This window comes from Callithrix jacchus, chromosome 8, assembly GCF_049354715.1.
Source record: "Callithrix jacchus isolate 240 chromosome 8, calJac240_pri, whole genome shotgun sequence".
Lineage (NCBI taxonomy): Eukaryota > Metazoa > Chordata > Mammalia > Primates > Cebidae > Callithrix > Callithrix jacchus.
The window spans coordinates 31,450,995-31,997,047 of NC_133509.1; the positions used below are offsets into that span (position 1 = coordinate 31,450,995).

Consider the following 546,053-nt stretch of genomic DNA (forward strand, 5'->3'; position numbering starts at 1 on the left):
GATGCACTGTGGCCACAACTTTTGCAGTTAGAGGTGCAACAGCAAAACTAGCATGAGTTTTTTTTTCTTTTTTTTCACAACTTCACGAATGGGGAGATTTGTTCTTACCTTAAATCTTAGCAATCTCAGCGTAAGATTTTTTTTTTCCTTAGTGAGAACGTCCATCTTTTCACTTAAAGAAAGCACTTTATGACTTCTCTTTGGCAAACTCAAATTGGCAGCATCACTACTCTTGTACTTTGGGCTCATCATTAAGTAAAATATGGGTTTTGTGCAAACAAGCCCTGTGATACGCTCTGGTAACCGAGATGGCTACTAAGTAATTAGTGGGTGAGTGTAGTTTACAGTGTGGATACACTGGAAAAAGGGAGGATTATCATCCTGGGTGGAATGGAGAGGGAGGATACAAGATTTTATCACATTATTCAGAACAGCACTCAAATTTAAAAACTTACAAGTTGTTGTCCAGGTGCGATGGCTCATGCCTGTGATCCCAGCACTTTGGGAGGCCGAGACAGGTGGATCACTTGAGGTCAGGAGTTCGAGACAAGCCTGGCCAACATAGTGAAACCCCGTCCCTACCAAAAGTACAAAAATTAGCTGGGCGTGATAGCTAATTTTAGTCCCAGCTACTCGGGAGGCTGAGGCAGGAGAATCACTTCAACCCAGGAGGCGAAGGTTGCAGTGAGCCGAGATTGCACCACTGTACTCCAGCCTGGGCACCAGAGCAAGGTTTTGCCTCAAAAAAAAACAAAAACCAAAAAAAAACCTAAAACAAAATATTAATTATGTATCCATTTTTCCATTTAAGTTTTTTTTTTTTTTTTTTTTTTTTGAGACGGAGTTTCTCTCTTGTTACCCAGGCTGGAGTGCAACGGCGCGATCTTGGCTCACTGCAACCTCTGCCTCCTGGGTTCAGGCAATTCTCCTGCCTCAGCTTCCTGAGTAGCTGGGACTACAGGCACACGCCACCATGCCCAGCTAATTTTTTGTATTTTTAGTAGAGACGGGGTTTCACCATGTTGACCAGGATGGTCTCGATCTCTTGACCTCGTGATCCACCCACCTCGGCCTCCCAAAGTGCTGGGATTACAGGCTTGAGCCACCGCGCCTGGTCCTCCATTTAATTTTTTTTGAGACAAGGTCTCACTACGTGGCCCAGGCTGGCGTGCAGTGGTACAATCCCAGCTCACTGCAACCTCTGCCTCCTGGGTTTAAGCAATTCTTCTGCCTCAGCCTCCTGGTACTACAGATATGCCACCATGCCTGGCTATTTTTTTTTTTTTTTCGAGACAGAGTCTCACTCTGTCGCCCAGGCTAGAGTACAGTGGCTCATTCTTGGCTCACTGGAATTCCGCTTCCTGGGTTCAAGTGATTCTCCTACCTCAGCCTGCCAAGTAGCTGAGATTACAGGCTTGTGCCACCATACCCAGATAATTATTGTATTTTCAGTAGAGATGGGGTTTCACCATGTTGGCCAGGATGGTTTTGATCTCCTGACCTTGTGATCCAGTCGCCTTGGCCTCCCAAAGTGCTGGGATTACAGGCTTGAGCCATTATACCTGGCCCTACTTCTTCTTTTTTTTTTTTTTGAGATAGAGTCTTGCTCTGTCGCCTGGCTAGAGTGCAGTGGCGCAATCTCAGCTCAATGAAACCTCTACCTCCTGGGTTCAAGCAATTCTTCTGCTTCAGCGTCCTGAGTAGCTGGGACTACAGGTGTGCACCATCATGCCTAGCTAATTTTTGTATTTTTAGTAGAGACAGGGTTTCACCTTGTTGACCAGGATGGTCTCGATCTCTTGACCTCGTGATCCACCCGCCTTGGCCTCCCAAAGTGCTGGGATTATAGGCGTGAGCCACCGCGCCCGGCCTATTTTATTTTATTTTTTTAGACAAAGTTTCACTCTTATTGCCCAGGCTGGAGTGCAATGGCATGATCTCGGCTCACTGCAACCTCCACCTCCCAGGTTCAAGTGATTCTCCTGCCTCAGCCTCCCAAGTAGCTGAGATTACAGGCATATGCCACCATGCCTGGCTAATTTTGTATTTTTAGTAGGGGTGGGGTTTCACCCTGTTAGTGAGGCTGGTCTCAAACTCCTGACCTCAGGTGATCCACCCACTTTGGCCTCCCAAAGTGCTAGGATTACATGTGTGAGCCACTGTGCCCAGCTAATTTTTTTATTTTTAGTAGAGACAAGGTTTCACCATGTTGGCCAGGCTGGTCTGTAACTCCTGGCCTCAAATGATCTGCCTGCCTCGGACTCCCAAAGTGTTGTGATTACAGGCGTGAGCCACCTCGCCCAGCCTGAATGTTTCTTTCTTTCATTTTTTCCTTGTTTTTTAGAGACATGGTCTTGCTTTGTCACCCTGGCTGGAGTGTGGTAGGGAGATCACGGCTCACTACCACTTTGAAGTCCTGGGCTCAAGCAATTCTCCCATCTCAGCCTCCTCAGTAGCTAGGACTACAAGTACAAGCCACCACACCTGGATGTTTTTTGAATTATCTCTTTTTATAAACTCCCCGTTGTTTTTCAGTATCCTCTCTCTCAAATAATACTATTTATAGTCCTGTGTCTCCGATTTTCTTGTGGTTTTTGAAAATGAATTGTTTCTGATTTCTTCTGAGAATGCATTTTCTTTTTCTTTTCTTTCTTTCTTTTTTTTTGAGACAGAGTCTTGCTCTGTCACCCAGGCTAGAGTGCAGTGGCGTGATTTCAGCTCACTGCAACCTCCGCCTCCTGGGTTCAAGCAATTCTTGTGCCTCAGCCTCCCAAGTAGCTGGAATTACAGGCACATGCCACCATGCCCAGCTAATTTTTGTATTTTTAGTAGAGATTGGGTTTTGCCATGTTGGCCAGGCTGGTCTTGTACTCTTGACCTCAAGTGATCTGCCCATCTTGGCCTCCCAAAGTGCTGGGATTACAGACATAAGCCACGATGCCCAGCAGTGAGATTGAATTTTCTGTTTTTTGGGGGTCTATTTTTATGTTAGGGCTGTTTTCTCCAATGCTTGGTGATCCTTGGCTCTATATTCATCTCTACAAGCAAGGCACTAAAAACCTGGGTGATGTCTGGTATGCATGGGAAGAGCTGGTTGCACTTTAAGATAATCTGACTGAACCATTTCATTAGGTGAGGCCTAATTGCATCTAATTATCCAAGCTTATTCCCATCTCAGGGCCTTGGCATATGCTATTTCTCTTGTCTATGTTTGATTAAAATATATTTGACTGAAGTAACAGAAACCTGACTCAAGGCAGATTAAACGAACAAACAAACAAAAATATGGTTGTTCCCTCCCACGGCAGGACACTCAATGTAGAAGAAATGTTACAGTTGAGGTATCCAGTGGTCCAACAACACCACCAAGTACCAAGATTCTTTCTGCTATTCATTTGCTTCAACCTAACATTGCCTCTCTTTTAGGTGATAGACTGGAGCTGCTAGGAGCTGTATGGGCTATGTTTTCCTCATTCATTCAGTGGGAAACAGCATTGTCACTCCCATAGCAATGGATAAAAAGTCCTTCCCTTTGGTCTGATCAGGTTAATCTAGGCCACATGCTCATTCCTGAACCAGTAACTGTTACCAGGTGAATATGATGAAATAATCTGTTTAGGCCTGGATTCCTAAACTTATATCCTAAATCAATATTCCTAAAATTGATTAAAATTGATTTAATATTCCTAAATCAATATTAAAAGGGATTAGTTTACTTTGATTGACTTAGCCATTCAATACCACCCTTAGCCATTCAGTACTACACCCTTGAGTATAGGCTGAAGGGGAATTTCTTTTCTTTTTTGTGGGGGTTGGAGTTTTGCTCTTGTTGCCCAGGCTAGAGTGCAATGGCACGATCTCGGCTCACCACAACCTCCACCTCCCGGAGAACCACTTCTGAGGTTTGTTTTTTGAGACAGGGTCTCACTGTGTCACCCAGGCTGGAGTACAGTGGTGTGATCACATCTCACTGTAGCCTCCATGAGGTGACATTTAAACTGAGACCTAGAGCCTATTGCCCGTGATATCCTCCTGACCAGTCTCATTTCTATTCATCTGCTGTAATACATTCTCTACTGGCAAAGTGATCTTTTCAAAACTTACATGCTGCTGATGAAGAGCACAGGCTGGGTTAGACTCTCAGCTCCACCCCTTATTATCTCAGTTTCCTTGAGAAAGTTATTTAACCTGCTTGGGAGGAGGTTTCTAAATCGGTAGGAAGAGGGTAATGATACCTCCAAAGGTCATCGTAAGCCTCAAATAAGAAAAGTACACAAAATGTACCAAATAAAAACCCACTTGATGTTAGCTAGTAGTTGTATTAGCAGTAGTAGCTTGGATCTCATCACAACCCTACCTCCCTATCTGACTAGTCTCACACCACCCTGCTCCTTAGGCATTAGTGACTTGCCCTTTACCTACACAATAGTCTTGTGGCTCTTGATGGGATGATCTGAGGGAGGAGAGCCTCAGAGCCTTCACATGTGCTGTTCCCTCCTGAAATGTTCTCCCGGCCCTTCCCTCCTTGCCTTGGCTAATTCATCATCTTTTTGCTTTAGCTCGAATATCACTTACTTCACCTCCCTAATCAAAATTAAAGCCTACAGAGTCCACAGGTGTACTTCCTTCATAGCATCAGCAGTACTATTTAGTTATTTCATACCAGGTGGAATTGCTCACAGAATCCTCATTCAAATTACACCGACATCTGTTTTTATGGGTCAGTGCTTATGCTGTGTGTACTGTGAAACATTTTGAATATCATCCTTGCGTGGAATCTGTCATTTTCCATTAAAGCTATTATCACAATCAGTTTTCATATATAGGCTGGTGTGGTGGCTCACGCCTGTAATCCCAGCACTTTGGGAGGCCAAGATGGGTGGATCACAAATGAGGTCAGGAGTTCAAGACCAGCCTGGCCAACATAGTGAAACCCCATCTGTACTAAAAATACAAAAATTAGCTGGGTGTGGTGGTGGACACCTGTAATCCCAGCTAGTGGGGAGGCTGATAAAGGACAATCGCTTGAACCCAAGAGGTGGATGTTGTAGTGAGCCGAGACTGCGCCACTGCACTCCAGCCTGGGCAACAGAGTAAGATTCCATCTCAAAAAAAAAATTCATATATATAGACACACAGATATATATATACATATATGCATTTGAGAGAGAGAGAGAGAGAGATAGTGGGACAGAGAGAAAGTATATGAGAGAACTTTTTTCTCTTTGTATCTTTCATTGTAGGAGTATGTTCTGCTCATCAAGATATACCCAATGCCAGTCGTGGGTGGTGGCTCATGCCTGTAATCCCAGCACTTTGGGAGTCTGAGGCAGGTGGATCACCTGAGGTCAGGTCTTCAAGACCAGCCTGGCCAACATGATGAAACCCCATCTCTACAAAAGTTAGCCAGGCATGGTGGTGGGTGCCTGTAATCCCAGCTACTTGGGAGGCTGAGGCAGGAGAATTGCTTGAAATCTGGAGGTGGAGGTTGCAGTGAGCTGAGATGGCCCCATTGCACTCCAGCCTAAGGGTATCTTATTAACTTTGTTTGTTTTTTTTTTTTTTGAGACAGAGTCTCACTCTGTTGCCCAGGCTGGAGTGCAATGGCAGGATGTGGGATTACAGGGGTGAGCCACCGTGTCCGGCCTCTCTTAAACTCTTTTTTTTTTTTTTTTTTATAAGATGGGGTTTCACCGTGATGGCCAGGCTGGTCTTGAATTCCTGACCTCAGGTGATCTACCCACCTCGGCCCCCCAAAGTGCTAGGATAACAGGCGTGAGCCACCGTGCCCGGTCCCTCTTAAACTCTTTAACACTTGTTAATTTATCTTTTCAAGAGTGGTCAGAGGCTGGGTGGATCATCTAAGTTCAGGAGTTCGAGACCAGCCTAAGCAACATGGCGAAACCCATTTCTTTAAAAATACAAAAAATAAAAAAATAAGAAATTAGCCGGGCATGGTGGCATGCGCCTGTGGCCCCAGCTACTCCGGACAATGAGCTAGGAGAATCACTTGAGCCTGGGAGGCAGAGGTTGCAGTGAGCTGAGATTTCTCCACTGCACTCCAGTATGGGTGAGTGAGATCCTTCCCCCCACTCCCAAAAAAAGTTAAGTTCCAGGCTTAACACCTTCAAAGAGGGCATAATTTGGCTATTACTAATACCCAAAGAGAAGTGGGGTGTCTGTATGGCTCAAGCTGGTCTCAAACTGCTGGGCTTAAGCAATCTTCCTGCCTTGGCCTCCCAAAGTGCTAGGATTATGGGCGTGAGCCACCATGCCCCAACTATTTTGGTATACTTTAATTATGTATTTCATTTTATACTTACTTTTTGTGAGCAAATGATGTTGATTTTAGATTTACTATGAAAATATTAAGTTTGATTTATATCTTTTATTTAAGACTGATACAAAAAATATTTAGTAATATTTTTTCAGATACTTTGGTATGGAAGAAATAGTGAGGATAGTACTGATTGAGATTTACTACTTTCCATCAGCTCTATTTTGAGGTGAAGCTAACTTGAAATTCGAGCCTCAACTTGGTTGTGCTGTGGGCACTAGCGGAGAGAGACACAAATTAACATCTACAACCAATCCTTTCCTGTGATATTTCCTAAGCATTTCTCCTTTAACCCGTTAATTCCTCAGGTCTGGTGGAGAGTTTTGTAAAAAGATTAATGGAACTGGGAATGAGAATGAGTTTAATTTTTGCTTCTTGTCTTATTCCAGGGTTTTTGTTTTGTTTTGAGACAGCGTCTCTTTCTGTCACCCAGACTGGACTGCAGTGGTGCAATCTCAGCTGACTGCAACCCCTGCCTCCCGGGTTCAAGAGATTCTCCTGCCTCGACCTCCTGAGTAGCTGGGATTACAGGCATGCACCACCACGCCCAGCTAATTTTTTGTATTTTTAGTAGAGACAGGGTTTCACTGTATTAGCCAGGATGATCTCCATCTTCTGACCTCGTGATCCAGCCGCCTCGGCCTCCTAAAGTGCTGGGATTACAGGTGTGAGCCACCGCGCCCGGCTAATTTTTGCTTTTGGTCTTATTCCAAGGTCTTAATACAAAACCAGTTGTGGTTGGTGGAGATGACACAGTGAGGAAAGGTCCAGAGGGGAAAAGCGGACATAATTTGTGCATTATCTAATCTCAGCCACTGATTCAACTCCATAGTCTGTGATTTTGGAGTCCTCCAGTATTTCTAAGTTGCATTTTCACATTTAAAGTTTCTAGGGGAAAAATGAGCAGGGCAGATTTTTAGGAAATACCAGATGTGGCAGGGGCGTGGAAGGAGACAATGGGAATAGAAGCAAGTTTCTTAAGTTGTGTTTGTACTAGATTTTAAGCGAGGTGAGAACAACTCGCGTTAAGTAAGCGGCTTAGAGGTGGTCCTAAGTAAGAAGTTTAGTCGTAGAGTACCCGTAACACAGAACTGGCTTAAACCCCACCGTCCGTCTCCCGGCACTCCTTCAGGGCGACTTTGTCAGTACCCCAAACTGTCCCCGCACGAGGTCACTCTGCCCGGTCATATGCTGGAGCCCGCGGGAGCGCCACATCGCCAGCCACACCCCTCCCCCCCCACCCAGCCCACGTGAGCCGGCCTAGTTTCTCCAAGCCGGGCCCTAAGCCTAGCTCCGGAGGCCCCGCCCCACGCTGAGTACCCCGCCCGCAACTCTAAGTCCCTTACCCACCCCGGCTGTGGACCCACGTGTTTTTTCTTGTCCAATGGGAGCCGGTGTCCGGGTGCGAAGGGGCGGGGAGGAAAGGGACGACTGCGTTACGTTGCGAGAAGGGGCGGGACCTGCAACGTCGGACAGAACGAGGGGACGTAACGGAGGGAGGTCGTAGCCGCTGCCGTCGCCATGACCCGTGAGCACCTAGCCCCCTTCTCCTTGCCCTTTTCTTTCCCTTCACCCTTAACAACACCTCCGAGTCGCCAGCTTTGACCTTCCGTAGCTTCCCTGGCGAGGCCTTTTTCTGGGCGCGCTCTGTAGCCACCCTCACACTCGGTTCCCGGAAATCGAGCGTTTTGCCCACAGCCACTTCACGGGACCACCTCCCCGCGTTAGGCATAGGCCCTCCCGGACCTTCCGCGGTGTGAGGAGAAGCCCAGTGCCCCTGTGATAGGCCCACAGCTCCCTACTTCACAAGCCAGCTCATCCCCCGCAGAGACCCAAACCGTCCCCACAGACCCCGCCAGCTGTTTGGGCCCCACATCACGCCTCCAGCTGGCTTCTCGGGACCTCTCTCCACTCCGCATTTTGATCCGGCCGTTGGCAGATTCGCCACTCCCCCCTACCCTAAGCAGCCTGAGCTTCGAAGGGGGCCGGTGTCGGGGCCGAGGGATTGAAGTGGTGGTGGATCCTGCTGCTGGCCGCACTGGGGGTAGAAGGGTTGCGGGTGAGTGGGCAGAGCGGCCCCCGCGTCTCACCTTTAATCTTCTTTCCTTAGGCGGTAACCAGCGAGAGCTCGCCCGCCAGAAGAATATGAAAAAGCAGAGCGACTCGGTTAAGGGAAAGCGCCGAGATGACGGGCTTTCTGCTGCCGCCCGCAAGCAGAGGTAGCCCCAGGGAGGGGAGGGAAAGGGACGATGGAGACCTGGGTTAGACCAAGGGTTGTAGCAGGAAAGATCTATCTCAGGGCTTGAATCTGGACTAGTCGTGAGGAGCAGAGTGCATTGCTTCCTCTAGGGTTTTATTTCCTCCCCACCCTCCAAATTGTTAGCTTACAGCCTTACAGGAAAGGACGGGGGCGGGCAACTGCCCTCAGTCTGATTTCTGACCGTGCCTGGGTCTGACCTTAAGGGCAAGGGCAGGGAGCTTCACATTTCAAATAAGTTGTGGTTATGACCGCCCAGTACTTTGGCACTCCTTGCTGTTCGGTTCTCCTCCCTTCTCCCAACCTACTCACTGGTGTTGTTGGGTGTGGTACTCAATACAGAATAGAGAGCCTTGGGCCTGTGTCGCCAGACTTCTAACCCTTTGGGCAACAGCCAGATGGAAACTGGTTGCCTTTTGAGCCTCAGCTCTCTTCCTCTTGTTCTCCTAGGGTGGGAGTGCAGCAGCCAAACGCTGAGCTTAGTCCCATCCACTTCCATCTTATCCTTTGTGCCCTTCATCCCCCTGCATCTTGTCCTTTTTGCCCTCTGGTACCTCCCAGTGCCCCATCATCTCTACCCCCAGGGACTCGGAGATCATGCAGCAGAAGCAGAAAAAGGCAAACGAGAAGAAGGAGGAACCCAAGTAGCTTTGTGGCTTCGTGTCCAACCCTCTTGCCCTTCGCCTGTGTGCCTGGAGCCAGTCCCACCACGCTCGCGTTTCCTCCTGTAGTGCTCACAGGTCCCAGCACCGATGGCATTCCCTTTGCCCTGAGTCTGCAGCGGGTCCCTTTTGTGCTTCCTTCCCCTCAGGTAGCCTCTCTACCCCTGGGCCACTCCCGGGGATGAGGGGGTTACCCCTTCCCAGTGTTTTTTATTCCTGTGGGGCTCACCCCAAAGTATTAAAAGTAGCTTTGTAATTCCTTGAGCGCCTGGTTTGACTGGGGACTTGGGGGGATGGGGTTGGAGGAATGACTGCCCTTTCCCACCAAAAAGGGAGAACTCTTTAGACTCAGATTGTGGATATGTAGACTTAATAAGTGAAACATCACAGAAGAAGCCTTTATTATACGATGACAACCAAACAAGTACTCTGGATATGTGGTAGAGGAATCCTCTAAGAACCATAGAGACTTCTTTTCTGTGATTTTTGTTCCCCACCCTTGAACACCATCTCTGGGATGCAGTTGGCCTAAGAGTGAAGGCTGCAAGATCTGTGTTTATGCCTCTCTTCCTCATTCTTCCTTAGTTTGTTCGTCTGCTTGAAAGTTGGCCAAAAAATCCTGCTGCTCACTGACTTCCCGTGGTCAGATGCTGTCAAGTGTTAACATTCTCTTCTGTCATTCCTCATGGAATGAGTGTGGTTTTTGTCTTCCTGATTCCCTTGACCTCAAGATCAGGATTAAAGCCTGGGGTAGCCTCTGCTCCTTTCTTCCTATGCCCTGGTTTGTTCTGTGGTTCTGGGCTTCTTATATCCCTGTGCCCAGGGCTGAACTGCTTATTTTCCTTTCTCCAAGGGCAGAGCTGTCTTCAGTCCCTGTTGGTCTTTCCCCACCCCCACTTCCAGCCCAAAGGCCAGGAAAGGGCTGGTGCCACACTGTCTGCTAAAATCAACAGTGGTTCATGAGCTGCTGGTTTGGGAGTTAGGCTTTTGAGCTGGGATGCAGTTGTAACAGTAGCTCCGGTGAGTCAGACACTGCCCAGCGCATTAGAGTGTGTTTGACCACTTCTTCCAGTTCAGACATAGTACTGACTTCAGCCTAAAGGGAGATAACTCCCCATTGTATCCTTGATATATTGAGCTGGGCTGGACAGCTCTCCTTGAGCCAAGTCTAGGAGTACAACGTCAGGGGAACCCGTTTGTGAAAGGGACCTAGACTGGAGGATATTTGTTATCTGGGGATACGATGCAGTGGCGGTGTCGCCTTCGTCGCCTGAAAATAAGGGGCTGGGGTTTCTGGGCGGGGGACCAACAGAGTGGTGCCAGTAGCAGCCCCAGATAGAGGAGTACACAGGCCCAGCATGAGGCAACCTTAACCCAGAAGGTGGCCCAGCTGCCCTTGGTGAAGGTCTTTTCCAGTTCCGCTCCCTCATAGCTGTGTAACCAAAGGCTCTGGTTAGAGAATATGAAGGGCCTTAGCTTTTAGAGCTGTTCTACCTCGTCACCAAAAATAATGGCAGACCCATGTGTATCTGGGATGGCCTTGGATTGCTCTTTCTGTAAAATAGCTAGATCTTCAGGAGAGTATCTAAGGCCCACCTCCATCTTACCTGAACCAGTTGGTAAGGGTAACCATGACGTAGAGTGAGGCAAGAACGAAGACGAAGTGGAAGGCAGAATAGCTATAGGAAAAATGCTGGACTTGGACTGGAGGAGCTGGAGGGGTCTCTTGGTCAGCTGGCCTAGCAGCCCCACCCCTTTGTCCTGGAGAGATGAAAGGGCTGCTGGGAGCAGTGCTGCTAAAACACCTCTTCCACTCTCCCCCAGCTACTTTCTTTAAGGCTCTTGAAGGTTCTTATGGCACTCCACAGAGATTTGCCACTTCTTATGGCTCCTCACTTGACACTCACCTTCATCTGCCTCCACTCTTTCAGGGCAGCAGAAACACAGTGAGGGCTTCTGCAAAACAGAATGCAGGTTTTGGAATGGTCTTAAAATATGTGAGGGTGTTAATCTAGGAAACTTCCCCCGTGAAAAGATTGGTCTAGTATTAAAAAGTGAAGGCACACCTGGGTTCAAATTCTAGCTCCATCATATAACTGGCTATGCGGACTTTGGTAAGCTGTTTAATCTTTTGTGCCTCAATTTCTCCATTTGTAAAATGGAGCAAATACCTACCTCACAGGGTTGTTGTGAGGGTTAAATTAAATGAGATTATGTAAATGTATCTAGCACAGTTGCCTAGCACATTGTGGGTACTCAATAAAAGGTAATAGCTGCTAGAATCTGAACATTCTGGGTAGAGGTTGGTAGGATGTGTGTGTCTTTGTGTGAGGGAGGGAGGGGTGTTGGGGATATTGAGCTGTTTATCCTCACCTGAAACTCATAGCTGTAAATCTTGACAATCCACAAGGGTCCAAATACCTCAGCCAGGTAGGAAGCCTCATTGCTGAGAAAGAAGAGATTTCTTAAGCTGGTCTAGTTAAATAGGGATTATCTGGGGGCATTTACTACCAACTGGTCCATATTGGTAGCCCTCAAAAGAGGGTACCCTACTGCCTGTGCCCTTTTCCACCAAAGATTTAGAATTCTATTCATGTGAGAGCCCTAAGATCTTTGCACATATTTTACATTCTCAAATCATTCCCCCGCCTCCTTTATCTCATACAGATCATCTGACAAAGTACTATTCTTAGAAATTGTCCCTGTTTGTGGGGAACTTTTCTCACTCTAGTCTTGCTCAAAACTTTAAATAAACTATGGTCCCAGACATTCCCCTGACCATCCCTCCCTGTCCTGGGTACCCTCCCTCCTCTCATAGCTTTACCCTTGACAGCTTTACGCACCAAGCAAAAAGCACACAAGCATACATGATGCCAGCACTCAGCATTGCTAGAGAGGTATCTGGTGTTTGGGGTTCCATTTTACTCAGGCCAGGCAGGCACAGGGTGTGATTCTGTCCTTGAAGGATTACTGGGAAGGGACACAGAAGAGATGGTGTGAAGAACAATGAGCTGGCTATTTGGCAGGGGCAAATAAAGGTCTTAGCATGTAGAATCCAGATCCTGTTCCTTACGTCTCTCTGGAGGACGGCTGGACAGCGCAGAGAAGGTCAGATACATGATATAGCAGCTGATGACAGAGGCTTGTAGAAGGCCAGACCGGGGTTGCTCTGGGGAGTGAGTATCATTGCTTTAGTCTACAGGGTGTTTCCTCTGTTCCTACCCCCACCTGTACTACTGTCTCCTCGTGGGGGTAGGGAAGCAGAGATTCTTTTATCAAGTAATTGAGATTAGGGAGATAATGAAACTTGATACACTTTTAAGGCCCCCAGAATCTGGAATGTTGTAGGGCATGTACCCACTGAGGCGGATGCAAGGAGTGATGGAGAGGAAGGAGATGAGGCCACAGAAGCAAAGGTGCAGACTGAGGAGCATCTTGTTGAGCAGGCAGCCAGCTGGGTGTGTGTAGTAGCGGAATAGGAGCATAGCTCCCACACCTGCCATACTGTAGAATCCTAGGGTGGCCAGCACGACAGCCAGGAACCAGCTGCAGTCTTGAGCTGCACCTGTCTGCCTAAGGGTGAAAGGTGAGCAATGACTTGGAGCTCCAACTCTTTTACCCATTACCAACTATTCCCCTGCTCCCAGAAGACTGGTGTGACTCCATCCTACTTGGCCCACAGAGTCATCACATTCCTAAGCTTTTTTGATATTGCTCAGTGGGAGGCTGTGGGACCAGTGGTCTGCCATGTCTTTTGCCCAGCCCTTCATAAAGTAATACTAGAAACCTTCCCAGGATGAGCCTTTAGGGTTAAGTGCCCCTTACCAGTTCTTGTTCCAGGAATGGGCAAAAGCTGTAATAAGCACCAACTGTAGTAGGATGAATGCAAAGCCTCCACAAATGCCAATGTAATGCCAGGCTGCAAGTGGAAACCAGTGGAAAAATGTGGTCAAATCATTACTCCTCCTCTTACCTGCTTCTTATCTTAGAAAACTTAGCCTAATCCTCCCAAGAGAGTGGGAGGGAGATTACCTGGGAAGAGATGCTCATCAGGAATGCAGAAGGCAACGGCACAGAGACCTAACAGGAACAGCAGCTTGAGGAGCCAGAAGCTGGTTAGGAGGGAGAGAGAAAACCAGACTCAGGAGAAAAGGCAAAGGAGAGTGAAGACTGCCTAAGGGGAAAGGCAAGAGAGCAAGCAAAAATATAGGAAAGCAGACAGATGAGACAACTGAGGAACCAATCCCAAATGAGGGGGCTGGGACAGGCCTATTGCAGCTTATTCCAAATTCTAACCCAAAAATACTTAAATAATATCACTGGGTAATGTTTTACAGTTTATAGAGGATTATGTTACAAAGATAACCCCACTGTTATCTCCATTTTAGATACTAGAAGCCTAAAGAGGATTAAGTCTTAAGGTCACACAGCAAGTACACTGGAAGCAGGGACTTAAACCTGTTTTCTGTCTTTTTACAGTGCTATTACTTCATCCTGGAATTTCCTTTACCCAGCTTGTGTCTACTTTCCCTCCTCTGTCCCCTTCCCACCCAGAAAGTACACACAAACCTATTATGCAGCTGTGCCCTCGGGCTGGTGGGGGAGTGGAGGTGGACCAGCAACACAGCCTGCAGCAGGTGGAAGGTGGCGGTTCCTGCACATACTCGGTACACAGCCCCAGAACCACTGAGCACTGGACAGTCAGAGAGGCCAAACAGGTGGGCACACAACCCTGAGGGCATCTGGATCTGGGAGAGTGTGTGTGAGAAATGCAGGACAAATCATAATGCATGGAAAGGTACCTACTTGTCATGGGGTATGACCACTCATTTGTTTCCTGTCCCCAACCCAAATCTCTTTTCTTTGTCAGGGTTTTTCCTTTTATCTCTTCCCACCTGACAACCTGACCCCCTCTCACTTACCCTGTGTGTCTTGCCCCACACCCTTTCCACTACTGTCCTTGACAGCAGGAGGCAGCAGATTGCTGAGGCCCCCACATGGAGGAAGATGTAGAACAAGCGGCTGCAGGTGGATGCGGTGAGAAAGGGCCACCTAGAGTGGCAGCAGCTGGCACAAGGAGCAGGCCCACAGCAGCACACCTGGGGGTAGAGCAGATGCAAGGCGGCGAGGTGGACTTGCTGAGGAAAACCATATGTTAATGTATGTGTGAGGTTAACCCAGGAGGTTGAATTCCAAAATTTCCCTGTCCCCTTTCTTCCTTTGACTCAGGTTCTGTTTCAAGTTGGTTGCAGCCATTTGGGATTGCCTTCCACTGACAACTTACTAGGGGTTTCATTACAAGCAGGCTTCAGATATCTGACCTTTCTCTAGACCTAAACACCTGGGGCTGGGAACATAGCTGGATAGAGTTACAGATGACCAGGGGCAAAGAACCAGAACGACATTAGAAAAGAGGCCTGTCGTTTTTATTGGCTTCTGCAAGTTTTCCTCCCCAGCTTCAGCCACTCTCCCCTTTGTACCCTCTCACCTGACAGAAGGGGTTTTTCACTAGGACACTGCTGCTTCCGCTGTGCTGCTGTGCCAGACCCAGGGAGGTGCTGGGGCCAGGGCCGGCCTTGGCACCCACCATCCTTGTCCCAGGGATTAGGCTTAGGTCCACCAGATGGAAGGCAGATGAGAGCAGTAGCTGCTTCTTTCCTCAGCCCATTGGACTTCCACTGTGCTGGGGCTGAGCACCGGGTCGCAGGCAGAATGGGGACATCCGGAAGACAATGCTGACCTCCAGGATGCGGTAAATGCAAATGCCCTGTGAAGGAGTTTTCTCCTCAGGGCCTCATCACTGGGACCACTGAGGCTCTTCTCTCCAGATTAGGGGCTGTTTGTCTATCTGGTCTCTTGTGGATTAGCATTCTTAATTGGTTTAGGATTAGACGTCACCCATTCAGGTTGAACGGAGTTCCCTGAGGTAGGTGCGTGTGTATGTAGTGAGGTGACTGTTCTAGGTTAAGACGGGGGAAGGTGTCGGTGGGGCGGGCCGGAATGGTGACGGGTTAGGTATGACAGAAGACCTTGCAGAAGACAACACTGTAAAAGCCCTAAAGGAAGTCTAAGACAACCGCCTCCCTCGCTGAAGCTTCTAGAATTGGAGCAGAAAGAAGGTGTGGCCCAGGGCCAGCCCCGCCTCCTCCCCGGGCGGAAGTTGTCAGTTGCGGAAGTCGCCGTGGGGTGGGGCTTATGCAGCGGCGTGGTGAAATAGATATGGCGACCGAGGGGGATGTGGAGCTAGAGTTAGAGACCGAGACCAGTGGCCCAGAGCGACCTCCCGAGAAGCCACGGAAACATGACAGCGGCGCGGCGGACTTGGAGCGGGTCACCGACTATGCAGAGGAGAAGGAGATCCAGAGTTCCAATCTGGAGACGGTAAGGTTGGCCAAGAACGTCTCGGGGCGGGCTGAGAGCAGAGGGAGGCTCTGAGGCTGTAGCTGGAAGCCGGCGCCCTAAGACGGGATTCTGTTCCCCATGGCAGGAGGCGGCAATAGGATAGAACCGAGGGAAACAGCGGTCATCAGAGCCCGCCCTTGCCTAAAGAAGCTTGATAGTGGGCTTAAGGGGACCTCAGATGCATAGAATGGAACTAAACATAGTCCTTGCTACATGGTAACACTTATCTTGAATTCATACATGAGCCGCTTGTTTTATTGGCTTTTTAGATTATTGGGAATTGTGGGTAGCAGAGCAGTAACTAGACCTGCCTTTCCCATAGGCCATGTCTGTGATTGGAGACAGAAGGTCCCGGGAGCAGAAAGCCAAACAGGAGCGGTGAGTCTTCAGTGGTAGCCACCTTTAACAGTTCTTCCCTCCCCACTTCCCAGACAAAAATAAAAAGCATTATTAAGACTTTATACCGTTCTTCAACTTTATCACCAATTCCTGTAGATCTAGGCGCCATAACTTTACTATTCTAGTTAGCAGAAGGCCTTCTGGCAACACCTGCCCCCCAGACTTCAGGGGAAAGGAGTATTAGTGGGAGTTTTCAATCAAGTATTTACCAAGACTTATTTACAGAGCACATTTGGGAATGACCCTTCCTGGGAGTTTATGGTGTTTGTTGAGAATGAGGACTAATCTATTTAAATATTTGCAGGGAGAAAGAACTGGCAAAAGTCACTATCAAGAAGGAAGATCTGGAACTGATAGTGAGTAGTAGTGCCTGACTCTAGCGTATGAGCAGGGGAGGTTGTTCTACTTGGGTTGTTTCCTGAAACAAGTGGAGTCAGTATATTCGGTGGCACATTAGTGCCTGGGAACTTATCTAACATGATTTTTTTCTGCAGATGACCGAGATGGAGATATCTCGAGCAGCAGCAGAACGCAGCTTGCGGGAACACATGGGCAATGTGGTAGAGGCGCTTATTGCCCTAACCAACTGATGTGTGCTTTCTTAGATGTACCTACTGGATTAATTTATGGCAATAAATTTTTTTTTGTCTTTTTGCAGTTTCATCATCTTGGGTCCAGTGCAATATATACTATATTTTTGTGTGGGGAATTTATATGTTGGGGAATAATTGACTTTAAGTGACTCATTAACACCTTGGCACACCTATGTAAAAAATCAGTGAAGAATACCTTATGTGTAGATGCCAGGTGGCAGCCCAGTCTCATTCATCTGACTAGCTCTCAATAGTATTCAAGGTACATATGGAGTCTCAGCAGAGTTACTGTACTCAATGGTATGTGTCTCCAAGGTAGCTTATGAATATCTAAAAGGCCAGCTCCCTGCCTAGGAACCACCATATATAGGTAGATATAAGTTATGAACTCAGTTCATAGGCCACCTTGAGTTAGAATTTTGGTACCTACAACATGCTTGATTTGGAGTGATCAAAAAAAAAAAAAGAAAAGAAAAGAAACAGCTTAGGGGCCAGGCATGGTTGTTCCTGCCTGTAATCCCAACACTTTGGGAGGCTGAGGCAAGAGGATAATGTGAGAGCCCCACAGTTTGAGACCAGCCTGGACAACACAATGAGGCTTCATCTCTACCAAGAAAAAAAAATTTTAGGTACCTGAGGGTTAGAACATGGTAAGACTAGAAGATATCAAAGGTTGGGCAAGGTGTGGTGGCTCATGCCTGTAACCCCAGCACTTTGGGGGAGGCTGAGGTGGGAGGATTGTGTGAGCTCAGGATTTCCAGAGCAGCCTGGGCAGCGTAGCAAGACCTCATCTCTACTAAAATTAAAAAAAAAAAAGCTAGGCATGGTGGCATATACCTCTCTATGGTCCCAGCTACTCTGGAGGCTGAGGTGGATTCACTTGAGCCTGGCAGGTTGAGGCTGCAGTGAGCTGAGACTGTGCTACTGCACTCCAGTCTAGGTGACAGAGCAAGACTGTCTCAAAAAAAAAAAAAAAAGATCAATGAAAGGTTTTGATTAGTATTTGAATTCAGAGCCATAATACATTCTACATGCCATCTAGGACCGTAGAATTTTTACTTTAAAGGTTAATCAGGGCCGGGTGCAGTGGCTCACGCATGTAATTCCAGCACTCTGGGAGGCCAAGGTGGGTGGATCACCTGAAGTCAGGAGTTTTGAAACCAGCTTGGCCAACATGGTGAAACCCCATCTCTACTGGAAAAAAAAAAAAAAAAAAATTAAGCCGGATGTGGTGGTAGATGGCCTGTAATTCCAGCTACTTGGGAGGCTTAGGCAGGAGAATCTCTTGAACCCAGGAAGCAGAGGTTGCAGTAAGCTGAGATTGTGCCATTGCACTCCAGCCTGGGCAACAAGAGTGAAACTAGGTCTCCAAAAATAAAATTAAAAAAGTTTAATCAGCTTTGACCAAGTCACACCTGTTGAACTAGTTTTCTCAACTATAAAACTGTAAAGGCCCCTTAGAGTCTGTTGTATGGATACTTAAATGGCAGTTACAAACATTTTCCCATAAGAATTTCAAGGCCTTACCCTCATTCTGACTAGGATAATTCTTAGATTGTATCCCACACAATAGCGACTTGTACTTATGTTCATCTTTATGTGTTTACCACCTCATAGTAATTAATTAATTAATTAATTATTTTTTGAGACAGAGTTTTGCTCGTTATGCAGACTGGAATGCAATGGCGCGATCTTGGCTCACTGCAACCTCTGCCTCCTGGGTTCAGGCAATTCTCCTGCCTCAGCCTCCTGAGTAGCTGGGATTACAGGCACACGCCACCATGCCCAGCTAATTTTTTTTGTATTTTTAGTAGAGATGGGGTTTCACCATGTTGACCAGGATGGTCTCGATCTCCTGACCTCGTGATCCACCCGCCTCGGCCTCCCAAAGTGCTGGGATTACAGGCTTGAGCCACTGCGCCCGGCCCCTCATAGTAACTATTTACATTAATTTTTATCATAGGACACTCAATTGTTTGGTCATGGAATAAATCCAGATGCTGTTTAAAGCCTGGCTAGTTCCTGAGATCAAAGGGAATGATCAAAATGTGAAACACCTTCTCCCTGACGATTCTGTTACCTTTTACTTTAATAGGTAATTAATGCTTGTCAGCCTGGACATCATTTCCAGTATCATGCTAAAAATCTCCTTGGTGGATGATTCTTTTATTTCTTGACATGCACACATACATGGATCAAAAAGTATGTACCCGTAGAAAAATGGACCCCAAGCAAAAATGGAAAACATATTTCTATGAGCTTAGATTTCCTGGTATATTACTCCTAAACCTAAGGTAGAAGTAATGCATTGTTCACTTACATGCCCACTTTTCTAACCCAAGCTAAGGGCTGGAAAAAAACTCAGAACAGTCCCAAGTAAATATGGGAAACCATAGCAGTGATAAAACCTAAGATTTCTCAGAAATAGTTTTAAGCAGGAAGCTTCTAATTCTACCTGGACAGTGCTTTCCTTGTGGGTTTCTCAGCATGAGTCCAAACCTCGCAAAGCACCTTCCAAGTCTGGGCTACCCAGTATCAGAATTATAAAAGGTAGGTCCAATAGCTGGATACAGGGGCCAAGGAAATAATGAAAAAGCAAATCAAGGACCATATGCTGAGACTTCCCCTCGTGTTCCACAGTTGGAAGAATAAGCAAAACTACCCTAGGTAGTTTTCCGCTTCTTGGCAGATGGCCGTTCAAATACATCTCGTACCCCAGCTGCCTTTTGTTTGAAGAACTTTGTGTTCTGGGCACTCTCTTGGCCCCAAGCTGAGTCGAAGGAAGTGGTATCTTGATCCACAAGGTGAGTATATTTGGTGCGACCTGAGCGTCCAAAGTTCTTGACCTGAGGGAAGATGTAGGATGGTTACACCATCAAACCATACCTCATCTGTCAATACATTACTTTTTCATGTTATTAAGGTTCCCCATACCTGCATGACTTTAGGAAGAATGGTCTTGTTGAAATGATCCTCCAGGGTAGGAGCGCTGAAATCTCTCTTGTATACTTCTTCATCCTCATCCTGTAGAGAAGAATCTTATCAGTCTAGTGGCTTTATTTCCTATATATTCAAACCACAAACATACTTTACAATGAAGGATACAAAGAAAGCAGAGGGTATTGAGTCTTTCTTCAAGAGCTTACATCTAGTTGAAGAGATTCTTTTTCCTTTGTTGTATTATCTTTAATTTTTTTTCCCTGAGACGGGGGGGGGTCTCATTCTGATGTCCAGGCTGGAGTGCAGTGGTGTGATCACTGCTCACTGCAGCCTTGACCGCCCAGGATCAGGTGATGCTCTTACTTCAGCCTCCTGAGTAGCTGGGACTACAGGTGCACGCAACTATGCCTGATTTTCTCCTTGAATATAGACATGACTCAAAGGTTGGCTTATTCTCTCTGCACTCAATGTGTTCATTTACTCATGTGACTTCAGCTCTGCACAGGCCTCTCCAATCTCCAATCCTGGATTTTCTACTGCCTTTTATATAAGCTGGATATTTTATTGGGACTTTAAACTCACATCTAAAGTGAAGGGCAGGAATTTAGTTGCGGTGGGGATATTTAGAATTTGCTAAACAGTTGAAAAAGCTCGTCTAGTTTTTGATACAAACTGCTTTAACATGACAAAATCATAAACCATACAGGGTTAGCAGATTGGTATTTTGACTTTAGACTTTACGTGAAGAACAAAGATGGCACTCCACCTAATGGTTAGATAATAAACCATTCTTTTGGTTAGTTATGCTTAGGTACTTTGTCAGTTCAGAATGAAGTGAACCTTTTACCACCCAAATGTGAATTAATGTAAAGCTATTTGCAGTTTGGTTTTCACATACCCAAAACTTCTTATTCAGGTATGAAATAATAACAACTATGTGATTTGGAGGACCTAATTAGTCCACTATCTATATAGATCACTTCTCCATTTCATTTCCTCAGTTTATCTAAGGCTGGGGATGATGGCGCATGCCTGTAATCCTAGTACTTTGGGAGGTTGTGGTGGGAGGATTGCTTGAGGCCCAAAGGTCAAGATCAGCCTGGGCAACATATAGTGAGACCTGGTCTCTGCAAAAAATTGAAAAACTAGCAATTAGCAAAAAGAAAAATTAGCCAGGCATGGTGGTGCATGCCTATAGTCTCAGCTACTCTGGAGGCTAAAGCAGGTGCATAGTTTGAGCCCAGGAGGTCAAGGTTGCAGTGAACTATAATCATATCACTGTATCCCAGCCTGGGTGACAGCAAGACTTTGTCTCGTAAAAAAAAAAATATATGTCTATTACATCATTTCCTCTTTTTGAGAGCTGGGGCCAAAAGAGAGTTGATTACACTTCTATAATCCAATTACTGATGATGCTTTTCTCTGAGTTTATATTCTTCAGAGGGAAACAGCAAATGAGAAAGCTGACCACTGGCAAGTGAAAATAACATTCTTGAGGAGAAAAAATAATTCAGTATCTGAGTTATTCCTACTGCCCAATTTTTGGACTCTCTTCTCACTTCTTACCATGAAGAAGGCACCCCTGTGATAATACTTCTGTAAGAACTTATATTTGCCCTTAACAGCTTTGTTGGTAATAACTTTGCCATTTGCCCGAAGCTCAGCTCTTCTCTCTTCCTCAGTCAGGTTTCGCATGCGTTCAATTTCTGCTTTCTCCTTCTCAAGCCTGTCCAGGGAGCAAAACAATTTATTGGTACTGTTACAGCTTCAGAAAGACCAAATTATCTGAAAATAACAGTCCCATGTCATTCCAAATATTATTCACCCTCTTTAATTCTAGTCGCTGCCTATTAGGAATCAAGATCAGGAGCTCAATAAACAAAAGGGTAAGTTGGTCTTCATTATTTTTGCCAGACTAGGTATTGTCCACTTCCAAAAGTTGATTCTAGCCATTTTGAGGTTCAGACATACTATTATTACTGCTTCATTTTGCAACATTACAAATTCTCTTTCCCTAAAAAGTATTCTTAGCTTTAAAAAAAATCAGTGAATTTAAAATAACTGTCCAGGACTTCGGTGATATTCCTTTATGTAAGTGTATCAGAATCATATAGGTGCTTGCATGTCATAAACCAAAGATTACTGTTATTAATTAGATTGCAGTAACTTTTTAGCCACTATTAGGGAGAGAGGGGGTGATATCCCCTTTTTCCAAAAAAAAAAAAAAAAAAAAAAAGCATATATACACATAATTTTGTGTACAGTTTTTTTTTTTGTTTTGTTTTTTTTTTTGAGATGCAGTTTTGTTCTGTCACTGAGGCTGGAGTGCAGTGGCACAATCTTGGCTCACTACAACCTCCACCTCCCAGGTCCAAGCGATTCTCCTGCCTCAGCCTCCTTAGTAGCTGGGATTACAGGTGTATGCTACTATGCCTGGCTAATTTTCTTATTTTTAGTAAAGATGGGGTTTCACCATGTTGGTCAGGATGGTCTCAAACTCCTGACCCTTGGCCTCCCAAAGTGTTGGGATTACAGATATGAGCCACCATGCCCAGCCTTGTGTACAATTTAAAAGGGCACTTGGACTCCTACTCGTTCAAGTCCAGGATAAGAACCTTAGAAACTACAGACTGAGGGCTGGGCATGATGGTCATGCCTGTAATCCCAGCACTTTGGGAGGCCAAGGCGGGTGGATTACCTGAGGTGAGGAGTTCGAGGCCTGCCTGGCCAAAACGGTGAAACCCAGTCTCTACTAAAAATTAAAAAATTAGCCAGGCGTGGTGGCACATGCCTGTAGTCCCAGCTACTCTGGAAGCTGAAGCAGAATTACTTGACTCCCAGGGGGTGGAGGTTGTAGTAAGCCGAGATCACACCACTGTATTCCAGACTGAGTGAGAGTAAGACGGTCTCAAAAACAAAACTACGGGATGAGGATGGAGTTTTATCTATTATGTGTAGCTTATATGGCTCATATTCAGGCAAATTTTGGTTGTTTTTTCAGACAGTCTCACTCCAACTCAGGCTGGAGTGCAGTGGTATGATATCAGTTCACTGTTACCTTTGACTCCTGGGTTCAAGTGATTCTCCTGCCTCAGCCCCTGAGTATCTGGGACTAACAGGCACACACAACCAAGATGGCTAATTTTCACATTATAGTATAGATGGTGTTTTGTCATGTTGGCCAGGCTGCTCTCTAACTCCTAGCCTTAAGTGATCTGCCCACCTCAGCTTCCCAAAGTGCTGGGATAACAGGTATGAATCACTGCGCCCAGCCTTGAGTTATCTATTGATTGTTTCCCTTTATAATCTGGGATTATCATCTCATACCTAGTAATTTACAGGAATGGGTGATGCAGCTCAGAAATGATTCTTCTTGAACTGGGCATGGTGGCTCACACCTGTAATCCCAGCACTTTGGGAGGCCGAAGTGGGTGGATTACCTGAGGTGAGGAGTTCGAGGTCAGCCTGGCCAAAACGGTGAAACCCAGTCTCTACTAAAAATAAAAAAATTAGCCAGGCGTGGTGGCACACGCCTGTAATCCCAGCTACTCTGGAGGCTGAGACAGGAGAATCGCTTGACGCTGGGAGGCAGAGGTTGCAGTGAGCCAAGGTTGTGACTTTTCACTCCAGCCTGGGCAAAAGAGGGAAACTCCATTTCAAAAAGAAAAATGGTTCTGCTCTAACAGACTGTAGATTATTTAACTGCCACAAATTCTTCCCCTCACAGTATGCATGCTTGTTTTCAAAAAGTATGACTTTGCTGCTGCTCCTATCCAGAGGTAGAGTCTATTTCTCCATCTTTAAGCAAGCCAGATTGGCCTTGTGACTTGCTTTGACCAATATGTGGCAAAACGGATGTATGAGTTCTGGAACCTAAGTGTTAGGGGACCTTGTCCTCTTAGAATGGTACCCTGAGACTGCTATGTAAGGAAGCCAGTCTAATCCAGTGGAGGAGAAGTGAGGCATCCTAACTGATAGCCAGCACCTACTACTGGCATGTGAGTGAAGCCCTTTTAAGTTTCTAGCCCAATCATCCCTCTAGCTGGATGCAACTACATAAGTGAGCCCAGGTGAAACCAGTATAGGAACTGTTCAGTCATCCTCCAAAATTGTGAAAAGTAATTTGTTTCAAGCCACTCAATTGTGGGTTGGGTTGTATACAGTAAGAGATAACTACTAACAGTTACTGTTTTTTGTGTCAGCTACGAAACTGCAGGGAGCACTGGCTGGCACTCTGTTATGGACACATGTGACAAATGTGTTTCTTTTCCCTGTTTTCACTATAACAAGTGAAACTCACATTCCAATTATAGGAAACTCACCCAGCACCAAGAACTCTGTAGATGGCTAGAAAGGAACTCACAGTCACAGTAGATAATGAGTCTCAGAAGTATCCTACTAGAAACCTGTTCCATTAGCAGCATTAACTCTAGGTTCATCTTTTTACTCACGCTTCTCTATCTTCTCTGTCCCTCTTGATTCTTTTTAGCTCCCGAACTTTCCATGCCTCATACTCCTCCTCATCATTTTCATCATCAGTATTAAGTGCATCCAGTGCAGCCAGGGATCGCTTGTTCTCTTCCAGCTCTTTCTTGGTTTCCTCTTCAACAATCTAGATAGGGAGAACAATTCAGCCTGGACTTCCTTACTCTCCTCAGACAAACTTTATACACTATTTCTTGCACTCAATCCTTGCAACCACTCTCTAGTACCTTGAGTGTGTACTTGCGCCTTTCCTCAGCCATGCGTTTTGCTTCCTGCTCCAGCTCCTTCTGTTTCAATGCTTCGGCTTCACGTTCTTGAACTGTCACTCGGTCCTTCCTGCATCACAGAGGTCCTGTTAATTGCCCAAAGTCCTTAGAGTGGAGTTCTCTGTTCCCCCAGACCTAGTCCCATCCAAATCAGACAAAACCAAACAATCTTTGGCTATATTTGCAAAGAACAAAAAATGCTGAGTCATTCCAGGTCTTTTTTTTTTTTTTGAGATCGAATCTTGCTCTGTTGCCCAGGCTGGAGTGCAGTGGTGTGATCTCAGCTCACTACAACCTCTGCCTTCCAGGTTCAAGCAATTCTCTGCCTCAGCCTCTTGAGTAGATGGGATAAGGTGCCCACCATCATGCCTGGCTAACTTTTTTTTGTATTTTTGAGTAGAGATGGGGTTTTACCATGTTGGCCAGGCTGGTCTTGAATTCCTGACCTTGTGATCGACCCACCTTGGCCTCCCAAAGTGCTGGGATTACAGGCATAAGCCACCGTACCCAGCCATCATCCCAGAGCACTAAAATCACATTCATCTTTGAGAACTGCCTGAACAGCAAAGAACCTGCTGGCCAGTAAGAAGTAGGATTTTTAACCATTAGGAAAGGAATAGGAATTTGCCTGTTGAGTTTAATCTTGTGCTTAAAACTATATGGCCCTAGCTGAGCAAGATAGATCATGCCTGTAATCCCAGCATTTTGGGAGGCTGAGGCAGGAAGATAACCTGAGGTCAGGAGTTCAAGACCATCCTGGCCACCATGGCGAAACCCCATCTCTACTAAAAAAAAATTAGCTGTGCATGGTGGCATACACCTGTAATCCCAGCTACTCAGGAGGCTGAGGCAGGAGAATCGCTTGGACCCTGGAGGTAGAGGTTGTGGTGAGCCGAGACTGAGCCACTGCACTCAAGTCTGGGCGACAAGAGCAAAACTCCATCTCCAAAATAAAAATAAAAAATAAAGGCTTTGGACAGATCTATGCTTTTTTCTTTTTTTTTTTTCTGAGACAGAGTCTTGCACTGTCACCCAGGCCGTAGTGCAGTGGTGCAGTGGTCTTAGCTCACTGCAATCTCCGCCTCCTGGGTTCAAGCAGTTCTCCTGCCTCAACCTCCCGTATAGCTGGGACTACAGGTGTGTGCCACCATGCCCAGCTAAGCTAATTTTTTTTTTTTTTTGTAGAGATGGTGTTTCACCATGGTGGCCAGTATGGTCTCAATCTCCTGACCTTATGATCCACCTGCCTCAGCCTCCCAAAGTGCTGGGATTATAGGCGTGGGCTACCTACTGCGCCTGCCGGTATATGCTCAATTAGAAAAAAAAAAAAGATATGTAAAAACAAACTCAGGTTCTCTGCTAACACCAAGATATTCTTCAACAGCTAGTCTGGCAAGGCTAGAGCACTGGCAAAAGCACTTTCACTCAGTGCTTTGATTTCAGAATAGCACGATAGAACACAGACTTGTCTCTATGCCTGGAAAGGGGTAATTAAGTGGATTCAGATCTGGCTTGTGAGATACTTACTTTCGAATGAAGACTGGTTTAAGGCGAGGCTCCATCTCATCTTCACTGTCTGTGTACTCTTCATACTCAGACTCTGATTCTGACTCCTCTCCAGAACGTCCCTCATCTTCCACTTCCATGACTTCCATCTCTTCATTTTTTCTCTCCTGTGCTCGTTGGCGCATCATGCCACGACGCCGCTCTATTTCCTATCAAGTCACATATGTAAGCCAGTTAGTCAAATGGTCTGTAGCTTTTTGTTTTTGTCTCATCAAACACAACAAATGCAAATATAAACAAATACAACTGGACAGGAGTGGTGGCTTATGCCTGTAATCCCAGCACTTTGGGAGGCCAAGGCAGGCAGATCACAAGGTCAGGAAATCAAGATCATCCTGGCTAACAGGGTGAAACCCCGTCTCTACTAAAAATACAAAAAGTTAGCCAGGTGTGGTGGCATGTGCTTGTTAACCCCAGCTACTTGGGAGGCTGAGACGGGAGAATCGCTTGAACCTGGGAGGCGGAGGTTGCAGTGACCCGAGATTGCACCACTGCACCCTAGTCTGGGCAAGAGTGAGAAAGAAAAAAAAAAAAAAACAGGCTGGGCATGGTGGCTCATGCCTGTAATTCCAGCACTTTGGGAGGCCAAGGCAGGCAGATCATGAGGTCAAGACATTGAGACCATCCTGGCCAACATGGTGAAACCCCATCTCTACTAAAAAAATACAAAAATTAGCTGGGTGTGGTGGTGCATGCCTGTAGTCCCAGCTACTTGGGTGGTTGAGGCAGGAGAATTGCTTGAACCTGGGAGGCAGAGGTTGCAGTGAGCCAAGGTCGTGCCACTACACTCCAGCCTGGTGTCTGGTGACAGAGTAAGACTCTGTCTCACAAGAAAAAAAGAAAACAAAAACCACAACTTAGTATCAATCTATTTTTAATTTCATTAATTTAATTTAATTTTTAATTTCAGCAAACAAGGAACATGATCAGAGTCCTGCCAAAAGCAGAGATTTTGTGTTTTTAATGCTTCAGCAAATGAAAACTGGCCTCAACTTTTTCTTATACCCAGAAAAACACTTCCCATGTTCCTTGATCATACCTCATCATCAATTTCCTCTTCCTCTTCTTCACTGCTATCTTCTCGTTCCATGCGCCAAGCATCTCCTTCTACTTCTGAGTCACTTTCTCCTACCACTTCAGGTTCTACTATTTTCCGATGTCGAGCCAATCTGAAAAACAGTATCTCCAAATGTTATACCAATGTCATAAAAATGAAGTAGTATCAACCATATTTCCATAGCCACAAAGCACATTGTTTGCCTTCATTAATACTGAAGTCTTTTTTTTTTTTTTTTTCCAGGCAGGGTCTTGCTTTGTCACCCAGGCTGCAGTGCAGTGGCGTGATCTTGGCTTACTGCAACCTCTGCCTCCCAGGCTCAAGTGATCCTCCCACCTCAGCCTCCTGAGTAGCTGGAATTATAGGTGTGCCACCACACCTGGCTAATTTTTGTATTTTTTTTGTAGAGATGGGGTTTTACCATGTTATCCAGGCTGGTCTTGAACTGGACTTAGCCTCTCAAACTGCTGGGATTACAGGTGTGAGCCACCGTGCCCATCTAATATTAAAGTCTTGAAGTGGGGGAAACTGAGGTGCAGATTAAAGAAACTAAACTAGGATGTCAGAGCAAACAGTCAAGTTGGGTCTGAAATACTAAATGTATGTTGAGGCATCCTGGGGCACCACAGCAAGCCAGCAAACTCATAGGGATGCATTGGGATATTTTTAATAGCTCAAGGGAATTCAGTTTCAACATTAAGCCACACTACATTCCTTTGAATCACATCGTATTTTTGTGAAATTGGGTTTTGGTGGCTGCTGTGAAAAAAGCAAAAGATATTGTGAAAATCAATATAAAACAAGACATGAAAAAGTGACAGTACTGATTCCAAGGTTTGAAAGGCTGTCAGTGTCTAACAGGCACAAAAATTCCACTAGTAACTATGGTAATGTGAGAATGAATAAAAGTGTTTTTTTCCTGATGGGCACTTTAATTTTCAAGTGACAAAGTTGTTAGGATATAAATACTTATTAAGTTATTTGGCTCTAACTACTTAATAACTAAAATAAACAGAACCGTTTTGACCCAGGAGCCCTGTGAAAAAACTCCTGAAACAATTATGAACCCTGAAACTTGAGGACCCTTGGCCTATTCTATAATGTAATGTCTCAATCGACACATAACATACAAAATCGCTCACTGGGCGGCTCTTTCCACCATGAGAACTTTATGAGGTCTTTTCTCCTACTTCAGTGTCATTTCCCCATATTAGCATTTAGAATTAAGTAGATATATAAAATCAATTTATCAAAGTTTATAAAACATCTGTGCTAAAAAGACTCACCTTAACAGCCAATGAATGATCTGTGTTTTCTATTTCGATAAGGAGTTGAGTAAGGGCTTTAGGCCAGAAATAAGCTGTTGTTTTCTGAAGCTGCCACTCTGTAACTTTGGTCATGTTACTTTCTTAGCCCCTTTGTGTTCTTAGTTTCCCCCTTTTGTGAAATTGGGATAATAGTACCTATCTTATACAGTTATTGTGTGAATTACAAGAATTAGAAAATGTAATCTACTTGGCAGTACTATTCAAGTATTAGCTATTATTGCTATTGCTAAGCTGTAGAGGTTCATGTTCAAGGAAAACACCATCATAGACATTACCTTTCTTCCACATCTTCACTAATACGGTTCTGCAAACGCCGTAGCCGTGGGTCACTAGATGAATCCTCCTCTTGTTCCTCAGGCTCTGCTTCTTGTTCTTTGGCTTTTTTAATGAACTGAAATTCTTCATCCTCCTCATCTGAGGACTCCATAGGGGCATAGTCTGGCCTCTTTCCGGACACATAACGTTTTACCTTCACTTTTTCCATTGAAATCTCACCTGGGCAAGAAAGGTAACTTACATTTTTTTCTCAATGTCCTTCAACCCATGGCCTTTACAAATAGAGCCCTTTATTCCTAGTAGACAAGAGTCTAAGCAGGAGAAGAAAGCCATTAACCAACCACCTATTCATCTAATAATGTTTTCCTACAAAGGCCAAGTCATGAGACTGCCTCCTTGTGAAAGCCAATACGAATGATAATGAGGCTTACCTTGAGTACAATGAAGTGGAGGAAGGTAGGCAGTGTAACAGTAGGAAAAAGTCCCCCTAAAAAGGGCAGACTGCATCCATCACAAATTCATGCTATTCTACCTCAACTATACCTTTAAACAAATTATTTTTAACAGTGCCCAGCACATAGTAAGAGTGATTTATATAGGAACATAACACTAAAATACTGCTCAGGCATTATTGTAGTTCCCTCTGGGATTTCCATGGCATCTTTTATAACATATTGCCACATGACTCAATATTCTAACCTTACCTATTTCTATCTTCTTTTCCTTTACCTTATGTGCTATCAAACCTGCAAGAGTAGGTAACTGTTTACAGATACAAACAATTCTAGTGAACAAGAGAGACAGTGAAAACTAACCAACTTATTTTATGAGTATAATCTTGATAACCAAATTGGACAGTTCAAAGGAAAACTTCAGGTGGATTTCACTTACAAACATCAATACAAAAATACTAAAATAAGAGCAAATTTATCCCAGCAGTATAAAAACTATCCAAAAACTACTTAAACAAAAAAACCCCTAAGTCAACACAGCTTATTAGAATTTAGCCCAAGACTACAAGGATAGTTTCACCTTAGAAAATTAACGAGGGGGCCGAGCGCGGTGGCTCACACCTCTGATCCCAGCATTTTGGAAGGTTGAGGCAGGAGATTGTTTAAACCCAGGATTTCAAGACCAGCCTGTGCAACACAGTTAGACTTCATCTCTACTAAAAGTAGAAAGAATTTTCTACAGACATGCATTTCTGGGCATGGTGGTGCATGTCTGTGGTCCCAAGCTACTTGGGAGGGTAAGATGGGAGAATTGCTTGAGACCAGGAGGTAGAGGCTGCAGCAAGCTGTGATCACACCCTGGCACTCACTCGACCCCAGGTGATAGAGTAAGACCCTGGGTCAAATACAAAAATATATATAGCTGGTACAGTGGCTCATGCCTGTAATCCCACCACTTTGGAAAGCTAAGGTGGGCAGATCAATTGAGGCCAGCTGTTCAAGACCAGCCTGGCCAACATGGTGAAACCCTGTCTCTACTAAAAATACAAAAATTGGCCAGGTGTGGTGGCACATGCTTGTTAATCCTGGATACTCAGGTGGCTAAGGTAGGAGAATCACTTGTACCTGGGTGGTGGAGGTTGCAGTGAGCTGAGATCACGCTACTGCACTCCAGCCTGGGAAACACAGCGAGACTGTCTTAAAAAATCATCTATCTATCTATCTATATTAATATACATAGGTAGATAGACAATGGGAGGGGAAGCAATATACTATTTTTAACTCATTTTTGTTATTTTTAAAAAGGTAGAGAGAGGGTCTCACTATGTTCCCCAGGCTGGCCTTGAACTCCTGGCCTCAAGTGATCCTCTAGCCTCAGTCTCCCAAAGTGCTGGGATTACAGGTGTGAGCCATCTCTCCTGGTCTACTATTTTTTAGTCACATTTTTTTTAAACGATACAGCAGACTTTATACTTAATGATAAAACAATGGAAGCATTCTATTGATTGATTGATTGAGATGGAGTCTTGCTCTGTCACCCATGCTACAGCACAGTGGCATGATCCCAGCTCACTGCACCCTCCGCCTCCTGGGTTCAAGCAATTCTCCCTGCCTCAGGCTCCTGAGTAGCTCGGATTACAGGTGCCCACCACCATGCCTGGCTAATTTTTTAATTTTTTATTTATTTATTTTTTTTGAGACAGAGTTTCACTGTTGTTACCCAGACTAGAGTGCAATGGCATGATCTCGACTCATCGCAACCTCCACCTCCTGGGTTCAAGGAATTCTCCTGCCTCAGCCTCTCAAGTAGCTGGGACTACAGGTGCACACCATCATGCCCAGCTAATTTTTGTATTTTTAGTACAGATGGGTTTCACCTTGTTGACCAGGATGGTCTCGATCTATTGACCTTGTGATCCCCCCCGCCTCAGCCTCCCAAAATGCTGGGATTATAGGCGTGAGCCACTGCAACCGGCCGATTTTTTATTTTTTAGTAGACAGGGTTTCACCATGTGGGCCAGGCTGGTCTTGAACTCCTGACCTCAGGTTGTCAGCCAGCCTCAGCCTCCCAGTGTGGGGATTACAGGTGTGAGCCACTGGGCCTGGCCAGAAGCATTCTCTATAAAAAACAGTGGGCATCCTAATGTTGTCCCTATCATACCCTCTAGTCAATACTGTATTATGGTTCTAATTTGGTCAGTAAGGAAAATTTATAAGGATTTTAAAGGGGGACATTGCCATAATTTGCAGATTATATGGTTGTCTTTGGAGAAAACACAAGATAACAGATAAGCTAAAAGAATTCAGAAAAAATGCTGGATATAAAACTTATTTATAAAAATAAGCATACCTGTATATTATTAGCTACATATAACTAGGAAATACAATTTCATTTTTATTTATTGATTTTCTTGAGACAGGGTCTAAATCACTCTGTTGCCCAGGCTGGAGTGCAGTGGCACAATCATGGCTCACCACAGCCTTATATGAGAACTCCCAGGCTCAAACTGTTCTCCTGCCTCAGCCTCCCAAGTAGCTGGGATTACAAAAAAATTATTTTTGGGACTATAAATTAAAAAAATTTTTTTTAAAGAGACAAGGTCTTACTATGTTGCCCAGGCTTGTCTTGAACTCCTGGGCTCAAGCAATCCTCTTGCCAAAGGCCTCCCAAAGTGCTGGGATTACAGGAGTGAGCCACCATGCCTGGTATATTTTTTACTTTTTGAGAAAGAGTCTCTGTCACCCACGCTGGTATGCAGTGGGATGATCACGGCTCACTGCAGCCTCAAACTCCTGGGCTAAAGTGATCCTCCCTCCTTAGCCTCTGGGTAGCTGGGACTACAGGCAGGTGCCACCCAGGTAATTTATTGTATTTTTTGTAGAGATGGGGTCTTCCTGTGTTGCCCAGGCTGGAGAAAATGAAGTTTTAAAATACCATGAAAAATCACAACGAATGTATAAAACAGTGAGGAATAAATCTAATAAACAATGTGCAGGCTTTTAGGGAAAAATGATATAATTTTATTGAAAGATGAAAAACATCTAAGATCTAAATAAACAAATACTTCACATTCAAAGATGAGAAGATGGCAGCTGTGCCTGAATTAACCTATAAATGTATAATCTATCATTTTAATGCTGTTCCATTAAAAGTTGTCGCTAGGCTTATTCCAAAATCATATGGAAGAACAGGAGGCCCCAAAGAACCAAGAAAATGCTGAAAAAGAATAAAAGCTGATGGGGGTGGGGAAGGAGGGTTAGGGAATAGCTTACCAGATATGTCAGTGACCCAGGAAGTACACAGAGATCAACTGAACAGAGTAGAGGGCAGAAAAACAAGCTTATATGAGAACTTGAGTATATTACAGAAGTGGCATTACAAATCAGTAGAGAGTGGATGGGCTAATCCATCAGCAGAGAAGGGACAATTGGCCAAACATATAGTAAAATTAGACCTCTAACTTCTACCATGGACACAAAAATTCCAGATGGATTAAAGACCCAACTATGAAAAATTTATCAGCTGGGCACGGTGGCTAACGCCTGTAATCCCAGCACTTTTGGGAGGCTGAGGCAGGCAGATCACGAGGTCAGGAGTTTGGGACCAGCCTGGCCAACATGGTGAAACCCCGTCTCTACTAAAAATTCAAAAATTAGCCGGGTGTGGTGGTGGGCACCTATAATCCCAGCTATTCCGGGTGGCTAAGGCAGGAGAATTGCTTGAACTCAAGAGGTGGAGGTTGCAGTAAGCCAAGATCGCACCACTACACTGCAGCCTGACAGAGCAAGACTTCATCTTGTGGGGGGAAAAAACTAAAACAAAAACAAACTTATCTTAAATATTTACATTCCCTACAGGACTGTAAGCTCCCTAACTTAAAGTGTGTTTTGTATAAGTATGTATTCAATCCAATTTAATATATACGAACACTCAGAAGCTAGAAAACCTTTACGAAAGCTGGGAATCCGGTGGCTCACGCCTATAATCCCAGCACTTTGGAAGGCCGAGGCGGGTGGATCACGAGGTCAAGAGATCGAGACCATCCTGGTCAACAAGATGAAACCCTGTCTCTACTAAAAATACAAAAATTAGCTGGGCATGGTGGTGTGCGCCTGTAGTCCCAGCTACTTGGGAGGCTGAGGCAGGAGAATTGCTTGAACCCAGGAGGTGGAGGTTGCGGTGAGCCGAGATCGTCCCACTGCACTCCAGTCTGGCTAACAAGAGCGTAACTCCATCTCAAAAAAAAAAAAAAAATAGCTGGGGACCATGGCTCACATCTGTAATTCCAGTACTTTGGGAGGCTGAGGCAGGTGGATCACCTGAGGTCAAGAGTTGGAGACATGGTGAAACACTGTCTCTACTAAAAATACAAAAATTAGCTGGGTGTAGTGGCGGGCGCCTGTAATCCCAGCTACTCGGGAGACTGAGGCAGAGAACTGCTTGAACCCAGGAGGCAGAGGTTGTAGTGAGCTAAGATCGCAATTCTGCACAGAGTGAGACTCCATGTAAAAAAAAAACAACAAAAAAACTTTGAGAACCTCAGAGCTTTATTTCCCATATATTCATCATTTACACACTTGGTTGTATCAGATTTTTACATTTTTGCCCAATCTAACAGGTGGAACAGGTGTGAAATGGCATCTTGTTATTCTAATTTGCATTCCCCTGATTACTAGTGATGCTGGGCATCTTGTTCATGTGTCTAATACGCTCTCTAGGTTTAGCCACCACACCCAGCTAATTTTTGTATTTTTAGCAGAGATGGGATTTCACCATGTTGGCCAGGCTACTCTTGAACTCCTGACTTCGTGATCCTTCCGCCTCATCCTCCCAAAGTGCTTGGATTACAGCTGCGAGTCACCACACCCAGCCTTTGAGACAGAGTTTTGCTTTTGTTACCCAGGCTGGAGTGCAATGGCGTGATCTCGGCTCACCGTAACCTCCGCCTCCTGGGTTCAGGCAATTCTCCTGCCTCAAACTCCCGAGTAGCTGGGATTACAGGCACACGCGACCATGCCCAGCTAATTTTTTTTGTATTTTTTAGTAGAGACGGGGTTTCACCATGTTGACCAGGATGGTCTCGATCTCTTGACCTTGTGATCCATCCGCCTCGGCCTCTCAAAGTGCTGGGATTACAGGCGTGAGCCACTGCGCCCGGCCTTGTTTTGAAGAGACAGGGTCTCAAGGTGTTGCACAGGCTGGAGTATAACGGCACAATCATAGCTCACTGCAGCTTTGAACTTCCGGGCATTAAGTGATTCTCCTGCTTTGGCTTCCCCAAAGTAGCAGGAACACATCACTACATCCAGCTAATTTTAAATTTTTTTGTAGAAATGAGAGTCTTGCTATGTTGCCCAAGCTGGTCTTGAACTCCTGGCCTCTAGTGATCCTCCTGCCTCAGCTTGCTGAAGTGAGGGATTACAGGTGTGAGCCAATGTGCTCCACAAATTCTTATATTCTTTTTTGTTTTTGTTTTTTGAAACAGTCTTGCTCTGTTGCCAGGCTGGAGTGCAGTGGTGCGATCTCAGCTCACTGCAACCTCTGCCTCCCGGGTTCAAGGGAGTTTCACCATGTTAGCAGGATGGTTTTGATCTCTTGTCCTCATGATTCGTCCACCCTGGCCTCCCAAAGTGCTGGGATTACAGGCATGAGCCACCACGCCCGGCCAAATTCTTACATTTTTACAACTCACTTTGGAGAGGTATTAAAGCTGAATTGGCTAAAGAACAACAACTGCAGAACTTGAACTTGTAGCTGGATTACAGGTGCCTGCCACCACGCCTTGCTAATTTTTTGTATTTTAGTAGAGATGGGGTTTCGCCACGTTGGCTAGGCTGGTCTGGAACTCCTAGCCTCAGGTGATCCGCCACCTCAGAGGTGTGAGCCACAGTGCCCAGCCGCAGCACTTTTTTAACAGGGGGAAAAAAACAGCAATGGGACAACTACCTGCCCCTCAGGAGGGAATAAACTGTGGGTTACAGTTTATTTAATTAATTAATTTATTTTTTTTGAGACCGAGTCTCGCTTTGTTGCCAGGCTGGAGTGAAGTGGCGCGATCACGGCTCACTGCAACCTCCGCCTCCCAGGTCCAAGCAATTCTCCTGCCTCAGCGTCCCAAGTAGCTGGGACTGTACAGGTGCACACCACCATGCCCAGCTAATTTCTGTATTTTTAGTAGAGTCGGGGTTTCACCATGTCGGCCAGGATAATCTCCATTTCTTGACCTTGGGATCCACCTGCCTTGGCCTCCCAAAGTGCTGGGATTACAGGCGTGAGCCACCGCCTCTGGCTGGTTACAGTGTACACAATGGAATTCATAAGCAGTTCAGATGAATAAATATCTATAGGGATTCAAAGATAATTCCCAAAATCCATGTTGAGGCTAGACACGGTGGTGTCTACCTGGGAGGCTGAGGCAGGAGGACAGCCGGAGTCCAGGACGTCGAGTCCAATCTGGGCAGCATAAGCAGTCTTCTATGGACAGCAAAAGAGGGACTATATCCCGCACAATGCCCAGCAAATAGGCATTCTCTCTGTCTATGTATCTACCTACCTACATATCTATCTAGTCTGATATTATATATTTATATTCTGATATATACTTAAGTCCCTAATTATTAGATTAATATATATATACTTAAGTTCCTAAGTAGACTAATACATATATTCTAGTAATATGTAGTGATATTATATTCTAATATTAGACTAATACATATATTCCAGGATATTAGACATCTATATTCTGATATATAGTTAAATTCCTAAGTAACTATTAAGTACTTTTATATATGTAATATATATAATGTACATATTAGTCTAAGGAATTTGTGTAGGCTAAGGGGTGCTTGCTGAATATGAGAGCAGGCCACAGGAAGAAGATCGGATGCGAGTGGGTGGGGGTGGAAAGGTCGAAGAATTTGGGAGCCAAATCTTGAGAGCTGGCGGGATAGAAGTGGTCTGTCTGGGAGAGACAGACCTCTCCAGACCTGGGAGAGATCTGGAGGTTGCTGGGGCCGAAAGAGTAAAATTCGGCTGGGAAGAGGGTTGTCAGCACCGTACCTTTCTCATTGCGAACCGGGACGGCCCCAGCCGTAGACTGAATGGGCGGTTGCTTCATGAGAGCGCTTGGGACCGACATGTTGATGGCAGCGACGGTGATTCCCGAAACTTGACTAATTCCAAACAGTGAACACCAACAACGTCAACGAAGAGAAGCGATCCCTTCCACCTACGTTCACGAACACAGCTGCTCGACTGATAGCGAAACCGCTTACGGCTGGGCTAGATAAACCGGAAATATGTAACGAGAGGATTGTGGGACGGTGGAGGACCTATGAGCGCCCACAGCTAGGAAGTTGCGTCTGTTTCTGCGCCTGCTCTTCGGCTGCCCTCGGGTCCTCTACGTCGCAGAAATTGGAAACCGCCTTTGGCGGGAAATTTTGCTTCTTTTGGGCTTTGCTGGTAGGACCGGCGGACCCTGCGGTGAGGAAGGTTCTAATGAAAGGTTCCACGTGTTAGGTTGGTTAGAAGCCAAGAACAGCATAATTAATAAGAAACTGAGGCGCCAGTGAGTTGCCGTTTGGCTTGTTGAAAGCTCAGAAAAAGTAGAGTTAGATGGAGTAAAAATCTTGGTAATAGTATCTGATTAGGTCAGTTGATGAGGCCAGTGTGAGCTGTGGTGCGGTATTTGGTGTCACACAGGGCAGGTGGTGCTGATTTAATCCAGTGACCAAAAAAAAAAAAAAAAAAAAAAAAATCCCCCAAGGTGCCTGAGACATTGCCTGCCCGAAATCCCAAAACTCCACTTCTAGGCTTTCAGGTTCTTCCACTGGTAGTTGGAAACTACCTATTAAAATATATTCCTGGCTGGAAAGTGTTTGCATTTAAGTTTCTAGGTAATTATTATTTTGAGACAGGGTTTTTTTTTTTTTGAGGCAGAGTTTCGCTGTTACCCAGACTGGAGTTCAATGGCACGATCTCCAGCCTCTGCCTTCTGGGTTCAAGCAATTCTCCTGCCTCAGCCTCCCGAGTAGCTGGGACTACAGGCGCGCACCACCATGCCCAGCTAATTTTTGTATTTTTAGTAGAGACAGGGTTTCACCTTGTTGACCAGGATGGTCTCGATCGCTTGACCTCGTGATCCACCCACCTCGGCCTCCTAAAGTGCTGGGATTATAGACGTGAGCCACCGCGCCCCACCGAGACAGGGTCTTGTTCTGTCACCCAGGCTGGAGTGCAGTGGCGCGATCTCGGCTTACTGCAGTCTCCACCTCTCGGGTTCAAGTAATTCTTGTGTCTCAGCCTTCTGAGTAGCTGGGATTACAAGCACCCGCCACCACGCCCTGCTGATTTTTGTATTTTTAGTAGAGGCGGTTTTACCGAGTTGGCTGGGGTCAAGGGATCCACCCACTCCGGCCTCCCACAACCTGGTAATTTTTGTGTTTTTAGTAGAGGCGAAGTTTCACCATGTTGCTCAGGCTGGTTTTGAACTCCTGACCTCTGATGATCCGCCCGCCTCGGCCTCCCAAAGTGCTGGGATTACAGATGTGAACCACCGCGGCCGGCCTATTTAAGAACTCTTTAAGGACTTGTAGAATAATAACAGAAGCAGCCCCAATTTACCAGCTGGGTTGTGTAAAAAAAGAAAAAAAAGAAAAAAAGGGAAAGGGCATATTTCACAGTAGGAAGGACTTTATCATTGTGGGGGACACAAGGGACAGCAGAAACAGTCTTGCAGTCCAGAAACTGTGCATTATACAGGACACCATGAAAAGTTTGGTTTTATCAGTAATTTTTGAGTCGTGGAGGGCCTTGAAGTTGCTGTTAATATGATTTACCCAAATTACTTCAACTGTATTCTATACAGTTGGGCCTTGGGTGGACCAGTCTCAGTCAGGTAACAGTGTGGGACCCAGTTAAGCAACTAAGGAAACAGTTTTGGGCTAGAAGGAACCTTAAACAGAAGAATAGCCAAAATCTTATTTTATATTTATTTATAAAAGAGACAGGGTTTTGCTGTCGCCCAGGCTGGAGTGCCGCAGCATGATGCCTCACTGGCTACATCCTTCTAGGTTCAAACCATTTTCCCACCCCTGCCTTCCGAGTATCTGGGACTACAGACGCACAGCACCACGCAGGACTAATTTTTGTATTTTTTGTAGACATAGGGTCTCACTATGTTGCCTAGGCTGGTTTCGAAGTCCTGGGCTCAAGCGATCCGCTCCTCTCGGCCTCTCAAAATGTTGGGATTACAGGCGTGAGCCATTGCGCCCGGCCTGCCAGTGTTTTGCAGAGCGGCATCCTAGTACCACCAGAATCAGAATCACCAGTCAAAGGTAAAAATGTCAATTCAGACCAAGTACATCCCTAAGGAATTTTCAGTCTAGGGCTTTAAGATGGCTTTCTTAAGAGGCGCGCGCAACCGGGTCTTCCTGCTACTGCGCTGCGACCGCGGTGGTGCTAGTGGGTTCCGCCGCGTCCCGGCCCCGCCCCGTCCTGCCCTACTACTCGCGGCCTCGCTCCACCCCTCCCGGCCTCCTGCCGCAATCTTGGCGGGAAGGCGCCGGCCGCTAAGCAGCCGAAAGATGTCCGGGTCGGACGCGGCGGCTGAGAAGGCGAACTCCAGACAGCGACCCCAGATGAAGGTGAGAAACGGGTTGGTGCTTCCGGGTGTGCTTCTGCCTCGGTTTCTGTGGGGTTCTGCGGGATACAGGCCTGGGAGGTCGAGAGCACCTGGCATTGGGGGTAGGCGGGGATCCCTGCCCTGAGGCCTTCAGCGTCGTCGAAAAGTTTAATCAATAATCCTAGAAATAGCGGGAGGGTCAGATCTGGGATTCGCTTTCTTCAGCCTTCTGCGTTTGCTTTTGTCACACTTATGGTCAGCTTCACACTCTAAATCATTCCATCCGCAGCTGGCAGTTGCGGTAATTGCCTCTGTCATAAATGCTAGTCATTATTATTATTGGTCTGGCAAACTCTTATGGGCAAGAAATATGCCAAGTAAATGAATTCTATTGAGGTTAAGGTTAATGAATTACATATCTAGATTTTGGAAGGGAGAAAAAGTTTTCTTACAGGCTATCAATTTGGATTTATTTATTTATTTGAGACAGTTTTGCTCTGTTGCCTAGGCTGGTGTGGAGTGGCGCAATCTCGGCCCACTGCAACCTTCGCCTCCTGGGGTTCAAGCGATCCTCCTGACTCAGCCTGCCGAGTAGCTGGGATTACAGGCATGCACCACCACACTCAGCTAATTTTTCTATTTTTAGTAGAAGCGGGGTTTCATCCTGTTGGCCAGGCTGGTCTTGAGCTCCTGACCTCAGGTGATCCACCTTCCTTGGCCTCCCAAAGTGCTGGGATTACAGGTGTGACCCACCTCACCTGGCCTCAATTTGGATTTATATTGTCATCGTGAAATGGGAATTATTAGATCTGTTAGGGATCCTGTAAGGAAAGGCACAGAACTTGGAATTCTTATATTCTCTTTTCTTTTATTGATCTGAATAGGTAAATGGATATAAAGAAAATCAAAACATCGCTTATGTGTCTCTGAAACCAGTGCAGACTACAGTTTCAATAAAAACAGCTACAGTCTATCTTACCCCCTTTTCACTCAGTAATTATCAGCTAGACCAGCTTATGTGCCCCAAATCCCTATTAGAAAAGAATTCTAACAATGAAGTGGCGTGTAAGAAGACTAAAATAAAGAAAACTTGCAGAAGGATTATACCTCCAAAGATGAAAACCACATCTTCCAAGGCAGAATCCACACTGCAAAATCCATCCTCAGCTGTTCATACTGAAAGTAACAAGTTACAACACAAGAGAAGGACAGATGCGATGAATCTCGGTGTTGATACGGAAAGTAGTCAGGATGGAGACAGTGCTGAAGATATCACACCAGGCCTGGTAAGAACTTAATTAGTAGCTTGTTCTAGTTTCTCTTAAAGTTTGGAAATTTGATGTTCTGATAAAGCGAAGTTTATCAAGGATCTCTCTAATACAAACAAATTATTTCATCATTAATGTGTAACAATAAATTTCTATTATTTTTAAGGTTTAACAAGTAACTTACTTGGATTAATTTTGCTCTTGCTGTGTGTCAATGAGAGGATTGACTTAATCTTTACTCTGTTTCCCTTTTACTCCCTCTAAACTTACTGCATTTATTTTTGGGCTTACTCATACTTTATGGTGCCTTGCTCACCATTACATGTTTATGTACAATATATCAGAAGTCGTCAGTTTGTGGGACATAAGGTATTGACTGACCCTTGATATCAGGGTAGGGAAACATTAATTAATTATATTGATTTGTTGAATATATTTCCTTTAAATGCAAAAGGGGACAAATGACAGAGTAGAGAAGATACATGAGAAACACATTAGTTCTATATAATTTCAATCAATTTAAGTAATTTGGTTTGTAATTCTTTTGGCTTCTGCCTACCAGGAGGGCTGTGCTCCATTCAAAGTGACAAACTTTACACAGGACAAGATAAAACCAAACATAGTACATAACACAATGTTGCTGGAACTCAGGGAACAGAAAATGATAGTAGGTAAAGGGAGATACTATAATTGAAGGGCATTGTTATGAAATAGAAATTTGGTTTATGTGCTCTCATCCCAGAGTTAAGAACCAGGACTCATAGTGAAACAGCATGGGGTAAGTGTTAAATGAATTGGACTTGGGGTTGAGAGTCTAGCACAGCCATTTCTAAGAAACCTGTTCCTTTAAACAAATCACCTTAGTGAGGGGACTGGATAAAATCTGTGGTTCTCAAACTTTAGGCTATATCAAAATTACCTGCAGAGTTTAAGACTGGATTGCAGGGCCCCACCCTCAGAGTTTTTGATTCAGAAGTTTTGAAGTTGGAGCATACAATTTACATATCTTTTTTTTTTTTTTCCTTTTTTTTTTTTTACTTTAATAGAGACATTGGGATGTTGTAGGGGTAGGGGTGTGTGTTGCCCAGGCTGGTCTTGAGCTCCTGAGCTCAACCAGTCCTCCTACCTCAGCCTCCCAAAGTGCTAGGATTATAGGCTTGAGCCACCACATCCAGCCCAATTTGCATATTTAACAGTTTCCTAGAGACACTGATGTTGTTAGTCCAGAACTGCACTTTGAGAACCACTGGATTAGATTATCCCTTTTGCCTTTTAGACTGTAAGATTCTGAGAATACAAGGTAAATATAAAGCAGATTTTAGTTTGATGTAAAGGAATAGGTCAGTTATTAGAGTTGTTCCAAAAAAAAAAAAAAAATTAAAAATTAAAGAAGGCAGATGGATCCACCTGAGTTCAGGAGTTCAAGACCAGCCTGCCCAAAATGGTGAAACTCCATCTCTCCTAAAAATACAAAAATTAGGCTGAACTTGGTGGTTCACACCTGTACTCCCAGCACTTTGGGAGGTTGAGGTGGGTGGAGTTTGAGACCAGTCTGGCCAACATGGTGAAACCCATCTCTACTAAAAATACAAAAATAAGCTCGACGTGGTGGTGGGTGCCTGTAGTCCCAGCTGCTTGGGGAGGCTGAGGTAGGAGAATTGCTGGAATCCAGGAGGTGAAGGTTGCAGTGAGCCAAGATCACGCCACTGCACTCCAGCCAGGGTGACAGAGTGAGACTGTCTCTTCCTCCACGCCCCACCCCAGAAAAAAAGAAATTATAAAAATTAGCCAGGCTGAGATGGGAGAATTGCTTGAACCTGGGAGGTGGATGTTGCAATGAGCTGAGATTGGGCCACTGCACTCCAGTGTGGGTGACAGAATGAGACTTTGTTTTAAAAAAATAAAGCCTCCCAAATAGCTGGGACTACAGGCATGTGCCCATCTTGCCAGGCTAATTTTGCCATTTTTATGTAGAGATGTGGGTTGTGCCATGTTTGTTGCCCAGGCTGGTCTCAAACTCCTGGGCTCAAGTGATTTGCCCACCTCGGCCTCCTGAAATGGATTACAGGTGTGAGCCACTGCGCCCAGCCAAGATACTTTTTTTTTTTTTTAAATCATTGCTGTTTTATTTAAAATTTCAAAATTACCTGAGACAAAATTTTTTTTTTTTCCTTTTAGTTGCATTTATTTTAAGGCTGAATTTACTCCCGTGCCATAAGTTTTTGCTTCTTCAGTTTCTTCTGGGATTTCTTCTTCTTCTGGGCAACCTCCTCTTCTGGTTTAGGAACAATCTGTTCCTTTTCAGTAAGGATCATCTCAATGTGGCAGGGAGAACTCATGTTAATTCGACCATGAGCTCTGTAGGTCCGGTGGCGCATCTTGGGTGCTTAAATTTAAATCATGTATATAAATACAAAGATGAACGAACATTGGTTCTTTAAACACTGACAAAATCCTGAAACCATATAATGTATATTTTTAAGCCACGTTTTCTATTTTTACAACATAGTTTAAAACTAAGTTTATTTTAAAAAGTACATAGGAAAATATAATGATTTGAGTGTTCTCAAATATATGGCTCTGAAGGTAGATCAAGTGTTTTTATCACTTAATCCATATACAGTGCAGAAAATAGATATATTAATTACAACATTTTCCTTCAGTTGATAGTTTACTCAACTGTCATAGATACTCCAGGACGGATAATCAAAGAACTCTCCAGGTTAGAGTCAAGCAAATTCTGAACACTTGGTCAAAGGAACATGAAAATGCCAGGTCCTGGCACAATAAATAGATTTAAATAACCCAGAAGGTGGTATACATCAGATAAAGACAATCTTAACTAAGCACCACAGTAACTTTGGAGGCAAGTGGTACTGTACTCTTATTAAAAAAGTCTTTTTTTTTTTGAGATGGAGTTTCGCGCTTGTTACCCGGCTGGAGTGCAATGGCGCGATCTCGGCTCACCGCAACCTCCACCTCCTGGGTTCAGGCAATTCTCCTGCCTCAGCCTCCTGAGTAGCTGGGATTATGGGCACGTGCCACCATGCCCAGCTAATTTTTTGTATTTTTAGTAGAGACGGGGTTTCACCATGTTGACCAGGATGGTCTCGATGTCTTGACCTCATGATTCACCCGCCTCAGCCTCCCAAAGTGCTGGGATTACAGGCGTGAGCCACCGCGCCCGGTTTAAAGAAGTCTTTACTGTTGAGGGCACTGCGTTTCTGGAGTTGATTTAGAAGACACATATAGAATAGGGTGTGATTTCTTACAAGTTTCTTTTTCCAATTTGCTTGCAGTTTCTTTTCCTTCTTTAACTTTTGTTTGAAGCTTTGATTCAGCAGCTAACCTGGGAGAGTTAGGGGTGTTTCCACTTCTTTCATTTAAGGCCTCAGAGTCATCTGGAACTCCTATGAGTCTCACACACTTCTTTTCCTTCTTTAGCTGCATATAGAGAGTGCCTACTGGTGTGTTTATAGAAACTAATTTTTCTAGTTGCAAGTTGTTATCTTCTAAACTGCTAGGACAGGACCGTGTCTCCTCTTTCTGAGGTGGTAATCGATAAACTTCTCCCTCGGCAGCACTGTTGTTGGCACATGCATCCTTAGAGGTAGTTATATCCACAGGCAGCACCTCACGCCTCTTTTTCAGTACAGGCACTGCAACTGTCTCTTCAGGTTCATATTTTAGTTTTAATTCTTCTAGTTGAGCTCTCAGTTTCATATTTTCACTTTCTGAAAGCTGTAAGCATCTTTCATTTGCAAAAAGTTTTTGCTCAAGATCCAGAGACTGTTGGCTCTCAAATAATGCTTTCATTCGCTGTATGGACAATTCACCTTTAGTGCTTTCATTTTCTTTAAGTTATCCAGTTTCATCTGAAGCAAATCTGTATAATAGGTGTTATATTCCAGAGCACCAGAGTACCAGAGTGGAGTGAAGGCTTAGATTCCATACTTTCATATAAATTCTTAACTTTCTCCAGATTTCTAATTTCACCTAAAAGATGTTTTATTTCACCATTCTTCTGCTCCAACATGGCAAGCAACCGTTCCTGCTGCTCAAATTCAGTTTGAGACCCTTTGATCTGTAGCAATGTGGCGATTTGTAACTTCATTCTCTGCATCTGCTCTCTGTTAAATACATTTTGCTTCCTTAGTGACTGATACTTGACTTTCATACTGATAAGCTGACATTCCATTGCTGCCCTTCGATCTTCTACCTCTGCAAACAAAGAGTTGCCTTTACTATTAGGATCCAAGGCTTGCTGGATTGCCTGGTCCAACTGCACCTGAAGATCTTCATTTGCTACATGAGCTTTCTCTAGAGCATTATAGTAAGAATCTGCTTCTTTTTCTTGCTCCTCTTTTTCCTCTTTAAAAGGCTGGTCTACCTGATGCATTAGGTTAGTAATAAGTTCTAGCTGTTCTTGTCTGTTTTGTAGTTCATTCACTTCTTTGAGGGTGGTCATCATACTCTCCATTTCTGTCAGCTCAATTTGAAGAGCCAGCATCTCTGAAGACATGCTTTCCTGCACACGTCCAGACATTATGCACAGTTCCTCTGAGTTACAAGAGAGGAGTTCCTTCTGATGATCCATTTGGTGCTTCAACTGTTTTTCACTAAGCCTAGCTTCATCTAATTCCACTTTCAATTTTTCTATCTTAGTTTTTAGTTCATTCACTTCCTGCCCATGGCTTCTGTTTAGTTGTTCTTCCAATTACTCCAGGTGTATTTTTTGTTGTTTAATAACTTCACATTCAGAGCTCAAACTTTCTAACATTCGACTCTTGAGTTCAACTTCTCTTTGAAGGGTATATTTTTCATGTTCATAACTCTCAGTCATGGTCATCATTTCATTACGACATTTATCCAATTGATTCTATAATTCATTTTGACTCTCTACTAGTTGTAAACCGTACTGCGCAGCTTTTAGTCTCTCTTCTTCAACTTCTTTGAGCTTGCATGAAAGATTTGCAATTATATCTGCTTCCACGTTCTTTTCTTTTTTTTTTTTTTTTAGCCAACTCTCACCCCAGTTCCCTGCTGTAACAGCCAGTTGCTCCTAATGAGAGATCAGGGATTCCACACTAAGGATGCTAACTCCACAGTCGCCGGCCCATTCACTCAGCTCAAGATACTTTTTTTTTTTTTTTTATCACAGGGTCTCGCTCTGTCACCCAGGATGGAGTGCAGTGGCATGATCTCGGCTTACTGCAGCCTCCACCTCCCAGGTTCAAGCGATTCTCCCATCTCAGCCTCCCGAGTAGCTGGGATTACAGGCGTGTGTCACCATGCCCGGCTAATTTTTTGTGTATTTAGTGGAGAAGGAGTTCCTCCATGTTAGCCAGGGTGGTTTCAAATGCCTGACCTCAAGTGATCTGCCTGTCTCAGCCTCCCACGGTGCTGGGATTACAGTGCCCAGCCATGTCTGTCTTTCTTGGTTTATTCTTTCATTTTGGTGAAGTGCAGCCTCTGAGAAAAAGTGTATGAGAAGCAAATATTTTGCATGTCAGAAAAAGTCTTTTTTTTTTTTTTGGGAGATAGTCTTGCTCTGTCACTCAGGCTGAAGTGCAAGTGGCACAATCTCGGCTCATTTTAACCTCCACCTCCGAGGTTGAAGTGATTCTCCTTCCTCAGCCTCCCAAGTAGCTAGGGCTGCAGGTGTCTACCACTATGCTCAGCTACTTTTTGTATTTTTAGTAGAGAATGGGTTTCACCATATTGGTCATGCTGGTCTTGAACTCCTGACCTCGTATCTGCATGCCTCAGCCTCCCACAGTGCTGGCATTACAGGCATGAGCCACTGTACCCTGCCCAGAAAAAGTCTTTAGCTTTATATTTGATTGATGACCTAATTGGATTTAGAATTATAAGTTGAAACTAATTTAATCTTTTCTTAGAATGTTTTTTTCTCTCTTTCTTTTTTTTTTTTTGAGACGGAGTCTCGCTCTGTTGCCCAGCTGGAGAGCAGTGGCGTGATCTTGGCTTATTGCAGCCTCTGCCTCCCAGGTTCAGGCAATTCTCCTCTCTCAGCCTCCTGAGTAGCTGGGACTACAGGTGCACGCCACCACGCCTAGCTAAGTTTTTGTATTTTTAGTATAGATGGATGTTTACCATGTTGGCCAGGATGGTCTTGATCTCTTGACCTCGTGATTTGCCTTCCTTGGCCTCCCAAAGTGCTGGAATTGCTCCTTAGAATTTTTAATGCATTGTTCCATTGTCTTCCAGCTTCCCTCAATGTTGAAAGTTTGTGCCATTCTGATTCTGGATTCTCTGTGATCTTTTTTCCCCTTTGCATGCTTTTAAGATCTTTTCTGGCTGGGTTTGGTAATATAGGACTGTAGTTTCGGCTACTCGGGAGGCTGAGGCTGGAGCCCAGGAGGTCAAGGCTGCAGTAGGCTGTAATTGAGCCACTGCACTCCAGCCAGGGTGATAGAGTGAGACTCAATCTTTTTTTAAAAAAAAAATTGTGGTGATATGCTGAGCCCTGGGTTGGTTGGTTGGTTGGTTCGTTCGTTCGTTCTTTCCTTTCTCTCTTTCTTTTTCTTTCTTTCTTTTCTTTCTTTCTTTCATTTTTAGACAAAGTCTCACTCTGTTGCCCAGACTGGAGTGCAGTGGAAGGATCTTGCCTCAATGCAACCTCTACCTTCTAATTTCAAGCGATTCTCCTGTCTCAACCTCCTGAGTAGCTGGGACTAGAGGCATGCGCCACCACACCCAGCTAATTTTTGTATTTTTAGTAGAGATGAGACCAGTCCGGTCTTGAACTCCTGGCCTCCCACCTTGGCCTCCCAAGGTACTAGAATTATAGACATGAGCCATCGCACCTGGCCTGGTTTTGTTTTTTTTTTTTCCTTTTAACACAGAGACTTGCTCTTGCCCAAGCAGCTAGAATGCAGTGGTGCTATCTTGGCTCACTGCAACGACCACCTCTTGGGTTCAAGTGATTCTTGTTCCTCAGTCTCCCAAGTAGATGGGATTACAGGTGTGCACTACCACACCCAGCTAATTTTTTTGAGTTTTTAGTAGAGACGGGGTTTCCCATGTTGGTCAGGCTGGTCTTGAATTCCTGGCCTCTAGTGATCTGCCCAGTAGCCTCTTAAAGTGGTGGGATTACAGTGGTGAGCCTCCGAGCCTGCTTGCCTGGGCCCTTTTTCATTCATTGTGTGGCATACTCATTGGGCCTTTTTAATCTGGAAGCTCATGTCTTCAGTTTTGAGAAACTTTTAAATAATATTTTTCATTTTAAAAGAATTTTTTTAAAGATGGTGTCTCATTCCATTGCCCAGGCTGGAATACAGTGGTGTCATCATAGCTTACTACAACCTTGAACTCCTGGGCTCAAGTGATCCTCCTGCTTCAGTTCCCACTTAAATTTTTTTCTAATAATTTATTATCTTCCAGTTTCTCTGCAGTTTCTGTAACTATAAATTGGATATTGAACCTCTAAGATTGAGTCTTTATTTTTTTCTTTTCTGTCCATGTGTTGATCTCTTTTTGTTCTGCTTTCTAAATTTAAGCCTTTTAATGGATTTTAAAATTTCTATTATTGAGTTCTTATTTTTTACAATTTTCTCTTATTTTGGTGTTGTTTCTTGCATATGCTATCTCATATCTCTGGGTTTTAAAAAATCAGTTTACTAGGGGAGAACGATCCAAGATGGCTGATTGCTAACATCTCGGGATTGCAGCTCCCAGTGAAAGCTCAGAACTAGAGGACGCCACACTTTGAGACAAATTTTGGTTGCTCATGGAGCAGAAGATTCCCAGTGGAGGAGCTCCACAGGTCGCCAGCGCGACTTGTGGCCGGCGCAGCGGTTTCGCCGGCACCTTGGCGCGGCAGCTCTCGGTGCAGAGTAAACGGGACTGGTTCCCCTTCTGACTGAGGTTTGGAGCTCCGGGAAGGCAGAGTCGCCTATTATGGACTCAAGAAGGAAGCCAGACTGGAGATTCCCGGGCAGAAAAGCACCATCAGTCTTAACGCCGCTGTTTTGGCTGACGCAGTGGATTGCTCATATTTCGGCCCTGGGAATTAACAACTTGGACGTCCACTCAGAAACCTAATTTGAAAGTTGGTAATTACAAAGACAACAGGTGGATAAATTTACAATGATGGGAAGAAACCAGCGTAAAAAGGCTGAGAATCCTCAAAATCAGAACGCCTCTCCCTCTAAAGAGGATCACAGTCCCTCATCAACAAGGGAACAAGACTTAATGGAGAACGAGTGCATCCCATTAACAGAATCAAGCTTCAGAAGATGGATAATAAGAAACTTCTGTGAGTTAAAAGAACATGTTGTAGCCCAATGTAAAGAAACTAAGAACTTTGAAAAAAGGTTTGTTGACATTCTAATGAGAATAGACAACTTAGAGAGGAACATAAGTGAATTAATGGAACTGGAGAATACAATACAGGAACTCCGAGAAGTATGCACAGGTTTAAACACTCAAATTGTTCAAGCAGAAGAAAGGATATCAGAGGTCGAAGTCCAACTTAATGAAATAAAATGAGAAGACAAGATTAGAGGAAAAAGGATAACAAGGAATGAGCAAAGTCTCCAAGAAATGTGGGACTATGTGAAAAGACCAAATTGACGTTTGATAGGTGTACCTGAATGCGACGGAGAGAATGAATCCAAGCTGGAAAATATTCTTCAGGATATTATTCAGGAAAATTTTCCTAAACTAGCAAAGCAGGACAATATTCAACCCCAGGTAATACAGAGACCACCACAAAGATATTCCTCAAGAAGAGCAACCCCAAGGCACATCATTGTTAGATTCACCAGGGTTGAAAGGAAGGAGAAAATACTAAGGGCAGCCAGAGAGAAATGTCAGGTTAATTACAAAGGGAAGCCTATCAGACTTACAGCAGATCCCTCAGCAGAAACTCTACAAGCCAGAAGAGAGTGGGGGCCAATATTCAACATCCATAAAGAACAGAACTTTCAGCCCAGAATTTCATATCCAGCCAAACTAAGCTTCACAACTGACGGAAAAATAAAATCTTTTATGAACAAGCAAGTACTCAGAGATTTTATTACCACCAGGCCTGCTTTACAAGAGCTTCTGAAGCATTACACATAGAAACAACCATTATTAGCCTTTGTAAAAATATACAAAAAAGTAAAGAGCATCAACATAAAGAAGAATTTACATCGATGAATGGATAAAACAGCCAGTTAACATCAAATGGTAGTAATCCTAAATTTAAATTGACTAAATCCCCCAATCAAGAGATACAGCCAAAACCCAACGGCATGTTATATCCAGACCCATATCACATGCAAGGATACACAAAGACTCAAAGGGATGGAGAAAGATTTACCAACCAAATGGAGAGCAAAAATAAATAAATAAATAAAAAGCAGGAATTGCAATTCTTGTATCTGATAAAATAGATTTTAAAGCAACAAAGATACAGTGGTAAAAGGATCAATGCAACAATAAGAGCTAACGATCCTAACACCCAGATACATAGAGACTTAGACTCAATGAGACAAAATTAATAAGGATATCAAGGACTCGAACTCAGATCCGGAACAAGTAAACTTAATAAATATTTATAGAGCTCTCCACTTTAAATACACAAAATATACATTCTTGTCAATACCACATCACACCTACTCATAGGTTTAAATGAAACATTGATTGGCCATAATTAATACCTTTTTTTTTTTTTTAGAATAAAGCAACATTTCCATTCTCTCTCCCTCTTTTTCTTCCTTTCTTCCTCTCCTTCACTCCTTTTTTTTCTTTCCTTCTCTCAAAAAAAGAAAAAAAAGAAATCAACTTGTAGACCTCTAGATCCAGGTCGGCAATGTCTCTCTCATTGCTTGATTTCCTCCCTCCCTCCCTCCCTCCCTCCCTCCCTTCCTCCATTCCTTCCTTCTTTCCTCCCTTCCTGCCTTCCTCCCTTCCTAAAAAATAAAAAATAAATAAATAAATAATCAGTTTACTGTTACATTAGTGGCTTTTTAGGAGAAAGTAGAAACATGTACTTACTCTACTGTGTTAAAAGGAAGTTTTTTGTTTGATAAAAATAACTTTGTTTTGAGACGGAGTTTCACTCTGTTGCACAGGCTGTAGTGGAGTGGCACAATCTCGGCTCACTGCAACCTCCAACTCCTATGTTCATACCATTCTCCTGCCTCTGCCTCCTGAGTAGCTGAGATTACAGGCACCTGCCACCATGCCTGGAGAATTTGTTTTTAATTTTTATTTTTAGTAGAGATGAGATTTCACCACATTGGCCAGGCTGATCTCAAACTCTGGACCTCAGATGATCTGCCCACCTTGGCCTCCCAAAGTGCTGAGATTACAGGTGTCAGCCACTATGTCCAACCAATTTTTGTGTTTTTAGTAGAGATGGGGTTTTACCATTTTGGCCAGGTTGGTCTTGAGTTTCTTACCTCAGTTAATCTGCCGGATTCAGCCTCCCAAATTGCTGGGGTTACAGGCATGAACCACCGTACCTGGCCAAAAATAAGTTTTGAGTAATAGCACAATTAATTGCCACTAGAAATTAATTTGCTACTAGATTATACTACTTGATTCCTAATGTCACTTCTTAACTGGGAAGCCATACAGATATTTTGTGGTTATCCCAAATTCAGACTTAATGAAATATCCAATTCAGCAAACTCTTTTTGGTAAGATGGCGTGAAATAAATAGAAGTAGTACAATTTGAAGTAAAGTATACAAGTAGAAAATGAAACACGTAGTTTTATGAAGTGCTTTTGCTATAGATTATATGAAGTAATGCAGTCTTTTTTGTATAATTTTATAGGATGATTATTCTGGATTGTCACCCTACGAAAGGAAGAGACTGAAGAACATATCAGAAAATGCAAACTTTTTTGCTTCTCTTCAATTGTCTGAGGTTTGTGTGGAGTCTATATTTAAAACTAAGATGCAGGGCCGGGAGTAGTGGTTCACACCTATAATCCTGTCACTTGGGGAGGCTGAGGTGGGTGGATTGCTTGAGGCCAGGAGTTCAAGATCAGCCTTGGTAACATAAGGAGATTCCCCCCCAACCTCTATAAAAAGTAAATTAGCTGAGCACAATGATACATGCCTGGAGTTCCAGCTACTGGGGTGGCTGAGGTAGAAGGATGGCTTAAGCTTGAAAAGTTAAGGCTGCCGTGAGCTATGATGGTGCCACTGCACTCCAGCCTGGGCAACAGAGCAAGACTGTCTCAAAGCAATAATAGCAACAATGGCAATAAAACACAAGATGTCATAACTCCCAATAGAAGGTCAATAACGTATCAGGTTTCATAGTGTCAGATGAGGAAGTGTAAAATAGGAGCAGGTTTTGTACTTAATAAGAAATGGTTACCGTATTCCACTGATTCTAAGGCATTATTTTGTTGTCTTTTTTTTTTTTTGAGATAGGGTCTTGCTGTGTTGCCCAAGCTGGAGTATGGTGGCACTGATCATGACTCACTGCTTATCTTAAGGGTCTTTAGTTCCTGAATAGACCTTAGTTTAGTTTGGGCATAGTAGCAGATACTTAATATTTTAAAAGGTAAGATATGTAGTTATAACATTTTTACATGTTTTTTATACTATACAGTCTGCTGCAAGACTCCGTGAAATGATAAAGAAGAGACAGCCTCCTAAATCCAAGAGGTAAAATACCTGGTTTGCAATGCCTAAACCATGATACAGTGTTCAGTTGTTTTATAATTTGAAAAAAATGGTTTGGCATAGTAAGCTTAACAGATCATAAAGTGTTATTTAATCTCAGTCCCTGTAGGATCTCTGAGGGAATGCTTCCCTTTAATAACTTCACAGTTCTCATCTTTATCAAAGGAATGTGGAGCAAATAGAATTGAGAGCTGAATTTTGTTTGTTGTTGCTACTAATGGAGGAAAATCTTCATTTCCACTAAATTGTTACCTAGAAAGCTATTATCTTTTTTTTTTTTTTTTTTTTTTTTGAGACAGTCTCGCTGTGTTGCCCAGGCTGGAGTGCAGTGGTGTGATCTCGGCTCACTGCAACCTTTGCCTCCTGGGTTCATACAGTTCTCTCGCCTCAGCCTCCCAAGTAGCTGGGACTACAGGAGTGCGCCACCATGCCTGGCAAATTTTTGTATTTTTGTAGAGATGTGGTTTCACTATGTTAGCCAGGCTGGTCTTGAACTCTTGACCTTGTGATCTGCCTACCTCGGCTTCCCAAAGTGCTGGGATTACAGGTGTGAGCCACCGTACCCAGTCATACTTTACTTTTTTTAAATGCAAAAATAGTACATAAAAAATAGGGAATGTGTATGATTTAAAAGGTAAACTATAATGTTTGGAAGGGAATGCAGTGCAACATTTAAGTTTCCTTCCTATTTTAGACCTTAGTTTTCCAGGTCTTTTCCCTACAAGTAGTAGTTTTATATGTATTCCTCCATAGGTAACCTCAGCATGTGCAAATTTATATGTTTATGTAACCTTTTTGTAAACATGTACTGGACTTTGTTTTTGCTTTTTCTTTTTTTTTTGGAGACAGTCTTGCTCTTGTCGCCCAGGCTGGAGTGCAATGGCACAATCTCAGCTCACTGCAACCTTTGCCTCCCTGGTTCAAGGGATTCTCCTGCCTCAGCCTTCCAAGTAGCTGGGATTACAGGTACCCGCCACCACGCCCAGCTAATTTTTGCATTTTTAGTAATGACAGGGTTTCGCCATGTTGGCCAGGCTGGTCTCAAACTCCTGACCTCATGATCCACCTGCCTTGGCTTCTCAAAGTGCTGGGATTACAGGTGTGAGCCACTGTGCCCGCTTTTTTTTTTTTTTTTAATGTAATTTTGCATTTTTGGGGTGAGGGGGCAGGAGATGAAGTGTTATTCTGTTGCCAGACTGGTGTGCAATGGTGCGATCTTGGCTCACTGTAACCTCCACCTCCTGGGTTCAAGTGATTCTCTTGCCTCAGCCTCCCGAGTAGATGGGACTACAGGTGCGTGCCACCACACCCAGCTAAGTTTTGTATTTTTAGTAGAGACAAGGTTTTACCATGCTGGCCAGAATGGTCTCAATCTTTTGACCTTGTGATCTGCCTGCCTCGGCCTCCCAAAGTGCTGGGATTTCAGGCATGAGCCACCTCGCCCATCCTGTTTTTGCTTTTTATAACCTAGGGTTCCTTTCAGCAGTACATAAAGATCTATATCATTGTTTTTATGGTTGCATATTATTCTATTAGATATGTATACTATAATTTATCTAACATCCCTCACCTCCCTATGATGAACATTTAGGTTTAAGTTTCTTCCATACTTCTTATTAAGATAATTGTGGTCATGTATATATAGCTATGCAGTGTTTAACTGTATCTGTGGGACACATTCCTAGAAGTTACCTCTTTAATATTAGTAAATATATTTTATTGTTTTGCGAGTATAACAGGAATTTTTCCCTACTCCTTTAGAAAGAAGCCTAAGAAGAGAGAAAATGGGATTGGATGTAGAAGGTCAATGCGATTACTAAAAGCTGATCCTTCAGGAGTTTTATTACCAGCAACTCCAGTACCACCGGCATTAGTAGCAGATGAAACTGTAAGAAAATGTGCAAATACAGTATATTACTTAATAAAATACTGAAAAATTTGAAGTGTTGAAAGTAGACCAAAAGTTCATTAGATTATGTTTAATTTTATATTTCATTTTTGAATTTTTTTTTTTGAGACGGAATCTTGCTCTGTTGCCCGGGCTGGAGTACAGTAGCATGGAACCCCCTCCTCTCAGGTTCAAGTGATTCTCCTGCCTCAGCCTCCCGAGTATGTGGGATTACAGGTGCATGCCATTATACCTGGCTGATTTTTTATATGTTTGATAGAGACGGAGTTTCACTATGCTGACCACATTGGTCTTGTACTCCTGACCTCAATTTATCCACCTGCCTTGGCGTCCCAAAGTGCTGGTATTACAGGTGTGAGCCACTGCGCCTGACTTGTTACGGATTAATGAGTAAGATTTCAAAGTCATAAAGACTGGATTGGATTCTGTATTTCTGCAGGGCTTACCAGCTGTAGGATTGTGGGTGAGTTAATTAACCTTTCTGATCATTTCCCCATTTAAAAAATGTCAGCAATAATAGAACTCTCAGTAAATATGTACAATTTTATGTCAGTTAAAAAAAAAAAAAGAAACCTCCGCTAGGCGTGGTGGTTCATGCCTATAATCCCAGCACTTTGGGAGGCCGAGGTTGTCAGATCATGAGGTCAGGAGTTTGAGACCAGCCTGTCTGGTATGATGACACCTGTCTCTACTGAAAAATACAAAAATATTAGCTGGGTGTGGTGGCACACACCTGTAGTCCCAGCTACTTGGGTGGCTGAGGCAGGAGAATCAATTGAACCTGGGAAGTGGAGATTGCAATGAGCCAAGAACATGCCACTGCATTCCATCTTGGTTAACAGAGTAAGACCCTGTCTCAAAATAAAAAGAAACCTCTAAAGAGCTATTGTGAGCATAAATGAAATCATATCTGTAAAGTTTCTCACATTGTATTAAGGTCTTAGTAATCAATAAACTAGTTATTAATGTTAATTTTAATGAGTAGCATTTTATTTAGCAAACTTATTGTCTAAAATTTTTTTTTTATTCAAGAACACCTATTTTTTAATATTTTATATCTAAGCATTTAATTGTAAATAGGAAAGTGGCACTAATTAGGCTGGTGCTTTCGGAGCAAATTGCAAATCTAGGTGTTATGGGAAGCAGCATAGAAGAATAGCTTTCACATTTTTTTGAAGCCTCAGCCCACAATAAATATATTTATGGCCAGGTATAGTGGCTCATGCCTGTAATCCTAGCACTTTGGGAGGCTGAGGCAGGACAATCACTTGAGCCCAGGAGTTTGAGACCAGCCTAGCCAACATAAAGAGACCCTGTCCTTACAAAAAATACAAAAATTAGCTGGGTGTAGTGGCATGTGCCTATAGTCCCAGATCCTCAGGAGGCTGAGGTGAGAGCATCATGTTGTTTAGGATGGTCTCAAACTCCTGGCCTCAAGAGATTTGCCTACCTTGGCCTCTGAAAGTGCTGGGATTACAGGCATGAGCCACCACACCTGGCTGGTATTTCTATTTTATTCTCATTCACTGAAACAAATTGCTAGTTGCGACATATTAACATGATTTCTCACCCATTTATGTGTTACAAACTGTGTTTAAAAAAATACTATCCCCCCTCCCAAAAGAAAAAAATATTATCCCCTCCCACAAGGTAGGAGCTCCCTCCCAGATTTCCCCTCTGGAATCCCCTTCCACACTTTTCATGGAAGCCTTTCTCTACTCCTTTCCTTCTCTTCTTTCTACCTAAATAAAATCACCTTTCTGCAACAACAACAACAACAACAACAAAATACTAATGTGGTATACTCAGTATAATACTGAGTAATGAGTTAAGATAATCTGAATCAATTCTCAGCTTCTTTAGTTATTGGCTCTGTGGCTTTGGGCAAGTTAACTTCCCTAAGTTTGAATTCGGTGTCTTTAAAATGTGATACCTCATTCACTATGTTGTTGAGAGGATTTAATGAGATAATACATGTTATTATTACTTTATAGGGTACCTGACATTCATTTATGGAACAATTATTTTGAATGTCTATGATATGCCACCATTAATTGCTGATGTAGAAAGTGAAGTTGTAGAAAAACAGACAAATACCCTTGTCCTCCTGTGTTTACATTCTAGGGCAGGGAGACCAACAAAAAACTTTTTATTTTTTATAACAGCCTTTGTTACCTCCTGGGCCTTTAGAAATGACTTCTGAAAATCAAGATGACAACAATGAAGGATTTAAAGGATTTCTGCGGACATGGGCAGGAATGAGCAAGGTATCACTTGGGAAGGAAGGCTAATAGCCTTTAGAATCATCTGTTAAGGAAATTTATATATATATATATGTGTGTGTGTGTGTGTATATATATTAACTTAGTACTTGATCTCTCTCAATGTTTCAGCCAAGTAGTAAGAACACTGAGAAGGGGTTATCTAGCATTAAAAGGTAAGTTGAAATTCCTCGTGTTTCTTTTATATTTTTTTAGATGTTTGAGTTATAAAGACTATACATCATTACAGGGACTTTTGAAAGTGAGATGTTTTATATATTTCCTCTTAAGTTTGCCCTATGCAATACCACTAGGATATAAGCTTCATGAGGGCAAAAATTTTATCTCAATAACCAGAAAAGTGCCTGGCACGTAATTATATGTTCAATGTTGAATAAATGAGTGAATCAGTTTTTACTTCATGTTCTAATGTATATACAATTTTGTGTTATACTTCTTTTTTTTTAAAAGACAAGATCTCCTCTTGCTTAAGCTGCAGTGCAGTGGCACAGTCTTGGCTCACTGGAACCTCTGCTTCCTGGTCCCAAGTGATCCTTCCACCTCAGCCTCCCAAGTGGCTTGGATTACAGACATGCACCATCACACCTGACTAACTTTTACATTTGTAGAGATGAGATTTTGCTATGTTGCACAGGCTGGTCTTGAACACATGGGCTCAAATGAGCCATCTGCCTTGGACTCCCAAAGTGCTGGGATTATAGGTGTAAGCCACTGTGCCTGGCCCACATTAATGCTTTTTTCATTTGTGGTTGCATGTTACTAGTCTTTTTTTTTTTTTTTTTTTTGAGGAGTCTTGCACTGTCGCCCAGGCTGGAGTGCAATGGCACTGTCTCAGCTCGCTGCAACCTCTGCCTCCTGGGTTCATGTGATTCTCCTGCCTCCGCCTCCAGAGAAGCTGGGGTTATAGGCGCACACTACCGTACCCACCTAATTTTTTTGTATTTTTAGTAGAGACGGGGTTTTACTACGTTGGCCAGACTGGTTTCAAACTCTTGACCTTGTGATCTGCCTGCCTTGGGCTTCAAAAGTGCTGGGATTACAGGCATGAGCCACGGTGCCTGGCCTGCATGTTACTAGAGTCTTTTTTCTTTCATCTGAAAATTTTATATGAACTTACTCTTCCTCTAGCAATATGTGTTAGTATGTGTATTTAATTTCAGCCTACCAGTTTTTGGTGTTATTAAAATTATCAAGGGTAATTTAAAAAGTGAAACATAGTATTGCTTGATTTGATTTCCTTGGTTACCAGGAGAGTGAATAGTTTCCTGTATGTATTTACTGATTGTGGTTTTTCTTTTGAATCATCTTTTACTTATTTTGACTATTGAGATTGGTTTTACTTACAAAATTTAACTTTGTAATTTTCTTAGCTACAAAGCCAATTTAAATGGCATGGTCATTAGTGAAGATACTGTTTACAAAGTTACCACAGGCCCAATATTCTCTGTGGCTCTCCACCCATCAGAAACTAGAACTTTGGTAGCAGTTGGGGCCAAATTTGGGCAAGTTGGACTTTGTGATTTGGTAAGTTATTATTTTTTGAAGATATTATAGTTTGACTAAAGCAAATAGCCTGGAAGAGAATAAGCTAGAACCATGCGTTTATAAATGTTGCATGAGACTTATAGTTTTGGATTTTATGATGCTTTATGATTCCAAATTTTAGAAATCTGGAGGAATTTAAATTTGCCTTATAAAACTTTAATATTTTTAGCTTGAATATCATTAACCATATGGGCGTAAATTAACTGCCAGCAAACTTTATTACATTTTAGATGTATATGTGAAAAGATCACACGAAGTTCTTAGTTTTCTAGTTGTGTTTAAAATATTGTCTGCTATGGTCTGAATTTTTCCCCCCCAAATTCATATGTTGAAATACTAATCCCTGTGATATTAGGAGGCAGGACCTTTGGGAGGTGATAAGGTCATGAATGAGATTAGTGCCCTTAAAAAAGAAACCCAAGAGAGACCACTGCCCCTTATACCATATGAGGGCACAGCTAGAAGGCACCAACTATGAGCCAGAAAGTGGCCAGACGTTGAATGAGTTGGAATCTTTACCTTGGTCTTCCTAGTCACCAGGAGTATGAGAAAAATTGCTGCTGTTTATAAGCACTCAGTTTATGGTATGTTGTTTTAGCAGCCCAAATGGACTAAGACACAGTTTCTAAGCTGGATCAAAATATCTTCCCAGGGACCTGCTTTGGGATGATTCCAGTCATCTTTGATGAGCCAGAAATAGATGCTAAATTCCATACATTGTGCATATAATTCTGGAGGAAGTGCTGACTGTTGTTAATTGAGAAAAGTCAAATTAATGTTCTCTGAATTTATTTTTTTATTGGGGAAGAAAACCAAAGACATGAAAAATGCCATAAGGACAATTAATGAAGATGAAACAGTGGTGGCTTGAAGTTGGTTGGGGTTTATAAACAAAATTTGCAAGTCGGAAGACAGAGATAGAAACCAAGTTCTCTCTTATTTTGGGATCATAGATTCTCCCTTATTTTGATAAGATGTGAGTGGATTTAGCAAAGACAACTGAAGCAAAAAAGTGGGAAGAAGATCAGAATAGTATATTTTAGAAGCCAAGATAAGAGTTTCAAGGATGGGAGGTTAGCAGAGCCTTTTGCAGAGAAGTTAAAAGAATGGAGAAAAGACCATTGATTATGAAAATAGGGTACCATTAGTTGAAAGAATAGCCTCTCACGGGCTTTTGGAGATTAAGATTATGGGGTAATGGAAGAACTGGAAGCAGTGGTCTCTATCGAGACTGCTGTTTTGTTTTGTTTTTTTCTGAGACATGATCCCACTCTGTTGCCTAGGCTGGAGTGCAGTAGCATGATCATAGCTCACTGCAGCCTCAGACTCCCAGGCTCAAGTGATCTTCCACTTCAGCTTCCTGAGTAGCTGGGATTACAGTGATGTGCCACCATGCCTGGCTCATTTTTTAATTTTTTGTAGAGAAAGGGGTGTCACTGTGTTGCCTAGGCTGATATAGAACTCCTGAGCTCAAGCATTCCACCTGCTTCAGCCTCACAAAGTGCTGGGATTACAGGTGTGAGCCACTGCACCCATCTGAGAATACTTTTTTTTTCTTTTTTCTTTTTTTTTGAGATGGAGTTTCGTTCTTGTTACCCAGGCTGGAGTGCAATGGCGCGATCTTGGCTCACCGCAACCTCCGCCTCCTGGGTTCAGGCAATTCTCCTGCCTCAGCCTCCTGAGTAGCTGGGATTACAGGCACGCGCCACCGTGCCCAGCTAATTTTTTGTATTTTTGGTAGAGACAGGGTTTCACCATGTTGACCAGGATGGTCTCAATCTCTTGACCTTGTGATCTGCCCGCCTCGGCCTCCCAATTTTTTTTTCTTTTTTCTTTTTTTTGAGATGGAGTTTTGCTCTTGTTGCCCAGGCTGGAGTACAGTGGCTTGATTTTAGCTCACTGTAACCACCACTTCGTAGGTCCAAGCATTTCTCCTGCCTCAGCCTACTTAGTAGCTGGGATTACAGGCACTCACCACCACACCCAGCTAATTTTTGTATTTTTAGTAGAGACAGAATTTTACTGTATTGGCTGGGCTGGTCTGGTCTGACCTTGTGATCCACCTCCCTTGGCCTCTCAAAAGGCTTGGATTACAGGCATGAGCCACCATGCCAAGCCCTGAGACTACTTTTTGAAGAATTTTGAAAAGGAAAAATTGCAAATTAGCATGAAGATATTTTTTGGATGAGTTGATCTTTATAGAATTTCAGACATATGTAAAAATCCTTTTTTCTTTTTCTTTTTGTTTCTTTATTTTTAAGATAGAGTCTCACTTTGTTGCCCAGGCTGGAGTGCAGTGGTGTGATCTTGGCTCATTGCAACCTCCCCCTCCCTGGGTTCAAGCGATTCTCCTGCCTCAGCATCCCAAGTAGCTGGGATTAACAGGCATGTGCCAGCATGCTCGGCTTATTTTTTGTATTTTTAGTAGAGACGGGGCTTTACTGTGTTAGCCAGGATGGTCTCCATCTCCTGACCTTATGATCTGCCTACCTTGGCCTCTCAAAGTGCTGGGATTACAGGTGTGAGCCACCGTGGCTGGCCCAAAAATCCTTTTTCTCCTATCTTTCCTAGTGACTCCAGAAATCTGTATTACTAGGTCTCTATAGTCCAGTATCTCCATCCACCTAGTTTTCCAGGATACTTGGCAATCTCGTTAACAGACTTAGCAAGTCTAAAAGCAGTATCATCTTACCTATCCTGTGCTCAGAATTTCCCAATTTTTTTTTAAAGTAGCTTTACGAAGGTATAATTTATCATAAAATCCACCTACTATAAATGTAAAATTCAGTGTTTTCTTTTTTTCGTTTTGAGATGGGAGTCTTGCTCTGTTGCCCAGGCTGGAGTGCTATGGTACGATCCCAGCTCACTGCAACCTCTACCTCCTGGCCTCAGGCGATTCTTGTGCCTCTGCCTCCCGAGTAGCTGGGATTATAGGCACTTGCCGCCACGCCTGGCTAATTTTTGTACGTTTTGTAGAGATGAGGTTTCTTCATGTTGGCCAGGCTGATCTTGAACCCCTGACCTCAAATAATCCATTTGCCTTCTCCTCCCGTGCTGTGATTACAGGTGTGAGCCAGCATGCCCGGCCTCAATGGTTTTTAATAAGTTTACTGAGTTGTTTAACTTTCATAGTCTGGTTTTAGAGCATTTTCATCATTTCTTTCTTCCTTTTTTTTTTTTTTGTGGTCTTTTTTTGTTTTTTTTTTGAAAATGATTTAACCTTGGCATTTTCATCATTTCTGTAAGATCCCTCATGCCGGCTGGGTGCAGTGGCTCATGCCTGTGATTCCAGCGCTTTGGGAAGTTGAGGCAGGAGGATCGCTTTAAGCCCATTAGTTCCAGACCTGCCTAGGTGACATAGTGAGACTCCTGTCTCTAGAAAAAAAAAAAAAAAAAGCTTGGTGTGGTGGTGTGTGCCTGTAGTCCCAACTACTCAGGAAGCTGAGCTGGGAAGATCATCTGAGCTCAAGGAGATTGAGGCTGCAGTGAGCCATGATTATGCCACTGCATTCCAGGTTAAATTGACAGTGAGACCCTGTCTGCAAAAAAAAAAAAATTACTTATTGCATTAAGAAAGAAGCAGAACTTAATGTAGTACACTTAAAAACTAGCTACCAAGGAGAGAAATCCTGTAGCAGAGCTAGGAGACAGCATAATTTAGCTTCTGCTCTGCCCTGTGCACAGAATCCATACTGCTAAATGGACCAAATTCTGAGAATTTTCTCCTATATTATTAAAAGTAGAAAGAAGCACATTATATTCTGATTTTCCTTCTTTTGAATGAGAAATAGGGAAATGGTTGCTGGGGGAAAATGAGGAAAAATAGAGGAAGTAGGGAAAGTGAATAGTAGAACTGATTATCTTCAAAGGAAGTTTTCGTGGCTCATGGGAATGGTAACAGTGGTATGAATCCTGGTAGAAAATAATGAACAAGGCCAAGCATGGTGGCTCACACCTGTAATCCCAGTCCTTTAGGAAGCTGAGGTGGGCAGATGATGAGGTCAAGAGATAGAGACTATCCAGCCCAACATGGTGAAACCTCGTCTCTACTAAAAATACAAAAAGTAGGTGGGCACCTGTACTCCAAGCTACTTGGGAGGCTGAGGCAGGACAATCACTTGAACCTGGGAGGCAGAGGTTGTAGTGACCCGAGATCCTGCCACTGCACTCCAGCCTGGGTGACAGAGTGAGACTCCATCTAAAAAAAAGAAAAATAAAGCAGTTAAAGATGATCCAACAAATGGAACAGAAAGTATATTCAGACAATTTTCCTGCAATTAAGGCAGAATTGAATTGGCAGTTGAATGTGTACACCATGTTCCAGGAATATGAGAAACTTACTAAATCTTTTTGTTTGTTTGTTTTGGAGACAGAATTGCGCTCCATCACCCAGGTTGGAGTGCAGTGGTGAGATCTCAGATCACTGCAACCTCCGCCTCCCGGGTTCAAGAGATTCTCCTGCCTCAGCCTCCTGAGTAGCTCCAACTACAGGTGCGCAGCACCACACCCGGCTAATTTTTGTATTTTTAATAGAGATGGGGTCTCACCATACTGGCCAGGCTGGTCTCAAACTCCTGACCTCATGATCTACCCACCTCGGCCTCCCAAAGTGCTTGGATTACAGGTGTGAGCCACCACACTCTGCCTTTTTTTTTTTTTGATGCAGAGTCTCACTCTGTCCCCCAGGCTGGAGTGCAGTAGCGTAATTCCGCTCACTGCAACCTCTGCCTCCCAAGTGCAAGCGATTCTCCTGTCTCAACATAGTGAAACCCCATCTCCACTAAAAATACAAAAATGAGCTAAGTGTGGTGGTGAGCGCCTGTAATCTCAGCTACTCAGGAGTCCTAGGCAGGAGAATCACTTGAACCCAGGAGGCAGAGGTTACAGTGAGCCAAGATCATGTCACTGCACTCCAGCCTGGGCTACAGAGTGAGACTCCATCTCAAAAAAAAATAAAAAGAGACTGTTGAAGGTAGGGTGAGAATAATATTCTCAAATCAATAATCAATAGAAATTGTCTAAAATTAACAGTTTAAAAAATAAAAAGCCACTGGGCATGGTGGCTCATACCTGTAATCCCAGCACTTTAGGAGGCTGAGGTGGGTGGATCATGAGGTCAGGTATTCAAGACCAGCCTGACCAACATGATGAAACCCTGTCTCTACTAAAACTACAAAAATTCGCTGGGCGTGGTGGCCTGCACCTGTAATCCCAGCTTCTAGGTTGGCTGAGGCAGGAGAATTGCTTGAACCTGGGAGGGAAAGGTTGCAGTGAGCTGAGGCGACATTGTACTCCATCCTGGGTGACAAAGCAAGACTCTATCTCAAAAAAATAAATAAATAAAAAGCTTAATGACTACAGTTGCTTCTTCTTTTTTTTTTTTTTTTTTTTTGAGACGGAGTTTTGCTGTTTTTACCCAGACTGGAGTGCAATGGCACGATCTCGGCTCACCGCAACCTCCGCCTTCTAGGTTCAAGCAATTCTCCTGCCTCAGCCTCCCGAGTAGCTGGGACTACAGGTGCGCACCACCATGCCCAGCTAATTTTTGTATTTTTAGTAGAGATGGGGTTTCACCTCGTTGACCAGGATGGTCTCAATCCCTTGACCTCGTGATCCACCCGCCTCGGCCTCCCAAAGTGCTGGGATTATAGGCGTGAGCCACTGCGCCTGGCCTGCTTCTTGTTTTATACTTTTGTCATTGTAGGAGATAATGTCTCTGTAAATACTTGAAGTTTAAAAATTCCTTAACTTCATGTTCTTAAATTATTTTGACATCTTTGTATGTACCTATACAGATAGAATGACAGAGAAGAAATTTTACAAAAGGACCATGTGATATATGCCATTTTAAATTGCATTGAATTTGACTATAAAGATGTCTGTAATAATACTCAGTATTTTCATGATAATTTTGGCTAATTTTAGATTTGGAAAGTTTTTTTTTTTTTCTGAGACGGAGTTTTGCTCTTGTTGCCCAGGCTGGAGTGCAGTAGTGTGATCTTGGATCAATGCAGCCTCCTCCTCCTGGGTTTAAGCAATTCTGCCTCAGCCTTTCAAGTAGCCAATATTACAGGCATGTGCCACCATGCCCGGCTAAGTTTTGTATTTTTAGTAGAGGCAGGGTTTCACCATGTTGGTCAGGCTGGTCTCAAACTGCAGACCTCAGGTGATGCCCCCGCCTCGGCCTCGCAAAGTGCTGGGATTACAGGTGTGAGCCATTACACTGGTCCTGGAGTGATTTTTTTTTTCTTGAGACAGAGTCTCACTCTGTCACTCAGGCTGGAGTGCAGTGGCAATATCTTGGCTCACTGCATGCCTCCTCCACTTCTCCGGTTCAAGCAGTTCTCTGCTTTAGCCTCCCTAGTAGCTGGGATTACAGTCACCCACCACCACCTGCAGCTAATGTTTGTATTTTTAGGAGAGATGAGGTTTCACCATCTTGGCCAAGCTGGTCTTGAACTCCTGACCTTGTGATCCACCTGCCATGGCCTACCAAAGTGCTGGGAATACAGGTGTGAGCCACTCTACCCGTGGTCTGGAGTGATTTTTTTTTAAAACATCCATCTTTGTACATTTCTGCATTGTTTTTGAGTTCTTTATAACAAGAGAAAGGTTTGCTTTTCTAGAAAATAAATGCAGGGCCGGGTGCGGTGGCTCAAGCCTGTAATCCCAGCACTTTGGGAGGCCGAGGCGGGTGGATCATGAGGTCAAGAGATCGAGGCCATCCTGGTCAACATGGTGAAACCCTGTCTCTACTAAAAATACAAAAAATTAGCTGGGCATGGTGGTGTGCGCCTGTAATCCCAGCTACTCAGGAGGCTGAGGCAGGAGAATTGCCTGAACCCAGGAGGCGGAGGTTGCGGTGAGATCGTGCCATTGCACTCCAGCCTGGGTAACAAGAGCGAAACTCTGTCTCAAAAAAAAAAAAAGGAAATAAATGCTATAAACAAATATGCCAGTAATTTCCAACTCTGGTAACAGGAAGAGTATGTATGATGATAATTTTTCTTTTTTCCCCCTTATAAAAATATTTCATTTAAAATTAAAAGAAAGTGCTTTACCATTTCAGAGTAGACTAAGCCGGATTTGGAGGTGATGCTTTGTCTGGTTCATAATATGCCACACGGCATACCAACATAACTTACTTTGATCTGAAAAGTGACTTCTCAGGAGTTGGCAATCCATTGTGGAAAGGGTAGTCCTTAGAAGTAGGTATATTAATATGGAAATTCAAATACATATATTTTAATGGTGTATTTAGAGGACAAAATTCGTTTAAAAGTATCATTTTTGTGCCAGGACCAAATACCTTGTGAAAATTATGCTGAGAATGAGTAATTTAATATTATACAGAAGCCTGCTGCAGAAGCAAAGTGATAAGATACTGATACTGTTTTGGTTAGCAATTATACCATATGTGAAATAAAGAGTAGATTTCTCATTTTCTGAGGATTTTATGAACTCACAGTGATATATAAGGTAGTACATTAGTTGTAGAAAGCTGGTCACTTAAAATTAATGTGACTTGGTATTGTTGGATTGATAACTACATAAAGTTTCTAGTTCTGACTTTCTGAAGGGGAGAGTGGTTACAATTATAGACTAAGAAAAGCCTGAATATAATCCAGTGTAAATTCTTTAATGACATATATTAGCATAGCAAAAATCACTACTTTTCACTAGTGTTTTCTCTCCCCTCACTCCCAACTCTTTTCCAGACCCAGCAACCTAAAGAAGATGGAGTTTATGTTTTTCATCCCCATAGTCAGCCAGTTAGCTGTCTTTACTTTTCACCAGCCAATCCGGCCCACATACTGTCGCTAAGCTATGATGGCACGTTACGCTGTGGGGATTTTTCCAGGGCTGTTTTTGAAGAGGTAAATGTTAATGTGTTTACATGCTGACCTCAGATGATATTCTGGATTATTTATGAAATGTCCCATGAATTATGTCAATCATATTGGGAGAAGTGGTATAGCGGAAAGACTTTGAGAAATACACTAAGTTCAAATCCCAGATCATCTATTACTAGTTGTATGACCTTAACAAGTTGCTTAACCTCTTTGTGCCTCACTTTCCTTAGTTGTGAAATGGGATATAACAGTACTGATCTTATAGGGTTGTCATGAGAATTTAATGAGTTTATGCAGATAAAATACTTAGAACAGAGCCTAGCACATAGTATGTGTTTGCGCTTGTTAATTTTTTTTCCCCGGAGCTTTTAAATAAAGGAACTTACTCTTCTGTTTTTAGGCATAAGACTTATATTTGGCTGGGTGTGGTGGCTCATGCTTGTAATCCCAGTACTTTGGGAAGCCAAGGTGGGAGGCTCACTGAAGGCCAGGAGTTCCAGATCAGCTTGGGGAACATGGCGAGACCTTGTCTCTACCAAAAATAAAAGATATTAGCTGGGTGTGGTGGTATGTGCCTGTAGTCTCAGCTACTCAGGAGGCGGAGATGAGAGGATCAGTTTTGCCAAGGAGACTGAGGCTGCAGTAAAGCCGTGATCACTTCATTGCACTTAAGCCTGGGCAACAGAGTGAGATCCTCTCTCAAAATAAAATATCTTCTACTTAATGTTTAAAACAAACATACCGTTTGAGATGAACTTTCAGATTTGCTTAACTGAGATTGCCTCAATAAGAGAATTATTATAAGTTGAACTTTGTTTTTTATTTTTTTGAGACAGAATTTCACTCTTGTCACCCAGGCTGGAGTGCAGTGGTACAATCTCAGCTCACTGAAACCTCTGCTTGGCTTACTGCAACCTCCCCTCGGCTCACTGCAACCTCTGCCTCCTAGGTTCAAGTGATTCTCCTGCCTCAGCCTCCTGAATAGGTGGGATTACAAGCGCCCACCACCACGCCTGCCTAATTTTTGTATTTTGTGTGTGTGTGTGTGTGTGTGTGTGTGTGTGTGTGGAGATGGAGTCTTGCTCTGTTGCCCAGGCTGGAGTGCAGTGCCTTTATCTTGATTCACTGCAACCTCCACCTCCTGGGTTCAAGTAATTCTGCCTCAGTTTCCCAAGTAGCTGGGACTGTAGACTCATGCCACCATGCCTGGGTAATTTCTTTTGTATTTTAGTAGAGATGGGGTTTCACTGTGTTGGCCAGGCTGGTCTCAAACTCCTGGCCTCAGGTGACCTGCACACATTGGCCTCCCAAAGTGCTGGGATTACAAGTGTGAGCCACCACGCTCGGCCATAAGTTGAACTTAAAAAATATATAGATTTTAATATTTGTAAAACTTAGGATGAAAATTTAAATGTAGATCTTTATCCTTTATCTTATTTTGAATGGGATTTAAAAAATTTTTAGAGATTGTCAGTTTAAGAGCAATTTGTATGTGATACACAATGCAGAAAACCATATACTCATTACTGAAGTTACTTTGAAGTTACTAATTGATGATCAAGTTTATGCCTTACTTTTTTTTATATAGGCCAGTGCTCAAAATTAACACATTCTGATATTTTTGCAATTATTCTAAATATGTACAGATGGTTCATAATTATTACCATTACTGTTTTGGAGACTGAGTCTCACTGTTGCCCAGACTGGAGTGCAATGGTGTGATCTCCGCTTACTGCAACCTTCACTTCTTGGGTTCAAGCGATTCTCCTGCCTCAGCCTCCCGAGTAGCTGGGATTATAGGGATTACAGGTGCCCGCCATCATGCCTGTAATCCCAGCATTTTGGGAGGCCGAGGAGGGAAACCCCATCTTTACTAACAATACAAAAATTCGCTTGGCGTGGTAGTGTGCATCTGTTGTCCCAGCTACTCGGGAGTCTGAGGCATGAGAATTGCTTGAACCTGGGAAGTGGAGGCTGCAGTAAGCCGTGATTGTGTCACTGCAGTCCAGTCTGGGTGACAGAGGGAGACACTCAAAAAAGAGAAATATGTTACATACGATACAATTTACCATTTTAGGTGTACAGTTCTGTCAGTTTTGGTGAATTGCGTACACCTATGTAACCATCATAATCAATATATGGAGCCAGGAGCCTTGGCTCACACCTGTAATCCCAGCACTTTGGGAGGCTGAGGCAGGTGGATCACTTGAGATGAGGAGTTTGAGACCAACGTGGCAAAACCCCATCTCTCCTAAAAAAAAAAAAAAAAAAAAAAAATACAAAAATTAGCCAGGCATGGGGGCTCATGCCTGTAATCCTAGCTATCCGGAGGCTAGGGCAGGGAGAATCGCTTGAACCCAGGAGGTGGAGGTTGCAGTGAGCCAAGATTGCATCACTGCACTCCAGCCTGAGTGACGGAGTGAGACTCTATCTCAAAAAAAATACGTGTGTGTGTGTGTGTGTGTATGTGTGTGTGTATATAAAATTTCCATCTCCTCCAAAATTGCATTATGATCTTTTGTAGTCATTCTCCTTCCACTGCCTGCAATCCCTGGCAACCACTAATGTGATTACTGTCCCTATTAATTTTGTCTTTTCCTGAATGTCAAGCAATTGGAATTATATGTAGCCTTTTTTTTTCTGGCTTCTTTTACCTAGTGTAACACTTTGAAGATTAATTCATGCTGTTGCATATATTTGTAATTTGTTCCTGATTCTACTGACTGAACAGTTACCTTATGTTAGGCGCTACCTTGAGTGTGTTTATATACATCAAGTTTATAACATCTTAGAAAATGGGTAATGTGTATTTAACAGGTGAAAAAATTGAGGCAAAGAGAGGTTTATGAGGTTGCTCAAGGACATAGATGGCAGAACAAGAATTTACACTAGGGTTTGTCTGACTCCAAAGCCCCTGCTCTTAACAATGTAAATATACTGCGTATGTCAGGTTTTATTTGTATATATTGATCTTTTTGGTGGGCTTGGGGGTTGTGATGCCTCTAGTATATTAATTTGTTATTCTTAGTTGATAATACTTGTTATTAGAACTAAAAATTAGCAATTCGTGATTCAGCAATAAGAATTGTGGTCATCCTCTCTTAGATGATAGAAAGATTTATTTTTTTGTTCTTTATATATATGAATCCTAAACCCAAAGTGATTGCATTGTGGATTACATGTGATTAAAAACTTAATAACATGCTCATGGTAAAATATTTACAGGAAATCAGATATGAAAGTAAATCTGCCTGTCCTTCATTCCCATTATTCACAAGTAATCATTGTTTTATATCTTGAATATGCTTTCAGAAAGTGCACTTATGCTTACAAGCATATAGTTATACGTTTTTTGTTTTTTGTTTGAGACAGAGTCTCCCTCTTTCACCAGGAGCCAGGCTGGAGTGCAGTGACACAATCTTGGCTCACTGCAACCTCCGCCTCCTAGCTTCAAGCAATTCTCCTGCCTCAGTCTCCTGAGTAGCTGGGACTACAGGCGTATGCCGCCACATCGAGATAATTTTTGTATTTTAGTTAGAGACGGGGTTTCACTGTGTTGGCCAGGATGGTCTTGGTCTCTTGACCTCATGATCCACCTGCCTTGGCCTCCCAAAGTGGTGAGATTACAGGCGTGAGCCACCGCACACGGCCTAGTTATACATTTTTTTCTCCTCTTCTTTGTACTAATGGATTCATACTAATATATGTAGCCTTTTGCAACTCTTTTCACTTAGTAGTATATTTTGGATAGTTAATAATATAAAACTACCTTATTCTTTTTAGCATTGCATGGTATTTCAAAGCAGAGATGGACCATCATTTATTTAACCAGACCTCTCTTGGTGGATATTTAAATTGCTTCTTCTTATAAGCAGTCTTGCAGCAGGCATTGTTATAGATCTTAGTAAAATTACTGAGTCAAAAAGTATAAGCATTAAACATTTTGATAGATGTAGCCTGACTAACTGTCAAAAAATGTATATATTTACTCTTCTGCTAAGATTAGGTGAGCATTCAGCTGTGCATCTTGGACTTGGTTGGCAAAGTTACCTTGCATATTGGGATTAATATTAATTTCTGTTGGGTAGAATTCTGATTCAGTTATTTTCCTGTTAAGTTTGAAGGGTAGATCTGGAACTGAGGTTTATTGGGTTTGAGAAATTTGGGATGTAGCCCTGACATGGGTAGATGGGCCATTTAATTATAGGCAAGTCTCACAGCTGATCAGTGCCTTTCCTTCTTTCTTTTTTTTTTTAATTTTCAGGTAGATGGAATAAGTTCTAATGTTCAGTAGCAGACGTAGGGTAACTATAGTTAAAAACAGTGTATTGTATCTTTTAAAATAGCCAGAAGAGAGGACTTGAAATGATTTGAAATGATATAAACACATAGAAATGACAAATATTCAAAGTGTTGGATATCCTAAATATCCTGATTGTGTTTCCATTGTGTCCTGTGCATATGATGGGAATGATGGGAAAATAAGTGAGGTTATTTGAGTAAAGTGTTTTATAACCCTTTACCAAAGAATTTATGCTCTGGTTTTCTTTACAAGAGGAATGTGATACAAGCTGATTGGTACTTATATTTTTAGGTGTATAGAAATGAAAGAAGTAGCTTTTCCTCCTTCGACTTCTTGGCAGAAGATGCCTCCACTTTAATAGTAGGACACTGGGATGGAAAGATGTCACTGGTGGATAGACGGACACCTGGAACTTCTTATGAGAAACTTATCAGTTCTTCTATGGGAAAAATAAGAACTGTTCATGTCCACCCAGTGCATAGACAGTATTTTATCACTGCTGGATTGAGGTATGGTCTTTATAAGGCTTTATGACTTAGACCTTTTAATGTCACAATTACCTGGTTTAGTTTGGTTGTCAAAGATACCTGACTTTGTAATACCCAAAGGCCAAGTACTTTCCCTTTCTGTACTGATTGAAACGTTTTTGAGTGATTTTTTTTATTTTTTGGAAAAGGAGAAATTCTTTTAGATTTAATAAATAGGTGAAAATGCTGAAATAAATTTTTGTTTTCCTTGGCATTACATGCATTTACTTTTAATCGTATGAGAAGAACATTGAAATTTTAAGGGGAAGAAAAGTTGTATGTGACCTATTTGGTCTGTGTTAACTTTTTTCTTCGAAGGATTGAAAAATCAGTTAGAAACTTGATGGCTGGGCGTGGTGGCTCATGCCTGTAATCTCAGCACTTTGGGAGGCTGAGGCAAGCAGATCCCTTGAGGTCAGGAGTTCAAGACCAGCCTGGCCACTATGGTGAGATACTATCCCTACTAAAATACAAGAATTAGCCAGGTGTGGTGGCACACACCTATAATCCCAGCCACTGAGGAGGCTGAGACAGCAGAATCACTTGAACAAGAGAGGCGAAAGTTGCAGTGAGCCAAGATCGCACCACTGTACTCCAGTCTGGATGACAGAGCGAGACTTTGTCTCAAAAAACCAAAATAAAGCAAAACAAAACTTGCCTTTCTGTGCACGCTGGTTACCTGTATCTACTATAGTTTTGGGATGTGTCTAATATTTTACTTGTTATCTATACCACTTTTGGGAAAATTACAGATTATTAGAGGTTTCTGTCTTAAATGTTTTTCAGTATAGCAAATATGTGAGTGTCTAATGTATCTTTAGTCCTGTTGTAGAATCTCGTTACATCTGCTATGGCAACACTGATCATTGTTTCTGCCATTACAGGGATATTCATATTTATGATGCAAGGCACCTGAATTCCAGGGGAAGTCAGCCTTTGATTTCTTTGACTGAACATACAAAGAGCATTGCTTCTGCCTATTTTTCACCTCTTACTGGTAACAGAGTGGTGACTACATGTGCTGATTGTAATCTGAGGTAAATTGGGAAGGCAGAAATACATTTTTAAGGAATCTGAGGAGTCTGTAACTACTGTGTTAGTCAAAAGCTTTGTTTACTGCTGTTCCTATTAAACTGCTCGTGTTACTGTTTTGTAGTCATATCTCGGTTCCCAAAGACCAGTGACCTGTATTTAATGGCTTTTCAGCAGTTTTTGAAATTTCCTTGAGACTGGTAAAGGTCCATATCTACCCTGGGGGGTTTATGGTCAGGTTTCCCTTTTAGCACTGAAGAATCCCAGAAACCAGGCTGCATAGCATTCTGAAAAGGAGATAATTTTAGCATACTTTGGGGTCAGTGGGATTTATTCCACAAGTGAAGTGCTGAATGGAAATTGCAGAGTCCCCGACATTGGGCAGACTGAAAATAGCAAAAACTGGGATGCTATACAAACTGTTGGTTGGATATGGTTTTATATTTCTAGGGTTTTAGCTTTAGTACTTTTTTTTTTTCTTTTTGAGACAGAATCTCATTCCTTTGCCAGGTGCCAGGCTGGAGTGCAGTGGCGCGATCTTGGCTCACTGCAACCTCCGCCTCCCGGGTTCAAGCAATTCTCCTGACTCTGCCTCCCGAGTAGCTGGGACTATAGGCGTGCGCCACCATGCCCAGCTAATGTTTTGTATTTTTAGTAGAGATGGGGTTTCACCATGTTGGTCAGGATGGTCTCAATCTCTTGACCTCGTGATCGGCCTGTCTAGGCCTCCCAAAATGCTGGGATTACAGGCGTGAGCCACCGCGCCCGGCCAGCTTTAGTATCTTTCTATAGCTACTGCCTAAAAATGGACTCAAAGTGTAATATAAACCAGTTGATCAGAAAACAGTGTCAGTGAAGGTATCGGGAACAAAGGAAAATTATTTTGTTCTCTTTTAGAATCCCTGATTTTGCTTAAAATTGCAAGCACTTCTCAGTTTATGAGCGTTTTTACCTTAAGTGATTTTGGAATTCATATATTACTCAGTTGAATGTATACTGTGCACCAGGCTCCAGAATGGCACCCAATTTCTGTTTAAACCCATGTATTGGGAAGAGCATGGTCTGCAGTGTGTGAGAGATGTCCAGTTAGTTTCTAGCAAAGTCTGTATTACCAGATGGTGCAGAAAGTGAGTCACCAGGAATGGTAGGCCAGCGTCTCCTTTCCACTCATGCAGTTTTCTTTGTCTCAAGGGCTACCTGTTCTGTTCCTGTTCATTTACACTGCAGTTTACTCTTGTTACATTAACTGTTAGTGGTTTGACTTTCTCCTAATCTATTTAGGCCATAAGCTTTAGTGCCTAGAAACCACATAGAAAAGCTAGGCACAAGGAGAAGAGAAGAAGTTGGAGATGCTTTTAGTTTTCTTTTTTCTTTTTTTTTTTTAATACAGGGTTTCACCATGTTGGCCAGGATGGTCTCTATTTCTTGATCTTGTGATCCGCCCGCCTCAGCCTCCCAAAGTGCTGCTGGGATTACAAGCGTGAGCCGCTGCGCCCAGTGCTTTTGGTTTTCTTTTGCTGAGGTGCTCAGTGGAGGCTTTTAGACTCCTCTACAACTGTTGTATAAAAACTGCTCTATTTGGCCAGGTGCAGTGACTCATGCCTATAATCCCAGCATTTCTGAGGTGGATCAGTTGAGCCGAGGAGTTCGAGACCAGCCTGGGCAACATAGGGAGACCTTGTCTCTACAGAAAAAAATTAGCCAGTTGTGGTAGTGTGCGCTTATAGTCCCAACTACCTGGGAGGCTGAGGTGGGAGGCTCACTTGAGCCTGGCAGGTTGAGGCTTCAGTGAGCTGTGACAGCGCCATTGCACTTCAGCCTGGGCATCACAATGAGATGCTGTCTCTTGAAAAACCAAAATACAACTCCTCTCCTTGGTTACTGGCTGGTCTTAGTGTGGAAATTACGCTATCAGGCCTTCAACTGGTAAGTCGCAGGGAAACTGCTGTTGATACATGGATGTACTTTTAGGTAATTTGTACATTTTCAGACCACATCCTTTATGTCCCATATTATTGTGAATTGTGAATATAGTTTGACAGTTCACTTTAGAATGTACATTTTAAGTTTGGAGTAATAGTGTTTAAATAAATTATTGCTATTTATCATTTATCATTCATTTTTTTTTTTTCAGACAGGATCTTTTTGTTGCCCAGACAGGCGTGCAGTGGCATAATCATGGCTCACTGCAATCCTGACCTGCTGGGCTCCAGCAATCCTACTGCCTCAGCTTCCCAAGTAGCTGGGACTACAGGCATTTGCCTAGCTATATATATACTTTTATTTTTTATGGAGATGGGGTCTCACTATATTGCTCAGTCTGGTCTCAAACTCCTGGCCTCAAGTGATCCTCCCACCTTGGCCTCAAAATGCTGAGATTACAGTTGTGAGCCACCACACCCAGCCAAATGATTTCTACACTAAACTATAAGCACTGACTTACTTTATAATACATCTTTAACTTTTGTTTAGTATCTCGGCCAAGACTTGTTAGAGGCTGATCCTACTATTTTTTTTTTCTTTTTTTTAAAGACAGGTTGTGCTCATAGCTTGGTGTAACCTCAAATTCCTGGGCTCAAGCGATCTACTTGCCTCAGCCTCCTGAGTAGCTCGGACTACAGGCATGTGCCCCACGCCCAGCTAATTTTTAATTTTTTTGTACAGATGGGTCTCACTGTGTTGCCTAGGCTGGTCTCAAACTCCTGGACTCAGGTGATCCTCCTGTGGATTATAGGTATAAGCCTCTAAACCTGGCCTAATCCTGCATATTTTTAAATGACAGTTACATATTTCATACCATGAACTAATGAGAAGCTTGTTAAATACACTGATATATGTTTTGTAAAGTTTTTAAGAAAGAAAAGAATGTCTTACTCTCTTCTTTATTTTGCAGAATTTTTGACAGCAGCTGTATATCTCGTAACATTCCTCTCCTCACCACCATCAGGTAGGCTTCTATATGCCAAAAAATGGAGACTGTGGATTACTGTGAACTGTTTGTTGCAGTGCATGCATTAGACATCTGATTGTCAAAGAGTTATAATAGTCCTGATTTTTGCCTACAAACATGCATTGTGTAAGTGTCCCAGTTTGCTAGTTCCTATCCAGAAGGATTCTTACTTCCAGGTTCCCTGTGTCTGTAGAGCCTCAGTCTCTTTTAGTCAGTAGCTGTTCTCTTCTGGTGGGAGATTATTTTTAGTTAAGGTTAATGACTTTATTCTGACCTGAATTACTCATGCTATCTTATTTAAGAAGACTGTAGCTACTCTTTTGCTGATGAGGCTGTCTGAAGTTCTGTTTATTTGTGTCTGTTTATTCTAAACATAGAGGGCTTCCCCATCTTCTCACTTCATTTCTTTGATTATACTCTAGTGTTAACTACTTTGAATTTGTGTATTTTACATCAAACTTTACTCAGATATCCCTTCTTCTAGATATCCCTCTTTGTCAGTATTTACGAAGTTGGAAATAGAGTATGTGATATATGTTGATTGTTTCATGAGTTTTATACTGTATAGAGGCTATATTTAAGTATGTTCATTTTCTTTTTCAGAGGTGTTTCCTTCTTTTCCTTTTTCAAACTTTTTGTTCCATTTCATCAGTTTCTTTTTTTTTCTTCAGGTCCACAATTTTTTATTTTTTTAAAGACAGAGTCTCATTTTGTAGCCCAAGCCTGGAGCACAGTGGCATGATCTCAGCTCACTGCAACCTCCGCCTCCTGAGTTCAAGTGATTCTCGTGCCTCAGCCTCTGGGATTACAGGTGCATGCCACCCCACCTGGCTAATTTTTGTATTTTTAGTAGAGATGAGTTTTCTCCATGTTGGTCAGGCTGATCTCGAACTTCTGATCTCAAGTGATCCACCCACCTTGGCCTCTCAAAGTGCTGGGATTACAGGTGTGAGACACTGTGGCCAGCTTATCTTATTTATTTATATATTTATTTTGAGACAGAGTCTCGCTCTGTCGCCCAGGCTGGAGTGCACTGGCGTGATCTGTGCTCACTGCAGCCTCCACCTCCCAGGTTCAAGCGATTCTCCTGCCTCAGATCCTGAGTAGCTGGGATTACAGGCACACGCCACTATGCCCAGCTAATTTTTGTATTTTTTTTAGTAGAGATGGGGTTTCACCATGTTGGCCAGGCTGGTTTTGAACTCCTGGCTTCAAGTGATCCACCCACCTTGCCCTCCCAAATTGCTGGGATTACAGGCATGAGCCAATGCACCCAGTCTTATTTTTTAATTGACTAATAAAATTGTATATATTTATCATGTATAACATGTTGTTTTGAAATATATACACTGTGGAATGACTAAATCAAGCTAGTTAACATATGTATTACCTAATGTGCTTACCATTTTTTTGTGGTGAGAACACTTAAAATCTGTCAGCAATCTTCAATAATAATATAGTACCTTGTTATTAACTATAGTCATCCTGATGTACAATAGATCTTGAATGTATTCCTCCTATTAACTGAAATTTCATATTCTTTGACTGACATCTCCCCAACCCTTCCCCTCTCTGCCAACCAGTGTTAACCTCTCTCTCTTTTTTTTTAAATTAGATGGGGTTTCACCATGTTGGTCAGAATGGCCTCGATCTCCTGACCTTGTGATCCGCCCGCCTCGGCCTCCTAAAGTGCTGGGATTACAGGCGTGAGCCACGGCGCCCAGCCCCACTCTCTCTCTTTTTTTTTTTTTTTAAAATAAGGGATAGGGTCTTGCTCTGTTGTTCAGTATGGAGTACTGTGGCATGATCATGGCTCACTACAGCTTCAGTCTTCTGGACTCAAGCAGCCTTCCTGCCTTAGCCTCCCAAGTAGCTGGGACTACAGGCACACCACCATGCCCCACTAATTTTAAAAATGTTTTTGTAGAGATGGGATCTTGCTGTTGCCCAGGCTGTCTGGAACTCCTTGCCTCAACTGATCCTCCCACGTGGGCCTCCTGAAGTGTTGACATTACAGGCATGAGCCATCATGTCTGGCCTTACAACTTAGTTATTTTTTAGACTAGTCAAGTGCAGTAGTGAGAAGGTGGGAAAGAGTAGAACAAAGAGTTTGATCTGTAACTGACTGTGAACAGTCAATTGAGATAACTCACTACCTTTAGACCAGCCTCAGCTTTTAAAAATTCCGTGAGTGAGGTCATATGGTATTTGTCTTTCTGTGCCTGGTTGATTTTATTTAACAGAATGTCTCCAGGTTCATCCGTGACAGGATTTTCTTTTTTTAAGTGGGATAATATTCCAATATGTGTGTATACTTCATTTTCTTTATTCATTTATCCATTGATTGATTGATTGCATATCTTAGCTGTGACAGTGAATGTGGGAGTATAGATATTTCATAGAGAGTTCATTTCCTTTGGATATATTCCCAGTAGTGGGATTGCTGGATCATATGGTAGTTCTATTTTTAATTTTTTGAGGAGCCTCCATACTGTTTTCCATTATGGCTGCACCAATTTCCACCAACAATGTACAAGGGTTCCTTCTTGTCCATATCTTTACCAATACTTACTATCTTTTGTTGTTTTGATAGTGGCCATTCTACTAGATGTGAGATGGTATCTCATTGTGGTTTTAACTTGCATTTCACTGATGATTAGTAATGTTGAATATATTTTCATATAATTGATTGGGCATTTGTATGTTTGCTTTTGAGAAGTGTGTATTCAGATCCTTTGCCCATTTTTAAATTGGGTTATTTGTTTCCTTAGTTGAGTTCCTTGTATATTTCAGATGTATGATTTGCAAATATTTTCTCCCATTCCTTAGGTTGTCTCTTTACTTTGATGATGGTATCCTTGGCTGTGCAGAAGCTTTTTAGCTTGGTGTAATCTCATTTGTCTATTTCTGCCTTTGTTGCCCTTCCTTTGGGATTCACATACAAAAAAAAACATCATTGCCTAGGCCAGTGACAGGGAGATTTCTCCCATGTTTTTTTCTAGTAGTTTTAGTTTCAGGCCTTACATTTGTCTTTTTAAAAAATTTATTTTTGTATATGGTGTGAGATATAGTCTAATTTTACTCTTCTGCATGTGGATGCCTAGTTTTCCCAACAACATTTATTGAAGAGACTGTCCTTTCCCTATTTTGTGTTCTTGGCACCTTTATTGAAAATCAATTGATCCTAAGTGTTTGGATTTATCTCTGGACTCTCTGTTCTATTGTTCTTTGTCTCTGTATGCCAGCACGATATGGTTTTGGTTAGTATAGCTTTGCAGTCAGGTAGTGTGATGCCTCTAGCTTTGTTCTTTTTGCTCAAAATTGCTTTGGTTTATTGGGGGATGTTTGTGGTTATATACAAATGTTGAAATTGTTTCTTCTATTTCTGAAAAATGTCCTTGGAATTTTGATAGAGATTGCATTGAGTCTGTAAATCACTTTAGGTAATATGGACATTTTAAACAATATTATGCCTGTTTATGAACATTGTATATCTTTGTATTTGTTTGTGTCTTTTTCAGTTACTTTCACCAGTGTTTTATAGTTTTCAGTGTATAGATCTTTTATGTCCTTTGTTAAATGTATTCCCCTAAGTATTTAAATTTTTTGTAGCTATTGTAAATGAGGTTGATTTCTTCAGTTTTTCAGTTTGTTCATTATTAGTATATAGAAATGCTACTGTTTTCTAGGCCAGGCATGGTGGATTATGCCTGTAATCCCAGCAATTTGGGAGGCCAAAGTGGGTGGATCACTTGAAGTCGGGAGTTTGAGACCAGTCTGGCCAACATGGTAAAACCCTATCTCCACTAAAAATAAGAAAATTGGCCAGGCATTGTGGTGCATACCTATAATCCCAGCTACATGGGAGGCTGAAACACAGAATCTTTTGAACCTGGGAGGTGGAGGTTGTCCAGACTGGGCGACAGAATGAGACTCCATCTCAAAAACAAAAAGCTATTGATTTTTGTATGTTGATTTTGTATACTGCACATTTATTGAAATTTTTAGTTCCAACAGATTTTTGATGGAGTCTTTAGGGTTTTTACCTAGCTTGTTGGTTGCTATGTAGTATTATGTGTTTTTTTTGAGACAGAGTTTTGCTCTTGTCACCCATCATGGAGTGCAATGACATGATCTCGGCTCATTGCAACCTCCACCTTCCATGTTCAAGTGATTCTCCTGCCTCAGCCTCTTGAGTAGCTGGGATTACAGGCATGTGCCACCATGTATTTTTAGTAGAGACAGGGTTTTACCATGTTGGACAGGCTGGTCTCAAACTCCTGACTTCAGGTGATCCACCTGCCTCAGCCTCCCAAAGTGTTGGGATTATAGGTGTGAGCCACTGTGCTCAGCCAGTATTACATGTGTTTATTTTATTATTTTACTTTTTTTTTTTTATTTTTGAGATGGAATCTCACTCTGTCACCCAGACTGGAGTGCAGTAGTACAATCTCAGCTCACTGCAACCTCTGCCTCCTGGGTTCAAGTGATTCTCTTGCCTCAACATCCTGAGTAGCTGGGATTACAGGCAAGTGCCAACATGCCCGGCCAATTTTTGCATTTTTAGTAGAGATGGGGTTTCACCATTTTGGCAGGCTGGTCTTGAACTCTTGACCTCAGATGATCCGCTTGCCTCGGCCTCCCAAAGTTCTGGGAACACAGGTGTAAGCTACTACGCCCAGCCAATTTTTGTATTTTTAGTAGACTGTATTTTACCATGTTGGCCAGGCTGGTCTCAACTCCTGACCTCAGGTGATCCACCAGTCTTCACCTCTAAAGTGCTGGGGTTACAGGTGTGGGTCACTGTGCCCGACCATATTATGCATGTTTTAAAATTTATTGCTGTGTGTGTGTATGTGTATGTAAAAAAAAATTTAGGGTGATTATGCTAGGAGCTAAGAATTTTCCTTAAAGATAGGGTCATTTAAGTGGCAGTGGGAAATGTTTTTCTCTATAGTCCGTACTTTAATGAAAAAGGATTGTTAGTGATATTAAGGTATAGAGACTAAAAGGGCAGTACTTTTATTTATGCTTTTAAGAGCTATAAAGGGCTCCATATGTTTTATTTTGGGAGATTTTTGGATGAGGAGGATATCATCTCTTTCCAGAGTTTCAGCCTGTAGAGAGGGTAAGATAAGGTTGGTGGTAACTCAGTAACTTAATGAGAAGAAACTTGGCAGAGAAAAGTAGCATTTATGAGTAATACCATCTTTACCCTCTGCCCAGTGCTACCTTATTTAACCTTCATTTAAAAAATACATTGTTTTCCTCACTAGGCACAACACTTTCACTGGGCGATGGCTGACCAGGTTTCAAGCCATGTGGGATCCTAAACAAGAAGACTGCGTCATAGTTGGCAGCATGGCCCGTCCACGACGGATAGAAATCTTCCATGAGACAGGAAAGAGAGTGCATTCTTTTGGTGGAGAATGCCTTGTCTCTGTGTGTTCCATCAATGCCATGCACCCAACTCGGTATATTTTGGCTGGAGGTAATTCCAGCGGGAAGATACATGTTTTTATGAATTAAAAAAGCTGCTGAGTTTTTGGTTTAAGAACATCAGTTTGTTCAAATTGACCACTGTCTAAGGAACCTAGTAATTGGCATAGCTTAGTGTGTTTACTTGGTAATGTGTTAAATTTAGGAAATATAAAATTGTTTTATTCATAAAACTATAAGAAGAGTTTACTTTTAGTAAGGGAGAAGTCTTGGAGGTTACTTCTGTAGGATGGGGAGGGAATGTGAGGGGAGGCTGAGGTGCCTTCAGCACTTTTTTTTTTTGAGATGGAGTTTCGCTCTTGTTGCCCAGTCTGGAGTGCAATGGCACGATCTTGACTCACTGTAACCTTTGTCTCCTGGGTTCAAGTGATTCTCTTGCCTCAGCCTCCCCAGTTGCTGGCATTATAGGCACCCGCCACCATACCTAGCTAATTTTTGTATTTTTAGTGGAGACGGGGTTTCACCATGTTGGCCAGGCTGGTCTAGAACTCCTGACCTCAGGTAAGCCACCCATCTCGGCCTCCCAAAGTACTGGGATTACACACCCAGGGCCATCAGCACTTTTAATTCTAACATTATAAATTATAAAGCTTTGACTATTATTAAAAGTTTTTATGAGTTAATGATACGGTTTTGATTCTGTAGTGATACATGGATTTTCGATCTTTTTTATAGTTTGGAATGAATACTTATTTCTAGACTCACACTGGAAGGGGACCTGGAAAGGTAATCTAACTCAGTGATTTTGAAATTTGATTTTTTTTAACTGGGAAATTTTTTTTGCCACCCTCCCTGTAGGTTAAATCTTATGTGAAATGCCAAGATAACTGCTAAGCAGTTTTGGTTTACCCAGGGCGGGGTCTGGATCTCTCTGTGCTTTCCTTTCCCCTTCCTCTAGATGGCTCCTGAGACACAGCCAGGACTCCCAAGCACAGGGTGTGGATCTGCCCTGATCCCTGCATTCCAGTGTAGGATTGCCTCATACCTGTGTTTTTCAGACTGTGGGTTTTTGCTCTTCACATGAAATCAGTTAAATGACAATGACTGGTGTTGAAAAAAATGAAAAGGAAATAATTTGTAAGGAATAGAAAACATATTTAAGTATTGTTTTGTAAAACATATATGCATATATGTTTGTACGTATATATGTTTATGTATATTCTGATGTAAAATACATATATTTTTAATTACTGTAGTACCATGGGTAATGGTTAAAGAAGTGAAAGCTACTGCTTAGAATGTCCCAGTCTTACTTGTCCCCATCTTTAAACTCTCCAAAGGATATTCAATAGTGTTAAGTGAATACCTTCATTCTTATTCATATTTGGGGGAAATGTTATGAAATACTCACCACTTTTGGTATTTCTTTCATCAAAATATTTTCTTTCCAGAAGTGATGGTAATTTCAATGTGTTGTTGGGAGGGGAGCTGCCAGATCAGTTACTTATATTACTGTGTGACATCTATCCAACTTTTTTCATACTTTTTTATTTCCACATACTACTGAAAGACTTATAAATGGCTTTGGCAATATGTTTGACTTCTAGGAGGAAATATTTTCTCACAGTTGTTTATTAGAGAAATACAGTGATATATAATCTCTTTGAGAAACAATTTCTAAATAATTTTCTTTTCTGTAGTTAAAATCTAAGTGTACAAAGGTTTAGTTTCTTAATAGGTTTAGGGGTTTATAAGTAATAGTTCTCGATTTTCTAGTTGACGTAAGTAGGGGAATTGACAAGTGAGATGGAAATATTAATTTATAAAGGGAAAGTAAAGCTAGGTGAGGTTGAATTATAATTATACTGTGCAGGAAACACTATAAAGGCTTTAGGCTACCTTTCTCATTTCTATGCCAGTTAATTTCCTGGGTTCTAGAGTGGTTAGTTCTATGGGAATTGTGTTTTTTAATTTTTTTTAAGATGAGGAAAACTACTCTCAGTCAAATTAGTGCCATCATTTAAGCTTTGAATACCTGGCGGTAATTGCCTGGACTCTTCAATAAACATTAGCAAATTCTTGATGTTTCTCACTTTTGTGGTTCCTTTTGAGATTGTAGTTTTATAAACAGTGCTATTTACATTCAATTTCACTTAATAGAGTTATCTTGAGGCAATGCAGGAAGGAAAGAGAATGAGTAGGGACTTCTTTTTTTTTTTTTTTTTTTGGTTATAATAAACTTTTAATGGAGTAATTGTTTAAATCTGGACAGCACACAAAATTGTCTTCCTTGGGACATTCTTACACTGTAATCTGTAGTGCAAGGCACTTTTCCCAGAGACTTGCTTAGAGCTGTGTGACTTCTGTAATTGTGTGTGTATTATGATTGCTCCCTTCGGGATAAAACCTTTTCTGTAAGTTTGGGCTTTATGTTATCTCTTAAGCTTTGAATTCCACTTGATGGAACGTAAGCTCTGAATTTCACTTGAGTTATTTTATTTTTAAAGATATTCAGCCTTTCGTTATGTGACTTTTCTTTTCTCCTCCTCCCCCTTTCCTTATGTGACTTTTAAGGAAGAAGCAGACAATTGTTGTTTGGGTGGTCAGAGACTTGTTCAGACTAGGAGAGACCACAAATTATTAGGAATTAATAGAATTTGAGTTGCTTAAGTCCTATTTTTAGTATTCTGGTCTTTGAGTTTTCCTTTTCACCAGGAAGATTTTGCAAAGGGAATTCTCCAGGAAAGCAGGGAGCATTGGGGCTGTGGATACAAGGATTTAAATTCTTTCAGCCAATGTACAGTACATGGGGTAGAGTGGGGGAGAAGACATACATGCCTTCTGTATTGTACTGAGAAGAGGAAATCTATGCCCCACCCTAACTAACTTGAGATTCCAAAAACTTTGATGTCCTGTTGGGTTGTCCTTTCTGACTTAGTACATTTCCCCCTGCTTTTTAGTAGGCTGTTGATAGCTAGAAATACCAAGACAGCATAGATTGTATTTTGACTCATTTGGCTATAAATATTTGGATTTTCAAATGAAAAGGTGGAATTTATGATGAAGATAACATTATCATTTTACAGAGCTTAAGGACCATACATTTTATGATACATTTTCCCCATAATGGAAGCTGAGCAAGAGAGAACTGATTAAAAGTGTGCTTAGCTGGTTTTACGCCACTCCATCAGCAGGTTGTAGGGGTCTGAAGAGGAAGCCTGTTCACAAGCTAAAACCAAGTGTGTTCAGGTGCAAAGGAGCTAGATTGTGCTGGAGGAACCCAAAGCAGAGGGAAGTAGGGACTAGAGTCCTACCAGAATGTGTGCACAGGCAGTCCTTGATAAGCTCTCAGCAGAAGGGAGGCTGCTGTGAATTGGCAGGGCCATGGGAAGTCACTCAAGTCCAGTGTTTCTTGTGCTTTTTACTCTTTGGATCACTTCAAGCAAAAACTTATGTCATAAAAACATAAAAAAATTCCACTGGGGATAGGGTGCTGGATAGCATTTTATATGTAGTGGGTACCTCTGAAATTTGGAGGTGAGTAACATAACCTGATTGATTGATTGGTGTTTAGGAAGATGATCTGGCAACAGAAATGGGAGAGTGGAGGGCGGGCAGAATTGAGAAGACAAAGATTATGTAAAAAACTAGCACAATGGATGAAGCCCCCAGTGTCACCTCTTAACCTCATGGAATTTGGAAGACCATTTCCAATTCTGTAGCCACAGAATCATGGTTACATAATTAGATGAGTTAATGCTATTGGGATATATTTTGTAAATATGTGGCTTGTTAATGTAGTGTATCATTCTAGTTCCTTCTTAGTATTTTCTGTGCTCCGACTTACTCCAGGCTTGAGTAAGAACACTGGACCAGAAGTTGGACCATCTGGGTTCTAGTACCACTATTTAATCTTGGGATAGTCACTAGCCTTCTTGGTTTTCCTTATCAGAAAAATGGTTTCCAATTCACTTTAAAATTATTACCACATTTATAGCTTCTCAGTTTCTTACTGTATTTATTTGAGGGTAGGGACAAGGATAACAGGTGGATACAAGCAAAATGATTATTTTATATGGTCCAAGTGAATAGCAGTCAGCTGTGTAAATCCTACTGGTAGCCTTTATCTGTGTTGGTAACTTTAAGGCGGAAAGTAAGACAGGCTATGAGTTAAAGAAAGAGCCCACTCTTCGATGATATTTAAATATTTATTTAAGTTTAAAAATAATAATCTTCATGGCACCAATGATTTTATGCTAACTACATACTGCATATGTAGAAAACGGTACATTGCTTTGAAGGAAAGTGTAACTTAAGAGTTTTTGGCACACAGAAGGTTAACAACTATATTTTTAAATGAAACTAAGAAATTCACATTTGCAGGTAGTTTACCTTCTACTGCTTAAAGATGCAGTACACTACTCTTTAAAGTTTTATTTCCTCTGATAGATGAAGCCATATGGAAACCATTGATTTTTCTAAAATGAGGTAAAATAATTTTGAGAAAAAATGAGAGACATGTTAGAACACAGTATAACCAGGTTAAAAACTTGAACAGTTTTTAATGGTGGAGATATACCGAAAAAGACTAGTTATCAACAAAGGAAGTTTATTATTCAAGCACTATTTGAAAAGCAAACTGAAGGAAACTTTTCTATCCGTATTTTCTGTGGTGAGCCCTGGAAAAAAAATAACCCTAAAGGTTCCTGTTTAGAGAGCAAAATTTAGCTGTTAGAAATGGCATAGACTACTGTTAGAATGCTAGACACAAGGAACATACTAGGATATGGAATACTGCATCTGTCTCTAATGTGAATATGAAAGGTCAGAGTTGAGGCTATCACTTACTGCATAGAAACACCAGATTCTACAAACTGAGGTAGGAGCACTACACTAAAAGGTCATCTGCTATGTTGCATAAGACAGTAGATATCCAGATTAACACCAGCCCCCTGTCTCCTGACAGCCTTTTCATTTCTGGGTCTACTTCTCATGTTAGTCCTGTGCTAAATAAAGCCTTTGCTATGTAGATGACAAGTAGCAGTGGCTAGTTGGTTTTAACTGACCCCTAATCTTTACTAGGATTTCCTTCGGTTTGTATTGTCACGTGATAAATAGATTTTTATAATTCTGCCCAAATTGTTGCTGGTATGGAAATGGTCAGAGAGGTCCTCTTCTTTTCTTAGATTCCACCCATGTTTTAATATTCCAGTATTTGATCTTGCCTATTTGGCATCAGACATCTCTTTGCTGGTTGGTTGGTCGAGCACCCTTTAAACAAGCCTGATGCCTCCACTGGGAAGTAGTCCCAGATGTTTGACAAATGTCAGTCATGGAAACAGAGCTGACTGACATGACTGACCCTCTTCTGCTAACATACTAGTAAGGATCAGTTTCATTGTCTAGATCAGGATTGGCATATTATGGCCTTTAGGACAAATTCAGCTGTTTTCATACAGTTTTATTGGAACACAGCCATGTTCCTTCATTTATATATTATCTATGGCTGTTTTTGTGCTGTGATGGCAGAGTTGGGTAGTTGTGACAGTATGGTGTGCAAAACCAGAATATTTACTGTGTAGCACTTTACAGAAGTTTGTTGACCTCTGGTCTAGATGAAAGGATGTCTTTCTTTAAAATTATACAAATCTCTCCCTAAGAACCCCGATTATTCCACAGTTGTATTCTAAACATGGACATGGTTCTGCTGTCTTGGGACAAAATGGGGAGGTCAAATGACAAGTGACTCATTCTGTTCTGTATTTGGGGCTGTCCAACATTATAGGGTATTAGCAGCTGCTCTACTTTTGTGTGGGTCCAGGAATATGTCCATTGACCATCCTTAAATAAGCCCGCAAGCCCCAGATGACTTAGAATTCTCTCCCTGAGATGAAAACAGGATCTTGTGTGTGATTGGTTTTAGAGTTGAAGAGCTCGGGTCTAGGACCCCACACTCACCCTTCCTGTGCCTGTGCTTCTGCGGTCCAGGGCTTTCCTCCGCAAGGATGGCAATGCTTTCCTAGAAATTATGCAGAGGATGACCCTAGGGGGCAGCACTTCTACATCTAAGTGTTGGTCTCTGCCACAGTCACCTTCTGTTTCGTAGGCATCTCTTAGAAATCCTATTTTTAAAGTTGCTTCTCCTGGTCCCTTCTAAGGCTGTTGATCTTGGAATTCTATTTTCTGAAGCTTTTCATTCTCAGGATCGGTTTCTTTCTTGCATCATTTAGTTCATCAGGCTCTATTTTCTTAATCCATAAAGTAAAAACAAAATATGAATTGTTAAGAAAATAACATTTCGTTGTTAAAATATAAATTGAATTAGTGTTTGGCGGGGGGCGGGATATATAAAATAAGCACTGCTCTCCAAATCTCAACAGTCAGGTAACTTAGCTCTACTTTAACTACATTTTATCCAACATTTCTGACAGAATTCTCTGGCACTACTGAATTCATTTGATGCCCTGGAGCACTGTAAAAGTCTTCAGAAAGAGGTTCTTCAGAAAAGAAAAATCACGTTAAGTCTAGTTTCATTATACAAAGCTAGAGCAATGCCCACTAGGCTCTAGACTAAGGGGACAGACTTACCCCACCCCTGCTGCTGCTGCTGCTGTAGCGGTGGTCCCTTCAGATGCCCACTCCGCTCAGATTTGAAAAAACAAAAGGAAAAGAAAATCCAACTCAGACCATCATAAGAAGCAACCTTCCATTTAATCATTCTACATGGATGTTTACTTTTTTAAAAATTCTGTCTGGCAAAGAAACTAAACAGTCCCCATTGTCCAGATCCCTGGCCCGCCCCTCGGAGGCTGCAGTGACAAGTGCTGGAACCCAGTGGCAGCAGCAGGAAAGCTCCTGCAGAATATGGAGGACAACAGCTCTCTAGTCTTCAACTAGTGTCCCCCCTGCTAGGTGACACTCCTGCAGTAATCAATAATAGTAAAATAAATTATTTTATTTGATACTTCAAAATAATACACCTCTATGAAAAATCAAAATTCAAAACCAAAAATTATCCTGCAAATTGGAAAAATGAGAAACAAGAGTCGCTGAGCCTTTCTTGAAAGAACTTCTGAAGAAAATGAGTTTTCCCAGTTTGTTTAGACAGGGCATGACCCTATCCCTTTCTTCTTCTGGGAAACACCCTCCTAGGCTGCAGTAGACTTTGAGTCATGAGAGGAGGACTTGGTATATGTGCCGATGGTGCCGCGATGGGTCCCATTGCTGGGAGTGGGTAGCCAGGCTCCTTGGTCCACCTGGCTAGTTTTTGGGAGGAGTCATGCCTTCTCAGGTGTCAATGAGCAGGCTCACCACTGAGCGGATTTTGCAGGCAAACCATCGCCTGAGGGGACAAAAGTATTGATAGTGGAATTGTTCAAACTCGGGAGTCTGGCGGATATCTCGGAAAAAGGCAATGTCAAGGTCAGACTCGGTAAGGATGATCAGGAGAAGGAGCAAAACAAAGAGGAGTCCCATGGTCACAAGGAGCAAACGGAGGACACTTAGAACAAACTTATTCACCTGTTCTTCCTCGGGCCCACTGTGTCCCTGACACAGGGCCCTCAACTCTCCTCCAAGGGCCTCCACCTCTGTAGCAGTAGGGGTGCTGGCTTCAGATTCCTTCTCCTCCTCGATGCTGCAGGTGGCTCCATTGATCTGCCGGGACAGCAACATCAGCTCCAGGCTGTGCTCAGCCACAGGGGTGGGCAGCACACTGTCTGCAGGGCTGTAGGCCTCGTCTGCAATCACAGCTACTCGCTCATTGCTCTCTGTCCGGCTGCTTCTCACATGAGGCAGGAAGGTGTCCCCATGGGAAGAGGAACGCACTGGTGTGGAATGAGCACTGTCCCGTAGGGATTCTAGGCCTAGAAAGGCAAAAGGAACATGAGTAGGCTGTTCCACTGCACCCTTTGCTTTCTAGTAGCACCCATTGTGTTTTGTTGGGTGTCACTATGCACACCCACATGACCAGCATCTGTAGCTGCTGCACTCTATTTTGATTTATCAAGAAGACGACAGGCATCTTGAGCTCATAAGGTCAGTGTTTTTGGATTTCTGCAGCTGCTGTCAGTTTCTTCAGCCTCTGTTCTAGCTGTTCTGACCTTATGCAATGGTGGGGTAGAAATTCTGCACTTTCTGAGGGGGCATGGGAGTAGTCCCTGGCCAGCTCCCTCTCTTTTCCCCCAAGAAGGAGCTGGGTCTAGAATAGGCTAAAAGCTCCCATATCTTTAGACATGTCAGAGCACAAAACAGTATTTGAGATCTTGTTGGGTCGATGGGGGTGGGAAGGGTGGATTTCTCTTACATTTGGTATGAGAAAGGGGTATTCTAGCCCCTAAAACTACACATTATCATCATCTCCTCCTCCCCTCTTTCCAAGGTTCTCAGGGCTCAAGCCCTGGCAGGGAAAACAGGAGCTGGTTATACCCTCAACTGAACAGCAGTTCAATTTAGGTGAACCAGGCCAGAGGCTTTGGGCATATAGTGAGCAAGTATGGCCTACATCACAGTGCTCCCAAGAAAACGGCGTCTTGTTCTAGGCTTGACGTCTACATTTTCCACTCCTGGCCATATTAGTGGTGCTGGTGTGGTTCTCTCTGCCTCTGTGACCTATGACAAGAAACACTGGTCCCCTTCTGTTGCTCTGCAATAGTCCCTGACAATTCCAGACTGAATCAGACTTCCCAGCTCAGTAAAGGAAGTCAGGGCTAGCTCCAGAAGCCCAAAGATGTCTCATTTTTTTTCTCCCTTCTCCCAGGACATGAAGCAGCCTAGTCTATTAGTCTCCTTTTAATAGAGACTAATAGAAATCTCTATTAAAAAGGTGTTAAGTAACCTTTCAGAAGCAACGCCTGGAGTGGACCTCAGCAGTCCTACAGCAGAGGGGCCAGACTGTTAGAAGGAAAATAAGAAACAGAAATATTTCATCATCAACAATCTGGACATCCAATCAGAGACCCAAATGGAAAGTCAGCAACTACTCAGACAACAGGTGGATAAATCCACAAAGATGGGAGGAAACCAACGCAAAAAGGAGGAAGACACCTGAAACCAGAACACCTCGTCTCCTACAAGGGACCACAACTCCTCACCAGCAAGGGAACAAACCTGGATGGAGAATGAGTGTGATGAAATGACAGAATCAGACTTCAGAAGTTGGGTAATGAGAAACTTCCGTGAGCTAAAAGAACACATTCTAAATCAATGCAAAGAAACTAAGAACCTTGAAAAAAGATTTGAGGAAATGATAACAAGAATGGACAACTTAGGAATATGAGTGAATTGATGGAGCTGAAAAACACAACACCAGAACTTTGTGAAGCATGCATAAGTCTCAACAGCTGAATTGACCAAGCAGAAGAAAGGATATCAGAGGTCGAAGATCAATTCAATGAAATAAAATGAGAAGGCAAGATTAGAGAAAAAAGCGCAAAAAGGAATGAACAATGTCTCCAAGAAATGTGGGACTATGTGAAGAGACCTAACCTATGTTTGATAGGTGTACCTGAATGTGACGAAGAGAATGAATCCATGCTGGAAAACACTCTAAAGGATATTATCCAGGAAAATTTCCCCAACCTAGCAAGGCAGGCCAATATTCAAGTCCAGGAAATACAGAGAACACCACAAAGATATTCCTCAAGAAGAGCAACCCCAAGGCACATAATCATCAGATTCAACAGGGTTGAAGTGAACGAGAAAATGCTAAGGGCAGCCAGAGAGAAAGGTCGGGTCACCCACAAAGGGAAGCCCATCAGACTCACAGCAGATCTCTCAGTAGAAACCCTACAAGCCAGAAGAGAGTGGGGGGCAATATTCAACATCCTTAACAGAACTTTCAACCCAGAATTTCATATCCAGCCAAACTGAGCTTCATAAGTGAAGGAGAAATAAAATGCAAATAAGCAGATACTCAGAGATTTTGTCACCACCAGGCCTGCTTTTCAAGAACTTCTGAAAGAGGCACTACACATAGAAAGGAACAACCAGTACCAGCCATTCCAAAAACATACCAAATGCTAAAGAGCATCAATAAAATGAAGAATCTGCATCAACTAACGGGCAAAACATCCAGCTAGCATCCTAAATGGCAATATCAAATTCACACATAACAATATTAACACTAAATGTAAATGGGCTAAATGCACCAATCAAAAGACACAGACTGGCAAATTGGATAAAAAGACAAAACCCATCGGTGTGCTGTATCCAGGAAACCCATCTCACATACAAGGATACACAAAGGCTCAAAATAAAGGGATGGAGGAAGATTTACCAAGCAAATGGAGAGCAAAAAAAAGCAGGAGTTGCAATTCTCATCTCTGATAAAATAGACTTTAAAGCAACAAAGATCAAAAGAGACAAGGGAGGACATTACATTGTAAAAGGATTGATACAACAAGAAGAGCTAATGATCCTAAATATATATGGACCCAATACAGAAGCACCCAGATATATAAGGCAAGTTCTTGATGACTTACAAAGAGACTTAGACTCTCCCACAATAACAGTGGGAGACTGTAACACTCCACTGTCAATATTAGACAGCTCAACCAGACAGAAAATTAACAAGGATATCCAGGACTTGAACTCAGACCTGGAACAAGCAAACCTGATAGACATTTACAGAACTCTCCACCCCAAATCCACAGAATATACATTTCTCTCAGCACCACATCATACCTACTCTAAAATTGACCACATAATTGGAAGTAAATCACTCCTCAGCAAATGTAAAACGACTGAAATAATAACAAACTGTCTCTCAGACCATAGTGCAATCAAGTTAGAACTCAGAATTCAGAAACTAACTCAGAACCGCACAGCTTCATGGAAACTGAACAACTGGCTCTTGAATGTTGACTGGATAAACAATGAAATAAAGGCAGAAATAAAGAAGTTCTTCGAAACCAACGAGAATGAAGACACAACATACCAGAATCTCTGGGACACGTTTAAAGCAGTCTCTAGAGGAAAATATATAGCAATAAGTGCCCACATGAGAAGAGTGGAGAGATCCAAAATTGACACCCTATTGTCAAAATTGAAAGAGTTAGAGGAGCAAGATGAAAAAAACTCAAAACCTAGCAGAAGACAAGAAATAACTAAGATCAGAGCAGAACTGAAAGAGACAGAGACACGAAAAACTCTTCAAAAAATCAATAAATCCAAGAGCTGGTTTTTTGAAAAGATCAAAATAGATAGACCCCTAGCCAGATTAATAAAAGAGAGAAAACCAAATAGATGCAATAAAAAACGGTAAAAGGGAAATCACCACAGATTCCACAGAAATTCAAACCATCATACAAACAACTCTATGCAAATAAGCTAGTAAATCTGGAAGAAATGGATAAATTCCTGGACACTTGTGTCCTCCCAAGCCTAAACCAGGAGTAAGCCAAAACTGAATAGACCAATAACAAGGTCTGAAGTTGAGGCAGCAATTAAGAGCCTACCACACAAAAAAAGCCCAGGTCCAGATGGGTTCACAGCCGAATTCTACCAGACACACAAAGAGGAACTGTTACCATTCCTTCTGAAACTATTCCAAATAATCAAAAAAGAGGGAATCCTTCCCAAATCATTTTATGAGACCAACATCATCCTGATACCAAAACCTGGCAGAGACTCAACAAGAAAAGAAAACTTCAGGCCAATATCCATGATGAATATAGATGCAAAAATCTTCAATAAAATACTGGCAAGCTGATTGCAACAGCACATTAAAAAGCTTATCCACCATGATCAAGTAGGATTCATCCCGGGGATGCAAGGCTGCTTCAACATACGCAAGTCTATAAACGTAATTCACCACATAAACAGAATCAAAAACAAAAACCACATGATTATCTCAATTGATGCAGAGAAGGCCTTTGACAAAATTCAATAGCCCTTTATGCTAAAAACCCTCAATAAACTCGGTATTGATGGAACGTATCTCAAAATAATAAAAGCTATTTACGACAAATCAACAGCCAATATCATACTGAATGGGCAAAAACTGGAAGCATTCCCTTTGAAATCTGGCACTGGACAAGGATGCCCTCTCTCACCACTCCTATTCAATATAGTACTGGAAGTTCTAGCCAGAGCAATCAGGCAAGAAAAAGAAATAAAGGGTATTCAACTAGGAAAGGAGGAAGCCAAATTGTCTCTATTTCCAGACGACATGATAGTATATCTAGAAGACCCCATCGTCTCAGCCCAAAAAACTCCTGAAACTGGTAAGCAACTTCAGCAAAATCTCAGGATACAAAATCAATGTGCAAAAATCACAAGCATTCCTATACACCAATAACAGACTTAAAGAGAGCCAAATCAAGAACAAACTGCCATTCACAATTGCTACAAAGAGAATAAAATACCTAGGAATACAACTAACAAGGAACGTAAAGGACCTCTTCAAGGAGAACTACAGACCACTGCTCAACGAAATAAGAGAGGACACAAACAGATGGAGAAACATTCCATGTTCATGTTTAGGAAAAATCAGTATCATGAAAATGGCCATACTGCCCAAAGTAATTTACAGAATCAATGCTATCCCCATCAAGCTACCAATGACCTTCATAGAACTGGAAAAAAACCACCTTAAACTTCATATGGAACCAAAAGAGAGCCCGCATAGCCAAGTCAATTCTAAGCAAAAAGAACACAGCAAGAGGCATCACACTACCAGACTTCAAGCTATACTACAAGGCTACAGTAATCAAAACAGCATGGTACTGGTACCAAAACAGAGATATAGACCAATGGAACAAAACAGAGGCATCAGAGGCAAAACAACATATCTAGTGTCATAGAATCTTGGATAAACCTGACAAAAGCAATGGGGAAAGGATATCCTGTTTAATAAATGGTGTTGGGAAAACTGGCTAGCCATGTGCAGAAAGTAGAAACTGGACCCCTTCCTGACACCTTACACTAAAATTAACTCCAGATGGAGTAAAGACTTAAACATAAGACCTGGCACCATAAAAACCCTAGAAGAAAATCTAGGCAAAACCATTCAGGACATAGGAGTAGGCAAGGACTTCATGACCAAAACACCAAAAGCATTGGCAACAAAAGCCAAAATAGACAAATGGGACCTAATCAAACTCCACAGCTTCTGCACAGCAAAAGAAACAGTCATTAAGAGTGAATTGGCAAACAATAGAATGGGAAAAAATTTTTGCACTTTACCCATCTGAAAAAGGGCTGATTTCCAGAATTTACAAGGAACTCAAACAGATTTACAAGAAAAAAACAAGCCCATTCAAAAATGGGCAAAGGATATGAACAGACACTTTACAAAAGAAGACATACATGAGGCCAACAAACATGAAAAAATGCTCATCATCACTGGTCATTAGAGAAATGCAAATAAAAACTACATTGAGATACCATCTCACGCCAGTTAGAATGGCGATCATTAAAAAATCTGGAGACAACAGATGTTGGAAAGGATGTGGAGAAATAGGAACACTTTTACACTGCTGGTGGGAGTGTAAATTAGTTCAACCATTGTGGAAGACAGTGTGGCGATTCCTCAAGGACCTAGAAATAGAAATTCCATTTGACCCAGCAATCCCATTACTGGGTATATATCCAAAGGACTATAAATCATTCTACTATAAGGACACGTGCACATGAATGTTCATTGCAGCACTGTTTACAATAGCAAAGACCTGGAACCAACCCAAATGCCCATCGATGACAGACTGGACTGGGAAAATGTGGCACATATACACCATGGAATATTATGCAGCGATCAAATATGATGAGTTCGTGTCCTTTGTAGGGACATGGATGAATATGGAGAACATCATTCTCAGCAAACTGACCCAAGAACAGCAAATGAAATACTGCATGTTCTCACTCATAGGTGGGTAATGAACAATGAGAACACATGGACACAGGGAGGGGAGCACTACACACTGGGGTCTAATGGGGGGAATAGGGGAGGGACAGCGGGGTGGGGGAAGCTGGGGAGAGATAGCATGGGGAGAAATGCCAGATGTGGATGAAGGGGAGGAAGGCAGCAAATCACACTGCCACGTGTGTACCTATGCAACTGTCTTGCATGTTCTGCACATGCACCCCAAAACCTAAAATGCAATTAAAAATAAATAAATAAATAAAAAGAAATTAAGAGCCTCTGTCCCTTGTTCTAGAACTCTTGCTGTCCTTTGACCTCCCTCTTACCCAGTATTCCCCCCAATGTCCCCATTTGCACATGCAGCATGAGGAATATGTACCTTGGAGCATGTTACATGTCACTGATGAAGCAGAAACCTTAAGGTCTTGGTTACAGCATAGTGCTGGCTTGTCTCCTCTGCCTGCCTTTTCCTGGAACCTCAGCCCCATTGCACAAGGCACCTGCCACCCTTTTGAAGGCCTACCCCTTCAGAAGGACAGCTCTGACTGCAAGAGCTTCCAAAGTATGAAAAGCTGAGCTGCCAGCAGCTCCTTGAATGCAAGCTTAGCTTAGCCTACGATTACGCCCTCAGCTTGTGGGGAACGAGAGAGACGAAGAGAACAAGTCAGAGGACCACCTAGAGCCACATTATACTGGGAGCTGTTGGTGCTCTCGGTAACAAGATAATGGATAGATAGGCTTTTTTTTGGTTTGTTTTAAGATAGAATCTCACTCCATTGCCCAGGCTGGAGTGCAATGGCACAATCTTGGCCCACTGCAGCCTCTGCCTCCCAGGTTCAAGCAATTCTCCCACCTCAGCCCCCTGAGCTGGGAGTACAGGCGCCTGCCACCAAGCCTGGCTAATTTTTGTATTTTTAGTAGAGATGGGGTTTTGCCATGTTGGCCAGGCTGGTCTCGAACTCCTGACCTCAAGTGATCCTCCTGCCTCAGGCTCCCAAAGTGCTGGGATTATAGGCGTAAGCCACTGCACCCAACCAATTAGATAAGCATTTCTAGTAGAATGCATGAGAAATAAAGTTGAGTATCAGTCTGTCAACAAAAGACCTCAACAGAAGACCTTACCTTTAAGATGACCTTTCCACTTCAGGTTAGTCCTATATAAAAAAGTGTTTTCACTACTATAAAAGCCACCACCTGTCCTGCCGCTTCATTGAAACTGTCGTTCTGGGATAGATAGGGTGGGTGCCATGGGAAGGATCTGAGCTAAGTGGCACAGCAAAACAGGAGAGTCTTTTTTACCTTGGAAGTGTTCCACCTGATTCCCTTGCCTGGGGGTGGCTCCCAGTGGGCTGGGGGGCACAGCAGTCAGGACCCTACCCTGGAGCCGGGGCCCCATTCTCAGGATGCGCACACTTAGTGGCCGAAAGCAGTGATTAGTCAGTCGGAGCTGGACGCGGACTCTGGTATGAATCTTAATCAGACTCTTCCCCATGGTGGCCCAGGAAGGCAAATACTTCTTCAGTAGAAACCAGCTGATCTCTTCAGAGAAACCAGCCAGGCAGGGAAAGATATAGAGAGGGAAAGACGGAAAGCCAACTAGGAACAAAGGAGTTCCACGGATCCCACACAAGAGCAGCCCCTTAGCAGTGCCTCCTGTGCTGTAGAGAGAAGGTCACCTCCCCAAGCCTCAGATCAGGCTGAACTGCAGGGAAGGAGCAGCTCTGAGAGGCCAGCGTTATCAGGGGACTGGATTTAGTCAGAAGCACTTAGAGCCATAAAAAGTAATGCTTCTGTAGCCTGCAGCTCTTCCCCTGAGGCCCGGATAAGGGCTCCAGCCTCTCAGAGGGCGAGGGACAGAGTGGGCAGAGAACAATCTCCGAGGGCATGGGGAATCAAGATTGTCCCAGAAAATCCAGGATGTAAAGTTACAATGCCAATGGGCTTTATCCAGGTCATACTTAATCCAGGCCTGCCCTGCTGCCAGCCATGTCGCATGGTCAGTGCTAGCTTTGGGCTGGGTGGCTCTGAAGGGTGAGGAGGTGGGCTCTGTGATATGAATGGGCCGAACAGATTACAGAATAAAGAATGTCTTTGGTGGGGCGTGAACCAATTTCAAATGCTCATTAAGTTTTTTGGGGTTCTTGTTGATTATGCCCTTCTTCTGAGGCCCTCATTGCATCCCTCATAGCCCCTCCCTCCCTGGTTGAGGTGGGCAGTTAGGGTCAGCTGTGCTTGTCAAGACCTTTAAAGGCAAGTCCTCCTCTTGAAAGATGGTGCACCTGCACTCTTGCTTCCTGGAAACTAATCCATTCTTTACTTCCACTGGCTAGGTAGCCCCTGTACTGATAAAAGACTGTTGCAATTAAATGGCTTTATTTATTTCCACATCTAAACCCAATGTCCATCTCCCTCTCCTTACCCTGAGCCTGTGAGATTCATTCAGGCCAGGTCAGTTCTACCTGCCCCCTTCTGCATCTAATGGGTCCTGGGCCAGGGGCCCTGACTGGGGCCATGGACTCTGCTTGACCACTGGCAGCCTTGGGTATGGGGTGTGAGGAGCACCTGGAAGACTGCTGAGCTATAACCTACCAAGTGTGCCATTCTATGAGGCTGGTTTTGAGGAAGTGCCCGGCCCTAGGGGATCTATACTCAGCACCCTCTCCCCACTGTACCTCACCTTGCATTTGGCAGCAAGGGGGGACACTTTGGACAAGGAACCTGCTGCTGCAATGGGAGAAGACAGGCTCTGGGAGGATGAGTCTGGAGGTAAAGCCAGAGCTGAATGGGGAACTGACGCCCCAGCATGTCTCGGGATCACAAGGACTATTTCCCCCGCCTCTTGAGTTCTACTACCCTAGCTGGCAGCAACTCTCAGTGAGTATTGTCCCCACACAGCTTCAGCCCTCCCTCTTTTGGGAATGCTGGTTTCCTGAACATTCTTCCCTGTACAAGCCTTCTCTCCTGTTTTAGATCCTGCATGGTGCTGGCTTCCCTATGGTGAGCCTTTTGCTGGGGAGGACAGCTGTCCCAGCTCTGTAGAAGACTTGGGATGGACCGTCTAGCTTCAGCCTCAGGAGGGGTGGGAAGGAAAAGCCACAGAGAGGGGAGAAAGTTGTTTCCTCAGAGAAGGGGAAGTTCATTCTACTTCCTGAGATGTACACCCTCAGAGAAGAGGGATAGTGAGAGCCAAGCTCAGCTATCTGGCTCAGCCTAAGATGGGAGGAAACACCAGGAGGCTGTCTGATGATGGTCATATATCCATAATTCCACTCTTTGCATAATGATTCTACTTGGTAGTCCACAGGCACTCTCCCACACCGAGCTCTGTTCTGCAGTGGGGGCACTGGTCTCAGAGAGATTAAACAACCTGCTCCAGAAAGTGCATGGCAGAGCTCCTAGTCAGACCTTACCTTAGGCATTCTGAACAGGACTCTGCACTGTGCTTGCTGCCTGCCCATAAATGCTTTAGTCTCTTTAAAATACTTCTGCACATATTAGCTTCCTTGCAACCAATGAGGTGGGCAAGGAAGATGTTCCTATTTTACAAATGGAGCAATGAAGATACTCAAGTAACTTGATGGTGTTTGTCCAGCCAGGGTTCTCAACCTCTAGACCATTGGGAGTTATATTCCAGACTCCAGTAACAAGGAATCTCACATTCACAGTGACACATCCTAAAATCCTAAACACAAATTAGATCTTCCCAGGGAAACAGCAGAGTGATACCCTTCCTAACCTGACCAATTCATTTTCATTCCCAAGCAGGATTCTTACAAAAAAGGCAAAGGCTGTTCCTTCCCAGCTTGCACACTGTTAATCCCAGGAGAGAGACAGGTATGAACCAGTTCTGCTGCTGTCTCCTACTGTATGAGATCTGAGGTCCTAAAAAAACACTGTCTCTGGGAATGAAAGCACTCAACTTCACATCTGTATTCGGCCTGTGGGTGACCTGGGCCAGTGACAACAGCTAGAGGGCAGTATTCCAAGAGCACCTCCTAACAGCATTAACTACCCAGAAAAGAGATTACTGGCCTCAGCTACTGGGGTATCTAGTGCGGTGGAGATAAATAGACTTTCTCCCTCTTGCCACCTCGGCCTCCTCCAAAGGAAGGGAAGTGTGGGGATAGCTGGATCATATTAGATTTCCTGAGACAGTGGAAAGAAATGTAGATAGCAACAGGACAAATTTCATTTTTTTCAGACTGTCTTACTCCGTGGCCCAGGCTGCAGTGCAGTGGTGCGATCTTGGCTCACCGCAACCTCTGCTTCCCAGGTTCAAGCGATCCTCTTGCCTCAACTTCCCAAGTAGCTGGGATTATAGGTGTAAACAACCATGCCTGGCCCCTTTTAAAAAAAAATTTTTTTTTTTTTAGACAGAGCCTCCTTCATGCAGGCTGGAGAGCAGTGGCTCAATCTCAGCTCACTGCAACCTCTGCCTCCCAGGTTCAAGTGATTCCCCTACCTCAGCCTTCTGAGTAGCTGGGATTACAGTCATGCACCACCATGCCTGGCTAATTTTATTTTTAGTAGAGACAGGGTTTCACCATTTTGGCCAGGCTGGTCTTGAACTCTTAACCTCATGATCCACCCATCGAGGCCTCCTAAAGTGCTGAGATTACAGGCGTAAGCCACCACGCCAGGTACGAAAAGCCTCTTGATGGAAAGTAATTTCAGAACTGCATGGAACCTGTAGATCCCACATGTTCAAATCCCACAAAGTACTAATCCAGCACCCTTAAATCCACAACCCCCTGCCTAGATACCCATACCACCCTGTACCCAGCTAGTATTCCCATCCACTGGATAAAACCTGCCACTGGAAGCTCTTTTCCCTAAGAAATGTGCTGCTGTCACTAATGCAAATTAGCCTCATTTTGAGAACCCAGATCACAACTTGGAGGACCCCAGTGGTCACCTAAAGAAGCTCATGCTCACCTTCCATGATGGAGATGTGAACAGCTCTTCTGCGGGTCCTGGGGACGCTGCTCAGCCTTGGGCCATGGGTTATGGAGGGACAGCTCCGGCTGGGAACCATCCCTGCTCTGCGGTTAAATAAAAAGAACCTTGTTAATTCAGTGCACAGACACATTTGGTAGGCACTTAAGAGTTGAGTACTGACTACTAGAATTGCCTGGTTGTAGTATGTTTTGGTCTCTCTCTCTCTTTTTTTTTTTTTAAGACGGAGTCTCGCTCTGTCACCAGGCTGGAGTGCAGTGGCGCGGTCTTGGCTCACTGTAACCTCTGCTTCCTGGGTTCAAGCGATTCTTCTGCCTCAGAAGTCCCAAGCAGCTGGGACTACAGGTGCACATCACCACTCCGGCTAATTTTTGTATTTTTAGTAGAGACTGGATTTCACCACGTTGGCCAGGCAAGTTTTGAAGTCCTGACCTTGTGATCCACCCACCTTGGCCTCCGGAAGTGCTGGGATTATAGGTGTGAGCCACTGCACCTGGCCTTTTCTCTCTTTTTAAAAATCTTTAATAACTTCTCTTTGCCTTTGGTCTCTGAATCCCAGTCAGAGATAGTGTTTCAAACTCCTCTACTTCCTTATAAGCCTAGACCCACCTGAACCTTTTTTTTTTTCAGTGTGGCAGCAGTGCCACTGGTCTCAGGGGTGTGGGCAAGACTGTCAGAGAGTAGAGCCCCAGTATGGGCAGTACTCCTGAAAACATGCCTGGACCAATACTGGCAGCCTCCCCTGACTTCCAACAGAGGCTGCGGATGATGGGGTGCCATGTGAAGGGGCAGGCAGTAATGCTCACATTCCTAGAGGCAAAGGCTGGTTGGCAAATCCTAGTCTTGGTCAGTCATATCCTTTCTGGGTCTTGGACTCTAGGAGATAGGCTTCTGGATACACACAATTTGTGGATCTACATGAATCACAGATCCTGAAACTATTTTACATCCAGTGTGGCAGGGCTGTGTGACCATCCTTGGCTTTGTGTAATGGACTGATTCCAGAACCACTGAAATGGTGTGACATATCTATGATCAATGTCAAGACTTGGGAGGGCAGAAGAGAACTAAGTGAGGTAGCACTTGGATCTGATGTACTAGCTGCAGTAGCCCATCCTCCCCCACTCTCTTATTAAGGGTCAAAGATTTCTCCCCATTCCTTCTGAGAAGTTTCTTCACCCACCTGCCCTATTCTGCCCCTTTTGGCAGCCACTGGGGCCAGGAGCTTCATAGTACTCAAACTTCTGAATAGAGATCCCGGGATCTGAGCTAGAACTCTTTTGGGGGGATGCCCTGGCAGCCCACCTGTGTATTTCCGGTGGCTCCCGTTTGATCTTAGCACTTGACTCCATGACTTCCTTTGCAACTCGGCCACTATAAGTAATATAATAAAAAAAAAGCAGCAAGAAATGAGACTGTGTTCCAGGACAGCGCCTCCAAGATCTCAGGTGCATTCGCTGAATCTGTAAATGGCCTCTGTGGCCCACCCATTCCCCGATGTTTTGATCATTAAGAAAGGCTTGCTTGCTGAGGTAGAGAGTTGTAAAGCGTTGTGACAGCCTATCTGAGAGAGCTCTCTCCATGTCTAAGAGAGTCTTTAGGATCTTCCATTCTCATTTAGGAATAATTCCTCATTTTCTGGCATGTTACATCACAAAAAAACATGAAACAACCTTTAGATAGTGAGACATGAAAAGAATAATTGTTATAGTTCTGATTTTGCTGCTATTTAAGAGAAAGGGAAGATACACATTTATTTTTCATGTTCTTGGAGCCAGGGTCTTGCTCCCAGGCTGGAGTACAGTGGTGTAATCATGGCTCACTGCAGCCTCGACCTCCTGAGCTCAAGCAATTCTCCCACCTCAGCCTCCCAAGTAGCTGGGACTACAGGTGACTTTCTATGAACAGTAGGGACTGAACAGGAGGGAAATGTGACCGTGCCAAAGTCTCCCCTGAGTGTATTCTTCAGGAGAAGAAAGGCTGCTGATTCAGTGAATCCTTGATTCTGGTCTGAACACATAGTGAGTATGAAGCAATTCAGAATGCCTTTCTAAGAAACAGCCTCTAGAAATGCCCAGCTATTTTTTTAATATTTTTTTGTAGAGATAGGTTTCACCATGTTGCCCAGGTTGGTCTTGAACTCCTGGCCTCAGGTGATCCATCTTCCTCAGCCTCCCAGAGTGCCAGGATTATAGACGTAAGCCACTATGGTTGGCCGATATACATTAAAACCCTACAGACAAATAGCTGTAGGGAAGGAAGGAAATAGTAACAGGGTCATAAGACAGGAGAATTGGATGGAAACCTCAGACTTTACTGAGTCTTCCCCAGTTTCTCTGTTCTCAAGGATAAGGACCACTGAATGTTCTCCAGAGAAGGGTCTGAAAATAGATCCATAATGGTTACTTACTGTCACTATTTACCTGTATCGGAACCGGCTCCCTTTAAAGAATAAGTTGCTGCTGGACACTGTGCGGACTTGGCTTGACTTCTCCAGCCTGCAGCAAGACAAAGTCCAGTGTGACAGAGGGCCTGAATTACCTTACCCAGGCTAAGGCAGCACATCCCCAACTTGCAAAGGCTACTTGAAACTCTTCAGGAAAAATCCCTTTATAGTCCACACTTGTCTCTGACTGTCATTTAGGATCTGGGGGCTGTGCTAACAGCCAGCTGCCCTCCTGCCTCAATGCCCAGGACTGTCACATCCATTTTGGTGTCAGGAGAGTGAAGGCTCCTGCAAATGCTTCATAGATTTTACCAGGGGGACTGAGAGAATACTTATTCAGGTCGATGGACTGGGGGAGTAACAGAATGCCACCCATCTGACCTCAGCCAGGCCACTTATTAGTAGTGTGATGTGACTTCGGGCACATTTCCTTCCCTCTTAGCTTTACCCTTCTAAAATGATGGAGCTGGGACTGATGGATCTCAGGAGTCTCCTTTCCAGTCCCAGTATTTGATCTTGTGTCTGTCTGGGTGATTTGGGTAGAGAAGAGGGTGGGGGCTGCCCTTCCTGTTTCATCTCCCTCTTGGACGGCCCTAAAATACATGACCATGGTAAAGACTGAGAAATCCTGCAATGAAGAAAGTAGCTTAACTTTAAAAGTTCCATCATGTATTTGAATTCGGAGCTTTCCTCCCTCCCCCAGAATGTCTATTTAATATCTCTTTTGAGGCTGTGGATGGCTGATGTGGAGCTCTGTGATACTTTTTTTTGGGTAACTTCACTGAGCCCATTAGCTCTCTCAGTCTGGGCTGAGCTGCTCAGAGAGAAGTCTCCTAAGATGGGATCCACCTGTAACACGACCAGGTGCCTATGGTACTGATCCAGCCAGGGACCCATGTGGGTCTGAAACCTGTGCTATGAGCAGTGAGTAGGAGCCGTCTCCACATCCATGAAGAGTTCCTGGGAGACACCATCCCTTGCCTGTCTCAGGGTTCCGGGACATCGGCTGCTTACCCTCCTGCCTGGGCATGTTTTTGCATCTGACTGGGCTCCTGCCAAGGCATCAGGCCAAAGGCAGGACTAGGGATCTGTATGTGAGAGACAGTGAAAAAGGCCAAAGCACTGCTGCCGGAGACTTGGCGTACCTGGGGATCTGACCCCAGCTACAGGCTTTTACCACTTAACAAGAACATTAGGGAGGCAACGGAAAACTGAAAAATGACCTCAGTTTCCAGAGTGGGTGCAGGCAGGGCTGGGTGGGTATGGAGATCTACTCGTGGGAACACTCAGAAACCGAGTGTGGTCACAGGTTCAGAAGCACACTTCTGTTTCCATGACACAGATGGGAAAACCAAGTCCTTAAGAAATGGTGCTGAAGGCATGAAAAGACAAGAGACAAGGAGATTGCTTCTGTTTGCATTAGACTGTTTGGTAGAGAGAAAGGGAAGTCTTTCACATACACCATTCCCAGGGCAGTGACAGCTCAGTGTGGAGCAGGCCCCTGTCTGCTAGTACCTTCCTCTCTCTGCTAGGGAGACCCATGAGCCCCCATCCTTCCTGGGCTGCTCCTCAGTCCCACAAGCAGGAGTTTGCTTCTCAAGTTGCTTCTCTCTAGGTTCAGGTAACTGGCAAAACCTGGATTACATCCATGGTAGCTAAAGGAAATAAATGTTTTCTTGACTTTCTATGGACAGTAGGGACTGAACAGGAGAGAAATGTGACCATGCCAAAGTCTCCCCTGAGTGTACTCTTCAGGAGAAGAAAGACTGCTGATTCAATGAATCCTTGATTCTGGTCTGAACACATAGTGAGTATGAAGCAATTCAGAATGCCTTTCTAAGAAACAGCCTCTGGGGCTGTGGCCCTGGCAACTGGAAGGACACCAGTTCTGCCAGCCAGCACCCCATAACAGCTAGCAGGCAGCAGAATCTTCCCTGGGGAAGAGCATGGTGCCACTCAGCCCTGAGCAGTTCTCATCTCTCCAGGATCCTTCAGGTAACTGGAGCCGGGACCTGGTCTGACAGGGGCATTTGGTGAGAGCAGGGCTGACCCCAGGTAGAATATACCACACACTCTTTCTTGCCTTGACCTCATTCATATACATCTTAGTAAAGCATAAATCATTATGGTATATTTTTAAAGTAAGACCAAGGGGTTTAGTGAGACATGCTTTACCTGACTTCACGCCTGTGATGGGCCATTTCTTCACTCCCTAATGCTTTTATAACCACTTTCTTAATTGAAGAAAACAACACAAAAGCCCCACATATTTTACAAAATCCCTTTGGTAGGCAAAGCTCTTGCCTTTGGCATCAACCTGGCTTCTCAGTAACTGTCAAGCTCTTGCCCATTCCAGCTACCCTGCCCCAGGCCTTCTGTCCTGACTCTTTGTGACTCTGGCTCTGAGAAAGACATTCCCCATCATATGTATCCACTCACTTGTAGAAAGCTTGGTTCTCAATTCCACATTTCCAGAGATGCTTACATGCTTCGGGAGTTGGAGCAAAATATGTAAGAATAATTTTCTTTTCCTGCAAAAAATTCCACATAGATATGGCTGAGTATGGATGGAGAAGTAAAGGGTATAGTAGACTAGGACCCTGACCCCAGAGGTGTTAGAGGTCCTGGCAGCTGGCTAGTTGGAGGGGAGGGCCTGTGGGACCCACTGGAGCAGAGCTCAGTTCAGTGCATCACGTTGCACTTGGCAAGTCCGATCAGCGTCTCAGCTGGCACAAAACTGGCACAAATTGAACCAGGTGAGCTCTTGGTGAGAAGGTGGCTCTTGCCTCTGGAATTTCCATATATATGAAAAAAAAAAAAGAGTCTTCCTTTGCATTTCCTGGAAGTGGAGATCTCTTGAGTGGAAGCTCTGGGTGTCAACAGCATCCCTGAGGAGTCCTGTGCTCTAGGGCCTTCCTCCCCCTTTGCATCATACCTCCAGGTCCTGACCTTGGTCTTGGCTTAGCATGTGGGTGGCTTGGCTCTACTGGGATCCCTCAAGCTTGGCTCTGGCCACCAGGGAGCATCCTATCACCCCAGCCCTCCCTGAAGAGAAGGAAGCCAGCACTCACCTCTTTCTGACTTACGTATAAATAGAAAGTCTTTCCTTCAAATTTCAACTTGGTCACCTCATTCCTAGAAGCACAAAGATAGTGTCTGTCACCTCATTGTGGGCTGCTTGTTCTAGTTAAATCTTGTAAATGCAAAGCCCATCCCAACTGGAAGGGGCTCCAGGCACAGACACAATTTTAGCCAAAATTAGAACTGAAACAAGACAGCAGCGCAGTGGCCTTAGAGAACGTTGTTGAAACAGTTCAATCCACAGTTTTCTGGTCAATCACACTATAGTAATAGGGTGACAGGAGGATTTCAGGCTTATCAACAGTGGCTGTAAAAGGGAAACATTTGCATGGAAAGTGAGTCTAGGTAGAGTATCCAGGGTCATTTCAGGATTGGGTTCATAACACAGGTGCATTATCTGGATGGGACTGTCAAACGTAAGATGCCACAGGTAGCTGATGAGGCCAAAGTTCAAGATACAGCAAATAATGAGAAACAATGCAACCAGGTTCTGAGGGAGTTGAGTCTTTCAGGTGACTGTGCCACTGGATGGAAAATGCAGTTTAATGCAGACAAATGTCAAACAATCTCAGGGAGCGGGGCAGGGCAACATACCAAAGAGAGAGAACAGATTACATGGAACAGTCATGCAGCGTACTGACCAGGAAAGGGGCTTAGGGGTTATTGTAGAAAAATCCTTGAAGCCACCAGCCCAGTGAATGGCTGCAGTAAAAGAGGCAAACAGGATACTGGGGTACATCACCCGTGGGACAGACACAAATCAGAAGAAGTGACATGGTTACTATACATGGCACGGCCTAGACCTCACCTCCACATCCACCTCCTGCTCTCAGCCTTGGTTACATTTGCAAAATGGAAAAACTACTGGGTCTTAGGTGAATGTCCCTGAGAGCCAGAGAACTAGGACTCAGCATTGGTCGCTCCTTACTTCCCTTCTGTCTGCCCAACATAGCTGCCCTCTGGAGCCTCTCAGCCCTCTCCATGAAACTGGAGGCCCCATTTATCTACCCAACTGGGATCCCCAAAGCAGTCTGGTCATGCACATCCACCTCCACTTGGCTGCTTTTTTTTTTTTTTTTTTTTTTTTAATAATTTCTAGGGAGATTTACTCAATATCCTAGGAAATAGTAGAAAGGTATTGAGAATCATGTATCCAATTTACTGCTGGACAAAGTTCAGGGGACAGAGGAAAATCACTTGTTCTTTGCGGTCCTGGAAATCATGGCTGGGTTCAAGAGATTTCATAACTTCTGACCACCAGTTCTGAGCTAACACAAGCCACATGGTATCCCTTCCCTGTATGATTCCCTCTCAAACTTGCTCTCAATCAACTTTCAATCTCATGCACACACACAATATGATAAATGCCAATTGGTTAATATATAGACAAGCACATAGATCATCTAGGTTCCAAGAAGCAAGCTAGGAAAGGAGTTTTATTTTGAAAGTGAGATTCGTTTACATCTATTATTACAGAGTTGACATGTGGTGAAGAGGTGACTTCCAGAAGAAGTAGTGCATGAGAAAAGCCATGGAAAGAAAAGCGTCTGTGAGAACTAGGAGACATCATGGCTTCTGGAGGGGTAGGGATAATTTAGGGACTGCAGGTGTCTGTAACAGGTGTGTCCTACTTGTTTCTAGCTAAATATGCCCCCTGACAGGGATCTGACACAACAGCTACTCTGGCTGGAATGTGGCCCTCTAAGGAACATCAAATAGCCCAGATGTATCTAGGCAGCAGAGGCCCCACACTAGGAGGGCTGTGGCCTGATCCTGCTCGTTGTCTTTTTCTGAAAAGCATTTTGTTGGACAGGAGATTCCAAATCCTCACATCTTCACCCAGAAGCACAGTGAAGTAGGCTGACTTGAGGATGCCTAGGAAACAGGTATGTCAGGGTGTATTCTGGTAACTCCAGGACAGCAGCTGCCTTGTGTTGGGCTGTTGTCCTGGGGAATGAGGCCCCACCCCGCGGCATGTGTGAGAAGCAATTTCACCAGCACTCTGGCTGACGATCGTAATGCCATCCTTCACAAAAGCAAGATGGGCTGGAAAGGTGTTATCTGTCCTCAAACTCAAGCTCTGTGGGGGAGCTGAAGAGGGCACAGCTGGACAGATGGCCTGCAGTGGCTCCAGCAGAACGTTGACTAGGAAGCACCTGTACTTAAGGTTCTTCATGAGCTGTCCTGGAGAAGGCAAAGAAACCAAGCAGGCTTCCCTCCACTGAACTCTGGTGGACCAGGAAGCCACTTATCTAAGCCTGTAGGAGGAGTTGGCCAGCTTAGACTTGGTAGTCTGACACCCAAGAAGGTAAAGAAATCATAGGAGCTTAGTAGAATATGCAGTATGTTTTGATGCCGACAGATGTTTATATGGGCTGGCCAGCTAAAGGGTCTCCAGGAGAGCTAAATGTCAATCAACAAACCAGAGTCTGCCCAGAGGCATGCAGCAGAACCCACCCCAAACAAAACAGAGAGGGGTAGGAGAGGAAACAGTTCAGAGTAGCTGCAGCGGAGGCAGTGGCTCTTGCCTGTGAGATGCGAGTGGAGAGGGGAGGGAAGGAAGAGTGGGAATATGACTCCTGGAGGCTGAGGACACTTAAATGCCAAAGAGGGATAGGAGTGAAACAGCAGCAACTGAGCTCTTGCACACACAATGCCCACAGTGAGGGCTGGTCGGAGGTGGGTATTTTGCTAAAGTAACAGGGTGACTTATATGTGCCCCAGGGGTCACTGTCTGTGAGCCCCCTCCCCACTCTTGTTAGCAGAGCAGGTAAGGGCACTAAGCCATCCACAGAGATGCTCCAGAACAGCTGGCTCAACAGGGCTGGCTACCGCCCTCAGTGGGTGAAGCCCTCAAGGACTCAGTTCTCACAGGAACTTTGCTCCGCTAACATTGCCTCCAGCCCTGGGCCTCTCACCCTCCCCAGCAATCAAACCTCATATCCCCTTTCCTCTCTGGAGAGGCTATTGGCTCTCAGGGACACCCCTTTGGTAGAACAGGATCCCTAGGAAGAGACTGCTCCCTTCATTAGTAACCACTATCAACGCAAGGCTTTGGAGAGGGCTCTGAACCAGAACTGCCCAATCACAGACAAAGGACATGGGAACCATCGTCCCTCCCCAGTTGGTGAGATATAAAGAGCCTGTTTTGGAAATGAAGATGCTCACCATTTAATGAAGTGGACCCTCTTGTTTCCTTGAAGAACAACAAACCCAAAAGGAGTGAAGGCCAGAAATGCAGCATTTCCTGACACGTCCTGCAACACAGAAAGACTTCTCACCGGGTGATGCAGGCATAGAGGTGAAAGGGTGAGAAACACAGCTGTTCATAGGTGATGCAGGGTTAACATTTGGCAGTAGGTCACAGAGTGAAAAGCATGTCATCTGGAATCACAAGACCACAGTTTGAGTCTCAGCCTTGCCACTTGCCAGCTGCATGACTACAGGCAAGTTACTTACTAAGCCTCAGTGCCCAGATATGTTAAGTTGTAGATTATAATGATACCAACCTTAGAAGGTTGCTGTGAACATTCAAAGAGATAGGCAATGCCTCATGCATTGCTGGTGGGATTGTAAAATGGTACAGTCACTTTTAGGAAGAGTTTGAAAGTCATTTAAATTGTTAAAAATAGAGTTACCATATGACCCAGCAATTCCACTCTTCAGTATGTGCCCGGAGAATTAAAAATGCATGTCCACACAGAAACTGCTACATGTATGTTAATAACAGCACTATGTGTAAGAGCTAAACAGCAGAAACAACCCAATCCATTTTCCAGTGTAAAGTTTCCGTTAACTGATAAATGAATACACAAGTGGTATATTATGATACAGCAGAATCTTATTCAGCAGTAAAAAGGAATGAAGTACTGATAGACACTACAACACGGGTGAACCTTGAAAACATTATGCCAAGTGAAAAAAGCCAGTCACAAAAAAATCATGTTGTAATCTTTTAGCTCTGTCAATAAACTAAAAACCACTGAATTGTACACGTTAAAATGGCACATTTGGGCCAGCATGGTGGCTCACACCTGTAATCCCAGCATTCTGGGAGGCCAAGGTAAGTGGATTGCAAGGTCAGGAGTTCAAGACCAGCCTGACCAACACGGTGAAACCCTATCTCTACTAAAAATACAAAAACCAGACAGGTATGGTGGCATGCACCTGTAATCCCAGCTACTCAGGAGGCTGAGGCAGGAGAATCACTTGAACCTGGGAGGCAGAAGTTGCGGTGACCCAAGATCACACCATTGCATTCCAGCCTGGGAGACAGAGCAAGACTCCATCTCAAAGAAAAAAGTTGGGGGGGGGCACATTTGGCTGGGTATGGCGGATCATGCCTGTAATTCCAGCACTTTGGGAGCCCGAGGTGGGCAGATCACCTGAGGTCAGGAGGTTGAGACCAGCCTGACCAACATGGTGAAACCCCATCTCTATTAAAAATACAAAGATTAGCTAGGCGTTGTGGCACATGCCTGTGGTCCCAGCTACTCGGGAGGCTGAGACAGGAGAATCACTTGAACCCAGGGAGCAGAGGTTGCAGTGAGCTGAGATCATGCCACTGCACTCCAGCCTGGGCAACTGAGCGAGAATCCATCTCAAACAAAACAAAACAAAACACGTTTTATATGTGGATTATATCTTAAAAGGCTGTCATTAAAGAGTGGGGGGTTTGTTATCACTTTCATAATAGTCCTATAACATTGGGCCCTTCAGGAAAGTTTAGCTGAGGAAAAAAATAAAGAGCAACTGGCCAAACAGAACAGCTGCCTTCATCTCTGAAATGCCTGAACCAACAGAGAGGGTGTCCTGGTCACTGGCACCATCAGTGGGTAAACACCAAGCTTGAGGCTCCATTGAACACAGTGGGGAGGGGGTGCAGCAGAAGCTGCAGGTCCTGCTTCCTCATGTGGGAAAGTCAGCTCCACGAGGACTAGGCTGGGTGGAGGATTTTGCCCTCCCAGAGGGGCTTCCTTTGTGACAGGGGCGTGAAGTGAGATTTGGTGCCATCAGGCTACATGAGTGGCTCTGGAAAGGGTATGAATGTTTTGAAGTGACCAGAAACTTATGCCGTGATGCTGGTCAAACATGTCTGCAGGAGAGTCTTCTAGGCCACAGCTCAGGTGGTGCCATGGAGTCAGGGCCAAATGCTGGGTGTGAGGCATGGGTATGGGGGCGAAGGCTGCTGGCTGGGCCAGGTCGGACTAAGATTTGGCTCTCCTGGTCTCTCAGGTTTCAGGGCTCGCCTCCTTGGTACAGATTCTCAGCCTGATTGGTCTTAAGAACAGTGGGGCCTTTGCAGGGCCTCATGAGTTCTGCCTCAAGAAGCAATACAGTTTTGCTTTAAAACTATCTCTCAGAGTCAGGGTTATAAGTGTGAGCATCTGGGTCCAGGGAATAAACGGAGTATATGTTTGGTAAACATTTGTAATTAATGTATTGTTATTATTGTCTTTTCCTCAGGGTCTGTCATAATCCAGACACTTGGCTACAAGCACAATGTCATGGGCATAGCAAAAAGCTGTTTAAAAATACCTGGAATACAGACATTGTGAAGCCACAGGGCTGGATTTCCTCCTGCTTGTCATCAGTGCTTGGTGGTGGTTATTAATATCTGAGTACCAGACACTGCTCACAAACACTGTTCCTGCCAGGAGGCACCAGGGCTAACCTGGCAGGCTTGGCAGAGGTATGGGTCAGGGAAGGGTGGCCTGCCTCTTCTGCTCACTGTGCAAGTAGGACCCAGGGAAGTTCTATAATTGCAGGCTTAGAAAAACAGAGGCTGGGAGTGGAGACCTTATTGTGTGAATGCTAGTATAGAAAGGGCCTGCAGAAAATGTTGAACAGATAAAGGTATAAGACAGTGGGGTGGGTCTGAGGGGCCAGTTTGGCTGCAGTGGGGAATGTCCATGTGTGGGTAAAAATGAGAAGGGAGGCAGATGTGGGGCAGAGGCATGGAAGGGGTCATAATGCTCGCTGAGATAGAAGAAAGACCTAGGAAGTGAGGTGGAGGGATAGAAATGAAGCCTTGGGCCTGCAGGAGGGTAGCAGACAGCTCGAAATAACAGGGGAAGTAGTAGGGAAGGGAGGTGGGGGGACAGGCAGGGGAGGAAAGCTGCAGAGGAACCCTTCTGCTTCTTCCACTCTGGCTCATATGGGCAGTGACTTGCAGAAGAGCACCCCCACTAGAACCACAGTGCTGTGGGTTGAGTCAAACCGCTTCGGTCCAGGTCCAGCTCTGCCACTCACTGTGTGGCTGTGGCCTGGTCCTTAATTTCTCCATGATTTAGACTCCTTATCTTAGAATAAGGGTTTGATCATATTATCTACCTCATAGGTTACGTTTAGGAGGCCCCCCACAAATGCTAGTGGCCATGGGTTCTTTTGTTTTAGAGACAGGGTCTCACCATGTTGCCCAAGTAGCTCTTGAACTCCCAGGCTCACGTAAACCGCCCACCTCAGCCTCCCAAAGTGCTGGCATTACAGACGTGAGCCACCATGCCTGGCCTGTGTTTGTTAATATTATTAGAGCTGGTAATAGTTAGCTGTTTGTTTAAATTAATACAAATCCTTTTTTAAAAGAAATCTAGGCCAGTAGATAACAAAGTCAGGAGTTCAAGACCAGCCTGACCAACATGGTAAAATCTCATCTCTACTAAAAATACAAAAATTAGCTGGGCATGGTGGTGGGCGCCTGTAATTCCAGCTACTCGGGAGTCTGAGGCAGGAGAATCACTTGAACCCAGGAGGCGGAGGTTGCGGTGAGCTGAGATTGTGCCACACCACTCCAGCCTGGGCTACAGAGCCAGATTTCATATCCAAAAAAAAGAAGGCTGGGCTCAGTGGCTCACACCTGTCATCCCAGCACTTTGGGAGGCCAAGGCGGGTGGATCACTAAGTCAGAAGTTCAAGACCAGCCTGACCAAGATGCTACAACCCTGTCTCTACTAAAAATACAAAAAAAAATTAGGTGGGCATGGTGGTGGGCACCTGTGGTCCCAGCTACTCGGGAGGTTGAAGCAGGAGAATCACTTGAACCTGGGAGGCGGAGGTTCCCAGTGAGCTGAGATCATGCCACTGCACTCTAGCCTGGTGACAGAGCAAGACTCCATCTCAAAAAAAAAAAAAAAAAAAAGAAAAGAAAAGAAAAGAAAAGAAAAACAGGAATCTAACATTTTACTATTATTCCTGACGTTGACAGATTTAAATTTTGCTAGTTAAGAAACAAAAATGTGGGAAGTTAGAATGAAAAAAGGAGAAGTAATTCATTGTTAGGGGATCATGGAGGAGTGAGAAAGAGAAGGGAACAGAGCCCATGACAGTCAGAGATCCGCCAGAACCTTCTCAGTGACCTGTGTCCCTCTGGGCAGACTAAAGGGAAGAGTGAGTCGCACAAGATAGGGGGTGCTGCCCAGGTTGCCCTGCATCCTGCAGATACCTCAGAGCTGGCCTCTGAGTGAAGGCAGGTGTTAGAGTGAGAGTTAGAGGGGCAAAGCCTCTCCTAACCAGACTGGCTACTTTGGAGCAGAGAGCTGGGAATAAACCCCAATGAGATGCCACATCATTTTATAAGTAATAATAGTAACTTGAACAATCCCAATGTAGTCTGTCATATGAAGAGAGCAGTTCTCCAAACTGTTTCAAATGCAACAGATACAGATGAGGCCTCCAAAAGAGGCCAGTGTCCACAGGGCAGGTGACAACTGGGATGTCTGCAACTTGCCTCAGGCACGTGAGGCTCAGCAACCAGTGTGGAAGGGACTTGAATTACAGTGAGAAATCTCACATCTGTAATGGTGTGAAAATACGAGCAGGCAGCCATACTGACACCTTCCCTGGAACTTCTCCAGTTTCTTCTATCTGACTTGTCATTCTTGTTGTGAGCCTGCCCTTGGAGTTTGTGTACAAGATAACAAGTTGCATGATAAAAAGAGGGAATGAGGACAAGGTGAGAAGTGAACAGTCAACAGTTGCCTGTTCTTCAGAGCTCCCATTTCATCAACTTGGACTGTCTTTCCTCCCTGTCCCCTTCCCATCTCTATGAAATCAGTGCCCACAGGACTGAGCCATTAACAGAGTCAGGAAGTGGAATACAAACTACGGTCCTGAGAGCTATGTCGTGACTACTGCCAGCTACACTCTGCAGCAGGTAATAGTCAGAATAATCTAGTTCACTTCCACAGTTCTGAGGTCAAAAAATTATTTTCAATTTCTCATCGTTGTGAAAAGAGCTGTCTCGATTTAGGACCCCAGCTCTGCTTCTTCTTTGCTCTGTGACTTGACTTCTCCATACCTCGGTTTCCTCATTTGCAAAATGAGGACGATAATATACACCTTGAGAAATACTACTTCCATCTGGTTTAGGGAGATGGCCTAAATACCTTACTGCTAGGACATGGCCAATGCTATTCTCCTTGGAGAGGGGATGAACATGCATTCCTTGTCATTCATGTTTTCACATGACCCTCGCCATCAAGCTTGACCTGTGTCAGTTAACACCAGCAAAGTTCACCCTAAGAGGATCACTCTGCCCAGGAAGGATTTTTGGAAATCAAAGCACTGACTGGTTCAGAAACAGGAACGTCTGGCCACCATTTCTAGTCCCCGGCAGTTCCACTTCCAGATTCAAAGTAGCCTTCTGTCTTCTCCCACCCTACAGGACACGCTGGGTGTGACTGAGCAGAGAACACAGCATTCTTGGTTGTTAGACCTCTAGTGTCATCCTGTTCCCTCTCTGGGGCATGACTCTAATTTAATTTCGATGGGTGAAGCCACTATTTCTTATAAAACCCTCCAGAAGATGATTCCACATGTTCTACTAGATATTTATGCCCATTTCTGAAAGAGCTCACAGTTGGGAAGCTGAAGTCAGTTATGAAAATCACCCAGTCTGAATATACTACACTTAAACTTGGCCATAATAAACTAGAATAGAAATGAAGAGGAGGAGGAGGCACCCCGTAAGAGACTTGGTGTTACTCCATGACAGCTCAGAAATGGAATTCCTGGTGGAAATTTCACTAGGTGGCTTTGGTGAAGTTCTTCATTTCAGCAGTAAATCTAACACCCTACCTGCAGCACAGCCAAGAGGGGCCCACCCATCAGTGGAAGAGCCATCACTGATCCTTGCTCTGCTTCTCAGAAGTGAGGGGTGCCAGGTGTGGTGGCTCACACCTGTAATCCCAGCACTTTGGGAGGCTGAGGTGGGCAGATCAACTGAGGTCAGGAGTTCGAGACCAACCTGACCAACATGGAGAAACCCCATCTCTACAAAAAAATACAAAATTAGCTGGGGGTGGTGATGTGCGCCTATAATCTCAGGTACTAAATCTCAGGAGGCTGAGGCAAAAGTATCACTTGAACCAGAGAGGTGGAGGTTGCAGTGAGCCAAGATCATGCCATTGCACTCCAGCCTGGGCAATAAGAGTGAAATTCTGTCTCAAAAAAAAAAAAAAGTGAGGGGCAACTCGTCAAGACAGGGGAAGGAGTTCTTCTTTAGAGAGCTGGCTAGGTGGCTGTATTATGAAAGTAATGATTATATTTTAAGGGCAGAGGGACACTGAAATTTTGTTTTTGTGGTTATCTAACGTAGATCCTGCTGATATCAATTTTATCCTGGTCTGTACAAAGCAGGCATAAAAACACTGGTGAACTTGCATTACATTTTTACAGGATGATGATATAGTTTGGCTCTGTGTCCCCACCCAAATCTGGTGTGGAATTTTACTCCCCATGTGACAGGGGAGGGACCTGGTGTGAGGTGTTTGGACCATGGGGCAGTTTCCCCCATGCTGTTCTCATGATAGTGAGGGAGTTCTCACAAGATCTGACAGTTTAAAAGTGTGGCCCGTCCCCCCTTGTTCTCTCTTTCCTGCTGTCAAGTAAGACATGCCTTGTTTCCCCTTCCACCATGATTGTGCTTCCTGAGGCCTCCCAGGCATGCAGAACTGTGAGTCAATTAAACGTCTTTTCTTTATAAATTACCCAGTCTCAGGCAGTTCTTTATGGCACTGTGAAAATGGACTAATACATATGATGTCAATAATCCTGGAGGTTAGTGACCTTTCTGTATCAGAATTGGCAAGGAGTTGTGCTTAGTTCCTAAATTCCATCTCTCCAAAAGGAAGACCATGAATAATAACTGAAAAAGCACAGCAATGAGACTCAGGTAACCCTGGGTTCGAGTCTCACTATGTTACCCAGTACCTTTGAACATGTTAGTTGGTCCCTTAGAGGGGACTTATCTCCCTCATGTCCCTTCTTGTCTGCATTTTCAGAGGCTCAGTGTTCTTATCTTAAAATGGGGACAAGAATATCTTCTGGGCAGTGATGTTGTAATGATTCAATGAGATAATATGTGAGCCTGGTACAGGCAGACTCTCAATAAATGGTACCATCAAGACTCTTAATAACAAGATTGTGTATCTGTAACAGGCCTAACTACTCCTTGAACCTTAACAGGGCATCTCCATAAACTGGGCCTAGGAGGCCAAAATATAGTGCTGCAGGAGACCCAGGTCAAACAACAATGTCAGGGCCACCTGAACGGAGCAAGATGGTGGATCCTGAAGTTAGAGAGCTGTCAGGGCCGGCCAGGAAACAGATGTAGCAATGGACTGCCAGTGGTTTGCTTCATTCCCCTCCTCAGGCAGCTGTAGGCTGGGGCTGCTGAGGCTTTTACCAGGAGCTGCAGGCTGAGACTCAAGACAGAGAGTGCAGGACAGCCTTGGGCACTTTTGGAATTTGGGTATTAGCTAATAGAGCTCTCTGGCTGTCCCATTCAGCATTTGTAGAATCTCCTCTTCCTAGTCCCAGGGCAGACAAGGACATTCTGGGCAGAAAGAAACCATCAGTGTGCATAGGAAGAACAGCAGCTTTTTAATCAGTCCAGGGGACCGAGCCTAAGCTGGAGAGTTGTTCTGCTCTCATTTAATTATCGAAATGATTCCTCTTCTTCTGTCCTCCCTAGGGCTGCATGCCCCAGATTCCCTGGGCCCAGTAATTGCCTCTCTGTTAATAGAAATCATCAGTATTTATTACACCGAGTGTGCCAGCTTATTTCAGCTCTTCTTGTAGCAGCATTAAGGGGAGTGCTTGATAGCATATCACTTAGTGACAAGAGTAAAGGCCTCTGAACTGTTCTCTTTGCTAGGAGGGCTGAGGAATCATGGGCAGAGCCTAATGAGAGAGGCTGAGGGACTATATGTGGGGTCTGCAATAGGGCCCTGACATGGCCCTGGGTGAGGAACAGGCACAGGGCTCAGCAACAAGGGACCTGAAAACCAATGAGATGAGCACTCCCATCTTCTCCCCAGCAGAAGTCCCCTGGGGATTTCTGTTCTTCTATAGGGTACATAACAATAGGTAGTGACTTGAGTTCAAATTCTTGCTCTACTGCTCAGGGCTTATGAACTTTGACCTCTTGGAATGCCAGTCTTCTTATCTATAAAACAAGGCAAATAACATCTACCTCCCAGGACTTGGTGTGAGGATCAAATGAAAAAATAATGTGAAAAGACTCCACTGGGCCTGCCATAGGAGGCATGCCACAAACAACTCTTCTTCCCTCCCTACCTCCCTCTTTCTTTTCAGGAGTTGATGCTGTGGGGTTGAGATGACATGACATATGTGACTGGGCCGCAAGTGCCTGGTATGAATGCTGGTTCCTCCCTGCAGCCTCTTCGGCTTCTCTGTGCCCAATGATAGACAAACTCATCCAACACAAGGCTAAGACAGGAGCCTCACAGCCCTGGAGTATACATGGATTTGGGCTGTAGACCAGGATGGCTGCCACTATAGCTTCCAGACTCCCATGGGCAATGGTGGAGAATCCCTTTCTCCCCTCTAGTCAGTGTAGTGCTCTGGCTCGCTGTCTGCCCTTCTCTGTATGCTTTCAACCCCGCCCAGGGACCCATCTCTGAAGAGGTGGGTGCTATGTGTGGCCTCAAGGAGACTGGGCAGGTTTGGGGTCAAATGCAGAAGTAACCCGGCCCCTTCTGATGACCATATCTTCAGGCAGCTGTCTTTAATGTCCTGGAGTGACTCAGCAGTTCAGGAAGCACAGTTATTGAACACATACTGTGTACTTTCAAGTGAGGCTCAGAGAAGCTTCCAAAGGCCCCAGTAAATAGGAGATGGGAACTGGAGCCCAGGGTCAGCTTATACAAAGCTCTCTTCACTGCTGTGAGGGTGCCCTGCTAACAGTGACTGAGCAATTTACGGGGGGGCATTAAATTACATCTGTTACACAGAGGGCATTGTTTAGGAAGTTTTTGCTAATGTGTAAATATCCATATGTCGATTCTCTGGTATAACAGCATGAGTGTGTTTTCTAACAGTGTGGCTCCAAGAACACAGGGGTTACTTTGCAGCAGGCTGTGCTAGTGGATGGGGAACTGTGGGGTAGATAAGATGACCAAGGTTTCTGAATGTCAGGATGTTCTCAAGGTTCACAAGTCCTAGGCAGGAACAAATCACCATCATTTCTTCAAGGGGCCAAAGGACACACCGCTTTGTTCCTATGGCATTGTGCTTGTTCATTCCCATTTGTTATGGGCTATATTGTGTCCTCAAAAATTCCTATGTTGACATCTTAACCTCCAGCACCTCAGAATGTGACTTTCTTTGGAGAAAGGATCTTTAAAGAGGTAATTAAGTTAAACTGAAGTCATTGGGGTGGGCCCTAATCCAAGAGGACTAGTGTCTTTGGAGAAATCTGGACAGAAATATGTACAGAGGGAAGACAGCGTGAAGATATAGGCAGATGACAGCCATCCACAAGCCAGGAGAGGGGCCTGCAAAGGATTCTTCTCTCAGAGCCCAAAGAAGAAACCAACCCTGCCAACACCTTATCTCAGACCTGCAGCCTCTAGAATTGTGAGACAATAAACTTCTGTTCTTTAAGCCACCTAGTCTATGATACATGTTACAGCAGCCCTAGGAAACTAACATACTGTTCTTTTAATTTTTGCTTGAAACTTAGTGTCCCCTCTCTGGTTAGGAAGACAAGGTTGATGTCTTCCTGTTCCTGGCTGATACTGTTTCCTTCAGATCAGCTTGACAGCTGGTTTTACTGGTGATACTGGACCCACTCCAATAATGGAAAGCGAGAGGCAGAAATGCAGAGACACTGAGGTAGAGACCAGTGGTGTCAAAGCAACAGGGACAGGCGGTGACGTGAAGGGACACAGCTGCAGAGAGAGACTGGAAGGGGCCATGGGTCTGCACAGGCCTTGGCAGTGACTGGCTGCCTGCGCTCATCTCCAGAATGCCAGACACACATGAGTAATTACAGAGGTTTTCTCTGGGCAGCCTCCCCGGCTGCTTCCCATATACTCCTCACAGGTGCATAATGGAATTAAATGTGACTCCGCTGCAGTTCCGTGCAGTGACTTATGCCACTGCAGTCAATAAAACCCACTCTTGGAAAGAAAGTAGATTACAGGTCAGGAAAGGATGGGCAGTTGCTGAACTACCTCTGATGGTTCCCTGTGGGGGCCTTCCATATCCCTCCTCTCTTCATTTCTACCAAATTACCCATTGCGGGCCCTAGCTTTGGATTTGTAATTTAGATTGACTTTGCCTCGGTTCCTCTGACATTGATGTGGCACTAAAAAATAATGCAGCATGGGATCCGGAGTTTTCCAAAGGAGGTATTTTCTCTGGCATCTCACTGAAAGTGCCAGCCATGCAGATGTTGAAGGGGGCTTCTGGCCGCAGGCATGTGGGCCCTTCCTCCTGACGCCTTCTAGAGAAGGAAAGGTCAGCGTAGTCTCTAACCAGGGGGTCTTACCTTACATGGGTGAGGATCCACTCCATATGTTTCCAATGTCTGTGCTTTTCTTAAGAAGTTGAGCTCTGATGTTGCTGGTGTTTGACCACTGGAATAAACAAAATGAGATGATTTCTAGGTGTCCTGTTCCCACAGGTTCCCCTGGGATAAACTCTCTATGAAGAAGACGTGCTCAGGGTGAGCCACATATCTCAATTTTTGTAGGGTGTGCTCCCTGCTTGGTTCTAGGACCAATTTCAGAGACTCCTACTAGAGTCTCTGTCTTCAGATGTTTTCAGAGTGAGGCAGGCTAAATAATGAATTACTTGGGCTGAGTATGAACAATAGGGAGTGGTGGGGACTGTGGCAAACTGTAGCCTAACCTACTGACTATAGCTGCACCTTAATGCTGAGATTACCATCCCTGAGAATGCAGGGCCCACTACTTGGGAGGCAAAGGTGGGAAGTAGGAGGATCACCTGCGCCCAGGAGTGCGAGGTTTTAGTGAGCTATGGTCACAGCCCTGCACTCCACCCAGAGTGACAGAATGAGACCGTCTCCAAAATAAAGAAAAGAATGCAGGGCTCAGCTAGATATTGTGATTTTATATGAAAAGTCAGAGATACTGATTTTTATGTGGTATTTTACAATTTAAAATACTATGGGGTAAAACAAAATACATCTATAGGCTGGAGGCAAGTCATAGGCTTTTCACATGTGATCTGATCTAGACTGAAAAACAAATAAGGGGCTCATATAGCTAGCTGGTGTCACTCAGCCCTCTTCCTTTGCCAAAAGGGAACACAGGGGTGAGGAGAGGCAGAAGGAGACAGTGCTGAGCTCCCATGCTTCACAACAGCTGCCTGTCCACATGGTGATGACCATGAAAAGGAAAGATGCTGAAAAAGGCAGAGATCAGCCCCAGCTCCAGGCCATCTGAAGAGGCATTTGGCATCACCCCTTCCCACTGCCTCTTTAGCAGGTGTGTCAATGGGATCATTGCAGACCCAGAGGCAGAATCACCATCAGGTTCTTGCCTGGTCCAGAGCTCTGCAAAGCAGATGTACTTCTACAGAAACAGTGTTGGCTTTGGTGAGGAGGGACGGGAAACTTGTGAAGTCAACATCTTTGATGACTGGTGGGCAGGACTGGGCATTGCTCATTTCTAAGCTATAATTTACCTCAGGTGATTTGGCCAGGCAGGAAGATAAGCTGACCCCAGGGAGGAGCAAGCCAGACTCCCCCTAGTGTCCCTCTGGAGAGGCATCAGTCAGGCAGCCCCTTTATGTGCCAGCCTCTGTGCTACTTGTTGGAAAATAAACCAAGAAACACAGCATACAGTCTGGGCTCTAAAGAGCCCATATTCAAGTTGCAGCAAGGAAGCATGGATACATTTTTACATTATGAAGACGAGGTAGAACCTGTGTAAGGAAGTATTCCTGTGAATACGGATTATATGTCCACCAGTGTATCTCAGGCACAGGGAAGGTAAGTTTGGAAAATACTTGTGTGGCAAGCAAAGGGCTGGCTAGAGCACTGCTTCTCTTTCCAGAGAGTATCCTTGTCTGCTGGGGGAGTGGGCCCTATGGGCTCCATTTACCCCTGGACTTGCCCCAAACCTCCAGGGTCCTCAAAGTGGGCATCATTTCCTGGGGGAACCCCCTGCTTTGAACTAGGTTTCTGGATGGTTGTACCCTCTATTCTGACATCTCCTAAAGCCCTCCAGGCAGTTCCAGCACATCCCTTATCTCTTTGAAGGAACCTTGAGGACCGTGTCCTCAATACCGCAGGCCCATGTTTATCCTAATCTTTATCACAAGGGGTCGCTATTCCCTAAGAGAGTGACTAGGTGCCATGGGGTCCTGCACCAGGGAAGGCATACCCAGGAAGAGGGGCAGCAAGCATACAAGATTCTACTTGTTTGGTGTTGCCATTCTTCTGGGAGGGCCAGAAACCCATCCTGCCACAGGGCATGGGCAGAGGGGTCTGTTTACAAAGGCTAAGAAGGCTTTGGGTTATATTAGTTGGTAAAGTCATTGAGTGAAGGGTTTCTGGTGGCCCGTGGTCAGGGAAGGAACAAGATGAAGTTTAGTCAGCATTAGAAATATCCTGCTCTGCTCCTAGCTGCCAGGCATTTAAAAGGTATAATGTATTATGACAATATAACATTTTATTTTTATATTTATTTTTCTTTTTTTGAGACAGGGTCTCACTCTGTGGCCCAGGCTGGCATGCAGCAGCGTGATTCCTGCTCACTGCAACCTGTGCCTCCTGGGTTCAAGTGATTCTTGTGCCTCAGCTTCCTGAGTAGCTAGGATTACAGGTGTGTGCCACCACATCTAGTTTTTTTTATATATTTACTTTCGTTTTCAGTAGAGACAGGGTTTCCACCATGTTGCCTAGACTGGTCTTGAACTGCTGGCCTCAGGTAATCTGCCCTTCTCTGCCTCCCAAAGTGCCGGGGTTACAGTTGTGAGCCACTGCGCCTGGCCAACACTGCATTCTATATCTCTTTTTTCCCCTCATAGTTTGTCAGTCTGGAGAATCTGTGCTCTACACCAAGTGGAGCCCAAACACCCTATTGTTACTTTTTAAAACGAGTCTTTGTAGAAAATCCCACTTCACGTGGGTGAAAGGCTGCATTAATGCTGTTTTATGGTATTCAGCATATTCTGGGCAAAGTGAGAGAAGCTGAGAAAGATGAAGCTCCACATTTGAAGCCACGTCTCCTCCACTTCCTTCTGTGCAAAGTCAGGGACTCCAGGTAGGGTGTGGTGGGGGGCTAAGTTAGGTGGGGCTGAGGACACAGCCCTGAACTAAAGTGCTCCCAAGGCACTCTCAGCATTTATGAATCAGCCCTGCGCAGTCCATCCTCTGCTGAGAAGCCACCTGTCACACTGTCACAGACTGAAAGCAGAGATCTGCCCTTTTTCATATCCTCACTCAACCTCTCCTTTTTCTTTCTTTTCTTTTTTTTTTTAAACAGAGTCTTGCTGTTACCCAGGCTGGAGTACAATGGCATAATCTCAGCTCACTGCAACCTCTGCCTCCTGGGTTCAAGCGATGCTCCTGTCTCAGCCTTCCGAGTACCTGGGATTACAGGCACCCACCACCATGCCTGGCTAATTTTTATATTTTTTTTTTAAATTTTTTTTTTTGAGACAGAGTTTCACTCTTGTTACCCAGGCTGGAGTGCAATGGTGCGATCTTGGCTCACCGCAACCTCCGCCTCCTGGGTTCAGGCAATTCTCCTGCCTCAGCCTCCTGAGTAGCTGGGATTACAGGCACGCACCACCATGCCCAGCTAATTTTTTGTATTTTTAGTAGAGACGGGGTTTCACCATGTTGACCAGGATGGCCTCGATCTCTTGACCTCGTGATCCACCCACCTCGGCCTCCCAAAGTGCTGGGATTACAGGCATGAGCCACCGTGCCCGGCCTAATTTCTGTATTTTTAGTAGAGACAAGGTTTTGCCATGTTGGCCAGGCTGGTCTTGAACTCCTGACCTTAGGTGATCTGCCAACCTTAGCCTCCAAAAGTGCTAGGATTATAGGTGTGAGCCACCGCCCTTGGTCTTTTTCATCTTTTTTCTCTTCTGTGGTTTCCTTTGTGTTTATCTTTTACTTTTCCCCAGTTCATGCTTTCCTCTGTATCTTCATTAAGTATCTTAATGAGGCAAATGTCTTTCAGAGGCCAATCCTTCTCTATTTCCCTTATAACACGACTTCTCCCTCCTCTTTAAGCTTCAGTCTAAATGGCTCTTTTTGGAGAGGGAGCCTACAGGGTTTGTGGCTGTGACTTGTGCTGTCAGTGTATCACTGACAATGGTACATCCTGGGGTCAGGAAGGCTGGGGAGCATCACTCTATGTCAACAAATAGTCTACAAGAGCAGATGACACAGCATGGAGCCTGTGTGCTCAGGCTGTGGAGAAACCACACTGTTCTGGGCCTGACTGTCACGTACCTGAGTTCTGTCTTGTGAATCTCAGCAATTTTCCTTTCCAGCTTCTCTGAATGTTTAGGGAAAAACTGGAACTTGGAGCTGTAGCCTTCAGGGTGTTTTCCTGAGTCATAATCCCCAATCTCCGCTTTCAAAAGGAAGGTGGAAAAAAAAAATTGTGGAGACAGGTAAATCATCACTGGCAAAGCAACAAGAGATTAGCACACAGAGCAAAAGCCAAAGCACCCATCAGATTTACAAGAAACAGTGGATTCTGAGCACAGCTGTGGGCTAGGCAGAGGGCAGGCCCCTCAGGAGCATGAACACCGTTGTTTTCCCAGGTGGACACACTGGGTTGACATTCAGGTCTATGCAGAGAGACAGTAGAGCTGACCTTGTGTTCTGGGGTCACCACAATAAGTTTATGATGAAAGAGCAGAGGCCTGCACTATGGTCCTCAACCATTCTGCCATGAGAAGAGGGTCTGGGAGCAGTGTTCTTTGTGGCAGCATAGAAAATGGTGAACTTGATTAGAAAGAGAGATCCTCTTGGGGCTCAGCCAGTTCAGAAGCCTAAATCCTGGTTTGAGGATTTTAGCAGGAACACAGTAAATTGATAAATTAACTGTGATCCAAATTCAGAACTCAACCCTCAGTCCAAAGTCCCTGCCAGGTGTGAGCCTTTCTCCTCTGGCTACTCACAGAGAGAGTTCATCTCTAAACCTGATGAGATCTCCCAGCAGTAAACTTTAGGAGGGCAGAGGACCCGTGGTGCTTTCCACACCCAGGTCAGAATCCAGCTTTCTCCACGTGAAGCTCTCCATAAGGAGGATGGAGGGTATGATAAAATAAAGAGGAGGGGCCAGCTACTCTGTGGGTGCCCTTTTTCCTTCCCAGGTGAGAGCCATAACCACTTCAGATGTGAAGTCTTAAGGGAGGAATAAATATTAAGAGGAAAATGTGACTTCCTCCCAAGGCTGAATATTGTACTTGTGGCTTGTACTTGTTCACTACAAACCTACTCACTGTGTCTTCCAAATTACTTGGGAATTTCTTTCTTTTTTTTTTTTTGAGACGGCATCTTACTCTGTCGCCCAGGTTGGAGTGCAGTGGTACAATCTCAGCTTACTGCAACCTCCACCTCCTGGGTTCAAGCAATTCTTACGCCTCAGTCTCCTGAGTAGCTGGGACTACAGGTGTTTGCCACCATGCCTGGCTAATTTTTTTTGTATCTTAGTAGAGACGGGGTTTTACTATGTTGGCGAGGCTGGTCTCGAACACTGACCTCGTGATCTGCCCACCTCTCGGCCTACCAAAGTGCTGGGATTACAGGTGTGAGCCACCGCGTCCAACCTACTTGGGAATTTCTACGGTTAGCAAGAAACCCAAGCATGAAGTCTAGGGTGACCTTGAGCCTTGGAGTCTTGTTTTTTCTTTCTTTTTGAGACAGGGTCTGTCACCCAGGCTGGGGTGCAGTGGCATGATCATAGCTCACTGTAGCCTTGACCTCCTAAGCTCAGGTGATCTGCCCACCTCAACCTACAGCTGAGACTACAAGAATACACCCCCAGGACTGGCTAATTTTTTTTTTTTTTTTTTTTTTTTTGAGACAGAGTCTTGCTCTGTTGCCAGGCTGGAGTGCAGTGTCGTGATCTTGGCTCACTGCAACCTCTGCCTCCCAGGTTCAAGTGATTCTCCTGCCTCAGCGGGGACTACAGGCGTGCGTCACCATGCCCAGCTAATTTTTGAATTTGCAGTAGAGATGGGGCTTTATTTACCATGTTGGTCAGGCTGGTCTTAAATTCCTGACCTTAGGTGATCCACCTGCCTTGGCCTCCCAAAGGGCTGGGATTACAGGCTTGAGCCACCACGTCTGGCCTAATTTTTAAATTTTTTGTAGAGATGGGGTTTCACTCTGTTGCCCAGAGTGGTCTTTAACTCCTGGGCTCAAGTGATCTTCCAACCTCGGTCTTCCAAAGTGCTGGGATTATAGTTGTGAGCCACTGTGCGTGGCCCAGTCATTTATATTGATTATATTTAGAACGTTCCAGGTGGGAAACAGTATTGGACATCAAGTACTTTTCTGAAGAAAAACGAATGATTGGGTAACACTGTAGAAAAGACTAGAGTATAAGACTTCACTTAGGTCAGGCCAGGCTTTCTCTGTAAAAACAAAATGGGTACTCAGGACTTGGAGACCAGCCTGGGCAACGTGGTGAAACCCCCTCTCTACAAAAAAGTAAAAAATGTAGTTGGATGTCATGGTGTACACTTGTTCCAGCTAGTTGGGAGGCTGAGGTGGGAAGATCACTGAGCCCAGGAGGTGGAGGTTGCAGTGAGCCAAGATCACACTACTGCACTCTGGCCTAGGGAAAAGAGCCAGATTCTGTATGAAAAAAAAAAAAAAGAAAAATCAAAGGGGCATCTTTGGGTATCTTAAAATTAGCAAGTACCTGTTGGACTCCCCATGTCGGTGATTTTAAAAACAGGAGTCTTAGAAGTCAAAGTGGCAATGGGCTGACTTTTACATTCTTAACACAGGTAGCCAGCCATGATATTTCTATTGTCAGGACTTTAGTGTCTTATTCTTTAGTTAGTTTATATTGGCAAGCACTTTCCAGGTTCTCGTCACAAAGTAGCCTCTGGGATTTCCAATTAAGAGTTCAAATTCTTTGGGGGAAACTTTATGATTTCAGTGCTATGGTCCAAAATGATCCACTAGTAATGGCAGTTTCAGGCCTTGGGACTAAGAAATCTCGGAAGCTGCATTTAAGTGTCTCTGCATCTCAGGAGAAGGGGACAGGTGTGAAGACTGCATATATCTCCCAGTGTTTTGCAGAAAAAGTCAATCTGGGCATCAGCTGGGTAAACCTAAACTCTTACTTATTAGCCTGTTAGGAAATATGCTTGTTACTTGGAAACACTTTCAACTTTGAGTACCCTGTACTAAAAGGTCTCTGAAATAGATATCAGAATTCCAATATACTTCACGTCTTGGAGATTTGCCTGAGAGGATGGGAAAAAAAAATCAATTCTGATTACTCTCTAGTGTCTCAGGGACTTTATCAACCAGGGGCCCAGGGCAAATCCCTAAAACAGAGTCAGAATGACTTTAAGGAGCTGGTAATAATACCTTAGGCACAGTTTAGGGCTGAGTGTTCAGTGTTATCTGACTCTAGGAAATCCAAGCAAAATCCTCTAACTTGTCTGGGTGTGGTGCCTCAGACCTGTAATCCCAGCACTTTGGGAGGCCAAGGCAGGTGGATCACCTGACGTCAGGGGTTAGAGATCAGCCTGGCCAACATGGTGAAACTCCATCTCTATTAAAAATACAAAAACAATTAGCTGAGTGTGGTGGTGTATACCCGTAGTGTGTACCTGCAGCTACTCAGGAAACTGAGGCAGGAGAATAGCTTGAACCTGGGAGGCAGAGATTGCAGTGAGTTGAGATTGAGCCACTGCACTCCAGACTAGGCAACAGACCGAGATGCCATCTCAAAACAAAACAAAACACAAAATACCCTCTAAATTGAACTCTGCTTCAAGTTAGATATTGTTTATTTATTTATTTAGAGATGGAGTCTTGGTCTGTCGTGCAGGCTGGAGTGCAGTGGTGTAATCTCGGCTCATTGCAACCTCCATCTCCTGGATTCAAGCAATTCTTGCACCTCAGCCTCCTGAGTAGCTGGGATAATGGGATGCCCCACCACACTGGCTAATTTTTGAATTTTTAGGAGAGATGGGGTTTCACCATGTTGGCCAGGCTGGTCTTGAACTCCTGAACTCAGGTGGTCTACCCATCTCAGTATCCCAAAGTGCTGGGATTACAAGTGTGAGCCACTGTACCTGGCCTAGATAATGTTTAGATTCAAGAAGTAGTCATCTGTGCTAACTGAATGTAATCAGTACTTGGCATGAAAAGCAAACTTATCCTGTCAAAAGTCATTACCTTGAAGGATGTAAGCTGCTAACAAGGCAGCATCCGATGTTTTACAGAGGAGGCGGCCATGGTAGAGATCCCTTTTGATCTGTAGGAAGACTAAATACCTGGGGAGAAAACAGAATGAACAATAAAGGATTTCTTTGATTGCTTTAAAGATAGAAATATGTAATGTAAGCCTATCTAAATCTTTGTCAGGATACTTTAACTACATTAAGAAAAATTCTTGAAACATAACGTAGAACAAATACATTCTCCATTTCCCTGTAGACTCTTTCAAGTACTTTGCCCTGAACTCACCTGAGGTTCAGTTCAAAATATGTCAGTTTCCTCCTGTAGCTCAAAACAGAAATGGCTGTTTCCTGGTAAAAGCATCACCCCTCCAGTTCTGGGCTTTGGAAGGAGCCAGTCCCAGTCAATCTGGAGCCGAAAAAGAAAACTATGCCATCAGAGACTGGCAAACTGGGCCTCTCTACGCCTTGGGTGCTGGCTGATGTTCCTTCTTAAGTAGAATGGTGGGTGAAGGAACTAGCCCAGGAAGAGCTGTTTCAGCTTGCCAAGAGAATCTGTCCATATGTGGAAACAGCCTGCAGTTACCGAGGTTAACCAGACCTTTGAAATGGATTGAAGTGTAAGAAGAGTGAGCCAAGATTGCACCATTGTACTCTAGCCTGGGCAACCGGCGAGAGAGACCCGGTCTCAAAAAAAGAAAAAAGAAAAAGTGCAACAAGAAGCACTGGTGAAGGAAGCATACAAATGAAGCAGAAACCTGGGGCCAGCATCTCTTTAAATACAGAAAGCTGTTACCTCAGGTGGAAGCAGGATATCAAAAACAAGAGCAAACAGTAGCTGACATGTATTGAGAGCTTATGATCTGCTTCTCTACACACTTTACATGCAACATCTTATTTAATTCTCACGTAACACTTTGAGATAAGTACTATTATTATCCCTATTTTTTCCAGATAAAGAAGATGAGGCCTTAGTGATTTTCTCATGGACATGCAACTAAGTGGAAGAGCCAGGATTCAACTTTAGCACTGTGAGACCCCTGAACTTTGCTCTTCATCACTACGATATTCTGCCCTCCTATAAACACTTTGCAGTCTCACTAGGTGAATGGACCCTGTCACAGTAGAATGGAATTGATGACTTTCCATTTTGAAATATCTTCACAAGGAGTGTGGTCTTTGCTGCTCTTCTTAGAAGACCTGTGAGATTATGAGGAGCATCAATTTCTGGGTGGGATTGGGTGGGTCACCTACCATGGTAGCTCCTTGGCCAGGGAGCATCTGTGGTGATTTAAAAATATTTCTGGCAAGGTGTGGTGGCTCATGCCTGTAATACCAGCACTTTGGGAGGCTAAGGTGGGCAGATCACAAGGGCAGAAGTTCAAGACCAGCCTGGTCAAAATGGTGAAACCCTGTTGCTATGAAAAATACAAAAATTAGCTGGGCATGGTGGTGTGTGCCTGTAATCCCAGCTACTCAGGAGGCCAAGGCACAAGAATTGCTTGAATCGGGATCCAGGAGGTGGAGGTTGCAGTGAGCCAAGATTGCACCAATGCACTCTAGCCTGGGCTACAGAGCGAGACTCCGCCTTAAAAACACACACACGCACGCACGCACACATACACACATATAAAAATATTTTCATAAATTCTTTGATAATCATAATTTCATGAGTTAGGGCTTGATTCTTTCTCTTTGAGTGTGGCTTAGAACTTGATAACTCACTTCTATTAACAGAATTTATTCTATTGATAAGTGAGTGTCTGACTTCTGAGGTCATAAAGTCCTTGCAGCTTCCTCCTTGTTCTCTTGCCTTTAGATTACTCACTTTTCTGGAGGTTGCTTCAGCAGTATTATAGAAAGGTCCATGTCGTGAGGACCTGGGGCCTTTGCCAACAGCCAGCAAGGAACTGAGGCTTCCGGCCAGCAGCCATTTGAGTGCCCCATGATGGAAATGAAGCCCCCAGCTCCAGTCAAGCCTGTGGATCACTGCAGCCTCAGCCAACCTCCTGACTGCAACCTCGTGATTTACCCTGAGCCAGAATCACCCAGCTAAGCTGCTCTTGAATTCCTAACCCATAGACACTCAGAGATAATAAAATGCTTTTTATTTTAACTTTTATGGTGCAGCATCCCTAGGATAGTAATGAAAATGTAGTAAAATTCCTTTAAATTCTACCACTCTGAACCAAAAAGAAATTGACCCCTCCCTGAACAACTGGAGGTTTCCATTGTTTCTGTTTTCAGGCTGAAGAATAAAATAGAGGATTTCATGTCCACCTGATCATGTAAAAATGCTCAAGAGGAAGACGGCTGTTGATAGTGCAGCTTCTAGGAGGTGGTAGGAAGGGGTCCCAGCAGGTAACTCTGAGAGGCTTGGGTTTGGAGATTCAAGCAATTAACAAACAGAAATGAGGGAGCAACCAAGCCTTCTTTTCTCCTCAGGCCTTGCTACTCAAAGTGTAGCCCACATATCAGGAGTATCAGCATCACTTGAGAGCTTATTGGAGATGAAGAATATAGGCCCATCCTACACTTACACTTACACCTTTTAACAAGATCCCCAGGTGATTTGTGTATAGATTAAAATTTAAGAAGCTGTCCTAAGAAAATTCAAAAGCAACCTTCTAACCACAGCAGATTAGACTGCCTTCCTCTGATCAAAGGGAGTCTTTTAGTCTGGAAGTTATTAAGAATCCAACCCCTTGCTCCTACCAACCCTACTGCCCAAATGTTTGCCAAGAAAAACTGAAGGAAAAAAAGACATCATGTAGAGTGAATAATAAAATGGATCTACCAAATCAAGCTCGTCTTCACTCTGCTTCCCACAATGAAATGCCACACGTTGTGTGGGAGAGAGTGAGCAAGCACTTCTCTGCCTCTCACTGTTCCAACTCCCACCTTCCACAGGCTTCAGCAGGATGTGGATGCAAACCTTTTGCCCCTTACTCACTGATCACTCCATGGGCCTGGATTCATGCATCACATCTTCCATGTTTCTCTGCTTGTCTGTGTCTAAAATTCAGGGACTGTACATATTGGACTAAAGAAAATACTGCAAAGGGATAACATGGCTCTGACAGTGATTTTCAACATGGCAGAGAGGGGAACATCTTCCGGGGGAACCCGTCAGAATCCGTATGTGTTGGGTGTGCTCCTGTGCTTTGAAAAGGCCCCTTTGGGCTGAGCGGGGTGGCCCACATCTGAAATCCCAACACTTTGAGAGGTTGAGGCGGGTGGATCACCTGAGGTCAGGTGATCAAGATCAGCCTGGCCAACATGGTAAAACCCCGTCTCTACTAAAAATACAAAAAAAAAAAATTTAGCCAGGATGGTGGTGCATGCCTGTAATTCCAACTACTTGGGAGGCAGAGGTTGCAGTGAGCCAAGATTGTGCCACTGCACTCCAGCCTGGGTGACAAGAACAAAACTGCATCTCAAAAAAAAAAAAGAAAAAGGCCCCTTTAAAGTTTCTGATTTGCTTCCCTGTCCCCTCACCCAAGGGAACAGGATCCTGCTCACTCACACTGAGAACCACTGTCTTTCCAAGGCATCATTACTGATGGCAGCTAACAGCCTCAGGTGAACTGGAATGGAAACAACTGGTCAGGATTCCTTTTGATTTCTGGTGATAAAACAGTTGCAGGGAGGTTAAAGGCAAGGCCATGAGGCATTCTCAGGCAATGTCATAGAACTAGATGGGAAGAGGGAAAATGGTACACTAGTATCCTAAAGAAGCAAACCATAGTTGAGGACAAGAAGAGATGAGCTCATGAAAGAATCAACTGAGCTTCAAGAGAGAGGAAGCTGCACTGGGGACCCCTCCCCTTTCTGCCACAGTGGCTTCCATGGAGCTTTGTGTTTGGTTCATTTAAGGAGATAACCAGTGACTCAGTGTTGTTGGTGAAAATATATTCCACATGACTCATAGCATCCTTAGGTCCATTCGCAAGAGACCCTCGCATGTTCTCCCCTGACACACATGGGCCTAAGGAAGACAATCTTATTGCCGGAGGTACTATCTCCAGGACCACTGTGTATTGCCAGGCAAGGGGTCAGCCTGCTGGGGCTGCCCAGTCCAGCCCTCCTGAATCTCTGAACCTTAGAACATTTCATAGCCAAGGAAACTGAAGTCCAGAAATGTAGAGTGACTTATCTGAGGTAACACAGCAATCAGAATCCAGGCCTTCTGACTCAGCCCAGTGCCTTTTCTACCCCCACAGTAATTTGGTTAGTTATGAGGTTAGTCCTAATCCAAGTCAGGAGAACCCTCTGTTATCAGAGAGAAATTCTCACCGGGACAAAAGGATAAATCAGCTCTAGACCGGATTTTGGAGAACAAGCTTGCTTCTCAGGAAACTGTTTTGTTTTTTAAACTTTGCTTGTATCTTTCTGGCCTCAAAGAGGCTTTACCTCACCTCCATTTTTGTTTTAATGCTAGTGTTGTCCTAAATTGATTAGAGTGTGAATCAGGACAGAATGAGCAAGAGCCTGAAAGATGCTAAGGAAAACCTGAGCTTTTCTGTAACGCGTATATCTCTCCAGGGTACTAGCTTTAGCATAATGCTTTCTGAGGGTGGGGATGAATCCACAGTTATTTCCAGAGTTTAAGGCTGTGAACTCTGGAAAGCACTGGAGGCTCCTGTATTTTTTCCAGAAGATCCTTTGGCCTCACCTTCCTTTCAAATAGATTCTTTGCCACTGGCTTCCCCTATTTACTATTTCCTTTTTCCTGACTATAATTATGTTTAGAATGTCTTCCTACCCCATATTAGATTGTAAGCTCCTTGAAGTCAGAGACTATATTTTATTTACTTTTAATATTCTTCTAGGGAGCCTAAACATCCCATGCCTAGCTCATCCATCCATCCACCCATCCACCCAGCCACCCAGCCACCCACCCACACATCCATCATTCATCCATCCAGTTCTGACACTTAATATGTGCCAGGTACTGTCACAGGTGCTGGGAATGCAGCAGGGAACAATTCAGAGTCCTGTTAATGGAGCTTACATTCCAATGGGGGAGATGACAAAATAATAACAAAACAAAATAACAATAATAACTCACATTTACTGAGTGCATGCTGTGTGCCCTGTTTCACATGCCCTTTCTTATTCACTCCTCCCAGTAACTCCATGAGGTGATGACCATTTTATTCCTTGTTTAATGGATGAGGAGACTGAGTGCTTAGAGATACTGTTGCCTGCCCTGTCACAGAGCTAGTTAAAGAACAACCTGGGATTTGAAACCAGCATTTCTGATTTCTTAGCCCAGGGGTTGGCAAACTATAGTCTGCTGCCATAGTTTCCAATGAAATAAAATTTTATTGGAACACAGCCTTGCTCATTCATTTATGTATCGTCTATGGCTGCTTTCACACTACAATGACAGAATTGAGTAGCTGCAACAGAGAACATATGGCCCAAAAAGCCTAAAATACTATTTGGCCCTTTACAGAAAAAGTTTGCCAATCCATCTTACCCTAAGCTAGCTCAAGTCATGTTCATTGAAGGAATAAGTGACCTGATGACTCCATTCATTCATGTACGTATTGATTCATTCTATTAACCTTTTCTGGAGCATCTGTTGTTTACAGACATTTTGCTTCCTTGACGATGGGGCCCATTTGTAGTCAGTTTCTTTCTCTTACTTGATCTTTCCAAAGAGTTCATACACCTGCAATCCCTGTTAAAAGCCAAATCTGGTATCTGATTCCCCATTTTCTTTGCCTTGTCTCTAGCCTAGACAAGAAAAATCTATTTATTACTTTAAAAATGACAAAATAAATTAATCAGGATTTGGCAACTAAATTTATCATCTGGAAAGAAGCCAAGAGATAAATTGAACCAAGTTCTGTACTCTCTACTTCATCCCCTTCTCTCAGCCTGGCTTTATGGGAATGGCTGAGACGGCAGTGAAATTTAGGACAAATATTGCCAGGAAAAAACACACTGACAGCTAAATTAGTTTGGCAGCAAGGTGGGATGGAGGGCTCTAAGCCAGGGATGAATTATGGGTGTTGAGTGAGGCTGGGGCCAGTATCTACTCTCTTAAGATCAGTAGGGATGTGAATGAGGAGAAAAAGGCAGCTAATTCCACAGCCTCACAGAATGCCCCAGGGAGGGGGAGGCACAAAGACTGCAAAGCAGGCCCAGGCACCTGTGGTTCATACGCCTGACAATGCTAGAAAATTATCTACTAGGGAAAGAACGCTGCTGAGGTTGAGAGAGAGGGGAAAATGGCCCAAGATGGTTAGCACAAATGCATGCAGATGGAGAGGAGCTCATTTTCTTGCCAGTGTCCTTAAAGTCTGCTGACTTGGTGAGAGGCCTAGCCATGGTTCTAATGCTGTGCTTACTAGGACTTGGATGATTACATGGGATAGCTTTCTCTCTCAGAACTCAGAAGTTAGCTGCTTAAGTTTTAGGGTTCTAGCTGGTGGGGAAAGGGGACAGAGGAAGAGTAGAGATTATTAGAAAAGAAGTGCTTTTCACATAAACAAGGGAGAAAAGCCACTACTAACTGTACTTGTGCCCCATGCAGAACCCCAGGGGCCTCTGGACTGTGTAATGAATCTGGCAACGAAATATTGAGGCTTTGCTCAGTGCGAGGCTCACTGTCGGTGTATTAAGTATGAGATGCTGGGACAGTGGTTAATCCTCCTGACAATTCTACGAGGTAGATATTACCATCGCCATTTTATAAATGAGTAATCTAAGGTTAGAGAGGTGAAGTATCTTATTTCCAAGGCTATACGGCCAACCTGTGACATAAGTAAGATCTCAGCTCCCAGGTCTATGCTGCTTCTTGGGTAGGAAGGTCTGTCCATTCATATAAGATAGTGACACTGGATTCAGAAAATTGTATTTCTTTTTGAGATGAAGTTTCACTCTCGTTGCCCAGGCTGGAGTGCAATGGCACGATCTTGGCTTACTGCAACCTCTGCCTCCCGGGTTCAAGTGATTCTCCTGTCTCAGCCTTCCGAGTAGCTGGGATTACAGGCGCTCACCACCACGCCCAGCTAATTTTTTTATTTTCAGTAAAGACGGGATTTCACTATGTTGGCCACACTGCTCTCGAACTCCTGACCTCATGATCCACCCACTTTGGCCTCCCAAAGTGCTGGGATTAAATGTGTGAGCCATTGTGCCTGGCTGAAAACTGTATTATTAAGAGCGCCTCCTAAGGGCCAAGATAACCATGTTTTTCTGGTCCATGAATCAAATTGGAAAGCCATATATCTGTGGTGCTCTTACTGGCTGCTCTCTCTCATCCCCACTTTTGGTCCAGTGAGGTGGACAACAAAGATGTGCTAGGTTACTCTGATATGTGAACAGGAGTATAGGGGTCTGCCCTCGCACCAGTGTCTCTTTCAGCAGAGAGAAGTTCAGAGCTAAGGTAAACACTCTGGAGATCGTGAGTGGTGCAGGCTAGTGGTATTTTAACAAAACTCTTGAATTTTTTTTTTTTTTTTTTTGAGACAGAATCTCACTCTGTCACCCAGGCTGGGGAGTGCAGTGGCATGATCTTGGCTCACTTCAACTTCCACCTCGTGGGTTCAAGTGATTCTCCTGCCTCAGCCTCCTGAGTAGCTGAGGTTACAGGTATGTGCCACCATGCCAGGCTAATTTTTGTATTTTTAGAAGAGATGGGATTTTGCCAGGTTGGCCAGGCTGGTCTCAAACTCCTGACCTCAGGTGATCCGCCCGCCTCGGCCTCCCAAAGTGTTGGGATTTCAGGCATGAGCCACTGTGCCAGGTCTGAAATTTTAAACATAGTGGTTTTACCCTTACTCACCTACCTAAAGCCTTAGGGTCTCTATGATTTGGATGGATTTGTTTTTCTGAAACAAAGCCAAGAGCCACCTGCACTTCTGTATAGATGAGCAGAGCCTGCAGCTTCTATGCTTAGTAAGAGGCATGAGGTTTGGTTCTAGCTACACCACCTCACTATCTTCAGTGCTTCAAAATAGGTGGGTACACACTGCCCAATGCATCTGCAGAAAACAATCCTTCCTGATCCTTCTGACTTCATTAGAAGATTTCCCTCAACTCCAACTGGGGTCCATGTGAAGGAATCACTTTTCTCCCCTGTCCCACTTCCTTATTGCCTTTGCTGTACTAATTCCTGTTTCCTGCCCTCTCCTTTCCCCATTTTCTGATTTCCCCTCTTAGAGAAACTTTTGCTCCTTTCACCTGGCATGCTCTTCAGATCAGGAAATGAAAATAATTCCGGCCAGGCATGGTGGCTCACGCCTGTAATCCCAGAACTTTGGGAGGCCAAAGAGGGTGCATCACGAGGTGAGGAGTTCGAGAGCAGTGTGGTCAATACGGTGAAACCCCGTCTTTACTGAAAATAAAAAAATTGGCAGGGCATGGTCGTGGGCCCCTGTAATCCCAGCTATTTGGGAGGCTGAGACAGGAGAATTGTTTGAAACTGGAAGGCAGAGGATGCAGTGAGCTGAGATCACACCGCTGCACTCCAGCCTGGGCAACAGGAGCAAAAACTCCGTCTCAGAAAAAAAGAAAAGAAAAAGAAAATTATTCCATATTCTTTCCTTCTTGTTCCCTCCTCTATTTCTGTCTTTGGAATTTTCCCAAGCAGTTCAGGATCTAGGAGTGGATCTCAAATCCTTACAGGATAAATAGCCTATATGACTGGCAATATCCACATTCCCACCTTTGCGGTCTCCAAGGTCTTAGGGAAGGGGTTAGAGCTGGCAGTGCTGTTTCCTCAGCTCTAGGATTCCCTGGCATCACATCCCCATCTGTAGTCCTGGCTTCTACAAGGTAACATCAAGGTTTTGCTTATGTTGAAATTAGGTCTTTCTAATACAAAAATTAGGGATCCCTGTGGTAGAGAGTTCTTGAATCTCTGAGGTGAGACTGGTCAGAGTGAATTTGGTTCAGATATACAAAATCCTGGGGAAGCTTTGAAGCTCTTACTCATTGACCCTCTTTTAGGATGGCTAGGGACACAGAGGTTCTTTCTCATCCTCAAGTGGTACTGGATGAGATAGGATGCATTCCACACAGCTGTCTGCCTGCCACAGAACACAATCCCCACAATAAAGAATATATCACGAACCTGATCCAACAGCATACTGGAGTTTACCCATTTTGATTTAAAACCTTCAGTATCTTCCAGCTTATCTTTCAATGCCATGCTTTCGCATTTTCCAAGTATATCCATTAGAACACTTGAGTCTATTTTCAACCCCCAAAATAAGCAGCAACACAGCCCTCTCCAAAAATGTCCACAGTGGCCACATCACAGGTGAAAGAAAAGATGCTTCTGATTGGTTAGTTACTCCAGATCCCTATGAGAGTTACCAGTTCAAGAAGCAATATTCGCACTTCTTGAAAGAAAGAAGTCCACTGTGTTCCAACTGCACTGAGGGGTAAGGAAAGAAAGCATGTGGAAACAAAACACAGAAGTCATTATATTTAGGAAGAGTTCCTTGCCTCTAAGAGTTAGGTGCGTCCAAATTAGAGGCTCTAAGAGGTCACCGTCCCCCTTTCCTATGCTCTCCAACAGGTCCTAATGGCTGCAGGAAGTGTGTTCACCTCACCTGGTTATTTCTTCTTTCAGAGCAGCAGGGTCTGCAGGATAAAATTTCACACGGAAGCACATGGTGAATGGAGGCTGGGCTGCAGAGAAAAAGAGGTGAACATCAGGGAAGACCCTCTCTCAGAAGAGGACAGGGCTCTATTGCCACTAGCATGCACAGGCCACTGAAGCACCAGAAGAAAACCGTAAATATATGGCCCTCATATATTTAGGGCCAACTTATAAACAAAACAGTGGAAAATTATATATGTAGACCAAGACTTGCGATAAGTGGGAGGTTTTATCCCACCCTCCCCAGGGGTGCAGCTTGACTCTTTTCATGGAGAATACTTACATCTCAATTGTTTCACCACAGACTTTGTAAATTCCAGCCAATGCTGAAACAGAGAACACAGAATATGAAAAACCTGATGAGAAGGGCTGTAAAATATAACTTGTTTTCTCTAAGTTAAAAAACTAGACAGATTGTAGCCTAGGGTGAAAGCAGTCCAAAAGCTGGTGCAAGATAAGTCTGGAGAGTAAAGAGTGATATGATTTTCTGAAATGAGCTGCTATGGAACCAGCTGTGAAAGAGGGAAGTAGTTCCAGCTTCGGATGCCATTTCGGTGCTTCCCTGGAAATGCTTGCTATCTTCTAGATCAGGGTGCCAAACTTCTGAGCCATGTTTCTGGCATGCGATTAAGCACAGGCAACTGCATGTAGGTGTGGTGGTGACAGAGCCCCACCTGGGTTGCATTGGGAAATACTGACTTTAATGAGTAGTGTGTGTTTGTGTTATGCACCAGCTTTTTTTTTTTTTTTCTTGGCAGGGTAGTGGGGATAGAGGATATTGGTAGCAACTTTAGAAAGTAGTGAGAAGTAGAAATTTCCTAAGTCAGGGATGGCTGGTGTATATTCCATCTTTCTTTGAGTAACATAGATTGCCAACCCTTGCGTTAGAAAACACATACTCAGGATTCCTTGGCATCCAGGGATGTTTAAAGTCTAAATCTCAAATGATAACTAACCACAACCAACCTGTAGGATAGTACCCTCTTCCCCTTGGATTTACAAAGAGGCAGGACATAGAGGTAATATACATTTTCCCATGGTACTTACATTTGGGGGAAGCAATGAAACCATTCTAAATGTGTTTATTAATTCTACATGGGTCCTTTATAAAATTTATTATTGATGTTTGTTACTTTAAGATAATCAGAATTAGGTAGGACTGCTATTAACTGGGGTTTGATTATTTGGAGGTAGCTTAACATTGCCAGATGTAAGCTCCATGAGGACCCAAAACTATCAGTCTTGTTTACCACTGCATGACCGGTGTCTAGCACAGTGTTCAATAGGTAGCTGCTGAATGGCAAAGGGACTGGACCCATAATTCCTTCTTTTCTGGCTACTTCCATTTAGTATAATGTCTTCACAGAGTCCTCTCTCTGGCAGGAGAGCAGCCAGGGCCCTGCAGTCAGCATCCCGGCCTCCCTTAATTCCCAGTGATAACCTTCTGGGCTGGGCCATGGGTCATGCAGTTAATGGACCCACTAAGAGCCAGTTCTTCCATTAGCTCCACATGGATAATCTGGGCTGACATTCTGCTCTCCTGCTTCTGCTGATCTGAGTTCCCACGAGGCTGGCAACTCATTATAGCCACTCAATGTGGTTAAGCGGTCCTTCTCACATTACACGGCCCACCGTGGCTCTGCTTCACAGGGAAGCAAAGGCAAGAGATTAAACTGCTCAGAAACAACTGGGGCTCCAGGCTGTGCCTGTGAAGAGGGAGGAGGCCCATCTGTTCACAGCACACTGGAATTGTGGACAGTAAGGGGAAGATAGCCAGTGCCAGGGACCCAGTGCACAGAACAGCAACAGCCCTAGACATTAGACTGATAGTTTAAAAGAAATAAACAAAGGGAGGTAGAAATTAATGACTGTGAGATGCATTATCAGCAGAAGGCAGATAAAGCTGAATGACAATAAGGCTATTCCCCTTGACAATAGTTGGAGAAAAGATTTTAGTTTTATTGTAGTGAGAGATCAAGAAAGGACTGATGCTGGAGGAGAGTAGCAAGGAGTGAGAAGGGACTGGAGAGCTGTCACAGCTGATCCATGAGATTTGGAGTCCAGGAGAGAAATCTTGAGAGGAAACCAAGAATACGGTGATGGCCAGAGTTGCCTTTTGCAGCTGCCTGGCCAAAGTGGTCCCAGATTCACTGGCAAACAAACAACATGGCTTGGGAGAAGGGATCAAGAGAAGAGGAAAAGAAGATTCACAGAGGCTGGGCGTAGAGGCTCACACCTGTAATCCCAGCACTTTGGGAGGCTGAGGTGGATGGATCACCTGAGGTCAGGGGTTCGAGACCAGCTTGGCTGAAATGGAGAACCCCCCATTCCTACTAAAAATACAAAAAAAAGTTAGCCAGTCAAGGGGGCACACACCTGTAATCCCAGTACTCGGGAGACTGAGGCAGGAGAATCGCTTGAATCTGGGAGGCAGAGGTTGTAGTGAGCCAAGATGGTGCCATTGCACTCCAGCATGGGCAACAAGAGTGAAACTCTGTCTCAAAAAAAAAAGAAGATGAAGAAGAGAGAAGGGTTTCCTCCTCTGATTGGGTGAATGGGCCAATGTGCCAAAGTGGCACAATCTTCAGACTCTAGGGGCTTAAAAGGGTATAAAGGAGAGGCCGAGAGAAGGTGGAGGCCCTAGGCCTGAGTCAGGAATCCTAAGGAAGGAGAGTGAGGGCAGGTCCTCTGGGAGAGACCAGTAGAGCTCCCAGATGCTTGGAGGCTCCTGCAGAGCAAGCAGTAACATGGGGTTGGATATGAGTGCTGGGTTCAGACTGTCTCGTGACCTAGGGAAGGAGGTTTATGTTAGGACCTTATACCCTGATGGAGCAAGGGAGCTCACCTCCTCCATCCCTCCCATGAATGAGTGGACCAAGGATGACTCTTTACAGGTCCCCAATTCTCTGCAACTCTCAGATACTCTCTCAAGCCTCTCTGCTCTCCCTAACCCCTCCCGCAAGGCACAGAGTTACACAACTTTCAGAAGCTATCAGTTATACATTCAGCATGGAATCTCAGAAACCACACTGGCCCTAGAGTGAGGCAGATCTTAGCTCGAGGCTGGCTTTGCTACTTACCTTGGGCAAGTTACTTAAACTTGTCTGATATTTTATTTACTCATCTGGAGAACAGATATTATAATTAGGGATACTCATATCATTTCATTAAGGATGAGATGGAATAACATACATGAAGCTCTTAGCTTAGTGCCTGGCAGAACTCAGTGAGCAGTACACATCAACTGGAAGAATTAGGTTTGTGTGCAGCGCAGAGCCTGGCAAGCAGTAAGAAGTCTATAAATGTTTGTTTCTCCTCTTTCCCATGTTCTTATCTCTCTCTAGCTCCTTCTCATTTTAACCTTGACCACATCCACGTATTCTCTTATTCTCCTCAAGCACATTCTGACCTAACTAAAAAAACCAATGAACATGATACAATTTGCCTTTTTTTCTTCATATACCACCACTCTAGGAGACAAAGAGATCTTGAAGTAACTGGCTCTCCCCTTTTTTTTTTTTAATAAAAAAAAAATAAGACAGAGTCTTGCTTTGTTTCCCAGGCTGGAGTGCAGTGGTGCAATCTTGGCTCACTGTAACCTCTGCCTCCTGGGTTCAAGTGATTCTCATGTCTCAGCCTCCCAAGTAGCTGGGACTACAGGCAAGTGCCTCTATGCCCAGCTAATTTTTGTATTTTTAGTGAAGACAGTGTTTTGCCATGTTGCCCAGGCTGGTCATGAAATCCTAGGCTGAAACAATTCACCTGCCTTAGCCTCCCAAAGAGCTGGGATTACAGGCATAAGCCACTACACACAGCCAGCCTTCCTTTTTAAGGATAAAAGTTTGGACCAAACAAAGAAACACCATTTGTAAAAATAGTCCATCATTAGCTCTCCACTTTATTGGGGATACCATAGAGTCCATCTCCACAAAGAGCAAAGGGTAGATGAAGGTAAGTTATAGAAACTGCAGGTGTGTGCAAGCTGGGAGGCTGGGCAAATGCATGTAAGAAACATAGCACTGTAAGCCATTAACTCACTCATACATTCATTTCTTCAGAAAATATTTTTTTCTTCTTCAGAAAATATTTATGGAATACCAACTACATTGTAGGCCTGTGCTAGTTACCTGGGAGACAGTGATGAATGAGATAAAGTCCAGGCCCTCTTGGAACTTATATTTTTGCAGGGAACACAGGTAATCACAGCATGATGTAATAAGTGCCATAACAAGGGTAGCAGAGGGCAAATGGGGGTCCAAAGGAGGATTACTAACATAGAGTAGGCTTAGAGAAGACTTCCTAGAGGAAATAAAAGTCTAAGCTAAGACCTTAAGTATAAAAAGGAGTTAGCTGCAAGAAGGATGTGGAGTGTGGAGCAATGAGGAAAAGGGAATATTCTAGGCAGGGGAACTCTATAGGTGAAGGCTCTGTAAAGAAAGAAGGTATGATATATCTGGAGAGCAAAAGTAGTACTATCTGGGTGGACCACAACAGGGGGAAGACAGGTCAGGGGAAACGAAGCTGGAGAAATCAGCAGGGGCCTGAGATAATGGTTTGTTCCTGTATCTGTCTGGAATATCAGAATCCTGTCTATCAGAATGCCCTGTGTCTGTAGAGCTGCCTACGCTGTGTAGAGCAGAGCAAGAACTGTAAGATCTGCAAGGTGCTGAAGGGCCTGTGATGGTTTGGCTCTGTCTCTGTTCTGCCTAGATTGGGTTGGTATGGCACCTTTGGTGAGGCTTTTCCTAACCAGAACAATGTGGCTCAGCCCACTTACTAGAAAGGGGGCAGGAGAGGATTACTCTGTGACCTGGGCTCTGAGACCACAACCCCAGTCCAGCTGCTCTGCCTCCAACTTTGTGCAAATCACTTAAGCTCCCTAGCCTGCCATTTCAGAAACTGTAAAATGACAAGCTTCTCCAGGGGAGCTCTAGCCAAGGTGCCTTCCAGGTCTAATGCTATGATTTGAAGAGACAACATCCAATTGCAGGGTCTGACTGGATATGAATATGAATAACAAGACCTCAAGATTACTGATTAGCCCTGTACTCCTTTTGTGCTTTGAATATTGACTTACCCGCTGCTTATCTGGGTCTACAAAGCGTATCCCAAAATAGTCTTTCTCAAGTAGGTTCAGGTGGTGGCAAAGAAGGTCGAACAGGTACTGGCCTTTGGCATCTCTCTGCAAAGAAAGCAAGCTCCATTGAGGAATGAGTGGGCTTCTTCAGTTTAACTTTTTTTTTTTAACAGCCATTAAAAGTTGTTTGTAACTCTTGAGTACGAAAGGGGTAAATGTCCATAACTATGTCTTCCGCATTGTGATACATGATTGTCTGAAATCCAGAGGCTTTTAGCACCTGGAAGGAGTCCAAGAACCCTGCCTACCACAAAGATGTCAGAGAAGTCAGGTTAGAGACTGGTAAGCCCAGTTCCCATCTCAAATGCATAAAGCTTTCTTAAACTGTAAACATAGGGAATATCAGTGTGTAATACAGCAATAATTACACCAGGCCCAGGTGGCTGAGCCTCTGAAGTAAATCTTGAATCCACCAACTTCCCCCTCTCCATTACCAACACTATAGGTCAAGCTACCACCATCCCTCAACAAGACCACTGCCAGAGTCTTCTAACTGATCCTCTGCTTCTGCTCTTGCCCTCTTCAGTGCATTCTCTGCACAGCAATGAGGGTGTACACAGTTTAGACATCATCTCTTTTTTGCTGAATAAGTGATCAGGCACATAGTACAATATTTAAACATACAAAAGGATACACTATGAACACTAAGTATCCCTTCCACCCTAGCCACCCTGTGTCCCAGTTCTTCTGTCCAGAAGTAACAATTATCAGCTTCTTGAATATCCATTTGTTTTTTTGAGATTGAGTCTCATTCTGTCACCCAGGCTGGAGTGCAGTGGCATAGTCTCGGCTCACTGAAACCTCTGCCTCCTGGGTTCAAGCGAGTCTCCTGCCTCAGCCTCCTAAGTAGCTGGGATTATAGGCATGCACCACCACACCCAGCTAATTTTTGTATTTTCAGTAGAGATGTGGTTTTGCCATGTGGGCCAGGCTGGTCTCTAACTCCTGACCTCAGGTGATCCACCACCTCGGCCTCCCAAAATGTTGGGATTACAGGCATGAGTCACCATGCCCAGCCCTTTTTGTATATCCTTTATGTGATGTTTTATACACAGGCAAAGCTACATACATATACATCTCCGCTTTTAAAAATACATTTTGTAACATTTTTAAACTCTTTTTTTTTCTCCCACTTAGGGTATCTTGCAAATCCTTCTATGGCAGTATATACAGACATACCTCACAGTTTTTAACTGCTGCATGTCACTGCAATGAACCTAAAATTATTTAGCCAGTTCCATATTGATGAAATATGTTTATAATTTGCTATTACAAGCAACGTGGCAGTGAACATACAATGATCTTTATGTTACTCACTTCTCTTAATACTTGTTGCTCTCAGAATAAAATGAAAACTCTGATCATAGCCTCCTACGCCCTATATAGCCTGACTCCTGACTTCTCTCTGCACTCACCCCAAATCATTCTCCTCACTATACTCCTCTCATTTTACCGTTTATGTCCTTCACAGCACTTACATCAATCTGTAATTACCTTGTTGATTTGTTTAGTTATTTATTTACTGCCTGCTTCCTTTCTACACTGTAATTTTCATGAGATCAGAAGCCCCTGAACTTAGCACAGGACCTCATGCACGGCAGGCAGGTCCTCAATAATTATTTGTTGAATAAATTACTGAATGAATACAAGGAAAAAGGTTGGTTAAAAGATTTCACAAAATGGTGAAAAGCTAGGCTATTTATAACCCCATAACCTTCTACTTCAGAGACCTGCCTGGGTGCCAAGGATGAAGTGGGAGGAGAATGACTTGCAGGAAACGGTCAAAACATCTGGAGCCTGCACAGCATCCATCGCTGGGCCTGTCCCCAGTGGGCTCTGCAGCTTAATTCAGATGACCATCTCTGGTGGGTCCATGTCCAATTTTGCATACAAATTGAGGTTGTATGAAGAATTTCTGCGATGTAGTGGGTGTCCCGTTTGCCTCACAAATTGAGGTTTTATGATAAGACCCAAAGATGTCTCCTGTGCCAAGGCCTAAGGCCATGGGTAATTACAGAAGGGCCTGGCCCTGCCACAAGAACGAGCATATTTTTAAGACCTTCACAAAAGGTTTACACCTCATCTCTTCCCCTTCTGCTAGCTTATCCCATAACACCCAAGGAGAGCTAGGGCAGGATGCTTATCTCGTGGCAGTTATGTTAAGAAGTTTATCCTTGCAAGAGCTGGCAGAATGGATGAGTAGACAGTTCAACTACAGGAGGCAACGTGGGCAACACCCCTCCTCTTCTGAGACAGGAATAATACAGGGTGGTCACAGGAAAGTAAAAATTCCGGACAGCATTTTCACAGGACTAGAGGCTATGGGCTGACAAGACCCTGAAAAACAGCACATGGACCATGCTAGCTAAGACCTACTGAACCCAATGTGCAGCTGGATTTGACCTATGTTTCTCCTAGGCCCTCATTATAAACTCATTAACATACTAGATCACACACCTACCAGCACCATGACTGTTCAAAGACCACCCATATTTGCTTTAAAAATAGGTACCACTGCAGTTATGAGAAATCTCTAACTTTTTGCAAGAATTTGCATGAATATTCCACCCCTTGGTTAAAGAAACCTATAAAGATAGAAACCCCAAACCCCACTGTGTGACTTTCTCTCATGTATGCCTGCATTCCCTTTTCTTGAATGTATACTCTTCCCTTTGCAATAAATCTCTGTACTTTTACTATTTTCTGACTCTTCCTTGAATTCCTTGACAGAATTCTTATCTTCTTAATGGTATCAAGAGCCTGGACCCCACCAGCCTACTGATACCATTTCTGCTGGCCTCACACTCCCTCTCACAACATAAGCCTGAACTCGCAGCCCTATTTCACCATCTTTGGTCTTTCACAGGAAAGAGTGACTCCCAGGACAGAGACTCATTATGAATCATGCTGGGATTTCTGGGTGGTGGGCCACAAACCAGGTCTTTCAAAGGACTCCATCACAACTTTCTTTGTGCAAGGCCTGTTAACTACTTCTTCACTGATGCCCAGAGAGTGAGAAGAGCTTAAACAGGTATTTCAGGTTCTCTGGAAGCAGAGGAAACATATTCAACTCTATCCCATGCAGGATACCCTACACTCAGAGCAACTGAAATGGAAGAGTGAGAGACAGTAGCATATTTTCATTGGTTTTCTCTACAAATTTTACTTTGCACCAAGCTGGCTATTACATTGTGATCAGCTGGTGTGAGGATTTTTTTATGAAAAAATGTTTTTCACAAACACTACTACAATATGATGTGTGGTTTAAGGGCTGAAGAAGTTTGCTTCCATATATACAACAACCAGATTGCAATGGGATAGAGAAAGTTAGAGGGAAAACATGCTTCTGTGATGGAAATCAAATGGACTTTTAATAAGAATCCTGCCTTCCATAAAACTACTCATTCTCATGGGCTGGGAGCTCAGATACACTTGTAAGGGTCTTAGCCGGTAAGAACCCTGAACTAAGTAGATCCAACTTCTTATTTCTTCCACTTCACAGGAAGAAAAAGGAAGCATGGCTTTTCTCTTGGAGTAGTTAGGAAATAAGGATGTATCCCATTACCCATTCCCTATAGCTACATTAAAAAAATACCTTTTTCTGGTTATTTCTCAGTACCTGGTGAATCCTCTTGCTCCCCCACCATGAAGTCATAGTTTCCTCAAGTTACCATTTACCAGTTACCAGTGGTAGATACACTGTTTTGAGCTACAGGACTCTTGTAGACTAATGAAGAGAAGCATCTTGCTTTGCTGTTTCTTCAAGGCTGGGGTAGGGGTGAGGGGAATGAGGAAAGAGGTAGACACAGACTTCCTTCTTGTAGCAGAATTCCACGAAATTTAAATCCTTAGCAGATATGCAAAGGTAGAATCAACTTAGAGTGATGCTGCTGCAGAGGCACCTTTCACAGAGGGTTGAGACAAAGCCCTTCCTTTGAGGTACTCACATCTATGGCTGTTGGAATGGCCTGAGGCAGCACTGGGTGAAGTCGCATGCAGCTGAACCATCATGATGGGCTCCCTACAAGCCAATGGCAGGGGCAAGATTTCAGAAATTTTACAGCTTCCTGGGATTGTGGGTCCCCTTGCACTGCCTGATGCCAGCTGTGTCCTGGAATACCCTTTCTATAGTCTCCCAGTCCTAAGTCCAGGGGTTTCTGGAATATTCTGTGGCAGCCAGTCTTGTCTTTTGATGGCATGGCAAAACCATCTTCCCCTCCCTTTGCCTGCAGTTGCCTGCATTGTGGCTAAACTGAGTGTTGTGCATTGAATGTCGTGCCATTGATTATACTGGAGAAACAGGCACTTGAGCTGACAGGTGATTACTGTTTAGTCACAAAGTCAGAGCTCCAAGCCTGAGGACGTTTATCTTCAGACAAGTGAGCGGAAGCAGAGCACCCAAATCCTCACTCTGCAGCTAAACTTGTGAAGTTATTCTCTTTCCAAAGACATTATTGGGTCAGAATAACTTATTAAGCACTCATTTGAAAAATAAATTTATATTTTATGAACCACACAGTACCTAAACATATTTGAAAATACTAGTGCATATAGGTACAACCCATTTATTCTCTCTATATGGTGCATAGAATGATTCATGAGCCTCTTGGAATCACTGTGCAGCTCTGAGGGTGGGATAATTCCTATTTTTGTTCCTTCCTGGAACACCTGGTTCTGGTTCTCTATGGTTTGCCTATTATTTAGGGAAGGGATAGAGGCAGCAAGCAGTAAGCAAGCTTGGGCCAGTGACCTAAACTATTCATGGTTAATTGCATTTTCTGTCTAATCATCAGTACCCATGGGCAGGAGGGAAGCTTTATTTTAACCCATCATGGATGAGGTTAATCCCAGGCCCTCTGGCATTTAGCATCCTGATGAGAGAAGCCAACATGCAGAAAGCTTCACTCATTAGACTCCATTTCATTCAATCCTGCTTACTTGTGAGGCACACAAGTACCTCACAAGCAAGTGCAAACAAAGTGAGTCTGGAAGAGGGCAAGAGTGATTCCATCTTCCTCCTGGCCACATGCTATGATCTTAGTTTACAATCTGTTAAAGGGTAGCTGGCCTTGGTTTCAGGGGCCCTTAGAGAAGGCAGGGGTAAATTGGAGGGATTACAGAAAATGGGCACCTATAGCCCAAAGTACAAGAGTCCAGAGATGGAAGAAAGCTACACCAAGATTAGGCATCCTGGAGGAAGGGCAAGAGTTGAATGAGTTGTCCGTGGAAGCCCGCCAGGGAAGGAACAGTCATCCCCTGGTGGGATGGGATGGCATCTCAGCTTGCATTCTAGCTTAACTTTATATTTAGATTTCTTATAGGCCAAAGACTTCCTTGCCTTCCTTATCAGTGGCGTGAGGGCATGAATGGTGTGCTGATGTCTGCCAGGTTCCAAAGCAGATGCTGTGTAAAAGCACTTTAATGTTACAGAGGAGCAGCCACATTAGCTCATCTTCTCAGGGCCATGGCATTAGTAAGCTAAGCAGAAAAGTGTGAATCAATTTCTGGGGTGCAGTCCCTGCCTCTGTGGTCACATACTACACCCAGCCCAGCTTTCTGAGGCAGACGGAGGGTGTGGGGCACAAGCATTAACAGCAAGACCCCAGATTTCCTAACCTCAGCACCTTCTTTACACTTTTTTTGAAGGGAGGGAACCCCTGCTGAGCTCCTGACACAGGAGCCCACTTTTCCTGCTTAGCTGTAAACCAACGAAATCGTTCCAGGAACTGCTGAGGTTGCAGCTAGAAGAGCAGCCAGCTCACTCTGGGAGAATTAAGAATGCTCATTCCAGCCAGGCGCAGTGTCTCAGGCCTGTAATCCCAGCACTTTGGGAGGCTGAGGTGGGTGGATTACCTGAGGTCAGGAGTTCAAGACCAGCCTAGCCAACATGGAGAAACTGCACCTCTACTAAAAATACAAAAATTAGCTGGGTGTGGTGGCTCATGCCTGTAATCCCAGTACTTGGAGGCTGAGGTAGGAGAATTGCTTGAATCCGGTAGGCAGAGGTTGCAGTGAGCCGAGATTGCGCCACTGCACTCCAGCCTGGGTGACAGACAAGACTCTGTCTCAAAAAAAGAAAGCTCATTCCAGGGGAATGTAGAGACGTCCATCTGTAAGCCATACTGTCTTGAGTACCAGGTCACCACAAATGTGGCAAGGCCACGGCTCAGCCCTACCCAGGTACTCCCCTCTGTTTCCTATTCTCAGAACTCAGCCATCAGGCGGGGAAGAATGGGGCCCACGCAGGCTCTTGGTATCCAGACCACAGTGCCAGGAAGCTGCTGCAGGGCCAGGTAACCCATGTGGCTCCTGGAGGAGTGGCCAGGCCCCAAAGTGGAGGGAAATCAGAGCTCAGAAAGAGAGAGGATCAGTGCTTCTTAGCCACTGTTCTTGCCAAATCCTTAAATACAGCAACTTCTTTGCTCCAACAACACCTTCTACATGCAAATTGAGAGCTGGAGTGGTTTTCATGATGCCACACAGATATCTCTAGGGTCAGATGCCAGGTGTAGTGCTGCAGGGAACCTTGATGGCAGTCCTCACTTGGGTCAGAGAACTAACAGTTTAGCTCATCACCACATAGTGTGGCACGCAGGACGTGCACGTGGGGCAGGGAAATCACATTCAATCTGGAACATGGAGGTCATCGTGTGCAAGGAAATGTCATGGGAGGGAGGACTAAGTGTTCTGTCAGCACAGATGGCCCAAAGCAGACTCAACAAGGGCAATTAAGACCCTCTGAGCAGAACTTCAAACCTGCTGTACTACAGCTTGTAAGAGCAGGGTTAACGAGAGCACTAGTCTTATTGAGATATCAATGGTGATGCTTCAAGAGACAAGGTGTCTCATTTCTATATGAAATCTTTGTATTCTGTGAAAAACAGAGCCATGTCTGAAGAAAAGCAGACAACTCATTCATCTTTCCTATCTTTGGTGAAGCCACTTTTACAAGTAAGGTGACTCTTAAAAGCATCACTGCATCTTGCTATTGATTGAATAAATTTTAGTTGTATTTTTCCAACCAGTGCTGAATATCTCAGTGGACTAGTCATGTCACAGCTGCAGAATTACTGGAAACTCAGCCAGGCTTGTTAGAAAAAACTCATTACTTTGTATTTGTGAAGCTCATATTCTCTTTCTCTATTCCCCGTCTGTCTGTCTTTCTGTCTCTCTCTCTCTCCCTCCTCACTTTCTCTCTTTCACACATACCCCGCCGCCCCGCCCTGCCCCACCTCGCCACCAACACACATACATTCTCTAATACAGCTGCATTTCTCATACAATGCTGCTTTAAATAACTTGTAAAGAAAATTCAGAATTTGGGGAAAGACTGAGTTCCCTTGCTCCAACCCTAAGGACAGTTGACAACTCATTTTATTGTTTTTTTTTTTTTTTTTTCTTGCAAAGGACAAATGCATGCTTGGCAAATCTGGGAATTTCTGGGGAGTATCTTGGGTGGCCAGGGTCAGGAGTCACATGAAAAACTCTCTGGTCCTCTTAACTCTATTCCCCTCGTCTTCCCAAAAAATTTGCTTACTGGCCAGGGCCAACATATGTGATGGATCCTGAGGTAGACATATTTCATTAGTAAACAGGTCAGGATCGTTGAGTTCTGAGTGCATTTTCCTTTTCAACTCTCTTCAACAGGTTACTCATGTTCCTTAGAAGTTGAGGCACAGGGAGGAGAAAGGGGAGGAGCTCTGGGAAGGCAAAGGTTTTGAGAACAAGCACTAACTAGAGTTAAAGTCAAGGCCCTGATCTGCTACTTCTCAGCTTGTGATCTCAGACCCACTCCTTAATCTACCCAAGCTTCAGCTTCCTTATCTATAAAACGGAGTTAAGATATAAACATCTCTCTAAGGATTATTGTGGGGCTAAAAACAAGACACACAATATGCATAAAAACCCTGTGAGTTTTCCTGCCATCTTCCTCAGCCTCTTGTGACCTCTTCTTCCTCCAGGATGGAAGGACTTGAACACAGAAGGCCTCAGCAATGAGTCAATGCACTCAGGGAACAGAAGCCTCTCCTCTCTGGACAAGAATGCATGAATGGTTCTTGGCTACATGTCTACCTTGTAGTGTCCCCAAGATATGAGAGTGGCTACCATTTTGGAAACATGCCCAAAGTGGCCCTTAAAGTACAAAACTGCATCTTGTTCTTACCCAAAGGCTTTTTCCTCATCAGATCAGAAGAGTACACATTATGAAATATGTGCAAACAAACCAAATCCCCTCAGAAGCCTAGCAGCTTCTAGTCAGTACCACAGAGACAAAGGCAGAACTTCTGTAACAGGCTCCTGACATGCTCCCTAGAAAGGAGGAGTTGAGTAAGGGGAATGAGATATGACACAATTCCAACAGACACCATATCTTTTAATGCCTTGGCTTTAATTAGAATAAAAAGAAAAAAGCATTTGGCAAAATATATTTCAAGAAATTAACTTAGTGCTCTGATCTCTCTCAAAAAAACAGAAGAGGTTCCAGGAGCTACCTGCAGCATTAGACTTGTCCCCCTCGCATTCCCTAGGGGACTGCACAACAGGATATTGACAGATAAAGTAGTGAGGGATGGGCAAGTAGGGCCCACAGATCTCTGACTGAAGCCCCAAGTTCCCCAGAGCATGCCCAGTCACACACAGTTGCTGGCATCCTATCCCAGGACCAGACAGGTCATTTTCACTGCTTCTCCTGAGGACAATGAGGGCCTCCCCTGAAAGCCCCTTGTCACACCAAGCAGAACTTTGAAGAAGAGTTCCATGGCCTGCCTTGATCTGTGGCCCCACTAGTGGAACAAAAGCCAGGTTTAAGCCTCCCTTCCCAGCACTAAGTACAAACAACTTCACTGGAACAACAATACTGAGTCCTAGGAGAGGAGGAGTGAGACAGCTGGAGCCCAGAGCCAGACAGATGGGTGGAAAGACCGTTTCTTTCTTTCTTTTTTTTATTTAATAGTTTTTAACCTATATTGATTTTTTTATTGCATTTCAGGTTTTGGGGTACATGTGCAGAACATGCAAGATAGTTGCATACGTACACACGTGGCAGTGCAATTTGCTGCCTTCCTCCCCTTCATCCACATCTGGTATTTCTCCCCATCCTATCCCTCCCCAAATCCCCCCCAACTGTGCTGTCCCTCCCCTATTCCGTCCAGTAGACCCCAGTGTGTAATGCTCCCCTCCTTGTGTCCATGTGTTCTCATTGTTCATCACCCGCCTATGAGTGAGAACATGCGGAATTTGATTTTCTGTTCTTGGGTAAGTTTGCTGAGAATGACGTTCTCCAGATTGATCCATGTCCCCACAAAGGACACGAACTCATCGTTTTTGATTGCTGCATAATATTCCATGGTGTATATGTGCCACATTTTCCCAGTCCAGTCTATCATCGATGGGCATTTGGGTTGGTTCCAGGTCTTTGCTATTGTAAACAGTGCTGCAATGAACATTCATGTGCATGTGTCCTTATAGTAGAACGATTTATAGACCTTTGGATATATACCTAGTAATGGGATTGCTGGGTCAAATCAAATTTCTATTTCTAGGTCCTTGAAGAATCTCCACACTGTCTTCCACAATGGTTGAACTAATTCATACTCCCACCAATTAAATAAAACTGTTCCTATTTCTCCACATCCTCTCCAGCATCTGTTGTCTCCAGATTTTTTAATGATCGCTATTCTAACTGGTGAGAGATGGTATCTCAATATAGTTTTGATTTGCATTGCTCTGATGACCAGTGATAATGAGCATTTTTTCATACATTTGTTGGCCTCCTGTATGTCTTCTTTTGTAAAGTGTCTGTTCATATCCTTTGCCCATTTTTGAACGGGCTTGTTTTTTCTTGTAAATCTGTTTGAGTTCTTTGTAAATTCTGGATATCAGCCCTTTGTCAGATGGGTAAACTGCAAAATTTTTTTCCCATTCTTTTGGTTGCCGATTCACTCTAACGACTGTTTCTTTTGCCATGCAGAGCTGTGGAATTTGATTAGGTCCCATTTGTCTATTTTGGCTTTTGTTGCCAATGCTTTTGGTGTTTTGTTCATGAAGTCCTTGCCTACTCCTATGTCCTAAATGGTTTTGCCTAGATTTTCTTCTAGGGATTGTATGGTGCGAGGTCTTATGTTTAAGTCTTTAATCTATCTGGAGTTAATTTTAGTGTAAGGTGTCAGGAAGAAGTCCAGTTTCTGCTTCCTGCACATGACTAGCCAGTTTTCCCAACACCATTTATTAAACAGGGAATCCTTTCCCCATTGCTTGTTTTTGTCAGGTTTATCAAAGATTGTATGGTAGTAGATACGTTGTGTTGCCTCCGATGCCTCTGTTCTGTTCCATTGGTCTATATCTCTGTTTTGGTACCAGTACCATGCTTTTTTGATTACTGTAGCCTTGTAATATAGTTTGAAGTCTAGTAGTGTGATGCCTCCCGCTGTGTTCTTTTTGCTTAGAATTGACTTGGCTACGTGGGCTCTCTTTTGGTTCCATATGAAGTTTAAGGTAGTTTTTCCCAGTTCTGTGAAGAAGGTCATTAGTAGCTTGATGGGAATAGCATTGAGTCTGTAAATTACTTTGGGCAGTATGGCCATTTTCACAATACTGATTTTTCCTAACCATGAACATGGAATGTTTCTCCATCTGTTTGTGTCCTCTCAATATTTCGTTGAGCAGTGGTTTGTAGTTCTCCTTGAAGACATCCTTTATGTTCCTTGTTAGTTGTATTCCTAGGTATTTTATTCTCTTTGTAGCAATTGTGAATGGCAGTTCGTTCTTGATTTGGCTTTCTTTAAGTCTGTTATTGGTGTATAGGAATGCTTGTGATTTTTGCACATTGATTTTGTATCCTGAGATTTTGCTGAAGTTGCTTACCAGTTTCAGGAGTTTTTGGGCTGAGACAATAGGGTCTTCTAGATATACTATCCTGTCGTCTGCAAATAGAGACAATTTGGCTTCCTCCTTTCCTATTTGAATACCCTTTATTTCTTTTTCTTGCCTGATTGCTCTGGCTAGAACTTCCAGTACTATATTGAATAGGAGTGGTGAGAGAGGGCATCCTTGTCTAGTGCCAGATTTCAAACGGAATGCTTCCAGTTTTTGCCCATTCAGTATGATATTGGCTGTTGGTTTGTCATAAATAGCTTTTATTACTTTGAGATATGTTACATCAATACTGAGTTTATTGAGGGTATTTAGCATAAAGGGCTGTTGAATTTTGTCAAAGGCCTTCTCTGCGTCAATTGAGATAATCATGTGGTTTTTGTTTTTGGTTCTGTTTATGTGATGAATTACGTTTATAGACTTGCGTATGTTGAAGCAGCCTTGCATCCCCGGGATGAATCCTACTTGACCATGGTGGATAAGCTTTTTGATGTGCTGTTGCAATCGGCTTGCCAGTATTTTAATGAAGATTTTTGCATCTATGTTCATCATGGATATTGGCCTGAAGTTTTCTTTTCTTGTTGAGTCTCTGCTGGGTTTTGGTATCAGGATGTTGTTGGTCTCATAAAATGATTTGGGAAGGACTCCCTCTTTTTGGATTATTTGGAATAGTTTCAGAAGGAATGGTAACAGTTCCTCTTTGTGTGTTTGGTAGAATTCGGCTGTGAACCCATCTGGACCTGGACTTTTTTTGTGTGGTAGGTTCTTAATTGCTGCCTCAACTTCAGACCTTGTTATTGGTCTATTCATAGTTTTGGCTTACTCCTGGTTTAGGCTTGGGAGGACACAAGTGTCCAGGAATTTATCCATTTCTTCCAGGTTTACTAGTTTATGTGCATAGAGTTGTTTGTATGATGGTTTGAATTTCTGTGGAATCTGTGGTGATTTCCCCTTTATCGTTTTTTATTGCATTTATTTGGTTATCCTCTCTTTTATTAATCTGGCTAGGCATCTGTATATTTTGATCTTTTCAAAAAACCAGCTCTTGGATTTATTGATTTTTGAAGGGTTCTTCGTGTCTCTATCTCCTTCAGTTCTGCTCCGATCTTAGTAATTTCTTGTCTTCTGCTAGGTTTTGAGTTGTTTTGATCTTGCTCCTTTAGCTCTTTCAATTTTGACAACAGGGTGTCAATTTTGGATCTCTCCACTCTTCTCATGTGGGCACTTATTGCTATACATGTTCCTCTAGAGACTGCTTTAAATGTGTCCCAGAGATTCTGGTATGTTGTGTCTTTGTTCTCATTGGTTTCGAAGAACTTCTTTATTTCTGCCTTTATTTCATTGTTTATCCAGTCAACATTCAAGAGCCAGTTGTTCAGTTTCCATGAAGCTGTGCGGTTCTGAGTTAGTTTCTGAATTCTGAGTTCTAACTTGATTGCACTGTGGTCTGAGAGACTGTTTGTTATGATTTCAGTTCTTTTGCATTTGCTGAGGAGTGCTTTACTTCCAATTATGTGGTCAATTTTAGAGTAGGTGTGATGTGGTGCTGAGAAGAATGTATATTCTGTGGATTTGGGGTGGAGAGTTCTGTAGATGTCTATCAGGTTTGCTTGTTCCAGGTCTGAGTTCAAGTCCTGGTTATCCTTGTTAATTTTCTGTCTGGTCAATCTGTCTAATATTGACAGTGGAGTGTTAAAGACTCCCACTATTATTGTGTGGGAGTCTAAGTCTCTTTGTAAGTCGTTATGAACTTGCCTTATATATCTGGGTGCTCCTGTATTGGGTCCATATATATTTAGGATCGTTAGCTCTTCTTGTTGTATCGATCCTTTTACCATTATGTAATGACCTTCTTTGTCTCTTTTGATCTTTGTTGTTTTAAAGTATATTTTATCAGAGATGAGAATTGCAACTCCTGCTTTTTTTTGCTCTCAATTTGCTTGGTAAATCTTCCTCCATCCCTTTATTTTGAGCCTTTGTGTGTCCCTGCTTGTGAGATGGGTTTCCTGGATACAATGATGAGTTTTGGCTTTTTATCCAATTTGCCAGTCTGTGTCTTTTGATTGGTGCATTTAGCCCATTTACATTTAGGGTTAATATTGTTATGTGTGAATTTGATATTGCCATTTTGATGCTAACTGGCTGTTTTGCCCGTTAGTTGATGCAGATTCTTCATTTTGTTGATGCTCTTTAGCATTTGGTATGTTTTTGGAATGGCTGGTACTGGTTGTTCCTTTCTATGTGTAGTGCCTCTTTCAGGAGCTCTTGTAAAGCAGGCCTGGTGGTGACAAAATCTCTGAGTACTTGCTTGTTCGCAAAGGACTTTATTTTCCTTCACTTATGAAGCTCAGTTTGGCTGGATATGAAATTCTGGGTTGAAAGTTCTTTTCTTTAAGGATGTTGAATATTGGCCCCCACTCTTTTCTGGCTTGTAGGGTTTCTGCCGAGAGATCTGCTGTGAGTCTGATGGGCTTCCCTTTGTGGGTGACCCGACCTTTCTCTATGGCTGCCCTTAGCATTTTCTCCTTCATTTCATTTCAACCCTTTTGAATCTGATGATTATGTGCCTTGGGGTTGCTCTTCTTGAGGAATATCTTTGTGGTGTTCTCTGTATTTCCTGGACTTGAATATTGGCCTGCCTTGCTAGGTTGGGGAAATTTTCCTGGATAATATCCTTTAGAGTATTTTCAAGCTTGGATTCATTCTCTTCGTCACATTCAGGTACACCTATCAAACATAGATTAGATCTCTTCATATAGTCCCACATTTCTTGGAGACTTTGTTCATTCCCTTTTGTGCTTTTTTCTCTAATCTTGCCTTCTCGTTTTATTTCATTGAGTTGATCTTCGACCCCTGATATCCTTTCTTTGGCTTGGTCAATTCGGCTGTTGAAACTTGTGCATGCTTCACGAAGTTCTTGTGTTGTGTTTTTCAGCTACATCAATTCACTCATATTCCTCTCTAAGTTGTCCATTCTTGTTATCACTTCCTCAAATCTTTTTTCAAGGTTCTTAGTTTCTTTGCATTGAGTTAGAACGTGTTCTTTTAGCTCACGGAAGTTTCTCATTGCCCACCTTCTGAAGTCTGATTCTGTCATTTCATCACACTCATTCTCCGTCCAGCTTTGTTCCCTTGCTGGTGAGGAGTTGTGGTCCCTTGTAGGAGGCGAGGAGTTCTGGTTTCGGGTGTTTTCCTCCTTTTTGTGCTGGTTTCTTCCCATCTTTGTGAATTTACCCACCTGCTATCTGAGTAGTTGCTGATTTTCCAAGTGGGTCTCTGAGTGGACATCCGGATTATTGATGATGAAGTATTTATGTTTCTTAGTTTTCCTTCTAACAGTCTGGCCCCTCTGCTGTAGGACTGCTAAGGTCCACTCCAGGCCCTACTTGCCTGGGGAACACCTGTAGCAGCTGCGGAACAGTGAGGGATGCTGCCAGTTTCTTCTTCTGCTATCTTTGTCCCAGAATGATGCCTGCCAAATGTCAATCTGATCAGTCATTTGTGAGGTGACTCTTTGGATATACGGGGGTCAGGGAGCTGCCTGAGGAGACAGTCTGTACTTTATAGGAGCTGAAGTGCTGAGCTATGAGCTCCGTTGTTCACTCAGAGCTGCTAGGCAGGTACGTTTAGGTCTGCTGCAGCAGAACTCATAAAACCCCTTTTTTTCCTCAGGTGCTCTGTCCCGGGGAATTAGGGCTTTATTTATGAGTATCCGTTGCATTTTCCTGCCCAGCAAAGAGGCAGTCTAGTCACTGCCTGCCTGCAGAGGCTATACTGCAGGCTATACCGCGCCCTGCTGCCGTGGGCTCTGCCCTGCTGCTGTGTGTAGTTCCCTGCAGTCCTGTTTATATGGGTGTGGTTAGAACTGCTGTGGCGATGGTGGCCCGCCTCTAATAGTGGACTCTCTCCGTTTTGGTGGGTTGCCTAGGCAATGGCAGGCTGCATCAGCAATGGCAGAGTATCTCTGGAGGGGTGGAGTGCCTCGGTAATGACAGACACCCCTCCCCCACCAAGCTGCACTGTCCTGGGTTCAGCTGTGCTTGCCGTGAAAGTCTCAACCCCGAGCGTTTCCAATTGCAGTTTTTTGTTCTTGTTGTTTGTTTTTGTGGGGGTGGGACCCACCGAGCCTGATCACCTGGCTCCCTGCCTCAGAGCCCTCTTTTCTTTTTTTAAGTTGAACTGTTGACTCTCTCCCAGGTGTTCCAGTCACCTGCTGAAAGGGCGCCAGGATCTGTGTGATGTCTTGTACGGTGACCCACTGCGCTGGCTGAAACAACGTTGCTGCCCAGGAATCTCCTGGCCTGGCTTTATGTTTATGTCCCATTTAATCAGATGAATGTGCTAATCTGCCTTCCCAGATCTTCAATTGCCAGTTTAACACGGCAAGCAGACCAGTGTATTTTGTACAGAGTGCCGCTGCGCTGCGGCGCCAGCCGAAACAGCCGTGCTGGCGGAAACAGACGCGCTGGCGACCCGTGGGGCTCCTACACCTGGGAATCTCCTGGTCTGTGGGCAATAAAGATCCATCTGGAAATGCGGTGTCCACTCACCCTCTGTGCTTTCACTGGGAGCTGCAATCCTGAGTTGCTCCTACAGCGCCATCTTCTCTTCTTCCAGAAAGACAGTTTCTTATACAAATACTGAGGCTTAGCAAAGCAGTAGGACAAACCTACCAAATCTTCCAGTAGTGGCTGTCCCAGTGATGGAGGAGAAGAGGAGAGAAGAGAAGAGAAGAGGGAGGCAAGAGAGAGGAGGCAGATAGCTAACTCACTTAGAAGGCAGCCTTTCCTTAATAAACAGCAAATTAGGAACCATACCATATTTTGGACCAGTGGTTCTCACAGCTGAGTCCACATCAGAATCACCTGGAGGGCTTGTTAAAGAAAAGATTGCTGGGGCCCGCCCCTAGAGTTTCTAGTTCATAGGTCTGCTGTGGGGCCTAAGAATTCGCATTTTTTTTTTTTGAGATGGGGTCTCACTCTGTCACCCAGGCTGGAGTGCAATGGTCTTGGGTCACTGCAACCTCTGCCTCCCGGGTTCAAGAGATTCTCCTGCCTCAGCCTCCCAAGTAGCTGGGATTACAGGCACCTGGCTAATTTTTGTATTTTTAGTAGAGACAGGGTTTCACTGTGTTGGCCAGGCTGGTCTCGAACTCCTGACCTCATGATTCACCCGCCTTTGCCTCCCAACATGCTGGGATTACAGGTGTCAGCCACCACACTCGGCCTGAGAATTTGCTTTTCTAACAATTTCCTAGGTGATGCTGCTGTTGCTGAACTGGGGATTACTGGCATCTGTCGGTCTTGCAGCTCTTAAAGCCAAGACTACAGGGACAAGGGAAAGAGAAGCAGATATTTGACCTCTGTCACAGTCCAACTCTGTCAGCACAAACCTCACTTCCATTAACCTTCCCATTTTCATATACCAAGAGTACCAGCTTCAGAGCATTAGGCTGTGAGTTAAATACTCCAGAGAAATGCTGCTCTTTCCTGCCAGGTTTTCAAATTCTGCCTTTCATAACAGTGGGCAGCTACCCAATCCTGGCTTGAAAGTTCGAATCCCCAATTACCAATTATTTTCAATGGCTAACTAGCAAACTCACTGCACTTTTGCTATGAACTAGATCATCAGACAGGAAAGCCAGCAGTTCTCATCAAACTCAATCCAGGGAAATAATTCCCCTTCTCACCCCCAGATCTGCTGTTAATGACAGGGAGTCTGTTTCAGAACATGTCCTATCCTGACCTATGGGCTCACTTGTCTAGGAGGCAGGGCTTGAAGGTGCCCAAGCCCTCAACCTGCTGTCTCCTGTCTACATCTGTGCTCCTTGAGGCTCCTTAGTCAGAATTCTGTCTTGGCTGTCATGACCAGCCTTCTCCTTTCTCTCTTTTTCCTGGGAGAGGATCCAGCTGCCTCTCCATGGAGGGGCTGGGGTTGGTATAGGATATATACTCTGAGCATGTAGTTCCATGCCAAGGAGGCAAGTCTTCTTTGTTTAGCTTTGGCAGGGAGTTTGGGGAAGGAGGGAAGTGATGAGAGTAAGAAAAGGCATATTCTGATTATGATCTCTTGGGCAGGTCATTTTCCCTTTCTGGGCCTCAGTTTCTCTATCTGAAAATAATCTCATGTCCCCTTATGTGATCAAAATTCTCTGATTCTGTTATTAGTCAATCAAAGTAATCACATCCCAGGTCCATCTTCTCCTAAACAAGGATTTTAAAAAGTTTTTTTTCTTTAAAAAGGGTAATCGGGTAGCTTTAACAAGGTAGATGTGTATCACTAGTCTAATTAATCTAAAAAACTCAGGGCCATTGCTCAAAGTAAATGGAAAGAGTAACTAAACAGAATCCATTCAATTTTAGAAACTGCCTCTAGCAGCCCTGACACAGTGAGCACCATTATGTGAAACTATTATCCTGCTACAGTCTGGTCATTTTACATTCCACTGTAAGCGATGGAAAAGTCCCATTAGATCACCTAATGCATGCCTGCAGCCTCATAAAATGAGGATTGTTGCAAAATCTCCTCAGAGTGGATCCTGAGGCTAATACCAGCCTCTGTTCTTCCCAGGCCCACCATTTCTTAGACTATAACCCAGGCAGCAGTGGGGCTATGCAAGGATCTTACGGGTGACAGTCTGGCTGGGGTGAGGGTGGGAAATAAAGGTTTATCTGTACGATCTTGTATGTAAGATTGAGAACTCTTCAAATGTCCAGATAAAGAAGGGATAGGGACTGACAGAGATGGAAAGTGGCTGATAAAGTCCCTTCCAACCTCATCTCACTTAACCAGAGGCAGAGCCTCTGAACCTTGACTGAGGTAGAATCTGTGAATGTGCTTTGAGACAAGTACCATTGGGTCTCTCAACTTGTTAGTTTCCTGAGGGTACTCCCAGATGTGATATTTCAGTGGTTGAGCAGCAACATACATCTCTTGGTCTATAAATAATTCTTGGGGCTGGGCATGATGGCTCGCACCTGTAATCCCAGCACTTTGGGAGGCCAAGGAGGGCGGATCATCTGAGATCAGGAGTCTGAGACTAGCCTGGCCTGAACGGTGAAATGCCATCTCTATTAAAAATATACACAAAAAATTAGCCAGGTGTGGTGCAGCTAATCCTGTAATCCCAACTACTCCAGTGGCTGAGGCAGAAGAACTGCTTGAACCTGAGAGACAAAGGTTGCAGTGAGCTGAGATTGTGCCACTGCACCCCAGCCTGGACAAGAGGAGTAAAACTTAGTCTCAAACAAATAAATAAAAATAAAATAAATAATTATTGGGCTTGGAAATGTATTTCTTAATGTGCACTGGGATTAGGGTGGGAATAATGAGGTCCCCAGCGCATCAGGAAGAACCGTGGTCCAGGCTTTGTGGTGTGATGGAGAGAGCAAATGGAGGAGGCAAGTTTTCTGGAAGTGTGTGACTGCTCCTTCTTCAGTTTTTCATCAGAAGAGTTGGGGTGAGTGGAGGTGAGGCAGAAACCTTGAGCCCAGCAGGCTCCCTGAATCCTCTGGCATATCCTGTCATCTTCTGTGCCTCTGCACAGCAAGGTTGCAAACATGAGACCGAGAGTCCGCTGAGGGCTGCACAGCAACACTGGCTGGGATATTACTGCTGAAAAAATCTAGCATCTGCTGCCAACTGAATATTGTGTTATTTGAAGGCCAAAAAGTAGATGGAAAACCATTGGGAACAACACTCAATTCAATGTTTATCTACAGAAGGCATCATTTGAGCAAGGCACTACCTGACCTATCTCAAGGTTGTAGAGACACGCAGTTTAGACATATCTGAAAAAGTGACTTGGGAAAAGCCATCTTTTCTCTGATCTCATGGTATTCACTGCCTGTACCCCTTAGCTGTCCAAATGCTAACCTTCCCATGTTAGGTCCACTCTCCTCTCCATTACTGGGAAAGACGGAAGCATGGTGTCCCTTTATGGTTCACAGCCCTGTATCTTGTACATAATCCTGGAGAAGTATTTGTGGGTTTTTGTTTTTGTTTTGAGACAGGGTCTTGCTCTGTTGCTCAAGCTCAGGCTGGAGTGCAGTGGCGCAATCACTGCTCACTGCAGCCTTGACCTTGCCTCAAGTGATCCTCCTCCCTCAGCCTAGGAATAGCTGGGACCAGAGGCATGTACCACCACACCCAGTTGATTTTTAAAGTTTCTGAAGAGATGGGGGTCTTCCTATGTTGTCCAGGCTGGTCTTGAACTCCTAGGCTCAAGGGTTCCTCCTGCTTTGGCCTTCCAACATGCTGGGATTACATGCATGAGACACCACACCCGGCCACGAAGTATTAGTTCATTAATTACTAAATGACTATGACAGGGCTAATTAGCAATCGATTATCTTACCTGATAAGCTCCTCTTTCCTGAGTCTTCAACTCCTTGTTTTTTTTTTTTAGAGAGTCTTGCTCTACACGCCACTGGAGTGCAGTGGTGCAGTCTTAACTCATTGCAACCTCTGTCGCCCAGGTTCAACTGATTCCCCTGCCTCAGCCTCCTGCGTAGCTGGGACTACAGGCATGTGCCACCACACCCTGCCAATTTTTTTTATTTTAGTAGAGACCAGGTTTCACCATGTTGGCCAGGATGGTCTTGATCTCTTGATCTTGTGATCTGCCCACCTAAGCCTCCCAAAGTGCTGGGATTACAGGCGTGGGCCACCGCGTCTGGTCTCAACTCCTAATGCCCAGTGAGATCAGTGTAGGAAAAAACAGAGGATCAACTGAGGTAAAGGTATTCCTGGAGATGGTAGTCCTGTCCAAATCAGAGTCTAACTTAACTCAAGTCATTCACTTCAGGATTGGTTTGCTGGGTACATCCTTTTATCTAGTTTGCTGATTCTAACTACATAGGCTGTACTTGGGAGGGGAGGGAAGGGAAAGAAGCTGAGTGAGACAAGGGGCTCCCAGCCCAAACTCCAGAAAGATGCTGACAATGCAGCCTGGTTCTAAAGTAATTTCTTATGCAAACGACACAGTCACGGAAAAGTAAAACGGCTTTGCTTCCAGGAAGGTCACTAACCGGGTCCTTGTTGGAAAGGGAATTAAAAGCTCAATACTGGAAAAGAGTAATCATTACATTTGCTTAATTATATTGATGTGAACCTCATAGCCAAGTTATTTTTAGGAAACTGATGCTAAAAAATATTTCCATGCTCTTGGGCTCATGTGGAGCAGGATTTAGGATGTTTTTAACTTTTGGAAATTATCAAATGCCTTTCTATAGGGAAGTGCAACAGTTCTAAGATTTTCTCTTTACAGTTTTTCTGATGCTTTGCCTGTCTTTCTAAAATACATCCTGATACCTAGCCAAGATGTCACAGGATCATTGGGCTTCAGCACCTCATATCAATGGGTGATAAATGATAACACAGAATTGGCTACCTGCCTTATCATTTGTCAGAGGTCAGATTCCTTAGGAAGTAAACTCTAGGACAGAGTCTAGCATGCAGGATATTTATTAAGTGCTCTTCAGCCAGGTGTGGAGGCTCACGCCTGTTATCCCAGCACTTTGGGAAGCTGAGGCAGGCAGATAACTTGAGGTCAGCAGTTCCAGACCAGCCTGGCCAACATGACAAAACCCCATCTCTACTAAAAATACAAAAATTAGCTGGGTGTGGTAGCACATGCCTGTAGTTCCAGCTACTAGGGAGGCTGAGGCAGGAGAATCACTTGAACCCAGGAGGCGGAGGTTGCAATGAGCCGAGATTGCACTCTGCACTCCAGCCTGGGTGACAGAGTCAGACACTGTCTCAAAAAGAAAAAAAAAAAAAAAAAAAAAAAAAGAAGTCCTCTTGGGAACAACATCCATGGAAGAGAGGGGGAGAAGGCTGGAGTGAGCAGAGGGAGAAGCTGACCTGTCACATGGGGCTAGTGTTGATTTGTTGGGACCATGGGGAGCTCTGGAGCTATAATGGCCCTTTAGAATTGTTTCAAGTTAAGCCAAGTTGGCCAAGCCTTTTATAAACTTCTCTTGAGCAGTTACTGAATGTTGACCACTGCCAACAGGACCCTTAGTAGGGACCTGGGTGGAGCATTAGCGTCCATCACACAACTCTTGGCAGAAACCCTAAATCATAACTACCATTTCCTAAGAGCCTACCATGTGCAAAGCATTCTACAAACATTATCTCTAATGCTAACAATAAGTTAGCATTAGAACGTTTCTATTAACCCCACTTTATAAAGAGAAACAAAGGCTTAGTGAGGTTAAATGACATGTCTAAGACAACACAACTAGTACGTGAGACTCAAATCCACACTGCCTTGCTCCAAAGCTCACATTCTTTCCAAAGACTCAACTCTCATTTTTTGATTTTCTCGTATGGTTGCTGGAGAAGCAACCTACGTCTCCATCCTTCTATGCGGGTTTGGGTTGGCTTTACAGTCCTATGACTATATTTATAAATTGGAAGCTATGTACATATATACAGCCCATTGCTTGAATTCTTTTCTGAACTCTTTGGATTCCTTAGACCTGGACACTATTGGCCTGCTTCAACCAGAACACCACTCCTATTGAAAACAGTATAGAGGCTGGGCCTCTCCAAGAAAGCACACACAGAGGGAAAGCCTCAAAATTTAACAGAAACCAGTAACAGCCAACAATATTTGAAGATTATGAAGTAAAAAATGAGCAGCATTTAAAGCCAGGTTTCTTTTTTTTAGATTTTTTTTTCTTGACACCACACTCATCCTTAATAGATTGAGTATTTATTTATTTATTTATTTATTTAATTTTTGGAGGCAGAGTCTCACTCTGTCACCCAGGCTGGAGTGCAGTGGCACAATCTCAGTTCAGTGCAACCTCTGTCTCCGAGGTTGAAGCAATTCTCCTGCCTCAGCTTTCCAAGTAGCTGGGATTACAAGTGTGAACCACCATGTCCAGCTAATTTTTAAAAATAGCTGGGTTTTTTTGGCCTGTGGGTTTTTCTCCCCAGGTAGAGTGTCTTATAGTTTTCTCCGGGGTGCTCTTTTTAATTAATTAATTAATTAATTAATGTATGTATGTATGTATTTATATTTATTTTTTTGACTTAGGGTCTCTCACTCTGTCACCCAGGCTGGAGTGTGGTGGTGCAATCATGGCTCACTGCAGCCTTGAACTCCTGACACCAATCGATCCTCCCACCACAGCCTCCTGGGTAGCTGTGACTACAGGTTTGTGCCACCAGGCCCAGCTGTTTGTATTTTGTTTTTCTTTTTTGTACAGATGGGGTTTAAGCTTGCTGCTCAGGCTGGTCTCAAACTCCTGGGTTCAAGTAATCCACCTACTTCAGCCTCTCAAAGTGCTGGGATTACAGGTGTGAGTGACTGTGCCAGACTGGGGTACTCTTATTAATTTGTCAAAGAGGCTTAGAAAAGTGGCTGGGCGTGGTGGCTCATGCCTATAAACCCAGCACTTTGGGAGGCCAAGGCGGGCAGATCACCTTAGGTTGGGAGTTCGAGACCAACCTGCCAAACATGGTGAAACCCCGTCTCTACTAAAAACACAATACGCCAACTGGGTATGGTAGCAGGTGCCTGTAATCCCAGCTACTAGGGGAGGACGAGGTAGGAGAATCACTTGAACCTGGGAGGTGGAGTTGCGGTGAGCCGAGATTGCGCCACTACACTCCAGACACTCCAGAGCCTGGGTGACAGTGAAACTCCGTCTCAAAACAAAAAAATGACAAAAAACAAAAAGATGCTTAGAAAAGCACATGACATCAAACTGTGCAAGATGCAGTCAATGAACAGTTTCTGCAGCAGCCTCCTCAGTGCATTCAAGTCATTACAGCACTCTAAGAAAGTAATGGGGCCCTATTTCCTGTGCCCACATCCTGCCCGGGGAGACTCCTGAGATGAGGAATGACAGAATGATTCCCTCGACTATCCATTAATTAGAAAATTTTGGGTAGGGAAGAATATCTCCCAAATTACAATGGGATGATAGGTGTTGTAACAAAGGTATGTACAAAGTTACAGGGGTAGTCTAGTGGGAATGAGACTATCATGTCTAGGGAATGTTCTAGGAATTTCAAGTAACTGCCCTGGTACAAGGACGACTGTTGCAGGAGATCAATATGGAGAGGTAAACAAGGACTAGGTGGTAGAGGGCCATGTATACCACGCTTAGGACTAGCTCGGAAATCACTGTAACAATCCAGGTAAGCTATAACAGGCAACAAGGTAAGGTCAATGAGGATAAAAATTAAAAAAAAATATTTAGGTGGCAGAATAAACAGTATTTAAGTGACCAATTTGAAGACGGGTGTGAATGAGAATTACGAATGGAGGACAATTTCCACAATTGAATTTCAGTTCAGCAGTTCCACAATTTCTGTTCAGTTCAACAGAGAACAGGTTGAAAAGCTATCTTTAAATCGAGTATTAGCACAATGACTTTGGCAAATGGGCCATTAATTCTTTCAGGGCTCCAACTACTGAATTAGTTAAGGAAATAATTAAGATTTCTTAGATCAGCTATTGCATTAATTTATTTTTAGAGCACATTTTTGATAAATCCTATGTTAAAAACAAGTCTGCTAGAATACATTATCTTCTTATAGGTACCAAGGTTGAAGTCAATTATCAAAGCACAGAAATCATGTTTGTGCTGGGCAGAGGAGCTCACACCTGTAATCTCAGCACTACCAGAGGCCAAGAAGCTGATTGCTTTAGCCTAATGGTTGGAGACCAGCCTGAGCAACATGATGAAACCCTGTCTCTAGAAAAAATACAAAAAATTGGCTGGGCGTGGTGGCTCATGCCTGTAATCCTGGCACTTTGGGAGGCCAAGGCAGGCAGATCATGAGGTCAAGAGATCAAAACCAGCCTGACCAACATGGTGAGACCTCGTCTCTACTAAAAATACAAAAATTAGCTGGGTGTGGTGGGGTACACCTGTAGTCCAAGCTACTCAGGAGGCTGAGGCAGGAGAATTGCTTGAACCCGGGAGGCGGAGGTTGCAGTGAGCCAAGATTGCGCCCCTGCACTCAAGCCTAGTGACAGAGTAAGACTCTGAAAAAAAAAAAAAAAACCCAACCAAAAAAATTAGCCAGGTGTGGTGACATGTGCCTGTAGTCCCAGCTACCCAGGGGGCTGAGGTGTGAGGATCACTCTGTTGAGCATGTTGGGTTGTAGTGACCAATCATAGGTCACTGAGGCCATGAACTCCTGGGCTCATGTGATCCTGCCACTCAGCTTCTTGAGTAGCTAGGACTACAGGTGAGTGTGCTCCACCATGCCTGGCTTCTTGTACATTTCTTTAAAGCAAGTTTTAGATGGTCTTTTCTGAGCTTCCACAGCATTCTAGGCACAACCCTGTCAATATGTTGTATCTGCTTCTCAATATGATGTAATTATCTAGATGTTGTCATGGAGAGCTGGGTGGGTGGAACAGGGACTTTGTCTTACTCCTCCTGGTATGTCCACTTCTTGAAATATAGTGGCCACTTAAAAAGTAAATCTTGTCAGCATAAAAGCTGTAAAAATAAAAATAATAAATTATGTCTAACAAACACCATTCTAAGTGTTCTTTTCTCAAACTGACCAGCAGAACTAAAACTAATTCTGCACAGAAAACTAATGGGGTGCTCCTGTGAGCTCAGCTGAGCCTAAACACTAACTTCAAGTTGTATATTGGTGATCATTTTCATACCAAAGAGAATCAATTCCAGACAAGAAATATATCTTAAGATGTAACCCATCAGTAGGAGCCTTTGGCGGCAATATTTTCTTACCTCTAAGATTCTTATTAAAGAAATATATTAAGAGAATTACTGATGCTCATGTTTATTGTCAAATTAGCCATGACAGCTGCAAAATGTTTTCATTTTTAGTTAAATCCCCAAAGCTTCATTTGCATGTTCTCTAACTTAAAGATATTGTTAGAAAAAGCCAGGCTTGCCTGTATAGGGGTGGAGGGAGAAGAAGGGAGAAGATATTTCATCTCTGGTTCTTCTGAGTTGAATTAAATACTTTAAGTTAATCTGTAATCTGTCATTAGGGGATCTGTCCATATGCTTTTTACAAATTACAACTGCTAGGAATTCATAATTAAAGAATGTATGAAGGTCAAGAATATGGAATTTCAACCAATGTCTGAAATTATGTCCTCAAAGACAAGAGTCCCTCAGACATTTTCCCCCTCCCTCTCCTAGAGCAATCTAATACAAGGGCTACTGCTGAGAAGCAAGCATTTCCAAATGCAGCAACACTGAAAATCATTTTGAGTTTTAACAACTTGCTTTTCAGAGTCTATGAGACTTTGACAATCCAAATTTAGGTTTGCTTAATGGATTGGCTTTGGTTTAGAAAACAGATTTTGTGTGGAGGGTTTTATAACCCTCTTCTCCCCAAAAATGCATTTAACCTTACTCACCTGGAACAATGAAAGGTAGGGAGAGACAGGGAGAAGGTGGGGATTAGTACTTAGTGATATCTTAATTTTAAATGTTTATGGTGAAATGAAATTCTTGTTACTACCAGTGACAACATATAGGAGTCAAAAATATAAATGAGTCATGAATAATTAAGTATTAATCATAACACACAATACACTGTTATGAATAATAATGCTCCATAAAAGAGAATACTTTTTGTTTTTGAGACAGGGTCTCTGTTACCAGGCTGCAGTGCAGTGGTGCCATCTTGGCTCACTGTAATCTCTGCCTCCTGGGCTCAAGAGAACCTCCCATCTCAGCCTCCCAAGTAACTAGGGCTACAGATGTGTGCCCCCAGGCCCAGCTAATACCTTTTGTAGAGATGGGGTTTTGCCATGTTGTCCAGACTGGTTCAAACTTCTGGACTCAAGTGATCCTCCTGCCTTGGTCTCCTAAAGTGTTGGGATTACAGGTGAGAACCACTGCACTGGGTCACAAAAGAGTACTTTAATATTAAGGATGAAGTAGGCCCAGAACTGTAAGACCTTGGATATTCCATCACACTTTTAATTCACCTCTGTACTGGGTGGAATAGTGTCCCCCAAAACTCATGTTCACACAGAACCTTAGTATGAGACCTTATTTGGAAATAAGGTCTTTGCAGATGTAATTAGTTAAGATGAGGCCATACTGGATTAGGGTGGGCCCTAAATCCAATTATTGGTTCCTTATAAGAAGGCCACATAGAGACATAGACACACAGAGGGAAGACAGAGGCAGAGATTAGAATGATGTAGTTACAAGCAAGGAATGATAAGGATTGCCAGCAACCACTAGCAGCTGGGAAGAAGCCTCAGCCTCCCCATAGCTGGGACTACAGGTGCATGCCACCATGCCCGGCTAATTTTTTTGTGTGTGTTTTAGTAGAGACAGGGTTTCACCATGCTGGGCAGGATGGTCTCAAGCTCCTGACCTCATGAGCCACCTGCCTTGGCCTCCCAAAGTGCTGGGATTACAGGAGTGAGCCACCGTGACCAGCCTGTCCATGTATTATTTAATCATCACCACACCCTTATGAAACAGGTACCATAATCCCGCCCATTTAAAAAAAGGGAAAATCAAAGCACAAAGAAGGCAGGCAAACTTGCTTAGTAAGTGACTGAGCTGGGAATTGAACCCAAGCAGTTTAATTATAGAACCTGAATATATAATCATTGCACCATATGGCATTTTCCAAAATAACAAAAAATAACCAAGTTGAAAGGATAAAAGGGATTGAAGATGTATTGTACTCTAATATATGGCTGCTGCCTGGGAAACTGTTAGGACATAGTGGTAGAAGTCCGGAGCACTCCTCAGTGTCCATTTCTGCCACCCACCATTATCTGTAAGCAAGGGGGAAGAAAAAAATCTACCTGAAACCATCCTTTCTTCTAAATTCAAATCTGAATAAGTTAAAGAATTAAAAATCTGTTTGGATTTTTGACATGTTTACTCCATTATATTAAAATTGCTATTAAATGTCAAATCCTCCTTACGGGGAACATTTCAGTAATTTGGTGGTAGAATCATGTAGCAATTATAAGCCTAACTTCTAGAGCAGTTTCCATAAAGAGAGTGTATTTTTTCCAAAGTATGTATAAATACACACACATACCAATACTCCCTCACTCTATATAAGATACTTTAAAGCCAAGTTCCCATTTTTCAGGTTCTATTTATATCCAACCAGTTCTAAGAATTCTCTGAAAAGGACAGGCCTGTACTGTCCCCTAACATCTCTCAGAGAAAAACTCCTCATCCATTTTCAGGCATGACCCACTTAGAGGGTTCAGATTCTGTGATGAGTCACATGCAAATCTTCTAAGAACTTGATGGGTTGCAAATGAGATGAAAATGAAAATGACCAAAATGTTCAGAGTGAACCACCTTAGTTTCTCTTTCCTATTTGCCATCTGTCCACAGTTCATTAGGTTCAAATCATATTTTTGTGAATAAGAATCTAGAATTTGGGGACCTCTTCATGGGACACTTCTCCTGCTTCACAGACATACAGGCCAAATGATGCACCAACCAGGATGTAGGACTGTATGGTTAGCAGGCAAAGCCTACAGGGAAAGAACTCAGCAAGGGTCACCAATGGGGGCACTGCAGGTACCCAAGTTCCCAAGTTTACCACTTTGGTGGGCTGTGTGGATGACTGGGAAGGGCCATGAAAAGCCCCTGCAAGGTTCCCTCACATCCCTAGCAGTAATCATAAGCTTCTTACTCCATTCCTTCCCCTCAGTCTCATCCACTACCATCTGTGCTCACTGGCCACATGGGCTCCTCTTCACAATGGGATGGGCTTTCCATTCATTTTAAAAATCAGTCTCAGGGCCCACATAACTCTACCTAGAGATATAATAGTTCACAAACATATTCTACTTCCTACTAAATTGTAAGCTCCCTCAGGTAGGACTTACACCCAGTTCCCCTTTCTGAAACTCACGGAGTCTTACCTGATAGATGCTCAAAAAAATACTGATTTAAACAAATGGTTCTAGAAGCCAGTCTCTGAAAATCCTGCTAGGTAGAAACTACAGGATTAGATGGGCACCATATGAGCCTGAAAATGTTCATTCCTTGTACAACACCAGAGTTGTTGGATCATTTCACATATGCCAATGGTGTTTTTCGTAAGTCGGCTTTGTGTACTCCCCAGTGTCCTACAGGTGAAGGAGTCCGATTAGGCAGTGACTGTTTAAATACACATTAATCATGCATTAGGAGTCCTAAATTGAATAGCAAAATACCCAGGAAAATACTCTGGACACAAGGCATCCATTACAGAGAGAAGTGATTTCTCACGTTGTACTGTGTACATATTTGGAGAGTAAGTGCACTTCAGGGAGTTCACTGACTTAAAAAAAAAAAAAAGGATGAAAGAAGACGACATTTGCTTGCTGCAAGGAGATTCCATGGCTTGGGAAGGGCACACTTGTCAGGCAGCTAGAAGCTCTGGAACTTGCATTAGCAATTGTGCCTCAGTTTCTTGAACTGCTTCCTTCTTCCTTCTTCTTTCTTGGCATGCAGAAAGGCTAGAGGGTTGTCCTACACTGCATCTGGGCAGGCTCTGGTTACAAATTCAGGCCCACTGCTCAATAGTCTCAGCCCTCCTAGCTGAGATACTGGTGGGATGGTGCAGCCTCTTAAGAAACCCATTCAGATCTCTGCCTAGAGGCCATGTGTATTAGATGTGCTTCTGTACAACAGGGAAGGTGAAAAAAGGAGTTGGGTGTGACCAAGCAGGGATATGTGCCTCCTTTAATGAGATCCTAAATTCAATCCTATCTTCCTCAATAAAAAGGAGAGCAGGCCATTGTCTGGGGAGGAAAAATGGCTTCATGCTTTAAAACATGGATTCACATAGACAAACACTCATGCTTAAACTACACTAGAGTGAAAGCTGACAAGTCCTTGGGGATGAGGATTCTGTAGTCTCTCTTCAGCTACCTCAGGCATACTTGGAAATACATATGCATTCACATACATTCCTGTGAGCAAGGATGCATTAAGAGAGCCAATTGAGAGGTTCACCAACTGAGCCTCTCTTAACCTCAGTTTCACCTGCAGCTCCTAAATAATATGGGCAGAGGCCAAGCATTCCCATTCAATGGATCTGAGTCCCCAGAGTGAGCTCAGCTTGGGACCTGGCATCCTGAGATGATAAAGAGAATTTTGACAATAAGGCACAGCTGGGATATCCTTACTAGCGGAAAGCAAACCCCAGATTCTAAAATGGTTTACGCCAGCTGCCTTGCTCAGCTATTTTAATAACCAGAGAAGCTGGCTGTTTAACAGTTGAATGCTTCCCCTCCATCATTTTGGTACTTTGATTACAGTCAAAGTGACACTGACTTTTAACAACAGGGATATACAGTCTTTAATATAATGCTCTTCATATCAATGGAGGTTGAGTAATCTTGATGTCTTTCCTCTAAATGTGGTGTGAGACCAGATAACAAAATTTGGGTGGGCCAGTCAGAAGATCTACAGAAAAAAAAGCACTTTAAATATGTATAGCACTATGATGAATGTACAAGAATGCATAAGAAAAAAAGACTGGAAGAAAATGAGAGCAAATGATAATATTAGTGTACTAAGGTGCTAAAGTTAGGTCAAAAGGGTTTTTCTCTTAGTTTCTAAATGTTTTGTGATATGATTTTTAAAAATAATGAAACATTTTCATATTCATAAAAATCATCCTTTTAAAAAATTTTTAATTGACACATAATGTCCATGAGTATAGCATGATCTTTCAATATAGTGTACAATATGTAATGATCAAACCCGGGTAATTAGCATATCCATCACCTCAAATATTTATCATTTCTTTGTTTTGAGAATATAAAATCTGTTCTTCTACCATTAGAAAACATACAATTAATTGCTATTGTAGTTACCTTATAATGCTATAGAACACTGGAACTATAATAAAAAATATTTTATAAAGAAAATAATTCATGGTGCTCTCAGACTTCAAATACTAAACAGATTATGCTCTGGATAATTAAGAATGGATTACTGAATTTCCTACACACCAGATAACGTATGTGAAAGTACCTCATACACAGTACAGTGGTGTAACTGTATTAGATGTTATTGTCCTTCAATGCTTTTGAGCCTTAGACTGCTGTATTATTAAACTACTTAGCATGGCTCTTGTTTGTTGTGATTAGTGATGGTCAGTAAGGCTGAAGGGACAATTCACATGCCATCAAATAAAAACATCCTTATATTAAACAAGAATTTGCCTGCTACTTTTCTGAAAATAAAGAAACAACAACACATGACAAATTCTCCCCTGACCAGGCCTGTCTTACATCTTGGGTGGAAGCCTAAACCTGCTAAGGAGACATGTTCTTTTGGGCCCAAGTCTGTAGGTGTGTGTGCGCGCGCGCGCGCGAGCGTGTGTGTGTGTGTGTGTGTGTGTGTGTTTCAGAGTTGTCATGTGGTCAAACTGCCATAGAGTGTCCCATCCAAGCTGAACAAGTAGCTCTCCCAGGAGGGGTAAAAAACAAACAACAATTTGCTCAGCACAGTGAGCAACTTCCTCACGAGGTGGGAAAATCTGGACCTGCCCCATCCTGACTTTCTGTCCTGCCCCACATAAGCAAATGCTCGACTAAATACACATCCCAAATACATTCTATCAGGGAGCTGAAGCAACACCAGTATTTATGCTCAGGCTAATGTTCTATTATATGGATTATACTCAACTGGAATAAAATGAATATTCTCTGCCACAACTCAATTGTTCTTTATACAGTTTTTAATGAGATTCCGCCCAGTGTCACAGCAGTACTTATATAATTACTCTGTATAACTTTGCCAGCAAGGAGGGAATGAAATCTCCTTATCAGGGTATTGCAAACCAATAACACCTCAGCAGACTGTCTCTTTCCATGCGCTGCTGCATTTTGGATAGTCTGGGAGCACTGCCATCATGCAGAGGGAATGCTTGGGTGACCAAGGCTTCAGCACTGCAGACTTGCTTCCAGGAATGTGCACTGCATTTTCTTGAGATTTCCCAAGAAAACGTATGAAAAAGTGAGCCTGAAGCTTCTGTGCTGGGTCCTCTATAATTAGTATGGTTAAAGGGGCATGTGTGGCCAGTGTGCAGCCATGTGGTCAGCATGCAGCTTTGCTGGAACTCTGCAATAATCCACCCAGGAAGGAAAGTAAATAGGAGAAGAGGGGTATGGAGATGAACAATTACTTGTTTGGCTCCTTAACGAAAACTGTAAGTAAGCATAAAGCAGAATAAAGAAAAAAGTAAAGCTGAGAAAGAGGCTAATCTGGTCCTGAGAAATTATCTAAATTAGGGAGATGGCCTCTGCCCTCCACTGTCTGGACTCTCCCTACTGCTGGAGGACCGCAGAAGCCAGGGGCTAGACCTTGAGAAGTTCCACTGAGGCTTTGCCCTGTGGTCCTCAGAATGACTTTTTTCCTCTACTGGCATTTCTGCTTTAGATGTGAGAGGAGCCCAGAGCTGCCCCAGGGGCTATGAAATCCAAGACCACAGTCCAGATACTTCCCCACTACACCAATGTCCAGTGAAGGAATTCAATCCGGAGGACTTATCAGCATAGTCCTGGTATCTACAAAAGAGCACTCAGGGCTTTCCCAGGGGAGCAAAACTGCACAGATTCTGCAAGGTAGAACATGGAGGACCATTGCATCACAAAATCCTTGCTGGCTGCTTACTGAGCTTCTCTCTGGTAGCATCCCCATCCCTCAAGTAAGGCTCAATCCTTGGTGGTAGAGAAGGGTGGGAGAGGGAGCAGAATTAGGAAGCAAGCATCACTCCTACTCCACAACCAAAAGAAAATGAACAATGAGAAGAAGGCTTGGTCAGACAGCAACAGGAAACATAAATGAAGAATTACTACTCTTATGGCCTACTTTGTAGGCATTGTTCTCTATGGTCAGACCAGATCGCTTAACTAGGCCTTGTTGTAGAACTAGGAGAACTAAGGTAGATCCTTCTTTGCTCTTTACTGCAGCTATCTCTCACAACCACTTTCCTCACAACAATAAAAACCTCACACCTTAGCTATAATTTACACTCCTATGTCAACACAAAGAGTGGTAAAAGGTTTCCACAAGGTACTTGTCATTTGTTACCTCCAAGGGTGGTATTATTTGCACTTAATTGTGTTAATAGATAAGACTCTAGTAATAAAAACAACCCTTCAAAAGGTATTCTAAGCTATTATGTGACTTTACAGCCTTAGACACAAAATTCACAGAGACCAGTAGGATGGGTATTCTTCCTACTTTATAAATGAAGAAAAAATAACTTACAGATGTTAAATGACTTGCCTGAAGTTTATGGCACAGTTGAAACTGGTTCCCAGGTTTCTTGATGCTTACCCAAGTCCTCATTCTATGAAAAAGTTCTGTGCTACCTGCGTGGAATGATCATTACACAAGAAATCTGGCAGAGCTGAGCTGCATGTGAGGAAAAGAAAGCTACTGCTCCAAGCCTTGTCAGTGCCCAGATTCAATTAAATATCATTAGGAATGGGCTATTCAGTTTGTGCACTTCTCATCTCTTCTGTTCTCATGCTGTCCCTGGGGACTGGCACAGAACTGCACAAACTGTGATTCAGGGCATTCTTCTGGGCCAAAGATGCTTCTGCCTGTTTGCTTACCCATGAGATGAAGGCCTGCTGGAAGGCTGACGTCCAAAGCAGATGGGCAAGCTCTTCACTGCACTGGGTACTGTCGTGGCCCAAAAAGGCACCATGTGATAGTGACTCAAAGATTATATTTACAGACCCCAAATTATTCAGTTGCCTTTACATGCTTCCCTACTTCAAATACAGGGCAAAGTGAGAGCTGTGTGGCCAAAGTAAGATGAGTAATAGTGAAGGGCAGGCATAAGGATGGCTCTCACCCAACACCATTCCAAAATATGTAGGTGATAATGTGTGCGAGGGGAAGGGGGTTGACTCATCCTGGTTTGCCATATCTGAACAACAACTATGACATTTTACTTAGCATTTCCATAGCATCTCTTTCTACAGAGCTTGGCACTTGCCACATCTACCTTCTCTTGACATGATGAAATAGACTTGTCTAACAGGGGATCAGAGGAAGCAATCTATGCCCTTTAATAAGACTGTGCTGTTGGGTGCAGTGGCTCACGCCTGTAATCCCAGCACTTTGGGAGGTTGAGACGGGCGAATCGCAAGGACAGGAGTTCAAAAGCGGCCTGGCCAACATGGTGAAACCCCGTCTCTACTAAAAATACAAAAATTAGCCGGGCATGTTGGTGGGCACCTGTAATCCCAGCTACTTGGGAGGCTGAGGCAGGAGAATCGCTTGAACTCAGGAGGCGGAGGTTGTAGTGAGCCAAGATCACACCACTGCACTCCAGCCTGGCCTACAGAGTGAGACTCTGTCTCAAAAATAAAATAAAATAAAATAAGACTGTCCCTATCATCCTGCAAGCCTCAGATGAAAATTACGTTTCTTCATTTAGTCTTTTCTGATTTCTTCCAACTAGCTTTGATATTTCCATCCTTTAAATGCCCCTTCATCTCTATACTTATGTCGTTTTTTGGACATCTGTGTAGTCTACTCAATGCCTCACAGCCTTTTAGATTTTGTTCCTTGGGAGCAGGGCCTGTGTCTCACTCATTGTTTACCCACCCCAAACCCTGGCAATAATGTCCTCACTGTAGTGCTCCATAAATACTAATCAGACGTGAATTATTTTCTTCCCACACTCTGGGTCAAGGCCTTTCACAGTACTCCCCAGTATTTTTCTAGGAAGTCTTGATCACAGTGTGTGACCATCTTGATGGAGAGGCACAGTCTTCATCTCTCAGGGGTGTGGTATAAGGGAAGTTGAACAAACTGGCTGGGAGGTCAGATTGCTGAGGTTTCTCCTAATTCTGCAACTCTATAATTCTAAAATTTTTACTAAATGAAAATAAGAGGTTAGTAAATCTTGAGAGAAAATAATAAATGCTGAAATAATAAAAAAATGAAAAGGGAATTAGGTATATAGTAAGCCCCAGGAAAATACCAAATATTCTGAGAAGGCTTTCTGAGGATGATCTGATTTAAGATGCTCTATGAATAGCAGGAAAAAACATTTACTAGATAAAGTGGGGTATCTCTATTGTAAGGTTAGGTTTAGGAAATGTCTTGAAAAGAGATCAAATGATTACTGTTGAGTAAATCTGACAAGCAGAGCAAGTAGAGTCCAGTAAGGACAATGAGACAGTCTAAAACCAGTGAAAATCTGAAGAGACAGTGAGCTCAAAGAAACTGTGTGTGTTTGGGGGGGAGGGTGGATGTGATATATTAAATACAGACATTGGAATTAAGTTAATATGGAATCTTGTCTGCCATGGTTACTAGCTGTGTGACATTAAACAAGTTATTTAATCTTTCTAAGTTTCAGTTCCTTCATCAGGGGGAGCAATCCATGCCCTTTAATAAGACTGTCCCTATCATCCTGCAAAGCCTCAGATGAAATCTACCTTGCATGACATAAATGATATAAAGCGCTAGAGTGCTTTGCACAGCACCTAACACTCTTCATTTAACAGCTATTTATCCTATGTGCTAGATGATATGCTGAGCATTTTTACACAGTAAATAATTAGAAAATGGAAGCTATTATAATTAGTATTATCTAAAGGGACTATGCCTCCTGTTCCTACATTCTCCCATTGCAAATTAAGCTCCTTTTGATTCTGGAACACAGAAGCGATGTAAAATTTCTTTTACATTTCTGTAATGTACATTTCAAATGTAAAATGTAAAAAATGTCATTTTACTGTTTATGCAAGTAAATTTGTTTGCCTTTAATGTATCTTGCTAAAATAAAACAAAACAAAATTTGTCCTCAGCTTCAGGTACACTATAAATGCAAATGAAGTAACAAGAATTTTCTTAAAGTCTCAGCTCTTTAAGACTGTCTCTCCTTTGTACACAGGGATGTAATCCAAAAGCTAAACACAGAGCACTCCACACCCTTAGAAAGTTATTCCCCAACATGGTACCCAAAGAGACATCTTGAAAGAGAGATGCACAGTTATGTGTTCCTTCTCCAGGGACAGTCTTCTCCAGTGGATGAGAAACAGGCTGTGGCAGCTGCTTAGTATCATTAGACAAAGGGCAAGTCAACTGCTCTCTCAGGCTTAAAATAAAGTTATCATCTCAAACCAAAAATACTCAGTGTTTGTCCAACAAAAGAAAGCCAGTGAAGGCCCAGTTATCATGAGAGATTTCTTACTGATCTTATGAGATCTCTAAAGTGAATAACTGAAAGTGTGATTTGTATGCATGTATGGCATTATGGATAAAGTGAGGAAAGGCAACTGCTTTGTGAAAAGGGTCATTTTGTGTGTGTAGATCAGCAAACCAATCAAACCTGAATGAAGTTTGTTTCTGTTAAGCACACAATTTCTTAATACATTTCACAAGCAAGCAACCTCTGAATGAAGAACATTGGCCTCTGATAAAGGAACAAATTATTCTTCTGTACAGTCCATGTTTTCCAATGAATGTCTCTATTCTGGTTACAATCAAGAACAAGGCAGCAACTTCGGAGATTGGATATTTTTGTTTGCTTGTTTTTGTTTTTGTTTTTTAGGGCATGGTCCTTGGCAATACTAGAGAATCAACATGTTTTCAGAGTTTCAGATGATAACTGCAGATCCATTTGGGGTTCTGTTTTTTTTGGTGGAAGTTCCCCATAGATAAGACAGAAAAATAAGGCTAAGTAACTAGTACATGCAAACAAAATCACTCATAGCTGTTCTTATTCAAGCCCTGGATAAAAAGGGAAGGCTCATACTCACTATTTCAACTAATAATTTAAATATGATTGCATCACACTTAGCGTAGATCCATTTCCAACCTAATGCTTGGTTTTCTCTAATCTGTTTATTCTTAATTGACACAATAATCTGTAGGCAGGATAAGGTATTTTCTCTCGTAAATTTGTAAAGCTTTACGAAGGAAATTACTTTGTAGAAATTACTTTAAATGTCAAGTAAGTCAAGGAACTTAATCTTGGAATTATGTTTCTATTTTTAATGTTTTAATCCAGACACAGTTTTTTTCCTTAAGTCCTGTTAAGTACTGAAGGTACTACATCAGCTCTCATATAAACAGCTCATCAGAAGGGAAATAATCAGAATTTTCTTCCTCATTTAGTTTTTATAAATTCAACTACCTTGTGGGAAGATATCAAAATAAATAAATCAAACTGATTAAAATACACATGATGTGAGATGACATTTTTTGCTCCTAAGTGTTCAACATCTTAATTAGAAACATCTGCTCAATTAAGAAAAATAGATTGAATGGAGAAATCTCAAAAAGTCATTCAGTCTACGACCCTGCTCTCAGGCCACAGGTTAACTAAAGCATCCCTAAAATGTAATTGCCTATTTAGTGTTTCTACCTTTTATTTATTCTTTCATTGACAATATCTAGAGGCAGTTAAATCAGCCTTTTTAAAGGGAGTATCTTTCCCTAACCTCCCTTTAAAAAACTGATTTATATAATGTTTTACAATTTGCACAAAATTATATAACATATAATGTGCATATGTACAACACATTGTATAATTTGTTGTACATATGCACAAAAATACTCAGAAATTAAAAAATCATTCTTAAACTTGTTTACAGATGTGAGAACTAAGTGAGGTCATGTGTCACCTATTAAAGTATTTGTGATAATTGCTTTTTTTTTTCTTTTGAGATGGAGTCTGGCTCTATCCAGGCTGGAGTGCAGTGGCGAGATCTTGGCTCACGGCAACCACTTCCTCCTGGGTTCAAACAATTCTCCTGCCTCAGCCTCCCAAGTAACTGGGATCACAAGCGTGTGCCACCATGCACGGTTAATTTTTTGTATTTTTAGTAGAGACTGGATTTCACCACACTTGCCAGGCTGGTATCAAACTCCTGATCTCAAATGATCCATCTGCCTGGGCCTCCCAAAATGCTGGAATTACAGGCCTAAGACACCAAGCCTGGCCTGTGATAATTTCTAGTTAGGTGGTTAAAAAATGCTGAGCCAGGGGCTTAAGCCCAGGCTTTCAATTTCTTATCTTTGGTTCTCTCTACTGTTCTTTATTTGCCTCTTGGTATTACTTGATTTAGTTTCTCTCAGTGCTTTTAAGCCATGCAACCCCAAACTGAAGTTAACACTCCGGTAATGTGCAGTGAAAGCATTATCACTTTTATTTTGAATGTTGTGCTCTTGATAAACAGTCTTTTAAAATAGCCTCTTTCACTGATTATTATTAATTCAACTACAAGTCTGCTTTTATTCTTAATCATTTTTCCTGTGTCTCCTTGTTGCTAGCAAGCAAGTCAGCATCCTTGTCTATTTACTTAATTTACTTTTCCTCCGTAACACAGAGACCACTTACTGAGTCTTTACTGTGGTGAGACATTGTGCTTATTTCATTTTCACATAACTCCACAAGGTATATATTATTAACTTATTTTGCAAATGAAGAACCTGAGGTTCAGAAAGGTCAAGTATGTGTAACCTATTATTTTTTGAATATATCTAAGAGAATCTGAATTTTGTCAGAATTTCAAGTTTCTCATGGTCTTTTTTATGATACAGTGTATATTCCCCTTTTTCTAACCAATGCAGCACTAAATGTCATTCCAAATGACAACTCACTTGTGCGTACACTAGGACCCAGAATATAAGATAAGCTGCCCATGTAGTTTCATTGCTAACATAGTGGTCAGCACACAGGTGCTGAATAATGTCTTGAGAGCTGCTTGTGCTTTTGAGGACTATGCCTTAGAGTAACATTGATGGACTGAAAATATAAGAAAAAACAATCTAGGAAGAGAAAAAAATGGAAAAGGAAAAAGAGGAGAAAGAAGGGGGAGATGGTTCTGTAGCCTCTGAAGTAAATTTTCTTTTTTTTGAAACAAGGTCTCACTTGGATACCCAGGAGTGTAGTGGAAAGATGACAATCATGATCATGGCTCATGGCAGCCTCTACCACAGGGGTTTAGGTGATCTGCCCATCTCAGCATCCTAAGTAACTGGGACTACAGTTGTGTGTCACCATGTCTGGCTAATTTTTTGTAATTTTTTTTTGAGACAGGGTTTTGCCATGTTGTCCAAGTTGGTCTCGAATTACTGTACTCAAGTGATCCACTCACCTCCTTTGGGAGACCTTGGCCTCCCAAAGTCCTGGGATTACAGGTGTGAGCCACCCTGCCCAGCTGGTAAGTGCTTTTTAAAAGGAAGATTAATTGCTTTACATTCTATAATCAAGTTCTTATTAGTACTCCTATTGGTTGAGCTCCTGTTCTTTCCTGTGTGGTGGTCTCTGTGACTATGTCACCAAGGTGGCAGACTCCTTGGAAACAGAAACAAACAAGTATTTAACTTTGCACATCTCTGCTGGCCATTTGTGTAATTCCAGATCCCACCTGGCATACAAACAACACTGACATCAACTCACCTATGCATCCTCTGAAGGGGGTTGAAAAAAAGCCTTCTCTAGCCTTAACACAAAGGCTAACCTTCCTTTTCCTACAGATGACTGTGATTTCTTACAAATTCAAACAACTTCTAGTGACTAATTATGTAAGATGTCTTTCTCCTTGGACCTCACAACTCACTGCCTCAATTCCTCTAAACAGAGCCATCTGTTAGCCAAGGACTCAACATCAAAACATTCTTTGATGAGTCACAATTAATGACAAGTACAATGTGAGTACTGCCAGAGTGATACATTTAACACTACTCAAATATTCATCATGGACTAAATAAAGTGCCTTTTAGGTTTCGAAGATGAAATATTTTAAGGTTTATAAAGCTGTTTGGCTTTAAAAATAAACCAAATACAGTCTTGGTAGTTCCCAAGAAATCAAATGGATCTGAGGTAGTGTTAGCAAAGCTGCCATTATGTGCCTGAAGACAATCACAATTTAGATTTTAATAGTTGATGTAAATATTTTAATAGTTAATTTAGATTTTAATAGTTTCCAAGTATAAAAGTCAAGTGAGCATAATAACTGACTGGGAGATGAAACACCAGAACTCTGACTCTAGCAGGGACACCAACTACTTTATGTCCCTAGACCAGATATTACCAAAGTCCCTTCCAGGGCTAATACTCCATCACTTTGTGAATATATGTTTTAGACACATGCCTACCTTTTGGATTCAAAGAGGACTCTATTGACAATATTTTCTGTGTTAAGATTACTGACATCTGTGATATTTTTTCCTAGACATTTTTGCTTGTTAAAAGACCAGCAAATTCAATGAGTGAATTTAGCCAATATTTCTTTTTCCTTTTAATGGGTCTGTTGCATACTACTGAAAAGGAAAGTTAATTGCATTTACACATGAAATTTTCTCAGTAAAGTGATTTTTTTTTTTTTTTGACACAGAGTTTCGTTCTTGTTGCCCAGGCTGGAGTGCAATGGTGTGATCTCAGTTCACTGAAACCACCGCTTCCCAGGTTCAAGCAATTCTCCTACCTCAGCCTCACGAGTAGCTGGGATTGCAGGCATGCGCCACCATGCCCAGCTGGTTTTTGCATTTTTAGCAGAGATGGGGTTTCTCCATGTTGGCTGGTCAGGCTGGTCTTGAACTCCTGATCTCAGGTGATCTGCCTGCCTCAGCCTCCCAAAGTGCTGGGATTACAGGCGTGAGCCACCACACCCAGACTAAAACGATAATTTTTTTAAAATGAGATCCATATAATGAAAACCAACAGTTCTCCTTAGGTCTGTTTTGCAATCAGTAAAAGGTAAATAAGAAATAGCTCAGCAATAATTAGCAGTAGAAAAACAAATGTAATTTAAAATCTGAGTCCAATTTTATGGCTTAAAGCTGAGTAGCGTAAGTAGACAAATTGAATTTGAAAAAACCTAACCTACATAGAATTGTAACTTTAAAAGCATTTGTGAATGCAACTTTTGTTATAACGATAGATGAAGGTAACGATTCATTAGGTAACTTTAAGAAGATCAATCGCAAGGGATCTAAGAAATGGCACCCCCGTGGGTTCAACTCAGTCAAAAGTCCCTATAAACATAATAATCCAGTGATTCCTTTTTCCATGTTCATTTCTGTGATAACTAATGGTTTTGTGGCTATTTTCCAGAACTTCTTTTCATTTTTCAAGCATGAAAACAATATAGCATTAAATACTGAAATAAGTCAGGCCAGGCACAGTGGGTCACGCCTGTAATCCCAGCCCTTTGAGCCATGATCATGCCACTGCACTCCAGCCTGGACAACAGAGTAAGACCCTGCCTCAAAACAAAAATAATAATAATAAAAGTAAAAGAAAAAGAGATGCTCATAGTGATAGAATCCTGATATAACAGTTTTTTTTTCTTTTGGCATATTAGATTTTGGCCTTTTTCTTATGTGTAAGTGAGCACATATTCAGAATCCTGCCCTCAGTGGAGAAAACACATTCCCTAAAAGCCAATTCCAGATGATGACAATTCTCTTGTGACCTTGCATTCTGCCTAGTCTTATGTTCTCAAGTATTGACAACATTGTGCTTTATGACTGAAGTCCTTCTATAATCACCGCTTTTGGGTCTTGTCTAGAATAGGCAACCTTGGATCACTAAATAAATGAAAATACAATGATTCATAGACCATGGTTCAGAAGTCTCAGAGCCGGCAAACTCACCATGACTGTAAGCAGAGGACTGCAGGAGAACTAAGTACAGTTAGGGTTGTTGTGAAATAAAGAGCAAGCAAAGAAAGAAGACATGACTGAGCTATGGTTTGGATTGAGGGGAAGTCTCCAAAAAACTATACTAAGGGAACTCACCCAGTATGCATATGGATAAAGAATGGCCTTGGGACTTAGTACTTTTTAAATTGACAGGGATTCCAGCCATATTTAGCTTGTAACCCTTACTGACTAAGGATGCACAAAAGCAAATACAGAGCACAGAGGCAGGGCTTGGAGGAGCGGGTAGAGACTTATCCTGATTCTTCTCTATATTTACTGCATGCTATCTCCTGAGTTAAAAAGAACCACGACAATTCACTTTGATGACCTGTCAAAACCATCTGATGTGTACTAAGATAATAATATCTGCCTTTTACTAATAACGTGCCAGGGATTATACATACACTGTGCCTAACAGTGCAAAGAAGTCTTATTACTGTATTTCCATTTTGTGACTAAAGAAGCTAAGAAATAAAGAGGTCAAGTAAATTGCCAGGATTTCACATAGGTGATGTGTCTGAGTTGGGATTTGAATCCAGGTTTGTGTAACAAATAAGACTGAATCTAATTTCCCACTATGCCACCCTCTAAGATGCTATGCAAAACTAATTTTTCTAAAAGTCATTTTTTTTTTTTTTGAGATGAGTTTTGCTCTTGTTGCCCAGGCTGGAGTGCAATGGCACCATCTCGGCTCACCACAACCTCCACCTCCCAGGTTCAAGTGTTTCTCATGCCTCAGCCACCCAAGTAGCTGAGATTACAGGCATGCACCACCATACCCAGCTAACTTTGTATTCTTACAAAGAATGGCCTGGGGACTTAGTACTTAATAGCCAGGGTTTCTTCATGTGGGTCAGGCTGGTCTCGAACTCCCGACCTCAGGTGACCCACCCACCTTGGCCTCCCAAAATGCTGGGATTACAGGCATGAGCCATGGTGCTCAGCCTAAAATGTCATTTTTTAAGATCCAAAGAAGCACATATGAATGTAATATTAATACAGTAAATATAACTATCAGGAACTATATAATCCCATCTCAGTTTAGGTAATATTTTTCCACAAATGTTAGTGAAAGTGCGAGCTGCATGCAAAGCATTGGGCCTTGTGGCAGGAAGATATAAAAGTCACAATTATTGCCTTTTAAGAGTTTATCATCTGGGCTGGGTGCGGTGACTCATGCCTGTCATCCCAGCACTTTGGGAGGCTGAGGAGGGAAGATCAATGGTCAGGAGTTTGAGACCAGCCTGGCCAACATGGTGAAACCCCATTTCCACTAAAAATACAAAAGTTAGCAGGGCATGGTGGTGCGTGTCTATAGTCCCAGCTACTTGGGAGGCTGAGGCGGGAGAATTAATTGAACCTGGAAGGCAAGGGTTGCATCAGGGGTTGCATCAGAGATTGCATGCTACTGCAGCACTCCAGCCTGGATGACAGAGTGAGACCCTGTCTTAAAAAAAAAAAAGTTTATCATGTAACTGAGCAGGGTAGGAAAAAAGTAACAATAGGGATAATTAACTGAGTAAAACAAGAATAAATATAGTATCACAAAGGAATACATGATTACTTGCCAAATCAATCATATTTAAGACTAAGAAAAGGGAGCGATCACATGATCTGGAAGAGTTTAGGAAGACTTCTTAGAAGTGAAGGGGGATGAGGCTGATTTTTAGCTATTAACAGAATCTAGATAGACAGGGAGAAAAGTAGTACTACATCCTAAGAGGACAGATGGGGAACAAAAACACCAGAGAGAAAGCGTTTTGCTTAGAGCTGAAGGTTTAGAACATGAGTAGTTGTGAGGTAGCTGGAAAGGCCGGTTAGAGACTCAACACTGGAGACTTTGAAGATAGGTTAAGTAAACTAGATTTAATTCTATGGGCAATGGTGATCCAGGAATGTTTCTGAGCCAAGGAGTCACATGATCCAAGAGGTGTTCTAGGACAATTTCTCCAGCAGTAGGTTGCAGAAAGTTTGCAGAGGGGCAGAAGGAAAGCAGGAAGAACAGTTAGGAGTTGCCTATAGGAGCATCCCAGAAGCAGAGAAACAGAAGCAGAGAGAAAGAAGAGGAAGATATTTCAGTTTCATTCTGATGCTATAGATTTAGAAAGACATGGACTTGCTTCTGGCTGGAACTGGTTTAATTAAATGTAAATTTGGAAAATAAAGCACACATAACTTTGGATAGACATATAGTTCAATTAAAAATTATTTGGCTTTACAGTTTTGTGTCATTTTACAGGTTATATAGCACTTTCAGAAATATTAATTCCTTTATCTGCATAATACCCTTAGTTTCAAAATTTGAAAAATTGAAATAATGCCAAAGACCTGTAGTAACTAACAGGAGGCAGCACTGTTAGTACATTTTAAGAGTGAAACCTGTAAATAATGAGCTTCTGATACTATATTTCATGCATTTCCATTTTTTTTTTTTGGCCTGAGTAATATCTTTTTTTAAGTTCTCTTTTTAAAATTTTACTTTAAGTTCTGGGACACATGTGCAGAAAGTGCAGGTTTGTTATATAGGGATACATGTGCCATGGTGGTTTGCTGCACCTATTAACCCGCCGCCTAGGTTTTAAGCCCTACTTGTATTAGGTATTTGTCCTAATGCTCTCTCTCCCTTCCCCCAACCCTCCAACAGGCCCGAGTGTGTGATGTTATCCTCCCTGTGTCCATGTGTTCTCATTGTTCAACTTCCACTTCACTTAAGAGTGAGAACAATGCTTTTCCTATTTACCACACTAATCTTAAAAAAAAAAAGGAAGATTTTCCCCCCCATTTTAGGAAATCATCATTTTAATCTTTTTTAAGGAATGAATATTTTAAACATACACAAAAGTAGAGAGAATAGCACAATGAACTCCCACATACCTATCATTCAGCTTCAACAATGATAAACTCACAACCAATCTTAGCTCATCTGTACCCCAACCACTTCCAATTACTTGATGCAAATCCCCCAAACCATGTCATAATCCTTTTAAATAGAAGGCCCAGGTGATATTTTTAAGAATTCAAAATCAGTTGTATTCCTTGCCAATGGAGTATTTCCTATCTTTAGCTTCAACTGAAAAGCTGAGGCAGATGTATGCTGCCCTGCAGAGCACTCCTATTCTTACCAAGATGTGAGAAAGTGAGGAGCAAAATAATTGACCCCTTTTCTCAGAAGAATTTCCTGGGACTTTCATTTTTCTCAGGATACCTCTGACATGAAAAGTGACATATATTTCTTTTGTTCTCCTGACTCCTATTATGTGTGTTTCTTTTTTTCAAGCTAGCAAGATGACAGTCATTAATTGTACATAAGTTGCTTGTAGCTTTCCTAATGGTGGTTTAAACAGAATGCTTTGTATCTATCTACTTTATTCTGCTATGTATGAATGTGTATGGAATATGCAGGGTGTTTTATAGGCTAGTCTAAAGAAAACTGTTTGTCTATAATTTGAGGGAAAAACACATTCCTATATTTAACAGGTTTCCCTTCATTGCAAAATGACTGCTTTTGCTAAGGACACTATCATTTCACAATCATTTATTCTCACATTGCTTAGGAAAAAAAAAATCTACCTAGAATTTTAAAGTCAGTAACTGAAAGACACTGAAAAAAATTTTTACTTTCACAAAAATTCTATGTTGTTATTTTATTCTGAATTTGTGCCTAATTCATGGAATATGTTTCCTAGAATTAGACAGGACTGTAGGTGAATTTAGACTGATTATATCGAGGCCTTAATACTGATTTAGAGAGAAGAAAATAGTTTGCTACTGGCAACCCAAAAAGAGGTTAAAATTGCCTTCATTCTTTTTTTTTGTTTGTTTTTGTTTTTGAGACAGGATCTTGCTCTGTCACCTAGGCTGGAGTGCAGTGGTACAATCATGGCCTCCAACTCCTGGGCTCAACTTCTGCCTCAGTCTCCTGAGTAGCTGGGACGATAGGCATGCACTACCACACCCAGCTAATTTTTAAATTTTTTGTAGGGATGGGGTCTTACTATGTGGCCCAGGCTTGTCTTGCACTCCTGGGCTCGAGTGATCCTCCTATCTCAGCCTCCCAAAGTGCTGAAATTACAGGCATGAGCCACTATGTCCAGCTGCCTTTATTCTTCAATCACTGAGAATTTTACAGCCATGCACATTCATTCTTTTTATCATTCATTTAACAAATATTTATTCAACACCTCCTATGCCCAGTTCTACGTGTGCTTCTGAGGACATAATAATGAATAAGAGAGATACAGTCCCTCTCCCATGGGTGGAATTTCTTCATATAAATTAGTGGAATTTCTACATATAAATATTGCAATCTTTTGATTCCCAACAATTGTCACATACACTAAAAAAAAAACTGAAAGTTCTTATAAAGGACTTCTTTTACATATCTTATCCAATAAATAACAGCCCTGAGAGCATTATACATTGCCTATAACCAAATTCATAAGACTTGCCAGACAAAACATATGCAATTGAGAGCCTATACTAGTTAACTGGATACTTTCCTAGTTAAGAAGAGATGAATGATACTATTCCTCTGTCCTAAGATTTTCTGGAGATGAGAACTATACTGATTATAAATGCAATTTTGTTGGAGTTATAGAATTTTATTTCTTCTGTGTTCCAATATAAGCATCCTCTTCCCTCAGCAACCTGCCTTTCATTATGAAATATGCCAACTAGCCTTCATTACTGCCAGTTTTCCTGCACCTTCCCCATAGTGAGGGTCCTTTTTCAGTGGAAGCCTGCAGGAACTTGTGGCAAAATTCTGTCTTGGCAGCGTCTAAGCAATTGCTGGAGAGGGAGTTGAACCATACACAAGAGTGAAGTCAAAGTAGATTGCTGTACACACACATGTCAGCCACGAGAGTGTCCTGGCTGAGACACAAACTGCACTTGACAAAATGCAAATTACAAAAGGGAGGGTAGAAGAAAAAGTGGGAATTGGATTTTGTGCTTAATTTTCTGTAACTTCTACATTGTAATGTGATTGATGAACTAGAAGAGAGTTCTAAATTAAAACTAGAACCAGGTGGAGATTTAAGATAAATCTCTATTCTCAGAAACATCAGAAGACAACCCAGGTTGCTGGCCTGACACTCATGGCTTAGCTACTGCCAGCACTTCTTGACAATTTACTCTTGTTAACTGCTCTGTGCTTCTATTCTTTGTCTTTGAAATGTTTCTCTCCCAGCATTCTTTGGATTGGAGACAGAAAAGGCTTAGAAGTTGAAAACACTGCATCAAATGTTTTTTAGCTAATGCCCTCTCCCACTTCAACATATATGGTATCTAGGGTAACACACTTCTTGCATGTAGCATTTTACCCCATCTATTTCTTTGCTGTTTTGTTGTTGAGACAGAGTCTTGCTCTGTCACCCAGGCTGGAGTGCAGTGGTATGATCTCAGCTCATTGCAACCTCTGCCTCCTGGGTTCAAGCGATGTTCCTCCCACCGCACCCAGCATGGTGGTGGGCACCTGTAAACCCAGCACTTTGGGAGGCCAAGGCAGGTGGATCACAAGGTCAGGAGTTCGAGATCAGCCTGACAAACATGGTGAAACCCAGACTCTACTAAAAATACAAAAATTAGTCAGGCATGGTGGCACGTGCCTGTAATCCCAGCTACTCGGGAGGCTGAGGCAGAAAATTGCTTGAACTCAAGAGGTGGAGGTTGCAGTGAGCTGAGATTGAATCACTGCACTCCAGCACAGCAGACAGAGCAAGACTCTGTCTCAAAAAAAAAAAAAAAAAAATTTCCATGCAACAGGGTTGAAATGACATTATATGCATAATTTTATATTTTGTTTTTAAAATTTCACTTTTTTTTTTGAGAGGGAGTTTCACTCTTGTCACCCAGGCTGGAGTGCAATGGCATGATCTTGGCTCACCGAAACCTCTGCCTCCCAGGTTCAAGCAATTCTCCTGCCTCAGCCTCCCCAGTAGCTGGGATTACAAGTGCCCACGACCATGCCCAGATAGTTTTTTGTATTTTTAGTAGAGATGAGTTTTTAAACTTCACATTTAAATATAAGGATTGTTCAGTCCAGGCATGGCGGCTCATGCCTATAATCCCAGGATTTTGGGAGGCTGAGGTGGGAGGACTGACTGAGGCCAAGAGTTTGAGACCATCCTGACCAACTAGCCAGACTTCATCTCTATTAAAAAAAAATACACACACACACATACATATATCTCTTTATATATATGTAAATACATATAAAGATTTTCAGTGGAAAACATTTTAATGGTGCTTCATCTCCAAAGAAAGATATAACAGGCACTGAAGATGCCTCAGATAATAGCAGAGCTCACACCTTGTTATTAAGAGAGATCACAGAGCATGGAAGACCAACCAACTCCATGGTTCTCTCATCCCCTCCTGCAGCATATCACACAACATCATGTGGGATGAGGTTGGGGAGGCCTTTAAATGCATCAATATATTAAAAAGTAGATATATTCTCCTTTGGGTTAAGTGGAATTTGTTTGCTTAGATTTTCTTCACCTTATTTTCTTGAGTTTTAATTAAATATAGCTGTGGCCACAGACTAATGGACAATAAGACTTGGTAGGGGGTTAGCAGTAACTGATCTGATCTCTCAACCTTTCTATATCTACTAGGCCTGGGGCATCTCTGGGCAAACTATAAAAAGGTACCTCTTTCTCTGGGTAACCAATGCCAGGATACATGATGTAGTTATTGCAGCACTGGCTGGATTTCAGCTCTAGTTGCCCCCTTGGCCAGGTGCCCTTGTACAATAACTGACCAATATAACTGTACAGTCCTAATCTTAGGGCTATGGTTTTCCAGCCTCCATGTGAGTGACAGAGACCTCACCACCTCATACAGGTAGTCCCATCCCCCTTTGAACAGTTTTGTGGCAAGTTCTTTTTTTTTTCTTTGAGACGGAGTTTCGCTCTTGTTACCCAGGCTGGAGTGCAATGGCGAGATCTCTGCTCACCGCAACCTCCGCCTCCTGGGTTCAGGCAATTCTCCTGCCTCAGCCTCCTGAGTAGCTGGGATTACAGGCATGCACCACCATGCCCAGCTAATTTTTTGTATTTTTAGTAGAGACAGGGTTTCACCATGTTGACTGGGATGGTCTTGATCTGTTGACCTCGTGATCCACCCGCCTCGGCCTCCTAAAGTGCTGGGATTACAGGCTTGAGCCACCGCGCCCGGCCTGGCAAGTTCTTAATAAGAAGAAATGTATTCTAGTGTGCAACTTCTACCCACTACCCTAGCTCCACTTCCTGAAGGAAAAGAGAACAATTCCACCAGGCTTCTACATGATTGTTTTTCAGATATTTGATACTGTCCATGTCTTCCAAGTCTTCCCTTCCCGAGGCTGAATATGTAATTCTTAAAACTGTTATAACTAGATTATCATATGACTTCTTTCTAGATTTTGGTTAATATCCTATATTATTCCCTTGTTGGCTAATGTTCTCTTTTTTTTTTTTTTTTTTTGAGAAGGAGTCTTGCTCTGTCACCAGGCTGGAGTGCAATGGCATGATCTCAGCTCACTGAAACCTCCACCTCCTGGGTTCAAGCGATTCTCCTGCCTCAGCCTCCTGAGTACTGGGATTACAGGTGCCCACTACCATACCTGGCTAATTTTTGTATTTTTTAGTAGTAGTTTCACCATGTTGGTCAGGCTGGTCTTGAACTCCTGACCTCAAGTGATCCACTCACCTTAGACTCTCAAAGTGCTGGGATTACAGGTATGAGCCACTATGCCCGGCTGCTAATGTTCTTTAAGTCAGAAGATTATATTGAGTATGATATTCCAAATATACTGCAGTGTTGAAATATAATATAGCGATTAAATCTTAATTTAAATGCTATATTTTCCTTAATACAACCTAAACCTCTATTTGGTTTTAGATAAACTTATATACCATTGGCTTATATCTAGAACCCCATTTCAAACATCCTCCTACTAAGTCAGGCCTCCTCAATCTTATACTTGTACAGTTTAAATGCTGGAACTAGAAGTAGGATTTATGTCTGGTAAATTTCTTCTTGTTGATGTTAGCCCACTGTTTCAGTATGTTAGGATCCTGTTGAAACACATCAAATTAACTTCTTTTTTTTTCTTTTCCTAAGGTTACTCCAAAAGGGATGTTTGATCTTCAAGTTGCTCTACTGGGTGGAGACAAATAGGCACTTAGAATGCAAAATGATAAGTGGAACAGTTGGAGTAAGCAGTAGGGTGCTATGAAAGCACATAAGAGGGTCCTCTAGTGAAAGTGAGAGGCAAGGAAGAAAACTTTTCCACGGGAATAAAAATCTCAGTTGACTCCTTAAAGGTGAATGAGAGCTAAATGAAAAGGGTCATGGAAAGCAATCTAGGAGGAGAAAGGCATGAGCAAGCGTTTGGGATTACAGAAATCTTTGACTGCCAACATCTTTTAGTATCTTCCTCTTTTTAGACTCCTATCCAGTTGTCCAGAAATTATATGCTGTAGGTGCTCATTTAATTCTCTGGACAAGTTTCTGTAGGTTAAGGCTGCTTGCTTTTTATGCCTTAAGATGGTCCCATTTCTGCCTCTACCCTCCCTTTTCTTTCTTTCTCTGAGAAAGCATTAGAATTAGTTAACTCCTACCTACACTCTGGCTTCTGTAAGCTTTTCTAAGAGAGGATTATGCCTTATCTATTTTGGTGGTTCTGATTCCTGACACACTGCTTGGCATGCCACAGGTATTTGACAAATGTTTAAAGTACTGAAAAGCAAAACAACTGTTCACAAATTTTAATACACATAAACAATATTCTGCAAGACAGAACCAGATTCATGTAGCTCTCTGACTTAGAAATCACAGAAAGCCTACTTTGTAGCCAACAGAAATAAAAAGCTTCCTTTTTAAATAAAAATCAAACAATTTTTTGAGAATTTGTTATATGCAGATCCTTTTAATTGTTCAAAATAGGTTCACAGAACAATGACTGAGGTTCTTGTGCCTTCTGAAATCATCTCCCAGAGTTGCTGAGAAATTTGCCAAGTTGCCTGCTGGCTCAAAGGTAAGAACCCCAGGCTACCTAAGCTCTGCCCATTGTTGTGGAATTGTCTCTCTCTTCTAATGTGCTCAGCTGGAACAGAATCATAGAATGTCCAGAGCAGTGAACCATGAGGAATAAGAGCAGATTAGCTTAGCAAAAAGATAAACTAGGCATTGCTCAAGGGACAGTGAGTGACAAGTGAGGTGACCTCATGCTTTGCTCTCAAATCAGAGTTCTCAAAAGTCATCTAAGCTAGAATATGCAAGGGAATACCAGAACTTCCTATTGGCAGAAAGTAGAAGAAGATAAAAATTAACAAGAAATGAAAGCTATAAAGAGGTATTTGCCCCAATATCTAAATTACTATTTCAGAATTCAAGAGCCAAAAAAGAGAAACACCTCCATTATCAATAAAACAAACACAATAGATGAAAAACAAGAGATCCTAAGATCACCTAACAGAGATATTCTTGGCAAATAAAATGCAGGGCCAATATAAAAGCAATAGAGAAGAGGAAACCTGAGGGGTCAATAAATACTTGGAAGATGTTTCATTGGTGATTAGTAGTAAAACCACAATGAGACACCACTTTACATGCAAGTGATTAGCAAATATTTAAAACTCTTAACAACTACAAGGAAAACCATAAGATGTTACTGAGAGCAACGAAAGATACACAAACGGAGGGATATATCATGTTTATAGGTTTCAAGATTCAAAATTGTTAACATGTCAATTCTCCCCAAATTGGTCTATAGAGTTAATGCAATCCCAGTTAAAATCCCAGAAGGCTTTCAAGTAGAAACTAGCAAATGAATTCTAAAATTCATGTGGCAATAAAATGATCTAGAATATGCAAAACAACTGTGCAAAAGAAGAACAAATTTAGAGGGCTAATATGATCTAGATTCAAGACATTATAAAGCTACAATAACCAAGACTGTGTGGTACTGACATAAAGAAAGACAAACAGATCAACGGAACAGAATAAAGAGCCTATAAATAGACCCACACATGTTCATTTTCAACAAGATGTAAAGGGCGTTCAGTAGAGAAAGGAAAGCCTTTTAAAGAAGTGGTGCTGGAACAGTGGGATATCTGTGTGCTTAAAAAAAAAAGGGGGGAGAGGGAGACTTCAATTCATACCTTGTTCCATATTAAAAAAAAAAACAAAAAACTGAAAGTGGATCATAGACCAAAATGTACAACATAAAACTATAAAATTTATAGAAGAAAACATTTGTAACCTTGGATTAGGTAAACACTTTTTAAATATAACACCAAAAGCATAATCCATAAAAAAAACAAACAAATCTACTCATAAAATAAATTGCTATATTGGTCTTTATCAAAATTTAAAACTATTTTTCAAAAGAAACTGTTGAAAGAATGACATGATGCGCCAAGGACTAGGAGAGAATCTCTGCAAAGCATTTATCTGATGAAAGACTGGTATGTATAATAAAAAAGTACCCTCAAAATTCCATAAAAAAAAAACAAGCAATGCAATTTTTTTTAAAAGGCAAAAGATATAAACAGACACTTTACCAAAGATATATATATGGATGGTGTTAGGAAGATTTTTAAAAGGAAGGAAGTGAGAGAGAAGGCAACTCAATGGCCAAACAGGTTTATTTACAAGAATAAGCCTGTAAGGGGTCCCAGCCAGAAATCTGGCTGAGACCCTGGTTGCTTACAAGCCAAGGTTTTTATACTAAAGTTTTTTTTTTTTTTTAAGATGGAGTTTCACTCTTGTTGCCCAAGCTAGAGTGCAATGGTGTGATTTTGGCTCACTACCATCTCCATCCCCCAGGTTGAAGTGATTCTCCTGCCTCAGCCTTCAGAGTAGCTGGGATTAAAGGCATGGACCACCACTCCTAGCTAATTTTTTATATTTTTTTGTTTGTTTTTTTATTTTTGAGACGGAGTCTCGTTCTGTCACCAGGCTGGAGTACAGTGGCACAATCTCGGCTCACTGAAATCTCTGCCTCCCAGGTTCAAGAGATTCTCCTGCCTCAGCCTCCTGAGTAGCTGGGACTTGGCATAGGCATGCCACCATGCCAAGCTAATTTTTGTATTTTTAGTAGAGACAGAGTTTCACTATGTTGGCCAGGCTGGTCTCGAACTCCTGACCTCAAGTGATCCACCTACCTCAGCCTCCCAAAGTGCTGGGGTTACAGGCATGAGCCACCGTGCCTGGCCTTATACTAAAGTTTCTATAGGTGAGGGGTTGGGAAAGTGCTGTCAGGTTGGAATTGCTGGGGGCTGATGTGGTAAGGGCCAGGCTTTGTTGTGGTCAGGGTTGTTACTCTCTGCTGAAAGTATGGGCGAGACTGACCCTTGCTTTGTTTTTGGAAACACCCTCACCAAGGTAGGAAACACAGTCACCAAGATAGAAAAATGGCATTGCTATTGTTAATTCTCACATTTCCACCTCTTCATATCATTATTTGAGAATAGGGATGTAGGTTTTCTTTGACTACTTCTTGCTGACTGGGGTGGTGCATGGGAGAGGTGGTCTTCCTCTGGTGATGAAATCATTTGTTGTTGCTGTAGCAGGAATGCTACCTTGATGTGTTTCATTATGGTGGTCTGAGCAATTGAGGTAACTCTTTCTAAAATAAACTTTGAAAACAATTTATCAAGCAGGGTAAAAACATTAATATTAAGCAGATGACAATGAAAGGACCAATTACAGGGAGTACCCAAGGGAGGAAAGAATTGAAAAAGTCAGCAGGTTGTTTGGGTGGGTGTTCTGCAATTTTTCTAAGTTTGGATATTCCTTCTTTTACCAATCCAGATTTATTTGTAAATAAACAGCACTCTTCTTATAAGAAGAAGCATAGGCCTCCATTTTCTGCAGTAAGGATATCTGGTCCCCTGCGATTCAGGTCAATCTCGCCCATACCTTTAACAGAGTAATAACCCTGACTACAAAGCCTGACTGGACCTTACCACATCCTTCCCCTGCCTACTATAGTTCCAACCTGCCTGTACTTCCCCAACCCCTCCTCTATAGAAACCGTATTATAAAAACTGCAGCTTATAAGCAATCAGGGTCTCAGCCAGATTCCTGACTGGGACCTCTTGTAGGTTTATTCTTGTAAATAAACCTGGTTGGCCACTGAGTTGCCTTCTCTCTCACTTTCTTCCTTTTAAAAATCTTCCTAACAGATGGCAAATAAGCAGATAAGAAGAAGCTCAATATCACTGATCATTCACAAAATACAAATGAGATAACACCGCAATACACACCATTACAAATAGAAAAGAGATACAGCTACTGGAATGGCTAAAGTGAAAAGGACTGACCCTACTAAGTGTTAGCAAAGATATCTGCAGGTACTAGAAGTCTCATACATTGCTGGTGAGAATGTAAACATCATAATGATGTTTACTAATCCGGGAAAGAAGGGGATGAGATTAAGTTGGGGTACATGGACAGGGCTTCTAGAGTAGGTGGCAATGGTCTATTTCGTGATCTATGTGATGTTCACTTTACAATGATTCAGACAAACATTTGGTTAGCACGATTTTCTGAATCTCTGTGTGTTTTTGTAATCAAAAAGTTTCACCCAGGATGCAATGCAGTGGTGCAGTATCAGCTTACTGCAACCTCCACCTCCCAGGTTCAAGCGATTCTTCTGCCTCAGCCTCCAAAGTAGCTGAGATTATGGACACCCGCCACCACTCCTGGCTAATTTCGGTATTTTTAGTAGAGATGGGATTTTACCATGTTGGCCAGGATGGTCTCGAACTTCTGACCTCAGGTGATCCACTTGCCTCGCCTCCCAATTGCTGGGATTACAGACATGAACCATCACACCCAGCCAAACCCGGCCAAGTTTTCTTTTAAAACAAAAAGTTCTTTAGCCCTTACTCTATTGGATAAATATAGATTTTGCACGTTAAATTTGCTTAAAGGAAGATGGAATTCTACTGGCAAAATACTGTCTCCTAAATCTCGTTAAGTCTGTACTTTTGAGGACAACGCTATTTTTGGCAATGTAGAAACTGCTTATAGAAAGCGTTCAATTTGCTTCCCATAGCATGTTCGTCCAGCTCCTATACCTCTGCACCCTCCAACAGGAAAATACTGACCCATGGTTATTCAAATGCAGGGAAAGGCCATTGCTGAGGCAAGGGACTGGGACCTGAAGTCAAGTCTTAAAAGGCTTAAAAATGGCAGTCTTCTCTGAGATTCAAAATAGGTTATTCCTCACGGATTGGATGAGGGTTGTGGCGGAAGGGAATTTGGAAATAACATGTACATTATTGACCAAAAAGAAACATAGATAGCAATACATGAAACTATTGGATGATTTCTTTCTCTCTAGTTCGAAAGTCCAAATGAACTGTCATGAGGCATTAGTGGAGATACTCTGAATATTTTTATATATTTTTGGTTTCATTAAGAATTTCCAGAGTGATCATACTTTACTTTTACCCACTGTTCTTCACAAATGATAAATAATCCTGGGAAGTGTCCCAGAATGGTTAAGAGATAAAGCAGAATGTTTCTTACTTAAAAACAATTAAAGAGAAAGCAACATAGAAGTTGGGCGATGCTGTGAAAATAAAGACTTGAAGAACAAAACCAACTCCAACTGGAGAACAGTATTTAGGGTAAAGGAACTGGGACATATCAGATTGCAGTTGAATTCTAAGACCAATGTGCTGCTCAGAATCCTAGATGTTCCATTTGAATTCCTCCTGTTTCCACTTTGAAATACTAGTCTATAAATCAAATTGACTTTAAGTGTGATTTCCCTAGATGCTTATTTACTCATGTAATGTAGTATTGTATTGCTTCTAATAAGGTATTCAGGCCCTATAAAGTATGCTTAAAACAAAAGCAAAAGCTACACTTAAGTGCTTCTCTAATAAAATTTACCTCTGCCTAAGTATAAGCAGGACCTCAACTATGTCAGCTCTTCTAACAGGGGGACCGTCCCAAACCTGCAGAAAACTGACAATGCTGGTGGGGTGTGGGAGATACCCTTAACATCATTGCTAATAGAAAAATAAATGTGGCTGGGCATGGTGACTCACGCCTGTAATCCTAGCACTTTGGGAGGCTGAGGCAGGTGGATCACGAGGTCGGGAGTTCAAGACCAGCCTAGTCAAGATGGTGAAAGCCCATCTCTACTGAAAACTATAAAAATTAACTGAGCATGGTGGCGGTATGTGCCTATAATGCTAGCTACTTGGGAGTCTGGGGCAGGAGAATCACTTGAACTGAGGTGGCAGAGGTTGCAGATCGTGCCACTGCACTCCAGCCTGGGCGACAGAGTGTGACTAAAGAATAAATGTGTACCTTTTTAGGAATAATTAGTACTAGGAAAAATAACTCAGCATTTCTAACACAATATATCCCATTAAGCCTCTAAACAAACATTTCCCTATTCACTTCCTGAAGTCTTTTCTGCTACCATTTAAGTCATTGGGTCTTTAGATGCTTCCTTGTCTCTGATTTTAATGAGAACCTGGCCCCAGGTTCTCTTTTAATACTCCCTGGCTTGTGGTGCTAGATCTTTCTACTCTTGACACCATTCTTGTCTCTTGACAATTTTCCCTGAATTGAGATATTAAACTGAGTATCACTGAAAATGTAAACACCCAAAGCACACATGTGAAATCTGAGTATGTGTGCTTTTTATCTTAAAGTTCTTTTTATCTTAAAGCTGGTCTCAGTTGGAGGTAGCCTAGGAGACTGAAAATACATGTTATTTAATGAAGGAGAATATTTCAGTAAAGTTAAAACTGAGCTTATTTTGGCCAGACACAGTGGGTTGTAGGTGCTGCTTATTATTGTATATCCATAACACAATTGACCCTTGAACAATGCAGGAGTTAAGGGTACTGACACCCCTCCCACCTGGTACAGTAAAAAATCTACCTATAAAATTTGATTCCCCCAAAACTTTACTAACACCTTACTGTAGACCAGAAGGCTTACTGATAACATAGTCAATTTCACACACACACACACACAATTTTGAGACAGAATCTCACTCTATTGCCCAGGCTGGAGTGCAGTGACATGATTGTGGCTCACTGCAGCCTTTATCTCTCGGGTTCAAGTGATCTTCATGCCTCAACCTACCAAGTAGTTGGGATTACAGGCATACACCACCATGCCTAGCTAATTTTTGTATTTTTAGTAGACATGGGGTTTCACCATGTTGGCCAGGCTGATCTTGAACTCCTGGCCTCAACGCCACTGCCTTGACCTCCCAAAGTGCTGGGATTACAGTTGTGAGCCACCACATCTGGCCTTAAAACATATTTTGTATATTATATGTGTGACATATTGTTTTCTTACAATAAAGTAAATTAGAGAAAAATACATTATTAAGAAAATCACAAGAGGAAATATATTTACTAGTCATTTAGTGTAAGTGGATTATCATAAAGATCTTCATCCTTGTCTTCATGTTGAGTAGGCTGAGGAAGAGGAGGGAAAGGGGTTGCTTTTACTGCTTTGGGAGTGGCAGAGGTGGAAGAGGTAGAGGAGGTGGAAGGAGAAGCAAACACACTTGGTGTAACTTTATGCAAATACATTGTAATTTCTGTCTGATGTTTTTGTTTTTTCATTTCTCTAAAAATGTTTCTATATGGTACCAATTCTTCTTTCACTTTTTGCTTTAGTTTCACTGCCCATATCATAGAAGGGTCCATGCTGTAAAAGAAGTCAAAAGCAGACTTGAATAATTAGAACCCTTCTGCTAGATAGTCTCATGTCAGTTTGCTTTCCAGCACTCCTTCTACATCTTCTTCCTCATCGTCTAGCACTCATTCAGAAGCACTCATTTTCATCAAGTTGTCTTCTGTGAATTGTTCTGGTGTGGTGTCTATTAACTCTTTTAGTTCTGCAAGATCCATATCTTAAACTTTTAACCCTCTACCCTCTCCCCCACTTTTCTGCTGTATCTACAGTCTCTTTTATGATTTCTTTAATTAGCTCTCATTAATCCTGTGAATTCAGGTACAATATGTGGACACAGTTTTCTCCAGCAGGAATTTATTATTTTGAGCTTGATGGCTTTCATGGCTTTTTCTATAACGATGGCATCTCCAATGGTATAATCCTTCCAGACTTTCATGATGTTCTCTCTATTCAGGTTCTCTTCCATGAGGTTGACATCCTTCCATACAGTACTGTGTGTAATGAGCCTTAAAGGTCCCATGATTCCCTGACCTAGAGGCTGAATTAGAGACACTGTGTTTCGGGGCAAGTAGACCACTTCAATGCCTTTGGTGGTGAACTCATGGGTTTCTGGGTGGCCAGGGGCATTGTCTGATTATCAAAAGAACTTTAAAAGGCAGTCCTTTACTGGCAAGGTGCTTCTTGACATCAAGGGAAAAACACATCAGTGGAATCAATCCAGAAAAAGGATTCTTGTTGTCCAGGTCTTCTTTTTATACAACCCAAAGCAAAGCCTGGCAGCTAGTATTTATCTTTTCACTTTAACACCTGACAGTTAGCAGATAACGGCAGTCCTGATCATAAACTCAACTGCATTTGTACAAAAAAGTAGAGTTAGCTTTTCCCTTCCTGCCTTAAATCTTGGTGCTCCCTTCCTTACTAGTAAGTGTCCTTTGCGGCACTTTTCTCCTAAGAATATGGCAACTACATCTGCATTAATAATTCATTTTTTTATACTTCATTAGGAGAGAAATGGAACTTTATAGCAATTCTATCAAGAAGTTTTTAAAGAACACATTGGGTCTTTATAAATTGTATTTTTAAAGTTTTTTGGAAAGAAAGATAGAAAATGAAAATAGACTTCTGATATGATTTCCAAAGAACAGAAGGTATATATTTTTTAATCAGGGTATGAGACTTACTGAAAATATTTATTGATGCTAATGTAAGCCTTCAGTTGGAAAAAAAAAACTAGGTAGTCACTTGCAAACTACATTTTTTCCAATCTTTTTTTTTTTTTTTGAGATGGAGCCTCACTGTCACCCAGGCTGGAGTGCAGTGGTGTCATCTAGGGTTACTGCAACCTCTGCTTCCAGGGGTCAAGCAATTCTCCTGCTTCAGCCTCCCAAGTAGCTGGGATTACAGGCATGCACCACCACACCTGGCTAATTCTTTTATTTTCAGTAGAAACAGGGTTTCACCCTGTTGGTCAGGCTGGTTTCAAATTCCTGACCTCAAGTGATGCACCCACCTTGGCCTCCCAAAGTATTGGGATTACAGTTGTGAGCCACCACGCCTGGCCCCAGTCTTATAATTTTTAAAAATACTCTTTCCCTTCTCTTTATTCTGAGATCTAATGTATCTATACATAAACAAACTAGGTGCTTTATATACATTTTTGTCCCAGACTTCAATGTAAACCTTAAATAATTAATGAAGCGTTTTCTGGTACCCCAAGTTGAAAAGTTATCATAATGAGGAGGCTGTGAGGATTTTTTTTCAGCCCTTGGACAGTATTTATACTAGTTTCTTTGATCTGGTTTCTTTAACCATAAAAATACAGTCCTAACTCCTCCAAAAGTATGTTATAGCCAGCAAGATTCACAACTGCCAAATCACCCAGGATTTTGCACTTCATTTAGGAAATCTGACAATGTTTTTATCCACAATATGATACAGTCGAAACCACACTTGCCTAGGAATCAGGAAGCCTGAGCTCTAGGCTAAATTTAGCCCTAAACAAACTGCGCAACTATAGCTGTTTGTTGACCACTTTGGATCTCAGTAGAGAAAACACAAATTTTGGAATTGAAATTGAAACACAAGAGTAAGTACTAAAGTTCCCCCTGCCCCCACCCCCCATCTCCACCTCTGGCTCTAAAATGTCATTTTGCTGTGAAATGCTATCTTTCATCTTCTAGGGCCTACTGAGAGGCCAGGGTCCCAGGCAACAAATGCTACAGAGAAGGTAAGGACAATTTATAAGGAAGTCCCTTGATCTCGGTTTCCTTGAATTACGCAGCTCTTCAGTCCTTAAAATGGCTATAAGACTCATTAGCATTTCAAACACTGCTGTTGCCTGTGGCAGGTGAACTCAGGGAGATTAGGAAGTAGCAAAATTCTGTTTTTGTTTTTCTTCAAGCCACAATGGGTATGTAAGCATTAACTGTTGGTATTATACATACTATTCAACATTCCCCATTCATTTTTCATGAACTCACACAACGTATCAAAGGGATGATGCTATACTCTTTAGTGCATCTCTCAAATTACAGACAGACTCATTTTACTGTCAGCAAACTTGAAGGCCAGAGTCTTCAGTTGTGAGATTATCTTATGGAAATAGAAAAAGCTTTACAGAATAGTATATTCAACCCCCACCCAACCCTACCTCCCCAGCTTTTCCTCTATACACTGCCTCTGGAAACAAGCACTGTGTGCATAAGTCAAACAGATACCTAAGCCCTCAGTGGACAGCAGCTTAGGCACCAGTGGGCAGGTGCAGAACAGGCACTGGAGCAGGACTGTTTAAGGCCTCCAGAGCTGCTCCAGGCCTCCATAGCTACTACCACCTCAACATTCCTTGCCACAACTGCTTTCTCATTCATTACAGAGAAACTTATTTCAGCATCTCTCTTCATATATTATTCCATGGATACACAGAAAAAGAAAATCACCACAGGAGAGTTTGAAAAAGATGATGATCAATGACTTTGATTGTTTCCCAAAGGATGGAAATTAGGTTGAAAGACTGGGAGTTTGGACTGGGCACAGTGGCTCACACTTGTAATCCCAGCACCTTGGTGGGCAGATCACTTGAAGTCAGGAGTTCCAAAACTAGTCGAGACAACACGGTGAAATCCCATGTCTACTAAAAATACAAAAATTAGCCAGGCGTGGTGGCATATGCCTGTAATCCCAGCTACTTGGGAGGCTGAGGTGGGAGAATCACTTGAATCTGGGCAGTGGAGGTTGCAGTGAGCCAAGATCATGCCATTGCACCCCAACCTGGGCAACAGAGTGACTCTGTCTGGGGCTGGGGTGGGTGGCGGGGGAGAAAGACTGGGAGTTTAGAACCATCAGTTCTATTTATTACTCTGCCTGTAACTGGGAAGCCATGGGCAAGTCATCTGGCCACTCTGGACCTTAGTTCTCTCATTTATAAAATGAGTAGGTTTGACAAAACAATTTCTAATATATCTGTCCTATCCAAAATTCGATTAGTTTATAATAAGATTACTAAGAACTAGGAAAGCATGGTTTATATTATAAATCAAACCTAGCTATAATATGGAGAACATTTAAATACATAGATTCCAAGGCCCCACCCAGGACCTTTACGGAGTCCTTTACACAATTAACTGGACTGTACGATCAAAGGATGAGCCGACTGGATGAACCTGTGCTGGTATTCAGGAACTGATATTCTGTGGGGATAATTAGTATTCACATTAGTGAATGGAGAAATGTGTATTTAATTTGTAAGCGATCATAAGCTAGCGGGACCAATCAGCATTTCAAACAAACTTAGAGACTGAAGGAGTGGTTAGAAACCAAGAGCATAAATGTCAAAGAGGAAAGATCAAATGTATTGCCTCTGGAGAAGAAAGAAAAACTTCACTGTGATGAAGTTAGTAAGGCTATATATATCAGAAAAAAAATCTGAATGTCAGAGTAGATAACAAACTGACCAGGAATCAGAAAATTAGCAGTGGGCCTGACGGAATTCAGGAAGTGACTGAGGCTGTCCTTGCTTGACATGGTTCTAAAATGAAAGAATGTCAGTCCCCAAACAACAGGGTTGAAATTTCAGTTGCCATGGTTTATTAACTGTAATTACATAAAGTACAAACTTGACGGCTAAATAACAGATGTGTATCATGATCAGTGACAAATCACGTCACTTCTTTCGCAGTCTGTTGCTGACTAGTCACTGTGCATCTGACAGTTACTGCACAAACAACCAAGAGTGCAGTGTGGTTGCCTCTTTGTCTTCCAGTAATGAAACCCCAAAAAGGTAACTGAAAGAGGAAACTAACACAGATGAAAATGTAGCAAAGTAACAAAAAGGGTAACAGGAATGTAAATGGAGTTACAGAAGAAATAGCTAACTGTGAGATTATTGACATTGCTGCTATGTAAGGGACTGCAGATACGCACCAGAGGAACTTAGTGAAGGCAAACTAATCAATGTAAATGAGGAAAGTGGTTGTGATGAAAGCATGAAGATGTACCACAGGAAGCAATGTTGGCAAAAATTTCACATTAAAGGAACTCTTGCAGGTATTTCATGACACTGAAAACACAAAGCATAAAATACTGGAAGCTCATCCAAATTTAGAAGGGAGTATGATGACAATTGACCAAGGCACAGAAAAGATGTTTTCTCAGATAAACTATATGAAAAAAAGGAGGCAAGCACTGTTCAAAGTACTTGGGATTTTTAAAATAAATATGGACACACCTGGTTTTATTGTGCCTCACTTTATTGTGCTTTGTAGATATTGTGGGTTTTTTTTTTGTTTGTTTGTTTTGTTTTTTTTGAGAGTCTCACTCTCTTGCCAGGCTGGAGTGTGGTGGTGTCATCTCGGTTCACTACTGCAATCTCTGTCTCCCAGGTTCAAGTGATTCTCCTGCCTCAGCCTCCCTAGTAGCTGGGATTACAGGCCTTCACCACCACACCCAGCTAACTTTTTTATTTTTAGCAGAGACAGGGTTTCACCATGTTGGCCAGGATGGTCTAGATCTCCTGACCTCATGACCCGCCTCAGCCTCACAAAGTGCTAGGATTATGGGTGTGAGCCATGACACCTGGCCTTGGGGGTGTCTTATTTTAACAAATTGAAGGTTTGTGGCAACCCTGCATTGAGCAAGTCTTTTAGCACCATTTTCCCAACAGCATGTGCTCATTTTTACTCTCTGTTGGATTTTGTTAATTCTCACAATATTTCAAACTTTTTCATTATTATTATATCTGTTATATTAATTTGTGATCAGTGATCTTTGATGTTACTATTGCAATTGTTTTGGGGTGGCATGAACCACACACATAGAATACAGTGAACATAACCAATAAACGTGTATGTCCTGACCACTCCACTGGTGGGGTATTCCTCCATCTCCCTCCTTCTCCTCAGGCATTCCTATTCCCTCAGACACCACAATATGGAAATCAGGCCATTTAATAATCCTACAAAGGCCTCTAAGTGTTCAAATGAAAGGAAGAGTCACATGTCTCTTAACTTTAAATCAAAACCCAGAATCGATTAAGCTTAATGAGAAAAACATGTTGAAAGGCCAAAAGCTAGGCATCTTGTGGCAGTTAGCCACGCTGTGAATGCAAAGAAAAAGTTCTTGATGGATTAGTTGGGAGAGTCGATCTAAGGTGGCTGAACAGATACAACTCCAGCACACAACACCCAGTGAGAGAGATGCAGAAATCCAGAGATCTCCTAGCTCCAATCGAGGTACCAAGTGCATTTCAATAGGTCTGGTCTGACGGTGAGCAAAGCCCACTCAGGGGAGATTGAGGCAGGGAGGGATGCTGCCTCACCCAAGAAGTGCATCTGGCCGGCGAGTCAGAGGCCCCCACTCTGACACTCTGGTCCAGATACAGTGCTTCCCCCAAAACCTTACCAATACACAGAACAGGGGATCTTTGCCAGTCAAGCATGGGGAAATACAAGCATGGAGTTGAATAATAATCCAGGATGGTGTCCCAGACTGGTGCACAGACCTAAAAAGATGCATAAGCCCAAAAGGTGGCCGGGAGAACCTGTGGACTGAGCTATTGCCCCCTCCCCTTGCCCAGAGAGAGAGGGAGCTGTAAGCAGGAGCAGCTGGGTAGGCCCCTACTCCATGACCGGAGAGAGAGGATGGTGAAAGGGGGAGATGGCCAGGTGCTGCTGGGCGGGTCCCTACCCTCCCCTACAAATTCCAGAGGGCTGAAGCTCTGACTCTAGCGGGTTGCACAGCCAGTGCCATAGTCTGAGCTGAACCCTGAATGATCCAGCCCAGTGGAGGAAGGGCACAACCCACCATTAGAGGGGTGGGACTGGGCTACATGTTTTAACAAAAAACACAGGAAGCCTACCTAGCAAGGGGAAGGGACAGCATTCTTGACAACCCAGCGGCGCCTACAGGTCAGTGGAAGAGGCGGGCCTAATCTCCCAGTATAAACAAAAAAGATACAGGAAGCTTCCCTAGTAACCTGAAGGAGTCCCTAGCAACCCAGTAACACCTCCACAGGCAGACAAGCAACCTCATCAAGCAGCTCCCTGACACCACAGCCAGGTAAACCCACAGAGATGGGGAAAAAAACAGTGCAAAAAAGATGAAACCATCAAAGACCAGAACACCTCTTCTCCTTCAAAGCATCACAACTCCTCAACAACACAGGAACACATCATGACTGAGAAGGAGTGCAACGAATTGACAGAAACAGGCTTCAGAAGGTGGGTTATAACAAACTTTTCTGAGCTAAAGGAACACATTATAACTCAATGCAAAGAAACCAAAAACGCTGAAAAAAGGTTAGACGAAATGCTAACTAGAATAACCAGCTTAGAGAAGAACATAAATGACTTGATGGAGTTGAAAAACACAGCACGAGAACTACACAAAAAAAATACAAGTTTTGATAGCCAACTCAATCAAGCAGAAGAATGGATATCAGAGATTGAAGATCAACTCAATGAAATAAAAAGAGAAGGCAAGACAAGAGAAAAAAGAGTGAAAATAAATGAACAAATCCTCCAAGAAATATGGGATTATGTGAAAAGACCTATCCTATGCTTGATCGGTGTACCTGAATATGATGGGCAGAATGAATCCAAGCTGGAAAACACACTCCAGGATATTATTCAGGAGAAATTCCCAAGCCTAGCAAGGCAGTCCAAATTTCAAATTCAAAACATACAGAGAACTCCACAAAGATATTCCTCAAGAACAATCCCAAGGCACATAATGGTCAGATTCACCAGAGTTGAAATGAAGGAAAAAATGCTAAGGGCAGCCAGAGAGAAAGGATAGGTCACCCACAGAGGGAAGCCAATCAGACTTACAGAGGATCTCTCGGCAGAAACCCCACAAGATAGAAGAGAGTGGGGGCCAAATATCCTTAAAGAAAAGAACTTTCAACCCAGAATCTCAAATCCAGCCAAACTAAGCTTTGTAAGTGAAGGAGAAATAAAATCCTTTATGAATAACAATTACTAAGAAATTGTGTCACCACCAGACCTGCCCTACAAGAGCTCCTGAAATAAATGCTAAGCACGGAAAGGAACAAGTACCAGTCGCTGCAAAAACAAACCAATGGGCAAAGACCAAAAATGCAATGAAGAAAATGAATCAACTAATGGGAAAGAAAACCAGCCATTAACAAAATGGAAGGATCAAATTCACACATAACAATAGTAACATTGAATGTAAATGGACCTGAACGCCCCAATCAAAAGACACAGACTGGCAAACTGGATAAAAAGTCAAAACCTATCGGTGTGCTGTATTCAGGAAACCCATCTCACATGCAAAGAAACACATAGACTCAAAATAAACGGATGGAACAAGATTTACCAAGCAAATGGAGAACTAAAAAAAGCAGGGGTTGCAATCCTAGTCTCTGATAAAATAGACTTCAAACCAACAAAGATCAAAAGAGACAAAGAAGGACACTACATAATAGTAAAAGGATCAATCCAACAAGGAGAGCTAACTATCCTAAATATATATGCCTCCAACACAGGAGCACCCAGATACATAAAGCAAGTTCTTAACGACCTAAAACGAAATTTAGACTCCCACACAATAATAGTGGGAGACTTCAATACTCCACTGTCAATATTAGACAGATCAACGAGACAGAAAATTAACAAGGATATCCAGGACTTGAATGCAGAGCTGGACCAAGCGGATCTAATAGACATATACAGAATGCTCCACCCCAAATCCACAGAATATCTATTTTTCTCAGCACCACACTGCACTTACTCGAAAATTGACAACATCATTGGAAGCAAATCACTCTGCAGCAAATGCAAAAGAACGGAAATCATAACAAATAGTCTATCAGACCACAGCACAATCAGACTAGAACTCAGGATTAAGAAACACACTCAAACCCGCAAAAACCACTTGGAAACTGAACAACTTGCTTCTGAGTGTCAACTGGATAAACAATGAAATGAAGGCAGAAATAAAGATGTTCTTCGAAACCAATCAGAATGAAGACACAACTTACCAGAATCTCTGGGACACCTTTAAAGCAATGTCAAGAGGGAAATTTATAGCAATAAATGCCCACATGAGAAACAAAGAAAGATCAAAAAAATACTGGCAAACAGATTGCAACAACACATCAAGAAGCTTATCCATCATGATGAAGTAGGCTTCACCCCTGAGATGCAAGGCTGGTACAACATACACAAATCCATAAATGTAATCCATCACATAAACTGAACCAAAGACAAAAAACACATGATTATACCAATAGATGCAGAGAAGGCCTTTGACAAAATTCAACAGCTCTTCATGCTAAAAATTCTCAATAAACTAGGTATTGACAGAATATGTCATAAAATGATAAAAGCTATATATGAAAAACCTACAGCCAATATCATACTGAATGGGCAAAAGCTGGAAGAATTCCCTTTGAAATCAGGCACCAGACAAGGATGCCCTCTCTCACTGCTCCTATTCAACATAGTATTGGAAGTTCTAGCTAGAGCAATCAGGCAAGAAAAAGAAATAAAGCTTATTTAATTAGGAAAGGAGGAAGTCAAATTGTCTCTATTGGTAGATGACATGATTGTATATCTACAAGACCCCATTGTCTCAGCCCAAAATCTTCTCAAACTGATAAGCAACTTCAGCAAAGTCTCAGGATACAAAATCAATATGCAGAAATCACAAGCACTCCTATATACCAATAACAGACAAACAGCCAAATTAAGAGTGAACTATCATTCACAATTGCTACAAAGAGGATAAAATACCTAGGAATACAACTAACAAAGGATATAAAGGACCTCTTCAAGGAGAACTACAAACCACTGCTCAATGAAGTAAGAGAGAACACAAACAGATGGAAAAACATTCCATGCTCATGGTTAGGAAGAATTAATATCGTGAAAATGGCCATACAGCTCAAAGTAATCTGTAGATTCAATGCTAGCCCCATCAAGCTACAAATGACCTTCTTCATAGAACTGGAAAAAAACACTTTAAACTTCATATGGAAACACAAGAGAGCCCACATAGCCAAGACAATCCTAAGCAAAAAGAACAAAGTTGGAGGCATCACACTGCCGGACTTCAAACTATATTACAAGGCTACAGTAATCAAAACAGCATGGTACTGGTACCAAAACAGAGACATAGAACAATGGAACAGAACAGAGGCCCCAGAAGAAACACCACACATCAACAACCATCTGATCTCTGACAAACCAGGCAAAAACAAGCAATGGGGAAAGGACTCCATGTTTAATCAATGGTGTTGGGGAAACTGGCTAGCAATGTTCACAAAGCAGAAACTGGACCCCTACCTGTCACCTCACACTAAAATTAACTCCAGATGGATTAAATATTTAGACATAAAACCTAACACCATAAAAACACTAAAAGAAAATGGCAAAACCATCCAGGACATAGGCATAGGCAAGGACTTCATGGCTAAAACACCAAAAGCAATGGCAATAAAAGCCAAGATAGACAAGTGGGATCTAATTAAAATTCAGAGCTTCTGTACAGCAAAAGAAACCATCATTAGAGCAAATTGGCAACCAACAGAATGGAAAAAATTTTTGCAATCTATCCATCTGACAAAGGGCTAATAACCAGAATCTACAAAGAACTAAAACAGATTTACAAGAAAAAAGCAACCCCATTCAAAATTGGGCAAAGGATATGAAAAGATGCGTTTCAAAAGATGACATATATGAGGCAAACAAACATATGAAAAAATGCTCATCATCACTGGTCATTACAGAAATGAAAATCAAAACCACATTGAGATATCATCTCATGCCAGTTAAAATGGTGATCATTAAGAAATCTGGAGACAACAGATGCCGAAGAGGATGCAGAGAAATAGGAACACTCTTACACAGTTGGTGGGAGTGTAAATTAGTTCAACCACTGTGGAAGACAGTGTGGAGATTTCTCAAGGATCTAGAAATAGAAATTCCATTTGACCCAGCAATCCCATTACTGGGCATATGCCCACGGAACTATAAATCGTTCTACTATGAAGACACATGCACATGTATGTTCATTGCAGCCCTGTGTACAATAGCAAAGACCTGGAACCAACCCAAATGTCCATCAATGATAGACTGGACAAAGAAAATGTGGTACATATACACCATGGAATACTATGCAGCCATAAAAAATGGTAAGTTCGTGTCCTTTGTAGGGACTCGAATGAATCCAGAAACCATCATTCTCAGCAAAGTGACACAAGAACAGAAAGCCAAACACCGCATGTTCTCACTCATTGGTGGGTGTTGAACAATGAGAACACGTGGACTCAGGAAGAGGAGCATCACACACTGGGGGCAGTTGGTGGGGGTAGGGGAGAGACGGTGGGGGGTGGGGAGGGATAATATGGGGAGAAATGCCAGATATAGTATGCACATAAAGTTAAATAAATGAATTTAAAAAAAAAAAAGAAAAAGAAAAAGTTCTTGATGGATAGTCAAAGTGCTACTCCAGAGAACACATGAACAATAAAGTCAAAGAGCCTTCTTGCTGCTCTGGAGAAAGTTTTAATGATCTAGATAGAACAGTGATCCTCAACCATTTTTGGCACCAGGAACTAGTTTTGTGGAAGATAATTTTTCCACAGACCAGCTTGCAGGGGAATGATCAAGTGCATTACAGTTATTGTGTACTTTATTTCTATTATCACTTTTTTTTTTGAGACAGAGTCTTGCTCTGTTGCCCAAGTTGGAGGGCTGTTGTGGGATCTCGGCTCACTGCAATCTCAGCCTGCAAAGGTCAAGCAATTCTCCTGCCTCAGCCTCCCAAATAGCTGGGACTACAGGCATGCACCACCATTCCTAGTTAATTTTTGTATTTTTAGTAGAGATGGGGTTTCGCCATGTTGGGCAGGCTAGTCTGGAACTCCTGACCTCAACTGATCCCACCTGCCTTGGCCTCCCAACGTGCTGGAATTCCAGGTGTGAGCCACCAGCTCTGCCTATTATTACATTGTAATATATAATGGAATAATTATAAGTTCACCATAAAAACAAAAAAGGAAAAATAAATTCATCATAATGTAGAATCAGTGGGAGTCCTGAGCTTGTTTTCCTGCAATTAGTTCCATCTGGGGGTGATGGGAGACTGATAGGTCATTAGGCATTAGATTCTCATCAAGAGCATACAACCTAGATCCCTCAGGTGCACAGTTCACATTTGATTTCACGCTCCTATGAGAATCTAATGCTGCCATTGATCTGATGGGAGGCAGAACTCAGATGGTAATGCAAGTGATGGGGAGCGACCGTAAATACAGATGAAGTTTCTCTTGCTTGCCCACCACTTACCTCCTGCTGTGTGGACTGGTCTGTGGCCTGGGGGTTGGGGATCCCTGAGACAGAAGATCAAATCAGCCACAATATTCCATAAAGCCAAACCTAATGCAGAGCAAGGTCCCCAGCATTGAGGCAAGACCCTTTTATAGCAAAAAGATAACCACTCACTGAAAGCTCAGATGTCATTAGCATTTTTTTTTAAGCAACAAAGTGTTGGTTTTTTTTTTTTTTTTTTTTTTCTTTGAGATGGAGTCTCACACTCTGTCACCAGGCTGGAGTGCAGTGGCATGATCTCGGCTCACTGCAACCTACGCCTCACAGGTTCAAGCGATTCTCCTGCCCTAGTCTCAAAAGTAACTGGGATTATAGGCGCATGCCACTACACCCAACTAATTTTTATATTTTTAGTAGAGCCAGGGCTTCACGTTGGCCAGGATGGCCTCAATCTCTTGACCTTGTGATCTGCCCTCCTCGGCCTCCCAAAGTGTGCAGTGAGCCACCACGCCTGGCCCAAAGTGTTTTTTAAGGTATGTGCACTGTTTTGTTGAACACAATGCTACTACACTCTGAATAGACTACAATATAGTAGAAACATAAGTTTTTTTTTTAAGGTATTTACTTTTATTCAATTGGTCTCAGGTCAGTGTACAAGTACGCCGTTACCCACTCCCAGGGAAAGCAAAAGCCTTCACACATCTCAAGCTGGGGGACAAAAGGGAGGGGCCATGAAGGCCGATCATTCAAAATAAAACAGTATAAAAAACCAGTAAGGCAAAGTTTTAAAATTTTGCATTACATAATTTACACGAAGCAATGCTATCACCTCCCCTGTGTGGACTCGGGAGAGGACTGGGCCATTTTCCTTAGAGAGAAGTGGGGTGGCTTTAGGAGAGCAAGGGACTTCCTGTAACAATGCACCTCAAAATATTTGGAATAAGTATTAAAAAAAAGAACAACATACAAGCAAAGTCCTCGGCCACATTGTAGGTAGAGCTTTGGGGGATGCGCACTCCAACTGACTGCTGTCACCTTCACTGTTCCAGTTTTTAAATCCTGAGTCAAGCCAAAAACCAAAACCAAAACCAAACCAAAACAAAACAAAACAAATAAAGCCATGCCAATCTCATCTTGTTTTCTGTGCAAATTAGGTTTTGTCAAGAAGGGGTGTAATGCAACTAAGTCACAGTTGGCCTAGAAGCATTTGTGGTGGATGATGGAGGGTCTGGACTCCTGGTACTCCTGCTTGCTGATCCACATCTGCTGGAAGGTGGACAGCGAGGCCAGGATGGAGCTGCCAATCTACATGGAGTACTTGTGTTTGGCAGGAGCAATGATCTTGATCTTCATCATGCTGGGCGCCAGGGCAGTGATCTCTTTCTGCATCCTGTCGGCAATGCCAGGGTACATGGTGGTGCCTCCAAACAGCACTGTGTGGGCGTACAGGTCTTTGCGGATGTTCACATTACACTTCATGATGGAGTTGGAGATAGTTTCATGGATGCCAGAGGATTTCATGCCCAGGAAGGAAGGCTGGAAGAGTGCCTCAGGGCAGCAGAACTGCTTGTTGCTGATGGTGATGACCTGGCCATCGGGCAGGTCCTGGCTCTTATCCAGGGTGGAGCTGGAGGCCTCCATGGCCATCTCCTACTTGAAGTCCAGGGGAATGCAGCACAGCTTCTCCTTGATGTCATGCATGATTTCCATTTTGGCCGTGGTGGTGATGTTGTAGTCGCACTCAGTGAGGATCTTCATGAGGTACTCAGTCAGGTCCTGGCGAGCCAGGTTCAGATGCAGTATGGTGTGAGGGAGGGCATACCCCTCATAGATGGGCACAGTGTGGGTGACCCCGTCACCAGAGTCCATCAGGATGCCAGTGTTACGGCGCTAGAGGTGTGCAGGGACAGCACAGCCTGGATGGCCACGTACACAGCTGAGGTGTTGAAGGTCGCAAACATGATCTGGGTCATCTTCCTGTGGTTGGCCTTGGAGTTTGGGGGGCCTCGGTCAGTGGCGCAAGGTGATCCTCAGGAGCCACATGCAGCTTGTTGTAGAAAGTGTAGTGCCAGATCTTTTCCATGTCGTCCCAGTTGGTGACGAGCTGTGCTCTATGAGGTACTTCAGGGTCAGGATGCCTCTCTTGCTCTGGGCCTTGTAGCCCAGCTAGGAGTCCTTCTGACCCATGCCCACCATCATGTCCTGGTGCCTGGGGTGCCCCACAGTAGAGGAAAAGATGGCCTGGGGGGCATCATCACCTGCAAAGCTGGCCTTGCACATGATGGAACCGTTGTTGACAATGAGTGCGGCAATACCATCATCTATGGTGAGCTGGCTGCAGGGGTGCATAGGGAGCTGAGTAGCAAGGGCAAGGGCAAGAGCAATGCTCTGTGCTCATGGGGTGGACATGGTCTCGGCAGAAACATAAGTTTTATATGCAATGGGAAACCAAAATATTTGTCTGACTTTGCTTCTTTGTGGTATTTGCATTATTTTGGTCTGGAATCAAACCTGCAATCTCTCTGAGGTATGCCTATAAATAAAACTTCAATTCTCAGTATTTATAATGTTTTAAATCATAGTTTACCAATATTAGCTTTACTATGTTTTTTCATTTTTCTATACATTTATAACCAATAGAAATAGTTTTAAATGTTTTGACACACATTTATGTATTATAAATTTTCTCACTGATTAAGATGATATGGAGTCAGCTTGCTTGGTAATTTTTAGTCTCATATAGTGTGCAAAGCAAAAACTACAAGTATTTGGGAAACACGAGATGAGTTTTTCCCTCTACTAAGTACTCATCAGATATTTCTACAGCACTGGGTCCAGTTTAAGCTTTACAACCAAAGACTGACATGGATGCAGGAGAAGGTAAGAGACTAAAAAAACTGGCCATAGAAAAACTGTTTAAGGAAATTGACAGATGTTAGCCACTGAAAAGACAGTTGAAGTGGTAATTTAACTATGGCTGATCTTCAATGACTTTAGCATAAGGGATACTAACTAGTCATTACATATCCCTACAAAAGAATGAACATAAGCAAAAATGAATTTCAACTGAAATGTTGGATTTTGGTTAAGAATAAACTTATAGTGAAAGAGATACTATATATCAGAACAGATTTCAAAGAGAGCTCTGTAATTTTCTTTCTGGAAGTCTTAAAATTTTAAATTAGTTCTTATCTAGTTGGAATGGTTTAAGTTTTGAAAACAAGCAAGGGAAGATGGACTGTATGACCTGTAAAGGGCTCTGCCAGAGCTAAGATGCTGTATTTTTTACCATTGTAGAACTTTATTTTACCCCAACCTGCCAATTATTTTTGAGAACTACTTAAATTGTTCTTTGCTTTGTACATTCAGCTCCCTTTCTCCCAGACCCTCTCCAGTTAAAGGGCATTAGATTATGCAGTGGAACTCTGATGGGAAAGGAAAGCTGCAGAACAATCCTTTTTTTATAGTGAGGCTCTGTGATGGCGACTGCAGTGACTTTGATGTATGCAGCTCCCACAGCATCAGTGCATCCATACAAATGAGCCCTGAGTGCCTGGGATAGGTCTTTGCTGCTGCTGCTGCATTCTGTGCACTCAGACAGCACTGCTCCAGAGCACCTGCTTGGTTTGAAATACGGATATTCATTATAAAAACCCATAAATTCATTGCCAAATTGGGCTGATTAACACCCTCCCAGGACAAGGCATTTATAGGGAGGACAAATATGGACCTTTTGATCTGTCTTCACTGCTGATAATTCTTGAACATTAAACCAGACAATTCTTGTCACAAAAAATTCACAGTCTCTTCTCCATTAAAAATCATCAGGCCTACCAGGTGAAGGATTATCTGATATTTTCAAACAGGGCACTGATGTGTTCTCCATTCTCCTGTTTATTCACCTCCATTTATGTATTAGCTCTGCTAAACTTGAATCTTGGTCCAACATTCTTTGGAGATGGCTCAATAATAAAAGTTCTAAAGCAATGCAGTGTTGTAGCCCTGCATTCTTTTTCTAATTACTAGATTTCCAGAAGAAAACCATGTGTCAGAAAAAATCCAAACCCTGAATGCTGATAGCTCCCACAAGATAAAGTATGAGAGAAACAGAAACTCTTTAAACTATAAGTTATTTGAAGATAAGGTGTTTTCTATTAAAAAAACACTAGGAATATTTTGGCTTTAAAAATAATAAAGTTGGCTTTAGAAATAGAGATTATAAATATTCTCCACTAATGAGTCTCAAGGCAGAAATAAAATTTGTTCTTTAATCAAATTTCCAGTGGAGATTGTTCTGAGTTTTTGTTTTGTTTTCATCTGACTTGGAGTTTTAGATTTGAGAATTGTCTCTACAGCAAAAATAACCAATATTGGTTGGGCATTCCTAAATATGTCCAATTATTTACTTGATGAGAAGGTTGTAAATTCTTTTTGTGCAGGGGACTGGAATTTTATTTTTTACTTTTAGGTTTTGAGATGGAGTCTCACTCTGTTGCCCAGGCTGGAGTGCAGTGGCATGGTGTCAGCTCACTGCAACCTCTGCCTCTTGGGTTCAAGCGATTCTCCTGCCTCAATCTCCCAATTAGCTGGGACTGCAGGTGCATGCTACCATGCCCAGCTGATTTTTGTATTTTTAGTAGAGATAGAATTTCACCATGTTGGCCAAGTTAGTCTCAAACTCCTGACCTCAGTTGATCCACCCACCTCACCTTACCAAGCTTCTGGGATTAAACGTGTGAGCCACTGTGCCCAGCTGGACTGTAATAATAATTACCCAAATCAATAAATCAGTGTCCAATTCTTGTTTTAAGAGATGAGGTCTTTATCTGTTGTCCAGCCTAGAGTACAATGGCATAATAGCTCACTGTAACCTCAAACTCAGGCTCAAGTGATCCTCCCGTCTCAGCCTCCCAAAGCCTGGGATGACAGGCATAAGCCCATGGGCCTTTGCTACAAACTCACACCTTAGCATTGCTTTTTCTGCATTCCACAAGTTTTGGTATTTTGTATTCTATTTTTGTCTCAAGATATTTTTACATTTCCCTTTTAATTTATTTGTTGTTTAGAATCATGTTGCTTAATTTCCATTATTTAAAAAATTTCTAAAATTCCTCCAGTTCTTAACTTCTAGTTTCATACTTTGGTGAGCAGAAAAGATAGTTGATATGATTTCAATCTTCTTAAATTTATTTAGACTTGTTTTATGCCCTAACATAATTTATTCTGGAGAATGTTCCATGTGTGCTAGAGCACAATGTATATTCTGTTGCTACTGGATGCAATGTTCTGTGTATGCCTGTTAGGTCCTTTTGATGTTAAGTGTAGTTTAAACCCAAGGCTTTCTTACTGATTTTTTTTTTGGTCTGGATGAAAGGTCCATTGCTTAAAGTTGGTTATCAAAGTCTCCTACTATTATTGTGTTACAATCCATGTCTCCCTTCAGGTCCTTTAATATTTGTTTAATATACTTATGTGCTCCAGTGTTGGTGCATATATATGTATAACTTTTATAGTCTCTTGGTGAATTGATCTCCTTTTCTTCATACAATGACCTCGTCTCACTGTACAGCTTTGACTTAAAGTCTATTTTATCTGATATAAGAAAAGTTACCCCTGCTTTCTTTTGATTTCTATTTGCATATAATATATTTTTCCATCCTTTTACTTTCAATCTATGTGTGTCCTTAATGGTGAAATATCTTGTAGGCAACATATAGTTGGGTCTTATTTTTGTAATTCATTCAACCATTCTATGCCTTCTTATTAGAGAATTTACTACATTTACAGTCAAAGTAATTATTGATAGGCAAGGATGTACTACTGCCATTTTATTAGTTATTTTCTGGTCATTTTATGGATCCTTCCTTCTTTTGCTATCTTCCATTGTAATTTATTTTCTCTAGTATTAGACTTTGATTCCTTACTTTTTACTTTTATGTGAATCTACTCTAGGCTTTTGTTTTGTGGTTACCATGAGGCTTACACAGAACATCTTATAGTCATTTGAAGCCATTTTAAACCAGTAACAATTTTGAGTGCATAAAATAACTCAGTGCTTTTACTCTAACCACCCCCCATATTTTATTTTATTTTATTTTTTTTGAGATAGAATCTCACTCTTATTGCCCAGGCTGGAGTGCAGTGGCATGATCTCAGCTCACCGCAGTCTTTGCCTCCCAAGTTCAAGTGATTCTCCTGCCACAGCCTCCTGAGTAGCTGGGATTACAGGCACATGCCACCACACCCGGCTAATTTTTGTATTTTCAGTAGATACAGGGTTTAACCACATTGGCCACTCGAACTCCTGACCTCAAGTGATCTGCCTGCTTTGGCCTCCCAAAGTGCTGGGATTACAGACATGAGCCACTGCACCCAGCCATATTTTACAATTTTAATATCAAATTTTACACCTTTTTATATTGCATATTCCTTAAACAATTATAACTATTATTATTATTATTATTCCAAGAAAAGGTCTCCTTCTGTTGCCCAGGCTGGAGTGCAGAGGTGCAATACTGGCTCCCTGCAACCTCTGCCTCTCAGGTTCAAGTGATTCTCCTACCTCAGCCTCCTGAGTCACTGCAACTACAGGCATATGCCACCACACTCAACTAATTTTTGTATTTTTTTGGTAGTGACAGGGTTTCACCATGTTGGTCAGACTGGTCTCGAATTCCTGACCTCAAGTGATCCACCCACCTTAGTTCTGGGACTACAGGCATATGCCACCCCACACAGCTAATTTTTATATTTTTTTGGAAGAGACAGGGTTTTACCATGTTGGCCAGGCTGATCTTAACTCCTGATCTCAAGTGATCCACCCACCTCCCAGAGCGCTGGGATTATAGGTGTGAGCCACTGCACCCAGCACTATTAGTATTTTTAATAGTGTTGCCTAACCTTCAAGCTAAAGATATAAGTAACTTACACACCACCATTACAATACTCAAGTATTCTGAATTCTGTGTGCTTACTTTTACCAGTGAGTTTTATACTTTTATGTTTTAATGTTACTAGTTAGCATCCTCTTCTTTTAGCTTAAAGAACTCTGTTCAGCCTTTTTCATATGACAAGTTTGGTGGTGATAAACTTAGCTTTTTCTTATCTGAAAAAGCCTTTATCTCTCCTTCATTTCTGAAGGACAGCTTCCAGGTATTCTTGTTTTCTCCTTCAGCACTTGGAATATAGTTATCCCTCAGCATCTGTGGGGGACTGTTTCCAAGACCCTTTGGGAATACCAAAATCCACAGATGCCCAAGTCCCTTATATAAAACAGTATAGTATTTGCATATAACAACATATGCATATCCTCCCACACACTTTAAATAATATCTAGATTACTTGTAGTACCTAATACAAAGTAAACACTATGTAAATAGCTGTTATACTGTATTGTTTAGGGAATAATGAACAGAAAAAACTCTGTACATGTTTAGTACAGATGCAACCATTATAGGCTTAATTACATTTTTGATTCATGGTTGGTTAAATCCATGGATGAAGAACCTGCAGCTACCAAGGGTTGAAGCCTGATTTCAAAGAGGCTGGCCTGGTGCTGGGGTGTGCCTGGACCCTGAGTTTGTGGGGGCAGCGTAGGTCCTGGGTCCACAGGAGGTGGTCTGGAGTATAGGTCTCCAGGATTGGACCCGGAGACATAGTTAATGGAGACTCTCCTGGCACTGGTGTCTATAGGGGTAGGCCTGGACCCTGGGTCTGCTGGAGCAGGCTTGGATCCTGGGTCCACTGGAGGTTAGGTCTATGGGGACTGGCCTAGAGTCTTGGGCCAGCCTGGTGTTAGGGCAGGAATGAAGCTTGGATCTGTAGGGGCTAGTCTGGAACCTGAGACCATGGGTACTGGCACGGTACCTGGAGCCCTGGGGGCTGGCCTGAATACTGGGTCCATGGGGATGTGCCTAGAGATTGAGTGTGCAGGTGCTGGTCTGGAGGCTAGGTTTTTCAGGGCTGACCTAGGTCCTGGAGCCATGAGAGGCAGCCTAGAACCTGTGTCCACAAGGGTGTTCCTAGAGCCTGGATCCATGGTTTCCAGTCCAGTGCTGGGGTCTACTGGGATGAGACTGGACCCTGGGTCTGCTAGAACAGGGCTGAACCATAGAGCTGCTAGAGTGTGGGGCTGCAGAGAGTCACCTACGGGGTGGGGTCATGAGGATCAGCCTGGCCTTGAGCCCATGTCTGAAGGTAATGGCCTGGTGCCTGAGGCCTAGGGTGCTGCCTTGGCACTAGGGAAGCCTTAAAGCCTGGGGTTGTGTGGGCTGACCTGGCTCTGGGCTGTTCTAGAATCTGGGGTGGGCCTGGAGACTAGGCCTGCAGGGGCTGGCCTGGAGGCAGGGTCCACTGAGTGGGCCTGGAGCCTAGGGCTGCAGGATCTAACTTGGCACTGTGGTGGACTTGGAAGCCTTGTCAGTAGGTACATGCCTAGAGTCAGGGGCCATGGGAGCCTACCCAGTGATGGGTTTTACTGGGACAGGCCCAGTGTTGAGGAATGACACAATGTCCGGTACTCCTTCCATTACACAGAGGGTATCTCTCGCCAGGCTGTGCTGTCTGAGGTTTGGGAAAGTGTGATGAGGATAACGTAAAACTGTGTTTCCTGCCCTCTTCAATGAATCTTTTCTTATGACACCTGTTGCTTTAATTGCTTACCTGATTTTCCTAGTTCTCCTGATGGTATTTCCATGTATGGATAGTTGTTTACACTGATATTTCTGTGAGGTGATGAGTGCTATAAAGTTCGATTTTACTGGCCAGGTGCAGTTGCTCACACCTGTAATCCTAGCACTTTAGGAGGCTGAAGTAGGTGGATCACCTGAGGACGGAAGTTTGAGGCCAGCCTGACCAACATGGAGAAACCCCATCTCTGCTAAAAATATATATATATAAACTAGCTGGGTGTGGTGGTGCATGCCTCCAATCCCAGCTACTTGGGAGGCTGAGGCAGGAGAATTGCTTGAACCCAAGAGGCAGAGGTTGCGGTGAGCCGAGATCAAACCATTGCATTTCAGCCATCGCACTTTTGCTTTCCAACAAGAGCAAAACTCCATCTCAAAAAAAAAAAAAAAAAAGTTCGATTTCACCATCCAGCTGATGTTCAGATCCTCAGTTTCTCTCCTATAGATTCTGACTGAATTGGTCTGAGTAGGGATTGCTTTTTTTGTAAGCTCCTTAGGCGTTTTTTTTTTTTTTTTTTTTAATTGTACACCAGTTTGAGAACCATTGTTCTGGAAGTTGCTGCTCAGTGTGTCCTGAATGTTGAAAATGTAGAATTTTAGCCTCTTCCCTGGATCTACTGAAAGCAGAAGCCATCTTTTAACAAGATCCCCAGATGATTCATTTAAACATTAAAGTTTGACAAATACTGCTCATTCAGGGAGCTTTTTAAAAAAAATGATACAAGCCAGGCATGGTGGCTCACGCCTGTAATCCCAGCACTTTGGGAGGCCGAGATAGGCAGATCACCTGAGGTCGGGTGTTTGAGATCAACCTGGCCAACATGGAGAAACCCTGTCCCTACTAAAAATACAAAATTAGCCAGGCATGGTGGCACATGCTTATAATCCCAGCTACTCCAGAGGCTGAGGCAGGAGAATCGCTTGAACCCGGGAGGTGGAGGTTGCAGTGAGCTGAGATCACACCATGGCATTCCAGCCTGGGCAAAAAAAAGCTAAACTCCATCTCAAAAAAAAAGAAAAAAGAAAAAAAGATACATGCATTGATATATCTTTAAGGCTTTCCAATGATTAAAATATGAATACCATTGAATGAGAAGGTGCAAACACAAAAATCTGCACAGGTATACTCTAGTCATGATGAGTAGAAGGAACCAAGAGAAAGTTTGAACTCCCACTTTCAAGAAGAGAGACACACAGGACCTACCTTAACAGAAGAATGCTGCTAACACCAGAAAGAAAATGACTCTTAAGGATGATAAAGGCCTGAAGGGTAACTCCCAAATTTCATCTCACAATAATCTAACTGCTATGCTTGTTTACAGCATCTTTGCTCTACCTCTCTAAAACCGGCTTTCATTGTTGTCCTGTTGTCTGCCCACTCCTCTCCCCAATCCACACCCAAATATTCTACTCTTGAGATTCCTCAAGAAAACATATTTTTGGCTCTAGGGGAGAAAAGTGGATCAAACTCAAAAGAAATTCACCATTCTGCAGTAAGGCTGCAAAGGATATATATTCTTACCAACACATTGTCTTGTGGTTCATTTCATTCCCTTCAGGGTACCTGCTGGCAGTGACGCAGGATACCAGAATTGCTGATAGAACCTAGTCTGTCTCTGTAGGAGAAACTGTCTCCTGGCCTGTGGTCTCCTTGCCCCTGAGCTTTCTTGATGTAGTTCTGCCTCCAAGGTGAGTGGCTTTTTCCCCTGGGCCTGATTTCTACTGTTAAGTTTTTATATTATTGAAATCTACCGGTGAGAGTTGCAGCCTTATAATCTAGACAATGCTTATAAATGATGAAAAGGAAACATGTCTATCTATCTCTACTCTTTATAGAAAAACCAGAATGATCATACACGCCACAAGAAACAATTGTTTCACTCCATGTGACTTCTGTTGTCTCCAAACAAACAGAACAAAACCATAATGACAACAAAAAGATATGTTTCTCAAAGTTCATGACATTGAGATTTCCCATCTACTTCCAGTAGACTTTTTAAAGGCCTCTTTTTCCTGTCTTAAAAAAAAATTATATATATATTTAAGGTATACAACATGATGTTATACTATATAAAGTAAAATGGTCTTTTGTGTGAGGTATTTCCTACATCACACTAAAGAGACTTGGTTAGATAATATAATTGATGAAGCTACATTTCTTCAACGGGTTCAGCGTGGAACTAAGGTATTGTCATCATGGATATAAGGATCACAGTTGCTTATAGGTGGTATATGATCCTGAGCTATGATTCCTTCTCCACAAAATGGGGATAAGACTATCTTCTTTTTAGTTCTGCTATCCAGATTAAATAATAGATATATAACTTTGAAAATTGCACAGTGGCCTACAAGATTTAGATATGCTTATTATTAGTTGGTAGGAGTGAGTGATGTATCCTGGAAGATGAGTAAAGAAATCATTTCCAGGGTACAGCAAAAGTATTAAAGGACAGATGGAGTTCTCTGACGTCAAATCTCTACACAAGTGAGCATGGGTTCTAGTTCTAGTTTCCTATTAAAGTTAAGAGGCAGCATTATACATTGCCTTTGACATTAGTTTCAAACAGGAAGATTGATTAGAGGCAATGCATATATGATCCAACACTCCATGGAGAGGGGGTCTGTCAATTCTATCATGACCATTAGGCTCTCTACCTCATTCAGATTAAGTACATACAAATCCCTAAACTCCACTGCCATTCAAACTGGCAGACACTAAGGCTTGAGCACTAAAGGGAAAACAGGGGTGCTTTTTTCCAGATCTAATAATGGCTGGCCAGAGGATTCTATCCCTGGCAGCACAGCTGCTTCTACCAAGAAATTGATGAGTGCAGCTTGTGAGATGATGGCTGATTTCACATCAGGAAGTTCAGTGTGATCTGAATGAAAGAATTTGCATTCCAAGGCTCTGCCCTGCTGTGAGATAGGCAGGCCTATTTCTATCCAGCTGCACACCAACATGCAAAATGACGTCACTTTCTAGAACACAGGCAATCTCTGGGAGCAACCTGCTGGCAAGCAAGCACCAAAACTTCTGGAAAAAGAAAATAAGCTGTAGTCATCAAATGCTAGGGATAGGAATCAAACAGACAATAATTTCATTCCTTAGCTGTTAACACTGTTTCTTCTCTCTTCAGAAGTTGCTTTCAGTTTTACTTTTATTTATTTATTTTTGGATGGAGTCTCCATCTATTGCCCAGGCTGGAGTGTGGTGGCGTGATCTTGGCACAATGCAACCTCCGCCTCTCAGGTTCAAGCGATTCTCCTGCCTCAACTCCCTGAGTAGCTGGGATTACAGGCATGTGGTACTACTATACCTGGCTAATTTTTGTAATTTTAATAGAGACAGGGTTTCGTCATGTTGGCCAGGCTGGTCTCGAACTCCTGACATCAGGTGATCTGCCCCCTCGGGCTTCCAAAGTGCTGGTATTACCAGCATGGGCTACTATGCCCAGCGTCCTCACAAGTTACTTTCAAATAAATCCCAAGTTCTTTATCTTGGACAACTAACAGCAAAGCCATAAATATTATTGAGGCAAATATAACAAATATAATGAAATATCTAATGTTAGAATGTTGGATTGTTCCAAAGCCTAGTGCTTGGTTCTGTTCCACCTAAGCTCATGCCCTTGGTGATCTTACCAACTCTCATAGCATTGAATGCCATTTATATGTAGACTCCAAATTTGATAACTTAAGCCCTAATCTTTGCCTCAAACTTCACAATGTGTGTACAACGGCCTATTTAACATTTCTATTTAGATGTCTAATAGATATCTTGAACTTCACATGTCCAAGATCAAACTCCATTTTGCAATTTCTTGTTTTGAAATAAATTCAGATTTATAAAAAGTTGCAAGAATGGTACAAAACACTCATATTCTCTTTAACCAGATTCCCTGATAATTAACATTTTCCAATATTTAATCATTGTTTTTATCCATATATTATGTATAAATATATCATTATTTTCTGAGCCACTTGAAATTGTAGACATGATGACCCTTTATTTCCTAAGAAAAAGAACATTCTCTAACAAAACCATAGTGTAATTACCCAATTTGAGAAGTTGACACTGATACAGTACTGTTACCTGACTCACAGGTCTTACTCATATTTAAGTCAATTGCTGCAATATGTTACTGCAAAGCAACATATTGATTCAGGGTCCATCCAATCCAGAATCACAAATTGTATTTAGTTGTCATGTCATATCATATTAGTCTTCTTTAATTTTCAGCAGTTCCATAGTCTGTCTTTGTCTTTCATGACCTCTCATGACTTCAATATATTTTGTACAAGTTTCCTTAATTTTTGTTTTTTAAATTTTTAAAAAATTGTGGTAAAATACACATAACATACCATCTTAACAATTTTTTTTTTTTTTGAGACGGAGTCTAGCTGTCACCCAGGCTGTAGTGCAGTGGCACCATCTCGACTCACTGCAGCCTCTGCCTCCTAGGTTCCAGTGATTCTCCTGCCTCAGCCTCCCAGGTAGCTGGGATTACAGGAACACGCCACCACACCCGGCTAATTTTTGTATTTTTAGTAGAGAGGTGGTTTCACCACGTAGCCCATGTTGGTCTTGAACTCCTGACCTCAGATGATCTGCCTGTCTTGGCCTCCCAAAGTCCTGGGATTACAGGTGTGAGCTACCGTGCCCAGCCTTTGTTTTTTTTAAGTGTGCAGTTCAGTAGTGTCAAATACATTCACATTGTTGTGCAACCAATCTCCAGAACTCTTCATCTAGCAAAATGAAAACTCTATACCCATTTAAAAACTTTTTTCCTAGTACACAATTCATTATTATTAACTATAGTCACCATGCTATGTATTAGGTCTCCACAATTTACTTATGACTGCAAGTTTGTTCCATCTGACCAACATCCTTCCATCTCCCTACCCCCACACCTGACTCCTGATAAGTAATCTTCTACTCTGTTTTTATGAGTTTGACTTTCTTAGATTCCACATATGTGAGGTCATGCAATATTTGTCTTTGACTTATTTCACTCGGAATGATGCCCTCCAGTTTCATTCATGTTGTCACAAATGGCAAGACTTACTCCTTTTTACAGGCTGGGTATTTCATTGTATACACATGTGTGTGTATCTCTATATGTGGATACACATATATGTATACAATGGAGTATGTGTATGACATACGCAGATATATGTGTGATATACAGATATACATACATGATATACCATTTATATGTGTATATATATTTCATTAAATATATATATGTTCCAATGCAATATATCTTTTTTCTTTTTTTTTTTTGAGATGGAGTTTCACTCTTATTACCCAGGCTGGAGTGCAATGGCGCTATCTCGGCTCACCGCAAACTCCGTCTCCTGGGTTCAAGCAATTCTCCTGCCTCAGCCTCCTGAGTAGCTTGGACTACAGGCATGTGCCACCATGCCCAGCTAATTTTTGTATTTTTAGTAGAGACAGGATTTCACCATGTTGACCAGGATGGTCTTGATCTCTAGACCTTGTGATCCATTCGTCTCGGACTCCCAAAGCAATGCAATATATCTTATATTCCAATAATATTCCATTGTATACATATACAAACATACATATTTTATTTATTTATATTTATATATATATATATATGCGCCATAATTTTCTTTCTTTTTTTTTTTTTGAGACAGTATTTCACTCTGCCACCCTGACTGGAGTGGACACTACAGCCCCAAACTCTTTCTCCTCAAGCCATTCCCCTGCCTCAGTTTCCCTAGTAGTTAGGACTATAGGCATGCACATGCCCAGCTATTTTTTATTTTTTATAGAGACAGGGTCTTGCTATATTGCCCAGGGTTGTCTTGAATTCCTGAGCTCAAATGATCCTGCTCAGTTTCTCAAAATGCTGAGATTACAGGTGTGAGCCACTGCACCTCACCCTACCACAATTTCTTTATCCATTCTTCTGTGAATGAATGCTTAGATTGTTTCTTTTTCTCAGCTATTGTGAATAATGCTGCAACGAACATGGGAGCACAGAAATCTCTTCAACTCATTTCCTTTGGATATATGCCCAGAAGCAGGACTGCTGGATCACATGGTTACTTTTTTTTTTAAAGACAGAGTATTGCTGTATCCCCCAGGCTGGACTGCTGTGGCACAATCTTGGTTCACTGCAACCTCCACCTCCAGGATCAAGCGATTCTTGTGCCTCAGCCTCCTGATTAGCTAGGATTTCATCAGGCATGTGTCACCATGCCCAGCGAATTTTTGTATTTTTAGTAAATAGAGGATTTCACCATGTTGGCCAGGCTGGTCTTGAACTCCCAACCTCAGGTGGTCCACCAGCCTCAGCCTTCTGCCTTCCAAGGGGCTAGGATTACAGGCATGAACCACTGCACCCTGAGGTAGTTGTATTTAAAAATTTTTGAGGAACCTCCATACTGATTTTCAAAATGGTTATACTTTTTTATTTTTTGGAGACAGGGTCTTGCTCTGTTGCCCATGCTGGAGTGAAGTGGTATGAACGTAGCTCTCAGTACAGCCTCAACCTCCTGGGCTCATCCACCTCAGCCACCCCAGTAGCTGGAATCACAGGTGCGAGCCACCATGCCCACCCTCAAAATGGCTATACTAATTCATATTCCCATTAATAGTGTACAAGGTTCACTTTTCTTACCAATAACAAACATTCTCACCAATACTTACCTTTTGTCTTTCTTCTAATAGCCATTCTAACGTGTCTGAAGTGCTATCTCATTGTGGTTTTTATTTGTATTTCCCCAATGATCAGTGATGTTGAACACCTTTTCATATACTTGTTGGCCTTTTTTATGTCTTCCTTGGAAAAATGTCTATTCAGCTCCTATGCCCATTTTAAAATCAGGTTGTTTGTTTTTCTGTTATTGAGTTGTATGAGCCTCATATTTTGGATTTAATCCCTTATCAGATAGATACATGGACTATAAATATTTTCTCCCATTCTGAGGGACACTTTTTCATTTTGTTGACAGTTCCCTCTGCTGTGCAAAAGCTTTTTAATTTGATGTAGCCCTACTTATTTATTTTTGCTTTTGATGCCTGTGTTTTCAGTGTCCTATAAAAAAAAATCATTGCCAAGACTAATGTCATCGAGCCTTTCCCCTATGTTTTCTTCTAGGATTTTTATGGTTTCAGGTCTTATGTTTAAATCTTTAATCCATTTTGAGTTTTTTTTTTTTTTTTTTTTTTTGGTGTGTGTGTGTGTGTGTGTGTGTGTGTGTAAGGCATAAGATAAAGATCCAATTTTATTGTTTTTGTTTTTGTGTTTAAGACAAGGTCTCACTTTGTCATCCAGGCTGGAGTGCAGTGGCATGAACAAAGCTCACTGCAGCCTCCGCCTCCTGGGCTCAAGTGATCCTCCTGCCTCAGCCCCTCAAGAGCTGGGACTACAGGCCCACACCACCACGCCCTGGTAATTTTTGTGTAAAGATGGGGTTTCAAAATGTTGTCCAGGCTGGTCTTGAACCCCTGAGCTCAAGCAATCCTCCTACCTCAGCCTCCTGAGTAGCTGGCTAATTAGTGCCTGGATAATTGTTATAATTTTAGTAGAGAAGGGGTTTCACCATGTTGGCCAGGCTGTTCTCAAACTCATGGCCTCAAGTGATCCACCTGCCTCAGCCTCCCAAAGTGCTGGTATTACAAGTTTGAGCCACTGTGCCTGGCCAGGTACTGCACCCAGCTCATTCCTTATTTTGATGCTAAAAGATTCCTAGGTTTGGCCAAAGGGAGCCCCTTCAGTTTGTCTCCTGTCCTTTTTACATGTCATCATCACTTGAGCACTTTCAAAGTTTCTGGCACAGTAAGATGTCCCTGGCGCATCTCACCCTTTATCTACCCTGCCCCAGAATCAGCCAGTTCTCAAAAGCACCTGATTTTTTTAGTGGAGAGTGGCATTTAAAAACCTACATCTGGGTGTTTTGTGTTCATTGTTACCGGAGGGTTATTCCTTGCAGGCGTTCTCAGTAATGGAGTTAAGCAAGTATTTTTGAGTGTATATTTATATCAATTTCTGTTATCTCAATATTAAAAACCATGAGTTTACACTAATATCTCTAATTCTAATCCAGTATCAAAGGCTTCATTTTAGTCTCCCTGCTTTCCATACTTGTAACTCCTTTTTCTTTTCTTTTTTTTGGAGACGTTGTTTTGCTCTTGTCACCCAGGCTGGAGTGCAATGGCACAATCTCGGCTCACTGCAACCACTCTCTCCCAGATTCAAGAGATTCTCCTGCCTCAACCTCCTGAGTAGCTGGGATTACAGGTGCCCACCACCATGCCCAGCTAATTTTTGTATTTTCAGTAGAGACAGGGTTTCACCATGTTGGTCAGGCTGGTCTTGAACTCCTGACCTCAGGTGATCCACTAACTTTGTCCTCCCAAAGAGCTGGGATCACAGGCATGAGCCAGTATGCCCAACCTGTAACTCCCTTTTCTAACAATGAGAGATCTAGCTCCTGGTATTCTCACTTTACTTACGTGCTCAGTCCCAGGATACATGAAAAGTAGTTTCAGAATTTCCAAGTCATACCACAGCAGAAGAATGAACTCTTAATCTTTTGTTCCAAATGGGTCCAACCACAGCCTTTCCCATTTCAGTTGATGGCAACTCCATCCTTATATTTGCTCAGATCGAAAACCCTGAAATCATCCTGGAGTCTTTACTCTCTCTTTCATACTACACATCTATTTAATCAGTCAGAAAATCGTATCATTTCTATCTTCAAAATGTATTTGAATCTAACCACATCCCACCACCTCCATCACTATCAATCACCCTGGTCCAAGCCACCACCATTGTCTTTGGCCCAGATTGCTCTCAGCTAGTCTCCCTGCCTCTACCCTTGTCCCTTATTCAGTCCATTATCAACACAGCAGTCAGGGTAGTGCCTTTAAAAATTTAAGTCACAGGCCGGGCACGGTGGCTCATGCCTGTAATCCCTTTGGGAGGCCAAGGCAGGCAGATCACAAGGTCAGGAGTTCAAAACCAGACTGGTCAACATGGTGAAATCCCGTCTCAACTAAAAAATACAAAAATTAGCTGGTCATAGTGGCTTGTGCCTATAATCCCAGCTACTTGGGAGGCTGAGGTAGGAGAATCTCTTGAACCGGGACCAGGGAGGTGGAGGTTGCAGTGAGCCAAGATCATGCCACTGCACTCCTGCCTGGGCTACAGAGGGAGACTCCATCTCAAAAAAAAAAAAAAAAAGTAAGCCACTTTCAGTCGCTCCTCTTAACATTCCAATGATCACACAACGCCCAGATGTAGATTACTAAAACCCTGCAATGGCTCCCTATTTCACTTAACAGTAAAAGCCAGAGTCCTGAAGATGTCCCTATAACTTTCTGATCTCATTTCATATTACTGTCTCTGTCATCCTACTCTACCCCAAACACACTAGCCTCCTTGCTGTTTGTCACACATTACAGTTATAATTTTATTTACGCCCTTGGCTATAATTCTTCTGCTAGAAATGATTCTTTTACTTTCAAGTGTTCAATTTCACCTTCTCAACAAAGCCCACACTGACTACTATATGTGATACGTATACTTGATATTACAACCATTCCCCCAGCTTCAGCAGTCCCCATACTACTTACCCCACTCTATGTTTTCTTCTATAGCATTTATCACTTTTTTATATACCACATATTATGTCATTTACTCATTTTTTTATGTTTATTGTTCATTGCTTATTCCCCACCCCTGGATCACTGCTAGAGTTTATGAGGACATGAATTTTGTCTCTTTCGTTCACTGATGAACAAAAGGGCCTAGAACAGTGTCCAGCAAGCAGTAGACACTCAATAAATATTTGCTGATGTTGAATGAATAAATTATTGGGAATCCAGCATTATGAATTGTTTTGCCCCATATTTTAGCAGCATGGTTTGATTAAAAATTTTCTGTAAAACAATTTGATTTTTAACCTATAATAGGAATTTGGACCAAGAGCTCTCATATTTATTTTTCAAACCAGCATTCTCTCAAGAAGGAAGGTGTCCTTACAAGAAATTCAGTAACATACCCAACACCAGTGAGCCAAGGTACGTCAAATGAATGTTAAACTTCCAGAGAAAATGCCATAGTTTTTATTTAACCTGTATGTATACCTATATGTGTACATATAAGTGCAAGCATATCTCATTTTATTGTGCTTCACTTTCTTGTGACTCACAGATACTAAGTTTTTTTGTTTTTGTTTTAAATAAATTGAAGGTTTGTGGCAACCCAGCATCAAGCAAGTCTGTCAGTACCATTTTTTCAATAGCACATGCACAGTTCATGTCATGTCACATTTTGCTATATCTTGCAATATTTCAAAGTTTTCCACTATTATTATTTCTCTTACAGTGATCTGTAATCCTTAATGTTACTACTGTAATTGTTTTGGGGCACCATAATATGCCCATAGAAGATGGCAAACTTAATCAATAAATGTTTTATGTGTCCTCACAGCTCCATTGACCAGTTGTTCCCCCCAATTCAATTCTTCTCTTTGGGCCTCCCTATACCTTGAGACACAACAATACTGAAATTAGCCAATTAATGACCCTACAATGGCATGTAAGTGTTCAAATAAGAGGAAAAGTCACATGTCTTTAACTTTCAATCAAAAGCTAGAAATGATGAAGCTTAGTGAGAAAAGCACATTGAAAATTGAGACAGGCTGAAAGCCAGGCTTCTCGAGCCAAATAATAAGCCAAGTTGCAAATGCAAAGGAAGAGTTCTTGAAGGAAAATTGAAGTGCTACTCCAGTGACCATATGAGTAATAAAAGAATAAAACAGTCTTCGTGCTGATATGCAGAAAGTTTTAGTGGTCTGGATAGATCACACAAGACACAACATTCCCTTACATCAAAGCATAATCCAGAGCAAGGCCTTAACTCTCCTCAATTCTTTGAAGGTTGAGAGAGATAAGAAAGCTGCACAAGAAAAGTTTGAAGCGAGCAGAGGTTGGTTCATGAGGTTTAAGGAAAGAAGCCATCTGTATTAAGTCCATTCTCATACTGCTATAAAGAAATACCTGAGGACGGGTGTAGTGGCTTATGCCTGTAATCTCAGCACTTTGTGAGGCCAAGGTGGGAAGATCATCTGAGGTCAGGAGTTTGAGACCAGGCTGACCAACATGGTGAAACCCTATCTCTACTAAAATGACAAAATTAGCTGGGTATGGTAGTGTGTGCCTGTAATCCTAGCTACCTGGGAGGATGAGGCAGGAGAATCACTTGAATCCAGGAAGTGGAGGTTGCAGTGAGCCAAGATCACGCCATTGCACTCCAGCCTGGACAAAAAGAGCAAAACTCCATCTCAAAAAAAGAAAAACCTGAGACTGAGTAATTTACAAAGAAAAGAGGTGTAACTGGCTCATAGTTCTGCAGGCTATAAAAGAAGTATAGTGGCTTCTGTTTCTGGGGAGGCCTCAGGAACTTACAATCATGGTGAAAGGCAAAGGGGAAGCAAGGCATCTCACATGGCCAGAGCAGGAGGAAAAGAGTGAGGAGGGGGAAGGTGCTACACACTTTTAAACAACCAGATCTCGTGAGAACTCTATCACAAGAACAGCACTAGGGGGTTGGTGCTAAACCATTCATGAGAAGCCACCCCCATGTCCAATCACCTTCCACCAGGCCCCACCTCCAGCCTTAGGGATTACCTTTCAATATGAGATCTGGAAAGGGACACAGACCCAAACTATATCACTATCTCTATAACATAACAGTGCAAGATGAAGTAGCAAGTGCTGATATAAAAGCTGCAGCAAGTTATCCAGAAGATCTAGCTCAGATCACTTATTAAGGTGGCTAAAGTAAACAACAGATTTTTAATGTAGATTAAACAGCCTGCTACTGGAAGAAGATGCCATCTAGGACTTTCACAGATGGAGTAAAGTCACACCTGGCTTCAAAGCTTCAAAGGATAGGCTGACTCAGATTAAAGAATAATGCAGTTCCTGACTTTAAGCTGAGGCCAGTGCTCATTTACCATTCTGAAAATCCTAGGATCTTTAGGAATTATGTTAAATCTATTATGCCTTTCCTCTATAAATGAAACAACAAAGCCTGGATGATAGTTCATCTGTTTACAGCATGGTTTACATATTTTTTTTTTTTTTTGAGACCAAGTTTTGCTCTTGTTGCCCAGGCTGGAGTGCAATAGCACGATCTTGGCTGACTGCAACCTCTGCCTCCTGCATTCCAGTGATTCTCCTGCCTTAGCCTCTTGAGTACCTCGGATTATATGCATGCGCCACCATGCAGGGCTAACTTTGTATTTTTTGTAGAGACAGGGTTTCTCCATGTTGGTCAGGCTGGTCTCAAACTCCTGACCTCAGGTGATCTGCCTCCCTCGGCCTCCCAAAATGCTGGGGTTACAGGCGTAAGCCACCGCATCTGGCCAGTTTACAGAATATTTTAAGTTAATTATTGAGACCTGCTGCTAAAAAAAAAAATTCCTTTCAAAATATTACTGCTCATTGACAACCTATCTGGTTACCAAAGAAGTCTGATGGAGATGTACAGAAGATTAATGTTGTTTTATGCTCTCCAACTCAACATCCAGTTGGTAGCCTAGGGATCAAGGAGTAATTTTGATTTTCAAGTCTTCTTTTAAGAAGTACATTTCATAAGACTATGGCTGCCATGAACAGTGATTCCTCTGATGGATCTAGGCAAAGTAAATTGAAAAACTGAAAGGATTCATTATTCTAGATGCCATTAAGAACATTTATGGCTCATGGGAAGAAGTCAAAATATCAACATTAACAGGAGTTTGAAAAAGGTTGATTCCAACCCTTACGGTTTCAAGGTGTCTGTCAGTGGAGAAAATAACTGTAGAGGTGACAGAAATAACAAGAAAACTAGAATTAGAAGTTGAACCTGAAGATGTGACTGAATTGCTGCAATCTCAAAATCAAACTTGAAGGGATGAGAAATTGCTTCTTATGGATAAGCACAGAAGTGGTTTCTTGAGATGGAGTTTACTCCTGGTGAAGATGCTGTGAACACTGTTGAAATGACAAAAAAGATTTAGAATATTCCACAAACTTAGTTGATGAAGTGGCAGAGTTGGAGAAGACTGACTTCAATTTTGAAAGAAGTTCTACTGTGGGCAAAATGCAGTCAAACAGCATTGCATGCTACAGAGAAATCTTTCATGAAAGGAAGAGTCCATTGATGAGGCAAACTTTATGGTTGTCTTATTATAAGAATTGTCACAGCCACCCTCACCTTCAGTAGCCACCACCCTGACCAGTCAGCAACCATCAACATCAAGGCAAGACCCTCCACCAGCCAAAAACTTATAACTTGCTGAAGGCTCAGATAATTGTTAGCATTTTTCAGCAAAAAAGTATTTTTACATTAAGGTATATGATTTTTTTCCAGACATAATGCTATTGCACACTTAACAGACTACAGTATAGTGAAATATAACTTTTATATGCACTGGAAAACCAAAATATCTGTGACTTGCTTTATTGCAACATCTACTTTATTGCAGTGGCCTGGAATTGACCCTGCAATATCTCCAAGGTGTGCTTATATATATAAACCTCTGCTTTTAATTTTATGATACTGCAGGGCCCAGAATTTCATTTGGAGTTAATGTAAACATTTGACAAATTTGCCTGTTTTGAGAACAATGTTTTTAAACCCTCAAGTCCTCTGTCTGCTGATCAAAATGAACATTAACTTCCTAATATACTTTACATTTTCCTAGCATCTACAAGGTCAGCTTTATCTATCTTTTGATTTAAAAAAATTTTTTTAAGTTAATTTTTTTTTAAGAGATGGGGTCTTGCTCTGTTGCTCTGACTAGAGTGCAGTGGCATAATCATGGCTTGCTGCAGCCTTGACATCCTGGGAGCGCTTGGCAATTTTTTTTTTTTTTTTTTTTTTAAGAAATGAAGTCTCTCTGTGTTACCCAGGTTGGTTTCAAACTCCCGGGCTCAGGCAACTCTCTTGCCTCATTCTTCTGAAGTACTGGGATTACAGGCATGAGCCACCACATCTGTAAGGTTTTATTTCATCTTATTTTATTTTTTGAGGCGGAGTCCTGCTCTGTTGCCCAGGCTAGAGTGTACAGGTACCATCTCAGCTCACTGCAACCTCTGCCTCCTGGGTTCAAGAGATTCTGGGACTATGGTGGTGCATTACCACACCTGGCTAATTGTTTTGTATGTTTAGTAGAGAAGGGGTTTCACCATGTTGGCCAGGCTGGTCTTGAACTTCTGATCTCAAGTGATCTGCCTACCTCAGCCTCTCAAAGTGCTGGAATTATAGGCATGAGCCACTATGCCCAGCCACAGCCTTGATATTTTTAACATGTGGAACACCAAAGGTTTTTGTAGGTAAAATTGTGTGTATATTTATTTTCAATGGTGGGAAAGGATTTTGCATGAGATTTTCAAAGAAGTCTCTGACCTAAAATAGGTTAAGAATTATAGCATTAATAAGACAAGAGAAACAGCCTTTTAAAGTGGCAAAAAGAAAGAAAGAAACAGAATCATAGCATTAAACTTGTAGAGCTCCTCTATTAAAAATTAGCTTCCTAAGGACAGGAACCATGTCTGTCCCATCATCAAATCTCAGTTTCTAGCAAGTAGTAAATAATAAATGTTGAACGAATAAAATAAGGAAATAAATAATGAATGAACAAATCACTAATGTACTACCTCAGCTCACACTATCTCTTCTTTGCCCAGCTTTCTAAGGGGTGGGTCACAGTAGCACATATGACTGATAATGAGTCAGAAAGGGAATAAGACTTGCTCAATGCAGCTATCACTAAACTTGGCTCGGGGGAACCTTTATAGGAGTGACAAATCTTAAAGATGCAAAAGACATTTGTCTTTCTGTACATTTTTTTTTTTTGGGGGGAGGAAGGCAGGAAGGGAGGGAAGGAGGAAGGAAGGGATGAAGGAAAGAAGGAAAGGAGGAAGGGGGGAAGGGAGGGAGGGAGGGAGGGAGGGAGGGAAGGGAAGGAAGGAAATCAAGCAATGAGAGAGACATTGCCGACCTGGATCTAGAGGTTTACAAGTTGATTTCTTTTTTTTGAGAGAAGGAAAGAAAAAAAAAATGAGTAAAGGAGAGGAAGAAAGAGGAAGAGAACGAGGCAGGGTGAACAGAAATATTGCTTTATTCTGAAAAAAAAAATGGGTATGAATAATGGCCAATGTTTCATTTAAACCTATGAGTAGGTGTGATGTGGTATTGACAAGAATGTTTATTTTGTGTATTTGAAGTGGAGAGCTCTATAAATATTTATTAAGTTTACTTGTTCCGGATCTGAGTTCGAGTCCTTGATATCCTTATTAATTTTCTGTCTCATTGAGTCTAAGTCTCTATGTATCTGGGTGTTAGGATCGTTAGCTCTTGTTGTTGCATTGATCCTTTTACCACTATATCTTTGTTGCTTTCAAATCTATTTTATCTGATACGAGAATTGCAATTCCTGCTTTTTATTTATTTATTTATTTATTTTTGCTCTCTATTTGGTTGGTAAATCTTTCTCCATCCCTTTGTTTTGAGTCTTTGTGTATCCTTGCATGTGAAACAGGTCTGGATGTAACATGCCGTTGGGTTTTGGCTGTGTCTTTTGATTGGGGGATTTAGTCGATTTAAATTTAGGGTTACTGCCATTTGATGTTAACTGGCTGGTTTATCCATTTGTTGATATAAATTCTTCTTTATGTTGGTGCTCTTTACTTTTTGGTATATTTTTAGAAAGGCTAACACTGGTTGTTTCTTTCTGTGTGTAATGCTTCTTTCAGAAGCTCTTGTAAAGCAGGCCTGGTGGTAATAAAATCTCTGAGTACTTGCTTGTTCATAAAAGATTTTATTTTTCCTTCAGTTGTGAAGCTTAGTTTGGCTGGATATGAAATTCTGGGCTGAAGGTTCTGTTCTTTGAGGATATTGAATATTGGCCCCCACTCTCTTCTGGCTTGTAGAGTTTCTGCTGAGGGATCTGCTGTAAGTCTGATAGGCTTGCCTTTGTGGGTAACCTGACCTTTCTCTCTGGCTGCCCTTAGTATTTTCTCCTTCATTTCAACCCTGGTTTATCTAACGATTATGTGCCTTGGGGTTGCTCTTCTTGAGGAATATCTTTGTGGTGTTCTCTGTATTACCTGGGGTTGAATATTGTCCTGCTTTGCTAGTTTAGGAAAATTTTCCTGAATAATATCCTGAAGGGTATTTTCCAGCTTGGATTCATTCTCTCCGTCGCATTCAGGTACACCTATCAAACGTAAATTTGGTCTTTTCACATAGTCCCATATTTCTTGGAGACTTTGCTCATTCCTTTTTATCCTTTTATCTCTAATCTTGTCTTCTTGTTTTCTTTCATTACGTTGGACTTTGACCTCTGATATTCTTTATTCTGCTTGAACAATTTGAGTGTTTAAACCTGTGCATACTTCTCAGAGTTCCTGTATTGTATTCTTCAGTTCCATTAATTCACTTATATTTCTCTCTAAGTTGTCTATTCTCAATAGGATTTCATCAAACCTTTTTTCAAAGTTCTTAGTTTCTTTACATTGGGCTACAACATGTTCTTTTACCTCACAGGAGTTTTTTATTATCCATTCCATGAAGTGTGATTCTGTTATTGGGATGCACTCATTCTCCAACAAGCCTTGTTCCATTGTTGATGTGGAACTGTGATCATCTTTAGAGGGAGAGGCGTTCTGATTTTGAGTATTCTCAGCCTTTTTACGCTGGTTTCTTCCCATCATTGTAGATTTATCCTCCTGTCGTCTTTGAAATTACCAACTTTCAGATTAGGTCTCTTGAGTGGACGTCCAAGTTGTTAGTTCCCAGGGCCAGAACAGCGGCGTTAAGACTGATGGTGCTTTTCTGCCCAGGATTCTCCTGTCTGGCTTCCTTCTTGTGTCTGTAATAAGCGACTCTGCCTTCCCGGGGCTCCAAACCTCGGTCAGAAGGGGAACCAGTCTCGTTTACTCTGCGCTGAGAGCTGCTGCGCCGCGGTGCCATCACAGCCTCTGCGCCGGCCTCAGGAGTTATGCTGGGGACCCCTGTGGGTCCTCCAAACCTCGGTCGGAAGGGGAGTCAGCCCTGTTTACTCTGTTCCGAGAGTTGCCATGCTGAGGTGCCGGCGAAACCGCTGCACCAGCCACAAGAGTCACGCTGGCAACCCGTGTGACTCCTCCACTGGGGTTCTTCTACTCCGTGAGCGACCAGAATTTGTCTGAAAGTGTGGCGTCCTCTAGTTCTCTGCGCTTCCACTGAGAGCTGCAATCCTGAGATGTTAGCGATCGGCCATCTTGGATTGTTCCCATTGTCTTTCTGTACATTTTTAAAGTAAAATCTGGCCAGGCGCGGTGGCTCATGCCAAACAAGGAACTTAAAGGTAATAAATATTACCTTCACCCCTTAAGCCTGGGTCCAGGAGCAAGCTCATAGCAGCCTGTACTCTCGGCCTTTCCTCTTAGTACCTAGAAGTACATAGCAGCTCCAAAGCCCAGCACTTTGGGAGAACGTGGCAGGAGGACTGCTTCATCCCAGGAGTTTGAGACCAGCATGGGTAACAAGGAGAGACTCTGCCTCTACAAATACAAAAAATTAACTAGGCATGGTGGCATACACCTGTAGTCCCAGCTACTCAGCTGGCTGAGGTAGGAGGATTACTTGAGCCTGGAAAGTCAAGGCTGCAGTGATCTGTGATTGTGCCACTGTACTCTAGTCTAAGTGAAAGACTGAGACTGTTTCAAAAAATAAAAACTACTTTTATGGAGTTTTCTGAGGCATTGCTTTCCTGGGGGCTTTGGGGCTGCTATGTACTTCTAGGTACTAAGAGGAAAGGCCAAGAGTACATGCTGCTAAGAGCTTGATCCTGGACCCAGGCTTAAGGGGTGAAGGTAATATTTATTACCTTTAAGTTCCCTGTTTGCCTGTCCAACTCAGTTTATAAAATTAAGAAAGGAGACAGAAATTCAAATGAGAATTCTGCCCAGGAGTAAACACTGTAGATCTATACTGCATCTTTTGGAACCTGAGTATGTTAGACAGAACACAGAAGCTACTCTTCCCTAACAGCATACCCTGACCTTCAAACGGATTTTGAAATTTTTATTATCCAACTCCTACATTATATTGGCCATAAAGAATCCTTTCTATTCATAAGGGAATTATCCATTAAGATTGATCAGGCTATTATTGAGGACAGATTCCATCTCTGGAATGGCTGCATCTGTTCTGCTGAGGGAACTTTCTGCCATGGATGGCTTGGCTATGAATTACCAGAAATATTCAAGAGGACAGTAAGTTGCCTTCTGTCTCTGCTTTACACACAGCAGAAAAACCCAAGTGGTTATGGAATACAGTGAGGTATCCCAAAACAATCAGTTACCAGAAGCTAAGATTACAGTGATGACTGACCTTAGAGATGAAGCCTTCCAAGAACCTCTTCTCTATTTTTCTTTTTCTTTTTTTAAAATAAACAGTCTCGCTCTGTCACTGAAGGTGTAGTGCAGTGGCACGATCTCAGCTCACTGCAATCTCCATCTCCTGAGTTCAAGCCATTTTCCTGCTTCAGCCTCCTTAGTAGCTGGATAATGAGCGCCTGGCTAATTTTTATATTTTTCATAGAGACAGAGTTTCACCATGTTGGCCAGGCTGATATCAAACTCCTGATCTCAAGTGATCCACCTCCCTTGGCCTCCCAAAGTGCTGAGATTACAGGCGTGAGCTACCACAGCCAGCCTCAAGAACCTCTTCTACTAACCAGACCTAGAAATGAGATTCTTGATAATGGAATGGATTATTTGAAGCACACAAAATATAAGGGAAGTCAAACAAACATGAATACAACAGGGAACTCTTCCTTAAAGCTTTTATGCTGGGCAAAACAACTCTAACTGTGGGCAGGAGTTGTTCAAACTTCATTACTCAATGTTAAAAAAAAATGCTTCAGTGGGTACCTACCATGTATTAAAGGATAGCACTGGGCAAGGTGAGGGTACCAGGGTGAACAAGATGAGAATCCATGATCTCTAATACTAGAGATAAAATATGAACACAATAACTGGAATGCAGGTGAAAAAGAGATACAGATACATTTAGAAGAGATAGAACATTTAGCTAGTGGCAGTGGGGTATGTTGCTTCTGCTTGGAGGATTAAAGAAAATAGGAAAGAGGGTTGGGGCCTTGGATACCCAGGCTAAGGAGGCTTCTTTTCTTTTCCCTTTTTCTCTTCTTCCTTTCTCCCTTTCTTCCTTTCTAATACTTTACATCCTTGAAAGTTTTAAGTACAGAACTGAAGATGATAAGAACTGAAGATGATAATCTCCAGAGATTAATACGGTAGCAGTGAAGTTTGTAGCAATGGGAGTTTAGCGACAGAGCCAACTGATGTTTAGGATATAAATCAACAGGTCCAGGCAACTAACTGTTGTGGGGATCACTGAGTGGGAAGAGTCAAAGGTGACTTGGAGAATGCTGATGTCATTCAAGAACAGATGCCCAGGAGAGAAACAGAAGAAGGCTGACAGATGATGTGTGGTTCTGGACATACTGAGGTACTAATGAAGCTACCTGACAGGCCTTTGGAAATGTGGGACTGAAGCCCTGGGGAGAGGTCTGGATTGTTGAAGCTATAGATGTGAGACTATTCTGTATACAAATGAGGTGACATCATGAAAGTAGATGAGCTCACCAAGGGAAAGAGTAGAGGAGGAAAGAAAAGGACAAAGGGCAGAACCTCAGGGAATACTTGCATTTAGGACAAGAAAAAGACCCAGATGACACCAGCAAAAAAGGAATCATCAGAGCAGTAATCTGAGAATCAGAAGACTGTTACAAAGCAAGAAAGAGGCTCAAGAGGGCACAGGAGGTCACAAGAGAAAATGGAACCCAGAGGTCAAAAAGGATGGGACTTGAGAAAAATGCCAGTGGTACACTGAGGAGCATTTTTCACTAGACTTTTGGTGGGATCAGAAATCAGAGGTTTCAAGTGCAAAAGTTAAAGAGGGAACAAATGGGTTATTCAGTTCATATTTGTGGGCATCCATCTGTCTTTAATGTTTGCCTCTTCTTTTTCCTTCCTGAACTCACCATCTGTTCACTTTCACTGCTATGTGCAAGTTTCTAAAGACTTAATTTTAAGGCTTCAATAGTTACAGACAAATATTGACAAAAGTAATTAATAACCCCCCCTAAGAAATCCTAGGCTCCTAAAAGAGCACATTGTTCACATTTTGTTTCCCAGCAAGGATATCCTGAAGACAAGTGAAATGGCCTGCGGATAGAGAGGGTTGACTGTAAGTGTACCACTGAATAAACGACATTTCCAGTCTTCCTATCACAGAGACTCTAAACCTTCCTAAATATTCTGAAGACATACTTTTGACATCTCTAGGCTTTGCAAAACTACACACCTAATTACATTTAGTTAAAGCCTTCTTAAAACTTAAGTGTATTTAGCCATTTCAAGTCTATACCAGAATATGGCATTAAATGATAAAGCTCCCCTACCAAATTAAATAAGGCTAACTATTCATAGATGAAAGAAAAACATAACACATTTTGGTATGCCTCTTTGAAAACTGGTGACTAACTTCCTAAACAGCTACATTGAACAGATATAATTTTGAGAAGTGTTGGGGGAGACAAAATTACAGGATATGACTACTAATGTTATTCACTGATCTCAATTAATAGGGGGTACACTTGCTGGGTACCTAAGTCAAATCTGGGTTTAACATAATCTTTTGGGTTTACCTTAAACACTGTTGGTTACTGGCAAGTTATTGTATCTTTTTTTTTCCCCCGAGATGGAGTTTCACTCTCATTGCAATGGCACAATCTTGGCTCACTGCAACCTCTGCCTCCCGGATTCAAGTGATTCTCCTGCCTTAGCCTCCCAAGTATCTGTGATTACAGGCATGCGCCACCATGCCCAGCTAATTTTGTATTTTTAGTAGAGACAGGGTTTCACCATGTTGGCAAGGCTGGTCTCAAACTCCTGACCTCAGGTGATCCACCTGCCTTGGCCTCCCAAAGTGCTGGAATTACAGATATGAGCCACTGTGCCTGGCCTACAGTATCTTAAAAAGTAGATTCTCATTATGAAAAGCACACACTGATTTCTAAAAGTCAATATTTTATTCCAGCACTTTGAGAAGTTGAGGCAGGATGACTGCTTGAGGCCAGGAGTTTAAGACTTACCTGAGCAACACAGGAATACCTGTCTCTACAAAAACATTTTGAAAAAATTAGCTGGGCATGGTGGCATGCCCCTGTCATCTCAGGCTCACTCGAGCCCAAGTGTTTGAGGTTAAGTCCCTAAGTCCAACAAAGGTTTATTTCCAAAGTTCTTCAGTAACTTAGGTACTTAGAAATTAATGAGTATTTTCTCACCAGTTCAATAATATTAATAATGGCTAAGTCAAGCCATGGACTTAACCATGGTGGTGATTTGTATCCCTAGTGCCTGGTATAGTATCTTCCACATGGTGTTCTTTAAAAGGTTGCTGAGCAAATGATTGAATGAGTCAACAAATAAGGAAAGTGTAAACCTTTACTATTCTGAAAACAAGTAATAAAAACTATTACATATAAAAATGTTTCCATTGAAAAATATGCTCAGAATTCCAGCTTGGTTGTAAAGAACAATCTCTCCTATAGTTCATTCTAACTTTGGTGGCTGAATGAGGATTTCTTTCCCAGCTATGACATTAATTTCATATTAAGTTTCAATTATCCTCAACATTTTCTTACTTCCGTTGGGAAGGCCCTATAAGGAAAGTTGGAGGAATGAAAAGAAATAGATGAGGAGGAAGAAGAATGATGCGTTTGGAGACACTTTCAACAGAGACAATCTCAGAGTTGGTTCAACCAATCCTTTCATCACTTGCTCAACATTAGCCTAATTGGAACAAGGTGAGGATAAGGTGAGGCGTGAGAGGGGGTCTAAGTCACAAAATACTCTGCAGCTGTAATGGGGGAAAATCAGTCTTAAGAAAGGAGTCTTCCTGTGCAAGCTTATCTAATGCTGGTATTCACCCAAAGAAAAGCATTATACAAGAGCGGTTAAGTGTAAGGACTTGGGCCAAACTTTCTTGGTTCAAGTCTCAGCCCCCTACTTTTTAGCTAAGAGATGTCAGACTAAGTGCTTAACCTCTCTATATCCCATTAAAATGGGTATAATAAGAACACCTACCTTTAGAGTTGTTAGGAGTATTGAATAATTTAACAGTGCCTGAGATATCCTGAAAGTTATATAACTAAACAAACACATCAGGCATGTGTAAATTGCAGATTACATGTTTTGTCAGTTAAAAACTTGGTTAACCTTGAAAAGTATAGGTTTCCTAGGGATGAAAGCACAAGAGGAAAAGAAGGTGGGTACTGTTTATTAAATATCAGTAAAAACCATAGTACGATCTTCAATCATATGTGATATCTGTTTTTCACTTCAAAAGGAAAAGAAAAAAATATGCCTAACCTTGTGCCAAATCACCACTTAGGACTAGGAATTTTTAAATGGTACTATGAGACCCAAGCAAGTCGCAAGTCTTACTGAAAAGGTTTTTTTTTTTCCAAGACAGGGTCTCATTCTGTTGCCAAGGCTGGAGTATAATGGTGTCATCATAACTCACTGCAGCCTTGAATTCCTGGGCTCAAGTGATTCTCTTGCCTCAAACATCTGTGTTGCTAGGACTACAGGCAAGCACCACCATACCTTTTACTTTTTGTAGAGATGGTGTCTCACTATGTTGCCCATATGGGTCTCAAACTCCTGGTCTCAAGTGACTCTTCTGTCCTGGCCTCCCAAAGTGCTGGAATTATAGGTGTGGGCGACCATGCCTGGCCCTGAAGCTATTTTAAGAGTATATTTTCCTCTGATAATGGGAAGAATATGAAATATATCTTTTTTGACAGTGTTGCCCTAAGACAAACTATTCAAAATGGATTCTATTTAAGAGTACATCTCATTTCACTAAGTGAAATAAGGTCATTCTTTTTAATTTTAGAAAAGTCTTTGTCCAGACAAATGTCATTTGGAGCTCTGGTGCAGAAATTGCAATAATTTTTGAGACAAAAAATTCAGGGTTGGGCTGCCAAGTTCACACGCTTTCTTTCATGGTTTGCCAGCCCAAAGAGTTACTAGGCGAAAATGTTCATTAAATGAGAAAGGTTATGCCATATTGAAGGACTATGCCATTATGGATGGCTTGCCTTTGCCCAGTATTCAAGAATCAGAGTAGGTGTCGTTTCTTCCTTTACTACAGAATTATTCTTTTAAGTAAATGAAAGATTGACTTATATGTGCATTACACTTATTATCTTGCTAGAGTATAGAGTAAGGTTCAGAATACAATATTCATATATATGGAGTACCTAGAGGTGGAGAAGTTCACAGTTTACAGATAGTGTCTAATAGAAAAAGACTAATACCTCGCCTTCCCACCAGTTGAAAGGACCCAAAGAAGCATTATCTCTTGCTTCAAAACCCAGCCACTTATCAGCTATGCTAATGAACCTCCTGGTTCTGTCATCTTCTACAGAGCAATCTAATTAAACAGCGACATCTGCAAACCCAGAGTGGTGACAAAATGTGGCAGATCTGGTCAGAAAGATCTGACCAAAAATCCACCCACCAAAACTACTCACAATATTAGACCAATAGAACTGAGCAATCACAGGAATTATGTTATACCGCTGAAGTTTTACTAAAAAACGATCAGAATCCTTATAACGTAGTTAATATTTGTACATACAGATAATGTATTTCTTCATTATATCCTGAAACAGGCCATAATCCCTGTAATACCAGTACTTTGGGAGACGGAGGTGGGTGAATCAGCTGAGGTCAGCAATACAAACAATTAGCTGGTGTGTTGGCATGAACCAGGTACTTCGGAGGCTGAAGCAGGAGAACTGCTTGAATCCGGGAGAGGGAGGTTTCAGTGAGCCGAGACTGCATCAATGTACTGCAGCCTGGGCAAAATAGTGAGATTCCACCTCAAAAAAAAAAAAAAAAAAAGACAAGTTCAAGTCTAGCTGTTAGAATTTTATAAATAGAGTGGCTCTAGATAATAAGAGATACTAATACTTGCTGTAGTTCACATAATTCTTGTGTTTTTTTGAAACAAGGTCTCACTGTGTTGTCCAGGTTGGAATGCAATGATCAGTCTCCCAAGTAGCTAAGACTACAGATTCACACCACCAAACTATGCTAATTTTTTGTAGAAACAGTTTACCATGTTGCCAGGCTTGTCTTGAATTCCTGGTCTCAAGTGATCCGTTCGCCTCAGCCTCCCGAAGTCCTGAGATTACAGGCATGAACTACGGCACCCAGCCTCTGAATTTTTTAGATCAAATGAAATCATGTATCTGTCAGTATTTTGTAAATGGTTAAGGCCTTTCAAATTCTACTTTTTATTATCATGATTACATTTGAGTATTTATTTAATACATTAGTCACTAAAGATTTTAAACACAGTACACTGATAAATCAATTGGCATATATTGACTTGATTTTGGGCAAGTCATTGATCTAAAAGCATGAAACCCCAAGGAAGTTAAACATGACTTTCAAACCCTGCTGCAGTCCCACTGCACAAGGGCTAATTTTTTTATTAGCCCAAATCCCACTGTCTAGGAAAGGCTAAATGTTTATCCATTTCCGCTTATAAGGAAAGAGAAAGTAGAACTCTGTACATCTATATTAGCATTTAAATCAATATTTTATCTGAGAATATGTCAGGCAGGATTATTTAAGTTAATGTTATCTACTTGAAATATTTGTTCAAAGCACAGGCTGGCATCAAAATCTTTAATATGGTTTAGATCAAGGTATTAGACTCTGTGACTTAATGGAAATAAACTTCAAAAGGCACTTTTGACAAAAGTTAATATAAACGGAATATACAAACATAAAATATCACTTTTTCCTCAAAGGAACAGTTAAGCATTATATACCAATCGGTTTGCTTCATGCCTCAGTTGAATTTAGGTATTATAACAAGGGAGGAGTAACTCCTTTAGTGAAGTGTGGAGTTACTCTTAACGGCTGTCTGCAAAAAGTGACTAGGAAAATTTGATTAAGTTTGGGCATGTGAGTAATTAATTCTCAGTAAGGAAATCTGATAGGGGCCTCTGCAAATAGAACACGGAAAAAAAAACTATCACTGTGGGACATAATCATTAAAATGTCCTGTCACTAAGTTCTCAATCTACTCACTTGTTTAATGCAAAGTCCATAGGCCCAAGTCTGTGGCTGCACCCCTAAGAATTCTAGTCTGACTCAAGGAGTGAGACAAAGTGTACAGGGAAGGAGGAAAAGGCCCTGGCTTCCACAGCCCTAATCCTTTCTTTTTCTATTATTCCTTCTCATCTAGTCAAATAGAAATTTTTGCCCTGTAAATCCCAAGCCAGCATTGTCTCCTTGTCCTCCCTGTTTTGGTCTTATTGACATAGGCCGCTGGTTTCCAGAGAAATAATTTTTGGCATATTAAGATAGTTAAGAGAGAGATATTAACAGTTGATGTGGAGATATATATATATATATATATATTTGTTTTTCTTTTCTTTTGAGATGGAGTCTCACTCCATTGCCCAGGCTAGAGTGCGGTGGCGTGACCTCAGCTCACTGCAACCTCTGCCTCCCAAGTGTAAGCGATTCTCCTGCCTCAGCCTCCCAAATAGCTGGGACAATAGACAAGCGCCACTGTACTCGGCTAATTTTTGTATTTTTAGTAGAGGCAGAGTTTTGCCACGTTAGCCAGATAGGTCTCCAACTCCTGACCTCAGGTGATCCACCCATCTTGGCCTCCCAAAGTTCTGGGATTTATAGCTGTGAGCCACCATACCCGGCCAATGTGGGTATATATTTCTAATGCATTTATGATTGCCTATTTGTTTTAAGCAGACCGTATTTCACCCAATTTTGTAAATCCTAGAGTTGATATTTTTATTAGCATAGCTAGTACACACAGTGACCATCTATTAAATGCTTACTGATGATGATCTACCACCACCATCCAAGATGCCTTCAAAAAGAATATCTTTGGTATTATAAAGGCATTCAAAGAAGGATGTTTTAATAATCAGAAAGGCTAGTCAAAATATCTTTGGCATCCTATTAAGAAAAAAAAAAGCGGGCTGGGCACAGTGGCTCATGCCTGTAATCCCAACACTTTAGGAGGCCGAGGCGGGTGGATCACCTGAGCTGAGGAGTTCAAGACGAGCCTGGCCTACATGGTGAAACCCCGTATCTACTAAAAATACAAAAAAATTCGCTGGGCATGGTGGTGGGTGCCTGTAATCCCAGGTACTTGGGAGGCTGATGCAGGAGAATTGCCTGAACCCAGGAGGCAGAGGTTGCAGTGAGCTGAGATTGCGCCATTGCACTCCAAAAAAAAAAGAAACCAAGCACTAAAATCCTTGGCACAGTGTCTAATACCAAACATTTGTCACTGAATTTTTTTCTATTCTCTAAATGTTGTATTTGTTATTATTATGAGCAAATATGCATCTTTTGAGTAGTATTTTCCAGAACAGCTAGCACTGAACCAGGCAAATGAGACTGCAAAATATTTATTTACAAAGAAATCAAACAAATGTATGTTTTCTTTGAATGAAACAAATTATATACAAATCCTTACCTCTATTAGAGTCCTTTAAGAAACCAACATATAAAATAAATACATTCAATATATGGTATAGTATAAAAATATATCATTTTTTTCCTTTTTTGAGACAGGGTTTTGCTCTGTTGTCCAGGATGGTGTGCAGTGGTGCAATCTTGGCTCACTATATCATAATATATCTTAATAAGACCAGCTTACATTTGCTTAATGCTGCTTGTTCATAAAGTGCTTTCAGCTTTGTTATCACGTTTGCTCTTCCCTCACCCCAGTATTGTAGCAGCTTAGGTCTATTGTCTTCAATTTACAGATGAGGAATTGAGACACTGAGAAGTTACATATCTTCATCTGAACAGCTAGGCACTTTTCTAGGTGCCAGATTTACAGTGATGAACAAGACAGAGTTCCTGTTCCTAGGATGCTTACTCAGTAGTTTATAAATTTTTAAAAACTAGCTCTTCAAATGTGGGCCACCATGGATGTATGAATAGTTTTTTTAACAACTAAGACAAAAGTAAAGTAAAAAGCTGTATATTGGAACTTTATTAATTTATCAGTGGTATGAATGACTTTCTTTGCTAAATCAATGAATAATTTTCTACTACTGGAAGAATATTTCTCATTTTTTTGGGCTATTCATAAGTAATAGCTATAGACAATGAATTATTGACATTTTCTTCATCATGTTCTTGAGTCTAGACAATCAACAAAACAATAAATCAAGCCCTAATTTGTAGTGTTTGTTGATTTCAGTGGTGTAAGTACTTCTATCACAGGTAATTTCAAACTATCAACATGAAATCACTGAACTCAGAGTTGGGGAAAAAATGTACAGTGGTACATCATTACATAATATTTCCATCATTTAGATATAATAGATGTAAATATCTGAAGAGCATAGATAACCATAAAATGATTAGCTTTGAGTATTTATTTTGTTTTTAATATAACTGAGTTAGCCGGGTGCAGTGGCTCATGTCTATAATCCCAGCACTTTAGGAGGCCAAGGCAGGCAGCTCGCTTCAGACCAGGAGTTTGAGACCAGCCTGAGCAACATGACTAAACCCAGTATCTAGAAAAAATATAAAAATTAGCCAGAAGTAATGGTACACATCTGTGGTCCCAGCTACTCAGGAGGCTGAGATGGGAGGATTGCCTAAGCCTGGGAGGCAGAGGTTGCAGTGAGCTGAGATTGCGACACTGCACTCTAGCCTGGACAAGACCCTGTCTCAAATATACATATATATGTAAGTTTTTAGTTTATTTATAGTTTAATTTTTAATAACTTCTGTGCTTTAAAACCAGTTCACAAAAGGTAACTAACTTACAGCATGGAAGGATTTGCAATGCATATATCTGATAAGGGATTAATATATATATCACATAAGGAACACCTACAACTCAACAACAATGCAAAAAGCCAAACAACTATATTTTTATTTTATTTTATTTTTTTAATTTTTTATTGCATTTTAGGTTTGGGGGTACATGTGCAGAACATGCAAGACAGTTGCATAGGTACACACATGGCAGTGTGTTTTGCTTCCTTTCTCCCCTTCACCCACATTTGGCATTTCTCCCCAGGCTATCCCTCCCCACCTCCCCCTCCCACTGGCCCTCCCCATTTCCCCCCAATAGACCCCAGTGTTTAGTACTCTTCTCTCTGTGTCCATGTGTTCTCATTTTTCATCACCCACCTATGAGTGAGAATATGCGGTGTTTCGCTTTCTGTTCTTGTGTCAGTTTGCTGAGGATGATGTTCTCCAGATTCATCCATGTCTCTACAAATGACACAAACTCATCATTTCTGATTGCTGCATAATATTCCATGGTGTATATGTGCCACATTTTTCCAATCCAGTTTATCATCAATGGGCATTAGGGTTGATTCCAAGTCTTTGCTATTGTAAACAGTGCTGCAATGAACATTCGTGTACATGTGTCCTTATAGTTGCTTGTTTTTGTCAGGTTTATCAAAGATTGTATGGTTGTAGATATGTTGTGTTGCCTCCGATGCCTCTGTTCTGTTCCATTGGTCTATATCTCTGTTTTGGTACCAGTACCATGCTGTTTTGATTACTGTAGCCTTGTAGTATAGTTTGAAATCCGGTAGTGTGATGCCCCCCGCTGTGTTCTTTTTGCTTAGAATTGACTTGGCTATGCGGGCTCTCTTTTGGTTCCATATGAAGTTTGTGGTGGTTTTCTCAGTTCTGTGAAGAAAGTCAATGGTAGCTTGATGGGTATAGCATTGATTCTGTAAATTACTTTGGGCAGTATAGCCATTTTTATGATATTAATTCTTCCTAACCATGAACATGGAATGTTTCTCCATCTGTTTGTGTCCTCTCTGATTTCGTTGAGCAGTGGTTTGTAGTTTTCCTTGAAGAGGTCCCTTACATTCCTTGTGAGTTGTATTCCAAGGTATTTTATTCTTTTTGTAGCAATTGTGAATGGCAGTTTGTTCTTGATTTGGCTTTCTTTAAGTCTGTTATTGGTGTAGAGGAAAGCTTGTGATTTTTGCACATTGATTTTATAGCCTGAGACTTTCTGAAGTTGCTTATCAGTTTCAGGAGTTTTTGGGCTGAGGCAATGGGGTCTTCTAGGTATACTATCATGTCGTCTGCAAATAGAGACAATTTGGCTTCCTCCTTTCCTATTTGAATAACCTTTATTTCTTTTTCTTGCCTGATTGCTCTGGCTAGAACTTCCAGTACTATATTGAATAGGAGTGGTGAAAGAGGGCATCCTTGTCTAGTGCTGGATTTCAAAGGGAATGCTTCCAGTTTTTGCCCATTCAGTATGATATTGGCTGTTGGTTTGTCATAAATAGCTTTTATTACTTTGAGATACGTTCCATCGATACCGAGTTTATTGAGGGTTTTTAGCATAAAGGGCTGTTGAATTTTGTCAAATGCCTTCTCTGTGTCAATTGAGATAATCATGTGGTTTTTGTTTATGGTTCTGTTTATGTGGTGAATTACGTTGATAGACTTGCGTATGTTGAAGCAGCCTCGCATCCCCGGGATGAATCCTACTTGATCATGATGAATAAGTTTTTTGATTTGCTGTTGCAATCGGCTTGCCAATATTTTATTGAATATTTTTGCATCTATGTTCATCATGGATATTGGCCTGAAGTTTTCTTTTCTTGTTGGGTCTCTGCCGGGTTTTGGTAGCAGGATGATATTGGTCTCATAGAATGATTTGGGAAGGATTCCTTCTTTTTGGATTATTTGAAATAGTTTCAGAAGGAATGATACCAGCTCCTCTTTGTGTGTCTGATAGAATTCGGCTGTGAACCCGTCTGGACCTGGGCTTTTTTTGTGTGGTAGGCTCTTAATTGCTGCCTCGACTTCTGCCCTTGTTATTGGTCTATTCATAGTTTCAGCTTCCTCCTGGTTTAGGCTTGGGAGGACACAGGAGTCCAGGAATTTATCCATTTCTTTCAGGTTTGCTAGCTTATGTGCGTAGAGTTGTTTGTAATATTCTCTGATGATGGTTTGAATTTCTGTGGAATCTGTGGTGATTTCCCCTTTATCATTTTTTATTGCATCTATTTGGTGGTTCTCTCTTTTCTTTTTAATCAATCTAGCTAGTGGTCTGTTTATTTTGTTGATCTTTTCAAAAAACCAGCTCTTGGATTTATTGATTTTTTGGAGGGTTTCTCGTGTCTCAATCTCCTTCATTTCAGCTCTGATCTTAGTTATTTCTTGTCTTCTGCTGGGTTTTGAGTTTTTTTGATCTTGCTCCTCTAGCTCTTTTAATTTTGATGATAGGGTGTCAATTTTGGATCTCTCCATTCTTCTCATATGGGCATTTATTGCTATATACTTTCCTCTAGAGACTGCTTTAAATGTGTCCCAGAGATTCTGGCATGTTGTGTCTTCGCTCTCGTTGGTTTTGAAGAACTTCTTTATTTCTGCCTTCATTTTGTTGTTTATCCAGTCAACATTCAAGAGCGAGTTGTTCAGTTTCCATGAAGCTGTGCGGTTCTGGGTTGGTTTCTGAATTCTGAGTTCTAACTTGATTGCACTATGGTCTGAGAGGCTGTTTGTTATGATTTCAGTTGTTTTGCATTTGCTGAGCAGTGCTTTACTTCCAATTATGTGGTCAATTTTAGAGTAGGTGTGATGTGGTGCTGAGAAGAATGTATATTCTGTTGATTTGTGGTGGAGAGTTCTGTAGATGTCTATCAGGTTTGCTTGTTCCAGGTCTGAGTTCAAGCCCTGGATATCCTTGTTGATTTTCTGTCTGTTTGATCTGTCTAATGTTGACAGTGGGGTGTTAAAGTCTCCCACTATAATTGTGTGGGAGTGTAAGTCTCTTTGTAAGTCTTTAAGAACTTGCCTTATGTATCTGGGTGCTCCTGTGTTGGGTCCATATATGTTTAGGATCGTTAGCTCTTCTTGTTGTATCAATCCTTTTACCATTATGTAATGGCCTTCTTTGTCTCTTTTGATGTTTGTTGCTTTAAAGTCTATTTTATCAGAGATGAGAATTGCAACTCCTGCTTTTTTTTGCTCTCCATTTGCTTGGTAAATCTTCCTCTATCCCTTTATTTTGAGTCTTTGTGTATCCTTGCATGTGAGATGGGTTTCCTGGATACAGCACACTGATGGGTTTTGGATTTTTATCCAATTTGCCAGTCTGTGTCTTTTGATTGGTGCATTTAGCCCATTTACATTTAGGGTTAGTATTGTTATGTGTGAATTTGATACTGCCATTTTGATGCTAGCTGGCTGTTTTGCCCGTTAGTTGATGTAGATTCTTCATTATGTTGATGCTCTTTAGCAATTAGTGTGATTTTGGAATGGCTGGTACTGGTTGTTCCTTTTTATGTGTAGTGCCTCTTTCAGAAGCTCTTGTAAAGCAGGCCTGGTGGTGACAAAATCTCTGAATACTTGCTTGTTCACAAAGGATTTTATTTTTCCTTCACTTCTGAAGCTCAGCTTGGCTGGATATGAAATTCTGGGTTGAAAGTTCTTTTCTTTAAGGATGTTGAATATTGGCCCACACTCTCTTCTGGCTTGCAGAGTTTCTGCCAAGAGATCTGCTGTGAGTCTGATGGGCTTCCCTTTGTGGGTGACCCGACCTTTCTCTCTGGCTGCCCTTCGTATTTTCTCCTTTATTTCAACCTTGTTGAATCTGACAATTATGTGCCTTGGGGTTGCTCTTCTTGCGGAATATCTTTGTGGTGTTCTCTGTATTTCCTGCAGTTGAGTGTTGGCCTGTCTTGCTAGCTAGGGGAAATTTTCCTCGATAATGTCCTGAAGAGTATTTTCCAGCTTGGATTCATTCTCTTCGTCACATTCTGGTACGCCTATCAAACGTAGGTTAGGTCTCTTCACATAGTCCCACATTTCTTGGAGACTTTGTTCATTCCTTTTTGCGCTTTTTTCTCTGATCTTGGTTTCTCGTTTTATTTCATTGAGTTGATCTTCGACTTCTGAAATTCTTTCTTCCGCTTGGTCAGTTCGGCTATTGAAACTTGTGCATGCTTTGTGAAGTTCTCGTATTGTGTTTTTCATCTCCTTTAATTCATTCATATTCCTCTCTAAGTTATCCATTCTTGTTATCATTTCCTCGAATCTTTTTTCAAGGTTCTTAGTTTCTTTGCATTGATTTGAAACATGTTCTTTTAGTTCACAGAAGTTTCTCATTATCCACCTTCTGAAGTCTAATTCTGTCATTTTGTCATAGTCATTCTCCATCTAGCTTTGTTCCCTTGCTGGTGAGGAGTTTTGGTCCTTTCTAGGAGGCGAGGTGTTCTGGTTTCGGGTGTTTTCCTCCTTTTTGCGCTGGTTTCTTCCCATCTTTGTGGATTTATCCACCTGTCGTCTGTGTAGTTGCTGACTTTTTGATTGGGTCTCTGGGTGGACACCCAGATTGTTGATGATGAAGTATTTCTGTTACTTGGTTTTCCTTCTACCAGTCTAGCCCCTTCGCTCTATGACTGCAGAGGTCCACTCCAGGCCCTGCTTGTCTGGGGTACACCTATAGCAGCTGCGGAACAGTAGGGATGCTACCAGTTTCTTTTTCTGCTATCTTTGTCCCAGAATGATGCCTGCCAAATGTCAGTCTTTTGGATATAGAGGGGTTAGGGAGCTGCTTGAGGAGACAGTCTGTACTTTATAGGAGCTCAAGTGCTGAGCTGTGAGCTCTGATGTTCATTCAGGGCTGTTAGGCTGCTATGTTTAATTCTGCTGCAACAGAACTCATAAAAAAGCCCTTTTTTTCTCAGCTGCTCTTTCTGAAGGGGTTGGGGCTTTATTTTTGAGTGTCCGCTGGGTTGTCCTGCCGAGGCTCCGCCCTGCTGGTGTGAGGTTCGCCCTGTTTCTGCAGGCTCTGCCCTTCTGCTGCGGTCTCTGCCCTGCAGCCACGGGCTCCGCCCTGCCGCGGAGTCTCTCTGTTGTACCGGGTTGCCTCGGCAATGGCAGGCTGTGTCAGCAATGGGCGTGTACCTCAGTAGGGGCTGATTGCCTCGGTAATGGCGGACGCCCCTCCCACACGAAGCTGCTCTTTAAGGGAACCTCCTAACAGCGAGCGTTTGGAATCGCCATTTTGTTTGTCGCACTGCGCTACCCCTAACGCTTTTTCCTGGGCTGGCTCACTGTTCAAGTCCCGTTCAGTCTCAAGTTCAGTCCTCTCAGGTCTCAGGTTGCCAGTTCAACAGGGCACCCAGAACAGTGCGCTTTTGTGCGGAACTCTGTGGAGCGCCTCTGAGCTCCGGCGCAGGCTGCAGCTGCACCGGCTGCTGGCTACACCAGTCAAGATCTCTGGCTGGCGTCCCGCGTTTGTTTTATATCTGGGAATTTCCCTGTTCTGTGGGCAACAAAGGTCCATCTGGAAATGCGTCGACTCACCCTCTCTGCGCACCCAACGAGAGCCTCAATCCTGGGTTGTTCTCACAGCGCCATCTTGAGTCCTCCCCCACAACTATATTTTTAAATTAGGCAAAGAGCTTGAACATTTTTCCATAGAAGATATACAAATTGCTAGCCAGTGAGCACATGAAATGAAGATCAACATTACCAATCATTACGGAAATGCAAACCAAAACCACAATGAATTACTACTTTGCATCTACTAGGATGGCTGTTATTAAAAAAAAGAAAAAGAATAATAAATGTTGCTGAAGATGTGGAGTAACTGGAACTCCTATACATTGTTGGTAGGAATGAAAAATGGTACAGCTGCTATGTAAAATGGTATGGTCAGTCCTCAAAAATTAAACATGGAATTACCATATAATTCAGCAATTCTGCTTCTAGATATATATTCAAAAGAATTGAAAACTGAGATTCAAACAGGCATTTGTACACCAATGTTTACAGAAGCATTATTCATAATAGCCAAATGGTAGAAACAGCCCAAATATCCATCAATGAATAAATAAAATGTAGTAAATAAATACAATGGAATAGTATTTAGCCTTAAAAGGAATAAAATTCTAGTACATGCTACAAGATAGATGAACCTTGGAAACATTATGCTAAGTTAAATAAGCCCGACAAAAAAGGAAAAATATTGAATAATATCCACTTATATGAGGTGCATACAGTAGTTAAATTCATAGGGACAGAAAGTAGAAGAGTGGTTACTTGGAGTCTGTGAGGAGTGAGTAATAGTTTCCATTTGGGGTAATTAAAAACCTCTGAAGATGGATAAGTGATGGCTTCATGACCATGTGTATGTACTTAAACACAGCTAAAATTATAAAGTTTATGTTATGTATATTTTAACATAATTAAAAAAAGAGAGCAGGCAGCTGGATGCAGTGGCTCATCCCTGTAATCCAGCACTTTGGCAGGCTGAGGTGCGGAGATCACCTGAGACCAGGAATTTGAGACCAGCCTGACCAACATGATGAAACCCCGTCTCTACTAAAAAAAAACAAAAAACAAAAATTAGTTGTGCGTGGTGGTATGTACCTATAATCTAAGCTACTCAGGAGGCTGAGGCAGGAGAATAGCTTGAACCTGGGAGGCAGAGTTGCAGTGAGCCGAGATTATACCACTGTACTCCAGCCTGGGCCTGGGCAACAAAGCAAGTTCTGTCTCCCCCTCTCCCCACAACAAAGTGGGGGGCAGGTAATCATGAATATTATTATGCTTAAATAATTTTAAAAGAAAGCAAAAAAGCTCACAAGATTACCAAAAATTTAACAATCATATTTTGTGGGCCAGGGTAGGCTTGCTACAGGATTCCAATGAGCTTAATTTTCTTCCAATGGAGAGGAAGGAAGACTTGCTCAGGGATACATGTGAAATGGAAGAGCCAGCCCTGACTCTAGATCATCTGAGTGGTCTAACACTATTTCCACAGCTGCATAGCATTGTTCATACCGTCAGATTAATGTTAGAAAGTTCTGGGTTATATACATTTGTTACAGAATGGCCTCAGGGAGATCAGAAAAAAGACCCTGGAGGTTAAGCTTCATGAACATAGTTTTGAAAAAGTAATGGGGCAAATTTTAAGGAGAAGAAATGTTGGAAAGATGGGTGAGAAGAGCTCAGAGGTCCAGTAGCTTATCTGTTACATATGTATTAATGCAAATATAGGGGTGGAGGGACACAAAAAGCCCTAATCTTTGGGCCTCACCAATTATGTACATTCCTAGTTGAGGTCGGGTTTACAAGAGGCATTCCGGCTTCCTAAATGTAGCTACCATCTAGATGATACCCAAAGACACCCCTATCTCCCCTAAATTTCCCCGGGTCCCCCAGTATCTCCCATCTGGAGGTTGGCACAGGAATTGTTTGCAAGTGAGGTAGTAACAGTTATAGCCTCACAAAGGAGTCCTAAGCTATAATGTTGAAAAAAAGTTTTACTCAGAGGAAATTCCATGTACAAAGGCTCAGAGGCCAGACAAGAAAGCCAAGGGCTGTGGACAGAAAACAGGGAGGTGGCAACAGGCAGACCATTACAGAGCACCTTGAGCTTTGCAATACAGAACTTTCTTTGTGGGAAAGAGGCTGTTTTAGTACAAAACCTTTCCATTTATTTCTTTTAAAGAAATAAGCGCCTCTCAACTTCAACATCTAGACTTTAAAACTGTAAAGTGTATTTTTAAAGTCTCTTTTAAAGTAAATTGGACTTGTTTGCAGTCCATACACATTCCCACCAGTGATCCCTCCAGTAGTCTAAAAATAAAATTACAAGGAGAATAGGCAAACATGAAAGTCTTTAAAAATATAAAATTTACAGTATTTGAAAGTCACTTTTTACTATATTAAAATGGATCATTTTCAGAGCTCAGGTTATTAACTGATTGCAAATTGTGGAACATTAATGCTTTCAGGACACAAAGGCAATACTTTGTGAATTTCTGAGAATCAGTATGATATCAAGAAAGAAGATATACTTTATTTACCTTCCTGGTTCTCATCTAGTAGCTGATCTAACAAGACCTGCCTTGTAAGGTTGTTGGATGTGAAGGATATGGAAGTATATGTAGCACCTAGCAATAAGAAGCACTCAGTAAATCGTGACTGCTATTATCATTGCGAACACAAATGAAATTTCAATAAACATTTGTTAAGTGTTACAATGTGCAAGACACAGTTGGACAGTTGGAATCTCGGTTTACTTTGTTTCATCTTTTGTTTTACATTATTAATATTTTAATCATAGAGAAAAGTATAGCAAATAAACAGCAGACATGTGGCAAATAATTTGTTTTAACTCCCTAAGATTTTGGACTGTTTGAAAATTTGTCCATCCCCCTCATGATATTGGCACTAAACACATCTCCTGGGAGAATTTCTTTAAGATACACATTAAGAAGTGGAATTGCTGGGTCACAGGGTATGATAACTTTCGCATTACCAGAGTGTTCTCCAGAGTGGAATACCATTTTCTTTTGTACCTAGCATTGTGCATTGTAGGTGCATTCTCATTTACCAAAACTGGATGTCAGGCATTTTAGTTTTTGCCAACATTACAGGTATGAAATGGTATTTCCTTTTTTAACTTATGCTTCCCTAATTAATAATGAGGTTGAGTTCTCATTTCATATGTTTTTGCCTATTACAGGTTACCCTTAAGTAAACTTTCTGTTCATTTATTTTTATAATTTCTAAAATTGGAAAATTGGTCCAGTTTTTAAAATTGAGTTGTGGAATTTTAGAAACACATTCTTTTCCAGTTATATAAAATAGTCTCAAAGTCTATTATTTTTCTTTTTATCTTTGTTTATAGTGAACATAGGTTTTCTCATCTGTAAAAATAAAAACATCTACTTTATATGATAAAATACCTGAAAGTTCTCGTCAAGTGTCAGACACAGATTATACATTCAGTAAAAGTGAGTTTCCTTCATTTGCCCTCAACCTACATCCTTAGTAAATTCATAAATGAGTAACAGAAGAATGGTTATAGGTATGATATCTGGAGAATAACAAATTTGGTTTTAAATCTCAACTTTACCACAACTAGCTGTATGAACTTGGCCCACCTAGCTCAAGCTCTTTCAGCTTCAACTTCCTCATTTGTACAAGTGGAGTACTACTACTTAACTCACAGTGATATTGTGAGGAATGAAGAGTTTAGTTCAGTGGCTGGCCAACAGAAAGTTCTCGACATATGGTAGCTGCTATCACCATCATCATTATTGGGGGTGGATATGAATATATACAAATAACTATAATATAGAACAAAATATCGTTAAAATGCCCTATAAAATAATTAAATGCCATTGGAATGTAGAGATGCGAAGGGGTAACTTCTAGCTTGGGGCCAAGAGAGACTGAATGGAGGCTTCCTAGAGGAAATTCCATTTAAATGGACATTAAAGGAAGTTAGAAATTGAGAAGAAGGACATTCTAGCAAACAAAAGTGATGCATAGGGTAACATAAACACACATATAGGTAACTGTATGTATTATAGCTATCTATCTATGCAGTCTGCCAAAGTATAGGAACATCTAAGTCAAAATCAGAAGCAAGCATTCATTTTTTAGGTTACTAGGGTACTCTATGCACCAAATGGTAACTCAGGATTTAATTAGTATTCTAAGTGTAAATATGAAATATGGTTGGCTTTGGAATAAAATTTGGTATAGTAAGATCTGTGGAAGAATTACTCAGAACTGGGACTGTTAAGAAAATGGGGGTATTAAATATGACTGGTATAGAGAAAGTAAACAGATATAGATGCCCAATAAATGAAAAGTGAGCAGCCTACCACTCTTGAGAGCTGGGCTTGGTAGCTGCTCACTTACTTCCTTTCTGGGAATCGGCAACACATGATTTTCTTTGTTAAATTGGATAAGTTCTGAAACCTGATCCAGAAAATCACACCTTTTCTCACTCATTTTTCTTATACAGGCTCTGGAAATTATGGTCAGCCTAATTTCCTTCTTTCCTTCCTCCATCCTTAATTTCTTTTTGTGTGTGTGGAGGGGGGGGGTGTGTGGGGGGGATGGGGAGGTGTAGCATCTCCCTCTGTCCACCCAGGCTAGAGTTTAGTGGCATCATCTTGGCTCACTGCAACCTCTGCCTCCTGGGTTCAAGTGATTTTCACGTCTCAGCCTCCTGAGTAGTTAGGAATACAGGCGCCCACCACCAAGCCTGGCTCTATTTTTTTTTTTTTGTATTTTTAGTAGAGACAGGGTTTCCTCATGTTGGCCAGGCTGATCTCAAACTATTGACCTCAAGTGATCCACCTGCCTTGGTCTCCCAAAGTGCTGGGATTACAGGTGTGAGCCACCATGCCTGGCCTCTCTTTCTTTCTTGAAATAAACAAATTTCACTCAGTATGTTTTGTCTTAAATAAAAAGTTCCACTTATTATCCACTTTTGTCATACCTACTCTATAAATTAAAATAGCATTTGACTGTATTGAAATATAGGAGATTATTACTGTATTTCTCATGTTCTTTCTAGTTTCTTTTCCTTTCCATTTTTATAACACATGAACAATTACTTTAAAAGTGATTATGCCTTACATTGTTGTTTAACAGTTTCTTATTTATTTACTTGACAGAACTGAACTATGAATCTGTTATCAGATTCAGTTGCAAATCCTGTCTATCACAATAAAGTATCTGAAGTTAGAACTGTTATTTTTTCTTAGCAAACCCACGGTTTGAGCATGATGAAATGATTTTCTCAAACAGAAAATGGTGGGCATTTCTGTATACAAACCACAAATAAACTGTATCAGCAGGGAAACTCCAATCACTCAGATCCAGAAGAATCCTAAGCATTTCTAAAGGAAAAAGCCACTATATTTTTCTTTTTCCAAAATTTATTCTGCTCATGGCAATTACCATGTGTGCATGGATGTAGCTAAAATGATCACTGTGGGATCAACAGTTCTTTCTTCACTGTCTACCAGTTTTTTTGCTTGCCTCTGGCATAAGTAAATAAACAGCAGGTGTAGTCACCACTCAATAAATATTACATGCTTACAAATTCCTAAAATATAATGGAATAAAAAATAACAAGAAGAATCTGTGGTATTTACTGGAATCTGAGCTATACTGCTTGCATCCACACAAATACAGACAGAAAGGATCCTATGGTTGTTCACAAACTGTGGACCATGACCCTGGGATCACAACCCAGAATTAACCTGCCACTGAATAAGGTTAGTACCTTCTTCTCTATATTACATTTCTATAACAATGTCACAATCTTAAAATAATACTGTCTATCCTTTAATAACTTCTAATTTTCACCTGGATATGCTATATGCATAGCATTTATTTCTGTAACAATGGTCACTTCTTTCTTCAGAGCAAAAAACACACACACACAACAAAGAAACCAGAACAAAAAACTAGAGGTTAGAATATTTTCCATATTTGTTACTCTTGTTAAGTAACACAGAATATTTTGAAATAATTAAGTCAGCTTTGCTGTAGTAACAAATAACCCAAAATCTTCATGGTTTATAAAAACAAAATTTTCTCACCACAGTGGTTTGGATGCAGGTCAGGGGCAGTTTGGTTTCTGTTACATGACTCTCATTCTGTGACCCTTGCAGAAGCAGCAGCCCTTATTTTGGTCATGCTACTTTCATGGCAGAAGTGGCAGAAAAAATTGAGCAAGAGGGCTGGTGGAAATCTGTGCTGACTTTCAAAACTTCTGCTCAGATGTAATATCATATCTGTTCACATGTCACTGGCCAAAGAAAGTCACACATTTAAGCCTAACATCAATGGTGCAAGAATGTCATTCTTCTCATAAAAGGTGCTGCATACCACATGGAAAAGGAAGGGAGAAAGAACAAGCAGAGAAAAATATAATCTATGACATACAGGAAGACAGTAGTTTATAAGCAAAAAGCCATCTTAAAGACTTTTCCAAAACACTTTTCCTCCCTTTTCTATATCAATCAACAAGCCCATACAAAAGGGACTGTAGAGAAGATATTCCAACTAACTATGACTGCCACGCTAGGTCTATGGCAAGAGAAGGATATAAGGTAGGGAAAAGTCCAGCCATTCCAGACTATGGGAGTTGGAATTGCAGCAAAGGAGCCCTGACTTCCTCAGCCTGGAGATAAACCAGGCTGATTTATTAAACAAGTGAGGATAAAACTAAAGGTGAAGTGCCCACTCTTCCTTCATTTTGGGAGTCTAGAGAAGATCAACTCTCAGGCAATCTCTACCACAACATGGTGCACAGAAACAGTGACTGAGGGTTTTAGCAGGCCTGGTAGAGAAGAATCTGAGGTTCAGGTTTCCTGAGCTCCCATAGTTTCCATAAGGCACAGACACTGAGAGATTATACGGGGGTGAACTGGACAGCAGACACACCAGAGGCTCAGGGGGTTGCAACAAGAAGCAGGGTACTACTGGGTTCTGAGCAAGCAGCCTGTTGCCACATATTTCAGCCACAAATGACAGCAGAAGTGGATGAGGGACATTGCCACTGAGACCAGGAGACACCTACGGCCATCATTTATGACCTTACCCCAAGGGACTACCTGAATTACTGGATCAGTTTAAGCTTTAAACCAGAGTGGTTATTCAGGTAATTTTTCTCTCCTGGGTAATTTTTTTCTCAGAGGGTAGGAGCTCAGGAGGAAGGCTATTAAGACACTGACAAAGAAGTGACATTTTCTCTGAGGAGGGCTCAAAGAAATAGACTGAACCACTTCTATTTTATTTGCCACTACATCCACTACTTTAACAGTGCCTGACATAAGTAGGTATTCAAAAAATATGCTCAGTGATACCATGGATCCCATTACGATTTCCAATGAAGGAATGAATAAAAGGCCATAGAGAAAGGAAACTGATCAACTGGCAAAGCTATGATAGAAATACCAGGCAGGTTAAATTGAAAAAACAATGCCAGTTTTATTTTGCCACCAAGCCAAAAAGGTCCCCACTTCACTCCTAAAACAAGCTTGTAACCTTTATGGAATGGCTCCTGCCACCGTATTTAACTTACATTTGGTTCACTGTTTTAAAGCCCTTTAGATAACACTGCTGTACCCTTTTGTTTCAAGGAAAAAAGAAACCAGAATCATGCTTAGCTTTGCAGGATTTCAACCTTATAGTCACAATAGGAAAGCAACAATAGGAACGAGAATGGGTGATATCTGAACCAATAAACTAACTCTGGCATTTAGAAGCAACTTGATTTTACCTGCCCCAGGATAATTTCAGTGTTAAAGCTGTTAAACCTATAGGTATTCTAGTGGCTAGGATTAGTAAACAGAACATAACAGAGAACAGGACAGAGAAAACATGATAACGAAAATATAAGGTTGTACAGGGTTGAGGTGGAGACATAGCCTGACATATGCTGATATGGTAACTAAAATATAAGGTTATACAGGATTGAGGTGCAGACATATGCAAACACTGTATCTTCCGCAGTAAATCTGCTTCTCAACACTCTAGTAGTAACATTAGAATCACCTGTCAGGCTTTAAAACAGAACAGATGCTTGGAGATTCCGATTCAGTAGGTCTGAGGTGGGACATATGCCATGCTAATTTTTAATAACTTCACAGGTGACTCTGATGCATAGCCGCAGCATTCTGCAAGTGAGAACACCTGAAGAACATCATCAGTAAATACTCAAAGAACTAATGAGTGAAAAGCCTCCTTGGATTATAAATTCTTTAAGAGTATGGACTATGTTTTATTCATTTTTGTACTCTAGCTCAATGTTTCTTGTAATTAATGAATAAGTGAACAAACAAATCAAGAATTCTCTGCCTTGGTAGCTCTCAAAGAGACTGGAACGTGGGAAATAAACAAAAAAGTTGACAGCTGATGTTGTAAATCTGTACTTCCTTAATAGAATTTCTGGCATAACTTTAGACTGACTAAATGAGAATGAACATATGTGATCATTACAACACTGATTTTTTACAAAACTAATTTTTGTTGAACTGGGGTGAGGGGTGGGGGAAGGAGAAGAAATTGGTGCTCTAATAAGATTTACGTAACAAAATCCCATACCCAGAACGAGAACATGAAAAGCAGAATCACAAAGCCACTCCATTTGTAAATCCTGATTCTGCCCTCTACTGTTTGTTTATTTTTATATTTACTTTTCCTTGAGCAACAATATAATGTACAACTGAAAATATCTAGTGTTACTGACAAGATTTGTAATTCCGCACTACTTTGTGGGAATGCATAATGTGTTACTCACTTCAAAGCCCTGGATGAAGGAGGCAAACAGGGATTGACTCTGTGAAACTTCTAACTTCCTGTAAGCTTCATTCATTCCCAAGCTTTATGGAAACAAACCATATGCCAGGAAAAAGCAATTATGTTTCACTTTCTGCCTCTCCCTAGTTAAACACTATAATCAAAGGCAACTCCACCTTGTAGCAAAGCTCAGTGATACTGTGGATACCATTATGATCCCCCAAAAAGAGAAGGTGAAGGAGGAGGAAGATGAAAGTTTTGCATGATTTGACTCCATCTCCATGAAATCTGCAGTCTTTCTTCACCCTCACACTTGAAGTTACATGGAAAGGAGGAAGACGGAAGTGCTGGATGAGAGATACTTAAGAGTGCAAAGTCTGAAAAAGGTAAGAGAGAGAATAATGGCCTGAACTAAATAGGGAGAAGAAATCTATTCTCTATTATAGCAGCAAGAAGTCACCAAAGCAAGTTTTCCAAATGAGACCAGGAAAAAAAAAAAAAATGAAGCAGCAGCCCTAAAGTGATGCAGGAGGAGTGTTATAGAGTCTCCTAGTCAAAAGTTCTGGCAGAGTGACTAGACACTCAAATGCTCTAAAACCCTAGTGAGCTTAGTGCTCTGGGCTCCCACCTGCATGCATGGATGGGTGTTGCACACTCAACTATCTGCTTGGCTGATAAAAATAATTAGAACAGGTGGTGTAGATGAAAGTTGAAGTCCTTGAAAAGCACAAGAATATAAAGTTCTGCCCAGGGCATCTCTTCTACAGAGGAGAAAAAAGCCACGCGAAGCTGGATGTTACAGTTATCTCATCATATCTATGAAAATCTGAAAACAAAATCATGTTTGTCTTAGTCCATTTGGGCTTCTAAAACAAAATACCATAACCTGGGTGGCTTATAAACAACATAAATTTATTTCTCACAGTTCTGGAGGCTGAGAATCTAAGATTAAGGTAGCAGCCATTCATGGTGTCTGGTAAGGGCCCTCTTCTTGGTCATAGATGGTGCCTTCTTGTTATGTCCTCATATGGTGGAAGGGAAGAAATCTGGTATCCTCAACCCCTTATAAGGTCATTAATCTCAATCATGGGGGCTTTATCCTCATGACCTAACCACCTTGCAAAGTCCCCATCTTCTAATACCACAACAATGAGAATTAGGTTTCAACATGTCAATTTTGCAGGGGACATAAATATGCAGTCCATGGCAATGTTAGTCCCTTTTGGTCCTATTTCATGTACTCCAGTAGTTGGTGGCTATTTCCAGGGTATTCCCCAATCATCTTATTCTTACATCTGCCTTAAGATTACTTGAATGTTACAGAAACTGAAGATGGGAACATTCTTCATTTTTATCAAATGATTATTCTGTTCCAACTCTATAGATTACAGATGCAGATATTTATTGATCAGGTCCCTTGAGAGCTATTTGAAAATTCAAACAGGCTAGAAAATAATTACTACAAGTCTATAAAGCCCGAAGTGGAACAAAATAGCGCAGAAATAAGGCCATACATCTACAACCATCTGATCTTCAACAAAGATGACCAAAACAATGGGGAAAAGACTCCTTATTCAACAAATGGTGCTGGGAAAACAGGCTAGCCACATGCAGAAGATTGAAACTGGACCCCCTCCTTACATCATATACAAAAATAAACTCAAGATGGATTGAAGACTTTACTGTAAAACTCAAACCGATGAAAACCCTCGAAGACAACCTAGGCAATACCATCTTGAATATAGGCACAAGCAAAGCTTTCATGACAAAGATGCCAAAAGCAATTGCTATGAAAGCAAAAATTGACAAGTGGGATTTAATTAAACTGAAGAGCTTCTGCATAGCAAAGAAATTGTCAACAGAGTAAACAACCAACCTGCAGAATGGGAGAAAATATTTGCAAACTAGGCATCTGACAAAGATGTAATGTCCAGTGTCTATAAGGAACTTAAATTTACAAGAAAAAAACAAACAACTCCATTAAAAAGTGGGCAAAGGAAATGAACAGACGCTTCTCAAAAGAAGACATACATGCAGCCAACAAGCATATGAATAAAAGCTCAACATCACTGATCATTAGAGAAATGCAAATCAGAACCACAAGGGAGATACCATCTCACGCCAGTCAGAATGGCTATTATTACAAAGTCAAAAAGTAACAGATGCTGGTGAGGCTGTGGAGAAAAGAGAACATTGTTGGTGGGAGTATAAATTAGTTCAACCACTGTGGAAAACAGTATGGCAATGCCTCGCTACAAAGAGCTAAAAGCAGAACTACCTTTAGACTTAGCAGTCCCATTACAGGGTATATACTCAGCTGAAGATACATCATTTTGACATAAAGACTCATGTGAATGTTTATTGTAGCACCACTCACAATAGCAAAGACAAGGAATCAACCTAAATGCCCATCGATAACAGATGGCATAAAGAAAATATGGTACATATATGCCGTGGAATACTATGCAGCCATAAAAAAGAATGAGATCGGCCAGGCGCGGTGGCTCACACCTGTAATCACAGCACTTTGGGAGGCCGAGGCGGGTGGATCACAAGGTCAAGAGATCGAGACCATCCTGGTCAACACAGTGAAACCCCGTCTCTACTAAAAATACAAAAAATTAGCTGGGCGTGGTGATGTGTGCCTGTAATCCCAGCTACTCAGGAGGCTGAGGCAGGAGAATTGCTTGAACCCAGCAGGCGGAGGTTGCGGTGAGCTGAGATCGTGCCATTGCACTCCAGCCTGGGTAACAAGAGCTAAACTCCATCTCAAAAAAAAAAAAAAGAATGAGATCATCTTTTGCAGGAACATGGGTGGAGCTGGAGGCTATTATCCTTAGCATACTAATGTAGGTACAGGAAACCAAATACTGCATGTTCTCACTTATAAGTGGGAAGTAAATGATAAAACATAATTTAACTAATTATAGCTAAATTGTAAGAACTTATAAACACAAAGGAGGAAATAACAAACACTGGGGTCTACATGAAGGAGGATGGGAAGAGGGAGAGGAGCAGAAAAGGTAACTACTGGGTACTTGGCTTAATACCTGGGTGATAATTAATATGTACAATAAACTCCTGTGACACATTTACATATGTTAAAAAACCAAAAACCTTCACATATACCTTCAAACCTAAAAGTTAAAAAAAAACAAGTTTTTCAAACTGGTAAGAGGCAAATTTTCTTTTAAGAGGAATTTCAATAAATATTCCAAATGATAGTTTTTAAGTCTCTTTCTTGATATAGCATAAATGAACTTAATATTTTCATATATAATTTTCATTGTGTATATTCAGTTGAAGCTTTCATTTATTCCATTGTTTATAAGATTTTTCCATCAGAGAACTACACCCTACACCAATAAATGATTCTAACATTTCAAAAATGGTTTTAGTTCTGAGCTAATTTCAAAAATAGGAAGACAAAATGTAGAATTTAATGATTAAAATCATGGGCATAAAAGTCAAACTCCTTGAGTTCAAATTCTGCTTCTGACACTAACTGGGTGAACTGGGGTAAGTTGTTTGAACTCTCTTAGGCTAGCTTCCTCTATAAAATGGGTGAAAAGAGTTTGTCCTTAAAGATTCATAAGAATGAAATAAGATCATTTATGTTTGAAGCTTAGCACGTTGTCTGATATTAAGTGTTTGATAAAAGGTGATTATGATTCATTTTTATCTGATCTAGAGCATAAATTTTCCCATGAAGCATTTATACAGGAAAACATAATAGGCCACAGACAAGGCATCTCTGATATTCATCATTAGAAAGACTCCAGGAGTTTGCCTGGTCACATGGGGTTCTGGAATTTAGCCAGGCTGCTGAGTAGAAACTATTACTCTTGTTTCCTTATCAATAGTCTGGGAATGAGTAAGATCTCAATTTTTTATAATCCAAAGTCAATGAAAAATATGCTCCTCAGGCAGGTATCTAATTGAGTGTTGTCTACTTGAAACATACAGTGACATAATTCACCATAAGGGGTTCTTAAAAGTTTACTAATCAGACAAGGATGTTACTGTTTAACCAACCCTCCTTTTTCAGCAATTCATTTTTTCAGGCTTTCTAGTTAGAATTATTTGACTACCTACTTAAATGGTCTGATACCCTAACCGAGTAATACCTGTGTGTTGTCTTTAAATGTTCACTTGGTCTACAATTGGGTTCACAGACTTCTGAACACTGGGAAACTGAGTTACATTCCTCTCATTTGCCACCTACATTAGTGTCTGTTTCTGCATCAGTAAATTTTGCAGTAAAATATTATTGTGAAACAAGCACATGTTCCCTTTTATACTCCTTTGGGAGTTAATGGGGTTATGTGCTCATCTATCTTGGGAAAATATTTCCCCCTTACTTAGCACTGTCTGGAGCAGGGAGATACAGGGCTTGCCTAGTTCTCTGCCCCAACCTCCAAACTGCATCCTCAGCAACTTTATCTATTTTAGATTTAGCTCTTTTTCCAGGCTTTGGGCAGTCTGAAACTTGGGAACTTAGGGGGAAGAGAAGATTTAAGAAGCCCTAGTCAAATACTGATGAGTTCCATAACAGGCTAGCCCTAACCTAACAAACTAGGTGCTTATAACTATTTTCCCTCTACCCAGGTTAGGGATCTATCTCTCCACCTGTCCATTTGTGTATCTAACCCCTTCTTTTTGTTACCTCAGTCCCTAAAGCTGGCTCCCTGAAACAGTGAATGTTGCTTGCTCCCCATTTCCACTGGCCTATCAAAATACTGTTAATTCTTGTTAGAATTCTGTTTTCAATTTCTATATTTGCTTGAGACCTGGTACTATATTTAAAATTTCTGATGTAGCATATGCCACAGTTTCCAGACTTCAGTTCAAGCCCCAAAGAGCCTGCAATCATGATGTCACAGGTGACTTTTCTGGGGCTGGCTAAGTCACAAGATGTGGTAGCCATATACAGAAGACACTGTACATAACCAGTGGTTTTAAAATTTTTGTCGTCTTGCCATGCCATCCTGACAAAAGGCCATAAAGACCTCAAGGAATATACAATTGCTAGCAATTAAATCAACCTTTAACAGGTTGTATACCACTTAGGTCTGGTCTGAGCTCAAGTTTTGAACATTTACACATCTGGAGCATTCTCCTAAGTGTTACTCTGGTGGTGTAAAGAAGCGACCCCTCAGACTTTGCCTGTGCCTGACTGGCTGCAAGTCAAACATACAGTATCCTGGATGACTGCTATTTTGGCATTTGCTAGAATGCCTTTTGCCAAATTCCTTTGGCATTCATTCTAAGTCATCAAAATGTGTTTTACCTCCCAAAGAATATTTAATTTTCTTGTCCAAAAAATGCCTGTTATGATGTGCTTACTGGTGTTGTTAGTGTGTAACAGAAGTAATAAAATTTGGAGACCCTTTTGGACCTGTCAGGGATGTGCTGTTATGCAAATGTTTCTCTTATTAGAGGCTGCTACCTATTTTTTCTCTGGACCAACTGCCAACTGAGCAGTGTTGACCCCATATTTTAAATCTATGATGTTTTATATTTTCTGTTTATAAATCATAAAAGTTGAATAGCCCTATGCTATTTTGAGGCATTTAAAAAGGTGACATCAGGTACTTTTTATTCATCAGCTGGGATGCTTTTATTCTGTCCTAAAGCCAACTAAATAGAGTGACTAAAAATGTTATACATGTGCTCCTGACCGATCTTCCCCGTAGTAAATTCTCTCTAAAGGCACCGCTTGGATGAACTAAGTGAGAAATGTATACTGACCTAAGAGAAGCCTGTGGCCAAAGAAACTGCGTCATATGTCACAAAAATTAAAGGAACAACTCCTAATGCAGCATTGCCCATAATATATACTGAGAGGGCACTTGTCAACAAAATCAAAACAAGACCAGAAATGTCTACTCCAAACTCTGTGGTTTGTTTCAGTCATAACCACCCTTAAGCTAGTGTCAGAGGATGAGGGCACCTTTCTCCTGACCAAGGTTGAACTTCTCTCAAGTTCTCCTATTCTCTTTTTTTTCTATCTCTTCCAGAACTAAGTTTTTTCAATTAGTCCCTGTCTTCACTGTCACTCATGCATCTGCTCAACATTCTCTTATCTTCAAATTAAAAAAAAAAAAAATCTGAGGTCCGTTCTAACTATTTCTGTTTCTGCCTTTGTAGATAGAGGAGAGAAGTTGTTTAGATAGTATAGGTGCCATTTCCTTTGAGTCTTCTTTCCCACTCAGTGGGAAAGGTGGTTCTGGCAAAGGCCACTAATGAAATTCTTGTTGTTAAATCCAACAAGTACTTTTCAATCATTTTGCCTGACTGTTAGGCAGCATTCAACATGATGACTACAGCTTTTTAAAAACAAACAAACAATTCTCATTCCCTTTGCTTTCCTAATACAACATGTTCGATGTTGATTTCGTCTCTAAACTTTCTGTCTCAGACTGTAAGCCTATACATCCTCTGAGTTCCCCACAAATAAAACTGTGTCACATAACTCACACTATAACTCTGATGTGGAAAGAAAAATAAAATTTCTTTATTTCATTTAGAACTAATATAACTCTCTTCTCAAGCCTACACTCATGAGTTAGTGGGGAAAAAAATAACAAAATGTTCAATCCAGTGTAAAGTGTTGTCTTATTCAAGAATTTACAAAATTCAATTCAATTGAGTTTAGTCTATCTTGCATTACTCAGTCAGATGTGTACAGGAAGTAAATGATTAGCAAATTCTGTAATGTGTCCTAGATATTTTCCCATTTAACCTTAGATTTTTGAACATGGCATTTATGGCAAGGACTCATTTTTCTGTCATGCTGTCTTTTCTAACGAAAGAGAAATGGCTAGTAAGTTATGACATTCACTTCCCTTCTCTGGTGTATCTTGTATTCCTGACTACGCTTAAATGATTCATACCAAAAGGTTCATCAACCCACACCAACAATAGTTAATCAATTTAAAAAATGCAAAAACAGGGGAAAGTGGAATAAGAAGTTTACTATGCCTATGTACATATTTGTATATGCATGTATATATATATATACTTTAAATTTAACATAGAAGATCAGATGATTAAGAAATATCAGTGACAATAAAACTAGTAATTAAGACTATTCTTCAACAGACAGCACAGTAATATAGGAGGAGGAGAAACTAAATGAAGATTGAAGTGGTTAGAAAGGGCATTCAGAGTGTAAGGAAAGGGCAGAAGAAGAGTAGAAAGGAGAAATGTATTTGTCACCCATTCTCTAAGTGAATACAATGCTGTTGTACCCTAAATATGAGAACAGTTGACTTAAATATCAGGTCAAAGCACTATCTGACTAATAGGAAATGCAGTTATTCCTTCAGCTCATAATCAGGGCTTGAACGAGGTCCGTTGTCATTTGTCACTCTGTCGCAGATAGTTCAGTGGAGTTATTCTGTTTCTTCCCTACCTACAACTGTATAGTCTTTTTGCTGCTATTATTATGCATAGTACTGAATTGTTACTTTAAACAGTACCTCAGAACTCAGCTCTGCCTTCAACTCCTTGACTAATTTAGAAATACCCAACACCTAGCATAATACCTTGCAGAGTACATACTCAATAAATAATTCCTGAATAATTGAATGAGGTTCTCCTTTCATTGAAGAGGGAGTGATGTCATATTCTTCCTTTCTTAAATATTCCCCAAAGAAAAAGATTTGAACATTTTAAATTTAACTCTGAATAAAAAACAAGGAGAGAAGTTAAGACAAAATAAAAAGGGGGAATTAATAAACAGCTACAAATGTGCTAATATCTCAAAGTAAGAATGGAGGTAGACAAGCCACATTTAGTGAAAAAATAATTTTGATGACAAATGACAGAAAATGCATTATGAGCCTTATTGCACAAACGATATTTCCATATCCTTACAAATTTCCATACCCATAGACATTTTCATTTATGTCTTTAAGGTTTATTCAATGTCTAATTACCAATGCCAACTCAAGGCAAATAGAGAAGTACAATGGGCCATGCCCAAAAATACTGGCTCAAGAGGCTAATAGGAATTTAAATTTCCTTCATAGCAGCTTTCCTGGTGTTTGCTAGCTGACTCTGACATACATTGTTTTGGCTCTGGAACTGAAATACAATGTTGGTATAATTACTTTTCCAAGAATAGCAATGGTCACTACAATTTTTCTAAGCAGTTCCTAACCTTTTTACATTTTAATGTTTGCAAATACTTGGAACCACCACAATACATAATGCAATACATTTGGAAGTTTTATAAGGTTAGCCAAGTTCAATTTCCCTTAATTTGAAAATATCAAAAACTAGACATCCACGTAGCCTAAGAAAAGACTATCCTATAGATTTTTTCACTGAATAACAACTGGAACCATTCTTGGAAGATATTAATTCAGATTTTACTATAGGTGTCTAGCATGCCAGTATCCTCTTTACTGTGAGGACATCTCTTGGGAAACGATCCAACTGTTAGTTAATGAAAAAACTGTTTAAAGTCGAGCATGGTGGCTTATGCCAGTAATCCTAGCACTTTGGGAGGCCGAGGTGGGCAGATCACTTGTGGTCAGGAGTTCAAAACCAGCCTGGCCAACATGGTGAAAACACCATCTTTACTAAAAATACAAAAAAAATTAGCCAGGCATGGCTATGGGCACCTGTAATCCCAGCTACTGGGGAGGCTGAGGCAGGAGAGAATAGCTTAAAACCGAGAGGTAGAGGTTGCAATGAGCCCAGATCATGTCAGTGCACTTCAGCCTGTGCAACAGAGCAAGACTGTCTCAAAAAAAAAAAAACAAAAAAAAACTGCTTAAGCTTCTTGTGACCAATTACTAGGCCAGACATGGGAGCCTGTCTGATTTGTCCTTTGGCTTAATGTTCCTAGGCCTGTGCAAAGTTTTAAATGTATGTGTTGGTGGGGTGACCCTTTCCCTACCATAAAGATTAATAAATTTTTCAGTACAAACCTTTATGACAAGCAATTCTTCTTTAAAAATGGATTTGAGATTGGAAGGCTGAGGTGGGTGGATCACAAGGTCAAGAGATTGAGACCATCCTGGCCAACACGGTGAAACCCTGTCTCTACTAACAATACAAAAAAAAATAGCTGGGTGTGGTGGCACACACCCATGGTCCCAGCTATTAGGGAGGCTGAGGCGGAAGAATTGCTTGAACCCAGGAGGCGGAGGTTGCAGTGAGCCGAGATTGCGCCACTGCACTCCAGCCTGGTGACAGAGCAAGACTTCTTCTCAAAAAAAAAAAAAAAAACAAAAAATGGATTTGAGATATACTTTACATGTCATAAAATGCACCATTTAAAATCCACAATTCAGCGATTTCTGATATGTTCACAACGATCTAATTAAATTTAGAGTATTTTTGTCTCTCCTAAAAGAAACCGCCTATCCATTAGGAGCTAATTCCCATTCCTCCCAACACCTTTCCCAATCCCTACCAGCCACTGGTAACCACTAATCTATTTTTTGTCTCTAATGGTTTGCCTATTCTGGACATTTTATAAAAAGGGAATCACACGGCTTGTGGTCCTTTGGGTTTTACCATACCTTTTCAAGTTTGATCTATGTTGTAGTCTGTACCAGGACTTCCTTTTTACTGGAAAATCATATTCTATTTCAGGGATATACCATGTTTTGTTTATCTTTTTCTCAGTTGATAGACATTTGGGTTGTTTCCACTTTTAAGCTATTATGAAAAATTCTGCAATGAACATTCATTAACAAGTTTTTGTGTGGACATGTATTTTCAATTCTCTCGGTTGTTAACTTAGGAGTGGTATTGCTGGGTCACATGGTAACATTATAAATGTAGAGTTTAATTTATTGAGGAACTGCCAAACTGTTTTCCAAGGTGGCTATACCATTTTCTGTTTCTACCAGCAGCATAGCAGGGTTCTAATTTCTCAACATCCTCACAAGCAAGGCTTGTCTATCCATTTAGTTACAGCCATCCTAAGAGGTATGAGGTGCTAGCTCATTGTCATTTTAATTTCCCCTATGACTAATGATGTGGAGCATCTTTTCATGTACTTATTGGCCATTTTTGTATCTTGTTTGGAGAAACATCTATTTAAATCCTTTGCCCTTTTGTTACTCAGATATCTTTTCATTATTGAGTTCTAAGAGTTCTTCACATATTCTGGATATGAGTCCCTTATCAGTTACATGATTTGTAAATATTGTCTCCCATTTTGTGGGTTGTCTTTAAACTTTCTTGGTGATATTTGCAGCACAAAGTTTTTTATTTTGAGGAAGTCCAATTTACCTATTTTGGGTTTTAAGACAGGGTCTCGCTCTGTTGCCCAGGCTGGAATGCAGTGGTGGGATCTCGGCTGATGGCAACCTAGGTCTCCCGGGTTCAAGCAATTCTTGTGCCTCAACTTCCCCAGCAGCTGGAATTACAGCTGCAAACCAACATGCCTGGTTAATTATTGTATTTTTAGTAGAGATGGGGTTTCGCCATGTTGGCCAGGCTGATCTTAAATTCCTGGGCTCAAGTAACCTGCCGTCTTGGCCTCCCAAACTGCTGGGATTACAGGTGTGAGCCACCGTGCCCAGCCTCATTACAATTTTGATCTCGTATCTATACTAATTTTAAATATAATCGTATACCTAGAAATCCACTGCTAAGCCATTTTATAGTTCTTCAGGGAAAGGCAGCATGCATTATTGCTATTGCCTATAGATTTAAAAGTTGGGTCAATTTAAAACAAATTACAATAGTGGAACCAATAGAGAAACCCTCCTAAAAATAGCTGACATGTGCAACCAGCCATCTCTTAATTATCCATAGAAATGAGAGAGATAACTTATTCAACTGAAAGTCCACAGATGATATGCAATCTTTATTTCAAACATAGTTTTAAGTTCCTAAACCAGACCTCTAACCAGAGTTGTTAGGAAGTAGACCACTCATCTGACCGAGTTTTACTTCTCCTGGAATCTGTACCACCACCTGACAGATATATCCACAAGCTTCAAAGTAGCCTAAAGAAATAAGGCATACAAAAGTATAAGTAACCCGAGTAAACCTTAAGCTGGACAGTGGGCTCCTTAAAACACAGAGTAACCCTAGTGAATAAAGGGCTGGCTTTGCTCCTCCATTCCATATTCCAGCCACTAAAAAGTCACTATAAAAAGCCTTTGCGGCCAGGCGCGGTGGCTCATGCCTATAATCCCAGCACTTTGGGAGGCTGAGGCGGGTGGATCACGAGGTCAAGAAATCGAGACCCTCCTGGTCAACAAGGTGAAACCCCGTCTCTACTAATAATACAAAAATTAGCTGGGCATGGTGGTGCGCGCCTGTAGTCCCAGCTACTCAGGAGGCTGAGGCAGGAGAATTGCCTGAACCCAGAAGGCGGAGGTTGCAGTGAGCTGAGATAGTGCCATTGCACTCCAGTCTGGGTAACAACAGAGAAACTTCGTCTCAAAAAAAAAAAAAAAAAAAAAAAAAAAAAGCCTTTGCAAACAATATATTTGTGGAAATATAAAAATGGAAAGTGACATAATCAAATTAACTCATTTATCAAATGAGGAATCAACCCAAAAAAAGACAGAATAGATATTTGTTTTATACAACATTGTTAGAAGCAACAGGTAGGACTAGAATTTCTTTCCTTGTCCTTTCCTCATCTCCACTTAAAGGATTTGAAGAACCAAATCTTTCAATCATTCAACAAATGTTATTTATTACCTACTATGTGCTGGAAGTACATATATCAATAACATATAACTTTTGACATAGAGAAATCTGAAATTATTTAGGACCAGGTCAACCTACTAATTCCTCTATGAAACCTCAGAGTTTTCCAATTGTGAGTAATCTCTTCCTTTACTCATTTTAGATAGTACTTTATTAACATCTTTATTGGAAAGCTATAACCCTCTACTTTATGATCTAGTTGATTATAAACATGTCTTGTCTCTAGCACTAAACAATAATTTCCTTGTGAGCAGGATATGTGTACAAGTAACCTTTCTGACCCCTATATCACCCTTTATATGAATATAATAAATTCTAGTTTAGTCAATTAAATTAAAAAAAAAATTAAATTTAGGAACACCAGAAGATTAATATAAGCCATATCTTTCACAAAAATTACGTCTATGAATTATTAATGAAGAAGCTTATTACCTTAGTCTGGAATATCAGCTATTCTAGTTTCCATATAAATGATTTCTTCTCATCTTAAGCAGTGTGCAAAAAAGAGAGTGGTTACATCTTTAGACTATTTTAGCTCAAGTAATAAAATTCAAAACACTAGAAACAAAAAAATGATGGAGAAGTTACACTTGAGGAGTATCTGATAACTAAAGAACATTTTTCTTTTCTTTTCTTTTTTGAGACAGGGTCTCACTCTGCCACCCAGGCTGAAGTACATTGGTGTGACCATGGCTTACTGTAGCCTTAACCTCCTGGGCTCAAGCTATCCTCCTACCTCAGCCTCCTGAGTAGCTGGGGACTACAGGCACATGCCACCATGCCTAGCTCCTTTTCTCAGTGTAGGAGGTAAGAAATGTGGTCTTACTATGTTGCCCAGCCTGGTCTTGAACTCCTGGGCTCAAGTGATCCTCATGCCTCAGCCTCCCAAATTACAGGTGTGAGGCACACTGGTCATTTTTTTTTTCTTTAATGAAACAGAGTCTTGCTCTGTTGCCCAGGCTGGAGTGCAGTGGCATGATCTCAGCTCACTGCAACCTCTGTCTCACAGATTGAAGTTATTCTCCTGCCTCAGTCACCCTGGTAGCTGAGATTACAAATATATACCACCACACTTGGCTAATTTTTGTATTCTTTAGTAGAAACAAGTTTCACCATATTGGCCAGCTGGTCTCAAACTCCTGACCTCAGTCAATCCGCCTGCCTCAGCCTCCCAAAGTGCTAGGATTACAGACATGAGCCACTGTGCGCCCAGCCTGGCCTTTGTTTCTTAAATTTAGAAAATATTTTCCTAAATCTACTCTAAATAGGCAATATATAAACCTACAAAGCAAATAATTAGATCCTAAATTGTCTATTTCTCACTGGTCCTGAAATCCCAGAGCTCTGTTAAACTCTTTCCATCCTTCATCTCCTAGTTTACATATTCAGTCACCTTTTTTTTTTTTTGAGACGGAGTCTTACTCTGTCACCCAGGCTGAAATGCAATGGTGCGATCTCCACTCACTGCAACCTCCACCTCCTGGGTTCAAGTGATTCTCCTGCTTCATCCTCCTGAGTGGCTGGGATTGCAGGCACTCACCACCATACCCGGCTAATTTTTTTATTTTTAGTAGAGATGGGGTTTCACCATGTTGGCCAGGCTGGTCTTGAACTCCTGACCCCATGTGATCTACCTGCCTTTGGTCTCCTAAAGTGCTGGGATTACAGGCATAAGCCACTGTGCCTGGCCCAGTCACTTTAAAAAAAAAAAGAAAAACTTATTTATTTATTTATTTATTTATTGAGATGGAGTCTTGCTCTTGTCGCCCAGGCTAGAGTACAATGGCCCAATCTCAGCTCACTGCAACCTCTGCCTCCCAGTTTCAAGCGATTCTCCTGCCTGTCTCCTGAGTAGCTGGGATTATAGGCATGTGTGACCATGGGCGGCCAATTTTTTTTTTTTTTTTTTGGTAGAGTCAGGGTTTTACCATGTTGTTCAGGCTGGTCTCGAACTTGTGACCTTGTGATCCGCCCACCTCGGCCTCCTAAAGTGCTGGGATTACAGGCATGAGCCACCGCACCCAGCCAAAAAGACATTTAAGTAATTTTTACTAAAGAACAGTTTTAAAGATATTACAGTTTTAAAGACTGACATTTGTAGACACACTACAGAGTTCCAATATATCTCACACTCAGCTTCCTTTCCTATTAACATCTTACATTAGTACAGCACATTTGTCACAATAACCTATATTATTATTTTAAAAATAAAATCCATACTTTATTCACATTTCCTTAGTTCTAACCTAATGCTCTTTTTCTATTCTAGGATCTCACATTATATTTTGCAGTCGTATCTCCTTACGTTTCTCTTGGCTGTTACTGTTTTTCAGATTTCCCTTGTTTTGTGTGTGTGTGTGTGTGTGTGTGTGTGTGATCTTGACAGTTTTGAGGAGTATTAGTCAAGTATTTTGTAAAATGTCTCTCAGTTAGGATTTGTCTGATGTTCTTCTCATGATTAACTGAGCTTATGGATTTTTATAAGGAAGACGAACTTATAGGGAGGAAGAACTACAGAGATAAAGTGCCATTTTTATCTCATCATATCAAGAGTAATACTATGAACATTTATCACTGTTAATGCTGAACTTCATTGCCTGGGTAAGGCAGTGTCTGTCAGAATTTTCCACTGTAAAGTTATTCTTTTTTTTTTTTCTCTTTATATACTGTATTATTTGAAAGAAAGTCACTATGTACAGCCTACATTTAAGGAGTGAGGAGTTGTGCTCCATCTCTTTGAGACAAAGTAGTTACATATATCATTGTGAATTTTTCTTCATGGGAGATTTGACTCTTCTCCCTATTATTATAGATTTTTCTATTCTCTCCTATTTATTCAGACTTTTATTTATATCAGTATGGACTTATGTATATCAATTTTATACTTGGGGTTACAATGCAATACTACTTTTGTTACTCAAATAGCACTGACCTTTGGGAGCTCTTTAAGTTGGAATTCTGTGTCCCTTTAACATATGCAACCATTGTGTTTCTTTTGAGCACTTACTCTCTGGCACTATAGGATGCTTCAGGCTTATATTGTGTATTTCCTGTCCCCATGCTAGAATCAGCCATTTCTCTAAGGATCCTTCATTCCTTTACCAGAGTATGGTATTTGAATCTAAGAGCTGAGTGCAAGGTATACTTGTTACTAGTTGGGTACTATTGCTTCCACAGCCACTTCTTTTTACGTAACATTTGTTTCCATTTTCAGAATCAAAATATTTGTCAGGACACCCTGAGATAGTGCCTAGGAACAATATTAGACATCAGAAGTCCTTTCACTCTGATTTTGGGAAGCCCCACTCTAATGTACCAGCTTTAGGCCCCCAAAAAAGATACTGTGACCATTTCTTAAACACAGTGAACAATTACACTCTATTTAGTACTTATCTAGTGGTATACTACTCTGTCCCTTATAGAATTATAGAATTAAAAACCAGAAAGGGCCCTAGAGAATATTGAATTCATTTGTTCATTCATTCACAAATGTATATTTATGGTCTAGTATGTGCTGGGTAGTATCCTAGGTGATGGGGATATAACAGGACATAAAACGAGACACACTCCCTTTCATGGGGAGTTTATGGTCTGGTAAGAGAGATGCATGCTATTTTTAAAATATCACACAAACAATTACAACAGTGTAACTGTGCTAAGTGTTACAATGAATAGGGAGATGATATTATGAGAAAATACTACGGGAAGACTAGATCTGTTGTGTATTAGGAGTCAGGGAAGGCTTCCCAGAAGCAGCTAAAATCAGATGGAATAGGAGGTAACTTAGAGGAGGAAAACAACTTCAAACAAAGGGAAGGCAAAAGTTTCCAGCGGGAGCAAATACGGTACATTAAAAAGCTCAGAGAGTTAGGGGGATACTGGCAAAAGACGAACACAGAAGGAAAGCAACCATAGAAGTCCTTGCCAGTCATAGTAAAGATTTGGTCTTTATTTTAAGAGCAACGGGAAGTTCTTGAAGTAAAGTTCATTAGAGTTTTGAGGAGGGTAGAATGGGTAGTGACATCTTGAAATTAGTGTTTTGTAAAGATCATTCTGGTTGCTGTGTGGAGAATGAATGTAAGTGGGTGAAAAGCCCAAATACTAGTATCTATACTGGAATAGCAGAAAAGATGACGCTAGAGAGCCTGGACGGGAGCAGTGGCAGTGGAGATGGAGAAGACCATACAGATTTCAGTTATGTAGGAAGTAAAATTGTGAAGACTCTGTGACATACTAGATGTGAGACAAGTAAGGATGGCTTATGACAAGACCTAAGTTTCCAGTTTTGCACAATTAGATGGATGATGAATAGTGATGTCATTCATTAATAAAGAGAACACTGGAAGAGGACCAGGTTTGATAGAGAAGTCCATGAGCTAAGTTTGTTCTGAAATACTCAAACACAGAGGCTAAAAAAGATCATCAGATATAAAAATCTGATGCTTAGGGTGAGAAATATACATTTGATATAATTACTAATTTTATAGATGATAACTGAAGTCACAGGCACAGATAACATAGTTTATGAAGGAATTCAGAATGTGAAAAGAAGGGGCACTGAGCAAGTCAAGTTATTCACAAAATGAGATAATTTCAATGTCATAGAATTACAGTCAAGATTAAATGTCATCACATATGTGAAAGCGATCAGCACACTATAAGCATGCAATCTTTAAAGCATCAAAATTGTGAATTTTATAAAAAACACTCCTATGGAATATATCTATGGTTGTTTGCCTTCATGCTCAACTACTTGATATAATGTATATATGATTACTTATGTCTTATAAAACACGAAATCTCTGGTAGTTATAGTAAAGAATTAAGAGTTACTAATAACATAAAACACAGTGTTGTATTAATGTTATTTTATTTTCCTAATTATTGGCTCACAGGTGAAAATGAGGCATTGAGGGAAGAAAGCATCAGGGTGTGGTAGCAGCTTTTATCCCAACCTCCATCCTATATTATCTTCCCTGCAATCATCTGCTCTCCAGAGCCACTGGAACAACTCTTTACAACCATAAAATCCCAAACCTGCCAGATTTTACCAAGAGCCTCTTAAAATAGGCATTAACTAATTTTGTGATAAATAACATCTTCATTATAGAAACTGACTCTTGAGTGAATGCAAAAACATATAATACGAAGAGTTGTTTAACAGATTTTAACTATCAACTGAATGCTATTTTCATAGGGATTGTCCTCCAAAGAATAGAATTATTCTAGCTATAATAATTCTACAGAATTACAGCTAATTCTATTATTTGGAGAATATATTAATAATCCTCTAATCAGATTTCATCCATATTTTAATCATATGCAAACTCTTCAGGATAAAACTGTAAGTGATATGTCACTTTTCAAAAAGGTAATACCAGAATCACAAGGATGAAAAGTACACAAGGATCTGCTTCCAAAAGAGTGGAGCTGCTTCCTAAGATTGCACAGTTTGTGCACTGCTCAAAGGCACCTGGCTATGGGATCTGAAATGAAGCCCTTCCTCTCTCACAAAGCTTTGTGACCAAGAGTGAGGGTGGGTAGCTGGGATGGGAATTGTTTGTGTCTTATTTTATTTTTTACTTGGCCCCAGGATTAAAGACTCTGGCACCTTATAGATCAGTAGTAGCACTGTAGAAGGATCAAACACAAGAACAATTATTTGGACTCCAGAAAAACACTGAATAACTCGATTTGGGTTTAGACAGTGGTCTATGTTTTTATGACAAAAACAACCATTAAATGGCTTTTATTAAACTATTAGCACTATCCTCAGCTACTAAGGGATCTCATTTGCTTGTTGAGGCCCTGTAACTGACACTATACTGTCAACATAAAGTCACTATATACATTACCAGCTTTACTATGCAATGTATTTTAAAACATTAAAAATAGCCATGCATGGTGGCTCATGCCTGTAATCCCAGCACTTTGGGAGGCTACAGCAGGTGGATCATGAAGACAGGAATTAGAGACCAGCCTGCCATGGTAAAACCATGTCTCTATTAAAAATACAAAAAAATTAGCTGGGTGTAGTGGTGGGTGCCAGTAATCCCAGTTACTTGGGAGGCTGAGGCAGGAGAATCACTTGAACCTGGGAGGCAGGGGTTGCAGTGAGCCAAGATCATGCCATTGCATTCCAGACTGGGTGACAGAGTGAGACTGTCTCTTAATAAAGAAATAAAATAAAACAAATTAAAAATCAAGTCCTTTTAATTTTACCAAATATTGCTATGAAAAAGCCATCAGATAGTAAAAACAATTCTTCAGGAAAGGATAAATGAAACATTCTTAAAATACCTGTGGTACTCTGTGTTACAAGGCAGATGTGGCACAACCATCTGCAATCCAGAGGCCTCAATTCAAATCTTGGGTGCTGATCTTAACTGTTGTGTGATCTAAATCACTTAGCCTCTTTCAGACTCAGTTTCTTCACCTATACATTAACTGGATTCAACTCAATTATTTCTAAGGCCTCCTCCTGCTCTGAAGATTTTCTAATTCTACAAATGTCATGATTATAAATCTCCTTTTCTTTGTGTGATCGTCTTCATTTTCTATAGCAGGTATTTTCTAACCACCATTTGGCCTCCTTATTCTGGCACTTCTTCCCATTTGTCCTCACATTGAAATAACCTACTCCCTTATTCATTAATCAACATACGATTCCCTCATCTTCAAACCTTTCCAAAGAATTACTTTAAAACTTTCATTTGCAGTTATTCACTTAAGAGCTTAAAACTTTAATTACCTCTTTGCCCACTGTCTTTCTGACAACTTGGCCTAGAACGAATACTCCAACTTATATTTAGGTTGTCAATAAGCATTTAAAAATCAAGGCAGTAAGGGGGATTCCCAAAAATTAAAGATATCCAGGTGGATAATTAGCATATAATCAAACCAGGATAGAAAAAATCTGAAGTAGCACATAAATGAAAGAGGGTAGGGCAAATATAGTGAAAATAAACTCTAAACAGCCAGAGCAGAAGAAATCTCAATATAGGCTAGTTCATTCATCTGGAAAGAATGAGAATAGAATGACTAAGGAAATCTCTGCATGTGGGGCAATCTACACAGAAACCAAGGTACCAAGCAATTATAATTCTGAAAAGCCTTTCCAGGTGTTTTCTTTTTTCTAGAAAAGAGAGATGGCCAAGAGAACAAGTTTCCTAATGACAGTTTTAGTTACATGTTTCAATACTTTAAAGAGTGTCAGCCATAGCAATGTGAAAAACTGTCCTGTCAGAAAAAAAAAAAAAACATGACTGTCAATTTAAGTAATTCCTTCAAATAGACTAGCTAAACACGTTATCATGGTCATAAAGGATGACTTCAGAAACCTAGGCTAGGAAGGACATTCTCTTGGCAAGTGTATCAGACACCTCCTCGGTTCTCTTCCACACCATTATCTCATTGACCCTTAAACACCTCCTCAGTTTCCTTCCACTCCATTGTCTTATCATCCCTGAGGACAATCAGGGACATTGTAGGGGAGGAGGAGATCCTCCCTATTAACTACAAATTAATGATATACCTAGAGCTTCTGGATTCTCCGTACCACTTCCCAACTTGGATGAAATCCTTCACCAGGGCACAGAATCTGGCTTTCCAAGTAGAAGGACAGGATGACACCACTCAGAACTGTGAGTTAACTCTCCATAGACTGACCTTTGATAATGGAAAACAGCAGCCAGAGAGAAAATGGGCAGATAAATTCCCTCTCCCTCTTTGTTTTCATCAACTGTTGGTCAAGGCTATGTGCTTGCAGAATAATCAGCCATGTCTCTTTGAGAATTATCATGACACAGTCACTAACATGGTAATCGAATCACCTTGCTTTGTTCCTCAAAGCTTCTCACTTCTCATCTCTTTTCCTTCACTCTTACTCTTCTGAAATTGTACCACACAATAAAGCTTCACTTAATTTCCAGGCAGGCTCTTGTTTCTAGAGAACCCAGGCTACAATAGCAACAAAATCCAAAAAGAAGAACCTTGGTTAGGAATCTACACACATCAGGTCTAATCTTGCTATAATTGGTTCTGTTATTATCTATTTGATCTTGAACAACGAACATTCTGAATTCTGTAAAATGGGATAGGAGTTAAGAGAAGAGGGACAAGCTTCATGACTGCTGGGTCCCTTCCAGTTCCAATCCTTTAAGATCCTTATGAATTAAGAACCTCAAAGCCTCAAATAATCCATTAGCAAATGGGTCAGTCTGAAAATTATGGAATTCTATATACCCTAATTCATTTGACTACATTCATAGTTTGGATCAGCCTTATGAAATACAAGTATAACCAAATCTTGGCTCTGAAACAGGGCCATTTTCATTATCATCAGCAGCCAATGTTATCTGATGTGTAACAGTATATCCTGCAACTTAACCAAATCTCACAAATCCAATAAAACCAGGCCACAGAAGGACTTATGAGAGTTATAAGACATCTGTTCTGAGGAGAAATTACAAATACAAGAGTATTTTTAAAAACCAAATATCAAGCAGTATCAAGTCAAGGAAGCCAGTCACAAAAGACCACACACGGTAGGTATAATTTCATTGACATGAAATGTCCAGCACTGGTAAATCTATGGAGACAGAAAGTAGATTTGTGCTTTGCCTGAGACCAGAAGCTGGGTAACTGAGGAGTGACTGCTAAGAGGCATGTGGTTTCTTTTACAGGTCATGAAAATATTCTAAAATTATAGTGTGGTAATGGTTGTACAACTCTGTGAATAAACTTAAAGCCACAGAATTATGTACTTTAAATAGATGAAATGTATGATATGTAAATTATATTTCAATAAAGCTCTTTTAAAAAGCAGTGGGGCTGTTTTATTGTGGGGAGTAAACTGGCTCAGAGACAAAAATGTGTAAAAAACAAACAGGCATTTTTCTATAAAAACAGAGTATTTAAAAATATTTTATCTTTTAAATGGCTCTGGAAGGGGAAGCATACAGTAACTTCATTTGTTTCTGTTTTACACTAAATTTCCCCAAGCAGCAAAGAGCTAGGATCTTTGGGGACAGATAACAGGAAAAACTCAGAAACCTGTGCAACTAGCAGAGAAGTTTTAATGTGAGCAAATGCAAGATGGCATATTTGGTGGGAGGGACCCTCAACTAGCATCATCCACAAACCACAAAAAGGACCTGAGAGTGAGCAGATTATTCAACTCAATAGAACATTCTGGAGAAAGCTATTATATACAAGGTATTATCTTAAGAGCTGTAGTAAAGAGGGGAATACAAAGATGACACAAATAGATTCCCAACTCCACCTTGATTTCAAAGGGCCTTTAAGGGCGAGAGCATGCACATTTCAAGGCCACGTGAATAAATGCTATGATAGAGTCTGCATAGGTTCTAGAAGGGCAAAGAAAGTCTTCATAGAAGAACTGGAATTTTCCTCTGGACTTAAACATATGAGACTATCAAGGCAATATGCTGGAATATAAATACAAAACTAAATTATTCTGCTTTTATTAAAAACAAGAGATACTCTTAGTATGGGTCACTAAATTTCCTAAGAGGTAAAGTAAACGACATTTATATAGAGACAGGTTTCTGGATAAATCCCGGGTTTCAAATTCAGAAACACCTTTAAAAAAATAGTATTTAAGTTTCAGATCAAGTTCCTGAACACCTGGCAACAAAAATGGCCAAAAGTGCTAAAGAGCTGCACTGGCTATTGTAGGAAAAGCCTTCCTCCAATTTGCTGACAATGTCTAGGACATAAAGGAGAAGAAGACAAGAAGGTAAGTGGAGAGAACTGTCAGACAGAACAGAGACTAGAAGCAAAAGCAGAAGTTGAAAAAGATGACAGAGTAGGCAGCAAGGTTCCAAGGAGCAGACACTGGCACATAAGAAAGCCAGTTACAAAAGAGGGGAGAAAAGAAACTCATTCTGCAGTCTAATCCGACAAAGAGTTACCAGCTCATAAGCAGCCCTTGAAAGACAGCGAGGGGAGACAGCATGCAAAGAGTGCCTAAGGACATGCTTCTTAGTATCCACGCTAGGGGATACACAGAAGCCTGTCAACCAAGGCAGTTCAAGGGCCCAGGGGAGAAGGGGCTGTGACAGTGCTGACCTCTATAGTGACAAATTAAATCATTTAGCTTCGTCCTACACCATATATATCTATAACAGAAAACACTGACATTCCTAAACATGACCTTGAATCAAGAACAGATCAAAGTAAGATAAACATTCTCTGTATGAAAAGGTACATCTTAGAAATATTGCCTTCAAAATTAAAGTCGAAATATTTGGGCAGAAATAAAAAAATCCTCAACTATACAGCACACTTATTTTTTTAGTCCCCAAATGACTTATGCACTGATAACCTAGGACAACAGAAATTTCATTCCATAATGGAATAAGAGGGCAACTAAAAGACAGAAATGATAATTCTATGAGGACTGCCTAAAAAAAGAAAAGGTGAGAAGCCACATTTACATAATGAAAAAGGAAAAGATCCCTGGCGTACTAACTTATTCTTCAAATCTGAATCTGAGAATACTTGGATGACGGTCCTGAGCTCTAAGAGAGGAACTGAGACAGGCCCCTGTGTGCAAACATTTTATATCTCTTAAAAATACATAGGTTCGGCTAGGCACAGTGGCTCATGCCTGTAATCCCAGCACTTTGGGAGGCTGAGGCAGGCAGATCACGAGGTCAGGAGTTTGAGTCCAGCCTGGCCAGCAAGGTGAAATCCCATCTTTACTAAAAATACAAGAAAAGAAAATAAGCCAAGCATGGTGATGCAGGCCTGTAGTCCCAGCTACTCAGGAGGCTGAGGCAGAAGAACTGCTTGAACCCGGGAAGCAGAGGTTGCAGTGAACCGAGATCTCACCACTGCACTCCAGCCTGGGCAACAGATAATAATATATGGACTCAGTGAACAGGAAGGAACTGTTTCATATATTTCTATCCTCCACAGTACTTAGATATAATGTCTAGTATTCAACATAAACTTTCTCTTTTTTTTTTTTTTGAGACGGAGTTTCGCTCTTGTTACCCAGGCTGGAGTGCAATGGCGCGATCTCGGCTCACCGCAACATCCGCCTCCTTGGTTCAGACAATTCTCCTGCCTCAGCCTCCTAAGTAGCTGGGATTACAGGCACGTGCCACCATGCCCAGCTAATTTTTTGTATTTTTAGTAGAGACGGGGTTTCATCATGTTGACCAGGATGGTCTCAATTTCTTGATCTCGTGATCCACCCGCCTCGGCCTCCCAAAGTGCTGGGATTACAGGCTTGAGCCACTGCGCCCCGCCAACATAAACTTTCAAACTGCAACACTCTTCACTGCCACTTAACAACTAAATGTTACTTCGTTGTGTACTTGCTACTGCTTTTGATTAGCTCAGAAGAGTAAGGCAGTATCCTCCTACATTGTTTAGCTCTTGACACAAAGATAAATCAATGGGGAAATCCTGTGTCCTTCCTAACTCCCTACTCCATGTGATTTACAGATGCAATTTTATCATTAGATTCTCTTTTCTCTCACTTCCCACAAACCAGACATTCCAGCTTTTCTCAGTATCATAGTTACTTAACTCTGACTCTTTCACAGTCAAAATCTGGGGGCAGATTTCTGGGACAAGTCTCAATGCATTTGGGAGAGATTATGGGGTCAGTCTGGGCTTAAAGCAGACAAACTGTAATGACCATAGATGCTCTCACAGCCTCAGTGCAAAAGAAAAGTGTGGAGATTTCCCAGGCTTCACCAAGATTACTGCTTTTTAGCAGTGAAGGGTGGCCAGTGGTCTCTATCAGTCCGACCCCTTGGCCAGACTATTATCATTACCCTTTATACTCTGAATTGTTTACAGCTTCTGCTAGGCCATAAATGTGTAACTACTCATCCCAGCCTGTCATGCCACTCCAATTTACTTACTTCTGTTAGGGAAGTTCTGAAGTTTGATAAATTTAACAACTGAGTCAGAATGTTAACTTTTCAAAAACTATTATTCCTCATTGCATTAAGATAAGCTGGGGTGGGTGGTTATGAATGTTGCAGGATCTTTGCTTTAAATTTCCAGCCTTTGTCATGGTCTTGTCTAATGATAAGATGCATTAATATTTCTCATATGGTGTTAAATCTGAAATACGACCAGCAGTCACTTTCCCTGACCATTATCTGATACCAGACTTAATACCTCTCTTTCAAAGACTGCATGCAAGTGCTTGCAGAAAAAATGAAGTATACATGTACACAAGTGGCTAGGGACAGTTCATTCTTCCTGATCATGTCTTTTGTGAGATGCATAACTGCTAGGCTGCCAGATAGTGAAATCAGTGGGAAATAGGAGAAATAGTAGGTTAGCTACATGTGTAGGAAATACAATCTGAGTAGCCCTGCTGCAACACATTTAGACGGTAGTCTGTATGCTCTTTTCACAGTGACTTTGTCATTTATTTTACTGATGTAAATAAAGACTTTATTTTCTTGTTTGGTGATGCCTTTTTACTTTGCAATAAATATTTTTGGCAGTGATAAACTTTAAAAAGTTCATGTTTAATAAAAATTTAAGTTCCAAATTTTTTTCTCAAGTAAGTTGACTATAAATATGTATACCACACAAAATATTTTATCCACCATAGGGATCATAGAGATATTACTTTCCATATTAAAACTAGAAGACACGGTCTTTCAGAAGAAGTATCAGTATCCAAAGTTAGTTGCTACAGGCTAGGTGCTGTGGCTCATGGCTGTAATCTCAGCACTTTGGGAGACTGAGGCAGGCGGATCACTTGAGATCAAGAGTTCAAACCTAGCCTGGCCAACATGGTGAAATCCCATTTCTATTAAAAATACAAAAATTATCTGGGTGTGGTGGTGCATGTCTATAATCCCAGTTACTCAGGAGACTGAGGCAGGAGAATCACTTGAACCCAGGTTGCAGTGAGCCAAGATCGCGCCACTGTACTCCAGCCTGGGTGACAGAGTAAAACTCTGTCTCAAAAAAAAAAAAAAAAGTTACTAGCTACACATATAGAGGGGTCAAATAAATAAGTATACAGATAGTAGATGGCCTATCTTATTGCTAAGAAAGGAAGCAAGGAAGGAAAGCCAGAGTAAATCATGTAGTACTGGATTATGGTGAAAGACCTCAGTATATTTCATACTACATAAAAAAATCAACTCAAAATAAAGACTTAAGTCATGAAACTATAAATCTACTAGAAGAAAACATGGAGGGAAAGCTCCATAATTTTTTGGTTATGACTCCAAAATTACAGGCAACAAATGGAAACAAATAAAATAGGATTGCATCAAATCTAAAAAGCTTCTGCTTTTCCTATGAAAACAAATAGGAAAGAGATACTCCATACAATGAGAGAAAATATTTGCAAACTATACATTTTATAAGGATAAAATATATAAGAATATTGGCCAGGTGCGGTGGCTCACATCTATAATCACAGCACTTTGGGAGGTTGAGGCGGGCAATTCATGAGGTCAGGAGTTCAATACCAGACTGACCAACATGGTGAAACCCCATCTCTACTAAAAATACAAAATTAGCTGGGTGTGGTGGCATAGGCCTGTAATCCCAGCTACTCAGGAGGCTGAGGCAGGAGAATTGCTTGAACCCGGGAGGCAGAGGTTGTGGTGAGCTAGATCGTGCCACTGTACTCCAGACTGGGGGGCACAGCAAGATGCGGTCTCAAAAAAAAAAAAAGGAATATTAATTCAAGAGAATAACCTGGTTAAAACTGGGCAAAGGACCTGAATAGACATTTCTCAAGAGAGGAAACACAAATAACCAACAGGTATATGAAAAAACTCTCAATATCGCTATTCATCAGAGAAATGAAAATTAAAACCATAATGAGATATCACCTCATACCTGTTAGAATGGCTGTTATACAAAAGAAAAGATTACAGGTGTTGGCAATGGTGTGGAGAAAAGGGAACCCTTGTACACTTTTGGTAGAATGTAATAAATTAGTACACTCATCATGGAAAATAGTATGGGGATTCCTTACAGAATTAAAAATAGAGGTACCATATGATTTAGCAACTCCACTACTACATATATATCCAAAAGAAAAAAAAAAAACCAGTATTTTGAACAGATATCTACACTCTTATGTCCACAGCAGCACTACTCATAATAAACAAGACATGGAATCAACCTAAGTGTCTTTCAGTGGATAAATAAAGAAAATGTAGACCAGGTGTGGTGGATCACGCCTGTAATCCCAGAACTTTGGGAGGCCGAGGTGGGTAGATCACTTGAGGTCAGGAGCTCAAGACCAGCCTGGCCAACATGATGAAACCCCATCTCTACTAAAAATACAAAAATTAGCCGGGCATGGTGGCAAATGCCTGTAATCCCAGCTACTTGGGAAGCTGAGGCAGGAGAATCATTTGAACCCAGGATATGGAGGTTACAGGCTGGTCATGAACTCCTGGGCTCATGAGATCCTCCAGTCTTGGCCTTCCAAAGTGCTGGGATTATAGATATGAGTCACCACGCCCAGCTAATGTTGGTTCTTAACCTTGACAAATGTACCATGAAAATGTTAAGACATTAACAATAAGGAAAACTGGGTGAGGGATATATGGGAACTCTGTACTCTCTCTCCAAGTTTTCTACAAATCTAAAATTATTCCAGAATAAAGTGTGTATTCAAGTTAACTACTGCAAAAAGACCAAAAAACCCAAGTGCACTTAAAAAAAAAAATAATTTAACAAGTGCAACTACTGAAGTTTATAAATTACTCTGTGAAGCATGAATTTTTAATTGGATCACATGACTGGTCTAAATTAATTTTAATAATTATTTTGAATAATTTTGAATATTTTGAATAATTTTCAATAATTTTACTGAAATTATTTTCATTTGTTTCAGTTCCAAATAGGAAATAAATAATTATAAAAATGAGATTTTATTCTCAAGTGTACTTTGGTGTATCTCAACTTAAAGGAAGAATTTTTTGTTGGAATTCCCTATTTTAATTGGGTGAATTTATATTCTATACTAAAACAGAAAATTAAATAGCCTTATGATTTTGCAGCACCTAAAATTGAACATTAAAAAATAACGGAGTTATTATTTATGGTGTCCTATAAAACTATCTGTCAAAACAGCTATTATGAATAGATGCAAAAATATACTGCTTATAAAAATATTTGGGCTAAAATATATACTTTCTAATTTTTAGAAGTACAATTTAAAATATTTGCCCCATTAAAGTATACAGTTTGAGTTTTGACAAATGTATACATCATGTAATAAACACCAAAATCAAGATATAAAAAATTTCCATCCCTCCAAAAAGTTCCTTTGTAGCCTATGCAGTTAATACCATCCTCTCCTTCCAGCTCCTGACCACCACAGGTTTATTTTCTATCATTACAGCTTTGCTTTTTCTAGAATTTCAAATAAATTGAATATTACAGTACAGAGTCAAAGGTTTCTTTCTGGTTTCTTTCATTTAGTATAATTCTGTTGAGATTAACTCATATTGTTGCCTGCAACAGAAGCTTCTGCCTCTTTATTGCTGAGTAGTGTTCTCCTATAAGAATATACCACAGTTTACCTGCCGATAAACATTTGGGTTATTTCCTGTTTGACTCTACCATAAATAAAACTTCTATCAACATTCATGTATAACCCTTAAAGAATCCTCCAGGTTCTCCCACTTTTTTCTCTGTCCTGATTGAGAAATACAGAGTGCCTTGAGCACTCTGTGACTCTCAGCTTCACGTTTTACCCTGCAAGCTTGAACCAAAGCTGGAATTCTGAACGTTCTGATAAAGATGTTTAGATTGTTTCCCAAAACATGAAAGAACCAACAACAAAAACTAGCTTCAGTCCTGAGCCAAATTCTTAAACATTCATATAGACTCCAAAACCTGACCTCCTTGCAGCAGACATACCTAGGTCCTTGTCTCACCATCCGTAGGAAGACTGTCTGAAGCACTCTATACCTAAGTTCCCCTAAAAAATGCTTTGTACCAATTACCTCGGCATTTAGTGCTTCTTTCTTTGGAATCCCAAGTAGCTCTAAGGATGGTCTGGGGTACTCCCTTGTGGGAATCCCCTGCTGCTGCTTTTATGGTGACTCTAGCTGACAGCTCAGGTGGATGATAAGGTCTTTATGTGGACAGGTATTAGGAGTGGGACTGCAGAGTCATATGCTTACTATATGTTTAGCTGTATAAGAAACAGCCAAACTATTCTGCAAGGTGGGTATAACATACAGCATTAAAAAAATTTTTTTTAATTTTAATTTTCAGCATTTCTATGTGATAATTCTACTAGCTCCACATTCTCAGTAACACTTGGTATTATAAATCTTTTTAACAACCATCATTAAAGTGGCTAAACAGTGCTATGTCATGGTTTTCATTTGGATTTGCCTGATGACTAATGATGTTGAGCACCTTTTCAAGTGGTTTTTAGCCATTTGTATATTTTCATTGGTGTAGTGTTTGTTTAGCTCTCCTGCCTGTTTTTAAACCTGGGTTGTCTTATTACTGATTTATGAGAGTTAATTATATATTCTAGATATTTTATCAGATATGTTTTCCCATTTTTTCAGTACCTATGATTTATCTTTTCATTTTTTTAAACAATGTTTTAAATTTTAGGGCAGAAGTTTTAAGGTTTTTTTTTTTGTTTGTTTTTTGGTTTTTTTTTTTTGAGACGAAGTTTCGCTCTTGTTACCCAGGCTGGAGTGCAATGGCGCTATCTCGGCTCACCGCAACCTCCTCCTCCTGGGTTCAGGCAATTCTCCTGCCTCAGCCTCCTGAGCAGCTGGGACTACAGGCACACGCCACCATGCCCAGCTAATTTTTTGTATTTTTAGTAGAGACGGGGTTTCACCATGTTGACCAGGATGGTCTTGATCTCTCGACCTCGTGATCCACCCGCCTCGGCCTCCCAAAGTGCTGGGATTACAGGCTTGGGCCACCATGCCCGGCCGAAGTTTTAAGTTTTAATAAAGTCCAATTTACCCCATTTTTTTTCTTCGATGATGTATGCTTTTTGTTTCCTTTTAAAGAAGTCTTTGCTAACCCAAAAGGTGGATGATCTGATTTGAATGATAATCGACCCTCTGTATCCATGAGTTCCCAATCTACGAATTCAACCAACCATAGATACAAAATATTTTTTAAAAAATGATTGCATCTGTGCTGAACACATGCAGACTTATTTTCTTGTCATTTTTTTCCAAAACAATATAGTATAACAACTACTAACAGCATTTATATATCATAAGTAATCTAGAGATGATTTAAAGTATATAAGAAAATGTACACAGGTTACATGCAAATACGATACAATTTATATAAGGGATTTTGGTATCCTCAAGGAGTCCTGGAACCAATCCCGTCAGTTACAGAGGGACAACTGTAATTTTTGTATAAGGAGTATGATAAATGTTGAGGTTATTATACATGGATATCCAATTTTTCCTTGGTAACTTCCTTAAAAAAATTGACTGTATATATGTGGGTCCATTTCTGGACTCTCTATCCTGTTTCACTGATGAGTATATATATTCTTAAGCCTAAACCATATGATTTTGATTACTGGTGTTTTATATTAAGTCTTAAAATCAAGGAGAGTGAAATCTTCAGCCTTTTCTTTTTCAAAATTGTTTTAGCTATTCTAGGTTCTTTCCATTTCCACATGATTTCAGTTTGTCAGCTTCTTTTTTTAAAAAGCCAGCTAGGAAGAGTTTGTACAGAACTAGTAAAATGTGTAAGTAAATCTAGGAATACAGTTTTATTTTTGGCTTTGAGATTTTGAACCATTAATTAAATTTCTTTAAAAGACATAGGGCTACTCCAGTTATCTTTTTCTTCCTGGGTGAGTTTTTGGTTATGTCTCTCAAGAAATGTCATTTCAGTTGTCAAATTAATTGGTATAAATTTCTTCATGTATTTAGGTATTTTAATATAGAAACAATCTAAAGTCCACCAATGTATAAAACAATTTTTCAGTGAAGAAACAAATATTTTGAAAATTAGGATCTCTGCTCCTCCCATTTGACAGCAGCATCTTGTGCAGGGCTACCTGCACCCCTAGGACACCATGGTGAAGGTGAAGGCCGGGGTAAATGAATTTGGCTATACCGGGCACCAGGTCACCAGGGCTGCTTTTAACTCTGGCAAAGTGAATATTGTTGCCATGAATGACCTCCTTGTTAACCTCAACTACATACATGGTCTACATGTTCCAGTATGATTCCACCCACAGCAAGTTCCACAGCATCATCAAGGCTGAGAATGGGAAATTTGTCATCAGTGGAAATCCTATCACCATCTTCCAAGAGTGACATTCCACCTAAATCAAATGGGGTGATGCTGGCACTGGCACTAATTACATCGTGGAGTCCACTGGTGTCTTCACTACCATGAAAAAGGCTAGGACTCATTTAGATGGAGGAGCCAAAAAGGTCATCATCTCTGTCCCCTCTGATGTCCCCATGTTTGTGATGGGTATGAACCATGAGAAGTATAAAAACAGCCTCAAGATTGTCAGTAATGCCTATACCACCAACTGCTTAGGTCTCCTGGCCAAGGTCATCCATGACAACTATAAGATCATGGAACAATTCATGACCACAGTCCATGCCATCACTGACACCTATAAGACCATGGATGGCCCCTCTGGGAAACTGTGGCACAATTGCTGTGGGGCTCTCCAGAACATCATCCCTGCAACTACTGGCACTAACAAGGCGGTGGGTAAGGTCATACCCAAGCTGAACAGGAAGCTCACTGGCATGGCCTTCCGTGTCCCCACCACTGTTTGGTAATGGATCTGATCTGCTCTCTAGAGAAACCTGCCAAATATGATGATATAAAGAAGGCAGTGAAGCAGGCTAGGTGCGGTAGCTCACGCCTTTAATTCCAGTACTTTGGGAGGACAAGGCGGGTGAATCACTTGAGTTCTGGAGTTCAAACAGTCTCTCAGACCACAGTGCAATCAAGTTAGAACTCAGAATTCAGAAACTAACTCAGAACCGCAGAGCTTCATGGAAACTGAACAACTGGCTCTTGAATGTTGACTGGTTAAACAATGAAATGAAGGCAGAAATAAAGAAGTTCTTCAAAACCAACGAGAATGAATACACAACATACCAGAATCTCTGGGACACGTTTAAAGCAGTCTCTAGAGGAAAATATATAGCAATAGGTGCCCACATGAGAAGAGTGGAGAGATCCAAAATTGATACCCTGTCGTCAAAATTGAAAGAACTAGGGGGCAAGATGAATAAAACTCAAAACCTAGCAGAAGACAAGAAATAACTAACATCAGAGCAGAACTGAAGGAGATAGAGACACGAAAAAACTTTCAAAAAAATCAATAAATTTAGTAGCTGGTTTTTCGAAAAGATCAACAAAATAGACAGACCACTAGCCAGATTAATAAAAAAGAAAAGAGAGAATAACCAAATAAATGCAATAAAAAACAATAAAGGGGAAATCACCAAAGATTCCACAGAAATTCAAGCCATCATCAGAGAATATTACAAAGAACTCTATGCACATAAACTAGTAAACCTGGAAGAAATGAATAACTTCCTGGACACTTGTGTCCTCCCCAAGCCTAAACTAGGAAGAAGTCAAAACCATGAACAGACCAGTAACAAGGTCTGAAGTTGAGGCAGCAATTAAGAGCCTACCACACAAAAAAAGCCCAGGTCCAAATGGGTTCACAGCCGAATTCTACCAGACACACAAAGAGGAACTGTTACCATTCCTTCTGAAACTATTCCAAGTAATCCAAAAAGAGGGAATCCTTCCCAAATCATTTTATGAGACCAACATCATCCTGATACCAAAAACTGGCAGAGATCCAACAAGAAAAGAAAACTTCAGGCCAATATCCATGATGAACACAGATGCAAAAATCTTCAATAAAATACTGGCAAGCCGATTGCAACAGCACGTCAAAAAGCTTATCCACCATGATCAAGTAGGATTCATCCCGGGGATGCGAGGCTGCTTCAACATACACAAGTCTATAAACGTAATTCACCACATAAACAGAACCAAAAACAAAAACCCCATGATTATCTCAATTGATGCAGAGAAGGCATTTGACAAAATACAACAGCCCTTTATGCTAAAAACCCTCAATAAACTAGGTATTGATGGAATGTATCTCAAAATAATAAAAGCTATTTACAACAAACCAACAGCCAATATCATACTGAATGGGCAAAAACTGGAAGCATTCCCTTTGAAATCTGGCACTAAACAAGGATGCCCTCTCTCACCACTCCTATTCAATATAGTACTGGAAGTTCTAGCCAGAGCAATCAGGCAAGCAAAAGAAATAAAGGGTCTTCAAATAGGAAAGGAGGAAGCCAAAGTGTCTCTATTTGCAGACAACATGATAGTATATCTAGAAGACCCCATTGCCTCAGCCCAAAAACTCCTGAAACTGGTAAGCAACTTCAGCAAAGTCTCAGGATACAAAATCAATGTGCAAAAATTACAAGCATTCCTATACATCAATAACAGACTTAGAGAGCCAAATCAAGAATGAACTGCCATTCACAATTGCTACAAAGATAATAAAATACCTAGGAATACAACTAACAAGGAACGTAAAGGACCTCTTCAAGGAGAACTACAAACTACTGCTCAATGAAATAAGAGAGGACACAAACAGATGGAGAAACATTCCACGTTCATGATTAGGAAGAATCAATATCATGAAAATGGCCATACTGCCCAAAGTAATTTATAGACTCAACGCTATCCCCATCAAGCTACCAATGACCTTCTTCACAGAACTGGAAAAAACCACCTTAAACTTCATATGGAACCAAAAGAGAGCCCACATAGCCAAGTCAATTCTAAGCAAAAAGAACACAGCGGGAGGCATCACACTACCAGACTTCAAACTATATTACAAGGCTATAGTAATCAAAACAGCATGGTACTGGTACGAAAACAGAGATATAGACCAATGGAACAGAACAGAGGCATCGGAGGCAACACAACATATCTACAACCATACAATCTTTGATAAACCTGACAAAAACAAGCAATGGGAAAAGGATTCCCTGTTTAATAAATGGTATTGGGAAAACTGGCTAGCTATGTGCAGAAAGCAGAAACTGGACCCCTTCCTGACAACTTACACTAAAATTAACTCCAGATGGATTAAAGACTTAAACATAAGACCTAACACCATAAAAACCCTAGAAGAAAATCTAGGCAAAACCATTCAGGACATAGGAATAGGCAAGGACTTCATGAACAAAACACCAAAAGCATTGGCAACAAAAGCCAAAATAGACAAATGGGACCTAATCAAACTCTGCAGCTTCTGCACGGCAAAAGAAACAGTCATTAGAGTGAATCAGCAACCAACAGAATGGGAAAAAATTTTTGCAGTTTACCCATCTGAAAACGGCTGATATCCAGAATTTACAAAGAACTCAAACAGATTTACAGGGAAAAAACAAACAAGCCCATTCAAAAGTGGGCAAAGGATATGAACAGACACTTTACAAAAGAAGACATACATGAGGCCCACAAACATATGAAAAAATGCTTATCATCATTGGTCATTAGAGAAATGCAAATCAAAACTACATTGAGATACCATCTCACGCCAGTTAGAATGGTGATCATTAAAAAATCTGGAGACAACAGATGCTGGAGAGGATGTGGAGAAATAGGAACACTTTTACACTGCTGGTGGGAGTGTAAATTAGTTCAACCATTGTGGAAGACAGTGTGGCGATTCCTCAAGGACCTAGCAATAGAAATTCCATTTGACCCAGCAATGCCATTACTGGGTATATAGCCAAAGGACTATAAATTGTTCTACTATAAGGACACATGCACATGAATGTTCATTGCAGCACTGTTTACAATAGCAAAGACCTGGAATCATCCCAAATGCTCATCAATGATAGACTGGAAAGGGAAAATGTGGCACATATACACCATGGAATATTATGCAGCAATAAAAAACGATGAGTTCATGTCCTTTGTAGGGACATGGATGAACCTGGAGAACATCATTCTCAGCAAACTGACACAAGAACAAAAAATGAAATACCACATGTTCTCACTCATAGGCAGGTGTTGAACAATGAAAACACATGTACACAGGGAGGGAGCACTACACACTAGTGTCTGTTGGGGGGAATAGGGGAGGGACAGTGGGGGGTGGGGAGTTGGGGAGAGATAGCATGGGGAGAAATGCCAGATATAAGTGAAGGGGAGGAAGGCAGCAAATCACACTGCCACATGTGTACCTATGCAACTATCTTGCATGTTCTTCACATGTACCCCAAAACCTAAAATGCAATTAAAAAAAAAAGAAAATAGAATTGGGAAGAGAAACCAGTAAACTTCAACTTTATAATTTTAGAAATTTTCTGAAGAAAATATGAAAAAATGTTAACATTTCTTTATTTTGAATAACTGATGTATGGAAATGTTTTTCATGATCTTTGTTCATTTTGTATTTGGGGAGTTATTTTTCAAAAAAATAAAAACAACCTCACAAATACAGAAGTTAACATAAAATTTCAAATAAAACAGGAATATATGGAATAAAAAGTCCCACTTGGCCAGGTGCAGTATCTGATGCCTGTAATCCCAGCACTTTGGGAGGCCAAGGCAAGCAGATCATGTGGTCAGGAGTTCAAGACCAGCCTGATCAACATGGTGAAACCTCTCTCTACTAAAAATACAAAAATTAGCCAGGCATGTTGGTGGGCACCTGTAATTCCAGCTACTCTGGAGGCTGAAGCAGGAGAATTGCTTGAACCCAGGAGGCAGGGGTTACAGTGAGCCGAGATCACACCACTGCACTCCAACCTGGTTGACAGAGTGAGACTCCGTCTCAAAAAAAAAAAAGTCCCACCTTACTCCTTTCCTTAATCTCATTCTTTTCCCCAGAGTTAATCATAGATGACAATTAGTATATGTAATCCCCAAAATTATCCTATACATTTACTAATATATGCAGTAACACCTACATATTAATGGGCTATTAAAAGAATATCAAAGATATTTCTGGGACATGTTCTTTTTACTTGACCATATATTGTAGACATATTTTTTTGTCAGAAAAGATTTGTCTTACTCATCTTTTTGTTTTTTTTTTTTTTTTTTTGAGATGGAGTTTCATTCTCATCTCCCAGCCTGGAATGCAGTGGCGTGATCTCAGCTCACTGCAACCTCTGCCTCCTGGGTTCAAGTGATTCTCCTGCCTTGGCCTCCTGAGTAGCTGGGATTATAGGCACCCACCACCATGCCCAGCTAATATATATATATTTTTTTTAGTAGAGATGAGATTTCACTGTATTGGCCAGGCTGGTTTTGAACTCCTGACCTCAGGTGATCTGCTTGTCTTGGCCTCCCAAGTGCTGGGATTACTGGCTTGAGCCACCATGCCCAGCCTACTCATCCTTTTTAATAATATGTTCCATTGTATAGATACCTCTGAATATATTTAACACACTAGAAAATCAGACAGTGCTTACTTGAAGATGAAGCAAAGATTCCTTAGAAAGTCTTTAAACTTATATTTATTTTTCTTATCCAGGAAATTGGATAAGATTATAAGGAAAAACTAAAAAATAAAAACCACATGTTGTCTCTATCTTTCCCTTCAGAGAAGCTTAGAAAAAATAAAAGTGAAGAAAATCCTACTGAAATAGTACCAGAAAGCACATTGCAGTCTTCTATTACCTCCATTTCAAAACCAACTTTTAGAAAAAGAAGAAAACTATTTTGGGTAACCAAATAATGAGTCCCTTTTAAGCCCCAGAATTTAAAGATCACTGAAAAATGAAAATTATGTAATGTCTTGTACTCAGGATGCTCTGGAAATTATTTTTGAATTCCCACACCATTATCATTAATGGATACCAGCTGTAGGCTCACAGTATCCTGGCTATATTACACAATAAAAACATAGACAGGATGTCACCACACATATGCCATGTGCACAGCTTGGTTCTAATTAGTGTCACTGAGAATAGACGTTTGTTAAAGACGATAATGTAGTGGTTAAGAGCCCAGGCTCTGCAGTCCGACTACCTGGGTTCCAATCTTGGCTCAGTCATCTATGCAATGTGTGACCTTGAACAAATTATTTCAGTCTCATTTTCTCCTTTGAAATAACTTACAAAGTTCCTATGAGAATTAAAATAAATAATGAATATACAGTATTTAGTATCATGCCTATCCCTTAGTAAGCACTCAATAAATATTAAGCATTATCATTAGTGGTACTACTGAATAATTATAATACTAAAGGGGTCCTGTTAGGACTAGGGTTTACAAAAATATATGGCACCATTTATCAGCGCTCAAGAACTTACAATTTAGAAATCAATTCAAAGAGCCCAAAAGGAAGGATAAAATAATGAAAGATAATTTTCCTGTTAAGACCTAAAAATTAATAAAATAAAATCACTTTTAGTCACCCAACCCAAACACATAAATATTTAATCGATTTAATCTGATTTGAATACCCAATAGAGTTAATAACACCACATATATAATGGAGGTTGAGTACAATTTAGTACACAGGTTAACTTAAAACTTTTTAATATAAAAGTTTGGGGCTGGGTTTATCCTTCAGAATATATTGATTTTGGTCATAATATTGACTTGATGACCCACCCATCGTTAAAGAACCAGCTGGGAGACCGCCACCACCTACCAACCAGCTAACAGTAGTCTATAAGCATATAAACTGACCTATATTTTGTAAGCAGTCTTTTTAAACTTTAAAGGTCAACTTATACACAGCGCTTTAGCATTTACAAAGTTCTTGCAACTCATTACTTTTTATCTCCATAATTGAGAGATGAACATGACATCCTTCACAACAATTCTAGGGCCTTCATTCAAAACAGATCATACAGTTTGTCAGATAAGGTGACCTTATATCATTTTACTCAACCAGTTCCACTTTCTTTTTTAACTCTCAGTGTTTTGAGAATAAAGAGTAAATATGCTATGCACTGATTGGTTTTCAAAAATAAAAATACATTCAGAAAAATGAGGTTTTGAACTCTAGGTGCTCTGATTTGCTGTAAAACTAAAGCATAAATTGCCTTCTCAGCTTCACCTCCCACTGTCTACCCCATGTTTTCTGCTTCATCTTTTCAAGATTTTTCTCCACAGATGTAGGTGTCCAGGTTCTTGTTTTCAATTTAAATCAAAATAATTCAAGAAATACTCAATTTAATACATCGATTCAAGAAATACCTACTAGCTCCACCAGCCCTGGATGGTTGCTGGAGAGGGTCCACAGACAGGTAAGTCTCTGCCTTCAGAGAGTTCACAGTCTACTTTCAAAAGCTATAATATGAGGTCAAATAATAAGGGCCACATCGAAGTTTAAAATGTGATAGGGATTCCAAGATTGGAGAATGCCCTCTGCTGGAAGGGGAAGAGATGATCAACAGAGACTTCAAGGCGTTTAAATTTTACACAGAATTTCCATAGGAAGAAATGAAGGAAAACAGGCATTCCAGGGAACAGGCATTACACAGGAAACTAGTAGCAAGGGGTGTTCAGGGGAGAAGGAGTTGTTCAGATCTATCAGAGTTGAGAGAACATGTTAGGAAGGGCTTCGAATATTAGGTTGGGAAGTCTTACAGATAACTCCATATTAAATTAACGTCTTTAGGCAGGAGAGTTAGGTGATAAGAACTTCACTTTGGGAAGATTCATCTGACGAAAAGTGTGTAAGAGGAGTCCAAGTGGGAGACTGTAAACGTTGAGGCCACTGAGAGGGGTACTGTAGTATTTTAGAGGAAGTGAAACTGCTCTTTCAAGATTAAAAGTAAAATGAAGGAGTCAAAGAGGTTGGTAGCTAAAAGGAAAAATAAAATTGGGCAAAGCACCCCCTCCATTCTTCTCCTTAAAGGAGCAACAGAGACCCGAGATTATAGAAAGGCAGCAAAGAAAGATTAATAGAGAACAAAATATTATTGATGCTAGGGTGGAGGAAAAGACCAATCACTGAATTAAAGTCCAAGAGGAGGAGGGATGGAGTGGACTAGGTGGAAGTATTCACTTTGAAAAGAAAAATGCCTATTCTTCAAAAGAGAGAGACTATAAAAGGGAAAAGAGTGAAAGTACATGGAAACTTATTGAGTTGAGACAGAGGAAGCTCAAGAATTTACAGCAATCTCAGTTTTCTCAGAGAATAGGCAAACTCATTTGCATAGAGAACTGAGGAGAGACTGCGTATGTGCCATTAAAGAGGTGTACTCAGAAAAGACATTCAGAGGGATATAATCGTGAGCAAAAAAGTACTGATTAAAATATTGCTAAAATACCAATGTAAATGCAACCAAATAAAAAATCATTAAAAACATCATTTTCAAAATGTAAAGACCTTTGTGCTTCTAAGGACCCTGACTTAATGAGTGTTAGGCTGCTATAACAAAATGCTATAGACTGGGTAGGTTATAAACATATAATTTTTTGCTTTCAGTTCTGGAGGCTGGGAAGTCCAAGATCAAGGCACCAGCAGATACAGTGATTGGTGAGGGACTATTCCTCATGGATCATGCCTTGTTGCTACATCCTCAGATGGTGTAGGGCAGAGACAAACTCCTTGAGTCTCTTTTATAAGCATACCAATCCCATTCATGATGGTGGAGCCCTCATGACCTAATCACCACATAAAGGCCCCAACTCTTAATACTATAGCATTGGGGATTATTTCCAATACATAAATTTGAGGGAAATACCAACATTCAGACCATAGCAGACACCACCAAAAAAGTGAAAACACAACCCAGAAAATGAGAGAAAGTATTTGTAAATTTGATATTTGATAATAATCTAGCACCCAGAATACACAAGGAACTCTTAAAACTCAGCAATGAAAAACCAAATAATGTAGTAATTTAAAAATAGGCAAAGACTAAAATAGATATTTCTTCAAGTAAATACAAATAACTGATAAGCACATGTAAACATGCTCAACATCATTTATCATTAAAAAAATGAAAATCAAAACCACAGTGAGTTATTCCTTACCTACCAGGATGGTCATAATAAAAAACACAAATGGACATAATAAAAATAACAAGTGTTGCTAAGGGTGCAAAGAAACTGAACTCTCACACATTGCTGATGGTAATATAAAATGGTTCAGCCATGGGAAACAGTTTGGCAGTTTCTCAAACAGTTAAATATAGAGTTACCATATAACCCAGCAATTAATTTCATTACTAAATATACACCCAAGAAAAATGAAAACAGGCCCAGCGCGGTGGCTCACGCCTGTAATCCCAGCACTCTGGGAGGCCGAGGCGGGTGGATCATGAGGTCAAGAAATCGATACCATCCTGGTCAACATGGTGAAACCCCATGTCTACTAAAAATACAAAAAATTAGCTGGGCATGGTGATGCGTGCCTGTAATCCCAGCTATTCAGGAGGCTGAGGCAGGAGAATTGCCTGAACCCAGGAGGCGGAAGTTGCGGTGAGCCGAGATTGCGCCATTGCATTCCAGCCTGGGTAATGAGAGCGAAACTCCGTCTCAAAAAAAAGAAAAAGAAAAAGAAAAATGAAAACATATAGCCATGCAAAAATTTGTGCACAAATGTTCATAGCAGCATCATATATCATAGCCAAAAAGTGGAAGAACTTAAGTGTCTGCAATTAATAAATAAGTAAACAAAATGTGGGATATCCATATAATATTATTTAGCCATAAAAACGAAGTACTAGTATTATACATGCTACAGTATGAATGAATCTTTAGAACATTAAGCTATGTGAAAGAAGCCAGACACAAAAGGTCACATATTACAGAATTCTGTTTATAAGAAATATCCAGAATAGGTAATTTGATAGAGAAAGAAAGTGGTTTTCAGGGGCTGAGGGAATGGCAAAATGGGAAAGTGTAGAGTGATTGCTAATGGAATGAGATTACTGTTTTGCAGTGATAAAAATGTTCTGAAATTACATACTGCTGATGTTTGTACAACTTTGTGAATATACTAAAACCCACTGATTTGTATACTTTAAACAGGTGAATTTTATGACATGTGAATCTTATGTTTAAAAGATTGCTAACAAGTTTAGATAACCTGTATTTTGTTCTAGATCTATTCAGAATGGAATCATGATTTTCTCATGATTATGATTTGAGATGGCAGATAGTGTCCCCTTCAAAGATAAAATTGTCCCATATTTGTGCTAGCAAAAAAAAAAATCTGTGCTTTTCATTATCTATGAAAATACCTGAATAAAAATAAAAGATTAAGGCTGGACACGGTGGCTCATACCTATAATGCCAGCACTTTGGGAGGCCAAGGTGGGAGAATTCCTTGAGGTCAGGAGTTCAAGACCAACCTAGGCAACACAGTAAGACCCAATTTCAAGCCAAAAAAAATTTTTTGGCCTGAAATTTTCTTTTTTAGTTGCATCTCTGCCAGGTTTTGGTATCAGGATGATGTTGGTCTCAGAAAATGAGTTAGGGAGAATTTCCTCTTTTTATATTATTTGGAATAGTTTCAGAAGGAATGATACCAGCTCCTCTTTGTACCTCTGGTAGAATTCAGCTGTGAACCCATCTGGTCCTGGACTTTTTTTGGGTGGTAGGCTATTAATTGCTGCCTCAACTTCAGACCTCTTTATTGGTCTGTTCAGGAATTCAACTTCTTCCTGGTTTACTATTGGGAGGGTGTAAGTGTCCAGGAATTTATCAATTTCTTCTAGATTTACTGGTTTATCTGCATAGAGGTGTTGGTAGTAATCTCTGTGGTAGTTTGTATTTCTGTGGAATTGGTGGTGATATCCCCTTCATCATTTGTTATTCCATCAATTTGAATCATCTCTCTTTTCTTTTTTGGTCTATCTATTTGGTCAATCTTTTCAAAAAATCAGCTCCTGGATTTATTGATTTTTTTGAAGGGTTTTTGTATCTCTATTTCCTTCAGTTCTTCTCTGATCTTAGTTATTTCTTGTCTTCTGCTAGCTTTGTATTTTCTTTGATCATGCTCCTCTAGTTCTTTTAATTGTGATGTTAGGGTATCTATTTTAGATTGTTCCTCACTTCTCATGTGGGCATTTAGTGCTATAAATTTCCCTCTAGACACTACTTTAAATGTGTCCCAGAGATTCTGATAAGATGTGTCTTCATTCTCATTGGTTGTGAAGAACATCTTTATTTTGGCCTTCATTATTTATCCAGTAGTTAGTTTAGTTTCCATGTAGTTGTGTGGTTTTGAGTGAGTTTCTTAATCCTGAGTTCTAATTTGATTGCACTATGGTCTGAGAGACTGTTATGATTTCTGTTCTTTTGCATTTGCTGAGGAGTGATTTACTTCCAATTATGTGGTCAGTTTTAGAGTAGGTATGATATGGTTCTGAGAAGAATGTATATTCTGTGGATTTGAGGTGAAGAGTTCTGTAAATGTCTATTAGGATTGCTTGATCCACTTCTGAGTTCAAGTCTTGGATATCCTTGTTAATTTTCTGTCTCATTGATATGTCTAGTATTGACAATGGTGTGTTAAAGTCACCCATTATTATTGGGTGGGAGTCTATGTCTCTTTGCAGGTCATTTAGAACTTGCTTTATGTTTCTGGGTGTTCCTATATTAGGTGCATATATATTTAGGACAGTTAGCTCTTCTTGTTGCATTGATCCCTTTACCATTCTATAATGCCCTTCTTTGTCTGTTTTGATCTTTGTTGCAATTTCATGAGACTAGGATTGCAATCCCTGCTTTTTTTGCTCTCCATTTGCTTGGTAAATCTTCCTCCATCTCTTTATTTTGACCCTGTGTGTGTTTTTGCATGTGAGATGGGTTTCTTGAATACTGCACACTGATGGGTCTTGACTTTTTATCCAATTTGCCAGTCTGTGTGTTTTGATTGGGGCATTTAGCCCATTTGCATTTAAGGTTAATATTGTTATGTGTGAATTGATCCTGCCATTTTGATGCTAGCTGGTTGTTTTGCTCATTAGGTGAGGCAGTTTCTTCATAGTGTCGATGGTCTTTACAGTTTGGTATGTTTTTGCGGTGGCTGGTACTGGTTGTTTCTTTCCATGTTTAGTGCTTCCTTCAGGAGCTCTTATAGGCCAGGCCCGGTGGTGACAAAATCCCTCAGCAGTTGCTTAGTTGAATAAAGGATTTTATTTCTCCTTCACTTATGAAGCTTAGTTTGGCTAGATTTGAAATTTTGGGTTGAAAATTCTTTTCTTTTAGGATGTTGAATATTGGCCCTCACTCTTTTCTGGCTTGTAGGCTTTCTGCTGAGATCCACTGTGAGTCTGATGGGCTTCCCTTTGTGGGTAGCCCGACCTTTCTCTCTGGCTGCCCTTAGCATTTTTTCCTTCATTTCAACCTTGGTGAATCTGAGGATTATGTGCCTTGGGGTTGCTCTTCCTAAGGAGTATCTTTGTGATGTTCTCTGTATTTCCTGTATTTGAATGTTGGCCTGCCTTGCTAGTTGGGGAAATTATCCTGGATAATAACCTGAAGAGTGTTTTCCAACTTGGTTTCATTCTCCCCATCACTTTCAGGTACACCGATCAATTATAGATTTGGTTTTTTTCACATAATCCCCTATTTCTTGGAGGCTTTGTTCATTTCTTTTCACTCTTTTTTCTCTAATCTTGCCTTCTCGCTTGCAATCCCATTACTGGGTGCATACCTAAAGGATTATAAATCATTCTATTATAAAGACACATGCAAAAGTATGTTTATTGCGGCACTGTTCACAATAGCAAAGACTTGGAACCAACCAAATGCCAATCAAATGATAGACTGGATAAAGAATATGTGGTACATATACAACATGGAATACTACACAGCCATAAAAAAGGGTGAGTTCATGTCCTTTGCAGGGACATGGATGAAACTGGAAACCATAATTCTCAGCAAACTGACACAGGTACACAGAAAACCAAACACCACATGTTCTCACTCATAAGTGGGTATTGAATAATGAGAAAACATGGACACAGGGAGGAGAACATCACACACCAGGGCCTGGTGGGTGGGTGGCTAGGGGAGGTATAGTGGAGGGGGGAATTGGGGAAGGATAACATTAGGAGAAATACCTAATGTAGACAACAGGGTGATGGATGCAGCAAACTACCACCATGGCATGTATATAACTATGTAACAAACCTGCACATGTACCCCAGAACTTAAAGTATATTAAAAAAAAAGCATTTGCAGCCAAAAAAACATCATTCTATTATAAAGACACATGCACAAGTATGTTCATAGCAGCACTGTTTACAATAGCAAAGGCTTGGAACCAACCCAAATGCCAATCAATGATAGACTGGATAAAGAAAATGTGCTACATATATACCATGGAATACTATGCAGCCATAAAAAAGGATGAGTTCATGTCTTTTGCAGGGACATGGATGAAGCCGGAAACTATCATTTTCAGCAAACTGACACAGGAACACAGAAAACCAAACACCGCATGTTGTCACTCATAAGTGGGTATTGAACAATGAGAACACATGGAAACAGCGAGGGAAACATCACACAGTGGGGCCTGCTGGGGGTGGGGAGGCTAGGGGAGGAATAACAGGGATTAGGGGATTGGGAGAGATAATATTAGGAGAAATACCTAATGTAGATGACGGGGGGGATGGATGCAGCAAACTACCATGGCATGTGTTTACCAATGTAAAAATCCTGCACTATTTGCGCATGTACACCAGAACTTAAAAGTATACTTAAAAAAATAGTATCTAGTATTTGATAGCATAATAGGGTGAATACAGTCAATACTGATTTAATTGTACATTTTAAAAATAACCAAAAAATATAATTGGATTGTTAGTAACACAAATGATAAATGCTTGAGGGGATGAATAGCCCATTTACCATGATATGATTATTATGTATTGTATGCCTGTAACCAAATATGCCATACTCCATAAATATATACACCTACTATGTACCCACAGAAATAAAAAAAAAAACAGAACAAAACAAAATGACAAACATTGTGTAGCAAGTCCAGCTAAAGGTTATCTGACTCTCTAGCAAATGTGATTTTGTATACCTTACTATATATGATTTATGGAATCTCAGACACTGTATAATTACATATAGCTAGATGTTACAGAAAACTGCCAAATTGTATCTTTTTAGTGTAGTAGAAAAGATAATCCCAAAGATTAAGGTTGTCCTGCCTCTTTTTAGAGCTGAAGGAAAGAATATTTATCTTTTTGTCATGTTGATGATGTGTTTTAACTTTTAAGTTCAGGGGTACACATGCAAGTTTGATATATAGGTAAACCCATGTCATGAGACATTAACTGGATTATTTTAATTTAATTATTTTAGTGTTCCTTTTGTGCTCTGAAATGTAAAGTCACATTTTTCATATTCTTTTTTGAACTGGCTTTGTTATCCTGCTATCCCTCATTAATTAGTTAAATACAGTTTTTGACATGTGTTCATTAAAAAAAAATTTTTTTTTTAATTAGTCAGTCATGGTGGCACACACTGGAAGTTCCTGCTACTTGGGAGGATGAGGCAGGATGATTGCCTGAGCCCAGAAGTTAAAGGTTAGAGTGAGCTATGATCATGCCACTGCACTCCAGCTGGGTTTACAAAGCAAGACTGTCTCTAAAAAAACAAAACTAAAAATGTTAAGATAAAAAAATAGTAAAAGTTCATCTTTCAAGTAAATCTTAAGTATTCCTCTCCCTATTGCATTATTTCCTGTATATTTGCCTGTTCCAGAGTTTCAAATTCCTTTTTTTGACCCTTTCAGCAACTCTGCACACAAAAACATATGTGTATAACAGCAAACTTAATATTCAGCCCAAACACCTTAAAGTTTATTACTAATATTCATAATGATGTAGGTGTTTATATATAATTAATATGATTATTAAATGCCATGGCATTTAATAAAAAGTCCTTAAATGCCGTAGCAAAGAGATTAATATATTAATTTGAAGATTGCCTGCAAAACGAGTAAGGACTTGTGATTGATTTTTTTTGGAACAACCAAATTGCATTGACTACCTATTATATTCTGACATGTTAATAACAGCAGAAATGCAAAATATCATGGATATAGGAATCTTGATCCACTTCAAATCATTGATGTTGCCCTTACTGCATAGTTTCATCCTTGGTTTTCTTTATAGGACTTACAAAGGCTGATCCCATTGTCCACAAGGGTCACTCTTTAACGTATGACTAGTCCTGATCTCAAGTTAATAATATGCACTCTCAAGCCATTCCCTCTCCTGAGGCCATAAGGAGGGTGTTCCCACATCCTTCCCAGACAAAAATAAGTCCTCTATGATACCTATTCATATGCAGTTTTAAAAACCTGATAGAATTTTGCAGTTTACAACAATAAAACACTGGTATAGACTGTGAGCTACATCATGGGGATATATAATGACACTATATGTAACCAGATATGAGTCAATACAGTATTTGTTAAATGGGATTCTATCTATAAATTCTATGCAAATTTATGTTAACAAAAATCTAACACCATCAATTGTTAAAAAGGAGGCAGGAACTTAAAGCCTCATTCTAGAATACCCTCTCCAAGCCCTATCCTATACATCCAACCAAAATACATCCTAAACTGGGAAATATGAATTAATTAGTTTGACTTTGCAGGCAAGCCATTTCTCCCTAACTCCTTAAACATTACCATGTTTATCTATAAAATGAGTAGTTTAGACAATATTATTGATTTTTAGTCTGCATGCTCAGAATCATAGAAGCCCCCAAAAGTAATAGTTGGGCCAGGAAGTTATTTTTATTTCAAAAAGCTTTAATTGTTACAGAACCCAAATAAAATATCCATTTTTTTCTGAGCTGAAATTATGGTACTAACCAACCATGATTTTCTCATATTGACCAGAAGTCCTGGTTGGCTTTGGTCAGTAAAGTTATAAAACAAATGAATTATTATTTAATCAATGCATAATAATAAATATTTCAAAATATGGAGGCCATGAGAAATAGAAATAATTAAAATGATCTTTTGCAGGGGAAAAAATGAAAATACAGAACTGAATTCTTCTTCTTTTTTTTTTGAGATGAAGTCTCGCTCTGTGGCCCAGGTTGGAGTGCAGTGGTGTGATCTCAGCTCGCTGCAACCTCTGCCCTCCAGGTTCAAGTGGTTCTCCTGCCTGTTCTTTCATCTAATATTTACTGTATACTTTTTCCTGTGCCAGGTTTTTCACTAGATCTTAGGGTTACAGGGATACCACTGAGAAGTCCATGGCCACAGTTCAATAAAGGGGATGAGGTTCCTTCTAGCTGCTATGGAAGGTCTATTTATTTGTTAAGGAGGAATTTAGTTTATATAAGAAACTTTTAAAACTTATTCACAAGGGGTACAATACCTCCTGCTCGTTTTTCGTAATGACGTCAGCTTTAGTGCCCTCTCGAGGCATTTCTTAGGTCTGCATTTCAGAGGTCTAGTACTTATACCCTAAGGACTAAGGAAATAGAGCTTTGGGGTCCCTCTGAGATACAGAGTGAAGCCAGTGCTTGAGCAGCTTTGGGTGATGAGCAGCCATCACAGTGCCTTTCACTGTCCAGGTCAGCTCTTAGTACAAGTGACTCCTAAGGGAAATAGACTTGGTTTTGAATAGTATAAAACAGAAGATGTTTGCTTCTTCATTCGACATAATAAATATCTTCTTAAAAAATCACATATGCCTTGGAGAGTTTCTAACCATTTGCTGGTTTGATATAGAGCCATCATAAGTAGACCCAGAAAATATCCTCTCCCTGGCTTGAACATCAACAATTTTAATGAAATGGATGGGAATGAAGTCTTAGCCAAGTAGATCTCAATTAGAAATTCTAAAGTGGTGCCAATTTTGAAGGAAAATAAATAAACTGCTTCAAAAAAGAGGCTGCTCAACTCTTGAACAGTCATAGTTTATTACAGATATTAAAGGAGTTAAAGAAGATGTAAGTTTATTAAACCCCTATTTCCATCATTTAAAAAAGTTTTCTAATTTAATTAAGTCATGTTTCAACCTTTTTGACATTTACCATACAAAACACTCCATTGTAAATACTTACATGATGGTATAAATATAGGGAATATCTCCTTATTTTAGACAGTACTTTTCTTTTAACTTAGTGTTTAGCAAATCAAAGAAAACATATATATATGCAGCCATGGAAGCATTCAGAGTTGCCTCCCTTCAGGTTCTCTATTTGACTCATTTTTTCTATAGATAGTCCACAAGAAAAGGAGTCTCCCAACTCAAAAACCAAAAAACTATCCAAATTCAATTATTCACTCCCCTGATATGAGAGCAGGAGCTCGTGAGAGCACAAGTCCTGACAAACAGAGGGAAACTCAGATAAATGAAAAGTTCTAAGAACAAATACAGAGGTTTTCTGGTCTCTGGACTTAACATGATACCTCTTATAGTAATGTCTCAGTCTGAGATGTCCAGAAATGGGTATCACAGAGTGACTCACAGTTGTTACAAAAAATCTCAATTCAGCCATCACATGTATTCTCAGAAATTTGCTTGGCCAGATTCATTTGCTTCACTAGCACAGATTTATTCTTGGATATAGACTGCTATAGGGAAATGTTGTGATGTTTGAAATAACAAAACTCTTGCCTTGATACTTTCCCCAGAATACATTTTTTTTGCTCACTCTCTTGGAACATTTTCCCTGGGGTGATCTATAAACCAACGGTAACAGGTTATGACATATCCATGTCAACGGGTAACGGAACACACTTTAGGAAAAAACTGTCATTACCTATCATGGCTTAATGTTCATGTAAATCAAATAAACTAAATCAAATAAACTACTATCCACTTAAAACACACAGAAACAATTATTTTTTGTTTTCTTCTCAAGAGCTGTGGTGTACTACTCTGGAGAAGGAATATTACTAGAGTAGCTTGAGGATTTGTTTGTTTCTGAGAAAAATCATTACAAAGAAATGGGCAGTTATTTAAAATGTTCTTAAATACATGGGAAATATATTCAATTTAATGCCAAAAAATTAAATCAAAACTGTAAGAGATTACAAAAAGAAACTATAAACTCCATGATTAAAAAGAAGACAACAACAACTACAGCATGCTTAAGTTCAAAGCAGAAGAAATTTGATAATTCAAATAAACATAAATATTGATGGGAAAATACTAACTTAACTTTTAATCAAAATGACTGAATCTAGAAAATTCAAAAAAATGTGATGACTAACAAACTTAGCAAACATCTTTCCTTCGAATAGATAGGGGAGAAAACTAAGTGACTGGATGTATGAAGTAACTAAGCCAGAAAAGTTCCTTCAAATACTGCCTATTATTTATTGAACAGGAAAAAATAGACATAAAATTCTTACAAAATTTCACCAAATAATGATTATCAAACATCCGCTACGGAAAGTAACTATGTTAGACTTCAAGAAGCTCATGAAGTTGAGAAGGACTTACCTAAAGGCTATTATGATTTATACATCCTAAAAAATAAAATGTAGCCCCTGAAGATTTCGATTTTTATAGCTTGTTAAAGTGGTTAACTATGTATATTTTGTATGTCTATATTACACACATATGTTATACATTGCAGTATAAAATTCCCCAAGCTTATTTATTTATAAAGCAAAAAAGAAGATTATTGAGAATAGGTGAGAGAGGAGTCAATCTAAAACCTTTGCTAAAGGCAAATGCTGAATAGCTGAGTATTTTCTAATCAAACTTTTAAAAAAGTCAAAAGCCATGATAAATGTTTTTTTAAATGTGGCTTCCTCCATTTTCTCTAGAAAGAAAGTATCTTTTTAAATCCTTTATCCTGTAATCTTTTCTTCCCCCTAAAGGTTTAAGTAGTACCATGTAGGACACTGGCTTAAATTATCATACCCTGCCATTTATCCTAAACTTAGATGAGCTACAGAGTATTACCTCAAAAGGAGATTTTATATAAAAATATCATAGAGGACTTCCTATAAAATACTTCAAAGACCACAAGTAAAAGTATGTCACTGTCCTATAATTCACATACAATTTCAAGAATCCCAGAGTCAAAACAATCTTATAAAAGAAGAGCAAATTGGTGTCTCACATTTCCTGATATCAAAACTTACTACAAAGCTACCATAATCAAAACAGTGTGGTACTGTTTACTGAAATAAGAACAGACATATAGACCAAAGGAATAAAATAGAGTCCAAAAATAAAACATCATGGTATTTGAAATACGCTAATGGCCAAATGATTTTTCAACAAGAATGCCAAGACCATTTAATGAGTAAAGGAGGTCTTTTCAACAAATATCTTTGGGATATTCACATGTAAAAGAATGAACTTGAATCCTCATGTTATACAATAGACAAAAATTAATTCAAAGTGCATCAAAGATCTACACATAAAAACCAAAATTATAAAACTCTTAGAAGAAAACATAGGGAAAAAACTTTCATGCCACTAGATTTAGAAATCATTTCTTAGATATGAAACCAAAAGCGGAGACCACCAAAGCAAAAACATAAATTGGACTTCCTCAAAATTAACAAAAGGCACTATCATAAAGTGCACCAAAGCACATCATCAACAGAGTAAAAGGTAATCCACAGAACGGGATAAAATATTTGCAAATCATATACCTGATAAGCAACTGATATTAAGATATATAGAGAACTCCTATAATCCAAGAACAAAAAAAATCCCAAATAAAAAATAGGCAAAGGACTTGAATTGATATTTCTACATCTCCTAAACAGATGGCTGACAAGCACATAAAAAGATATTCAAAATCACTAATACATTAGGAAAATGCAAATCAAAATTACAATGAGATACCACTTCACACCTATCTGGATGAATATTATCCAAAAAGTAATAATAAATAAACCCCAAAACAATATACCAAATGTTGTCAAGGATGTGGAGAAATTAGAATGCTTGCATATTGCTCATGGGAATGTAAATGGTGCAGCCACTGTGGAAAATAGTACAGTAATTCCTCAAGAAAGGAAACATAAAATTATCATATGATCCAGCAATTGAACTGGGTGCTGGTGGATGCCTGTAGTCCCAACTAATTGGAAGGCTGAAGCAAGAGGATCCATTTGAGCCAAGGAGTTCAAGGCCAGCCTAGGCAATATTGAAAGACCTTGTCTAGGACTCAATTCAGTTCTATTTTTAAAAAATTTATCCAATACCTGTCCTGTTAAAAATGATGTGCTAATGCTGCATGTATCAAATAGCTGAGTGAAGCATTTCATTTCCTTTTAAGTGTGTATAATCTGTTATGGAGAATGAGACAAGTACACAAATAATAAGCATACAAGGAAGTCGTACAAAACAATACTCCAATGTCTTTTTGGACAAAAAGACTCCTACCTGTCTTTTTCTAGTCTTATCTTCTCTTTTAAGCTCTAGATCTGAGTAGTCAACTGCCTGTTAGACCTCTCCCAACAAGTTTTGAGTACAGATGTAAACTTTCCATTTCTAATTACTTTAAAGATAAATTTAGAAATGTAGATACACATGAAAAAATTGTTTTCTAAAAGCTATCAACTATTTGAGTTGCAAATGTAGAATTCAGATGTTTTAGGCACACATGAGAGGTGATAATTGCCTCATATACCTACAAACCCTTTATGAAGAAGACATATTCTAAAACGCAGTACTGTCAAATTTTGGAAGACAAAGAATGCATATATAAATTCTTCATTTAAAATTGGGTTTGGAAATTCAAACAAAATTATCTAAAGGAGATAAAAAGTTTTATTTTGTTATTCCTTTATAGCCTCAGTCACATGCTTTGATTTTTTAGTTGTGGTAAAATATATATATGTATGTATATAAAACATTAAAATTAGTATTTAACCATTTTTAGGAATACCGTACACAGTGACATTAGGAACATCCACACTGTTGTGCTAACATCACTACCATTCATCCCCAGCCCTTTTAAATCTTCCCAAACTGAAGCTGTTATCATCCATTGAATAACAGCTCCCTGTTCTTTCCAAGTCTTCTACAGCTGGTCTACCCAGATGTGAAATGTATAAATTTTCTCTAAACCTAAGCTAATCGTTTTGGTCCATTTGCAAATGGAAGGTCAAGGTTTGCAGCTAGGCCATAATGCCTATATTTCAGATTCCATTTTACTATATGAACCTCATTCAATAAATAGTGCAAGAGCAATCTATTTTTTGGTTCATTTGGCACCATACTCTCATTGTATACCTACCCCACTGAGGATCACGGCATAGAGATTCACAGCCAAAAATAAGGCAGGAGGTCAAGCAATGCTCTTTATGCAGAAAGGATATTCCCTCCTTCACTTTTGGGAACACTTCAACTAACCCTGTTTTAGTTTGGCTGCTTTGCCTCATTTCTAAAAAAGTTTCATTACACTCCACAGCCCTTCCCTTGATGCCCTAGTTAATTAAGTTTACATAATTTCCTACTGATTAGTTTTAAACAGCTTGCTCTGGATTTTCTCTCCTTTAATTTTGTCTTTACTGACTGCTTAAATTCCTCAACTATGAACTTGGGAAAGCCTATGTGTTACCACAAAGCTCACTGTTCTACATGCAGAAAGACAAGCATATCAGCATCGTGATTCATAAAGAGATCTGGGATCAACTATTACAGAAAACAGAAACTTTTAGGTTGAATCTGGTAACAAACCACTAATAATAAACACCAGGAAGACACTAGTTATATTCTTTCACATACAAAAAATGAACTATGGTCCAATCCTTAAATTTCACATTTACTGAGATCCTATGGGATTCTTTCTCTGTGCTTTGGAACTCAGAAGATTAATAGAATTATTAACATGTATTTAAAACTATTGTTCGAGTTGATTTATATCCTCCTCAAATAAAATTCTGAACTGACATTTTGCCTGTGTTTTGGGGCCATAAATGAATAGCCTACAAGATAATTTAAAAATCCATTCATTTTGGCCATTTTTGTGGTTGATGTAAATTGCAACATAATCAGTGAAAGTTTCTAATAATGGAAATAGTGAAAATTAACAGGTCAGCTGTGCCACAATCTGGTCCATCTGCTACATATAGACAGCCTCAGAGGACAATGAATAAGAAGAGTGAACCCAAAACATCAACACCAATATCCTAAGGCCTTTCATGATCCAAGAAATGGCAATTGGCTTTGAAATTATTCTGAAACCTGCTTTTCCCAAAAATTCTTTCATTTTCTTGGTACTTTAGGGACAGCAGAACAACTTATTTTCAAAAATACACTGAAATTTTTTAGTTTTATACATTTCAAAATTCTAAAGACTGTTTAAAATTTCACAAAATTTTTTTCTTGCTCACAAAACTCTATAAAACAAAGGTAAGGGCCCCCATACTCTACTAGCTCATATCTGAACACAGAGGGGTTTAAAGGTTACAGCAAATCTTCTTCAAATACACATAGCTGCTAATGAAGAATAAGTCTGCACTGGCAAAACCAAATTAATATATTTTTTAATGTATTCTAAAATAACTTTTCTGGTGATGAGATATACTCTCCACCCCACATACTGAACTATGCTAGGTCAGCCAGTATTCTTGCTATATGACAATCAGTCCTCCCTAGAGGTACCAAGTGTTTTATTTGTAGTGATTTTGTCCATAATTGACAGCCAAATGTGCTGTTTTGTACAAATCTCATTCAATAGAAGTTTTCTTTTACTTCTATTGAAGACTTCCTTGTTTTATATGCCAAGAAATTCTATGGAAGTTTCTTTAAAATTTGTTTTAAAAAAATCAGTTTCCACAAACAGTCTGAAGATTTTTTTTTAATTCAGGCATACATAATCACTTCCTAAAAGCATAGCTGAAGGTCATATTACACAGTGATGAGATGTCAAGCAAAGGAATACGTAGATTTCAATTTGCAAGCTCACAAATAAGTGTTGGTACTTAGAGGAAAAAAAATCATAGTCTTGGGGATGAAAGATAAGATATGAAACACTGACTAATTGGCTAATTCACAAGGATAGCTTCTCCTTGGAACAAGTATTATTCCCATTATAATAAGCACTTTGCAGGTGTACTGAAGGAAAAAAAGATAAAGTTTGCCAATTAAATCAGTGTTTTCCCAAGTGAATTCTGACTCCAACAATGGAACCAAAGGAGTGTCATGCAATTATGAACCTAAATTTCACAGGATTTTGTGCTGAAAATACTCTGTGATTCACTGAAAGTGCTCATAATTCATGACAAGCTTCTCAAGCACTTTCTGATTATATGCCTTAAAAGACAGATTAAAATGCTCTTATCTTTGGACCTCAGTGGTCATATATACATAATCACAGAATATTTCATGTGATTTTTAAAACCTAAAAAGAGAAATGGAAATATGCAAAATATCCTACTCTCTTCGTGATGCTAGAAGGAAGATTAAGACATGTAATCTCACAGGGCAAATCTATATACATCTATTTAAGCAAGAAAATTTATTTGATAAATTCCTCTTAAAATATTTAAAACAAGGATCAGGATTAGATTTCATTTTCTCATGCCAGTCTTAAATGGTTACTAATTGTAATATTTTAATGCTATGTGTTTAAATTTAGAGGACAAAACTGCTGTCCATATAGATTATTGCACAATTGTTTCTAACCTCATTCGTCCTGTTCAGCCTTCACTACTGGCTGATATACTCCTAGTCGAGCTTCAACTGAGCTCAGGATTTTTTTTCCCCACTGCTTTTATTGCATTGTTCTTGAGTGTCTTACTGCTTTTACTGTTATTAAAGTTGGAATATCTTTGCTGTTTAATGCATTTGTTATTTGTGTTAAACATTCAAGACGCTGAGATAAAAGTGGACCTGGAATAAAATGGGATACATGGGATCAAACTATGGAAATAAAAAAACATTAAAAAACAATAAAAGCAAACAGAGAAAAAACAAAGACATACACAGTTTAAAAGGCCATTCTGTGTTAAATCAATGGTTCATTCAGTTCAGTATCTTCCCTGTCACCAGCACCAGGGTAAGTTTTATAATAAAGCTTGTCATTCATACTCTTTGATCTTATCCTCAAAAGGTTTGAAAGGTATCCTGAACATACCTACCTTTCATTAATAATACATTAAGGATGTGGTCATAACCTAGTCTTGGGCCTGTCGGTATTTCCATCCAGTAAATTATTTTTATTAATTATTAAAACAAGTAATTCCTTTGCCTTAAAACAATATGGAGTCTAGTTCCAATATTGCCACTGACTGGCTATTTGACCTTGGGCAATGTTTAATAACCTCTGTATCTGAATGTCCCATCTATATAATGAGGTTACTCTCAAATGTAATGTTTTGACTACCAAATTTCAAGAAGATGACAACACACCTGTCTTAACATCATACATACCCTCTGTTTTGCAAGTTGTAGTTAGCTTCTTCTCCCTTTGTTTTCTCTAGCCTTCAAAATAATCAATCTCTCATGGTAGAAAGAGACTGCAGAAATCATCTAATACAACTCACAGATGCCTGAATCAACATTACAGAATTCTTCACTACCAGTCGTCTTGCTCCTGTTTGGATACTATTAGTGATGGAAAGTTTTATGAACTCCTGAGGCAGCCCACTTTATTTTCAACTAACATCAACTGTCAGAAATTCTTCTGATATGAAGTCAGATATAAATGTTGATATAAATCTATCTCCTTGCAACTTTCTGGTTCTTTCCTCTGGGGCAACACAGCACAGACTTAAACCTTTTTTCTGTGTGATCCACATGATAGATCTAATACTCAAGGAAGCTGTCACATTCTTATTAAGTTCTCTCTCTTCTCCAGGCTAAGCATCCTTTGGTCTTTATTCCATTGAATTGTACACTTTAAATGGATGAACTGTACGGTATGTGTTGTATCTCAAATTTGTTTTTTAAAAAGAACTATAGAAATGTAAGACACTTCAATTGTTTTATCTCTAGTGGAAAAACTGACAGCAGCTTGAAGAAAACATCCCTAGTTATAAAACTCAGAGGCCACCATTCCCCATGGGCAATTATAATTCTGACAAAAGATCTTGACTATAATGCACAATCTGGGGAAGCAATCTGGCCACATCCAGATATCATTACACATAAATGACTGTGATCTGAGCACCAAGAGATTTACCTATGGAAATCTAATATGGCTACCAGGAAATGTTCCCCTATGTACCAACTTCACTCAGCAGCTGTCATTTAAATAGATTCTTATTTGGCAACTGCATCAATCAGTTTGTTGTGAATTTTAAAAGATGAACAAGTATTTCAAATAAACACTGTGGTTTGGAGAATATTCATTAAAAAGATATTATATAAACATTATGTTCTAGAGCTAGGAATATAAAGATACACTGAACCCACTTCTAGCCCTAGGAGAGTCCTATACGGGAAGCAAAGTGAAAAGACATGAGATAAGACAAGAATTATAAAAAAGACTTTATTTCTGTCAATACGGTAGACCAGATAACATAAAGAGCCTCCCCCAACAAAACTCAAAGAAACTTCAGAATAAAATATACCAAATGTTTTTTAAAAGTACACAGCTAAGTTTTAAAGAAGATAAGGTAACTACTCAAAGGTCAAAGTAGAAAAATTAAGTAAGAAAACAGAAGAGAAAGCAAATGATCTGATATTATGGCAACCCTGTGGATGTTTGGGATGCAGATACTGTTCTCAATAAGGAGCCACATAGGGCAAGAGAAACCAAAGAAGTCACCTCAAATCAAGCTAAAAAGTTTGCACATTATCTTACAGGCATAGAGCATTATAATAAAATGCAAAATAGGGAACAAATGGTTAATTTTGCATTTTAAAAAAATTACTCTACCAGCAGTATGGCTAATGAATTTGAGGTAACCAAACCTGAGGAAGAGAGATAGGTTAGAAGACTCTTAATAATCACTAACGTTCATTGACCCCTAATATGCCATCAGAAGGTTAAGAGCTTTTTACATATTATCTCACTTAATTATGACAACCCTATATATACATTATCCTCTATCTTATCAATAATGCAATAGAGACTCAAAGACGTTAAATAATTTGCCCAAATCAGTTAGCAACTGGTTAGGTCAAATATACGAACAGTCTGATGGTTTGAATGTCATAATCAGGAGATAATTAAAAGGTAGAACCAAGAGGGTCAGAAGACCCCAGGAAGGAGAGGAAGAGAGGTGTTTAATAATGATACAATAAATAATATCCACACTGCCACGTGTGTACCTATGCAACTATCTTGCATGTTCTGCACATGTACCCCAAAACCTAAAATGCAATAAAAAAATAATAATATCCATATGTGTTATACAATATCTATAAAATACACAAGGGATATGAGAGTTTCTTCAATAAGCTAAACATAGAACTACCATAAGACATAGCGATCCCACTTCTAGGTATATACTCAAAATAATTAAAAGCAAGTGTTCAAATACTTATATATAAATGTTTATAGCAACTCTATTCATAATAGCCAAAAGATGGAAACAACCCAAGCATCCATCAACAGATGAATGGATAAACAATATGAACGAATGTATATGCATGCGATGAAATATTATGCAGTTGTAAAAAGGAATAAAATATTAATACTTGATACAACATGAATGAATCTTGAAAATGCAGTATGCTAAGTGAAAAATGCCAGACAAAGGCTACATATTAAATAATTCTATTCATATAAAATATCCAGAATAGGTAAATCTAGAAAGACAGAAAATACATTAGTGGTTGCCAGGTGCTGCAGGTATGAGAGAACTAGGAGTGACTGCTTAGTGGGTTTCTTTTTGGGGTGACGAAAATGTTCTGTAACTAGGCCAGGCGCGGTGGCTCACGGCTGTAATCCCAGCACTTTGGGAGGCCGAGGCGGGTGGATCAGGAGGTCAAGAGATCGAGACCATCCTGGTTTAGTAGAGATGGTGAAAACCCGTCTCTACTGAAAATACAAAAAATAAGATGGGTACGGTGGTGCGTGCCTGTAATCCCAGCTACTCAGGAGCCTGAGGCAGGAGAATTGCCTGAACCCAGGAGGCGGATGTTGCGGTGAGCCGAGATCGGGCCATTGCACTCCAGCTTGGGTAACAAGAGCGAAACTCCGTCACAGAAAAAAAAAAAAAAAGAAAATGTTCTGTAACTAGTTAGTGATGAGGTTACATAACATTGCAAATGTACTTAAAGTCACTATGGTACACTAAAAGTGGTTACACTGGTAAATTTTATGTGTACTTACCACAATTTTTAAAAGGTGAATATTGGCCTATTGAGAGAGTACTTCCATGGAGAAATTTACAGGGTAGGACTGATGGGGTGAGGGAGAAAGATTAGTCTGTCATTAAAAAGAAATAATTATGTACTTTATGAAATAATTTATATTATGAAAGGGATACCAACCTTAAAATGAAGACTACTATGGAGAGGCTTTCCATTCGCTATAAAACTCATCACGATTCATGATTCATGGTCTTGATAATATAAAGGGTAACACAGGACAACAATGGCCAGGGTTAGAAACAAAGAGCTAGTCTCTGCCCTTACAACTGTTTTTTGTTTGAGACAGAATCTCCCTCTATCATCCAGGCTAGAGAACAGTGGTGCAATCTTGGCTCAGGGTAACCTCAGTTTCCCAGGTTCAAGCGATTCTTGTGCCTCAGCCTCCCAAGTAGCTGGAATTACAGGTGTGTGCTACCACATCTGGCTAATTTTTGTATTTTTTAGTAGAGATGGGGCTTCATCACGTTGGCCAGGCTGGTCTGAAACTCCTGATTTCAGGTAATCCACCCACCTCTGCCTCCCTAAGTGTTATGATTACAGACATGAGCAACCGCGCCCGGCCCAAGTTTTAAAATAGAGTAAGTAGGACTCACAAAAAGCCCTACACATATAACAAGTAATTATATAAAAACTTGAGTAATGCAGTCAACATATGCAATGAATTCAGAGGAGAAAGTAGTCTACGTAGGCTCCTTTGAAATACATGAACCAAAACATTATGGTACATTCTAGTGCAGTAGTTAAAAGTATGGGTTTCAGTGCCATACTGAACTTTGGCTCTATCACTTCCTACCTGCCTGAATGTGTGCAAGTTACTTTCCCTCAATTTCCTTATCTGAAAAGTGAGCATAATAATAGAACCCAACTCAAAACTGTAGTGAGGATTAAATGAGAAATTTATTTATGTGTGAATATATACATATTTATTTATTCATTTATTTAAAATGCTTAGAATAGTGCCTGAAGCATAGAAAATACTCAGTAAATATCAGCTGCTATCATCATTCTCCTCCTCCTCAACATCCCAAGCATTGAATAAGGAGTAAATTGCATTTAGGAATAAAACTTGGTGTTCCAGTCCAAGAATTTTCAAACTTATTTGGGAATGCAAATAAAATCAAAATGGAAAGTCCAATAGTTATACTGATTTGAAATAAAACTACTCTAGCTGAAGTAATTCCTGTATGGTGAGTCACACTGTCTGAGAATCCTGTCCTCAACTTACTCGGGGAGTCATTCATTATTCACTATTTCGTGAACATCTACTATGTGCTACTTTTTATGCTACACTGAGTGTTTGGAGAGGAAAGATATAGATCCTGTTCTCCAAGAAAGTTACATTCTAGTTGATGAGATAGGCAAAAACTCCCAAAATTTTAAACATCTTTATTGAGACATAATTCACAATTCACCCATTTAACATTCAATGGTTTTTAGTGTAGGCAGAGTTATGCAAATATCCTCACAATCAGTTTTAGAGGATTTTCACCATTCTCAAAAGAAACGCTGTGCCCATTAGCACTCATTCCTCACCTTCCTTCAACCCTCTCCTCACCAGCCCTAAGCAACCCCTAATCTACTTTATGTCTCTATATATTTGCATATTCTGAACATTTAATATAAAAGGAGTCATAAATATATGGTAAAAATCCAACAACTTTAAGATCACTCCAGGATAATTATAATAACTCTTCATTTAAGTAATAACAGGACTTAGAAAAGAGAAATGACGCCCTGATTCTTGTTCCACATGCTTTGATTCCATGTGTGCAGCTCTGACAGATATCAGCTGTTCCAGGTTATCCCTCCTCACGTTTTCTCTTCTTCCTTCCCCCAAAACCTTGTGTGTCCAGAGAGGTACTCAGGACTGAAGCTAAGAGGCGAAAAAACAATACCAGAGGCTATCGTTTATTCATTCCATACCATACGCTAGGCACTATGATATACTTTATATACGTGCTCTCCTTTGATTGTCACAATAATTCTGGGAGACAAAAACTACTGGTACCTTCATTTTACAAAGGAGGAAGCTGAGGTTTAGAAAGGTTAAATAGTTTGCCCAAAGTCACACAACCAGTAATGTCAGAGGTGGAATTTGAACCCTGTTCAGTCTGACTATAAGGCCATAAGTCCCTACCCCTCTAAACTGTTAGGCTCTTTCACTCAGTAGTGGTTTTCTCCTGACCTAAAGTGGCTTATTCCTCAAAAAAACTCCTTAATGTATAAAATAAACGGATTCTTAATATTGCCAATAAACTTTCATATTTATTCTTGTTTTTTGAGATGGAGTCTCGCACTGTTGCCCAGGCTGTAGTGCAGTGGCACAATCTTGGCTCACTGCAGTCTCCGCCTCCTGGATTCAAGCAATTCTCCTGCCTCAGCCTTCCGAGTAACTGGGACTACAGGCATGCGCCACTATGCCCAGCTAATTTTATTGTATTTTTAATAGAGATGGGGTTTCACCCTGTTGGCCAGGATGGTCTCCATCTCCTCACCTTGTGATCTGCCCACCTTGGCCTCCCAAAGTGCTGAGATTACAGGTGTGAACCACTGCGCCTGGCCCATATTTATTCTATATTTTACAGATTTACATTAAAAACTCAGGTTTCAAGAGAAAATAAAAGTTGCCTAGCTGACTGATATAACAGAAATAATTTGTCAGCACAGGAGGGGACAGAAAGATGGTGACTCTGGGTCTCCAGATCTATCCATATTTCTCCCATTTGTTTCCCCTCCCTTTTCCCATTCTACCACATGAAAGAACTTTACAACCTCAGACATGCTTTTAAATCTTTCGAGTCCATTTTTATATATAAAACAAGAAAAGAAACACCACATAAAACTATTAACAATGGTTTTAAGTATATGCATAATGTGGAACCGACCACTCCTTGTCAGTAGCAGAGAGTCCAGGAGATAAAGAGGTATGTCTGCTTGTCCTTTACAAAGTTGATCAGGGCTGGGCATGGTGGTCCCTGCTTATAATCCCAGCACTTTAGGAGTCTACATGGGAGAATCATTTGAGCTCAAGAGTTCGAGACCAGCCTGGTTAGCATGGCGAAACCTAGTCTCTACAAAAAATACAAAAATTGGCTGGGCATGGTGGCATGTGCCTGTAGTCCCAGCTACTTGGGAGGCTGAGGTGGGAGGATAGCTTGAGCCCAGGAGGTGGGGCTTGCAATGAGTCAAAGTTGTGCCACTACATTCCAGATCCTGTGTCAAAAATAGTTGATCACATCCTAACAGGAGGCATTTTATTTGGGTGGTTTTCTGCAGTCACGGCAAGCAGAAGCAAAGGAACTGGGACATAAAGAATAGAAAGAATTTCAATGGAAGATGTCTGTAGTGCATGTAGTCAGCAGGTAAGTCAAGACATCAAAAGTGTCTATTATAAAGCAGGAGCAAAGAGAAAGTGGTTGATTAGGCCTAATAAAACTTTGTCTTCCACCTCTCTTACTCTATCATAAAGAGCACAACAAAGACCTCCACCACACTATCCCCTAGCAGTGTACACAGGTGCTTGCACATACACTTACATGCATGCATGCTCACCTCTGTCTCTCACTTCACTTAAACTAAATCTGTGTTTTGGGAGCTCCCACTTGAATTCCCATTTTAAACTTGTTTATTCTGAGGTTGAGGCCAAGAATCTGAAAATTTGTGATATAGGTGAATGTTAGACACACCAGGGTACAATTTTAGATCCCATATATAAGCTCCAAGGTCATGAGTTATTTAGTCTCCTAGATCCTTGGAATTCTTGTCTATAAAATTACTGAGATGAAGTAAATAAAATTCCTAGTGAGTACTGCTCTCTTTAGATGTCCTATTTGATTTGTAATCATATTTCAGCATATATGGTATTTAGCCACAATAGCTAGCTCAATACCTTTTTAAAAATTAAAAATAAAATGTTATGGAAGTCCTGTCTAAATTGCCAAAGAGATGAATAACTGAGTTTTTTTTTTTTTTTTGGTCTTTTTTTATGAGATAGAGTTTTGCTCTGGTCTTACAGGCTGGAGAAGACCAATGGCGCCATCTTGGCTAACTACAATCTCTACTTCCCGGGTTCAAGTGATTCTCCCACCTCAGCCTCCCAAGTAACTGGGAGTACTGGTGCCCACCAACATGCCCAGTCAATTTTTGTATTTTTAGTAGAGATGGGGTTTCACCATGTTGGCCAGTCTGGTCTCGAACTCCTGACCTCAGGTGATCTACCTGCCTCAGCCTCCCAAAGTGCTGGGATTACACGTGTGAGCCACTGTGTCCGGGTTAATAATTTCAATTTTCTTCAGATGATGTGCCTGTTTAAATTAACCCTTACAGTACTTATTTCCAAAGAAAGTGCTATATTTTAATCAATCTACATTCTGTGTTTTGAAATTTTTTAAAAGACTACTATGAATCCTTACCATGACAACTAAATTCTTTCCATTACTAAAGACAGCAAATACACATTCTGAGAAAATGTGCAATTTGAGACAACCTAACACAACCAGCTTGGGAACCCTGCACAAAGAGCACTGTAACTAAGGAAACATCTGGCAATGAAGTTACACTATAAATCAAAGAACCTGCTCCATTATTCAAGTACCAAGCAGTTGAGACCAATTTATATTAATAATAGTATTGTAATCAATTTGTCAAATATAATTTTTCTCTCTCAATGAAATCTTTAAGAAATCCTTAAGTGTTTTTCTTCAGGAGAAGAAAATATTAAACCCACCTAAGTGGTACAGTATACCTGACTGGTGGTACAGTATACTTGACTGGTGGTTTTTAATCTGTTGTGAAACAAACATTATGAAAACAAACTTATTTAGCACTTGGCATATGTTTATGATATTATTTACATTTTACATACACAGCCTGATTTTATATATATATATAAATATATATATATATATATATGAATGCATACATACATACATACATACATGCACACACTCTAGATATAGATATAGATGTATCTCCTGTTTCTTCAACCAGGTTAATAAATTCCTTAAGAGCAGAAAATATAACTTATAAGTCTCTTTATCATCAGTACTTAGTGGAATGCCCATGATCCAGTCCTTAATGAATACTTTCCTGACTAATTTTTGCTCCTCTTTTCTAAGCACAAGAGACTTTGGAAGAAGATAAATCGCAGCCCATTAATGTGAACAAGATTTTGTGATAGGGAAAAAAAGGAATCAGTAACTGAATGAATTTTAGAGTGCTAACTTCCAGAAGGAGGTGTGTAAGAAATACCTTTATATATATGGTGTCTGGTTCACTAAATATTCATCTTTTCTCCACAAACGTTTTTTTTTTAAGAAAGGAAACTCTAGGCCAGTGCTAACTCTTATGTTAATTTTCTTCTACCCATGGGAATTTTTTTTTAACTGATAGGTTTGGCTTTGTTTTTCTCTAGAATGGTATGCCGCCTGAGTGTCTACTCTTACCTCTCCCTCCTTTCCCTTAGTCAAGAGAGGAAGGAAAAATACAAAGTACCTATGTATGAATTTTAGGATAGAGCTGAGGCCTGACATCCTACATGAAATATCAACAGAGCACCTCACTGTATGATGACACAGGATGCAAGAGAAGCAGACTTGGAAGTATTCAGTTTAATGTTCCCAATTTTTAATTTAAAAATCAAGGGGGATAAACTGCTTCATATTTTTCTCTCATAAAATAGTAACGTGTAGGTTTCTTTCTTTTGTTCGTCAATGTCTTTTGGGAATCTAGTCCCTTGATTTAAAGGGTCTCTTCCTTCTTCTGTCTGGTCCTTCAGATTCCACTTCGCCAGTGTTCTCAAGTCAGCCTCCATCCTTTCTGTTCTAACTCAAAGGTCTTCATTCATTCTCAGCCAAGCTACCATATTCACCTCCAAATTGGTCTCACAGCTCCTAGTCTTCCCCTATAACTCATTCTATTTGGTGCTGCTAAATTAATGTTGCTAAGATACAGCTGTGAATCATGAAGTCACAAATATTTCTTAAGCACACACTCTCTATACCAGACACTGTGCTAGACTCTAAAGATTCAGAGAAAAAGACATACTGTTGTTGTCATTTTATCTCATGAAGCTTATGTTCTAATGATGTACTCTGTGCAGAATTCATCAATGGCAACCCACTGTCAATGGAATTAAGTGTAATTTCCTCACTCTGCTTTTCATAGGATATGAGCTAAGTGATCCTTTCTAGATTCATCTCCTACTGCACCCTTGCCCTCTGTTCTAGTGAAATGAGTTTTGCTCATGTGAAATTTTGCTACACCCATGCTATTTTTTTTCTGACTTCTGCACCTAGAATCTTCTCCCTCCTCTCCCCACATCTGCCTCTAGAAACTCAATCTATATTTCAAGCCCTGTCTAATTTTTTAAAAAGCCCTGTCTAATTCAAGCCCTGCCTTCATAAAGTCTTTTGCTCACCCCATATCTTAATGTTTCTCTCCCTATAATGTCCTCTGAAACTTTTATTTTACTTTGCATTATAATAATGGTGTTTGTTCTATCCTCTGCCTTACTTCCTTTTTATTACTTACAAAAATTAGCACAGAAACTTGTATAAATTAGATACGGAGTATTTCTATGAATGTACATATTTTCTAAACTCTTTTCCTTTCCTTCAGGCCAAAAACAAACCAAAAAAACCCCACTTGATCTTATCAGGGGTGGGGGAAGGGAAGAGCATGAAGCAACAAGGAAGACTGACTGATATAGTTAATAGGAAACTTAAACATGAATAAGGCTAGCCAGGAAAAGAAGGGTAGAAATGATGACACCTATTAACTTGTCCAAAAGCATAGATGAGAGACAATACTTTGTTGACAAAACACTGCAACCATGCTAATATCTTAATGAAGCAATACAACCCAGCCCCCACTGGAAAAAAAAAACCATAAAAGTCTTCACCATTACATATCATAGAAGTTGCATTTTGGGGTGAATCAGCTTCCAAGAATCCTCTTTCTCAAAGACCATACCTCCACATTTCATTCCATAACTCCAAAACCTGTGGACTCTGGCATATGGGCTTACCATGAACCCAGGATACACACTGACTCAAGCCAGGCCAGTCAGATTTCCTCTCCTGGGAGTTTGGAATTGGAACCATGAGAACAAATCAAGGCAGTGTCTTCATGAGTTACTCAGGTACTGCAGCTTGGTCATTTTTCTACCAAGTAGACTGTGGAACAAGAAATCTTGTCTGTATATAGATAAAAAGCAGATGTGCAAATAAAAGCAGAGGGAAAGGGAACATGGGCACCTCCTAAGTCCGGGTCAGTTTTCCATTTGTTCCCTAATTGCAGTCTCTCTCTGAGGCTTAGCTGCTCCCATTCTTAGGTCTGGCAACCTCTACATCCTTATAATAAACCCCTCTTTCTGCTAAGGCTAGCTCGAGTTTCTCTCAGACACCTATAACCCATTAGTCCTAACTAGGACATAAACATTTTATTGAGCCACCAAACTCCCACTTAACAGTGTGTTGGAATTCATCTAGCATTTAACAAGCTCCTATCATGCTCAAGTTATTCATCACCAGTGTACAGAGACCTAAGAGTTTTATTTTCCATTTTATTTAACATTTTCTTTCAATTATAGCACAAATTATTTTAGGTCACATATACTTAAAAGTTTTGTGTCATGTAAACCCAAAGCCTATGCTTTCTGTTTTATTGTGCAGCTAATATTCACTCTGTGAGTTACTGATATATGCATATCAATATTCTGAAAGACACTTTGGGAGATAAAGGGACAATTAGTTCAGAAGCCACCTGTCATCTTTTTAATCAGACCAAGTTCATCCAACAAATTTCAATTGTGCTCATAAAAAGTTTTAGGAAAATTCATTGAGGGGCACAATGAAATGGCCTCTCTAGAAAGCAACGACAGGATTATTATATCCACAGATATAACATTACCATGATCTAGTGATTCACTATGAATTTACTCAATGGACCCCTAAGGAGCCTGCCAACATAGAGTCCCACCCAACAAGATTACTATAATCTAGCACCCAATAAGATTAATATAATCTAGCAAGCTTAAATGATTACATGACTCTCTGTCACCTGACTCTTCACTGAACAGAAAGCATGTTCCCTACAAAGAGACACAAGCAAAAAAGCAATCTGTGAGTTAGCTTCTATCAGAGCCTTGGGACTTCCTTTATCCACAGTTAGAAAAGTATGAACCTGAACTACAAATGTACCATTTCCTCACCAATGGTCATTTGACACTTCTGATGCCTCTTGAAGAGACCCTGTTGGGGACTTGGATACAAGACGGCGCTGTAAGAACAACTCAGGATTGCAGCTCTCAGTAAAGAAGCAGAGGGTGAGTCAAAGCCGCATTTCCAGACGGATCTTTGTTGCCCACAGAATGAGGAAATTCCCAGGTGTAGGAGAGACACAGGACGCCAGTGCAGCTGTTTCAGCTGGCGGGGCCGCTTTGGCCGGCGCCGCAACGCAGCGGCACTCTGCACACTCCGCACAAAACACGCTGGTCCGGGTGCCCTGTTAAACCAGCAATCTAGATTTGGGAGGGCAGATTAGCATATCCATCTGATTAAATGGGACTTGGACAGTGAGCCAGACCAGGAGATTCCTGGGAAGTGGCGTTTGAGCCAGCACAGTGGGTCGCTGCACAGGAAATCACACAGATCCCGGTGCCCTATTGGCAGGCGACTGAAACACCTGGGAGAGAGTCAACTGTTCAACTTAAAAAAAAAAAAGCGCTCTGAGGCAGGGAGCCAGGTGATCAGGCTAGGCGGGTTTCACCCCAACAGGGACAAACAAAACGGCGATTCGAAACGCTCGGGGTTGAGAGTTTCACTGCAGGCACAGCTGAACCCAGAACGGTGCAGCTCAGTGGGGCAGGGGCGTCCGCCATTACTGAGACAATCGGCCCCTACTGAGGTACACTCCCATTGCTGACGCAGCCTGCCGTTGCCAAGGCAACCCCCACAACAGAGAGACTCCACTGCAGGGCAGAGCCCGTGGCAACAGGGCAGACCCCACACCAGCAGGGCAGAGCCTTGACAGGCAAATAGTGACTAGACTGCCTCCTAGCTGGGCAGGACAGTGCAACGGATACTCATTAAGAAAGCCCTAACTCCCCGAGACAGAGCATCTGAGGGAAAAAAGGGGTTTTATGAGTTCTGCTGCAGCAGACTTAAACGTATCAGCCCAACAGCCCTGAGTGAACAATGGAGCTCACAGCTCAGCACTTGAGCTCCTATAAAGTACAGACCATCTCCTCACGCAGCTCCCTGACCCCTGTATATTTAAAGAGTCACCTCAAAAAGGACTGATCAGACTGACCTTTGGCGGGCATCATTCTGGGACAAAGATAGCAGAAGAAACTGGTAGCATCCCTCACTGTTCTGCAGCTGCTACAGGTGTACCCCAGACAAGCAGGGCCTGGGGTGGACCTCAGCAGTCGTAGAGCAGAGGGGCTAGACTGTTAGATGGGAAACTAAGTAACAGAAATACTTCATCATCAACAATCTGGGCGTCCACTCAGAGACCCAATCGAAAAGTCAGCAACTAATAAGACAACAGGTGGATTACAAGAGCTCCTGAAAGAGGCACTATACATAGAAAGGAACAATCCGTACCAGACATTCCAAAAACACACCAAATGCTATAAAGCATCAACAAAATAAAGAATGTGCATCAACTAACGGGCAAAACAGCCAGCTAGCATCAAAATGGCAGTATCAAATTCACACATAACAATATTAACCCTAAGTGTAAATGGGCTAAATGCACCAATCAAAAGACACAGACTGGCAAATTGGATAAAAAAACAAAACCCATCGGTGTGCTGTATCCAGGATACCCATCTCACATGCAAGGATACACAAAGGCTCAAAATAAAGGGATGGAGGAAGATTTACCAAGCAAATGGAGAGCAAAAAAAGCAGGAGTTGCAATTCTCGTCTCTGATAAAATAGATTTTAAAGCAACAAAGATCAAAAGAGACAAAGAAGGTCATTACATAATGGTAAAAGGATCCATAAACAAGAAGAGCTAACGATCCTAAACATCTATGGACCCAATACAGGAGCACCCAGATACATAAGGCAAGTTCTTAACGACTTACAAAGAGATTTAGACTCCCACACAATAATAGTGGGAGACTTTAACACTCCACTGTCAATATTAGACAGATCAACCAAACAGAAAATTAACAAGGATATCCAGGGCTTGAACTCAGACCTGGAACAAGCAAACCTGATAGACATCTACAGAACTCTCCACCCCAAATCCACAGAATATACATTCTTCTCAGCACCATATCACACCTACTCTAAAATTGACCACATAATTGGAAGTAAAGCACTCCTCAGCAAATGCAAAACAACTGACATAATAACAAACAGTCTCTCAGACCATAGTGCAATCAAGTTAGAACTCAGAATTCAGAAACTAACTCAGAACCGCACAGCTTCATGGAAACTGAACAACTGGCTCCTGAATGTTGACTGGATAAACAATGAAATAAAGGCAGAAATAAAGAAGTTCTTCGAAACCAACGAGAATGAAGACACAACATACCAGAATCTCTGGGACATGTTTAAAGCAGTCTCTAGAGGAAAATATATAGCAATAAGTGCCCATATGAGAAAAGTGGAGAGATCCAAAATTGACACCCTATTGCCAAAATTGAAAGAGCTACAGGAGCAAGATCAAAAAAACTCAAAACCTAGCAGAAGACAAGACATAACTAACATCAGAGCAGAACTGAAGGAGATAGAGACACGAAAAACCCTTCAAAAAATCAATAAATCCAAGAGATGGTTTTTTGAAAAGATCAACAAAATAGGCAGACCACTAGCCAGACTGATAAAAAAAGAAAACAGAGAACAACCAAATAGATGCAATAAAAAACGATGAAGGGGAAAACACCACAGATTCCACAGAAATTCAAACCATCATCAGAGAATATTACAAACAACTCTATGCACATAAACTAGTAAATCTGGAAGAAGTGGATAAATTCCTGGACACCTGTGTCCTCCCAAGCCTAAACCAGGAGGAAGCCGAAACTATGAATAGACCAATAACAAGGTCAGAAGTTGAGGCAGCAATTAAGAGCCTACCACACAAAAAAAGCCCAGGCCCAGATGGATTGACAGCCGAATTCTACCAGACATACAAAGAGGAGCTGGTAACCATTCCTTCTGAAACTATTCCAAATAATTCAAAAAGAGGGAATCCTTCCCAAATCATTTTATGAGACCAACATCATCCTGATACCAAAACCCGGCAGAGACTCAACAAGAAAAGAAGACTTCAGGCCAATATCCATGATGAACATAGATGCAAAAATCTTCAATAAAATACTGGCAAGCCGATTGCAACAGCTCATCAAAAAACTTATCCATCATGATCAAGTAGGAATCATCCCGGGGATGCAAGGCTGCTTCAACATACGCAAGTCTATAAACGTAATTCACCACATAAACAGAACCATTAACAAAAACTACATGATTATCTCAATTAACGCAGAGAAGGCCTTTGACAAAATTCAACAGCCCTTTATGCTAAAAACCCTCAATAAACTCGGTATCGATGGAACGTATCTCAAAATAATAAAAGCTATTTACGACAAACCAACAGCCAATATCATACTGAATGGGCAAAAACTGGAAGGATTCCCTTTGAAATCTGGCACTAGACAAGGATGCCCTCTCTCACCACTCCTATTCAATATAGTACTGGAAGTTCTAGCCAGAGCAATCAGGCAAGAAAAAGAAATAAAGGGTATTCAAATAGGAAAGGTGGAAGCCAAATTGTCTCTATTTGCAGACGACATGATAGTATACCTAGAAGACCCCATGGCCTCAGCCCAAAAACTCCTGAAACTGATAAGCAACTTCAGCAAAGTCTCAGGATATAAAATCAATGCGCAAAAATCACAAGCATTCCTATACACCAATAACAGACTTAAAGACAGCCAAATCAAGAACGAACTGCCATTCACAATTGCTACAAAGAGAATAAAATACCTAGGAATACAACTTACAAGGAATGTAAAGGACCTATTCAAGGAAAACTACAAACCACTGCTCAATGAAATAAAAGAGGACACAAACAAATGGAGAAACATTCCATATTCATGGTTAGAAAGAATTAATATCGTGAAAATGGCTATACTGCCCAAAGTAATTTACAGAATCAATGCTATCCCCATCAAGCTACCATTGACTTTCTTCACAGAACTGGAAAAAACCACCATGAACTTCTTATGGAACCAAAAGAGAGCCTGCATAGCCAAGTCAATTATAAGCAAAAAGAACACAGCTGGGGGCATCACACTACTGGACTTCAAACTATACTACAAGGCTACAGTAATCAAAACAGCATGGTACTGGTACCAAAACAGAGATATAGACCAATGGAACAAAACAGAGGCATTGGAGGCAACGCAACAAATCTACAACCATACAATCTTTGATAAACCTGACAAAAACAAGCAATGGGGAAAGGATTCCCTGTTTAATAAATGGTGTTGGGAAAACTGGCTAGCCATGTGCAGAAAGCAGAAATTGGACCCCTTCCTGACACCTTACACCAAAATAAACTCCAGATGGATTAAAGACTTAAACATAAGACCTGGCACCATAAAAACCCGAGAAGAAAATCTAGGCAAAACCATTCAGAACATAGGAGTAGGCAAAGACTTCATGACCAAAACACCAAAAGCATTGGCAACAAAAGCCAAAATAGACAAATGAGACCTAATCAAACTCCACAGCTTCTGCACGGCAAAAGAAACAGTCACTAGAGTGAATCGGCAACCAACAGAATGGGAAAAAATTTTTGCAGTTTACCCATCTGAAAAACGGCTGATATCCAGAATTTACAAAGAACCCAAACAGATTTACAGGAAAAAAACAAACAAGCCCGTTCAAAAATGGGCAAAGGATATGAACAGACACTTTACAAAAGAAGACATACATGAGGCCAACAAACATATGAAAAAATGCTCATCATCACTGGTCATTAGAGAGATGCAAATCAAAACCACATTGAGATACCATCTCACGCCAGTTAGAATGGTGTTCATTAAAAAATCTGGAGACAACAGATGCTGGAGAGGATGTGGAGAAATAGGAACACTTTTACACTGTTGGTGGGAGTGTAAATTAGTTCAACCATTGTGGAAGACAGTGTGGCGATTCCTCAAGGCCTTAGAAATAGAAATTCCATTTGACCCAGCAATCCCATTACTGGGTATATATCCAAAGGACTATAAATCGTTCTACTATAAGGACATGTGCACACAAATGTTCATTGCAGCACTGTTTACAATAGCACAGACCTGGAACCAACCCAAATGCCCATCGATGATAGACTGGATTGGGGAAATGTGGCACATATATACCATGGAATATTATGGAGCAATAAAAAGTGATGAGTTCGTGTCCTTTGTAGGGACATGGATGAATCTGGAGAACATCATTCTCAGCAAACTGACATAAGAACAGAAAATGAAATACCGCATATTTTCACTCATAGGCGGGTGATGAAAAATGAGAACACATGGACACAGGGAAGGGAGTACTATACACTGGGGTCTATTGGGGGAAATAGGGAAGGGACAGCATCAGGGGGGAGCTGGGGAGGGATATCCTGGGGAGAAATGCCAAATGTGAGTGAAGGGGAAGAAGGCAGCAAAACACACTGCCATGTGTGTACCTATGCAACTATCTTGCATGTTCTGCACACGTACCCCAAAACCTAAAATGCAATTAAAAAAAAAAAGACACAAGGCAAAAAAAAAAAAAAAGTACAAATATCAATAATGGTTCTAAGAGGTAAAAGTGATGCCCAAGCACAGATTTGTATGGGGAAAGGAATGCTGTGGAAATGGAGAAAAGAAGATGAGGAAGACTTGGATATTGCAAAAAGAGGAGGCAGCTGGACTCAACTCATATTGATATTGTTCTCTTGGACCAAACTAAAGTCATTCTCCAATTCTTCAGTGAAAAATTATATAAAAATAAATGTATATTTTGTCAAAAAAAGAGACCCTCTCACAGTTGTGACTTAAAGAAGACTCTATGTTTTACTGCCTCCATTTTTTACATTCTCTTAATTCCTATAAACTTTATATATTAGACAGTCACCTTTTCAAACATCTAACAACTTCATACAAAACAAATCCTCATTTAAAAATTATTTTTTGAGCTTTTAAAATAGACAATTTGCTACTTATAGTAAAGATGCTTGTTTTGCAAATGAAGAGTAGTAAACTGCTCCCCACCTCCTGGATATGTTTATAAAAGTGAGCATGACAGTAGTCAAATATTAAAAACCTGACATTAACTATTAGTTCCCTAGGTTAAGGACAACATTATCAGAAATTGTTTAGGCTGGGTGTTACATGGTTTCTGCAAGAAAACCAATCATCTTCACATGTAAGCACCTCCCTCACACCAATATGTTGTAGTTCTAGTAAGTTCACAGTCATTTTAATAATCAAGAGAGGTCGGGAAATTAATGTATACATGACCAATAAAATAGCCACAGTTCCCTCTACCAGTGCTCCTCAAACTTTAACATGCATGCAAATTACCTGAGGATCTTGTTAAAATGCAGATTCTGATTCAGTAGGGGAGTGGGGCCTGAAATTATAATTCCTAACAAGCTCCCAGATAATGCTGCTGCTGATCCACGGATCACATTGTCAATTGTAAGGCCATCCACCATGACCTCTCTTGGAGGTGTAATGTCCAAGTAATCTCTTTGAAACACATGAATTCCCATCATCTGATTATGAAAAAGGAGACATGTTAAAACAGAAAAAAAAATGTGGAAACTGCAATCCTTGGTTCTGGAGAATGAAGGAAGAAGTGAATTTGGGATTCCTGGCCCCTATTTTGATTCATATCATCATACTATTATCCGTTCCTCCAAATTTGCTTGGCATCATGACTCCCTCAAGAGAAATAGTTTGTTTTCAAGGGTCACCAGTATCCAAGATAAAAAGACATTATCTTTTATCCTCTACTTGCAAGTACCATAAAGAGGCCAGCCCTAGGGTACTTTCAGGCTTGCTACGGAGGCAACCATAACATTATCTCTGGCATTAGAAATATACGTGCAAACTAGAATTAATTGTAGAATTGCAAAGAATTCCACAACATCTAAAAAGATAAGCTTGTATGAGTTCAACCAAACTATTCTGATTAAGCAATTTTTGCTAGCTTTCCCTCAACCTGATTTAACTTAGAGGTTTTAACAAGCACTCTGAAAGCTTCCCTACAATCTGAGTCTAGCCACACAAAAGCTGAAATCCAGTTATCCTGACTGTATCTAATAGCTCTTTATCTTGAGCTGAGATCGTGCCACTGCACTCCAGCCTGTCAGCCTGTATGAGATAAGACTCCATCTCCAAAAAAAAGGAAATAAACTAGTCTTTCTTACCCTATGATGTCAAGGTGGAGAAGCCAGCTTTGTGGTCCGGCAGCCCTTCACATGATTCTGAGGGGATTTCCCCCAGAAAGAAGACTATAAAGAAAGCTTGTGGATAGCAGGCAGGGTAAGAAATCAAACCAAATTAAGTACAAATATTACAAGATACACATTTCCCCCAAAATGTAGGCATAGTAGAGTATCTTAAACACTGTAAAACAATACTAACACCATAACCTCATTAACTAACCTACTTACTGTGTATTTCTTGTTGCTAATTCCCTTGGGTGCCTCTAGATTCCAGGCCTCTTACAGATGATTCTGAAACTCCTATGAAGGTGAAAATACACTGATTATCAAAGCTGGTGTACATGCTTCTTTTAGATCTTTTCTATAAAGAATGACAATGAAGGTACTTGTTCCCAAGGTGAGGATGAACAAACATAAGGTGATGAGTACTGCTATTACTTCACAAGTAGATATATTCCAGGTCCTAGGCAATTTATACTATATTTTGCAAATTACTCTTAGTTCTTTCTAAATCTCTAGGGATGGAGCCTATTACTAAAGAAAAGGTGGTAATGACATTGTTTCCTCTGAGAATGACGCCTGAACCAATTCTATCAGAAATACTTGGGTGCTTTTCAAAAACGCAGATTCCTGGGCCCAACTTCAAGACAGTTTAAATCACAGATTTGGAGGGGTTCCAGAAATCTATTTTAAATCATTACCCTTAGTGATTCTGAGCTCTCTAAAGTCTAAAAACTTTGGCTTAAGGAACTGCAGGGTTAAAAAGCTTTGAACTACTGACTAGTTGATAGCCATGTAATTGATTCTTATGGTGACAACCTTATCACACTCAATGCAGAAGAGTCCACTTGGTACCATTTATCCATTCTTTGTATACCTTTAACCTCTTGGACATATCCACTCCCCTGGACTGCAAGGTCTAAATACAAACAAGATGCAGTTGATCATGCACTGGGATGTAGAGCCTTCAGAGAATATTCTGATGAGTACTGAGTCATAATTCATCTTTGTTTCTTGCATTGAATATGTAGTTCAATGCAAGAAACAAAGATGAATCAGCTGAAAGATAAGAAGTAAGCCTAGATGCTACCCTGTGAAAAATATAGTCAAATCCAGTAAGACGAGTTTCACTCAAAGAAAGACTGAGTTCTAAGAAGGAAGGAGTTGTCAGGAATATCATCTCATAAAGTTAAGTCAAATGAGGACAGAAGGTTTTTGGCATGAAGGAGGTCCTCAGTCTAAGAATGTACTTCTGGTAAACAGATCTGACAAATCAATGGAAATAAAAGCTGAATGAAAGGGCTGTGGAGAAATCAGGGTATGGAAATGAAGATCTCACAAACCGACTACTCTTCAATAGGAAAAGGAAATAAAGAAACTGTCCTAGCTTGGAATTAAATCACTATAGTGTTTATTTGAAGATGGGAGTCTTTTTGGGAGTTCCCAAGCAAACTTTCATTCTTCCCTACAGAACAAAAGAGTAAGGCTTCAAAAGGTACTATGTAAGAGTTCAAAAAGCCTCCCAGTCAGCAGCCTACCCAAACCACTAACCAAATGGATGGTCAGAGTTGGACCTACAGTCTCGCTGACTCACTTGGGAATCACTTAGACAAGCAACAGTATGACAAAACTGGCTAGACTCCCATCTATTCACTGTGTGTGCCTGAATGAGTAAACAAATCAGAAAGGCTCACTAGTCACAACCTTCTGCTCTGAGGCATGGAGACCTAAAATAAAAGGAATGAAAAGGGGAAACTGAAAAAAGGAGATGATAGCTATGGAACAAAAGCCTTGCCTACACTCATAACCTTGGGTACTAGGAGAGGGAAAGGAAGGAATTCATAGTTGGAAGATTTTCCTCCTATTATTCAAAGCAAATAGGACACATATGGTCAATCAGGAAGAAAAACTTCTTTGTGTCTGATACTTTGGATGCACTGTCCTCATGCCATTTGCCCTAATATAAGACTAGTCTTGGGAACACAGCCAGCATGAGTGTCCACTTGACTCATTAGCTGCAATAGTACTAGTCTCTGAGACCTCGTCAGGTCAACAGAGAATGAGCTGCAGAATTCAAAGTTTCTCCAGAGAGGGAGAAGCAGGAATTAAATACTAATAAAATGGTAAAAGATACAAGGGATTATTATCTTCAAAGAAAAAAATCATTCTATTCAAGTTAGGAAGCAGTTTTATGGAATAGTTTTGATTAGACATATACTGGTACAATGTAGTCTTTGGCATTTTACCTTCCCTCACAACATGTATTTTCAAACTTTTCAGTATTCAAGTTATCACACTAACTGTTGAAATACAGATAAACAGCTTTATAGAGGGATAACTCATATGCCATACAATTCACCTATTTAAAGTGTACAATTTGGTGGTTTTTTTGTACATATGTAAGATTGTGCACCTTTGCCACAACCAACTTTACAACATTTTCATCACCCCAAAAAGAAATCCTGCCATACCCATAGCAAGTAGTCACTCCCCATTTCTCAACTTCCTTCTCCCCCAGTCGTGGACAACCATTAATCTACTTGCTGTCTCCATGGATTTGCCTATGCGGACATGCAGCTGATCCAACGTTTTGGTCAACAACGGATCTCATATATGATAGTGGTCCCATAAGACTATAATGAAGCTGAAAAATTGCTATTGCCTAGTGGTGTCATAGCCATCATAATGTAATGCATTACTCATATGTCTGTGATGATGCTTGTATCAACAAACCTACTGCAATGCCAGTCATATAAAAGCATAGCACATACAATTACGAACAGTAAATAACATTTGATAATAGTAATGACTATGTTACTGTTTTATGTATTATTATACTATAAATTTTTATCATTATCCATGTGTGTTACTGCCCCTGAAGACCTTCCAGTGGGACAAGATACAAAAGTTGAAGACAGTGATAATGATGATCGTGACCTTGTGTATGGCTAAGCCAATGTGTGTTTACCTTAATTTTTAACAACAGAGTTTAAAAAGTAAAAACAAATTTAAATAGCAAAAAGCTTACAAAATATTTTAAATGTTTTTGTATAACTATACAATATGTTTATATTTTAAGCTAGGTATTATTACAAAAGAATCAATAAGTTTAAATATTCTAAAAGTTCATGAAGTTACAGTAAGCTGAGCTTAATTTAGTAAATTTAATGTAGCTTAAGTGTACGTTATTATTAAATCCATAGTAGTGAACATCAATGTCGTAGACCTTTATGTTCACTCAACACTAACTAACTGACTCATCCAGAGAAACTTTTTTTCTTTTTTTGGAGATGGAGTGTCGCTCTATCGCCAGGCTGGAGTATAGTGGAGCAATCTTGGCTCACTGAAACCTCCACCTCTCAGATTCAAGCAATTCTCCTGCCTCAGCCTCCCGAGTAGCTGGGACTACATGCGCGTGCCACCACGCCCACCTAATTTTTAATATTTTTAGTAGAGATGGGGTTTCACCATGTTGGCCAGGATGATCTCGATCCCCTGACCTCGTGATCTGCCCGCCTCAGTCTCCCAAAGTGCTGGGATTACAGGCGTAAGCCACCACACCCAGCCATCCAGAACATCTTCTAGTCCTACAAGCTCCATTCATGATAAGTGCCCCATATAGGTATACCATTTTTAATGTTTCATACATTAAAGATGTTTGGAGAACGGTGGTGGTGGTGGCTGCGGCGGCTTTGGCAACTCGTAACATAGAATCAGCATGATTCTTCAGAGACTCTTCAGGTTCTCCTCTGTCGTTCAGTCAGCAGTCTCGGTCCATTTGCGGAGGAACATTGGTGTTACAGCAGTGGCATTTAATAAGGAACTTGATCCTATACAGAAACTCATTGTGGACAAGATAAGAGAATACAAATCTAAGCGACAGACAGCTGGAGGACCTGTTGATACTGGTCCAGAGTATCAGCAAGATCTGGAGAGGGAGCTTTTTAAGCTCAAGCAAATGTTTGGTAAAGGAGACATGAATACCTTCCCCACCTTCACATTTGAAGATCCCAAATTTGAAGTCTTTGATAAACCCCCGGCCTGAAGAAATAAAATAAAGATGTTTGATGTTTTACCATACTTTTTCTGTTTAGATAGCCAAACACTTACCATTGTGTCACAACTGCCTACAGTATTCAGTACAGTAACATGCTATACAGGTTTGTAGCCTAAGAGCAATAGACTAGACCACATAACCTAAGTAGCAGAGTAGGCTATACCATGTAGGGTTGTGTACGCTCTATGATGTTCACCCAACAAAATCACCCTATTCTCAGAACATAGCCTGTTGTTAAGTGTTGACACATGACTGTAACTGGAATCATACAATGTGTAGTCTTTTGTGATTGGTTTGTTTCATTTAACATAACATTTTCAAGGCTCATCCATGCAGAAAACATATATTTCTTTTTATTGGCAAATGTTGCATCGTATGGATATACCACATTTTATTTATTCATTTCTTACCTGATAGATATTTGAGTTATTTCCACTTTTTGTCTTTTGTGAATAATGCTAAAAACTTTCATAGTAGTATCACACATGGTAGTAAAGAGCCTGCATCACTCAAATTATTTGTTTTTCTTTTTTGAAACAGGGTCTCGCCCAGGCTGGAGTGCAGTGACACAATTACATCTCACTGCAGTCTCAATGTTCCAGGCTCAAGTGATCCTCTTACCTCAGCCTCTTGAGTAGCTGGGACCACAGGAGTGCACCACCATATCCAGCTAATTTTTGTAGAAACAGGGTTTTGCCATGTTGCCCAGGCTGGTGTCAAACCCATGAGTTCAAGTAATGCACCTGTTTCAGCCTCCCAAAGTGTTGAGATTACAAGTGTAAGCCACTGTGCCCAGCTAAAATTATTTTCAAGGTATGAAAGGCAAAACTTATTAAAAACACATGTGCTATTCAAGATGCCATCTTAGAAGCAGAGTGACCAAGGCGCTAACTTCTTGATTTTGAACTTCCCAGACTGTGAGAAATAATTTATTTTTATTTTTATTTTTTAGTGTGCTAGTTATAAAAAACCATCAGATTTAAATGGTGGCAATAAAAATGATGGAGATTTGGTAACATGTTTTGTCATTTATTACTGAGTAGATGATTTAAAGGTTTAGGGTTCATTTTACTATTTATTTGTAGCCTGTCGTTTTTCCTTTCATGCCTGTACTGCTTTTAGCTCTAGCAGTTCTCAATTTAGTCTTTAAAAAAAATGGGCGGTGGCTCATGCCTGTAATCCTAGCACTTTGGGAAGCTGAGGCAGGCAGATCACGAGGTCAGGAGTTCCAGACCAGCCAGGCCAAATAATGGTGAAACCCCATCTCTACTAAAAATACAAAAATACTAGCCTGGCATGGTGGCATGTGGCTGTAGTCCCAGCTACTTGGGAGGCTGAGGCAGAAATATTGCTTGAACCCAGGAGACAGAGGTTGCAGTGAGCCAAGATTGTGCCACTGCACTCCATCCTGGGCAATGGGAGACTCCATCTCAAATAAAAAGGAAATATTTTTTACCTTCATTAGCTTTAACGAGAAAACTCATAATTACTATTGCCCATTAGAACTAAATTGATGGTAAATATTTACCACACAATTTCTTCCTATTAAGCCTACAGTTGTCCCCTGGGGACTGGTTCCAGGAACCACCCCCACCCCCAAGATACCGCAATCCAAATACTCAAGTCTCTTATATAAAAGAGTGGTATTTGCATGTAACCTAGCATATCCTCCTATATACTTTATCTTTCTAGGTTACTTAGAATACCTCATATAATGTAAATGTATGTAAATTGTTGTTTCACTGTATTTTTTTTTTATTTTCCCAAACATTTTCCATCCATGGTTGGTTGAATCCAGGACTATACTATGTTTTAAAAACTATGAACTCCTGAAACTGATAAGCAACTTCAGCAAAGTCTCAGGATATAAAATCAATGTGCGAAAATCACAAGCATTCGTCTACACCAATAACAGACTTAAAGAAAGCCAAATCAAGAGCGAACTGCCATTCGCAATTGCTACAAAAAGAATAAAATACCTTGGAATACAACTCACAAGGAACGTAAGGGACCTCTTCAAGGAGAACTACAAACCACTGCTCAACGAAATCAGAGAGGACACAAACAGATGGAGAAACATTCCATGTTCATGGTTAGGAAGAATTAATATCGTGAAAATGGCTATACTGCCCAAAGTAATTTACAGAATCAACGCTATCCCCATCAAGCTACCATTGACTTTCTTCACAGAACTGGAAAAAACCACCATGAACTTCATATGGAACCAAAAGAGAGCCCACATAGCCAAGTCAATTCTAAGCAAAAAGAACACAGCGGGGGGCATCACACTACCAGGTTTCAAACTATACTACAAGGCTACAGTAATCAAAACAGCATGGTACTGGTACCAAAACAGAGATATAGACCAATGGAACAAAACAGAGGCACCGGAGGCAACACAACATACATACAACTATACAATCTTTGATAAACCTGACAAAAACAAGCAATGGGGAAAGGATTCCATGTTTAACAAATGGTGTTGGGAAAACTGGCTAGCCATGTGCAGAAAGCAGAAACTGGACCCCTTCCTGACACCTTACACTAAAATTAACTCCAGATGGATTAAAGACTTAAACATAAGACCTGGCACCATAAAAACCCTAGAAGGAAATCTAGGCAAAACTATCCAGGACATAGGAGTAGGCAAGGACTTCATGAACAAAACACCAAGAGCATTGGCAACAAAAGCCAAAATAGACAAATGGGACCTAATGAAACTCCACAGCTTCTGCACGGCAAAAGAAACAGTCACTAGAGTGGATCGGCAACCAACAGAATGGGAAAAAATTTTTGCAGTTTACCCATCTGACAAAGGGCTGATATCCAGAATTTACAAAGAACTCAAACAGATTTACAGGAAAAAAACAAACAAGCCCATTCAAAAGTGGGCAAAGGATATGAACAGATACTTTACGAAAGAAGACATATATGAGGCCAACAATCATATGAAAAAATGCTCATCGTCACTGATCATCAGAGAGATGCAAATCAAAACCACATTGAGATACCATCTCACGTCAGTTAGAATGGCGATCATTAAAAAATCTGGAGACAACAGATGCTGGAGAGGATGTGGAGAAAAAGGAACACTTTTACACTGTTGGTGGGAGTGTAAATTAGTTCAACCATTGTGGAAGACGGTGTGGCGATTCCTCAAGGCCTTAGAAATAGAAATTCCATTTGACCCAGCAATCCCATTACTGGGTATATATCCAAAAGACTATAAATCCTTCTACTATAAGGACACATGTACACGAATGTTCATTGCAGCACTGTTTACAATAGCAAAGACCTGGAATCAACCCAAATGCCCATTGATAATAGACTGGATTGGAAAAATGTGGCACATATACACCATGGAATATTATGCAGCAATCAGAAATGATGAGTTTGTGTCGTTTGTAGGGACATGGATGAATCTGGAGAACGTCATCCTCAGCAAACTGACACAAGAACAGAAAATGAAACACCGCATATTCTCACTCATAGGTGGGTGATGAAAAATGAGAACACATGGACACAAAGGGGAGTACTAAACACTGTGGTCTATTGGGGGGAAAAGGAGAGGGCCAGTGGGAGGGGGAGGTGGGAGGGATAGCCTGGGGAGAAAAGCCAAATGTGGGTGAAGGGGAGAAGAAAAGAAAGCACACTGCCATGTGTGTACCTATGCAACTGTCTTGCATGCTCTGCTCATGTACCCCAAAACCTATAATCCAATAAAAAATTAAAAAAAAAAAAAAAAAAAACTATGGTTATATTCTGTTTACAAATGGGTCTGACACCCAATAATTAATATTTTAATAAGCCAAGTTCTTCATGTATAGAAAGATGAAATAATACCACATATGTGCTCAAAATAAATAAATAAATAAAGATGGGGTTTCCCTTTAAGGATAGAGTCTAAACTCCTAAAAGGCCAAAACTGGCTCTCTAAGAACTGTTCCCTGTCAAATCTCCACTACTGTTTTTTTTTTTTTTTTTTTTTTTGAGATGTTGTCTCACTTTGTTGCCAGCCTGGTGTGCAGTAAGTAGTGCAATCTCGGCTCACTGCAACCTCTGCCTCCCCAGTTTAAGAGATTCTCCTGTCTCAGCCTCCCAAGTAGCTGGGACTACAGGCGCACACCACCATGTCCAAAAGGCTTCCTACAACAATCCTTCACCTGCCTCATTCTAATCTTTAAAAGAATTGGTTCAGTGGTCACCTCCTCTAGGAAAGCTTAAGAAACGTGGTTCCAGCCTCTCATTGATCCCTCCCCTATCACCAGTAACATAATCACAACAAGTTAAGTATACTTCCCTCTGGACTCCCGTGATGTGTAATATTTCTGCACTACTGACTCCACCTGTACTGATCCTTTGAGATGTATTGTCTTTACCTCTAAACTGTGAGGGAAGGTTCTGCCACTGATTCTATACAACTAGTACTGGGACTGAAAATACAAAGCTGCTTAATAAATGTTTTCAGTTTGCTAATGAAATACATTAGTCATTCTCAAACTTTTTGGTCTCAGGACCTCTTTACACTGCTAAAAATGATTCAGGACACCAATGAGCTTTTGTTTATGTGGATTATATATGTGGTATCTTTTTACCACTTTAGAAATTTAAACTGAGAATTTTTAAAAATATGCATCAATTCAAGAAGGAAAAGTTAATAACCCCTAGCATTTTTTGAAAATAGCTGTGACTCCAGGGACTCTCTGAAAGGGTGTCAGGGACCACCAATGGCCCCAGACCACAGCATAATGGTATTGTGAGTTGTTTCAGAAATTACAAAATGTATTTTCATTCACAAAGTATTTGAGAAGATTGATAGGCAAAGGAAAAGATATAAAGCAAGGGAAGAGAGATACAAACTTAACCATAGCTAGACAAAATAACTGAGGACAGGAAGGCAAAGCTAAGGAAGAGTGGTAAAAAGTATAAACATCACCAATCTTAGGAAAAATAATAAAGAAACTAAAAGTAATTCTGTACCAACAAAACCAAAAATAGGAAATGACACAGCAGGCCAAAAGTTTGAAAAAACCTTAAGTAAAAATTGATATTTTCGGTATGAAATGTACCACTTTAACAATGCTATCCCATGCTTCTCCCATCTTTTTCTCTTTCCCAATCCTCATATATGCTCTTTATTAGACACCTCTTCTCCCTCTTTTGGATCTCTATTCTCTTTTGATTTGTAGTTACCGGCTGAAATATGCTACTCTAATATATGATTAAATGAGAGCAACAGCTCTCATGAACCTGCATGATTGGAATTCAACTGATAAATCTTTTAACATTCTATTAAAATATTTAAAATGTTAATGAGATTTTAAAATTAGGAATGTTGAAGTTATTTTCACATGCTGAAAATAACATTAAAAATTACTGTTCTTAAAATATACTGCATGAAGACCAGGATTGGAAAGTAATTTAGATTTGGCTATTGTGCTAGATTGGTAGAATTATAGAAGATTTCAATTATTTCCTTAATTTTGTTATATCATTGTTCCTACAGCAACAAAAGCCATGGAAATATGACAATTAATTCTCAATTTCTGTATGCCTTTGGTCGTTTTTACAGACTTTTCAGGGATATGAAATTGATTTGAATTTTGTTAAGCAGTCATGTGGACTGAGGTCAAAAACTTAAAGTCTAGACTAGGGATAAACGAATTATAGACTACACCAAATAGAGCCCATATACAGTTTTTGTATGCCCTCAAGCTAAGAATGGCTTCTTATATTTTTAAAAGGTATTAAAAACAAAATAAACAAATGAAAAAATAATAATAGACAAAAGAAATTGTAAATAGTCTGCTAACCAAAAATATTTACTGTCTGGACTTTTATTTTTAAAAGTCTCCCCTGCCAGGTGCAGAGGGTGCCCACCTGTAGTTACCACTACTGGAGAGGCTGAGATGGAAGGATTAGAGGATCACCGCTGATACCTGTAATCCCAGCACTTTGGGAGGCCAAGGCAGGTGGATCAACTGAGGTCAGGAATTTGAGACCAGCCTGGGCAACATGGTGAAACCTTGTCTCTAATAAAAATACAAAATTATCCGGGTGTGGTGGCACATGCCTATACTCCCAGCTACTCAGGAGGCTGAGGCAGGAGAATCGCTTGAACCCAGGAGGTAGATAATGCGGTGAGCCGAGATTGCACCATTGCACTCCAGCCTGGGCAACAAAAGTGAAACTTTGTCAGGAAAGGAAAAAGGAAAGGAAAGCGAAAAGGAAAGGGAAAAGGAAAGGGAGGGGAGCGGAGGGGAGGGGAGGGGAGGGAAAGGAAAGGAAAAGACCAACCGACCTATGGGCACAGTGGCTCAAGCCTGTAATCCCAACACTTTGGGTGGTGGCCAAGGCAGATCTCTTGAAGCCAGGAGTTGGAGACCAGCCTGACCAACATAGTGAGACACCTCTAACAATAATTTAAAAATTAGGCAGACATGGTGACACAACTCTGTAGTCCCAGCTACTTGGGAGGCTAAGGTGGATGGATCCCTCGAGCCCAGGAATTTGAGGCTGCAGTTAACTATCATGGTGCCACTGTACTACAGCCTGGGCAACGGAGTGAGACCTTCTTTCTAAATAAAAATAAAGGCTGGGCACGGTGGCTCACACCTTTAATCCCAGCACTTTGGGAGGCTGAGGTGGGCGGCTCATGAGGTCAGGAGTTCAAGATCAGCCTGGCCAACATGGTGAAACCCTGTCTCTACTAAAAATACAAAAAAGTAGCTGGGCATGGTGGCACATGCCTATAATCCCAGCTACTCTGGAGGCTGAAGCAGAAGAATTGCTCATACTGGGACCCAGGTGGCAGAAGTTGCAGTGAGCCGAGATCGCATCACTGTACTCCAGTCTGGGCTACAGAGTGAGACTCCATCTAAAACTAATAAATAAATAAATAAAAATAAAATAAAATAAATAGTTTGCCAGTGCCAGATGTAAAGCATTTCATCTTTGTGCCTGGTCCATAATATGTACTCAATAAAATGTTAGATACTACTGTGATAATATTATTGCTGTCTTTTATTATGCTTAATGGTTGCGTTCCTTGAATAATTTTTTACTTTCTAAACTTGGTCTCTTCACATTAACTATGAAGTATCAGTGCCATTGTTTGCTCTTTGCATTCTTTTCATCCAGCTATTCTTAAATATATTGGTTTCTCCTTTCTTTTACTATGGGAAAACACACATAACATTACATTTACCATTTTTCTCCTTCATTTTTTGAAAGACATTTTTACTGGTTATAGAATTCTGGGTTGACAGAATTTTTTCCCATTTAAATATGTCACCCATTATCTTCTAGCTTGCAAGGCTTGCTTGCTTCCTTCCTTCCTCCCTCCCTCTCTCCCTCTTTCTTTGCATCTTTTTGTTTATTTCTTTTTAGTTAACAAATTTTGGTGTTTTTTTTTAGAGCAGTTTTGGTTCAAAGCAGAATTGAGTAGAAACTACAGAGTTCCAGGGCCAGACGCGGTGGCTCATGCCTGTAATCCCAGCACTTTGGGAGGCCATGGCGGGTGGATCACGAGGTCAAGAGATTGAGACCATCCTGGTCAACATGGTGAAACCCTGTCTCTACTAAAAATACAAAAAATTAGCTGGGCATGGTGGTGCGTGCCTGTAGTCCCAGCTACTCAGGAGGCTGAGGCAGGAGAATTGCCTGAACCCAGGAGGTGGAGGTTGCGGTGAGCTGAGATCACGCCATTGCACTCCAGCCTGGGTAACAAGAGCCAAACTGCCTCGAGAAGAAAAAAAAAAGAAAGTACAGAGTTCCAATATACTCCCCTACCCCCTACATGAAACCCATTCCCCGCACTACTAACATCCCAACCTATGGTGGTACGTTTTTTATAATCAATGAACCTACACTGACATATCATTATCATCCAAAGTCCACAGTTCACATTGGGGTTCACTCTTGGTAGTGTACTTTTTCTGGGTTTTCAAAAGTGTACAATGACATATATCCACCATTGTCATATTATACAGCATAGTTTTACTGCCCTAAATATCCTCTTTGCTCTAAGTTCCCTCCTTCTTTCCTAACCACTGGAAACCAGTTTATGGTCTCAATAGTTTTGCCTTTCCCAGAATGTCATATAGTTGAAATCATATAGTATGTAACTTGATTGATTTCTTTCACCTTGTAAAACACTTTTAAGTTTCCTCCATGTCTTTTCATGGCTTGATAACTCAGTTATTTGTAGTGCTAAGTGTACCATGGTTTGTTTATTCACCTTATGAAGAACATTTTGGTTGCTTTCCAAGTTTTGACAATTATGGATAAAGCTGTTATGAACATCCACATGCAGTTTTTGTTTTTTTAGAGACAGGGTCTTGCTATGTTGCCCAGGCTGGAGCACAGTAGATATTCACAGGCATTCATAACATACTACAGCCTCAAACTCCTAGGCTCAAGCAATTCCTCTGCCTCAGCCTCCTGAGTAGCTGGGACTGCAGGCCCACATCAGTATGCCCAGCTATGTGCAGGATTTTGTCTTGATGTAAGTTTTCAGTTCGTTTGGGTAAATATCAAGGAGTGTGACTACTAGATTGCATGGTTAAGAGTATGTTCAGTTTTGTAAGAAACTGCTTGCAAGATTTCTGAAGAGAAATCTACTGTGATTCATCTTTGTTCCTCTCTATATAACATTTCTTTTTTCTCTGTCTACATTCAAAATTTTTACCTCATATTTGGTTCTCAGAAATGTGAATATGTTGTGTCAGGGTATGGGTGTCAGGGGTAGGGAGGATATATGTTTGTCATTTATCCTTCTTGGGATTCTCTGAGCTCCTTGCACCTGTGACTTGATAGCTTTCATTTCATTACTTTTGGAAAATTCTAAACCTTTATCTCTTTTAACATTTCTTCGGCCCCATTCTTTCCTCTTCTTTTGGGATTCCAATTTCATGTGCATTATTGCATTAGACCATTTGATACTGTCCCAGAACTCTTTGATGCTCAGTTGTTTGGGGATTCACTCCCAATTCATTTTTCTTTATATTTTAGTTTGGGTAACTTCTATTGACTATATTCAAGTACACTGATTCTTTCCTCAGCTGTGACAAATCTACTGATGAGCCATCAAAGGTATTCTTCATCACTGTGTTTTACATTTTAAGCACTCCCATTTGATTCTCTCTCACAGTTTCCATTTCTTTGCTGAAACTCCTTATCTGTTCATGCATGTTGTCCATCTTTTCCACTAGAGCCTTTAACATACTAATCATAGTTATTTTAAATTCCATGTCTGATTGTTCTAACACGTTGGTCATTTCTAAATCGTGTTCTATTGATTGCTTTCTCTCTTGACATTCGGCTGGTTTTTCTTGTTCTATGTGTCTCATATTTGTTTTACTGAATCCTGGCCATTGAATAGAAAACCTCCAATCGTCTAGGCCCTAGATGGTTTCTGCTCCCTCCCCTATCAGTAGAGGATATTTTACTTCCTCTTTTCTTAATGGGTTTCTAACTATATGCTAAAGTTCAACAGGAATTGCTTCTCTTCCCCAAATGGCATAAAGTCTTTTTCCCTTAGAGAAGAGTATGGGTGAAGCTTTGTATTATTCCTGCAGCAGCAAGAGCAGCAGCAATCTCCCTCTCTAAGCCTGCAGAACTGAGGGATGATTGCTCTGTTTGCTCACCTTGTCCCCAATCTTTCCTGTGAGCACCCAGGAGAGGTCCTTGGATATGCAACTGTAAGTGGGTGCAAACTCCCCTTGTGGGTGCAAACTCCCCTTGTGTCTGCAGCTCTTAGTTATTCTATACTTTCAAATTAGCCCACACTCAACCTTTAACAATCTGTTAAACTTTTTGGTTAAACTCTTAATTCACTTGTATATTGACCCCATCTTCCTCCCATCCTTTGCCAACAGGTAAGCCAACGCTTACATCCTGTCTCTCCTTGGAATCATCTATACTCTTCGTAGATTTCAGGCTAGTTGATTGCCCTGAAACCTCAGCTCTCTGATACACTCAAGAAAAGTTATGATTTTGTGTATTTTCTGACTTTTTCTGGTTTGTTGTGTAAGACAGACACTACTTCCAGGTTTCTACATCCAAGACATAAACCCGTCCAATCTTATTTTTGAATACTCCGGGTATAAATAGCTCTTGAATATTTCATAATTTCCTTTACTCTTCTAATCTATTTTATAGACATTATGCCCAATGTCATCATGCATGAAGAACAAGTTTGGACTACACAGTACACATCCTATTGCAATAAGAAGCAGATATTTATCAGTTATAATGCCCCAAGCTATTTTGAAGTTGTTACCATTATTACCCAGTCAAGGCAAATTCTTTAATGCTTTCTACGTTTTTGTAGGACTTCGTATATTTCACAACTGCAGTACCATCAGTCCTCAATTTACTACCATTAACACAGTAAATCACTAATACAATCCTCTGGCAATTATTTCCATTACCTCTCTTAACAGAGAGTAGACTGTCTCTAGTTTTCCATTATAATCCATCTCTAACTTCAATATTTTTTCATTGTTCCAACTATTGCTAACCCTGAAACTCTCAAGGGTTAGTATTTTCTAATCCCTTTAATAAAGTCATGCTCTAGCACTTCCTTGCTGTATGATCGTCCTGAGATCACTGAATCTCTCTAAACTTGTTTCCTGATTTGCAAAACGAAGATAATAGTGTGAGAAATTAAACGAGAAAATGTATTATCTTTGAAAAGTGCTAGCCCATTATTGTCCTTTTCTATCACTAATAGCTAATTAAATATTACATTTATAACCAATTTTATAAAGACTTGGGTATCTCTCCCCTAGGTAAACATGTAACTCTATTATAATGTTACTTCTAAAGGAAAACCAAATTCAACTTAAGGAAACCACTTCCATTTAATTAAAATGCCTTTTCTAGAAATTCAACCTGCTGTAAATATTAGGTTCTCCTATGAACTACAAAGTATTTTCTTTCTTATTTGAACTCTCATGTATACATATATATGTAACATACATATATGTGTGTGCTTCTGTATATATGAACCTGATGACTTGTGACTGCCCCAGAACATCTGGCCTTCCATCTGCAACAGGGACCATGCCAGATACAATGCTTAGCTAATCAACAGACTGCATTACCCACTTGTATATTTCACTGACTGAAAGAACCAAGCAAATGATCTGATGGTTTTGGTAATTAAAAAACTTCCTGCCAGCATGCATTTTCAGCAATTGTCAAAGGTATCCAGGGTGATAAATTGCTCCTGCAAAGGCCTGATCAATTTATTTCTCTTGATCATAAGGTCCAAGGGATTTCTTGTCTATAAAGCAATGTCCCTAAGAATATTTTGATGCAGCTGCTAGCAGTATCCTTGGAATGCTGACTGGGTATGCTTTCCTTCATAATATTAAGTCTCAGGCTGAAAAAGGACTCATAACTTTCTTTCAACTCCAAAACATTTAAAATTGTTCTTAATCATCCATTCAGAAACCTTTGAAGAAGTAGAGCAAGAAGCACCTTGTTTCTAATCCCTGCAAAAGAAATAGATGCTACTTCTAGTACTCTTTCCATTCATAGTCATTTGAGGTGCATTAAGGAGTTAGGGAATATTGGTTGGTGACAGTTACCACCCAGTACTTCAAAAGTCAACATGAGGAAACGCATATGCCAAACCTGACTTGAATACTTCTCTCTTTTCAAATAAAACTATCAGAAGTCCCTGGAGACAGAAGTATATCTTATTTTTATATTTCAAAATTGTGCTATAATGCTTATGTTAAGTGCACATGAATGATAATGAACTTACACTAGAAGTTTTATTTTAAAATTCCTATTATATGGTTTTAGAAATCATTTTAAGAGCATAAAAGCCTGAAGGACTATTAAGAACTCCTTTTATTATTTGTGTACTATTTTAAAAATCATATTTCAAACCAATTTTTTAAAAATACTGAAATAAAAATGTAATAAAAAGGGAATTCCTTATCTGCCACTGTACCTTCACTGAGTTTTTTTGTTTTTGTTTTTGTTGTTTTTGAGACAGAGTCTGGCTCTGTCACGCAGGCTGGAATGCAGTGGCGTGATCTCGGCTCACTGCTACCTCTGCCTCCTGGGTTCAAGCAATTCTCCCATCTCAGCCTCCCCAGCAGTGGGAACTACAGTTGCCTGCCACCACACCCAGCTAATTTTTGTATTTTTAGTAGAGACGGGGTTTCATCATATTGGCCACGCTGGTCTCAAACTCCTGCCCTTGTGATTTTCCTGCCTCAGCCTTCCAAAGTCCATGCCTGGCCACCTTCATTGATTTTTCCCTTTTATATTTCTATTTATAAGTCTTTTATTAAAACGAAAATGTTTCAGGGATAACCTTCACTAGTGAATGCCTTTGTGTTTAGCCAAATGAGAAGGGGGTCTTATAGCAATGCTTCTGTATAAAACCTCTGTAACTTTTGCCCTTCTATCTACAGCTATCCTAGAGAAGATTAAAGGGCACCAAATTTGCAGGATTCTCACTCACAAACAGGGTATAACTATATCCCCAAGGACCCCTCTTGACAGGTTCTATGTCACTTATACCCAGTAGGGTGACCCTGCTTTCCCAGTAGGAACAAAAAAAGAACTTTCAAAAGAAACAGTCGGTATCTTAGGGTTATGGTCCCTTCTCATTTCTCATCACTAAGTCCACCATCTGATTCTACTGCTTATCTTGGAAACATGGACTTTGAAGTCAGAAAATCTCACTTTAATGCCCAATCCTGTTACTTACTAGTTTTTTGTACTTATGTAAGTTTATGTACTCACTATGTATCCACTAATTTTTGTGGATACATAGTAAGTACATATATTTATGAGATACATGAGATACTTTGATACAGGCTTGCAATGTGTAATAATCATATTATGGTAAATGGGGTATTCATCCCCTCTGGGATTTATCTTTTGTGTTACAAACAATCCAGTTATACTCCTTCAGTTATTTTAAAATGTACAATTAAATTATTATTGACTATAGCCTCTCTGTTGTGCTATGAAATACTAGGTTTTATTTATTCTAACTTTTTGTACCCATTAATCATTCCCACTTCCCTTCCTCCCCACTTCTACCTTTCCCAGCCTCTGGTAATCATCTTACTAGCTTTTTGACCTTGAATAAGTCACTTATATTCTCTGATCATCAGTTTCTTACCCACTACAACCCCTCTTTCCCCCTCCCCCGCCCCCAGCCAGACAAGAGTTTTACTCTGTCACCCAGGCTGGAGTGCAATGGCCCGATCTAAGTTCACTGCAACCTCCGACCCCAGGTTCAAGTGACTCTCCTGCCTCAGCCTCCCCAGTAGCTAAGATTACAGATGCCCACCACCACACCCAGCTAATTTTTAGTAGAGATGGGGTTTCACCCTGTTGGCCAGGCTGGTCTCATACTCCTGACCTCAGGTGATCCACCTGACTCAGCCTCCCAAAGTGCTGGGATTACAGGTGTGAGCCATCATGCTGAGTCCAGTTTCTTTGTTTTTAAAAATGAAAATAATGATAGCCTCTCAGATAACTAACAAAGGGTATGAATTGGATAAAACAACATGATAAATGTGAACTTTATTTGGGTAACTATAAAATATTAAACAAATGCTAGATTAATCAACATGTAAGAACAAAGTATACTCAGAATTTAGAAGACAAAACTAAACATGAATCCAGAAAGGGTAAACATACAATAGATGGCATCTTTATCTATAAGTCATTCACCATAAAAAGGCCATTTGAATTCCTCTATCACAATTCCAATAAGGTAATTAGGTATTTCAGGAAAAAAAATGACATATATAAAGATGAAACCTAATGATACTAAAATTCATATTAAAGAATGTATTAACAGAAGTTAGTAGTATAAATAATTTTTTAGAAAGAAGGAGGGCATTGCAAGAAGAATTCGGCAGTATTCACCCAGCAGTGTCCAAGGAAAATGGATACTGACTCAGCAGGCATTATGATTTTAAGAGACAAATGTTCTGTACTATAAAGCAAACTTAATACATCAGTTCTCACTAAGGTATACTGAAATCTCCTTCAAAACTACTGCTTCCTTTACTCTGAGTCTGTGTTCACCAAGCCAATTTTTGATTACTAATTGGATCAGCAAGAATAAAAACCAGACCTAAACTGATGTGATCTCCACAAGGACACTATGAGGCCCTGTGGGTAGAAAGCCAGCATTTCTTCTGACTTCTCTATTGACTCCCCTTTCTAGATTCAACATTAGCTATTTTTATTATGAAGGCACTTTGCATATTTATCAAGAGCCATATAACTCTTCTCATTTTTTGACTCTATATTTCTGCTTCCAGGTTATAATGCCAATGTGACAGAATATGTTTACCAAGTTGAAAATCAAATAATTATATATACTTTTAAAAAGAAAGAAAACTGATAACTGTAGTACCCCCCTTACTCCATGAGTATTTCATAATACTTTAAGATAATGATTTTAAAGACTATATAGTAGGTGTCACAAACTCAAACACCTACAGGATCAGGAAAGAAGCAATAAAGAGTAAAACAGACTGACTTAAGAGATAATAGAGAATGATGAAGACTGTGGTGAACTACTAGCTAACAAGGGCAGCCACCACTCAGCTCTAGTCATTTATTGCCACAGAGGAATGTACATCCAAAGTTGTTAAATCTTCTGATTTTTTAAGAGAAGCTACAAATCAGGAACTTTTCCTGAAATATCTTTACTTTCCAACACTGGCAATTAATTCAATTTTTTTTAAAAAAGAAGTAAGCTAATATTATGAGGACCAAACATGTCTCTAGCCTGATCTGACCTAGAGTCTACAAGTTTGAGCTCTGTTCTGCAACTCTGAAAAATGCTTGTGTTATATAAAAAAACACAAAATATTGGACCATAAGTCAAATTATATAAACTCTTCTCACAAACAGATAAATAAAAACTATCTATATATGTTACAAGTAATACATGTAATAAACCAGTAATAAATTTTGTTATCAACATCAACTTTTATCTCCATAAAAAAAGTCATCTGAACTACTCAGACATATATATCATATTGCATTTTATTCTTTAAATCATGTATTAACTTGCAAAATAAACTTAACATATTCTATACTTTTAAATATATTTGAGCTGGAAATGTGTTTCTACTAAAGAAAACTATAAATAATGTTTAGATTTTTAATAACATTCCGAGTCAATCATACATATAAGGGTAATATTATATGAAACTATAGATACATATATGTTAAATAACAAAAACTAAGACTGGGTTGAGATGACAGACTTTATGCACATATCTGAACCCCTTTCCATCCTAAATCCAGTAAAACAAAATACTTAAAAGAATAAATTCAAAATTTCAGTGAAAGCAAGGAAGAGTGCTAAGCATATCACAGATTTTTGAGGATTTCTCAAAGGAAGGAAAGCATGTGGAATCAGGTAAGAGAAACAAGATCAGAGGAAACCTGACTTCTAAACATTTATATGAAAAACCTGCCACAAAGGTAGGTGCAGTTTCAGGAAGCTGCAAACTTAAGAGTAAATTGAATAAGGAGCAGATGCAGATTCTGAGGCAATCATTAGGACAAGAAAGCATCCCTAGTATCACAAGAGACTGGTTAGAAAAAGAAATAAAGAAGAAAAAAGCATCCCAAGTACAACAAGGCAGGTCCTTTCTTTCTCTGGATTATGCTAATAGACAGGTGAATGATCAAAGCAGCTAATGTGAGCACTGAAGTCCTACCTACTGCTTGTTAATAATTCAGGCCCTGTCCTATCACCTCTATTTGATTGCCAGCCATCCTCAAAATGACAGTTGGTCAGGATGTATGCTGACCAGAGGAAGTAGTGTGATAAGGAAGAGGAGGAAAGATGATTTATTGGGGGAGATGGAATAATGTTTCAGAATATATATATATATACACAACCATATATTATATATATATACACACAACTATATACTTACACAACTATATATATGTACAACTATATTGTATATATATACATATATATAGCTTTTTTTCTTTTTTTATTGCATTTTAGGTTTGGGGGTACATGTGCAGAATGTGCAAGATAGTTGCACAGGTACACACATGGCTGTGTGTTTTGCTGCCTTCCTCCCCTTCACCCACATTTGGCATTTCTCCCCAGGATATCTCTCCCCAGCTCCCCCTCCCCACTGTCCCTCCCCTATTCCCCCCATTAGACCCCAGTGTGTAGTTCCCCCTTCCCCATGTCCATGTTTTCTCATTTTTCCTCACTCGCCTATGAGTAAGAATATGTGGTATGTCATTTTCTGTTCATGTGTCAGTTTGCTGAGAATGATGTTCTCCAGATTCATCCATATCCCTACAAACATCACGAACTCATCATTTTTGATGGCTCCATAATACTCCATGGTGTATATGTGCCACATTTCCCCAGTCGAGTCTATAATTGATGGGAATTTGGGTTGGTTCCAGGTCTTTGCTATTGTAAACAGTGCTGCAATGAACATTTGGGTGCATGTGTCCTTATAGTAGAACGATTTATAGTCCTTTGGATAGATACCCAGTAATGGGATTGCTGGGTCAAATGGAATTTCTATTTCTAAGTCCTTGAGGAGTCGCCACACTGTCTTCCACAATGGTTGAACTAATTTACACTCCCACCAACAGTGTAAAAGTGTTCCTGTTTCTCCACATCCTCTCCAGCATCTATTGTCTACAGATTTTTTTAATGATCGCCATTCTAACTGGTGTGAGATGGTATCTCAATGTGGTTTTGATTTACATCTCTCTGATGACCAGTGATGATGAGCATTTTTTCATATGTTTGTTGTTGGCCTCATGTCTTCTTTTGTAAAGTGTCTGTTCATATCCTTTGCCCATTTTTGAATGGGCTTGTTTGTTTTTTTCCTGTAAATCTGTTTGAGTTCTTTGTAAATTCTGGATATCAGCCCTTTGTCAGATGGGTAAACTGCAAAAATTTTTTCCCATTCTGTTGGTTGCCGATTCACTCTAGTGACTGTTTCTTTTCCTGTGCAGAAGCTGTGGAGTTTCATTAGGTCCCATTTGTCTATTTTGGCTTTTGTTACCAATGCTTTTGGTGTTTTGGTCATGAAGTCCTTCCCTACTCCTATGTCCTGAATGGTTTTGCCTAGATTTTCTTCTAGGGTTTTTATGGTGCCAGGTCTTATGTTTAAGTCTTTGATCCATCTGGAGTTAATTTTAGTGTAAGGTGTCAGGAAAGGGTCCAATTTCTGCTTTCTGCACATGGCTAGCCAGTTTTCCCAACACCATTTATTAAACAGGGAATCCTTTCCCCATTGCTTGTTTTTGTCAGGTTTATCAAAGATTGCATGGTTGTAGATATGTTGTGTTGCCTCCGATGCCTCTGTTCTGTTCCATTGGTCTATATCTCTGTTTTGGTACCAGTACCAAGCTGTTTGGATTACTGTGGCCTTGTAGTATAGTTTGAAGTCTGGTAGTGTGATGCCTCCCGCTGTGTTCTTTTTGCTTAGAATTGACTTGGCTATGTGGGCTCTCTTTTGGCTCCATATGAAGTTCATGGTGGTTTTTTCCAGTTCTGTGAAGAAAGTCAATGGTAGCTTGATGGGTATAGCATTGATTCTGTAAATTACTTTGGGCAGTATAGCCATTTTCATGATATTAATTCTTCCTAACCATGAACATGGAATGTTTCTCCATCTGTTTGTGTCCTCTTTTATTTCATTGAGTGGTGGTTTGTAGTTTTCCTTGAAGAGGTCCTTTACGTTCCTTGTGAGTTGTATTCCTAGGTATTTTATTCTCTTTGTAGCAATTGTGAATGGCAGTTCGTTCTTGATTTGGCTCTCTTTAAGTCTGTTATTATTGGTGTATAGGAATGCTTGTGATTTTTGCGCATTGATTTTATATCCTGAGACTTTGCTGAAGTTGCTTATCAGTTTCAGGAGTTTTTGGGCTGAGGCGATGGGGTCTTCTAGGTATACTATCATGTCGTCTGCAAATAGAGACAATTTGGCTTCCACCTTTCCTATTTGAATACCCTTTATTTCTTTTTCTTGCCTGATTGCTCTGGCTAGAACTTCCAGTACTATATTGAATAGGAGTGGTGAGAGAGGGCATCCTTGTTTAGTGCCGGATTTCAAAAGGAATGCTTCCAGTTTTTGCCCATTCAGTATGATATTGGCTGTTGGTTTGTCGTAAATAGCTTTTATTATTTTGAGATACGTTCCATCGATACCAAGTTTATTGAGGGCTTTTAGCATAAAGGGCTGTTGAATTTTGTCTAAGGTCTTCTCTGTGTCAATTGAGATAATCATGTGGTTTTTGTTTTTGGTTCTGTTTATGTGGTGAATTATGTTTATAGACTTGCGTATGTTGAACCAGCCTTGCATCCCCGGGATGAATCCTACTTGAACATGATGGATAAGTTTTTTGATTTGCTGTTGCAAACACCTTCCAATATTTTATTGAAGATTTTTGCATCTATGTTCATCATGGATATTGGCCTGAAGTTTTCTTTTCTTGTTGGGTCTCTGCTGGGTTTTGGTTTCAGGATGATGTTGGTCTCATAAAATGATTTGGGAAGGATTCCCTCGTTTTGGATTCTTTGGAATAGTCTCAGAAGAAATGGTACCAGCTCCTCTCTGTGTGTCTCATAGAATTCGGCTGTGAACCCATCTGGACCTGGGCTTTTTTTGTGTGCTAAGCTCTTAATTGCTGCCTCGACTTCTGACCTGTTATTGGTCTATTCATAGTTTCAGCGTCCTCCTGGTTTAGGCTTCAGAGAACACAGGAGTCCAGGAATTTATCCATTTCTTCCAGGTTTACTAGTTTACGTGCATAGAGTTGTTTGTAATATTCTCTGATGACGGTTTGAATTTCTGTGGAATCTGTGGTGATTTCCCCTTTATCATTTTTTATTGCATCTATTTGGTTGTTCTCTCTTTTCTTTTTTATCAATCTGGCTAGTGGTTTGTCTATTTTGTTGATCTTTTCAAAAAACCTGCTCTTGCATTTATTGATTTTTTGAAGGGTTTTTCGTGTCTCTATCTCCTTCAGTTCTGCTCTGATCTTAGTTATTTCTTGTCTTCTGCTAGGTTTTGAGTTTTTTTGATCTTGCTCCTCTAGCTCTTTCAATTTTGACAATAGGGTGTCAATTTTGGATCTCTCCATTCTCCTCATATGGGCACTTATTGCTATATATTTTCCTCTAGAGACTGCTTTAAATATGTCCCAGAGATTCTGGCATGTTGTGTCTTCGTTCTCATTGGTTTCGAAGAACTTCTTTATTTCTGCCTTCATTTCATTGTTTATCCAGTCAACATTCAAGAGCCAGCTGTTCAGTTTCCATGAAGCTGTGCGGTCTGGGTTGGTTTCTGAATTCTGAGTTCTAACTTGATTGCACTATGATCTGAGAGACTGTTTGTTATAATTTCAGTTGTTTTGCATTTACTGAGGAGTGCTTTACTTCCAATTATGTGGTCAATTTTAGAGGAGGTGTGATGTGGTGCTGAGAAGAATGTATATTCTGTGGATTTGGGGTGGAGAGTTCTGTAGATGTCTATCAGGTTTGCTTGTTCCAGGTCTGAGTTCAAGCCCTGGATATCCTTGTTGATTTTCTGTCTGGTTGATCTGGCTATTATTGACAGTGGAGTGTTAAAGTCTCCCACTATTATTGTGTGGTAGTCTAAGTCTCCTTGTAAGTCATTAAGAACTTGCCTTATGTATCTGGGTGCTCCTGTATTGGGTCCATATATGTTTAGGATCGTTAGCTCTTCTTGTTGTATTGATCCTTTTACCATTATGTAATGACCTTCTTTGTCTCTTTTGATCTTTGTTGCTTTAAGGTCTATTTTATCAGAGATGAGAATTGCAACTCCTGCTTTTTTTTTTGCTCTCCATTTGCTTGGTAAATCTTCCTCCATCCCTTTATTTTGAGTCTTTATGTATCTTTGCATGTGAGATGGGTTTTCTGGATACAGCACACCGATGGGTTTTGTTTTTTTATCCAATTTGCCAGTCTGTGTCTTTTGATTGGTGCATTTAGTCCATTTACATTTAGGGTTAATATTGTTATGTGTGAATTTGATACTGCCATTTTTAGGCTAGCTGGCTGTTTTGCCCGTTAGTTGATGTAGATTCTTCATTATGTTGATGCCCCTTATCATTTAATGTGATTTTGGAATGGCTGGTACTGGTTGTTCCTTTCTATGTGTAGTGCCTCTTTCAGGAGCTCTTGTAAAGCAGGCCTGGTGGTGACAAAATCTCTGAGTACTTGCTTGTTCGCAAAGGATTTTATTTTTCCTTCAGTTATGAAGCTCGGTTTGGCTGGATATGAAATTCTAGGTTGAAAGTTCTTTTCTTTAAGGATGTTGAATATTGGCCCACACTCTCTTCTGGCTTGTAGAGTTTCTGCCGAGAGATCTGCTGTGAGTCTGATGGGCTTCCCTTTGTGGGTGACCCGACCTTTCTCTCCAGCTGCCCTTAGTATTTTCTCCTTCATTTCAACCCTGGTGAATCTGATGCTTATGTGCCTTGGGGTTGCTCTTCTTGAGGAATATCTTTGTGGTGTTCTCTGTATTTCCTTGACTTGAGTATTGGCCTGCCTAGCTAGGTTGGGGAAATTTTCCTGGATAATATCCTGAAGAGTATTTTCCAGCTTGGATTCATTCTCTTCGTCACATTCTGGTACGCCTATCAAACGTAGGTTCGGTCTCTTCACATAGTCGCACATTTCTTGGAGACTTTATTCATTTCTTTTGCGCTTTTTTCTCTAATCTTGGTTTCTTGTTTTATTTCATTAAGTTGATCTTCAACTTCTGATATTCTTTCTTCTGCTTGCTCAATTCGGCTGTTGGAACTTGTGCATGCTTCGCGAAGTTCTCGTATTGTGTTTTTCAGCTCCTTCAATTCATTCATATTCCTCTCTAAGTTATCCATTCTTGTTATCATTTCCTCGAATCTTTTTTCAAATGTTTTTTCAAGGTTCTTAGTTTCTTTGCATTGATTTAAAACATGTTCTTTTAGCTCACAAAAGTTTCTCATTATCCACCTTCTGAAGTCTAATTCCGTCATTTCATCACAGTCATTCTCCGTCCAGCTTTGTTCCCTTGCTGGTGAGGAGTTTTGGTCCTTTGTAGGAGGCGAGGTGTTCTAGTTTCAGGTGTTTTCCTCCTTTTTGCACTGGTTTCTTCCCATCTTTGTGGATTTATCCACCTGTCGTCTGAGTAGTTGCTGACTTTTCAATTGGGTCTCTGAGTGGACACCCAGATTGTTGATGATGAAGTATTTCTGTTACTTGGTTTTCCTTCTACCAGTCTATCCCCTTTCCTGTACGACTGCTGAGGTCCATTCCAGGCCCTGCTAGTCTGGGGTGCACCTGTAGCGGCTGCGGAACAGTGAAAGATGCTACCAGTTTCTTTTTCGGCTATCTTTGTCCCAGAATGATGCCTGCCAAATGTCAGTCTTCTGGATATAGAGGGGTCAGGGAGCTGCCTGAGGAGACAGTCTGTACTTTACACGAGCTCAAGTGCTGATCTGTGAGCTCTGTTGTTCATTCAGGGCTGTTAGGCTGCTACGTTTAATTCTGCTGCAGCAGAACTCATAAAAGAAACCCCTTTTTTTCTCAGATGCTCTGTCTCGGGGGTTGGGGCTTTCTTCGTGAGTGTCCATTGCGCTGTCCTGCCCAGCTAGGAGGCAGTCTAGGCACTATTTGCCTGCCGAGGCTCCGCCCTGCTTGTGTGAGGTCTGCCCTTTTGCTGCAGACTCTGCCCTGCTGCTGCGGTCTCCGCCCTGCTGCCACGGGCTACGCCCTGCGGCGGGGTCTCTCTGTTGTGTCGAGTTGCCTTGACAATGGCAGGCTGCGTCAGCAATGGGCGTGTACCTCAGTAGGGGCAGATTGCCTCGGTAGTGGTGGACGCCCCTCCCCCACCGAGCTGCACCGTCCGGGGTTCAGCTGTGCCCGCAGTGAAACTCTCCACCCAGAGCGTTTGGAATTGCCGTTTTGTTTGTCCCACTGCGCTGGCGCAAATGCTGTTTCCCTGGAATCTCCTGGCCTGGCTCACTGTCCAAGTCCCGTTCAATCAGATGGATATGCCAATCTGCCCTCTCAAGTCTCAGATTGCCGGTTCAACAGGGCACCCGGACCGTGCGCTTTGTGTGGAGCACAGTGGATCACTGCTGCGCTGCAGCGCTGGCCACCAGCTGCACTGGCTGCCGGCTGCACCAGCCAAAACCTCTTTGCTGGCACCCCGCATCTCTTTTATACCTGGGAATTTCCCCGTTCTGTGGGTAACAAAGATCCGTCTGGAAATGCGGCCCTGACTCACCCTCTGCGCGTTCACCAAGAGCTTCAATCCTGGGTTGTTCTCACCACGCCATCTTGAGTCCGTCCTCCGAAAGTTTTTCTCTTTAAGGATGTTGAATATTGGCCCACACTCTCTTCTGGCTTGTAGAGTTTCTGCTGAGAGATCTGTTGTGAGTCTGATGGGCTTCCCTTTGTGGGTGACCCGACCTTTCTCTCCAGCTGCCCTTAGTATTTTCTCCTTCATTTCAACCCTGGTGAATCTGATGATTATGTGCCTTGGGGTTGCTCTTCTTGAGGAATATCTTTGTGGTGTTCTCTGTATTTCCTTGACTTGAGTATTGGCCTGCCTAGCTAGGTTGGGGAAATTTTCCTGGATAATATCCTGGAGAGTTTTTTCCAGCTTGGATTCATTCTCTTCGTCACATTCTGGTAAACCTATCAAACGTAGGTTAGGTCTCTTCACGTAGTCCCACTTTTCTTGGAGACTTTGTTCATTCCTTTTTGCGCTTTTTTCTCTAATCTTGGTTTCTCGTTTTATTTCATTGAGTTGATGTTCGACTTCTGATATTCTTTTGTCTGCTTGGTCAATTCGGCTGTTGAAACTTGTGCATGCTTTGCGAAGTTCTCGTGTTGTGTTTTTCAGCTCCTTCAATTCATTCATATTCCTCTCTAAGTTGTCCATTCTTGTTATCATTTCCCTCCAATCTTTTTTGAAATCTTTTTTCAAGGTTCTTAGTTTCTTTGCATTGATTTAGAACATGTTCTTTTAGCTCACAGAAGTTTCTCATTATCCACCTTCTGAAGTCTGATTCCATCATTTCGTCACTCATTCTCCGTCCAGCTTTGTTCCCTTGTTGGTGAGGAGTTTTGGTCCTTTGCAGAAGGTGAGGTGTTTTGGTTTCTGGTGTTTTCCTTTTTTTTTTTGCACTGGTTTCTTCCCATCTTTGTGGATTTATGCACCTGTCATCTGAGTAGTTGCTGACTTTTCGATTGCATCTCTGAGTGGATGCCCAGGTTGTTGATGATGAAGTATTTCTGTTACTTAGTTTTCCTTCTAACAGTCTAGCCCCTCTGCTGTACAACTGCTGAGGTGCACTCCAGGCCCTGCTTGTCTGCGGTACACCTGTAGCAGCTGCGGAACAGTGAGGGATGCTACCAGTTTCTTCTTCTGCTATCTTTGTCCCAGAATGATGCCCGTCAAATGTCAGTCTGATCAGTCCTTTTTGAGGTGACTCTTTGGATATACAGGGGTCAGGGATCTGCTTGAGGAGACGGACTGTACTTATAGGAGCTTAAGTACTGAGCTGTGAGCTCCATTGTTCATTCAGGGCTGTTAGGCAGGTGCGTTTAGGTCTGCTGCAGCAGAACTTATAAATCCCCTTTTTTTCCTCAGATGGTCTGTTTCGGGTAGTTAGGGCTTTCTTTATGAGTATCCGTTGCACTGTCCTGCCCAGCTAGGAGGCAGTCTAGTCACTATTTGCCTGCCGAGGCTCCACCCTGATACCGCGGGGTCCGCCCTGTTGCCGTGGGCTCTGCCCTGCTGCTGTGGGCTCTGCCCTGCTGTCATGGGCTCCACCCTGTTGCTGTGCGCTCCGCCCTACTGGTGTGGGCTTTGCCCTGTTGCCATGGGCTCCGCCCTGCTGTCATGGGTTCCGCCCTGTTGGCAGAGTGTCTCTGTTATGGTGGGTTGCCTCGGCAACGGCAGGATGCATCAGCAATGGGAGTGTACCTCAGTAGGCGCGAAATGCCTCAGTAGTGGTGGACGCCCCTCCCCCACCGAGCTGCACCGTCAGATTCAGCTGTGCCCGCAGTGAAACTCAACCCTGAGCGTGTTGAATGGCCGTTTTGTTTGTCCCTGTGGGAGTGGGACCCGCCGAGCCTGATCACCTGGCTCCCTGCCTCAGAGCCCTTTCTCTCTCTCTTTTTTTTTAAGTTGAACGGTTGACTCTCTCCCAGATGTTTTAGCCACCTGCTGAAAGGGCACCGGGATGTGTGTGATTTCCCATGCAGTGACCCACTGCACTGGCTCAAATGTCACTTCCCAGGAATCTCCTGGTCTGGCTCTTTGTCCAAGTCCCGTTTAATCAGATGGATATGCTAATCTGCCCTCCCAAATCTCAGACTACCAGTTTAACAGGGCACCCAGACCAGTGCATTTTGTGCAGGGTGCCGCTGCGCTGCAGTGCTGGCTGAAACAGCCACGCAAGCCGAGAGGGGTGCGCTGGCGTCCCATGTCTCTCCTACTCCTGGGAATTTCCCCATTCTGTGGGCAACAAAGATCCGTCTGGAAATGCGACTAGGACTCACCCTCTGTGCCTTCACTGAGAGCTGCAGTCATGAGTTGTTCCTACCACGCCATCTTGGAAATCCTGTTTTTATTATTATTATTATTATTTTATTTATTTTTTTTTAATAGACAGAGTCTTGCTGCCTCACTCTGTTGTTGCCCTGGCTGGAGTGTAGTGATACAATCATAGCTTACTCTAACTTTGAAATCCTGGGTTCAAGTGATCCCCCTACTTCAGCCTCTAGAGCAGCTAGGACTAAGGACACCACCACACCCAGCTTCAAATGTATTTCTTTGGCTTTAATAATTGGCAGAGCCTGAGCCCAGATGGACTACATGGCTACAAGAGCCAAAGAAAGGGTACATTTTGAAAACTGTCACAAAAGTATCTGAAGATGTCAGGTAGACCTGTTGTTGCTTGTGTAATATACTTTCATTAACTGGCTAAAGGGTTAAAAAAGGAACCAGGTGCCCACGACAGGTTAGGGTTGGGAGAGAGGGAGAAGGGTCAGCACCATCTCCTTTATGCCTCTCCCTCCCCAGCCCTGGTTACCAATCTTTCTGTCTGCATCATTCCTCCCTTAGGACCAGAAAATAGAATTCTTGGATGCTCAAAGCAATTTTATGTAACCATGCAAAATTTATTAAAGTATGAATACATGGGCCAGTTGTGGTGGCTCACGCCTTTAATCTCAGCACTTAGGGAGGCTGAGGCAGGCAGATTACCTGAGGTTAGGAGTTCAAGACCAGCCTGGCCAACATGGTGAAACCCCATCTCTACTAAAAATTCAATAATTAGCTTGAGCCCGGGAAGCAGAGGTTGCCATAAGCCTAGATCATGCCACTGCACTCCAGCCTGAGTGACAGAACGAGACTCCATCTCAAAAAAAAAAAAAGTGCATGCACCCATCCTGAAGGAAGAGATAGCTAAAATGTATTTTGTCTTCACGCAGTCAATTTACCTTCACTGCCCTCTAATGAAAGTTCTCTTTGAACTGTCTAGTTTCCCAGGACTTATTATGATTCAGAATCAAGAGAATGAGTAGTAGAGAAAGGCAGGACTGAAGATCTGAGAAGAAAGGATTCCTGCTTGCTCAGTTCCTGAACTCACCTTTATAGAGAATCTGAGTAATGGTTAAGGAATCGAGAAAAATGAGAGAATAAGCCAAAAAGACTAAATCTGCCCATGTAATAAAGAATGGGGGAGGACAAGATGAAAGGGGAAAAAAATCAAATTTGGGTAGCAGAAGGACCTCAGCTTGAGTATTTTTGGGGTTTCTGAGCAGTACTACAGTGAAAGATTTGGAGAGAGGATAAAGAGATTGTGAGAAGCATTGCTCTGGGTTACAATTTAAATGTTATTTAACAATCTTTGAGAAAAGCACATCAAGACTGATATTCCTTTTAAATTTCTTCTGGATGCTGGCCTGTGGTTCTTTGTATGCAACTCTGCAGAGATGGTCCACCTGGGCCTTCGCATTTAGGAAGGTTAAGGCCTTAGAGGGGCCAGAGGAGGTTGAGGCAAAGTGATATAAATATAATCAAGAACCTAGCAGTTGTGTGTAATTCCTTTGTCCAAGACACTTATGACCTAAAATAAAATTAAAAGGAATTTCTAAATAAAACAGCAACTTTCTATCACTAATAAATCTTCTTCTCTCACTCTCAAATACACACAGCCTTTAAAGGTTTGCTCTGAGGAATTAGAGCAAAGAATAAAAACTAGTCAGTTAATCTGAATTCCATTTCTTTCCTTCCTTCCTTCTTTCTTTTTCTTTTTGTCAGTGTTTTTTTACAGGGAGAAACATTTCAAAGACTAATGAAGCTTGCTAGGGGTAGTGACTGAGGAGGATACATATATTCCAGTAATTTTCTCTTAATTTATAATCAAATTATAAGAAAGAAATTAAGGACGTAATTATGAAAAATTCTGTACTTAAACATATTTAATAGCCCCCAGGTAACTCCATGTCAAGGCCTACCTGACCCAAATTTCAAAGCAGACCAAGTTAGTCTTAAGGGCTATAAAGTGTTTTCCCTTCTGGGTATATTGTATTATACAAGGCCAAAGACATCTTTAAAAGAATGTTCAGCCTTCACTAGCAAATGGAAAATACATTTTAAGGAAGATTTTAAGGGCCTTTCTGAAGCTCTAAAAATCTAGAACATGTTTGTGGTCTCCTCCTCTAACCACTACACAAAGCCAACTTTAGTTAATACTCTGTATTACTTTAGTGTAGATTTCCCATTTACCATTTCTACATCATTTTGTCTCTATATTCAATCACTTTCTTGCCTCCTATACTCTTCTATGAACTGATCTTTTTTTCATTTCCTATCCTACCATTTCACTGTACTGAATATTTATCACAGCATTTACTTCTCTTTTTAAAATTCCAATTCACACTCCAACCTAAAGCAGGAAATCTTCATGAACTAGGCAGTCAAAATCTCAGATTCAACCATATCCCCCAATGGGATTCAAAAGGTATAATACAGAGCTTTGTATTGAATCTGTCCTCTAGTTTTTTTTTTTAAAACACAGGATCTTGTTTTACCACCAAGGCTGGAGTGCAGTGGTGCAATCACACACATACATATATATATATATATATATATATATATATACATACATACATGAAGTAGACAGTCATGTGTCTACTATATACACATGTGTATATATAAGTGCATGAATATGTGTGTATATATATAAACATGATGTATATATATATACACACATATATATACACACACACAGATATACACACACGTGTGTGTGTGTGTATTTTTTTTTTAACTTTAAGGCACTGTGTAAGGACAAAAACATCTAACCCAGTCCTGGGATCTGCCAGAACACAAGCTCCATGAACATAGGGATCTTTGCCTGTTTTATTCACTACTACCTCCAGCACCTAGAATAGTACCTAACATACAGTAAGTGGTAAAAAAAAAAAAAAAAAACCTCACTGAATAACTGGCTGAGCATCTCAGAGGAAGTAACCAACTAAAGAAGACAGAATATATTTCAAGGAAACAGAATGTGCAAAGGCATAATAAGCAATCAACAGCATGGTCCCAGAGATATGCAGATAGTTCAATATGACTGGAGCATAGAACACCTGTCAGGGAATGCCAAGATACATAATTCTGAACAGACACAGAGGAGACAGTTCATAAGGAGACCTACAGACCATACTAAGGAGTTTGGGCTTTATCCTAACAATAAGGGAACATTACAGAATCCCAAGAAGAATGGCAGGGACCTACTGAGTTTTAGAAAGATCTCTCTAGAATCACTTTGCCTAAAATAGGAATAAATAGGAAAGAACTGTCTAGAGGCTGGGAGATTAGGTAAGAGGCCACTGGAGATCAAGCAAAAATAATGAGGGCCTGAAATAAGAAATGGAGAAGGGCCGGATTTAAGAGAGATTTCAAAGACAGAACTGACAAAACATGGTAAGAGATTGATGTATTAGAAGAAGAATTACAGAATAAGTACTAGATTTAGCTTGGGTATTTCCCAAATATAGGGATTATTGAAAAGGGTGGATTTTGAAGATGAGATGATGAGTTCAATTTGAACACGCTGAATTAGAGGTGTTGGGCTGAACCCAAGTAGAGATATGTAGCAGGAAACTGGGTATACACGTCTTGTGCTTAGGAACACAGCCTGAACTCAATCAACCTATAAATTTAGTACTCATCAGTGTTTAAGTGGTGGTGGAAATTGAGGCCACAGGTAAAATTAACTAGAAAGAAAACACAGAGTGAGAAATGAGAAGTTCAAGTATATAACCCCCTGAAGGAAGGAAAAAAGAATATGCAAAGAATTCAAAGGTGTAGGCAAAGAATGGAAAGGAGTAGTCATTACATTGATTTAGAGGAAACTATCAAAAAGAAGTATTTCACAGTGTCGAATATTGCAAAAAACTCAATTAGTATAAGGGCTGATGAAATATCACTAAGGACAGTAACTAGGACATTTGGGGCAGGGAGTTGGAGGGAGAGTCAGTTTTCAGTGGATGTGAAGTGAATAAATGCCAAGGAGGTGAAAACAGCAAGATGTCTTTCACAGAGATTGGCTATGGAAGAAAAAGGGGAGAACAGAATTAAAGGATTTTTATAACGTGGAAAAGGCCATTAAAAAGGTTATTACTGCATTAGTGCTGAAATACTGATCTGCTTTCAGTCTTCAATCCAATGATCACCGGTCTAAATGTAACAAGATTTAAGATCAGTAGTCCCCAATAAGTAGACAGATTCTAATCACCAAATCTCTCAAGCTTCAGATAGCTAATCACCAAATCTCTCAAGCTTTCTCTCTAGTTTTCTAGATCTTTCATAGGGATCTCCAGGCTTTAAAGGGAAAACTTAAAAAACAACAACAAAAAACTCTTTATATGACAGTTGAAATAGTCTATTCAGGCCAGGCTCACACCTTTAATCCCAGGTCTTCGGGAGGCTGAGGCAGATTCATCACCTCAGGTCAAGAGTTCGAGACCAGCCTGGCCAACATGGTGAAACCCCATCTCTACTAAAAATACAAAAGTTAGATAGCCATGGTAGCACATGCCTGTAGTCCCAGCTACTCGGGAGGCTGAAGCAGGAGAATTCCTTGAACCCAGGAGGTGGAGGTTGCAATGAGCCAAGACATGCCACTGCACTCCAACGTGGTCGACAAAGGGAGACTCAAAAAAAAGAATAGTCTATTCAATACCATACTTTTCACTGTAGCACAGAAGAAAACATATTTATTCAAATCACATTCCTAAATTATAGTGACAGTACATAGAAGCTTTAGTAAAAAATAAAAATTCCATTAACAAAATGTAAAAATCCTTGAAATACTCAGACATTATTTTAACCAAATGTAAGGTATTTACTTAAGGAAAGAGCTAAATTGTTAATGGTAAAAGAAGGCATAAATAAAAATCTATACTTCAAATAGTTAAGACTAAGTATTGAAAAGATAATAGGCTGGGCATGGTGGCTCACACATGTAATCCCAGAACTTTGAGAAGCCAAGGCAGGTAGATCACTTGAGGTTAGGAGTTCGAGACCAGCCTGGGTAACATGGCAAACCTTGTCTCTATGAAAAACACAAAAAAATCACCAGGCATGGTGGCGCATGCCTATAGTCCCAGGAGTACTTGGGGTGCTATACTGTGGGGGTTAAGGCAGGAGAATCGCTTAAGCCTGGGAGGTAGAGGTTGCAGTGAGCAGAGACCATGCCAGCCTGAGCAAGAATGAGACGCTGCCTCAAACAAAACAAAACAAAAACGAAAGATAAAACCTCTAAGTCAAAAATCAGTTTAATTCAATACCAATTAAAATTCTTTCATATTTTCAGTTATTACAAACCTAATAAATACAGAAAATAAGATGGCAAGAATCATCTTGTGCCTATTATAATGTGAACATTAATCAAAATGATAAGGCAGGCCAGGCACAGTGGCTCATGCCTGTAATTTCAGCACTTTGGAAGGCTGAGGTGGGTGGATCATTTGAGGTCAGGATTTCGAGACCAGCCTGGCCAACATAGTGAAACCCAGTATCTACTTAAAATATAAAAAATTAGCCAGGCATGGTGGCAGTAATCCCAGCTACTCGGGAGGCTGAGACAGGACAATCACTTGAACCCGGGAGGCAGAGGTTGCGGTTAGCTGAGATTGTGCCATTGCACTCCAGCCTGGGCGACAAGAGTGAAACTCCATCTCAAAATAATAATGATAATAATAATAAGGCACAGGGTTAAAGTGACCCTCAAGAAATATGATAGACAAGTTTATTTGGCATTATTTTAGTATATAAACAAGCTTGAAATCAACAGCAACTCGGCCGAGCGCGGTGGCTCAAGCCTGTAATCCCAGCACTTTGGGAGGCTGAGGCGGGTGGATCACGAGGTCAACAGATCAAGACCATCCTGGTCAACATGGTGAAACCCCGTCTCTACTAAAAATACAAAAAATTAGCTGGGCATGGTGGCGCGTGCCTGTAATCCCAGCTACTCAGGAGGCTGAGGCAGGAGAATTGCCTGAACCCAGGAGGCGGATGTTACGATGAGCCGAGATCGCGCCATTGCACTCCAGCCTGGGTAACAAGAGCGAAACTCCGTCCCAAAAAAGAAAAGAAAAGAAAGAAATAAATCAACAGCAACTCAATGTTGGGGAAAGGAATCACCACTTAGGAACTGTTGGGATAACTGAATATTAGTACAGAAAATTTATTTGGATATCTATCTTGCTTCATATGCCTATGTATTTGTAGGACTAAATATTGTTTAAAAAGTAAACCAGAAAATCATCTTTTATAAAAAGCAACATAACAGTTTAGCTCTTTCCTTAAGTAAATACCTTACATTTGGTTAAAGTAATGTCTGAGTATTTCAAGGATTTTTACATTTTGTTAATGGAATTTTTGTTTTTTACTAAAGCTTCTACTTACTGTCACTATAATTTAGGAATGTGCTTTGAGAAAACTGACAAAAGTTACTTGTCCAAAATATAAAAGAAAACAAATAGGCAATTATATAATGGCAACACCTAAAATTTATTTGTAAGTGGTCAAAGAGAAAAAAAGATAAATTTTGAAAAAGAAAATACAAATGGGAATCATCTGAGACAATACAATGTTAGAAATTAAAGAGATGATGATTAAAATAGGTTTAAAGTACTACCACTTAACTAGCAAGGTGTAAATTACAAAATCTGAGGTTGACTGGGCTATATTTCCATTTAGTGACATTATTATTCAATACAATCTTCCTGAAAAATAATCAAGATTATGTAATAAGTACTATAAAATTGTTCAGAACTTTTGTTTGTTTTGTTTTTTGTTTTCTGAGACAGAGTTTCACTCTTGTTGCCCAGGCTGGAGTGCAGTGGCAGGATCTCAGCTCACTGCAACCTCTGTCTCCTGGGTTCAAGCAATTCTCCTGCCTCAGCCTCCCAAGTATGGGATTACAGGCACCCACCACCACACCTGGCTAATTTTTGTATTTTTAGTAGAGACAGGGTTTCACCTTTTGGCCAGAATGGTCTCAATCCCTGACTTTGTGATCCGCCTGTCTTGGCCTCCTAAATTGCTTGGATTACAGGTGTGAGCCACCGTTCCTGGCTATTCATATCTTTTGATCCAATAATTCCACCTGGTATCATAAGGAATGCAAGAAAATATTTACTACCCTCAAAAGAAAATAAGGAAAAAAGAGGTAGGAAAGGAAGGAGGAAGAAAAATAAAGATGTTCTTAGACATGCTATTATTCATGTACAATGAAAAACTAGAAATCATCCAAATATCTCTCAGAAAGAGAACGGTTATAAAAATTAGGATGTATGAATAAGACAGACTTCAAAACAACGATTAAGAACATACCCAGAAGCCAGCCATGGTGGATTCAACAGAAGAGGCAGGGAAGATAATTTGAGCCCAGGAGTTCCAGACCAGGCTGGTCAACATAGTGAGATTTCATCTCAAACAACAACAAAAATCCAGTGACAAATAAGAACAATTAATTTGGAAAAATGTGAATAAAGTTTTGTTTTTATTGCATTGAAGTCCTTTTTTTCTGGAAAATAACGTAAGTCCATGAAAAGAGTGTTTTCTTACATGTCAATAAGAATGCTGTGCAAGTCAAAATCACAAGCTTACTAAAACTAGAAAAGAATAACTAGCTGGGCATTTGGTTCATGCCTAAAATCCCAGCTATGCAGGATGCTGAGGTGGGAAGAGCCTGGTGTTTGAGGCTGCAGTGAGCTAGGATCATGCCACTGCACTCCAGCCTGAGCAAGAGGGTGAGACCCTATTATCTCTTAAACAATAATAATAATTTACTATTTCATCCTTGTCTATTGGTCTTTCATTCTATCAGAGAACAAGAAATAGATCTGACATGACTGATTTTCAGAGTCCTTTGGATTATTACCATAGTACCTTGTGCTCTTGTAAGTAATACCAAGCTAAATGTTAGATGGTTTATTCCAGTTTCTTTCTAAATGCTGAGGTTAAGCTGATTTTAAAATTCCTTTACTTTGCCTCAGGGCCTATGCAATTGAGGCTAAAGCCTTAGCCACAATTTCTGAGATCATGAAATACTTAGACATGAGAAGGGTGGCCTGATGTATACTAACTACCTGTGATTTGACATTCAGACAAAATAAAAACTCTTATTTCTGAAGGAAAAAAAAAAGAGGACTATGAAGATAATAAAAATTACAGTTTTTCTCATCAGTCTTCAAAATTCCAACATAATTTTTATGACCTCTTGTGGCATTTTAATTCAATAATCACTGATATAGCACTCATCACCAATCTTGCCACAGTAGTCCTCTTTTAACTGTCATGTAGAATTGACTCTGCTACCCTGCCACCACTGACTTCAGTAAAGCATGTTAACAGGGAAGCCCAGGACATCTTAACCTTTCTGAGTATATCTAAAAGCAATAAAATGCTTTTTTAAATGTAAGTCGTCTTACATTTACATTCATATAAATTCTATAAATTACCTTTCACTTGAAGAAATTCCCAGAGTTATGATCAGACGGTTTCAAAAAAAAAAAACAACAACAACAATATAAGTGAGGTCAGTTACTGCAATGGTTCTGCTGGATGAATGTATCATAAGTACACCAAAGTCTCATTAAAAATTCACCTCTCTGAACCACCTTCCAACACATAATCAGTACCAGGATCATTTTCTCCTTTTCTCTTCTATATGTTACCACATTAAAATGACACAATCCAGGTTGGTGAGTAAAAATAAATTCAAGAAATATGGCTCCAACTGACAGCTTTAAAATTCAAGCACTTCAAAGTGTTTGAGATAATGGCATTTCCCTGTAACAGGTGCTACTTTCCACAGATTTAACCTTCTTCTTTGCCATAGTAATTACTTTAGCTCAAACTTCATTTCTACAAAACGCTGAAATGCATGAAGTAGTAAGTCTTTAATCTAAGTTTGTATGTGATGTTAGTTTTAGAGACTGTATCATGTAGTTCCTAATAAAACAAGAGCATGTCAAAAACACTGTGTTTCTCTTCCATCCACAATGACATGATCCTGCCATAAACCTTTGCAGAAACATCACACCATGTTTCTGCAAAGGTTTATGGAGCCAATTCCAATTTGAGTTTCACATTCTTATTGCCACACTCCAAGGACCCTCTACTCTTCATGCTCTCCATATAAACCCTAGACTCTTTCCTCATTAGAATATATCTACTCCTCATTCTCTTTACCAGCCCATTGTTCCTACCTTCCTTTTGGCTCTCCTACATTATGTCCCTCCCACTCTCAGATGACCAATATTCCAACCAGTCATTGCCTAAATCACTTTGGAAATTAGTCTTCTTCACAAAAACTTTCCTAAGTAACTAGAAGTAAGGGGAATAGTCCAGTCAAGGGAACATTAAGCTAATTAAACTAATGTTCTTCCCTCATACCAATCACTGGACACTACACATTCATGAACTATAAATACTTTTTTAAGTACTTTGATCCTAAAGAGAGTTAATTCTGTAACTGTTCACTTTAAATAACAAACACCTAGAGAGGAACAATCTCTCTGCGTAATATAGAATAGAACATGTTTCACATAGTCATTTAGTAAATGTGTTTTTTTTTTTTTTTTTTTTGAAACAGAATCTTGCTCTGTTGCCCAGGCTGGAGTGCAGTATCAGCTCACTGCAGCCTCTACGACCCAGGCTCAAGGAGGATCAAGTAATTCTCATGCTTCAGACTTCCAAGTAGCTGAGATTACAGACATTTGCCAACAGGCCGACTAATTTTTTTATTCTGTTATTTTCAGTGGAGATCGCATTTCACCACGTTAGCCAAGCTACTGAACAATCTCAACTTCATTGCTCTTGGCTCTCCTTTCCCTCAATGATGTTTATTAATAAAAATAACCAGGCCAGGTGCAATGGCTCACAACCTGTAATGCCAGCACTTTGGGAGGCTGAGGCAGGAGGATCACTTGAGCTCATGAGTTTGAAACCTACCTGGGCAATATGGCAAAACCCCATCTCTACAAAAAAAAAATACAAAAATCAGCTGGGCATGGGAAATACCTGTAGTCCCAGCTACTTGGGAGGCTGCAGTGAGTTGTGATTTCACCGCTGCACTCCAGCCTGGATAATAAAGTGAGATCCTATCTCCAAAAAAATAAAGAAATAACCCAGCAGATGTTAATAACATTCTAAGAAAACAAAGTTTGAGTAATATGAAGGAGGCAGCTGTAGCAATCTGGTTTTTCCACATTTCCTCATTTTTTTGCTTATGCTTCCATTTTTAATTATTTAGCTTATTTAGCAGCTATGCTGAGAGACGAAAGTAAAATTTCGCCTCCACTGTACAGACAGAATTATGGCAGTTACATTTCAATGATGCTTCTGAGAAAAAAAGCAGTCTTTAAAAAATGCCCAAAAGAGCAACTATTTTTATATCCATACTATTCAGCACTCATAAGTTAAGAAAGTAAATTTTGCTGAGTGCAGTGGCTCATGTCTGCAATCCGAACACTTTGGGAGGCCAAAGCAGGTGGATCACATGAGGTCAGGAGTTCGAGACCAGCCTGGCCAACATGGCAAAACCCAGTCTCTACTGAAAATACAAAAATTAGCTTGGCGTGGTGGTGCACGCCTGTAATCCCAGCTGCTGGGGAGACTGAGGCAGGAGAATCATTTGAACTGGCAAGGCAGAGGTTGCAGTGAGCTGAGATCATGCCATTGCACTCCAACCTGGACAAGAGCGATACTCCATCTTAAATAAATAAATAGAAATTAGGTTTCACAAAGTAGAATCACTGAAAAAGAAATGAATTATGAAGTTGATTAAGGTATATACTAGGCGTAAGTCACTAGGATTCCAATACTGGCATTCACTGAGTATGTTAGGATATTCCTAGATATGTGCTTACCTAAGCCAACTGGTATCATTATTCAAAAATAAACAGTCATATGATAAAGAATACGACTACTTTTAGGACATCTTCTACCATCCCCTCAATGTCATTCTTCCTTTAAACTGAAGATGATAGGAATTAAGATTGAATTTTTAAGATTTGAACAAGGTTAGAAATAGAGAGATTAAAGGAGCTAAAAACGAAAGAAAGAAAAAGGACAACACAGAATGATGTGGTAAGAAGTCTCAAAGCATAAGTTGGGAGAGAAGGCATATATGAGTTGCTTTTGGAGAAGGTAGACAGTGTTAACCAAACAGCAGCTAGAAGTACAACATTAGTGGATGGACAAAGTCAACAACATTGGTCATAAAACATTTCCACATTATAAAATCTCTGCCAAGTCCTACTTTGAAAGAGATACTAATACAAAAACCAAGACCACAGGCTAACTTTAATCCAAATAGCCCTTAAGGATCAACATCAATTATATTGTAAAAATGTATAGAAAGGTCTTAGGATTCCCCAATCTGATATGAAAAAAGAATCCCTTTCTTACATGCTATTTTTAAATGTCAGTTCAAGAAACTCCATTCAGTAAAAAATAATTTTGTATCTAAAGCCAAAAACCCAACTTTGACATACTCAGTAAACATTTCATAAACCTGAAACCTGACCATTTTGACTGTAAGTCAGATTCTACAATTACAAGAAGTATTGTCCCAAAAATGTAATAAGCAAAGGAATCACAGACTTTATACCCAGGGCTGTGGAACTATAACATCAACTTTGTTCTGTTTCTAAAGAATCCATTGAGGAGTGACAGCAATTCCTCTGATTATGTCTTTACCCTGTCATCCATATCTCAGAGACATTTTTTTTAATCAAAATAAACAAAAGTTAAAGTAATCCTTAGAGATTCCCTGCAGTCACCAGATAATATTAGAACTCAGTTTCTGCTTCAATATTCCATTAACTCCAAACCAGGAAAGACAGTGTAAAGCCATTTCCAAGGGCATCAAGATACTGTAGGATAAGCTTTAAGAGTGAAGCTTCTAACAGCAGTCTGCATCACAAAAATGACCTAACTAGAGACCAAACAGAAGGAAGAGGCTTTTCCTCTCCAATTTTCACAGTGATTTTGTTTCTTCCAGCAGAAAGATCATTCTAGATGCTTTGACTTGCAGCACTTCCACAGATTAGTAACTAGGACCCTTTCCATGACTGACTTCTTGACAAGGAACAAATGAGCCAGAGGCAAAGTACATGAGTCAGCAATCTTTTATAACCACTGTTCCCCAGAGAACATCAGCTTGGGTAAGGCCAACCAAAGACCTCAATCTCCACATTTACAATGTCAACTCTCCCTAACTCAGTGCCTCCTTCTCTTAAAAGATGCTGGGCTGGCTTGCACCTTGCCTGGTAATTCCTGCAGTCAATGGCGCTCGCTTCAGGTGGGTTGCACTAATACTATAACCACCCTCTGCCCTCTAAACCCATCATGCTTCAGCAGGTTGCTACCACTCATCACCATTGCTATATTTATTACCCTGTGCAAGGTAAGAACCATTAGAGACTGACATCCCTGCCAATCCCTGGAGGCAAGAGGATTTGCCCACTAGTCTGGGACAGCTCTGCCTCACCTTCATGGCCTTTTACCCTACATTGGAAATGTGTATTAGATTCCTTCCCCAAGACGCTAATGACATTCCTTTCCACCTCTTTTTCCAAAGATTATACTTCAGTCCCACTATTCCAGGGTACTTCGAAGTGAGGCCCCTGGCTCAATGGTAAAGCTTAGTTGTAGGTGACCCTGGATAACTAACAAGAAAATGGATAAATCTATTACAATCCAGGCAAAGTGAACCTTGTTAAAAGTTCTAAAAAATGATTCTGGAACAAGTCTTTCCATAAAATGTTATTATCTATCAGAACTGTAAAAACTGTTTAAGAATTTGTATACTTAGCACTTCACAAGGTACATATTTTTTCCAAACTTGAATAGCTACAAATTGTAAGGCAGTACCTGGTTTACAGTTGTATAAACCAACTGGAAATAACTAAGAGGGAAAAAACATAGCAACTCTTGTGGAACTTCCATTCATTAGAAATTCAAAGCACAAAATGCATAGATTTATAGATTTACTTACAACACTGACTCTAGCAAGCAGAAACCATTTTAGCATAAACCAGTTGATGTTTATATTAAAAGAAATTCTTATTTCTATACTAGTAATTTTACAGTAATAGCAGTAGCAATAAATAAATAAATAGATTGTTTTATTTGACACAGATGACCTCTACTGACCAAAAGATGAATCCGAGCCAGGATTTAGCCTTATAGTTCTCCAAACTTTATCTCAGAGGCCTAACCTAAAAGCTATCCAGTTTAATCATTTTTAATCCTTCAATTGCATTCATGAAATCCCCAAATCTTACTGTGTTGCCAAGGTTAGTGCTATACACTTTCATTCAAATGAGTATCAAAAAATAATTCTTTAGACATTTCTCCAAAGAAGATATACAAATGGCCAATAAGCACATGAAAATATGCTCAACATTACTAATCATTAGCAAAATGAAAATAAAAAATACAGTGAAATATTACCCCACACCCATTAAGATGCCTATTATCAAAAAAAAAAAAAAGTGTTAATGAGAATATAGAGAAAATGAAACCCCTACAAACTGTTGTAGGAATATAAAATGATATAGCCACTGTGGAAAACAATATGGCAATTCCTGAAAAAAAAATCAAAATATAATTACTATACGATCCAAAGATTCTACTCTGGGTGTATACTCAAAACAACTGAACACAGGGTCTCAGAGGGATATCTGTATACCCATGTTCATAAGCAGCATTATATACAATAGCTGACACATGAAAGCAACCCATGTCTATCAATAGATGAATGAATATGCAAAATGTGGGATATACATACAATGGAATATTATCCAGACTTTAAAAGGAAGGCAATTCTGAACCTTGAAAACATTATGCTGAGTCAAAAAGCCAGTCACAAAAAGAGAAATACTGAATAAATCCACCTACATAAGATACTTAAGAGTAGTCAAAATCATACAGACAGACAGTAGGATGGTGGTTGTCTGAGTGTGGTGGGAGAATAAGACAGAGAAGTATTATGTAATGCACTGGTCCCCGACATTTTTGGCTCCAGAGACTGGTTTCATGGAATACAATTTTTCCATGGGGGCAGGGGGGTAGGAGATGGACTGGGGATGATTCAACCACATTACATTTATTGTGCACTTTATTTCTATTATTACATTACAATATATAGTGAAATAATTATACATCACCATATGTAGCATCAGTGGGAGCCCTGAGCATGTTTTCATACAACTAGATGGTCCCATCTGGGGGGTGATGGGAGATAGTGATAGATCATCAGGCATTAGATCCTCATAAGAAATGTGCAGTCTAGATCCCTCACATGGGCAGTTCACAATAGGGTTCACACTCCTATGAGAATCAAATGCCACCACTGATCTGACAGGGGATAGCACTCAGGTGGTATTTTAGAGAAAGAAACTCTGTGACCCAGGTTGGGGTGTAGTAACATGATCTCTGCTCACCGCAGCCTCAACTTCCTTGGCTGAAATGATTCTCCCACCACAGCCTCCCAAGTAGTTGGGACTACAGGCATGTGCTATCACATCCAGCTAGTTTTTCTATTTTTAACAGAGACAAGGTTTTGCCACATTGCCCAGGCTGGTCTCAAACTGCTGGACTCAAGTAATCCTCCCACCTCATCCTCCCAAAGTGCTGGGATTACAGGCATGAGCCACCATGTCTGGCCATTATGAATGTATTTAATACCACTGAACTTAAAAATGATGACATTTAAAAGCGATTATAATAGCAAATTTTATATGTATTTTAGCACTACCAAAAGTTGGAAAAAAGGATAATTCTTAACTATCTGTGAGAAATCTTTAAAACTGCTTATTAAAAAAGAAAAAATAAAGGAAGAAGAGACACTAAATAGAACTTAATTCTGACAAACCAGAAAGAATAGGTTGGTGTTGTGAAAATAACAAAAATCTAGGAAGAAGCAGCCTACGTAAAATTCAAGTATTTAATTGCACACGAAAAATTAACCCTGGTCATATCAGGCAATCATATTCAAGTTTTTTATAATAGATCACAAAAAGTTCAGAGAAGATTCAGATATAAGCCTATGTCCAGAGATTGTAAAAAATAATAATTTAAGCCCCAGAAGGCTGAAAAAAAATCAAAACTTTATATACACAATCGCTAAAAGAATAAAAGGGAGAGACCTCTAAATAAGCCAACATGGATGGTCAAAGAACTCTCTGAAGCACCCAAACTTTTAAAAGATGTGTTCAAAAGACAGGTGGAAAATAATCACATGGCCAAAGCAAAATATGCAAAAGACAGGCAAATAATTTTTTTTTTTTTTTTTTTTTTTGAGACAGGATCTCACTCCGTAGCACAGGCTGTAGAGTGCAGGGCACAATCATAGCTTGAACTCCTGGGCTCAAACTATCCTCCTGCCTCAGCCTCCTGAACAGCAAGAACTACAGGTATGCACCACCACGTTCAGCTTCACAAATACTTACAAAAGAATATTTGGAAGGTAAAGGCCCAAAATGAGCTAAGGTTCATGAAAAATATGGAGGGCAATATAAGAGCTCTTCTTAGAGGCATAGAAAGTAGGGCAAATAAGGGTGTGGTAATACTTTTAAAAATAAAGCTAGGTAAGAGGATAGAGAGGTATACTTTATTTTTATTTTTTTGAGACAGGGTCTGTCTTTGTCACCCAGACTGGAGTGCAGTGGCACGATCTCGGCTAACCCCAACCTCTGCCTCCCAGGCTCAAGCAATTCTCCTGCCTCAGCCTCCCAAGTAGCTGGGATTACAGGCAGGTACCACTATCGCCTGGCTAATTTTTGTCTTTTTAGTAGAGACAGAGTTTCACCATGTTGGCCAGGTTGGTCTTGGACTCCTGACCTCAAATGATCCAACTGCCATGGCCTCCCAAAGTGCTGGGATTGCAGGCTTGAGCCAATGTACCCAGCCCTGAGAGGTATTCTTAAGCTAGTCAGTGATAGCCTTTCTGAGAAGGTGACATTTGAACATAGACGTGAATTAAATGAGGTTGCAAGCCATGGGAGAAAGACCCTGCAAGCTGAGGCAATAGCAAATGCAAAGGCCCTGAGTTGGCAGGATACCTACGTGAGAAACATCAAGAAGACTATTAGGGCTAGAATGGAGGGAACAAGGGAAAAAGCAACAAGAAATAGTGGAAAGATCTGATTCATACTTTCAAAGTGTTACTCTGGCTACTGCAGAATAGAGACTATTGAGGGACAAGCATGAAAGTAAACAGACCTGCTAAGAGGCTACAAGTTCAGGACAAGAATGAACCTTCATTTCTAAATCAGTTTGAATCCCCAAGTCTATATAAACTACACCTCAAAGTCCTGAAAAAATGTACAGATGTATGGTTCATACAACCATCCTCAATAATTTTTAACAACTTAACAAAAAACAAGAGTGGTGCCAGAAGCCTGGAGTTAAATGTTTTTCTGGTTGGCACGGTGGCTCATGCCTGTAATCCCAGCACTTTGGGAGGCCAAGGTGGGAGGATCACGAGGTCAGGAGTTCGAGACCAGCCCGGACAACATGGAGAAACCCCGTCTCTACTAAAAATACAAAAATTAGCTGGGTGTGGTGGTGCACGCCTGTAGTCCCAGCTACTCAGGAGGCTGAGGCAGGATAACCACTTGAACCCAGGAGAAGGAGACTGAAGTGAGCCAAGATTCTGCCACTGCACTCCAGCCTGGTGACAGAATAAGAATCTGTCTCAAAAAAAAAAAAAAAGTTTTTCTGTTTTCACAAAAGGAAGGGCAAATTTCATATATTAAGAGTCAAACAGGCTGGGCGCAGTGGCTCAAGCCTGTAATCCTAGCACTTTGGGAGGCCTAGGTGGGAGGATCACCAGAGGTCAGGAGTTCAAGACCAGCCTGGCCATCATGGTGAAACCCCATCTTTTTAAAAAAAAAAAAAAGAGTCAAAATAAGCCCCACTGGCTTTATTTCCTCTGAGAAAGCTTTAACTATTTCCAATTTTTTCATATTTTCTTATAGTCCATATTCTTATTCATACCTGATTTTTCAGTTACAAGTATAACATAGACATGTTTTTATTGCCTAATTATTTTAGATTTTACGATATTATAGACATTCTCTGTGTTGTGACTCTTGCATCATTTTTTAAATAATTATAAATTGGTCCGGGTGGGGTGGCTGATGCCTGTAATCCCAGCACTTTGGGAGGCCCAGGCAGGCAGATCATGAGGTCAGGAGTTCGAGACCAGCCTGGCCAATAAGGTGAACTCCTGTCTCTACTAACAATACAAAAATTAGCAGGCTGTGGTGGCACACACCTGTAGTCCCAACTACTCAGGAGGCTGAGGCAGGAGAATTGCTTGAACCCAGAAGGAGGAGGTTGCAGTGAGCCAAGATAGCACCAGACTCCAGCCTGGGTGAAAGAGCAAGACTCTGTCTAAGGAAAAAAAAAAAAAAAAAAAAGGCCAAGTGCGATGGCTCACACCTGTAATCCCATCACTTTGGGAGGCTGAAGTGGGCAGATCACCAGGTCAGGAGTTTGAGACCAGCCTGACCAACATGGTAAGACCCCATCTCTACTAAAAATACAAAAATTAGCTGGATGTAGCTGGGTGCTTGCCTGTAATCCCAGCTACTCAGGAGGCTGAGGCAGGAGAATTGCTTGAACCTGAGAGGTGGAGATTATAGTGAGCCAAGATCGTACCACTGCACTCCAGCCTGGGCAACAGAGAGAGACTCCGTTTCAAAAAAAAACCTTAAACTCGTGACCCAGTGATCCGCCCTACAAATGAAAGGCAACAAGGAGACAAGCTGGTAGACGCATAAAATTATCAGGATACTTTTGCTTATTTCCTGAACTATATTCATAGTATTACTTAAAATACAAATCTGACACCAGTTACTTTTAGGTTGCAATAAGTAATGCCAGGAAAATTATAAAATAGAATATTTCTTTTTCTTTTTTGAGACAAGGTCTAGCTCTGTCACCCAGGGTGGAGTACAGTGGTGCCATCTTGGCTCACTGCAAGCTCCACCTCCCAGATCATTCCACCTCTACCTCCTGAATAGCTGGGACTACACTGGCCTATTTTTTGTTTAGTTTATTTTTGGTAGAGATGGGGTTTCACCAGGTTGCCCAGGCTGGTCTCAAACTCCTGGACTCAAGCAATCCACCCACCTTAGCCTCTCAAAGTGCTGAGATTACAGACACATGAGCCACAGTGCCCGGCCTGAAATAGACCTTTTCTTATCAGGTGCAAATAACATTTTAACAAAAATGGAATGCCAGAAATCCCAGGACCCTTTCACAAAGATGGCTAGAGTTAGTATTTATTTTTATTTTATAAATTCTAAAGAAGAACTTTATTTCTCTAGGCACATGATAAAATGAAAAACTAGAAAGAAAAGAGGGAGAGTAAGAGAAGAAGGCGGGGCGCGGTGGCTCACGCCTATAATCCCAGCACTTTGGGAGGCCGAGGCGGGCGGATCACAAGGTCAGGAGATCGAGACCATCCTGGCCATGGTGAAACCCCGTCACTACTAAAAATACAAAAATTAGCCGGGCGTGGTGGCACACGCCTGTGGTCCCAGCTACTCTGAAGGCTGGGGCGGAAGAATCACTTGAACCCAGGCGGAGGTTGCAGTGAGCCGAGATTGCGCCACTGAACTCCAGCCTGGCAACAAAGTAAGACTCCCTCTCAAAAACCCTAAATAAACACTGCCTTCTTTCTCCTCTTACAGGGTAACAGATGCCATTAAATTTCAGTTTTGTTATGTTATGGTTGAGACAACCTTGCAATCAATAATGGTTTTACATACCAAGGAACTAAAATAAATCATTTGAAATTGAAAAACAATTTAAGCGACAGGTAATTCTTGTTAAAATGGCTGTGTACGTTCACAGTTTCAGGCCACACACCCCAACACATATGCACTCTTGCACAATTCACACGATGATAATAGATAAAAAAAAAATTTTAATTTCTTAAAAAAAGGAAAATTATAGCTGCCGTATTAGATAGGGTTCAGTTGCAGGTATAAAAAAACCCTCTAATATTTTAAACAGGATCAGATTGAATATGTAGGTGCTAACACTTACATGCTAACAAATTAAATGGAAGGGCTGGAGGAGGAGTTTATAAACTAGACCTTAAAGAATGTAACTCGGAATCCACAGAGAACTGGCCTGCCAAAGGAACTGCCACCTCTGCCACCATCAGAAAGCTGAGGAAGCAAGGCACTGCTGTGCTAAGTGCTGGCTACAGGATCACACCTCCTTAGCCACAGTCCAGGAATTAGGTAGCCACCAGTGTGATTGCTGTCTCCCGGAACACACTGCCTTAGCTTCAGTTAGATCAATAAGCTCCCACCAGAATTGTTGGCTCTAAGGAACAGCCCAGGGCTGCAATGTGGGGATTAGAAACACTGTAAACTTCAAACCACTGAATCTGCATCAGCAAAATGAATGCTATATGCCCTACTATCCTCTCCCCATTGACTCAATTCTGAATTCAAATCTCATGCAAGTGAATATGGTCAATGGAATCAGAATTACAACAGGCATTCTAGATGTAAGGAAGCCTAACTGGTAGTTTTCACTTTCCAGTCCCTGTAGTATAGGAAGGCATACCACATGGAGGTTGAAACAGATGCTAAATTAGCCCATCTACCATATATGCCATAGCCAACAATATGAATTATATAATAAAAATTATTTATAATAAATACTTCCAAGGCCTATAAATGAAAGAGAAACAGAAAGCAGTCAGTGAAGGTGAATAGGTTCCATGTCTGGAAGCAAGCAAAGATGGTCAGGAGTTCAGCTTCCGTAGGTTAATGAGAATTTTCTTTTTTGAGACAGTCTTACTCTGCCGCCCCGGCTGGAGTGCAGTAGCTCGATCTCGGCTCACTGCAACCTCTGCCTCCCGGGTCCAAATGATTATCTTGCCTCAGCCTTCTGAGTAGCTGGGATTACAGGCATTCACCACCACACCCAGCTAGTTTTTGTATTTTTAGTAGAGATGGGGGTTTCACTATGTTGGTCCCACTGGTCTTGAACTCCTGACCCAGGGATCCACCCACCTCGGCCTCCCAAAGTGCTGGGAGTACAGGCATGAGACAGACATCCAGCCAGTTAATGAGAATTTAAAGTGTCTCATTTAAGGCAGGAGACTGAGGCCAGGCACGTTGCTTAAAACCAGAAAATGGGCAGCACTCCAGAAGTGAGACTGTAAAAAGCAGTTATGTCAAACTATACAATAAGAGACAGGAGGTACCAAAATCTAAGCGAGCCACTTGCTAGCTCAGTAGCTAACATATGTACCATTTACTATTACCACGATGATTAGAAATCTGAGTTGCCTACAGGAACCAGATAGGGGCAACCACAAAACTGATAGGCTGGGTAGGATATGATGATATTGTTTAACAAATGTCATTCAAGTTAAGCTTTCAAACCAAAATTCCAAATACATTTAAAAAAATTAACACCAAGATTACCAATCCAATCAACTATTTGGTAGATGAATTCACCCAAGACAAAATGAAAACAATAAAACAATCTGAAAATGACCTTAAATGTTTAGAATCCTCAAAGATAAAAAGGAAAATAGCCATAAAACAGAGATTCAAAGTCCAATCTCAGTACCAATCAGGATAAACATAAATAAATCACATAAATAGTGAAAATTCAGAACATCAAAGTGCCATAAAGAAATATTACCTACCAAAAACATATTACCTACCAAAAAACAACAATTAGAGAGCAAACACTTCATCAGCAATAATGGATGCCTGGAAGATAATGGAGTTATAAGTCCAAAATGTTAGGAGAAAAGAAATGAAAAAGCCAGGATTCCATGCCCAGCTAAGCAATCATAAAGAATGAAGGCAAAATAAAAACGTATTAAAACCTACAATGACTATGTTCCACTAATAGACTATTAGTAAAGAACTGATACATTGCAGAATGTACTTCAGAAAGAAGAGCCCAAAGAAGGAAGCAAGACTGACTGGTGGTCACAGAAATTGACCATAATTTATTTATTTATAATCAGTAATTGGCTGCATTTGATAATAAGATATATTATCAAATGCAGCCAATTACTGATTATAAATAAATTATGATTAAAAGTGATTATGATGAAAAGAAAAGTGGCAACATAGATGAACCTTGAAAACATTATGCTAAGTGAAAGAAGCCAGAAACAAAACCACACATTTACCTCTATCATTCCATTTACATCAAATGTTTAGAATAGACAAATCTAGAGACAGAAAGTAGATTAGCAGTTGCCTAAGACTGGGGCGACAGAGAAGACAGTGGAAAGTAGGCCAGCACTGTTGGTGAGTATAGGATTTCTTTTAAGGGGGACAAAAGTGTTGTAAAATTAGATTGTGGCAATGGTTGCACAACTCTGAATATACTAAAAAAATTGACTTGCACACTTTAAATGGGTGAATTGTATAGTACGTGTATTATATCTCAATAAAGTCATTTCAAAAAGTGAAACTAGAGACGAAAAGAGGATGTTCAAATATACAAAGATTCTTTTAAATTTTGATAGAAATTTTTGTAATTATTTATGAATGTTCAAAACTCAGAAATAACTATTACAAGAACAAAAACACCATCTATAGCTCCCCCTTGCTCTACATACCACCCCCCCCCCACACACACACACACACACACACTTTCTCTCATCAACTAAAAGACAGTCTATGAGACTAGGTTAAAAAAAATCTTATTGAGAAGCCAGAACAGAAAAAGAAAATCATAAAAATAAAATAAATGGTTTTGATCCAACTAAACACTGCTTATGAGACATGTCTAAGATAAAATGGTGTAGAAAGTTTGAAAATAGACAACGTAAAATATATCAGGAAGGTGCAAAAGAAAGCTGTACAACAACATAAACAGACAAAATAGAATTTAAGATAAAAAACAAAATTGGAATAAAAAAAGATATTACAGGCCAGGTGTAATGGCTCATGCTGTAATTCCAGCACTTTGGGAGGCAGAAGTGGGAAGATCACTTAAGCCCAGGAGCTGGAGACCAGCCTGGTCAACAAAGCGAGACCCTGTCTCTATTTAAAAAAAAAAGGCATTACATAATGATAAAAAAGAATACTCTTCAAAGAAGGTATAATAAATGTATACAATTAATAATATAAGCTCTCAAATGCATATGAAGCAATGGCAGATACAATTAATAAGGAGAGACTGATAAAACTATAGTCATAATGGGAGACTTTAATACTCTGTTACCAGAAACTCAGACTAAATGGACAAAAACTTCCCGATATAGGAAATTTGAACACAATAGTAATTCTGATCTTATATATATACATATATGCACCTAAATATATATACATATGTAGTACATGTCTGTGTGTATATATCCACAGACATATATGTATATATATACACGCACAGATATAAAACTGTGCTAAACAGAAAAAGAATATACAATGGTTTTAAGCACATAAGACATTTATAAAAATTTACTATTGTCTCAAAGGTAGTATCAACTAATTTCTAAGAATAAATAATATGCTAATCACATTATACACAATGCAAATAATTAGAAATCAATAATAAAAAGCAAACAGAAATAATCATATATAAAAAAATAAGGTACTAAGAAAACTCATTGGGAGGAGTCTAAATAGATATTATGAAATACTAAAACTAAACAACAATAAAATTACCATACTAAAAACTTTGTAAAAATACAACTAAAAGTGTAAAGAGGGATAGTCAAGAATAGAATAAAGATGTCCATTATCACCACTTCTAAACAACATTGTTTTGGACGGCCGAGACAACACAATAAAGCAAGAAGAAAAATACAAAGCATAAGAATTTAAAAAGAAATACGAAAATGTAATTATTTGCATGCTATCATTACTTTCATAAAGAAAAAAAATCCAAGAGAGGCCAAGCACGGTGACTCAATCCTACAATCCCAGCAATTTAGGAGGCTGAGGCGGGTGGACCACTTGAGCTCAAGAGTTGGAGACCAGCCTGGGCAACATGGCAAAACCACAACTCTACAAAAAAAGAAAAAAAAAATTAGCTGGGCGTGGTGCCATGTGCCATGTGCCTGTGGTCCCAGCTACTCAGGAGGCTGAGGTGAGAAGGTCACTTGGGCCTAGGAGGTCAAGGCTGTAATGAGCCAAGATCACATCACTGTACTCTAGCCCAGGTGACAGAGTGAGACCCTGTCTCAAAAAAAAAAAAATTCCAAGAGAATTTACAACTAATATTAATAAAGAGGATTCAGTAAGGTTGCTGGATATAAGATCAACTTGTAGAAACTGATAGTATTCTCTTATATACCAGTAACAACAAACTTAGAAAATGTTATTTTGAAAAAAATCACAATAGCAATAAACTGTGGGGAAAAAAATTCTACAAAATATGTGTAAAACTCTGCCAGATGAAAGTGTAAAATTATATTAAACCCCCCAAAAATAATATGAATGGAGAAATTTGTTATGTACACAAATATGAATACCGGATAGAATAACCACATCAATTCTCCTCAAATTATGCCATAAAAAAAATCAACATTCTATAAGGAATTTTTACAGAACTTGACAAGTTCATTCTAAAGTTGACATAGAATAAATAGCCAAGACAATTTGAAAGAAAATGAAAAAACAGTTAAAAGAGCATGATACAAGTTCAGGGATAGACAAACAGATCGACAGACAGGACAGAGAACTCTGAAACACTCAAGCACATACACAGAAATTTGGTAACAGACAATAGTGGCATTACAAATCAAGGCGGAATCAGACTTTTCAATAAAAGGAGATAGGATTAGCTACACACAAGGAAAATTAAATCACAACCATATAACAAAATAAAATTGATGGAAGAAATAAAGAGAACTCTAAATGTGAAAAGCAAAACAATAGAACATTCCAAAGGACTTATAACATTGTGGTTCCTATGACTTGTACGTGATACAATTTCTAGGCTCTAAACAATCCACAATCCTATTTGTTTTCCTGAAGGGCACTCTGTACCCAGAACTGAATTCTCCTTATAATTTGGAAGCTTCAGAGTAGAGTGTGAGCATCACTTTCCAAGTGCTGTTATCAGATTTCTGGTAACACAACCTACCACAGATCACACTAGCTTTACTTATTCATTACAAAATTGGAATGATGATCACTGCCCTTCCCATCTATTTAACAGCTAACAGCTACCTAACCTCTCACGTCCTAGGCTTATTTGTACAGGGTTTTTTGTCTCCTCCATGTGTAAGGCCTTATTCTTACATCTACTTATTGCTACCATTAAATTAGACCTGCTGTCCTTGTCTGTGGCCTTTTCCAGAATCCCCTTATGTCATCAAATGTATTCATTATCCCATCCTGCACTATGTAATTAAAAAAAATCAATAATCCTACCTTCTATAGAAGACTTCACCCAAAGAACTGATTTAAAATGTTGATCAAGAAGTTTTATACAGAGAACCCTAGAGACACAACAGAAAATTTCCTCTTAATTAATCCTAACCACTTAATTATATTAGCAATCAGTCCATATTTTTCCATCTGACCATCAAAACCCTCATAAGACAAGGTCAAATGTCCTGCTCAGTTTTGTTTTAGCTTTGCTTGTTGCATTTCCATGATCTGCCAATCTACTAAACCTTTCAAACAAGTGAAATAAAAGTGAGATACGTCTGGCATCACGTAATTTTAGTAAACACATAGTAGCATTAAACCACTTGTACATCTTCTCTTAGATGCTCACAAACCACTCAATAATTTTTAAGTAAATTCTGAAAAATCAGCACAAATTACAGAAGAGACCAAGTTATAGAGACTCCACATATTCATAACATTATTATTATAGTTTCTATGAGGAACATATAATTATTTTTAAAATATGTCCACAATATGCAGACCAGAAAACTTCTTTAAACTCTGTCATTCACAGAAAAAGAACTGGTAACCCTAAGAAGTGGAGCCCTTTGGGTGGAGAGGAATATGGGGAGGGTGATAAATGTAAAAGGATAACAGAGCTCAAAAACATTACTTTGATAGTTTAAGAGAAGGCAGACAGGTATACAACTGGGCAAATGCTGTACTTCCTCACAAAAGAAGAGTAAATGTGTTCAAAATCCAGACAAGTTATAAAACTCAGCTCCCAAGAAAACATGGGGTACCTATCCCACCTAATCGCAAAGGATGTGTCAGACACGGTACACCCCAAACACTGAAAATAGAGAGTAGAAAATATTCTGCTACCTTCATGCAGCCTGCTTTGAAACTGTTCCTCATTTGAACTTCCTGGTGAATTCACACATGAGCACCTAAGAGACTTCTATCTGGTTCTCTCAGTGTTCCTCAAACACAAATTGTTCACTTGGGGACTAAGAAACCAGCTATCTACAAAGATATTGTTTCTAAGGAGATGGGCATCTAGCCAAAAATTTTCACTGACAATAAAGAACTATGAGATGGGATAAACATTTTGCTACTTAAGGCATCTTTCCAAGGGTTCCATTTATAAGCAAGGTATTATGAGCATTTAACCATGAAAACCCATTCTGGAGACAAAGAAACATAACATTTCCCAAAAAACTATAACAGTGGTATCAGAATGCATTACTAGATAGTAGAAAGTATTATCCTTCAAAAAAAAAAAAAGAAAGAAAGAAAGAAGGTATTATCTTTCCCTGAAGCTCTATTTCTTGATTGAAAAAGAGAAATGGAAATATACAACACTTAAAAGCTAAAAACAGCCCAGGCACAATGGCCCACGCCTGTAATTCCAGCAGTTTGGGAGGCCAAGACGGGTGGATCACTTGAGGTCAGGAATTCAAGACCAGCCTGACCAACATGGTGAAACCCCATTTCTACTAAAAAAAAATACAAAATTACCTAGGCATGGTGGTACACACCTGTAATCCCAGCTACTTGGGAGGCTACGGCAGGAGAATTGCTTGAACCTGGGAGTTGGAGGCAGTGAGCCTGGATGGTGCCCTTACACTCTAGCCTGGGCAACAAAAGTGAAACTCTGTCTCAAAAAAAAAAAAAAAAAAAAAAAAGCTAAAAACATGCCAGATACTCTGCATAACTATGAAACTCCCTGAGAACCTTTCAGTGTCCAAAAAAGTGGCATTCAGTAATTTTTAAACTTTACCTGCTCTGCCAGTGTTCTTCATACTTCTTTATAGGATTTCCTTCTCATCTGCTTTTTTTCTAGCATAGCTTCTGCTTAAAAACAAAAGTGAGTTGAGGATATTTATAGAGTAGGAATTATTATTTCGAGACTGAGTATCACTCTGTTGCCTAGGCTGGAGTGCAATGGCATGGTCTCGGCTCTTTGCAACCTCCACCCACCCGGGTTCAAGTGATTCTCCTGCCTCAGGCCTCCCAAGTAGCTGGGATTACAGGTGCCTGCTATCACGCCCAGCTAATTTCTGTATTTTTGGTAGAGACAGGGTTTCCCCATGTTGGCCAGGCTGGTCTCAAACTCCTGACCTTGTGATCTGCCCTCCTTGGCCTTCCAAAATGCTGAGATTACAGGCATGAGGCACCGTGCCCAGCTAGAGTAGGTATTATTTTTATAAGTATTTCTTCATCTTTTTAGTTAAAGACCCATCTGGAAAAGGAACCTGCAAGTGAGTAAGGCCAACTCAGGCTCCAATACTGTATCAGCTTGTGGTTTAACTGTTCCCTCTTATCTCTTATCCACTAGATGACAGCTAGGCATGGATAGTGGGTAGAGCCAAGGACACAGTGAATTAGTGAGTAGAAAAGACAGTGTGCTCAGGAGTTTCCACTTACTTCATTCACAGGACTCCATGTGATAGAAGAGTTTAAGCTACAGAGGGTCCTGGGCCCAGAGGACTTTGTATTTCAAGGGCCCCAAAGGATCCTAGACTACACAACTTCTCTTTCCAGGGGCATCCTGAGGCAAATGGTTTCTGTGAACTAGCTTGAAAACCTCATCATCATTTAGAGTATTACATCTATTTAAAATACATCTTCCCATAATCAAATGACATTTGAACACTTGCATAATTCATAAATATGCCATTGTTATACCTAAGACTTATTCATTTTCTCAAAAACAAATCCTTCTACAAGGGAGAAACTGCAACAAAGTGAGTCAAGTCCATACAACATACGAGCATTTTAAAATGTGAGAAGACTGAGGAAGCCTGTACTTGTTCCCTTTCTGTAGGAGGCTGTAAAGAAAGCTGGTCCCAAGCGCAGAGTTGGTATGTGGGATAGGAGAATAGAGAGTCCTGACTGAAACCTGACCAGAGTCCAGTATCATAGAGTTACTAATGAATTTGTCCTGATAAAATGATCAGAATGCTCTTATCCTTTTCAGTTTACTGAAATTTAAAATTAAAATTTTAAACTGACGTAGAATATATAAACTACAGCAGTCTATTTCTCTGTTTGCTCCTGATGCTGCTTGACAAACCTACCTATAAAGGCCTCCTGCAAACATTTGTCCTGAGGTCCCAAAGCTCCAGGCCATTGGGGATCTGGCAAGATAAAAGCTGGTGCACAGAACTGAATGCACCAGCTACTCATTTCAGTCCAAAATGGGAATGGGAAATGTCTTTTATGCCACCATCAGCTTAATGTGCCTGTTAACACAACCACTTAAAATCCTGCATTTCTTTAAAAACTCACTATTTCAAATAAAGTATTACTTTTTACCTTTTACTTATATTTGCTTGAACAGTTATTTCATAAATGCAGTTTTGTCATACCAGTGAAACTGACAGGGATTAATTGCTGGTATCATTAACAAAGTTTAGGGGGAAAGAATTTGAGGTTCCTAAAACAAGGTTTGGCAGGAAAAATTAAATGGAAACTTAGATTAAACATACATTTCAAAACATAAAATTTGGGAGTAAAATTCATTTTGGTGTAAAACTCATTTTGAACAGGACTCCAACTCTAAAAAACCTAACCTTAGAAGTCGCTATTCAGAGTCGGGAATTTGTTAGCATTTTACTCACAGTTACAATTCTGATTGCACATTTGCCGTCCAATGTAGTTTGATAAGCAGTAGGGACACACGGCTACCTAGGATAATTCTACTGAACTGAATGAAATCTTTAATGAAAGTTGAAGATTTAACACAAGTAATTTAGTGAGCATTATTTGGCCACTAACAAAATGTAAGTGGTCCTTTCATTTTAATCACCCTTATCAGAAGAAAAACATATCATAGTAAAGGAGTTTACCATATGGAAATGATAAATTAAACTTTATGCTCTATTAGCATGCAGAAAATTAATGTTATATTTTTGCATAGTAAGAATGCATTTGAACTATCACTTTAAACTTTTTTTTAAATTTAATTTTAAATTCCAGGATCCATGTGCCAGGCATGCAGGTTACATAGGCAAATGTGTGCCATGGTGGTTTGCTGCTCCTATCAACCCATCACCTAGGTATTAAGCCTGCATGCACTAGCTATTTATCCTGACGCTCTCCCTCTCCTTGCCACCCCCAACATGCCCCAGTGTGTGTTGTTCCCCTCCCTGTGTCCATGTGTTCTCATGTTCAGCTCCCACTTGTAAGTGAGAACATGTGATGTTCGGTTTCCTGTTCCCGTGTTACTTTTAGAGGATAATGGCTTCCAGCTCCATCCATGTCCCTGCAAAGGGCAGGATCTCGATCCTTTTTATGGCTGCATAGTATTCCATGATGTATATGTACCACATATTCTTTATCCAGTCTATCAATGCTGGGCATTTGGGTTGATTCCATATCTTCGCTATTGTGAACACTGCTGCAATGAACATATGTGTGCATGTATCTTTATAATAAAAGGATTTATATTCCTTTGGGTATATATCCAGTAAAGAGATTGCTGGGTCAAATGCTATTTCTGGCTCTAGGTCTTTGAGGAATCACCACCCTGTATTCCACAATGGTTAAACTAATTTACATTCCCACCAAGAGTATAAAAGCATTCCTATTTCTCCACAGCCTTGCCAGCATCTTTTGTTTGACTTTTTTGTAATTGTTATTCTGACTGGTATGAGACAGTATCTCATTGTGGCTTTGATTTGCATTTCTCTAATGATCAGTGACGTTGAGCTTTTTTTATATGTTTGTTGGCTGCATAAATGTCTTTTAAGAAGTATCTGTTCGTGCCCTTTGCCCATTCTTTAATGGGGTTGTTTGATTTTTCTTGTAAATTTGTTTAAGTTCCTTGTATATTCTGGATATTAGACCTCTGTCAGATGGACAGATTACAAAAACTTTCTCCCATTCTGTAGGTTGCCTGTTCACTTTGATGGATAGTTTCTTTTGCTGTGCAGAAGCTCAGAAGCTCTTTAATTTAATTAGATCTTGTTTGTCAATTTTCACTTTTGTTGTAATTGCTTTTGATCTTTTTGTCATGAAATCTTTACCTGTGCCTATGTCCTGAATGGTATTGCTTAGATTTTCTTCTAGAGTTTTTACAGTTTTGGGTTTTACATTTAAGTCTTTAATTCATCTTGAGTTAATTTTTGTATAAAGTATGAGGATGAGGTACAGTTTCAATTTTCTGCATATGGCTAGCCAGTTTTCCCAGCACCATTTATTAAATAGGGAATCCTTTCTCCATTGCTTATTTTTGTTATGTTTGTCAAAGATCAGATGGTTGTGGATGATATTCGGTCTTATATCTGAGATCTCTATTCTATTCCATTAGTATTCTGTTAACATAATAGTACCATGCTGTTTTGGTTACTGTAACCTTGTAGTATAGTTTGAAGTTGGGTAGTGTGATGCCTCCAGCTTTGTTCTTTTTGCTTAAAATTTCTTGGCTATATAGGTGGTTTTTTTTTTTTTTGCTTTCATATGAATTTTAAAGCAGTTTTTTTTTCTAATTCTATGAAGAATGTCAATGGTAGTTTAATGGAAATAGCATTGAAACTGTAAATGACTTTGGGCAGTATGGCCATTAAATTGTAAGCACTTTGTCTTTTAACATGGCTTAGAAAACTGGTGTTAGAAACAGACCAGTATCGGAAAGGATTCTGGTAAGATAACAGAGTAAGAAGTACCAGGAATCTGTTCCTGCACCTAGACAACAATCTGTCTGATGTAACTATTTTGGAACTCTGGAGTGTACTGAAGGCTTACAACTTCCAGAGGAAGGCTTGGATGGTAAAGTGTGGTTAATTTTTATCAATTTCAGCGGCTAGCACAGTAGCAGCTGCCCATTCCCCACCCACAGCCCTGTGGCAGACAGCTGTGCACCTACTCCTGGAGCAGCTTGCACACAGCTTGCAGGAGCCAAGGTGAGCAAAAATGACTTTCTTCTCCAAATATCAGTGATCTGTGCTTTGACTGCTGATTGGTGCTTCTGACCACAATATCTATTATGACATTATAGATTTAGTGTGCCCATTAACACTTAAACACTTAAAATCTAGCATTTTTTTTAATCCAGCAATTCTTCACCAGCTGAAGTGACTTCCAGGGTACTTAATGGGCCCACATCCTTTTTGTTTCCCACCCTTCATTTTTCTCTTTTTTCCCCTTTTAGAAGTTGATACTAAAGACTAGGACATTCATGAGTAGCTAACTGCACATGCAGACAAACTTAGAAAATGGACGTACATGTCAATGGAAAAATATAGGCCCAGAAAAGAGATAAGAATACTACAAGTTTATATCTCAAGCTGATTCTTGGCACAGAGACAGCCTACAACAATCAAAACAAAACAATAACCAAAAAAATACCAAATCATGAGGAAGGGGCTGATTTCCCAAGTTATTACATTATGAATTCAAGTGTTCCGTTTTCAACAAAAAATCATAAGGCAAACCAAAAAATCAGGAAAGTATGGTACATTCAAAGGAAAAAAACAACAGAAATTGGCCAGGAGTGGTGGCTCATGCCTATAATCCCAGCACTTTGGGCAGTCAAGGCAGGCAGACTGCCTGAGTCCAGGAGTTTGAGATCAAACTGGGCAACATGGCAAAACCCCATCTCTACAAAAAATATGAAAAATTAGCAAGGTATGCACCTGTAGTCCCAGCTACTTGGGAGGCTGAGGTGGGAGAATCACCTAAGCCTGGGAGGGCTAGGCTGCAGTAAGCCGAGATCACACCGCTGCACTTCAGCCTGGGCAACCAGAGTGAGACAAGAAAGGGAAAGGGGGAAGGGGAAAGGAGAAAGCGGGAAGCAGGAAGGGGAGCAGGGGGAGGGGGAGGGGGAAGGAAGTGTCCCTGAAAAAGACCGGAGGGTAGATCTACTAGACAAAGACTTTAAAACAACTGACTCATAGATGCTCAAAGAACCAAAGGAAGATGTGGAGAAAGTCAAGAAAATTATGTATGACCAAAATGGAATTATCAATAAAGAAATAGAAAATCTGAAGAGCCTGTTTTTTGAAGTTCCGGAGCTGCAAAGTACAAAAAGTACAACTGAATTTTTAACATTCACTAGAGAGATTCAAAGGCAGATTTGAACCAGTAGAAAAAATAAGCAGTCATCTTGAAGATAAGAGAATGGAAATCATGGAGCCTAAGGAAGAGAAAGAAAAAGGGTTGAAGAAAAATGGACAGGGACATGTGGACATATGGGACACCATGCACACAGCTTGCAGGGTCAAGCCGACTAACTTAGGCATTATGGGAGTCCTATAGAAGATGAGAGAAAGAAAGGAGCAGAGAAACTATTTGAAGAAATAATAACTGAAAATTTTCCACATTTGATGTAAGACATGAATATAAACAAGCAAGAAGTTCAATGACCTCCAAGTAAGATGAACTCAGAGACACATTATAAACTTTCAAAAGCTAAAAACAGAGAAAATCTTAAAAGCAGCAAGAGAAGCCACTTGTCACAAACAAGGAATCCTCAATAAGATTATCAGCAAGCTTCTCATAAGAAACTTTGCAAGCCTGAGGCCAGGTGTGTAGCTCACACCTGTAATCCCAGGAGATTACAGCCTCCTTTAGGAGGCTGAGGTGAGTGGATCACCTGAGGTCAGGAGTTCAAGACCAGCCCTATCAACATGACAAAACCCTGTCTCTATTAAATACAAAAAATTAGTTGGGTGTGGTGGTGCATGCCTGTAACCCCAGCTACTCAGGAGGCTGCAGCAGGAGAATGGATTGAACCTGGGAGGCGGAGGTTGCAATGAGGCCAGATCATGCCACTGCACTCCAGCCTGGGCAACAAGAGCAAAACTCCATCTGAAAAAAAAAAAAAAAAAAAAAGAAACATTGCAAGCCAGAAGGCACTGGGCTGATATATTCAAAGTGCTATAAAGAAAAAACAACTGTCAATCAAGAATTCTATATTCTGGCAAAACTGTCATTCAAAAGTGAGAAAAGTAATAGTATAGCATTGTACTATTACAATAATAGTATCTTAATCTGGAAATTAAGACAAACAAAGTAAGACAAACAAAAGGCAAGGATGTTAATATTAAGATTTGCCCTGGGCTGGGCACAGTGGCTCACACTGTAATCCCAGCACTTGGGGAGGCTGAGGCAGGCGGATCATGAGGTCAGATGGAGACCATCCTGGCCAACAGGGTGAAATCCTGTCTCTACTAAAATGCAAAAAAAATCAGCTTGGCGTGGTGGTGCATGTCTATAGTCCCAGGTACTCAGGAGGCTGAGGCAGGGGAATCACTTGAACCTAAGTGGCAGATGATGTTGTGAGCCAAGATGGTGCCACTGTACTACAGCCTGGGCAACAGAGAAGATTCTGTCTCAAAAAAAAAAGAGACTTGCCCTGAAAGAAATGCTCCAGGGAGTTCTATGAAGAAATGAAAGGACACGAGACAGTAACTCAAAAAAAACAGACAGTAATAAGTAATAAAGTTTTAATAAAGTTCTAAATAAAGGTAAAGGGCTGGGTGGAGTTGCTCGTACCTGTGATGCCAGCATGTCAGGAGGCCAAGGCAGGCAGATCACTTGAGGTCAAGAGTTCGAGACCAAGTTGGCAAAACTCTGTCTCTACTAAAAATACAAAAATTAACTAGACATGGTGGTACACACCTGTAATCCCTTGGGCTGAGGCACAAGTATCACTTGAACCTGGGAGGCGGAAGTTGCAGTGAGCTGAGATTGCACCACTGCACTCTAGCCTGCATGATAGCATGAGAGTCTGTCTCAAAAAAATGAGGAAGTAAGTAAATAAATGAAGGTACAGGCATACCTTGTTTTACTATGCTTTGGTTTATTGTGTGTGTCTTTCTTTCTTTTTTTTTTTTTTTTTAACAAATTGAAGGTTTGTGGCAACCTTGTGTCAAGCAAGTCCATCACTGCTATTTTTCCAACGGCGTGTACTTTGTGTCTCTGTGTAAGCCTTTTTAGCATAAAATATTTTTAATTACAGTAGGTACATTTAAAAAGACATAATGCTATTGCACACTTAGTAGACTATAGTATAGCATAAACATAACTCTCTTTTATGCACTGGGACACCAAAAAATTTGTGACTCACTTTATTCCCATATTTGGTTTATTTCAGTGGTCTAGGACCAAATCCACAATATCTTGAAGGTACACCTATAAATAATTGGACAATTATAAAAGCTAGTATTATTGTAACAATGATTTGTAATTACAGTTTTTGTTTTCTCCATGACTTAAAAGACTTACATATTTTTAAAAATTACTAGCCTAAAAGCTAATATTAATATAACTTTGATTTGCAACTCCACATTTTGTTTTCTACATTAACTTAAGAGTCTTGTATATTCAAAAGAATTATTAGTTTATGTTTTGGCACACACAATGTATAAGGACGTAATTGTGTGACATCAACAACCAGAAGGAATGGGGACAAAGCTGTAAAGAAGCAGTTTTTATGGGATTAAAGTTGAATTTGTAAAAATTCAAATTAAATTGTTATAACCTTAGAATGTTAAATGTAATTCCTATGGTAACCACAGGGAAAATAGCTATAGAAAACATACAAAAGGAAATAAAAAGGAATGTAAATAATTCATTACAAAAAGTCAACTGAACATAAAAGAAGATGATAATGCAGAAATTACAGATTTTAAAAACTATAATATATATAGAAAACAGCAAAATGACAAAAGTGCTTCCTTACCAATAATTACTTCAAATACAAATGGGTTAAATGTTCCAATCAAAAGACAGATGAGCAGAATCAATAAAAACACATGATCCAACTATATGAGACTCCCTTTAGATCAAAGACAAAAGTAGGTTGAAAGTATACGGATGTAGAAATATATAGTCACCATAAGAGAGCAGGACTGGCAATATTAGTATCAGACAAAATGACTTTAAATCAAAACCGTTTACAAGAGACAAAGGACAACAATATATTAATTAAAGATTCAATACAGCAAGAAGATGTAATAATTACATGTATGTACCTAATAAGAGACCATCAAAATATATAAAGCAAAAACTGAATGAACTGAGAGACTGTTCTCATTCTCATTCTAGGAGGCCAGCATTACCCTTATGCCAAAGCAAAGACAGTACAAGAAAAGTACAGAACAATACCCCATATGAACACTGATGTAAAAATCCTCAACAAAATACTAACAAACCAAATTCAGCAGCATAGCAAAAGGATTATACAACATAACCAAGTTACATCTTTTCCCTGCAATGCAAGATGGTTCAACATATGAAAATTAATCAGTACAATACATCACACTAACAGAATGGAGAAAAGAAAAAACAATAATCATTTCGACTGACGCATAAAAATATTTGACAAAAATCAACAGCTTTTCATGATAAACATTCAACAAACTAGGAATAGAAGAAGTTACCAATATAAGAAAGTCATACATAAAAAATTCACAGCAACCATCATACTCAGTAGTGAAAGACTGAAAGCTTTCCCTTTAAGATCAGGAACAAGGCAAGGATGCCTACTCTCACCACTGCTATTCAATAAAGAATTGAAGTTCTTACCCAAAGAGATTATGTACGAATAATAAATAAAAGTCACAGAAATCAGAAAGGAAGTAGTAAAATTGTTTGTCTGCTGATATGATATTATGTGTAGAAAAGTCCCAAAGATTCCACCCCACCCCTCCAAAAAAAAAAAAAGAAAAAAAACCTGTTACAATGAATAAATTAATTCAGCAAAATGACAGGATATAAAGTCAACACACAGGCTGGGTGTGACAGCTCATTACCACAATCTCAGTGCTTTGAGAGGCCAAAGCAGGAAGATCGTTTAAGCCCAAGAGTTTGAGACCACAATGGGCAACACAGCATGAGACCCTGTCTCTGAAATTTTTTTTTAATTAGACAGAAGTGGTGGTATACGCCTGTAGTCCTAGCTACTCAGGAAGCTGAAGGAGGAGCATTGTTAGAGCCCAGCAACTAAAGGTTGCAGTGAGCCATGATCACACCACTGTGCTTCAGTGTGGGCAACAGAGCAGACCCTGCCTCAACAAACAAACAAACAAGCCGGGTGCAGTGGCTCACACCTGTAATTCCAGCATTTTGGGAGGCCAAGGTGGGTGGATAACTAGAGATCAGGAGTTTGAGACCAGTCTAGCCAACATGGCAAAACCCCATCTCTACTAAAAATATAAAAATTAGCTGGGCATGATGGTATGCACCTGTAGTCCCAGCTACTTGGGAGGCTGAGGCAGGACAATTACTTGAACTTTTGAGGTAGAGGCTGCAGTGAGCCAAGATTGCACCACTGCACTCTAGCCTGGGCAAAAGAACAAGACTCTGTCTCAAAAAAAAGAAAAAGGGCCAGGCACGGTGGCTCACGCCTATAATCCCAGCACTTTGGGAGGCCGAGGCGAGTAGATCACGAGGTCAATAAATCAAGACCATCCTGGTCAACATGGTGAAACCCCGTCTCTACTAAAAATATAAAAAATTAGCTGGGCATGGTGGCGCATGCCTGTAGTCCCAGCTACTTGGGAGGCTGAGGCAGGAGAATTGCCTGAACCCAGGAGGCGGAGGTTGCGGTGAGCCGAGATCGCGCCATTGCACTCCAGCCTGGGTAACAACAGTGAAATTCCGTCTCAAAAAAAAAAAAGAGAGAGAGAAATGAATCAACACACAAAAATCAGTTGGGTACTATATACAAACAAATAATAATCTGAAAAGAAAAGTGCAAAAACAATTCAATATATAATAGCATCAAAAAGAATAAAATACTTAGGAATTAACCAAGGAGGTAAAAGATTCATTGGATGAAAACTACAAAACAGTGCTAAAAGACTTAGATGTAAGACATAAAACTATAAAACTCTTAGAACAACACTGGATGTGGCAATGATTTCTTGGATATGGGACCAAAGGCACAAGCAAGAAAAAAAAAATAGGCAATGTAAAACTTTGTGCATCAAAATCAAAACAGTAAAAAGGCAACCCACAAAAGGGAGACAATCTTTGTAAATCATGTATCTGATAAGGGATTAATGTCTGGAACACGTAGTAAACTCCAAAAACAAAAAAGCAACCCAATTAGTAAATGGGCAAAGGCCAGGCTAGGCGCGGTGGCTCACGCCTATAATCCTGATACTTTAGGAGGCCGAGGTGGGTGGATCACTTGAGGTCAGGAGTTTGAGACCAGCCTGGCCAACATGGTAAAACCCCCTCTCCACTAAAAATACAAACATTAGCCAGGCATTCTGGCACATGCCTATAGTCCCAGCTACTCAGGAGGCTGAGGCACAAGAATCACTTCAACCCAGGAGGCCCAGGTTGCGGTGAGCTGAGATTGCACCACCATACTCCAGCCTGAGCAATAGAGGAAAAATTTATCTCAAAAAAAAAAAAAAAAAAAAAAGCTCTGTTTTCCTCTTTTGTAGTCAAAACCTGCAGCAGTAAACACTATATTGTACATCTTTTGTGTTTCCCTTCTTTTGGTCAATTTTCAAAGATAAATCTATGTTGTCGTATATATCAATAACTCATTCTTTAACCTTGTGGTATAGTATTCCAATGTGCAAATATATAAATAAGCCGTAATTTGTTTATTCATACTCCTACTGAACATTTGGATTGTTCCAGTTTGGGACAATTATAAAGTTGCTACAAACATTCTCGTACCAGTCTTGCAAAAGAGCTGTATGTTTAATTTTATCAGAAAACACCAAACAGCTTTCTTAACTTACTCAGTAAATGGAAAAAAGCTCCACCAGAGATAGATGAGAGCTAAGTTGCTCTAATCTCTGCGAACACTTGGCCTTGTTTTTGTTTTTTTTTTTCAACTTTAACCACACTGGTGGACATCTATTAATACTGCACATCAATTTTTACTTGCATTTCCCTGATGGACAACAATGGAACACATATTTACTGACCATCTGGAGATATTTTTTTGTGAAGTGCTTATTGACATATTTTTTCTGCTAAAATTGACCATTTATCTTTTTCTTATTGATTTGCAGGAGTTCTTTATATATTGTGGATCTGACTTCTTTATTAAACTATGCTGTAAATATTTTCTTAAAAAAAAAGTAAATGGGCAAAGGCCTTGAATAGACATTTCTCCAAAGAAGATATATAAATGGCCAACAAGCACATGAAAAGATGCACAACATTACTAATCACTAAGGAAATGCAAATCGAAATTTCAATGAGATACCTCCTCACACCATTAAGATGGCTACCATCAAGAAAAGAGAAAACAAATGCTGGAGAGGATGTGGAGAAATTGGAACTCTTATGCACTATTGGTGAGACTATAAAATGGTAGAGCCACTGTAGAAAATAGTATGGCATTTTCTCAAAAAATTCAAAATATAATTACCAAGTGATCTAGTAATTCTACCTCTGGGTGGGTGTATACTCAAAACAGTTGAACTAAAGGTCTCAAAGAGATACTTGTATATCCACTTTCATAGCAGCATTATTTACAATAGTTAAAAGGTGGAGGCGACCTAAATGTCCATTGACAGATGAATAAGCAAAATGTGGTATATACATATAATGAAAGATTATTCCAGCTTTAAAAGGTAGAAAATTCTGAAATAAACTCAACATAAATAAACCTTGAAAAAATTATGCTAAATGAAATAAGCCAGTCAGAAAAAGGCAAATACGGTATGATTCCACTTACATGAAGTATAGACAAGCACCAGAATGTTGGTTGCCAGGGGTTGGCGGCTGGGGAAATGAGAAGTTATTGTTTAAAGGGTATAGAGTTTCAGTTTTACAAGATTAAAAAGGTTGTGGAGGTGGATGGTGGTAATGGTTGCAGAACATTATGAATGCATTTCATTTCACTGGACTGTACATCTAAAAATGGTTAAGGCTGGGCATGGTAGCTCACCCCTGTAATCCCAGAACTCTGGGAGGCCAAGGTGGGCAGATCACCTGAATTCAGGAGTATAAGACCAATCTGGCCAACGTGGTGAAACCCTGTCTTTACAAAAATATAAAAAGTATTCGGGCATGATGGCAGGTGCCTTTAATTCCAGCTACTCGGGAGGCTGAGGTGGGAGAACTGCTTGAATTCAAGAGGTGGAGATTGCAGTGAGCCTAGATGGCAGAAGTGCACTCCAGCCTGGGTGACAAAGCAAGACTCCACCTTATAAAAAGGAAAAAAAAAAAAAAGGTTAAGATGGTAAATTTTAAGTTATATGAATTTTAAATAGAATTAAAACTTGGGAAAAAGTGTTACCGGTTGCAGTGGCTCATCATACCTGTAGTCCTAGCACTTGGGGAGGCCAAGGTCGACAAATCACTTGAGCCCAGGAATTGGAGACCAGCCTGGGCAACATGGCAATTACCTCACCTCTATAAAAAAATTAAAAAATTAGCTGGGTGTGGTGGTGCATACTTGTCATCTCAGCTATTCAGAAGGCTGAGGTGGGAGTATCAATTGAGCCTGGGGTATTGAGGCTGTAATGAGCCATGACTGTACTACTTCACTCCAGCCTGGGTGAGAGTGAGTCTCAAAAAACAAAAACAAAAACAAAACACCTTGGGGAAAAAAAAAAAAACTTTAAAAAAAGAATAGACCAATACAGCACACAAGTTTTTAGTTTTCCCTAATCACCATGTTCACTTTAGCTGCTTACATACTTGGTTATTGAGGACACCAAAGCTTTTCTTTGGGATTAATTTGGTTTTTAATCCTTTTCAACAGTATAAAACAGTTATTTATGATTTATAATCAGTGCATACATGTAAGATGCTTTGAGTGAAAAGTGCTTGGTAGATACTGCTAATCAAGCCTTAGTGAACTGTTTTCATTGCAAACCAAGCGACGATTTTTGCACAAAGCCTTTATTGCAACCATTATCCAATGTCTTTTATATCTGGACAGTCACAAAGCATCTCATGTTGTATGATTCCATTTATGTAAAATACCCAGAATAGGCAAGCTTATAGACAACAAAAAGTAGATTAGTGGTAGGGAGGGGCAGAAAGGAAAAGGTTACATGTTGATAGCTAAGGGGTGCAGGGTTTCATTTTGGTATAGTAAGAATACTCCAAAAATTGACTGTGATGATAGATGCACAACTCTGAATACCTTAAAGCCATTTAATTGTATGCTTTAACTAGGTAAATTGTATGATATTGAATTATATCTCAAGGAAGTTATTTTTAAAAGAAAAAGAAAAATATATACTTCACTAAAAAAACTAATAAAAATATACTTTTCATTTATTTTCATTTACTTTTCAAGTATTGCTAGGCATCAGGTTAGCACCAAAGTGAGATACCATCATGCATCTATCAGAGAGCTAGAATATAAAAGTCAGATAATAACGTGTTGGTGAGGAGACAGTACAGGATATATACACTGATGATAAGAAGAAAAGCTGTATAATCACTCTGGAAAGTAATTTGGTAGTAACTGTTAAAGGTGAATATAAACATACTACATGATGCAGAAACTCCATTCCTTTATCAAGAAAAGGCTGAATTATTTTACTCACAAATTTAACCCCTCCCGAAATATATATATGTGTATATATATGTATTTATTGAGACAAAGTCTCACTCTCTTACGCAGTCTGGAATGCCGTAGCACCATCTCAGCTCACTGCAACCTCCACCTCCCAGGTTCAAGTGATTCTCCTGCCTCAGCCTCCTGAGTAGCTGGGAATACAGGCACCCACCACAACACCTGGCTAATGTTTGTATTTTTAGTAGAGACAGAATTTCACCATATTGGCCAGGCTGGTATTGAACGCTTGACCTCAAGTGATCTGCCTGCTTCACTCTCCCAAAGTGCTGGGATTACAGGTGTGAGCCACCATGCCTAGCCCCTCCCCAAACATATTTTTTGAGTGGCCATTGACTAGGTGCAATAAGGAGTATAATGAAATAAGCAAGTTCTCCAGAGGAAGGTAGGAAAAAAAAGCAGATACTCATGAAAACAGCACAATATCACAAATGTAGAACCACTGAGGCAAGGTTCAAAGCCTTAAGTATGCTGAAAAAGACTAATATTTAGTCTCAATGAACTAAGGCCAGTCAACTACTTGCCTAATTGTGAAAAAATTTTTTAAATGAGATATATATATATATACATTTTTTTTTCTTTGAGATGGAATCTTGCTCTGACACCCAGGCTGGAGTACAGGGGTGCAATCTTGGCTCACTGCAACCTCCGCTTCCCAGGTTCAAGTCATTCTCCTGCCTCAGCCTCCCAAGTAGCTGGGATTGCAGGCGCATGCCACCACAGCCCAGCTAATTTCTGTAGTTTAGTAGAGATGGGGTTTCACTCTGTTGGCCAGGGTGATCTCAAACTCCTGACCTTGTGATCCTCCCGCCTCAGCCACCCAAAGTGCTGGGATTACAGGCATGAGCCACCACGCCCAGCCATAATTTTTTTTTTTTCTGAGACACAGTCTCGCTCTGTCACCCAGAAAGGAGGGCAGTGGCATGATATCAGCTCATTGCAACATCTGCCTCCCAAGGTTCAAGCAATTCTCCTGCCCCAGCCTCCCAAGTAGCTGGGACTATAGGCAGGCACCACCATGCCCAACTAATGGTTGTAGTTTAGTAGAGATGGGGTTTCACCATGTTGATCAGGCTGGCCTCAAACTCCTAATCTCAAGTGATCCACCCACGTCGACTCCCAAAGTGCTGGGATTATAATTGTGAGCCACCACGCCCAGTACATATAAATAATTTTAACTGTAAATAGAGGTCAAAGATTGTGCCTTAAGAAGTAAGGCAAAGTTGAGGATTTTGGTAGTAGCTTTTAGTACTCTAAACTTCCCTTAAAACATTTGAGTCCAATGTTTGAGGTTCATGCATTTGATTTTTTTATGTGTTTCCACAAACATATATATCATCTAAGAAAGTTGAGGAATACCTATTAGACCCAGTAGGCTACTGCTGCTTATGAACGTAAATCTCATCTCTACTCTATCATTTGGAAGTATGAAAATAGCATTTGATACACATCTTGACTTATACCCACTATATGTTTGGCACTGTAATAAACGTCGGGAATATATCTTTTTAATTGCCTCTTCCTCTCTAGTCCCAGCTACTTGGGAAGCTGAGGCAGGAGGATCACTCCAGCTCAAGAGTTCATGATCAGCCTGAGCAACATAGACACACTTTGTCTCAAAACAGGAAAAATATAAAAAAGGAGAAAAAGGGATTTTATAAGTTCGGCTGCAGCAGACTTAAACATACCTGCCTAACAGCCCTGAATGAACAACGGAGCTCACAGCTCAGCACTTGAGCTCCTATGAAGTACAGACCATCTCCTCAAGCAGCTCCCTGACCCCTGTATATCCAAAGAGTCACCTCAAAAAGGACTGATCAGACTGACATTTGGCAGGCATCATTCTGGGACAAAGATAGCAGAAGAAACTGGTAGCATCCCTCACTTTTCTGCAGCTGCTACAGGTGTACCCCAGACAAGCAGGGCTTGGAGTGGACCTCAGCAGTCCTACAGCAAAGGGGCTAGACTGTTAGAAGGAAAACTAAGTAACAGAAATACTTCATTGTCAACAATCTGGGCGTCCACTCAGAGACCCAATCGAAAAGTCAGCAACTACTCAGACGACAGGTGGATAAATCCACAAAGATGGGAAGAAACCAACACAAAAAGGAGAAAAACGCCCAAAACCAAAACACCACACCTCCTACAAAGGACCAAAACTCCTCACCAACAAGGGAACAAAGCTGGACGGAGAATGAGTGTGACGAAATGACAGAATCAGACTTCAGAAGGTGGGTAATGAGAAACTTCCATGAGCTAAAAGAACATGTTCTAAATCAATGCAAAGATACTAAGAACCTTCAAAAAAGATTTGAAAAAAGATTCGAGGAAATGATAACAAGAATGGACAACTTAGAGAGGAATATGAATGAACTGAAGGAGCTGAAAAACACAACACAAGAACTTCGCGAAGCATGCACAAGTTTCAACAGCTGAATTGACCAAGCCGAAGAAAGAATATCAGAAGTCGAAGATCAACTCAATGAAATAAAACGAGAAACCAAGATTAGAGAAAAAAGTGAAAAAAGGAATGAACAAAGTCTCCAAGAAACCAAAACCCATCGGTGTGCTGTATCCAGGAAACCCATCTCACATGCAAGGATACACAAAGGCTCAAAATAGAGATGGAGGAAGATTTACCAAGCAAATGGAGAGCAAAAATAGCAGGATTTGCCATTCTGGTCTCTGAAAAAAAAAAAATAGACTTTAAAGCAACAAAGATTAAAAGAGACAAAGAAGGTCATTACATAATGGTAAAAGGATCAATACAACAAGAAGAGCTAACGATCCTAAATATATATGGACCCAATACAGGAGCACCCAGATATATAAGGCAAGTTCTTTTTTTTTTTTTTTTTTTTGAGACGGAGTTTCGCTCTTGTTACCCAGGCTGGAGTGCAATGGCGCAATCTCGGCTCACCGCAACCTCCGCCTCCTGGGTTCAGGCAATTCTCCTGCCTCAGCCTCCTGAGTAGCTGGGATTACAGGCACGCACCACCGTGCCCAGCTAATTTTTTGTAATTTTTAGTAGAGACAGGGTTTCACCATGTTGACCAGGATGGTCTCGATCTGTTGACCTCGTGATCCACCCGCCTCGGCCTCCCAAAGTGCTGGGATTACAGGCTTGAGCCACCGCGCCCGGCATAAGGCAAGTTCTTAATGACTTACAAAGAGACTTAGACTCCCACACAATAACAGTGGGAGACTTTAACAAACTGCCATTCACAATTGCTACAAAGAGAATAAAATACCTAGGAATACAACTCACATGGAATGTAAGGGACCTCTTCAAGGAAAACTACAAACCACTGCTCAACGAAATAAGAGAGGACACAAACAGATGGAGAAACATTCCATGTTCATGGTTAGGAAGAATCAGTATCGTGAAAATGCCTATACTGTCCAAAGTAATTTACAGAATCAACGCTATCCCCATCAAGCTATCAGTGACTTTCTTCACAGAACTGGAAAAACCCACCATGAACTTCATATGGAACCAAAAGAGAGCCCGCATAGCCAAATCAATTCTAAGCAAAAAGAACACAGCGGAAGGCATCACATTACCAAACTTCAAACTATACTACAAGGCTACAGTAATCAAAACAGCATGGTACTGGTACCAAAACAGAGATATAGACCAATGGAACAGAACAGAGGCATCGGAGGCAACACAACATATCTACAACCATACAATCTTTGATAAACCTGACAAAAACAAGCAATGGGGAAAGGATTCCCTGTTTAATAAATGGTGTTGGGAAAACTGGCTAGCCATGTGCAGAAAGCAGAAACTGGACCCCTTCCTGACACCTTACATTAAAATTAACTCTTGATGGATTAAAGACTTAAACATAAGACCTGGCACCATAAAAACCCTAGAAGAAAATCTAGGCAAAACCATTCAGGACATAGGAGTAGGCAAGGACTTCATGAACAAAACACCAAAAGCATTGGCAACAAAAGCCAAAATAGACATATGGGACCTCATCAAACTCCACAGCTTCTGCACAACAAAAGAAACAGTCACTAGAGTGAATCGGCAACTAACAGAATGGGAAAAAATTTTTGCAGTTTACTCATCTGACAAAGGGCTGATATCCAGAATTTACAAAGAACTCAAACAGATTTACAAGAAAAAAACAAACAAGCCCATTCAAAAATGGGCAAAGGATATGAACAGACACTTTACAAAAGAAGACATACATGAGGCCAACAAACATGAAAAAATGCTCATCATCACTGGTCATTAGAGAGATGTAAATCAAAACCACATTGAGATACCATCTCACGCCAGTTAGAATGGCGATCATTAAAAAATCTGGAGACAACAGATGCTGGAGAGGATGTGGAGAAATAGGAACACTTTTACACTGTTGGTGGGAGTGTAAAGTAGTTCAACCATTGTGGAAGACAGTGTAGCAATTCCTCAAGGGCTTAGAAGTAGAAATTCCATTTGACCCAGCAATCCCATTACTGGGTATATAGCCAAAGGACTATAAATCGTTCTACTATAAGGACACATGCACACGAATGTTCATTGCAGCACTGTTTACAATAGCAAAGACCTGGAACCAACCCAAATGCCCATCGATGATAGACTGGACTGGGAAAATGTGGCACATATACACCATAGAATATTATGCAGCAATAAAAAATGATGAGTTCGTGTCCTTTGTAGGGACATGGATGAATCTGGAGAACATCATTCTCAGCAAACTGACACAAGAAGAGAAAATGAAATACCGCATATTCTCACTCATAGGCGGGTGATGAAAAATGAGAACACATGGACACAGGGAAGGGAGTACTACACACTGGGGTCTATTGGGGGAAATAGAGGAGGGACAGCGGCGGGCGGGGGAGCTGGGGAGGGATAGCCTGGGGAGAAATGCCAGATGTGGGTGAAGGGGAGGAAGGCAGCAAAACACACTGCCATGTGTGTACCTATGCAACTATCTTGCATGTTCTTCACATGTACCCCAAAACCTAAAATGCAATTTAAAAAAAAAAGGTACATAAGAAACTAGTTAACAATAGTTTTTCTGAATAGGCAGGCTGGGAATTGGAGGTCAGGGATGAAACAAAGATCAATTTTTCATTCTATATCCTTTCTCTCTGTTATTAAAAATAAGTCAACCTCAAATTAAAAAGTCATTATGATTACAAGTTACATATCATATTAAACACATACAATAATTTTTACCTGTATTATTTTGACAGCTAAAATCCAGATACCTTCAGATATGTTTAATTCCTAAATCTCTAGATAAAGCCCCCTTTCTTCTTCATATACCTCCATTCTCAACTCCTTGAAAAGCATAGTTTATGTCAACGAACACTTACCTTCAAAAGTTTTTTCCACTGGCCAGATGTTCAAGAGTAATCAATCAGTATCAATGCAGGCAATATTCTATATTTGTAATCTACCTGAGGTCCTCTCACATTAGGAGCTGGGTGTTCAGACTGCTCTTTAAATAACTGTGGTTTATGTGATTATATGAAAAGTCTAATAGATGTCTAAATTATTAGCACCACTGTAGTATCCTGCAGATAGCAGTATTCACATAATACTTCACATAATTCAAAATGACAACTTAAAAATCCTAAGCAGGTAAGTCACACTACCAAGCAATTAACTGTTCAATGTACTAAGACAAATTTCTAAATGTGTTGTGTGAAAAACAACTATTGCTAAGTCATTTATATCATAAACTGTAAATAAAAAAATACCACTAGCTCTATGATATGCAAATGTACAATCTGATTTCACTTTAAGTTAGTCTCACTTCCTTTCTTCACTAGACTCCAAATAAGAAAATGAAAGAGTACAATTCAGGAGTTGAAAGAAAAGGAAAATCCAGGAAATTCACTCAGATCTGTATGACTCATGTTGTGTCAATTGCAAATTTTTTATTTCAAACTTTAAAAAAAGGAAACTTCAAGGACCTTTCAAATTATGTTCAAGTCATATGCCTGATTAGACAATTGAATCACTTTACTGGACTACATTTTTCCCCTTGATTCAATCTCTTCTCTTGCTGCCACAAATATGTTTGCTCAGTATAAATGGAGTGATGAAGACTGACCTTTCTACTTGAGCATCTGGCAGAACTGGATTTTAAATAGTATGCTTAGGATTTTACTTTGCTTGATTTAAGGCAAAAGAAGTGAAATAAAAGTTCATGGATAATAGATCCATATATATAATTTTAATTCTAGGAATTTCAGAGCCTCTGTCCCACCCTCTTTGACAAATTCAGCATCTCCCACCAGGATGAGGTATAACCAGAAGTGAAATGTTAAACTACTACTGTGAGAACTTAGTAGCAGTTCTACTTTTAAGAATTGTTCCCATCTATTTTCTGTTCTAAAGAAAGTGGAAAAAATAGAACAGAAGGGAGAAAAAAAATTGTTGTGCCCTTAAGCCCTGCCTAGTACTTTGACTCATTCCAATGTCTTTTCACTGATTTTCTATCCAACATCACCAAAATAATAAGACTTCCATTTCCTTCTTTCTTTTGTACCTCATAACCTGACAAAACAGTCTGGGAATGTGTTCTGGATATTTAAGACCACATATACTTCAGCATTTTGTAAAATTTTTACTCTTCCTAATATTTGTCACCTTATCCTATTTACTGTATACTCCTGACCCAACCCATTATTCACTAAAATTATAAACATAGAAGATAATGTGCAACTGCTGAGAAATTACATACTCAAAGCAGCCCTCAAAAACAAATTTCCATGAACACCTAATGGAAAGAAGAAGGAGCCTTCATTTATGAAATTTCTTTTAGACCTGCTACCTGATTTTCCTTCAATGCTAGCATGTGATCAAGAGCTAATCTGCATAGCTGACAAGAAGTTGAGTCCAATCATTTATTCACAGCAGGCATAGTGCTAGAAGCTAAGGATGCAGAGATAAAAGACTCAGACTCTTCATTCAAAGACCTCAAAGTATAGTGGAAGAAAGAGCCACATAAACAACAATCAAAATATCATGAGTAAGTGTCATGGCAGGAGTATGCCCTGAGTGGCATAAGAGGACAAAAAAATGAGCACCTAACTCTGAAAAGACTGGGAAAAGCTTTTCAGACAACATAGCATTAGAACCAAGTCTAGAGAGATCCTTAGGAGAAACAGGGATGGGAGTAGAGGAATAGGGCATTCTATACAGAGGAAGCAGTATGTAAAAAGACATACATATTCTATTTGGGATTATGAAAACATAGTGGTAAAAGGATCAATGCAACAATAAGAGCTAATGATCCTAACACCCAGATACATAGAGGAAATATCTCCAGAGGAAAATTAAGACTCAATGAGACAGAAAATTAATAAGGATATCCAGGACTCAAACTCAGATCCAGAACAAGTCAACTTAATACATATTTATAGAGCTCTCCACTTTAAATATACAAAATATACATTCTTGTCAATACCACATCACATCTACTCATAGTTTTAAATGAAATATTGATTGGCCATTATTGATACCCATTTTTTAAGAATAAAGCAACATTTCCGTTCTCTCCCTCTTTTTCTTCCCCTTTCTTCCTCTCCTTCACTCCTTTTCTTTTCTTTCCTTCTAAGAAAAAAGAAAACATTCTGGAAACAGTGTGATGTTGGTTATACCAGTCTCTATTTATGTACCTAATGTCACTGAACTGTACATTTAAAAATAGTAAATTTTATGTGTATTTTACCATATATACCTATGTTTGGAAGGGTACGAATACCATATAAGGTATCCGTGGAAGAGACTGAGTGGCAAGAAAAAAGACTGAGATACAACAGGGCTAAAGGGTTTTACATTTCATGGTAAAGGAGTAAGTATGGAGGCTAAACCAGGGTGGAAGAAATACTGGGAAGTGCACAGATGATTAAGAGGCTACCAATATCTCCAGAGGAAAATTAAGGTCTAAATTCTGAGAGGCAGTGTGACAAAAAGAATGAACTGACTTCCAACACAGCAACAAAGAAGAATGAAGGGGTCTTGGAGCCTTAAGTTAAGGAACAAGAAGAGTCTAAGACCACTCTCAGGTTTTGTGCTTAGGCAATCAAGCAGATGACAATGCCAAGTCACCTAGAGAAGCATTAGGTTGGATCAGGAATCTTGGTAATTTTTGCTTTGATCTGCCAAGTTTGAATGCTTGTGGACAAAGGATAAAGACCAGCAGTTAGAGGAGTTGCTTGGTTTCTTAAGTGGGTCTGTGTACTCTGTGCTACTTCAAAGCCCAGACAATAAACAGCAGCTGAGATTTCAAGAGGAAGCCATTGCTCCATCCTTTGACCAGAATCCAACACTATCACCCAGAAAATCAGGGGTTTTAACAGGTTCAGGAGGTAGCTTCTCTGGCAAGGTCCTGAGGTTCTCAATAGTACCTTCAGTTAGGCTCCTCATGGGGCAGCATCTATCATCAAGGGTGAGCCAAAGATAAATAAATAACATGGCTGATCCTTCATGATAGCCATTGCTGACATTTAGTTCTCACAGAAATAACTGGGGAAGGCTGGGTGCAGTGGCCCATGCCTGTAATCCCAGCACTTTGGGAGGCTGAGGCAGGATCACAAGATCAGGAGTTTGAGACCAGCCTGACCAACATGGCAAAACCCCGTGTCTACTAAGAATACAAAAATTAGCCGGGCATGGTGGCATACGCCTGTAATCCCAGCTACTTAGGAGGCTGAGGCAGGAGAACTGCTTGAACCCAGGAGAGAGAAGTTGCAGTGGGCTGAGACTGCACCACTGCACTCCAGCCTGGGCAACAAAGTGAGACCTATCTCAAGAAAAAAAAAGAAGAAGAAGAAGAAAAGTAGTAATGGGAAGTGCCAGAAGCAGTGGCTCATGCCCGTAATCCCAGCACTTTGGGAGGCTGAGGCAGGGAGATCACTTGACGTCAGGAGATTGAGACCAGCCTGGCCAAAATGGTGAAACCTCATCTCTATTAAAAATACAAAAACTAGCTGAGCATGGTGGTGCAGCCTGTAGTCCCAGCTACTCAGGAGGCTGAGGAAGGAGAATCACTTGAACCCAAGAGGCAGAGGTTGCAGTGAGCCAAGATGGCACCACTGCATCCAGCCTGGGCAACCGTGGGAGACTCCATCTAAAAAAATTAATAAATAAATAATTAGGGAAGTTTCACAGGGTAGAACAGAACCTGAACAGTGGGGAGGAGAGGGAAGGATAAGTTGTTATTTCGAAATGCAAACGGGACCTATTGTATTATTCCAGACTACCAAAGCCTACAGCTTACCAGTTTATAAACATTTTAGTAAAGCAAAACCTTCTTCATACTGTTTGTATACTGTTTTTTTGTAATTAACAATATGGTTAGCATATTTCTATATCATAACATCCTTCTATAACTTCATGTTTAAATCTAAATACTATCTGATTATATATCATGATTTATTCAACCACATATTGCTGGATGCTTAAGTCTGAAGGAAGCTTTTCAAGCTAATTTTAAACATTAAGCCTATCATTCCAAGTAATCTTAATCCCATTTTTATGGTGACATCTAGCAATATCTCAGCATTTTATTTGAAGATTGCTTGTCTATAAAATTCCCTTTCAATTTTTGTTTAAAACATTTTTAAAACCCTATATAACCAGCTAAAAGAATGCATAACAACTTACTAGCCCTTTTATAAGAAGGAATTAAATTGCTCACTTGTTGGGGATGCATTAATTTTATCAAGCCACTAGTGTACCATATTGTACAAGAGAGGAGGCAGGTAATTCACTAAATAGCACCCTCGTGGCACAAAAGAGTAAATGCATCTTCAATAAGTGAACCATGTGCTCTCTGTCAGCAGGATCAGCATATTATTTTATATCTCCTTTCCCATCCCATAGATGCTTATTGGTCCCTCCTTGAGTTAGCAATAAAAGCAGACAGAGATGCCTCCATCTGTGCTCATGTTGTGCTTCTACTCATGTCCCACAGCTCCCTCAATTTCTATGCCCAACCAACTACTACTTATCATTCAAAAAGTTCAACTGTTACTTCCTCCAGAAAGTCTTCTCCAACCAGCTCATCTTGAGCCAAGTGGTCTCAAAGTGTTCTACCTGAATCTCTGATTATAATGTACAGTTTATTAAAATGACAATTTTACATTCACCCACAAAATCATAAGCCTCTTTAGGTCAGGACCTTGCCTTTCACTGTAATACCACATAGCTTCATTAAATAATTGCAAAAGGAATGTTGTGATTCAAAGAGTACCACAAAGTTTTATCTGCCTATGAATATTCTTCTCCACCAGTAATATTAATATTGTCTATTGCAAGCAACTGGGCAACATCCTTAACTGTTAAGGCTATGTATAGTTTTCCAATAAAATACAACAATAATTTGACACATACTCAATGTGTAATCATTGCTGTGATGCATGGTATTTAAACATGATAGGTATAAATTGCTACCATTGGTAATTTTCAGGAATGGAGTGGGATGGCATATGGTGACCAATTTCTCCCTCCAACAGAGATATGGCTGACCTCATCTACCTCTGTTCTACATCTTTCTAAACGTTCCAAGTTCCAAAAAAGCCCCATACTATACTGTATCTTCCTCTCCTTCCACAAACTCTCCACTAAAATGACTATTTTCACAGGAAATTGAATAAAGCTGAGACTTCTTTCTCTGCTTTCCTACTGAACTGTCTGTTACATTTATGATGAGCCTTATGTTCTACCATCCCTTCATGGGATTTTTAGGTAGAGACAGTTCCTTAAAAGGTTGTAAGAACCTCAGACTCCCCTCTTTCCCTGTCTCTTCTAGTAATTTTTTTTTCTTTTGAGATGCAGTCTCGCTCTGTTGCCCAGGCTGGAGTGCAATGGTGTGATCTCAACTCACCATAACCTCCGCCTCCCAGATTCAAGCGATTTTCCTGCCTCAGCTCCTGAGTATCTGAGATTACAGGCACGCACCACCATGCCCAGCTAATTTCTGTGTTTTTAGTAGAGACAGGTTTTTCACCATGTTGCTCAGGCTGGTCTCGAACTCCTGACCTCGTGAATCACCCGCCTCGGCCTCACAAAGTGCTGGGATTAAAGGCATGACCCACCGCACCTGGCCTCTCCTAGTGCTTTTTAAAATGAATAGATACAGTACTTTGGGTGGTATGAATTTTTTTTTTTTTTTTTGAGATAGAGTCTCACTCTGTTGCTAGGCGCCAGGCTGGAGTTCAGTGGCCCGAGCTCGGCTCACTGCAACCTCAGCCTCCTGGGTCAAACAACCCACCTGCCTCAGCCTTCCGAGAAGCTGGGACTACAGGTGCGCACTGCCATGCCCAGCTCATTTTTTTTTTTTTTTTAGTAGAGATGGGGTTTCACCATGTTGGCCAAGATGGTCTCGATCTCTTGACCTCGTGATCCGCCTGCCTCAGCCTCCCGAAGTGCTAGGATTAAAGTTATGCTGGGATTACAGGCCTCACGCCTGTAGCTGGGCCTCACGCCTGTAATCCCAACACTTTGGGAGGCCAAGACAGGCGCATCACCTGAGGTTGGGAGTTCAACACCAGCCTGACCAACATGGTGAAACTCTGTCTCTCTTTAAAAAAAAAAAGCCTTTCCTGACTCAAAATCCCTCTCCCAGATTATCAGCCATTTCATCATTTACAGATTCATTTAGGTTAACAAATAAACACCTTCCTCTCCTCCTGCTCACAAAAAAGCAAAGAAACTAAGCAGCATAGGTTTACTGGTGGTGCAAAACAAGCTGATAATTAATCATACTAAGAGAATAGTTTTGAGAGAAAGTGGGGAAGGAAAGGAGTAAAGGTAGAAGTTTCAGTGAGTTACTTAGTGGAACTGCTTTAATGTGGAAGCAAGAAAGCTCTAGCTATAAAGAACATGGGGATGCAAAAGAAAAGAGAAGGAAACTGGGTAAAGCCCAAAGACTGATTTCAAATTTCAACCCAAAGCTCCCCAAATATCCATCTTTTTCCTTTCCCTTTGAAAGCTGACTTCTAACTGCATTTCCAACCATGAGAAGGGACTGGTTTAACTGTTTTTGCTCTTAACTGTTACATACTCATTTACTTTACACAATACTTTGAAATATATGGAGTCTTCGCATCTTGAAAATGGAGATACCACCTGCTCATAGACCAGAAGCAGCAGATGATTACTCAGGAACACACTGACATTACTTCATTAGATTAAGAAGAGGTGCACTTAAAATACAAGTTTAAAGTTCTTTCCTCCACACATCATCGAGGTATTTCAGATTAAAAGAAAATGCTGGTACATAAATGTTCATAGCAGAATTATTCACAAAAGCCAAAAAGTGGAAACAATCCAATGTCCACCAAATGATGAATAGGTAAACAAAACATGGTATATCCATACAAAAGAACTATCATTTGGCAATAAAAAAGAATGGAGCAGCTGGGCACTGTGGCTCACACCTGAGGTCCCAGCACTTTGGGAGACTGAAACAGGCAGATCACCTGAGATCAGGAGTTCAGGACCAGCCCAATCAACTTGGAGAAACCCCACCTCTACTAAAAATACAAAATTACCTGGGCCTCGTGGAACATGCCTGTAATCCCAGCTACTCAGGAGGCTGAAGCAGGAGAACCACTTGAACCAGGAGGCAGAGGCTGCAGTGGCTTTTGTTGCCAATGCTTCTGGTGTTTTAGTCATGAAGTCCTTGCCTATGCCTATGTCCTGAATGGTTTTGCCTAGATTTTCTTCTAAGGTTTTTATGGTATTAGGTCTTATGTTTAAGTCTTTAGTCCATCTGGAGTTAATTTTAGTGTAATGTGTCAGGAAGGGGTCCAATGTCTGCTTTCTGCACATGGCTAGCCAGTTTTCCCAACACCATTTATTAAACAGGGAATCCTTTCCCCATTGCTTTTGTCAGGTTTGTCAAAGAGCAGATGGTTGTAGATGTGTGGCATTGCCTCCTATGTCTCTCTTCAGTTCCACTGGTTTATATCTCTGTTTTGGTACCAGTACCATGCTGTTTTCATTACTGTAGCCTTGTAGTATAGTTTGAAGTCACATAGCACGATGCCTCTAGCTTTGTTCTTTTAGCTTAAAATTGTCTTGGCTATGCAGGCTCTCTTTTGATTCCATATGAAGTTTAAGGTGGCTTTTTCCAATTCTCGGAAGAGGGTCATAGGTAGCTTGTTGGGGATAGTGTTGAATCTATAAATTACTTTGGGCAATATGGCCATTTTCACAATATTGATTCTTCCAAACCATGAGCATGGAATGTTTTTCCATCCATTTGTGTCCTCTCTTATTTCCTTGAGCAGTGGTTTGTAGTTCTCTTTGAAGAGATCCTTTACATCCTTTGTTAGTTGGATTCCTAGGTATTTTATTCTCTTTGTAGCAATTGTGAATGGCAGTTCATTCTTAATTTGGCTCTCTTTAAGTCTGTTATTGGTGTATAGGAATGCTTGTGATTTTTGCACATTGATTTTGTATCCTGAGATTTTGCTGAAGTTGCTTATCAGTTTCAGGAGATTTTGGGCTGAGACGATGGGGTCTTCTAAATATACAATCATGTCAGCTGCAAATAGAGACAATTTGACTTCCTCCTTTCCTAATTGAATAGCCTTTATTTTTTTTCTTGCCTGATTGCTCTGGCTAGAACTTCCAATACTATATTGAATAGACATGATGAGAGAGGGCATCCTTGTCTAGTGTCAGATTTCAAAGGGAATGCTTCCAGTTTTTGCCCATTCAGTATGACATTGGCTGTTGGTTTGTCATAAATAGCTTTTATTATTTTCAGATATGTTCCATCGATACCTAGTTTAGAGAGTTTTTAGCATAAAGAGCTGTTGAATTTTGTCAAAGGCCTTCTCTTCATCTATTGAGATAATCATGTGGTTTTTGTCTTTGGTTCTGTTTATGTGGTGGATTACGTTTACAGACTTGTGTGTGATGAACCAGCCTTGCATCACCAGGATGAAGCCTACTCGATCGTGATGGATAGGCTTTTTGATGTGCTGTTGCAATCGGCTTGCCAGTATCTTATTGAAGATTTTTGCATCTATGGTTCATCATGAATAATGGCCTGAAGCTTTCTTTTTTTGTTGCGTCTCTGCCGGCTTTTGGTATCAGGATGATGTTGGTCTCATAAAATGATTTCGGAAGCATTCTGTCTTTTGGATTGTTTGGAATAGTTTCAGAAGGAGTGGTACCAACTCCTCTTTGTATGTCTGGTAGAATTTGACTGTTAACCCACCTGGACCTGGGCTTTTTTGGTTGGTAGGGTATTAATTGCTGCCTCAACTTCAGCCCTTGTTATTAGTCTATTCAGGGTTTCAACTTCTTCCTAGATTAGTCTTGGGAGGGTGCAAGTGTCCAGGAATTTATCCATTTCTTCAGGTTTACTTGTTTTTGTTCATAGAGCTATTTGTATTAATCTCTGATGGTAGTTTGTATTTCTGTGGAATCTGTGGTGATATGCCCTTTATCATTTTTTATTAAATCTATTTGATTCTTCTCTCTTTTCTTTTTTATTAATCTGGCTAGCAGTCTATTTTGTTTATCTTTTCAAAAAAAAAACAGCTCCTGGATTTACTGATTTTTAAAGGGTTCTTTGCATCTCTGTCTCCTTCAGTTCTGCTCTGATCTTAGTTATTTCTCGTCTTCTGCGAGCTTTTGTGTTTTTTTATTCTTGCTCCTCTAGCTCTTTCAATTTTGATGATAGGGTATTGATTTTAGATCTTCCCTTGCTTCTCATGTGGGCATTTATTGCTATAAATTTCCCCCTAGATACTGCTTTAAATGTGTCCCACAGATTCTGGTACGTTGTGTCTTTGTTCTCGTTGATTTCAAAGAACATCTTTATTTCTGCCTTCATTTCATTGTTTATCCAATAAGGATTCAAAAGCCAGTTGTTCAGTTTCCATGAAGTTGTGTGGTTCTGAGTTAGTTTCTTAATCCTGAGTTCTAATTTGATTGCACTGTGGTGTGACAGGCTGTTTGTTATGATTTCTGTTCTTTTGCATTTGCTGAGAAGAGATTTACTTCCAATTATGTGGCCAATTTTAGAGGTGTGATGTGGTCCTGGGAAGAAATGTGTATTTTGTGGATTTGGGGTGGAGATTTCTGTATATGTCTATTAGGTTTGCTTGGCTCAGATCTCAGCTCAAGTCCTAGATATCCTTGTTAATTTTCTGTCTCATTTATCTGTCTAATATTGACAGTGGAGCATTAGAGTCTCCCACTATTATTGTGTGGGAGTCTAAGTCTCTTTGTAGGTCATTAAGAACTTGCTTTATGTATCTGGGTGCTCCTGTATTGGGTGCATATATATTTAGGATCATTAGCTCTTCCTGTTGCACTGATCCTTTTACCATTGTGTAATGCCCTTCTTTGTCTGTTTTGATCTTTGTTGGTTTAAAGTTTGCTTTTTTCAGAGACTAGGATTGCAATTCCTTTTTTTTCTTTCCATTTGCTTGGTAAATCTTCCTCCATCCCTTTATATTTGAGCCAATGTGTGTCCTTGCATGTGAGATGGGTTTCCTGGACTCGGCGCACCAATGGGTTTTGACTTCTTACCCAATTTGCCAGTCTGCGTCTTTTGATTGGGGCATTTAGCCCACTTACATTTAAGGTTAATATTGTTATATGTGAATTTGATCCTGCCATTTTGATGCTAACTGGTTCTTTTGCCCATTGGTTGATGCAGTTTCTTCATTGTGTTGATGCTCCTTACCATTTGGTACGTTTTTGTAGTGGCTGGTACTGGTTGTTCCTTTCTATGTGTAGTGTTTCTTTCAGGAGCTCTTTTAAGGCAGGCTGATGGTGACAAAATCTCTGAGCAATTGCTGGTTCATAAAGGATTTTATTTCTCCTTTGCTTATGAAGCTTAGTTTGGCTGGATATGAAAATGTAGGTTGAAAGTTCTTTTAACGATGTTTAATATTGGCCCCCACTCTCTGCTGGCTTATACGGTTTCTGCCAAGAGATCCACTGTGAGTCTGATGGGCTTCCCTTTGTGGGTAGCCCGACCTTTCTCTCTGGCTGCCCTTAGCATTTTTTCCTTCATTTCAACCCTGGTGAATCTGATGAAGATGTGCCTTGGGGTTGCTCTTCTTGAGGAATATCTCTGTGGTGTTCTCTGTATTTCCTGGACTTGAATGTTGGCCTTGCTTGCTAGGTTGGGGAAGTTCTCCTGGATAATATCCTGAAGAGTATTTTCCAGCTTGGATTCATTCTCTCCATCACATTCAGGTACACCTATCAAACGTAGATTAGCTCTTTTCACATAATCCTGTATTTCTTGGAGGCTTTGTTCATTTCTTTTCACTTTTTTTCTCTAATCTTGCCTTCTCATTTTATTTCATTGAGTTGATCTTCAATCTATTCTTCTGTTTGGTTGGTTCAGCTACTGAAACTTATGTATGCATCATGAAGTTCTTGTGTTGTGTTTTTCAGCTCCATCAAGTCATTTATATTCTTCTCTAAGCTGTTTGTTCTCATTAGCATTTTGTCAAACCTTTTTTCAAGGTTCTTAGTTTCTTTGCATTGGGTTAGAACATGTTCTTTCAGCTCAGAGAAATTCATTATTACCCACCTTCTGAAGCCTGTTTCTTTCAATTCTTCAGACTCATTCTCCATCTACAGCCTCTGCTGTAGGACTACTGGAGGTCCACTCCAGACCCTGCTTACCCGGGGATCACCTGCAGTGGATATAGAACCGTAAGGGTTTCTGCCAGTTTCTTCTTCTGTTATCTTTGTCCCAGAAGGATACCTGCCAGATGTCAGTCTGAGCTCTCCTTTATGAAGTGTCTCTTTGGATATACAGGGGTCAGGGAGCTGCTTGAGGAGACAGTCTGTCCCTTATAGGAGCTCAAGGGCTAAGCTGTGAGCTCCACTGTTCTGTTCAGAGCTGCAGGGCAGGTATGTTTAAGTCTGCTGCAGCGGAACTCGTAACCGCCTTTTTTCCCAGATGCTCTGTCCTGGGAAGATGGGGTTTATTTATAAGTTTCTGATGTGCTGCTGCCTTTTTTCAGAGATGCCCTGCCCAGCAAGGAGGTAGCTTAGTCACAGTCTGCCAGCAGTGGTGTTGCTGAGCTGCTGTGGGCTCTGCCCAGCTGCTGTGTGAACTTTGTTGTGGTTTTATTTATAGAGGTACAGTTAGAACTGCCTTGGTAATGAAGGTCTGCCTCAGTAATGAAGGTCTGCTTCAGTAATGGCAGACTATCTCTGTAATGGCAGACTGCCTCAGTAATGGTGGATTGCCTCGGTAATGGTGGACTACCTCAGAAATAGTGGACTGCCTCAGTAACGGCAGATGCCCTTCCCCCCACAGAACTGGACCATCTTGGGTCCAGCTGAGCTTGCTGCGAAACTCAATCCAGAGCGTTTCAGATTGCTGGTCTTTGTAGGGGTGGGAACCACAGAGCCAGATCATCTGGCTCCCTGATTCAGTCCCCTTTTTTTCAGTTGAATGGGCAGCTCTGTCTCCCATGTGTTCCAGGCGCCATCTGAAACGGCCGCCCAGATTTGTGTGAGTTTTTGTGTGGAAACCTGCTGCACCATGCTGGAAACTTGTGGCGCTTTCAGCCCAGGAATCTCCTGGTCTGTGGACAGTAATAACTCATTTGGAAATGCAGTGATCACTCACCCTCTGCATTGTTCTCGCTGGTGACTACACTCCAGAGCTGCTCCTATTTGGCCATCCTTTTCTTTCTTTTTTCTTTTTTTCTTTTTTTTTTAAGAGAGATAAGGTCTCACTACTTTGCCCAGGCTAGTCTCAAACTTCTAAGTTCAAGCAATTCTCCCACATCAGTTTCCCGCAGGATAGGACTATAGGTCTATGACACCCTGGCTTAACAATTTGCCTTTATATTAATATTTACATTATTTTGCCTAACACTGCATTTCCTCCATTTGCTAGCTTTCTTTAATTATAATTTGCCAATTTGCCTCTAAAGTCATGTTTTTTCTGTCTCCAGGCTAAAAATTTAATTCTCTTTGTCTTAAAACTCCTATGTCTCCCCCAAATCCGCATCTTTCAGAGCTCTTATTGTGTTTGACTCTTAGGATTTTAAGGAAGTGTTAAACATGCTCCTAACACTTCTTGATTATACTCAATGTGTCTGCTTCCTCAGTGGATTGTAAACTCTTCAAGGACAGAGAATAGGTCTGTCTGCTATACCTCCATGTACGTAACTACTGCCTGGAATAGAAGGGTTGGGCATTCAAATACTTTTTGAATGATTGAGTTGATAAATAATGAATGTGGTCATCGTACTCTTCTTTAGCTTTAACAGATTAATTACATTGTTTTGATCACTTCATATCAAATTTCCCTACCACCTGTATCAATTTGTTAACTGCTCTGGAGTCTTATTATTCATCATCTTCATATGACTAGCAAAAGCTTAGCTACTGAGAATTTGGCTTCAGAGCATAAAGATATTTTACCATTTGGTAACTGAGTTGCTAACTAAATCTTCATGAAACAAAATGTCCAAGTATTCATTCTTCACCAGATTTAAAAGGGAATAAAGTAAATATCTGATGAATAATAACTTCTGCAGGGTATCAGACAAGGGTAAAATCTGCTGTCTCCCTCTGCCCTCTCTCTTCTAAGATTTTTAATAAGGCCACTTGTCTTGCTACATGGGGAGAATGTGCAGCTTATTAGAGGCCCTGAATGTTGCCTAGTCAAGTGCCTTCACTTCATTCTGTATAAGCCAAATTAAATGTTGACAGACATCATCATCTATCTTTAACTTTGCATTCTGTGTCTCTGCCTTGCTTCTAGCAAGAGGAAGTCTTTCAAACCTGAGATCCATTTTATGCTGCTCCTTGACCTCTGCACCAGTTCCTAAGAATGCAAACAAAATGCCTCTTTCTTCCAATCCTCATCTGTTCTTTCCTGCTTCTCACTGTCCTCACTACCTTTCCTTTAATTTCTTCAGCCCCACTCCCTTCCAAACAATGTCTATCCCTCATCATGTTTTCTTCGGTTTCCCTGAAAGCCCTTATTTACTTAATGATAACTTCACCTGAAATTCCCCCTACGTGATCATGGTACATTCTAGTAGTGTACTATTTTTGTATTTTAAGCACCTTTTTTTTACATTATAAAAGAAAAACATACCTATAATATTTCTAACTTTTATGGATTCACTTAACAATACTGACTACTTACCATGTTCACAGCACATATTATTGGTCATTTTTCTTTTTTGCAGATGTAGAACTATTCTGCAAATTAAAATCAGCCTAAACATCACCACCAGTACAAAGTGTACAGGGGCAGATGTGGTAGCACTGTGGCATTGGCGCCTAGTGTTTGGTGTCCAAGATGACAACAGGGCAAGCTGGAGCATCCAGATAGATGTTTGGAGGTAGAAGCAGCAATGTTCTCTCAGACTGCCTCTGTAGTAATATTCTGGGTCCTGGGTGCTCCCTAGCCTCCCTTGTCGTTGTCCATGTTCTAAGCCTGTTTGTTGTCCATTTTCTAAGCCCGTTTCTATAAAATATCTGAGCTACTCAATGTCCTTCCAGTAAAGTTCCCCTATGTTAAAATCAATCAAAGTCAGCCAGGCACAGTGGCTCACACCCGTAATTCCACTTTGGGAGGCCAAGGCAGATGTATCAGTTGAGGTCAGGAGTTCAAGACCAGCCTAGCCAACATGGCAAAACCCCACCTCTACTAAATATACAAAAATAAGCTGGGTGTGGCAGTGGTGCACACCTATAATCCCAGCTACTTGGGAGTCTGAGGCAGAAGGACTGCTTGAACCTGGGAGGTGGAGGTTGCAGTGAGTCAAGATCATGCCACTGCACTCCAGCTTGGGCAACAGATCGAGATTCCAAATAAATAAATACATATATACATAATACATATATATATATACATACAACCAAAGTTGTATTTGCTATTGCTTGCAACTAAGCACTCAGTCCCAGCACATTGGGAGGCCATGATGGGTGGATCTTTTCAGCTCATGAGTCTGAAACCAGCCTGGGCAACACGGTGAAACCCAATCTCTACAAAAAATACAAAAATAGCCAAGTGTGGTGGCATGTACCTGAAGTCCCAGGACTTGGGAGGGTGAAGTGAAAAGAGCTGGGGAGGCTAAGGGTCCAGTAAGCCATGATTATGCCACTGTACTCCAGTCTGGGTGACAGAGGGAGACCAGACCAAAAATAAAAATACATCTATCGAATTAATATTTCCCATTCAGTCTCTGAGTATTTAAAGAGGTATAATTAATATACGTTTCAATATGTAGAATAAATATTTTCACTATTAAAATATTCTAATGAACATCTTGATATAAAAATTATTTTCTTGTATTTTAAATCACTTCCTTAGGGGAGATTCCCAGAAATTAACCTGTCAATCTTTCAATAAAAACTGTACTAATGGGCCCAGCGCGGTGGCTCAAGCTTGTAATCCCAGCATTTTGGGAGGCCAAGGCGGGTGGATCACGAGGTCAAGAGATCGAGACCATCCTGGTCAACATGGTGAAACCCCATCTCTACTAAAAATACAAAAAATTAGCTGGGCATGGTGGTGCATGCCTGTAATCCCACCTATTCAGGAGGCTGAGGCAGGAGAATTGCCTGAACACAGGAGGCGGAGGTTGCAGTGAGCCGAGATCATGCCATTGCACTCCAGCCTGGATAACAAGAGCGAAACTCCGTCTCAAAAAAAAAAAAAAAAAAAAAGCTGTACTAACTTAAACTTGTACTCATTATATTCTTATTTTGTAGTTCCTGCTAATTTACATAACAAATTTGGAACTTGTTTTAACTTAGTTTTTGCTTACTAGTGAGGTTGAAATAAACATTTTTCTTTTTTTTTTTTGAAATAAACATTTTTCACATACTTATTAGCTAACTGTAATTCCTCATTGTATTAATTGTCCACTTTGTGGTATTCTCTCCACTGAGCTATTGAGTTCTTTTTAGTGTTTATAAAATGGATAATGATGATGGTGGTGGTTATTATTATTCTTAAGGATATTAACCCTTTGGCATATTGACTGCAAATTTTTCTCCTAAATTTTTACTCACCTTGAAGCTTTTGTTTTTGATGCTTCTGACAAGGAGTTTTTTTTTATATATCTTAGGATCTTTTTCTTTTTTATGTATCTCATTATCTTTATACTTAGAAAATTCTCATGTAAGCCAGGCGAGGTAGTTCATACCTGTAATCCTAGCAATTTGGAGGCCAAGGCAGGGGGATCACTTGAAGTCAGGAGTTTAAGACCAGCCTGGTCAATGTGGTGAAACCTCGTCTCTACTAAAAATACAAAAATTAGCCAAGTGTGGTGGCTTGAGCCTGCAGTCCCAGCTACTGGGGAGGCTCATGCAGGAGACCGGTTTGAACCCAGGAGGTGGAGGTTGCAGTGAGCCAAGATCACACCACTGCACTCCAGCCTGGGTGACAGAGTGAGACCTTGTCTCAAAAAAAATAAAGTAAATTCTTGTACAAAGATTTCAAAATACTCACTTTTATTTTCTTCCAGTAACTCCAAACACTGCTTATTAAGGTTTATTGAAAGTGAGAAATCAAGTTTACTGAGTTTGTTTTTATCTAGTCACTATATCCGAAAGTCAGTGAATCATTCCAACTAAAGCAAATGAAAATAGAGTTAGCATCTTTCAAGTCAACTAACTCCTTAATTAGCAATTTTTTTCTAAGACATATGTTTCTACCAATTAGAGGTTTCAATATAAAAATAACACTAGATGGAAGGGCTAACAGTTTCACCTCCAAACAATTAGTTGGTATTGGCTGCCTAAAGTACTATATTAAGAAAAATGTTTAAGCCTGGGCAATGTAGTGAGATCTTATCTCTACACACAAAAAAATTAAATTAGCCAAGCATGGTGGCACATCCCTGTAATCCCAGCAACTCAGGAGGTTGAATGAGAGAATCACTTGAGCCTGGGAAGTGGAGGTTGCAGTAAGCCAAGATTGCACCACTGCAGTCCACCCTGGGCAACAGAGTGAGACCCTGCCTGTCTCAAAAAAAAACAAAAAAACAACACTGTTCAGCAAAGAACATTACTGACTGTGGTTCAGTGAGGGAGTGTAGTAACAAATACTCTCTTTACCCTACACACCTGGATCCTGGAGAACTTTATTCTTTATCTTCTATATTTGGTCTAGTGCCTTTCGAGTGACCAAACAATGTCCAATCCAAGGACCTGTCCCTGAAGCATCCTAAGCACTTTAAGGAGGCATTTTATTATTACAATTTCTCTTTTTCTTTTTCCTTTTTGAGACAGAGTCTTGCTCTGTTGCCCAGGCTGGAGTGCAATGGCACAATCTCAGCTCACTACAACCTCCGCCTTCCGGGTTCAAGCAATTCTCCTGCCTTAGCCTCGCAAGTAGCTGGGATTATAGGCATGCAACATGGCACCCAGCTAATTTTTGTATGTTTTAGTACAGATAGGGTTTCACCATATTGGCCAGGCTGGTCTCGAACTCCTGACCTCAGGTGATCCACCCACTTTGGCCTCCCAAAGTGCTGGAATTACTGGTGTAAGCCACTGTGCCTGGCCATTACAATTTAACTTCAAATTAATTATAGAGTCACTGAGACAAAATCCATATTCAACAAAGCAGAACATTGCTATTTATTCTGTTTTAAGATACACTAATATTAATATAAATTAACAGTACAAACAATCTTAAAATTAGGTAAAGTGAGTAGAAACTACATTACCAATCAATCAATAAATGTATAAGCAATCCTTCATTAAATAGGAGGAATAATTTATTTAACTGTTGGGACAACTGTTAGAATATATCAAATTATTTACACTGAAAAAACACACCTCTTATGGCAAGAGAGTCAATACAATAGACAGAATAGACCATGGCAAAGTTTATGTGGCTGTTTAAACACAAGTCTCATGATCTTTGAGTGACTTCCCAAGCAAGAGAGAATAATTTTATAATGCAATAAATAGTGGCATTTTTTTAATTGCTCTTATTTTAAAGTCAGACTAGACTGTGACTAAGGATCTTTCTAAATTTAGGATCCTTTCAAATATAGATCATCTATTTGATTAAGTTCTCACAAGGATTAGTGGAAGAATCATGCATAGAGACTTGCTTAGTGCCAAATTTAAGTGAATTTTAAGATTCCTGTCTTTAATTCTTGTGTGTCATAGCCACTTTTATTTTTGGTGGCAAACACAACTGTAACTATAATAGTAATGACAAGAACAGTTACTTAATGTAAAAACTTTTTTTAACAACTCTACTTTCTGAAAGCAAACATAATAAACTGTTTCTTCATTGCCCAATCAGAGTTCAGAAATCAATTTAAATGTACGTTAGCATTAAGAGGTAAAGCCGTAGGTACATCTATATTTGGGGGCTAGGACGATTGAAATAATTCGCCAATTTCTCCAAAATACTTTATTTTTGATTGTCCAGATTGTTTACTTCATTTTTACCCAATCTTTCTCTTCCAATTCTCTCCTAGGTGCTGATCTTAATGCACTGGGTTCCCCTCTTCTACCAAGCTAAGTAAGTGCTGTTTCATACTAACACTCACCTGCTGCTACAAGGCCTCCTTTACTTAAACGTTTCTTCTCTCCCTGTTGTTCCTTGATCAATATCATTTCAAAATCACCTAGGCTACTCCTCCCCACCACTTACTACTCCAGATTGCTCTATTTGCTCTCTCCTGTGCTCATATGCAATATTTGGTCACAGGCCCTGGATGAACCAACTTCAATTTTATTCAGTATAAGCTGGTAATACTCAAGTTACTCTATTCACCTCCTCCAATTATACCTGGTTTCTTGAAAGGTTTGGTCACCTTTTCTTCTCACCTTGCATGTAAGTCTTCAGGGTATGCTATACCCTATCTTCCATCAGAAAAATGTAAAACAGTACCCTAGATTCTCCTTCATTCCTCCAGACCTTACATGAAGTTGACCTTTAACCAAATGATTCCTTTGGAATTAGAATCCCTCCAAAAAAAAATAATAATAAGATAATTATTTAAAAAAAACCTCTGAGACCTAAGATCACCAGGTAGAAAGGGAGTAGAAAGAAGGAAAGAAGTGAAGCTCCCGAAAACCAGAGTTGAAAGGAGAGAGAACTGGCAGAAAGCTGCTGTGAACATTATCCTGAAAATATTAAAGCACATCTCTCTTTCCAGGAAATGTCAGTGAAGTGTAAAGTCACCCCAGACATATGGTGTCAGGTTTTACATGGGTTTCCTTGCCAACAGCAGGTTTCTGGAGACCCTTGCTTAATCATCTCTCATCAAAATATGTGAGCTCCAATATGATACAATGGCAAAACAAGGAAGATTTTAGCCACAAATATGATGGCTATTTATGATTTCTGAGAATGTAAAATTCAGTTGGACTGCCTGAACATACTTTTTAAAAAATATGGTAACTATAACTATTTCCACACTTAGGTATACTACTGAAACTCCTTTCCATGTATTATCAAAAAATATGTATATTATTACTGAAACATCTTCAGAGGTGACTATAATATTCAGCCTTTTGCATAATGCCTGTGTACAGAACTACTACATACTCTTTTGTTCCTGGAAAAATATAATATCAACATATAAATTGTTCCTTCTTATTTTTAATATTACTTTTTAAAGTTTTCTTCTCAAATACAGATTTCCTAAAACCTACTTTGGCCGTGGTTGGTTTTTTTTTTTTTGTTTTTTGTTTTTTTAGAGACAGGGTCCCACTATGTTGTCTAGGCTGGCCACAAACTCCTGGGCTGAAGTGATCCTTCCATCTCCGCTTCCTAAGTGGATGAGACTATAGGAGTAAGCCATAAAGCCCAGCCGGTTGCTTATTAAAAATACTTTAAGTAGGCCAGGCGCTATGGCTGACACCTGTAATTCCAGCACTATGGGAGGCTGAGGGAAGTGGATCACCTGAGGTCAGGGGTTCAAGACCAGCCTGGCCAACATGGTGAAACCACATCTCTACTAAAAATACAAAAATTAGCTGAGCGTGGTGGCATGCTCCTGTAATCACATCTACATGGGAAGCTGAGGCAGGAGAATTGCTTGAAACCAGGAGGCAAAGGGTACAATGAGTTGAGATCATGCCACTGCTTTCTAGCCTGGGTGACAGAGTGAGACTCCATATCAAAAAATATAAATACTTTTAATATGTTTTCAGATATCTTTTTGTACAGGAAAGAAATCCCCATTTCCCCACAATTTTTCCCATTCTGTAGAGTTGTGATCCTACACTCACTCTCTTTTTGGCCCCAACAGTGTTCCTAGGCCCAGGGCCTCTTCCAAAGAGAAACCTGAGTCTCTGACCCCTGCTAGCCAAGTTTGATGGAGTTTTTGCCCTCCAAAAACTTTTGTCTGCTATTCCACAAGGCATTACCTTACCCAGTTGGTTATACTACAACACCTATAACATGAAAACTCTAAATTGAGTTATATATTACTTCAATTTATACCCGATTTTTCACTTAACAAAGAGACTTGCTATGGATTTTTACAGTTTATTTTAAAATACTTCCATTTATAATAAATTTCGGAAAGTCATTCCATGTCAAGATATACCTATATTGCTCTACACCTCATAAAGCTTTAATTAATGTAATCTCTTCATTTGCTATGGTTTTTAAAAACACACATATAACCATTAAAATCTAAAATATTCATAGCTTGGTGACAGGATACGTGCCTGAAAGTAGTCATCTTAAGAGGCAATAGAGATATCCTAAAATACTAAGCATAAGAATCTGCTTTTCTTAAAGTATGTGTTAGTGAACATTTTTTGCATAATATCTTAATACAAAATATACTAAGTTATCACAGAATAGTAACAATTTTAGAATGACTTGATGCATATATTTATTAAAAATATGAAAATTAAATTATAATTGTTACCATAACTACATCTAAGTGATATTTTAAAGCAGTCATTCTATTTCCAGCCAATTCATTAATCAACTTGTTCAAACTGCCCAATTCGCTAGTTATGGATCTCTCTGGTCTACTGAGTATTCAACACTACAATTTTTTGGTTATGATTTCAAGGCTGTATAAGGAATTCAGTATTTTTGTTTTGGGTTTTCTTTTTAATATACTTTGAAACATATAATAACACACTGAGAATGCTGCTCCTGTAGTATCTTTAGAAATTGGTTTTTTTGGGTTAAGGTATGATTTTTCCTAAATATGAATGATTAAAGTATATGACAACCTCTGAATTCCCAATGAGGTTGATTGGGAATTGATACTTTCACCTACCCCATTCCAGCCTCTGTCTTTCTACCCTCCAGGAACGATTGCTATGAACAAAATGACCCCAGAATGTCATTATTAGAGAGAATACACCTTTGGTGAGTATCTGCGGCACGATCTTAGCTCACTACAACCTCTGGGTTCAAGTGATTCTCCCACCTCAGCCTCCTGAGTAGCTGGGACTACAGGCATGTGCCACCATGCCTGGCTAATTTCTTTGTATTTTTAGTAAAGATAGGGTTTCACCATATTGCCCAGACTGGTCTCAAACTCCTGAACTCAAGTGATCCGCCCACTTCAGCCTCCCAAAGTGTTGGGATTACAGGCATGAGCTCATACACCTGGCTGAAAAATTATTTTTTTAAAAATCCTATATGTTGCCAGTTCAAAGATGATTATTAGTAACAAAACTATAACTAAATAACACTAAAGTTTATAAAGTAGTTTCACATACATTTTCGCTTTTTCTCATCCTCACACAACTCTGGGAAATAGGCTGGTCACAGAAGTTAGTTGACTCATTCAAAGTCATATAGGTAGTAGGAAGCAGAGCCAAGACTGACCTCAAGTTTCCTGAGTTAAAATATACTCCTTTCACTATATCATTATTAAATAAAGCTAGTCAAATCCACCAAAGGCATTGTAATAAAATTCTGTTCAATATAACCATGCATGGCTCACTCATCAGTCCTAAAGCCAATCTCAGAATTGCCAACACTGTATAGAACTGCTTTCAGACTCTGGTAATTTCTAGAAAAACCTCAATAAAGGAAAGATTTCAGAAGTGAATCTTTCTTATAAAAAAAACTTACTCTAACCATTATGATTGCATCTAATGAATTCAATTTTACTCTTTCAATTTGATGAACCACTGTCAGTGTTCATCAAAACTTATAACACAATATAATGTGTTTCCCCATGGCAAATCCCTGCTTATTCCCTCACCTATTTCTATAATGTACTGACATTTACAACCTCTGACAGTTGTGCCACATTTCCCACATTACATAGAAACAAAGTACAGTAATTTTGGAAGGTTTTGTACTAGAAATTGGACTTCTACAGAAAAGATAACCTCCATTTTTTGGTCAGTACAACTAACTCATGAAAAATGACTTTGTTTCCATATACTACTTTTCAATATAAAAGAAAATTTTTTAAATATTTATGACTTAGACAACTCTTGATCAGTAGACTTTTCATCATAATTCTTCCTTGAGCCAACAAACAATAGAATCTGAAAGTTATGGCAAGATAGTACACTGCAGAATAAAGAACTCTATTGTATGAATCCATTTCGGACTAACTATAGGATCTTGGGTAAGTCAATTTACCTCTCTGGGTCTCAGTTTTGCTCTTTAAAAAAATTCAGTTCAAATGAGAACACATGGACACAAGGAAGGGAACATCACATACCAGGGCCTGTCTGGGGGATTGGGGGAAAAAGGAGAGGGAGAACATTAGGACAAATATCTAATGCATGTGGGGCTTAAAACCTAGATGACAGGTTGACAGGTGCAGCAAACCACCATGGCACATATAAACCTATGTAACAAACCTGCACGTTCTGCACATGTATCCCAGAACTTAAAATAAAATTCAAAAAAGAATTCAGTTCAGTAGCTTTTTTTTAAACAAAGGCATCTTTTTTCTAATGATTTATCACCTGGAAATTCAATATTTTAAAAACTGATTAAAAGTAGAGTCCTGGGCAGGCTGCTCAGATCCCACCCACTCAGCATTCAGCAAGCTCTTCAGTCCCCAAATCCTGACCTCAGACATCCGGTGAAACATGTCTGAGGAACAGAATATAAAAAGCAGGAAAGGCCGGGCGCGGTGGCTCACGCCTGTAATCCCAGCACTTTGGGAGGCCGAGGTGGGTGGATCACGAGGTCAAGAAATCGAGACCATCCTGGTCAACATGGTGAAACCCCATCTCTGCTAAAAATACAAAAAATTAGCTGGGCATGGTGGCGCGTGCCTGCAATCCCAGCTACTCACGAGGCTGAGGCAGGAGAATTGCCTGAACCCAGGAGGTGGAGGTTGCGGCGAGCCGAGATGCGCCATTGCACTCCAGCCTGGGTAACAAGAGCGAAACTCCATCTCAAAAAAAAAAAAAAAAAAAAAAATCAGGAATGAACTCTTACATGTCTCTTCATGTAAGGATTTCATGAATTTTATGCTCTATATCATTAGCCATTAGAGAAATGTAAATTAAAACCTCAATGAAATATCACTATGTACCTATCAAAATAACTTTTTTGAAAAATGCTTATAACACCAAGTATTGGTAAGGACACAAAACAACTAGAATTCTCATATATTACTGGTGGGAATGCAAAATGATAGAGCCACTTTGGAAAACAGTTTGGCAGTTTCTTATAAAGGTAAACAGACACACATACAACCAGTAACTCTACTTCTAGGTACATACCTAAGTAAAACGAAAACCTTTGTTTATATAAAAACCTGTATCTGAATATCTTTTTGGTAGCCTTATACACAATTACCAAAAAATAAAAACTCCAATGTCCATCAATGGATTAATAGCTGAACAAATTGTGATAAATCCATAAAATGCAATAGTACTCAGCAATGAAAATGAAAAAACTGGCAGGGTGCGGTGGCTCACGCCTGTAATCCCAGCACTTTGGGAGGCCGAAGCAGGCAGATCACGAGGTCAGGAGTTCGAGACCAGCCTAACCAACATGGTGAAACCCTGTCTCTACTAAAAAAAAATACAAAAGTTAGCCAAGCGTGGTGGCACACATCTGTAATTGCAGCTACTCAGGAGACTGAGGCAAGATAATCGCTTGAACCCAGGAGGTGGAGGTTGCAGTGCAGCAAGATCGTGCCACTACAATCCAGCCTAGGTGACAGAGTAAGGCTCTGCCTCAAAAAAACAAACAAAAAACCTGCTAATACATGCACCAACATGAATGAATCTCTAAAGCATTGTGCTTACACTGAAAACCACAAAACATGTTTTAAAAATTTAAGGATCTAGCCAGTGTGGGTCACACCTATGATCCATCATAGCCAACATGGGAAACTTCATCTCTACTAAAAAATAAAAAAAAATTAGCTGAGTGTGGCACTGCATGCCTGTAGTCCCAGCTACTCAGGAGGCTGAGGAGGAGAATTGCTTCAACTTAGTGGGTAGAGGTTGCAGTGAGCCGAGATCACGCCACTGCATTGAAGATCGAAGACTGGCAACAGAGCAACACTCTGTCTCAAAAAAAATAAAAAATTAAAGATCTAAATAAATGGAAATACATCCTACATTAATGAATCAGAAGATGTAACACTGTTAAGATGGCAACACTCCCTGAACTGCTGAATTATCAACAGATTCAGTACACTTCCTATCAAAATTCCACCTGGAATTTTTACAGAAATTGACAAGCTGATTCTAAAATTCTTACAGAAATTCAATAAACCAGAATAGCCAAAAGAATCTTCAAAAAGAAAAAAGTTGGTGGACTCACACTTCCCAACTTCAAAACTTACTACAAAGCTATTAATCAAGGTACTGTGGTAGTGGAATAAAGGTAAATAGATCAATGGAACATAAATTAGAGTCTAGAAATAAACCCATGTATTTATGATCTATTCATCTTCAACAAAAGGGCTAATACAATTTAATGAGGAAAAGAACAGCTTTTTCAACTGATTGTGCTGGACAACTGGATATCCACATGTAACAGTAAAACTCTGGACCTCTATCTCACACCATACACAAAAATTAACTCAAAGTGAATCACAGAACTAAACGTATGAGCTAACACACACACACACACCCCTCCTAGAAGAAAATATGTATAAATCATCTTGACATCGGTTAGGCATCTAATCATTAGATATCAATGATTTCAAGATGTCATTGAAATCATTGATATCTAATGATTTCTTAGATATGCCACCAAAAGCACAAGCAATTAAAAAAAAAACATTAATTGGACTTCATCAAAATTAAAATGTTTTGTGCTTCAAAAGATGCCATCAAGAAAGTGAAAAGACAGTGTTACAGCTCTTTTAGAATTTGTCTAGCAGGTGTTGCGATTTTTGCGGGAAAGCCCCTCTGGAAAAAAAAAAAAAAAGAAAGAAAAGAAAATGAAAGGCAACTCATAGACTAGAAGAAAATATTTGTAAATCATCTATCTGATTAAGGACTTGTATCCAAAATATATAATGAACTCTTATAACTCAACAAAAAGACAACCCAATTTTTAAATGGCCAAAGACCTGAATACACATTTCTCCCCAAAAGATATACAAATGGCCAATAAACACACAAAAAGATGCTCAACATATTTAGTCATTAGGTAAATGCAAATCAAAACCACAGTAAGATACTCCTTCACACCCATTACAATGACTATTACTAAAAAAAAACAAAAAAAAAAAAAAGACAGACAATAGTGAGGATTGGCCAGGAGAAACTGGAACCCTTTAGCCACTGTGGAAAAGGGTTTGACAGTTCCAAAGGGTTTGAGCACTCTGGAAAAGGATTTGAAAAAGCGTTTGGCAGTTTGCTGGTTCGTGTGGTAACACAGTTATCACACAACCCAGCAATTCTACTCCTAGATATCTATCCAAGAGAAATAAAAACATACTTCCACACAAAAACTTGTACACAAATGTTCATAACATATTCAAGAGAAATGAAAACATGTCCACACAAAAACTTTTACATAAATGTTCATAGCATTATTCATAATACCAAAAAGCTGAAATGACCCAAATGTCCATCAGCTGATAAATAGAAAAACAAAATGTGGTATATCTATGACCTATACAATGGAAAATTACTTGACAATTAGAAAAATAAAGTATTCATTCATGTTACCACATGAATGAACCTGAAAAACATGCTATGTGAAAGAAGTTACGAAAGACCACATACCGTATATCATTATTTAATATATCTAGGAAAGGCAAATCTGGAGAGACAAAAAGTAGGTATATGCCTAGGATGGGGAGTTATGGTGGTGGGGGAGTGGTCAGAATTAGGAAATAACTGCTAATGAGTACAACATTTCTTTTCGGGTGATAAAAATGTTTTAAAATTAGGCCAGGTGTGGTGGCTCACGCCTATAATCCCAGCACTTTGGGAGGCCGAGGCGGGTGGATCACGAGGTCAAGAGATCGAGACCATCCTGGTCAACAAGGTGAAACCCCGTATCTACTAAAAATACAAAAATTAGCTGGGCATGGTGGTGTGGGCCTGTAGTCCCAGCTACTTGGGAGGCTGAGGCAGGAGAATTGCTCGAACCCAGGAGGTGGAGGTTGCAGTGAGCAGAGATCGTGCCATTGCACTCCAGTCTGGGTAACAACAGCGAAACTCCGTCTCAAAAAAAATAAATAAATAAATAAAATAAAATTAGATTATCTTGATGACTGCAAACCTTGAAAAGATACTAAGAACCACTGAAATGTACACCTTAAACAGATGAACTTTATGGTATGTAAATTGTATCTCAAAAAAGCATTATGCTAAGTGAAAGAAGCCAGACTCCAAAGATTACATATTGTATGATTCCATTTATAACACTGTGGAAAAGGCAAAAACTGTAAGGACAGAAATCAGATTTGTGGCTGCCAGAGCTGGAGAAAGAGGAAAAGACTGATCATAAAGGGACATAAGAGAAATTTACAGGGTGGTGAAAATATTCCATGTAAGGTAGTTACACAACTTGTATATATTTGTCAAAATTATAGAACTGTACAGATGAAAAAGTGAATTTTAATCTATGTAAACTGTTCCCCTATAAATATGACTCTTAAAAAGGCAAGTTTGGCCAGGCACGGTGTCTCATGCCTGTAATCCTAGTACTTTGTGAGGCTGAAGTGGGGGATCATGAGGTCAGAAGTTCAAGACCGGCCTGGACAACATAGTAAAACTCTGTCTCCACCAAATATACAAAAATATACAGGCATGGTGGCAGGCGCCTGTAATCCCAGCTACTTGGGAGTCTGAAGCAAGGAGAATTGCTTGAATCTGGGAGGCAGAGGTTGTAGTGAGCCGAGATCACTCCCCTGCACTCCAGCTCAGGCAACAGAGACTCTGTCTCAAAAATTAAAAATTACAAATAATAAAAAGGTAGGTTTACACTGTGAAGATACAGAAACCTATTTTTGGAAACTTGAGAGCAAAAGAAAAGTGGAAACCTTTGAAATATACCAGAACTCACCCTTACTGAGTTCTATAATATATAAAGAGCATGCCATCAAGATTATGAATACCATCAAGATAATATAATATTGCCTATGACAGAAAGACAATATAGTCAAATATTGTGGACCATGGCAGAATTCTTGAAATTTGGGATCAATGTTAGAAAAACTCCTCCCTCTGAAAGGCGAACCAGTGAAAGTCAACATAAAGTTGTCTGGCCAAGTCCTCTAACTTAGAGGGGAAGTTACATTCAGAGTTGAGTCTTAACAAATACCCATGTCTAGGACGGGCGCGGTGGCTCCTGTAATCCCAGCACTTTGAGAGGCCAAGGCAGGCAGATCACGAGGTCAGGAGATCGAGACCATCCTAGCTAACACTGTGAAACCTCATCTCCATTAAGAATACAAAAAATTAGCGGGGCCTGGGGGCATGCACCTGTAATCCCAGCTACTTAGGAGGCTGAGGCCTGAGAATCACTTGAACCCGGGAGGCGGAGGTTAGAGTGAGCCGAGATTGCAGTACTGCACTCCAGCCTGGGCAACAACTCCATCTCAAAAAAAAAAAAAATAGCGGAGCATGGTGGCACACGCCTATAGCCTCAGCTACTTGGGGGGCTAAGGCGAGAGAATTGCTTGAACTTGAAAGCGGGAGGTTGCAGTGAGCAGAGATCGCGCTATTGCACTACAGCCTAGGCAACAAGGGTGAAACACCATCAAAAAAGAAAAACAGAAAAGAAAAGGACTCAAGTCGAATCTAAGTAAACAGTATCTTGTAGACTGGGATATGCCTTTAAAAAAAATTTAAGAAAAAGCAGGGCACGGTGGCTCACGGCTGTAATTCCAGCACTTTGGGAGGCCAAGGCGGGCAGATCACCTTAGGTAAGGAACTGGAGACCAGCCTGACCAACGTGGAGAAACCACGTCTCTACTAAAAATACAAAATTAGCCAGGGGTGGTGGCGCATGCCTGTAATCCCAGCTATTTGGGATGCTGACGCAGGAGAATCGCTTGAACCTGGGAAGTGGAGGTTGCAGTGAGCCAAGATCACACCATTGCACTCCAGCCTGGGCGACAACAGCAAATCTCCATCTCAAAAAATAAAAAAGAAAGGAAAAATTAACCTGTCTGAAAAAAAAGTCCTATTTGCACACATACAATAATCTGCATGAAGTGGGAAAAGAAGAGAAGACTACCAGCAATTAGTAAGTACTACCTAAAGGAGAAAGAAAACTGATTCTGGTAGATATATAATTACTAGAACTCTACTAAGAACAGAGATAATTTATAAGACTTTGAACCTGAAAGTATCCCTCAAATCCACTTGATTTCCTTTGCTTCCAAATGGCTTTCTAATCTGGTTTTCCAAAGTCTCTGATCCTAAAAGTAGTGCCTACAATGGCAGAAACTAGTATTCACTATACCATTATAAATGACAAACTAATATTCTGGATTACATATAAAAAACAAAAGTTCTTATGATTTTAGTTAGCATGAATCAATCCCCCAGAACCTGAAATCTGCTGAATAAGCATATAAAGCTGTATCTTGTGTTCTGCAAAACCAAAGACCAGATCATAGACAGAAGCAGTCACCAAGCTCTTCCTCTGATAACTCTTTCTTTAAAAGGAACAGCTGTATTTATAAAGAATATCCTTCACAGAGGGAACACACACACATTAAACAAACCACTTAGAGAGCCAAGGATAAATTTCTTGAACTACAGAACATCTCTGCTAAAAGGGACTGGAGGGATCATCTATTTGTGCCTCCCCATTTGGCAGACTAGAGGGTTACATTGCAATTTTAGAGTTATCTGACCAAGGTTTCAAAGTTAATCAGTGTCAGGAATTTAACAGAGTTCTCCTAAATCACTCCAAGTCATCATCAGAGAGAAGTAAAACAACTGCAGCCAGGCACAATGGTGTGTGCCTATAACTCCAGCTACTTGGGAAGCTGAATTGGGAGGATCACTTGAAACCAGGAGTTCAAGGCTGCAGTGCACTGTGCTCCACATCAGTGAAGAGCCACTGCACTCCAGCCTGGACAATATAATGAGACTCCAGCTCTTAAAAAATAAAAAAGGCAAAAAAAGACAACTCTGCAGTCACACAGACCTAAGTTCAAATCCTGGCTTCCCCACTGACTACTCCTGGGACATTAAGTTATATCGCCTCTCTAAGCCTCACTGTACTCATCTGTAATTAGAGACAATATCATTTTGTATCTTACAGATAAGATTAAATTAAAGAATGTATATAAAGAACCTGGAACAAAGAATTTAATAATTTTTTGAATTAACATATATTACAAATTAAGGATATGTAATATGGACATTACAGCAAATAACTCCCTAAGACACAAAAATGGCACCATGTTATAATATACATAATTTATCAGTACCTTCATTTTATTGAAAGTATGTCAGAAATATTATTTTAAAAGGAAGAGGCCAGGCACAGTGGCTCAGGCCTATAATCCCAGCACTTTGGGAGGCCAAGGTGGGCGGATCATGAGGTCAGGAGATAGAGACCATCCTGGCCAACAAGGTGAAACCCTTTTTCTACTAAAAAATACCAAAAAAAAATTAGCCGGGTGTGGTGGCATGCGCCTATAGTCCCAACTACTTGGGAGGGTGAGGCAGGAGAACTGCTTGAATACAGGAGGCAAGGTTGCAGTGAGCCAAGATCACACCACTGAACTCCAGCTTGGGTGATAGAGAGAGACTCCAAATAAAAAAAAAAAAGGAACAAAGAATCACAGAGAAAGGATGTAAAAGAATACTGGTCAGGCGGTGGCTCACGCCTGTATTCCCAGCACTTTGGGAGGCCAAGGCCGGCAGATCACTTGAGGTCAGGAGTTTAAGGCCAGCCTGGATAACATACTGAAACCCTGTCTCCACTAAAAACACAAAAATTAGCCAGGCATGGTAGCAGATGCCTGTAATCCCAGCTACTCAGGAGGCTGAGGCAGGAGAACCTTGAACACTTGAACCTGGGAGGTGGAAGTTGCAGTGGGCTGAGATCGTGACCCTGCACTCTAGCCTAGATGACAGAGTAAGATCCATCTCAAAAGAAAAAAAAAAACTGCCAAGATACCATTTATAAATCCTTAATATTTATCTTTTTATTAGAACATAATTGATAAAGTCGATTATATAGGATTACTTATAAGTAGATATGCTTTGACATGTGATACTTAAGAATAAAATACTGATATGTAATTTTGAAAAGTAACTGGATCCTAATCAAGTGAGAAAACATTCTATAGCAATTCTAAACCATAAACACAAACCTAACAATAAACACATTTGGTCAGAAAAACTAATTTAATCACTTTTACTTTTTTTTAAACCAGGTCTCAGTCTGTTGCCCAGGCATGACAAGTCATTCCAGCCTCCAACTCTTGGGCTCAAGCAATTTTTCCACTTCAGCCTCCCAAGTAGCTGGAACTACAAGGGCAGGCCATCACGCCTGGTTAATTTTGTTTTATTTTTGTAGAGACAAGGGTGTCAATATGTTGCCCAGGCTGGTCTCAAACTCCTGGACTCAAGCAATCTTCCCACCTTAGTCCCCCAAAATGTTGGCAGCATGAGCTACTGTGCCCAGCCTAATCTTTTTATGTTTTTTATTAAGTAGTAGTTACAGACACACAAAGAGTTGCAAAAAATAGTATGGAGATGTCCCACATGCCCTTCAGCCACCTTTCCCCAATGATAACATCTTACATAACTATAGTATGTTATCAAAACCAGGAAATTTACATTGGCACTGAGAAATAATTCACGTACCATAAAATTCACCACTTTTTGGTGTACAATTAAGTGGTTTTTAGTATGTTCCCAGAATTGTGCAACCCTCACCACTAACTAACCACCTTTTAAAGTCACCATGGGTTGGGTACAGTGGCTCATACCCATAACCCTAGCACTTTGGGAGGCTGAGGTGGGAGGATTACTTAAGCCCAGGAGTTTGAAACCAGCCTGGTCAACATAGCAGAACCCTGTCTCTATCAAAGAAAATTTTTTAAATTAGCTAGGCTTGGTGGCATGCACCTGTAGTCCCAGCTACTAGGGAGGCTGAGGCAGGAGGATTGCTTGAGCCCAGGAGTTCAAGGGTGCAGTGAGCCAAGATCATGCCACTGCACTCCAGTCTCGGCAACAGGGTGAGACACTGTCTCAAAACAAAACAAAACAAATAATATCATCATAGCATAACTCTCAAGAATAGAAAACGCGATGGGTTCATTTTTTTTCACCTATTTAGCTCAAGCTAGTGGTAACATTACATTTTCTTTTTCTTTTCTTTTTTTTTTTTTTTTGAGACAGAGTATTGCTCTGTCACCCAAGCTGAAGTGCAGTGCCGCCATCTCACCTCACCACAACTTCCATCTCCCAGGTTCCCCGGTTCAAGCGATTCTCCTGCCTCAACCTCCCTAGTAGCTGGGATTACAGGCATGTGCCATCACACCCTGCTAATTTTTATCTTTTTAGTAAAGATGAGGTTCCACCATGTTGGTGAATGGCTGACCTCATGTGATTCGCCTGCCTCAGCCTCCCAATGTGCTGGAATTGCAGGTGTGAGCCACAGTGCCTGGCCCTACATTTGCATTATTTAATAATCATTTTTTCAGAGCTAATACTTTTATTCATACACATCTACAATCAACATATATTAAGCCCCTAGGTGACACCTTAGTTACTAGCTGTACAAAGATATCTCTGCTCTTCAAACAGTTCACAGTACAGTGAGAGGCAGACATGTGAGTAAATATTCACATTTCAATATGGTAAGTGCTATAAGTTCCCCAAGGCACTGCCCAGCAACAATGTAGAGAGAGTCTACCTTGGAACAAGGAAGCTGGTGATCCATGCAGTGAGAAAAGATGCATATGGAAGATAAGACAAGACAATGCTGGAAAGCGAGGTAGCAGAGAGATTATGGAAGTCCTTTTATGCCATGCTAAAAGGCTACTATTACCCTGTATGCAATGGGAAAACCATAAAGGATTTTTAAAAGAAAAAATAGAGAATAGAGTTGCATTTGGGAAGCATGTGAAAGATGTGAATTAGTCCACCACTCCACAGCAAGGTAAAACCTACACAATTTGGTTCCCACATCTGGCAAAGGCAAATGGGGAGCCAGAAATGCAACATCATCAGCATTATATAGTGGCTGGTCCAGGAGAGGGTTTATACCCAGCACCAGTGCACTATAGCACAGTATTGTTCAGTAAGGTGTTTGCTATGATTCATTGATTGTTGAATACTTTAAATGTCACCCCCACACAGAGGCCAGGCCCAGAGGTCTCCTTTAAACCATTAAGTCTCCACCATCACACACAGTTGCAACAACAAAAAATAGAAATCAGCCAGCATGGTGGCTCACACCTGTAATCCCAGCACTTTGGGAAGCTGAGACAGCTGGATCACCTGAGGTCAGGAGTTTGAGATCAGCCTGGCCAACATGGTGAAATCCCATCTCTACTAAAAATACAAAAATTAGCTAGCTGTGGTGGCTTGAGTCTGTCCTAGCTACTGGGGAGGCTGAGGCAGGAGAATTGCTTGAACTGGGAAGGTGGAAGTTGCAGTAAGCCAAGATCACACCACTGCACTTTAGCCCGGGTGACAGAGCAAGGTTCGGTCTCAAAAAAAAAAATCTCCAATATTCTTTCATTATCCTCAATCTGCCACTCCAGATTCTCACCACGTATTTCTACATAAGGTTTATCTCACTCCAACCCCTCTGTTTCTCTGGTTTTGATCTTTTGTTTCTCCATTTAGTCAATTATTTTAATTCTCCCTCTGCTTTTACTAACTTCAGCTATCCAAAGTAAAGACTTTACTGGCCATGGAAAGTACACCTCCTGCCACCACGTCTATCCATTCCTGAAGTACCAGACCTGAAGACATAGTAGACATAGAGTCACATTGGGTCCATTAATCCATTAGGAAATTATTACCAAAAAAAGTTAATAAAAACTCTAAACATATAATACCAATCCAGCTAAAGCCCAAGGCTTTCAGGAATCTTTAGGTTGGCTCTCCAAGATGTCATTTTATACAATACAGGTTTCCATTTGTTTGTACTATCTCAATTAACTAAATATGTAACACTCTTATATTTAAAAATGAACTTACAGTACATGTATCACATTATGCCTTAATGTACATTTACTTACACTATGATTGTACCTATTTAATACCTCTCACCACCAACAGGTGTGACCATCACACAAAGAATCTGACCAGACAAAGGTATAACTAAGCAGTGATGGCAATTAGAAATGGTGATAAAAGGCTGAGTGTGGTGGCTCACGCCTGTAATCCCAGCACTGGGAGCCCAAAGAGGGCAGATCACAAGGTCAGGAGTTTAAGACCAGCCTGGCCAATATGGTGAAATCCTGTCTCTACTAAAAATACAAAAAAATTAGCTGGGTGTGGTGATGCATTCCTGTAATCCCAGCTACTCAGGAGTCTGAGGCAGGAGTACTACTTGAACCCAGGAGGCACAGGTTGCAGTAAGCCGAGATTGCGCCACTGCACTCCCGCCTGGGTGACAGAGACAGACTCCATCTCAAAAAAAGAAAAAGAAAGAAATGGTCATAAAAGACCCTATTAAATGAGAGGCTAAAAGTATAAATAAGAAGATAATAAGAGATGCACAGAAGGGCTATCTTGTCAGGAAAGATGGCAAGAAATAAAATTGTGGAATTCAGAGAGTGAAGAGAAAGTAAAATTCTTACACTGCTTTTGTCATTTTCTTTCAGCCAGAAAGTAGCTTATGTGAGATAAATCATTAGTAAAAATAGTCCATAATATTTTATGACACACTGAAAGATCTCATTTGCAGCAAGAGAGTATATCATTATATCTGTCTCTTTAAAAATAATTAGACTGACTGGTATACCCAATATTATGAATTAGAATATGGGTAATATCTCCTTTTCCATAAAATTAAAATGCAATTCATAGATGAGCATTCTGTAATGTGGCTATTCATTTAAACAAGCTTTTCTAAATTACTTTAGATTAAAAAGTAAGCAAAGAAAGTATTAATTTTTCAGATTAGCTGTGCTGCTTAGTTGGTTCAGTATCTTATGTCCTACAGCTACACCAAGCAAACTTCTCCCCCAATTTTTTTAAAACCTATTTCACATGTACTATAATCTGAAGCTGGACATAGTTTGAAGAAGTTGCATTCCAGTACTGAGACTGCCTTATGTTTTTATCAGAGTTTCACTACTCAACAGCCAAATTTCTTTTAATAGTATAACTTCCAAATGGCCTCCCAAAGAGCTGATGGCCTATTCTGTTAGATAAGTATACTAAGAAAATGCAGGCTTTAATATGCCTTATAACATTCCAGGCTTCATTGCCAATCCATGAAGTCCTTCTGACCTACAAACCCCCAAATCCATAATAACTTTGGGGCTTTTAGAGTCTTCTAGAAGCAAGGCTAGGCATTGTGGCTCACACCTATAATCCCAGTACTTCGGGAGGCTGAGGCGAGTGGATTGCTTGAGGCCAAGAGTTCAAAACTAGCCTGTCCTATATGGTGAAACCCCTTCTGTACTAAAAATACCAAAAGTAGCCAAGCATGTTAGTGCATGCCTGTAATCCCAGATACTCAGGAGGCAGAGACACAAGAACTGCTTGAACCAGGAGGCAGAGGTTGCAGTGAGCTGACATTATATGACTGCACTCCAGCCTGGGCAACAGAGTGAGACTCCATCTTAAAAAAAGGCCAGGAGCAGTGGCTCACACCTGTAATCTCAGCACTTTGGGAGGGGAAGGTGAGTGGATCACCTGAGGTCAGGAGTTCGAGACCAACCTGGCCAACATGGTGAAACCCCATCTCTATTAAAAATATAAAAATTAGCCAGGTGTGGGGGCAGGCACCTGGGAGACTGAGGCAGGAGAATCACTTGAAACTGGGAGGCAGAGGTTGCAGTGAGCTGAGATGGTGCCATTGCACTCCAGCCTGGGTGATAGACTGAGACTCCATCTCAAAATAAATAAAGGGAAGGAAGGAAGGAAGGAAGGAAGGAAGGAAGGAAGGAAGGAAGGAAGGAAGGAGGGAGGGAGGGAGGGAGGGAGGGAGGGAGGGAGGGAGGGAAGGAAGGAAGGAAGGAAGGAAGGAAGGAAGGAAGGAAGGAAGATGCTTTTAGAGGCAAAAAATCTAAATGAGGGCAGGCTGGATGCTTTCTTCATCTTAAATTACCTCTAGAAGTACATGAGACCCTTATGTGAATTGATTAATCCCACCTTCGAGTGTTCTGATCAATGTTCTTACCTGCCTGGTTCAAGTCTAACGAAACAAGAATCTTAATGGTACTTCCTGCCTAGAGTATTTGCAATCCTTTGGAAATCCTGAAGCCAACTTTTCCACTCAGTATCCTCAAAATTAGACAGAGGCCCAGACTAGAGGACCTTGGGTTAAATCAAGGTGTAGAGAAAAAAGACTCTGCACCTGTCAGAGGTGAAGGATAATTTGCCTGACTAAGGAATGCCTGGATGGAATGCCAGACTAAGAGGGTTCCTAATGATTTGGCTTTTTTCTACTACAAGTTCACTGAAAGTGGCCAGACATTTGAGTGTGTCCTGGGGCATGTGGGTTTGATGGACCACTATTTATTTCAGGTCTTGGGCCTGTGGGCCTTTGCTAATTTTTCTGGCTCCCACAATACCACTTCACAGCAAGCCCCCTTAATCTCTCCAATAAAGTGGAGGGTCTGTATTGTCAGTCATCCCTATTCATCATCAGTCTTTATCCCTTCTTTTTCTCCTTTTCCAGAGCAAAATAACCTATTAGCATTGGCATTCTGCCGAACACTGATTGCCCAAATGCCGAACAGTGCTTTCTTGGAGATTCCCATCCCCAAAGCTCTAGCCTGGCATTGTGTTGAGTACTAAAAGTACACCCTGTATAGGGCTGGGAACTTCGAAGCTGTCAGGCAGGGGTTCACAGAGAGACAATCCTCAGTCCTCAAGAGAAGCTATTTTTGGTGGCCGCTTAGGTTTAGGAACAGAGATCCTGAAATGTGCCTTTTAGGACTTCATGGGTCACATTTCTTAACTGTTAATGCACAACTGGGGCTGCACTGTATTCATCAAAGGATTTTCAAACATCAGCTAAAAGTTGCAATTTGATACCTTCTTTTTTGTGAGATGATTAAACTGATGCCAAAGAAAAGAGTCATCTTGGAAATAAAATTCCTATGTAGTTACTGCAGTCACAGAATGAAGACTGAAATCTGAATCCACCTTTTCTTAACATAATGCCATTGCTTTTTGAAAAAAAATCTTAATTTGTGTTATACCGTTTTAAATTTAGAATTAATTCAACACCGCCTTTATACATTCATTTTTAATTTAGATTGATTCCTCTCTGCTGTCAAATATAATTGAAATTTACTGACAGTAATTTTCCCTAAGCAAATTTCTGTTGTGTGACTCAACTGTACCAGAGTAAGTCAGATAAACATACTAAAAAAAAAAAAACTAAAGACTTTACATTTTTAACTTTTCCTCTTAGAAGTAGTCTGCTATTGGCCGGGCGTGGTGGCTCATGTCTGTAATCCCAGCACTTTGGGAGGCCGAAGCCCATGGATCACAAGGTCAGGATATTGAGACCACCCTGGCTAACAGGGTGAAACCCCATCTCTACTAAAAATACTAAAATGAGCCGGCCGTGGTGGCACGCGCCTGTGGTCCCAGCTACTCGGGAGGCTGAGGCGGAAGAATCGCTTGAACCCAGGAGGCGGAGGTTTCAGTGAGCTGAGATTGTTCCACTGCACTCCAGTGTGGCAACAGAGCAAGACTCCGTTTCAAATATATATATATATACACACACACACACACACACACACACACACACAAATTAGCCAAATGTGGTGGTGCGTGCCTGTAGTCTCAGGTACTAGGCAGGAGAATCCCCTGAACCCGGGAGGCGGAGGTTGCAGTGAGCCGAGATTGCGCCACTGCACTCCAGCCTGGGAAACAGAGAGAGACTCCCATCTCAAAAAAAAAAGGAAGAAGTAATAGTCGTCTGCTGTTAACTCACAGCCATTTTATGATTTTGGCATTTTTTTTTTTAAGAGATAGGGTCTCCATCTGTAGCCCAGGCTTGAATGCAATGCCACAATCATAGCTCACTGTAACCTCGAACTCCTGGCCTTACGGAATCCTCCCACCTCAGCCCCTCATGTAGCTAGGACTACAGGCATACACCATGCCAGCCTAATTTTTAAATTTTTTGTAGAGATGAGGTCTTGCTATCTTGCCCAGGATAGACTCAAACTCCTGGCCTCAAGGGATCCTCCTGCCTTGGCCTCCCAAAGCACTGAGTTTATAGGTATAAACCACAGCACTTGGCCCTGCTTTTGGCAATTTTTCATAACCTGGTTCAAATTTCGCCTCCTTTGAAAAACAATTATTAAAATTATTAAAAACAATTATTAGTCCCTCCCAATCTCCCAAACTCCAACCCAAATTTGCACTGCCACAACATATCCCCTGGTCTTAGCTCCAAATTATATGATGTTTATAGTTGGTTATTTATGTGTTTGTAAACCCTAAGTTGTAAGTCCTTCGACAACAGGGGCCTTGATTCTTCCTTTCCCCCAGTGCATCAAATTGTGAACAAAATTTGTTTGAAAAAACAATATACAAACATACAATAATCATACTGTTTTTAAGTCAGGAGAGACAAAAAATACTAATCAATAAATACAACAGCATCAAACTGTATAATGACACACTGCAGAATATAATGTAGACTCCTACCCACTTGAAAATGGGTATGCATATCTGTAGACAACCTAGCATTTACCTTGCAAGGGTAGAGAATCTGTTAAGACAATTCAGGAATAAATTAAAAGTTAGAAATGTGAGATTCATTCTTCACCTCTCCCTCTCCCTCACAATTTACATCCAGTCAATCAACACTTGCCCTTTTTACCTACAAAACATCTCTGTAACCCTGTAGTAGTGATTCTCAAACCTCAGCAAGCCTAAGAATCACCTAGAAGCCTTGTTAAACAGACTGTTGACTCCATCCCTGGAGTCTTTGATTCACTAGGTCTGGGATGGGGTCAAGAATTTGCATTTCTAACAAGTACCCAAGTAATATGTATAAAGCCTATCCAGGGGCCATACTTTGAGAAACACTGCTTTATCCAATCTATTATTTCATTTTCCATACTTTTGAGAGACCTCAAAATTTCTACTGAAGCAAAAGAACCCCCGAGTTGTGACACAGTAAAATGACTCAAGGCATAAGAATAGCTAGATTTGGTCCTGATTTTGAATGGTTTCTCTTGGTGGCCAGTGGTTGTCTGAGGCTTTGAAATGATCTTTAACATGCAGGGATGAGTTCTAGGCATTTCTGGAGTGGTCCAGAGCACCTCTAAATACGAAGCAGCAGATGAGGTCATGGTAATTCAGGGAGTCAGAAGTGGAGGCGGGGGTTGAAAGCTATAATCACCGTCAAAGGGGTGTTTTCTGTAGACAAGTGAATAGAGCTATTGTACACAAACTCAGTGGTTGCCAAGCATGTGGCCCAATTATTTTGCCTTCATGAGCATGGCACGGAAGGATCTCTTTAGAGAACTTGATTCACACAAGTTTATGTTTAGTCTAACAGTACCAGGCAAAAGCCTGGGGAATTTGAACCTAAGTAAGAGTCTTACAAGTTCCTGCCTCCCAAATCTAGAATACAATACTAGAAAGTTGGTAAGACCATAAAAGTAAAACAGAATCCTTAGAAATAACATAACAATTACAAATGAAAAACCAATATAGGGGCCTATCTTGGTCAAAATGTTGACAACAATAATGAGGATCACATGCTGACCATGAGAGACAAAATGTCCATAATTTAAATTTCTCTGAAACGGTTTTAGCCTCATGGAGAAACTGGAGGTTGGAGTATGTGAACTCAGACCCTCTGCTCTCCCTGGTTTATCTTTGGCTCTACCTATATTTACAGTGTTTTTAAAAGTCCAAACCTTTTTTTTCTCTTTTTGAGACAGAGTCCCACTCTGCCCCCCAGGATGGAGTGCAATGGCAAGATCACAGCTCACTGCAACCTCTAACTCCCAGGTTCAAGCAATTTTCCTGCCTCAGCCTCCTAAGTAGCTGAGATTACAGGCATGCAACATCACACACCTGGCTAATTTTTGTATTTTTAGTAGAGATGGGGGTTTCACCATGTTGGTCAGGCTGGTCTCGAACTTCTGACCTCAAGTGATCTGCCCACCTCAGCCTCCCAAATTGCCAGGGTTACAGGAGTGAGCCACCACATCTAGCCAAAAGCCCACAGAGTTTTATGGGTCACCAGGGTCTAGGGTCTTAAAAGGAATGAAAGACCTGCTTCAATTGCTAGAATAGACATATTAATCGGCGTTTTACTCTTTTAGAGGAAACACCCTTCTCCCTGCAACATGGGAATGGAGATGCTTTAGTATTCTTCAGATTTCTTAGCTGCATAAGAAAACCACTGAGGTGGTTGGCCTAAGCCCCAAAGGGTCAAGGCGAGAAAACAGAGGAGCAACAACCATCACCTGGCCTCCAGGAAAGCCGCACTGCCCTTCCAGGACACTACAGAAGTGAGAAACAGAAACTATAAGGTTGCTACCAATCATTCCATGATATTCACTTGTTTAGTACAAGCCCTAACTAGGCACATTTGGGGGAAGAGCAACTCACTGTAAGCTACTCCATGAAACAGGTTTTGCGGAGTCAGAATGTTATAGATGAGGCTATCAAAGGTGAATTCAACTTAGTTGTAACTAGAAACAGGATGGGAAACATGGTTCACTTCCTCTTGGAGCAAGAGGTGAGAAAATGAGGCTGTAAGGAGGTCTGCCTCCTGTTTTATGGGGTACTGACTAAGGGGAAAGGTATGCAGGAAACTTCGGTAGCTATGGTGATCCCCACACTCAAAATCCTAATTCTGGAAGCGCTCTAATACTCCATGAAGCACTGCATCACACAATATTCATTTGCTCTAAGCCCTCTAAAGTTGCAGAGATAGAGGCAGGGGGTGATGGGACCTGAAAGTTCTGAAATCCTAAAAGACAAACCAAAAAGTCACTGGAGCTATCTATACCAACTGGCACTCCACTAATTCACCAAAGGAAAATTGCAGAAAATTATGAGAGACCTCAAAGACCTCATAAATACCACAATAACATGCTGTGCTTCTCACCAGGGAAAGGGGTCACACAGCAAAATGGTTTGTAACGGAATGGACTGAAACTATAGTTATACAGTTGTTGGAACTATTTATTGCTTTCAGGAATAAGAAATTTTGCATTGTTGAAGTTAACATAGCACTCATGTAGCACAAACAAATTAGAACAAATATTTACTGAACTATAACTATGAAAGGTACTGAACTAGATGTGATAACTCTTAGGGTTGATGATTTATAGCTTTCTCTTAATCTATTATAAAGTCTAAAGCATAATCTACCATAAAATCAACTTCTTAAAATAATTAGGCCGGGCACGGTGGCTCAAGCCTGTAATCCCAGCACTTTGGGAGGCCGAAGCGGGTGGATAACGAGGTCAAGTGATCAAGACCATCCTGGTCAATATGGTGACCCCGTCTCTACTAAAAATACAAAAAAATTAGCTGGGCATGGTGGCGCGTGCCTGTAATCCCAGCTACTCAGTAGGCTAAGGCAGGAGAATTGCCTGAACTCAGGAGGCGGAGGTTTCGGTGAGCAGAGATTGCGCCATTGCACTCCAGCCTGGGTAACAAGAGCGAAACTCCGTCTCAAAATAAATGAATAAATAAATAAATAATTGAAAATATTTTAATGGTTAATGTATCATTGGTAAATCTCTTCTAAAGCTAATGCCTTGCATCTTATTTTGGGTTATACATTTTCACAGCTATTCATAAACCACTACAAATGTATAACAAAAATAACTGTTTTTCGGTTTTCAGGTTGTGGTTGTCTGATTTTATGTTGAAAAACATCTTTTGTTTTTAAAGTATATTAATGATAGCACAGACATGATAAATGAGTCTTTGGGCAATGTAACATACAGAGGACTCAGAAACCACATGCTCTTTTATTAGACACTATGTTGAATTGCCTCATCTAGCATACTCATTCCAAGCATTTAGTAAAATGCAAATTCATACAAATACTCATGAGTAAAATCTTCTGCGGTGAATGAATGCTTCTAGATTTCTCTTGGATATCACTGACAGTTCCTTAGACAAGACTTTCAAAAAGAAAAAGAATGAGAGAACAGTTGCATGTCTAGAATGTGCCTTGTATACTAAACAGGTTGATACGCATTAGTTTTATACAATAAATATTTAATATAGAAGTTAGAAACTGAATAGAAATGCTTTTAGGATTCTAGAAGGTTAATTCTGGAACTATCTTGGTTTCAGAAGTTTAACTGACTTGCTATTGTAATAGAGATCCTGAAGCAGTATAATTACCTGTTAAAGTTGCTTTTTTTAAATCAAAATTCATGAAAATATAATAGCTTAGTTTCTTTTTTTTTTGAGACAGGGTCTCACTCTGTTGTCCAGGCTGGAGTGCAGTGGTACAATCGTGGCTCACTGCAGCCGCCACCTCCTGGGCTCGGGTGATTCTCCCACTTTAGCCTCTTGAGTAGCTGGAACTACAAATGTGCACCACCATGCCCGGCTAATTTTGTTCCTTTTTTTTTTTTTTTTTTTTTTAAGTAGAGACTGGGTCTCACCATGTTGCCCCGGCTTGTCTCAAACTCCTGGCCTCAAGCAATCCACCCACCTTGGCCTCTCTAAGTGCTGGGATTACAGGCATGAGCCACAGTGCGCTGCCTTTTGTTTTTCTATGTGAATAAAATTATCCTAGCTCTCTAACAACATCTCAATATCTCTTTTGCATTAATAAAACCAAGAATGCCACTTACAAATTATGAAGCAGTTCTTAGAGAATACAAATCACGGTCAAGGCAATAAATGCCCCTATCAAACATAAGACTTGGTAGTATAAAAGGGAAGTAAACATGAACTCTTGTATTTTATAGAAGAGTTTTAAAAAAGAATTAAGTTATGCCAGCCTGAAATTTTACAATTTCATTGAAACTAATCAGAAATCATTTCAAGGGGACCTAAGGCTAAAGTTGATTTGTTTTCAAAAAAATAAAACATTTCCCAATTCTATTTTTTATTTGAATAGAATAAGATACAATGTACATACAATTATATACAATGTATATAATCCTGTTTAAATGTTCCTTATTTATAATATTTCCAAATTACTTTCTTTTTATTGTAAGTCTTAATATTCACATTTTATAGATGAGGAAATTTGAAGTGATTTGAGGATTCAGAATGGAGGAAACAAAGATGAGATTAAAATACAAAAAGACCAGGGTTTAAATACAATATGGCCAGCAACTAACTATGAACAAGTTCTTCTAGCCTCCTGGACCTGTTCTTTAATCTGGAAAACAGGGATAATACCACCCACCTCTCAAATGATTGATGTAAGACAAACTATCTAACAAAATGCTTAGTTCATTATCAGGCATTCAACTAACAACGGCTCTCCCACCAATCCACAATCCCATTTTCTTCACATGAAACAATGGATATAGAATCAATCTACAGTGCTGTTGGAGGTAAATGATATAACATGCATGCAGAGTGCCAGGCAAGCACAGGGCTCAATACATTTGTTTTCTCCCTCCCTCTCTTACCCTAGCTACCACAGCTACTAAGTGGTTGAGCCACAATCAAATCCAAATATTGGTTATATTGTGGAACTGCCTCTGCACACACATTCCATTTATAGTTGTATCTTATTTAACCTGGCTGCTTAATCTATTATTTTAATGTGTCTGCCAGTAAAACCAAATTCATTTCTAGAGTAGCTCACTTTTCAGTAATTACAAAAAAAAGATTAACATTTCTGACTTGAAAATAGGTATTTTTTCAACACATATTTCTACTAGAAATTTTGTGATATATATTCGTATAATTTATAAGCTATTATAAGCTGAAAGATAGTTAAGCTTCTCCTTGTCCACCTTGGGCTGGGGGGAGCGGGGGTGGTCACTGAAGCAGGGGGAAGAAAGGTAGTTAAAAATCTAATCCTTATAAGCAGGGCATGGTGGTACACTTCTCTAGTCCCAGCTACTTGGGAGGCTGAAGCAAGATAATCACTTCAACCCAGGAGTTGAAGTCCAGCCTGGGCAATATATCAAGATCCCATTCTTTTTTTTTTTTTTTGAGACGGAGTTTCGCTCTTGTTAGCCAGGCTGGAGTGCAACGGCGCGATCTCGGCTCACCGCAACTTTCGTCTACTGGGTTCAGGCAATTCTCCTGCCTCAGCCTCCTGAGTAGCTGGGATTACAGGCACGCGCCACCATGCCCAGCTAATTTTTTGTATTTTGAGTAAAGATGGGGTTTCAACATGTTGACCAGGATGGTCTCGATCTCTTGACCTCGCGATCCACCCGCTTCGGCCTCCCAAAGTGCTGGGATTACAGGCTTGAGCCACCGCGCCCAGCAGGATCCCATTCTTAAAAACATAAATATTCCTTAGGATATTGGATGCCTAAGCATATAAATGACTCCTTTGGTACACTGAGTTCAAAGATATTAGGTATCTTTTCATTTTTTATTTTCCCCATGTTCTCCTAAATAACGAAGTAAGGTGATAAATGTGGTAAATAAATAAATAAATATATATATATATATATATATATGCATAAATGAAACAGATGAGTGAAAAACAGATGAGTAGACCAGATGTGCATTTAAGAGCAATGACCTTCAAAACTGGCAGGGAGCTATTAACAATGTTCTTCACAGAGGAGTAATTATACTACAACCCTCCTATGTATACTTTCATTTCCCATGATCTACAAATACATTTGCATATCAGAAACAGTGAAAGAATAGTCTGGTAACTGTGGCAACCTTCATTGAGAAGATATAAGGCATTTTCATTACCTTAATAATTACATCCTAAATGCCAGATCGGAATAAATGCTGCATTATGAAAGGATAGACAAATACTTGGAAGGAATTTCCTACAACTGAAATTTACCAAATGTAACTATCATGACTCCAACCCAGTGATACATTTCTGATGCTGTAATACCATAAGTAGTCTCTGATTATGCTGAGGCACTAAAATCATTCTAAAATAGATACCTTATTGAAACAAAAATATGGCATACAGCACTTTAAGGAAACCCAGTTCAAATTATCACCAAAAAAAAATTAAAATATACAGTATTACAGTGCCTAAAATGTTGGAAATATTGCTTAACCTAATAAGAAGCTCAAAGATCCTTTCCATACTGATTTAAAAGACCCTGTGCCCAATGTTTAATAAGCACATGCACACAAACACACACACACACACACACACGCATGCACACACTACAGAAATGCATGAGGGGAAAGTTGATAAGAAAAGCTCAATTTCTAAATGTTCAAAAAAGCTACATGCAGAAAATGTTAATTTCCTATAAGATACTGTCTTTTTTCTACATTTACTCAAATGGGTAAAAACAAAAGCAATTCACAACAGCGGTGCCAAAGAATGACAACATTACATATACTTTACAATCCCTGTGTTTTTCAGATTCTGTGCAAGAATCATAATGCACAATCATTAACATGTCTAGACAGTGGACACTTACTACAGTGTGGCCATATCACACTAAGCTTAATTTTTAAGTGGCCTCGATATTTTACAAAATTAAATTGTAATAATGTAAAATGAGAGCAGTAGGAAAATAAGTACAACCATAGTAGGATATGGCACAAATCCATTGAGTCCTGTTTAACTCAAAAATATTCTTTTCCTCAATAGCAATAAAAACTACCCACAATTATAATACCAATAAGCAACCTCAAAGGTTTCACTACTGGGGAAAAAAAATAACTATATGCCTCCTTGCAATACTTTAAAACCACAAGGTTAACAATCATTTCTAGTGAAATGGTGATGTGAATTGTGTTTCGTTTGTATTCCAGACATTGGCAAAAGTTAATGACCTGCCCTGGAAATTATTTCACATAACCCAAAAGTATTCTTAGGACTCATGCAGTATAAAGCTCACACTGTCCTTGATATGCTATTGGATAAATGCCTTAAATTTTAAAACAAAAGGATAAAGACTTTTAAAAAGCTCTAGACAATATACTCAAATGGCGAAGATGTCAAGTCAATGTATTCTCCTACCCCAGGAAAACAAAAAACAAAAAAACTGGTATGGCACAATGATAAAATAGGAACAAAAAGTAGTATTCCACTCATTCAGCAAGGAAATAATACACAGCATCTCTCTATCATATTCAACTACAAAAATCCTTTCACTTGATGGCTAGCATCTTTATGACTGCTTAGTCCGTATTTAAGTGGCCTTAAAAAGAGATTTTGTGTTCTTTCTCTGCCCTCATGTATCTTTAGCAGCAGTCAGCACTTATGCCCAGAGCTGGTTTCGAGGGGAGGGAGGAAAGGGAAAGTGAGGAGAAGGCTGAACTGAGCACCGAGTCAGCAGAGAGCAGCTGCTCTCATACACTACCCAGCATCTTTCTCACACACCATTATTTTCCGCTATTGAGCACTGTCAGCAAAAATAAATAAATAAGGAGGCGGGGGGCAAGGAGACACTGAGGGTAGGACTCAGGCCGACAGTTTTTATCTGTCACATCTGAGCCAGAAGCCTCCTCTGGTTTCCTGCTGTAAAGGCAAAGGATCAGGTGAGACCCCTCCGGGTCTAACTCAGTTTGCTTCTCCACAAAGAGCAGTTTCCGGCGATGAGCGCAGGATCCTCCTGGCTGATGAGCTAAACACCCGGGCTTTGTCAATGTTTTCAATCTCTGACTTTCTCATAGAGGAGGAGAGAGGGCTGTGACTGCATTCCTGGGAAAGACTACTACTCCCGACGTGCACACAGCAGTAGTTGAAGGAACAGGAGCAAGAGGTTGTAAAAATCCCTTCAAAAATACCAGGTTCTGAAAGAAATGCTGTGCAGCATTACCGTATTGTTGGCGTTTTTTTAAGTCGCCGATTCTTCCTGGCCACCGCCAAGCCCCAAATCGCCGGGACTTGTTGCTAAATCTTTACCTCACACCCCCCAGAACCGCCCAACACAATAAGATTTGGGGATCGAAAGGCGGGAAGGGGCCTAAATCTCTAAAGCCCAGAGGGTTGGGCTCCCTTCAATAGGCCACTCTGCATGGGCTGCATTCAGTTCTACCTTCTGAAAGCTCTGACTCACAAATGCTGGGGGGAGGGGGGGCGGAATTATGACATAAACCATTATCCTTCCAACCAAAGAAAGATAAGAAAAGCCAGCCATACGTCCTTGCCTGGCCAGAGAGCCAAAGCCTGCGCCCCCGACGGGGCGGCCGGGCTACGAGCCTACCGCCCTGCCCGCCTCCCTGCCGGCGCCCGGGAAATGTGCACCCTACCCGGGCGGGCTCGAGGAGCCAGGACGGGGCGCCCTCACCCCGGGAGGGCAGGGGAGGACTTGGGGGTGTGGGACGCGGAGACTAGCCCAGTGCCGGCGGTGACACACCGGGTGCCAGGGCTCCGGCAGGGGCTCCAGTGAAGGCACCCTGCACTGGGGCGGTCTGCCGCAACCGGGAACGGACAAAGCACGACACTGGGGCGACCCCCGGGCGGCGGCCGCCGCCTGCCAAGTTGGCCGGACTCGGGCAATCAGGGGCTTCCGCGGGCGGGGCGGCGCGGCGCTGACCTGGATGGTGCAGGTGTACTCGCTGTCGTCCAGCAGCCGCACAGTGCAGCTGTACTCGCGCTCCAAGCTCCTGCTGCTGCCGCTCATCAACCTGCTCAGCATCTTCCCGCCCGCCCGGGAGCGACGCGGCGGCGCTGCGGACCCTGAACCAGGCGTCCCTCAGCCCGGCAGCTCCGCGCCGACCCCTGGCACTTGCACCATCACCCCGGCCCAGTCGCTGTCGCTGCCTCCTGCTGGCCTCCTTCCTCCTCCTTCGCCTCAGCCACCACCGCCTACCCCCAGCCCAGATCAAACGCCGGGCTCTGTTTCCTCAGAGCCCCACTGCCAGTGCCCAGCTCGTGGGGCGGGGCCTCAACCTGAGGGGCCAATGGAGTCATCGCGGCGGAAACGAGTGGCAGACCGAAGAGCCAATAGAGATACGGCACTGGGATGATGGGCGGAGTAAAGAAGCAATCACAGAAAAGCAGTCGGAGCTAGTCAAGCCGGACCAGCCCTCTAGCGTCCCAAACTAGGGGCTCCTGTCCGCCCCGTGGTTCCTATGGTTGCTGTTTCCCCTCCCCCGGGCCAGGTGTGAGCGCCCAACTGGATTGATGTCTGCCACGTGAAATACACTTGAGCTGTGTTTCCCGAGCTAATCTCCGCATCCTGCAACACCGCGGTTCCCGCCCTCTTGGGAGCGGGAGCGGGGAGGCGGCGGGTGCTGGATCACAGTCCCTGCACCTGCAGAATGCGGGTACCTCTCGCTCCAGATCAGGCGACTGCCCCCACCTGTGCTGTATCCTAAGTCGCACTGTCTGGCCTCTGTGCTCCAGCCCTCTTGTTTTGGGGAAGAGGAGCTGCTTAAATAAAAGCTAAAGGGACCTCAGAGGTTCTTAAGTACCCGGGTTTAATCCCAAAAAGAACTCCCCACTCTAACACCCTTTGCTTCCTTCTTTTTATTTTAGAAGACAAAAGGAGATTGCTCCTTCAGCTGGTAGGGAGCAGAGGAAGCAATGAATCTTCCTGGAATTATGTCTTCGGACTTTCCCAATAAAACACCAAAATATGTCAGGAGGTATCCATCACAAAGAATGGTCTCCTTCTCTTTGTCATCCCCAAATATACAGAGTTCAAGTTTTTTACCAAAAACTTCACTAAGAAACATAATATTCTCTCTCAAAGGTTCTTGATGGGAGGAAATGGTTATAAAATAATCGTGTAAGCCCGGTGCAGTGGCTCACGCCTGTAATCCCAACACTTTGGAAGGCCAGGGCAGGCAAATCACCTAAGGTCAGGAGTTCGAGAACAGCCTAGCTAACATGGTGAAACCGCCGTCTCTACTAAAAATACAAAAAATTAGCCAGGTGTGGTGACAGACGCCTGTAATCCCAGCTACTTGGGAGGCTAAGACAGGAGAATCGCTTGAACCCAGGAAGCGAAGGTTGCAATGAGCCAAGGTAATGGCCATTGCACTCCGGGCTGGGGGACAAGAGCAAGACTCTGTCTCAATAAATAAATAAATAAATAGGGCCAGACGCGGTGGCTCATGCCTGTAATCCCAGCACTTTTGGGAGGCCGAGGCAGGCAGACCACGAGGTCAAGAGATTGAGACCATCCTGGCCAACATGGTGAAACACCTTCTCTACTAAAAAAAGAAAAATACAAAAATTAGCTGGGCTTGGTGAGTCCCAGCTACTGAGGAGGCTGAGGCAGGAAAATCGCTTGAACCCCAGAGGCCGAGGTTGCAGTGGGCCGAGATCGTGCCACTGCACTCCAGCCTGGGCAACAAGAGCAAAACTCCGTCTCAAAAATAAATAAACAAATAATTGTGTCTACATAAAGCATTAATGTAATAAATATATTAATTTAAAATAATAAAATAGGCATAATTTTCTATTTTTTCACTTACACTGTTCTTGTTTATAGGTATAACGTATAACAAAAATGAAACTCTACATTGGCCTAGAAAACTAGTGTCTTCGGATTCCAATATTTTTCCCAATTTTTTTTTTGTATGAGGAGACTCACTCTCATTCATTCTCTCTCTCTTTCTCTCTCCCTTTATCTATCTCTTCCTCCCCCTCTCCCTCTCCCTCTTCCTCTTTATTACCATACTAACCTGGACTGCTCTTACTGGTTTCATTCTCCTTTGTGGCATTTAATAGCCAGAGGAGCAAGTTTCTCTTTTCAGGGTAATTCTGGTGGAGTTAGTTATGATTCTAGAAATAGTAAGTCAAGTGTTCCAGGCATAAAATCAGGCATGGGCTCCACTACTTTGTAGCTTCAGCAGATACTCTGATGCCTGAAACATAACAGATATTCAATAAATGTTGAACTGAAGTAAATGGAATTGATAGATATTCTACAGCATTTAAATCCCAGAGGAAGAAGCCCTGTGAAGAAATTCAAAATTTCAGGAAGATCCTGGAGACAAGTAAAATTATTAATATGCCAAAGTGATAGTCTACAAACCTCAGCTTTGTTATATACCTGGAAGAAGATAATAAAATATTTCAAGCTGGGCTCCGTGGCGCACGCCTGTAGCCCCACCTACTCGGGAGGGTGAGGCAGGCATTGGCTTGAATCCAGGAAGGAGAGGTTGCAGTGTTGCAGTGAACCAAGTTGTGGGCCACTGCACTCCAGCCTGGGTGACAAAGCCCCCCCCTAAAAAAAAAAAAAATATATATATATATATATATATATATATATATATCTCCAAACAAGAACAACTTGTCGAAGGCAAAAGTTACTGTTTGTTATAGAATCAACAAGAGCAAGAAAAAATGTCCAAGCTAGAGGAAGCCCAATAGTATAATGGTAGGAAAGTGTATTTAACAGGTTATGCAAATAAGGAGCTGTTAGAATAAAAAGGCAAAGCACTATTAATCCAGAAAAGCTCTAAGAAACTGAATGCAGTCTTTTTTCAAAGTATGCCCATAGATACAATCAATAGGGGTAAGATTGTGTCTGCTATGTCGATGTGTTAAGTAGCATCCTTGTTCAGTCTGAGAAAATCATATCTGAGACTCAGTGCAGTGGCTCATGCCTATAATCCCAACACTTTGGGAGGCCAAGGCAGGCAGATCGCTAGAGCTCAGGAGTTCAAGACCCACAAGGGCAATAAGGTGAAACACTGTACAAAAATAAAAAATTATAATAATACAAAGATTAGCTGGGTGTGGTGGCACATACCTGTAGTGCCAGCTACTGGAAAGGCTGAGGTGGGAGAATTGCTTGAGCCTAGTCGGGGGAGAAAGTTGCTGTGAGCCAAGATCACACCACTGCACTATAGCCTGGTGACAGAGTTAGATCCTGCCTCAAAAAAAAAATTTTTTTTAATGGCATATTAGCTTAGATGCTCACCTCACTGAAAGACCAGTTAGATATTCATTCATGCTTAGGTATAATATTCAGAGAGAACTTCAAACTCTGCCTTTTTTCTCTGACATAAAATGCTTTCTGAGAAAAACAGAGAATGAAAAAATAATGGAAAAAAGAAAGAATCGAGATGTATGCCTCCACAACAAAGCTTATGAGAAGAAGCCCAGGCTGGGCACGGTGGCTCAAACCTATAATCCCAGCACTTTGGGAGGCTGAGGCGGGTGGATCACGAGGTCAAGAGATCGAGACCATCCTGGTCAATAAGATGAAACCCTGTCGCTACTAAAAATACAAAAATTAGCTGAGCATGGTGGTGCGCACCTGCAGTCCCAGCTACTCAAGAGGCTGAGGCAGGAGAATTGCTTGAACCCAGAAGGTGGAGATTGTGGTGAGCTGAGATCGTCCCATTGCAATCCAGTCTGGGTAACAACAGCAAAACTCCATCTCAAAAAAAAAAAAGAGAGAGAGAGAGAAGAAGCCCAAGAGGAAATAGAAAGGAAGGGCTTATATAAAACCAAACTGATGACGATTGGAGAAGATGGTGCTGTAGGAGCAACTCAGGATTGCAGCTCCCAGTGAAAGCGCAGAGGGTGAGTGGATGCTGCATTTCCAGACGGATCTCTATTGCCCATAGACCAGGAGATTCCCAGGTGTAGAAGTTCCATCGGTCGCCAGTGCGGCTGTTTTGGCTGGCGCAGTTGTTTCGGCCAGAGCCACAGCATAGCAGCACTCCATACAAAACACAATGGTCTGGTTGCCCTGTTAAACAGGCAATTGGAGATTTAGGAAGGCAGATTCGCACATTCATCTGATTAAATGGGACTTAAACAGAAAGCCAGGCCAGAAGATTCCTGGGCAGCGACGTTGTTTCAGCTGGCACAGTGGGTCGCCGCATGCAAAAACACACAGATCCCAGCGCCCTTTCAGCAGGCGACTGGAACACCTAGGAGAGAGTCAACCATTCAACTTAAAAAAAAAAAAGGGCTCTGAGGCAGGGAGCCAGGTGATCAAGCTCAGTGGGTCCCACCCCCACAAAAACAAACAAAATAGCAATTGGAAATGCTCCGGGTTGAGAGTTTCACGGCAAGCACAGCTGAACCCAGGACGGTGCAGCTAGGTGGGAAAGAAGTGTCTGCTATTACCAAGGCACTCCACCCCTACGGATGTACTCTGCCATTGCTAACCCAGTATGCCATTGCCGAGGCAACATGCCGTAACAGAGAGAGTCCGCCATTACAGAGGTGGGCCACCATCACCATGGCAGTTCTAACCACACCCACACAAAGAGGACTACAGGGAATTACACACGGCAGCAGGTCGGAGCCCACGACAGCAGGGCGGAGCCCACGGCAACAAGGTGGAGCCCATGGCAGCAGGACGGAGCCCAGAGCAACTCAGCATAGCCTCTGCAAGCAGGCAGTGACTAGACTGCCTCCTTGCTGGGTAGCACAGTGCAACGAATACTCATAAATAAATCCCTAACTCCCCGGGACAGAGCACCTGAGGAAAAAAAGGGGTTTTATGAGTTCTGCCGCAGCAGACTTAAACGGACCTGCATAGCAGCCCTGAATGAACAACAAAGCTCACAGCTCAGCACTTGAGCTCCTATAAAGTACAGACTGTCTCCTCAAGCAGCTCCCTGACCCCCATATATCCAAAGAGTCACCTCACAAAGGACTAATCAGACTGACTTGGTGGGCATCATTCTGGGACAAAGATAGCAGAAGAAGAAACTAGTAACAACCCTTACTGTTCCTCAGCTGCTACAGGTGTTCCCCAGGCAAGCAGGGCCTGGGGTGGACCTCAGCAGTCCTGCAGCAGAGGGGCCAGACTGCTAGAAGGAAAACTAAGAAACAGAAATACTTCATCATCAACAATCTGGATGTCCACTCAGAGACCCAATCGGAAAATCAGCAACTACTCAGACAACAGGTGGATAAATCCACACAGATGGAAAGAAACCAGTGCAAAAAGGAGGAAAACAACCGAAACTAGAACACCTCACCTCTTACAAGGGACCACAACTCCTCACCAGCAAGGGAACAAACCAGGATGGAGAATGCGTGTGATTAAATGACAGAATCAGACTTCAGAAGGGGGATAATAAGTAACTTCCGTAAGCTAAAAGAACATGTTCTAACTAAATGCAAAGAAACTAAGAACCTTGAAAAAAGATTTGACGAAATGAAAACAAGAATGGACAACTTGGAGAGGAATATGAGTGAATTGATGGAGCTGAAAAACACAACACGAGAATTTCGCGAAGCCTGCACAAGTTTCAACAGCCAAATTGACCAAGCAGAAAAACGGATATCAGAGGTCGAAGATCAACTCAATGAAATTAAACAAGAAGGCAGGATTAGAGGAAAAAGCCCAAAGAGGAATGAACAAAGTCTCCAAGAAATGTGGGACTATGTGAAGAGACCTAATCTACGTTTGATAGGTGTACCTGAATGTGACAAAGAGAATGAATCCAAGCTGGAAAATACTCTTCAGGATATTATGCAGGAAAATTTCCCCAAACTAGCAAGGCAGGCCAATATTCAAGTCCAGAAAATACAGAGAACACCACAAAGATATTCTGCAAGAAGAGCAACCCCAAGGCACATAATCATCAGATGCAGCAGAGTTGAAATGAAGGAGAAAATACTAAGGGCAGCCAGAGAGAAAGGTCAGGTCACCCACAAAGGGAAGCCCAACAGACTCACAGCAGATCTCTCCGCAGAAACCCTACAAGCCAGAAGAGAGAGGGGCCAATATTCAACAACCTTAAAGAAAAGAACTTTCAACCCAGAATTTCAAATCCAGCCAAACTGAGCTTCATAAGTGAAGGAAAAATAAAATCCTTTGCAAACAAGCAAGTACTCAGAGATTTTGTTACCACCAGGCCTGATTTTCAAGAGCTCCTGAAGGAGAACTACACATAAAAAGGAACAACACGCACCAGCCATTCCAAAAACATACCAAATGCTAAAGAGCATCAACAAAATGAAGAATCTGCATCAACTAACGAGAAAAACAGCCAGCTAGCATCAAAATGGCAGTATCAAATTCACACATAACAATATTAACCCTAAATGTAAATGGGCTAAATGCACCAATCAAAAGACACAGACTGGCAAATTGGATATAAAGCCAAAACACATCAGTGTGCTGTATCCAGGAAACCCATCTCACATGCAAGGATACACAAAGGCTCAAAATAAATGGATGGAGGAAGATTTACCAAGCAAATGGAGAGCAAAAAAATGCAGGAGTTGCAATTCTCATCTCTGATAAAATAGACTTTAAAGCAACAAAAATCAAAAGAAACAAAGAAGGCCATTGATCCTAAATATATATGGACCCAATACAGGAGCACCCAGATATATAAGGCAAGTTCTTAATGACTTACAAAGAGACTTAGACTCCCACACCATAATAGTGGGAGACTTTAACGCTCCACTGTCAATATTAGACAGATCAATTCAGACAGAAAATTAACAAGGATATCCACGACTTGAACTCAGACCTGGAACAAGCAAACCTGATAGACATTTACAGAACTCTCGACCCCAAATCCACAGAATATACATTCTTCTCAGCACCACATCACACCTACTCTAAAATTGACCACATAATTGGAAGTAAAGCACTCCTCAGCAAATGCAAAACAACTGAAATCATAACAGTCTCTCAGACCATAGTGCAATCAAGTTAGAACTCAGAATTCAGAAACTAACTCAGAACCGCACAGCTTCATGGAAACTGAACAACTGGCTCTTGAATGTTGACTGGATAAACAATGAAACGAAGGCAGAAATAAAGAAGTTCTTCGAAATCAACGAAACGAAGACACAACATACCAGAATCTCTGGGACACGTTTAAAGCAGTCTCTAAAGGAAAATATATAGCAATAAGTGCCCACATGAGAAGAGTGGAGAGATCCAAAATTGACACCCTATCGTCAAAATTGAAAGAGCTAGAGGAGCAAGATCAAAAAAACTCAAAACCTAGCAAAAGGCAAGAAATAACTAAGATCAGAGCAGAACTGAAGGAGATAGAGACAAGAAAAACCCTTCAAAAAATCAATAAATCCAAGAGCTGGTTTTGTGAAAAGATCAACAAAATAGACAGATGCTTAGCCAGGTCTGTCTTTAATAAAAGAGAGAATAACCAAATAGATTCAATAAAAAACGATAAAGGGGAAATCACGACGGATTCCACAGAAATTCAAACCATCATACAAACAACTCTATGCACATAAACTAGTAAACGTGGAAGAAATGGATAAATTTCTGGACACTTGTGTCCTCCCAAGCCTAAACCAGGAGGAAGCTGAAACTATGAATAGACCAACAACAAGGTCTGAAGTCGAGGCAGCAATTAAGAGCCTACCACACACAAAAAGTCCAGGTCCAGATGGGTTCACAACTGAATTCTACCAGACACACAAAGAGGAGCTGGTACCATTCCATCTGAAACTATTCCAAATAATCCAAAAAGAGGGAATCCTTCCCAAATCATTTTATGAGACCAACATCATCCTGATACCAAAACCTGGCAGAGACTAAACAAGAAAACAAAACTTCAGACCAATATTCATGATGAACATAGATGCAAAAATCTTCAATAAAACACTGGCAAACCGATTGCAATAGCACATCAAAAAGCTTATCCACCACGATCAAGTAGGATTCATCCCGGGGATGCAAGGCTGCTTCAACATACGCAAGTCTATAAACATAATTCACCACATAAACAGAACCAAAAACAAAAACCACATGATTATCTCAATTGATGCAGAGAAGGCCTTTGACAAAATTCAACAGCCCTTTATGCTAAAAACCCTCAATAAACTTGGTATTGATGAAACGTATCTCAAAATAGTAAAAGCTATTTATGACAAACCAACAGCCAATGTCATACTGAATGGGCAAAAACTGGAAGCATTCCCTTTGAAATCTGGCACTAGAGAAGGATGTCCTCTCTCACCACTCCTATTCAATGTAGTACTGGAAGTTCTAGCCAGACCAATCAGGCAAGAAAAAGAAATAAAGGGTATTCAAATAGGAAAGGAGGAAGCCAAATTATCTCTATTTGCAGATGACATGATAGTATATCTAGAAGACCCCATCATCTCAGCCCAGAAACTCCTGAAACTGATAAGCAACTTCAGCAAAGTCTCAGTATACATAATCAATGTGCAAAAATTACACACATTCCTATACACAAATAACAGACTGAAAGAGAGCCAAATCAAGGACAAACTGCCATTCACAATTGCTACAAAGAGAATAAAATACCTAGGAATACAACTCACAAGGAACGTAAAGGACCTATTCAAGGAAAACTACAAACCACTGCTCAACGAAATAAGAGAGGACACAAACAGATGGAGAAACATTCCATGTTCATGGTTAGGAAGAATCAATATCGTGAAAATGGCCATACTGCCCAAAGTAATTTACAGACTCAACGCTATCCCCATCAAGCTACCAATGACCTTCTTCACAGAACTGGAAAAAACCACCTTAAACTTTATATGGAACCAAAAGAGAGCCTGCATAGCCATGTTACTCCTAAGCAAAAAGAACACAGCAGGAGGCATCACACTACCAGACTTCAAACTATACTACAAGGCTACAGTAATCAAAACAGCATGGTACTGGTACCAAAACAGAGATATAGACCAATGGAACAGAACAGAGGCATCGGAGGCAACACAACATATCTACTACCGTGCAATCTTTGATAAACCTGACAAAAACAAGCAATGGGGAAAGGATTCCCTGTTTAATAAATGGTGTTGGGAAAACTGGCTAGCCATGTGCAGAGCGCAGAAACTGGACCCCTTTTGAACACCTTACACTAAAATTAACTCCAGATGGATTAGAGACTTAAATATAAGACCTGGCACCACTAGAAGAAAATCTAGGCAAAACCATTCAGGACATAGGAGTAGACAAGGACTTCATGACCAAAACACCAAAAGCATTGGCAACAACAGCCAAAATAAACAAATGGGACCTAATCAAACTCCACAGCTTCTGCACAGCAAAAGAAACAGTCGTTAGAGTGAATTGGCAACCAAAAGAATGGGAAAAAATTTTTGCAGTTTACCCATCTGACAAAGGGCTGATATCCAGAATTTACAAAGAACTCAAACAGATTTACAAGAAAAAAACAAGCCCATTCAAAAATGGAAAAAGGATATGAACAGACACTTTACAAAAGAAGACATACATGAGGCCAACAAACATATGAAAAAATGCTCATCACTGGTCATTAGAGAAATGCAAATCAAAACTACATTGAGATACCATCTCACGCCAGTTAGAATGGCAATCATTAAAAAATCTGGAGACAACAGATGCTGGAGAGGATGCGGAGAAATAGAAACACTTTTACATTGCTGGTGGGAGTGTAAATTAGTTCAACCATTGTGGAAGACAGTGTGGCGATTCCTCAAGGACCTAGAAATAGAAATTCCATTTGACCCAGCAATCCCATTACTGGATATATATCCAAAGGACTATAAATCGTTGTACTATAAGGACACATGCACACAAATGTTCATTGCAGCACTGTTTACAATAGCAAAGACCTGGAACCAACCCAAATGCCCATCGATGATAGACTGGACTGGGAAAATGTGGCACATATACACCATGGAATATTATGCAGCAATCAAAAACAATAAGTTCGTGTCCTTTGTAGGGACATGGATGAATCTGGAGAACATCATTCTCAGCAAACTGACACAAGAACAGAAAATCAAATACCACAAGTTCTCACTCATAGGTGGGTGATGAACAATGAGAACACATGGACACGGGAGGGGAGCACTACATACTGGGGTCTTTTGGGGGGAATAGGGGAGGGACAGCAGGGGGGTAGCTGGGGAGGGATAGCATGGGGAGAAATGCCAGATGTGAGTGAAGGGGAGGAAGGCAGCAAATCACACTGCCACATGTGTACCTGTGCAACTATCTTGCATGTTCTGCACATGTACCCCAAAACCTAGAATGCAATTAAAAACAAAAAACTGAACTTTGGGAGACTGGGCAGAAGAATCAGTTGAGCCAGGAGCTGTGATTGTACCACTGCATGCCAGCCTGGACAACAGAGAAAAACTTTGTCTCTAAATAAAATAAAATAAAAAGTAAAACCAAACCGAGGAATATTTTGTTTTTCTTTGTTTTTGTCACATCTATTAAGCAGGATGCCCAGGATGGAAAGGGTTTGTTTAATAAAAGCCCTCATTTGCCCTTGAGAACAAGGGTGCCATAGCTTTCATGTGTCTTTGAGTATAAAGGAGGCCGTATTTTAAAAAACATAGTCCAAATTATAATGGCTCTGGACCCCCACCTTCCAAATTATCAGAATATCAGCCCGCTTTTGAATTTCTTTCCTGTCTCTACTATGAGGGAGTCCTCAGAGGAGGTACTATCTCCCACATATGCCTAAAATAACTGAACAAAGCATTCATCAGTTTGATTTGTGTCTCTGCTTCAGATGTTCTATAACCTGCTGTTCTGGGACACTCATCTTTCTCTTTAGCCAATGCAACCTTCACCATTGCTTTGTGTTTTGGCAGGAAGGAACACTGCCTCACCAGGACATGACAAACACAGGCCCTTCCCCTCAAAGTTTCCCCCAACACAGCTAAGACCAGCCTGTAACAACTAACAATATTTAGAAAAATAGAATAATCCAAAGTGTAACCTGCAAGTATGATATGGCTACTCTCAAAGCCTCATGGACTATGAATTAGATACAGGCCTGGCCTTACTGTCAGGCTTCCATTCTGGTTCATGTGACAGAAGACAACTTCCCCTCTCCAGCAAGAGTTTCCCTCACTGTATCTTAGGCATTTACTTCCAATCACTGTGAAGAAAACAACTCTCCTCACTCAGGTTAGGATCCACTTTCCAAGTCCCATTTTCTGTCCCAGATGCTACCTTTTCTTAGGATAAGTGACCATAGAAATATCGACTTTTCTGGAGGAAACCCCAACCTGCATGCACAAAGGTATGACCTTGACCTCTGAGCCAACAGGGCCATCATATCAGAACACAATAGTCAACATCAGCACATTTCTCACAAAGATTAAATTATTCATTCTTTACATGTGGGTTAAGGTAAAGCATTGTTAAAGCCAGTCCAGTTCCTTTATACATAATTATTTCTCCAGTAAGCAGTGAAAATCATGCCTTTCCTTGTTTTCCAATATTTATTAGGTCTCAGCTTCTGCTCTCCATAGAGCAGAGGCTTAAAAGGACATTCACATCTCCACAGAAATAACAATGTGTTGACACATATATGCTCTAAATCCGCAAAGAGGAAAGAAACAGATTTTCTGTTCTTCTCTTCTACATCAATATCTGCAGAAGCAGTACTTCTGCTCCACACACAAAGATTTGCATATTCAAATGGAGCACTCTGCTTCTCAGTGTAAAGTATTTATATTCAGGTTAATGGTTGCTTTATAGTTTTCTAAGATTAATACATGTCTACTTGATTGAATATGAGTAATTAAACAATTCATGTAGTTTTCCCAGAGTACTCTGCCCTTGAAGAAATGCTCTAGTTTTCCCTTCTATCAGGACAGAAAAGCACATACAGTTTGAGAGACAATTTTTCTACTTAACCTTAGGACTTTCGGCTAGCTCCTATTACATGTAGAAGAGGTATTTTATGTTTGGAAATATAAGTAGTACAAGTGCTTTTTAAAATGCCAAACTACAAACATTTACTGAGCATTTACTATGTGTTAGGCACTGTAACAACATTCTAGAATATCGAAGACATAGCTCAGATATGGGAAAAGGAAATAAATCAAGAAGTTTATTTAAAAAAAGAATTCTGGGTGAACGATCCAAGATGGCTGATTGCTAACATCTCAGGATTGCAGCTCCCAGTGAAAGCTCAGACAACGAGAGGACACCACACTTTCAGATAAATTTTGGTCGCTCACGGAGCAGAAGATTCCCAGTGGAGGAGCTCCACGGTCGCCAGCGCGACTTGTGGCCGGCGCAGCGGTTTCGCCGGCACCTTGGCACGACAGCTCTTGGTGCAGAGTAAACGGGACTGGTCCCCCTTCTGACCGAGGTTTGGAGGCGCCACACGGGTTGCCAGCACAACTCTTGTGGCCTGCACAGCGGTTGTGCACGGCAGCTCTTGGTGCAGAGTAAACGGGACTGGTTCCCCTTCTGACTGAGGTTTGGAGCTCCGGGAAGGCAGAGTCGCCTATTATGGACTCAAAAAGGAAGCCAGACTGGAGATTCCCAGGCAGAAAAGCACCATCAGTCTTAACACCGCTGTTTTGGCCAGTGCAGTGGGTTGCTCATATTTCGACCCTGGGAATTAACAACTTGGACGTCCACTCAGAGACCTAATTTGAAAGTTGGTAATTACAAAGACGACAGGTGGATAAATTTACAATGATGGGAAGAAACCAGCGTAAAAAGGCTGAGAATACTCAAAATCAGAACGCCTCTCCCTCTAAAGAGGATCACAGTTCCTCATCAACAAGGGAACAAGACTTGATCGAGAACAAGTGCATCCCATTAACAGAATCAGGCTTCCAAGGATGGATAATAAGAAACTTCTGTGAGTTAAAAGAACATGTTGCAGCCCAATGTAAAGAAACTAAGAACTTTGAAAAAAGGTTTGACGAAATCCTAATGAGAATAGACAACTTAGAGAGGAATATAAGTGAATTAATGGAACTGAAGAATACATACAATACAGGAACTCCAAGAAGTATGCACAGGTTTAAACACTCAAATTGTTCAAGCAGAAGAAAGGATATCAGAGGTAGAAGTCCAACTTAATGAAATAAAACGAGAAGACAAGATTAGAGAAAAAAGGATAACAAGGAATGAGCAAAGTCTCCAAGAAATATGGGACTATGTGAAAAGACCAAATTTACGTTTGATATGTGTAACTGAATGCGACAAAGAGAATGAATCCAAGCTGGAAAATATTCTTCAGGATATTATTCAGGAAAATTTTCCTAAACTAGCAAAGCTGGGCAATATTCAACCCCAGGTAATACAGAGAACAACACAAACATATTCCTCAAGAAGAGCAACCCCAAGACACATAATCGTTAGATTCACCAGGGTTGAAATGAAGGAGAAATTACTAAGGGCATCCAGAGAGAAAGGTCAGGTTACCCGCAAAGGGAAGCCTATCAGACTTACAGCAGATCTCTCAGCAGAAACTCTACAAGCCAGAAGAGAGTGGGGGCCAATATTCAACATCCTTAAAGAACAGAACTTTCAGCCCAGAATTTCATATCCAGCCAAACTAAGCTTCACAACTGAAGGAAAAATAAAATCTTTTATGAACAAGCAAGTACTCAGAGATTTTATTACCACCAGGCCTGCTTTACAAGAGCTTCTGAAAGAAGCATTACACATAGAAAGAAACAACCATTTCTAAAAATATACCAAGCCTTTCTAAAAATATACCAAAAAGTAAAGAGCATCAACATAAAGAAGAATTTACATCAACGAATGGATAAAACAGCCAGTTAACATCAAATGGCAGTAATCCTAAATTTAAATCGACTAAATCCCCCAATCAAAAGACACAGCCAAAACCCAATGGCATGTTACATCCAGACCTGTTTCACTTGCAAGGATACACAAAGACTCAAAACAAAGGGATGGAGAAAGATTTACCAACCAAATGGAGAGCAAAAATAAATGAATAAATAAAAAGCAGGAGTTGCAATTCTCGTATTTCATAAAATAGATCTTAAAGCAACAAAGATATAGTGGTAAAAGGATCAATGCAACAAGAAGAGCTAATGATCCTAACACCCAGATACATAAGACCTATAAAGAGACTTAAACTCAGTGAGACAGAAAATTAATAAGGATATCAAGGACTCGAACTCAGATCTGGAACAAGTAAACTTAATAAATATTTATAGAGCTCTCCACTTTAAATATACAAAATATACATTCTTGTCAATACCACATCACACCTACTCATAGGTTTAAATGAAAAATTGATTGGCCATTATTAATACCCATTTTTTTTAGAATAAGGCAACATTTCCCTTCTCTCTCCCTCTTTTTCTTCCTCTTTCTTCCTCTCCTTCACTCCTTTTTTTCCTTTCCTTCTCTCAAAAAAAGAAAAAAAAGAAATCAACTTGTAGACCTCTAGATCCAGGTCAGCAATGTCTCTCTCATTTCTCGATTTCCTTCCTTCCCTTCTCTCCCGCCCTCCTTCCCTCCCTCCTTCCCTCCCTTCCTCCCTTCCTAAAAAACAAACAAACAAAAAAAAAAGAATTCTGGCCAGGTGCGGTGGCTCACGCCTGTAATCCCAGCACTTTGGGAGGCCGAGGCAGACACATCACAGTCAGGAGATTGAGACTATCCTGGCCAACATAGTGAAACCCCGTCTCTACTATAATACAAAAAATTAGCTGGGCATGGTGGCACACACCTGTAATCCCAGCTACTCAGGAGGCTGACGCAGGGGAATCACTTGAGCCCAGGAGGCAGAGGTTGCAGTGAGCTGAGATCATGCCACTGCATGCTCCAGACTGGTGATTCAGCAAGACTCCATCTCAAAAATAAAAATTCTTCACAGTGTAGAAGACAGTGTTAGATATATGTAAATTAGCTACAATACAATACATGGAGAATGAGCAAAATACTACAAGACCACAGTAAATGGTACAATTATGTAGGCTTAGTTAGGAGAGACAGTGAAGCCTTATAGAGAAAGCACATTTGAGTTGGACCTTGAGGACTGGAGTAGTCTCTTGATTGTGAAGAAGGCAGAAAAGATGGGTATGGGATGGGAAGTGATGTTTAAGTAGAGAAAATTGTATTAGCAAAGACACAGAAGCCCAAATAAGGTTGAGTATAGCATACTCCAGAAACTGCAAGTTTCCCTGAATGGATAGCACATGAGGTGCCTTGGCCAGAAAGAGATGGAATGAAGCCAGGTCCTGTAGGACTTTCACTGACATACTTAGGAGTTTGGACTCTGTTACATAGTCAGTAGGCAGTTATTGGAGGTTTTTAAATAGAGAAGTGACAGGATCAGATCTGTGTTTTAAAATGATAATGTTGATAGCAGTGTAAAGAATTAAATTAGAGTACAAAGAACTTATTTGCTGGGGGAAAATGGATTCTGAAAAAAATAGAGTATCTCTGATGAAGCGTCAGAAGCATTTATAATAGGTCTCCCAGATTTGGGTGACAGGCTTTATTATATTCTCCAATCAATTATAGCTCATTTTTCTTATATTTCCAGCTAGTTTTCAGGATTACTCTAGCAACAGATGTGAATGAAACAAAGCAAATTAATTCACTTATTCAAAAAAAGTAGTGGTGATCTACTATATGCCAGTCTCCATGTCATGTGCTGACAGAATTCAAAGGTAAATAAAATGTATCTTCTCCAATCCTCAGAGAACTTACAGTCCCATGCAACCAGAAAAATTCCTTCAACATTTTTTAAGTCATAAATTTATGTAGATTGATATTCAATATACATTGGTTTAAAAAAAGATATAAAAGGGAAAGGCAGCAAATATATGAAAAATAGCCCAAAAAATATGAGCAAAGAAAATATACAAAGAAGAAATCAGAATAGCTCATATTTCTTGGCCAGGCACCATGGCTTACACTTGTAATCTCAGCATTTCGGAAGGTTGAGGCAGGTGGACTGCTCGAGGCCAGCAGTTCAAGACCAGCCTCGCCAACATGGTAAATCCCCATCTCTACTAAAAATATGAAAATTAGCTGGGCTTGGTGGCGTGTGCCTGCAGTCCGAGCTACTTGAGAGGCTGAGGCAGGAGAATCGTGTGAACCCGGAAGGCAGAGGTTGCAGTGAGACGAGATCATGCCACTGCACTCCAGCAAAGGTGAGAGAATGAGACTCTATCTCAAAAACAAAAACAAAATCAAACAGAAAATAGTGTCAGTTGATCACTTGCTCTGGGAAATTAGATATTTAGTATTTGTATACTTTCTCCTGCCTCCGTATTCCAACTTCCAATTTTGGGGTTTCTATTATTTCTATTTTGTCAGGGTTTCTAATATTTATAGCTTTTGGCAGTCACACAAGGAGACTTCAAAAAGTTTATGACAAAAAGAATTAAAAGATAAACATTTAAAAAAATCTTTATTTCTCAAAATAAGCTCCATCAAGTTCAAGACACCTTTTAAAATGATGATATTTAGTCCATCCCTAAAGAACTGAACATCTTGGAAATTTAACCATGTCAATGCAATTTTTTACTTTAAAATGTGTGCCCTTTAAAGATTTTTTTAATAATAGGAAACAAAAAGAAGTTAGAAGGAGCCAAATCAGGATGGTAAGGTGGATGCCTATTAATTTCCCATCAAAACTCTCAGAAAATTGCTCCTGTCTGATGAGAGGAATGAGCAGGAACATTGTCATGATACAGGCCAAATCTCTGGTGAAGATTTCCCAGGCTTTTTTTTTTTTTTTTTTTTTTTGCTAAAGCTTTGGCTAACTTCCTCAAAACACTCTCATAATAAGCAGATGTTATGGTTCTTTGGCACTCCAGAAAATCAACAAGCAAAATGCCTTGAGAATCCAAAAAACTGTTGCCATAACCTTTGTTCCTGAGTGGTCCACTTTTGCTTGGACTGAACCATTACCACATCTTGGAAGCCATTGCTTTGATTGTGTTTTTGTCTTCAGCACAATCTGGTAAAGCCATTGTAAACTGGCAGAGCCATGTTTCCTCTTCTGACACAATTCTTTGAAGAAATGCTTCAGGATCTTGATCCCACTTACTTAAATTTTCCTTGGAAAACTCTGCTCTTGTCCGCAGTTGATCTGGTTGCAACGGTTTTGGCACCCATCAAGTGGAGAGTTTGCCCAAGTTTAATTTTTTAGTCAGAATTGTATAAACTGAACAAGTTGAGAGTTCTGTGGTGTTGGCTATTATTTCTGCTGTTAATTATTGGTTCTCTTCAATTAGGGAATAAACAAGATTTTTTTCCTCACAAATAAATGTGGATGGCCTCCCTCTGTGGGCTCCATTGTCAACATCATCTTGTCCCTTCTTAAAAAGAGTTATCCATTTGCAAATTGCTGATTTATTTGGGACATTGTCCCCATAAACTTTTCATAAAGCATCAGTGGTTCACCATTCCTCCACCCAAGCTTCCACCATAAGTTTGATGTTTGTTCTTAGTTCAATTTTAGCAGAATTCACGTTGCTCTGATAGGGGCTCTTTTCAAACTGATGTCTTATCCTTTTTAGTGTTTTAAACTAAGTCCTGTTCAACATGTTATAAAAAGTTAAAATTAGTTTATTTTCTTGCAAGAAATTTTTGAAATCAATGCATAGTTTTTTGGGGTTTTTGTCGTTGTTGTTGTTGCTGTTGTTTGTTGTTTTTTGAGACAGGGTCTTGTTCTGCTGCCCAGGCTGGAGTGCAGTGATGCAAGCATGGCTCACTACAGCCTCAACCTCCTGGGCTCAAGTGATCCTCCCACCTCAGTTTCCCAAGTAGCTGGGACTACATGTGCATATCACCATGCTCAGCTAATTTGTTAAATATTTTTTTTGTAGAGACGGGGTGGGGGCAGTTTTCACTTTGGTTGACCAGGCTGGTCTTGCACTCTGGGCCTCAAGCAATCCTCCCACCGCAGCCTCCTAAGTAGCAAGGATTACAGGCTTCTAAAGAATAGAGGCAAGGCGAAGAGCCACACCTTACTGGACCAGAATATTCTGTTTCTTTTATTGTCTCACTGCCCCACTTTTTTTGAGACAGAATCTCACTCCATTACCTAGGCTGGAGTGTAGAGGTGTAATCTCGGCTCACTGCAACCTCTGCCTCCTGGGCTTAAGTGATTCTTGTGCCTCAGCCTTCCTAGTAGCTGAGATTACAGGTGTGTGTCACCACACTCAGCTAAATTTTGTATTTTTAGTACAGATGGGGTTTCACCATATTGGCCAGGCTGGTCTCAAACTCATGGCCTCATGTGATCCACCTACTTAGGCCTCCCAAAGTGCTGGGATTACAGGCGTGAGCCACCATGGCTGCCCCTTGCACTTTATTTTGGTAACATTTCACTTGTGTGTAAGGTTTTCCCCTTTACCTTGTTGTAGCTGCTATTTGATCTTTGTTAATGTATTTTTGTTGTTCATTTCATTAGCTATTGGTATACAGAAAAATCTGTAACTTTACCTAATTCTTCTATATTACTCAGAACTCAGCTGAGCTCAACTGGGCTTCAAGTAGTTGCAAATCAAAGATATTTTCATAAAGAGGTTCAAACAGGCCAGGCGCAGTGGCTCACGCCTACAATCCCAGCACTTTGGGAGGCCGAGGCGGGTGGATCACGAGGTCAAGAGATCGAGACCATCCTGGTCAACAAGGTGAAACCTTGTCTCTACTAAAAATACAAAAATTAGCTGGGCATGGTGGCACACGCCTGTAGTCCCAGCTACTTGGGAGACTGAGGCAGGAGAATTGCTTGAACCCAGGAGGCGGAGGTTGCGGTGAGCCAAGATCGTGCCATTGCATTCCAGCCTGGGTAACAAGAGCAAAACTCCGTCTCAAAAAAAAAAAAAGAGGTTCAAACAAAAGAAAAAGGAAGAATAAACATTCCACAATGCACATTCTAATTATTCAGTAAATGTCTGCAGAATTAATTTCAGTTTTCCTGGATATAGTTCAACTAATTAAAATTACAAATCATTATTACACCTTATCATTTCACTTTTTCCATTATAGTAATAAGAGAGCATTCACTGTATGCCAGAGACTACCGTGAGTACTTTATATATATTATCTAATTGAATTCTCACAATAATGTGGTTAGATTGTGCTATTGTTATCATCTCCATTTTATAGATGAGGAACTTTCAGCGCAAGGAGACTAAATAACTTGTTGAAAGAACATAGCAATCAAGAGGCAAGACCTGGACTCATACCCAAGTGTCTGATGCCAAACACTGTCTTTTTAACAACTACATTATATAGCCTTCGTTTTTATGAATTTAGTGGAAAGAACATTGAATGTGGAGTCAGAAGACCCAGCTCCATAATCTATGCTACATAATCTTGGCAAAGCATTTAAATTCTGTTTCTCATTTGTAAAATGGGGATTATAACGCCTTCTCTGGTTGTCCTGAGAATCATAAGACTTTTGCTTAAAAATGGCAGATCGAACACATGAATTTACCTCTGCTGTCACACCAAACCACTAAAGCAACAATAAAGTGATTTTTATTTATTTATTTTTTTAATTTTTTTTTTTTTTGAGTCGGAGTTTCGCTCTTGTTATCCAGGCTGGAGTGCAATGGCGCAATCTCAGCTCATTGCAACCTCCGCCTCCTGAGTTCAGGCAATTCTCCTGCCTCAGCCTCCTGAGTAGCTGGGATTACAGGCATGCGCCACCATGCTCAGCTAATTTTTTGTATTTTTAGTAGAGACGGGGTTTCACCACGTTGACCAGGATGGTCTCGATCTCTTGACCTCGTGATCCACCCGCCTTGGCCTCCCAAAGTGCTGGGATTACAGGCGTGAGCCACCGCGCCCAGCCCTAAAGTGATTTTTAAAAGGCTTTAACCAGACCAGGTGAGGCGGCTCATGCCTATAATCCTAGCTCTATAAAAGGCTGAGGCAGGTGGATCCCTTGAGCTCAGGAGTTTGAGATCAGGTTGGGCAATATGGCGAAACTCCATTTCTACAAAAAATACAAAAATTAGCACCTGGTGGTGCACACCTGTAGTCCCTCAGGAGGCTGAGGCAGGAGGATCGCTTGAGCCTGGGAGGTGGAAGTTGCAGAGAGCCAAGATCGTGCCACTGCACTCCAGCCCGGATGACAAAGTAAGACCCTATCTGAAGAAAAAGAAAGAAAAGGAGGAAAAAAAGGCATAAACCTAAAAGACCGATTTAATGGAAAGGAGCCATAACAACATTTTGGAATCCATAACACGTATGGACGAGTAATAATGGACTGAGCAAAAACAAGCAAGCTGAATCCAAACCTAGCAGGGGAAAGCTGAGAAGCAACCTGATTTGCACTGTATTTAGAAATAGACTTACCCAGTTCTTTTGGAAATGAAGGTTGAATTGAAAACACAATTGTTAGAAAGTCAATTTAAGAAACAATTCCCAGCCAGGCAAGGTGGCTCATGCCTGTAATCCCAGTACTTTTCAGGGCCGAGGAGGGTGGATCACCTGAGGTTAGGAGTTTGGGACCAGCCTGGCCAACATGGTGAAACCCCATCTCAAACCAAAAAAAAGCAATTCCGTTCTCTGACTACATGGTGAAACCCCGTCTCTATTAAAATACAAGAAGTAGCCAGGCATGGTGATGCACCTGTAATCCCAGCTACTCGGGAAGCTAAAGTGGGAGAATTGCTTGAACCTGGGAGGCGGAGGCTGCAGTGAGCCAAGATCACGCCACTGCACTCTAGCTTAGGCAACAGAGTGAGACCTCATCTCAAACAAACAAACAAAAAGAAGCAATTCCCTTCTCTGACTCTGTGCAGCCAAGAGACTTTTTTTCTTCACCCCACCAGAAGACTGAATTCTCTGAAGAGACTAAAACAGAATTTCTGAACCCTAATGGAGTCACCAGAAATTTAAGAAATATCTCTAACATAAAATATAGAGACTAAAACAAAAGGAAAACAGGCAACTTGGAGGACAGAAAAACTAAATAGGAAAAAGAAAAATTTCAAAATGAAAATTATTAGTAAATATCCTAATAGAGATAGAAGATCTTGTATCCAGTAAATAAGTCTGGGATGCCATTTAGAAAAAGAGAGGGGGAAAGCATTCTGAGAATTAAAATATAACATTTGCAAATGTAAAATAGGATAAGTGAAAACTAAAACCGAATTGAAATAGAAATAGGGGGTGAGGGCCAGACGTGGTAGCTCATGTCTATAATCCCAGCCAGCAGTTTCAGAAGCTAAGATGGGAAGATGGCTTGAACTCAGGAATTTGAAACCAGCCTGAGCAACATAGTGAGACCCTGTCTCTACAAAATAAAAATTTTAAAAATTAGCCAGGTATAGCGGCAGGTGACTGTAGTCCCAGTTACTCAGGAGGCTGAGGTGGGAGCATCACTTGAGCACAAGAGGTCAAGGTTTCAGTGAGCTGGGATCATGCCATTGCACTCAAGCATGTGGGCAATAGAGCAAGACCCTGTATTAAAAAAAGAGAGAGAGAGAGAGGGGACTCAAGATGGCGCTGTGAGAACAACCCAGGATTGGAGCCCGCGTTGAATCCGCAAACGGTGAGTCAGTGCTGCATTTCCAGACTGATCTTTGTTGCCCACAGAACGGGGAAACTCCCAAGTATAAAAAGACACGGGACGCCAGGCAGTAGGTCTGCCTGGCGAAGCCGGCAGCCGGGGCGGCGGCAGCCGGCCCTACCCAGCAATCCCCACAGGGCGCGCTTGTCCGGGTGCCTTGTTGAACCGGCAACCTGAGACTTGAGAGGGCTGGACTTGAGACTGAACAAGACTTGCACAGTAGCCCAGCCCAGGGGATTGCAGGGACAGATCGTTTGGGATACCCAGTGGGACGAACAAAACCGCGATTTCAAACTATCCCGGGCAGACGGTCCGAGACGCTCTGTGGGGGAGGGGCGTCCACCACTACGGAGGCAACCTGCCCCAACTGATATACACGCCCACTGCTGACGCAGCCAGCCGTTGCCGAGGCAACCCGCCCCAACTGAGATACACGCCCACTGCTGACGTAGCCAGCCGTTGCCGAGGCAACCCGTCCCTACTGAGATACACGCCCACTGCTGACGCAGCCTGCCGTTGCTGAGGCAACACGCTACAACGAAGAGACTCCGCCGCAGGGCGTGGCGGAGACCACAGCAGAGCCGGCAGGAACAGCGCGAATCACACAACAGCAGGGCGGAGCCTCGGCAGCCAAACAGTGGCTAGTCTGCCTTCGAGCTGGGCAGGACACCTGATCGGACATCCAAAAATAAAGCCCAAACCCCTCAACACAGAGCATTTGAGAAAAAAAAAGGGCTGTTTAATGAGCTGTGTTGCAGCAGAATCAAACATAGCAGCCTAACAGCCCTGAATGAACAACAGAGTGCACAGCTCAGCAATTAAACCCCTAAAAAGTACAAACTGTCTCCTCAAGCAGCTCCCTGACCCCTCTATATCCAAAAGACTGTCATTAGGCAGGCATCATCCTGGGACAAAGAGAGCAGAAAAAGAAACTGGTAGCATCCCTCGCTGTGCCACGGCTACTAGAGGTGCACCCCAGACAAGCAGGGTCTGGAGCGGACCTCAACAGTCGTACAGCGAAGGGGCTAGACCGGTAGAAGGAAAACCAAGCAACAGAAATACCTCATCATCAACATTCTGGGTGTCCACTCAGAGACCCAAATGAAAAGTCAGCAACTACGCAGACGACCAGCAGACAAATCCACAAAGATGGGAAGAAACCAGCGCAAAAAGGAGGAAAACACCCGAAACCAGAACACATCGCCTCCTAGAAAGGACCAAAACTCCTCACCAGCAAGGGAACAAAGCTGGACGGAGAATGACTGTGACGAAATGACGGAATTAGACTTCAGAAGATGGATAATGAGAAACTTTTGTGAGCTAAAAGATCATGTATTAAATCAATGCAAAGAAACTAAGAACCTTGAGAAAAGATTTGAAAAAAGATTCGAGGAAATGATAACAAGAATGGATACCTTAGAGAGGAATATGAATGAATTAAAGGAGCTGAAAAACACAATACGAGAACTTCGCGAAGCAAACGCAAGTTTCAATAGCCGAATTGACCAAGCAGAAGAAAGAATATCTGAAGTCGAAGACCAACTCAATGAAATGAAACGAGAAACCAAGATCAGAGAAAAAAGCGCAGAAAGGAATGAACAAAGTCTCCAAGAAATGTGGGACTATGTGAAAAGACCTAACCTACGTTTGATAGGTGTACCAGAAGGGGACGAAGAGAATGAATCCCAGCTGGAAAATACTCTTCAGGACATCATTCAGGAAAATTTCCCCAACCTAGCAAGACAAGCCAACACTCAATTGCAGGAAATACAGAGAACACCACAAAGATATTCCGCAAGAAGAGCAACCCCAAGGCACATAATCGTCAGATTCAACAGGGTTGAAATAAAGGAGAGAATACTAAGGGCAGCCAGAGAGAAAGGTCGGGTCACTCACAAAGGGAAGCCCATCAGACTCACAGCAGATCTCTCAGCAGAAACACTACAAGCCAGAAGAGAGTGGGGGCCAATATTCAACATTCTTAAAGAAAAGAACTTTCAACCCAGAATTTCATATCCAGCCAAACTGAGCTTCAGAAGTGAAGGAAGAATAAAATCCTTTACGAACAAGCAAGTACTCAGAGATTTTGTCACCACCAGGCCTGCTTTACAAGAGCTCCTAAAAGAGGCACTACACATAGAAAGGATCAATCAGTACCAGCCATTCCAAAATCACACTGAATGCTAAAGAGCTTCAACATAATGAAGAATCTACAACAACTAACAGGCAAAACAGCCACTTAGCATCAAAATGGCAGTATCAAATTCACACATAACAATATTAACCCTAAATATAAATGGACTAAATGCACCAATCAAAAGACACAGACTGGCAAATTGGATAAAAATCCAAAACCCATCAGTGTGCTGTATCCAGGAAACCCATCTCACATGCAAGGATACACAAAGGCTCAAAATAAAGGGATGGAGGAAGATTTACCAAGCTAATAGAAAGCAAAAAAAAGCAGGAGTTGAAATTCTCATCTCTGATAAAATATACTTTAAAGCAACAAAGATCAAAAGAGACAAAGAAGGCCATTACATAATGGTAAAAGGATCGATACAAGAAGAAGAGCTAACGATCCTAAACATATATGGACCCAACACAGGAGCACCCAGATACATAAGGCAAGTTCTTAATGACTTACAGAAGGACTTAGACTCCCACACAATAATAGTGGGAGACTTTAACACTCCACTGTCAATACTAGACAGATCAACCAGACAAAAAATCAACAAGGATACCCAGGGCTTGAACTCAGACCTGGAGCAAGCAAACCTGGTGGACATTTACAGAACTCTCCACCCCAAATCCACAGAATACACATTCTTCTCAGCACCACATCACACCTACTCTAAAATTGACCACATAATTGGAAGTAAAGCACTGCTCAACAAATGCAAAACAACTGAAATCATAACAAACAGCCTCTCAGACCATAGTGCAATCAAGTTAGAACTCAGAATTCAGAAACCGACCCAGAACCGCATTGCTTCATGGAAACTGAACAACTGGCTTTTGAATGTTGACTGGGTAAACAACGAAATGAAGGCAGAAATAAAGAAGTTCTTCGAAACCAATGAGAACGAAGACACAACGTGCCAGAACCTCTGGGATACATTTAAAGCAGTCTCTAGAGGAAAGTATATAGCAATAAGTGCCCATATGAGGAGAATGGAGAGATCCAAAATTGACACCCTATCGTCAAAATTGAAAGAGCTAGAGGAGCAAGATCAAAAAAACTCAAAACCCAGCAGAAGACAAGAAATTACTAAGATCAGAGCTGAGCTGAAGGAGATTGAGACATGAAAAACCCTTCAAAAAATCAATAAATCCAAGAGCTGGTTTTTTGAAGATCAACAAAATAGTCAGACCACTAGCCAGATTGATTAAAAATAAAAGAGACAACAACCAAATAGATGCAATAAAAAATGATAAAGGGGAAATCACCACAGATTCCACAGAAATTCAAACCATCATCAGAGAATATTACAAACAACTCTATGCACATAAACTAGTAAACCTGGAAGAAATGGATAAATTCCTGGACTCCTGTGTCCTCCCAAGCCTAAACCAGGAGGAAGCTGAAACTATGAATAGACCAATAACAAGGTCTGAAGTTGAGGCAGCAATTAAGAGCCTACCACACAAAAAAAGCCCAGGTCCAGACGGGTTCACAGCCGAATTCTACCAGACACACAAGGAGGAGCTGGTACCATTCCTTCTAAAACTATTTCAAACAATCCAAAAAGAGGGAATCCTTCCCAAATCATTTTATGAGACCAACATCATTCTGATACCAAAACCCGGCAGAGACCCAACGAGAAAAGAAAACTTCAGGCCAATATCCATGATGAACATAGATGCAAAAATCTTCAATAAAATATTGGCAAGCCGATTGCAACAGCAAATCAAAAAACTTATTCATCATGATCAAGTAGGATTCATCCCAGGGATGCAAGGCTGGTTCAACATACGCAAGTCTATCAACGTAATTCACCACATAAACAGAACCAAAAACAAAAACCACATGATTATCTCAATTGATGCAGAGAAGGCATTTGACAAAATTCAACAGCCCTTTATGCTAAAAACCCTCAATAAACTCGGTATCGATGGAACGTATCTCAAAGTAATAAAAGCTATTTATGACAAACCAACAGCCAATATCATACTGAATGGGCAAAAACTGGAAGCATTCCCTTTGAAATCTGGTACTAGACAAGGATGCCCTCTCTCACCACTCCTATTCAATATAGTACTGGAAGTTCTAGCCAGAGCAATCAGGCAAGAAAAAGAAATAAAGGGTATTCAAATAGGAAAGGTGGAAGCCAAATTGTCTCTATTTGCAGACGACATGATAGTATACCTAGAAGACCCCATCGCCTCAGCCCAAAAACTCCTGAAACTGATAAACAACTTCAGCAAAGTCTCAGGATATAAAATCAATGTGCAAAAATCACAAGCATTCGTCTACACCAATAACAGACTTAAAGAAAGCCAAATCAAGAGCGAACTGCCATTCGCAATTGCTACAAAAAGAATAAAATACCTTGGAATACAACTCACAAGGAACGTAAGGGACCTCTTCAAGGAGAACTACAAACCACTGCTCAACGAAATCAGAGAGGACACAAACAGATGGAGAAACATTCCATGTTCATGGTTAGGAAGAATCAATATTGTGAAAATGGCTATACTGCCCAAAGTAATTTACAGAATCAACGCTATCCCCATCAAGCTACCATTGACTTTCTTCACAGAACTGGAAAAAACCACCATGAACTTCATATGGAACCAAAAGAGAGCCCGCATAGCCAAGTCAATTCTAAGCAAAAAGAACACAGCGGGGGGCATCACACTACTGGATTTCAAACTATACTACAAGGCTACAGTCATCAAAACAGCATGGTACTGGTACCAAAACAGAGATATAGACCAATGGAACAAAACAGAGGCACCGGAGGCAACACAACATACATACAACTATACAATCTTTGATAAACCTGACAAAAACAAGCAATGGGGCAAGGATTCCATGTTTAACAAATGGTGTTGGGAAAACTGGCTAGCCATGTGCAGAAAGCAGAAACTGGACCCCTTCCTGACACCTTACACTAAAATTAACTCCAGATGGATTAAAGACTTAAACATAAGACCTGGCACCATAAAAACCCTAGAAGGAAATCTAGGCAAAACTATCCAGGACATAGGAGTAGGCAAGGACTTCATGAACAAAACACCAAGAGCATTGGCAACAAAAGCCAAAATAGACAAATGGGACCTAATGAAACTCCACAGCTTCTGCACGGCAAAAGAAACAGTCACTAGAGTGGATCGGCAACCAACAGAATGGGAAAAAATTTTCGCAGTCTACCCATCTGACAAAGGGCTGATATCCAGAATTTACAAACAACTCAAGCAGATTTACAGGAAAAAAACAAACAAGCCCATTCAAAAGTGGGCAAAGGATATGAACAGATACTTTACGAAAGAAGACATATATGAGGCCAACAATCATATGAAAAAATGCTCATCGTCACTGGTCATCAGAGAGATGCAAATCAAAACCACATTGAGATACCATCTCATGCCAGTTAGAATGGCGATCATTAAAAAATCTGGAGACAACAGATGCTGGAGAGGATGTGGAGAAAAAGGAACACTTTTACACTGTTGGTGGGAGTGTAAATTAGTTCAACCATTGTGGAAGACAGTGTGGCGATTCCTCAAGGCCTTAGAAATAGAAATTCCATTTGACCCAGCAATCCCATTACTGGGTATATATCCAAAAGACTATAAATCGTTCTACTATAAGGACACATGTACACGAATGTTCATTGCAGCACTGTTTACAATAGCAAAGACCTGGAATCAACCCAAATGCCCATTGATAATAGACTGGATTGGAAAAATGTGGCACATATACACCATGGAATATTATGCAGCAATCAGAAATGATGAGTTCGTGTCGTTTGTAGGGACATGGATGAATCTGGAAAACATCATCCTCAGCAAACTGACACAAGAACAGAAAATGAAACACCGCATATTCTCACTCATAGGTGGGTGATGAAAAATGAGAACACATGGACACAGAAAGGGGAGTACTAAACACTGGGGTCTATTGGGGGGAAAAGGGGAGGGCCAGTGGGAGGGGGAGGTGGGGAGGGATAGCCTGGGGAGAAATGCCAAATGTGGGTGAAGGGGAGAAGAAAAGCAAAGCACACTGCCATGTGTGTACCTACGCAACTGTCTTGCATGCTCTGCTCATGTACCCCAAAACCTATAATCCAATAAAAAATTTAAAAAAAAAAAAAAAGAGAGAGAGAAAAATGGAGGACAAAAAATTATCAAAGGCATAATTCAAGAAAATTTCCAAATTTAGAGTGGCTACCAAGTGTCCATACCATAACATATTACTATGGATAGAAACAAATCCACACCATAACATAGTACTGTGAAATTTTAGAACACTAGGAACAAAAAAAAAAAAGCTTCCAGAAAAGGAAAAAAAAAGTAACAAACAAGCATTTGAATTACATTGAACTTCTCAACAGCAACATTAGAATCAAGAAAATAGTAGAACAGCATTTACAGATTCTGAAGAAAATTATTTCAATCTAGAGTTCTATATCTAAATACACTACACTTGAGCAAAAAGACACTTTTAGACATGTAAGAACAGAATATCTTATATTCTTATGTATCCTTCTTCAGGAAGCTTTTGAGGGATGGGCTTCCCAAAAATGTCGGAGCAAACAAAGAAATTAGAATACATGGTGGCTTGTGTTATGTTGCCTGTAATCCCAGCAGTTTGGAAGGACAAAGTGGGAGGATCACTTGAGCTTAGGGGTTCGAGACCAGACAGGGCAACATGGCAAAAACCCATCTCTACAAAAAATACAAAAATTAGCCAGGTGTGGTGTGGCACATGCCCGTAGTCTCAGCTATTCGGGAGGCTGAAGTGGGAGGATCACTTGAGCTGGGGAGGTAAAGGCTGCACTGAGCCGAGATCACACCACTGTACTCTACCCTAGGTGACAGAGCCAGACTCTCACACATATACACACACAAAATTATTGTGTTATGTCTTCAAATATTCACTGCCCTCTCTATTTCCACCTACCCTACTGACACTAAACTTGACCACTGACTTGGTTTGAACAATAGAATGTAAGTGAAAATGGTGTATATTATTGATATTTTATTTCCCAAAAGACTGGCATGGCCCAGACAAAGCTTGCTCCTGGGTCCTGGGAAAAAGCCAACATGGAGTAGAGGATGCAGCCAACCCACAGAGGATGTCTAATGAAAGTGAGAAATAAACTTTTTTGTTGTAAGCCACTCGTATTTTGGAATCATTCTTGAAAAAAAAGTATCAAAAGCTGACTAATACACATAGGATCCTAGAAATAGGACCTAACACAGAAAGAGGTCATGTAAAATCTCAGAATAATGGTGAGGTTTGGTCTCAAAAGGACAGCTGTGAAGCTAGTCTAGAAAATAATCCAGGTCAGAATGGAAACAATCAGATGGCTCCCAAGTGTTTTCAAGAAAATGAAATTGATAGACTACCTAATAAGCTCGACTATGCAATAATGAGAAGAAAAACACTTTTCGGAGAGAATTTATTTGGTTAGTAATCATTATATGAAAACAATGTAAGAGAAGAATAAAAACAAAGCATGTATTAACTTTAGGAAAAACAAAAAGTTGTATAAGAAAGGAAAATAATCATAGCACATGTATAAGAATTTACATAATCATAATAATATACTTATTACTAATTTAACTGACCTAACTATATTGAGATAATGGATAGAAAAGTATGTGTGATTGGGGTAGGCTGGGAAATAAAAGATCCAGGGTTCAAGCAATTCTCCTGCCTCAGCCTCCTGAGTAGGTGGGACTACAGGCGCACGCCACCATGCCCAGCTAATTTTTTTTGTATTTTTAGTAGAGACAGGGTTTCACCATGTTGGACAGGATATCATCATCTTTTGATGGTTACTGAGCATTTCATTCATTCAGCAAATATTTATTGAATGCCTAATGTGCTTCTTTTAGTCTCTGATTCCCATGTGCTCAACTGATCTAGCTACATTATTTAGATAACAGGTTAAGACTATAGCTACAGAAAGGAACTTTTTTCCTGCAACAAAAAGTAGTTGTGATCAATGACAGGTGAGAAGGCAAATTAATCCAAGAGCAACCACAGGGCATCCAACTCTCACAGAAGGTAATTTTGCTCTACACCTAGTGCAATTCTCCTTCCAACACCGTTCCTTTTCCCTAATCTGCTAATCACAAAATATAATTTTTTTTTTTTTGAGACAGAGTCTTGATCTGTCACCAGGCTGGAGTGCAGTGACACGACCTCGGCTCACTGCAACCTCATCCTCCAGGGTTCAAGCAATTCTCCTGCCTCAGCCTCCTGAGTAGCTGAGACTACAGGCGCACCACCGCTCCCAGCTAATTTTTGTATTTTTAGTAGAGACAGGATTTCACCATGTTGTCCAGGATGGTCTCAATTCCTTGACCCTGTGATCTGCCTGCCTCATCCTTCCAAAATGCTGGGATTACAGGCATGAGCCACCACACCCAGCTGTGATTTTTCAAATTAAGTTTTTTTTTTTTAAGATGGGGTTTTACCACGATGGCCAGGCTGGTCTTGAACTCCTGACCTCAGGTGATCCACTCACCTCAGCCTCCCAAAGTGCTAGGATTACAGGCGTGAGCCACCGCGTCCGGCCTTAGATTAAGTTTTTATGTCATTCTAAATATGCCTGATTCTTCCTTGAATTCTAAGAAGCAAGTTTTTTCTGTTTTGTTTTGGTTTTGTTTGTTTGTTTTGAGACTGAGTCTTGCTCTGTCACCCAAGCTGGAGTGCGTTGGTGCCATCTCAGCTCACTGCAACCTCCGCCTCTCGGGTTCAAGTGATTTCCCTGCCTCGGCCTCCTGAGTAGTTGGGATTGCAAACATGTGCCATCATGCCCAGCTAATTTTTGTATTTTTAGTATAGACAGGGTTTTGTCATGTTGCCCAGTCTGGTCTCGAACTCCTGGGCTCAAGCGATCCACCCGCCTCAGCCTCCCAAAGTGCTGGGATTACAGGTGTGAGCCACCACACCCAGCCAGAATATAGTTATTTTTGTTGTTGCTGTTTTTTTTTTTCTACCCTTCACTCACAAATGTTGCCAGGGCTGAGGCATTGTTAAGGACCATGAGGCATTCTTTAGGACCACCATTCCTTCACTGAGTGACCAGAGTTAAATGGTACTTTCTGTGACTCAAAGGTTTTTTGTTTGTTTTGTTTTTTTGCAGCTTTATGGTTATTTTGGCCAAACTTTTTATTTAGTATTCTGTAGTTAACACACACTTAAATGGTCTTATTGGAGGGAGGGAAAAGGGGAGGTTCTTGCAGATTCCCAAGGAAATGTCAGAAAGGCAAAATGGCCAGCATTTTGCTTTTTTGGGTTTACTGGGTGGATATTTTCTTACATATGCATCTGATTTCAGGTTTTTCATACTGAGAACATTGAGATTTCAGATGGAAGATAACCTAAAATCTTATAAGCAGCACACCCCAATGACCCTCTAATAGACAGCTTGTTTGTATAAGCAGAACAATTCATCTCTCCATTTTAGATGGCTAGATGTTTTGTGGAAGATCTTAGAATCGCTTGCCTCATTTACTGGGAAAAATCAGACAGGAAGTGGCCTTTAAGGACACTTTTACCTAGAAAGTTACAACACTAATGCAAGTCTTAACACACTTAACATTTGCTTGTTGAAAAGGAATGTCAAAAAGTCAAAAGAATGCTTGAAGAACCGCCTCACTGTCCTTTATAGACATCCAGTTGTTTTCTCCCTCCCTCTCCCAGCCTCTTTTATCTTTCTTATCCATGTAGCTGAGCCCTTTGGACCTGAAGGTTCCACCCAACCCATACCTATGACCAACCTGACCAGTCTTTATCCCAACATCCAGTGTGAGCTTGCCATTGCTGCTCTGATTCTGGTTTTATACTGCAATTTCAACAGAGTTCAAATTTCTGAGATCTGGGCCCTAGTTCTGGAATCTGAGCTCCTTTTTGATTCCTTTAATTGGCTCCCTTGTGTTAATACACCATGAAATCACAGTCCCTCAGAGTCCAATATGCTCCTACTACTCCCCCATTGATGCTGCTATTTGCAACATCTCTGACTCAAACAGCAGGCTGTTTATCTGGATCTCTGGATATTCCTTTTTCTGGGTTACCCAGCACTGTGCTATCTATCAGTTTAGAAAAATTCTCTAGCTCCAAGTTATTCATCCTTCTTGTTAACAACTTCCCAATCTATCCTCCCTTCGGATGTGTACCACTGAGGCTGGACTTCCTTCTAGAACCTGCAGCTGGGTTTATCTTATACCTGTCTTGATCCAATGTACCTTGTCTACCTACAGTTAATCAGAACATGTTGGTCCTGTCCTAAGACAAGACAGTCATTTGACCAACCTGCTGGGCAGAATACAATTCTTATAAGGAAGCAGAAGGTCTAAATTTTGAGATCAAGGCTACTTGTACATACATAGCTCTTATACACATATATACACATATATCACACCAAACTTTCCTTACCCACATAGCTATCTGCTTGTGAAAAGGCAGACATATGTCTATTTCCTACTTTTGAGTTACTGACTGGATTTGAAAGGATATTGCACTAATAAAATAATTAGTTCCATTGGCAGAGATTTTAAGAAAATACAAGGTTTCGCATATGAGGGTATAATAATGACTAATGCAACTTACTATAAGCTAGGCACTGTTTTAAGTGCTTTATATAAACTAACTCATTTAATCCTCATAACTATCCAGTGAAGTAGGTTCTGTTATTATCCCCATTTCACAAATAAGAAAATTAAAGTACAGAGGCTGGCTATGGGGGCTCACACCTGTAGTTCCAGCGCTTTGGGAGGCTGAGGCAGGATGATCACTTGAGGCCAAGAGTTCAAGACCAGCCTGGGAAATATAGCAAGACCTCATCTTTAAAAAAATAACAATTTATTTTTTTGAGACAGAGTCTCGACCTGTCGCCCAGGCTGGAGTACAATGGCACAATCTCAGCTAACTGCAACCTCTACCTCCTGGGTTCAAGCAATTCTCCTGCCTCAGTCTCCCAAGTAGCTGGGATTACAGGAGCCTGCCACCACACCCAGCTAATTTTTGTATTTTTAGTAAAGACAGGGTTTCACAGTGTTGGCCAGGCTGGTCTCAATCTCCTGACTTCAGGTGATCCACCTGCCGCAGCCTCCCAAAGTGCTGGGATTACAGGCATGAGCCACTGGGCCTGGTCAGAAAAATAATAACAATATTTTTTTTTAATGCTTAAATTAAAGCACAGAGAGCTTGAGTAATGTACCAGAGGTCATATAGTAAGAACTGGATGTTAAACCCAAGCAACCCTAGAGGACTACTGTGCTATATTTCTTCTGATTTTTTTTTTTTTTTTTTTTTTGAGATGGAGTTTCGCTCTTGTTAACCAGGCTGGAATGCAATGACACGATCTCGGCTCACCACAACCTCCGCCTCCTGGGTTCAAGCAATTCTCCTGCCTCAGCCTCCCAAGTAGCTGGGACTACAGGCTGTGCCACCATGCCCAGCTAATTTTTGTATTTTTAGTAGAGACGGTGTTTCACCATGTTGACCAGGATGGTCTCGATCTCTTGACCTCGTGATCCACCCGCCTCGGCCTCCCAAAGTGCTGGGTTATAGGCGTGAGCCACCCCACCCGGCCTTCTTCTGATCTTTATATCCTCCTTCAAACTGGATTTTGTAGTTCTTAAAATAAAGTTCAGCCTTTTTTCAGGTGGTCAGGAAGATGGCGGACATTCAGATGGAGCGCCTACTTAAAACAGCCAACCATTTTTCAAAACAAGAAGAGGGTCCTGCTGGGAGAAACTGGCAAGGAGAAGCTCCCACGGTACTACAAGAATATCAGTCTGGGCTTCAAGACACCCAAAGAGGTTATCGAAGGCCCCTACATTGACAAGAAATGCCCCTTCACAGGTAATGTCTCCATTGGAGGGTGGATCCTCTCTGGCGTGGTGACAAAGATGAAGATGCAGAGGACCATCATCATCTGCCAAGACTACCTCTACTACATCTGCAAGTACAACTGCTTTGAGAAGCGCCACAAGAACATATCTGTATACTTGTCCCCCTGCTTCAGGGATGTCCAGATCGGTGACATCGTGACAGTGGGCGAGTGCCAGCCCCTGGAGCCCTTCCTGACACCTTACACTAAAATTAACTCCAGATGGATTAAAGACTTAAACATAAGATCAAACACCATTAAAAACTCTAGAAGAAAACCTAGGCAAAACCATTCAGGACATGGGCATAAGCAAGGACTTCATGACTAAAACACCAAAAGCATTGGCAACAAAAGCCAAAATAGACAAATGGGATCTAATTAAACTCCAGAGCTTCTGTACAGCAAAAGAAACAATCATTAGCGTGAACTGGCAACCAACAAAATGGGAAAAATTTTTTGCAATTTACCCATCTGACAAAGGGCTAATATTCAGAATCTACAAAGAACTAAAACAAACTTATAAGAAAGAAACAAACCCATTCAAAAGGGTGCAAAAAATATGAACAAACACTTTTCAAAAGAAGACATATATGAGGCCAAGAAACATCTGAAAAAGTGCTCATTATCACTGGTCGTTAGAGAAATACAAATCAAAACCACATTGAGATACCATCTCATGCCAGTCCGGAAACCATCATTCTCAGCAAACTGACACAAGAACAGAAAACCAAACACCGCATGTTCTCATTCATAGGCGGTGTCAAACAATGAGAACACATGGACACAGAGAGGGAAGCATCACATACTGGTGTCTGTTGGGAGGGGCTAGAGGAGGGACAGCGGGGGTGGAGGGGTTGGGGAGGGATAGCAGGGGAGAAATGCCAGATATAGGTGATGGGAGGATGGGGGCAGCAAACCACCTTGCCATGTATGTACCTATACAACAATTCTGCATGATCTGCACATGTACCCCAGAACCTAAAGTACAATAAAAAATAATAAATCAATAAAATAAAGTTCAAAAATTTCAGTAAATCAAGAAAATTTTCATGCATTTGGCACTGTCTTCTTAATACATTTGCTAATGTAAACAGGAAAGCAGTCAATTACCAGTAAAGTGTGTTTTATATTTATTATTATTATTATTTGAGATAAGTTTTTGCTTTTGTTGCCCAGGCTGGAGTGCAGTGGCATGACCTCAGCTCACTGCAATCTCCGCTTCCTGGATTCAAGTTATTCTTCTGCCTCAGCCTCCCTAGTAGCTGGAATTACAGGTGCCCACCACCACACCCAGCTAATTTTTGTATTTTTAGTAGAGACAGGGTTTCACCATGTTGGCCAGGCTGGTCTTGAACTCCTGGCCCCAAGTGACCCACCTGCCTTGGCCTCCCAAAGTGCTGGGATTACAGGCATGAGATACTGTGCTCAGCTGTTTTGTATTTATTAAACAATACTATAAAATTATGATGAAATCCCTATTGTAATTCAGACTTGAGGTTTCTTTTTTTGATCTTCAGAAACTGATACAGCTGTTTCTTCCAGTTGCCTGGTAATTCAACAGGAACAAAATCAGTGAATCAGTTCAAATTCTTAATTCTGAAAAGAATGCATTTCCTTTTGTCTTCATAAGACACCTACATTTAAATAACAATGCAAAAGCAACCAGGCGCTGTGTGGGCAAATTTACATAATTGGTGTCAAGGGTCTAAAGCAGAAGCAAAAGGGGGCTAGAAATTGATGGAGTTGATAGAGCTGATTATTCCATCCACCTTAGCATCTTTTCAAATCTTTTATAATGGAGACATTAAATTGCTATGCATATGTCTTTTGTCTCTCTAAATTAATGGGGTTTAATTAAGTTAAAGAAAGTTAATTTAACCATAGGTTTTGCATGTTTAGATCTATGCTTTTTGGTTTAGAACATGTATGATAAAACATGTGACCATTTCTGCAACGATTTCGTGCCAGTCAGCATTTTTTTGTGACCCATTTGCTCACAGAGCCTGCCACATCTGTCATACTGAACAGCCAGTACATCTACTGGAAAGCTAATCTTAATAATTTAAGCAAAATTTTAAGAAGCCAAACACCTGCAGTAAATATGGCATATGTTCTTCATAGATTTTAGCCATTCTATGTATAGAGACATAGACATTTTTCTTAGACAGCCATAATTGTAGGGCACTAAATCCCACTCAAATTAGTTCAAGGGGATGATGTTTATTGAAAAGATCCAGAAGTAACTTACGAAACCAAAACTGTTAGGACAGCCAGGTTTCACAAGGGATTTGACATGAAACTTGAAAGCCACAAACTGAAGATATTATTTTCATCTCCTCTGTGCTCCATAATGTCTTCTCTCCTTTCTTTGAAGATTGGCTTTCTCTGCTTCAGTATCCCCTTGGTAGAAAATGGCAGTCCAGCCCCAGCTCTTCATTATCTTTTTTTTTTTTTGAGATGGAGTTTCACTCTTGTTGCTCAGGCTGGAGCAGTGCAATGGTGTGATCACAGCTCACCAGAACCTCTGCCTCCCGGGTTCAAGCAATTCTCCTGCCTCAGCCTCCTGAGTAGCTGGGGATTACAGGCATAAGTCACCACACAAGGCTAATTTTGCATTTTTAGTAGAGACAGGGTTTCTCCATGTTGGTCAGACTGCTCTTGAACTCCTGACCTCAGGTGATATCCACCTGCCTTAGCCTCCCAAAATGCTGGGATTACAGGCATGAGCCATTGGGCCTGGCCTTTCTTCATTATCTAACAGCTCCAGTGCCCAATATAAACAAACCAAAAACTCTGCATCCCAATTCCAAATTCCCAGGAGAGAGAATGTAATTAACTTAAGTCAGGTGTCTACCTCTTATTCAGTCAGCTGTGGGTAGACTGTATGAGCAATATCATAAAGTCACTGGGTTGCTTTCTGCACATTAGGAACTGGGGTTAGCCAGCTTTATGGAAAGGATTTCACAGCACATTGTTGCCATTCTTTGAAATGAGAGATAAGGAGGTAATGCATATGTTAATTCGCTCAATTGGGCCATCCCATAATATTTCAAAACACCACATGGTATATGATAAATAAATAAAATTTTGTTTTGTTTTTGAGATCGGGTTCTCTCTGTTGCCCAAGCTGGCCTTGAACTGGGCTCAAAGGATTCTCCCACCTCAGCCTCCCAAGTAGCTGGGGCTACAGGCATGCATCTCTACATTTGGCTGATATATAACATTTTTGTCAGTTTAAAAAACTAAAAAGTGGGGAGACTGACTCAAGATGGTGCGGTGAGAAAACCCAGAATTGAAGCTTTTGGTGAACGCGTGGAGGGTGAGTCAGGGCCGCATTTCCAGACGGATCTTTGTTGCCCACAGAACAGGGAAATTCCCAGGTATAAAAGAGACGTGGGATGCCAGCGAAGCGGTTTTGGCTGGTGCAGCCGGTGGCCAGCGCTGCAGCACAGTGGTGCTCCACAGCGCTCCGCACAAAGTGCACTGCTCCAGGTGCCCTGTTGAACCGGCAAATTGAGACTTGAGAGGGCAGATTGGCATATCCATCTGATTGAACGGGACTTGGACAGTGAGCCAGGCCAGGTGATTCCAGGGAAACGGCGTTTGGGCCAGGGCAGTGGGACAAACAAAACGGCGATTCCAAATGCTCCGGGTGGAGAGTTTCACTGTGGGCACAGCTGAACCCAGGATGGTGCAGCTCGGTGGGGATGGGTGTTTGCCATTACCAAGGCAACCCGCCCTTACTGAGGTACACTCCCATTGCTGACGCAGCCTGCCATTGCTGAGGCAACCTGACACAACAGAGAGACTCCGCCACAGGGCGTAGCCCATGGCAGCAGGGCGGAGACCGCAGCAGCAGGGCAGAGCCTGCAGCAACAGGGCGGACCTCACACCAGTAGGGCAGAGCGTCGGCAGGCAAATAGTGCCTAGACTGCCTCGTAGCTGGGCAGGACAGCGCAACGGACACATAAAGAAAACCCCAACCGCCCGAGACAGAGCATCTGAGAAAAAAAGGGGTTTTTTTATGAGTTCTGTGGCAGCAGAATTAAATGTAGCAGCCTAACAGCCCTAAATGAAAAACAGAGCTCACAGATCAGCACTTGAGCTCCTATAAAGTACAGACTGTCTTCTCAAGCAGCTCTCTGACCCCTCTATATCCAGAAGACTGACATTTGGCAGGCATCACTCTGGGACAAAGATAGCAGAAAAAGAAACTGGTAGCATCCCTCACTGTTCCGCAGCCGCTATAGATGCACCCCAGACAAGCAGGGCCTGGAGTGGACCTCAGCAGTCGTACAGCGAAGGGGCTAGACTGGTAGAAGGAAAACCAAGTAACAGAAATACTTCATCATCAACAATCTGGGTGTCCACTCAGAGACCCAATTGAAAAGTCAGCAACTACACAGACGACAGGTGGATAAATCCACAAAGATGGGAAGAAACCAGCACAAAAAGGAGGAAAACACCCGAAACCAGAACTCCTCGCCTCCTACAAGGGACCACAACTCCTCACCAGCAAGGGAACAAAGCTGGACGGAGAATGACTGTGACGAAATGACGGAATTAGACTTCAGAAGGTGGATAATGAGAAACTTTTGTGAGCTAAAAGAACATGTTTTAAATCAATGCAAAGAAACTAAGAACCTTGAAAAAAGATTCGAGGAAATGATAACAAGAATGGATAACTTAGAGAGGAATATGAATGAATTGAAGGAGCTGAAAAACACAATACGAGAACTTCGCGAAGCATGCATAAGTTCCAACAGCCGAATTGACCAAGCAGAAGAAAGAGTATCAGAAGTTGAAGATCAACTCACTGAAATAAAATGAGAAACCAAGATTAGAGAAAAAAGTGCAAAAAGGAATGAACAAAGTCTCCAAGAAATGTGGGACTATGTGAAGAGACCTAACCTACATTTGATAGGTGTACCAGAATGTGACGAAGAGAATGAATCCAAGCTGGAAAATACTCTTCAGGACATTATCCAGGAAAATTTCCCCCACCTAGCAAGGCAGGCCAACAGTCAAATGCAGGAAATACAGAGAACACCACAAAGATATTCTGCAAGAAGAGCAACCCCAAGGCACATAATTGTCAGATTCACCAGGGTTGAAATAAAGGAGAAAATACTAAGGGCAGCCAGAGAGAAAGGTCGGGTCACCCACAAAGGGAAGCCCATCAGACTCACAGCAGATCTTTCAGCAGAAACTCTACAAGCCAGAAGAGAGTGGGGGCCAATATTCAACATCCTTAAAGAAAAGAACTTTCAACCCAGAATTTCATATCCAGCCAAACTGAGCTTCATAAGTGAAGAAAAAATAAAATCCTTTGCGAACAAGCAAGTACTCAGAGATTTTGTCACCACCAGGCCTGCTTTACAAGAGCTCCTGAAAGAGGCACTACACATAGAAAGGAACAACCAGTACCAGCCATTCCAAAATCACACTAAATGCTAAAGAGCATCAACAGAATGAAGAATCTACATCAACTAATGGGCAAAACAGCCAGCTAGCATCAAAATGGCAGTATCAAATTCACACATAACAATATTAACCCTAAATGTAAATGGGCTAAATGCACCAATCAAAAGACACAGACTGGCAAATTGGATAAAAATCCAAAACTCATCAGTGTGCGGTATCCAGGAAACCCATCTCACATGCAAGGATACACAAAGGCTCAAAATAAACGGATGGAGGAAGATTTACCAAGCAAATGGAGAGCAAAAAAAATGCTGGAGTTGCAATTCTCATCTCTGATAAAATAGACTTTAAAGCAACAAACATCAAAAGAGACAAAGAAGGCCATTACATAATGGTAAAAGGATCGATGCAACAAGAAGAGCTAACGATCCTAAACATATATGGACCCAATACAGGAGCACCCAGATACATAAGGCAAGTTCTTAATGACTTACAAGGAGACTTAGACTACCACACAATAATAGTGGGAGACTTTAACACTCCACTGTCAATAATAGACAGATCAACTGGACAGAAAATCAACAAGGATATCCAGGGCTTGAACTCAGACCTGGGACAAACAAACCTGATAGACATTTACAGAACTCTCCACCCCAAATCCACAGAATATACATTCTTCTCAGCACCACATCACACCTACTCTAAAATTGACCACATAATTGGAAGTAAAGCACTCCTCAGCAAATGCAAAACAACTGAAATCATAACAAACAGCCTCTCAGACCATAGTGCAATCAAGTTAGAACTCAGAATTCAGAAACCAACCCAGAACCGCACAGCTTCATGGAAACTGAACAACTGGCTCTCGAATGTTGACTGGATAAACAATGAAATGAAGGCAGAAATAAAGAAGTTCTTCGAAACCAATGAGAACGAAGACACAACATGCCAGAATCTCTGGGACACATTTAAAGCAGTCTCTAGAGGAAAATATATAGCAATAAGTGCCCACATGGGGAGAATAGAGAGATCCAGAATTGACAACCTATCATCAAAATTGAAAGAGCTAGAGGAGAAAGATCAAAAAAACTCAAAACCTAGCAGAAGACAAGAAATAACTAAGATCAGAGCTGAACTGAAGGAGATTGAGACACAAAAAACCCTTCAAAAAATCAAATCCAAGAGCTGGTTTTTTGAAAAGATCAACAAAACAGACAAACCACTAGCCAGATTGATAAAAAAGAAAAGAGAGAACAACCAAATAGATGCAATAAAAAATGATAAAGGGGAAATTACGACAGATTCCACAGAAATTCAAACCATCATCAGAGAATATTACAAACAGCTCTATGCACATAAACTAGTAAACCTGTAAGAAATGGATAAATTCCTGGACTCCTATGTCCTCCCAAGCCTAAACCAGGAGGAAGCTGAAACTATGAATAGACCAATAACAAGGTCAGAAGTCGAGGCAGCAATTAAGAGCCTACCACACACAAAAAAGCCCAGGTCCAGATGAGTTCACAGCCGAATTCTACCAGACACACAAAGAGGAGTTGGTACCATTCCTTCTGAAACTATTCCAAATAATCCAAAAAGAGGGAATGCTTCCCAAATCATTTTATGAGACCAACATCATCCTGATACCAAAACCCGGCAGAGACCCAACAAGAAAAGAAAACTTTAGGCCAATATCCATGATGAAGATAGACGCAAAAATCTTCAATAAAATATTGGCAAGCCGATTGCAACAGCAAATCAAAAAACTTATCCATCATGATCAAGTAGGATTCATCCCGGGGATGCAAGGCTGCTTCAACATATGCAAGTCTATAACCGTAATTCACCACATAAACAAAAACAAAAACAAAAACCACATGATCATCTCAATTGACGCAGAGAAGGCATTCGACAAAATTCAACAGCCCTTTATGCTAAAAACCCTCAATAAACTTGGTATCGATGGAACGTATCTCAAAGTAAAAAAACTATTTACGACAAACCAACAGCCAATATCATACAGAATGGGCAAAAACTGGAAGCATTCCCTTTGAAATCCAGCACTAGAGAAGGATGCTCTCTTTCACAACTCCTATTCAATATACTACTGGAAGTTCTAGCCAGAGCAATCAGGCAAGAAAAAGAAATAAAGGGCATTCAAATAGGAAAGGTGGAAGCCAAATTGTCTCTATTTGCAGATGACACGATAGTATACCTAGAAGACCCCATCGCCTCAGCCCAAAAACTCCTGAAACTGATAAGCAACTTCAGCAAAGTCTCAGGATATAAAATCAATGTGCAAAAATCACAAGCATTCCTATACACCAATTACAGACTTAATTTGGCTAAAACAGAAGCCAAATCAAGAATGAACTGCCATTCACAATTGCTACAAAGAGAATAAAATACCTAGGAATACAACTCACAAGGAACGTAAAGGACCTCTTCAAGGAAAACTACAAACCACTGTTCAATGAAATAAGAGAGGACACAAACAGATGGAGAAACACTCCATGTTCATGGTTAGGAAGAATTAATATTGTGAAAATGGCTATATTGCCCAAAGTAATTTACAGAATCAACGCTATCCCCATCAAGCTATCAGTGACTTTCTTCACAGAACTGGAAAAAATCACCATGAACTTCATATGGAACCAAAAGAGAGCCCGCATAGCCAAGTCAATTCTAAGCAAAAAGAACACAGCGGGGGGCATCACACTACGAGATTTCAAACTATACTACAAGGCTACAGTAATCAAAACAGCATGGTACTGGCACCAAAACAGATATAGACCAATCGAACAAAACAGAGGCATCGGAGGCAACACAACATATCTACAACCATACAATCTTTGATAAACCTGACAAAAACAAGCAATGGGGAAAGGATTCCCTGTTTAATAAATGGTGTTGGGAAAACTGGCTAGCCATGTGCAGAAAGCAGAAACTGGACCCCTTCCTGACACCTTACACTAAAATTAACTCCAGATGGATTAAAGACTTAAACATAAGACCTGACACCATAAAAACCCTAGAAGAAAATCTAGGCAAAACCATCCAGGACATAGGAGTAGGCAAGGATTTCATGACCAAAACACCAAAAGCATTGGCAACAAAAGCCAAAATAGACAAATGGGACCTAATCAAACTCCACAGCTTCTGCACGGCAAAGAAACAGTCACTAGAGTGAATCGGCAACTAACAGAATGGGAAAAAATTTTTGCAGTTTACCCATCTGACAAAGGGCTGATATCCAGAATTTACAAAGAACTCAAACAGATTTATAGAAAAAAAACAAACAAGCCCATTCAAAAATGGGCAAAGGATATGAACAGACACTTTACAAAAGAAGACATACATGAGGCCAACAAACATATGAAAAAATGCTCATCATCACTGGTCATTAGAGAGATGCAAATCAAAACCACATTGAGATACCATCTCACGCCAGTTAGAATGGCGATCATTAAAAAATCTGGAGACAACAGATGCTGGAGAGGATGTGGAGAAAAAGGAACACTTTTACACTGTTGGTGGGATTGTAAATTAGTTCAACCATTGTGGAAGACAGTGTGGCGATTCCTCAAGGCCTTAGAAATAGAAATTCCATTTGACCCAGCAATCCCATTACTGGGTATATATCCAAAGGACTATAAATCGTTCTACTATAAGGACACATGCACACAAATGTTCATTGCAGCACTGTTTACAATAGCAAAGACCTGGAACCAACCCAAATGCCCATCAATGATAGACTGGATTGGGAAAATGTGGTACATATAAACCATGGAATATTATGCAGCAATCAAAAATGATGAGTTCGTGTCGTTTGTAGGGACATAGATGAATCTGGAGAACATCATTCTCAGCAAACTGACACAAGAAGAGAAAATGAAATACCGCATATTCTCACTCATAGGTGGGTGATGAAAAATGAGAACACATGGACACAGGGAGGGGAGTACTAAGCACTGGGGTCTATTGGGGGGAAAAGGGGAGGGCCAGCAGCAGGGGGAGCTGGGGAGGGATAGCCTGGGGAGAAATGCCAAATGTGGGTGAAGGGGAGAAAGGAAGCAAAACACACTGCCATGTGTGTACCTATGCAACTGTCTTGCATGTTCTGCACATGTACCCCAAAACCTAAAATGCATTAAAAAATTAAAAATAAAAATAAAATACTCAAAAAAAAACTAAAAAGAAATTTTTTTAAAAAATTAGAGATTATGCATTGCAGATAAGCCCTCTAGGATACACATTTTGTCCATCTTCACATCTCATCTGATCCCTACTTATTCTGATCCCTACTAATAACCTGCAACACTTGATTTTTTTCATTTCTGCATCTGCCAAAATCATCAGCCAAGTATTGACAAGATAGTTGTGAGCATTTTCAACTCGTACAACTGATGGTGACTCTCCTTGTGGAGAATTTCCTGGAAATATTATGTTTATGCTTCAAGAAATTTCACAAGTAATGCCTGCAAGTATCTCCACCTTGCCCTTGAGCTAGGTGCTCAGTGACCAAAAATAACATCAGGAAAGCCAATCCACATCTTTTAGTATTAACCTCCAAATAAATGAGACCAATTTAAATACGTCTGAGTGTGAAGATGTGTAAAAGGGAAAATCAAAGTGATATCCTTATTAATTTACACATTTTAATTTTGACTTCCAAGCTAATAAGCCACTTTATTAAAATATAGCCTTAACCAGAGGTTGCAGTAAGCCAAGATTGCGCCATTGCACTCCAGCCTGGGCAACAAGAGGGAAACTCCATCTCAAAAAAATAAACACACACACACACACACACACACACACACACACACACAGCTCCATACCATTGTCAATTCCAAGTGACCTTTCAGGAAAAAATAAGTGGTGATCCATCTAATGACCAAATTCAGCTATGATAATAATTCCATGTCACTGTAATTTAGCCCAAGCCTCTTTCCATGTGAAGAAGGAGAAAGTGCTCTCTTGTTTTTAATTTGCTTTAATTTTTAACTTTTACAAGCTATATGAAAGTTCCCTTCTGGTATCTAGAGTTTCCTAAATATCGGAGATAAAGATCTCATGCTGAATGACTTTTTAAACTCACTCAGTAAGAACTTTAGAACTTTAGGAACTGAGCTAGAGATGACTTCCTAATGCATCTACGCAGAAAACGCTGATTATGGGTACTAGTCCAGGAATAACCACAGCCATATTTTTGCTTTCTTGTGTTTTCCAAATGAGTCATAAAGGACCTTCTGCATTCAAACAGTGTGTCATGAAATGGGAATGATAAAATACAGAAAGTGGACACTGCTGTCTCTTCTTGATGAATGCAGCTTTTGCTACCTGGTATGAGGCCAGAATAGCTTACCTAAAACAGGAGTGAGTTGTACTCCATGCCAGCCACTTGCTGTGCTCTGTGCTATTTCTCTGCTGTTTGTGTGACTTCTCCCTGGGGGAAGAAGTGCTGCTATGTCTTTGAGAATGTCTGGTTCAGTGGTTTTTAACTCTGTCTGCAAATTAGAATTACCTGGGGATGGTTAAAAAAAACACACACGCAAAACAAAACAAAATAATGTGTTGATTTCACCAGTTAAATTAGAATTTCCGGAAACTAAATTTGGATATCACTGTTTTTAAAAAGCTCTCCAAGAGATTTAAATGTGCCACTAGAGTTGAGAACCCCCTAAATTCGATTTGATGAAGATAACCTGACTATTATAGACCAATGTTTCTCAAACTTTATTTCATTATCACCTCTAAAGGAACCTCTTTAGACTTTTTTTTCTAATCATCCCCCCGTAAATAGTTAATATCACACATTGTAATATATCTATTTGTGTACTGTATTTACAATAACATATGTGTGTGTATGTATGTTTCATTTTGGGGGCTGAAAAATCCTCCTCTCTCAGCCTCTCAAGTAGCTGGGATCACTGGTGCAGGCCACTACACCTGTCTAACTGTCTTATTTTTTTGTTAAGAGATAAGGCCTCACTATGTTGCCCAGGTTGGTCTCCAACTCCTGGCCTCCAGCAGGCCCCTTGCCTCAGCCTCCTAAGAAGCTGGGATTACAGGTATGAGCCACCACACACATCACATCTGAGTTCTATAACATTAAAAAAAAAAAAAAGAGTATAGGCTGGGCTTGGTGGCTCACGCCTGTAATCCCGGCACTTTGGGAGGCCAAGGCGGGCAGATCACGAGGTCAGGAGATTGAAACCATCCTGGCTAACACAGTGAAACCCTGCCTCTAAAAAAAAAAATTAATGTATAAAAAAAAGTATGAAGGCTGGGCAACAAAATGAGACCCCCATCTCTGCAAAAAGTAAAAAAAAAAAAAAAATAGCTAGGCCTGGTGGTACACACCTGTAGTCCCAGCTATAAGGGAGGCTGAGGCAAGAGGATTGCTTGAGCCTAGGAGGTCAAGGCTGCAGTGAACAGTGTTCATGCCACTGCACTCCAGACTGGGTGACAGAGCAAGCCCTGTCTCAAAAAATTTTAAAAAGAGCATGACTTTTTGCCCTTCAAGAACCAATTTTTGGCTGGGCATCATCCCTGTAATCCCAGCACTTTGGGAGGCTGAGGCAGGCAGATTACCTGAGGTCAGGAGTTCAAGACCAGCCTGGCCAACATGATGAAACCCCCACCTCTACTAAAAATACGAAAAAAAAAAAAAATTAGCCGGTGTGGTGTCAAGCACCTGTAATCCCAGGTACTTGGGAGGCTGAGGCAGGAGAATTGCTTGAATGCAGGAGGTGGAGATTGCAGTGAGCCAAGACAGTGCCATTGCACCAGCCTGGGCAACAAGAATGAAACTCCGCCTCAAAAAATTTTTTTGCTCTCCATGGGGTGATACTTCTCCCACTAAGAATGTATGATGTAGGGCTGTGCTGCAGTGACAAACAACCCAAAATCTTGGTGACTTAAAACAACAGAAGTTTACATCTCACTAGCACAACATGTGCATTGGACGTCAGCAAAGTTACTCTGCTCACCTCCATCATTATCTTCACTTTGGCATCCAGAATGCCAGAGCAACTTTTATCTGGAATGTTATTGGTAACCGTTGCAGAAGAAAAGTGAATCACGAAAAAGCATGCTCTGGCTCTTAAAACTTCTGCTAGAGGAACCCCCAGAGCTTCCACTCATATTTCTTTTTTTTTTTTTTTTTGAGACAGAGTTTCACTGTTGTTACCCAGACTGGAGTGCAATGGCACGATCTTGGCTCACCGCAACCTCCGCCTTCTTAGTTTAAGCAATTCTCCTGCCTCAGCCTCCCAAGTAGCTGGGACTACAGGTGTGCACCACCATGCCCAGCTAATTTTTGTATTTTTAGTAGAGACGGGGTTTCACCTTGTTGACCAGAATGGTCTCGATCTCTTGACCTCGTGATCCACCTGCTCGGCCTCCCAAAGTGCTGGGATTATAGGCGTGACCCACCATGCCTGGCCTCCACTTGAATTTCAATGGCCAAAGCAACTCACATGGTGAAACCTGAGCTCCACAGGAGAGGTAATTATGATCTTCCCACATAGAGATGAACCAGATATCAGTGAGCAGACTACTAGAGCAGACAATGTTTCAGACATATCCACTGTGATTAAGAGACATACACACTCCTATTGGCCAGTAAGATCTGATCTTTTGGTTATTGTGCACCTGGCTCCAGACCTAAAGTAGGGCATAACATGGCACTGGCAATGCTATTTCTTTCTGATTTTTATGCCTACCTACCTTTTACTTGAAATTGAGGTGGAATTAAGAGAACACAGTGGGCATTCCTTTGTTACGGTTCTTCTAACACTGTGGCAACAAGCCCAGCACTTGCATTATAAACAAGACTCCTTTTAGTAGACGCTCCTGATAATCTCTGGGATCACATCAGGTTTTCTGTATTGGCTTTTGACTGGGTTTCACATTTCCAGTCTGAGGTTTGGGAGTACCCATTGACAACATTATATAGCCTGTACAAAACTTGTTTTAGCTTCAAACCTAGAAAATGCAGGTCAACATCCTGGGTTTTTATTGTTGTTTTTGTTTATCAATAAAAGTTCTGCCAGGACTATACAAGACGTCTAAGCCTTAGGAAGGAAACAGTCAGGACTTTTTCCTATTACAAACCACGATGATTGGACACATTGCCAAGTGCTGTAATCTAGAATAAAGTTTGGCTATAGCATGGGGAAAAAAAAGTGGAACTTCATAGCTGAAATCAGGCACATCATTTAGAAGGAGCCAGGGGGTCACTAAAAGAAATAATACTTGTGGAAAGTAAAGATTTAATGTAAACTGATTGACATTATAACTCAAAGTGTTTAACCTGATGTTTCTCTAAATTGTTGTTGCAATTAGGCACAGCAATTCCTATCAGTTACCAAAAGACTGTCTGAACTACAAAGTTGGTCTAAGGGCTTGACAGCCTTTAAAAAGATTTTGATTCGAGAAAAAAAAAAGCTGTGTTTTTGGTCCTGTGTTGTAGATTCTATACCCATTACTTTAAAGGACCCCAAATAGTAGATCACGTTACAATAGATCCATAACAACTAGAGATGTATCTTGCAAATTCCATAATATGTCTCCCACATACTTCTTTTTCTGTGATTTGTCTGGGTTTACCTTGGGAACGAAACTTCACTCTTAGTCTGTCCCTCGCACAGCCCTTTCTGTCATAGTCCATTCCTTGCCTCTGCCCCAGCCCCTCTTCCTGCTGCAATGATCTCAAGGATTTGAGGAGACTAAGAGTTTTTCCTTCTACAATTCCATCACTTACTACTTTCTTCAGTTCTGTCTTCTCCTAAGTCATGGAGAAGCATATTCCTGAATGTCACAGAGAAGGGTCATTCTCTCAGGATCCTAAAAATCTCACCAGTAACAAACTTTTTATTCTAGTAGCTATGTGATCTCACACAGAAAATCTAAAAAGCATTCTCCTCACACCATATGTTGCTAGAATTTAATGACCAAAACAGGAGCATCTGTGCTTTTTATCACCTGTTACTGCTGGAAACCTACAAGGCTGGGAAACTGAGACATGATCTCCCCAACTCTTTTTGGGGAAGGGCACTATTGAAAGATCCAGGTCTTTTCTGGTAGCCTAGAGACTTTTGGAGCCATGAGGGACACTGTGGAAACCCTTGACTTGACTGGGTCCGATTTATGGTGAAGAGAAGATTTTGTTCATGACACAATTGCATGCTTTCTCATAACTGGACCCTAGCTCCTCCATTTCCTCCATGGAGATAGGAAATTGATAGGTTTCCGGGCAACCCACTCCCCTGTGCTTCCTTCGGTTCTCTCCTTCCCTATTTCCAACTGTTTATCTACACAGTTATAGCTCTATCTGGTGCAGTTCTTTGTTCACTTTTGGTTTTTCTCACGAATCGGAAATCTGGCTTTGACCTGGCATTTCAGTACCAAGGACCGATTAAGTCACTGGGAGGATGACTTGAATCTTTATAGTCGGCTGGGCAATCACTGTCTAGCCATGGGGAGATTGTTGAAAAGTAAGCAATACTGCCGCCTTGTGGAAGTCAATAGTTACATTCTTTTTGGCAGAAATGGCAACAAAGAAAAGTAACCTCTGCTTTTCTTTTTGTACTTTTTTGAATTGTTTGAATTTTGCCATCTGCATGAATGAATCTTATTTTAAAATAAATTTTGCCCACTATAAATTAATTTAATTAAATTTCAAAAAGTGAAAAAAAATCTAAGATATTTTAACATATCCTAAAGAATATTCTATTGTTTAAGTCATTTAAAGTTTGACCTGGCTCCACCTCTAATTAGCTCTGTCAGTTTAGTCATTTGAATTTTTTCTTCATTAGTAAAATGTGGGAGGTGAATTTGATGACATTTAAATTACAATTATTGCTCTATATTGTCCCATTAAACTTCCCAACTTTCTTTTATCAGATATAGTAATCAATATGTATGTAACTCACTTAACAAAAAAATGAAAACCTTTTAGCGGTAAGATTAAATCAAAACAGGGTCATTGTAACCTGATGGTTCTTAAACATAGCTGCACATTAGAATCCATCTGGGGAGCTTTAAAAATTCCACTTTATGATCCTCACCCCAGACCAATTATATTAGACTCCCTGGGGGGGTGAGTCTCAGCAATAGGCATCTTTTAAAAGCTTCTCAAATGATTCTAAAGTGCAACTAAGATTGAGAATTACTGCCAGTTAAATTGTTGCCTGACCTAAAAAAAAAATCTCCTTTAAAGGCATTAAAATTCCACTACAAAATCATTGTCACTTGGGTTAATGACTGTCCTTTTTTCAACTGTAAATATGCATAAAGATTAAATTAAACAAATGCTTTAATTCAAATTAGCTTAGTAAGAGCACTTTCTTCCTAATGCCTAACTAAGGTGAGCCTCTTGAAGAGGTTAAAAGTCTAAACAGAGTTAGAAACGACCAGGAGCAGTGGCTCACGCCTGTAATTGCAGCACTTTGGGAGGACAATGTGGGTGAATCACTTGAAGTTAGGAGTTCGAGAACAGCCTGGCCAACATGATGAAACCCTGTCTCAACCAAAAATATAGTTGGACGTGGTGGCATGCACCTGTAGTCCAAGCTACTCAGGAGACTGGAGAAGGATAATCGCTTTAACCTGGGAGGTGGAGGTTGCAGTGAGCCAAGGTTGTGCCATTGCACTCCAGCCTGGGCAAGAAGAGCAAAGCTCTGCCTCAAAAAAAAAAAAAAAAAAGAACAAAGTTAGAAAAAACAATACCTCATTTTGAAATACACTATATTATGAAACACTTTCAGAGAAATAAGGTCTGAAGAGAATGCAAAAAGGAAAGCAACAAGCAATTGGAAATCATCATGTGGGCCAGGCACAGTGGCTCACACCTGTAATCCCAGCACTTTGGGAGGCTGAGGCGGGCAGATCATGAGGTCAAGAGATCAAGACCATCCTGGCCAACATGGTAAAACCCCGTCTCTACTAAAAATACAGAAATTAGCTGGGCATGGTGGCACGCACCTGTAGTCCCAGCTACTTGGGAGGCAGAGGCAGGAGAATTGCTTGAACCCAGGAAGTGGAAGTTGCAGTGAGCCGAGATTGTGCCACTACACTCCAGCCTGCTGCCTGGCGACGAAACAAGACTCTCTCAAAAAAAAAAAAAAGAAAGAAACCATCATGTGGACACCAGGAATGTGAATAGAGAAGAGGATGAACATGAACAGAAAAGGGCAGGAAGGTGACCCAAAGATAATTGCAGCTACTTCAAGTTTGTTTAACAATGTCCCCTAATCCAATTCATAATGTAACCATTCCTAATAAGATCAAGATTTTAACGTTGTGTAGAGAAGGCATTTAGATATGTAGAGTATCTTAGTATTTTTTCTATGTATTATTTCATTGATTAAACATTTACTGTACTTATTTTTTTATATAACATATTTAATCCTTACAACTTCATGAAGTAAGCATTATTATCTCTTTTTATGGATAAGAAAACTGAGTAGGTTTGAAGGAAATGGGATTAATTTTGCTTTGTCACAATGAAAAGAAACTTAATCATGTCTCTATTTGGCACACACCACTACACCCAGCTAATTTTTGTATTTTTAGTAGAGATGGGGTCTGCTTGAGATACACACATGCACCTTTTCTTGAGAAGAGGTGTGTGTGTGCGTGTGTGTATCTCATAGCTGTCCTGAATAATTATGCCTCAAATAACTAGCTATTATCCCTAAATAATATCTGCTCATCTGTTATTTTCTTTTTTTTTTTGAGACAGAGTTTCACTCTTGTTACCCAGGCTGGAGTGCAATGGCACGATCTCGGCTCACCGCAACCTCCACCTCCTGGGTTCAGGCAATTCTCCTGCCTCAGCCTCCTGAGTAGCTGGGATTACAGGCATGCGCCACCGTGCCAAGCTAATTTTTTGTATTTTTAGTAGAGACGGGGTTTCACCATGTTGACCAGGATGGTCTCGATCTGTTGACCTTGTGATCCATCCGCCTTAGCCTCCCAAAGTGCTGGGATTACAGGCGTGAGCCACCGCGCCCGGCCTTTTTTCTTCTTTCTTTTTTTTTTTTTTTTTTTGTTTTTTGAGATGGAGTTTCACTCTTGTTGCCCAGGCTGGAGTACAATGGTGCGATCTTGGCTCGCTGCAATCTCCATCTCCTGGGTTCGAGTGATTCTCCTGCCTTAGCCTCCTGAGTAGCTGGGACTACAGGCACATGTCACCATACCCAGCTAAATTTTTATATTTTTTTAGTAGAGATGGGGTTTCACCATGTTGGCCAGGCTGGTCTCAAACTCTTAGTCTTAAGTGATCCCACCTCGGCCTCCAAAGTGCTGGGATTATAGGCTTGAGCCACCTCATCGGTCTGTGGCCTGTTTTAATCATGCTTATTCATACCCACACACACTTCCCATGTTGATTATAAATGGCTATCTTGAAATTGTTTTTAATCACTAAGCATAAAAAATAATCTGACACAAGATTACCAAATATTACACCTAGACTGATTTTCTTTTTTCTTTTTTTTTTTTGAGACGGAGTTTCGCTCTTGTTACCCAGTCTGGAGTGCAATGGCGCGATCTCGGCTCACCGCAACCTCCGCCTCGCGGGTTCAAGCAATTCTCCTGCCTCAGCCTCCCAAGTAGCTGGGATTACAGGCACGCGCCACCATGCCCAGCTAATTTTTTGTATTTTTAGTAGAGACAGGGTTTCACCATGTTGACCGGGATGGTCTCGATCTGCTGACCTCGTGATCCAGCCGCCTCAGCCTCCCAAAGTGCTGGGATTACAGGCTTGAGCCACGCGCCCGGCCCTAGACTGATTTTCTAACCTCACAAAAAATTAAAAGCATAACCTGTTGTTTTTATGAAGTAAGCTAAGGAAGAGATTTTATTTGCATACTTTGAAACATTAGCAGCCGCCCGGCAAGGTGTCTCAATCCTAGCATTTTGGGAGGCTGAGGTGGGTGGATCACCTGAGGTCAGACGTTCAAGACCAGCCTGGCCATCATGGAGAAACCCCATCTTTAAAAAAAAAAAAAAAGAAAGAAAAGAAAAAAGAAACATTAGCAGCTGAAGAATGAGGCAACTAATGAGAAAGAATGAGCTTCCTTTCTTGAACTGAAAGAAATGTCATTTTCACCAATACTTAACAAGTGACCTTTATAGGGAAATTTCCTATAAAATGAGGCTGCCAGTAGCTTTAGTTACAGTATTTTCTTCCTGATGCAAGATCTTTGGGGACCACCAGAGAATAAATTATTTCCTCTGGATTTAGTGAAACCTGGACTCACAGACCTGAGGACACCTGGAAAAGAATGCCACATGTTTAAAAGTGGCCAGGCACGGTGGCTCATGCCTGTAATCTCAGCACTTTGAGAGGCTGAGATGGGTGGATCACCTGTGGTCAGGAGTTGAGACCAGCCTGGCCAAGATGGTGAAACCCCGTCTCTACTAAAAATACAAAAAATAGCTGGGTGTAGTGGTGTGTGCCTGTAATCCCAGCTACTTGGCAGGCTGAGGAAGGAGGATTGCTTGAATCCGGGAGGTGGAGGTTGCAGTGAGCTGAGATTGTACCATTGCACTCCAGCCTGGGCAATAGAGTGAGACTCCATCTCAAAAATAAAAAAAAGGGTTTGTTCCTGATAACTGTAATGTCTTGGAGTTTACACATAATGAGCCAATTAATTTACTTCAGTTCAAAAAACATTTATTAATGACACTGGAAACAAATGCTAGTATTCAACCTTATAGGGGATGCAAAGATCTAAGGGTCTAAGTTACCACTGTCTCTTGCCTGAATGATTGCAAATGACATATAAGACCACCTCCCACCAAAACAAACAAATAACAAACTCTTGTGTCTCTGATCTATTCATATTGCAGTCAATGTGTGCTTTTAAAAACAATTCTGACCTCATTTCCCTTATTAAAACCTCCAATTACTTCCTACTGCCCATGGGATAAAATAATAAATTCTTAGGACTGCTTGATTCAGACCCTGTCTGCTTCTACAGGCTGACATGGTGCCTGTAGAGATGGGGTTTCAGTAGAGATGGGGTTTCACCATGTTAGTCAGGCTGGTTTTGAATTCTGACCTCATGATCTGTCCACCTTGGTCTCCCAAAGTGCTGGGATTACAGGTGTGAGTCACCACGCCAGGCCAGAGCATGCCATTATTTCTAAAGTCTTAGATCTCTTAGATACTGTTCCTGTCCTCTTTCAATTCCCTTCCCATTTTCATTTTGCTAGTTCTTACTTCTTTTTTTTTTTTTTTTTTTTTAACAGGGTCTTGCTCTGTAGCCCAGGTGGGAGTGCAGTGGTGCAACGATGGCTTGCTGCAGCCTCCATCACCCAGCTCAAGCAACCCTGCCACCTCAGCCTTCCTAGTACCTGGGACTATAGGCACACACCACCATGCCCAACTAATTTTTTTAAATTTTTTTAGTACAAACAAGGTTTTGCTATGTTGCTCAGGCTGTTCTCGAACTCCTGAGCTCAAGGAGTTCTCCCACCCTAGCTTCCCGAAATGCTGCGATTATAGGCATGAGCCAGAGGACCAGGCCGGTACTATCCTTTAAAACTCAGCTTAAATGTTACTTCTTCCAGGAAGCCTTCCCCAATTACTCAGACTAAATTATGTTCTCTTCTAATATATGCCTATTAAAACTTACCTGTCATCATATTCAATACACTTGCAATTCTTTGTTAACGTCTGGCCCTCCTTATTGACTAGAGCTTCATGAGAGTATTTAACACAGCGACTAACCCCTTTCATTATTGAATAACTAAAATTAGTGAAAAATTTGGTCTTTGCTCTTAGGATCTCAAGTCCAGTAGAGCAAACATATTTACAGATCACTCTTAATTTGAATATAGGATAAAACAAGTGTAGTAGTGACACAATGTGCAATGAAAATAATAGGAAAATAAGAGAGAGGTATTAACCCTCAATAAGGAGATGTAAAATAGAACTACTTAAGCTGGGCCAAGAAGGATGGGAAGGATTCCAAAAGGAAGAGATGATGGGGAAGGATTTCACAAGGAGAAACTAGCATAAAGAAAGATATGGAGATAAGAGACTGTAAGTAGGTTTGGGCAAAGGCAAGCCCTCCAAGCGATTGAGGTACAGAATATGTAAAACAGTGTGGTACAAAATAGAATTGGAAACGTAGGCTGACATTATTACACTGAATATCATACTTAGGAGTCTGTATGCTATTTTCCAGGCAGTAGAATCAAATCAGACTTTAGAAAGGACATTTTGCATCACAAAGAATTAAGTGAAAGACAAGGAAAGAGGCAGAGAGATCATTTAGGGACTGTTCAGAGAAGCAGTTCTATTTACAGACGCAGTCTCTCTACACTCTAAATATGTCTATAAACATTTAAAACACACAAGAGATTAAGAAACTTCTATGCTGCTGCACACAAGCATTTCCAGAAAAATGTGGATTATGCTATGGATATTACAGATGCTAACTGCAGAGGAATATATCCATCCAACTAAGTTAATTCCAAAACGTGCAAGTTCCAAAGTTAGAGTGGTTTTCTTCTTTCTTTTTTCTTTCTCTGAGAAATGAGATCTCACTATGTTGCCCAAGCTGGAGTGCAGTGACTATTTACAAGCACTATCATTGTGTACTATAGCCTCAAACTTCTGGGCTCAAGCAGCCCTCCTGTGTCATCCTCCCAAGTAGCTGGGATTACAGTATGCAACATTACATCTGGCTAGAGTGGTTATCTTTTTAAACAGGATTTTACCAGGGCTAAATAGTATCTCCAATAACAGTGTGGTAGTTTCACTTAAATAGTAAAATGCCTCAATTATTTAAGGAAAATAAGCTGATATGGCCTTCAAAAATAAAAATAATAAGATCAAATTATTTAGAACTCTGCTCCTAGTTCAGGAAAATAAATTATTCATACACAACTGGTGTGACCACGTCTACCTAAAAGACCAATTTGGCAATTAGTTTCCTATAAGCATAAGGCAGCTGATAATGTTTCCATTTTCTATGGCACAATGCTTTAATGACAGTCCTGTGTGATGCAATAACACAAACCTATCATGATCTTGACATTTCTTACATCTATTCTGGGGTATTTGGCTTTTTTTTTTTTCTTGCTTTCAGGTGCATGGTTTGATGTGTGATAGGCATTCCTTATGCATGTATCTCAGTAACAGAATGTAACACAGTCTCATATACTTATGGGTGTCTTCTTTTCCTACTTCCTGTATAAAGTATTTGCAAGGAACTATAAAATTGTGGTAACTCCTCCAAGGACGAATATTTGCTACACTTATATCAATGTTATGTTTCACTGCTGTTTCTGTGCTTTTCTGAAGACAGAATAAACTTTCACTTCAATTCTGAATCATGATGCAATCATGATTAATTTTAAATGGAAATTCACCTTAATACCTGTAATTCAGTGCCTATAACTTAAACAAACCAATATCAACATGAACAGTATGACTAAGGTCATGCACACATGCATATGCATTGACAACTGGGGTGCCATGGCTCACGCCTGTAATCCCAGCACATTGGGAGGCCAAGGAGGGCAGATCACCTGAGGTCAGGAGTTCTAGACCAGCCTGGCCAACATGGTGAAACCCTATCTGTACTAAAAATACAAAAATTAACCGAGCATGGTGGCAGGTGCCTGTAATCATAGCTACTTGGGAGGCTAAGGCAAGAGAATCACTTGAACCTGGGAGGTGGATGTTGCAATGAACTGAGATTGTGCCATTGCACTCTGGCCTGGGTGACAGAGTGAGAAGAAAGAAGAAAGGAAGGAAAGAGAGGAAGAAAGAAAAAGAAAGAAAGAAAGAAAGAAAGAAAGAAAGAAAGAAAGAAAGAAAGAAGAAAGGAAAGAAGGAAGGAAGGAAGGAAAGAAGGAAGGAAGGAAGGAAAGAAGGAAGGAAGGAGAGAGAGGAAGGAAGGAAGGAAGGAAGGAAGGAAGGAAGGAAGGGAAGGAAAGAAAGAAGGAGAGAGAAAGAGGAAAAGAGAAGGGGGAGAGAGAAGGGGGAGAGAGGGAGGGAGGGAGAGGGAGGAAGGGAGAGAGAGAAAGAGTGAGATGATTCAAACTGTCCTAAATAAAAAGTATATTGGCTCACAAAAGCTTCAGGATTGATTAACTCAGATGAAAAAATTACATGATCAAGAATTCAGAGCCCAGCGTGGTGATACACACCTGTAGTCCCAGCTACTCAGGAGGCTGAAACAGGATTGCTGCTTGAGCCTGAGAAGTCAAGGCTGCATTGAGCCATGACTGTACCACTTGCACTCCAGCCTGGATGACAGAATGAGACTCTTTTTCTCAAAAAAAAAAAGGAAAAAAAAAAAAAAAACCTCAGTTTTTTTCCATCTCTCTGCTCTGCCTTCTGTAATATAGGCTTAATTGTAAGCCTCCCCTGCCATAATCTCAAGATGACTTTCATCAGTAACTATCAGGCTATATAGGCTACATTCTACCCCTTAACACTCAGCAAGATCAATGAAGTTCCTTTCCTAGAGCCCTCCAACAAACCTCCTATGACTTGTTGGTCAGAATTGGTTCACATATCTTAAGCCAATTACATGACAATGGAAAGGAGGTTTGTTTGTTTGTTTGTTTGTTGTTGCTTTGAGACTGAGTCTTGCTCTGTTGCCCAGGCTGCAGTGCAGTGGCACAATCTCAGTTCACTGTAACCTCTGCCTCCTGGGTTCAAACAATTCTTATGCCTCAGCCTCCTGAGTAGCTGGGATTACAGTGGCCTGCCACCATGCCTGGCTAATTTTTGTATGTTTTAGTAGCGACAGGGTTTCACTACGTTGGCCAGGCTGATTTTGAACTCCTGATCTCAGGTGATCCACCCACCTCGGCCTTCCAAAGTACTAAGATTACAGGCCTGAGTCACTGCGCCCAGCCTGGAAAGGAGCTTTTGTGATTTGTTTAGATTAACCAAGTCTCCAGAACTATAAAATTGAATCAGTTTCTCCTGAGGCATATATGGTCTGTTCAATAGAAGGGTAAACTCCTGGTCAAAATTGGAGTTCTGTTAGTAAGGGAGAGTAGGGCAATACTACAGAACTCTCTTTTCTCTCTCTCTCTCTCTCTCTCTTTTTTTTTCTTTTAGATGGAGTCCCACTCTGTTGCCCAGGCTGAAGTGTAATGGCTCAATCTTGACTCACTGCAACCTCCACCTCCAGGTTTAAGCGATTCTCCTGCCTCAGCCTCCTGAGTAGCTGAGACTACAGGCACCTGCCACAATGCCCGGCTAATTTCTGTAGTTTTAGTAGAGACCATGTTTCACCATGTTGGCCCGGCTGGTCTTGAACTTCTGACTTCAAGTGATCTGCCTACCTTGGACTCCCAAAGTGCTGGGATTACAGGTGTGAGCCACCATGCCCCGCCCAGAACCCTCTTGAATACTTCTTTTGCATTCCTGCTAGTACCTAGCACTTGACATATTAAATGGTCATTTTTTTAAGGCCAAGGGCTATGGCCTTATCTCTTCTCTAATTTCCTACACTTAACTGATGCTCAATAAATGTCTGCTTTTTTTTTTTTTTTTTTTGAGACAGAGTCTTACTCTGTCATCCAGGCTAGAGTGCAGTGGCCCAATCATAGCTCACTGCTGCCTTGACCTCATGAGCTCAGGTGATCCTCCTGCCTCTGCCTCCCAAGTAACTGGGACTAAAGGTGAATGCCGCCATGTCCAGATAATTTTTTTATTTTTCTATTTTGTAGAAACAGGGTTTCATCATGTTGTCCAGGCTTGTCTTGAACTCCTGGGCTCAAGCAATGCACCTGCCTCAGTCTTCCAAAGTGTTTGGATTACAGGCATGAACCACTGCATCTGGCCTATTATTTTAATAGTAGGCAGTATTGTTTTTGTTTTGTTTTGTTTTGTTTTGTTTTGTTTTGTTTTGTTTTGTTTTGAGACAGAGTCTCACTCTGTAGCCCAAGCTGGAGTGCAGTGGCACGATCTCGGCTCACTGCAACCTCCGCCTCTGGGGCTCAAACAATTCTCATGCCTCAGCCTCCCTGGTACCTGGGACTACAGGTGCACAATACAATGCCCAGCTAATTTTTTGTATTTTAGTAGAGACAGGGTTTCACCATGTTGCCCAGGGTGGTCTCAAACTCCTGAACTCAGGAGATCCACCTGCTTGGCCTTTTGAAGTGCTGAGATTACAGGCTTTGAGCCACCGTGCTCAGCCTGACAGGATTGGTTCCAACATTGGTTGTCTTTCTTTCCAAAAGAATTTTAAAATTACCTATAGTTTCCTTCTTTTTTATTCAGAGGACCCTGAACCAATAGAAAGAAAACAAAGATTTTGCTTGAAAAATCTGGTCCAGTTAGATTCTTGGGCTAAATTTTTTATATTCCCAAGAATTTAATGGGCATGGCAACTTATCCATGAGGGTAAAGTCACAAAGTGTGTAATAGCTAAATAGTGAAACAATGTCATTAAAAGAAACAGGATTGGGGCCGGGCGCGGTGGCTCACGCCTATAATCCCAGCACTTTAGGAGGCCGAGGCGGGTGGATCACGAGGTCAAGAGATCGAGACCATCCTGGTCAACAAGGTGAAACCCTGTCTCTACTAAAAAATACAAAAATTAGCTGGGCATGGTGGTGTGCACCTGTAGTCCCAGCTACTCGGGAGGCTGAGGCAGGAGAATTGCTTGAACCCAGAAGGTGGAGGTTGCGGTGAGCCGAGATCGTACCATTGCACTCCAGTCTGGGTAACAACAGTGAAACTCCATTTCAAAAAAAAAAAAAAAAAAAAGAAACAGGATTGAGGATTGGTCAGGCACCATGGCTCACACCTGTAATCCCAGCACTTTGGGAGGCTGAGGTGGGTGGATCATGAGGTCAAGAGATTGAGACCATCCTGGCCAAAATGGTGAAACCCCGTCTCCCCTAATATTACAAAAGTTAGCTGGGCGTGCTGACATGTGCCTGTAGTCCCGGCTATTCAGGAGGCTGAGACGGGAGGATCACTTGAACCCAGGGGGCAGAGGTTTCAATGAGCCGAGATCATGTCATTGTACTCCAGCCTGGTGACAGAGTGAGACTCTGTCTGAAAAAAAAAAAAAAAAGAAAAAAAGAAAAGAAAAGAAACAGAAGTATATTAACCAAAGCTGTTTACCAAAAGCTTTAACAAGGATTCAGGGAAAGGAGGAAATAACTCCACATCTATATAAAAAGATTTCTTTTGCGGAACTCTCCTCCAAGGAAGACAAACAGAGATTATAGCTTTTTGTTTTTTCCTTAATTCTGGTTGTATTCCAATATGAATCATTTCTTGTTCTACACTATTCTGCTTTCCTTTTATTTGATCCCCAGAGTCTGAAAACTAAAGATAGATGAAATCTGCTTGGCTAGCTAATCTTTTTTTTTTTTTTTGAGATGGAGTATTGCTCTTCTTGCCTAGGCTGAAGTGCAATGGCATGATCTTGGCTTACTGAAATCTCTGCCTCCTGAGTTCAAGCAATTCTCCTGTCTCAGCCTCCCAAGTAGCTGGGATTACAGGCACCTGCCGCCACACCCAGCTAATTTTTTTTTGTATTTTTAGTGGAGACGGAGTTTCACCATGTTGCTCAGGCTGGTCTTGAACTGCCTTAGCCTCCCAAAGTGCTGGGATTATAGATGTAAGCCACTGTGCCCTGGCCCAAACAGAAACTTTAGATGGGACTTGATTTTCATAATTTATACTTTTTTATGAAATGGTTTTTATGGATCAAATTCAGATAAAAAATAAATCTTGGAGTTAGCTCCCATCAATAGCAAACATTTGTTTTTATTAAAATAAGTGGTTCAGTAACATTTACCTTCTATTCACTATAAGACCAGACAGCGTCATATGATATTCAATCAAATTTTCTGGAAACATGATAGATCTTATCCTGGATTTGAAATTTGAGAAACTCTGTTTCCCAAAACCTCACCTTCATCATATTAATTTCTACTGCATCAATCAATCATTTCTGAGCTTCTCCTATGGACTCAGCTTGTTTCCTTTCTTTTTTATTGTACTTTAGGTTCTGGGGTACATGTACAGATCATGCAGGGTTGTTGCATAGGTACTTATATGGCAAGGTGGTTTGCTGCCTCCATCCCCCTGTCACTTGTATCTCCCTAGTTGTATCATAAATCATAACATGTATCCCAAAAAAAGAGGAGAAATATTGGCAAAGGAAATGTAGTGGTGGGCCACTAAAAGGCACTACAGAGAGATTCTTCCATCAGCAGAAAAATATTGCTGAGAAGAAAATATGAACTTGATAAAACTGAAAGAATATTGGTTATCTTGGAGACAGCAGTCTTACAGATGGAAGTCAAAGCTCAAGATGTTAAGAAGAGAATGGGAGAAGAGGAAGTGGGCACAGTGAGTGTGGACCACACATTTTAGGAGATTGACAGTGAAAGGAGAGAGAAAAAGGGCATGAGCTAACAAGTTCCAATAAGGCCAGTCTCTCAGTTCTCCTTCCTGCCTTCAGGGGCTTGGACATAGAAAGATATTCCACACATTCCCTCCATAATTTGAACCCCAGGGTCCCAGAGAAGTCTCTCCTTTTAAGTGGATGAACAGAAGCTGGAGTGGTGCAGTGGTGTAATTGCAGCTCACTGCACCTTTGAACTTCTGGGCTCAACTGATCCAGATCCTCCTTTCTCAGCCTCCTGAGTAGCTAGGACTATACATGTGGCACCACACCCAACTAAGTTTTTTTGTTTTGTTTTTGTAGAGATGGGCTCTCACTATGTTGTCCAGGTGGTCTTGAACTTTTGGCCTCAAGCAATCTTCCTGCCTCAGTCTCCGAAAACAATGGTATTATAGGTATGAACCACCGTGCCCAGCTATCCTTGTTTATGTATTGTTGTGACTCATGGTTTATTACTAGATAGTGCCACAAGTATGCTGTTTCATGCCTTTGAGCTTTTCCACTTTATCTCTTCATATTCTCCAAGGTTCCATTTAAATACCTCCTCTTTTGAGCTCTTCTCTGGCGCCAGTCAGACTCTGCTCTGTGTCCACACAAACCTCACTCCCACCCTATCATAGCACCTACTGCACTTTCCTACAATTGCTAGGATTTTAATCATTCTCCTCAGATAGACCATGTGCTCTTGGGGGAAGAGAGCAGAGCTTTCATTGCTGGCTTCCCACTGCCAAACACAGTGCCTGACATAGAGTAGGCACCTGTAAATGTTTATTGAATAAAGAAGTAAAAAATTTGAGAAAGTAGGATTATAAGGCATCAAGCAGCACTTTTAAAAAATCCATTTAGTTCATCTGTCATCCTAGGGACAAGCTCAGAACTGGGCTTCCAATAGCACTTGACTTTAAGGTGGCATATCACATCAAGTTCCTTATCCGCAAGATAAAGTTTTGTTGGTCTTTAAAATAGCGATTTTAAACTTTGTAATCCCCTTTCAATATATACCTGTGAAAGAGAAGTGGAAGTAGAAATTAGCATTTTTATCACTTTTCACAGATAAGGAAACTAAGTCAGAAAGCAGTGGAATAACTATAAGAAGGTCATCTCTTTTTTTCTTTTTTTTGAGATGGAATATTGCTCTGCCACACAGGCTGTAGTGCATGGTGTGATCTCAGCTCACTGCAACCTCCGCCTCCCTGGTTGGAGCAATTCTCCTGCCTTAGTCTCCTGAGCGGCTAGGACTATAAGAGCATACCACCATGCCTGTCTAATTTTTGTACTTTTAGTACCAAAATAGACAGGGCTTCACCATGTTGGCCAGGCTAGTCTCAGACTCCTGACCTCAGGTGATTGCCTGCCTTGGCCTCCCAAAGTGCTGGGATTACAGGCATGAGCCACAGCACCCAGCCAGAAACTCATTTCTTATACTTAGGAACTCCCGAGAGTTGGATGGTTTGCTCAGTCTGTGCTGAGTTTCTAGGTAAGAATGACCTGAGATTCTTTAGGTTGTTTAAAAAAATTATTTATTTATATAAGTTTATGGGGTATGAGTGTAATTTCAGTACATGTATAGATGTCATAATGGTCAAGGGAGGATTTTCAGGGTATTCACCACCCAAATAATGTATATTGTACCCATTAAGTAATTTCTTTTTATTTTTCTCTAGGATATAGATCCTGAAAATTAAGTAATTTCTCATCCTCTACCCCACTGCCTTGATCTGTGACTCTATTAACCCCTCCATCAGCCTCTTACAGATACATACCCACTAAGTGGCTCCTATTCTCAGAACTCAATACTCTGCCCTGGGCAAAACTGTCCCTGTGCCAAACACAAATTTGCTTAAAAAAACATCACCCAAATGCTATCACAAATCTTCTGTTAGCCTGGGCTCTTTCCCAAATTGGCTCATTCTCATCTGCAGATCAGATTCTGACTACCAGAGGTTGTATGTCTTTCTTACAGACAACAAAGGGCAGAGGGGTTGGAAATCATGATATATAAGAAATTTGGGGCCAGGCACAGTGGCTGACCCCTGTAATCCCAGCACTTTGGGACGCTGAGGCGAGTGAGCCACTTGAGTTCAGGAGTTTGAGACTAGCATGGACAACGTGGTGAAACCTTGTCTCTACAAAAAATACAAAAAGTAGCTGGGCATGGTGATATGCACCTGTGGTTCCAGCTACTTGGGAAGCTGAGGAAGGTGGATTGCTTGAGCCCCCTGGTGGATTTTACAGTGAGCCGAGATTGCACCATTGCATTCCAGCCTGGACAACAGAAAGAGACCCTGTCTCAAAAACAAGAAACAAACAAACAATCCCCCCCCCTCCAAAAAAAACCCTGCAATTTGGTTCATTTGTGTTTATTTGATCTGTTCTATTTAACCCATATAGGATTACCTAAAATAATTATTTCCATGGTATCTATTCCCTGAGTCTTAGGCATTCAAATATATATGATGTACCATAAAACTCCAGCTCTGTCTATCTGTAAGTCAGGTTTTCCAGGTAACTAGGCTGCACTCTTCCTATTTGTAAATTTTGAGGCAGTGGCCATCTGGCTCCAGTGAGTACTAAAATGACATAGTGCAGCCTAGTTACTATTCTACAACCATAGAAATTAAGGAAAGGGTAAACTATAGGTCACTTTTTTAAAAATTATTTTTAGAGTCTATTGCCTAGGCTGGTGTGCAGTAGCAGTCCTAAACTCCTGGGCTTAAGTGATCTTCCTGTCTCAGCCTCCCAAGTAGCTAGGACAACAGGTGTGTCTCACCACACCCAGCTAAGTTTTGTATTGTTTGTAGAGATGGGATCTCGTTATGTGTCCCAGGCTGATCTTGAACTCTTGTCCTCAAAAGATCCTCTCACCTCAGCCTCCCAAAGTGCTGGGATTATAGGCATGAGCCATTGCACCCAGGCTACAGGTCACTTTTCTAAGACAGATATATTGCAATTATAGACAATCTGAGAAGTTGAAGATCAAATCCTATCGTGTTTGTGTTGAAAATAATAAAAAACTGGGAGCAAGGACTATGAGAACAGAACTGAGTCAAGAGAGACAGGAGAAGCTCTGACCCTCTCTGATAAATCAGCTTGAGATCCTGGTCTATATTATTTGCTTTCCAGATAGTATTAGAGATCTAGATAGATTGCTACCCTTACTAGATAGTACTACAAATCAACTGTCCTAATGTCACTGCAAGACTGTATGGAGGAGGGAAGAGGGCCTAGAGAGAGGCTAGAATCAGAAGTTGGAGGTTTTAGGTATTATCATTGTGTTAGCCCAAATTTTGAGCTTGCTATACACAAAAAAATTGATGATAAATTATTGGGCTAGTTTAAATTTGCTAAACCATAGTAGGGGCCCTATCATGAATAAAAAAAAACTTTTTTTGAGAAGGAGTCTCACTCTGTTGCCCAGGCTGGAGTGTAGTGGCATGATCTCAGCTCACTGCAACCTCTGCCTCCTGGGTTGAAGTGATTCTCCTGCCTCAGCCTCCCAAGTAGCTGCTACTACAGGTGTGTGCCACCATGCCCAGCTAATTTTTTGTGTTTTTAGTAAAAATCGTGTTTCACCGTGTTAGTCAGGATGGTCTTGATCTCCTGACCTCATGATCAGCCTGCCTCAGCCTCCCAAAGTACCAGGATTACAGGCATGAGCCACTGCACCTGGCCAATAAACATTTTTTATAAAGGACTAATGATATACTATGTTGAATTTCTTTCAAACATTACATCATAAAACACATATTTGATCTCCATTGCTGTTCTCTATCCATCAAGAATTGAGTTAAGTCAAACACTAAAGTTTGAGTACACAATGAGACATCAGACTCACAGAGAGAGAGAGAGAGAGAGAGAGAGAGAGAGAGAGAGAAATAAGGAAACAAGCCATTCAAAAAAGAGATAAACTACTTCACTACTTCTCTGTTGATCCTGGCTTTCAAACGCTCTGTCCTTTCTTGGCTCCCACATAAATATCTCTGTATTCACATTATTATGTTCACTTAAATCTTAGTTTCCAGTTTGATTTGAGAAAGTCATTTTTTTTTTTTTAAATAAGAGTCTCACTCTGTTGCCCAGGCTAGAGTGTAGAAGTGTGGTCTCAGGTCACTGCAATCTCTGCCTCTTGGGCTCAAGCGAACCTCCCACCTCAGCCTCCCAAGTAATTGGGACTACAGGCTCACAGGACCATGCGCAGCTAATTTTTGTATTTTTTGTAGACACAGGGTTTGCCATGTTGCCCAGGCTGGTCTCAAATTCCTCGGACTCAAGTGATCTGCTAGCTTCTGCCTCCTAAAGTGTTGGGATTACAGGCATGAGCCACTGTCCCCAACTGTATTCTTGGCATGTAATGGGTACTCCATTAATCTCCTGACTGAGGAACAGGAGGATGACACTGAGCAAATGAGCAGACTCTTAAACTTGAATTGCTTCTACTTAATAGTTTATGTTGATTTAGGAAACATATTACATGGCTTTGGAGAAAAAAAAAATTGATCCTGGAACATTTTTAATAGAGACAAAACTTTCATTCTATGTCTGAAAGACAGAAGGGGCATGATTATTACCAGTATAATCTTTGGGTTTTCTGAATGAATGGAGTTATAGAAATAAGACTGCATCTGAGTAAATACATTAATCCAGTTCCAGGCTCAGTGTTTTGGCTAGCACGTTTTCAATTGTTCATTGTTATTCCTTAAATAGGCCTCTCTGTGTAATAACAAAAACATTTTCTTTTTTTTTTTTTTAGTTATACCATGTTCAGAACAAAACCATTTTCTTAAAAACCATTACCAAACAATTGAAGGGATGGAATACAGTGCCCTTGTGCTATGACACAAAGATAACACTATTACATTTATATACAACTTTATAGTTAACAAGGTACTTTAGAGTTAACAAGGTAACTTTTCCATCTTGACACTTTAATCATCTAATCCTTGTGACTCCATGATATAAATATTATTACTATTATCATCATTTTACCAATAAGTAAACTGAGACTTAGATCAGGTAACTTACTAAAAAAAAAAAAATAATAATCCCTGTCCATCTAAGTCTTATCCTTTCCCCCTGGTTGGTATATTTGTCATGCCTTGATCTTTCAGTGTAATTTGGGACAATTATGTTTGGATGATAAGAATAAGAAAAAAAAAGTTAAAATGTCAAATGAGGAAGAAAATAAGAATTTAATTAATGGAAAGCTTCCTAGATGACAGTGTCTATGTAGACTTATAAAAATGATATGAAAAGAAAAGAAAGAGATGTTAGTGTGTCTAAATGACATAGAAGCTAACCTGAATTAGCTCCTAATAGCAAAAGCTATATAATCAACAAAGCCATATAATGGACTGGGTATTGTGGTGACTCATGCCTGTAATCCCAGCACTGTGGAAGGTCAAGGTGGGCAAATCACTTGAGGCCAGGAGTTTGAGACCAGCCTGGCCAACATGGAGAAACCCCATCTCTACTAGGAAAAAAAAAAAATCAGCCAGGCATGGTGGCACGCACTTGTAATTTCCAGCTACTTGGAAGGCCAAGGCATGAGAATCACTTGAACCCAGGAAGCAGAGGTTGTGGTAAGCCAAGATTGCACCACTGCACTCCAGCCTGGGCAACACAGCTAGACTCTTCTTAAAAAATATATACATAACAATAAGTATTAATAATAATAGTATTATATTTATAACCCAAAGAATATAATAAATATCCATGAGTCCACACAGATATAAATAAAGGACTAAATAAATAAATAAGTAAACAGGAGAAAAGGAACAATTGTTCTTTGTAGAATTCCAATTAACAGTGTAGAAAAAATAAGCGAAACAGAAAATTACAGTTAGAAAACCGCAAGACTGGCTGCGTGCAGTGGCTCACGCCTGTAATCCCAGCATTTTGGGAGGCCAAGGCAAGATCACCTGAGGTCAGGAGTTAGAGACCAGCCTGGCCAATATGGTGAAACCCCATCTCTACTAAATATACAAAAAATTAGCCAGGCATGGTGGTGGGCGCCTGTAATCCCAGCTACTTGGGAGACTGAGGCAGAATTGCATTAACCCGGGAGGCAGAGGTTGCCATGAGCCGAGATCACATGATTATCGCACCATTGCACTCCGGCCAGAGCAACAAGAGCAAAACTCCGTCTGGGGGTGGGGTGGGGGGTGGTGCAGGGAAAGAGGGCATGGAGAGGGAGCAGTGGCGCCTGCCTGAAATCCCAGCCCTTTGGGAGGCCGAGGTGGGCGATCACCTGAGGTCAGGAATTCAAGACCAGCCTGGCCAACATGGTGAAACCCTGTCTGTACTAAAAATACAAACATTAGCTGGGCGCGGCAGCGCACCCTGTAGTCCCAGCTACTGTAGTCTCCTGCCTCTGCCTCAGCCTCCCAAGTAGCTGGGGCTGTAGGCACATGGGACCACGTCTAGCTATTTTGTGTATTTTTAGTAGAGATGGGGTTTCACCATGTTGGCCAGGATGGTCTCTATGTCTTATCCTAATTTTAGGATATTTTAATCCTAAAATTATCTGCCCACCTCGGCCTCCCAAAGGGCTGGGATTACAGGCTGAGCCACTGCACCAGGCCCATCCAAAACTATTCTAAAATAAAAAGTTTATTTAGGCCATGCCAGCTTTTCTATAAATCTAAAACTATTCTAAAACAGAAAGTTTAATTAGGGTGGGCATGGTGGCTCATACCTGTAATGCAAGCACTGTGGGAGATGGAGGCAGGAGGATCACTTGAGCCCAGGAGTTCAAGACTAGATTGGGTAGCATAGCAAGACCCTGTCTCTAAGAGAAAAGTCCATTTAAAAAATAAAAAACTGGGCCAGGCGCAGTGGCTCAAGCCTGTAATCCCAGCACTTTGGGAGGCCGAGGCGGGTGGATCACGAGGTTAAGAGATCAAGACCATCCTGGTCAACATGGTGAAACCCCGTCTCTACTAAAAATACAAAAAATTAGCTGGGCATGGTGGCGTGTGCCTGTAATCCCAGCTATTCGGGAGGCTGAGGCAGGAGAATTGCCTGAACCCAGGAGGCGGAGGTTGCAGTGAGCCGAGATCGCGCCTCAAAAAAAAAAAAAAAAAAAACTAGGCCAGGAGCAGTGGCTTACACCTATAATCCCAGCACTTTGGGAGGCTGAGGCGGGTGAATCACTTGGCCAACATGATGAAACCCCTTCTCTACTAAAAATACAAAACATTAGTTGGGTGTGGTGGTGGGCGCCTGTAATCCCAACCACTTGGAGGCTGAAGCAGGAGAATTGCTTGAACCCGAGAGGCAGAGGTTGCAGTGTGCCAAGATTGCCCCATTGCACTCCATCCTGGGCGACAAAGCAAGACTCTGTCAAAAAAAAAAATTAGAACAAATTTAAATTGTATGTAAATGATACATAAATTAGGAGAATTGCTCCCTAAATTGCAAACTTAGGATCAAGCAATCCTGGGAGGCAGAGGGTGCAGTGAGCTGGGACCGCACCATTATCGCACGATTGCACTCCAGTCAGAGCAACAAGAGCAAAACCCCGTCTCAAAAAAAAAAAAAAGTTGGGGGGCTGGGCACAGAGGTTGCACACCTGTAATCCCAGCACTTTCAAATGCTGAGGTGGATGGATCACAAGGTCAAAAGATCGAGACCATCCTGGCCAACATGGTGGAAACCCTGTCTCTACTAAAAATACAAAAATTAGCTGGGCATGGTGGCGCATGCCTGTAGTCCCAGCTACTCGGGAGGCTGAGGCAGGTAAATTGCTTGAACTTGGGAGGCAGAGATTGCAGTGAGCCAAGATCGCACCACTGCACTCCTGTGCTTCCTATGGCTGGCCTGTGCCTTCTGGAAAGTCCTATTAGGTTTTAATACTTTTTAATACTGGTAGTAAAACTGAAATATAGTCCCTATGTCTAAAATCATCCGTGGAAAAATAAATACCAGTAGACTACAAGCTCCTCGAGAGCAGAATTCACATTTTAAAAAATAGATATGGGATCAAGCTCTGTTGCTCAGGCTGATCTTGAACTCCTGGCCTCAAGTGATTCTCCCACCTCAGTCTCCCGAGTAGCTGGGATTATCGGCGGGAGCCACTGTGCCCAGCAGAATCCATATCTTATTCATCTCTGTGTCCTTGATGCATGGCAAATAATAACTTAATAAATGCCTATTAAACTGAACTATGCTATGTAGATGTATATTATATACATATACATATTCACACACATATACATACATATGCATCTATAGAAAGAATGGAGGAAGCAAAAGATTACAATCATAAAGACATACCTGTTACTAAAATTGTTACTAAAATACAAAAATGAAACATCTCATGAATTAAATGAGCATGTTCTATAAGCTCAGATGCTATAAACCCTTGAGTCTTTTCCTCCCTGATAAGCTTTTGGGCCATTTGACAGCATTTTGCCTTTGCCACCTGGTGACAGGATTGAAGGAACAGGCTATTCACTCTTCCCCTGTGGGGCACCTTCCACAAGTGTTCTATCAGAGTTCCCCCCATATCCACAAAAGAGCATCATCTGTGAGCTGATGGCAGCTATGGAGTCACTGAAAAGGGAAATTGTGGTGCAGAAAATAGCGGACTGCCTTTTTGTACCCCCACTTTGTCTCCAAACCAGCATGAATAAGGGAATAGGGAGCAAAATGAATACAAGAGAGAGCATTTTGCCCAAATTTGCAGTGATGGATAGGAAAGTACAGATGGTAGATGGATCATATTGGGAGCTGTTTTCATATTTTCTTTTTCTATATCCTTTTCTTTGTGTGTATTTGAATATGTATGTGTATGTGAGAGACAGAATGGGAAAGAAATATAGAGATAGAGAATAATTCATTTCTGAATGTAAGAGGCCATATGCAGTCACAGTTACACACAGACACTTAGAGGTATAGATAGAATTGGAGACAAAACTCCCTGCTTGCCAATTTTACTAAATAAACATATTCACAGATTTCATAGCATTAATGAGCTGCAAAATAACTACATATTGAAGCTGCATGCAGCTGTCTGTACTGTTTGAGGATATTTTAAGTGAATATTAAGCCAATAATATAAATTAAAGAGGCCAAGTTCTCAAAGAGGTTTAAATAAGAAGCCAGTTAACATGAATAGAATGAGCACATGGTTTGGATGGCAGATGTTAGATTCATGGGTATTCATTATAACTTTATGATTTACCTTAAATAACATGCATTTTATGAGTTAAAAAATATATATTCTGGGGGATGGTAAGAAGATAATAAGAAAAACATTTCAAATTGGTTTCTAGGTGAGTACAAATGTTTAAAGTTAAAAAGATGAATGCCTTTAAAAAAAAAAAAAAGAAAAATGTGTACCAATGGATGAATGCCTTGTAAAAAATAAAAATAAAAAAGATGAGGCACAAGTTACAGTTATGATAAGTGGGTAATGATACATTGTCTGCTGCATTATCTGCTGATAGCTTTGACACATTTCTGAACTGGGCTAAGAAATATTTATTGTGATGCCAACAAACCCGTGCAGTGCTGAATTTTAACAATCCAGTCACAAGCCTTTTTATTGCATTGAGCATTACAGAAACAAAACCTATACTCTGTATGATTTATAACTAATATTAGAGGAGAAAGAGAATAATAATGTTGAAATTTAAAATATGCATCATAATTCACAAAACATTTATAAAGAATATATTCACATATATAATTTTTACATGTACCCCTAATCTCTTCCAGTTTAGATAATATGAATTTCTGAAAGTGGCTGCGCACAGTGGCTCACGTCTATAATCCCAGCACTTTGGGAAGCCGAGGCGGGTGGATTACCTGAGGTCAGGAGTTCGAGACCAGTCTGACCAACATGATGAAACTCCGTCTCAAAAAAAAGAAAAAAAAGAAATTTAAAGAAATGAATTTCTGAAAGTTAGGCTTTTATTATGCAAAAACTTCTAGCATCTCAGACCTGCCATGCTCCTAATCAACTGAGAAGGGTGTAGGAAAACATGCTAGACAAGCCAAGAAAGAACAGATATAAGGACCACCATTATCAAGTTCCTTTTTTGTACTAAGCACATTTACAAAGGTTCATTCCTCAGAAAGTAGTTATTTTTATCCCCATTTACAACTGATAAGCCTGAATTTAGGAAAGCGAAATAACTTGTGCTTATAAAAGTTACTGTCTCAATGGGAAGAAGATAGTCTCATATTTGCAATAATAAAGTTATTTTCCTTCAGTAATTTCAGCAATAAAGGTGTTTCTGTTATTGTGGCCTAAAAAGTATAAATAGTTGATCAAAATAGATAAAACAAGCCTGTACCAGTCTCATGTCCTACACTAATAGAGAATGGTAAGAATAAATTCAAACTCAAGTCTGATAGCATGGCCCACTTTTTTCCCCACTATATCACGTCCTTTCAAAGTCCTATTGCCATTAAAGTTCTAAATAATTATAAAAATTTAGCTGTTGAAAGTCAGCACTAGGAGAGAAAAATGAAAATACCACTTGACATGTTCATTCTAAAAAGTATACAGAAATGGAAAGTAACAAATAGCCAAGACCCAACTGAAGAAGAACTGGAATGGAGAACTTGTTCTCTTGGATATAAAGACATGGCATAAAGCTATAGCAATTAAAACAGTGTGATGCTGGTACAAAGATAGGCAAATAGAATGGAATAGAGAGTATTGCTTATATTGCTCATGTATTGCTTAACATTTGATTCTTAACAAAGGTGATACTGCAGAGCAGTGGAGAGAGAACAGTCTTTTCAATAAATGATGCTAGGACATTTGAAAAGGAATCTTGGCAAGAAAAAAAGAAACAACCTTTAACTCACATCATACACAAAGGACAATCCAATGTAGATTGTAGATCTAAATTTGAAAGGAAAAAAATACCTGAGCTCAATTACCTAAGCACATCACAGCCTAATGGAAGCTAACTGAAAAGAAATAATCCAAGCATTAACTATGACCATTATTCTAGGTGCTTATTTCATTCTCCTACAAATCTCAGAATATTTTGAAACTTCCTTTACTATTTCTGATGGAATTTATGGCTCCACATTCTTTGTCACTACAGGATTTCACGGCCTCCATGCTATTATTGGATCTACATTTCTCACTACGTGTCTTTTTCACGAACTAATATTTCACTTTACAACCAATCACCACTTAGGCTTTGAAGCTGCTGCATGATACTGACACTTCGTAGACATAGTGTGACTGTTCCTGTATATTTCCATTTACTGATGAGGATCCTACTCTCTTAGTACAAAAGTACCATTGACTTCCAATCAATAAGCTTCGATTCAAACCCGAGAGTAATTAACCTAACACTAACTTTAGCAACTGACACTCTCTTAGCCCTATTACTGATTATGATCACATTCTGACTCCCACAATTAAAAATTTATAGAGAAAAATATAACTCCTATGAATGTGGGTTTGATCCCATAGCCTGTGCTCACCTACCTTTCTCTATAAAATTCTTTTTTTTTTTTTTTTTTAAGGTGTGCACTTTATTCAACTGGTCTCAAGTCAGTGTACAGGTAAGCCCTGGCTGCCTCCACCCACTCCCAGGGAGACCAAAAGCCTTCATACATCTCAAGTTGAGGGACAAAAAAAGGGGTAGCCAGAGGCTAAAATCTTTCATAATAAAACAAAATTTAAAAAGTATTAAGGCAAAATTTAAAAATTTTTTCATTACATAATTTACAACAAAAGCAATGCTGTTACCTCCCCTGTGTGGACTTGGGAAAGGACTGGGCCATTCTCCTTAAAGAGAAGTGGAGTGGCTTTTGGGAGGGCAAGGGCCTTCCTATAACAATGCATCTCACAATATTTGGAATGACTTAAAGAAAACAATGTACACAATCAAGTCATCGGCCACATTGTAGAACTTTGGGGGATGTTCACTCCAACCGACTGCTGTCACCTTCACCTTTCCAGTTTTTAAATCCTGAGTCAAGCCAAAAAAAAAAAAAACCCAAAACAATACAAAAAAAAAAAAAACAAATAAAGCCATGCCAATCTCATCTTGTTTTCTGCGCAAGTTAGGTTTTTTCAAGAAAGGGTGTAATGCAACTAAGTCACAGTCTGCCCAGAAGCATTTGCGGTGGATGATGGAGGGGCGGGATTCGTCGTACTCCTGCTTGCTGATCCACATCTGCTGGAAGGTGGACAGAGGCCAGGATGGAGCCACCGATCCACATGGAGTACCTCCGTTCAGGAGGAGCAATGATCTTGATCTTCATCGTGCTGGGTGCCAGGGCAGTGATCTCCCTCAGCATCCTGTCAGCGATGCCAGGGCACATGGTGGTACTGCCAGACAGCACTGTGTTGGCATACAGGTCTTTGCGGATGTCCATGTCACATTTCATGATGGAGTTAAAAGTAGTTTCGTGGACGCCACAAGATTCCATGCCCAGGAAAGAAGGCTGGAAGGAAGAGCGCCTCAGGGCAGCGGAACCGCTCGTTGCCGATGGTGATGACCTGACCATCGGGCAGCTCACAGCTCTTCTCCAGGGAGGAGCTAGAGGCCACCGTGGCCATCTCCTGCTCGAAGTCCAGGGTGATGTAGCCCAGCTTCTCCTTGATGTCACACACGATTTCCCGCTCAGCTGTGGTCGTGAAGCTGTGGCCGCACTCAGTGAGGATCTACATGAGGTAGTCAGTCAGGTACCAGCCAGCCAGGTCCAGTCGAAGGATGGCGTGGGAGAGGGCCCCTCATAGATGGGCACAGTGTGGGTGACCCCGTCACCAGAGTCCATCATGATGCCAGTGGTACAGCCAGAGGCCTATAAGGAAAGCACGGCCTGGATGGCCACATACATGGCTGGGGTGTTGAAGGTCTCAAACATGATCTGGGTCATCTTCTCATAGTTGGCCTTGGGGTTCAGGGGGCCTCAGTAAGCAGCACAGGGTGCTCTTCAGGAGCCACACGCAGCTCGTTGTAGAAAGTGTAGTGCCAGATCTTCTCCATGTCATCCCAGTTGGTGACAATGCCGTGCTCAATGGGGTACTTCAGGGTCAGGATGCCTCTCTTGCTCTGGGCCTCGTCAGCCACGTAGAAGTCCTTCTGACCCATGCCCAATATCACGCCCTGGTGCCTGGGGCGCCCCACGATGGAGGGGAAGATGGCCCGGGGAGCACAGTTGCCCGTGAAGCCGGCCTTGCACATGCCGGAGCCGTTGTCGACAACAAGTGCAGTGATACCATCATCCATGGTGAGCTGGCAGTGGGTGTGGACGGGCGATGGAACAGCAAGGGTGAGGCTCTGTGCTCGCGGGGCGGATGCGGTCTCGGAGGTCTATAAAATTCTTTTTAGGCCGGGTGCGCTGTGGCTCATGCCTATAATCCCAGCACTTTGGGAGGCCGAGGCGGGTGGATCACGAGGTCAAGAGATCGAGACCATCCTGGTCAACGAGGTGAAACCCCGTCTCTACTAAAAATACAAAAATTAGCTGGGCATGGTGGTATGTGCCTGTAGTCCCAGCTACTCGGGAGGCTGAGGCGGGAGAATTGCTTGAACCCAGAAGGCGGAGGTTGCGGTGAGCCGACATCGTGCCATTGCACTTCAGTCTGGGTAACAACAGCAAAACTCCGTCTCAAAAAAAAAAAAAATTCTTTTTAATTTCTATTACATTCCTTATATTCTACCTAGAAATTGCCCTACTACTACCCCCACCATGAGCAACACAAACAAGTAATCTAATGTTAACAATTAGCACAACTCTTATGCTAGTAATTAGTTTAATTCTAGGCATAGTTTATGAATGAACTCAAAAAGGATTAGACTGAGCCAAATTGGTATATAGTTTAAATCAAAACAAATGATGACTCATTAGATTATGATGAATTATATCTATCAAATGCCTTTTATTTATATTAATAATATACTAGTATATTCTATATCTCTACCAGGAATATTAACTTATCCATCCCACCTAATATAATCTCTACTATGTTTGGAAGGTAAAATATTATCATTGTTCATTATAATCATAATCATAACCTTAAATATATATTTTATCTTAATATCTATAATACCTCTTGTCTTTCTAGTATTCTCTGCCTGTGAAGCTGCAGTAGGCCTAGCCCTACTAATTTCAACTTCTAACATACACGGCCTAGATTACTTACAAAACTTAAATCTACTCCACTGTTAAAAGTTATTTTCCCAAAAAGTAACCTGCTTCCAACAACATGACTTGGAAAAAATTATATAATATGAATTAACATAGTCACTCATAGCTTATTTATCAGGCTCTTTATCCTATTTTCTTTCACTACCCCAACAACAACCTATGTACTTTCTCACTTTCTTTTCAGATCCATTAACATCCCCGCTTCTAATCTTAACAGCCTGACTTCTACCTCCCATAATTTTAGCCACTCAACACCACCTATTCAGTATTCCCCTCCCACAAAAAACCTTTACATTTCCATATTAATTATCCTACAAACTTCCTTAATTACAGCATTCACGACCACAGAGCGAATCATATTTTATATCCTATTCAAAGTCACATTAATTCCCACTCTAATTATTATTACCCACTGAGGATATCAATCAGAATGCCTCAATGCAGGCTCATATTTATTATTTTATACACTAGTAGGATCCCTTCACCTACTCATCATACTTCTTTACACCCAAAACACCTTAGGGTCACTAAATAGAGTAACAACAACAGTTATTGCTCAAGAACTATTATTCTCCTGAACCAACAATGTTACATGACTAGCATATATAACGGCCTTTAGAGTCAAAATGCCTCTATATGGACTCCACCTATGACTCCCTAAAGCCCATGTAGAAGCCCCTATCGCCAGCTCAATAGTACTTGCAGCAGTACTGCTAAAATTAGGCGGCTATGGCATAATATGAATTACCCATGTCCTTAGCCCCCTAACAGAAACCATAAGCTATCCTTTCCTAATTTTATCCATATGAGGGATAATTATAACAAGCTCTATCTGTTTATGACAAACTGACCTAAAATCACTCATTGCCTATTCTTCTGTAAGACATATAGCACTTGTTATTCTAGCAATCCTCATTCAAAACCCTTGAAGTTTTACAGGCACTACTACTCTCATAATCGCCCACAGGCTCACCTCATCTTTAATGTTCTGCCTAGCAAACTCAAATAATGAACAAATCCATAGCCGAACCATACTATTCACCCGAGGACTCCAAATATTATTTCCATTAATAGCCCTCTGATGACTCTTAGCAAATCTTACTAATCTTGCCCTACCCCAACCATTATTTAATTGGAGAACTCTTTACAGTCATAGCCTCCTTCTTCAGATCAAACTTCACTATTTTACTTATAGGACTTAACATACTAATTACAGCCCTTTATTCACTATACATATTTACCTCAACACATCAGAGAGCATTAAAGTACAATATTAGCAGTATTAAACCTTTCTTCACATGGGAAAATATTTTAGTATTTATACATCTTGCACCAATCCTACTCCTTACTCTAAACCCCCAAACAATCACAGGATTAACATCCTGTAGCTATAGTTTAACTAAAACATTAGATTGTGACTCTAACTATAGAAGCCTACAACTTCTTATCTACCGAGAAAGTATTCAAGAACTGGTAACTCATGCCCCCAAGTCTAATAACATGGCTTTCTTACTTTCTTTCTTTCTTTTTTTTTTTTTGAGACAGTCTTGCTCTGTCACCAGGCACCAGGCTGGAGTGCAATGGCGCGATCTCGGCTCACTGCAGCCTCCACCTCCCAGGTTCAAGCAATTCTCCTGCCTCAGCCTCCCGAGTAGCTGGAACTACAGGCGCCTGCCACCATGTCCAGCTAATTTTTGTGTTTTTTAGTAGAGATGGGGTTTCACTATGTTGGCCAGGATGGTCTTGATCTCTTGACCTCGTGATCTGCCCACCTTGGTCTCCCAAAGTGCTGGAATCACAGGTGTGAGCCACCATGCCTGGCCCTGGCTTTCTTACTTTTAAAGGTTAGAAATAATCTATTGGTCTTAGGAACCAAAGATATTGGTGCAACTCCAAATAAAAGTAAAAAAGTGGGGCCAGGCGCAGTGGCTCACGCCTATAATCCCAGCACTTTGGGAGGCTGAGGCGGGTGGATCACAAGGTCAAGAGATCGAGACCATCCTGGTCAACAAGGTGAAACCCCGTCTCTACTAAAAATACAAAAATTAGCTGGGCATGGTGGCGTGCACCAGTAGTCCCAGCTACTTGGGAGGCTGAGGCAGGAGAATTGCTTGAACCCAGGAGGCGGAGGTTGCGGTGAGCCGAGATCGTGCCATTGTACTCCAGCCTGGGTAACAAGAGCGAAACTCCTTCTCAAAAAAAAAAAAGTAAAAAAGTATTCTTCCATCACTTTAATAACCCTAATTCCCCTATTCTTACCTATTTTCATTACCCTAATTAATCCCCCTAAAAAGATCCTATATCCATACGATGTAAAAATGCCTATTATATATGCCTTCATCACCTGCCTTATCTCTATAACAGTATTTGTTCTCACAAATCAAGAAACTATTATTTCAAATTGACATTGAATAACAATCCAAACCCTTAAACTAGCATTAAGTTTCAAACTAGACCTCTTCTCCACGATATTTACCACCATAGCATTATTTGTTATTTGGTCTATCATAGAATTCTCAATACAATATACAAATCTAGATCCAAATATCAATCAATTCCTCAAATATTTGCTCATTTTTCTCATCACAATATTAATCCTAATCACCACCAATGACCTCTTTCAACTTTTTATTGGTAGAGAAGGAATAGGCGTTATATCTTTCCCATTAATCAGCTGATGGTATGGTCGAGCAGATGCTAATACAGCGGCCCTCCAAGCAATCTTATATAACCGTATCAGTGATATTGGTTTTATCCTAGCAATAGCATGATTCTTTTTATTCTCCAACTCATGAGACTTCCAACAAATATTCATCCTCAACTGCACCCCAAATTTCTTTCCACTAATAAACCTCCTCTTAGGAGACTTCTAGAAGATAATACAAAATACCTTTATGATCCTGGTGTAGAGAAAGTGTTCTAAAACAGGAAACATATTTAAAAAGTTGAAGAATTTGACTCTGCTATAATCAAGAATTTTTCTTCTTCAAAAGACTATATAATGAAAAGATAAGCCACAAAAAGGAGAGGAAATTTACAGCATACACAACTGACAAAAGGCTTCTATCCAGAGTATACTGTATAAAGAACTACTGGAAATCAATAACAAAAAGATGAACAACTCAGTTGGAAAATAGGCCAGAGACCTGAACAGGCATTTCACGAAAGAGAATATCAAATAGCCAATAAATATATGAAAATTGCTCAATCTCATTAGTAATCAGAAAAATGAAAATTAAAACCATAATTGGGCCTAAGCATGGTGGCTCATACCTTAATCCCAGCACTGTGGGAGGCCAAGGCTGAAGGGTTGCTTGAGCCCAGGAGTGCAAGACCAAATTGGACAACATGTCAAAAACCCATGTCTAAAAATAAATAAATAAATAAATAAAAATTAAAAGAAAAAAAGGCCAGCCTGGGCAACATAGTGAGACTCTGTCTCTACCAAAAAAAAAAAAAAAAAAAATCAAGGTATGGTGGCATGTTCCTGTAGTGCCAGTTACTTGGAAGGCTAATGTGGGAGGCTCAATTGTACCCAGGAGTTTGAAGCTGAAGTGAGCTACTGCACACCAGCCAAGGTGACAGAGCAAGACTCTGTCTCTAAAAAACAAAATGAAATAAAATAAAACACACAAACAAAATAGACAATTGGATAATAGCATATATCCCCGAGAAAAGCTAAAATTAAACAGACTGACAATAATAACTGTTGGCAAGGGTGTGAGGCAATGGGAGCTCTCATACACTGCTGGCAGTAGTGATGCAACCACAGTTTGACTTTCTCTACTAACGTTGAAGGTGCATACTCAGTGATCCAGCAATTCCACCCTCAAGTACCCAGTACAAAAGTGTACACATATATATCAAGAGACATATATACAAATGTTCATGGAGGTGTTATTTGTAATCGTTCCAAACTGGAAATAACCCAAATATGGCATTGACAGTAGAATGAGTAAATATGGAGTGTGATATATTCATACAATGGAATGATATTCAGCAATGGAAATGAGCAAGCTAAATCTATATGCAACATTATGGATGAATTTTAGGTACAAATCTTTTTACAACATTATGGATTCATTATGGCTGAATCTTAGATACAAAAGAACACATGTACAATTAATGTCCTCGGACAGAGTTTCCTGATGGATCCCTGTCATCTGGAGTTAGTGGCAGCAGGGTAGCCCCTAGGATCAAAGTGTGTTGGGTAGGATGCTCCAGCAGGCAGCTGCTCTAAGGTAACTGCTTCATTAGAGGTTTAGAGATGAGCAGGTTTAGAGAACTAAGGATTAGGGTTTCCTTCTTCTGGGAAAGGCCAAAAGGGAGAGAAGATGGGGAGGTGGGCATCTAAAAAATATCCACCTTAATCATTTTCAGCTCTGACTATTTCAAGGCTTTCTCCTCTTATTCAGTGTTATTCCTTTTGTAAAAAGTTTTAAAAACCAAGCAAGACTAACCTACAGTGTTTAAGAGTACGTGTTCACAAAAGTCAAGATAATAGTTACCTTTAGGAGAACAGAGGGGATAGTAATTGAGAGAGGGTTGATGGTAATGTTCTTTTTATTGAGTTGAGTAGTAGCTACATGGATATTTGTGGATAATTCATTGAGCTAAACATTTTTGTATTGTGCTCTTTTCTGCCTTTCTGATTGAGAATTATATTTCACAACAAAAAAAGGTTTAAAAGATCATAATTTTAAAATTCCCATTCAATTTCACTGAGGAAAAAACAGTATTCAGTGCCTATGTGTTAGGCATGGTACTCTTTTTCTGAAGCCAAGGGAGAAATGAAATACAAAGATGAATGGCATGGTTCCTGTCTCCAATAAGCTTACAATAAAGTATTACAAGGTAGAATTCAATAAGCAGCAAATAAAGGCATTGTTATGTTATTTGCACTACTTAGGTTTAAAACATCACATTATCGACCAGGCGAGATTGCTCACTCCTGTAATCCCAACACTTTGGGAGGCTGAGGCAGGTGGATCACAAGGTTAGGAGTTCAACCCCAGGCTGGCCAAGATGGTGAAACCCCACCTCTACTAAAACTACAAAAATTAGCCAGGCGCGGTGGCACCACCTGTAATCCTAGCTACTCGGGAGGCTGAGGCAGGAGAATCGCTTGAACCTGGGTGGCAGAGGTTGCAGTGAGCTGAGATTGCGCCACTGCACTGTAGCCTTGGTGACAGAGTGAGACTTGGTCTCAAAAAAAAAACATATTATCTAAACATTTTATTTAAAAGTTGATGGCCTCAATGGGAAGAATTGAGATATAAGAAAAAATAATAATCTGGTTCTTTTTTTCAGTAATGGCAGCAATAAAGATGTTTGTTATTGTGGCTTAAAAACAACAGATTGGGGCCGGACATGGTGGCTCATGCCTGTAATCCCAGCACTCTGTGAGGTTGAGGAGGGTGGATCACCTGAGGTCAGGAGTTTGACACCAGCCTGGCCGGCATGGTGAAACCCCATCTCTACTAAAAATACAAAAAGTAGTCAGCCATGATGGTATGTGCCTGTAAACCCAGCTACTCGGGAGGCAGGAGACTAGCTTGAACCCACAAGGTGGAGGTTGAAGTGAGCCGAGATCATGCCATTACACTCCAGCCTTGGCAACGGAGCAAGACTTCGTCTCAAATAATAATAATAATAACAGATTAGTTGATCAAAATGAACAAAAACAAGCCTGAACCCTTCTCATGGCCCTTTAACTTCACACTCTGAAGCTTTTCCATTACCGTTATCATAGCTGGCCTTTAAGTTTTCCAAGAGCTTACATTCCAAAAAGATAATTTTAAAAACCTTCTTAACATTGACTTTAATAATATGAAATCCAGGCCGGGCATGATGGCTCACACCTGTAATCCAAGTATTTTGGGATGCTGAGGCAGTGGATCACTTGAGGCCAGGAGTTCAAGACCAGTTTAGCTAACATGGCAAAACCCCATCTCTACTAAAAATACAAAAATTAGTTGGGCATGGTGGCACACACCTGTAATCCCAGCTACTCGGGAGGGTGAGGCAGGAGAATTGCTTGAACCCAGGAGGTGGATGTTGCAGTGAGACGAGATTGTGCTGCTGCACCCTAGCCTGGGTGACAGAGTGAGACTCCGTCTCACACACACACACACAGACACACACACACACCCCAACAGCTCTAATGATAATGCATGTCTTTTTGTTTGCTTGTTTGTGAGATGGAGTCTCACTCTGTTGCCCAGGCTGGAGTGCAGGGTGCCATCTTGGCTCACTGCAACCTCTGCCTCCCGAGTTCAAGCGATTCTCCTGACTCAGCCTCCCAAGTAGCTGGGACTACAGGCGCGTGCCACTATGCCCAGCTAATTTTCTGTATGTGTATTTAGTAGAGATGGGGTTTCACCGTGTTAGCCAGGATGGCCTCAATCTCCTGACCCCATGATCTGCCTGACTCGGCCTCCCAAAGTGCTGGGATTACAGGCGTGAGCCACCGTGCCCAGCCAATGCATGTTTTTTCAAAGAATTTATCACCCTTGACTTGTGCCCAAGTCATGACTTGTGCCTTTATTTTCTAGCTCTGCAAAGTACTGTGTTAACCCAGCACTTACATAATTATCACTTTTATTATCCATTTTAATAATAGAGATCACACAAAAGTGAAATACAATGCAAAACAAATCCCAGCCCAGTTTGCAAACACCAAGCACGAGCAGGAGGCCAAGTGAGCTGCCAGCCTCTCATTTAACCTTATGTTCCTACTCCAACAATCAGCAGCAGTTTTCTATTACAGTGATGCTATAGAACCTGTAGCCAGCCTAGGTCCTGTGATTCAGGTTCCCTACATAGCTGATTGTTTTTAATTTGCAATGTGAAAATCCATGGTAGAGGAAATGTCTATAAGTGTAAGTTGCTATGGAAATACAGAGAAAGAAATACTTGATTCCTTCTTGGAGGTACCAGGGGGATTGAAGTTCAGGAAAGGTTGCCCTTTCGATCTGAGTTTTGAATAAGGAGAGAATGTCTGCAGGTATTGAAGTAGGAAAAGGCACATCCAGGTGAGAATACCTTATGAAGAGACAGAAAACATTGCTGTGGAGGTTTGGAGAGGAGAACTTAAATTGTCACGGCTGAAACAGAGTTTTTTGAGAGCCAGTTTTCAAATAAGTTTTAAAATAATGTAAATGTATGTCTATTCTATTGTGTAGAACTAGTGTATCTTATACCCTAAGAACAGATGTTGCTGTTCCTCAATCACTTCTCAATTACTGGTTTAGATAATTTTACTCACATTAATCTGCATTTCTTTTCTTCCCGTTAGCCATTTTTCTCTTTTATAAGAATTGCTGTAATTTACAAAAGGTACTAGCAGTCTCTGATAAAAATATATATCAGCGTACAGTCATTCATGTGGTTTGGGAGCTGAATACTGAACTCTAAGCAGGATATCTAGATGTTGGTGCTGGCATGTTCTTCAAGGAACTCCATGGACCTGGGCAAGATGCTCAACTTGTTTTGACCTCCATGTTTTTTATGGGTAAAACAAGATGATCTCTAAGATCCCTTCTACTATAATGGTCCTTTCAGATGGTGAATTATGAACTAAGCAGCCTAATGTCACATCTGGCTAGGAGATTTGCCTTACATTCCCGCAACAAGACAGAAGTTAAAATATTGGGTCGGGCACAGTGGCTCATGCCTGTAGTCCCAGCACTTTGGGAAGCTGAGACGGGCAGATCACCTGAGGTTAGGAGTTTGAGATCAGCCTGACCAACATGGTGAAACCCTGTCTCTACTAAAAATACAAAATTAGCCAGGCATGGTGGCACATGCCTGTAATCCCAACTACTCAGGAGTCTGAGGCAGGAGAATCACTTGAACCCAGGAAGCAGAAGATGCAGTGAGCTGAGATCATGCCATAGCACTCCAGCCTGGACAACAAGAGTGAAACTCTGTCTCAAAAAAAAAAAAAAAATTATGTCTTAAGAAAGGGTATGAGAGAAGAAGAAAAAAAAAAGAAAGGGTATCTCAGGTAGAGACCCCTAGACAATAATGAGGCAAGGCAAAGAACCTCACACTTAAGTACATGAAAAACTGCTAGCCATGCTAATCTGTCATTAAAGTTTGGTTAAATTAGAATCAGAATGTGTGGACAGCCAGGAGTGGTGGCTCACGCCTGTAATCCAAGCACTTTGGAGGCCAAGGCGGGCGGATCACCTGAGGTCGGGAGTTCAAGACCAGCCTGACCAACATAGTGAAACCCTGTCTTTAAAAAAAAAAAAATAAGAAATGTGTGGACAAGAGCAATGCTATGTTTTTTTGTTGTTGTTCACTTGTGTGTTCTGAGGCAAGGTCTTGCTCTGTCACCCAGGCTAGAGTGCAGTGGGTGCGATCACATCTCACTGCAGCCTTAACCTTCTGGGCTGAAGCGATCCTCCCATCTCAACCTCTGAAGTAGCTAAGACTATGAGTGTGCACCACCATGCCCAGTTAATGTTTTTTTTTTTAATTTCATTTTTAGAGATAGGGTCTCAATATGTTGCCCAGGCTAGTTTTGAACTCTTGGTGTCAAGGGATCCTCCTGCCTTGGCCTCCCAAAGTGTTGGGATTACAGGTGTGAGCCGCCATGATTGGCCACTATGCGTTTTGAAAAATTGTAGTAAAATAACATGAAGTTTATCATTTTAACCATTTTAGGTGTACAATTCAGTTGTATTATGTACATTCACAATATTGTGTAATCATCATCACTAACTATAAGTGCTATGCTTTTGTGTTTTGTTTTTCCTCCCTTAGTTTCCTTAGAGAATACTATTTTAAATAAATCTTCTCCCTCAGCTGAATGAAAAGAAAAGGAACTTTTTCATATAATCATTACAGTGGTTCTTTTTCTTTTCTTTTTGTTTTTTTTAAGAGACAGAGGTCTCACTATGTTGCCCAAGCAGGACTCAAACTCCTGGACTTGATTAATCCTCCAACCTCAGCCTCCAGAGTAACTGGGACTACTGCATGTGCCACTGCATTTGGCTACAGTGGTTCTTAACTTGGAGATCCTTTTCCCCTTTAGGGGACATTTGGCAATGTCTGGATACTATTGACATCTAGTGGGCATAGGCTAGCAATGTTGCTAAACATCCTACAATGCACAGAACAGTTGTGACATGGTAATTGTCCCATAAACTGCATACCATGACTATACCTCGGCTTTCCGTTGAAACTGCTCTCTGTAACCCTAATGTGACATGCACGCAGTCCAAACCAATGCCATTTTGGCGTCTGCACCATTTTAAGAAAAACTAAGACTTGTAATAAGTAACTAAGGTCTATAATTTCCTCCCTATTCAGATAATGTGTAAACTAACGCTTATCTTGACTTCTGTGAACCACTTAAGTAACAATTGGAATGTCCAAAGCCCCTCACCCTCACCCCCACCCAGGAGGTGGTTTACAGAATGTCCAAAGTCCACTGGCCCTCGGAATGTCAGAAGCCCCTCACCCTCACCCAGGAGGTGGTTTACAGGCATAAAATCACCTTGCCTAGGAGGTGGTTTATGGGCATAAAAGGTCTTGACACCCTCCTTTCGGGGCCATGGGTTAGACAGACACGCGAGTCCTCCACGGCCGCCGGCAATAAAGACCCTGTAATTTGGCCTAGTCTTTGTCTCAGTGGTAATTTCATGCTCACTTGGTTACCACACAGTAGGCCTCCCACCTCCACACAACAAAGAATTATCTAGCCCCAAATGTTATTAGTGTTGCTTTTGTGAATCCTTGCTCTTTCAGAATCAATCTGGGGCTCCATGCCTCTCACTTTCAGCAATGGAGAGGCATGGTAGTAGTAAGACTGGGTAAGTTCTGAAACCCAAGGAAATACGGCAAGAGTTAGGCAGATAAAGAGAAGAAACTAAATAAGGATGAGCTGTGAACATTAACTCCTTTCCTCCTAGTGAACCCCTCATTGTGTTGCTCTCTAATTCTATGTTAGTGGTCATTTTATAACTGTTCCTGTAGAACAATATTTATCAATAGCACAACTACAATGGTAAAAGGACAGGACCAAGATGCAAGAGGCCCAGTGAGAGGCAGTGTTTAATTACTTTTTCCTTTCGGAAGAGTTCTGTTTTTTTTTGAGACAGAGTCTTACACTGTTGCCAGGCTACAGTGCAGTGGCACAATCTCGGCTCGCTGCAATCCCCGCCTCCCTAGTTCATGTGATTCTCCTGCCTCAACCTCCCAAGTAGCTGTAACTACAGGCATATGCCACCATGCCCAGCTAATTTTTGTATTTTTTATATCTATATCTATCTATCTATCTATCTATATATATATATATATATTTTTTTTTTTTTTAAGACGGAGTTTCACCATGTTGGTCAGGCTGGTCTTGAACTCCCAACCTCAGGTGATCCACCCGCCTTGGCCTCCAAAGTGCTTGGATTACAGGTGTGAGCCACCAAACCTGGCAATTTTTGTATTTTTAATAGAGATGAGGTTCACCATGTTGGCCAGGACAGTCTCGATCACTTGACCTTATGATCTGCCTGCCTTGACCTCCCAAAGTGCTGGGATTATAGTCATGAGTCACTGAGCCTGGCCTGGGATGAGTTCTTTCTAAGAAGCAGTCTCCTCTTGAAATTTGACTTCTATTGTACCTTGATCATCAGCATCTGACCATTAATTTAATGCATATGATAGTAATATGTCTGGTCCTGATTGTGACTTGTTTGCAACTTTTTCCAAGAGGAATATTAGTTTGATTAGTAGTCTCGGCGGAACTCCCTACCAGGAAAAAATAAGCAGTAATTCCTCTTTTTTTAAAGTAAAGACAGGGTTTCACCATGTTGGTCAGGATGGTCTCGACCTCTTGACCTGGTGATTGTAAGGTCTTTTAGGTTGACTGATGGTGCCATGGCCTGCACATACACCTCTGGAGGGCCTTCCAGAATTAGAAAACCTGAAGATCATGAAAAGCGGAAGAATGATTAACCCCTGCAGGACCTAATTAACTTGAGATATTCTTCTATTGTTTCTTATTCCAGCCTCAATTGACAAGGCCATTGGACTTTGTAACAACCTTGGTCAAAGTTGTCACTCCAGACCCTACGACCCCCTCCCAGCTTGCAAAAAACTACCCTAAACTGTAACTTCCGTAACTTTTCACTGCTTACCCCAAACCTTTAAAACCAGCTCCTATCCCACTGCCCTCTGCTGACTCTCTTTTTGGACTCAGCCTGCCTGCACTCAGGTGAATAAACAGACTTGTTGCTCACACAAAGTCTGTTTGCGGGGGGTCTCTTCATTCAGAGTGCACGTTTTAACATTTGTGCTGAAACCCGGGATGGCGGAACTCCTAAGGGAGATCAAACCCCTGACCCTGTTCTTCTTGGGCTCCCTCTGTGAAGAGACCTACCTATGACCTAGGCTCATCAGATCAGCCCATGCATCCACTCACCATCCTCACATCAGGTAACTAGTTTGCCTCAACTCTCTTCTTTAGCCTTTCTTGCTACCGGTCAACCTCCTTCTTTCAGTTTTGTCTTCCTCTCCCTTTCAGTGGAGACAAGAAAGATAGGACTTTCCGTGAGGTTCATGACCAGAAAAAATTCTACATAGGTCACGGAACTAGGAAGACAGTCTTCCCTCAATGTCTGATAATTGCGGAGACGTCTGCTCTGGTTACTCACTCACACTCATAAATGACAGATCAATGCAGGGGATGCCCTCTTTGACCTATTCACCCCAGGTTCAGACCAAGGTTTAGTCTGGGATGCCTGCTAAGCTGCTTTGTCATGCATTCACTTTCCTTGTCTCCACTGCTCTTCTTAAACTATGGGCAATCTCCCACCCTCCATTCCTCCCTCCTCTTCTTAGCCTGAATTCTGAAAAATCTCAAGCCCCTCCAGCTATCACCTGACCTAAAACCTAACCATGTTTTTTCCTTCTGCAATACCACTTGGCCACAATATAAATTGGACAATGGCTTTAAATGGCCAGAAAATGATACCTTTGATTTTTTTTATCCTAGAGGATCTAGACAACTTTTGTCGTAAAATGGGCAAATGGTCTGAAATTCCCTATGTCCAGGCATTGTTTTTTTATACTCCAATCCCTCCCTAATTTCTGTTCTCAATCCAACCTGTCCCAAATTTTCCTTCTCTCCCTTTGGTCTGCCCCTCCTGCCTCTGCTGGCAGCCGGCAACCCAGAAACCTCCTTGTCCATCAAGCCTTCTGACCTTTCTCCTCCCTGCCTGTCTCCGCCCTAAACTGTAACTTCTGAAACTTTTCACTGCCAAATCAGGCCCTACCTAATCCAGGCCCTAACCCCCACCCACCCAGAACCTCCCTCCTCTTTTCCTCTGCCCACAACCCACCTCCTTATACCCCTCCTGTCACCTCCCCACCGCATACCCAGCCCGGTTTCCTGAGGCTAACTCCTCCGCCCCTGCTCAACAATTCCCCCTTCAAGAGGTGGCTAGAGCCAAAGGTATAGTTAGGGTGCAGATTCCTCTTTATCTGACCTTTCCTAAATCAGCGAATGGTTAGGCTCCTTTTCATCAGATCCTCCAATACTTAACCCAGTCCTATAATCTCACCTGGAGTGACTTAAATGTCATCCTTACTTCTACTCTCACCCCTGAAGAATGCTTAACATGCATTTTATCACCCAATCAGCCCCTGACATTTAAAAAGCTACAGAAATTAAAATCTGGCCCTCAAACCCCACAACAAGAATTAATCAACCTCACCTTCAAGGTATTCAGTAATAGGGAAAAAGCGGCTCAGCTGCAACACATCTCAGAACCACAAATGCTTGCCTCTGCCGTAAGGCAAACCCCAGCCACACCCCTGGCTCACAAAGCCTTCAAAGTACCCAGACTGCAGCATTCAGACTCCCCTCCCAGACCTTTCTTCAAGTGTGGGAAACCTGGCCACTGGGCCAAGGAATTCCTGCAGCCTGGGATTCCACCTAACCCCTACCCCGTCTGTGCGGGCCCCACTGGAAATCAGACTGTCTGACTCACATTGCTGCTCCTTGACTTGGTGGCTGAAGACTGACACTGCCGGAACATCTCGGAGGCCTCCTGGACCATCATGAATAACGAGACTGGGGTAACTCTTACGGTGGACGGTAAGTCTTAATCAACCCAGGGGCCACCCTTCTTAATCAACATGGGGCCCACCCACCCCACGCCACCTTCTTTTCAAGGACCTGTCTCTTTGGTCTCCATAACTGTTGTGGGAATTGATGGCAAGGCCTCCAGCCCTCTCAAAACTCTCCAAATCTGGTGTCATTTAGGCCAGCACTCCTTTCCACATTCTTTCCTAATCATCCCCACTTGTCCAATTCCCCTGTTGGGCCAAGAGATCCTAGCAAAATTGTCTGCCTCCTTAACTATTCCTGGGCTATAGCCACACCTCATTACCTTCCTCCCCCCACCATCCATACCTCCCTCAATAGCTCCCCTTTTGTCCCCCTACCTTAACCTTAGGGTGCTGGACACCACCTCCCCATCCCTTGCTACAAGTCATCATCCCCTTAAAACCTAACCACCCTTACCCCACCCAGTGCCAGTACCCCATCCCACAACAGGATTTAAAAGGCCTAAAGCCTGTTATCACCTGTCTATTACAACATGGCGTTTTAATTCACCCTCCTGCTTCTTCAGCATCTATAATCAAAGGGGTACTGCGTGTCTCCTTCCAAAGCCCAAATATCTTCCCCTAGCCTACCTGTCCAAAAACCAGAAAAATCCTACAGGCTAGTCCAAGACCTACAAAAGGAAACCTATCTGACTCCATAGACCAAAAATCCTTCCCCCATTCTTCTTTCCATTCTCTAAAAAAGGCCACAGAGACTGCTCCTACTTTAGTGCCCCCCAACTCCTCTCAACTCTTCTCTCTACACAGCAGAAATAAAAAGCTGTGACATCAGAATTCTTACACAGGAGCCAGGCCCATAGCTTGTAGCCTTTTTGTCCAAACAATTTAACCTCGCAGTCCTGGGCTGGCCCTCATGCCTACGCTAGCAGCAGCTGCTTCTCTGATGCTCTTAGAATCCCTCAAAATCACAGGCTATGCCCCACTTACCCTCTATAGCTCTCACAACCTCCAAAGTTATTTCCTCTTCACACCTTACACACATACTTTACACATCTCACCTCCTCCAACTCTATTCGCTATTCATTGAAATCTCCATTGTAACCATTGCTCTAGGTCCTGACTTCAACCCAGGCTCTCACTTAATACCTAACACAAACCCTGAACCCCATGACTGTATTCAAGACCCCGGCCCCACCAGAACACTGTCATATTTTCAGTTTACACTTCCAGTTCTGTCTAAGCCAATGACTTTTTTCCTCTGTGGTTTTTCTTACTTCTGCCTTCCTACCAACTGGACAGGCACTTGTACTCTAGTTTTCCTTACTCCCAAAATTCAGTTTGCCAACAGAAACAAAAGCCTCCCTATTCCCCTTGAGATCCCGACACGACACAAACAGGTCATTCCATTGATTCCCTTACTTGTAGGATTAGGAATTACTACTACACTCGGCACAGACATAGCAGGTCTTATCACTTCAATTTTCACCTTCTGTAGCCTAATGATTTCTCTGCTAGCATTGCAGAATTAATTCAATCACTATCCCTTCTTCAAGCTCAAGTAAATTCCCTAGCTGCGTTGTCCTCCAAAACCTCAGAAGTCTTGATTTACTGACTGCCAAAAAAGGAGGTCTTTGGCTATTACTAAATGAAGAATGTTGATTTTGTGTAAACCAGTCCGGCCTCATATATGATGCCATCAATAAATTAAAAGACAGAACCCTAAAGCTCACTAATCAGGCAAATGGTTATTCTGTCCCCAGCTGGACTGCCTGGACACTCTCTAACTGGGAGTTATGGCTTCTCCTAATCCTTAGTCCTCTGATACCTATCTTTCTCTTTCTCTTGTTTGGACCCTGTGTTTTCTGATTAATCTCTCAATTCCTACAAAATCGTATACAAGTGATAACCAGTCAGTCAATATGACAAATCCTCCTTCTAACAACCAATAATCCTACAGTATCACCCCTTGCCCCGAGATCTCCCAGCAGTCTAAATTCTTTCCCATTTTTAGGTTTCTGTGCCACCCCAATACCACTTGGAGAAGCCCTGAGAAACATTGCCCATCACCCCTCTGTGCCAGCCTTCCTAATATTGCACTGCCCTCCACTCTTCATTTCTTTTTCCTTTATATTAGTAATATAAAAAGACAGGAATGTAAGGTCTTTTAGGCTGACTGGCGGTGCCCTGGCCTGCATGTACACCTCTGGAGGGGCTTCCAGAATTAGAAAACCTGAAGACCATGAAAAATTGAAGAACTACGGGGCACTGTGGCTTATGCCTGTAATCCTGGCACTTTGGGAGGCTGAGGCTGGTGGGTCACGAGGTCAGGGGTTTGAGACCAGCCTGACCAACATGGTGAAACCCCTTCTCTACTTAAAAATACAAAATTAGCCGGGTGTGGTGGTGCATACCTGTAATCCTAGTTACTTGGGAAGCTGAGGCAGGAGAATCACTTAAACCTGGGAGGCAGAGGTTGCCATGAACCGAGAGTACACCGTTGCACTCCAGCCTGGGTGACAGAGCGGGACTCCATCTCAAAAAAAAAAAAAAGGCAGAAGAACAATCAATCCCTGAGGCGCCTAACTTGAGACATTCTTCTATTGTTTCTTATTCCAGCCTCCATTGACAAGGCCACTGGACTTTGTAATTGACCTTGGTCAACCATGTGACTGCAGACCCTATGACCCCTTCCCAGCGTGCAAAAAATGCTCTACACTGTCATTTCTGTAACTTTCCACTGCTTACCCCAAACTTATAAAACCAACTCCTATCCCACCACCCTCCACTGACTCTCTTTTTGGACTCAGCCCACCTGCATCTGGGTGAATAAACAGCCTTGTTGCTCACACAAAGCCTGTTTTGGGTGGTGGTGGGGGGTCTCTCCATTCAGAGTGCATTTTAACAGTGATCTGCACCCCTCAGCCTCCCGAAGTGCTGGGATTACAGGCGTGAACCACCGCACTTGGCCAGTAATTTCCCTTATAACTTCACTCTTGATTTGGTAAGGTGGTTCATGCCTGTAATCCCAGCACTTTGGGAGGCCAAGGTGGCCAGATGGCTTGATCTTAGGAGACCAGCCTGGGCAACAAGGCAAAAACCTGTCTCTACTAAAAATACAAAAATTAGCCAGATGTAGTGGGGTATGCCTGTGGTCCCAGCTACTCAGGAGCAGGGGGCTGAAGAATCTCTTGAGCCTGGGGCAGGGCAGAGGTTTCAGTGAGCCAAGATCGTGCCACTGCACTCCAGTGTGGAGTTGTTTTTTTTTTTCCCCTAGGCATGAGCCACCACACCCGGCCAGTTAGACTGGTTTTTAAATTTCACGAGTTTGACTACTCGTTTTAAAACTATAAATCATTTTGACCCAGATCTACATTGGAAATATGGGGCCTAAATATGAGGCCATGGCTAGGTTGTTAAGTTCCGTACTTAATGTTTTATGAAGTCTTAAATGATTGCTGCTAAGAGAGGATCCTAACTTTTGATCCAATGAGAAATAATTTGCTCATGGAATGAACAGAGTAACAGGGTAGGGCAGTTCCCCAGGATGCAGCCCCGCCTTTCCTCCCTTCCCTCCCAACAAAAGGACGAGGTAACTATGGCAGCCCTTCCCAAAGTGTGCTCCATGGAACAATAATGCCTAGAAAGTCAGCAAGGGTTCAAACAAAAAAGGGTGGGGAAAAATCAGGATGCAAATTAGTTATTAGGTTCCCTAAGTGAAAATGTCAGTGCTCCAAGATGCAAACATCAATTAGAATGCTTTTTCAACATAGTTTCCTTATTTTTCACTCAAGGTAACATTCAGTAATTGCTGGATATTTCCTGCACTGGCTTACCAGACATCTGCTCCTGGTAATCTTGGTCCTAGAATTTTGTCAAAGTTCCAACCAGAATTAGAAATTGACCCTGACCTTCTCAGTAAGAGCTGACCTCATTACTGCTCCCTACCCCCTAGGTTATCTGCCTTCTTCTCATTTAATCAAGTAGTCCCATCTACTCAGGAGGAGGCTGAGGTGAGAGGATCATCTGAACCAAGTAGGCAGAGGTTGCAGTGAGCCGAAATCACACCGCTTTACTGCAGCCTGGGCAACAGAGCCAGACCCTGTCTCAAAAAAAAAAATTTTAAAAAAAGATTGATTGTGAAGACATCCAATTATAACTTTTTCCTTCTCATTTGGAGCACTAAGAGGTAAGCATCTTCTTGTCTCCACTAGAAATATTGTAAAGTGATAAGCATTTTTGTAATATTGTAGTATATTTGATATGTTCTTTCCTTTCCCCTGATATAATTTATAAGCTTTATTTTGTGGAAAAAGAAAAACTTAAGGTTTATCTGATACATTATTTTCCCAGTGACTGCTTAACTCTCCAAGAGATAGTTCATGATATTCACATATTTACAGGCATGTGGCCATAGTCTCACTCTGCTATTCAATACCTACAAAGTTAATAGGTTTCCTTATACATGAATATTCATAGCAGCATTATTAATAATAGCCAAAAGGTGGAAACAAATTAAATGCTTTCTAACTGATGACCTAACAAAATGTGGCATATCTATATTGGAATATTTACTTGGCAATAAAGGGTAATAAAGTATTGATACATGCTACAAACATGGATGAAGCTCAAACACATATGCTAAGCAAAATAATCCAGTCACAAAGACCAAATATAGTGTGATATCGTTTATATGAAATGTCCAGAATTGGTAATTTCATAGAGACAAAAAGTAGGCCTAGACCTAGTGGGAGGAAGAATGTAAAGTGACTGCTTATGGATTTCTTTTTGGTGTAACGGAAATAATCTGGAATTAGTAGTAATGGTTGCACAGCTCTGTGACTATACTAAAAACCATTGAATTATATACTTTAAATGGGTGAACATTATGGCATGTATGTTATACCTCAATAAAGCTGTTTAAAAGTTAATAGGTTTCTTTATTATAAAACTTGTCAGAGCCTTTAATGTCTTAATGTGATTTGTGAATCTTCAAGAGGAAAACAGAAAATGAAGTTCTCAAAATGATTTGTTCATGGACCCAACCTCCCCTATACCATAAATTTTGTAAAATTATTTATTTTTTTTTTCCTTTTTAGAGTCAGGTCCTCACTCTGTTGCCCAGGCTGGAGTGCAGTGGCACCATCATGGCTCACTGCAGACTCAAACTCCTGGGCTCAACGTATCCTCCTGCTTCTGCCTCCCCAATAGCCAGGACTATAGGCATGTGCCACCAAGCCCAGCTAACTAAAAATTAAGTTTTTTGTAGAGAGAGGGTCTCACTATATTGTCCAGAATGGTCTTGAACTCCTGGTCTCAAGTGATCCACTAGCCTTGGAGCACAGGAGGATTTATTGTGATGCCACAATGAATCTGCAGCAGGTACTGAGGAATGGGGGAAAAAAGTACATAAATAAAGGTTTGGAAAACTGCAAGGTTGATCATCTGAAACTAGCCCCACATAAAGTCCCACTGCATCAAATGGGGCCATATTTAATTGGGTCACTCTTTAGAACAGTATCTAGCAGAGAAAGCCACCATGAGCTAGAAGACTAGATGAACTGCAGTGCAAAGAACAAAAAATAGGGCAGAAACCTTGGGTTTTCTGCCAAGTATAGAAAAAATACATTGCAGCAGACTGTGCAGAGGCATGACCATCTTTTCATTGCTTGCCAAGAATCTAACTGTGGCTTTTAAAAATTACAATGGAAATAGAAGCAAATGTTAAGGAACAAGAACCACTATGTTTTGAAAAGATAGGTAAGAAGTGATGACTAATCAGGCAAAAACTATCTGAATCCCTACTATGTGCCCATTAATTCATTCAATACATATCTGCTTAATATCACTAACTGCTAACAGACAAAATAAGAGCAACAAATCTGTGCTTTCTAGAGTTTACAGGTCTGCCTGCCTTGGCCTCCCAAAGTGCTGGGATTATAGGTGTGAGCCACCACACCCAGCCAAATAGAATAGTTTTAAAACACATTATTTCTCTGGATTTTATCTTTATCTATAAAATGGAGTTTTGGCCAAGCGGCGGTGGCTCACGCCTGTAATCCCAGCACTCAGGAGGCCAAGAAGGATCACGAGGTCAAGAGATTGAGATCATCCCGGCCAACATGGTGAAACCCCGTCTCTACTAAAAAATACAAAAATTAGCTGGGTGTGGTGGCATGTG

The 546,053-nt window shown here is 41.0% G+C and overlaps 7 protein-coding genes, 1 non-coding gene and 3 pseudogenes across 24 annotated transcripts; 5 read left to right on the top strand and 6 right to left on the bottom strand.

Annotated features, from left to right (window-relative positions):
- Positions 1–7,807: 7,807 nt before the first annotated feature.
- SERF2 (small EDRK-rich factor 2) lies at positions 7,808–11,544 on the top strand. Of its 2 annotated transcripts, none has more exons than XM_009005343.5 (3): positions 7,808–7,865; positions 8,448–8,556; positions 9,156–11,544. In XM_009005343.5, exons 1-3 carry the CDS (start codon positions 7,859–7,861, stop codon positions 9,439–9,441), a joined length of 402 nt encoding a protein of 133 aa, XP_009003591.1. In that variant the 5' UTR covers positions 7,808–7,858; the 3' UTR covers positions 9,442–11,544. The 2 variants fall into 2 exon arrangements, with proteins under 2 accessions (XP_009003591.1, XP_009003592.1); XM_009005344.5 differs by having other exon boundaries at positions 9,179–11,544.
- Positions 10,466–14,984, bottom strand: SERINC4 (serine incorporator 4). Its single transcript, XM_002753390.6, has 12 exons — positions 14,745–14,984; positions 14,179–14,355; positions 13,826–14,004; positions 13,289–13,368; positions 13,082–13,175; positions 12,618–12,829; positions 12,330–12,425; positions 12,100–12,226; positions 11,630–11,702; positions 11,164–11,212; positions 10,864–11,017; positions 10,466–10,688 (listed from the first exon to the last, which is right to left on the bottom strand). The coding sequence occupies exons 1-12, from the start codon at positions 14,844–14,846 to the stop codon at positions 10,466–10,468; spliced, it is 1,566 nt and encodes a 521-aa protein (XP_002753436.1). The 5' UTR covers positions 14,847–14,984.
- A 460-nt stretch (positions 14,985–15,444) lies between these two features.
- On the top strand, positions 15,445–16,720 carry HYPK (huntingtin interacting protein K). 2 transcript variants are annotated; one of them, XM_009005339.4, is made up of 4 exons: positions 15,462–15,637; positions 15,981–16,036; positions 16,362–16,413; positions 16,552–16,720. In XM_009005339.4, exons 1-4 carry the CDS (start codon positions 15,476–15,478, stop codon positions 16,645–16,647), a joined length of 366 nt encoding a protein of 121 aa, XP_009003587.2. In that variant the 5' UTR covers positions 15,462–15,475; the 3' UTR covers positions 16,648–16,720. The 2 variants fall into 2 exon arrangements, with proteins under 2 accessions (XP_009003588.1, XP_009003587.2); XM_009005340.5 differs by lacking the exons at positions 15,981–16,036; positions 16,552–16,720 and having other exon boundaries at positions 15,445–15,637; positions 16,362–16,421.
- A 2,077-nt stretch (positions 16,721–18,797) lies between these two features.
- On the bottom strand, positions 18,798–36,295 carry MFAP1 (microfibril associated protein 1). Its single transcript, XM_002753388.7, has 9 exons — positions 36,081–36,295; positions 28,568–28,787; positions 26,947–27,076; positions 25,869–26,056; positions 24,303–24,411; positions 24,042–24,202; positions 21,157–21,316; positions 19,585–19,674; positions 18,798–19,496 (listed from the first exon to the last, which is right to left on the bottom strand). The coding sequence occupies exons 1-9, from the start codon at positions 36,157–36,159 to the stop codon at positions 19,314–19,316; spliced, it is 1,320 nt and encodes a 439-aa protein (XP_002753434.1). The 5' UTR covers positions 36,160–36,295; the 3' UTR covers positions 18,798–19,313.
- Positions 36,296–38,552: 2,257 nt separating this feature from the next.
- On the top strand, positions 38,553–91,050 carry WDR76 (WD repeat domain 76). 6 transcript variants are annotated; one of them, XM_035259510.3, is made up of 15 exons: positions 38,553–38,665; positions 39,528–39,929; positions 50,702–50,794; positions 51,491–51,546; positions 53,326–53,452; positions 55,639–55,740; positions 55,867–55,910; positions 57,126–57,279; positions 65,019–65,177; positions 69,748–69,965; positions 70,868–71,020; positions 73,909–73,962; positions 79,242–79,456; positions 80,140–80,190; positions 88,163–91,050. In XM_035259510.3, exons 1-15 carry the CDS (start codon positions 38,606–38,608, stop codon positions 88,177–88,179), a joined length of 1,905 nt encoding a protein of 634 aa, XP_035115401.2. In that variant the 5' UTR covers positions 38,553–38,605; the 3' UTR covers positions 88,180–91,050. The 6 variants fall into 6 exon arrangements, with proteins under 6 accessions (XP_035115401.2, XP_035115402.2, XP_054095537.2 ...); XM_035259511.3 differs by lacking the exon at positions 88,163–91,050 and adding an exon at positions 80,363–81,485; XM_054239562.2 differs by lacking the exons at positions 79,242–79,456; positions 80,140–80,190; positions 88,163–91,050 and adding exons at positions 74,637–74,776; positions 75,581–75,745.
- Positions 43,096–44,863, bottom strand: LOC103795603 (protein Spindly pseudogene; annotated as a pseudogene).
- On the bottom strand, positions 83,599–452,421 carry FRMD5 (FERM domain containing 5). Of its 10 annotated transcripts, none has more exons than XR_013520907.1 (17): positions 452,118–452,421; positions 140,117–140,221; positions 137,416–137,533; positions 135,323–135,365; positions 134,990–135,068; positions 125,413–125,510; positions 121,489–121,612; positions 117,544–117,631; positions 106,917–107,005; positions 104,390–104,476; positions 103,739–103,802; positions 103,107–103,198; positions 100,645–100,719; positions 99,527–99,595; positions 98,201–98,307; positions 85,993–87,269; positions 83,599–85,652 (listed from the first exon to the last, which is right to left on the bottom strand). XR_013520907.1 is itself a non-coding variant. In XM_035259517.3 (17 exons), exons 1-17 carry the CDS (start codon positions 452,217–452,219, stop codon positions 85,646–85,648), a joined length of 1,623 nt encoding a protein of 540 aa, XP_035115408.1. In that variant the 5' UTR covers positions 452,220–452,421; the 3' UTR covers positions 83,599–85,645. The 10 variants fall into 10 exon arrangements, 6 of the variants coding, with proteins under 6 accessions (XP_035115408.1, XP_035115407.1, XP_009003597.1 ...); XR_013520908.1 differs by lacking the exon at positions 137,416–137,533 and adding an exon at positions 384,506–384,573 and having other exon boundaries at positions 452,118–452,248; XM_035259517.3 differs by lacking the exon at positions 137,416–137,533 and having other exon boundaries at positions 85,993–86,042; positions 86,926–87,269.
- On the bottom strand, positions 209,195–210,622 carry LOC144577332 (actin, cytoplasmic 1 pseudogene; annotated as a pseudogene).
- Positions 335,108–335,507, top strand: LOC100894898 (ATP synthase peripheral stalk subunit F6, mitochondrial). Its single transcript, XM_003733924.6, has one exon. It carries the CDS (start codon positions 335,164–335,166, stop codon positions 335,488–335,490), a length of 327 nt encoding a protein of 108 aa, XP_003733972.1. The 5' UTR covers positions 335,108–335,163; the 3' UTR covers positions 335,491–335,507.
- On the top strand, positions 430,223–430,284 carry LOC118145318 (U7 small nuclear RNA). The gene has a single exon (XR_004730440.1). It is a non-coding gene; the product is annotated as a U7 small nuclear RNA (small nuclear RNA).
- A 71,959-nt stretch (positions 452,422–524,380) lies between the features above and the next one.
- On the bottom strand, positions 524,381–525,998 carry LOC144577333 (actin, cytoplasmic 1 pseudogene; annotated as a pseudogene).
- Positions 525,999–546,053: the final 20,055 nt, after the last annotated feature.

What these genes read in the sequence shown, in the direction of transcription:
- SERF2 (XM_009005343.5), top strand. An exon ending in GCTGCCGCCCGCAAGCAGAG is followed by an intron (nt 8,557 to 9,155) that starts GTAGCCCCAGGG and finishes GGTACCTCCCAG; the next exon opens with TGCCCCATCATCTCTACCCC.
- SERINC4 (XM_002753390.6), bottom strand. Translation starts at nt 14,846, where the DNA reads ATGGTGGGTGCCAAGGCCGGCCCTGGCCCCAGCACCTCCCTGGGTCTG. An exon ending in TGAAAAACCCCTTCTGTCAG is followed by an intron (nt 14,356 to 14,744) that starts GTGAGAGGGTAC and finishes CTCTACCCCCAG; the next exon opens with GTGTGCTGCTGTGGGCCTGC. An exon ending in AGGGCACAGCTGCATAATAG is followed by an intron (nt 13,369 to 13,825) that starts GTTTGTGTGTAC and finishes CCTCCTAACCAG; the next exon opens with CTTCTGGCTCCTCAAGCTGC.
- HYPK (XM_009005339.4), top strand. Translation starts at nt 15,476, where the DNA reads ATGGCGACCGAGGGGGATGTGGAGCTAGAGTTAGAGACCGAGACCAGT. An exon ending in CAGAAAGCCAAACAGGAGCG is followed by an intron (nt 16,037 to 16,361) that starts GTGAGTCTTCAG and finishes AAATATTTGCAG; the next exon opens with GGAGAAAGAACTGGCAAAAG. An exon ending in AGGAAGATCTGGAACTGATA is followed by an intron (nt 16,414 to 16,551) that starts GTGAGTAGTAGT and finishes TTTTTTCTGCAG; the next exon opens with ATGACCGAGATGGAGATATC.
- MFAP1 (XM_002753388.7), bottom strand. Translation starts at nt 36,159, where the DNA reads ATGTCGGTCCCAAGCGCTCTCATGAAGCAACCGCCCATTCAGTCTACG. An exon ending in CCCGGTTCGCAATGAGAAAG is followed by an intron (nt 28,788 to 36,080) that starts GTACGGTGCTGA and finishes TTTCTTGCCCAG; the next exon opens with GTGAGATTTCAATGGAAAAA. An exon ending in ACAGGGGTGCCTTCTTCATG is followed by an intron (nt 19,675 to 21,156) that starts GTAAGAAGTGAG and finishes TCTTCTCTACAG; the next exon opens with GATGAGGATGAAGAAGTATA.
- WDR76 (XM_054239560.2), top strand. Translation starts at nt 38,606, where the DNA reads ATGTCCGGGTCGGACGCGGCGGCTGAGAAGGCGAACTCCAGACAGCGA. An exon ending in GACAGCGACCCCAGATGAAG is followed by an intron (nt 38,666 to 39,527) that starts GTGAGAAACGGG and finishes TGATCTGAATAG; the next exon opens with GTAAATGGATATAAAGAAAA. An exon ending in CATTAGTAGCAGATGAAACT is followed by an intron (nt 53,453 to 55,638) that starts GTAAGAAAATGT and finishes TTTTTATAACAG; the next exon opens with CCTTTGTTACCTCCTGGGCC.
- LOC100894898 (XM_003733924.6), top strand. Translation starts at nt 335,164, where the DNA reads ATGATTCTTCAGAGACTCTTCAGGTTCTCCTCTGTCGTTCAGTCAGCA.
- FRMD5 (XM_035259515.3), bottom strand. Translation starts at nt 452,219, where the DNA reads ATGCTGAGCAGGTTGATGAGCGGCAGCAGCAGGAGCTTGGAGCGCGAG. An exon ending in CTGAAAGAAGAAATAACCAG is followed by an intron (nt 125,511 to 134,989) that starts GTGAGGTGAACA and finishes TTTTCTCCCCAG; the next exon opens with GTATTTAGTCTTCCTACAGA. An exon ending in ATTCACAAGACAGAACTCAG is followed by an intron (nt 117,632 to 121,488) that starts GTACGTGACAGT and finishes TGTTTATTCCAG; the next exon opens with TGGTCAAACACCAGCAACAT.